Here is a 576,716-nt window from a genome sequence, read left to right on the forward strand (position 1 = left end):
TCAGGTAGCTACATGAAACAAAACAAAAAAATTCAAAAAAAGTGCAATGCAGCCTCCTTGCCCCCCCACCCCCCCCCCCCAGTATAGGTAGCCAGGAATAGGTGCCACAGTATAATTTCCCCCAGTATAGGTTAGATGGGTAGATGCCCCCAGTACAGGTTAGTTAGGTGGGTGGCTCCAATATAGGTAGCCAGAATAGTTGCCCCCAGCATAGGTTAGATAGGTAGGTGCCCCCAGTATAGGTCAGATGGGTAGGTGCCCCCAGTATAAGTTGGATAGGTAGATGCCCCCAGTATAGGCTAGATCGGTAGAAGCCCCAGGTACAGGTTAGATAGGTAGGTGCCCCCAGTGTAGGTTAGATAGGTAGGTGCCTCCAGTATAAGTTGGATAGGTAGGTGCCCCCAGTACTGGTTAGATCGGTAGGTGCTGCCAGTATAGGTTAGATAAGTAGCTGTCCCCAGTATAGGTTACAGAGGAAGGTGCTGCCAGTATAGGTTAGATAGGTAGGTGCCCCCAGTATAGGCTAGATAGGTAGAAGCCCCCAGTACAGGTTAGATAGGTAGCTGCCCCCAGTAATGATTAGATAGGTAGGTACTCGCAATATAGGTAAGATAGGTAGGTGCCCCCCCATAATGGTCTCGACCTCTGCATAGCCGCTTATAGAAACTCTACTTCCTGCTAAACAAGAATTATAGTGTGTATACCACGGCTATGCAGAGCAGGAGACCAGCGGCAAGTTATCGGCGATTGGAGCCAGGGAGGTGAGTTGCTGCTCTATACAGCACTTCCCTGCACTCACTCTGCAGTCTGCAGCGGAGGGGGAGCATGGAGGGCGGCCCAGGAGAGGTAGGGCCACCCTCCCCCGCCGCTGCAGCTCCCCCTCCATCACGGCGCCCCCCTTTCCTCACCGCTCAGGGCGGCCGCACGGCCCTAGAAACGGGCCTGATGGTTGTGGGTGATTTATCTCTATTTGTTTTCTTTAGTTAAAGCCGACCTGAACTCAGAACCTCCTCTCTTCTTTAATAGATAAGCAACAGCGTAATAACCTTTAAATAAAAAACATTTCTTTGTTACAGCTGATACAAATCCTGCTAAAAAATCGGCAGCGTGTCTACTTCCTGCTTCCAAGGAAGAAGACATAGGGTTAACATATTGTGTTTACAAATTAGCAGTTCTGCCAAGGCAGCCAGTTGCCACAGCTGAGAGATAAAATTACAGTTGTAATTAGTCACAGATAAGGGGTAATTAGACAGGCTAAACTCTCTAAATATATACCGGGTGCATTTCTTTCTTTTTTCCTTCCGTCTTGTGCAAGTGTTCAGGCCCCTCTTTAAGAGATGTAACTTGTTATACCTGGAGCCTATATGTGTGTACCTACCACTCTGCTCCATCAGGATATGGGCCCAGTCATCAGGTGATGGATACCAGACTCAGAGGCACAGATTGCAAAACTCCAGACAGCCCAGACGAATACCCAACAGTGATCCAGTGAAGCTACGGGGAATCTCCTTAAGGTACTGTATCTACAGATAAGTAAAGAGCATAAGCAGACAAAGCTAGGGGTCCGGAACATAGATTAGAAGTGACAAAGTTGAATAACACAAATTATCAGTTATGGAGGTTTAAAATGGAAATGCAGCTATCTGGAGATGATCTGTGGGATGTAATTATCACTGATAGACCAGATGAAAATCATCAGGAGTAGGATAACAGGCAAGCAGGCTGATTTATACTATTTTAATATTGGCAATAAAAACGTAGGGAAAGAATGCCTAAAGGTGCGTACACACGCCTGACTGCAAGCAACGACGGGTCCGTCGTCACCTCCCGCTGGGCGGGTTTTCAGCAGACAGTCCGGCGTGTGTACAGTCTGTCGGCGGACTGATACGGCTGTTTCTGAGCGATCCACCGGGCGGATCGCTCAGAAACAGCCGTATCAGTCTGCAGACAGACTGTACACACGCCGGACTGTCGCTGGTACGCCCACCCAGCGGGAGGTGACGATGGACCCGTGGTTGCCTGCAGTCAGGCGTGTGTACGCACCTTAAACCTATTCACCTACCCTTAACTCTTAAAACTCTTAAAAAGGACCCACACTGACCACCGAACATTAAAAGCCCCCCCCCCCCCTCCCCACGCATAACCTTGAACACCCCCCCTACACACACACACACACACACACACACACACACACACACACACACACACACACACACACACACACACACACACCCTCACACACACACACCCTCACACACACACACACACACACACACACACACACACACACACACACACACACACACACACACACACACACACACACACACACACACACACACACACACACACACACCCTCACACCCTGAAGCAACAAATAACTGAAACCTCCCTCTCCAATACCTAACCTTAACTCTTCCCACCCACCCATCACAAACTCACCGCAAAAATGTAAAGATACTGGGCACTGTGGAAGCCATAGGCTTTGACCTTTGTTTTTTCTTTCATCTGTGGTTTTGCGTTTTGTGTGCATTTTTGATGCAATTTTGGGGGGATTGCAATTGCTTTATGCATACCAGTGAAGTTAATGTATATGAGACTGTAGTTGACTTCAAAATCAGATACAATTTCCACAAAACAAATGCGATTTGTTTCTGCATTTTCTTTTGACTTGCATTAAATATCATTTGCACACTGAAAAAAAGTAACACTACAACATGATTTAAAAATGCAGAAAAATTGCAAAACACACAAAAAAAGAAAACCCAGGTCAAATGAATGCCATTGAAATATATTACGTGTCTGACAAAGGGAAATCGCAATTCCGAGAGACTCATGCAAACAGGCCCTCAAGAGAATTGTTTAGACCAGAGATAAGAGGTCTAGAAATACATTATCATGACTTGCATATTTTTAATGAATAATGTGTGCAATAGATTAAAATATCCAATAGCATTTGGCTAGCTCTATATACTACATTATTAGATCTGCTAGTGTTCAGTAAACTCTTATTCCGTTTGTTTGAAAGTAGGCTCATGCAATTTTCATATTTCCCACAAGTTGTTTCAGAGAAATTCATTTTGTAAAATGTCAGTCATAGGAAGCAGTGAACCCTTCAGAAACCATGCAGCTGCCAGGAGATTGGGTACTACCTGCCCAGTACAGAGCAAATTAGTTGGCCTCACCCACTTTCTCCCCAGATGTTGAGATACTAAAGGGGCCCATACACTCAGCCGATTTTCTGGCCGACCGATCGATCCCGATCGAATCGGTTGGCCAATCGACCGATCGATGGCCGATTTCGATGGATTTCCATCGAACTGGCAGGGTGGAAAATTTAGGTCGATCTGATGAGATTGCTTATCACTTTCCATTGGCCTTAATGGAAATCTGATGGCAAAAAAATGCCATCAGATCGAATTTCAATAGATTTCAAACTGAAATCTATTGGAATTCTATCCTGGTAAAAAATGTTCTAAAAACACATCAGATAGATCATCAGATACATTTCTTATCTATCTGCTGCCAATCTGACGAGTGTATGGGCACCTTAACGCTCTGTGGACAGCACTGTGCAATGCTTAAAATTTTACACATTTCAAATTATAATAAATTCCCCAAAGCAAGAGCTTTAAATGATTCTACAGTTGTGTAATATGTGTGTACCGGATGTATTAGTCAGATGCTGTACACTTTGGAATCGCATGGAATGTCAGTTCTGTTTGCAGTAGATATCCTATTCTTTTTTTCATAGACAAAATGAATGTGATCTGTAGACCACAAGAGAGCTGAAAGATTGACAAGACACATCAGACTAGAGATAGCAAACGCGTATATCATAGACACATCCATTAGTCTGTACCTACTATAACCTGATCCAGGGAAATATGCTGCATCTTAACCCATCCACTGCTTTGGCATAGTGTTCCAAGAGCCGTCCAGGTGGATATGGCTTTTACATAGAGATAGAACAGGTAAAGACAGGTAAAAATTCATACTCTGTAAATGTTAATGATTCAGCTGGCCTGGCCAGTTAGTAGCCACCTGGGGGTATGTGCAGACGTGGGACTGTCACTTTATCCAGTGGCAGGACCACTGTCATTTTAGCAGTGTGGGTGCCAGGCAGCTGAGTATACGTCAGAAAACTGTTAAGCCTACAACCTGGGTGTGGGTTTGTATGAGATCGGCCAGTAGTTAATAGTGTGTTTGAACTAAGGTATGAGGATGGCAAATACGAGAAAGTATTAGCCGCAACCTTACTGTTCTGTCCACTGATTATACGTTATGGGGAACCGAAGCAGGTAATTTGGTCACCGCCAGTCAGCTGGTAAACTGTAGAATAGCCATGTGCCAAAAGGTTAACGTGGGCACCAGAAGTACAGGTGCAGTATAAGATACAGTAGTCTACTATCAGTAATATCTGACACCCATATTCTCTAGTACGATATTGATAAAATTACAGATGTTCTACTATCAGTAATATCCGATGCCCACATTCTCACGCACCTTTTTAATATAGACGCATGTGCAATTACAACACCCAAATTGCTCTCTGTTCAATAAAGAAGTATAGTGCATTTCTGATAATGTTTCCCTAAAAGATGCATGAGTGTATCACACCAGCTTATTGTTTCTGAAGAAGACTCCTCCACAGCAGCCTATATAAAAGCTGCACTCTCTCTGCCATCCTCTGCATGCCCCTCCCACTGCTCTGAGTACAACTGTGACACAGCAAAGGTCAGCAGTGAGCATTAAGGCCCATACACACGTCGGATTTCCGTGGACGGGTTGTTTGAACGTCCCGTCGTTCAGTCGTTCGCCCGCTAAATCGAGCGTGTGTAAAGACTGTCGTTCGCTTGATAAGAGTGAGTTCGACGGGCGGATCGCTCAAACTCACTCTTATCAAGCGAACAACAGTCTGTACACACGCCCGATTTAGCGGGCAAATGACTGAACGACGGGACGTTCAAACAACCCGTCCACGGAAATCCGACGTGTGTATGGGCCTTTATTCACATGTAATATCTGCAGAACAGACCCATTGTTTTTAAGTGGGGCTGTTCTCAAGCGGTTCTCTGTTGTTTGTCAAGAACCTACTCTATACCACTTGGATGATTTAGCATGCGAGCTCTGTGGGTCGGACTACTGCTGCTTTTTTGATTGCATCATCTTGCTGTTTACACTGCAATGCGGTTGAGAATACTGCAGTCTATAGCACAGTGTATGACTTAGCAGAGATGGATTAAGATGTAATGGGGGCCCTAGGCAATGTAGTAGAAATGGGGCCCCCTTGTGGTCCTTTTGGTAAGCTGAAGTGGACAGGGGTCAGAGAAGGTGGCAGATGGGCCCCTTGATACCCATTTACTAGGCCCCCAAGCACTTGCCTAGGTTGCCTAGTGGATAATCCTGCTGTGATTACTTGCGGCTTTCTGCCTGACAGAGCTCTTAAGGAGGGATTTTATAAGCAATGTATTAGTGTATTAGGGCCCGTTTCCACTAGAGCGAATCTGCATGCGTTTTCTGCATGCAGATTCGCATAACCAATAAAAATCAATGGGCCTGTTTCCACTTGTCAGGAAGTCTGTGCGGTGGACTGTGCAGAAAAAATCTGCACAGCACAGCCATCAGAATTTGCACACCGCAAGGCTAGTGTGCGATTCGCCTGTAATGTATTTGATAGGAAATTCGCCTGCGTTTTTGCTATGCGAATTTTCCATGCAAATTCGCAAACGTTTTTGCTTAAAAAAAACAATGTGAAAACACACAGCCACTGTCAAGGTTAAATTCGCATACTTCTGAACAGATGCGAATTTTAACGTGTTTTTGCGTTAAAATTCACATACAAACGCGTAGGCATTCGCATCCGCATGTGAATTCATTTTTTTGTTTTCTGCAACGGAATCGCACCGCACTAGTGGAAACGGGCCCTTACACGTCAGATAATCAAGGAACTTCTAGGCAAAGAAAAAAAACTTTAAAAGTGTGCTAGAGAAGATGTAAGAAAAGATTTGTGCCTAGAATGGGATTTAACGTATTGCTGAAAAAACTGCTACTGCTATTATCAAAACAGAAATACACACAAAGAGCCAGTGCCTAGTAACTGTGTTCAGATAGGCTCTACTCACTGCACACTCACACATGCATGGCACGTAGTGTAATTTGTACTGGCTGGCCCAGTTAGGATTGATAGTTCATTTAGGTCATAATTCTCCCTGCCAGTGTCCTTGTAAGGCTTTCATTTCCTTTTCCTTCTGTTGCTGAGCTATCATTTTCTACGGTCCAAATGCCTAAGGTGTTTAACCCATCCAATCCCAAATTGATTCCTATGTAATAATGTGTTTAATGTGAAAATGGGCACTGTCTTGTGATAAATAATAGCACAAATAATATGATATTGCTTCAAATACCAAGTTATGCTAGATGACCTCTGCAAATGGTACAGATACTGTTTATACTTAACCATCATCTTGTGCCATGGAAGACGTTGCACTGCATTATGGGAGTTCAGGATGGCCTAACATACTGAAGGTGATCCCAAGAATTACATAGCTGCATATGCAAATTGTGCTTGGAGAAACTAGACATTGTAAGCTTTGTTGGCCCACACACATGCACACACACACCTGGGCCCAAGTTGGACAACACTGGTGCAGTTTTAATTAAAGTTCTTTGTGTTTTAACCTCTTGAGGACCAGAGGTTTATACTCCCTAGGTCATTTTGTACCATTCCGCAGCTTTTACGGTTTCTTTGGCCATACAACTTGGCACCCAAATTAATTTTACCTCATTTCCGCCCACTAATAGTGCTTTCTTTTGCTGGTATAGATTGCTGCTGCAATTCTTAGGTTTTTTTTTCTCATTTTGTATTGTTTTTGTATTTTGTATTGTATTATGCATTTTTGTATTATCCATAGTCTCTGTGAGGTCTTCAATAAATAGGGAGAACTACTTAGCAGCCTCAGTACACTTTGGCCTCAATTCACTAAACTTTATCGAACACTTTATTGAACGTTTGATAATTTACCTCATGAGTAAAATCTAATTTTAAATTCACTAAAGTATTATACATTTATCTAATGTTTTATCGATAAAACGTTCAGTAAATCTATAACACCTTAGTGGATTCAAAATTAGATTTTACTTCTGAGGTAAATTATCAAACATTCGATAAACTGTTTGATAAAGCTTAGTGAATTGAGGCCTTTGTAGAGACTATATACCATAGTAACAGTATAGGAACCCTAAAATCTATAAACATTTTGCAGTCAAGCACAAGGAAGACCCTGAGGTGCTCAAATTTTGCAGGGTGGAAAAACTTATACCTAAATTGTAGAAGTTGCAATAATCAAAGGGAAATAGCCAAACTAGGAATGAAATTGATTCTTAAAATGGAACCATATGGATTACTCATGGAAATAGTTTCAATCGTGTGGGCGGAGCTTGCACACAAGATGTCACAGGAAAAAGACACAGAGTGAGAGGAGAAGAGTGTATACAATTGGAGGGCATCGGCAGAAGCACTTTTGGGAATGTGGGATGTGCAGAATTGGGGATTTGTGCAATTTGTGACATACTGTACATTTAGAATTAAAAGGATTTACACTAACCTATTTGTTTTATTGGAGGTAGATAAGGACAACATCTTCTGACATATTTGAATATGAAAGGTCAGGAAGCTCTTGAATGAAAAAGGGGCCAATAGGTTTGGATAGAAGCCTTCAGGAAGCGTGCCACAACCACCAACAAGCAAAATGCAATCACTTTGGTGGTACATTGTCTGGTAAGCGACAGCTGGCACAGAGTGGTGGTGTGGTGAAGATTGGTGTAAAGTGATAATGGTATACATTTATCTGTATTGCTTTTTGTACAGCAGTATGCAGCAAATTTTAATTGAAACTTTTTGGAGGGAAAGAGTTGATGTGGTGGGCATATTAACAGGGATTGTGGGGGAATCTACTCCTCTCCCACTCCTCCCTTTCCCCCCTCCATTTACAGAGTAGTGCAGCAGAGCAGTGTAAATTACATCTCCCTGCTTCTAGGACTGACCATACTTCCCCTAACTGCAGCCATGCACACTGTGCTTAAAGCGAACTTTAAGTAAAAAAAAAAAAAATGTTTTACTCACCTGGGGCGTCCAATAGCCCCCTGCAGCTGTCCGGTGCCCTCGCCGCATCCCTCCGATCCTCCTGTCCCCGCCGGCAGCCACTTCCGGTTTTGCCGTCAGGAGCCGACAGGCTGGGAACGCTCCAGTCGCTCAGGTCAAAGGCCGGCTATGCCTGCACGCAATCGTCGGCTCACGCAATTCTCGCCATGATCACTCTTCGTTACCGACAGGTAAACAGCGCAATCAAAGCTAGTGGAAATTGCTGCTTGCGCAAGCAGCAATGGAAAAGGGCCCTACAAGCTATGAGTGATCAGTTTAGTCTAATAGTGTTTTAAAGTGAATAAAAAAACACATGACTGCACCATGCTAAATGTCTGTACTGTGGCATGTTGCCAAAGCTTGCACACACACCCGCATATATATTTATACATTTATGCCCGCACACAAACACTAAGCCCACTAAGCCAGGCTCTCTTTTTAGCATTCTGTGTGTATACAGGGCAGGTTGAAGATCGGATTCTGCTCTGTGTACAAACTGAAGGTTAGCAGGAATAATGAGGCCTGAAAGCATTGATCATAGTGCAGTGTGAGGAGTTTGTCAGATGAAATGCATCTCAAACACACCTCACAAACGTTTAATACGCCTGTCAGCCCACTGAATAAACACATCTCCTCCAACCCAGAGGAATTTATACTCGCCGTACGAGATGCTTAACTGCTTTCCCCCCACATCTGTGCTGCAGCTCAGCCGGACCTGCCATTCTCCTGTGCTGTACATTGGCGGCCTTGTGCTTAGACTGGCAAAACTAACTGCTAGCGGGTTAACCAGCAGGTAGAAGATTGGATTGGGTTTGTATGCAGAAATATGTTGTCCAGATGGCTGAACATCCTTTATTTTGTGAAGCCTAAATATCACAAAGCTTTGTTTATGACAGCTTGTGCCCTATTTTGTGGCAGACAATATAAAAAGGCACCAGCAGGTTCCTTTGTTCGCCCACTCCAATCAGAAAGATTCAGAACATTTCTTGTTTTGTCTGTAGTTTTTGACCAGTATGAGTGTAAGTACAAAGCTTCACGATTCATGTACACGAGATCCTCCCACTCAGATGTAATGCATTGCAGCATCCCTTCTGTAGATGTGACAGTCTGATCCTGAGTGTATTCTTTTCTAGGTCACTATTATGCTGTACAGGCACAAGGCTGAGCCCACTGTGTATTATTGCTCTGTTTTGCTGTGTAATACGGACACTTTTTCCTCAAATGAAAATTCCTGTTAGCGCATTAAACCTAAAAGGTAACATTGACAGTAAAACTTTGCTCAAGGGCGATTATGCTGAGTTCCTGCGAAACGTGTTGCAGGTATTGAGAGCACACCGTGGCCACATTGCACTAAAACAGTTTGTATTAAATACACACACATAGAGATAAATACGAGAGTTAGGTTACACAGATATGATGCAGTACGTTGTCAGATAATTTAGTCACATTGCAGAGAGATGCTATTATATTGTAGTGGTATGTTTACATTGGCTCGGTGAAATCCATCAGAATAAGGTAGAGTGTTGTGCCGTACTGCATAACCTGCAGGGTAACAGTAGCAATGAACCATAGTTTTTACGTATTGTATGCGTTGCATCACAGAGACGGGCGATGCATCCCCTCTCTGACTCCAGCAGCATAGAGAGGGGTATGCTAGATGTCAGGGCCACTGCTAGCTACCAGCTAGTGGAGGGGGGGTTAGCTAATCTGGGGAGCACATATGGCAGCCTATACTGGATGGGTGGGGTGGGCTGCCTAATTTGGTGGCAAGGCTAACTATACTTAATGCTGGGGGCACATCTGCTACCTATACTACAGGATCTACTTAATATTTTGGGCACATTAAGTAGGGGGTTTCCTAATACTGGTAGCACATCTCTTGTATGTGAGAGGCAGGCTATCTAATACTGTTGGGGACTCGGGGAGTGGGGAGGGCTCATCTGGCTATCTATACTGGGGGGGGGGCTACCTAATACCTAATCTGCTATCTATACTGAGGACACATCTACTACCTGCTGTATTGGCAGGCTACCTAATATTAGGTGTACATCTGGCTACCTACAGGCCCGGATTTACATCACAGAAGCCTATAGGCACCCTAGACTTCGCCCTCCATGAACCTACAAACCCCCGCCGAAATGCTCTGCAAGTTTGCTGGCTGGCTCAGCTATCACTACTCCCTTACTTCCTTTGCCTGTCATAGGTAGCTGCAGGTGCCGCTTAGCATTAGGTAGCCAGAGGTATACTCAGTATTAAAGGAGTTATCGGGCAAGCTAGCCCAAATGGGCTTTACTCACCTGGGGCTTTCTCCAGCCCCTTGCAGCCGACTGTCCCACGCTGTCCCGTGATTGTCAGCGGCGCTTCACGCAGCCGCAGTAAGGCCGACCCCGCGGTCAGCCTGGATAACGAGTGGCGAGACCGGGACAGCGGCGGGAAGCGGAGCGGTCAGCGTGGGACAGTCGGCTGCAAGGGGCTGGAGAAAGCCCCATGTGAGTAAAGCCCATTTGGGCTAGTTTGCCTGATAACTCCTTTAAGTAGCTAGGGGCAGGGGCATAACTAGAAATCACTGGGTCCCCCTACGAAACTTTGGATGGGGCCCCCTCCCACCAAACGCCCCTCCCCCCATGCCGATAAAAACAGATAGCAGTGAAGCACTGCATGCATTTTTTTTAACAATTACATTAGCTTGTGTAATAAAACATGCATGTTTTCACACTTAAAGACACACATACAGAAAACAGACAGATGAGTGAGCCCCCAGCCTCAGCTTATTACACTCACTCTGTCCATCTCTGATGGAGCAGAACTGGCTCTGCAGACGCTTTCAGTATCACTACAGTACACAGCACTTTGGGAGGGGTAGAGAGGTTGGGACCTGGGCATTGTACACAAGACCCTGCTGCACACTGCATTGCTAAGCAGATGCAGTCAATAGAACAATTGTGCCGAGAGCAGAAAGTTTTTTTTCTCCGTGTCCTTGGTTGTCTGTCTCTCAAGATGGGGCCCTCCTGTGGCTGCTGGCCCCCCCTGCGGTTGCATCCCTTGCAGGTTCTATTGTAATGCTCCTGGCTAGGGGTGCCCCCGACTGAAGGGAGATCTTGTCAGTGGAATGTCGAGAGCAGGGTGAGTAACCTCTCATTTACGCTCTGCTCATGACTCTACATAGGGAAGGAAGAAGGGAGGCACTAGGGGAGGGGAGTAAGCCGCCTTTCCATCATCGGGCACCTGTAGGCACCGGCCCTGGCTACCTATAATGGGGGGGGGACCTGCTAAATACTGGAAGCTCTCACTTACATGTACAATGATCAGTGATAACAGTGCAATATGGTAAAACTTCAAAATAACCTCTAGATGCAATAAGGATTTGCTAGAGGGGTAAAACTAATAATGTAAGCAGCACTCTTACCCCTTTCCATGCAGTATGTGAGCACACTCTACACAGTCTATTCTATGTAGCATCTGTGGTGTGCAGCATCTTGCAAAGATTTTTATCTGATGGGGAGTTCAGCTCAATAGAATAGACTGTGTAGGTATGGCTCTCACACTACATGGGGGGGGGGGGGGGGGGGTAAAATAGGTCTGTGATCTTTCATTTTCCTTTTTCCAGACCTTTATCTGATGTGTGTACCCACCTTTACTCTTTGATATGCAAATACTTTGCCTTGCTTTGGCCTTTAACTACTTAAGGACTACAGGCTTAAACCCCCCTAGTGACCAGACCATTTTTTACAAAATAGGCCACTGCAGCTTTAAGGCCTCTCTGCAGGGCCGTACAGCTCAACACACAAGTGACCCCCCCCCCCCCTTTTCTGCCCACCAACAGAGCTTTGTATTGGTGGGCTCTGATCGCTCCCAGGGTTGTTTGTTTATTTTTTACAAATATTTGAGTTTTTTTAAATCAATATTTTTTTTTAATTTATTATTATTTCCCTATCCCTCCCCCTGCCAGCCTATGACAGAAATCGGCTGTCATAGGCTTCAGCCAATGAGAGCTGATTGCTCTTCTGCGTCCCAGGGGGACAGCCGTGTCACACGGTTATCCCCAGTACAGCGCTGCCGTAGATCGCAGCGGAGTACAGACTAAATAGACGGCATCAATTGCTGCTGGGAGACTGATGAGGGGGCGGAGCTCCGTCATCCAAGCGGAGATGCACACGCATCGGCACAAGCGATCTCCTGCAAATCCCCGCCCCAGGACTTTACGCCAATCGGCGTTAGGCACAGGCATGTGCAGAGGGGGGTGCTCTGGGTGCCCAGGCATCCTTCCCTTTCTATTTTTTCAATAAAAGGGCCCTTTTCGCTATGCAAAATAAGCTCCGCCCCTGACCGCGATAAGCCTCATCCACCACATACACAAAGCCCCACCTACCATCTCAGGAAGCTCTGCCCTCACCTGGGATACTTTAGAGGACGGGGGAGGGGCAGGAAAGGACCCGGGAGGGAACCCAGGGTGGACAAGAAAGGACATAGGAGGCCAGTAGGGGACACAGGGGGCCCACAGTGACCTTCCCTTCCTCCAGCACCCACACTGACCTCTACCTAACCCAGAAACCACAGTGACCTCTCTTCCCCAAGCCCTCACAGTAACCTACCCTTCCTCCAGCACCCACACTGGAAAGATCATAGGAAAGGACATAGGGGGCCAAGTGGGGACACAGGAAGCCAGGAGGGGACAAAAAGTGACCTTACCTTCCTCCAGAACCCACCCTGACTTCTACCTACCCCAGCACCCACAGTGACCTTCTCCCCCCCCAGCACCCACACAGTGACCTACCCTTCCCCCAGCACCCACACTGACCTCTACCTCCCCCAGAACCTACAGTGAACTCTCTCTTTCCTAGCAGCACTTATATCATCCACAGCAGCACCCACAGTAACCTCCCACCCATTCATCCACACATTCACACCCAACCTCCAAATGGCACTCAGTACTCACATCAAACAGCCACATGACACCCAGTACATGCATCCCTTCCCCCTATTCCCCCCTTCCCCCTATAGCTGGCACCCAATACTCACACCCACATATACAAGCTGGATCTTGGTACCTACTTCAGCTTAACACAGACTGTACTTTGGTGCCTCAGCATCCACAGCAATTTAACACATACTGGACGTTTGCATCTTACCACCCACTGCACCTTGGCAGGCACCTACTGCAATTTTGCACCTGCTAATGCTTATCAACCACTTCTTCTTTGCTTAAAAGGAGTTTGGGCGCCGATCAAGAGGGACAGAGGTCCCAGTAATAATAGGGGAGCTGTGCTTTTATCAGGCTCCATTGTGCCGAATTTAAGAATGGGCACTTATCACTGCTGATTTGAGGGTGGTGGAGTGAAAAGACTTGGTTGGAAAAAGACACAAAGTGTGCCTGATACTGCTATAAAGGAAAGGGAGGGGGCACTAAGTTGGCCTAATACTGCTTTCTGGAGAGGGCAGGGCAGGCCCGGATTTACATCACAGGAGCCTATAGGCGCAGATGTCCTGGCACCCTAGACTTCACCCTCCAGAAACCCACAAACCCACGCTGAACCACACTGCAAGTGAGCTGGCTGACGCAGCTGGGACTTCTCCCTTACCAGTGATAGGTAGCTACAGGTGCCCCGACTGAAGGGAGATCGTGTCAGTGAAATGCAGAGAGGCAGGTGACTAAACTCTCATTTATGCTCTGCTCAGGACTCTGCATAGGGAAGGAAGGAGGCATTAAGGGAGGGGAGTAAGCCGCCCCTCCATCATCAAGCGCCTGTAGGCACGTGCCTACAGTGCCTTATGGTAAATCCGGCCCTGGGAGAGGGGGTGTTACATACACAATTTAGCACAGTTGATTGATTAGGGCCCCTTTTTTCAAATTTGAGCACCACCCCTTTGAGGATCCTCTGCATGGCCCTGGTTAGGTGCAGTGGTGCTCATCCGGATTCCGGATATCCAAACTACCCAGATAATCCAAACTTTTTCCACTATCCGAACTGTGAATAGCAATTCGGATATTTTTTAAAATCCGAATAGCACTATCCGACAAACTCCGATTTCCCATCTGAAATCCGAAATCCGGGCGGATAGTTCGTTCAGATATCCGAGCAGAAGCCAAAATCACCTTCAATGGCAAGAATTCTTTTTGAAGGTAGTCAGGGAGAGAGAGAGAGAGATCTCCGAAAGGGATTTTGACTTTTGATTTTGAAGAGACTTTTGGAAGAATTTTAACCACTTGACGACCAGGAGGGAGCCCCCCTCCGCAGCGCTATTCTACCCTCTCCGCCCTTTCCTCCCTTCCCTCCTTGCTGTGGGCGGCACAGGTTGGCGATTCGTCCTGCGCCGCCTCTAATAGGCTTTAGCCTATCAGAGGCCAGGGATCACCGATCACCTTTAAGGCGCAGCAGCGCCGTATTGATGTAAACAGCGGAGATTTCTTTCCCACATGTTTACAATTAGCCTGTGAGCCGCGATCGGAGGCTCGCAGGCTGTTCACGGAGACACACTCCATGAACTGACATGGAACGGCCGCTCGAACATTTCCATGGAAACACCACTTCGACTTGCCGACGCCTATCGGCGTTAGGCGGTCGTTAAGTGGTTAAGCCATTTTCAGGTCACTTTCGGTTTTCTATCCGGATATCCGAATATGGCCGGATATTGGGTTCGGGTATCCAAGTTTACTCGGATAACAAAAAGTTTGGATATCTGATCCGGATCCGGATATCTGGGTATCCCAACACGGATCAATTTGGATTTTGAAAAAGGGTATCCGAGCACCCCTGGTTAGGCGGTCCTGGGGCTGCCGCCGCAGTCATGGCCATCGGTGTGACGAGGTCGCCTAGTGGTTAAAAAGAAATTTAGCAATGGCATGTTCTGATTGGGATCTCCTACTTTCTGATTACTATTACTGATAAATGTGTGTATATTGCTAAAGATGACAAGTTAGTACATGGCCTGTGGTGAACACTAGCACACAATGCTTCAGTATCAGGATTCAGTCTGTAAGACACGGGGAAGTGACGTGTTTTTTTTTGTGCTATTTTATGGAGAGAAGTGATGGCTGAGTGCCAAGTGCTGAGAATAGTCTTGTGTAACAATGCGGAGGGAAGAGAGGAATGTAGCGGGAGCAGGCACTGTACGAGGGAGAGACGCATCCCGTGGCAAGGCTGCACTGAGTGTGGGCGGAATATCCCTGCTGTTTCTATGTGAAGGGTCTATGGCAGAAACTAAACTCCAGCTTTCAGAAAAATGTTCTGTCATTATAAGGCAAGACAGTGAAATAACTCTGGAAACACTTCACCTCTATGGCAATAAGCAATTCATATCTATAACTTGCAAATATGGAACGAGTATTATTAATTTGGGCCATGTTGTATTTGTTCTACCATGTGCAATATTAACAGTCCACCCAGAATTGTTATTTCATATTCACCCACTTGCTTTCAGAGACCTCAGCGGGAGAGGAAATAAAAACGGACATTTACCTGGGGCTTCTACCGGCCCCCTGCAGCTGTCATGTCCTGCGCCGTCCTCCTATGATCCTCGGATCCCCGCCGCCGGTCCCGGTCTGATATTCGTCTAACAAGACAAATAGTGTTCGCTCCCGCACACGTCATCAGGAGCTTACTGTGCAGACACAGTACAAAGTTTTCTTGTACTGCGCATGCACAGTAAGCTCCCGATGACGCGTGCAGGAGCGAGCACACGCGCGGCTACAGTTAGATTAGATGTGGATTTAGACCGGGACCGGCGGCAGAGAATGGTGGATCGTTGGAGGATGGTGTGGGATATTACTGCTGCAGGGGGCTGGTAGAAGCCCCAGGTAAGTGTCCGGTTTTATTTTCAACCCCCCGCAGAACCCCCTCAATACTAACTCTCCGCCTAAAGAAAACCCGTCTATACACCTAACACTAACTCCCTACCTAAAGAAAACCCCTAACTATATGCCTAACACTAACTTCCCACCTAAAGCTAACCCTATCTACATGCCTAACACTTACTCCCCCCCTCCCCCCTAAAGAAAACTCCTATCCATACACCTAACACTAACTCCCCACCTAAAGCAAACTATATGCCCAACATTAACTTACCGCCTAAAGCAAACCCCTCTCTATACGCCTCACCCCAACTCCCCACCTATAGCAAAACAGTCTATAAACCTTAACACACTATAACACATCCTGACATGTTCTAAGTCGCTCCCATTTGTACCTTGCCTGGGGAAGCAGGCTTTAGACCTGTGAAACGCATTGCAGATTTTATTTCAGTGAGAATTGCTTTATATATTTTACGGTACACTACTGTTGTGTCATCTAGGGGGGGGGGGGGAGGAGTCCACATGTAACCACATACAAATAAGAAGTACATTTCTTCCAGAGTAAAATGAGCCAGAAATTATATTTCTCCTATATTGCGGTCACTTACAGTAGGTAGTAGAAATCTGACAGAACCGACAAGTTTTGGATTAGCCTACCTCTTCATGGGGTGCTGATGATGTTAGGGAATACAGGAACATATTTCTGTCATTTTTCTGTCTACTATGTCTGTCACAGACCGCTAGGCCGGTCTGCGGGTGGGTCAGTCGATCAGCGTCAGAAATCCTCTCACACGGTCATTTGTTCATCACGAAGGGTAACCCGCGTTTGCAATTTGATGAACTGACTCGCGAAGGGAGCGTTCTGATACCAACCGAATCACTCCACACACATACAATTCAAAGATCTGCCACCAAGCGAGTTACACAGCCCGCTACTGTAATTATACTAGGACTTGGAGAACGCTCTATTAGCAGTATGCAGGAATCTGGGTCAGATCTGACTATCTGAGCCGGATTCACGCATACGGGCTACAAATGTATACTTCTATTAAACACAGGGTAGCGAGTTCAGGAGAATAGGTACGATTGTGTATGTTCAGCAACCGGTCATAACCGCTAAACGATTTTTAAAACGTTTAATAACAAAAATGCATTACATACAGTTATATACACCAATTAACATATACACAGAGCTTAAAAATAAAAAGGAATAAAATCAGAAAATTCTTACTTAGTTATGCTGAGCAGTCCATTTGAAGAATGAAGAAAATAGTCCAGTTTAAAGGTAGGCATTCAGGTTAAAAGTCCTTTGTACACAACATGCGCCCGGTTCTCCGTGAGCACATGTCTAGACTTCCCTGCTCGATGGAAATTGAAGAACTGAGGCGGAGTTCCTCGCAAACACTTTTTACTGACCTCAGTTTTGGGGCGGTCACTACCTGAAAAGTAGGTGTGTTTAAGGCAGGGTTCCCTCCTGGAAGCCAGGTTGCCACCCTCAGACTTAGAGCAAGAAATGTACCAATTTATTAATAATTTGTGTGACTCGGCCCAAAATTAGTGTATCGCAAATCCGAGCCCATATTCATAAGCAGCATGCGACTCTGTATTAAATGAGGCTATACATGCCTAGTCTAACGCATTCGCTCTACACATGCCGGATAAAGTGGTTTCTCAATTGATTCCTGATAGCTAGAGAATGATAATTCATGTGAATTATAGACCTGTTTCCTAGGTATCAGGAAATGTAATTTTGGTCTTGCTGTGCCAAACCTATTTTGAATTATTAATAAAGTAAATGTTCCCATTGTGTGAAGCTATGAGCTTGGAGGGAAATTTTGAATCTCAACCAGTTTGAGCTGGTTTGGTGGAGATGAGCTGAGCGACCAAATGGCTGCTCCCCAGGGGAGTTAGCCACGTGTTAAATCCTTCCTGACCTGAACAGGATGTGGGGGGAAGGTCACTGTACTCTCTGCAATGTTCTCAGAAGAAGAGCAAAAGAAAGGTATTTGTTATTCTACCCAGGGCTGACAGTAACTGTGCACGACCATGCGAAAATCGTTGGCGTTTACGCGCACGACTATCCGTAATGTTCGTCACAATGTCTGCCAAAAGCTAGCCTGGCTCTTAAAGGTGCCACCTGGCTCCAGGAAATGGTTAATGGGAGCCTGTATGTACATGTAAATTCTGTATGTAAATGTACATTACCTCTGCCCTCATTGTCCAGCAGGGGAAGAGGTGTCTACTGCTAATTAGCTGCCAATTGAGGAAGAATAGGCTGGTCGGTATGGCTTTTGAACTCTGGAGTCAGCCATTGTCCCATTATACAAAGCAAGACTACCAGAGTCTTGGGGACAGGGGAAGCTGACACAGGAAGATTTGAAATTTACATGACAGCCGACTGGAAGGGGTTTTGAAATCTCTGCAGACTTTAAAAACTGAGACAGGAAAGCTTTGTTGCTAGGAAATAATGTTGAGGAAGCCTTAATCAAGTTTTCACCTGGAGTAGAGAAGCTTTTTGATGTCTGTTAGGATACAATCTTACCTGTGGAAATCTGCAACCTTCAAAAAGCTAAAACAGGAACCCTTTGAAGTTCGCAGATCACAGGAAGAATATGACAAGCGTTCTGTGATGTCACAATCTAGGAGATTGCATTAGTTCCTGGGGGCTGGACATTAAATGCCCCAGGGGACACTTCACACTATTTAAGTTGGTCCAGGACAGTCACAGGGATCTTCTCCTGGAGATAGCGCAAAGCTAGGGATGATCTCGACTCCTGGTCGAAAAAACGGTGTTCTACCGTCAAACAACGTTCTAACCTACGCTGGTAACGTTCCTTTTTTCCCCCGTTTATTTTACGCAACTGTCCTTGTGTGTAATGTTGGTTTTTAACTCTGTAATGTTTATTTTGTTTTTTTTTGTAATCTTTTGTATATATTCTTTTCTGCATTGTTCCATTTTTTCTCTGCAATATTAAATCGTTAATTAATAAGTTTGACTTCTGCTGTACTAAACTAACACTTATAGTCTAGAAGAGACTGAAGTGTAACTACGTTCATGCCTGATTGTATGATTGAGCGACACTACCGTACAAGATTGTAATTGCATGGTGTGTGAGGCATTTGTCATACGTTGGCCTAAAGCGCGCAGCTGCCCCAACGTATGAAAACGCCAGTGCGAGTAGCTCGACAGCAGAGTGGCTAACAGTATCGTTCGGAACAACTGTTCGTGGTTTTGCTTCACTACAGTGTAAGATTGTAATTGTGCATGGCGTTCCAGTATTCGGCCTAAGCGCAAAGCTGACCCGAATACAAAAACGCGGATTGCATGAGCACTCGACCGCAGAGTGGATGTTTCTAGCAACAGCTAGTGGTGGCAGTAAGGAGCGTTTGAGGGGTCCCAGCCATGTCTGTAGCTTGAATAAGGCTGTTCCCTGCTTGATCTGGTCAAACCCGCAGTCGGGAACCTTATACGCAGGCGTGCCGCTGGCCGGTTCCTGACACTCATGGTTTTCTTTATTTTAAAAGCACTTAGTGAATGGCAGTTGCACTCGTCCAACTGCTAAAAAAAGTGTGCAGGTAGACTGGCCAGCCTTTTTATATTAAATCTTTTCAAGGAGTGACTTTATAAAGAATAAAGGCCGTACTGAGAATCCCCTATGGAGAGATGGACTAGCCCAAATCCTGTCAGTAATGTCAGATTTCTACTACTTGACACTACAGCAACATAGGAGAAAAGTAATTTATGGCTCATTTTAATCTGGAAGAAACATTTCTTATTTGTATGTGTTTACATGTACTTTAAATGTTACAATTATTCTCGATAGTAGTCCTTTAATATATTTTATACTTCAATGGCGCCTCTGTATACACAAATCAATCAGATAATTGTCATCAGATTGGCAGAAGACAGACTCAGTTGAGGTTCCCAATCCATTGCAAACAATTTTTAAAGCTGTTCGATGCCAATTTTGTCAATCAGGTAATTTTTTTTAAAATTTTTCTTTATAATCGGTTGTGATTGTTTTTTTGATGTAGAAGTAACATGTTATTTCTGATCGCATTCATCTGATAGCTCTAACAATTCTCACTAAAAATTAGTGGTTACTATAACACTAACTCCCCACCTAAAGCAAAGCCCTATATATATATATATATATATATATATATATATATATATATATATATATATATATATATACAACTTACACGTCACATCATAATGTCACTGGTGCACCTTATGCTTTGCAGCTATGTTCCTGGGGATCTATGCCGGGATATTGGCTTTAATGCTAGTTTTGCTAGTTAGGATGTGCAGGTTTCTCTTCCATGCTCTTACCTCTCCTGTATTCTATAAATATATATTTTTAAATGAGCAGAAGGTTCCCCACAAAGCCTTTTTAGCATATGTTATATATCCGTGATCATGCAGAATATTTTAATATGTGTGAGTTCTAAGCAGCGATCACTTGTAATAAATCTTGCCTACTGCAGCTTCAGCTGATTGTAAGAAAGCTGAACTCGGGGCGAAGGCGGGCGGGATGAGGGGAGGTTATCAGAAGTTAGACTTATTCAGCAATTCCGGCAGATAAGCCTGAGCTGTACATAATGTGCCAATTTAGCTACATTTCGTGAATCCACCTCTCTGGAGTCAGACCAACAGGGCGATAAAGCAAGCCAATGCAGATAGCAATCTTGGCATATTGTATCCTGCATTTACATCTCCTTTAATCCTTTCAGCTGCCTTCTTTGCGTGTTTAGAATATTTCCTCTCAATTTTAATGCGAAACATAAATCTCTGTCTGAAGGGGGATTCAGCAGCTATCTCACTAGCTTTAAATCTGCAGCAACATAAACAGCGGAGTGTATAGCACAGGAGTGGATTAACCTTGTACACTGGGATCCCCAATCACTACTGGTTCATAGCCTCATGCTGCAGATGTTACTGATGCAGTAACTAGGAGACCCTCCTGTACATTATGGCATCACACTGGGAATTTTCCTAAGATTTTACCAGGCTTTACACTAGAATGTGCCTCTAGCTGTAATTCCAGCAAGAAAAAGGATTTATTTGATGAGCCCACTTCCTGCTGCTTCCAGTACATTTTCTTGAGGGATGTTGTCATACCTACCATATGTCTTTTCTCCATACTCATTACCTGCCACCAGTCCTGTTTACAGCCTCTGTCAGCTTATAGTATTCTCAGCAGACTACTGTAGTTTTCTGCTAGAATCCTGTCATAACATGCCTTATCTATATCCTCTGTTACTAATCTGTGTCTGTCCACGAATATTGTGGCAATGCACATCCTGCACATCCTGATGCTGAAACACAGCAGATGCCAGCTGTTACAACTATGGCAATAATTCTTGTGAAATACAAACTTGCACAGATTTTCACTGAACATATGTGTGGGGACCGGGACTAAGTCACTTGGCTCAGCTTTGTGAGTGTAAAGCTAGTACAAATCAACCTGCATAGATTTCACGCTGCGTGCCTACATAGGATCTAATGATTCCCTTTACATTGAAATAGTATCTCCATTTTCTGAAAGGAAAAAAAATCCCTTTCAGGTCATCTTTATATACTTCATACATTTTACCAAGCGGTATTCAGATGACATGGCTTTGATTACTGTAGTTTTTCCGTGATGTCTGCTCCGGACCTCTCCACACGCTTCACTGTGAATCCCTGCAATGCTTGCCTGGCTGTCAGCTGTTCTTGAGATGTGATTGATCTCAGAACCTGCACTGGCAGCCAGCACTCCCACAGGTGTGAGGATTTTGCCACCTTGTGGAAAGAGATGTCATTAATGCAAAGCTAAAGGAATGCAAATAGAGCAATACGTTTTATTTCCTGCTTTGTGCAGATTTAATAAAGCGATACTGAAGCCACCATAAATAAAAAGATTGACACCCACTTATGAACACCGGAGGCTCTGGATCCCATAGAGTCTTAATAATAATAATAATAATAATAATAATAATAATAATAATCTGAACATTTGTATAGCGCTTTTTTCCTGTTGGACTTAAAGCGCTCAAGAGCAGCAGTCACTGGGACACGCTCAAGAGGCCACCCTGCAGGGTGAGGGAATCTTACCTTGAACTCCTTACGGAATAGGTACTGACCCTAGCCAGGGGTCCAACCCTGGTCTCCCATGCCAAAGGTGGTGCCCTTAATCAGTACACTATCCAGCCAGTCTTCCCAGTCCTTTCTCTATGCACTCACTCCACCACTGTCCTCTCTGTGAAAGTCAGCGCCTTCAGATCTCTTCAGAAGACTTTAGAAGCACTCGCATCGCTCAGTTTTTCTGAAGATGGGTGCATCCATTAGAGAGCATTATGAAGCCATTCATATTTGGGAGTACCCAGGTACACAAGCGCACGCTTCATAAAGAGTCACAGAGGTATATTCCAGTTGGTTGAACAACTTTTGTGGGGGGGGAGTTGGGGTGCAACCGTGGACTGAGAGCATGAAAAGAGGACTGGGGAGGCTTTATTGGATCCGGAGCCTTCCCTTTCCAAAGGAGGGTATCCAACTTTTTGTTACATTTTTGTTCTTTTAGGGTGACTTCAGTATTGCTGAAGCAAGACTGTGGGCCAGATTTATCAAAGCATTACCAACACTTTTTTCTTCTTAACCTCCCTGGCGGTACGCCGTTTATGAGGCTGCGTCCGCCGGAGGGATTTTTAGAATAAAATCATTTTAAACTTCGTAGCTAGCACTAGGCTAGCTACCTGTGTCCCCCAAGTCCCCCGGCACCTATCTGCTCCCCCGATCGCAGCCGGCAACACTCACCTATCCGTGATCCCGCGAGAGCCGCAGTTTCCCAATTAGCTTCAGTCGTCGCTATGGCGACGATCGGACATGACGTCATGCGCAGTCCTCCCCATAGCGAAGCCTGGAGCTGATTGGGAGGCTGCGCCATTGCGGGATCCCGGGGGGAGAGCGGCGGGGATCGGGGAGAGCGGAGGCACTTGGGGGGCACAGGTAGCTAGCCAAGTGCTAGCTGAAGAGTATTGCACACATTTTATGAAAAAAAATCCTCCATGCGATCCCCTGCGGCGGCTAGCCCGACACTGTGTCGGGCTTACCGCCAGGGAGGTTAAACAGTTCTAACCAGAGGGGGAACTGTTCTGCATGATAATAATAAGATACTTAAATCCTACTTAATAGTGACAGTTAAGTGTAAATTTCTAGAACTTCACTACAGTTAAGAAAAGTGCAAATCCATTTCTAAACTGCTGCAGATTAAGAAGTGCTTAATAGCAGTTCTACATATAGTGCAGCAGTGCAGGCTAGGCATGGTTTGTGAAGTGCTTCTCCCCCTGCTGCCAGGTGTCATATGAAGCTGTTCTGTGCTTAACCCTTCCAGTGCTGGGTATTGATACAATGCAGCAGATGTATTGGTTACCTTAGCAACAGCAATTCCCCTCACACACTGCACTACAACAGATTTAGAAGGAAACTGCCCTATCTAGTTATTTCTTAAGATGTCTGAGGCAGTTCTGCATGGGTTTCTAAAAAACTACTAATAGTTTGTCTCGGACACTCTTGATAAATGTTTCCCTATAGAGAGAAGAATTCTAGGTTACATAGTTAGTTAGGTTGAAAAAAAGACATTCATTCATCAAGTCCAACCAGAAACAAATAAATAAATAAAATAAAAATAAATAATAGGTTAATTTAGCAGCAAGCCATATACTGTTATGATAGCTACAAACTGAAATTAAAAGATAACTTTTAAATTTTATTCAGTTACTTGTCTATCATGGCATTTGCATTGTAGATTAATGTGCTAAAGTGCAGTGATGCTTTAAATGCATGCAGCATAGTAGCAATTGCCTGGCAAACTAGCAAAGAGTTACCTAAAGCATCACATACTGCATTGATACCTCCCTTATACCGCTCAGTGCCAGAGAGGAGAGCCCATCCAAATTGCTCGTGTGCCCAACACCCCCTTTTATGCCGAAGTTCAATAGTGTTCCCCACCACCCAGCTATTCTAGCAGATTTTATGTCAACCCCTTTTTTGCCAATGAATATACTGTGGGGTCCTAGTACCTACTTCAGCCTTCAGTCGTTTTCACTTTATGCATCCGAGCAATGTTCACCTCCCATTCATTAGCCTATAACTTTATCACTTCTTATCACAATGAACTGATCTATATTTTGTTTTTTCCGCCTCCAATTAGGCTTTCTTTGGGTGGTATATTTTGCTAAGAGCCACTTTACTGTAAATGCATTTTAACAGGAAGAATAAGAAAAAAAACTGAAAAAATTCATTATTTCTCAGTTTTCAGCCATTATAGTTTTAAAATAATACATGCCTCCATAATTAAAACTCACCTATTGTATTTGCCCATCTGTCCCGGTTATTACACCGTTTAAATTATGTCCCTATCACAATGTATGGCGACAATATTTTATTTGGAAATAAAGGTGCATTTTTTCCGTTTAGCATCCATCACTATTAACAAGTTTAAAATTAAAAAAATAAAAAATAGAAATATTTCATCTTTACATTGATATTTAAAAAGTTTAGACCCTTCGGTAAATATTTACATGTTTTTTTCTTTTAATTTACATTTTTTTTTTATTTATATTAACCACTTTACCCCCCGCTGTACGGATTTCTCCGTCCCTTTTTCCACCCTGTTACCACCAAGGGACGGAGAAATCCGTACCTGACGCCGCTCCCGCCACTGTCCCCACGCTCGTGCACGCCGCTGCCCGCTCTCCCGGAGATCAATGAACGGGAAAAACCTTTCCCGTTCGTTGATCTAAGCCCCCCTCAATGATCAGCTGCTTCTATGAGAAGCAGTGAGATCATTGTGAAAAAAAGTTGCCCAGACTCCCTGAACTTCCTGCAAGCGTACTTCCTGTACGCTTGCAGGTCGCATAAACAAAAACTCACTGTGGCCATCTTGTGGCCAAATAGTAAAACTACACCCTAAAGCATTTTTCATATACAAATACATTAAACATTAAAAATGAACTCATTACCTCCCACACTCCCCAAATTTTTTTTTTTGTAATTAAAAAGAGGGTATAACACTGTTACTTTATAAACTATGGGCTTGTAATTAGGGATGGACGCAAAACTGAAAAAAATGCACCTTTATTTCCAAATAAAATATTGGCGCCAAACATTGTGATAGGGACATAATTTAAACGGTTTTATAACTGGGACAAATGGGCAAATACATTTCATGGGTTTTAATTACAGTAGCATGCATTATTTAAAAACTATAAAGGCCGAAAACTGAAAAATACATTTTTTCCCACATTTTTTCCTATTTTCCCATTAAAACACATTTAGAATAAAATAATTCTTGGCATAATGTCCCACCTAAAGAAAGCCTAATTGGTGGTGAAAAAAACAAGATACAGTTCATTTCATTGTGATAAGTAATGATAAAGTTATAGACGAATGAATGAAAGGAGCGCTGAAAGGTGAAAATTGCTCTTGTGCTCAAGGGGTAAAACCCCTCAGTGGTGACGTGGTTAAACATTTTATTTGGGTATTTTTGGGAGGGTGGAATGTAAACAGTAAATTTTTTCTCTGCAAATATGTGTTGATTTTTTTTTTTAGTTGTAGTTTTACTTTTTGGCCACAAGATGGCAGCCATGAGTTTGTTTACATGACGTCACTCGAAGCGTAACATGTACGCTTAGAGGGACGCATGGGGATGCTAGAGCCAGAAAAAGCGACGCTTCCGAGAGAAGCTGTCGCTTTTTCTGTGGGGGAGAGGAATCGGTGATTGGGCACTATAGCCCTATTCACTGATTGCCTGGCTAACGAAACGCGGGCCGGGAGCGCGCGCATGCGCACATGGCCTCCTGGACGTAGCTAGTACGTCCAGGAGGTGAAAGTAGTTAAAGAGAAACCGTGACCAAGGATTGAACTTCATCCCAATCAGTAGCTGATACCCCGTTTCCCATGAAAAATCTTTTCCTTTTCTCAAACGGATCATCAGGGGGCTCTGTATGGCTGATATTGTGTTGAAACCCCTCCCACAGTGTGATGTCAGGACTGTGGTGCTGACCTCACACTGTGGGAACCTTGTTGCATTGTGGGAAATAACAGCTGTTTCCAACTGTAGCATCTGCCCAAAAAACCAAGCAGATGCTACTTCCACTGACATCACCTGCCAGCAGTAAAAATGTCACCAATATGATAAATGTCAGAATGTAAATCAGGGAGAGGAAAGATTTTACAATGGGCAAACAATGACTAAATCTTTTACACATAATTATTGTAAAAATTAAGCACTTTTGTTCATTACGTTATTTTCACTGGAGTTCCTCTTTAAAGGCATGACACACAAGCAGAGATGGATGAAGATGTAATGAGGCCCTAGGCAAGGTCATAGATTTGGGCCCCCCTTGTGGTCCTTTTGGTAAGCTGACGTGGAGAGGGGTCAGAGTAGGTGGCAGGTGGGCCCCTTGACACCCACTAGGTCCCAGGAACCTTCCTAGGTTTCCTGGTGGATGATCCTGCGCTGCACACAAGAGACCATTTCACAGGTCAGGAACTGCAAGTTGCAGGACATAGGGACCGCCACAGACCCTACACACTTAATATTATTAGTGATATGAATATCTTTATACATTTACAGTATATAGCGCCAACCTCTCCTGTAGAGTAAATGGTCTCAGAGGAGCTCAGAGGAGCTCATAATCTAATTCCTACCATAGTCCTAGTCTGATGTTTTCACTCTAGGCTTGTTTTTGTTTTGTAGAAAAACTGTTAACATTACTTTGTTTTCTGAATTTGGGTGGTATATGGCGTGCCCAGCTAGAACCCATGCAAACATAGTGTGAACCTAGAAACACCGTGCAGAACGTGCCACGGGCAAGATCTAGGACTCAGCTCTAGTATACAAGACTGCTATCCACTATGCTATTGTGCTGCCCATATCTACCCTCTTCATTCATATCATGAATTCTGACTTTCATCTAACCTTCCTCTCTCCATGCTACCTCTCCTATCCTGCTCACCTACTCTTCCTGCACAATGTGCTTATCTCCAGAATAGGTTAAGCACCTCCACACATTTGTACCATCTCATTATGTCAGCTCCTCAATTTCATGATATATTCACTCTACATCTAACCTGATCCTTGGCCACTCATTTGCATACCCTCATTATGTTTATGCTAATATATAATGAACTAAAGAGTCCACTTGCGATGTGAGGGACTGTCTTGCTTCACATGTGGAACATGATATCTGTGTTTGATCTGTAGTGGACATGATTACTAAAATCGGTATGTGATACCTGAAACTGTAATGATGTCTGGCCTTGTTCTGTAGGGGCATGGTATATGCAGAAGATCTGTGGGAGACATGTTATGTGCATCTGATCGAGGGAGGAGGGGGAGCACATCCTATCGGCTTTTGATCTGTGGGGAACATGTTATCTACATTTGATCTGTGGAGGCATAGTAACTACATTTGATCTGTGGAGGTATAGTAACTACATTTGATCTGTGGAGGCATAGTAACTACATTTGATCTGTGAAGGCATAGTAACTACATTTGATCTGTGGAGGTATAGTAACTACATTTGATCTGTGGAGGCATAGTAACTACATTTGATCTGTGGAGGTATAGTAACTACATTTGATCTGTGGAGGCATAGTAACTACATTTGATCTATGGAGGCATAGTAACTACATTTGATCTGTGGAGGTATAGTAACTACATTTGATCTGTGGAGGTATAGTAACTACATTTGATCTGTGAAGGCATAGTAACTACATTTGATCTGTGGAGGTATAGTAACTACATTTGATCTGTGAAGGCATAGTAACTACATTTGATCTGTGGAGGCATAGTAACTACATTTGATCTGTGGAGGTATAGTAACTACATTTGATCTGTGGAGGCATAGTAACTACATTTGATCTGTGGAGGCATAGTAACTACATTTGATCTGTGGAGGCATAGTAACTACATTTGATCTGTGTAGGTATAGTAACTACATTTGATCTGTGGAGGTATAGTAACTACATTTGATCTGTGGAGGTATAGTAACTACATTTGATCTGTGGAGGTATAGTAACTACATTTGATCTGTGGAGGCATAGTAACTACATTTGATCTGTGGAGGTATAGTAACTACATTTGATCTGTGGAGGCATAGTAACTACATTTGATCTATGGAGGCATAGTAACTACATTTGATCTGTGGAGGTATAGTAACTACATTTGATCTGTGGAGGTATAGTAACTACATTTGATCTGTGAAGGCATAGTAACTACATTTGATCTGTGGAGGTATAGTAACTACATTTGATCTGTGAAGGCATAGTAACTACATTTGATCTGTGGAGGCATAGTAACTACATTTGATCTGTGGAGGTATAGTAACTACATTTGATCTGTGGAGGCATAGTAACTACATTTGATCTGTGGAGGCATAGTAACTACATTTGATCTGTGGAGGCATAGTAACTACATTTGATCTGTGTAGGTATAGTAACTACATTTGATCTGTGGAGGTATAGTAACTACATTTGATCTGTGGAGGTATAGTAACTACATTTGATCTGTGGAGGTATAGTAACTACATTTGATCTGTGGAGGTATAGTAACTACATTTGATCTGTGGAGGTATAGTAACTACATTTGATCTGTGGAGGCATAGTAACTACATTTGATCTGTGGAGGCATAGTAACTACATTTGATCTGTGGAGGTATAGTAACTACATTTCATCTGTGGAGGTATAGTAACTACATTTGATCTGTGGAGGTATAGTAACTACATTTGATCTGTGAAGGTATAGTAACTACATTTGATCTGTGGAGGCATAGTAACTACATTTGATCTGTGGAGGTATAGTAACTACATTTGATCTGTGGAGGTATAGTAACTACATTTGATCTGTGGAGGCATAGTAACTACATTTGATCTGTGAAGGCATAGTAACTACATTTGATCTGTGGAGGTATAGTAACTACATTTGATCTGTGGAGGTATAGTAACTACATTTGATCTGTGGAGGCATAGTAACTACATTTGATCTGTGGAGGCATAGTAACTACATTTGATCTGTGGAGGCATAGTAACTACATTTGATCTGTGGAGGCATAGTAACTACATTCGATCTGTGTAGGTATAGTAACTACATTTGATCTGTGGAGGTATAGTAACTACATTTGATCTGTGGAGGTATAATAACTACATTTGATCTGTGGAGGTATAGTAACTACATTTGATCTGTGGAGGTATAGTAACTACATTTGATCTGTGGAGGTATAGTAACTACATTTGATCTGTGGAGGTATAGTAACTGCATTTGATCTGGGGAGGTATAGTAACTACATTTGATCTGTGGAGGTATAGTAACTACATTTGATCTGTGGAGGTATAGTAACTACATTTGATCTGTGGAGGTATAGTAACTACATTTGATCTGTGTAGGCATAGTAACTACATTTGATCTGTGGAGGTATAGTAACTACATTTGATCTGTGGAGGTATAGTAACTACATTTGATCTGTGAAGGCATAGTAACTGCATTTGATCTGTGGAGGTATAGTAACTACATTTGATCTGTGGAGGTATAGTAACTACATTTGATCTTTGAACGCATAGTAACTACATTTGATCTGTGGAGGTATAGTAACTACATTTGATCTGTGGAGGTATAGTAACTACATTTGATCTGTGGAGGTATAGTAACTACATTTGATCTGTGGAGGCATAGTAACTACATTTGATCTGTGGAGGAAAAGTAACTACATTTGATCTTTGAAGGCATAGTAACTACATTTAATCTGTGGAGGTATAGTAACTGCATTTGATCTGTGGAGGTATAGTAACTACATTTGATCTGTGGAGGCATAGTAACTACATTTGATCTGTGGAGGCATAGTAACTACATTTGATCTGTGGAGGCATAGTAACTACATTTGATCTGTGGAGGCATAGTAACTACATTTGATCTGTGGAGGTATAGTAACTACATTTGATCTGTGGAGGTATAGTAACTACATTTGATCTGTGGAGGTATAGTAACTACATTTGATCTGTGGAGGTATAGTAACTACATTTGATCTGTGGAGGTATAGTAACTACATTTGATCTGTGGAGGTATAGTAACTACATTTGATCTGTGGAGGTATAGTAACTGCATTTGATCTGGGGAGGTATAGTAACTACATTTGATCTGTGAACGCATAGTAACTACATTTGATCTGTGGAGGTATAGTAACTACATTTGATCTGTGGAGGTATAGTAACTACATTTGATCTGTGAAGGCATAGTAACTACATTTGATCTGTGGAGGTATAGTAACTACATTTAATCTGTGGAGGTATAGTAACTACATTTGATCTGTGAAGGCATAGTAACTACATTTGATCTGTGGAGGTATAGTAACTACATTTGATCTGTGGAGGTATAGTAACTACATTTGATCTGTGGAGGTATAGTAACTACATTTGATCTGTGGAGGTATAGTAACTACATTTGATCTGTGGAGGTATAGTAACTACATTTGATATGTGGAGGCATAGTAACTACATTTGATCTGTGGAGGAAAAGTAACTACATTTGATCTTTGAAGGCATAGTAACTACATTTGATCTGTGGAGGTATAGTAACTACATTTGATCTGTGGAGGTATAGTAACTACATTTGATCTGTGGAGGTATAGTAACTACATTTGATCTGTGAAGGTATAGTAACTACATTTGATCTGTGGAGGCATAGTAACTACATTTGATCTGTGGAGGTATAGTAACTACATTTGATCTGTGGAGGTATAGTAACTACATTTGATCTGTGGAGGCATAGTAACTACATTTGATCTGTGAAGGCATAGTAACTACATTTGATCTGTGGAGGTATAGTAACTACATTTGATCTGTGGAGGTATAGTAACTACATTTGATCTGTGGAGGCATAGTAACTACATTTGATCTGTGGAGGCATAGTAACTACATTTGATCTGTGGAGGCATAGTAACTACATTTGATCTGTGGAGGTATAGTAACTACATTTAATCTGTGGAGGTATAGTAACTACATTTGATCTGTGAAGGCATAGTAACTACATTTGATCTGTGGAGGTATAGTAACTACATTTGATCTGTGGAGGTATAGTAACTACATTTGATCTGTGGAGGTATAGTAACTACATTTGATCTGTGGAGGTATAGTAACTACATTTGATCTGTGGAGGTATAGTAACTACATTTGATATGTGGAGGCATAGTAACTACATTTGATCTGTGGAGGAAAAGTAACTACATTTGATCTTTGAAGGCATAGTAACTACATTTGATCTGTGGAGGTATAGTAACTACATTTGATCTGTGGAGGTATAGTAACTACATTTGATCTGTGGAGGTATAGTAACTACATTTGATCTGTGGAGGTATAGTAACTACATTTGATCTGTGGAGGTATAGTAACTACATTTGATCTGTGAAGGCATAGTAACTGCATTTGATCTGTGGAGGTATAGTAACTACATTTGATCTGTGGAGGTATAGTAACTACATTTGATCTTTGAACGCATAGTAACTACATTTGATCTGTGGAGGTATAGTAACTACATTTGATCTGTGGAGGTATAGTAACTACATTTGATCTGTGGAGGTATAGTAACTACATTTGATCTGTGGAGGCATAGTAACTACATTTGATCTGTGGAGGCATAGTAACTACATTTGATCTGTGGAGGCATAGTAACTACATTTGATCTGTGGAGGCATAGTAACTACATTTGATCTGTGGAGGTATAGTAACTACATTTGATCTGTGGAGGTATAGTAACTACATTTGATCTGTGGAGGTATAGTAACTACATTTGATCTGTGGAGGTATAGTAACTACATTTGATCTGTGGAGGTATAGTAACTACATTTGATCTGTGGAGGTATAGTAAGTACATTTGATCTGTGGAGGTATAGTAACTACATTTGATCTGTGGAGGTATAGTAACTGCATTTGATCTGGGGAGGTATAGTAACTACATTTGATCTGTGAACGCATAGTAACTACATTTGATCTGTGGAGGTATAGTAACTACATTTGATCTGTGAAGGCATAGTAACTACATTTGATCTGTGGAGGTATAGTAACTACATTTAATCTGTGGAGGTATAGTAACTACATTTGATCTGTGAAGGCATAGTAACTACATTTGATCTGTGGAGGTATAGTAACTACATTTGATCTGTGGAGGTATAGTAACTACATTTGATCTGTGGAGGTATAGTAACTACATTTGATCTGTGGAGGTATAGTAACTACATTTGATCTGTGGAGGTATAGTAACTACATTTGATATGTGGAGGCATAGTAACTACATTTGATCTGTGGAGGAAAAGTAACTACATTTGATCTTTGAAGGCATAGTAACTACATTTGATCTGTGGAGGTATAGTAACTACATTTGATCTGTGGAGGCATAGTAACTACATTTGATCTGTGGAGGCATAGTAACTACATTTGATCTGTGGAGGCATAGTAACTACATTTGATCTGTGGAGGTATAGTAACTACATTTGATCTGTGGAGGTATAGTAACTACATTTGATCTGTGGAGGTATAGTAACTACATTTGATCTGTGGAGGTATAGTAACTACATTTGATCTGTGGAGGTATAGTAACTACATTTGATCTGTGGAGGTATAGTAACTACATTTGATCTGTGGAGGTATAGTAACTACATTTGATCTGTGGAGGTATAGTAACTGCATTTGATCTGGGGAGGTATAGTAACTACATTTGATCTGTGGAGGTATAGTAACTACATTTGATCTGTGGAGGTATAGTAACTACATTTGATCTGTGGAGGTATAGTAACTACATTTGATCTGTGAAGGCATAGTAACTTTATTTGATCTGTGGAGGTATAGTAACTACATTTGATCTGTGGAGGTATAGTAACTACATTTGATCTGTGAAGGCATAGTAACTGCATTTGATCTGTGGAGGTATAGTAACTACATTTGATCTGTGGAGGTATAGTAACTACATTTGATCTTTGAACGCATAGTAACTACATTTGATCTGTGGAGGTATAGTAACTACATTTGATCTGTGGAGGTATAGTAACTACATTTGATCTGTGGAGGCATAGTAACTACATTTGATCTGTGGAGGAAAAGTAACTACATTTGATCTTTGAAGGCATAGTAACTACATTTAATCTGTGGAGGTATAGTAACTACATTTGATCTGTGGAGGTATAGTAACTACATTTCATCTGTGGAGGTATAGTAACTACATTTCATCTGTGGAGGCATAGTAACTACATTTGATCTGTGGAGGCATAGTAACTACATTTGATCTGTGGAGGCATAGTAACTACATTTGATCTGTGGAGGCATAGTAACTACATTTGATCTGTGGAGGTATAGTAACTACATTTGATCTGTGGAGGTATAGTAACTACATTTGATCTGTGGAGGTATAGTAACTACATTTGATCTGTGGAGGTATAGTAACTACATTTGATCTGTGGAGGTATAGTAACTACATTTAATCTGTGGAGGTATAGTAACTACATTTGATCTGTGAAGGCATAGTAACTACATTTGATCTGTGGAGGTATAGTAACTACATTTGATCTGTGGAGGTATAGTAACTACATTTCATCTGTGGAGGCATAGTAACTACATTTGATCTGTGGAGGCATAGTAACTACATTTGATCTGTGGAGGCATAGTAACTACATTTGATCTGTGGAGGCATATTAACTACATTTAATCTGTGGAGGTATAGTAACTACATTTGATCTGTGAAGGCATAGTAACTACATTTGATCTGTGGAGGTATAGTAACTACATTTGATCTGTGGAGGTATAGTAACTACATTTGATCTGTGGAGGTATAGTAACTACATTTGATCTGTGGAGGTATAGTAACTACATTTGATCTGTGGAGGTATAGTAACTACATTTGATATGTGGAGGCATAGTAACTACATTTGATCTGTGGAGGAAAAGTAACTACATTTGATCTTTGAAGGCATAGTAACTACATTTGATCTGTGGAGGTATAGTAACTACATTTGATCTGTGGAGGCATAGTAACTACATTTGATCTGTGGAGGCATAGTAACTACATTTGATCTGTGGAGGCATAGTAACTACATTTGATCTGTGGAGGTATAGTAACTACATTTGATCTGTGGAGGTATAGTAACTACATTTGATCTGTGGAGGTATAGTAACTACATTTGATCTGTGGAGGTATAGTAACTACATTTGATCTGTGGAGGTATAGTAACTACATTTGATCTGTGGAGGTATAGTAACTACATTTGATCTGTGGAGGTATAGTAACTACATTTGATCTGTGGAGGTATAGTAACTGCATTTGATCTGGGGAGGTATAGTAACTACATTTGATCTGTGGAGGTATAGTAACTACATTTGATCTGTGGAGGTATATTAACTACATTTGATCTGTGGAGGTATAGTAACTACATTTGATCTGTGAAGGCATAGTAACTACATTTGATCTGTGGAGGTATAGTAACTACATTTGATCTGTGGAGGTATAGTAACTACATTTGATCTGTGAAGGCATAGTAACTGCATTTGATCTGTGGAGGTATAGTAACTACATTTGATCTGTGGAGGTATAGTAACTACATTTGATCTTTGAACGCATAGTAACTACATTTGATCTGTGGAGGTATAGTAACTACATTTGATCTGTGGAGGTATAGTAACTACATTTGATCTGTGGAGGTATAGTAACTACATTTGATCTGTGGAGGCATAGTAACTACATTTGATCTGTGGAGGAAAAGTAACTACATTTGATCTTTGAAGGCATAGTAACTACATTTAATCTGTGGAGGTATAGTAACTACATTTGATCTGTGGAGGTATAGTAACTACATTTGATCTGTGGAGGTATAGTAACTACATTTCATCTGTGGAGGCATAGTAACTACATTTGATCTGTGGAGGCATAGTAACTACATTTGATCTGTGGAGGCATAGTAACTACATTTGATCTGAGGCATAGTAACTACATTTGATCTGTGGAGGTATAGTAACTACATTTGATCTGTGGAGGTATAGTAACTACATTTGATCTGTGGAGGTATAGTAACTACATTTGATCTGTGGAGGTATAGTAACTACATTTGATCTGTGGAGGTATAGTAACTACATTTGATCTGTGGAGGTATCGTAACTACATTTGATCTGTGGAGGTATAGTAACTGCATTTGATCTGGGGAGGTATAGTAACTACATTTGATCTGTGAACGCATAGTAACTACATTTGATCTGTGGAGGTATAGTAACTACATTTGATCTGTGGAGGTATAGTAACTACATTTGATCTGTGAAGGCATAGTAACTACATTTGATCTGTGGAGGTATAGTAACTACATTTAATCTGTGGAGGTATAGTAACTACATTTGATCTGTGAAGGCATAGTAACTACATTTGATCTGTGGAGGTATAGTAACTACATTTGATCTGTGGAGGTATAGTAACTACATTTGATCTGTGGAGGTATAGTAACTACATTTGATCTGTGGAGGTATAGTAACTACATTTGATCTGTGGAGGTATAGTAACTACATTTGATATGTGGAGGCATAGTAACTACATTTGATCTGTGGAGGAAAAGTAACTACATTTGATCTTTGAAGGCATAGTAACTACATTTGATCTGTGGAGGTATAGTAACTACATTTGATCTGTGGAGGTATAGTAACTACATTTGATCTGTGGAGGTATAGTAACTACATTTGATCTGTGAAGGTATAGTAACTACATTTGATCTGTGGAGGCATAGTAACTACATTTGATCTGTGGAGGTATAGTAACTACATTTGATCTGTGGAGGTATAGTAACTACATTTGATCTGTGGAGGCATAGTAACTACATTTGATCTGTGAAGGCATAGTAACTACATTTGATCTGTGGAGGTATAGTAACTACATTTGATCTGTGGAGGTATAGTAACTACATTTGATCTGTGGAGGTATAGTAACTACATTTGATCTGTGGAGGCATAGTAACTACATTTGATCTGTGGAGGCATAGTAACTACATTTGATCTGTGGAGGCATAGTAACTACATTTGATCTGTGGAGGCATAGTAACTACATTTGATCTGTGTAGGTATAGTAACTACATTTGATCTGTGGAGGTATAGTAACTACATTTGATCTGTGGAGGTATAGTAACTACATTTGATCTGTGGAGGTATAGTAACTACATTTGATCTGTGGAGGTATAGTAACTACATTTGATCTGTGGAGGTATAGTAACTACATTTGATCTGTGGAGGTATAGTAACTGCATTTGATCTGGGGAGGTATAGTAACTACATTTGATCTGTGGAGGTATAGTAACTACATTTGATCTGTGGAGGTATAGTAACTACATTTGATCTGTGGAGGTATAGTAACTACATTTGATCTGTGAAGGCATAGTAACTACATTTGATCTGTGGAGGTATAGTAACTACATTTGATCTGTGGAGGTATAGTAACTACATTTGATCTGTGAAGGCATAGTAACTGCATTTGATCTGTGGAGGTATAGTAACTACATTTGATCTGTGGAGGTATAGTAACTACATTTGATCTTTGAACGCATAGTAACTACATTTGATCTGTGGAGGTATAGTAACTACATTTGATCTGTGGAGGTATAGTAACTACATTTGATCTGTGGAGGTATAGTAACTACATTTGATCTGTGGAGGCATAGTAACTACATTTGATCTGTGGAGGAAAAGTAACTACATTTGATCTTTGAAGGCATAGTAACTACATTTAATCTGTGGAGGTATAGTAACTACATTTGATCTGTGGAGGTATAGTAACTACATTTGATCTGTGGAGGTATAGTAACTACATTTCATCTGTGGAGGCATAGTAACTACATTTGATCTGTGGAGGCATAGTAACTACATTTGATCTGTGGAGGCATAGTAACTACATTTGATCTGTGGAGGCATAGTAACTACATTTGATCTGTGGAGGTATAGTAACTACATTTGATCTGTGGAGGTATAGTAACTACATTTGATCTGTGGAGGTATAGTAACTACATTTGATCTGTGGAGGTATAGTAACTACATTTCATCTGTGGAGGCATAGTAACTACATTTGATCTGTGGAGGCATAGTAACTACATTTGATCTGTGGAGGCATAGTAACTACATTTGATCTGTGGAGGCATATTAACTACATTTAATCTGTGGAGGTATAGTAACTACATTTGATCTGTGAAGGCATAGTAACTACATTTGATCTGTGGAGGTATAGTAACTACATTTGATCTGTGGAGGTATAGTAACTACATTTGATCTGTGGAGGTATAGTAACTACATTTGATCTGTGGAGGTATAGTAACTACATTTGATCTGTGGAGGTATAGTAACTACATTTGATATGTGGAGGCATAGTAACTACATTTGATCTGTGGAGGAAAAGTAACTACATTTGATCTTTGAAGGCATAGTAACTACATTTGATCTGTGGAGGTATAGTAACTACATTTGATCTGTGGAGGCATAGTAACTACATTTGATCTGTGGAGGCATAGTAACTACATTTGATCTGTGGAGGCATAGTAACTACATTTGATCTGTGGAGGTATAGTAACTACATTTGATCTGTGGAGGTATAGTAACTACATTTGATCTGTGGAGGTATAGTAACTACATTTGATCTGTGGAGGTATAGTAACTACATTTGATCTGTGGAGGTATAGTAACTACATTTGATCTGTGGAGGTATAGTAACTACATTTGATCTGTGGAGGTATAGTAACTACATTTGATCTGTGGAGGTATAGTAACTGCATTTGATCTGGGGAGGTATAGTAACTACATTTGATCTGTGGAGGTATAGTAACTACATTTGATCTGTGGAGGTATAGTAACTACATTTGATCTGTGGAGGTATAGTAACTACATTTGATCTGTGAAGGCATAGTAACTACATTTGATCTGTGGAGGTATAGTAACTACATTTGATCTGTGGAGGTATAGTAACTACATTTGATCTGTGAAGGCATAGTAACTGCATTTGATCTGTGGAGGTATAGTAACTACATTTGATCTGTGGAGGTATAGTAACTACATTTGATCTTTGAACGCATAGTAACTACATTTGATCTGTGGAGGTATAGTAACTACATTTGATCTGTGGAGGTATAGTAACTACATTTGATCTGTGGAGGTATAGTAACTACATTTGATCTGTGGAGGCATAGTAACTACATTTGATCTGTGGAGGAAAAGTAACTACATTTGATCTTTGAAGGCATAGTAACTACATTTAATCTGTGGAGGTATAGTAACTACATTTGATCTGTGGAGGTATAGTAACTACATTTGATCTGTGGAGGTATAGTAACTACATTTCATCTGTGGAGGCATAGTAACTACATTTGATCTGTGGAGGCATAGTAACTACATTTGATCTGTGGAGGCATAGTAACTACATTTGATCTGTGGAGGCATAGTAACTACATTTGATCTGTGGAGGTATAGTAACTACATTTGATCTGTGGAGGTATAGTAACTACATTTGATCTGTGGAGGTATAGTAACTACATTTGATCTGTGGAGGTATAGTAACTACATTTGATCTGTGGAGGTATAGTAACTACATTTGATCTGTGGAGGTATCGTAACTACATTTGATCTGTGGAGGTATAGTAACTGCATTTGATCTGGGGAGGTATAGTAACTACATTTGATCTGTGAACGCATAGTAACTACATTTGATCTGTGGAGGTATAGTAACTACATTTGATCTGTGGAGGTATAGTAACTACATTTGATCTGTGAAGGCATAGTAACTACATTTGATCTGTGGAGGTATAGTAACTACATTTAATCTGTGGAGGTATAGTAACTACATTTGATCTGTGAAGGCATAGTAACTACATTTGATCTGTGGAGGTATAGTAACTACATTTGATCTGTGGAGGTATAGTAACTACATTTGATCTGTGGAGGTATAGTAACTACATTTGATCTGTGGAGGTATAGTAACTACATTTGATCTGTGGAGGTATAGTAACTACATTTGATATGTGGAGGCATAGTAACTACATTTGATCTGTGGAGGAAAAGTAACTACATTTGATCTTTGAAGGCATAGTAACTACATTTGATCTGTGGAGGTATAGTAACTACATTTGATCTGTGGAGGTATAGTAACTACATTTGATCTGTGGAGGTATAGTAACTACATTTGATCTGTGAAGGTATAGTAACTACATTTGATCTGTGGAGGCATAGTAACTACATTTGATCTGTGGAGGTATAGTAACTACATTTGATCTGTGGAGGTATAGTAACTACATTTGATCTGTGGAGGCATAGTAACTACATTTGATCTGTGAAGGCATAGTAACTACATTTGATCTGTGGAGGTATAGTAACTACATTTGATCTGTGGAGGTATAGTAACTACATTTGATCTGTGGAGGCATAGTAACTACATTTGATCTGTGGAGGCATAGTAACTACATTTGATCTGTGGAGGCATAGTAACTACATTTGATCTGTGGAGGCATAGTAACTACATTTGATCTGTGGAGGCATAGTAACTACATTTGATCTGTGTAGGTATAGTAACTACATTTGATCTGTGGAGGTATAGTAACTACATTTGATCTGTGGAGGTATAGTAACTACATTTGATCTGTGGAGGTATAGTAACTAAATTTGATCTGTGGAGGTATAGTAACTACATTTGATCTGTGGAGGTATAGTAACTACATTTGATCTGTGGAGGTATAGTAACTGCATTTGATCTGGGGAGGTATAGTAACTACATTTGATCTGTGGAGGTATAGTAACTACATTTGATCTGTGGAGGTATAGTAACTACATTTGATCTGTGGAGGTATAGTAACTACATTTGATCTGTGAAGGCATAGTAACTACATTTGATCTGTGGAGGTATAGTAACTACATTTGATCTGTGGAGGTATAGTAACTACATTTGATCTGTGAAGGCATAGTAACTGCATTTGATCTGTGGAGGTATAGTAACTACATTTGATCTGTGGAGGTGTAGTAACTACATTTGATCTTTGAACGCATAGTAACTACATTTGATCTGTGGAGGTATAGTAACTACATTTGATCTGTGGAGGTATAGTAACTACATTTGATCTGTGGAGGTATAGTAACTACATTTGATCTGTGGAGGCATAGTAACTACATTTGATCTGTGGAGGAAAAGTAACTACATTTGATCTTTGAAGGCATAGTAACTACATTTAATCTGTGGAGGTATAGTAACTACATTTGATCTGTGGAGGTATAGTAACTACATTTGATCTGTGGAGGTATAGTAACTACATTTCATCTGTGGAGGCATAGTAACTACATTTGATCTGTGGAGGTATAGTAACTACATTTGATCTGTGGAGGTATAGTAACTACATTTGATCTGTGGAGGTATAGTAACTACATTTGATCTGTGGAGGTATAGTAACTACATTTAATCTGTGGAGGTATAGTAACTACATTTGATCTGTGAAGGCATAGTAACTACATTTGATCTGTGGAGGTATAGTAACTACATTTGATCTGTGGAGGTATAGTAACTACATTTCATCTGTGGAGGCATAGTAACTACATTTGATCTGTGGAGGCATAGTAACTACATTTGATCTGTGGAGGCATAGTAACTACATTTGATCTGTGGAGGCATATTAACTACATTTAATCTGTGGAGGTATAGTAACTACATTTGATCTGTGAAGGCATAGTAACTACATTTGATCTGTGGAGGTATAGTAACTACATTTGATCTGTGGAGGTATAGTAACTACATTTGATCTGTGGAGGTATAGTAACTACATTTGATCTGTGGAGGTATAGTAACTACATTTGATCTGTGGAGGTATAGTAACTACATTTGATATGTGGAGGCATAGTAACTACATTTGATCTGTGGAGGAAAAGTAACTACATTTGATCTTTGAAGGCATAGTAACTACATTTGATCTGTGGAGGTATAGTAACTACATTTGATCTGTGGAGGCATAGTAACTACATTTGATCTGTGGAGGCATAGTAACTACATTTGATCTGTGGAGGCATAGTAACTACATTTGATCTGTGGAGGTATAGTAACTACATTTGATCTGTGGAGGTATAGTAACTACATTTGATCTGTGGAGGTATAGTAACTACATTTGATCTGTGGAGGTATAGTAACTACATTTGATCTGTGGAGGTATAGTAACTACATTTGATCTGTGGAGGTATAGTAACTACATTTGATCTGTGGAGGTATAGTAACTACATTTGATCTGTGGAGGTATAGTAACTGCATTTGATCTGGGGAGGTATAGTAACTACATTTGATCTGTGGAGGTATAGTAACTACATTTGATCTGTGGAGGTATAGTAACTACATTTGATCTGTGAAGGCATAGTAACTACATTTGATCTGTGGAGGTATAGTAACTACATTTGATCTGTGGAGGTATAGTAACTACATTTGATCTGTGAAGGCATAGTAACTGCATTTGATCTGTGGAGGTATAGTAACTACATTTGATCTGTGGAGGTATAGTAACTACACTTGATCTTTGAACGCATAGTAACTACATTTGATCTGTGGAGGTATAGTAACTACATTTGATCTGTGGAGGTATAGTAACTACATTTGATCTGTGGAGGTATAGTAACTACATTTGATCTGTGGAGGCATAGTAACTACATTTGATCTGTGGAGGAAAAGTAACTACATTTGATCTTTGAAGGCATAGTAACTACATTTAATCTGTGGAGGTATAGTAACTACATTTGATCTGTGGAGGTATAGTAACTACATTTGATCTGTGGAGGTATAGTAACTACATTTCATCTGTGGAGGCATAGTAACTACATTTGATCTGTGGAGGCATAGTAACTACATTTGATCTGTGGAGGCATAGTAACTACATTTGATCTGTGGAGGCATAGTAACTACATTTGATCTGTGGAGGTATAGTAACTACATTTGATCTGTGGAGGTATAGTAACTACATTTGATCTGTGGAGGTATAGTAACTACATTTGATCTGTGGAGGTATAGTAACTACATTTGATCTGTGGAGGTATAGTAACTACATTTGATCTGTGGAGGTATCGTAACTACATTTGATCTGTGGAGGTATAGTAACTGCATTTGATCTGGGGAGGTATAGTAACTACATTTGATCTGTGAACGCATAGTAACTACATTTGATCTGTGGAGGTATAGTAACTACATTTGATCTGTGGAGGTATAGTGACTACATTTGATCTGTGAAGGCATAGTAACTACATTTGATCTGTGGAGGTATAGTAACTACATTTAATCTGTGGAGGTATAGTAACTACATTTGATCTGTGAAGGCATAGTAACTACATTTGATCTGTGGAGGTATAGTAACTACATTTGATCTGTGGAGGTATAGTAACTACATTTGATCTGTGGAGGTATAGTAACTACATTTGATCTGTGGAGGTATAGTAACTACATTTGATCTGTGGAGGTATAGTAACTACATTTGATATGTGGAGGCATAGTAACTACATTTGATCTGTGGAGGAAAAGTAACTACATTTGATCTTTGAAGGCATAGTAACTACATTTGATCTGTGGAGGTATAGTAACTACATTTGATCTGTGGAGGTATAGTAACTACATTTGATCTGTGGAGGTATAGTAACTACATTTGATCTGTGAAAGTATAGTAACTACATTTGATCTGTGGAGGCATAGTAACTACATTTGATCTGTGGAGGTATAGTAACTACATTTGATCTGTGGAGGTATAGTAACTACATTTGATCTGTGGAGGCATAGTAACTACATTTGATCTGTGAAGGCATAGTAACTACATTTGATCTGTGGAGGTATAGTAACTACATTTGATCTGTGGAGGTATAGTAACTACATTTGATCTGTGGAGGTATAGTAACTACATTTGATCTGTGGAGGCATAGTAACTACATTTGATCTGTGGAGGCATAGTAACTACATTTGATCTGTGGAGGCATAGTAACTACATTTGATCTGTGGAGGCATAGTAACTACATTTGATCTGTGTAGGTATAGTAACTACATTTGATCTGTGGAGGTATAGTAACTACATTTGATCTGTGGAGGTATAGTAACTACATTTGATCTGTGGAGGTATAGTAACTACATTTGATCTGTGGAGGTATAGTAACTACATTTGATCTGTGGAGGTATAGTAACTACATTTGATCTGTGGAGGTATAGTAACTGCATTTGATCTGGGGAGGTATAGTAACTACATTTGATCTGTGGAGGTATAGTAACTACATTTGATCTGTGGAGGTATAGTAACTACATTTGATCTGTGGAGGTATAGTAACTACATTTGATCTGTGAAGGCATAGTAACTACATTTGATCTGTGGAGGTATAGTAACTACATTTGATCTGTGGAGGTATAGTAACTACATTTGATCTGTGAAGGCATAGTAACTGCATTTGATCTGTGGAGGTATAGTAACTACATTTGATCTGTGGAGGTATAGTAACTACATTTGATCTTTGAACGCATAGTAACTACATTTGATCTGTGGAGGTATAGTAACTACATTTGATCTGTGGAGGTATAGTAACTACATTTGATCTGTGGAGGTATAGTAACTACATTTGATCTGTGGAGGCATAGTAACTACATTTGATCTGTGGAGGAAAAGTAACTACATTTGATCTTTGAAGGCATAGTAACTACATTTAATCTGTGGAGGTATAGTAACTACATTTGATCTGTGGAGGTATAGTAACTACATTTGATCTGTGGAGGTATAGTAACTACATTTGATCTGTGGAGGCATAGTAACTACATTTGATCTGTGGAGGCATAGTAACTACATTTGATCTGTGGAGGCATAGTAACTACATTTGATCTGTGGAGGCATAGTAACTACATTTGATCTGTGGAGGTATAGTAACTACATTTGATCTGTGGAGGTATAGTAACTACATTTGATCTGTGGAGGTATAGTAACTACATTTGATCTGTGGAGGTATAGTAACTACATTTGATCTGTGGAGGTATAGTAACTACATTTGATCTGTGGAGGTATAGTAACTACATTTGATCTGTGGAGGTATAGTAACTGCATTTGATCTGGGGAGGTATAGTAACTACATTTGATCTGTGAATGCATAGTAACTACATTTGATCTGTGGAGGTATAGTAACTACATTTGATCTGTGGAGGTATAGTAACTACATTTGATCTGTGAAGGCATAGTAACTACATTTGATCTGTGGAGGTATAGTAACTACATTTAATCTGTGGAGGTATAGTAACTACATTTGATCTGTGAAGGTATAGTAACTACATTTGATCTGTGGAGGTATAGTAACTACATTTGATCTGTGGAGGTATAGTAACTACATTTGATCTGTGGAGGTATAGTAACTACATTTGATCTGTGGAGGTATAGTAACTACATTTGATCTGTGGAGGTATAGTAACTACATTTGATATGTGGAGGCATAGTAACTACATTTGATCTGTGGAGGAAAAGTAACTACAGTTGATCTTTGAAGGCATAGTAACTACATTTGATCTGTGGAGGTATAGTAACTACATTTGATCTGTGGAGGTATAGTAACTACATTTGATCTGTGGAGGTATAGTAACTACATTTGATCTGTGAAGGTATAGTAACTACATTTGATCTGTGGAGGCATAGTAACTACATTTGATCTGTGGAGGTATAGTAACTACATTTGATCTGTGGAGGTATAGTAACTACATTTGATCTGTGGAGGCATAGTAACTACATTTGATCTGTGAAGGCATAGTAACTACATTTGATCTGTGGAGGTATAGTAACTACATTTGATCTGTGGAGGTATAATAACTACATTTGATCTGTGGAGGCATAGTAACTACATTTGATCTGTGGAGGCATAGTAACTACATTTGATCTGTGGAGGCATAGTAACTACATTTGATCTGTGGAGGCATAGTAACTACATTTGATCTGAGTAGGTATAGTAACTACATTTGATCTGTGGAGGTATAGTAACTACATTTGATCTGTGGAGGTATAGTAACTGCATTTGATCTGGGGAGGTATAGTAACTACATTTGATCTGGGGAGGTATAGTAACTACATTTGATCTGTGGAGGTATAGTAACTACATTTGATCTGTGGAGGTAAAGTAACTACATTTGATCTGTGAAGGCATAGTAACTACATTTGATCTGTGGAGGTATAGTAACTACATTTGATCTGTGGAGGTATAGTAACTACATTTGATCTGTGAAGGCATAGTAACTGCATTTGATCTGTGGAGGTATAGTAACTACATTTGATCTGTGGAGGTATAGTAACTACATTTGATCTTTGAACGCATAGTAACTACATTTGATCTGTGGAGGTATAGTAACTACATTTGATCTGTGGAGGTATAGTAACTACATTTGATCTGTGGAGGTATAGTAACTACATTTGATCTGTGGAGGCATAGTAACTACATTTGATCTGTGGAGGCATAGTAACTACATTTGATCTGTGGAGGCATAGTAACTACATTTGATCTGTGGAGGCATAGTAACTACATTTGATCTGTGGAGGTATAGTAACTACATTTGATCTGTGGAGGTATAGTAACTACATTTGATCTGTGGAGGTATAGTAACTACATTTGATCTGTGGAGGTATAGTAACTACATTTGATCTGTGGAGGTATAGTAACTACATTTGATCTGTGGAGGTATAGTAAGTACATTTGATCTGTGGAGGTATAGTAACTACATTTGATCTGTGGAGGTATAGTAACTGCATTTGATCTGGGGAGGTATAGTAACTACATTTGATCTGTGAACGCATAGTAACTACATTTGATCTGTGGAGGTATAGTAACTACATTTGATCTGTGAAGGCATAGTAACTACATTTGATCTGTGGAGGTATAGTAACTACATTTAATCTGTGGAGGTATAGTAACTACATTTAATCTGTGGAGGTATAGTAACTACATTTGATCTGTGAAGGCATAGTAACTACATTTGATCTGTGGAGGTATAGTAACTACATTTGATCTGTGGAGGTATAGTAACTACATTTGATCTGTGGAGGTATAGTAACTACATTTGATCTGTGGAGGTATAGTAACTACATTTGATCTGTGGAGGTATAGTAACTACATTTGATATGTGGAGGCATAGTAACTACATTTGATCTGTGGAGGAAAAGTAACTACATTTGATCTTTGAAGGCATAGTAACTACATTTGATCTGTGGAGGTATAGTAACTACATTTGATCTGTGGAGGTATAGTAACTACATTTGATCTGTGGAGGTATAGTAACTACATTTGATCTGTAAAGGCATAGTAACTACATTTAATCTGTGGAGGTATAGTAACTACATTTGACCTGTGGAGGTATAGTAACTACATTTAATCTGTGGAGGTATAGTAACTACATTTGATCTGTGAACGCATAGTAACTACATTTGATCTGTGGAGGTATAGTAACTACATTTAATCTGTGAAAGGTATAGTAACTACATTTGATCTGTGAAGGCATAGTAACTACATTTGATCTGTGGAGGTATAGTAACTACATTTAATCTGTGGAGGTATAGTAACTACATTTGATCTGTGAAGGCATAGTAACTACATTTGATCTGTGGAGGTATAGTAACTACGTTTGATCTGTGGAGGTATAGTAACTACATTTGATCTGTGGAGGTATAGTAACTACATTTGATCTGTGGAGGTATAGTAACTACATTTGATCTGTGGAGGTATAGTAACTACATTTGATCTGTGGAGGTATAGTAACTACATTTGATATGTGGAGGCATAGTAACTACATTTGATCTGTGGAGGAAAAGTAACTACATTTGATCTTTGAAGGCATAGTAACTACATTTGATCTGTGGAGGTATAGTAACTACATTTGATCTGTGGAGGTATAGTAACTACATTTGATCTGTGGAGGTATAGTAACTACATTTGATCTGTGGAGGTATAGTAACTACATTTGATCTGTAAAGGCATAGTAACTACATTTAATCTGTGGAGGTATAGTAACTACATTTGACCTGTGGAGGTATAGTAACTACATTTGATCTGTGGAGGTATAGTAACTACATTTGATCTGTGAACGCATAGTAACTACATTTGATCTGTGGAGGCATAGTAACTACATTTGATCTGTGGAGGTATAGTAACTACATTTGATCTGTGGAGGCATAGTAACTACATTTGATCTGTGGAGGCATAGTAACTACATTTGATCTGTGGAGGCATAGTAACTACATTTAATCTGTGGAGGTATAGTAACTACATTTGATCTGTGGAGGTATAGTAACTACATTTGATCTGTGGAGGTATAGTAACTACATTTGATCTGTGGAGGTATAGTAACTACATTTGATCTGTGGAGGTATAGTAACTACATTTGATCTGTGGAGGTATAGTAACTACATTTGATTTGTGGAGGTATAGTAACTGCATTTGATCTGGGGAGGTATAGTAACTACATTTGATCTGTGAACGCATAGTAACTACATTTGATCTGTGGAGGTATAGTAACTACATTTGATCTGTGGAGGTGTAGTAACTACATTTGATCTGTGGAGGTATAGTAACTACATTTGATCTGTGAAGGCATAGTAACTACATTTGATCTGTGGAGGTATAGTAACTACATTTGATCTGTGGAGGTATAGTAACTACATTTGATCTGTGGAGGTATAGTAACTACATTTGATCTGTGAAGGCATAGTAACTACATTTGATCTGTGGAGGTATAGTAACTACATTTGATCTGTGGAGAAATAGTAACTACATTTGATCTGTGGAGGTATAGTAACTACATTTGATCTGTGGAGGTATAGTAACTACATTTGATCTGTGGAGGTATAGTAACTACATTTGATCTGTGGAGGTATAGTAACTACATTTGATCTGTGGAGGTATAGTAACTACATTTGATCTGTGAAGGCATAGTAACTACATTTGATCTGTGGAGGTATAGTAACTACATTTGATCTGTGAAAGCATAGTAACTACATTTGATCTGTGAAGGCATAGTAACTACATTTGATCTGTGGAGGTATAGTAACTACATTTGATCTGTGGAGGCATAGTAACTACATTTGATCTGTGGAGGCATAGTAACTACATTTGATCTGTGGAGGTATAGTAACTACATTTGATCTGTGGAGGTATAGTAACTACATTTGATCTGTGGAGGTATAGTTAGTGTTGATCGGATACCTCATTATCCTATTTGAGTTTGGTCGAATTCGGATAGTAAACTATCCGAATTCACTCGAAGTTCGATATTCGAGTTAATCGAATATCCGATTCGAACTCGGATATCCGACGTCACTATCCGAGTCTGTATTCGAGTAAAATATTCGAGCTGGCCTTAAATAGCTTTTAAAACTTGTATTGGAGGTCAATGATGCATGAAACCACCTTTTTTATGAAGAAAAACATCAAGTGATTATGTGGTGATGTAGTAGTTATAAAAAAGGTATCAAAAATAGTAAATTAACTTCATGAAAAGTGTTTGCATGAGAAGGTGTGTCCAAAATGGTTGTTAGTTACATAGTTACATAGTTATTGAGTTCAACCAGTACAAAGTACAACTCCAGCCCGTCCCCCACATACCCCTGTTGATCCAGAGGAAGGCAAAAAAAACCCCACAAGGCATGGTCCAATTAGCCCCAAAAGGAAAAAATTCCTTCTTGACTCCAGATGGCAATCAGATAAAATCCCTAGATCAACATCATTAGGCATAACCTAGTAATTGTAGCCATGGATGTCTTTCAACGCAAGGAAAGCATCTAAGCCCCCTTTAAATGCAGGTATAGAGTTTGCCATAACGACTTCCTGTGGCAATGCATTCCACATCCTAATCACTCTTACTGTAAAGAACCCTTTCCTAATTAAATGGCTAAAACGTTTTTCCTCCATGCGCAGATCATGTCCTCTAGTCCTTTGAGAAGGCCTAGGGACAAAAAGCTCATCCGCCAAGCTATTATATTGCCCTCTGATGTATTTATACATGTTAATTAGATCTCCTCTAAGGCGTCTTTTCTGTAGACTAAATAAACCCAGTTTATCTAACCTTTCCTGGTAAGCGAAACCTTCCATCCCACGTATCAATTTTGTAGCTCGTCTCTGCACCTGCTCTAAAACTGCAATATCTTTTTTGTAATGTGGTGCCCAGAACTGAATTCCATATTCCAGATGTGGCCTTACTAGAGAGTTAAACAGGGGCAATATTATGCTAGCATCTCGAGTTTTTATTTCCCTTTTAATGCATCCCAAAATTTTGTTCACTTTAGCTGCAGCGGCTTGGCATTGAGTACGATTATTTAACTTGTTGTCGATGAGTACTCCTAAGTCCTTCTCCAAGTTTGATGTCCCCAACTGTATCCCCTTTATTTTGTATGGTGCTAGACCATTGGTACGACCAAAATGCATGACTTTACATTTGTCAACATTGAACTTCATCTGCCATGTATGTGCCCATATAGCCATCCTATCCAGATCCTGTTGCAATTTGACACTATCTTCCTGAGAGTTGATGATTCTGCACAATTTTGTATCATCTGCAAAAATAGCAACATTGCTCACTACTGCATCTACTAGGTCATTAATAAATAAATTGAAGAGCACTGGACCCAGTACAGACCCCTGTGGGACCCCACTGCTAACAGTCTCCCATTTTGAGTACGATCCATTGACCACAACTCTTTGTTTTCTGTCCATTAGCCAGTTCCCTATCCATGCACACAAACTCTTCCCCAGTCCTTGCATCCTCAACTTTTGCACCAGACTTCTGTGGGGAACAGTGTCGAAGGCCTTTGCAAAGTCCAAGTATATCACATCTACAGCATTCCCAATATCCATATTAGCATTCACTACCTCATAAAAGCTGAGCATGTTAGTCAAACAGGACCTGTCTTTAGTAAACCCATGTTGATGCTGAGAAGTTGGAAGTTTTCATTTATGTCGTCTTTATCTTCTTCTTCTAAATCTTCTTCATCTTCATCATCATCTTCTTCTTCTTCTTCTTCTTCTTCTTCTTCTTCTTCTTCTTCTTCTTCTTCTTCTTCTATATCTTCTTCTTCTTCTTCCTCTTCTTCTTCCTCTTCTTCTCTATCATTATATTATTATGTGTCTTGGTTTTCCTTTCTTTTGTAATATTTTTTTTTACTTCATTTGTGGAAATATTTTATTTTAATAACACCATAGTTTTATTTGTGTTGATGGCATAATAGGTACTAGTGGCACATTGCAAGCCACAGTGCCTTTTTCTGTGTACCCTAGCGGTGGTAAAACACAGACATCAGCAGGAGGAGGAAGTAGTTGCAGCTATTGTAGTGTGGTAATAGCTGGTAGGAGAGTGGGTGGCAGCAGAAAATAGTTCTTCTTCTGTTCTCCCTGGCAGTGGTAGCAGCACACAGACAGCAGAAGCTCAATGCAGCTACAGGAGGAGGAGTAGTGTGTGTCAGGCAGTGTGATGTGACTGACATAATAGGCCCTGGTTCCTAGGGGTGGTACCAGGGCTGTAAATGAACATCATGAGGTTCCAGACAGCGGCCGTGAAGCCCACATTGTGTCCAATACACAATTGGGACAGCACAGTTTTCAACCCAGACACCTCTAAAATAATTTAATTATTGTTTTTTTTTTCAAAATAATGCAGCTATTTGTGAGCGTAAATAGCTGGTGGCGCATGGGCAGCAGCACCTTGTAATGTGTTCCCTGGCAGTGGAAACATACAGACGGCAGGAGGAAATACAGCAGCAGGCAGCGTGAGGAGGTTAAGTGTGTGGCAGACTGGCAGCAGGCAGGAGGGCAGGCAGCAAGACATAATAGGCCCTGGGTCCTAGCGGTGGTTCCAGGGCCGTAAATAAACACCATGAGGTTCCAGACAGCGGCCGTGAAGCCCACATTGTGTCCAATACACAATTGGGACAGCACGGTTTTCAACCCGGACACCTCTAAAATAATTTAATTATTGTTTTTTTTTTTCAAAATAATGCAGCTATTTGTGGGCGTAAATAGCTGGTGGCGCATAGGCAGCAGCACCTTGTAATGTGTTCCCTGGCAGTGGAAACATACAGACAGCAGGAAGAAATACAGCAGCAGGCAGCGTGAGGAGGTTGAGTGTGTGGAAGACTGGCAGCAGGCAGGAGGGCAGGCAGCGAGACATAATAGGCCGTGGGTCCTAGCGGTGGTTCCAGGGCCGTAAATAAACACCATGAGGTTCCAGACAGTGGTCGTGAAGCCCACATTGTGTCCAATACACAATTGGGACAGCACAGTTTTCAACCCGGACACCTCTAAAATAATTTAATTATTGTTTTTTTTTCAAAATAATGCAGCTGTTTCTGAGCGTAAATAGCTGGTGGCGCATGGGCAGCAGCACCTTTTAATGTGTTCCCTGACAGTGGAGACACAGACAGCAGGAAGAAATACAGCAGCAGCAGGTGTAATGTGTGTGTGCCACTTCATGTCCCCCTCTCACCGACAACAGGGGCCAGGAATTTGCCTTCCACCCCTGGTTCATTTTGAGAAACGTCAGTCTGTCCACAGACTTGTGAGACAGACAAGATCGCTTCTCAGTGACGACTCCACCGGCTGCACTGAAGCAACGCTCTGACAGTACGCTGGAAGGGGGGCAGGAGAGCACTTCCAGGGCGTACTGCACAAGCTCGCTCCAGATCGGCAGGTGCTTGACCCAATACTCCATGGGATCAACAGGGGCAACACTGTCAAGCCCGCTGAAGGACCCCATGTAGTCAGCCACCATGCGGGTCAAGCGCTGTCTGTGACTGGAGAAGGATGCTGCTGCAGGCACCTCCTCTCTAGTCCCTGGCAGCTCTACACTCATGTAGAGCTCGTTGGTCAGAGACAGCAGGTCTGTGGTGCGCATGCGCTTGCTGCTGGTGGATGCAGGCACCTGCTGCTGCCTCTGTGCTGGCTGGACAGTGGGGGTGGATGGCTGAGGGAAGGCTTCCTCCAAGCGCTCAACAAGGGACAGCTGCAAATCCCTCATTTGTTGCGCACGGTCTTCTCCTGCAGGCAGGAACTGGCTGAGCTTCCCCTTCAGACGTGGGTCCAGCATCATGCAGATCCAGATGTCCTCCCTCTGCTTCATCTGGATGATCCTTGGGTCCTTGCGCAGGCACTTCAGCATGTGCGCTGCCATTGGGAAGAGTCTGGCCACGTCTGCTGGCACATCATCGGCAGCCCCAGAGCCGACAGTGCTGTCCTCCTCATCCTCTGCCTCCTCCACCTCATCCTCTCTTCACCCCCGCACCACTCCAGCTGCGCTCTGCTGCTCCCCCTCATCAGCAGCAAGGTCAGGGACCTCCACCAACTCCAAGCCCTCCTCCTCAGAGGTGGCCTGTGAAGCTGCCTGCAGCTCCTGCTGGTCCAAGGCTGCCGCTCCCTCTTCCAGCAGTGCATACAGGGCCCTGCCCAGCACACACATCATGGGGAACCACTCGCACACCATTGCATGGTCCCTGATTACCATGTTGGTGGCCTGCAGGAAGGGTGCCAGCACTGAGCACACCTGCTGCATGTGCCCCCAGTCCTCCGTGGAGATGATGGATGGGAGGTTGGTGGCGGCACGCCCAGTTGCAGTGGTGGCGGCAACTGTTGCTCGTGCAACGTACTGGCTGACAGCCTGCCTCTGTTCAAGCAGACGCTCCAACATCGCCAGGGTGGAGTTCAAGCGAGTTGAAACATCGATCACGAGCCGGTGCTGTGGCAGGTGCAGCTCCTTCTGCACCTCTTCCAGGCTCGCTACGGCTGCAGCCGAGTGCCGGAAATGACGCACAACCTTCCTTGCCGCCTCAAGGAGTCGGTCCATCCCCTGGTAGGTCCGCAGGAACTTTTGGACTACCAGGTTCAGGACGTGCGCCAGGCAGGGGATGTGGGTCAGGTCTCCCCTGCTGATTGCAGCAACCAGGTTTGCCCCATTGTCGGACACCACCTCTCCGACTCTGAGGCCTCTGGGGGTCAGCCAATTCCTCTCCTGCTCTCGGAGTTTGGCCAGGACATGGTTTGCCGTCAGTTTGGTCTTCCCCAGGCTGACCAATTCCAGCAGCGCTTGGCAGTGGCGAGGCTTCACGCTGCTGCTGAGGCGGAGGGTTTGGGCTGTTGTGCCGGAGGATGGAAGCGGATCAGAGGAACCTGCTGCAGTTCCGCTGACCCTGCATGGTGGCACCACCCACTGCGTTGTTGCTGCTGCTGCTGCTCTGACAGTGCCCGATGCTGCTCCCCCCCTCCTCACCCCCTTCCACCAAGCTGACCCAATGCGTGGTGAAGGACAGATAGCGACCTGTCCCAAACCGGCTGCTCCACGAGTCCATGGTGACGTGGACCCATCCAGCCCTCTCCCGACATTGGCCATCACAGAGCGGTGAAGTGCAGGGATGGCCGTGCGTGCAAACAAAAATGTCGGCTGGGGATTGGCCAATCGGGGGCTGCACACATCAGGAGCGCTCGCATGTTGCTCCCCTCCTGCACAAGGGAATAAGGCAGGAGTTGGGAGCACATGGCCCATGCCAGCAAGCCGTTCAGCTGACGCACACGACGGCTGCTGGGAGGCAGAACCCTGACCACCCCCTGGAAGGTGTCGCTGAGCAGGGTCTGGCGACGCCTTTTGCTGGCACGGGAATCACTGGAGGGAGCAGAGGAGGCCACTGAGGACTGGCTGCCAGAACAGGCCTCAGTGTCGGCGGCAGGAGTTGCAGAGGGAGGAGGAGCAGTGCGTTTCTCTCGCACTCCTGCTGGTGCTGCTGGAAGAGGTGGAGGAGGGCGGGTGGCTGCTGCTGACGGCTTCGCAGTGGTGACGGGTCTGCCACTGCCAGCTTCCTTCAACTTCATGAACTTCTGATCCTGCCTATGTCTGTGATGCTGATCCTTCTAGCAAGGCCCGCAGATGCATCCTCCTCCTCCTCCTCAGAACTGATGACATCCCCAGGATCTGCCACCCAGTCTCTGTCCTTCACCCTGTCATCATCATCCTCCCCCTCCGCAAACATGTCCTGCTGGGATGACCCTACAAACTCCCCTTCTGCATGCATGGGCTGATGGACACTCACCACTGTCTGACTGTCCAAAGCATCATCCCCCAAAGTGCCCATCAGCATTTCTTCCTCCTCCAATTCTGCCGCAACAGCACTCCATAGCCTCGCTGTGCTTGGGGATAAGAAGGTGCTGAGTGACATGGTCCTGGTGTTGCCCGCTGGGGCTGGAGAACTTCACTTCTCCTCCTCCTCCTCCCCAGGCAGTGCTGGGCGGCTGCTGTTGCTCTTGCGAACAGGAGTGGTGGCAGGGGTGGATGACTCGGTTCCAGAGCTAATGGTGGCCTGCTCATCCACCATCAGTTCCACCACAGAGTCTGCGTCCTTCTCCTCAATAGGACGGCTACGACCTGGCGGTGGGAGGAACATCTGCGCCACACGCTGCTGCTGTGTCTCTGCAGCGTGACTCCCAGCTGTTGGGCGGCCAAGGCGTCCACGGCCAGTGGCTGCCAGTGCCAGACATCGTATATTTTTAAGATTATACAAATGAAAAAAAAAGTTATGTATGTAAAGGCGGGTGGGACAAGTGGGGTACTTTAATGGGGTGGGACTGGTGGTGGTGGGTGTGTGAGGTGACGGACAGGTGTACTCTACAGCAGAGATCGGTGTAGCGCTAACGAGAGAGTGCGCAGTGCGCACACAAAGACCCTAGCTGACGCTGACTGACGGTGTCCCTATACACAGACTACAGTACAGTACAATTAAGCGAATACACAATACAAGTAATATAAACAATAGGACGGGTGTAACACTAACGAGAGGGTGCGGACAGTGCAGACGTGCACTGCGCACACAAAGACCCTAGGTAACGCGGTGACGGACGGTCCCTATACACAGACTAGAGTACACTACAGTACTAACTAAACAATAGAATAATCTAGCTAAACAATAGAACAGGTGTGACTAGATTACAGAGAGCAGATTCAGGACAGGTATAGCAGTAAAGCTGGGCCTTGCTAACTACAAAATAGTACAATAATCTATCTAACACAGAAGTAGTACAGTAGAGTAGGACAGGTGAGAGCACAGGTAACTAGAGACTAGAGCACAGAGCAGGGCAGGCTGCCTTGCCTAGGCACAGGGCCTAGCTGCTGCAGCTGCAGCAGCACAGGTGACAGTCTCCCTCCCTAGTCCCTAATCACACAAACTAAACTGCCTAAAATACAATCTATCTACAATACAAAGCAATACAGGTGAATATCAAGTATTGGAGTGTAAAAACGCTTGGTGTATTGAACAATAAATGCACTACTTGCACAGACAAAAAGCACTGGAGCAGTCTCTCTCGGTACAATCAGTCAGTAAGTCACAAGCAGGACGAGTGAGGCAACATGGCGCCCGCTATTTATAGAGGGGGGCTTGGCCAGGCTCCCCCTCTGTGATTGGCTGCAGTCAGAGGGCTGGGAGCCCTCTGATTCGCTTGTGAGGACTCGAGGTGACGTCACCCGCTGATGACGCTATCCGAGCTCCGTATTCGAGCTCGGATATCTCCGGATAGCTGATTGCTATCCAAATGCGCTCGGATAGCACAGCCCGGATAGCTAATACTAGCTCTTTTTTTCGAGCTCGAATACCGAGCTCGAATAGTAAAAAAAGAGCTAGGATATCTGAGTATCTCGGATATCCTAGCTCGGATGAGCATCACTGGGTATAGTAACTACATTTGATCTGTGGAGGTATAGTAACTACATTTGATCTGTGGAGGCATAGTAACTACATTTGATCTGTGGAGGTATAGTAACTACATTTGATCTGTGGAGGTATAGTAACTACATTTGATCTGTGGAGGTATAGTAACTACATTTGATCTGTGAAGGCATAGTAACTACATTTGATCTGTGGAGGTATAGTAACTACATTTGATCTGTGGAGGTATAGTAACTACATTTGATCTGTGGAGGCATAGTAACTACATTTGATCTGTGGAGGTATAGTAACTACATTTGATCTTTGGAGGTATAGTAACTACATTTGATCTGTGGAGGTATAGTAACTACATTTGATCTTTGGAGGTATAGTAACTACATTTGATCTGTGGAGGTATAGTAACTACATTTGATCTGTGGAGGTATAGTAACTACATTTGCTCTGTGGAGGTATAGTAACTACATTTGATCTGTGAAGGCATAGTATCTACATTTGATCTGTGAAGGCATAGTAACTACATTTGATCTGTGGAGGTATAGTAACTACATTTGATCTGTGGAGGTATAGTAACTACATTTGATCTGTGAAGGCATAGTAACTACATTTGATCTGTGGAGGTATAGTAACTACATTTGATCTGTGGAGGTATAGTAACTACATTTGATCTGTGGAGGTATAGTAACTACATTTGATCTGTGAAGGCATAGTAACTACATTTGATCTGTAGAGGCATAGTAACTACATTTGATCTGCGGAGGTATAGTAACTACATTTCATCTGTGAAGGCATAGTAACTACATTTCATCTGTGAAGTAACTACATTTCATCTGTGAAGGCATAGTAACTACATTTCATCTGTGGGGTGCATGCATGACATCTGGTTTGATCCATTAGGGGCATGACATTTGGATTTAAACTGTGGCGGACATGTTATCTGCATAGTATCTGCATGTGTGTGCACTCCTTGGCGTGTGTCGTGTATGCGCACACACAGATTTTCTGGGCTTAGGTGACAAAAAGGCTGGAAGAGGTCCTGAGTCAGAGCACCTGATCTGCATGCTTGTTCTGAGTCTATAGCTAAAAGTATTGATGGCAGAGGATCAGCAGGACAGCCTTGCATTGGTTAAAAGGAAAAAATTGTGTCAGCCTCTGTATCTCTACATGTAAATTATTTTATCTGGAGTCATATGGCTACTTATTTTGTCTGGATAGTTGTATTTCATATTTTATATAGGGGCATGCCACTACTGGATTCTTTTTTTGTGACTGTTCAATAATTAGTTTTATCTGGAGGCATGTGACAGTTAACCATTGGTATAAACCGAAAAAAGGGAGACCTCTATTAAATTATATGAGATGCTGCCACAGGGGATGAAAAAAACAGAAACTTATAATATAAAAACAAATACCTCCTGACTCTCAACAAAAGGGGATGGTCGCACAGCCATAATTTAAAGTTCTTTATTAATTATCATAATCAATTCATGTAGACATGATTCAATATCAAAATCAATTTTTTATATTGTACAGTCATTGATTTTGATATTGATGTCAGCATGAATTATGATATTTACGGTAATAAAGAACATTGATTGGCTGTTCAACCATCCCCTTTTGTTGTGAGTGGTGATTTATTTGTTGTTGAATTATTATTACTTATTTATTCTCGTACCCCGGGGGGCCATGACACCCAGCTGCTTGATGCTGCTGTCTGGGGGCCACACATCTCTCTGGTGGTAGCACGTCCTGCACATAAAATTTAGAAAGCTTCTGTGGCAGTATAATGGTTTCCCGATGCCTGTTGGATGCAGAACCCTTTCAACCTGATAATGTGGCTCTGTGTGTGATATATATGAATTAGTGATGATTGAATATGTACCATATGTAATGTGGGTGGTAAATATGTATTCTGACATAAATGCGCATTAATTAGTAAGTGAAGGTAGTGATTAGTTACTAACAGTAGTATGATGTTAGTCGTGTACATTTTAGAATATGTATGAAAAGGACAGCATTGACTTGCTCATACATTGTGAGAATGTGTGGTAGATAAGTTACATGATTATCTTGCAAAAATCAATATTTTTTAGTTATAGAACTGTGAAGCGTTTTGCAGCATTAGATATCAGCAGGAATCTTGTCTAATATTGATATCATCCCAACTTTGCTAGCTTTGTATTGCCCGGTAGAAAGGTATAAATATGCCAGGGGTGCATCACTCCCATGGCCCACCACCCACATTAACACTGCCATCAGTTGTGCCGAAAACCAACACGCCAGATCAATCATTTATTGAAAAGGACATTTTTAATATATTTTTTTTTACCAGATTTCATATCTATGTAGAATGTAGTGTCTTATCTACTAGGAATATCAAATTGCACAAAGTAGCATATACATGTACAATAACTGTCACCTTTAATGACTATGTACCAGTTGTTATGGTGACATGTCCGTATTGCTCTAGTAACCACAACTGCCACAGCCGAGCAGTGTGCACTCCTCAATGGAGAGGGGGAGGATGGTGCTGTGCTGAGTGATTGTCTTCCGGCAGGCAAGGTAAATAATGGACTTGTTTGTCAGTGTCGTTTATCGATTTGGAGTTGCTAAATGAATTTGGTGTCAGTTGTGCACATGACAGATGTGGACGACACATGACAGCCAACATGGGGGCCATGGACAGTGTTATACAAGGATCACCTAATGTGTGGACGTAGCTTTAGACATGCTTGCTGACTCAAGGGGCCTTATACAATTTACTTTATCTACTGGGAGAAAACTTAGGAGAAAAAATTTCATCTTCTGTTTAAAATAATATTTCAGCGCTCTCCAATTAAAGACATACCATAAAGTAAGTGAAAAAGTACTGTCAAATTTATTCGGAGTATTTTCTTGCTTTATGGTCGTTACTTTAAAACACATTTTGCTGAAAAGGTTGAAAAATATCACTTAGGTGAAAAAGTTAATTGAATAAGGGCCAGTGTGTCTCTACTGCTGTATAGTTTAATCAGTTTATTTTTGTTTGTTTTTTAGAGCTGAATAGATTAGAAATGTTAAAGGCATGAGACACACACACACACACACCACACACACCACACACACACCTACCACACACACCTTCTGAAAATCTAGCATGTGTATTGTGGCCCTGATGCATGACCAATACATCCAGAATGCCGCATTATCTCCACCAGGGCCGGTTCTCTCCTGAAGCAACGTGAAACATTTGCATCAGGCACAGAGATTACAGGGGCAGCATGTTTGTACTGTGTGTTTCCACTTACAGCATGCAGTCAGAGTAGCAGGAGAAGCAAAAGGAGAGCTAGGTGAAAAGGTCATCATTGGGGAAAAGCAGCTTGTTGTGCTGTGTGAGGAGTCTGACAGTGAGTGGGGTGGGAGGGGGAGGCTGAAAAACAGCAGTGTTTCATTTGACTTGCACAGCAGAAGGGAGGAGTCCTGATTGAGGAGGAATTAAGTGGCTGAGGGTGAGCAGTTTGTTTGTCACAGACTCACAGCCAGTGTGCTATTGTGTTGAGCTGCTGCAGCATGTCATGTTAGAACATTAAATGAATTAGAGTAAATTGTCCAGTGCCGTGGGATAATTCCAAATTGGGGGGGGGGGGGGGGGAAGAAGGCAGTGCCTGGGGGATTCGCAAGTCACTTACCCTGCGCGCAACTATGCAAACTGTAATAGGAATGCCCCTATTTGTGTACATTTAAAAAAGTCACGGTCAAAAAGATTGATGTCTGACTGTCACTGCCTCATTGAGAGCTTGTTGTCTCATACCGAGTTTAAGATCCTGTAATTACAGTATCAATCAGTGACATTCTGAATGTTTTGCCAAAGTTACAGTAAATACTATATTTTATGTTCAGCATGTCATTGTTGTTCCTCCATATAGCATGTGCTCTCATGTATTATTATTATTATTATTATTAAGTATTTATATAGCGCCGACATATTACGCAGCGCTGTACAGTGTATATATATATATTGTCACTAACTGTCCCTCAAAGGAGCTCACAATCTAATCCCTACCATTGCCATATGTCTATATTATGTAGTGTAAGTACTGTAGTCTAGGGCCAAATTTTTTTTTTTTTTTTTTTTTTTTTTTAGGGGGAACCAATTAACTTATCCGTATGTTTTTGGAATGTGGGAGGAAACCGGAGTGCCCGGAGGAAACCCACGCAGACACGGAGAGAACATACAAACTCTTTGCAGATAGTGCCCTGGCTGGGATTCGAACCAGAGACCCAGCGCTGCAAGGCGAGAGAGCTAACCACTACGCCACAATGCTGCCCATGTAGTCACATAACGGGACATGTCGGCTGCAAACGATGGACATGTCGGCTGCAAGGGGCTGGCGGAAGCCCCGGGTAAGTAGATCTAGGGGTAGCATAGATTGCCTGATGTTTCCTTTAAGTCTAAGTGTTTTTATATGCATGGGGTAAACACATTGGTCCTCAGTTTTTCTGTGCAGAAAGCGAGGGGGTGGGGGGCCCAGTGATGTCTAGTTACGCCCCTGCCTGTGATGGTAGGAGAGTGTGTTACGGCCGCATGTTGTAACCAAAGTAATCACTATGATGTGGCAGGGAGGCCTTTGTAGATTATTTTGTTAGAGGTGTGTCAAACTGTGATGGACATATACAGGATCTTCTCAAAAAATTAGCATTTTGTGATAAAGTTCATTATTTTCTGTAATGTACTGATAAACATTAGACTTTCATATATTTTAGATTCAAATACACACAACTGAAGTAGATCAAGCCTTTTATTGTCTTAATATTGATGATTTTGGCATACAGCTAATGAAAACCCAAATTTCCTATCTCAAAAAATTAGCATATTTCATCCGACCAATAAAAAAAAGTGTTTTTAAAACAAAAAAAGTCAACCTTCAAACAATTATGTTCAGTTATGCACTCAATACTTGGTCGGGAATCCTTTTGCAGAAATGACTGCTTCAATGCGGTGTGGCATGGAGGCAATCAGCCTGTTGCACTGCTCAGGTGTTATGGAGGCCCAGGATGCTTCGATAGCGGCCTTAAGCTCATCCAGAGTGTTGGGTCTTGCGTCTCTCAACTCTCTCTTCACAATATCCCACAGTTTCTCAATGGGGTTCAGGTCAGAAGAGTTGTCAGGCCAATTGAGCATAGTAATACCATGGTCAGTAAACCATTTACCAGTGGTTTTGGCACTGTGAGCAGGTGCCAGGTCATGCTGAAAAATGAAATCCTTATCTCCATAATGCCTTGCAGTAGATGGAAGCATAAAGTGCTCCAAAATCTCCTGATAGCTAGCTGCATTGACCCTGCCCTTGATAAAACACAGTGGACCAACACCAGCAGCTGACATGGCACCCCAGACCACCACTGACTGTGCAGAAGCGCACGGAAGGGGTTGTTCCGGGTGTACAGAACACCCCCCTGCACCAAAACCGGAAGTCAGAGACTATTCGCAAATGTCTCCTCTAAATCTGAGCAGCGGCAGCCACAGATGCGCAGCTGCCGCCTGCTCATATCTGTGTGCGGGGCGAGGAGGACTCTGACTAGAGCGGGGGGCCCAGAGCAGATGCATTAACTTATCGGCAGCGGCGGCGCCAGCCGGTGATGGCGTCCCACTGGTCTCCATGGCTACCTTCCGGATGACGTGACGTCACCACGCCATGCAGCGGCCGGCCCGCGCTCCTCCCCTGGCCATGATTGGACACTTCAAGTCCAGACCGTGGAGAGGCTGCCTGGAGAACAGTGAGGCTCGTTTGGAGTAGTGATGCGAGCGTGCGGTCTCAGTCCCCTCAGGCAAGTGCAGCAGCCCGCCGGGTGGAATGTTTGGAAGCCAGCCATTCTGGCTACATATACTGGGACATATCCCCCTGCTGGCTACATATACAGTCTGGGCACATATCCCCCTGGCTACATATACTGCCCCCCCTGGCTACATATACTGGGGACAATATACCCCCTGGCTACATATACTGGGGGCATATACCCCCTGGCTACATATACTGGGGACATATACCTATCTAACCTATACTGAGGGCATATACCTATCTAACCTATACTGGGGCCATATTCCTATCAAAGCTATACTGGGGGACATATACCTATCTAAGCTATACTGGGGGACATATACCTATCTAAGCTATACTGGGGGACACATACCTATCTAAGCTATACTGGGGGACACATACCTATCTAATCTATACTGGGGCATATACCTATCTAATCTATACTGGGGGGAGTGCAATTTAGCCTAGAAACTGCTAGTATTTGGCTCCACCCACACCATGTTTTGGCCACGCCCACACGCCACTTTCAGGAACCCCCCCCCCTTGGAAATCCTGGATTTGCCCCTGCTGTGGGTACTTGACACTGGATTTCAGGCATTTTGGCATTTACCTCTCCCCAGTCTTCCTCCAGACTCTGGCACCTTGATTTCCGAATGACATGTAAAAGTTGCTTTCATCTGAAAAAAGTACTTTGGACCACTGAGCAACAGTCCAGTGCTGCTTCTCTGTAGCCCAGGTCAGGCACTTCTGCCACTGTTTCTGGTTCAAAAGTGGGTTCTTGCCTCCATCTGCTGAAAAGCTTTATGGAGATGAAGATTTCATTTTTCAGCACACCCTGGCACCTGCTCACAGTGCCAAAACCACTGGTAAATGGTTTACTGACCATGGTATTACTGTGCTCAATTGGCCTGCCAACTCTCCTGACCTGAACCCCATAGAGAATCTGTGGGATATTGTGAAGAGAGAGTTGAGAGACGCAAGACCCAACACTCTGGATGAGCTTAAGGCCGCTATCAAAGCATCCTGGGCCTCCATAACACCTGAGCAGTGCCACAGGCTGATTGCCTCCATGCCACGCCGCATTGAAGCAGTCATTTCTGCAAAAGGATTCCCGACCAAGTATTGAGTGCATAACTGAACATAATTATTTGAAGGTTGACTTTTTTTGTTTTAAAACCATTTTTGTTTTATTGGTCGGATGAAATATGCTAATTTTTTGAGATAGGAATTTTGGGTTTTCATGAGCTGTATGCCAAAATCATCAATATTAAAACAATAAAAGGCTTGAACTACTTCAGTTGTGTGTATTTGAATCTAAAATATATGAAAGTCTAATGTTTATCAGTACATTACAGAAAATAATGAACTTTATCACAATATGCTAATTTTTTTAGAAGATCCTGTATATGATACATTGCTAAGCGTTAACTCATTGTCTGGATTCTTTTCAGTGTTTTTTCTTTGTGAGTCTGTTGTACTGTCTTAGCTTACTGTGTGGAATTCCTCACAGGGAATAGCATACAATTGTGTTCAGGACAACAGTTTGAGAGTTAATGGCCATATTGGAATTGCAACACCTAATATATGTCGGCTAGAGTCAAAGTAGGCAGGGTTAGGGCCGGATCACACTTGTTTTAAAAACGTATCTCACAGAGCTTAGCAGAAACGCAGGAAGTGGATCCTATGTTAAAAATAGGACCCACTTTCACTCGTGCAGAATCACGGATCCGTGTGGCACGGATCGAAAACGTCACGGAGAGTCTGGATTTGACACTTTTTTCCGGACTGGATGGGAAAATGTGTCTAATGCAAGCCTATGAGAACACACTGTCTGTTTTCACTAGACTAGTTGCCACGTCCACGTCACCGGTTTTCACGTGTCCCGCTGCTTGGTCCATTCTGAACAGCGTGGTGGTCGGGGATTCTCTGCAGCAACCTCTGTTCAGGATCCCTTTATTATTGCATCTAATTGCAGGACAGGGTAATGTTCCCTGGAAAATGTTAGTTGGATATTAAACCAATTAGAAGGGGAAAAAAGACATTTGTAGTGAGAATACAATCTATCCATTACTTCTTTTTAATATTTTTATTCAATGGAATCAAGGATACTTCTTGCTGCATGTAATGTAACATTTGTTCACCAATATTGAGGACAGGATGCAACAGACCAGTGATGTTAAGCTGAGCGGATGTTTGAAAACAGAGGGAAACACCACTTCACATATACTGTGCATTTTGACCCACAATATGTTCATTAAAGCCAGGTATATATGGGCAGCATAGCAGGGCAGAGGCTGTGCAGGCATTGCTAGGTTGGGGTGATGTTTCATGGGAGCCGGGTGAGTGGGAATAACAACAAGGCCCTTGGCAGAAGCTATACGCCAGGCTGATTGCTGTTTTCTGGCTGAGGAGGGTCGGGAGGCTGTCGCTCATACTCTCAGCAGAGGTAGTCCTTTTCGGCCACCTCAGCTTAGTTTCATCTTGCATGTGGACACAGCTTAAGACTCTGTGAGGGAATTTTGCATTACAGTGGAGGAAATCATTATTTGACCCCTCACTGATTTTGTAAGTTTGTCCAATGACAAAGAAATGAAAAGTCTCAGAACAGTATCATTTCAATGGTAGGTTTATTTTAACAGTGGCAGATAGCACATCAAAAGGAAAATCGAAAAAATAACCTTAAATAAAAGATAGCAACTGATTTGCATTTCATTGAGTGAAATACGTTTTTGAACCCTCTAACAATAAAAGACTTAATACTTAGTGGAAAAACCCTTGTTTGCAAGCACAGAGGTCAAACGTTTCTTGTAATTGATGACCAAGTTTGCACACATTTTAGGAGGAATGTTGGTCCACTCCTCTTTGCAGATCATCTCTAAATCCCTAAGGTTTCGAGGCTGTCTCTGTGCAACACTGAGCTTGAGCTCCCTCCATAGGTTTTCTATTGGATTAAGGTCCGGAGACTGACTAGGCCACTCCATGACCTTAATGTGCTTCTTCTTGAGCCACTCCTTTGTTGCCTTTGCTGTATGTTTTGGGTCATTGTCGTGCTGGAACACCCATCCACGACCCATTTTCAGTTTCCTGGCAGAGGGAAGGAGGTTGTCGTTCAGGATTTCACGATACATGGCTCCGTCCATTTTCCCGTTAATGCGATTAAGTTGTCCTGTGCCCTTAGCAGAAAAACACCCCCAAAGCAAAATGTTTCCACCCCCATGCTTGACGGTGGGGACGGTGTTTTGGGGGTCATAGGCAGCATTTTTCTTCCTCCAAACACAGCGAGTTGAGATTAATGCCAAAGAGCTCTATTTTGGTCTCATCAGACCACAGCACCTTCTCCCAGTCACTCACAGAATCATTCAGGTGTTCATTGGCAAACTTCAGACGGGCCTGCACATGTGCCTTCTTGAGCAGGGGGACCTTTGCGAGCCCTGCAGGATTTTAATCCATTGCGGTGTAATGTGTTTCCAATGGTTTTCTTGGTGACTGTGGTCCCTGATAATTTGAGGTCATTCACTAACTCCTCCCGTATAGTTCTAGGATGCTTTTTCACCTTTCTCAGAACCATTGACACCCCACGAGGTGAGATCTTGCGTGGAGCCCCAGAGCGAGGTCGATTGATGGTCATTTAGTGCTCCTTCCATTTTCGAACAATCGCACCAACAGTTGTCACCTTCTCTCCCAGCTTCTTGCTAATGGTTTTGTAGCCCATTCCAGCCTTGTGCAGGTCTACAATTTTGTCTCTGACATCCTTGGACAGCTCTTTGGTCTTTCCCATGTTGGAGAGTTTGGAGTCTGCTTGATTGATTGATTCTGTGGACAGGTGTCTTTTATACAGGTGACTAGTTAAGACAGGTGTCCTTAATGAGGGTGACTAATTGAGTAGAAGTATCTAACCACTCTGTGGGAGCCAGAACTCTTAATGGTTGGTAGGGGTTCAAAAACGTATTTCACTCAATGAAATGCAAATCAGTTGCTATCTTTTATTTAAAGAGAATCTGTACTCTAATATTCTTACACTAAAAAGCATACCATTCTATTCCTTATTTACTCCTGTGCCCCTCTGTGCTGTTTCTGCCACTCTCTGCTGCAATCCTGGCTTGTAATTAACAGTTTTAGGCAATGTTTACAAACAAACTAACCAGCTTCTAATAGGCTCAGCTAAGCATAGTGTGTGAGTATGCAGGGGGCCTGCAGAGGGTGTGTATCGCTTCTACCAATCACAAGCAGCCCTGCACATTCCACACAATCAAGCTTTAGCCCGACAAACAGGACAGAGGAAAGATACATTGATTTATTACAGAGACAGTGTAATTAGGAAGAGCTGCAGTAAGCCCCAGCACATTAGAACAGGCATAGGAACTCATAGGATAGAAGAACTAAGGCTGAAAAAATTGTTACAGAGTCTCTTTAAGGTTATTTTTTCGATTTTCCTTTTGATGTGCTATCTGCCACTGTTAAAATAAACCTACCATTGAAATGATACTGTTCTGAGACTTTTCATTTCTTTGTCATTGGACAAACTTACAAAATCAGTGAGGGGTCAAATAATTATTTCCTCCACTGTATATGTTGCAGTGGTGGGACTGTAAATGCAAACTGGAATTATTAGCATCTTATTGCTCATTTCCTTTCCATCTTCTTGTGTTGTGTATGTTTTTTCATGTAACATTTGATCCCCTAATTTTATCGTTAGCACTAGACATGCCAATGATTTCAAATTGTATGCAAATATATGCAATATAGTATTGAGCAATCAAAATAATAATTTTCAGCTGTTAATTGACCCAAATCTAAACATATGCTTAACATTAAAATAACATTTTCATCAACGTTGTTTGCTCTGTGGTGTACCAGACTCAGGGGCGTAACTACAAATCATGGTGCCCCCAGCAAAACACTGATAGGGCCCTCCCCCCATGTTCACACCATTCCCCTAGCCTCCCCTTGGTTACCCTCATAGCCTGGGGACCCATCTTGCAAAAGTCATAAAACAAGTGTAGCCATAAAAATACACATAAAGGAATTGAAAGTTAGTAGTTGAGGCCCCCTCACAGCGCTGGGCCTGCTCCCCTTTAGCTGTGCCCCTGATCAGACCCCAAAACCTTACTGAAGAAAATATGCCATTAAAAACACACAGAGACTGAGTTTCTGATAAACATTTTATTAGAACAAATCTTTTCACTATACTTCTTGCATAAATTATGTATATAAGTATATACACTGAAAATAGGGACACATGGTGTGAAACTCTGCAGGGACCTTACCAGGAAGCATTTTCATTGAACTCACAATGTGTGCAAAGGAAGTGAAGAAGAAATGAAAGTAACTGTTACCCATTCACCACCGCCCAAGGGCTTCCACCTCTGTTATATCTCCACTGGGGCAGCACTAAGATGAGACACATTTATATCTGTGTACTCTCAGCCACAAGTGCTGCTTTAGTAACAGCGGAGAGCTTGATAGAAGCTCATGAAGCTTCCTTACCTCATGAAATAGGACAGTGTGCTGTGACTTGCAGGTATCCTGCTGGGAGAGGTGACAGGAAAATTGCAGCGCTGCTTGTGATAGCAATATGTAACAAAAGCAGTCTGGCAGTCTTTTAGGGATGGCACTGGCATTGAAATGCACAGCCATCCCCTTATGTGTATGTTTCTAGCAACCTCTATTCACTTGTCTCTCAGCTAGAAAGCACAATTTTGTTTCCTCTATACATGTTTATACAAATATGACATTCTCCTATGGCTGTAATGTGAAGATGGTGTCCACAGATGTGTTTCTGCCAGGGATGAACAATCAGATGCAAATATTTCCCAGTTCATGCAGATTTATATACATCTTTATGCAAATGTATACAGCTTGAAAATGTACCAATCAATTTAAACCTGGGTGGCACTTGATTGGGCCATTTTCAAGCTGAATATATTTGCATAAAAATGTACATAAATCTGCATGAACTTGGAAATGTATGCATCTGTTTGATCATCCTACTTGTATGCCATTGTCTCTCTGCACTTGGGGCTAGTGTAGACACGCTCAGCTAACATGCAAATGCCCAGCTTTTTCAAATATAGAAAAATGTTCTAATGTAAACCACAGAAAGCTATGACTCAATGCTTTATTGTCCAGAAAAAAATTAGAACATGAAATCTAATGTAGAGGTGTGCACAGGCATGGGAATCACTCGTCATGTATGGTAGTTGGGATAATCCAGCCATTTTCAGTAAGGTAATCTGCACACATACAGGGTGGCAAATGAAAAAACCATCCCATGTGCCTGCCACAAGCATGAGTATACAAACAGATACTAGCTAACCTGTCCCCGTGTGCCTGTTATGCAGTCCATGCTCTGTGTGTGCACTCTCTGGGTTTACTAAAGTCTATGTTGCTTGCCATTTGGTTAACTCTCTCATATGGCAGCGAATGCATGCACCAGGGATGAGCTGGCCAGCATCTGTCTATGTACTAATGCCTGTGGCAGGCAGAGGGGATGTTTTTGTGCTCCTACGCTGTAGTACCATGTATGTAATAGTACTGCAGTATCCAATACACTGATCTAATTTCAAACAGGACTCACAGATATGTGAAAGTAACACTGATCCGAATGTCTCCATTGCTGATCTAATCTTGGTTTTACTATGTTTGATAAGAAAATACAATCAACATTGTATTGGTAGTGGGCACTCCATATTTCCTAGCTACCATTTATCTTCAGTGTCTGCAAGATGTTACTGCAGTGAACAAACCTGTAGTTAGTTGTGTGGAAAAATGGAAGATGTTGGTGGGACATGAAAAATGAAGAATCATTATCCAATTGTGCAGTAGCAAACCATTTTAGTGGTAAATATGCTGGTTGTGGTTGTCTCATAGTGCTGCTGGTTTGAGAGCAATCCCAATGCGTCTCTAGGAAGCCAGATTGCAACACTGGCATAATTATGATTTACACCATAGCAATTTATTTTATTATTTTACATAAATACTTCCATTACAGTCAATGTTTTGTGCTTATGTAACTTGTTAGTGTTTAGTTCAAAAATGTTTTTAAATTGCATTTCAAAATTGTTGATCGCATAATGTTTTCGTGAGGCTTTTTTGCTGAAATTATAGGACTGCTGGTGGATGGTGAAAGACTGATCATTAGAGATGGCAATGCTTAGGAGAACTAATGTTATGTGATCAGCTGATAGATTTGTAAGGTTATAATTTGCTGATCATGTGTTAAAACCAGGAAGTCATTACAGCAAATCGGGACCTTACAAATCTATCAGCTGATCCAACTGATCACATGCTTCTCTTTGAGTTTTCCTAAGCAGGGCCATCCCTACTTAATGGTAACTGTATAGGGTGATCAGAGACGGGTGTGTCCAAGCTGTGAGGAGGAGGAAAAGAAGATCCTCCTATGCACACCTGTAGTGTGGTGGTTGTAATGGGTAATGCACACACTGATCAGCCCTTTTTCTCCATGGATCAGCCCCAGTGTAACTGCACATAGAAATAGTAACAAGGAATAATAGACACTGTAGAGTTTACATTCACCTTTAACTGTATGTGCATCTGCTATATGACGCAGGGATGTATGGAAACAGCTGCTACTACTGAGCATTGACAAACTGTGCTTTTAGGTCTTAAAAGAAAAAGGTTAGCAGGTGATAACACACATACTTCATGACAGACTGGAAATGTTTTTGTAGATTGGCAGTATAAAAACAAGATAAAACTAAGAAGTTGCATAAGAGTCTAAAAATTGCAATACAAATGCACTTACCAAACAAAATATACTACAGTATACATTTTATTTTATCCCCCTATAAATGGTTATATTGTTGATGGAGATGATCCATTTAGTAAAAAGGGAGGATTTCCAAACACTAAAATGAAGCATGGAATGAGTTAATGAATGGTAGGGTGTAATGTTTGTTATGCAAAGGCTTTGAAGTAAAACCAAACACTGCAGAAGATGTTAAATCTTCAAAGAAATAGTAGCCATAATAGAAGGACATGGCTACTCTACATATCCATCCACTCATAAAGCTCCATTTGCCACTTTGCCATTATTTCATTTGTTTCAGAGCGATACCTACACTGGTAATCTAGGCATTGATGAATGATGGGTGAATAACAAAAATGACTTTTGGCTACTGTGCGATGATTAAGTGGGAACTACTTTAGAAAATGTAATTCATAATAGGCCACATGGATGGAGACTTATGGGGATTGTTTGGAAATGTATAGTAATAGAATGAGAAGTAAATACAGAAAATTCTTTAAAAAAAAAAAAAAAAAAAAAATCCTGGTTGTGGAATTTCATGTTTCAGAAAGAGAATTGTAATACAACCAATTAAAAAGAATTCTCTAAGATGTATTTAGCAAAGGGTGTGTTATGAAGTAAAACAGAATTCCTCCATCATTTGTATAAACTGTCGTTTAAACGTATTGGAAGATCCACTACTATTTGTATGTAAACCACATTTGAAAATGATAATGAAGGTTTCTTGGTCACGGCTTCTAGCGTTTGTGCGAGGAACCACATACAGGATAGTCAGAATTCTCTACCAGGTAAGTGTTGAGCAGGGGATGTAATAAACATTTACGTAGGTCACCAAAATGGTTTATCAGTGAAGGCGGTTTTACAAAATACTGTTGCTTTTTCATGGGATAAACGCTTTCAGTCGTCTTGAGAAGGAGAGTAGAAATCCTCTTCTGGCCAGTTCCCCATAAGCACAGATTGCTGCCCAAGTCTTCCAATTCAGAGCCCAAGCTTCACTTTAAGGGCTATATCCTTCCCCTAATCACAGGGCCATGTGCCAGTTTGTCAGCTCACCACTCAGTGTCTGCAATCCACATCTGGAGAACACGTGAAGATGTCAAAAGCTTCTTAAATTTTAGAGGCTGCCGGAGGCAGGGTCATTAGAGGAGAAAGAACAGAACTAAAAAGATCTGCTTTTAAAACCACACAAATACCTCCCAGAGAGGTTTCTATGAAGAGAAATCAGGAAGGTAGATGTGTGGAGAAGACAGAGCAAAGTTTTCTCAGGCATAGTACGTATCAGTTTTTGCCATCTGGCAGTACATAGTCATGGCAAATGTAAGTCCAAGGATCTAGGGTAAAAAAGGAAAAAAAAAACAAATTAGAATTTAAAGTGGTTAATTACTGGTGTTTTTACCCCTTATGATTCCTGAACATTGACATTTCAGCTGTGATGCTATTGATACAGCAAAAATGTTTTATGGTAGCATCACAATCCTCACTTATGGGTTGGAGGACTTGTAAGAGAGGAGGTATATTAGGTCAGCGGCATTAACATAATGTTACCTGCATTTTGCATGCAGTCATGTGATGCAGGAAGAGAAGAAGTTAACTTGCTACATTAGTTAAAATTATTTCCAGTGTGTCCTGTGTGCAGGTAATGCATGGATTTTTTTAACCAGTGCTTATGCCACTTACATAGTGCTTAATTATCATGAAACACCTTAGCTAGATCAATGCTAGTGTGATGTGTGCCAGCACTAAAGCACATTACTTTAACAATGCTGGCGTTATCAAGGTAACAGGTTGCACTAAATGCAGAACCAATGCTACACCATTGGCTCTAGTACCGGTAAAAGTGCTTTGCACTGCCTGTTTACTTCAATTATACAGCTACCTAGTAATTATGCACCAGAAGGTTAATAAACTTGGGGGTTAAAGTAAAAAAACAAATATTGTATTTATATTTGATACTATTTGCTACTTATTTGGTTATTTATTTATACCTGTTACTGAATTATTGCTGCTATTTCTTATATATTGAATGCTATCTAACTTCTGTGAACGCTATCTATCTCTTATGGTATGATCTGCGCTTCTGTGAACTCTCATTTTTACTGCAATATTTGAATAATCTTAAGTGCTGCAATACTTTGCATATTAGTATATCTAAGGCCTGGTGCACACCAGAAGAGTTTTTCTGAGCGTTTTGAGTTTTTAAATCTGCTGCTAATGTTATCCTATGTGTCTGTGCACACTGGAGCAATGAGGTTTTGTAAAAAACCACATAGCATTACATTGGGAAGAGCTTTTGAAACCTCTAGCACCCAAACGCTAGAGGTTTAGGTTTCAAAAGCTCTTCCCAATGTAATGCTATGTGGTTTTTTACAAAACCTCATTGCTCCAGTGTGCACAGACACATAGGATAACATTAGCAGCAGATTTAAAAACTCAAAACGCTCAGAAAAACTCCTGTAGTGTGCACCAGGCCTAAGTGGCTGGCTTTGTATATTCCATGAATTAGACTGCTCTCCACTGGCTCATATCTCTGGCTCCATGCTAATTTGGCTAACACCTATAGACAATTGAGCTGCTTCCTGCTTAATTACCTGAGTTGTACTGTGATCTGCTACAGGCTGAGTGCTCAGTTCCTCACCTGCATCAGTCAATCTACAATCAGGCCTGCTCAGCATAGGCTATCAGGCTTACTATATAAATGCAACTTTAAGTCTATTTAGACCTTGGCCGTTTTTGCACTGGTATTTCAAAGTACACCGGTTTCTAAGTACAAAGAGAACGACCGAATTAGACCAAAATTAAGCCAGAAGAGACTTGAAGGAACAGACACAGAACTTTAGCAATCTGATTCACGGTTAGTGCAATAATGTTGTCTCTGCTCTTCATGATTAGCCTGCTTTCCCCTGCTATTCTCAAATCTGTACACTCACTGCATCCTCCTGCTGTCAGCAACACGCTCTACATTTCTCCCTCTCTTTTATCATCTCCACAGGTTGCTTCTCACAAAACTTTCTTATTCATACAACCTCGCTATACAGTTCATGCTCCTACTACCCATAAATCTAAATCCCAACCTCTCCTCCACTCTCTCTGCCTCCTCCTATTCCTTGCTACAGGTGACATTTCACCAAACCCCGGACCCTCTCTGCCGGCTCACTTCTCACTCTTGCACGCTAATCGCACTGCAAACAGCCAACCACATGCACACCGAAACTGCCACAACCTTATTAATATTCCTCTTCTCCCCCACCTATCTTGGCTGCTCTCTGGAATGCCCGCTCAGTCTGCAACAAACTTCCTTTCCTCCATTAACTTTTTAATTCCAACGCCTTCACCTTTTTTGGGGTCACAGAAACATGGCTGACGCCTTCAGACACGCTCTCACCTGCCACCCTCTCTTATGGGGATTCCACTTTAGTCACATGCCTAGAACTGGGAATAAACATGGCGGTGGTGTGGGCATTCTTTTCTCTGATACATTGTCCTTCACACCACTCACCCCCATTCCCTCTCTTTCTCTACCTTCCGTCAGTATTTATCTGCAAATTCCTTGCTTGATCAGTTCCAGTCTGGCTTCCAGCCAAACCACTCCACAGAAACAGCACTCACCAAAGTAGCTAATGATCTCCTCACAGCTAAATCCAAAGGCTATTATTCCATACTCATCTTTCTAGATCTGTCATCAGCATTTGACACTGTTGACCACACTCTACTCCTTTCATCTATAGGAATAAAGGAACTCGCTCTCTCCTGGATATCTTCCTACCTCTCTGGAAGGTCTTTCACGGTTTCTTATTCAGATCAGGCCTCCTCTTCACATCCTCTGTCTGTAGGGGTACCTCAAGGCTCTATCCTCGGTCCCCTCCTCTTCTTCATCTACATGCACGGTCTTGGTAACTTAATCAACTCATTTGGTTTTCAATACCACCTATATGCAGATGATACACAACTGTACCTCTCGGTCCCAGACCTTAACTCCCTCCTCACACGGGTTCCCGGCTGCCTGTCCGCTATTTCCTCTTTCATGTCCTCTTGCTTCTTAAAACTTAATATGAATAAAACTGGTCTTTCCACCATCCCTGTCCACCTCTTTGCCTGATATTACAATAAATGTTAACAACATGTCTATAACATCAGTTCCCAAAGCACAGTGCTTAGGGGTAATATTTGATTCTTCACTCTCATTTACTCCTCACATTAACGCCCTAACCAGCTCCTGCCATCTCCAACTCAAAAACATAGCTCGCATCCGACCTTTTCTCTCCCATGACACAACCAAAATGTTAGTACATGCTCTTATTATATCTCGATTGGACTATTGCAATATATTGCTTGGTGGACCTCCAACTAACCGACTAGCACTGCTCAATTCTGTACTGAACTCTGCTGCTCGACTTATTCATCTATCCTCTCGCTCTTCCTCTGCTGCTCCTCTCTGTCAAGCTCTTCACTGGCTACCAATTAACGAGAGGATTCAGTTCAAACTCTTAACCCTAACCTACAAAGCTCTCCACAATCTCTCCCCCCTGTACATCTCCTCACTAGTCTCCAGATACCAACCCAACCGCCATCTCAGATCTGCACACGAGCTTCTTTTATCCTCTTCTACAATTACCTCCTCACATTCACGTGTACAAGACTTCTCACGTGCCTCACTCCTCCTCTGGAATGCCCTTCCACAACACATTTGCCACTCTCCCACCTTTGAAATCTTTAAACGCTCCCTCAAAACCCACCTTTTCCGACAAGCATATTCTCTAGCTTAGGCCATGCACCCACTAAATAACCTAATTACGCACTACCTGTACACATACAATATATTCTTCCCCCACCTCTTGTTTCCACTCCATTCCTTTAGATTGTAAGCTCGCAAGGGCAGGGCTCTCATCCTTTTGTGTCATGGAATGTTATTAATTTAATTGCTTGCACTTTGTTAGACATTTATACATTTTAGTCATCACGTTAAATCAAATTGTAATCCGCATTCATATTTGATGTATATAATTGTCTGTATCATTATGTATCCCTTGTTTGTTTTCTTACATTGTACAGCGCCACGGAATATGTTGGCGCTTTATAAATAATAATAATGATATATTTCCATTTATTCTATGAGCGGCTGTATGAGTACTTGTGCTTCCTTAATCTATTCAATCATAGATCTTGCTTCAACTCTTCCCCCTCAAAAATAAAAGAATCATATATATACTTGACTAGAAATCTAGACTGTTCATTAGGGATAGTGTTATCAATGCTTGTTAGTAGACATTGCACTTGCAAATATAGGCACCAAACTTCCCTTGGACTCTACTGCCATTGTAGTGGATTACTGTAGCCTATTGGGAAGAGCAAGACAGCTTATTAAAAAGATTGCTTTACTGTTATTGTGACATCTGACCTAGTGCTGCTTCAGGTTGCTGTAATTGTGTGATTCTGTTTCCCGGAGTAGGTATGAGAATAATTTATATATCCTAATAGGCAGGGGCATTTCTAGCCATTTTGTCACTCCAGGCAAGAAAACCCTTGCCCCCCCCAGCGTAAACCCTTATTCCACAACACAATAACACACTGGTTGGTTGGCTGGCTGTGGGTCTGTGCAAAACAAACTGCACACCCTCAGCCAGTCATCCGTCCTCCATTCCTCCAGTCTGGACAGCAGCACCACCTCCTCCTTTCTGCTGTGCAAGTAGTAGAGATCAGCACACACCGCAGCAACGATCGAGACCCAAATTGAACATGTCAGAAATCATCGATTGATCAGTCGAACAAGCAGGAAATCGCATCGTGTGTACCCAGCTTATACAGCACATACTAAATACAGCAGAGATCAGGACACACTGCAGCTAATAATAAATGCCTCAGAGGAATTCCACTGCTCCCTGTCTGATCCTACAGTGCTCAGCCACTTTCCCAGCTGTGCACTTACAAACTGTCTTCTAGCATGTTAAGGTCTGCAGTCCCTGAAAAATGATATGTTCAAGAATTCCTAATTTTCAGCCTAAAGATAAGCAGTGGGCTTTGAAGCTAGGCTGCTAATTCCTTGTTATAAAGGTGCGTACACACGCACTACCGCCGGCAACAACGGGTCCCCCGGCCCCTCCCACTGGGCGGACATTCAGCCGACAGTAGCACATGTGTGCACGCTGTTGGGGGGGGGAGCTTCCTTTGCAAAAAAGCTCAGCTCTGAGGATCTCTGATCCATTCCACAGATTCTGCTGTCTCACACAGCCTCAGCCAATCCCCACCAGGGAGCCTAGTCCTTTTTTTTTTTTTGGCAAAAAAGTTCTCCAGCCTCCACCTGAAGATTGTTGTTGACTTATTTTCCTTCCCGACCCCTTCTATTATACAAATGTTGCGGACAGCCAGCTAGAGCTGAGAGCATTGGCTGGTTTAAAAAATAAATAAATAAATAAAAAAAGCACAAAACAGACACACAAGGGGACAATATAGACTTCCTCGGACCAGACCTGGCTGCTGTCACCCCTGCAGCCTGGATTACTGTGAGGGCTGATGAATCCAGGCTCCCACACGTACACCAACAACCTAACTCTGATTCCCCAGGCCCCACACAAACACAGGCTACTGTCCTGACTACTCCGCTCTCCCATTGCTTGGACAAGCGGTAAGCAAGACTGTCCTGTTTCTCCTGTTCACCATCAGACTCCTGGCGGGCAGCGGCTGGCCAGCTGGGAATCGTCATCTCTGCAGGGCTGCTTGACACACTGACAATTCCATCCTGTGGTGATAGCAGGAGGGGGGGGGGGGGCAGCGCTCTTCTTCGTTCCAAATTAGTTTCTGTCTCCGGCCTGCCGCCATCCTCCTCATGTGCAACAGGGTGGGTGGGCTGCAGGCTCAGGCAGACTCCAGCTGTCTCTGTAGTGCAGCCAGTGGTGGCGCCCAATATCAAAATGCATGGTCACACTCAAACACGCTGCCTGCATGCACGTGTGACAGGCGGGGGCGGAGTTAGAGGCAAGACACATTCTGGAGTATGTGAATAAATTTAATCTTTTGAAAATTGACAATTTCATATCTGCTTCAGGGAGGTAAGTCCACCACTGCCTTCCTAGCATATTTAGAATTTTTAGCATATTTTATCCTGTTGGCGCCTCTGTTCACCTTCTGCGATATCTGTGTCCACCCCTAGTGGAGAGGTGACACACCCCCTTCTTTCCGATCTACAGAGAGGGACAGGTCTTAATCTCCCCACCTGCATTTACTGTACAGTGGTTGCCTAATCAGGTATCCTGGTTTTTGAGTATAATTGTTTACTTACCTCCATTTTCCCTATTTCCAATACATACTACACTATATTGGGCTCTCAGTGTTCTCTTCCTTTTGTATGGCCTTCTCCTTGTTTTACTATGTATGTTTTGTTGAGCAATAATCTGCCATTTTGCACAGTCACTTAGCGCTGTTTTTGAAAATTTGTATGCAGGGATTTTTATTTTTTATTGTAATTCTTTTGATTTTTGCATTGATTTTATTTTGCACATGAAATTCTGGCACATTTGCACTTTAATTGGGGACCCAGGTCCTACCACTGAGATTCTCCTTTAGTCCAATAATTTCCTGACAATTTTGATAGGTCCAAGTTGGAGCTGCTATTTACATGCATGCAAGGAGAAATTATTTGCATGTCATTGTTATATTCATGTCAGCACTAGGGATGCTCAAACACATTGGCACATATAAATAGGAGACACCGAGAGCCCAATATAGTGTAGTATGTATTGGAAACCGTGGATAAATGTAAGTGTGAGATGAATATACTCACAAACATGGGTTACCTCTTAGGCAACCACTGTAGATGCAGGTGAGGAGATTAGACCTGTCCTCACTCAGGATTAAGATGTCGCTCTCTGTAGATCAGGAAAGTAGGGGTAGGTCACCCCTCCACCAGGGGTGGACACAGTATTATCGTAAGAGAACAGAGGGCGCCAGCAGGATAAAAGGTAATAAAAATTTTAAAATTTGCTGGGAGGCAGTGGTGGACTTACCTCCGGAAAGCAGACTCAAAATACTGTCTGAATTAAACAAATAAATTAATTATTGGTACCCCAAAAGATGCAACGCGTTTCGCAGGCACAGCCCGCTTCATCAGGCAATAAGATAGGGGACAAACTGTGGACAAAGACAAAAGATGTTGCTGTAGCGAACCACATAAAATTAACTAAGTATGTAGTATCATGCAAATTGTATGCAACATTTTCACAATATAAACACTGGATATAAGGTTGCACAATTAAAACAAGGTTGACAGACCCTAGCGTCATAAAATCCACAAAAAAGTCAGTGCATCTTGTAGCCTAAGGAATAATTCAATGTAGTGTAGGAGGCAAGAAAGTGCAGAGTGCTAATTAAGTAGTGCAAAATATTGCTAATAAGGTGCCATAGTGTAGCAGCACAAAATGTGTGACCGCAGGCACAATTAATTGTAAAGTGCAGCCGTATAGGGCAAGTATAAGTAAAAATGCATTGCATAAAAGTATGTAGTATCATGCAAATTGTATGCAACATTTTCACAATATAAACACTGGATACAAGGTTGCACAATTAGAACAAGGACTACAGACCCTAGCATCATAAAATCCACAAAAAAGTCATTGCATTTTGTTGCCTAAGGACAAATTCAATTTTGTATAGGAGGCAAGAAAGTGCAGAGTGCTAACTATGTAGTGCAAAATATTGCTAATAATAAGGCGCAGTAGTGCAGCAGCACAAAATGAGTGACCGCAGAATAATAATCATAAAGTGCAGCAGTATAGGGCAGATATAAGTAAAAATGCATTGCATAAAAGTATGTAGTATCATGCAAATTGTATGCAACATTTTCACAAAATGAACACTGGATATGCTGTTGCACAATTGAGATAAAAGGTTGGCAGACCCTAGCGGTATAAAATCCACAAAAAAGTCAGTGAATCCTGTAGAAAAATTCAATTTTATGCAGGAGGCGAGAAAGTGCAGAGTGCTAACTATGTACTGCAAAATATTGCTAATAAAGTGCTGAAGTGTGGCAGCACAAACTGAGTGACCGCAGAAAAAATAATCATAGTGTGCAGCAGTATACGGCACAGATTAATAAAAATACATTGCATGAAAGTCAATTGCATAAAAGTTGTAATGCTGCGTGCCATTTGGGTGGTCCGCCCCACGTACTGGAGCTGGCAGGGGCATGAAATGAGGTAAATGACATAGGCCACATACACACATCAGACCATAGTCTTTTGAAAATGAAAAATCACAGACCAATTTTACCCCCTTCCATGTAGTATGAGAGCCTCTTTTCTATGGAGCTGAACTCCCCATCAGAAAAAAAATCTTTGCAAGATGCTGCACACACAGATGCTGTACAGACACAAAAGATCAGTATCTGCAAAAGATCTGTTCCTGCTAAAGATTCGTTCCTGCAAATTGCATTCATAGTCTATGAGATCTGCAGATCATCATACACACCTTGTTTAACCTCCTTGGCGGTAACCCCGTGTGTGACACGGGGTAAGCCGCCGGAGGGTGCCGCTCAGGCCCTGCTGGGCCGATTTACATAATTTTTTTTCCAAACACGCAGCTAGCACTTTGCTAGCTGCGTGTTTGGTCTGATCGCCGCCGCCCGCCGCCGATGCGCCGCTGACGATACAGGCCCCCCCCCCCCCCCCCCCTGCATACCCCTTGCGCAGCCTGGCCAATCGGCGCCAGGCTGCGCTATGGGGTGGATCGGAATTCCCTGAGATGCCGCAGGGAGGAGGGAAGCATGTAGCTACATGCTAAAAAATAAAAAAAAAAGTGAAAAAAAACCCTCCCGCGGCCGAGCAGCCACGGGAGTCATACCGCCAGGGGGGTTAACAGACATTCATCTGCAGATCAGACAATCCATCCTAGTGGATCTGATCTGCAGATGAATGTCTGTTAAATCATGTGTGTATGATGATCTGCAGATCTCATAGACTATGAATGCATTGTGCAGGAACGGACCTTTGGCAGGAACAGATCTTTTGCAGATACTGATCTTTTGAATGTCTACAGCATCTTTGTGTGCAGCATCTTGCAAAGATTTCTGTCTGATGGGGAGTTCAGCTCCATAGAATAGACTGTGTAGGTATGGCTCTCATACTACATGGAAGGGGGTAAAATTGGTCTGTGATCTTTCATTTTCAAAAGACTATAGTCTGATGTGTGTATGAGCCTATACTTGGATTCACATGAGCGGTGTCTATTGATCGGATACTGGATGGGTAATGTAAGAAGTAAAGGAGGTGTCTGGCTGGATGAATTTGCCCCTACACCCTCTGCTTCCTTCCATTGGCAGACACATCCCAGGCACCATATATAAAGCATGAAGTGTCCTCACTTCATCACAGAGGTGCCATTCGTGCTACTGACGAGCTACTGGTAAGACTACTACTATTTCTATTTTACTATTTTATTCTTAAATATATTTCACAATCCCTTGCTTATATTCACTATACACTGCCGCACTACAACTTTTATGCAATTGACTTTCATGCAATGTATTTTTATTAATCTGTGCCGTATACTGCTGCACACTATGATTATTTTTTCTGCGGTCACTCAGTTTGTGCTGCCACACTTCAGCACTTTATTAGCAATATTTTGCAGTACATAGTTAGCACTCTGCACTTTCTTGCCTCCTGCATAAAATTGAATTTTTCTACAGGATTCACTGACTTTTTTGTGGATTTTATACCGCTAGGGTCTGCCAACCTTGTCTCAATTGTGCAACCCCATATCCAGTGTTCATTTTGTGAAAATGTTGCATACAATTTGCATGATACTACATACTTTTATGCAATGCATTTTTACTTATACTTGCCCTATACTGCTGCACTTTACAATTAATTGTGTCTGCGGTCACACATTTTGTGCTGCTACACTATGGCACCTTATTAGCAATATTTTGCACTACATAGTTAGCACTCTGCACTTTCTTGCCTCCTACACTAAATTGAATTATTCCTTAGGCTACAAGATGCACTGACTTTTTTGTGGATTTTATGACGCTAGGGTCTGTCAACCTTGTTTTCATTGTGCAACCTTATATCCAGTGTTTATATTGTGAAAATGTTGCATACAATTTGCATGATACTACATACTTAGTTAATTTTATGTGGTTCGCTACAGCAACGTCTTTTGTCTTTGTCCACAGTTTGTCCCCTATCTTATTGCCTGATGAAGCGGGCTGTGCCTGCGAAACGCGTTGCATCTTTTTGGGGTACCAATAATAAATGTATTTGTTTAATTCAGACAGTATTTTGAGTCTGCTTTCCGGAGGTAAGTCCACCACTGCCTCCCAGCAAATTTTAAAATTTTTATTACCTTTTATCCTGCTGGCGCCTCTGTTCTCTTACGATAACATTGGCACATATGTATGAAGCAGGCCACTGCACATATGTGGAGGTGGCAGGCACCTTCTGCACATGTTTACGCAGGTGATTGAAGGGGTCAAAAAGTATAAATCTGACTCTGAAAACATCCATACATGAGAACATTTTCTCTGTGCTCCTTCATATTATTGATAATTTGTATCTTGATACCATTCTAAACAAATATCCAGCTTACTGTAAGTGGCGTGAACTGTGATAAAAGAGCTGGTATTAGTTTTATAAGGAAGATCTTACCTGTACAAGTGCAGTGCACAGTCCAAAAATCCCAACTGCCAGGAGATTCTCGTGGAGCCACATTTTGACGGTCTCATAGCAAGGCTGGAATTACATGAAACATCACTGTTATAAATGGACACATTGCTATATTTGACCATTATTGTTGACTGATTTTAAAGCTTGCATGAATTGAGTTGGATTTGGTGGCTGCCATGTTTATTTCCTTTAAACAATGCACATTGCTAGGCTATCTTGTTGGTCCTCTGTCTAATACTCCTATGCATAGACCCTGAACAAGTATGTATACCAGATGTTTGAGTTAAAGGAAACCTAAACAGAGGGATATGGATGTGTCCTTTTAATCACTTAAAGTGAACCAGAGACGAAACACCTTCATGTATTTTACCATATATATCAATGGGGACATTCGAGAAAACACCTTCCCTGCTCTCTGCTTCATGTTTAACTGTTCACCCTGCTTCTTATCAGCCATGATAAAGTCCCCGACTGAGCATTTAGTCTGGCTTTGCTCAGGAATTTTTATAGCTGAGTCTGTGTTCTCTGGTGTCTTTTCAAGCCCAAGCCTGCCCACTTGTGGCTCTGCTCAGGAATCATTATAGCTGAGTCATTGTAGCAAAGCCAGACTGAATTCTCAGTCAGGGTTTTTATCAGGGCTGATTAGTTAAACAGTTAAAAATGAAACCGAGAGCAGGGTAGGGATTTTCTCTAAAGTTCCCACTGATATATATGGTAAAATACACGAGGATGCTTTGTCTCTGGTTCACTTTAAGGACTGCAGTCTTAAAACCCCTTAAAGGGAAGGTCCAAGCAAAATAAAAAAATGAGTTTCACTTACCTGGGGCTTCTACCAGCCCCATGCAGCCATCCTGTGCCCTCGTAGTCACTCACTGCTGCTCCAGTCCCCCGCTGGCAGCTTTCCGACCTCGGAGGTCGGCGGGCCGCATTGCGTACGTTTTTACGCATTCCCACTAGTGCAGGAACATTAACACATACGTTTTTACGCATTACTGGTTCAATGCGTAAAAATTTACGAGGGCACAGGATGTCTGCATGGGGCTGGTAGAAGCCCCAGGTAAGTGAAACTCATTTTTTTATTTTGCTTGAACCTTCCCTTTAAGGACCAGACACTTTTTTTCCATTCAGACCACTGCAGCTTTAACGGTTTATTGCTCAGTCATACAACCTACTATCTAAATGAATTTTATCTCCTTCTCTTGTCACTAATACAGCTTTCTTTTGGTGCTATTTGATTGCTGCTGTGACTTTTAATTTGTATTATATTCATCAAAAAAGACATGAATTTTGTCAAAAAAAAGATTTATTTTTTTTTTACTTTCTGTGCTGACATTTTTCAAATAAAGTAAAATTTCTATATACATTTTTGTCCAACTTTATTGTGCTACATGTCTTTGATTAAAAAACAAACAAACAAATACAATAAGTGTATATTTTATTGGTTTGGGTAAAAGTTATAGCATTTACAAACCATGGAACAAAAAATGTTTCTTGAGGTGCTAGAATGCCAGGATAGTATAAATAACCCCCAAATTACCCCATTTTGGAAAGAAGACAACCCAGGGTATTTGCTGAGGGGCACGGTGAGTTCATAAAATATATTCTGTTTTGTCACATGTTAGCAGAAAATTACACACTGTGACAAAAAAAAGTGTTTCCATTTCTGCTAACGTGTGACAAAAACAAAAAAAAAATCTAGGTTTTTCACTTGGTTTGATGCACACATTAAATGCTCTGTGTAGTGGAAAAAAAAATCTGCCACGGACTCACCATGCCCCACAGTGAATACTTTGGGGTATCTACTTTCCAAAATTGAGTCACTTGTGGGGAACTTGTACTGCCTTGGCATTGGGGGGGGGGGGGGGGGGGGGGTAAATTGTGAAAACCCCTGTAAAGCCTAAAAGTGGTCAATTTAGACAAATGGGTCCTAAAAATTCCTATCACAGATAATCCTCCACAAGTCTGAGACTTCTCAATATGATCAATGTAAGACTAAGGAAGCAGGAGGAAATAAATTATATATAAAAGTACAAATTTTCTTAATGACCAAAATACAAACACACATATATGTAAATCTATTTAAAATTGACCAGAACACACAGGTGGGCCACCATGTCTAGGCCAGATGGAAAAATGTAGGGGATCCCCTAAAAAAATATTGATAGTGCGCAATCAATCAAATATTTTAATGCAAAAAAGGGGGAAGCGACTCCTAGCAGGTAACATTGAAACAAAAGACCTTGGAGAGAAATATATCATTGGTTTTAAAGGCCAAGTGTCCAGGACCTAAATGGAAAAAGACATCCTAGTAGAAAAGCACAGGTGTATCAGATACTGGCTGTGTTGCTGCAATGTTTCATTGGTTTTAAGGGCCAAGTGTCCAGGACCTAAATGGAAAAAGACATCCTAGTAGAAAAGCACAGGTGTATCAGATACTGGCTGTGTTGCTGCAATGTTTCATTGGTTTTAAGGGCCAAGTGTCCAAGACCTAAATGGAAAAAGACATGCTAGTAGAAAAAGCACAGGTGTATCAGATTCCGACTGTGTTGCTATAATATTTCCAGTGATTTGCAGGATCAAAAGGCTGAATAACGGCTGATAGAGAGATTCAATCCATTACAATAGGTGGTCTTACTGCATATGTTATCACAAAATAATTGATGTGCAGGTCCACAGGTCAGGCAAGCTGTCTCATTTATGAGCTCTAACAATGGCCAGGTGCACAGAGGTAGATTGATAGGCACACACTGTATGTGGCAAGCACTTCGGGCTAGTAAACAAAAAAATTTATATTCACAGCAAGCTTGACACATCCGCAAGCCCCAGGAGCAACAAGCAATTCACCAGAGTTAGTGCCCCAATCAGAAGCACATTCTGAGACAGATTCACAGGCAAGTGTTTAAACCACAGACATATGCAGGTTTTTCTACTAGGATGCCTTTTTCCATTTAGGTCCTGGACACTTGGCCCTTAAAACCAATGAAACATTGCAGCAACACAGCCAGTATCTGATACACCTGTGCTTTTCTACTAGGATGTCTTTTTCCATTTAGGTCCTGGACACTTGGCCCTTAAAACCAATGAAACATTGCAGCAACACAGCCAGTATCTGATACACCTGTGCTTTTCTACTAGGATGTCTTTTTCCATTTAGGTCCTGGACACTTGGTTTTTAAAACCAATGATATATTTCTCTCCAAGGTCTTTTGTTTCAATGTTACCTGCTAGGAGTCGCTTCCCCCTTTTTTGCATTAAAATATTTGATGGATTGCGCACTATCAATATTTTTTTAGGGGATCCCCTACATTTTTCCATCTGGCCTAGACATGGTGGCCCACCTGTGTGTTCTGGTCAATTTTAAATAGATTTACATATATGTGTGTTTGTATTTTGGTCATTAAGAAAATTTGTACTTTTATATATAATTTATTTCCTCCTGCTTCCTTAGTCTTACCTAAAAGTGGTCATTGGACTTTGGGTCCCTTTGCACAGCTAGGCTACAAAAAAGTGCCACACATGTGGTATTGCCATACTCAGGAGAAGTAGTATAATGTGTTTTGGGGTGTCTCTGTAAAGGACAACTTCTTCATTTTTTAACACTAAACTGTCCACTTACAGAGATATTTCTCCCACCCAGCATGGGTATGTGTGAAAAGACACCACAAAACACATTATACTACTTCTCCTGAGTACTGTGCAAAGGGGCCCAAAGTCCAATGAGTACCTTTAGGATTTCACAGGTCAATTTTATTTATTTGGTTTTATGACTACTCCTCACGGTTTAGGGCCCCTAATATTAAAATGCCTGGGCAGTATTGGAACCCCACAAGTGACCCCATTTTTGGAAAGAAGACACCCCAAGCTATTCCGCGAGGGGTATGGTAAGTTCGTAGAAGATTTTATTTTTTGTCACAAGTTAGTGGAAAATTACACTTAGTGGAAATTTTTTTTTTGTTTTTTTTCTCACAAACTTGTGACAAAAAATAAAATCTTCTATGAACTCACCATACCCCTCATGGAATAACTTGGGGTGTCTTCTTTCCAAAATAGGTAATTTGTGGGGTCTGCCCTGGCATTTTAGCGTCTCCCCAATCATTACATGTATGGCCAGTATAAGGAGTTTCTGCTATACTCCTTATATTGGGCATACGGGTGATGCACTTTTTTTTCCATAAAAGGAAGAATTAAAAATATTCTCTCATTCACATTAATCAATGTGGATGAAAAAATATCTGACGAAAAATGTGAAAAAAAGATGGGCATGGCGTTTGCCAGGACATAGGTGCACTGCCCACAAAAATGTTCCAAACCCACTTTGCTCGTATGCCCTGGCACACCCAATTAATCCATTCACATCGATCAATGTGGATGAAAAAAAACGTTGCCACTTTTGATACAAAGTGCTTGCCAAAGCATAGGAACTGCAACACCGCCCCTCAGCTCACATGCCTTGGCAAACGTATTTTACTGCAGAGGAGAAATCTTGTCCTGCAGCGCTGCATGCACCGACGTGAGTAATCTGATAGATGCGCAATGCTTCTGTCAGGATGCACCATCAGTCCTGGAGCTGGTTGGTCAATGGGTCGGAGGGGCCAGTGAGGGGTGATCAGCGGCAATCGGGGGTGGGGGGGGGCAATGTACGGCGATGTGCAGGGCTGCCATCCTCTCTGGGTGCACTGTGACCACCAGAGGAGGAGGCAGTGGTATAATACATGTTTCCAAAACATGTATTATACATTAGTAAAGGGTAGATTGTACCCGCACAGCCCACCGGCACTGCTAAGAGGCTGGCGGGCTGATGACGGAGGGGGGCCGCAAGGGATGTTGGGCAAAATGTGTGCATGTGATCGCCCACAATACAGTGCTCCAGGACCTGTCACCAATTGGCATTAGGCAGCCCTGTGGCTGCCGCCGCGGTCACACCCATTGGCATGATGCGGCACTATTATACAGCGCTGCAAAATATGTTGGCGCTACATGAATATAAAAAAATAATAATAATCATATTGTCAGCATAACCTTGGTCTGTAGTATATAATATTTCTAGGGCCGTGCGGGCGCCCTGAACGCTGTTGGGAGGGGGCGCTGTGATGGAGGGGGGAGCCGCAGCCTCGGGGAGGGTAGCCCGACCTCTCCCTCCCTTCCTCTCCCCAGGCCACCCTCCGTGCTCCCTCCTCGGACTGCAGAGCAATGCACAGGGAAGCGCTATACAAAACTACTCGACTCCCTGGTTCCAATCGCTGCTCACTCGCCACCAGTCTCCTCTCTGCATAGAGTAGACGCTGATACACACACACACACATGCTGCTTCCTGCTAAACAGGAATCAGCGTGTGTATCAGCGTCTATGCAGAGAGGAGACTGGTGGTGAGTGAGCAGCGATTGGAACCAGGGAGGTGAGTAGTTTTGTAAAGTGCTTCCCTGTGCATTGCTTTGCAGTCCGAGGAGCACGGAGGGTGGCCCGGGGAGAGGAAGGGAGGGAGAGGTCAGGCTGCCCTCCCCGCGGCTGCGGCTCCCCCCCTCCTTTATGGGGGGCACCTACCTAACCTATACTGGGGCAGCTACCTATCTAACCTATCCTGGGGGGCACCTACCTAATCTAACCTATACTGGGGGACACCTACCTAATCTAACCTATACTGGGGGCAGCTACCTAATCTAACCTTTACTGGGGGGCACCTACCTAATCTAACCTTTACTGGGGGGCAGCTACCTATCTAACCTATACTGGGGGGCAGCTACCTAATCTAACTTTTACTGGGGGGCAGCTACCTAATCTAACCTATACTGGGGGCATCTACCTATCTAACCTATGCTGGGAGCAACTATTCTGGCTACCTATATTAGAGGCACCCACCTAGCTAACCTGTACTGTGGGGAACCTACCTATCTAACTTATACCGGGGGCGCCTGCCTATCTAACCTATACTGGGGGCAACTATACTGGCTACCTATACTGGAGGCACTTACCTGGCTAACCTATACCGGGGGCAACTATACTGGCTCACCTATGCCTGGCTACCTATACTGGGATACCTATTCTGGGCTACCTATACTGGGGGAATCTATGCTGCGTTCAACTAGACCTGGCTAACCTATACTGTGGGCACCCATACTTTGCTTTGGGAAGGGGGGGACCCAATTTTTACACCCTCGCCCTGGGTGCACTTTAGCCTAGAAACTGCACTGATAATATTAATTGTACATTACACGACCAGAATTAAGCCTGAGAACAGAGGCAAACTAGAACAAGACTGTACTGCTGTTCATCTGCTGCTTTTCATCTACCTTGATATAAGCTGGACTTTTCTTAATACATGGCTTTGTTTGTTTAGCCTCCACCTTCATATAGCATACTGCCATTGATCATTTGACATATACTTAGCCAACAAATACTCCCACTACCACCCTTAAACTGAAAGGATGCAATGTAATCTGAATGTAGCTGGTGTTTGTCACATACTGTTTTCAACCATACATAAACTGCGATACCAAAATGTTCTGTATTCTCTTCACAGCCATTCTTCTGTCTGCCCCTCTGATCCAAATGACACAATCACTCCCCCCCCCCCCCCCCCCCGCCCACACACTGTCAGCAAAGCTATTTACATTGCCTCTTCTCTCCTACCATGTTCCCTTTTTTCTAACCATGAAATATTCTTATTCCTCAGCTCAATCATAGTTCTCATCTGTTCTCATCTCTCTCTGTATTACTTCTCCTTACTACTGTGGATATGTCACACAACCCAGGAACCTCTCCCAGACCCATTGCACTCTACTAAACACTACACCCTGCACTGACCAGCTTCACAAACCCAAGTGGCCTCAGCAATATTTCTCCTTTTCCCACCTCTTGCCCTCCCATATCTGGTGCCCTCTGGAATTCAGGCTCAGTATAACAAAACTGGCCCACATTAATGACCTTTTCATCTCTAATGCCTTCACCTTCTTGGGGCTCAGTAAGACAAGACTGCCACCAAATGACACTGTGGCCCATATGTAATTCACTTTTTCTCCTGTGTTTTCTCCTAAGTGATATTTTCACAACTTGTCATAAAATACCTTTTAAGCCACCAGCAGGCAAAAAGATACTCAAAATAAATTTGACCTTTTCACTAGCATTTGGGTACTTTTTCAATTGTAAAATGCTAAAAATTTAGTTTAAAAAGAAAATGTAAATTATCTCCTAGGAGATAACTCAGGTGAAAAAGTGAATTGCTTATGGACCTGTGTCTCTAGCTGCCCTCTCATATGATGAACTTCAATTTACTCATACTCCCAGATTCAGTGGCAAATACAGGTGTCGGGTATGTATTCTCTATGAACACTGCTCCTATACACCAATGCCAAGACAAGCTTCACCAGCAACAACAGCGCACATTCCAAAGTGCACACCCAGAGACAGGTCCTCCAGCACCCAAGGCTGAGACACCACAGTGCTCCCCTCCATCCCTCTCACCCCAGCTATCACACACTGATTGCTATTAGACTAATGGTGCCCATACATGATACAATAAAAACGTTAGATTTTCTCGTTTATTCGATCTAAATGATCGAATAGAATTAAAGTTGAAAATATTTTTTTTCCAATCAAGAAATTTGAACGATTATCCCGTCTTTTCAAGAAAAATCTGATTGGACATGCTGGAAAAATCTTTATATTTGATCTAACAGAATAATCAAACTAAATTATCTAATCAAAAAAAAAAATGAAAAATTGTACCATGTATGGCCACCATAAAAAGGCACTTTAGGGCCCCAACACCTTAATCTCTAGTTATCTGGCTTGCAGTCACTGCCATGTATCCCCTTTTCTTATTTCTCTCTGCTTCAAATGATAGCTGAGTGAGTTGTGCGCCGCTCCTACTCTGTGCCCTGAGGCTGGAGCCCCTCTCGTCTCTGCCCGTCCCTGTGCACACCCCACCAGATCACATCAAGATGACTTCAACAGTAGAAAATAGATCTGAATCCACTTTGCTCTTCCTTAAAACAAACTGAGCACATCTTATTATTATTATCATTTTATTTTTACAAATTAACATCCCCATAAGGGAGGTTGGAATATTGTGCTGGGGGTGAAGGTGGATTGGGGGTGAGAAGCATCATGGATACAAAGGTGTACTCACATCCACACATTGAAGCAGGCACTCAACCACCCGCCCCCCCCAGGAAAAACGAATATGCAGCACCGTACAGAGAAGATGGCAACCACCACACTCTGACAATAAGCCACAAAAGCAGCCCCTCATAGGTAAGTAATGCTTTTTACCCCAACCCCCATCAGCATACTATTACAAAGTCCCCTTATGGTGAGGTGCATTTAAAAACATTATTAATTAGAAGTGCTCAGTTCCCTTTAAAGTAAACTGAAGACAAATCAAACACAACGTTTTATACTTACCTGGTGCATCCTCCAGTCCATGGTCTTCCTCAATGTATCCAATCTCCCACAGGGACTACTATGCATGCACAGCCCTAGCCACGCACCTCCTACATCACACTGCCTTAGCTAGAACCATGCTGCACCTGCGCAGTTAGTTAAGGCTTGTAACTGTGCAGGTGCAAATCACCCCCAGTGATGACAGCATGACCAAATAAGTGCATGGCCAGGAGCTGACTGCACAAGAACAGACTGGACCAAACGCACATCAAGGGAGCTAGAGAAAGCCCAAAAGTGACAAAGTATAGTATAAAACTAAAACTGAGTCACTGACAAAATTCTCAACACCCCGAGCACAGACACCAGCACTCACGGCTGTTCTCTTGCAGCTGCCTCCTGTCCTGTGGGTGCAATCAATGATGGGACCCAACCTCCTGCAATTTTATCACACGGTCACCTCAGCCAGATGAAGTTGTGGTCACCCTTCCCTTCCTAGGCAATCCTGCGGGAAGCCATCACCACTTCCATAGGAGTAAAACCCAGCTTACTGTAGTTGCCTAGCAACATACCAACAACACTGCCAGCAAACACCTATCATCTGTTTGCTTGGATGGGGAGGATTATACTCTATCAGTGCCAGGAGGGGAGAGAAGAAAGTTAGCGGGCATGCAGAGCAGAGAGGAATGCACCCTCATGGAACTGCACCACAAAACTGGCAACTCTCCAGCCTCTGCTTTGGCCCAGCCTTGCTATACACCACATACACATGCACCTTTACTGGCCTTTTCTTGCTTTGAGCTGCATGCTTTCCATAGCATCACTAGGGGTGGTCATGTCTAGGAAAACTCATGGAGAAGCATATGATCAGTGTGGTCTGGTGATAAATATGCAAGTCTCATATTTGGATGTGATCACAGCAAAGCAGAACTTTGCAACTCTAACAGCTGGTCAAACAAATCTTATGCTTCTCCATGAGTTCTCCTAGGCATGACCATCACTACTCACCACTTCCAGACTGCTGTAATCTAGCCTCCTCCTGGACCAACCTCCACCTTTATCAACCACTTCTCTGCATAGCTTCTTCAGTTCCTCTCTACTGACATACCTTCTATCATTATCAGAGACTTTAACGTCCCCATAAAGACTAACTGCCCTTCGACCAACTTCTCTCACTCACATCCTCCTATGTTCTCTCCCAGCGGTCCTCTTCTTCCACCCACAAAGATAACCATGCTCTGGATCTAGTCTTTACTTGGCTCTACTCAGTTTCAACCTTTAATAATTCTCCATTTCCTCTCTCAGATCACAACCATATAAGTTCACAATATGTCCCATCCTGTCTCCTCCACCCCACTCACTTCTGCAGGAATTATAACAGCTTTGACTTCAGCTCCTTGATGATTCCTTGAAACCCCTGAGCAACTTTTCATCCTTAATTGATCCCGAGACAACATTTACACACCACTCCACCATAGTCTCTGCTGTCATGAATTCAACGGCCCACCTTACCAACATTCGCCCCTGACACATCAACAGGCAATCCTGGCAGACTGAAACCATTGAATATTTCAGTGTGGCAGGAAGAACAGCAATGGCTCCACTGCAGAAGACTTCCTTCATTACAAATAAGCACTTCTACTTCTCAGTAGCACCTTCTACTCTTTTCTCCACCCCTGCTCCTCCTCAAACCATGTTTGCCTGCATCATACTTTATGAACAAAACTGAAACGATATAATATTTAAAAAGCAACCCTTTTCACCATTCTAATCATCTCCTCCTTTCTCCTCTCTGCCTGGTTACTCACACACTACAAACTACCCCTCACCATTTCTACATGGCACTCACTCAAACCTCCTCCCTACTAACAACTTTCTCTGCCTTTAACTGAACACCACGTGACTACCTGTGCCCTCGACCCTATCTTATAATAATCCTAACATTTGTATAGAGCTTTTCTTCTGTTGGACTCAAAGTGCTCAAAAGCTGCAGCCACTAAGGGCGTGCTCAAGGGGCTACCCTGCAGTGTTAGGAAATCTAGCCCAAGGACTTCTTACTGAATAGGTACTGACCCTAGACAGGATTTGAACCCTGGTCTCCCATGTAAAAGGCAGAGCTCTTGACCATTACACTACCCAGCCACTTATCACTCAGCTCTCCTCCTTCACTTCTGCTTTACCAATACTTTTTTAACTGCTCCGTCTGGCATTTTTCATTCCAAGTTTAAACAAGCAATTGTAACACTACTAATCAACCCCCCACCCTAGACCCTAACCCCCCCCCCCCCCTCTAATTAGAGTCCAATCTCACTTTTTCCAATTGAAACACCACATCTATTCAGAACTGTCTGGCTTTCTCTCTGCTTGGACCACTTCCAGTCTGGCTTCTGCTCTTAGCATTCCACAGAAACAGTCCTCCCTAAAGTTACAAATTATCTCCTGTTGCAAAATCCAAAGGCAATTTTTCTATACAAATACTCCTCAATCTTTCCTCTGCCTTTGACACAGTTGACCACCTTTTGTTTTTCCAGATCCTCTTGTAACTGGGAATCAAGATCCTAGCGCATTTCTAGATAAGCTTTTACCTGCCTGGATGTTTCATCATTGTCCCCTACTCCAAAGCTAAAGCTGGCCATACACTGGCCCGATTTGCCGGCGTTTCGACAGCAGATTCGATCACTGGGATCGAATCTGCTGGCAATCGTTCGCGCTACACAGTAAAGGTAGTAAAGGTAGTCAGATTCGATCAGAGAGGGATCTATCTGTTGGTCGAATCTGATGGCTAATCGACCAGTGTATGGCTACCTTAATTCTTCACATCCATCTGTAGGTGTACCACAAGGCTCCATCCTTACACCTCTTTCCTTCTCCATTTACACTCATGGGACAATTGGTTTTCAATATCTCCTTTATGCTGATTACACCCAAATCTATTTCTCAGTCCCCAACCTCTCCACACTATTATCTCAAGTCCCTGGCTGTCTGTTCAGAGCACACAGAATAACATGTTTGGGAACATATAATAATAAAAGACATAAAAAATACATGTTTTACACTACATAAATTGAATACAAAAAAATAAATTAACCCCCTCTCCCCTCCTCCCCTGTTCCCCATAGTTACCACAATAAAACACCTGATAAAAAATACACCATTTACACAAAAATAAAAAATACATAAATTACTTTTTTTGTCATGAGGGTTTAATACTGTTATTTTATTTTATTTGTATTGTGCAAAAAACACTAAGCAGAAAAAATATTCCTTTATTTCCAAATAATATATTATTGCCATACATTGTACTAGGAACATAATTTTAATGTTGTGATAGCCGGGACAAAAGGCAAATAAAATGTGTGGATTTTATCTACAGTAGCATTGTTTATTTTAAAACTATATGAGATGTAAATTGAGAAAGAGAGTATTTTTTCCTTATGTTTCCCTTTAGAATGCATAGAAAATAAAGTAATTACTGGAAACAATTATCAACTCCCAAAACCCTAATTTGTGGCAAAAAATAAGATATAGATAATTTAGGTGTGATAAGTAGTCATAAAGTTATGGCCAAATGAATGAGATTAGTGCGAAAAGGTGAAAATTGTTGTTGGCTGGAAAAGTAAAACAGCCTGTGGAGTGAAGTGGCTTAGAAATGGTGTACACAAAGACGTGCTGAAATGTGGTTTTAATATATGGAATAACTAAATTATACAAATTCTAATGAAACAAAGACTAATACATTCAAGTACAAACAATCCACCCAAATTTTTGCACATGAATTTGCTGCCCCTTCAACATTGTGAATGGAATTATTTTTTGCCGTTAGACCCCTTTTACACTTATAATTATAATAACAATATTGAGATGCAATGATATTCTTATGGGGCTTTCGCATAAAGTGTGGAGTGGCAGGTTTCGACACAGTGACACACAGCATGCGTTTACAGTGGCATTGAAGCATACTTTCATTACACTGTACAGTATGCCTCACTGAGTGTATGGTCACACTGCAACAGTACCACACAGTGCGATTTTTCAACTCAACTGTGAAGCGATCCAATCACATCCCAACTTACATAGTGTGAAAGGGCTCTTAAACTGTTTGCCAGTCAATTACATTTTGAAAAGTTAGTACGTTGTAACTTAGTACATTGTACAGGAGGTAGGGCTCTTACCGCTTTCCACCATGTTCCTGGCGAGTGCAAGCCACAGTTCTCGCTGAACTCCAAGCAGCAGGAGTCTGGGACACGGCTGGTGTTGTACACCTCAAACCAATCTGTGTAATTTGCAACGCCACAGCACCGGAACTGCAGAGAACAACACAAATCATCAAAATTGAATTTCTTCATAAAATACTTTCCTAGCCAAAATCTAATACATTCCAAGATTTAGGTGTTTAGATACAAACTAATCTGTTTCTGTGCAGTCACAATTAATGTGTGGCCCACTTTTCTTCTAAAGTGTAGAGCATAATTACACAGCATGATAAAGCGAGATATTCTAAAAAGCGAGAGATACTAGGGTCTATTCACACTGACGTGCAGCAGAGCCGGTGGACAGGACACCATCATTGTTATTAGTGACAATACAAATGCTGTGAGTAGCTTCTAATTTCTTAAACAACCATGTCAGAAGACACATCCTGTAGTAGTGGAAAAGATGTTACTCGGTTTCAGAAGAGTCAAATTATTGTCATACATCAAAGAAGAAAATATAAGGAGATTGCTGAAATTAATAAAACTGGGGGGGGACAGGCAATACTATCATCTGCAGTTGCTGCACTTGGTAAGACCTAGGTTCAGCAGCGTTAATGTGCCCAAATAATGAGGTTGGCTGACTAGTGACTACCTAAATATACTGAATAACCAGATTATTCCATCAGTGAATTTCTTCTTCCCTGATAGCATGGGCATATTCCAAAATGACAGTGCCAAGATTCATCAGGCTAAAATTGTGAAAGTGTTCAGGGGGCATGAAACATATTTTTCATACATGGATTGGCCACCACAGAGTCCAGACCTTAACCCCACTGAGACATTGACATCTGTGGAAAAAAATATAAAAGATATATGCAGCAGTCCAACTCTCCCACCATCTCTAAAAGATCTTAGTGAAAATTAAGGCAATTCTGTACATAAATATATGTTGTGACATAACAGAAGGACATCGAAATGTCGTCACGGCAAATGCATGCCGTAATCAAAGCTAAAGGTACATCAACAGGGTGTGGAGTCTTTATGTTTTAGAATGTTTCTCTCTTTCTCTACTTTTTTTCCTTTCCATGCTTCTATATTCACATTTACATTGGGATCCATTAGAGAAAAGTGGAAAGTTTGAAACAAACACATAGATATTTAATGTACTTTTCAACATTTGATTCTGAAAATGCCTGAATAACACATAGGATTCTTTATAGAGCAATGTTAGTACCATTTGTACAAGGTTCACAACACGTACAAAAGGAAAACAGAATGATATGGCAATTTGATTCTCTCACTAAAAAATGTTCAAAAATGTTATTCTACTATACTGCAAATTCCACCAAATGTTTACAGCAAATATTCTGTACTGTAAATATATTTGGGGAAAAAAGGGCTTAGAAACTATTCATAAGTCTTTATCTTTCACTTTTTGGGTCTTATCAAAAATGCAGATTGCAGATTTCTGCCCACGATAATAAACCTTGATATTTAACAATATCACATTTTTAAAATTACTGATCAAGCTTTAGTTATATGCAGAGCTCTTTCAGTGAGGGCTCCTTAAAAATAGCAACAGACTAAAAAACATCCCTGAAACCAACATTTAATTGCTGGAACATTAATTCCAGCGTCTCTGAAAAATCCTTCAAATCTTTCATACTCTTCCCTCCTTGCTGACTGTAGATGTATGGATGATTCTTCACCTCACTGGCAGGGACTACTCTCCTTATTCACATCCACACGGTGCATATAGTAGGATGGACAATACTCTCATATTTCATGCCCTTTTGATTTTTAACCCAGGGCTCATATTGATTCGAAACCCTTCCCCGACCACTCCCTTAAAAATTTACATTTGAACTCTCCAATTCCACCAAAGTCCCTTCCCTTATTGATTGGTTCTAAGAAATCAAACATATTAGATATACATGAAAAAACTGATAAGACAGTTTCTGACAGATCCGCTCAGTGGATCTTTCAGAAACAGCCTTATCAGTCTCGCATTAAGACAAGCCTGGGGGCTTGAGGCAAATGCAGGGTCTAATGAGGCGGTTAGCGAGTAGGACCATGTCTGGTGAGTCTATTCTGTAATATTCTTTGGGTTTGTTTTCTGTTTATTGGTCTTTGTTTTTTCTACAATTTTCAGTTTTTTTTCCTTTCAGTTCTGATTATTTATTCACATCACAATTCTAGTTTAACACATTATGGCCTTATCTTATTAACTTTTCTCTTGCATTTTTGTCACAGGAGATATTTTTTCAACTTATCTAAAGAAAGAACCACTTAGCAATTGAAAAAAAGTACACGTATTTTCCGTCATATAAGACGCTCTGGAATATAAGATGCACCTAGGTTTAGAGGGCAAAAACCAGCGGAAAAAAAGGGCCGAGCCGAGGCAGAGGCAAGAGAGGCTCCAGCCTCAGGGCGCAGTGTAGGAGGGGGCGCACAACTCACTCAGCTATCATTCCACTATTGTGTTTGAAGCAGAGAGAAATAAGAAAAGGGGATGCATGGCAGTTACTACAAGCCAGAAAACTAGAGATTAAGCTGTTGAGGGGATTGGGGGCCCTGGGGTGCCTCATGGTCTAATAGCATTCAGTGCGTGACGGCTGGGGTGGGTGGGATGGAGGGGGGCACTTTGGTGTCTCAGCCTTGGGTGCTGGAGGACCTTGTCCCGGCTCTGGAAAAAATACATACTAAATCTGGTGTGTCCATGTTCCAGGAGCATCTTGTTACATCTTCTCCCCCAAATGGTGTCCTCCTGTGTGCCCCATGCCTCCTCCATGTGTATGTTATCCTGTGTGCCCCACATCTCCCCATATGTGTGTTGTCCTGTGTGCCCCACGTCTCCCCATGTGTCCCCATGTGTCCTTCTGCGTGCCCCATATCTCCCCCATGTGTCCTAGCATGTACCTGCTCCACTGTACTGATTGTGTCATCTTTAGAAACCCATCACTAGAGGAAGCCGCACAGAGGTCTGCAATCCTTGCAGGGCGGCATGGATGAGGTAAGCCAGCTGCCGCTGCACAGACAGGGGACCAGGAGACGCAAAGGGGAGAGAACGGAGGCATGCAGCAGCGTATCAGCGGTTCATATTGGTGGGTGTAAGTCGGGGATTTATTGCCTTCGCCATATAGGACACGGAGACTTTTTCTCCCTTTTTGGGGGAGAAAAAGTGCATCTTATACGGCAGAAAATACGGTACTTAAAAGTAGGTTAAAAGGAATTTTAAACTTATTTTTAGCATTTTTATGGCTTGTTGAGAGAGCATTAAAGGGACTCCGAGCAGTGCGGAAACTATGTAAAGATGCATATCATTTTAAAGCTCTCTTTCTCCTCTTTCCAATGATATATAAACCACCGCCCTACGCCTTTTAGTTTTCACGATTTTCGTGATTGAAATTGCCGCGGCCGCGATTTCAATCGCAAAAATAGAGAAAACTAAAAGGCGCAGGGCGACGATTTAGGTGTCACCAGAAAGAGGAGAAAGAGAGCTTTAAAATAATATCCATCTTTCCATAGTTACATTGTATTACACAGGGCGACTTTTTCTGCTGAATGGAGCTGCTGACTTTGAGAAAAAGTCGCCCTGTGTAATACAATGTAACTATAGAAAGATGGATATCATTTTAAAGCTCTCTTTCTCCTCTTTCTGGCGACACCTAAATCGTCGGCCTACGCCTTTTAGTTTTCTCTATTTTCGCGATTGAAATTGCAGCCGCGGCAATTTCAATTGCGAAAATCGTGAAAACTAAAAGGCGTAGGGCGGTGGTTTTTATATCATTGGAAAGAGGAGAAAGAGAGCTTTAAAATGATATGCATCTTTCCATAGTTTCCGCACTGCTCGGAGTCCCTTTAAAGATATATTATTGGTACAGTTTGAAAATATTTCCTTAGAGAAAACTCAGGAGAAAAGTTATTAGGATATGACACAATGGCCTCAATTCTGGTAGCTATGTAAATATTTTTTTGTTGGTAAAATACCTCATGCTGTGTTTTCTTTTTTTTCAATTCTGAAAGATTTTTCCGCATATCCAAACATGCAGTAAAAATGCGTAAATTGCAGTAAAAAGTGTGGTACTTCAGCGGCAAGTATGTGGTAAATAAATAATAGTGGTCTTTGTCCTTCATAAGTTAGGATAGTCTTTGGAAGATTTTTTTTTTCTTGGGGGGAGAGGAAGGTGTATTTGATGATGTAGCACCCTATGAAAAGTATATTTATAGGCATCCCATATAAAGAAAAATGTATACTTACCTGGGGCTTCTTTCAACCCCCTTTGGTCCATAGCTCCCTCAATGTCTTTCCGGTCCTTGTCATTGTGCTGCTCTCAGCCCTGTTAAAGTATGTGACTCAGCTCAGTCGCTATTGTGCATGCGCAGTCTCGGATGCATGACTCCCTGATTGCATTCCCCTGGACAGTAGTGTCCTGTGCATGTGCAGTTTGTAGGACCTGTAACTGCACATGCGCACTATGCGCCAGTCTATGAAAGTGCAGTGGAAGAGGCTCAGGAACAGCACATGCACAGTGGCCTGCAACCCAGCTGGATCACAACAGCCAGGGCCTGGTGGCCCATGACGCCAGGTGACGCAGGTTCATCATGCGGCATGGGCCATGGAGTGGCATCCTGCCAGATTCTCTAATAGCCCAATAACCAATTAACTAAAATACTGTCTGTATTGTCACACTTGTGCGATCTGTATAAAATAGTTTGTAATAATTTTGAGGGCCTGATTTAGTGTAGGGCAACATGAGGTGAAATAAACTTGAAAAAAAAAAATGTTGGTGTTTACAATTAGAGATGGCACGAACCTCCGATTTTCGGTTTGCGAACCTCGAACGCGAACTTCCGCAAAAGTTTGGATCGCGCGAACTTTCGCAAACCGCAATAGACTTCAATGGGGATGTAAACTTTGAAAACTATAAATATTTATGCTGGCCAGAAAAGTGATGGAAAAGATGTTTCAAGGGGTCTAACATCTGAGTTTTTGCGTGGATGAGTGGGAAACACGCCAAAAGTCCCAGGGAAAAATCAGGATTTGACACAAAGCAGCGTTTTAAGGGCAGAAATCACACTGCATGCTAAATTGGAGGCCTAAAGTTCTTTAAAACATCTTGCATATGTATACCTAAAAGTATCAGTGAGAGTAATTAGAGTACTGCTTCACACAGATAGCCTAAACTCACTGTGTAACGCACCACACACAGCTGGACAGGTGCGCACCATGGCGAGAGTGCAGGCCATGGCGGTTTTCAAGCCCATATGGTCACCGGGCTGGGGTAGCTTAATGACAGAACAACAGTGACTGTCCAGCTGATCGAATTTGGTCTGTCTGCAATGAAGCAACGACCTTATTACCCCCGAGACACTCATATAGACGGCGGTCATTAATTCATTGTGATACGCAAGCCCCTTTACCGCGGCAAGGTAACGATCACGAAGGGGAATTGACACATGTACATGCCTTTTGTTTTGTTGTTGCAGCTGCAGTGCAGCCAGAAAAAATAGGCAGGCATGTACACCCACCAGAAAAATTATTATAGTGGCCACTGCTAGCAGCGGCCTTAAAAATTCAGGAATCTGCCTGGAGTCCTGGACCCTGTTGGTGGTGACGGAGAAGGCAGTCAAGCGGCCTGCAGGCTGAGATGCTGTGTGGGGACCGACTTAGTCTTGGGGCAGGCAGTCACACTGCGTGCAGACAGAGATGCAGTGTGTGAGAACTGACTTAGTCTTCGGGCAGACCTGACCGTGCTTTGCAGACCAGGCATCCGTGATCAGATGGACCCTTGACCCAACGCTGTGTGCCAGAGATGTCACCACTTGCCTTCCAACATCACGGTACAGTTTAGGTATCGCCTTTTTTGAGAAATAATTGTGGCCTGGTATCTTACACTATGGTGTGTGGCTTTGCTTTTGTGTGCTGCTTTTCCTCAGGTGGTCATCCCATTGCAGTTTGTGCTTTGTAATCATGTGCCTTCGTAAGGTAGTTGTCCCTATGCGGTTCTTGGTCTTTCCACGGCTCAATTTTCGGTGGCAGAGAGTAAGATGGCATTGCTCTCATCTGAGGCAGACACACACAAAAATTTCCACACCACTGACCCCTGTGATGATGGCACTTTGATGATGGCTGCTGACGGAGTGTTAAGTGAGGTGCTGGAGTCAGAGCAGGAGGAGGAAGATTTGTCACGCTTCCGTGCGGACGCTAAGGAAGATGAGGTGTTTTGTGTAAAATAGTCAACTACATCCTGACAATATTGGGGGTTGATGGCACGTGCCTTCTTCTGAACACTGTACTTTGGTCGAAAGCCACCCGAAATCACGACAGCGCGACCTTGAACAGACCTGCCAGGTGGCCTGCCTCTGGCTGTGCCTCTTGTTTTGTCCATATTGGGAGGGATGAAGTGAAAGTTATGCACTGACTTGACTAATACAATGTACAGGTGCAGTAAACAGGTTGCAGTGACTGCTGGTACAACAATGTGCGATTACACAGGTTCAGTAAACAGGTTGCAGTGACTGCTGGTACAACAATGTGTGGTTACACAGGTGCAGTTAACAGGTATGCACATACTGGTATATAAAACAGCATGCAGTGAACAGGTATGCAGTGATTGATATTACAAATTTGCAGCTGCCTGTCACACACACAGGTAGTCACTGAATGTGCTGGGCCTGGCAGTGGCACAGTAGGAATTACCAAAGCTGTATATGCAACACAAGTGTCTGTGGGACACACACACACAAAAAAAATAGAACACAAGAACAACAATAGCTCTCAAAAGAGGATGAGGAGTGCTTTTTAGCAATAAGATCACAAGAAGGAGCAAGCTTACAAGTCTAACACAAGAGCCTAACTAAGCTTTCCCTATGTCAGCAGTAGCAAGGTTCTCTCCCTTCTCTAATTACTGCAGCCACACAAGTGAGTGAAATGGCTGACGCTGCCTGCGTTTTATAAGGGGGGGGGGGGCTCCAGGAGGGAGTGTAGCCTGATTGGCTACCCTGTGCCTGCTGACTGTGATGTAGAGCAGTGTTTCTCAACATTTTATTGGTATGTACCCCTTTTAAAACCCAGTAATCACCAAGTACCCCCTAGCATAGTAAAAATCATCACAAGTACCCCTTGACAAATATATATTTGATTGTAGTACATGATAATTGGTTCTAAACAATTTCCAAGCATTTACTATTGCTTTTAACTAGCTAGAATATTAACTTGGTGTTGTTTAATTAAGATTTATCATTTTCTAAATCTCTAAATTTGTTATTCTTGGTTAAGTATATCAAGCCCGAGTACCCCCTGGAACCATCAGAAGTACCCCCTGGGGTACGCGTACCGCACGTTGAGAACCTAGGATGTAGAGGGTCAAAGTTGACCCTAATGATGTAGTATGGGGGCGGGTCGAACCGCCATAAAGTTCGCGCTTGATCACGAACGCGAACCACCGAAGTTCGCGCAAATAAGTTTGCGTGCGAACCGTTCGGGCCATCTCTATTTTCAATGAGCACAACTTCATTCTTTAGTAAATCAGGCCCTTTGAGTATATCCGCCAGATAAACAAAAATACAGTCAATTCAGTAATTCCAGAGGTTCAAGGATAATCTTTCCTGTCCAAAACAAGATGTATTTATTGGCTTGCAACTCAATGAGTACGATGTAGTGCTTGTAAACAGAGATCGCCTAGATCTGAAAGTAGTTACTGTAATCACCAGCTGCTCATGCTGAGCTCAGTATCTTTATACCACCCCTAAACTCCTCAGCAAGCTTCCTTCATTCTCATAACTCTCAGATCAAGGAAGAGAGAATCAGAGTGGGGTTATGTCCATCAATGCGTTCCACTGACATACATACATTAAAAAAATACAGGGGATATATAGTGATTTTTTAAAATTAGATTTAGCATTAGCACAGATAATATGTTTAACCCATTCGCGTTCCGTCGTTTTCACGTGAGAAATGTTTACCTCCCATTCATTAGCCTATAACTTTATCACTACTTATCACAATGAACTGATCTATATCTTGTTTTTTCCGCCACCAATTAGGCTTTCTTTGGGGGGTACATTTTGCTAAGAGCTACTTTACTGTAAATGCATTTTAACAGGAAGAATAAGAAAAAAATGGAAAAATTCATTATTTCTCAGTTTTCAGCCATTATAGTTTTAAAATAATACATGCCTCCATAATTAAAACTCACGTATTGTATTTGCCCATATGTCCCGGTTATTACACCGTTAAAAATATGTCCCTATCACAATGTATGGCGACAATATTTTATTTGGAAATAAAGGTGCATTTTTTCCATTTTGCATCTATCACTATTTACAAGTTTAAAATAAAAAAAATATAGAAATATTTCATCTTTACTTTGATATTTAAAAAGTTTAGACCCTTAGGTAAATATTTACATTTTTTTGTTTTTTTATTGTAATGTTTTTTTTTTTATAGTAAACAATTTATTTGGGTAGTTTTGGGAGGGTGGGAGGTAAACAATAGATTTATAATGTAAATGTGTGTTCATTTTTATTTTTTTTTCCTTACAGTTGTAGTTTTACTTTTTGGCCACAAGATGGCGGCCATGAGTTTGTTTACATGACGTCACTCTAAGCGTAACACACGCTTAGAGTGACTCATCGGGAGGGAACAGCCAGAAAAAGCACAACTTCCGAGAGAAGCTGTCGCTTTTTCAGCGGGGGAGAGGAATCAGTGATTGGGCACCATAGCCAGATACATTGGCTACCGAATCCGCGGCCGGGAGTGCGCGTGCACGCGCGCGATCGGCCGCGGGAGCGCGCGGTAGCGCGCATGGTTCCTGGACGTAGTTTCTACGTCCAGGAACCAAAATAGGTTAAAGTATAGCTGCAATATGTAGCTTTGTCTGTAGTCCTTGTCTGCAGCACTTCTCTTCTGTAGCCTACTGATGTAGGGCTAAGGCTCCTATCACACTAGGGGCTTGAGTCAGTAAACGGTGCTAACCTACTTAGCACACCTAAAGACTTTAGGCGTGTTAACCAGGGTGCTAAGTAGGTTAGCACCGTTTCTAAAATCTGATCGCGCGCAAAAGTTTGTGCGCGCTAAGTCCGGTGCGCGCGCGCAACTTCGCATAGACTTGAATGGGCACTTCGCTAAACTTTGCACGCGGATATTTGCGCGTGATCTGAGTTTAACACGACCAAACTGAGTTTAGGCGTGATAATGGCCTTTTCAGAAGAGTGCTAACAGTTAGCACTGCTTACTGAATCAAGCCCTAGGGCTTGATTCACTAAACCGTGATAACTCAAATATCACACCTTATCAAAGATATCACACCTTATAGTTAACATGCCTTATCAGAGTAGCATAGCAAGCGCTACAAACGTATGCCTGCTTTGGCAATGGCACTCGTTCTGCCCTGAGCCCCTGCGGGTTCGTAGCGCTCGCTATGCTACTCTGATAAGGCGTGTTAACTTTGATAAGGTGTGATTTCTTTGATAAGGTGTGATATTTGAGTTATCACGTGTTTAGGGAATCAAGCCCTAGGTGGTGTTCCGTTTGTTCTGAAGGACCGCACATAGGATGCGACAAGCAAGTCTATTGAACTCCAGGTTACCGTTCCCAGGGATGGTCGTAGTCAGCCAACTTCGCTACGCTGGAACTACGCGTATTTTTACGCAAATACGCTTCGCAATCTACGGCTATGTAATCAGAAACTTCACTACGTTTGCATTCCGTAGACTACGCGCTAAAATACGCAAGCTTCACGTAGTGCGTAGCGTAGTTGATGCGACCGCCTATGCCCTTATGCGGAAAAATTTCCGCAATAATCTGCTACCTATGTTCATATATAAACTAATATAAGCATACATTCCACCTTCCAATGCGGAATTGTATGCGTTTAAAAGGGCAATAATAATTCTGTGCATGCGCAATGATCCATATAGAGGCAGTTAACGCACGCGTAGTTGACTTCGCAATAAATACGTAGCGGGAGAAGCTTCGCATAGCGGGACTACGACTACGCGGAAATGCGTACGTGTAGTTCTTAAGCTCCGCCTACGAACTACGATGCGTAGTTGCGTACTACGACGCGTAGATTCGCGCAGGCGTAGTTTATGAGCAACCCTGACCGTTCCCATTAGTTAAAGCCGGAGCATTACGTTGTAACACCTCCAGGAACATTTAATCGCACAATGCAAGTGATTTCCCATCGGGTGAATTAGAACCAGAGCCACTGATACGTGTCACAGTGCAACTTCCCATCGTCATGGCGTGCGCTGTAATGCGTGCAAGCGTTAGCTAGTGGAAATGGGCCCTAAGACTACACTAAAGCCTTGCACACTAGTATGTGTTTGGTGGCTCCAAATGATAAGAGGAACTCACCTCCCTTCCCGTTCCAAGCGCTGCTCACTTGCCGCTGGTCTCCTCTGCATAGCTGCTGATACACACTCTACTACCTGATTAACAGGAAGTAGAGTGTGTATCAGCAGCTATGCAGAGACCTGAATAACAGAAAGTAGAGTGTGTATCGGTGGTTATGCAGAGCAGAGCATCCGCAAGTGAGCAGTGCTTTGAATGGGAAGGGAGTTCCTCTTACCAAGTTTCCCACTGCACTAACTCTGCATAAGAGGGGGAGCATGGACAATAAGATGAAGAAGAGGAAGGGAGTGAGAAGTCAGGCTCACCTCCACGTGGCTGAGACTCCGTATGGCCGCAGCTCCCCTCTCCACCACGGCGCCCTCCCCCCCTTCATAGCACTCAGGGTGTTGTGCGCCCCTAGAAAAAGGGCTGAATAGACCAATGGGGAAATTTAAAGATGCTTTTGCTCTCAGCTATATTAGTATAGCTAAGAGCTCCATCCTATGTGGAGGCTCCACCACCGGCTCCAGCGGTCCTCCCTACGCCTATCACCCCCATCCATGCCGGCATCTAGTGCACCCATGGGTACTCTAGGTGCCAGCATGGGTGGGAGTGATCGGTGTGGGGGGTGGGGAGGACAGCGGGAGCTGGCAGTGGAGCCTCAGGATAAACAGTGCTCTCAGTTATACTTTATGCCGCGGGGAGCATCGTTTGTGGTGGCGACTGGAGATCTTCAATCAAGGTCACAAGTTTAGAGCATATTGGTGTGGAACCATTTTCAAGGATATTGGTGTAGGAACTTTTCTTTTTAAAGGTAAGTATTCATGGTTAAATAAGAATAATATAGGACTTTTTTCTTGGTTATGTTTTTATTTCTTTTAACCCTTTGTGGAAATGGGTAAAGGATACTATGTACCCCTATACACATTTATCCTGTGGCGGGGGCTGGCATCTGGGGGTCCCCTTCTTAAAGTGTAGAGGTGTACAGAGGCGCCAAAAGAGTAAAATAAGCTAAAAACATCTAAAACCGTTCAGGAGGCGGCGGTGGACTAGACACTCCAAACAGACACGATGCTGTCTATATATCAAATAGAATTTATTCACATACTCCTAGTAGTAACTGGCAACGTGTTTTACGGGCACAATCCCACTTCATCAGGCAATAAAACAACAGGAGTAGCACACAGCTAGGGGTCCAGACTATGCTTGGCACCTCAGAGTATTGTGCCCATGAAACGCGTTGCCAGTTACTACTAGGTGTATGTGAATAAATTCTATTTAATATGTCAACAGCATCGTGTCTGTTTGGAGTGTCTGGTCCACCACCGCCTCCTGAACGGTTTTAGATGTTTTTAGCGTATTTTACTCTTTTGGCGCCTCTGTACACCTCTACATACTAAGTGATCCACCCTTGGTGGAAGGGTGATACACCCTCCTTTTTCTTCTATCCACAGAGAGCGACATCTTAGCCCTGAGTGGGGACAGGTCTAATCTCCCTACCTGCTTCTACAGTGGTTGCCTATGCGGTAACCCTGGTTTGTGAGTATAAATACTTACGTTACATATTATCTCTCCTCTTCAAAAACATACTACACTATATTGGGCTCTCAGTTTTATGTTTTTCTAATCCTTACAAGTAAACCTTCTTAAAGGGTGACAATGGGTGTGAGGAGGGCAACACTGGGTGGGGAGGGTGACACTGGGTGGGAGGTGGGTTAGTGTGGGTGGGGAGGGTGACATTGGATGGGAAAGGGTGACACTGGGTGTCAGTTTAGGTAGCCTGATGACCTACCCATTATAGTTAGCCAAATGACCCCTCCTCCTAGTATAGGAAATTAGACAATTCCTCCCCCCCATATAGCTAGCCAGTTGACCTCCACCAAGTATAGAGGATGCAAATCCATCTTCCTCCTACTAGGTTCTCCTCTGTCATCACATGCATCATGCAGAGGAAGACGATCCTGGAGCAGTGACTTCCCCCTAAGATGTGGACTGCACTCTGCACAATGGCCCTCCTGACCATTGCTCCCCCCTTTCGCCCTGCTCATTCATCCATGGCTATGCCCCTTCCCCCAAAGTTCCACCTCTTCTCCAGTGTCTCCGCCTATTTGTCAGTAGCACCGAGCAATGGAAAATGTCTCTGTCAGGGTTTCACCCCTTCAGCAGTGACATGCAGGTGTGTCTCCCCCCCCTTGTGACGCCACTGGGCCTGCTAGCTAATACTGAGGGCTTATTTGACTATCTAAACTGGGCAGGTGTCTTCTTAATACTGGGGGCACATTTACTACCTATACTGGGGCAAGCACAATTCAAGGGGGGCACTTTTGATTCTCTGCCTCTAGAGCTGGAGAACCTTGTCCCAGGCCTGGTCCCATCTTTTCATCTTCCCAATATAAAATGTAGAAGTGGCCAGATTTGAAGCTATATTTACAAGGAAGGATATTGCATAGCATTTTAGGATGTTTTAAATGTATGTGAACCACTGTTTTTGTGCAAGATTCTGCAGGTTAAAGATTAAAGCAAAAATAAGCACATGATGATTCTCTGGTTGTTGATCGATGGTTTCGAAGGATATTACATCCTGAAAGAAGACCCGATCACAGGACAGATGCGGCTTAAAGAGAATTTGCAAGAAAAAAAATCCTTTGGGGTATACTTACCTCGGAGGGGGAAGCTTCTGGATCCTAATAAGGCTTCCCACGTCCTCCTAAGCCTCGGCGATCCAGCGGTGAAAGCCCCTGAATGTTGAGGTAAATATTTACCTACCGCAATCCAGTGTAGGTACTGTATCGGCTCTTTGCTTAGGCTCTGGCGGAAATAGCTGAGCCCGATCAGGTCCACTCTACTGCGACTCACACCTGTGCAGTAGAGCAGACCTGATTGTGCTTGGCTATTTCCGACGAAGCCTGACCGGAGAGCCGCTACTGCTCCTACGCTGGTGCTGGGGAAGGTAAATATTGCAAGCGCTACTTCACCAAAGCTGTCCTCTTTTGTGGGCTGTGGTTTGAGGGAGCCAGTGCTGGATCCCTGAGGTTTAGAAGGATGTGGGGAGCTTCAGTAGGATCCAGAGGCTTCCCATTCCCAAGGTAAGTATCCCCCAGATGGGCAGGCTCTTGTAGGAAACAAAAAAGGCACAGGGAGACCGGGAGCCCGATCTGGTGTATTATCAACGAGACACCAGAATATGTGTATAATAGAAAGAAATATACTCACAAAGTTAGGTTGCTGTCCGTAAGCAACCACTTTACTCGCTTGTGAGAAAGTACCGTCCTCACTCGGCCTTGCTTCTGATAAGGGGGTTGGTCGCAGCTCCAAAAGAAAAATATGCCACTGGAAGGGCTTCCAAGTGTGCACTCCCCTGTACAGGGGTGGAAGGGACTTGGGAGAGGGTAGGAGGCGCCTGTGGACGTGTATCTGTAGCTCTTCTGTTGAGTATAGTGGTTCAAACAAGGTGCTTGTATTCCTACCTTATAGTAGTGCAACTCACACATAAAGTAGTGGTTGAAGCTTCTCAAACTTTATTAGGGCACAACTGACAACGCGTTTCACAGCCAAGCCACTTCCTCAGGTCTATAGGTGTGCCTGGCCATATGGAGCTCAGGATAGAGACCTGGACACCCCAGGCACACCGATAGACCTGAGGAAGCGGCTTGGCCGTGAAACGCGTTGTCAGTTGTGCCCTAATAAAGTTTGAGAAGCTTCAACCACTACTTTACGTGTGAGTTGCACTACTATAAGGTAGGGAATATAAGCACCTTGTTTGAACCACTATACTCAACATAAGAGCTACAGATACACGTCCACGGGCGCCTCCTACCTTCTCCCTATCCCCCAGATGTTTTTTTTTTTTATTTTTATTTCAGAGACTTTTTAATTTACAAAAGTTAGCAGTACATTATAAGGCCTGAAACCCACTAGAGCGTTTTTTTTTGAGTGTTTAGGGAGCACTTTCAATCGCTAGCGATTTCCCTAAACGCTCTGCCAATGTAAATGGATGGGACAGATTCCACTAGAGCGATTGCGATTAAGGAAATCGCAATTACAGGACATGCCGTATTTTGAGAGCATTTCCATTCTAATGAATTGTATAAGAGCAGGGAAATCACTCCCAAAATCGCTTGGAAAACACTATCACAAATCGCTAGCGATTGCGATATCGTTTTGCGCTTTCTAGTGGGTTCGAGGCTTAACGTAAAAAATCAGGTAAACAATCGATACCTACCTGGCATTGATCTTGTCCCTGTTCTATCTCCTTGTACCATTAAATATTATATAAAAATCACTGCATAAATCACATCCAATGTTGATTGTGTTGCTGCAGCCACAGGCTTTACACTGTATAAAGCAGTACAAAGCAATGAAAGTTTTGTACAGCAGGTGACATTGGCAGCGCTTCCAAACAGAGGCTGCACCCGAATTGACTACCTGCAATAGATGTGCAGAGCTCCACTATGTGGACTAAAATACACAATTTGCATTCAAAACAGGTACAGCAAAGCAGGACATTAGCTTCAGTATAAATAATATGTGCACAAATTATTCCCTACTAGACTAGTCTAGTAGGGAATAATTTGTGCACATATCCTTTAGATTGTAAGCTTGCAAGGGCAGGGCTCTCTCCACCTTTTGTGTCTTGGAAATCATTATACATTTTATTCATCATGTTACTTTTATCACTGTCATTACCACTTCTGAATTTTGTATTCTGTATGCTGTATCATTTTTTGTTATTTAGTCACTAATTATGTATCTTGTATATTCGTGTACACCATTGTCTGTATTATGTACTCCATGTTTGTTTCTTACTTTGTACAGCACCACGGAATATGTTGGCGATTTATAAATCAATAATAATAATAATTATTATTATTATTTATACTGAAGCTAACGTCCTTCTTTGCTGTACCTGTTTTGAATGCAAGTTGTGTATTTTAGTCCACATAGTGGAGCTCTGCACATCTATTGCAGGTAGTCAATTCGGGTGCAGCCTCTGTTTGGAAGCGCTGCCAATGTCTCCTGCTGTACAAAACTCATGTAAGTATACTTATGGCTAGCTGCATCCATGTGCTTCAATTTGCATTCAAATTATAGATTAGGACTAGTACATGATTTGCATTCAAGGCATGTATTTAGCCCCTGTGGGGCTCTGCATGCCTCTGTTGGTCTACAATTCTGTCCCAAAAGAGCAAAAGTGTCTACCCCGCACACAATGTTGGTGATTGGGTTCCCTTTGCTGCTGCTTGTATCAGCTTTTCACTGTGCCTTCACGTTTGAAGAGCATCAATCAATTATCATCAAGAAAACATTCCGTGGGCACTAGTTACTTTGAGCTTACATTTATTCCAGGAGCATATGCAGACTGATGACAAATTACACGATGTAAGATCTTAATACATCACCCTTCCGGGGCTGCAAGCATTCACAGAGATGGTGTTCATGTCGACAATTGTTTCGCGCTAACAGCGCTTTTTCATAGACTTGACTCCTGGCGGGGAGAAGCTCGCCGCCATCTCAAAAGGCCTGGCGTTATAAAGACGCCAGGACCTCCTCCATTCTTCCGGAAACCCTCCTCCCCCTGTCATCCTTAGGCGGAAGTGCGTCAGCGCTCCAAATTGGAGCGCATCTGCACCTGCCCGCCCATGTCGGAAACCCGCCGCTTGCCTGTCGCACTCAAGCGAAACAAATTCGCTTGGTGCGTTGCTAGGCAACCTCCCGACTATACGGAGCGTCCCACCGTGGACATAAGAAAAGTGTCCTCGGTGCTGGGACGTTTGCGGGGTTCGGACACCGGACAACATCTGGAGGAGGGATGACCGGACCAATAAAGAAAGGAGCACAGGTAGCACAGTAAGAATAGGGGCATGTGCAGTACATACGCTCATATATGATTTATCTCTCAATAAATATAATGTGTTGAAGAAAAAGTAAATAGAGAAAGACCCAGTGACAGAGGCAGAAAAATAGGGACAAGAGAGTCCACGTCAGTACTAATATTTTTCCAGAAATACACTGAATTCATTGCGATCATTGAAGCCCAAAGGCCCTAGGGCATCGGATCGACTAATAAGCAACGATTCTCTTCGAGACAACAAGTTATCTCTATTGCCCCCACGTTGGTCTACAATTCAGTTGCAGCCTATGAGCGCTGTCATTGTTTGATGTCTGTTAAAGCAATGAAAGTGTCACACAGCTGCTAGTCTACCAACCTTTTAGCACTAGCCCAAAATGTTTAAATATGATCCAAATAGGGTATGCTTTTTCCTGAATCACTTATGATATCAACTGTAGCTAGGGGGTGGGGTTGGTGTTAAGGTAGGCATCACCTGGAGGGTTCTGTGTAAGAGTAGGGAGAGGTTGGGTCATAGTGAAAGACAAATATGCAATGGCAATGAAATGGCAAATATTACAGACATTTCACTATATGAATTAAGTAGTAGAACATCGATAAACTTACAGATATTCTACTACCGGTTATTTCTTGCTCCCTTTAAACCAAAATATTTTCCCGGTAAACACTGCACCCAAATTAGCATGTATCACTTTTGAATGTATGAGCCTTAGGATGTTTTACTAAAACAGAAATGGGGCATTAATACTTGTTTTTATTACCTAACTAGAAATCACTGGGCTCCCTGCAAAACTTTGGTTGCCCCCCCCCCCCCCCTCCTTGCTTGCTTTCTACACAGGTAAACTAAGAACCAGTGTTATTTAATTGGCTAGTGCACACTTGAATGTGTGTTCCCATGCAGATAAAACCAGACAGCAGTGAAGCACTGCACACATTTTCTATATCAATTACATTAGCTTCTGTGATAAAATGTGCATGTTTTCACACATACAGACACTCATGGTGTACAGAAATCTCATACAGAAAACTGACAGGCAAGTGTGCCCCCATCCTCAGCTTATTACACTCACTCTGTCCTCCTCTGATGGAGCAGAACTGGCTCTGCAGACATCTCCAGCATCACTACAGTACACAGCACTCTGGGAGGGGTGGAAAGGCTGGGGGTAGAATATCACTGTTCACAAGACCCTGCGGAACACTGTACAGGGACTATCCACAAATGTTTGTCTGCAAAACTTTGTATGATTCGTTATCAGTGGCTGAGCAGATACAGTCATTAGAACAATTGTGCAGAGAGCAGAAAGCTTTTTCTTTCCATGCCTAGATTTCTCAAGCATCACTACAGTACACGGCACTTGGGGAGAGCTAGAAAGACTGGAGGTAGAGCAGCTCTGTACACAAGACCCTGCTGAACACTGAATAGGGACTGTCTACAAATCTTTGTCTGCAAAACTTTGTATGATTCCTTATCAGTGGCTGAGCAGATGCAGTCATTAAAACAATTGTGCAGAAAGCAGAACGTTTTTTTTTCTCTCTGTGCTCTTAACTGTCAGTCTCTCAGGACTGGTAAAATAAACTTCTCCCCCACGGGATCCCCAGCTGATTCTGGGCCCCCTGGCTGCATTCCTTGCAGGGTCTATTGTTACGCCCCTGCTTTGCTGGCATCCTAAGAATTTAAATGGAAAACACCCTTTTTTCAGACAAGCCTATAATTTATTGTAGGTCGCAATGGACACTCACAATTTAATCTGCTAACTCCTGTCTCCTTCCCTATTCTTTTCATCCCACTACCCTCTGGGTTGTTAGCTCACAAGGGCAGGGACCTCCTTCTATTGTTTGTTATTTTGTAATAATTTATCTTATGTGTACCAAATCCTGTGATATCTGAAACCACACAGTAACTATGTATGTATTTATACTTGTGTCTTGAACTTCTCAAAATGGAGGTGTCGACTTATGCATAAATCCTAAATTTCTCAACTTATAGCCTGTGTGGGGTCAGGGGATAGTTGCAACGGAAGGGGTAGTGCCGCTGCTGCAGCAGTTACTCACCATCCACTGCTGGGGGAAGCGTCCTCTCCTCTTGCTCACTCATGCCAATTAACCTGCTTTAGCGTAACTCCGGCTCCTGATTTCACATGACTTTTGGAGTGGCAGTTACACTAACGCTTGCAGACTGGCGCAATGAAGGAAAAGAGTGGACGCTGTGCCTGGCTGTGGATGATGAGTAACAGCTGCAGCGGTGGAAGACAGCGGGCGTACAGTTGAACTACTTACCTTCTGGGATCACCGCAGCTTTTATCTTCTTCCTATCCCATTCCCAGGTATCCATCTCATTTGTAACAGTGCCCCCTGCAATGATGTAATCGCATGTCATCACAGGGGCGCTGGGACCAATGTGACGGACGCCTACAAGAGGAAGAAGATTGAAGCTGCAGGGATCCAGAAGGTGAGTTGTTAACCTCTATGCCCGCTCTCCCCGTCGCTGCGCCTATACTGAAGGCACCTGCCTGGCTAACCTATACTGGGGGCAACTAAACTAGCTACCTATTTATTTATTGTATTTATAAAGCTCCAACATATACTGGAGGTACTTCCTGGCTAACCTATACTGGAGGCAACTATACTGGGGGAGTACCTATACTGGGGAAACCTATAGCTTGCTACCTATACTGGAGGCATCTAAACCTGGCTAACCTATACTGCAGTTAGACTTATACATACTTGAGTAAAAAAAATATATATATATACTGGGGTCGAATTATACACGAGTATATACGGTATATAATCCTCAATATTTATTTTGCGCTATGTACGGTGCTACAGAAGATGTTGGCGCTATATAAATAAATAAATAAAAATAATACAAGGTTCAGTATTATTAGGAATACTTCACTAGCATGAGTAATAAGCTGGCTGAAACAAAGCCACCCACAGATGAGACATACTGTATATACGCCATGCGTGGATTCACGGCGGGAAACCAGTTTGCATACAATGTAATTACTTGTCATTTACTCCATGCTGCTCAATAATAAAATATGATTAGCATGTTGTTTAAATATTTTGTAGGATTCATAAATGTATTAACTTTTCAATTATGATTCTGTAACAACAAGTGACTGAACAATTACTATTATGGTTAGTCGTGGATTCCCTGTAACCAGAATCTAGCACTGTACTGCCTGTGCTATAACATTGGAAAAAAAAAAAAAAAACCACTAAACAACAGATCGTTTTCCTACAGTAAAAGTAAATAATAATAAAAAAAAAAAAACGAAATAAAGGTATATTTTTTCAGTTTTACATCCATCATAAATTTATAATCATGTGCCCTCTTGACATATTGTACATATACATTTTTTTACGTACGTTAAAAAGGGGCGCTGGGAAAAAAGGGCGCGGGGTTTTAAACAATAAACATGGATAACGTTTAAAAATATAATGTACTATATTTCGTTTAAATATTCGTTTTTATAAAATTATAAATCATTAAATAATGTTCATGAAATCGGCAATTGTGAAAACGTTAATCTTCCGTTTAAAAAGTGAAATGTATAATATTGTTTAAAAATTTTTTAGTAAGTAACCCTCCCTGTACCTACCCCTAACCCCTAGACCCCTGTATTGGCGCCTAAACCTAAGACCCCCCTGGTGGTGCCTAAACCTAAGACCCCCCTGGTGGTGCCTAAACCTAAGACCCCCCTGGTGGTGCCTAAACCTAAGACTCCCCTGATGGTGCCTAAACCTAAGACCCCCCTGGTGGTGCCTAAACCTAAGACCCTCCTTAGTGATCACTGTATTCTGTGTAGAATAATGTTTTAAAACAGTACGGGATAAAATATATTACAATTTACGTTACGTACTGATCGCTTTATTTTGTGAATAATAATGTTTTACAAACAGTAAGGGATAACATTTAAAATAATGTTTTATTGAAATAGGAAACGTAAATCATCACAAGCAGTTATAAAACATTAAAAATCTTCAGGCGCCCTTGGAAAATGTTATTATTCTCGGGCGCCCTTTTTTCCCGTTCGGCGCCCAGTAAACGATATTTATTATGGGAGTGAATGGCGGCGCCCGATTTGTCCACTAGCCTCCTGCGCCCTTTTTTACTGTTACCCATTTTTTTTATCCCTAAAGTCAGTAGGTGTAATTTTACTATTTGGCCACAAGATGTCCCCACTGAGCAAATCCCTATGTAGCGTACAAGTACGCTACATAGGAAACAATGTGTTGTTACATTAAAACTAGGGAAGTGACACAGGCTTCAATGGAAGCCTGCATCACGGGTGGCCTGCGGGAAGATTAATGAATGGGAACATTTTTCCCATTCATAAATCTATCGGCGGCGGCTCTATTTAAGAATAAACACATTCTCGGTGGACATGTACAGATTGGCACAGGGGACTTTTGTCCCCCTGCTACCAGCAACATCGCATTCGCGGGCATCTGCCCGCCCGATCATCTGCAAACCCCCCCAAACTGCAGGGACGTGGCTAGCTGCAGTTGTAGCAGCTGCTGCTGCGGCATAAATAGTTAACAGCTTCTTTTTGAAGCTTGGAATCTGTATTCTAATTGCAGTACACACTGGCCAGGTTTTCTCCTCTTTCCACATAATTAGTAATCAGCATGGGCAAAAATCCTTGCTACATATCTTTATCTGAACAAATTAAAGAGACGTGAGCACCGTCTGAACAAAATATATAAAACAAACCTCCCCCTAAAAGAGGTTCATAAATTGAGTGGGCCATAGGGGAGTGGGGTGGCAGGCATTACTTTCCTTCAGGGGAGCTGCTCCCTTGCTCCCGTCTTTATACTAGTCCCCATCTTCTCCCGGGAGACCTGCAGGTGCCTCAGTTTGAAGTTCCTGGCCACTGCAATTCATGCCCCCCCCCCCCCCTCACACACACACACACACACACACACACACACACACACACACACACACACACACACACACACACACACACACACACACACACACACACACACACACACACACACACACACACATACTGTACATACATATGCACACTCCATTAAGGGGAGGTTCATTTTATATATTTTGTTCAGAAGGTGTTCGACCCCTTTAAGTGATTGGCGGCAGCTTTGACTACAACAGTCTCTGCCTGGATCACTGTGTGATTGTACTTCACTTCAGCATAGTAATCTTAGCCGAGTCTAGAGCTGAACTGAATGGATGTTTTATCAGTCTTGGAATTACTGAGATGAATATACATAATAATACACCAAGGTTCCACTGTAATAATAATAATAAGTAATGTACATATGAGGAGCGTGAGATCAGCATGTGCAGTTTGCATTGTAAGAAATGTGTTTTGGATATTTAGGGAACGTTATTTTGGTGACTCAGATAACATTGACCAGTTTGTTGACTTTCATACCCGTATAATGATTGCTTCATGCAGATTATTGTTATGAGGTCCAGTCAGAGCAATAGCAGGTCAGCTTTACATGATATGTACAACCTTCAGCCCATGAGATTTATATATTGTCCTCTTTGGTGCTGAAGGCCTGTCAGCAGCAACATTATTTTATCCTACTAGTGAGAATATTTATTATTGCCTCAATAAAGGATCTTTAGGAAGTTTTGAATAAGCACAAGTTTTACCTTCCATGCACCATTAGCTTTTATTTTTTGCACATTTTACTCCTGTATTGTATACAACCCCAGGCCCAGTGTGTGCACATTGCTGCAGGGCTGCGGAGTCAGTACAAAAATCATCCGACTCCAACCGCAACTGGTCTGTCATTGCCAACGTGAATGCCTCAATATGTTGTATAATAAGGTTGACAATTTGGGGAGGCGCCCAATAGTTATAATGGTGGATAAAACTATAATATATAAGAAATATAAGTAAAGGTATCTTACCTCTAATGATGACTCACTGGGATGGGATTAGGAGTCTTTATTATCAAATGGTTATACTGTTGACAACACGTTTCATGGGTCTCAGCCCGATTTATCAGGTCAATAAAACAAAAGCCTTGTAATACAGCCGCGTGGGGTGCGGGCGCCTTTAGCCGTATGTATAATAAGATTCACTAGAGCCCTGTATCAGCTGGCTAGCTATATGTAGCCTCACCATCTTGCAGAAAAAAGCCTCTGCCTCTTCTATACCGGATATAGAAAAGGTCATTTTTTGCAAGAGGACAGATTTATCATGCACCAGAGTTAAAGGTGAATCTTATTTAACAGACAAGGTGTTGGGACATTCTAACTTTTAAGCAATAGCGTACCTCTATGCTATGTACACCAGAGCTGCATTTTAAATAAACTATAGCTCTTAAATAGAAATCAAAACTAGTCCTTGATAAGAGTACATGTAGAGGGTGCAGACCGGAACATAAAACATCAATTATGCTCCAGGCAATCTAACTGTGGGTACAGCTTAAAGTGTAACTGTCGGGCATAAAATCAAAAATCAATTCTTTATTTTTATCTGGTAAACAAGTAATAAGGCTGCTAACCAGGCAATCCAAAAGTTTAAATCAATATTAATTTTCTTGATGATAAATGATCATTCCCCAGTTTACCTGACTCTTATTTAGTACACACAAAATTTGGTACGCAAAAAGAAAGTCGCAGGGCATGCTGGGTTGTCATTTTTTGCTTCTCTACTGTCCCCTCAGACTTAACTAATGCAGCCTGATTGGCTGAAGCCTCTTTCCCTCCTGTTTTACCCTCCCACACCTCTGCTCTCTGATTGGCCAATATTGTGAGCAATGCATACACAGTCAGGCAGAGGACAATAAGGGAGAAAATTACATCAGGATTGGCTTCAAAATAGCCACAGTTAAACTGGAAAATGCTGAAAAGGATTTTCTCTTTTTTTTACTATAGAAAAATCACTAAAATTAAAATATGGACAGTGCAATACATATGTTATGTAAGTAGAGCAAGTATTTATCTACTTATATGTGTGGTGTTGTTTTTTTCAGGGATCTTAGCAATCTGATCCGCTGTGACAGACATTGAGGTGTGCCGATAAGCGACGTTCGCGAGGTCATGTGACTGTACCTATTGTGGAAATGACCGCTCGGAGCTCAAAAAATCGTTGGTCATCAGGAAAATCGTTTGGGAACATTGCGATGTGGGTACATACAGAGTGATGTCCAGGAAAATGAGGGGATTCTTCCTGCTTCAAACAGGATGTTAACTAGGTTTACGGGAGACAACACCTCTGCAGGCAATGTCCACAACATACTCAGTGGATTCACAACTGCTCTGCAGGGAGTTCATATGTAGAGTACAATAGAATCTCGTTATAGTAAACTCTGATATAGTAAACCTCTGGATATAGTAAACTTAGAGCTCATGTCCCAGCAAATGTGTCTGTATAAATATACAATGTATGACCAATTCTGATATAGTAAAAAGCTTTTGATATAGTAAATGACTTTTCCTGGTCCCTTGGAGTTTACTGTACTACTGTATAACTTAATTTGTAGTCACCAACCCCAATTTTTTTTTTAACACATTTTTTATTAGCCTGAAATACAAGCAGTACAATAAAAATAAATGTCCGTTCACATAGTGCAAATGGTCAAGCCAGTAGAACAGTATAAACTTGAGACATATAGAAAAATTGTTTCTTAGAGCGGCTAATCTGGTAGATAACACTACATGGAAACAAAGATCAGTCCACTTTTAAATATTTTTTTTCCTTTTAACTAACCTGCAGATGGCAGAACCTCAACCTGAGGGAGCCATTAGCAGGAAACCACTAAACTATTTCTAGTCTGATACCGCAGGCGTCCAGATCCCAGAACATAGACCTAAATAAGCCTGAATAAGACCAAGGCCCCAAATTTCAATAAGGAAATCAATAGATATTGCTTCATCCCCCAAGTAGTTTATTTGGAAATAAGTCAGGAATGCTAAATTGATCCTAGTCTCCCACATCAAATATACCCAGATTTCCGGCTATACGTCCAAGCAGGTACCACCTCGTCCATTTGAAGGGTTGCATAATATTATATAATTGTGTTCTCGGAACGTATTTCTTAATGAATTGTCCCCAGAGTTTGAAAAATTTGGCAGTTGCCTTGGTCTTATGTTGCTCTGCATCAAATTTGGCAATGTACATTAAGGTATGCATTGTGTCTACCAGTTGTTTATGGGATGGGGGGAGAGAATGAACCCATTGAGTCATTATAAATTTTTTTGCTGCCACAAAAATAAAGTGTTCTATAGGTTTAATACTTCTATCCGTTTCCTTGATTAGGGGGTTACTAGCGTGAAACAGGGCCTCCCAAAAAGTCAGAGCTCTTTTCTTTGAAGTTATTATAGAGCACATTTGTTTTACCTTTTTCCAAAACCGTTCAATCTGAGGGCACTTCCATAGTAGATGGGCCAAATCCGGTAGCTGCAAGTTACATTTCGGGCAATGAGTAAGATAGGTGGAATTCGGAGGGAGGTGCTTGAAATTAAAAGCATAATAACCTTTTGTCATAATTTTCAACTGCATCTCCCTCCAAGTTTCCCCCTTTACCACCCTTCTCATGTCTAACCAACCCATCTCCATTGCTTTACTTAGGTCATCAACATCACATCCCAGAGAATCCGCCCAAAACCTTAAATATATTTTTGTTGGGAGTTTAATCTTGAAAGAGCGCAAGTCAGAGTATAACTCAGATATAGACCTGTGATCTTTCAAATTGCCCAGAACTTTCAACAGCCCCCTGTGATCAGGCATAGGGGAACCTCCCTAAGTGTGGGAAACATAGGTTCTAATCTGGTGATGTAAGAAACTTTACAAATCTGTCAACTTAAATTGCACTTTTATAGAATCAAAATCAAGTATTCTCCCATTAGGGCCTGTTACTTGGGCCAAATGAGTTATGCCTTTAGTTCTCCAGTCGGTTGCCATAGCATTTCATCTCCCCCCTGGAAAGAGGCGCAAGAGGGGATAAAAGACCTGGGAGACCTAGGAATTTGCGGAATTCCCGCCAGGCTATACACGTGTCTCGGAGAATTACATTATTCTTAATGTGCCAGGGAAGGTGTGAGAGTTTAGTATGCAAAACTCCAGCAAGAGACCATGGTTTGACCATCTCCTCTTCTAGCTGGGTATTGGTAACTGATTGTCTGTTTCCTAGCCAGTCTCTGACATGCCTTAGAATCGCTGCAAGGTTGTAGGCGCGTATGTTAGGGAAGTTGACTCCCATCTTTTCTATGGGGTTTTGTAGAAGTCGAAGCGGGATCCTTGCCTTCTTCCCCTGCCAAAGAAACCTTTTAAATGCCCTTATCAGTCGTTGATTATCTTTGTGTTTGATCAGTAAAGGCAATGTTTGTATCGGGTACAGTAGTCTCCCAAAACTTATCATTTTTATCAGGTGGCTCAGACCTAGTAGAGAAAGGGGCAAATTTTCCCAGCCCAACAGTTCTAATACAACCCTATCTACAATGGGAGTGATGTTAAGTTTATAGAACTGTGCGGGTAGTCTTGGAATTTTTATTCCCAAATATTGGAAGTAGCTCGGAGCTATGAAAATGCCCAGGGAGTTGGCTTTTTCTAGACCCTTTCCAGAGCCAGTAGGGCCTGCTAGAAACATAATGACTGATTTGGATCTATTGATGGCCAATCCTGATATCATACGAAAATTATCTAAAAGCTTAAAGACATTGTCTAGATCATGCTCCGGGCTGCCCAGATAAAGTAATATGTCATTTGCGAAGAGAGAGCATTTAATTTCCTGTATCCCAATACGTATACCCTTGAATAACCCACTTGACCTGAAGTACTCTGCCAATGGCTCTATGGCCAGATTAAATAGGAGGGGTGACAGGGGGCAGCCCTGCCTCGTCCCCCTTTTCAAAGGGAAAGTAGGCGAGGCTGAGGGCCCTATGACCAAACGAGCAATTGGGGACGTGTACATTAGGTGTACATAGTTTAAGAATTATCCACTGAATCCCATCTGTTGCATCACCAGATCTAGCCAGTTCCAGTCTATACCGTCAAAGGCCTTCTCGGCGTCCAGGGACAAAATCGCCCCCGGACCCCGAGAAGGCCCCACCAGCCTATGATTCTCCAATACTGCTAAAACCCTTCTAATATTCATTACGGCTGAACGCCCACAAATAAACCCCACCTGAGAGATATTAATAATCCTAGGAAGGATATCTGCTAGGCGGTCAGCTAAGATTTTGGACAAGATTTTGAAGTCACAGTTTAAAAGAGAAATGGGCCGATATGAACCAGGATCAAATAAATCTTTCTCTTTTTTTGGTATCACCTTTATATACGCTTCATTGCTAGCTTGGGGGAACAGTCTCTTATTTAGGATAAAGTTTTAAAGGGACGTCAGGGTTGGGACTATTTCCGATTTTAGACTTTTATAGAACTCCATAGAGTAACCATCGGGGCCGGGAGCCTTACCGTTATGAGAATTTTTCACAATTGCCTTTACTTCACCAATTGAGATAGGGGCATTTAAAATTTCTAGCTCATCAGCTGTTAATTTTGGGAGAGTTATTCCCTGTAGGAAGGCGTGGCCTTTGGAAACATCAGTAGGTCTATCTTCATAGAGCTTCGAATAGTAATGTTTGAATATTTTAGCTATTTGGTCAGGGTCTGACTGTATTGTTCCTTGACAATCTTTTAAATGAGTTATATGATAGATTTTGCGTTTACCTCTAGCTATATTGGCCAATAACCGACCTGCTTTATTTCCGTACTTGTAGAAGGTCCATTCTGTCTTTGATCTCCAAAAGGATGCATATCTCTTATAGCTAAGTTCAAATGCAGCTTTGGCACAGTCTTGTCTGTTCGTCCATACAGGCAACATAGTCTAAGTAGGTAGTTCGCGCTAGGTTTGCTGTCTTTGTATAATCATCTAAAGCTTTTTTTCTTTTGGTGCTTTTTTATATGAGATTATTTCCCCCCTTAAAACCGCTTTGGCCGTCTCCCAATACAGAATTCGATCTCTGGAATGTTTCTCATTGTTTCTAGTGTAGTCTAACCACCAAAGTTTAATTTGCTCCAGAAAATCCTCATCTTGTAATAGTTGGAAACCTCCATTGCCGAAACGTAGACCTTTGGAAGGGCACCAGGTCAAGCTGTAAAATAATTGGAGCATGTTCGGATACAACCATATCTGATATCTCAATTGCTTTCACCATTTGCATAACTGAGGCCGAGCCCAGAAACAGATCAATACGAGAGAGAGACTGATGAGGAGGGGAGTAAAATGAAAAGTCCCTATCCAAAGGATGGAGAAATCTCCAAAGATCTATTAAATTGAGGGATTGTGCAAAAGAAGATAAATTCTTATCATTTTCCAAGATTCTTACTTGCTTTTGCGTACCTATAGTATGGCGTCTATCTTCTTTTGGATTTAGGACTGAGTTAAAATCACCTCCTATTACATATGGTATGGAATGTTCAATTTCGGCTATCAAGGGAGTGACGTTACTCAAAAACCTCCTATTTGACTCATTTGGGCCATACATGTTGAATATTATCAGCTGTTTACCTTGGAAGTCTAAGGTCAGTTTTACCCACCTCCCACTAACATGATCTGTTTGCTGATCAATTATTTGGCATTGAAGTGATTTGTGAATTAGTATTAGAGAGCCAGCCTTGCCATTAACTGCCGGGGCACCAATGACATGACCTACCCAGAGCTTTTGTAAGTATTTGAATTCATCTAAGGTCAAATGAGTCTCTTGCAGGAGGGCTATATCAGCTTTAAGCTTATGCAAATAACGAAGGACTTGAATTCTTTGTTCTCCTGTCCTCAATCCTTTAACATTCCAAGATACTAATCGAACTTCAAGGGGGATAAAATATCAAACAGAGAAATTTGTTAGTTCTAAATCTCATAAGTGAAGCCAGATGTGTCCCAGCCGAGCACATCTGACTCCTTTCCAGTGGGGGTCTGTAGATCTTAAGGACGTCTGCAGCACAAACAACAACAAAACTGTCAAAAAGAACACATAAAGAATCGACAGCTGGCATAGAAGGTATAACCTGATCTCCCAGCTGACTTCCTTTTTTCCTCATGGCCATCACAGGAGTATCCTTATCCCTTAAGTTGTATAGATGATGGTATTTATATGTTTGTGGATAAAACCCATGATGTAAATAGAGGAGAACCAAAGAAAAAAGATATAACAGAGGAATCATCTCCTCCTGGTATGTTTACGAAGAACTTAGAACTATAGTTAGCTCCATTTCCCCGCCAGAGTGCATAGAAAAGAGATAAAGAGGAAAAAAAAGCAGAAGGAGAAAAGCAGGAAAAAGGAAAAAGAAACATTGAACAGCTAGCTGTTGCGTCTTTTCTACATTTCAATCTCTGCTATTGCCCCAACCCTCCCTCTCCTCCCTCCTCTTTCCTCCTATGCTCTTCCCTCTCACTTCCTATCTCTCAAAGCTGTCATTAATTTAGAGCATGATATGGTCACCAAAGTATTTCCATCAGTTGCCTGTCGAAACATACTGAAAAGTCATAATTAACCGATAGACTAGAAGGTGGGTAGGCTTAAGATATAATATAAACAGTATCTATTTAGGAGAAGGAGGGTAGGGGCAGCTACATTATGTAGAACCGAGACCCCTAGGTCCCCTCCGCCATTCAAGACAGGTTTGGACCGTAATCCATCAAAGGAAGCAGTGTATTGGAGTAGCTCCTGTAATTAAGGTAAAAAGTATATCCCTCAATACGTGAGATAGTGAAAATAGGAGCATCATGCCCATTCATCAGTCCCTGCATCTTGGGTGTCTTTGTTTTTCCAGGATTCCAGTGAGTCCTCCAATCTGGGGGCTTTCGGTGCAGGTTCCTTAGTTGGAGATCCCGGAGGAGATAGGGAGTTGTCACCTCGTTGCGGCGAGCACTTAGGAGGGGATCCCTCTGCCTGTGGTGACGCAGCCTGCATATCTCTAGCCGAGCCTGCATCTAAGGTTTTTATATAATTCAGGCTGTCGGAGGGACTTGCAAATGATTGCATTGGTTCAACTTGAATATAGATCCTTAACACTGCCGGGTAGATTAAGGCAAAGCGGATGTTTTTCCGGATGAGCAGCTGACACGAGGGAACGAACTCTTTTCTAGCCTTTGAATCTTCGACAGAATAGTCAGAAAACACTAAAAGTTTATTGCCTTGAACTGTCAGAGCTTTCCTTGTTCGATATGCCCTCAGGATTTTTGTTTTATCAGCAAAGTTCAAGTAGTGGGCAATAACTACTCGAGGGCGGTTGATGTTTGGGCGTATTGGGCCCAGTCTGTGCGCTCTTTCAACTTTGAACGGGCCTGCGAGGCCTAAAGCTTCTGGGATTAGTGCTGTACATAGTTCCATCAGGTCATCCAACTTGTATGATTCAGGCAAGCCTACAAATTTTAAATTGTTGCGCCGGGACCTGTTTTCCAGGTCCTCGACCCGATCCGCCAGTATATATTGCCGTTTATCGTGAAGGTCAGACTTCTTTTTAAGCACAGAGAAATCGTCCTCTAGCGCACTAACCCGTTTCTGGGTGTCATCTATACGGCCAGATTGTTGTTGCAATTGGGCAGTAATCGGGGCTAGATGCGTATGTAGGGATTTGGAGATGATATCAGTCACATCTTGTTGTAAATGCTGTGCTACCTCTGCAGCGAGCTGTTTATAGTCTATAACATAAGGCCTACCCGACTCTTCGGCCTCCTTCACGCTCTCTGGATCAGCAGCCGCCGCCATCTTAGATCTTGTTGTGGCGCCGGTTCTTGCTTTAGATGTATCCTTGACTCGCGGGGCTTTAGCCACAAACTTGTCCATCCGGGCTCCCGGACCTGCTCCTAATGTCTCCCTCTAAGCTTTGAGGCCAATCTGAGCGGGGTCTCGGCTCAATTTAGCGTTGTAATCTCGGGCGGGGAGCGGAGCTCACTGCAACACGTCTCCTACATGAGGCGCCGGAACTGGAAGTCACCACCCCCAAATTTAACAACATATCAAATGAACTGATTTTATGAGCAAAGGACGTTTGGAAATCGTGTACAATTGCTACAGAAACAGAAAATAGTTGCACGTATTAGTCTATGTCCAGGCTCCGTTAAGGGGGATTGGTTGCAGTGTGAATTTATGGGTGCTTCTTAAAGAGACTCTGAAGCAAAAAAAACTAAATTATGATATAATTATTTGTATGTGTAGCACAGCTAAGAAATAAAACATTAGGAGCAGAGACATAAGTCTAATATTGTTTCCAGTACAGGAAGAGTTTAGAAACTCCAGTTGTTATCTATGCAAATAAGTCATTGAGCTCCACGACTTTCAAAGTCGCAGAAAGCTCTGTCTTTTGAAGCTTGTTATTTCAACTGTCAGTCATTGTAATTTTTTTTCTCTGCAGAGAAGGGCTTCAAAAGTTTACTGGCCTTTTCTGTAAAATCATTTAGAATGCTGAGTAGTGTGTAAATTGCAAATATTAGAGAATAATGCAATGTTATAAAAAAAGACTATATAACTGAAAATAAAAATATGAGAATGTTTTCTTTGCAACTAATGTTCTAGTAACTATCCGTACTACACAACCAATTTATTATATCATATTTTTTTTCCGCTTCAGTAACTTGACCATCCCTATCAGTGACACAACCACACATCGGGCTTCACTCTTACATCAGAGCTGATATTTATTATATATGTTACGGCCAGAACCCAAAGTGTGGCCACTTCGCGTTCTGGTCGGTCACTTCGGTTTCTGGCCGGTCAATATGCGAAGTGGCCGCTGCGCCGCGGCCAGTGTTAGAAATGGAATGTTTCCTGTTAAGATTAATGTATTTTCTGGCCGTCTCTGGCCAAATGTAGCAAAAGTTAGTTAATTTAATGAAATGAACCCGGCGGCAATGTCATGGATGAAGCCGCCGGCTTCCGTTCTCTCCCCTCCCCTCCCCAATGCTGGCGGGGGGTGGGGACATGCGTGTCCCCCCAGAGTCGTTTGTTGCGGCAGGCAATCCTGCTGTTCGTTCCTGCAGAGCGGGTGCTGGCAGAAGCGATGTCTGCAGTGCTCCCCGCTCTGCTTCCCTGCAGCCACGAACAACTCTCGGGGACATGCGTGTCCCCCGGCTGCCCATATGAGAGAGAGAGAGAGAGAGAGAGGCAGGGGGGAGGAGAGAGAACAGAAGCCGGCGGCTTTATTCGTTACATTGCCGCCGGCTTCATTTCATTAAATTAACTAACTTTTGCAACATTTGGCCAGAGACAGCCAGAAAAAAACATTAATCTTAACAGGAAACATTCCATTTCTAACATTGGCCGCAGTGCAGGGGCCATTTCGCACATTGACCGGCCAGAACGCAAAGTGGCCACACTTCGGATTCTGGACGTAACATATATAAAAGATTCCTGTGAACAAATTAGATTTACAGCCACAATCAGATATGTACAGTATATCTGATTTAAAAAATATGGTGAATGCTTTACTGCAGCAGCACAAATAACTATTTTTTGATTATTTTATTTCATTTTGTGGACTAAGCACTGCTTGTTCTAAAGTGCTTTGCCTTACCAATGTACCTTGTTCTGCGTGTTTCCTATACTGTCATTATATTAAGTAAACCGGGAGTGTGGAAGTACAGACTAGTCAGGTGTCAGTTTTCACTGTAAACAGTAGGTGTGATGTGCCAGTATGTTCAAACTCGGGAAAAATCAATAATGTGGGTAACTGTATTATTGTTCCAATACTCAAACATTAAATAGGTACACTACCACTTTGAGGCTACACTAAGGGGATAATCCCAATATAAATGCTACTTACATCAGTTTGGATGATGCTCCATGCATTGGTGAGGCCTATGTTTCCTTCCGTCCCATACAAGTGCAGACCCTTCTTCAGATCTTGTTGAGCATATCGATCAATCTGAAACAAGACAAAAGTTGTTATTAAATCTTTTAACAGCATAGACATGGAGACTTCAAGCAATAGTAAGCCTCTAAAAGGTTGTTTTACAGAGGAAGTGTGGTGATTGTTGTTATGTACTTCTTCCATGAATAACTGTATTCAAGAAGGAAACAAAATGTTGTTGTAATGTAAACACTTGTAGAATATCGGGCACTAGGTAAAAGTTCCAGGCTTTACTAATCCCCTAGGAAAACAGTGTACAAAAAAATTGGACAAATGTTACTTACCATACAGTGGGGACACAAGTCTGCGGCCTTACAGCTGTTTCACGGACTTCCACTTCCTCAGAGACCCAAGACCGCAAAACGCCTGTAAGGCCGCAGACTTGTGCCCCCACTGTATCCAAGTTTTTGTATGCAATTTTCCTAGGGGGTTAATAAAGCCTGGAACTTATACCTAGCGCCAGATATTCTACAATTGTTTTCAAGATATCTACTTTGTGAGCACGGGTGATTGGGCTACTATGTGTACTGCCGCATGTCATATCTAGTGCCAGCAGCCGATCTCTCCTGTTGAACATGTTGTTGTAATGTAAGTGCTCTTTATATGAAATATTTAATGACTATTGCCTACTTATGCATTATATGCAGTAGGTGGCGTACTCCTTCACCAACCCGGTCATTATGATCTGGGGCACAAAAATACATGTTGGTCCGTTATATTTTATGTGAATATGTTTAATTAAGGCTCTCCTAGAAGCTGTCCTAACCCAGACTGCTAAAGTGTACTAACTGAAAACTGAGGTGTCAATGTGAACAATCGTGTTACATTGTTCTCTGCCTCAGCAAGGAGGTTTGAATTCAATCATTTTTTTATTGTTGTCAGGAACAAAACTCACAAGCATCCTTACAGCATATTCACATACTCAATAGTCATATTCATACTGTATATTGACAACCATATAAATTAGAATATATGAGCCGACAGTGCCGGGACCCTGAGTATTAGTTCAAATTAAGTATAACTTCACTATGTAGAAAAACAATATATTAAACTTGGGAACAGATTTCAAACATATATCCAATAAGAGCACAGTCCTGAAAAAGAAATTGCACCCTCTTGAATTGAAACCCTCTTAAACCCCCTAACTCACCCACCAACCTCTCTGTTTATCCTGTTGGACCCCCTAACCAATGTAATATGACACAGTAAACAAATACCAGAAACCCATCTCGATACAACCAGGATCCTATCACCCTTCTAGATCACACATCACAGGTGGATCTGTCATCAAATCTTCGTTTCCCTCTTCAGACTACATGTATAAGGCCCATAAAGTCCATGCATGATAATGGTTAAGCAGCTGGTTATGTGTTTCCTGAATTATAGATTCACACTGCCAAATGTTTTCCATCTCCACATACAAATCTAACAAAGAAGGTGGCGTCGTCTTCTTCCAAAATTTCAAGATAGACAGCCTGGCCACCGACGGTGTCTTAATGGCAATTTTTGGGGACAATTAGGAACAGTAATATTCAGACAATCTTGAGAACCTTGTGAACGGACTCCTAAAAACCAGATAGCAAAGAGCATGGGGGCCTGAGAGGCAGCTGCACAGATTGCCAATAGATTTTAGCATCAAATGTAATGGAAATCTGTTTGCACTACCTTGGCAGCAATAGATACCTTTTGGATGTGATTCGATCAAAGAGGGGTCTATCTGATGGTCAAATCTGCTAACTATCTGCCAGTGTATGGGCACCTTTAGCCATCTTTTTTCCAAGAAAAATAAACCCAGTTTGCCTAACCTTTCTTGGCAATCTTTGTACCTGTTCTAGTATGGCAATGTCCTTCCTATAATGTGGTGCCCAAAACTGTATCCCATACTCCAGATGTGGCCTCACAAGTGATTTATACATAGGAACTTATTTCGAGCCTAAAGACATTGTTTTGCAAATCTAAATGTACATCATTATGTGTGAGAAAATACAAGGTTGACCTTCTGCTCCCCCCCCCCCCCCCCTTTTATTGCATGTATTGATGGTGTGAATGTATTGTGACTTCTTTTGATGACACAAAGCACAGACTCTGTTCAATATTAAATAACCGTCTTACCACAAAGACAAGCCGGCTCTGTAACCGAGGACACAGCAAAGCATTCAGCAGTTCAGAACTCATATAAAAGGGTTATCATCCATTTTTTTTAAATCTATGTAGAATGCACTACTATTATGTTTTATATCAAATTTTTTACTTGAACTCACTGCATAAAATGATTCCAGTTGAATGATTCCATTAAATTCCATCAAAATGGATGTATGGCATTGCTCCTGGAATAGGCCCAGCTAGATGACACATACAGAGATACAATGGGGGAGCAGAGGGAACATCCAATGTCTGCCTGGCCAGAGATAACACACACTTACCATTAGGTAGGATGAACAAGTCTGACAAAAGAATATTATACGGCACAAAGATTGGCGAGCAGACATAGGCTACACATGGCAACACGAAGAGAAGCAAGCCTGGCGGTGACTGCGAATCAATGTGTTTTGTGTAGACACAAACAGGGAACAAGCAAAACAAACAGGGAACAAGCAAAACAAACAGTCAGCACAAATCTCCTGTTAGATATGACATTGAATCTTGCTATTATCAGCACTTCCAATTACGAACCCAGCCTACACTAAATGGCATAAGCCCGCTGCTGACCAGGGGAAAGCAGCTATGTGTATGGTAGAGGCTGCACATACTGTACATGACCCTGCAGAAGGCTGCACAGCTTACAGTCCTGTGCAATCAGTGTATCTATACTTTGCTTTCTGTTGCCCTAATTTATTTATACTAATGTGGCGAAATGACGCAATTCATTTATACTAATGCACTTCAACAACGAATAAACATAAAATAACTGTCAGAGTGAAGATTTCAGAGCCCCAGGTGAGGATATAACATACAGTCAAGCCCACATTGTTGGCACCCCAGACATTTTTCCTGGAAAATCAAGTATTTCTAACAGAAAAGTATTGCAGTAACACGTTTCGCTGTACACGTTTATTCCTTTTGTGTGTATTGGAACAAAACAAAAAAAAGGGAGGAAAAAAAGCAAATTGGACATAAAGGGCTTGATTCACTAAGACAAATAGCATGTCTTATCAGAGTTAACATGCCTTATCAGAGTTAACATGCCTTATCAGAGTTAACACGCCTTATCGGAGTAGCACAGCGAGCACTACAAACTTATGCCTACTAACTGGCAATGACGAGAGCTCCACTGGTCCTGCCCTGAGTCCCTGCGGGTCCAATCACTTTAAAGGACATTATCCCCGCAGTTTGATTGGCCCAATAGGCTGCCTGTCACTTGACAGGAAACTTGACAGGCAGCCGATTAGGCCAATCAAAGTGTGGGGATAATGTCCTTTAAAGTGATTGGACCCACAGGGCAGGACTAGTGGAGCTCCCGTCATTGCCAATTAGCATAAGTTCGTAGCGCTCGCTATGCTACTCTGATATGGCGTGTTAACTCTGATTAAGGCGTGTTAACTCTGATAAGGCGAGTTAACTTTGAAAAGGCATGCTATTTTTCTTAGTAAATCAAGCCCAATGTCGCACAAAACTCCAGAAACGGGCTGTACAAAATGATTGGAACCTTTATATAATTATGGATAAATAATATTGTTTCAAGCATGTGATGCTCCTTTAAACTCACCTGGGGCAAGTAACAGGTGTGTGCAATTTAAAAACCACACCTGAAAGCATATAAAAAGGAGAGAAGTTCACTTAGGGCTGGTGCACACCAGAAGAGCTTTTTTGAGCGCTTTGTGATTTTAAAAGCTCCTGCTAATGTTATCCTATGTGCGAGTGCACACGAGAGCAATGTGATTTTGTAAAAATCCCCATAGCATTACATTAGCAAGAACTTTTAAAATCTCTAGCATTTAAAAAGCTCTTGTGGTGTGCATCACCCTAAGTCTTTGCATTTTGGGTCTGTGTGTGCTGATAAACTGCAAGGCTTTTGGAGATACTTTTATAACCCTTTCCAGCTTTATGCAAGTCAACAATTCTTAATCGTAGGTCTTCTGAGAGCTCTTTTGTGCAAGGCATCATTCACATCAGACAATGCTTCTTGGGAAAAGAAAACCCAAAGCTGGTGTGTGTTTTTTATAGAGCAGGGCAGCTGTAACCAACACCTCCAATCTCATCTCATTGATTGTACTCCAGCTGGCTGACACCTCACTCCAATTAGCTCTTGGAGATTTCATTAGGGCAGGGTTTCACATACTTTTTACACCTGCAATGTGAATGTTTACATGGTGTGTTCAATAAAAATATGAAAACATTTAACTATCTGTGTGCTGTTAGTTTAAGCAGACTGTGATTGTCTATTGTTGTGACTTAGATGAAGATCAGATCACATTTTATGACCAATTTGTGCAGAAATCCATATAATTCCAAAGGGTTCACATACTTTTTCTTGCTACTGTGTATATATCTGTCATTTGCATCCCCTGGTCAGCAGCTTGCAGACTGATTAGGTGATGGAGCAGTAATGTGCTACCAAGCTTACATGGAGAGCTTCCATATGGTATTAGACACTATTGTGCTAACAAGTAATGATCACAAAATCTCCCAACATGTGAATCTCCACTAAAACAAGGAGGGAAAATTGGGCTCAACAGCCAGATTTTTTGTTGTTGTTGTCATGGAATTACAAAATGTTACTCCCCATAAAATTGTGATAGCAGATTTGTGCCTGGTACAGATCTCCAAGTAAAGTATTTGTGGGAAGTAAATGCCTTGAATTTAGAGTATTGCCTCTATACACATACTAGGACTGTTGTCTGGGAGTGATTGGGACCACTTTGCCAAGTTGATCTGCCAAGCGGATCACTTGCCGATGCACCAGGGGGGGATCGTGAGCTGCAATGCACACGCTAGACTCTCAACCAAGGTGGTGTGCATAGCTTAAAGAAAACCTGAACTGAAAATTAAAAGTCAAAATAAGCATACACAAGTCATACTTACCTTCCATGTAGTCCACTCCTCAGTGTCTTTCTCCTGTCCCGCGTCCTGTTTGTTCACTGTGATCAAGGGAATTTTCTGTCCTCCATTTTGAAAATGGCCATTACCCATAACAGCTTCCTGGTCAGCACACAGTTAAACTGTAACATCACCGACTTGAGCCATAGGGAAACATGGACATTACCTGGTACATCAGTTTTCCTCTCAACTATAACTGACAGCAACTGATATTTTACTGACAGCAACTGATATATTTCAGATCTGACAAAATATTGTCAGAACTGGAAGGGATCATTGTCAGAAGAAAATGGTGAGCTTCTGAAAGGAACTGATGGCAAGGTAACTATGTAATGTTCATTTGAAGTTACCTCATATGTTTATTTTAAATATTTTTACTCAGTACAGGTTCTCTTTAAGTAAGGAGGTGGGAGTGGATTCAGTTTGACAAGAGACAAAAGGTGGGAGGTTGGAGTGAGACTCTTGGGTGAGGGTGGGTGAGGGGAAATGTGAGGAAGACTTGGGCTGTACCACATATGCAGAATTTTGTAGCAACATCAGATCTCCTATAATCCTGTAACACAGATGCTGCTTATGTTACGTACTAGAGTTTTTGCAAGTTATGTCAGACCAGCAGCAACATGACTTATTGGAGCAACAAAATGGTGCTTTGCACTAGCATATCTTCAGGTATATGACTCCTTGTGTGACAGTATTGTGCTGATACTGTACAGATGTGTCCTTAGACTCCAGGTTAGCAACGGATGTATTGCTATGGTGGGGGGCAGAGGAAAAACGAGCGGCGTAAGACCGAACAGATTCCCGCAGGCGGGGAAGTGGGGAAAACAAATTTCTCGGTCATCGGGGATCACTAAGGGCTCTTTCACACAAAGACGTTGCGTTTTAGGGGACGTTAAGGTCGCATAGCGTGCCCCTAACGCAACGCATGGTGGTGTTGAAGTTGGACGTCAGATTGAGCCGCGTTATGCAGCTCTTGGTGCGCCGTTTTTGTTCTATACTGATAGAACGAAAACTGCGCATGCGTCAAAAGACTGTGGAGACCACGTGATCAGAACACTCTGCATCACGTGGTCCCGCCAGCCAATCGTCGCACAAAGCGGCTGCTCCAGGAAGTAAACACGTTATGTCAGCACAGTGCAGTGAATATTAATTAGCCATGTGGCTAGTCACAATAGCGGACTCTCCCCTCCTCCTCTCCTGCACTGAATATCACAGCATAGGGCCGGCGGAGGACATAGAGCCATGGCAGCTATATATAATCACAATCTCAATAGCAAATACAACGAAAACGGTGCATGCTTAAAAAACACACAAAACAGACATTACTGAGCATGTGCAAGCAGTGTAACGCAGCAAGTACGAGTATAACGCACAGCATGCTGCACTGTCATTAAACATGCAGCGTTATACTCGTGTGCACTGTGAACAGCACATTGATTTTTCAGTGCTGTGAGTTGGGCTGCGTTACAGGCTGCTGTAACGTGGGACTTTAACGTCCCACTGTGAAAGCAGCCTAAAGATCCGGCATACCGCCAGGGCCGGCCCGCTCATGAGGCGGGGTGAAACTTTTGCCTCAGGCGGCAAATTTCCAGGGGCGGCACCCGCCCGTCCGTGGGTGCGGGGAGCTGGCCGCCGAGCTGGAGGGGTAGCTGGCAGAACGGGGGTATTGGGCCTAGCGGCGGGGAGGGGGGTCGGACCCCCCCCCCCCTCCCTCGCCTGGGTCCCCCGATCTGCGCTCCTCCTCCAGCGTTAAGGAAGTGACGTCAGTGGAGCGCACGCTGGGAAGAGGTGAGTCCTCCCCGCCCGTGCCTCTTACAAATAGCGGCTGCTTCTATTTAAGGCTGGAGGGGAGCGCAGATCGGGGGACCCAGGCGAGGGAGGGGGGGGGCCCGACCCCCCTCCCCGCCGCTAGGCCCAATACCCCCGTCCTGCCAGCTACCCCTCCAGCTCGGCGGCCCCCAGAGCGCCTCCCCCCCCTCCCCCCGAGGGGGGGGGGGGCGGCGGCAGTGGCAATTTTTTCAAAATTTGCCTCAGGCGGCAAAAAGTCTAGGGCCGGCCCTGCATACCGCTGATCAGATCGTTAGCAGAAGCATAAAAATAAAGATCCGGACTTGTGAAATTCGTCACACGTGAGTATTATGACTGTAGCAATCATTTGTTATCATTCAATATGAATGACTAACAGCGATTATTGTCTGAAACAATCCGTCAGGATGAATACATAGCTTGTAAAAACACATATTTATGGGACCTCAGGTAAACCTGGCATTGCCCTTGGTTCATTTTTCATACATTTATTTCGAAACACGCTGACAGCTGGTGCACACTACTAGAGCTTTTCTAAGCGCTTTGTGATTTTAAAAGCACTTGCGAATGTTATCCTATGTGTGTGTTCACCTTGGAGAGATTTTAAAATCTCTAGCATTTAATAAGCTCGTGTAGTGTACACCAGCCCTGAATGGTTAGTTTTCCTTAATCTGTACAAAACATAATCAGATTAACGTGGAATTCAAGAAAAATGTATTATTGGAGGCATTACATTTCTAACTGAATTACAGTACTGTATATACAGTTCAGACCAGTAACTAGGGAGCCCCCATTTGTTCTTTGGTGTTTCCTTTCATGCATCAGGAAAGCTTTGTGTGTATGTGTATACATTCCTAAGCAGCTGTAATGCTTTATTATTCGTAGATTTTACGTATTTGAACAGAGACGGACCATATGTTCTTCCTATGCATAAAATAATTAATGAATGGCTGAGGATGATCAAACTATTTTGTTTTGTTTTTTCCTTGTTGTAAATTGCTGGATGCTTGTTAATGGCGGAATCAGGAGTTGCGTGTACCAACGCACTCACAGCAGACCAAAAAAACAAACCTTTAGTCTAACAGAGCGTATTATGAAAGCATGCACACCGCACAACTACAAGGCCTGATAATTGGAACGTGTCCCTGAATGTGTTACTCCATATAAATATACATTTACCCAAATAAATCATGCTGAGTTTCATCTATCAGAGAGGTGCTTTCTGATTTATCTGCTTCTTTATCTCAACCATACTGAACACCACCTACACTGTAACAGCTTCAGGTACTGTCCTCATACAGATCATCAACATTTGTCTTTTCATTAACATTAGTCATGTGACTCTGAGCCAAAAAATTACATTTTCCAAGAATATATGTGCTAAACTTGTCATTCACTTATGTGTGGTGTTGTGAGAAAACGCGGAAAAGCCGCCGCATATGCCAAGAGCAAGGCGGCTGACTCCGTGTCCAACGCGGCGGTTTGCACGCATAAACACGCGTCTGGTAGTATGCTGGAATGCGGAAAAGCCGCCGCATGTCCTGATAGCAAGGCGGCTGTTTCCGCGTCCAACGCGGCGGTTTGCATGCAGCAGCGTGCGCTTGGAGTGGCTGGGTCTGTTAGTGCACATAGGCAGATGGAGAGCTACGCGCGCGCGGGCCTGAACACAGGACCTTTATACCAGCAGGGGAAGTGTCAGCTGATCAGGAAGATCAGCTGATTCCTGCTGGACTCCTGATTGGCTGAATGGCTCGGGCGGGGCGGCAGAGTCCAGCAACTATATATTCTGCTGCTTGTCAGTTGCTGGTTGTCTGCCATTGCTAACACTTGCGTGAAGGCACTCAGACCTTAGCTAGACCCGACAGTGTGCCAGAACCGGCTGGAGCTAGGAATCCACACTGAGTCAGATTCTTGATAGCTTAAAGTACTAATTGAATTGTATTATTTGTTAGACCAGTTCCAGGGTGTTGAGATCAAGGCCCTCACATCCAAGACTAGGGAACTGTATTATCATTTATGTTATACTCCAGACTAGTTCCAGGGTGTTGTGACTACGGACCTCACACCCCAGACTAGGATTGTGTTATTACTGTGTTACGTTAGCCCAGTTCTGGGCAAAACCTTGCATATTAGCAGCAGGGCTTCCTGCAACCCAGTCTCGGTCCCTCGCCCAGGGGTCCATAGGCTACAGGAATATCACCCATAGTCAGGGGTGAATTCCTCAGGAGTCTTAGGCCGCCAGCTCCTCTGGTGGTCTTTACTCAGAGTTGTTACTGTTGCACCAAACACTTACACTCTCTCCGGTGTCTAGAGGTTAGACATATCTGATTATTGACGATTCCGCAGATCCTCTAGAATCGGGTATATCTGTATTCTTGGGGATACTGCGGATCGCCAAGGATCAGATTCTCTCTCTGGTTGCTGACACCAATCGTTACAGGTGTCCACTCAGTAGAGTCATCTTGGATAACTTCTGGGGGAACACACAAGGAAGATTTATCTAGGGTAACAGAGTAATTTTACGTATTTGTTGCCATATAGACACAACATGCTTGAAAGGCCTGCCACAACTTCAGAACACATTCCCAGCTTACAGACCTTGGTGTAGCTACTGAGGAAGACATCTTAGGGGCAGGGTCATGTTTACATACCTCTTCACTTTTTGAGGTTATAAAGAGAAACACATGTAACACATGCCCTCTGCCATACCTCTACCACATCACACATGCCTAAGAACCCACTTGTCCTTTCATGAGTGTTTTTTCTTTGCAACAGATGACCAGGGTTTTTCTCCCCCCACCTTTCCCTGCTGCATCCCATCCCATACACCCTGGCACCAATCCTACAAACCCCCACATCACTACTGCCAAAAGGAAGAAAGGGTGGGAGGGTGTTGACTGCAACATGATACTCCAATTAACAATCAGGTAGCGGGCCAGTGACACGCAGATCCACTCCCTGGAATAACTAGGCAACTGCCACGATGCTGTGTTACTCCTCCGTGAGATATCAGGACCCCAAGTGAAATTCTCAGTGTGACATCTAGCCAATCACATTTAGAGGATACAGTGATTATGTGTGGAGTATGGCCGCAGCCGTGCACTTTGATATACACTAGTAGCAATTATGAGTCTGTGTTTGAAACTGCAATGCAAGCTGAATCCGCAACACAAGCGGAAGATAAAAAGCTGAAGACAAAGGACAATGGCGGGTAAGTATCGGTTAAAATGATTGGTTAGCATACATGTGACGGGTAGATGTCAGGAAGGAAATAACGTTAGGTCGGATAGGTTAGGTGTTAAGACAGAATTAACTTGGGGAAGGTTAGGGTTAGGTTACAGGAAGGGGTAGAATTTGGAGCAAAGATTAGGGTTAGGCATCAGGAAGAGGCTTATGCTGGGGGGAATTTGGTTAAAGGATTAGGAGGATGTTCAAGCTATAGTAAGGTTAAGACATCAGTATAGTCTGTATAGGGAGAGGAGGGGAGGCTGGAGTTAGGTGTCCTAAATGATAATTAGCATTAATATGGTCCCCCCAGGGATGTCCATGTAGCCCCCTGAAGTTGAGTTGGCTAGAAGGGTTATTTGAGTAGTGGTTCCCCACATCAAGAAACACCTGTAATTAATAAACCATTTAATTCCATTGCACATACTAGAGACACTAGATACATTCATGTTAGGCCTAAGCTACATGGGACATGTCAGCAACAATCCAGTGTAATTGAAAACCACCAACCACAATCCTGCAATCAATCACAAATTTATAGCAATTCAAGCTGGTCGGGCCTGCTACGTGAGAGACTATGGCAGCAATCAATAGTCAACCATTACAGCAATCACTTATAATGTCCTAGGTTCCCTATAGGAGGTCTAATTAGCTTGCATTGTTCTCAGACTTATGCACAATTCCAGGATGAAGCTGGTGTAACTCAAAGCCATTCATGTCCAACCTAAGCCTAGTATACAAGTGTAATCTGTACCATTATTATTTGCTGTGTGGGGTTTATGGCTCATCAGAAGTCTTTTAATTTAAAGCATTTAAATAAACTCCTATTATGCTGAAGCAATTATTAGTGGCTATTGTTTAACTGTTTAGAACTAAATTACAAAAGTGGCAAACTTGTATTGTCCTTTTTTTTAAGGTACAAATGTAATTCTGGAATAAGCGTTTTCCTTGTTTTCTTAACACATGTACCACCTATGCTAGCTATTTAAGCTCCATCATTTAGCCCTATCGGTTGTATGCATGGGTAAACCTGCCCTGGGCAGTAATGTACAGCCAGAGGGCCTGCAGAGACACAGTTGGTAAGCATTACATAGCGCAGAAAAAGAGCAGCTGAACAGGCCAGTAAACCTTGTGCTGAGAGATCATTATCACTGTAAGCCTTATACATTACAGATCTGCCTGCGCTGTAAATGCATGCTACAGTGCCCGAGGCACAATACCTGATGATCATAATGATATGAGGGGAAAACCTCCAGCACAGGATGGAAACACCACCACAGATAAATACAGACATAGCAATGTAAAGCACGCCCGCATGTATACAGAGCTACCTGGATGTCCCAAACACACAAGCAGTCATAACAATCTAAAAACGATATACTGTACATAAGTGGTTCTCCACTTACAGACCAGTTCTGTTCTGGGAGGTTGTCTGTAAGCTGAGTCATGTGTGTTGTACATAGGAACATCGTGGATAAATGACTTACTTCTGGATAACTTTGGATTTGGGCATACAGAGTGTTTTATTGTACTTTAAAACAGTTTATACAGTAGTGTACCATGCAGTAACAAAATATGTAATAAACAGTACAGTATGTCTTGTACAAGAGAACAACTTTTAATCTCAGTTGTAACTCAAGGGGTGTGTGTCTGCATGCGTGTCTGCGTGCGTGCGTGGGTGTGCGTGCGCGTGTGCGTGTGTGTCAATGTGGTGGAGTGTCCTGTCACAGTGGACATCATACACCTTTTCCCAGTAAAGATTGTTTCCCCTAAATTTGAGTTTTACATCCTAATCAGCCAGTACACCACCTCCCTAATATCATGTAGGCTGCCTTGTGCTATCAAAAACACTCTCACCTTTTGAAGATATACACTCTTTGAAGCTGTGCTATGGCTTCTTGCACTAGGAATTAGCATCAGATTCTTAAAGATGTGAGCGACCCCCTACCCCTTTTTCCAGTACTCCTTGCAGTACCACAGAGGCTCGATTGGATGAAGGTCTGGGAAATTTAGTGGCCAAAGAAAAAGGTGCTCCACTATCTAGTTCTAATGCTTACATGCCCATTGTAGAAATCTTTGGTGGTGGACAAGGGTCAGCATGGTTACCCTGCCTGGTCTTTAGCTACATAACCCACAAAATGCACAGTGTGTTCTGACACCTTTCTCTCACAGCCAGCATCGAGTTGCTCAATACTTTGCACTACAGCAAAGTGTACGCACGCACGCACGCACACACACACACACTTGCGTTAAGTAGGCCACATCTGGAATATGGAATTCAGTTCTGGGCACCACATTACAAAAAAGAGCAGGTGCAGAGATGAGCCACTTAGATAAACTGGGATTATTTAGTTTTGAGAAAAGACACCTTAGAGGGGATCTAATTAACATGTATAAATACATCAGAGGGCAATATAATAGCTTTTTGTCCCTGGGCCTTCACAAAGGACTAGAGGACATGATCTGCGCATGGAGGAAAAAAAGTTTTAGCCATTTATTTAGGAAAGGGTTCTTTACAGTAAGAGTGATTAAGATGTGGAATGCATTGCCACAGGAAGTCGTTATGGCAAACTCTATACCTGCATTTAAAGGGGGCTTAGATGCTTTCCTTGCATTGAAAAACATCCATGGCTACAATTACTAGGTAATGCCTAATGATGTTGATCCAGGGATTTTATCTGATTGCCATCTGGAGTCAGGAAGGAATTTTTTTCCCTTTGGGGCCAATTGGACCATGCCTTGTAAGGGTTTTTTTTCGCCTTCCTCTGGATCAACAGGGATATGTGAGGGAACAGGCTGGTGTTGTACTTTGTTCTCTAGTTGAACTCGATGGACGTAGGTCTTTTTTCAACCAAAATAACTATGTAACTATGTAACAGCGGCTATTCTGCTGGATTGAACCCAACAAGGCTAGTGTTTGATCCCTAAGGGTTCTTTCACACTAAGACGTTGCGTTTGATGCAACGTTAAGGTCGCACAACGTGCCCCTAACACAGCGCATGTAGGTTATAAAATTGGATGTTAGTTTGTACTACGTTATGTGTCTCTTGGTGCACCGTTTTCGTTGCATACTGATGGAACGAAAACAGAGCATGCGTTACATTTAAAAATAAAACATTACTGAGCATGTGCAACACACATAACGCAGTAAATGTATTGCTAAACGCACAGCATGCAGCACTTTCTAAATATTGCTACACGTTACACACAACGCAACGTGTGCACTGTGAATGTCGCACAGACATTGCATTGCTGTGCGTTAGTCTGCGTTGGAACATTTTCTAATGTGCGACTTTAACGTTGCACTGTGAAAGAGGCCTAAATGCATAGTCTTTGACCACTTTTGGTAAGTACCGACCACAGCATACCACTTTATACTTTGAACACTCCATGAAACTTCTTGTTTCCATCCCAATTCTACTTCTTCTTTCACCCTGTTTTGATACAGTTGACCATGAAATTAGCTTGTCTACCTCTCTTACCAAGGCTTTTCTACATGACTAAGGACACACAGTCAAAAACATGTTTGCCATTTTAATTTCTGTATCTGCCATTGTTAACAGGGCCGGCACTGGCATTACGGCACAGGGGGCAATTGCCCCAGGGCCCCAGACAGCTGCGGGGCCCCTCCTGCGGTGCAGTGGGGACGGTTGCATGGCAGAAGTGGGCCGACATCATTCTCCCTCGCTCTATGGGCCCCCCTCATTTGCTTCCCTGCAGAGCAGCGGTGTGGTGTGTAGTTAACTCACCTGCTTGCTCACTCCATGCAATGCATCCACTCCAGCAGCCATCTCCTCTCTACTTCCTGTTTCCCTGCATGATGTGTGATTACATCATACAGAGATCAGGTGGCCAGAGAGGAGCCTGCTGCTGGAGGGGATGCATCATAAGGAGTGAGCAAGCAGTTGAGTTAATTACACACTGCACCGCTGTGCTCCAGCTCTGCAGGGGGGCACAGGAGGGGGGCCGGTACAGAGGCAGCGAGGATGATGTTGACCCCCTCCCGGAAGTGTCACCTATACCTGGCTACCTATAGTGGCTGCACCTATACCTTGCTACCTATACTGGGGACACCTATACCTGGCTACCTATACGTAGCTACCTTTACTGGTGGCACCTAAACCTAACTACCTATCCCTTCACTGGCTACCTATAAAATGGAGGGTCCTATTCAAGATCGGCCTATGGACCTGCCCCGTGGGGCTTAAACTGGCCCTGATTGTTAAATAAAGCTTTTTGGACTTTTCTATCCTGGAGTGTGCAGACTTTGTTTGCAACTCTTTCTACTGCAGTTTGGTGTCCAGCACCTCTGGTTGAGTTAGCTACAGAGCTAAATGTAATTTCAAGAGGCAGTGGCCCCAGTGCATGTTTTACATGGGGCCCCAAAGCATGCTATTGATATGGAACCCCAAAATCTACCAAGGACAGCTGCAGTGTCAGAAATGTGTATTTAAAGGAAACCTAAACTGAGAAGGATATGGATTTTTCCTTTTAAAATAAAACCAGTTGCCTGACTCTCCTGCTGATCCTGTATCTCAAATACTTTCAGCCACAGCCCCTGAACAAGCATGCAGATCAGGTGCTCTGACTGAAGTCAGACTGGATTAGCTGCATGCTTGTTTCAGGTCTGTGATTCAGCCACTACTGCAGCTAAAGAGATCAGCAGGACTGCCAGGCAACTGGTATTGTTTAAAAGGAAACATCCATACCCCTCTCAGTTTAGGTTACCTTTAAGGAAACAGTTTGTTATGGATTACCACTACTCAATGCACATATAGAGGTGTTCATTACTAGCATAACAGAACAGAAAGCAGAAAGCACTTTAGTGTATGATGATGGTGATCCAGGCTGAACAGACCTCAATTATTCATGGAGGTCATTGCTAAGACGTCTCTGACACCTCTGCTCTAAGGCTGAAATGCAATTGTGAGATGTTTAAAGAGTTTATTTAGGAGGCTCCATATGCATCTTCATGCTGGATTTTTATGAAATGTGTTTCCCTGCATATCCTTTACTAATTATCACCCAAAACTGTCATTAGAGTACAAACATACTGCTCTGTTTCCAGCAAAGCAGTGTCTTCTGTTCAATGGAAAGGGGAGGGGAAGATAAGCAAGCAAAGGGTGCCCTTCTGCAACAGTTTTAAAGGTAGTACCAGCAACAGCAGCAGCCAATGGCCAGAGGTGGTCACAGAGATGCTAATAATTTCAGCTTGCATGCAAATTTAATGCAAATTATATGCAGTTTGCCATTGAACCAATCAAATTCAGCAGGGAGTGCATTACACTGGACCGTTTTCAAGCTGCTTACAATCTGCATTAACCTCCCTGGCGTTCTATTAAAATCGCCAGGGAGGCTGCGGGAGGGTTTTTTTTAAATTAAAAAAAAAGTATTTCATGCAGCCAACTGAAAGTTGGCTGCATGAAAGCCCACTAGAGGGCGCTCCGGAGCGTACTTTCGATCGCCTCCGGCAATCGAAAGTAACAAGATAGGCCGCAATGAGCGGCCTATCTTGTTTCGCATTCCTCGTCGCCATGGCGACGAGCGGAGTGACGTCATGGACGTCAGTCGACGTCCTGACGTCAGAGCCGCCCGATCCAGCCCCTAGCGCCGGTCGGAACTGTTTGTTCCGGCTGCGCTGGGCTCGGGCGGCTGGGGGGACCCTCTTTCGCCGCTGCACGCGGCGGATCGCCGCGGAGCGGCGGCGATCGGGCAGCACACGCGGCTGGCAAAGTGCCGGCTGCGTGTGCTGCTTTTTACAAAATTGAAATCGGCCCAGCAGGGCCTGAGCGGCGACCTCCGGCGGCATACCCCGAGCTCAGCTCGGGATTACCGCCAAGGAGGTTAAAGGAGAACTGTAGTGACAGGTGTATGGAGGCTGCCATATTGATTTCCTTTTAAGCAATGCCAGGTACCTGGCAGCCCTGCTGAGCTATCTGCCTGCAGAATAACACCAGAAACAAGCATGCAGCTAATCTTGTCAGATCTGACAAAAATGTCAGAAACACCTGATCTGCTGCATGCTTGTTCAGGGTCTGTGGATAAAAGTATTAGAAGTAGAGGGTAAGCAGGACAGCCAGGCAACTGGTATTGCTTAAAAGGAAATCAATATGGCAGCCTCTATATACCTCTCACTACAGTTCTCCTTTAACGTAACATGCAAGCCAAATGATTTGCTTTTCGTTGACTATCTCCAGTCTTTTTCTATCCAGCCTAGTGGATCACTAGTGGTCCTGGCAGTGACATCACGGGTACACCTGCACACACACCCTGAATAAATCGGCCAAGATGACCAAGAATAATTATTTAAGCCAAGAAAAGTCTTAACTTCCTGGGCGGTATGCCCGTAACTGTGACAGGCAAGAACAATTAGCTGAAAGCAGTATGCCTGTCACAGTTACGGTCACGCTCAGAAGGTTTTTAATTGCACACATGTCCCCTAGTATAGATTAGCCAAGTACAGGTGTTAGCCAGGTACAGGTATCCCCCAGTATAGGTTAGCCAGGTACAGGTATCCCCCCCAGTATAGGTTAGCCAGGTACAGGTATCCCCCACTATAGGTTAGCCAGGTACAGATATCCCCCAGTATAGGTTAGCCAGGTACAGATATCCCCCAGTATAGGTTAGCCAGGTACAGGTGTCCCCAAGTATAGGTTAGCCAGGTACAGGTATCCCCCAGTATAGGTTAGCCAGGTACAGGTATCCCCCAGTATAGGGTAGCCAGGTACAGGTGTCCCCCAGTATAGATTAGCCAGGTACAGGTGTCCCCCAGTATAGGTTAGCCAGGTACAGGTATCCCCCAGTATAGGTTAGCCAGGTACAGGTATCCCCCAGTATAGGTTAGCCAGGTACAGGTGTCCCCCAGTATAGGTTAGCCAGGTACAGGTATCCCCCAGTATAGGTTAGCCAGGTACAGGTATCCCCCAGTATAGGTTAGCCAGGTACAGGTATCCCCCAGTATAGGTTAGCCAGGTACAGGTATCCTCCAGTATATGTTAGCCAGGTACAGGTATCCCCCAGTATAGGTTAGCCTAGTACAGGTGAGCCAGGTACAGGTGTTAGCCAGGTAACGTGTCCTCCAGTGTAGGTTGGCTAGGTGTAGGTGCTTTAGTATAAATGAGCCAGCAATAGGAGGCCAAGTATAGGTGCCCCCCACCACCACCCCGATCGGGGGTTAACGTTACCTGGCTAACACCTGTACCTGACTAACCTATACTAGGGGACACCTGTACCTGACTAACCTATACTGGGGGACAGCTGTACCTGGCTAACCTATAGTGGAGGACACCTGTACCTGGCTAACCTATAGTGGAGGACACCTGTACCTGGCTAACACCTGACATCACACACGTGCGCCCTTACTAGGAAACCACGTGGGGCACGTGCGCATGGAGAGAAGGAATCCTGGAAGCCAGAGGAGGACGAGCGGAGGCCGCGGACAGGTTATGTATACACTATACACGGCCACTGGGGGGGACATTGACTTTAGGGGACAGCGTCAGGCGGTGGATAAGGCGCACAAGGCCAATTCCCGAGAGATGTCATGCTGAGATTGATCTGGAATCCGCCTGTGGTGTATGGGCAGCTGACAGATCTCTTATCAGATTTGATAAGTGAGAGATTTGTCTCTTGGTTGAAACTGCCCATTAACCAGGCAAAAAGATACTACAAGTAGTGTAAACAAAGTTGGCCATACACTCCGATATTCCAAACAATAATGTCATTCCAAAAATGCATGCGCAAGCGGAAGTGACATTTCACATGACGTGCCCAAATGCTCTGGATCAATGTCGCTTTAGCGATTTGCACACACTGGCCAACTGCACGCTGTCTGCCCAATATTCGTCTGAATTGATCCACCAGTTGGATTGGGCAGAATATTGGTCTCTTTGTTGTTTATCTACATTTTTTACAATGGTTGCTATTCGAAGTGGCAAAATCTGTCATTCGTCAGACGTTTCAAATTATGTTTACCTAATGGGTGTACAAGGCTTTAGGCTCTGAACAAGAATGCAATGTACTTTTATTACTTCCTTTTGTTCTAAACCACAAGCTAATTTCTGCTGATACACCTTTATCAGTGTCTGCAGATGTTAGCATGGCAAAATATATATATGCTTATGATGTAACCATGTAGAAGCAATGGGAACAGCTTTATAACACATTACTCAAGTTGAGATCAGCACAGACTTCAGCCTATACTGTATACTGGGGTTGACTTGCCAGTATCACAAAAATGGTGTAAATAAATGATGCGAGTATGTTTAATTGTATTAAAAATTCTACCTATAATGTGCGCTCCTCAATGAGTTTGTTAATCTAGCAACACTACAAGATTGGCTAATCTGTTTTGGATCGCTCCTAGTTTTTAAGTGTGTGTCACTTTAAATCATGAATAAATGTATAAATAAACCAGGGCGCTCTACAATAAAAAATTATAGCCAGAGATGGGTCCCTTATGACCCTTTACAATTCACTCAATAAAACTCAGTAAAAAAGTCCCAAAATAAAGTCCATATGCCAGCTCTCTCCAGATTCTCATAGGATGCAAGCAGTCTTCCTGTGACATAATGATCAGTAAACGCTCACCAGATTTTAAGCTGCCTTTTCAGGAACAGCTCATAGCGCTCCTGGCCCAGCCAGTAGTTCAACGAATCTCCCAGATGTATCCTGGATCTTCCTGTATCCTCAAATCATGGGGGCATAAGACAGAGAAAACCACAATAGTGTGATACTGTTGGTTAGTGATATGGCTAAAGTAAGCACCAGTGCTCCCAGAGGTTACGAGACACCACGTGCCCCTCCACCAAACACTCAATAAAGCCTCTCACCAGACTTCATGGCTGACCCAGCACAGACCAGCAGTAGCGCTTCATAGATACTTTCAATAATCCTCCTTCATCAGCAGTGTCCCTAAGACTCAAACAGGGACAAGCATAGTGTAAAACCGTTTTTTTATTAAAAAGAAGTGCACTCACAAATTTCCAGCAACAGTGCGCATATAAAACTAAGCCCCTGATGAGTCATGAGACGAAACTAGTTGGGCGGAGCCCATGGCCGGATTTCTGGCAAGGCCACATAGGCCATGCCCTAGGGCACCAGATAAACAAGGGGCGGCCTGCAGACAGTGGGCATTATTTGCAGGGCATTATTTGCAAGTGTCCAAACAAATGAAAGGGGTCAGGATAACTGCACTATTAGTACCAGCTGGCATCTGCCTGTGCTGTGCTGCAGGCAGCTGCAGTCCGTTAACCAAACGTTTGTGAACAGTGTGTGACTAGCAAAAAGCCAGGCCTTGTCCAATGACATAGCAGCAGCTGCAGGCAGTTACAGAAGGCCGGGTCTCACGCACTTGGCGTGGGGGATGAAAGGACCAGGGGCAGCACCAGCAAATAGTACAGAATACAGAAGGCAGCCTCTCACAGTACCCATTTCTTAATTATTGATTGGCCAGCGCTGTTACCCTGGAGACAGCAGTGGGTACAGGACTCACTTTTACGTGTTGCTGACCCCACCCAATGTCCAATTGTGAGCCACTTTTGACAATGTGTGTGTGGTGGATGGCTCCCACCACGCCCATCACCTGTAGATCGCTTGATTGACCAGTTCCCCGTGTGACGTGATTGATTCACTTCATATTGCCATGGAGACCTCGGCACTAGCCGCAATAGAGGACACCAGCGGCCCAAAAATGTTTAAGTGGGTGTGTGTGTGTGGAGAGAGGTGGTAGGATACGGTTTCGGTTGGGGCGGCTGGTAATAGTCGGCCTTGGGCGGTAAGAAGTACAAATCCGGCCCTGGCGGAGCCTAAGGAGCGAGGGACGCTGATCGAGCTCTAGGAGTTTTATATGCGCACTGTTGCTGGAAATTTGTGAGTGCACTTCTTTTTAATACTTTTTAATAAAAAAAATGGTTTTACACTATGCTGGTCCCTGTTTGAGTCTTAGGGACACTGCTGATGAAGGAGGATTATTGAAAGTATCTATGAAGCGCTACTGCTGGTCTGTGCTGGGTCAGCCATGAAGTCTGGTGAGAGGCTTTATTGAGTGTTTGGTGGAGGGGCACGTGGTGTCTCGTAACCTCTGGGAGCACTGGTGCTTACTTTAGCCATATCACTAACCAACAGTATCACACTATTGTGGTTTTCTCTGTCTTATGCCCCCATGATTTGAGGATACAGGAAGATCCAGGATACATCTGGGAGATTCGTTGAACTACTGGCTGGGCCAGGAGCGCTATGAGCTGTTCCTGAAAAGGCAGCTTAAAATCTGGTGAGCGTTTACTGATTACTGTGTCACAGGAAGACTGCTTGCATCCTATGAGAATCTGGAGATAGCTGGCATATGGACTTTATTTTGGGACTTTTTTACTGAGTTTTATTGAGTGAATTGTAAAGGGTCATAAGGGACCCATCTCTGGCTATAATTTTTTATTGTAGAGCGCCCTGGTTTATTTATACATTTATTTATGATTAATTGTAGAGCAGAGCCTCATTTTAAGTTATTTTAAACACACTGAAATTTGAAAAAGTATACTGGAATACTGGTGAAACAGATAAAATATCTTTTCACTCTCTGTTTATTACTGCTACCATCTTTTATAGAACCAATTAAATTGTTAATTAAATAGCCACTTAATGACCTAATTACATTTCAAAGTATTGCTGGTATGTGCGTGATTTTGTAAAATGAACAAGCAGAGATGTGACCATAGAATGCACTGGAGGAAAGGCACTACATCACAGACCAGTAGTAAGATATATTGCCCCATTAACATCTGCATACAGCAGGGAGTGTCAAACTCCAATACTGAGTGGCCTGAAATTGAACTCTGGGACCAAGTAGCAGGCCAGCCTCCATGGCCACAATTCACTAAGCTTTAACAAACACTTTATCAAACGTTTGATAATTTACCTCATGGGTAAAATCTAATTTTGAATTCACCAAGGTGTTATATATTTGATCAAATGTTTTATAGATAAAATGTTCAATAAATCTGTAACACCTTCGTGAATTCAAAATTAGATTTTACCCATGAGGAAAATTATCAAACGTTTGATAACGTGTTTGATAAAGCTTAGTGAATTGAGTCCTATGTCTAGTAGCAAACTCCCTCCCTTATATAGTTTCCTGGTGGCTAATGCCCCCCCCCCCTCCCTCCCCTATATAGTTCACAAGTATCTAATGCCTCATCCCTCCCCATACAGTTCCCTGGTGTCTGGTGATCTCCCCTATACAGTTCCCTGGTTTCTAGCGATTTTCAATCCCTCCCCTATACAGTTCCCTGGCGTCTAGTGATTTTCCCCCTTCTACCCCTATACAGTTCCCTGGTGTTTAGTAGTCCTCCCCTATACAGTACCCTGTTGTCTATTGCCCCCCTCACTCCCCCATACAGTTCCTTGATGTCTAGTACCCTCCCCACCTCTATAAAGTACCCTGGTGTCTAGTAAGCCACCTCTCTCCCCCATATAGCTTTCTTGGTGGTCTAGAGTGGGCCAAACTTAATGCAAAGTGGTAAAACCAAATTAGATCGCACTATGGGCCAGAGTTTGACATGTATGGCATAGAGAAATGAGGGTGTGTTCAAGCCGCCCTCATCTCCATGTACTGAGAGAAAAGCTCTGGAGCAGTTATATGACAGTTTTGTGCCGTCTATCTCTGAATGTATGCTTGACTTCATTTCTGAATACCTTACTGTGTAGGACTCCCCAGTGTTTGAATGTTTGTCGGAAGTTAACCATTGCTGGATACTTCCTGTCCGCCTTGATAATGATAAATTCTCACCTACAGCTTTTGGATGCTAATTTAACTTGCACTTAATCAATTAGCACCAAGCTATAACCGCAAACTATGGAGCCCCTGAGCAAAAATGTCACAAGGTCCCCCTCCCTAGGAACCCCAACCCCAACATATCATAAACCATTTCCCCTCACAACAAATGCTGTAAACTTCCCCCATAACAAGGGTGGCAAACAAAACTCTCCTTCCTCCAACACAGACACAGAGACACACACACCAATTGTAGCGGCATTGATGCCCTTTACCACCATAACAAATGTGTACTGTACTCCATCCCCAATCCCCAAAAATGCGAGCCGGTTTTAAAAAACCCCGAGGCGGATTTTTTAAATCTTAAAAGGACACAGAGGCATGTTCTGTGCACAATGACATGCCTCGGTGTCCTTCTGCTGCTGCCACCAGTCCCCCTCCCGGGCTAAAAAAATCGCGCCAGGCTAGCGACAATCTGCTTATCACTAGCCTTCTGTTTACCTGCGGCCAGTCAATCTCTGTGCTCCTCCATTACATGGCTCCCCCACCTCTCCCTGCCTCCGCTAGCTTCCTCTAATCGGAAGCTAAGCCGCGACCCAGGAAGTACCACAATCACACCAACAGGCACCCCACTGCCATTACACTAACAGGTTGTTAGGCCATGTGGAGGTCATAATCAAAAGAAACATTTTCATTTTTCAGGTTCACATTGTTCCCATCTGTCGTACTTTTGCCAGTGCTGAAAAAAATCTGAATATGAAATGTGATCATCAAAATATGATAGTGCCTACTTCCATCACACCAACAGGCACCCCAACGCCATCACACCAACAGACACCCAATCACCATGACACAAACAGGCACCCCACCGACATCACACTAACAGCCACTGTACCACTAGAACACCAACAAGTACCCAACTACAATCCTACCAACAGGGACCCCACCACAATCACACCAAGAGGCAGTTCGCCATAATCACACCCACAGGCATCCCACCATGATCACACCCACAGGAACCCCTCCATGATCACACCAAGAGGCAGTTCACCACAATCACACCAAGAGGCAGTTCACCACAATCACACCAACAGGCAGTTCACCACAATCACACCAACAGGCAGTTCACTACAATCACACCAACAGGCAGTTCACCACAATCACACCAACACACAGTTCACCACAATCACACCCACAGGCACGCCACCATGATCACACCGACAGGCACCCCACCACGATCACACCCGCAGGCACCCCACTACAATTACACCCACAGGCATCCCACCATGATCACACCAAGAGGCACCCCATCACAATCACACCCACAGGCACTACACCACAATCACACCAACAGGTTCCCAAACCTTGAGGAACTCATAATCAAAAGAAACATTTTCATTTTTTCACATTGTTCCCATCTGTTGTATTTTCCCAGTGCTGATAAATCTAAATATGAAATATGATCATTCAAATATGATGAGCTATGTACGGGAAATATTTTTTTGAAAGTAAAATACTGCAAACGGTATTTACCACTTTTTGGGGCAATTAAAAAGTGGAGAAAATGCAGTAAAAGTGTGGTATTTTAGTGGTAAGTAATAATAATAGTTTTTAATCGTCTGCCATAAGTTAGGATAGGCTTTGAAAGGCGTTTTATTTTTTTTATTTTTTGGGGAGGGGGGGAAGGGGGGTGTTGTAAGGTGTATTTGCTTATGTAGCAGCATATGGAAAGTATATTTATAGCCATCACCATCAAAAAAATCTAGTAAATATTTGAAGTTTTATTCCTACTTTTCTTTTCTAATACAGAGCCTGAATAGGAACTCCACTAAATCAGGAATATGAAATGAATAGGAACTCAACTAAAAACTGCAAAATGCATACAAATTGACTTTACCGCCAGGTACAGACAGGTCTTAAAGAGAAACTCCAACCAAGAATTGAACTTTATCCCAATCAGTAGCTGATACCCCCTTTTACATGAGAAATCTATTCCTTTTCACAAACAGACCATCAGGGGGCGCTGTATGGCTGATATTGTGGTAAAACCCCTCCCACAAAGAAATTCTGAGTATGTACTCGAGGCAGTTTCCTGTCTGTGAACCTTGCTGCATTGTGGGAAATAGCTGTTTACAGCTGTTTCCAACTGCCAAAAAAGCTTGCAGCAGCTACATCACCTGCCAACAGTAAATATGTCACCATGTAATAAATGTCAGAATGTAAATCGGGGAGAGGAAAGATTTTACATTGGGCAAACCCTGACTAAATCATTTATACATAATTATTGTAAAAATGAAGCACATTTTTTATTACAATATTTTCACTGGAGTTCGTCTTTAAACAGATCAGTAAATTATGTGCTATCACGCCCCCTATTTTTCATGAGAATTCTGATTTTCGGTAAATTATTGCAAAATACTGCACATTTTATGACCTAATTTACCGCATTCAGTAAATTATGACTAAAATCTACCAGAATAGCAAACCGGTCTACATGGGGTAAAATACCATGTATTTGGTAAAACGGATGCTAAGCCTACAAGAATGGAGGCCATTATATTTAAAGATACTTTTAGAAGAACTTTTCAACAATAATTATTTAGAAAGAATGTTTTCTGAATGATTATGATAATTTCCCTTTCATAACCCAGTAAAGGACAGCGGCCTGCAGTAATCCACAGCAACCAGAGATCAATTTTCATTATTCTGACTACACAAAACTAAAGGAAGCTAATCTGAAATTGCTTGATATTGATCCCTGCACTTGATATTTGCCTGTGTCATTAAAAGCACTATAGTCTGAAGGTCACTTTACATACCACTCTTGAGACTGGCGGTCTGCTTAATATGCTGGACCCCATGCTAAGGTTTGCTTTATAAACTGTAGCTTGGGTGCTTTCTGTACATAATAATGAGTTCAGAATTGTAAAACCTCAAATAAACGGGTGTGATGAAAGCCTTGCACCATGTCACACCATACAGAATTATTCCCAGATAAAACACATCTGTTAAGAAAGACACACATGTAAAACAATGCCAATTACTCCAAGTTGTGCTCTCACAGAATGTACAGTTATGTGAAAAAAGTGCACCCCAATTAAGCATTTGTCTATTTTTCAATATGTTGTTAACATAAACATTCTTAAGAAAAATTCAAAGATAAAGGTAATGTAATGCTATTTAAAAAAATAAAAGTTGATAATGCGATCATTTATTAAATACACATTTGATATGCTATCTCTTTTAGTGATAAAAGCAAGCATGCCCTTGTCTTATTACTTAGGCTTTACTTCACAAGGCCTTACCGCATTCGATAAAGCAGAAGACAGCGAGTTTTACCAAACATCTTGTCAAATGTCAATTCAGTAAGGCATGGAAAAGTAAATTTACAGACTGATGCGGTAAATTGTGTGCAATATTTTGGGACGTGTGCAGTAAATACCTCAATGAATGTCAATTAAAGATTAACACATTCAGGAAAACAAGTGAGATGTTCAGTATTTTACCTCCAGACTGGAGCTGTCAGTAACTAAAAGTTTACCATTCGGTAAACTGGACAGGTAAAGGAGACAGCTAGTAAAAGGAGCTTCCCCATTCTACTCCTCCTTCCTTTACTACTGATGTAACGTTCAGCAGGTCATCAGAAAGGAAAAAAAAAAGAAAAAAACACGAGATGCAGGTGCAGGGTACAAACTACATTTAAAGAGGTTTCCCTGTAACCCCTTAGACATGAACAGGGAAAGACTGATACAGAGAATCAGAGGGCCTAGAAGAGCCGTGCAGATCTAATGGGACACCATAAATGCTTTACTCCTGTAGGACAGAAGCAGCAACTTGCAATTGAATGGCTCATGTTTTAGGTAGGCTACTTGTACCAGAAAATCATCACAGAAGTGGGAGAACATCACTGTAGCAGAACACAGCTTGCGGCTGACATCTACTTCACAGCTGGTTAGACTTCTACTTTTTACAGAACTGGTCTTAGTGAATTGAAGCCATGTTGTCAGTAAATTACTGAACTATTTCTGCATGTGTGAAAATCTCAGTGAATTCAGGAAAAAAGTAAAATACTTAATGCAGTATTTTACCGACCTATTATTCTTAACTGAACAGGTCTTAGGCTCGGTGCACACCAAAACCCGCTAGCAGATCCGCAAAATGCTAGCAGATTTTGAAACGCTTTTTCTTCTTTTCTGTAGCGTTTCAGCTAGCATTTTGCGGTTTTGTGAAGCGTTTTTGGTGTAGTAGATTTCATGTATTGTTACAGTAAAGCTGTTACTGAACAGCTACTGTAACAAAAAACGCCTGGCAAACCGCTCTGAACTGCCGTTTTTCAGAGCGGTTTGCGTTTTTCCTATACTTAACATTGAGGCAGAAGCGCATCCACAATCCAAAAAATGCCTCACCCCGGGAGTATGCGTTTCAGCAAAACGCCTCCCGCTCTGGTGTGACCCACCCCAATGAGATACATTGACCAAGCGTATCCGCCGCTCGGTGTGCACCAGCCCTGAGTGAATTGAAGCCTTAGCAGTGCCTGCTGTAGCAGAAGTAACCTCTAGATCAGTGGTCCTCAAACTAAGGCCCACGGGCTGAATGCGGCCCCCTGAGGCTTTTTTACCGGCCTCCCACACACAATGTATTACTTATAGATGCAGTAAGCTACATCTTTAAATATTGTTGGTCCACACATAGAATAGCAATGCTGGCACCAGCTTTCCATGTGGAAGCCAGAAAGCAGTAATTTTGCTGGTTTCCAATCAAATTCCACATCTGGTGACACTGCTGTCCAATTGGACTTAAGGTTGTCAACTGGGTATGCGTCACTGTCTGGCCCGCAAAGACATCATTTTATGTATACTCCGGCCCCCCAGCAGTCTGAAGTATGTTGACCCGGCCCTCGACCCAAAACGTTTGGGGACCCATGCTCTAGAAGGTCTGTTTCATCCCTTTCCAGTACCTACAAATGAAAAAGTACTGAAAAGCAGGCAAGAAATGTAATAAACTAAAGTTATTTGGGGATGGCTTATTTTGATTTTTTGTTTGCTGAAGGCAAACAAGTTGTTTTATAGATGTGTGAAAAAAAAAAATCCTTCAAGGAAAACTCCTGATAAAAGCCTACTGAATCAGGGCTGTGAACTAGAAGATATTTTCCCCTACACCTTTAAGGGGCCCATACACTCAACCAATTTTTGGCCGATCGATCGATCAAAATCGATCGATCGGTCGATTGCAAATCGATTGACCAATTGACCGATTTAGATCGATTTCAAACAATCTGGCAGGCTGGAAAATCTAGGTCGATCTGTTGAGATTGCTTATCATTTGCATTGGCCCTAATGGAAATCTGATGGCAAAAGATGTCATCAGATCGATTTTCAATAGATTTCAAACTGAAATCTTTTGGAAATCTGTTCCTAGTAAAAAAATGTTCCTAAACACATCAGATAGATAAGAAATCTAATTTTCTGTATTCACATAGCGATTAACATGAGATCAGGTTAGTATACCTACCCGTTGCAGTGCGATTTCCAACATGCAAAAAAAAAAAAGTGCAGGAAGTATGTTTTGCTATGCTATTTTTTACACTCCCGGTGACTCAACCTGAACACAGGAAAAATGCTGCATGCACTATATTTGCATTTGGGTTAAAATTTAATCACAGCAGTGTTGCGGCAACTGTTTTTCCACCCTTGATGGAGGGTGTTACCCTTATCTATTTTCAGAGAGCAACTTTTTAACCCGAGTGAGGTCAGGTTTACTTTGCTCATCTGCCTGTACAGCGGTCAAAAAATAAATACAAAACATCAATATATGCTAAATGGAAGAGATGAGACATGGGCAATGCTTCTATGTATAAAGCCAAAAGTTATGTGGGGTCAGTTTAATCCATATTTTAGCATTCGATTTATTAAATCTGATAACTACAGGTATGCCATCTAACCACAAAAAAATACTATAAAAGGTGTCTACTTAAAGAGACACTGAAGCGAGAATAAATCTCGCTTCAGTGCTTATATTCAGCAGGGGCATGTGTGCTCCTGCTAAAACGCCGCCATCCCACGGCTAAACGGGGGTCCCTTACCCCCCAAATCCCCCCCTGCAAAATCTACGCCCAACTTGGTCGTAGATTTTGCTGCTGTTGAGGCAGGGCTAACGGCTGCAGCCCTGCCTCTCAGCGCCGTCTATCAGCGGCGCATCGCCGCCTCTCCCCCGCCCCTCTCAGCGAAGGAAGACTGAGAGAGGCGGGGGAGAGGCGGAGATACGCGCTGACAGACGCGCGTGAGGCAGGGCTGCGGCCATTAGCCATGCCTCAATGCGGAAGTGATCCCCGCGCTGCACGGAGGGGATTTGGGAGGTAAGGGACCCCCGTTTAGCCGCGGGATAGCGGCGTTTTAGCAGGGGCACACATGCCCCTGCTGAATATAAGCACTGAAGCGAGATTTATTCTTGCTTCAGTGTCTCTTTAAACATATATCAAAATTTATCAAGGACCATATAAACAGTGACACAAAATTCCCTTATCCTCCCTTAAAAATTAGTGATACACAGCCGTGTGTACAAAAACTGGTCAGCTGACACCACACATACAATCACATGCAGACTGACTAAAAATTCCCACACACCTGGTTGTTCAAACAACTGTAAATCAAGTGGATAACACCACTATATGGATCCACAGAGTTCAAAATAACATACAGTTTCTTGGTGATGCAGAATAGTCAGAATGATGGTAGGTATCACACTATTGCATATTTTTTGCACGCCATTTTTCAAAGAGTACTGATGTCAAACTCCCAGTTACATTAAGGTATGATGCACCTCTTGCCTTCAGCTATTTAGTCATCAACACTCCATCCGCGCGTGTATCACGCTATGTCATAGGTTAGGGTTGTTTGAACAACCTGGTGTGTGGGAATTTTTAGTCAGTCTGCATGTGATTGATGTGTGGTGTGGCCGTGTATCACTGATTTTTAAGGGGGATAAGGGAATTTTGTGTCGCTGTTTATATGGTCCTTAATACATTTTGATATCTGTTTAAGTAGACACCTTTTATAGTATTTTTTTGTGATTCCAGGTGGCTCCTTTTTATAGGTAACAGAAATATGTATGATTTCTCTAATAATAATGTTTGTATTATGCCATCTAACCAGCCAACAATATGCTAACACTGTGGGAATGAAAGACATTGAATCATTGAATACTTGATCACTTTTAAAACGACCTTCATGAATTCATGAGTACAACTGCAACGTTTGTGGTGACCTGAAGGTTGTGGCACTCCTCCTTGGCCTGTAATTGGGATATACAAAACAAAAGTGCTGCCTGTGGAGCAGTTGTAATGATGACAACAACCGTTTCAAAGCAAAGGTACTGCCACCAAGACTTGCACACACTGTTGGCCAGTTTAATGACACATAAAACACTTAACGATGTACAGAAAGTTTACCTTCGACCACTTCATATTAAACTGGAAATAATGAAAAATGTATTTTAGGAAAGGATTGCAATGGAAAGGGTGTTCAGTATCTGAAAAACCTTTAGAAAAATTAAAACAGATGCTAAATTGTAAGCAGGAACTTCTGTTGGTCGCGAAATACCAGTGTGATACCACATTCAGAGCCAAACTCAACATCCTGCTTGGGATGCATTTGTGCGAGTAGTGAAAACTTCCTGGGCAACCAGTGAGCTGAAAACAATCCAAAACTCATGAACAACATGCTAACATACCAGCACTTGGCTGCCAAATGTTAGTGAAAATTCATGTCTTACATTCTAATCTGGACTTTTACCCAACTAACAATAGAAACAAGATATCAAGGCTGGTGCAACCCAAACATGATGGGCGACTACCGCTTGTTTCTGCAGCAGGCAACAACAAACAGTCACAAAAGCAACTCCCTAAAGTACTTTTGAAGTTTACATGTATGTTGTTAAATGAGGAGTCAGGTAACCCATGTGTAATTGTGTCTATTGTTGCCATATAAGAATACGATTTTGTAATAACAAATGTTGCCCCGTATATTTGCTTATGTATAGTGATATCATAGTATCTGTAGAACAAGATATTGCAGCTTATGTCTATGCATATAACGTCAGATTACGCCCAAGGCAAAATCTGACATCAGATTTGTGATTAAACACACTTGATATAGAACAGTATATGACAAATGGACTACAACCAAGTCACAAACAACATAATTATAATAGTAATAATACACATAGGTAAACTAAAAGATAGTTATAGATGGCTAACTGGGGAGAATACTGTGCATGTTAATAGATGAACAAATACAGTGAAGTACAGTACATTAGCAATATCAATGAGCTCAATGGAGGTTTCAGATTTGTTAAGGCTTTTAGCAGAAGATAAAATTACCTCTACCCCATGGCTTCTTAACCCTGTGCCCAAATACCACGAACAGTGCGTGTTTTGTGGCAATCCATGGAGATAATCAGCTCTGCTGAGACACAAATTACTCCACCTGTGAATGGTTGTGGCTTTCTGCAAAACATGTACTGTTGGTGGTTTTGAGGATAGGGTTGGGAAGCCCTGCTCTACTCCGTACTAACAATAGTAGAAGTGAAGATATCTATAGTCCTACAAAGGCCAGTTGGAAACCAATAGTGAAATGCTAGATGGGTGACTGTCTTCTTGCATCACAGCATAAACGATGTTAATATTAACCAAAGCTGTGACATCATAAAAGAAATACATTATCGCTAAATGAATCCATATCTGATAATGGAAAAATCATCAATATATGCTAAATGGAAGAGAGGACATATGGGCAATGCTTCTATGTATAAAGCCAGGTCATTTTACTCCATATTTTAGCATTTGATTTATTAAATCTGAAGATATGCCATTTAACCAGCCAACAATATGCTAATGCTGATATAACCGCACAGGTCTCTACCAAGCTTATGGCAAACACTTCAGAAATTATCCAAGTTCTCAGAATTAAAACTAAATTGGGAAAAGTCTACAGCTTTTGAAAGTGCATTTTCTAAAGACACCCTTGATTTAGTGAAAGCCAAATGCAACCCTAATACTGTTATGTGGGGGGAACATAACTAGCCCTACACTGCAATATTGAGGGTAAAGGGGGGAAACAAAGGCTATCGTAATACTGCTAATATAGGGGTAGAAGGGCAAAAGCTACCCTAATACTACTTTATGGGATGAGGGGACAAAAATCACCAAATGTTGCTATATTGAGGAAGGGGTGGGGGCGGTGGCAATGATAATTTTTGCCCAGGGCCCCATTTCACCTAAAACTGGCCCTGTTGTTGTTGGAAGCATAACAGCCTTTTGGATTTTAGAATGACTCTGTAGCAAACTAGGAAATAATCCAGTCCAAGTTTGTTAGATAATTCATGTTCTTCAGTCTTCTCCACTGTTCTCCAACCTTAGTAAATCAACTCTTTCAGATTGTTCAGCCAGAAATAATGTGTACCTATAACATAGCCATCGGGAGATTTTGGCATGGGGGAAAGACGATAAACCGCTTACCCTGCTCCTGCACAAGTCCCAGCGGCATTAATTACTATTCCCCCTCCAGGCCACCATGGATAGAGGGGGAAAGACGTAATTCCGCTTCCAGTTATTGCTAGTGATTTGTGCTCCGCCTTGTGATGGTGCCCAAGTCAGTCACTGAGCGCTGCTATAGCCGTAATTCCTATTATGGTCTATGATGGCGCCGCCTGCGCTCAAATCTCCTGCACTGTTATTACAGCGCTTGGAAAGACCCTCTAAGAGGCTCTGTTCTCTAATGCTCTACAGCCCACAAATCTAAAATAGCACTAAGCATGTGAGCGTTATGATGAAATTACAGCTTTTGAATCTAATTATATGTCACAACCCATTTTATCACATGGGTGAGAATTTTTATTCTAGCATTATAATAATTGTAACAAAGACAAAGGTAAACTGGTGCCAACTTTTATCTCCTAAGAAAGGCTTTTACAACAATTACATTTGTCACTATATTGGGTGTTAAATATCTAATACGGTTATCGTCATCTGTAGAAAGCCTTAATCCCAGAGTCCCTTGTGTCTGTATAACAGTGATTCTTTTTGTTTTCTAGCCAAAGATTTCCCACTTTCCCCATCAACAACACAAAATTCGACACATTTAAATATTAGAAATTCTGGCACATTTACCTTCATATCATATGATAGCTTCCCCAGTATGCTCTGCATTGGGGGTTGTCAGTCTCACCTGGCATCTGCCTCCCCTGGGCAGCACTTTTGGCAGCTATAGTCCTTAAAGAGAAACTCCGACCAAGAATTGAACTTTATCCCAATCAGTAGCTGAGAAATCTATTCCTTTTCACAAACAGACCATCAGGGGGCGCTGTATGACTGATATTGTGGTGAAACCCCTCCCACAAGAAGCTTTGAGTACCGAGGTACTTCTGGCAGTTTCCTGTCTGTGAACCCTGTTACAGCTGTTTCCAACTGCCAAAACAGCAAACAGCAGCTACATCACTTGCCAGCAGTAAAAATGTCACCAGGCAATAAATGTCAGAATATAAATCAGGGATTTAAAATATTTTACAATGGGCAAACACTGACTAAATCATTTATACATAAATTATTGTAAAAATGAAGCACTTTTTTATTACATTATGTTCACTGGAGTTCCTCTTTAAAGTAAACCTCCAGACTAAAAATCTACTCAGCAACACTGAAAAGGCTTGGTGTTTCTTTAACAGTTTCACGGCATAATAACTTTGTTTTTCTTACTGAAGCCTCATTTGTAGCTGCACAGAAGTTAAGCTCCACCCCATCAAAGAAAACTGCCCAGGCATTTTGGGAAAGCATGATGGGATTTCCTATGTTGTTGTTCTCGTTGCCTAGCAACTGGGAGGGGTGATCAGGACACAGGACAGTTGGAACTGCGTCTCATGCTCCATAATCTCCTTTCAACCAAAAAGATGTCTGCTCTGATTAAAAAAATCAAACATTTGACTGTTCTTTTAAAACAGGGTGGGTAAGAGATTATATAACCTATCTATTTGAATTAACATAAATAATGTAATTTAATGTCAGCATGTTTGTTTAGGCTGAAGTTCCTCTTTAACGTCCCTCGATCTTGAGCGTAATGGTGTGTGCTGCTGGCTGTGGATTAATGCCTGTGGTTGAGCATGTGTGCACACGCAAGCCTCTGCGTGCACCTTTGCAGAGGTTGGCATACATAATGTGAAAAATTACATCCCAAGACAGCTTCTACTGGCCATAAAAGGAGGCCTATTCCAGCAGTCAGGTGCTGATAACACTGTCAGCAAGTGGTTGTGCTAGACTGCGTGGTTCATGATCTAACACCTATGTAGTTCGTGATCCAACCTTGCTCCCTGACCCTGCTTATCTGACCACTCTTGATCTGATATCCTGTTGTGACCTTGGCTTTTCTCTTGGATACCCTGGTTATCTCCTGCTCTGATCCCGGCTCGTTACCCATTATGATTGTACTACGACTGCATCGACCTTTGCCTGTTCCTGGTTTCTGATACTCTTCTGCGTGCCTCTGACCTTAGCTTGCAATTTGAGTACGAAAGATTGTCATTTGTTTCTGACCTCAGCTTGCCATGGGACTACGATATATTACCCAAGTTCTCCTGGCGATCATCTCCTCCACACTGTCATGTCACCTGTTCTCTAACACATTGTTAGGGCTTCTCTTGCATACAACCTGTTGGGCACTAGGCAGCAAAATCCAACACCCCTGGCGGGGCACCCTGTTGAAGACACATGGTCACTTAGACCATACATCTTGTGTGGTTCTCACTTCAGTGGGAAGGTCAATCGATTTTCACTACCACCATTATGGAGGGAAGAGAGGTTGCCTCAGCTTTTTATCGGGAGAGTATGGAAACACTTGTTATGGAAGGTCATAAAGAAATCACTTTTTACAGGCGGGACATAATGCAAGCACTTGTTATCAGAATCATTTATTTCGCCAAGCGTGACAGAGTCATGCCTGAAATTGGGTTTGGCACATACATAGCTCAGCAACTGCACAGACATGACAATAGTGCAATATCCAGGAGACATACATGATAAAGCATTCATCAAGATAATACAGAAGCATTTAAAGAAAACCTGTAACAAAGAAAACCTCCCCTGGGGGGTACTCACCTCGGGTGGGGGAAGCCTCCGGATCCTATTGAGGCTTCCCCGTCCTCCTCGGTCCCACCGCGGTGGCGAAAATCCTCCTGGAACGGCGGCGATGTAAATATTTACCTCCCCGGCTCCAGCGCAGGCGCCGTATCAGCTCTCTGCACAGAGATAGGCGAAAATAGCCGATCTCGTCGGGCCGCTCCACTGCACGGGCACAAGTATTTATTATGTTATTTTCAAACAGTTCCTCTTTAAGCCAACAACAGACTGCTGTGAAGGAATGCTACCGCATGCTGCGGGTCTGAGAAGAGTCACATGACTGTTCGACTGGCCACTGGACATACTGAAGGTGAAGGGACAGGAAATGTAGACAAGACAAGACAAGACAAATAACATTTATATTGCGCTTTTCTCCTTGCGGACTCAAAGCGCCAGAGCAGAGCAGCAGCCACTAGGGCGCGCTCTATTGGCAGTAGCAGTGTAAGGGAGACTTGCCAAAGGTCTCCTACTGAATTAGTGCTGGCTTACTGAACAGGCAGATCCACATGCATTATTAAATATATATAATACATCAGGCATTATGTTCACTCAAAGGGAACCTAAACTGAAACTGAAAAGGATATGTATTTTTCCTTTTAAAATAATACCAGTTGCATGACTCTCCTGCTGATCCTGTGTCTCTAATACTTTTAGTCACAGCCCCTCAACAAGCATGCAGATCAGGTGCTCTGACTGAAGTCAGACTGGATTAGCTGCATGCTTGTTTCAAGTGTGTGATTCAGCCACTACTGCATTTAAGGAGATCAGCAGGACTGCCAGGCATCTGGCATTGTTTCAAAGGAAACATCCATATCCCTCTCAGTTTAGGTTACCTTTAATGCATTGATTCTCAAAAATAATAAAGGTCTTCTTATTGACTAAGCACTGATCAGGCAAGGCTTTCCGTTTTGTAACTGAGCAGTTAGGATTGTGGTGGGCTTAGCATGAACAGCACAAAGCAAGTGGCTGCAGTGACATGATCAATGTTAGGCCTGGTGCACACCGAGTGGTTTTTGAAGCGATTCGCAAACCGCTTCCGCCTTGGAAAACGCTTGGCTAATGTATTTCAATGGGATGGTGCACACCAGCAGTTTGCGGTTTTAAGCAAACCAGGAACGTGGGTCCTGCAGCACTTTTGCAGTTTGCAGAAATGTTTCTGCCTCAATGTAAAGTATAGGGAAAAATCAAACCGCTCTGGAAAACGCTAGAACAGAGCTGTTTTCCAGGCGTTTTTGTTACAGAAGCTGTTCAGTAACAGCTTTTACTGTAACAATATTTGTAATCTACTACACAAAAACGCTCCCAAAAACGCTAGGTATGTTTAGAAAACGTCTCTAAACATACCTAGAATCGCTCTGAAATCTAAAACCTCTAGCGTTTTGAGGATCTGCTAGCGGTTTTGGTGTGCACTGGGCCTAAGATCAGATTGTTGGAGGAATCCAGGATTAGGGAGATAAGGATCTCATATCTGGTCTAAAATATATAGCTTCCTAGAGTAGTAAACCTACCTAGTACTGTATGTGTGCAATATACAAGTTTACTTTATTCCGGCAGAGGAAGAAGTGGCAGGTTTACTTTAAAATATTTACTGACTAAAATGAAACCAACGCAAAGGAAGAACTGCCAACATTTTCTTTTCATTTTATTTCAATCAACACTGCAGGTTTGCTGTAAAACTGATTTAGCACAAGAAAGCCGACTCATCTCTTCCGAGCAGCATTGCCATTACACCGCTGATTGCAGCAGGTAATATCACAGTGCATGGGAGTCGCTATCCAATGTAGCCATCAAGGAAAGCGTTAACAGCTAAACACCATAGGGATGTACAGCCTGTAACAGGGTTATGCTAAAAATGATAGGTAATTGATGTGGATAATAGGGTGAACCTGTCCATACAGCAGACCCAATTGAAGGCCATTGTGCACATAACATCCTGGCCACAGAAGGCTTTGTGTGGCAGCTGTGAGTAGAGGACACACTTTAGGTGTCTAAAGATAGGACGTGATGTGTCAGTGGTAAATCAGAACTATAAAACCCTGCTCATTATCTCCCACACCTTCCTTCTCCTCTCTCCTGTGCCGCTTTCCCAGGCTCAGAATAGAAGCAAATCGATGCTCCCGTTTTTGAATTTGTCCCTGAAGAGGGGGCAACCTTGAAACGTTCTTCTCTGACAACAGAGCGATGCTTGAACACAGAATAGCCATCAGACGGGATGCACTGCGGCTTCGGAGATAAGATGTTCATGGGGAAATATTCTAACACCTGTAACACTCTCAAAGTGTTGCGGCAATCTCTGCTTCTCGCCCGCTATCTCTGTGCAGTTCCCCTCCAGTCTGCCTGTCAGCACATTTCTCATTGTTCTCTCTGCTGTTAATCTATTTCCTTTATTGTATTCTCAATAGAGGTAACAAGCTGCAGTTAGGAGCACTCAATGCAGAGAAGAATTCTGGGTAAATGTTTTTTTCCCCTGTTATCCATATTTATGTCACAAAGAAGAAAAACAACATTTTCCATTTCTAGGCTGTGATAGCTTACTAAACATCCTTGTAGTGAATGTCAACTTTAGAAAGTACATCTCACAATTGTGTCATTTGTCAGATATAGACCTGAGCCCTTTATGTGATATGAAAAGAAACAGACAGATGGGAATCGTCATAGCTGAATTTCTGTTTAATAGTGTGAGCTTCAAAGTTGCAGTCCTTTACTTTGGTCCACTATTCAGTAAATAGTATACTAGATCTGGAACCCGAATGCAGCCAGTGATGTGTCACTCTCATTTGATCCATAAATACCCCTATCATTAGGCAAAAAACACCACTATCAAGCAAGCTGCTATCACTGCGTGATGCGTGATGTGTGTGTGTGTGACAGCTGGACATTTGTAATACCAATCACTGCATACCCACCTGTTCCGTGCACCTACCTACCTACGTGACCGCACGCAGTGTCACTGCACCTGTTCACAGTACCTGTGTGTGACAGCTGCACATTTGTAATACCAATCACTGCATACCCACCTGTTCAGTGCACCTACCTACCTACGTGACCACACACAGTGTCACTGCACCTGTTCACGGTACCTGTGTGTGTGACAGCTGCACATTTGTAATACCAATCACTGCATACTCACCTGTTCAGTGCATCTACCTACCTACCTACCTACGTGAGCGCATGTGATATAATAAGGGTGGGGGAAGAGAAGGGCAGCACTTATTATAATGGGGGCAAGAAGAGCAGCACTTGTTAAAGTGAGATAAGTCAAGGTATTACAATGAGGGGCGCAGGGAGAGAGGAAGGACAGCATTTGTTATAATGGTGTGGTTGGGGAAAGAGTTAGCATGTTTTGTAATAGAGGAGGGACAGGATATAGTCTTTTCTATGCTATAGGAAGGAAACACTTTTTATGCAGGTTAGGTATTATGGATGAAAGTGTTATGGGGAATTTGACTGTAATAGTTGGATTTGGGATACAGAGTATGTATGACAGTTGCACATGCACTGGCTTCTGTATGACATGCATACGTTTTAGTCTATCCTTATCAGCATGAGGAGGATGTGTCTTGGGAGTGTGGCATCTGAGGGGCGGAGTTTAAGGGCTGGTTCACACGGGCGTCTGCTGAGCTTTTGCTTGGCATTGCGTTCAAACGCCAGCGTTTAAACGCCAGCGTTTAAACGCCAGCGTTTAAAAGCTAGCTTTTGAAAGCTTTTGAAAAGCGTTCAAGACTAGCAGTTCTGGTCTCTGCTATTGTTTCCTCGCGTTTACTGCCTCTGAAAGCAGCATGTTGCTTTTGAGACTAGACGCCACGCTGGGATCTACTGCCAGGCTTTCATGAAAGCCTGCAAAAGCCAGCTCTAAACGCTCCCATTCACTTGCATGGGATGGCAGTAGACTTCAAAAAACGCTGCATCTGAAACGCTGCGTTAAACGCCACAAAAACGCCCGTCTGAACCAGCCCTTAACCTTTCACTGATGGAGATGAGCTAAGAAGCGGATATGCTCATTAGACCATTTCTAGGGCCCATGAAGATGATTGAGCATAATAGCTCATCTTCTCTTACTTCGGCCACCATGATCCCTGCTTAGCTATCCTGTATTTAACTAAGTTGACAGTGGGTTGAGAGGAAGGTGATCTGGGGAGCAGAAGCAACTGATACTACCGTAGTTATTTGGGTTGAAAACAGACATCTGTACCAATAAGCTAGTTTTATACCTATAAAAAGCCATGATGAGATGAATCTTGGCAATGGCTGTCAATTAAGAATACACTATTGCTAAGAGTCATCTCATCTATGGAAGACAAAGAGTTAAGGCAGGGTATAATGTACAGAGTCTTCTATGCCTAGGTTCTATGCCTAGATGTTCTGGAGATGTAAAAACAGCCCTGGCTTTGGGTAACTGATTCAATTTTGCTCTAGTTTACTTGGCATTGGTCTTGATAAGTCAGCTACAGTACATTTATGAAGCTGTATACAGTTATTTAACTTGTTGACGACCTCATCATGCCGATGGCCATGGCCGCCGCGGCAGCCCCAAGTCCTGCGGCTTCGTTTTGCAGATCGCGCGCACGCTGCGTCTGCATCTGAATATATACAGGGGGGAATCTGACTACACACACTGGCTGTATATGGGGGGGGGAGAGAGTGATCTGACTATATACAATGCCTATATACAGGGTACATCTGATTATATACACTAAAGGGGATCTGGCTACCATTACAAAATATAAGACCTCCCAAAAATAAGCCCTAGCACATCTTTTGAAAGAAAAAATAATATAAGAAAGTGTCTTATTTTCATGGAAACATGGTAATTCAGGTTGCGGCTATTGCCTTCACCTGAAATACACTGGTTATATCATAATTTGGGTTCCGGCTATTGCTGGCGCCCAAATTATACAGAGAGAGCCGCTACAGCAGTAATTCACATAACGGCCTATTGCAGACACCACGCAATGCCCAAATCACGTTTTGCTCCTGACATGCCATACATATTATCACAGGGTAAAAATATTAGAAGACTCACACAGGAGTTTTAATGCTTAATTATAATACCCAGCTGCACCTCTGATACAGGAGACCAAGGTTCACATCTCAGATCTTCCCGTTTAGCAGTACATCTTCTACATCTACACACGATTTCTCGAATTGCATCTGTACCTGTGTATGTGATTTGATTATTCCTTCTGATCTGCCCTTACTATATTGTCTATATCTAAATTGCATTTACCTACTGTATACCCCCCACTGCTATTGTTATTCTACCGTCTGATTGATTCACACCTTCATCCACCCAGCTCTAAGTATTTGCATAGTCCATCCCCCGCTGGTCAACTTCCTGTCCAATTCACAGCTGATTGTAGTGTAGGCTAATCTTATCTAGACCAATCTTATCCAAACACTAGGGTTGTGTGGGTGTACATAAGGATGCTGTGTAGTCGGCTCTGACGATTTTGTCGGCTCACGTTTTAAGGATTGCTTTAAAGGGACTCCGAGCAGTGCAGAAACTATGGAAAGATGCACATCATTTTAAAGCTCTCTTTCTCCTCTTTCCAATGATATATAAACCGCCACCCTACGCCTTTTAGTTTTCGCTATTTTCGCGATTGAAATTGCCGCGACCGCGATTTCGATCGCGAAAATAGAGAAAACTAAAATGTGGAGGGCAACGATTTAGGTGTCGTCAGAAAGAGGAGAAAGAGAGCTTTAAAATGATATACATCAAGCCATAGTTATATTGTATTACACAGGGCGACTTTTTGTCAAAGTCAGCAGCTGCATTCAGCAAAATGGAGCTGCTGACACTGGGGAAAGTGTCGTCCTGTGTAATACAATATAACTATGGCTTGATGGATATCATTTTAAAGCTCTCTTTCTCCTCTTTCTGACGACACCTAAATCGTTGCCCTACACATTTTAGTTTTCTCTATTTTCGCGATCGAAATCGCGGCCGCGGCAATTTCAATCGCGAAAATAGCGAAAGTTAAAAGACGTAGGGTGGTGGTTTATATATCATTGGAAAGAGGAGAAAGAGCGCTTTAAAATGATATGCATCTTTCCATAGCTTCTGCACTGCTCGGAGTCCCTTTAAAGAGGCACTACAGCAAAAAACTGTAAAATTTAAAATATGTGCAAAATATACAAAGAAGAAGTACATTTTTTTCCAGAGTAAAATGAGCCATAAATTACTTTTCACCTATGTACCCGTCACTTACAGTAGGTTGTAGAAATCTGACAGAAGTGACAGGTTTTGGACTAGTCCATCTCTTTATAAGGGATTCTCAGGGATATATTTATTTTCAAAAGCACTTAGTGAATGGCAGTTGCTCTGTCCAACTGCCAAAAAACTTGCTGAGAATCCCCTATGAAGAGTTGGACTAGTTCAAAACCTGTCACTTCTGTCAGATTTCTACTACTTACTGTAAGTGACAGCATTATAGGAGAAAATTAATTTATGGCTCATTTTACTCTGGAAGAAATGTACTTCTTATTTGTATATGTTTGCAGATATTTTAAATTTTACAGTTTTTCGCTGTAGTGCCCCTTTAAGGATTTTACTATTCGAATTTACCAAAATTCACCAGCAATTCAGCAGCATTAGGCAGTAACTGAGGTATTTGCACTATTTATATACTAACGTATATACACTACTAACACCATCTTGGCCTACACAAACAATCCCTCCCTACTCTCAAACTCCTTGACTCCTCCACCTTTCTGCACGCCCTTTCCTCCCCATCCTCCACCACCTACATATTACAACACGCACTTCTTCCACCTGCTCCTTCACCACCTATTCCTCACCAGTGCAGTTTCTAGGCTAAAATGCACCCAGGGCGAGGGTGTAAAAATTGCGCCCCCTCCCCCCCCCCCCCCCCCCGAAGCAAGGTATGGGTGCCCGCAGTGTAGGTTAGCCAGGTCTAGTTGCACTCAGTATAGATTCCCCCAGAATAGGTACCCCAGTATAGGTAGCCAGCTATAGGTCCCCCCAGTATAGGTAGCCAGGCATAGGTGACCTAGTATAGTTACCTCCGGTATAGGTTAGATAGGTAGGTGCCCCCCAGTATAGGTTAGATAGGTAGGTGCCCCCCAGTATAGGTTAGATAGGTAGGTGCCCCCAGTATAGGTTAGATTAGGTAGCTGCCCCCTCAGTATAGGTTAGATTAGGTAGCTGCCCCCCAGGTTAGATAGGTAGCTGCCCCCCAGTATAGGTTAGGTAGGTGCCCCCAGTATAGGTTAGATAGGTAGGTGCCCCAGTATAGGTTAGATAGGTAGCTGTCCCCAGTATAGGTTAGATAGGTAGGTGCCCCCCAGTATAGGTTAGATAGGTAGGTGCCCCCCAGGATAGGTTAGATTAGGTAGCTGCCCCCTCAGTATAGGTTAGATTAGGTAGCTGCCCCCAGGTTAGATAGGTAGGTGCCCCCCAGTATAGGTTAGATAGGTAGCTGCCCCCAGTATAGATTAGGTAGCTGCCCCCCAGTATAGGTTAAATTAGGTAGGTGCCCCCCAGTATAGGTTAGATTAGGTAGGTGCCCCCCAGTATAGGTTAGATTAGGTAGATGCCCCCCGTATAGGTTAGATAGGTAGCTGCCACCCAGTATAGGTTAGATAGGTAGGTGCCCCCAGGATACTTTAGATTAGGTAGGTGCCCCCAGTATAGGTTAGATTAGGTAGGAGCCCCGCAGTATAGGTTAGATTAGGTAGGTGCCCCCCAGGATAGGTTAGATAGGTAGGTGCCCCCAGGATAGGTTAGATTAGGTAGGTGCCCCCAGTATAGGTTAGATTAGGTAGGTGCCCCCCAGGATAGGTTAGATAGGTAGGTGCCCCCCAGGATAGGTTAGATAGGTAGCTGCCCCAGTATTGGTTTAGGTAGGTGCCCCCCATGATAGAGTTGGGAGGAGCAGCCGCGGGGAGGGCAGCCCGACCTTTCCCTCCCTTCCTCTCCCCGGGCCGCCTTCCATGCGATCCCCCTTCGGAGTGCAGAGTAATGCAGTAGGGAAGCGCTATGCAAAACTACTCACCTCGCTGGCTCCAAGCACTGCTCTCTCGTCGGCAGTCTCCTCTCTGCCTACACGCTGCTTCCTGTTTAGCCGGAAGCAGCGTGTGTGTGTATCAGCGTGTAGGCAGAGAGAAGACTGGCGGCGAGAGAGCAGCGCTTGGAGCCAGCGAGGTGAATAGTTTTGCATAGCGCTTCCCTGCTGCATTACTCTGCACTCCGAGGGGGGATCGCACGGAGGGCGGCCCGGGGAGAGGAAGGGAGGGAGAGGTCGAGCTGCCCTCCCTGCGGCTGCGGCTCCCCTTCCATCACAGCGCCCCCCTCCCAGCAGCGCTCAGGGCGCCCGCACGTGCTGCACGGCCGTAGAAACGGCCATGTTCCTCACTAAGGTCACCTTATTTAATTCGAGCCCCCCACTCTGCCTCTACCACCTGCCCACATCCCATCCCATCCCACGCATTCACCTGTCACCCCCACCCCAATTTATCCTAACCTTCCATTCTGCCCTCCACCCCCATGCAACCCCCACACCACTCCACCACTAACTCCCTGCACCCCCAGCTCTAAGTCTCCATCTCCCCAACAGTTCCTTCCTGCATCCACTTTCACTCCCTCTCCTCCCTCATTCCCATCCAGACCTCTCACAAGCACACCGCCTTTCTCTCCTGCGGCCTTTGGAATGGTAGGTCCGTCCGCAATAAACTCACTGAAATCCATGACCTTTTCCTCTCCAATTTCCTCACCCTCTTTGCCCTCTCACAGAGACATGGCTCACCCCCTCTGACTCTGCTGCAGCAGCGGCCCTTTCCTATGGGGGGCTTCACCTCAGTCACACCCCCAGACCAGACAACAGGTCCGGGGGAGGGGTGGGTCTGCTTCTCTCCCCATCCACCACTTTCTGTGTCCTCACACCATCCCCTTCCTTAAACTTTACCTCCTTTGAGACACATGTTATCCACCTCTACCATCTTCCACTCACCACGCTGGCCACACTCTCGACCTCATTCTCTCTAAATCTCCCCAACCCTCCCCAACCAGGACATCACACCCTTCCCCCTCTCCGACCATCACCTTCTCACTTTCTCCATCTCCCCATCATGCTCCCCCCACCCTCCGGTTGTTGGCAGACAGATCTGCGTAATCTAGACCCAACTGCACTAGCCAACCCCCTCCACTCCCTCACATCCACCGTCCCCAACCTTAACTGTCCAAACCACGCTGTGGCCCAATACAATCAGGCCCTTTCAGCAGCTCTAGACATTGCTGCACTCACTGTCTTACTCCCCGGTTGTCCCATAAACCCCCAGCCCTGGCACAACGCACACACTCGCAACCTCCAAAAACACACGCGCCTATGAACGCATGGAGGAAATCCCGCCTCAACTCAGAATTCTTGGAGTACAAGGCCAACCTGCAGCTGTTCTATTCTGCATTAACTGATGCCAAACAAAAATACTTTGCTGTCCTGATCGGATCCCAAGCCTCCAACCCTCGGTGCCTCTTCACCACCTTCAACTCCCTCCTTAACCCCACCACTCCTCCTCCCACCTCCGCCCTCTCAGCCACTGATCTGTCCACCCACTTTACCGACAAAATAGCCAGAATCCGATAGGAAATCTCCTGCATCCACTCCACCACTTCTTCCTCTCCCCCGCATGCCTCTCCCTAACCCCACTTACCACTCACCGCCTTTACTCCTATCACAGAGGATGAAGTCAGCCACCTCCTAGCCACCTCTCCTGCCACCTCCAGCCCCCTAGACCCTGTGACATCCAACTGCCTCCGTCCTCACTTCCCTGTTCTGGCTCCTGTCCTCACCTCTCTATTTAACCTTTCCCTCTCCACGGGCACCTTCCCCTCTGACTTCAAACAGGCCACTGTACTTCCCCTACTTAAAAAACCCTCACTAGACCCCTCACTTCCCTTCTCCCTTTTGCATCTAAACTCCTGCAGCGTCTAGTCCACCAACGCATGACCCATTACCTTGGCTCCAACTCCCTGTTTGACCCCCTGCAATCAGGATTTCAGCCAGCCCACTCCACCGAGACTGCCCTCACCAATATCGTCAATGACCTCGCGCTTGCCAAGGCCGAAGGAAAATACACTATCCTTCTCCTCCTAGACCTCTCATCAGCATTCAACACTGTCGACCATTCCCTGCTTCTCCAATCCCTGCAATCTGTGGGTATCCAAGACCTTGCCCTAACATGGTTCTCCTCCTACCTCTCAAATCGCTCCTTTAAGACCTCCTTCAATGGTTCCTCCTCAACCTCCATCCCACTTTCAGTCGGGGTCCTCCAAGGCTCTGTTCTTGGTCTCCTGTTGTTCTCAATTTACACTGTCTCCATAGGAAAACTCATCTCCTCTCTGGGTTTCAACTATCACCTATATGCAGATGACACCCAGATTTACCTCCATACCACCGACCTCTCCACCACCACCATGGAGAAGGTATCCTCCTGCCTCTCAGCTATCTCATCCTGGATGTCTGCCAGGTTCCTAAAGTTTCCCCCCCTACACACAAACACACAGACCTCTATATCACTTTCAATGGCACAATCATTCGTCCAACCACACAAGCCCACTGCCTGGGTGTCACCCTGGACTCAGCCCTCTCCTTCATCCCCCAAATCCAAACCGTAGTTAGGGCCTGCAATTTCCATTTACGCAACATCTCCAAGATCCGGCCTTTCCTGACCCCAGACACTGCCTTTCTCAAAACCGCGTCACCCCCCTACAATCCATCATGAATGCAGCAGCTAGACTAATCTACTCCTCCCAACTCTCTGCCTCCACGACACCCCCTACGCAAATCCCTTCACTGGCTTCCAATTCACTTCAGAATCAGCTTCAAGATCCTATGTTTGGCATACAAATCTATACACAAGTCCTGCCCAACCTACATCTCTGACCTGGTCGGCAGATATACACCTGGCCACCCACTTCGCTCCTCCAACAACCTCCTCCTAACCACCTTACGCATCTTGCACTCTCATGCACGACTACAGGACTTCACTAGAGCTGCCCCCATCCTGTGGAACTTTCTCCCACTGCCTATCAGGCTTGCCCCCACCTTCAAAACCTTCAAAAAAGCACTTAAAACTAACTTCTTTAAGGAGGCCTCAAGGCAACTCAACACTGCCCTAACCCTCTATGCCAAGAACTTCTTGATGCACCCCCTCCTTTCGCATCACCAACCCCTCCCTCTAGATTGTAAGCCTTTGGCAGGGCCCTCCTCCCCTGGTGTATCATACTTGACTGTGTGCACTTTACCCAGATTTACGGAACTTGTATTTTTACCACTACCACTCCAGTGTATGATCTGGCATTGTATTACTAGCTGCATTGTGTTGAGTATCGTATTGCTTATTACCTGTATTGTTGTATCTGTTGTCTATTACCTGTATTGTGCTGTCACCCCTGTTATCATTGTCTGTAATCCTATTTATTGTACAGCGCTGCATAATATGTTGGCGCTATATAAATCCAATAAATAATAATAATAGTAGTAAGCCAGTACCTATTCAGCGAGGAAACCTTGGGCAAATCTCCCTAACACTGCTACTTCCTATAGAGCGCGTCCTAGTGGCTGCAGCTCTGGCGCTTTAAGTCCGGCAGGAGAAAAGCGCAATATAAATGTTCTGCTTCTGTGTCTTAATTCTAAGGACTTCAGGCTCCTTCTCAAGGACCACCAGTTTTATCAGACACCTTGACTGCAGTTAGGCCTCTTTTAAATGGGAGGCTGAACTGCTCGCTTCCCAGGCCACAAGATTTCTAGTTACTCCTCCATGAACCTGTATTTATCAATTGCACTGGTGAATCTTGCTACATGCAATACAGTGTATACAAAGAAAGGCAGTTACAGCTTAGATTGTAAGCCTCTGGCAGGGTCCTCCCTTCTCTAGTGTAATCTACAGGATCATGTGCTCCTTTCCTATGACAGCCTGTACTTGTATTACTGGGCCTACCTAACCAGTCCATAATCGCATGATCATGTATTTTGAACCGTTTGCCTTGTATAACTTTGTTCTATGTTGTATAACCTTGTTATGTCTGTCATCCTTGTAATATTGTATATATTTATTGTCCAGCACTGCGTAATATGTTGGCACTTTATAAATACAATAAATAATAATGATTTAAATAATAATAACAGCTGGTGTTAATTCTGCAATCTGATTTTTAAAATATTTGCACAAGATCTTAAGCAATCGCTGGAGGAAAACAAGATGTACTTGTCCAGAGCTGTATATATATTGGAGAATCTTTAGCAGGAGGTAACTTTCAAGGTTTTATACAAATGTTGACAGTTATAAGGTCATCATTTTAAGTCTAAGTGTAAAGTGATAATATAATAATTTATTAAATCAGCCCAGGCTTGCTTTCAGATCAATAATACATTACCAACTTTGCTTCACTGAGGAGATCAGAGAACAATTGCTTCCAAGCACTTCTCCACTCTGTGATGTGTATACTGCATACTTGCACTATTTTCTTGCCGATTGACCACTTACTTGCTCCCTAAAAACCCACAACTGACAACTCTTGCCTATTTCTATAGAAAACTTAATATCTGTTGCTACCTCTGATCAGTGTTCTTTGTGTATCCACTCATGTTTCTGACTATAAGCAGAAAGCAGTAGGGGCATTGATTTTATAATTGGGGGGTATTATCAGGGGCCTAACTAGACATCACTGGACCCACCTGCAAAAAACACACACACACACACACACACACACACACACACACACACACACACACACACACACACACACACACACCTCCCTCGCTTTCTGCACAGGAAAACGGAGGACCAATGTGTTTTTCCCATGCAGATAAAAACACTTATGGACACACTTATGATAAAAACACTTAGGAAATGTCAGGCAATCTGTGCTACCCCCAGGTTTACTTACCTGGGGCTTCCTCTAGCCCCTTGCAGCCAACATGTCCCTCGTCGCAGCTCTGCTCCCAGTACATACATACACACACACAGTCGTATTATTTTACTACATGAGAGCACATGCTATATGGATGAACAATAATGACATGCTGAACATAAGATATAGTATTCACTGTAACTTTGGCAAACATTCAGAATGTCACTGATTGATATGTTGTTACAGGATCTTGGACTCAGTATGAGACAACTAACTCTCAATGAGGCAGCGATAGTCAGACATCAATCTTACCCACTACACTGTGTCTGTAATCAGACACCATAAGGTCACTAGCCTGTGTGTGATAAGAATCTCAGAATCTCTTCTGAGGGAGGACCAGTCTACAACTTTTTTTCAACCTGTGACTCCTTTGTTTGTAACGTTGTACATGAAGTCATCAGAACTTTGCTGCAGTGTGAGACAGAGGTTTTTGTTTTTATGAACCCTGGGGAGCAGGGACAGTGTACAAATTCCAAAGTGTGTATGATTCCTTATCTGTGTGGTGGACACATGCAGTCAATATAACAATGGTACGAGAGCAGAAAACGTTTTTTCTCCATGCTCTTAGTTGTCAGTCTCTCAAACTTTTTCCCCCACAGCCCCCCTGTGGCTTCTGGGTCCCCCTGCGGAGGCATCCCTCGCAGGGTCTTTTGTTATGCCCCTGGGTATTATGATAGATAATTTGTAGTAAATGGACTATTAAAGATGGTTCAATCCTCTATTCTCCCTTTTGAAAAAAATGTGTTCCACTGACTTTACACTTTATTCTCATCATTTAAATGTATATACTTATTTTTAAATGCTAAACTGTAGGAAAATTAATGGTGATAGAGAGGACCAGTGTGGCCTGAATTTTGAAACTTCCATGTTTTGCTTCTTAATTCTTTCTGGTATCAGTGACAAGAGGTGTGGCAGGGGCATGATAAGGAGTGTGGCAGTGTGTGTGACTTAAAGTGTCCTCCCTCTCTCTTATCACAAAAAGTTGGGAGGTATGAGTTACTGTGTGTCCTCATGTGTAATGCTGGGGATACACGGTACGTTTCTGTACTGTGTATCGACCAGCTGATCCGGCCAGCTGATAATATTTAGCTGGCCTGATCAAGCCGCTCGACCCCCGCCTGCTCGATTCCCTCCTGCGGACAATGGCAGGGAATCGAGCGCTGATAAGGAAGCGCCGGCGGGGACGAGCGGTAATCGATCCGCGCGGACGAGCGGGGACGCGGCTGGGGTCGATCTGGCGGCTAATCGAGCCGCCGGTCGTCCCGTGTATCCCCAGCATAACAGAAACATACAGTACGTGTGAAAGAATTACAAAGCTTGGAGCTGTGTGTGAGGACTGGTGCCAATGCAAACACATGAATCAGGCTGCTTGGCTATGCTAAGGGCCTCCCTCGCATCTTGTGTGATACCTACTTACAGATACCAGCAAGTGTGCTCATTTGCATAGGAGCAGCACTCCTACAGACTCTCAAAATGATTAATAAACTATATGTAGTTTCTACTATATATACTTTCTGACTGAGGTCCATTTAAATGATCCAGACACATACCAAACACAAAGAAAAATGCTACCAATAAGATCGTAAAAACCTTATCTTTCTCAGGAATGAGAATAATGCTATAGATACATGTGCAGAGCCTTGCAGCCACTCCTCGTCACTTACTGTGGTGAGCTATAGCTTGTCAATAGTAGTGTCACAGAAAAGGGCCTGCACATTTGTAACTAGGGAAGAAAATTAATGCTGTCTGCTCTGTCAGTCCATAACTCACTGCTGAACCCTTTCCGTTGTGTGGCTGCAGATAAACTTGATGGATGTTGCAGCAGAAAGATCGAGGTCTAGATGACACCGGAGGACTGTCTCCCTCGAGTTTAATTGCCAACAAAAATATGGCCGCTGTCTTAGATTGGCTGTCTTGCTGCCATTTATCTTAGTTATGCTTCTGGTAATTGGTACAAGGTTAAAGGGCCATGTGCTTTATTAATCCCTGCATATAACCAGGAGCATTGCTTATGAAGACGTAAATAAAAATGGATGGTAAGCATGTGTACTATTACACAGGGTTTAGAGCTAGGACACTGGGTTGAAAGTGGAGTGTTACACGTGAAGCCTTGCCACCTTTTGTTTTTAACTAGGTATCAGTTGCATGGACCCCACACAAGAGGGGAACATGGACACCTGGGAAGAGGCCACTAATCCATTACCTTTGGAAGTATGCAACATGAATTGTGCGCAAAGCAGGGCAGTGTTGAATTAGTCACCATTAGTCCTGTTATATATGTTTTAACAAATGTTTAGATGGTCTTTAAAGCCTTAGTATTTGCTCCGCAATGGTCTGCAGTCCAAATGATGTCTGTCAGCTCATCACCGTACAAGCCAGAAGTCAGTTTCCGATGACATGCCCTAATGGCATTTATTGGCGAGTTACGGAAAGAGAGACATTGCTGGGACCACATAGACAGAACACTTAGGAGGAAGATGGATTGCATGTGTGTCGCTGGATCCAAAAGAGATGAGACACTGCACCTCTCTGCTCTGCTTGTCATTCTGCATGGGGGGGCCTCTCTGGCTACCTATACTGGGGGGTCCCATCTCACTACTTATACTGGGGGGACCATCTCTGTGTATAGGAATGTTTAGCTAAAGCCAGGTCTTCCACACACAAACATCATAAAATAATGGTCATACAATAAATAAAGTATTTCAGTTGAGTGCAGCCTCAAAAGGATTCCTTTCCTAGCAGACATATCCAGACACCAGATCTTTTGGAATACACATTCCAACTAATGCTTGCTTGTGTTATGTGAGATGTTAATTGTGTTTATCAAGAAAAATACAAGTTCATATTGCTACTTTTAAGTGTAATATAAACAAAATACCAACAGATGTAGCATAGTGGAGTGTGCTGGTTATATCATATCAGTGTTTCATTCATTCTGGCAAATATGGCAACATTTCAATTCTCTCCCAAAAGAGATGATAATAATGTTTTATATCTACAAGGAGGAGAATATGAGTGGATACAGATTTTATTGAAATAAAGTTGATTAATCAAAGTCAGTGGAGATGACACAAATATTTAGAAACTTTATCTCGATACTGAAATGGATCAATCAGTGTTGCCCATCAGGGGCTAAGGACCCCTCCCTAATGGTCTGAGGCTCCCTAATGATCTGAGGCTATAAGGACCATTTGCCAATGCCAGAGTTGGCCTTACAACTGTAACATTGTAAGAAGTGTACTGGTACCAGCTCCACGCTTCAATACTGAACAGACAAAAACTTAAAGGGAACCAGAGACCCCAGAAAAAAGATTCTATACATACCTGGGGCTTCCTCCAGCCCCATACGCATGGATCGCTCCCACGCCACCGTCCTCCGCTTCCTGTGTCCGGCGGTACCGGGTCCCGTAGCTTCGGCCAGTTGGCGGCAGCACGCGGCCAAATGTCCGCATCACAGGGGCTCCAGGCGTACTCTTACGCGTGCAGCTGCCTACTGCGCAGCCGCACGCGTAAGGGTATGGAGGGAGCCCCTGCTCATGCGGACAATTGGCCACATCCGCCGGAAGTGACGGGACCCGGTACCGGCGGATCCAGGAAGCGGAGGGCGGCAGCGTGGGAGCGATCCGTGCGTATGGGGCTGGAGGAAGCCCCAGGTATGTATAGAATATTTTTTCTGGGGCCTCTGGTTCCCTTTAAGTAGCTTTTATATTCCTTTTTATTTACTGTGTACTATATTGGTTGTTAGTTATTTTTGTCCTTTGCACTATAATAATTTACTGAACTATTTTTCCTTTCTTAAATAGATATTGGCCCATATGCAATTCACTTTTTCTCCTGCGTTTACTACTACGAGAACATTTTTCATCTTCGATTTGAAATTAGCTTTTTAGCACTTTGCAATGTGAAAAGTACCCAAAAGTTGGTGAAAAGTACTATCTAAGCTGTTTTGAGCATGTGTTTGCTTGCTGGTGATGTAAAAGGCATTTTATTTCCAAGTTGTGAAAATATCAACATAGGTGAAGAAGTGACTTTCATATGGCCTGTTTTACATACTGTAGAGCAAAGGGTCAAAGAAATATCGTTGTATACAACTGTTTCTTTTCAGGTTGTGTCCCTGTATAGTGGTTGTAAGCAACATAATTGTATTTGTGCAGATCCCCTTTTTTTAATAGCCTGCTCTCAGCTGACTGGTACATAGATTGTGGTCCTGGACACTGGAAAATCTATGTGCAGGGTGAGGCTGTGAGAGGTGTGACATAGGACTAGGGGTATGTGACAGGTGACTTCTAGATTTCTGCTGCAAACTGTGTGTCATTGAGTTAAGGTGCGTACACACGCACAACCAGCGGCAACGACGGGTCCGCCGGACTCTCCCGCTGGGCGGTCTTATAGCCGACAGTAGTGCGTGTGTACGCGCTGTCAGAAACAGCCTTATCAGTCCACTGACAGTGCGTACACACGTGCTACTGTCGGCTAAAAGACCGCCTAGCGAGAGTGTCCGGCGGACCCGTCGTTGCCGTTGGTAGTGCGTGTGTACGCACCTTAAGGAACAAAATACTAAAACGTACACACACAGCAATAAAACCTGACTGTGAGTCTTATCCCCTTAGACTGTTCGCTCATATGAGCAGGGCTCTTTCACTTTATATGTTATTATAGCTGTTTAAAGTATTACATGTATTCCACCTTCATGTATGATGCATTGCTGACCTATTCAGTTGTCGTTAATCTGTACCTCATTGCCTTGTAATTGTCTGTACTGCCTATGCTCTACTGCGCCACGGAACAGGTTTGCGTTATATAAAGGTTTTTTTTATTGATATCTTTGTCATTTTTGTGGGTATTTTACTCATTTCCTTTCTCTACAGAAGGCAATACAAAACAGTCAAAGCTGCTATCAGTAAACCTGCATTTACAAAAATGAAAATATATACGTATGCTTGGGCAGAAGGATTCATGTCAACATAAGCAATAATTTTCTATGCAGTGTAAATCCAGGTCAACATTTTTCCTAAACAATACTCTCCCTCATTACAGAAGGATAAACAGCCTTTGCAGCACAGGAATCTACAACTGTTACCCTAGTCTTTTTAATATATATTCTTTGTGGAATGAAGCCATCTGAACTCGGTTGTTCAATAAAATATGCTTTATTGTTTTTCATATATTCAAGGCGTGATTCAATTTACTTCTTTATGTTCTTTTTATACCAGCCAAAGTACATTCAGCTGTAATCCAATTCTAGCTTTTGTTTTAATGGAGGACGGGAAAGAAGGAAGGTCTACAATGAGATTCGCATAAAATAAACAGGAGCACACACAGCAGGCTTGCCGCTATATTCTATGCTTCGGTTTGATCTCAGAGCATCATGGTTTGTTTTTTGCAACTTAAAGTGAATAGCAATTAATTTTTTAGGTGTTGCACTAAAAATGGATTAGTTTAAAAAGTAGTTTTTTTTTCTTAATCAGAATAATATTAAATACTACAAATTAAATTGGATATTTCCTTAAAGGAAATATCAGTTAAAAAAGAAAAAGAAAGAAAAAAAAGCAGATTTACTTACTTGGGTCTTCCTCCAGCCCCTGGCTGCTTATGTGTCCCCCTCCGCAGCTCTGCTCCCAGACGGTCTCCCGGGGTCCCCTCTGTCGCAGCCGGAAAGCCTGTGCAGGCTCAGGCGCCCGACCGCGACACTCGGAGGGGGCCCCAGGAGACCAGCTGGGAGCAGACCTGCGGCGAGGGACACATAAGCTGTCAGGGGCTGGAGGAAGCCCCAGGTAAGTAGATCTTTTTTTTTTATAACGCCTGATGTTTCCAAACATTCCAGGGTTTTCAAACTGCAGCCTGCAGAGCTTTTTGTTAGCGGCCCTTGCACAGGCAGTATTAACTTGTGGCCCGCAGGCTGTGACAGCACTGGTGTGCCCAGCTCTGCAGTTTGAGGGAAGAGAGCTGGCGGAAAGACTAAATATCCCGCGTGCTGGATCATCTTGACCGAGCACATTGTTCTCCTCCTTGCTCTTTTTTTGAAGAGTACGTTACAAAATTTACTCTTTAAAAAAAGTGTCAGCACGAGTATATGACAAGTCACATCTTGCGTCCCTCAGCGCTGCTCGTCTTTGCTGAGGGGGCGCGGCTGACTTGCACTTCATTCATGTCATGTGGGCGGTCGTGTGGTCACGCCCACATGACGTACAGCAGAGCAAAAGGAGCGAGGACGGACGGACGTAATAGAATACCTGCGCAGCCGCACTAGCAGCTAAGAGAACTACTCAGACGCTGGATCTTTTAAAGTGGTGATTCTAATCACCGTCTGATAAGGCGACCCGGGGGAGGGTCAGGGCCAGCAATGCAGAGTGGATTAGCTTATCAGAGTGCCAGACAATTGAAAGGAAGGCGCTGATAGTCTGTCCTAAGGACTACAATGGGCATGAGGTAATTAACTTTTTTTTGACTGTTCGCATCCAGGGCTGGATTTGTACTTTCCAGTGCCCTTGGCCTGCTGTCACCTACCGCTGCCCCCCGGCACCACCAAAAAACATTCTGTCCAACACTGACTAGCGATCATTGGTTTGAATGGGCTCATTTCAGTTGTGCTGCTCTGCCCCCCATTCAGCCAAGAATCAGAGGATGCTCTGTCTGCTCAATAATTCCTGCAATTTGCACTCCTGCCCGAATGTGCACAGCAGCCAATAGTGTTCTGGGCATGCATACTTGAGAAATGACGCTAATGTATGTACTTGTCAAGAATGCATAACACTATATTGGCGTTGGTTGCTGTGCACATCTGGGCAGGAGCAGAAAACTTGTGCAAGTCGCAAGTGGCCAGAGCATGCGCTGCTTCTTTGTCCTCTGTGCGACTCGCTGCAGTCAGAGCTACAAACAGGTGGCAGGGCAGCTCAATGGAGAGAAGCCCGTTCAAAACAGAGAACAGGTAAGTAGCAAACAACCTCTCAAGACCCACTTTGGATGTTTGGTTGTAATTAGAAGCAGACCTGAACTCAGAACTTCCTCTCTGCTTCAAAAGATACACAACAACATAATAACCTTTAAAGAAAAAACTTTTCTTTGTTACAGCTGATACAAATCCTGCAATAAATCGGCAGTGTCTACTTCCTGCTTTCATGGAAGCAGAAATATTGTTAACATACTGTGCTTTCAAATGAGCTTAGATGTTGTTGCAGTCAGGGGACACGGGAGAGATCAAATTACAACTTCAAATTAGACACAGATGAGGGGGAATTACACAGGCTCTCTAAAAACATACAAGGTGGATTTCTCTATGTTTTCCTTCTGTCCTGTGCAAGAGTTCAGCTCCACTTTAAAGCATCTGAATGATATGTATTTATATTTGCTGAAAAATCTATGTTGAAAGTACATATGGTGGTGTGCTCTAACATATTGACAGTATACAGGAACAAAGTCTGAAGAAGGCTTATTAGCAGAAAGATTACTTTTTTCCTTTTACGCCAATAAATGGTATCATCCTGATTCAAAACTCTCTGCTTTAGCTGATGGCTAAGATGGTAGAATGCTCTACTGCTACAGGAAAGGAGAAGGATGCCAAACCATACACACTAGCATAGAGGTAGTAACAGCTCAGGTGACAGTGACAGTTTAGCAATGAAAGGAAAGCAAACAGTATTTTTATTCCTGCAGTTCTCATAGATGGTAGGAACTGAAGGACAGAAAATGAGTCAGGAAAGAGTTAACTGAGACCACTGCTGGCTAGGAAGAAAAAAAAACCTAAACCCATAAATTTAGGTAGACTAGAGATAAGAAAGTGTAATTTACAGCTGCTGGGGTCAGTGTCACAGCTGTAAAGGAGAAAGTGAAGAAACTAGCAGAGCTCACTGATATCTGTGAATGCCTGCATTAAAACTCAGCGGAACTTAGTTCTATCTGCTTTGTAATGTAAATCCCTGGTATTTCTCACATCAACTTGTATGTCCATGATACAGAGGAATGGATCCTCAGGTAAGGTGACACAGATGTTGATTGTCATAACACACCAGGAATTGAGACAGAAAGTCTTGCTGGAATTGGGGAACTCTGGAATTCAGCTATTAGTGCAGAGCAGGGTGCTGGCTGGCTGCTCTGCGGGACAAGAAGAGGTGATTAACTTTGACATATGATCTCTTTTCACTCCAAGTCATGCCGCCCTTCTTGTCTTATCTGATTTTACCGCCATAGGCCATGGCCTTTGTGGCCTTCCCAGAAATCCGGCCCTGTTCACATCGTAAGTCCTTTAACCACTTGCCGACCGCCTACTTCATATTGGCGGCGGCAAAGTGGCAGCCCCAGGACCACGTAACGCAGATTGGCGTCAGGTCCTGGGGCACTCTCTGGCCGGGGATCGCGCGCTGGGATGCGCGCGCATCCACCGGCAATAGGCTCCGCCCACCCGCGACGTCAACCCGCCGGCCAATCGGAAGCGCCGGCGGGTTGTTAACCCGACGATCCCCGGATAGGAAGCGTATAATACGCTTTGTAATGTTTACAAAGTGTATTATACAGGCTGCCTCCTGCCCTGGTGGTCCCAGTGTCCGAGGGACCACCAGGGCAGGCTGCAGCCACCCTAGTCTGCACCCAAACACACTGATCTGCCCCCCCTGCCCCCTGATCGCCCACAGTACCCCTCAGACCCCCCCCTGCCCATCCCCCAGACCACCATTTGCACACAATCACCCCCCTAATCACCCATCAATCACTCCCTGTCACTATCTGTCAACGCTATTTTTTTTTTAGTCCCTAAACTGCCCCCTGCTCCCTCCTGATCACCCCCCCACCCCTCAGATTCTCCCCAGACCCCCCCAGACCCTCCCCCCCCCCCTGTGTACTGTATGCATCTATCCCCCCTGATCACCTGTCAATCACCCGTCAATCACCCATCAATCACCCGTCAATCACCCGTCAATCACCCCCTGTCACTGCCACCCATCAATCAGCCCCTAACCTGCCCCTTGCGGGCAATCTGATCACCCACCCACACCAATAGATCGCCCGCAGATCCGACATCAGATCACCTCCCAAATCCATCGTTTACATCTATTCTCTCCTCTAAACACCCACTAATTACCCATCAATCACCCATCAATCACCCCCTATCACCACCTGTCACTGTTACCCATCAGCTTAGACCCTTGCGGGCACCCAATCGCCCGCCCACACGCTCAGATTGCCCTCAACCCCCCCCCTTATCGATTCGCCAGTGCATTATTTACATCCGTTCTTCCCTGTAATAACCCACTGATCACCTGTCAATCACCCCCTGTCACTGCCACCCATCAATCACCCCCTGTCACTGCCACCCATCAATCAGCCCCTAACCTGCCCCTTGCGGGCAATCTGATCACCCACCCACACCAATAGATCGCCCGCAGATCCGACATCAGATCACCTCCCAAATCCATCGTTTACATCTATTCTCTCCTCTAAATACCCACTAATTACCCATCAATCACCCATCAATCACCCCCTATCACCACCTGTCACTGTTACCCATCAGATTAGACCCTTGCGGGCACCCAATCGCCCGCCCACACGCTCAGATTGCCCTCAAACCCCCCCTTATCGCTTCGCCAGTGCATTATTTACATCCGTTCTTCCCTGTAATAACCCACTGATCACCTGTCAATCACCCCCTGTCACTGCCACCCATCAATCACCCCCTGTCACTGCCACCCATCAATCAGCCCCTAACCTGCCCCTTGCGGGCAATCTGATCACCCACCCACACCAATAGATCGCCCGCAGATCCGACATCAGATCACCTCCCAAGTGCAGTGTTTACATCTCTTCTCTCCTCTAAACACCCACTAATTACCCATCAATTACCCCCTATCACCACCTGTCACTGTTACCCATCAGATTAGACCCTAATCTGCCCCTTGCGGGCACCCAATCACCCGCCCACACCTCAGAACGCCCTCAGACCCCAGCCCTGATCACCTCGCTAGTGCATTGCTTGCATCTATTTCCCCCCTCTAATCACACCTTGAGACACCCATACATTACCTCCTGTCACCCCCTAGCACACCTACCCATCAGATCAGGCCCTAATTTGCCCCGTGTGGGCTCCTGATCACTCGGCCAAACCCTCAGATCCCCCTCAGACCCCCTTCCGATCACCTCCCCAGTGCATTGATTGCATCTATTTTCCCCTCTAACCGCCCCCTGAGACACCCATCAATCACCTCCTGTCACCCCCCTAGCACTCCTATCCATCAGATCAGGCCCAATACATCCTGTCATCTAAGAGGCCACCCTGCTTATGACCGTTTCCACAAAATTTGCCCCCTCATAGACCACCTGTCATCAAAATTTGCAGATGCTTATACCCCTGAACAGTCATTTTGAGAAATTTGGTTTCCAGACTACTCACAGTTTTGGGCCCGTAAAATGCCAGGGCAGTATAGGAACCCCACAAGTGACCCCATTTTAGAAAGAAGACACCCCAAGGTATTCTGTTAGGTGTATGATGAGTTCATAGAAGATTTTATTTTTTGTCAAAAGTTAGCGGAAATTGGATTTTTATTGTTTTTTTTCACAAAGTGTCATTTTTCACTAACTTGTGACAAAAAATAAAATCTTCTATGAACTCACCATACCCCTAACGGAATACCTTGGGGTGTCGTCTTTCTAAAATGGGGTCACTTGTGGGGTTCCTATACTGCCCTGGCATTTTAGGGGCCCTAAACCGTGGGGAGTAGTCTAGAAAACAAATGCCTCAAAATGACCTGTGAATAGGACGTTGGGCCCCTTAGCGCACCTAGGCTGCAAAAAAGTGTCACACATGTAGTATCGCCATACTCAGGAGAAGTAGTATAATGTGTTTTGTGGTGTACTTTTACACATACCCATGCTGGGTGGGAGAAATCTCTCTGTAAATGGACAATTGTGTGTAAAAAAAATCAAAAATGTGTCATTTACAGAGATATTTCTCCCACCCAGCATGGTTATATGTAAAAATACACCACAAAACACATTATACTACTTCTTCTGAGTACGGCGATACCACATGTGTGACACTTTTTTGCAGCCTAACTGTGCTAAGGGGCCCAAAGTCCAATGAGTACCTTTAGGATTTCACAGGTCATTTTGAGACATTTGGGTTCAAGACTACTCCTCACGGTTTAGGGCCCCTAAAATGCCAGGGCAGTATTGGAACCCCACAAATGACCCCATTCTAGAAAGAAGACACCCCAAGGTATTCCGTTAGGAGTATGGTGAGTTCATAGAAGATTTTATTTTTTGTCACAAGTTAGCGGAAATTGATATGTATTGTTTTTTTTTTCACAAAGTGTCATTTTCCGCTAACTTGTGACAAAAAAAAAAATCTTCTATGAACTCACCATACCCCTAACGGAATACCTTGGGGTATCTTCTTTCTAAAATGGGGTCACTTGTGGGGTTCCTATACTGCCCTGGCATCTTAGGGGCCCTAAACCGTGAGGAGTAGTCTAGAATCCAAATGCCTCAAAATGACCTGTGAATAGGACGTTAGGCCCCTTAGCGCACCTAGGTTGCAAAAAAGTGTCACACATGTGGTATCGCCGTACTCAGAAGAAGTAGTATAATGTGTTTTGAGGTGTATTTTTATACATACCCATGCTGGGTGGGAGAAATCTCTCTGTAAATGGACAATTGTGTGTAAAAAAAATCAAATAATTGTCATTTACAGAGATATTTCTCCCACCTAGCATCTGTATGTGTAAAAATACACCCCAAAGCACATTATGCTACTTCTCCTGAGTACGGCGGTACCACATGTGTGGCACTTTTTTGCACCCTAAGTGCGCTAAGGGGCCCAAAGTCCAATGAGTACCTTTAGGATTTCACAGGTCATTTTGCGACATTTGGTTTCAAGACTACTCCTCACGGTTTAGGGCCCCTAAAATGCCAGGGCAGTATAGGAACCCCACAAATGACCCCATTTTAGAAAGAAGACACCCCAAGATATTCCGTTAGGAGTATGGTGAGTTCATAGAAGATTTTATTTTTGTCACAAGTTAGCAGAAAATGACACTTTGTGAAAAAAAACAATTAAAATCAATTTCCGCTAACTTGTGACAAAAAAAAATCTTCTATGAACTCACCATCCTCCTAATGGAATACCTTGGGGTGTCTTCTTTCTAAAATGGGGTAATTTGTGGGATTCCTATACTGTCCTGGCATTTTAGGGGCCCTAAACCGTGAGGAGCAGTCTTGAAACGAAATTTCTCAAAATGACCTGTGAAATCCTAAAGGTACTCATTGGACTTTGGGCCCCTTAGCGCAGTTAGGGTGCAAAAAAGTGCCACACATGTGGTATCACCGTACTCAGGAAAAGTAGTATAATGTGTTTTGGGGTGTATTTTTCCACATACCCATGCTGAGTGGGAGAAATATCTCTATAAATTGACAATTGTGTGTAAAAAAAATAAAACAATTGTCATTTACGGAGATATTTCTCCCACCCAGCATGGGTATGTGTAAAAATACACCCCAAAACACATTATACTACTTCTCCTGAGTACGGCAATACCACATGTGTGGCACTTTTTTGCAGCCTAACTGCGCTAAGGGGCCCAAAGTCCAATGAGCATCTTTAGGCTTTACAGGGGTGCTTACAATTAGGCACCCCCCAAAATGCCAGGACAGTGAACACACCCCACAAATGACCCCATTTTGGAAAGTAGACACTTCAAGGTATTCAGAGAGTAGCATAGTGAGTCCGTGGCAGATTTCATTTTTTTTTTGTCGCAAGTTAGAAGAAATGGAAACTTTTTTTTTTTTTTGTTACAAAGTGTCATTTTCCGCTAACTTGTGACAAAAAATAAAATCTTCTATGAACTCACCATGCCTCTCACTGAATACTTTGGGATGTCTTCTTTCCAAAATGGGGTCATTTGGGGGGGATTTGTACTATCCTGAAATTTTAGCCCCTCATGAAACCTGACAGGTGCGCAGAAAAGTCAGAGATGCTTGAAAATGGGAAAATTCACTTTTGGCACCATAGTTTGTAAACGCTATAACTTTTACCCAATCCAATAAATATACACTGAATGATTTTTTTTTAATCAAAGACATGTAGCAGAATAACTTTCGCGCTCAAATGTATAGGAAATTTTACTTTATTTGAAAAATGTCAGCACAGAAAGTTAAAAAAGTCATTTTTTTGACAAAATTCATGTCTTTTTTGATGAATATAATAAAAAGTAAAACTCGCAGCAGCAATCAAATAGCACCGAAAGAAAGCTGTATTAGTGACAAGAAAAGGAGGTAAAATTCATTTAGGTGGTAGGTTGTATGACTGAGCAATAAACCGTGAAAGCTGCAGTGGTCCGAATGGAAAAAAAGGCTCTGGTCCTTAAGGGGTTTTATGACTGCAGTCCTTAAGTGGTTAAGCACAGTGGAAGAATCGGCAATTAGAGTTACACGTAGGAGAAGGGGGTGACTTAAGGCTGTAACACAGTTTGCTCCATTTTGCAGTCTGTTCATGATTGCATGCAAAATGCAAGGACATTAGCAAAATGATGAAATTTGCAGGAACCTTTGTAAACTATTGCGATCCAATTGTGATCCTATTTTGCTTAATTGCACACATCCTGCGTGCTTTTTGTGTTTCCCCTTAATGTTCCTAGCATCCAGTAAAATCTCCAGGGAAAGGATTCATGTCAGAAGCTAATTTAAAGGAGACCGAGGCAAAAATAAACAAATGAAATAAACTATTGTATCTATCTTCTTCTAAAAATGAATTTTTAAGATATTCCACAGTTTTATTTTATGTTTAAATCTAATTTTTAAGTTTGAACTGTTTTATTGTTTTTGCTCAATGACACAATCATTGAAGTATGCCAGATCTAAAATGTATGAACCATTCACCCTTTTTATTCTTTTCCTGCTCTCAGAAGCCATTTTCTGCTAGGAAAGTGTTTTATAGTTGGAATTTCTTATCAGTGAGGGTCGCACTGTAGTCACTTCCTGGCAGGACTGAGTCAGCCACTTACATACCTGATATTTAACTCTTTCAGGTAGAGAAAGAAAAACAAGCATAGTTATTTGTGTGTTAGGCACTGTACATAGCCATGTCTATCTCATCAAGTCACCTTGGGTATCCTTTAAAGTGAACCAGAGGTGATGTGATATGGAGGCTGCCATATTTATTTCCTTTTAAACAATACCAGTTGCCTGGCAGCCCTGTTGATCTATTTGGCTGCAGTAGTGACTGAACATAACACCAGAAAAAAAGCATGCAGCTAAGCTGGTCAGTTCTGATAATATTGTCAAAATCACCTGAGCTGCTGCATGCTCATTCAGGGTTTATGGCTGAAAGTTTTAGAGGCAGAGGATCAGCTGAGAAGCCAGACAAATGGTATTGCTTAAAAGGAAATAAATATGGCAGCTTTAATATCACTCTCACCTCAGGTTCACTTTAAAGTTATGGCTATTGGGAGGGCAGTGGTAAGGAAAGAATTTCAGTATGGGTCAGGCACAGGTGATGGGTGAAAATACAGTTATGCTAGGCAGATGGGGAATATATAGTTAGGCACAGAAGATATGGGGGAGATATGGTTATGCACAGGAGATAGGGGACAACATGGTCATGCATAGGAAATGGAGGTAGATATGGTTAGCCACAGGAGATAGGGAAAGTTATTGTTAGGCATGGGAGATAAGAGAACATAAAGTTATGCATGGAAGATGGGAAGAGATATGGTTAGGCATGGGAGACTGGAGGAAAATATGATTAGGCAGGGGAGATGGGTAAAGATATGGTAATGCACAAGAGATGGTAAAAGATATGGCTAGGGATAGGAGATGGGGAAAGATATTGGGTAGCACGGTGGCATAGTAATTAGAGCTCTCACCTTGCAGCGCTGGGTCCCTGATTCGAATCTCAGCCAGGGGTGTGCTTGGGTTTCCTCTGGGCACTTTGGTTTCCTCACACAGCCCGAAAACATACAAATAAGTTCATTGGCTTCCCCCTAAATATTTGCTCTAGACTCCAATACATAAACTACATGATATAAACATTTGACTATGGTAGGGATTGGATTATGAGCACCTCTGAGGGACAGTTAAGTGTCAAGACTATATACTCTGTACATTGCTGCAGAAGATGTTGGCGCTATATAAATACTAAATAATAATAATACAGTTAGGCATGGGAGATGGGGTAAGATACGGTTAGGCACGAGAGATGGGGAAATTATATAGTTAGGCACTGAAGGTGGCAAAAGATATGGTAATGCATGGGAGAAGGGGAAAGATTTGGTTAGGTATGGGAGATGGGTGAGGATATGATTATGCCTGGGAGATGGGCGAAGATATGATTATGCATGGGAGATGGGGGCAGATATGATTATGCATGGGAGATGGGGGAGGATATGATTATGCATGGGAGATGGGGGAGGATATGATTATGCATGGGAGATGGGGGAAGATATGATTATGCATGGGAGATGGGGGAAGATATGATTATGCATGGGAGATGGGGGAAGATATGATTATGCATGGGAGATGGGGGAGGATATGATTATGCATGGGAGATGGGGGAAGATATGATTATGCATGGGAGATGGGGGAAGATATGATTATGCATGGGAGATGGGGGGGGATATGATTATGCATGGGAGATGGGGGAGGATATGATTATGCATGGGAGATGGGGGAAGATATGATTATGCATGGGAGATGGGGGAGGATATGATTATGCATGGGAGATGGGGGGGGATATGATTATGCATGGGAGATGGGGAGGATATGATTATGCATGGGAGATGGGGGAGGATATGATTATGCATGGGAGATGGGGGAGGATATGATTATGCATGGGAGATGGGGGAAGATATGATTATGCATGGGAGATGGGGGAGGATATGATTATGCATGGGAGATGGGGGGGGAGGATATGATTATGCATGGGAGATGGGGGAGGATATGTTTCTGCATGGGAGATGGGGGAGGATATGATTATGCATGGGAGATGGGGGAAGATATGATTATGCATGGGAGATGGGGGAGGATATTATTATGCATGGGAGATGGGGGAGGATATGATTATGCATGGGAGATGGGCGAGGATATGATTATGCATGGGAGATGAGGGAAGATATGATTATGCATGGGAGATGGGGGAAGATATGATTATGCATGGGAGATGAAGGAAGATATGATTATGCATGGGAGATGGGGGAGGATATGATTATGCATGGGAGATGGGGGAAGCTATGATAATGCATGGGAGATGGGGGAAGATATGATTATGCATGGGAGATGGGGGGAGGATATGATTATGCATGGGAGATGGGGGAAGCTATGATAATGCATGGGAGAAGGGGAAAGATTTGGTTAGGTATGGGAGATGGGGGAAGATATGATTATGTATGGGAGATGGGGGAGGATATGGATAGGCTCAGATGATGGGGAAGGGTAACTTATCTATCCATAAGAAGTGGAAATTAAGAGGAGATTTGATCACTTGTTATAAATATATAAAGTGCTAATACAGAAAATATAGTAATAAGGTGTTTCATTATATGTTCACTAGAAAAGACTCAAGGATACCTCATGAGGTTGTAAGAAAAGGTTCTTCAAGTACATTGAAAGTATGGATTAGTTTTCCATCAGAACTACATAATAGCTATAAAATAAAATTGGATGTTTATCTAAAAGAATAAGCACAGAGAAAGTTTCCAGTACAGAAATAAATGGTAGAGTGTCGGTCAAGCAATGTTGCCATTTAAAGTAATAATTATATTTTCTCTTTCAGTAAATTGTTTATTTTTCATCTATAATTTATACAGCGATGACATCCTCCACAGTGCTTCACATAGTATAGTCAACTGTCCCACTGTCTTAACCACTTCCCCACTGAGGGGTTTTACCCCTTGAACTCCAGAGCAATTTTCACCTTTCAGCGCTCCATCCATTCATTCGTCTATAACTTTATTATTACTTATCGCAATTAAATGAACTATATCTTGTTTTTTTCGCCACCAATTAGGCTTTCTTTAGGTGGGACCTTATGCCAAGAATTATTTTATTCTAAATGTGTTTTAATGGGAAAATAGGAAAAAATGTGGGAAAAAAATATTATTTTTCAGTTTTCGGCCATTATAGTTTTTACATAATGCATGTTACTGTAATTAAAACCCATGAAATGTATTTGCCCATTTGTCTCGGTTATAAAACCGTTTAAATTATGTCCCTATCACAATGTTTGGCGCCAATATTTTATTTGGAAATAAAGGTGCATTTTTTTTTTCAGTTTTGCGTCCATCCCTAATTACAAGCCCATAGTTTATAAAGTAACAGTGTTATACCCTCTTGACATAAATATTTAAAAAGTTCAGTCCCGAAGGTAACTATTTATGTTTTTTTTTTTTATTGTATTTTTGTTTTGTTTTTTTTACATTACAAAAAAAAAAAAAAATTGGGGAGTGTGGGAGGTAATGAGTTAATTTATTGTGTAATCCAATGTAATTGTATGTGTAAAATGCTTTAGGGTGTAGTTTACTATTCGGCCACAAGATGGCCACAGTGAGTCTGTTTACATGCGACCTGTAAGCGTCCGGAAGGACGCTTACAGGAAGCAGTAGGAGGCTGGGAGAATCACAATGATCGCGCTGTATCTAATAGAAGCATCATTGCGGGGGCTTAGATCAACGAACGGGAATGGATTTTCCTGTTCATTGATCTCTGGGCGAGCGGGCGGTGGCGTGCACGAGCGGCGGGTGCGTGCGCACGAGCGGCGGGAGCGCGGACAGCGGCGGTAGAGCGGAAGGTACGGATTTCTCCGTCCCTGGTGGTGAAAGGATGGAACAAGGGACGGAGAAATTCGTACCGCCGGGGGTAAAGTGGTTAAAATGTACTCTTTAAAAAAAAAAAAAAAACTAGTAAAAAAAAAAGGAAAAAAGACAAGCAAGTGATAATTAAATAAATAAATAAAGACAATATTCATATCCCTCTCATTACAGCTCCCAGGTAATGTAGCTATCAATCAGGTACCAATACAAAGTACAGCTGTCAATTCTGGATTACTTAACCAGCATGACTTGCTGAACCTCACCGTAATCTCTCAATGCCAGACAACTTCAGAGGAAAGCTCTCTGTATGTGATAGCAGGAGTGCCCACATGCAATATGACTTGAAGTAGCAGAAGAGGTCAAAGCAGGGCAACGCCATAAACCAGTATGTAATTTGTGGCTATGGTGGCGCCAACCAAGTAATTTGGGTGCTAGTAAGCAGCACCTGGAGTTTGGCTATTATGTAGCTGAGCTCCAGATACTAGTGGAGATAGCGTTAGGTGTAAGTGGCACTCAGAGTTCCTTGGGTACCAAGGTTAGGCTATCATGTAGTCGAACGCCAGATGCCAGCAGGGGGTGACAGGGGTGAGCTATCGGGCACTCGGGATTCAGCTACTATGTATCCTGGGATTGGCTGCAGAACAGTCCTCTAAATGTTAATGTTATTTGTAGGTACGGTGAGGTTGGTGTTAGGGGTAGGTTGGAAGAGTTAGTGTTAGGCGTAGATAGAAAGATAGTGTTATGGATAGGGAAGAGTTAGTGTATGTTATAAATTAGGAAAGCCGATAAAAGAATATCAGTAACACTACTGATATTCTATCTATTGGAAAAAGTTTATGGCAGGATCCTGTGCCCAAATTACAGGGTGCCTATTTTAAATGAATTTGGAAAGGCTTCCAACTTCTTCCCTGGTGATAGCAGAGGTTGGCAAGTGTCAAACTGAGGAGGGAGTTTCAGAAAGAGGAAGAGGCGCAAGATAAATCCTGTATGCAGCAGAAGTAGGTTACATATTAAATACTAGATGTATTCCAACACATTGATATGTGCTAGCGTAGACAACTTTCAGGCTGCACAATTCATTTAACATTATCACAGAAATATAGAAGCAGCAGCTATAATGTCTTTATGCAGATCCTCATTCCTTACTTTATTAAAAGTACTGGACTGGAGGATAATTCTGATTATATCAAGCCTGGGCATCTTACACTGTGTGTTTTTAGTGTTTTACTTACTTATGAAATATTACAGAAGCTCCCAGCATGGCCAGTGGGAACAGAGAGTATCCATAAAATCACCCGGAGCAATATTTTAATTGGTCGATTGTAAAGAACTGAAATTGTGAAATGGGCAGGAAAATCACTAAGGTGTAAAAGAGATGTTTGTAATAGAATTCTGCCATTATTCTACAAGCGGCCCCATGTAGAAGTCATCAAAGCCGCACAAGTTCAGTGCGTAGGTGTGGTATTCAGTGCATGCTGACTGTGCACATGTATTATAATACATTTTTGTTTGATGATGCTCAATCAGCCTTAAACTGACAATTTTCCTTATTTGTATCCTGTGAATACGGGACTTATTACCGTTTCCCTGAGCTCTGCTGAATTTATGCAGATCAGCCACTTACGTCTCTCTGTTTGACTAATGCCAGCTTGATAATTACTTTGCAAACAAAGAATGTTGCTTGAAAAAAAAAAAAATTGCAGAGGAAAAACAACAACATCAATTTACCTGCAGGCATGAGGACCCGGGAGCTGGAGAGGTCCTCACTGCTGTGTAATGTATGGGTTTATGGTGTCACAGCCTGCCAGGCAGGAGGATTGGTTAGTGCTCACTGCAGACTTGCTGCTTTATAATAGCATGCGACAGATGAAAGCTATTTTCACTGTGCTGACATATGTACCATGCCAAAGTGCAAACAAAGGAACTTAACACCTATTTGATGATGTCAAGCCAGGACATAGATTGCGCAGAACCTTAAAACCCTGGCTGACGATGGCGGGTTACACCAGACACTTCATCATGTGTGGAAACCAAGCAGTCACATCTCTGTACGGGATGTGATGTACTGAGTGTCACGTTGTGCTACTGTCACACTAGAACAATAGAGACCATAAAGCCGGAATGAAACCTTTTTGCCCTTGGGTGAAATCCATTTCTGATGTATATACACAAGGCGGAAATATTTAACTGTATCACTTTTTTCCAATTTGTGTACTAATTGTTGTTTAGACGCCTCTCATCTTTCATAGAGTACTGTGAGGTCTGCATTTTTGGTTGTTCGGGAGAATGCCACAAGAGGGACGTGTGCTATTTTATGCTATAATTATATCTGCAAATGAATAGAGGATGCGTGTTCCACAGCCGTGACAGGCAGGAAATATTTAACAAGGTTTATGAGCGTTCCCTCAGTACTACTGCACTAGACTGGGCTTTACGATCAGCCATTGTGGCTCAGAAAAAAAAGTTCTACTGAATGAATTTCACCATCCGCTTTTAAAGTAAACCGGTTTCGTGTTTTCACCTATTTCATATACAGTGCTGAGCAGAAAAACCCACTTATCTTGCAATATGTGCTCGGCCGGAACAGGCTGATGCTAAGCAAGTCAAACATGCCAGTCGTCCACCAATTTCACTAGCTGATCAACACAGCTCTTGCCTAATGCCGGGAATACATGATGCGTTTTTGCGTTCGTTTTTGCCGTCGTTTTCGCTTTCGATAGATTCTACTCTCGATTCACTGCTCGATTCCCCTCTCGATTCCTTATCTTTTCTTATCAATTACATTCACTTGAATGAGGAGAATAGAAACGAAAGTAGAATCGACCAGATCCGACAGGTTGGAATTTATCTATCGAACCCATCTATCTAAAGTAAAAACTTAACGTGTATTCCCAGCATAACTAATTGGCAGGTAGTGTGTTTGATTTGCTAGCATCCATATACTGTATGCTTCCCTACTGATTGGAGATTTTCAAATTTGAAGAATTTTCGACTAAACGCCATTAAAGCGGGATGAAACACTGATTTTAAAATCATGAAAAAAAATAAAATAAATAATCAATGCACAGTGGAGTTACTAGGATACTAAAAGATCCAGGGCACTTATGGGCACCGCGGTGGTGCGCGTAGCGTGACACACCGAAAAATGGGTGTGGGCGCATCAGAGTGTAGGTGTGGTGATGGAAGCAAGCAGCCAGACTGGGAGAAGGTGAGCAAGTACAGCCGCGATCATGCCGGGGAACATCTGGGGCACCGCGCAATAGATCTCTAGCACTTGCTACAGATCTTTGGAGCTAGCGACGGCATTCAGCATTGAACAGCATTCAGCATGATTAAAATGTATGTGAATTATACCTTTGCCAATAAATAATAATTGCACAGGAGTGTGTACCTGTTTGAACCTGCAGTCCCCGAGTGATCTATGCAAGTCATTTTGTGTGATAGCGATTTTGTATTTTGGAGCGATTTTTGGTTTGATTGCATGTTTTGTGTAGAAGTAAAGTCAAAATGGTCACTCACTCAGGATGAATATAAACCACGTGGTACAGGTTCTCGCTGTGACGGCGGACACCAGAAAAGGCCAGGAGTCGTGCCGGGAGAACGCTGGCTGGGGGCCTGTTGGGTTCGTCAGTCATCACAATATTGAATGCAATTACTGTGATTTTCTAGCATGTCTGTTTGATACCTTTGACTGATTCCGGATGAAAATCAATTGAAAGAACGAGCCGGTGGCCATGTTGCAGCACCAATTCTCTTCCAATTCGATAAAATTACCAAATCAGAAGGATGAGTGGGCCATGGGTAGTGTATGGCTACCATAAAGTGTACCCAAGGTGGGTTTTAAATTAGAAATGGGACACAGAGGCATGTTCTATGCTCAATGGCATGCCTGTGTGTCCTCTCTGTGCTGCTCTCTGCTCCCCCTTCTCTCTCCTCTGCCCCCCCCCCCCAAAAAAAAAAATTTGCAGACAAGCAGCTTCTCGCTGGCTGGAGCAGGGAAGGGGTGCCCTTTTCAGGAGTGGCACACCTGCAGAACGCCCCTTCTGGCGTTAGGAACGCCCCTTCCCTACCATATTAATGGCCCCTTTGCCATCAGTATCCTGCCCCTTCATGCTCCTACCCCACCTCTCCCCCAACTCTCTGCACTCTAAGGGCTTGATTCACTAAGACAAATAGCATGCTTTATCAGAGTTAACATGCCTTATCGGGGTTAACACGCCTTATCAGAGTAAGCACACCTTATCAGAGTAGCATAGCGAGCGCTACAAACTTATGCCTGCTAATTGGCAATGACGAGAGCTCCACTTGTCCTGCCCCGAGCCCCTGCGGGTCACTTTAAAGGACATTATCCCTGCACTTTGATTTGCCCAAAAGGCTGCCTGTCAAGTTTCCTGTCAAGTGACAGGCAGCCTATTGAGCCAAAGTGCGGGAATAATGTCCTTTAAATTGATTGAACCCGCAGGGGCTCAGGGCAAGATGAATGGAGCGCTCGTCATTGCCAATTAGCATAAGTTCGTAGTGCTTGCTATGCTACTCTGATAAAGGATGTTAACGCTGATAAGACATGTTAACTCTGTTAAGGCGGGTTAACTCTGATAAGGCGTGTTAACTCTGCTAAGGCATGCTATTTGTTTTAGTGAATTAGGCCCTAAGAAAGCTTGGAGCTACAGCATTGTGACCCCGGAATCGCAGCCATTTCTCGTAGTTATGCCCCTGTTTGAAAGCTGCATTTAGAATAATTGCCGTTACCCTTTAACAAATGGTTCTACCTACCTGAAAACAAGTGTCTACTTTACTTTATAAACGTCATCACAATACAATGCTGCTTATGTGAGAACAGAACTTCTTGGACCTCATTACAATCTAATCTACATTGTAGCAGTATAATCATTCAATAGAGACTTTCAAATAACACTCTATCCATCCAAGCAGGCTTCCACAATCCAACTGAGAATAAATAACATCACTCATGGAAAACACGATTAACTAATTACTTTTCCACAGTTGTTAAACTCTTTTAAAATAATATACATGTATTTGTATTTATGAGCAGACATTGACAGTATGTTAACATGCTCCATTGATTCAATGTTTAAAAGGACAAAGCACTTGTGCGCTCGCTTCTGCTCTTCCAAGGGACACGTGTATCAGCCAATAACCTTTTCACAGCAGCGCTCCTGTAAGTTAATAACTGCAGTATAACAGCAGAGTGGATTGATGCCATTCAACAAGACTTACCTTGTCAGTGTAAATAAAGAAAAGGGTGACCACAATGAGCTCCAGCAAGAAAATGATCAGCAGCAGGATAAAGAACTGGAAAGGAAAAGAAAAACAAGGATATTTATTATCTGCTCTGTACATTAATGCCTACATCAGTGCCGTAATTTCATGCAGAATACACAGAGCAGAATGCATGACATTGTAGAGACTACAAGAGCCTTTGTAAAGGAGGTCAACGCGCAAGTGTGTGGAATAATAATGGTCACCTATTGACGGCAGCCTTGCCTCAACAAAACAAATCTATATAACGAGCAGTTACAAGACAAATGCAGGCGCAGATCTTAAAGATGACCTAAAGTTAAAAAAGACGGGTCTGTGGGGGTATCAGGGTTAAATACTTACCTGATGGGCCATAATTCCTTTCAGCAGGTGATCGCACTATCCCCCTCAGAATTGCAGATGTGGTGAGTCTTTTTCAAAATCTCCACTGAGTCTCTGGCTACTCCCATCTGCTTGGGCACTATCCGCCCCCAGCTCAGCAGCTGCGGCCTAACTGGTGCCAGATGAGCTGGGGCAGGCCGTGGCAATGCAGGTGGAGGTTCCAGAAGGGCTTTGGCAGGTTTGATAGGCTCTGACTTTTCTTTACCATAGGTTTTCAAAATATATAACAAATGAATGCTAGGTAGAGGGCAACTTTTTATGTAGCAAATAAGGCTTCTGTAGCTAAAAATCCTGTCTCAAAATCGCATGATCTAAAATGTACAAATAGAATAGGTGATGGTGATGCGCGTACATGTGCACATATTCCCATCCAAGAGTGTAAGCCCGCTAACAGGGGCACACATGCACACAACAATGTGCACATACCAAGTGACAGGACATAGAGGGTAGGTATAGCAAAACCTCTGTTGCCTGGCTAGTTTTCTCTTAGTAGGCTAATATCTTACAATTGCTCACCACTTACTTCCTGTGATGTCCTGAAGTGGTTAAGTGGGAGGTATGCAGAGGCTACTACCCTCATTCCCTCACAACCAATACCATCTGCTTGGTTGTCATGCTGAGCTTTTGGCTTTAGCAGCTTTTGAGCAACACACTTGCATCGCTTGCAGCCAGTGGAGTCAGAGTCAAAGCATCTGCATTCCTATTCTGGACCTGTGACTTAATTGCCTGTAATGAGAGTGTTATGGGGGCTGAAGTATTTATTTCCTTTTAATGCCAGTTGCCTGACAGTCTTACTGATCTCTTTGGCCGTATTAAGTGTCTGGATCAAACACCTGAAACAAGCATATAGCTGATCTACTCAGAGTTCAATCTGTTCTGCATGCTTGTTTAGGGTCTATAGCTAAAAGAATAAGAGGATCAGTAGGACAGCCAGGTGATTTACATGGTTTTAAAGAAAATAAATATCAGCCTCCATATCCCTCTCACTTCAGGTTCCCTTTAATCCTTCTGTTAGAGTTATATCGGCCTAGTAAATTGCAGGTTGGAGAAGGGACCAGTCTAAAGTTGAAGTCATTCAGTTGTGCATTCATTGCGTAAAGGATTTGATTTATGAAAACCTCTACTGGAACTTATCTGAAGTTGTGCAATGTTGTTTTGAGAGTAAATTAGATTATTATTATAAAATAAATTGTGTAATTTGTCTCCAACTACTGAGCAGGGGTAGGAGGCGCCCGTAGACATATACCTGTGTTTCTTATGGTATAGAACAGTATTCAGTAATAAAGTAAGATTCTAAAAATTCCTACCTTAAAGAGAATCTGTATTGTTAAAATCGTTCAAAAGTAAACATACCAGTGCGTTAGGGGACATCTCCTATTACCCTCTGTCACAATTTCGCCGCTCCCCGCCGCATTAAAAGTGGTTAAAAACTGTTTTTAAAAGTTTGTTTGTAAACAAACAAAATGGCCACCAAAATAGGAAGTAGGTTGATGTACAGTATGTCCACACATAGAAAATACATCCATACACAAGCAGGCTGTATACAGCATTCCTTTTGAATCTCAAGAGATCATTTGTGTGTTTCTTTCCCCCATGCACTGAAGTTTCAGGCTGCTCTTTTCTTCCTGCAAACAGCTTTGCCCTTGTTTGTAATTCCTCAGTATGTGAAAGCCCAGCCAGCTCAGAGGACGATTTATCCAGCTGATTAGAGCAGCTTCTCTCTTATCTAAATAATACACAGGCAGTGTGCATATAGGGGCCAGGAAGGGTGAGTTCATAGCAGAACCACAACACTGAAGAACTTGGCAGCCTTCCAGACACAGGCCGACAAGTCTGACAGGGGAAAGATACATTGATTTATTACAGAGACTGTCATAGTAGAAAGTGCTGCAGTAAGCCAGAACACATTAGAATAGCTTTTGGAACATGTAGGATGATAAAAAACAGGATGCAATTTTTGTTACGGAGTCTCTTTAAAGGAGTCAAGTTCTGGCGCCCAGAAATTGACATTATTACCCATTACCTTAGGAAGCGGCTGTGGCCATGAAACACAATTGTCAATTGTGCCTTAGATAAAATTTGAGAAGTTTTTATCGCTACCTTACATGTGACTCCTTTAAGGTAGGAATTTTTAGTATCTTACTTTATTACCGAATACTGTTCTATACCATAAGAAACACAGGTATATGTCTACGGGCCCCTTCTACCCCTTCTCAGTGATTTCCACCCCTTCATAGGGGAGTGCACATGTGGAAGACCTCCAGATGTGTACCTCTTTTTCTGGAGCTGCGACCTACCCCATTGCCTGAAGCAAGGCCGAGTGATAAAGTGTAGAGAAACCGAGAGCCCAATATAGTGTAGTATGTTAAGCATAAATGAAGTAAAGGTTATCGTGAGAAAATTATACTCACAAACATGGGTTACCACACAGGCAACCACTGTATAGGCAGGTGAGGAGATTAGACCTGTCCTCACTCAGGGATAAGAAGTCGCTCTCTGTAGATGCGAAAGGGGGTAGATCACCCCTCCACCAGGGGTGGACACGGTATAGCAGTAGGAGAACAGAGGCGCCAGCAGGATAAAAGTGGATAAAAACTTTAAAATTTGCTGGGAGGAAGTGGTGGACTTACCTCCATAAAGCAGACACGAAAGACTGTCTGAATAGTAGTCACATTTATTAATTAGTACCCCAAAACAGTGCAACGCGTTTCGCAGGCCCAGCCCGCTTCATCAGGCAATAAAAATGGGGACAAGACTGTAGACAAGAGACAGTACATTATGCTATAGTAAATTCTACAAATTTGCATATTAATATATTGCATATCATAAAGCATACCATATGAAATAAATAGCTTCATGGAGATGGCATAAAAGAGTTGGGTGTGCAAGTAGACAATAGGGGGTAGAGGCTATGGTGCTCGTGATAGTAATGGGCTATGGGGTGTTATTTTACACAGATTTGCAATGAGTGGTATTGGTAATGGAAAAGGGTATATGTCAGCAAGAGTAATGGGTAATAGAGCATTGAGAAGAGAACAGGGGGCCAGAAATACAGGGTAAAGTGTGCAAATAAAATAACATAAAGAACTCACCAGAATTTCAGCAATAGCAGGTGTAGCGCCTCAGTGAAGTGGTGAGGACGCTCAGCTCCTTATATATACAGGTTCTTGCTAAAAGGGCCAATTAGATGTATTGGAGGTATTTGGTGGGCGGGGTTAGGGTGAGTGTGCGAGCAGCCAATTGGCTCTCGCCACCTGTGTTCAGTGAATTGGGTTTTTGGGAAGGGTGGGTGGGGTTAGGGCGGGCTTGTGAGTAGCCAATGGGCTCTCGCCGCCTGTGTTCGGTGTATTGGGTAGTTGGGGGCGGATACAGGTATCATGGTTACCAAATGTGCAAGCAAACAAAGATAGCAGGAAAGCTGGCACTGCTGCAAGTGTTCAATTTATTGTAGCAAAGATAAAGTGCAAACGTGCAGCATCTTGCAAAAAGTATAGCATGAAGAAACACATACCCTGGTGAGAAGAGGCGTGGAGGATGGTGGGTGCTGGGCACAGGATGCCTGACGGCCGTTTCGCGCTAATCAGCGCTTCTACGGAGGCTGCAACACTGTTGGGCAATGGCTGCTGGTTAAATACTATTCAGAGCCAGCGTCTAGCGTCACTTCCGGCGGCAGCGCCGCCCCTACTTCCGCGTCACGTGTGCGTACGCATTGACGCGTTGCGTCAACGTACGTCACATGCGTACGAAAATCCGCGTGGCGCCTACAACGTACGCATGCCAATTAGATACATGCGTACTGCATAATTATGCATGCGACGCACACGTCAATAAGATAGCATAGGGTGAGTGGAAACACTCACCCCAGCGGCCAAACTTGAACAGGGCCCGACCCAGCCAGACTCACACCTTGGCCAGACTCCACCCTCCCTTCCTCCCCTTTTTTTTCCTACTTTTCCCCTCCTCACCCAAGGTGTGAGTCTGGCCGGGTCGGGCCCTGTTCAAGTTTGGCCGCTGGGGTGAGTGTTTCCACTCACCCTATGCGACCTTATTGACGTGTGCGTCGCATGCATAATTATGCAGTACGCATGTATCTAATTGGCATGCGTACGTTGTAGGCGCCACGCGGATTTTCGTACGCATGTGACGTACGTTGATGCAACGCGTCAATGCGTACGCACACGTGACGCGGAAGTAGGGGCGGCACTGCCACCGGAAGTGACGCTAGACGCTGGCTCTGAATAGTATTTAACCAGCAGCCATTGCCCAACAGTGTTGCAGCCTCCGTAGAAGCGCTGTTTAGCGCGAAACGGCCGTCAGGCATCCTGTGCCCAGCACCCACCATCCTCCACGCCTCTTCTCACCAGGGTATGTGTTTCTTCATGCTATACTTTTTGCAAGATGCTGCACGTTTGCACTTTATCTTTGCTACAATAAATTAAACACTTGCAGCAGTGCCAGCTTTCCTGCTATCTTTGTTTGCTTGCCATTTGATGTTGTTGCTTGAGCACGCTGAAGAGGTTTAAAGAAGAGGTGTATGTGTAGTCCTCCTGTGCAAACTGCCTGTTGTCGCAGCTGATGTGTGCATGCCATTTCACTGTAGTGCCAACCATCTGCTTTTCTATGAATCTACTTCCTACTTGTCAGGTTTGAGCACACAGTGATGTCGACAGTATCCGGACAGGACTGTGATGTGCAATTTAATTCAGATGATGACACGCCTTCAAGCGAAGATGAGCAGGCATGCACAATAGTGGAGGACGGCAGAAATGACGTCAAGATTTTTTTCAAAACATCTGCCAATACTACCAAGTCTAATAAAACGGTGGGTGCTAGGGTTATTGTATCGAACTTGGAAAGATTGAGTGAGAAGGAGGTGAAGCGTTTTTGGACTGTGACCACTCTCCAACAGTACAAAGATGATCAGATGACAGCACGTGGCTTCCGCAGATATGTAGAGCCCTCAGAATACCAGGACGATGATAAATTCGTAAGGAAATGGCAAGATGCGTACTTGTTGCATGCAACAAACCTACAAGACATCGTCCTGGAACGTACAAAGGAAGAGCACAGTAAAACTCTCAAAGAGATTGAGACAGCGAAAAGGCAGTATGAGAATCTAGTGGAGAGATCGCAGTATATGAAGATCTTGAAGAAAATCGACAAAAAGTGCTCTGTAGTGCAAGACAACATAAAGGAACGCAAACTAAGAAAATTTCAAAGAGATAAGGAGGACTACGCCCTCAAAAAATTCTTCTCCTGGCAAAAGGGAGCCAGACGGGGAGTGCCCAAGAAGGGCAAGGGGCATTGGACAACGGATACTGAGTCCAGTGACGAGGAGGCTAGACCTGTTGATCCATCCAACTCAGATACAAATAAAACGGATCGCCCTTTAGGCGGCGCACAAGGAGGGGGAGGAGCAAAACCAAAACAGTCAAGGAAAGGCAAGCGACTATCCTGGGAGGACAGAAAGCCCCCGAGGGAACCGAAATGGAAAAGGCATTAAATCTAACAGGGGGAACCCCAGAACCATTGGAGATTCTCAATCTTTCCAAAGAGGACCTCCCCGAAGGCACGGTACCCTTACTCCAAAAAGGATTAAACTATTCTCTGAGCACGAATTTTGATTTTCCAAAGTTCAAGGTGGACCTTTATAAAAACGTCAGACGCCTGAACATACAGCTACACTTTGCCAAACAGGACCAAACGGACACTAAGCCGACAAATATGGGTTGGGGCAACTCACAAGTGGGCCCCCTGGGTTTTAGCCCTCAGTTCGCTTGGGATGAACAAGACCTCAGGAACCTTGAGCTGTTATGCGAATTAGAGGACAGCATGACGATTGGAGCCAACCGAAATGAGGCCCAACCTCCTAAGTTCAGACCTTGTAGGTCAGTGGCGCCATTCCCGGTGCAACCAGGATCCAGCCTGGATATATTTCAAAAAGTAGTTGAACGCGAGCTGAAGGCAGAAATATACCCAAAAGTGGCAGACAACGTAACAACAAAAGAGAAACAAGCTTTGAGGTGGTTACGATCCAGACCAGACTTACAGATTAAAAGAGCCGATAAAGGCGGAATAATCGTTGTCATGTCCACGAAGCAATACCAGGAAGAGGCTTTGAGGCAGTTGCAGGATATAACCACCTATAGGCCATTATCTAGAGATCCCACTAACCACTTTTTAGACCAATTAAGATCCCTCCTAAGGAAAGGAGTAGAAGTAGGTGCTCTGCCCCCCTCTCTGGCAAGTGGCCTTATCCCCTCCCACCCAACCAAGCCCATTTGGTATCATATACCCAAGGTTCACAAGTCCCGGACCAATCCCCCGGGCCGCCCCATTGTTTCTGGCATGGGGTCGGCCACGGAGAGGTTGTCCGGGTATCTGGACCACGTCCTGAGGCCGCTATTGGAGGAAATACCTTCTCACCTCTGGGACACCATGGATGTGCTTAGGGGCCTTGAGGGTCTAAAATGGCATACTGGCGATTTCTTGGCCACCATTGACGTTGAAAGTCTTTACAGCCGTATACCTCATACCTTGGGTATCATAGCCGTCAGGCACTTTTTAGACAAAACTGATAAAACTACGGTTTGTAAAGACTTTATCTGTGATTGCCTTCTGTTTGTGTTAACCCACAATGCTTTTTTATTTGATAGGAGATGGTATTGGCAGGTGGCAGGCACCGCAATGGGGACAGCTGTCTCCTGTACATATGCCAATATATTCCTAGCATGGTGGGAAGAACTTTTTATACATTCAGAGGACAATCCATACAGGGCGAGCCTCAGGATGTGGTCCAGGTATGTGGACGACATCTTGGTATTTTGGTCCGGGACTCGTGACTCCTTTTTTAACTTTTTATCCTACATTAACTGTAATGTTGTAAATATGACCTTTACGGCTGACATTCATTCAGAGAGGATCGCATTCCTTGACCTGGAGTTGATAGTCCATAAGAATAGCTTGATATCTCAGGGATACCGTAAACCCACAGCCAGTAATGCCCTACTACATAAGTCGAGCTTTCACCCCACCCACGTTACTCGCACTTTGCCCTACTCCCAGTTCCTCAGGTTGCGCCGCAACAACGTCAATGATGCGGATTTCCGCAAGCAGTCTGAGTAACTGGGAGTGAGGCTTTTGGCCAGAGGATATAGGGAACAGGATATACAAGAGGCTTTTAACAAAAGTAATCACATCAAGAGGTCAGACCTCTTGAGAAGGAAAACAACGAACTCTAGCATGCAACAGAAGATTCCCTTTTCCTTTGGCTACACCAATATGGCAGACCATGTGAAGAGGGTAATTAGAAGGAATTGGGACATTCTGACCAGGGATCCTATCTTGAAACCCCTGGTGACGGAGGGACCATTATTCTCTTTTAGGAGGTCACCCACAATAGGCTCGTTGGTGAGCAGAAGCGAGTTTAAAACGGCAAGTGGGAGTGATTGGCTACGAGAAGGTGGCCCTTGGGGTAACCATAGGTGTGGGCATTGCAAATCGTGTAGCCAGATAAGAGTGGGTTGCCAATTCCATATTGGCCCACTTCGACGAAATGTGCGGTCGTTTTTTACATGTCAAACGCGATTTGTGGTCTACACAATATGGTGCCCCTGTGGGAGGTTCTATATAGGAGAGACGACGAGATCAATTAATGAACGGTTCAGGGAACACTACAATTCCTTGAAATCTGGAAAGGGTTCTCCAAGAATGATCCAACACATGCGAGAAAGTCATGGGAATGACCCCAACAAATTGAAATTCGCAGGAATCATTCATGTTCCACCCCCGTCTAGAGGCGGAGATAGGGAGAAACATTTGAAAAGGGAGGAAGCTATGCTAATCCTACAGTCAGGAGCTATGGGACCCTTAGGTCTTAACGACCATACAGATTTATCTTGCTTCCTTGATCCTTGAACCTCCCTTCCCTTTCTGTGTGTGTCCGTTGTTTCTCCCTCCTCCTGTCCCCTTGTTCCCTGGACCCCCCTGCAAATGACATGCTATTATGTGTTCTGTTTGCCTTGATGCTTTATGCTTTGTATGCAATTTGTCATCTTTTGTACTGTCAATATTTTGGAAGATGGTGGGAGCATACATTAACCACCCGCCTACCTTCCCTCTTTCACCTTCCATGTTTAGTCTATCCCAGTTGGTGACATCTCACCACGGGATATGGGCTATTTTACTTCCCTTCATTTTTGCCCCCCTACCTTCCTTCCCCTCCTATTTCCTACAGCAGCACTATATTTAGCTATTATAGCACTGTGTGCTTTGTACTTAGGACTTTCCACTCGGATGGAGCACGATTTGGCCACACTGACACTTAGGGTTCTATGACACCTTTTCCAGTCAGGATCCCCTGATCTTTTGTATCCCCTACCCCCCACTCCACCCTCCCTTCCTCCCTTTTTTTCCTACTTTTCCCCTCCTCACCCAAGGTGTGAGTCTGGCCGGGTCGGGCCCTGTTCAAGTTTGGCCGCTGGGGTGAGTGTTTCCACTCACCCTATGCGACCTTATTGACGTGTGCGTCGCATGCATAATTATGCAGTACGCATGTATCTAATTGGCATGCGTACATTGTAGGCGCCACGCGGATTTTCGTACGCATGTGACGTACGTTGACGCAACGCGTCAATGCGTACGCACACGTGACGCGGAAGTAGGGGCGGCGCTGCCACCGGAAGTGACGCTAGACGCTGGCTCTGAATCGTATTTAACCAGCAGCCATTGCCCAACAGTGTTGCAGCCTCCGTAGAAGCGCTGTTTAGCGCGAAACGGCCGTCAGGCATCCTGTGCCCAGCACCCACCATCCTCCACGCCTCTTCCACCAGGGTATGTGTTTCTTCATGCTATACTTTTTGCAAGATGCTGCACGTTTGCACTTTATCTTTGCTACAATAAATTGAACACTTGCAGCAGTGCCAGCTTTCCTGCTATCTTTGTTTGCTTGCCATTTGATGTTGTTGCTTGAGCACGCTGAAGAGGTTTAAAGAAGAGGTGTATGTGTAGTCCTCCTGTGCAAACTGCCTGTTGTCGCAGCTGATGTGTGCATGCCATTTCACTGTAGTGCCAACCATCTGCTTTTCTATGAATCTGTTACCAAATGTGCAGCTGAATAGTGTACTAGCTGAATAGAGTACTGGTTAAGGGCACTGCCTTTGACATGGGAGACCAGGGTTCAAATCCCGGCCGGGGCATTATCTACTCATTGGTGTTTGGATGCTGTAAATGGGCAAAAGAATAAATTAAGTAAAAAAGAATATGCAAAGGTCTTTTTCAAGATTTAAATAAATATAATGATTCGATCCAGTGGGAATAAAATTAGTATATTTGACAGAGGGATTGATGTGTAAAAGTATTTAGCTGCCATCTAGTGGACCAAAAAGTTATGACCCGGTCCTAAGACACAAGCATCAATAGACATGTAAGAGCAACATAAAAATTAATAGAATAAATAGACATGTAAAAGCACCATAAAAATTAATAGAAGCATAAATATAATATACAAAATAACCAAATATGGATCAACTTAGTAGTCCTGGACAATTGTAGCAACTGGTAAAAAAGCACATAACAATCAAACCAAATTACACTTTTTGACATAAAAATATGTAGAATAATAATCAAGCCAGAGGTGTAGTTGTAAAAATGGACGGTTACACTAAAACCTATTGGGACAAATAAAATAAAATACAATAAATAAAAAGTCATGAAACAAGACAAAAAAAGGGTAGAAGAGAGCGGCCAAGATAAAAGAAAAACGGTACAGGAGGTATTTTAGTAAATTTTTTCCAGAACTTCATTCAGACCCTCTCAGGGCTGAGGGTTCTTATAGTTTGTATCCAGAACATTTCAAATTTTTTTAGTTTTTCGAATGCGTTTGACGAACTTGCATCAATTGAGTCAATTAGTATAATGTTGAAGAATTGTGGGTTATTGGCGTGGTGAGTGCAGAAGTGCCGTGATACGCTGTGAAGGGGGAATTTTTTAGTGATGTTTCTTTTGTGTTGTCCGATTCTGCTGCGGGCCAACTGTGTAGTCCTCCCCACGTACTGGAGTCGGCAGGGACATGAAATGAGGTAGATGACAAATTTAGATTCGCAGGTGAGGTGTTTTTTTATGGGATATTAAATACCGGTACTGGAGAACACAAAGAATGTGCAGGTGTTGATGAATTGACAGGCTGTGCAACGGTTTTTGTTGCAAGGGAAACAACCAGGCTCCTGTGTTTGAAGGGTGGTGGGTTGGTTTGGTATACGTAATTTGCTTGGCGCTAAGAGATTGCGGAGATTTGGTGCTCTCCTATATGTAATTGATGGTGTTGTGGGTAGTATAGGTCGTAGATAGGGGTCTTGCATAAGGATGTCCCATCGTTTTTTTAGGATATTGCGGATGGACAGATGTTGGGCATTGTAACAAGTGATGAATCTGGGGGGGCATGTAGTATTAGTAGGTTGTTTGGTAGTGGTATGAGGGTTGGGATGTTTGGCTCTGTATCTTGCATCTTTGATCAGTTTTTTGGGGTAATGGCGGTCTGTGAATTTTTTGGTAAGGATCTCTGATTGAATGTCAAATTGTGATTGGTCCGTGCAGTTCCTATGTATTCTTCTGTATTGACTGTAGGGGGTGTTAGTAATCCAAGGGTGGTGGTGAAAGCTATTGAAATGTATGTAGTTGTTGGCATCGACTGGTTTGAAGTATGTTTTTGTCATAATGTGATTCGATTCTATGTATAAAGTGAGATCAAGGAATTTAATGGAGGAAATGTGGTGGTGGTGTGTGAATTGGAGTCCTGCTGTATTAGAGTTGAGGTAACTGACAAAATGTGGAATGCGTGAAGCGTCGCCTTTCCTCTAAGGGCTGCTACATTGAAACCTTCTACTCTTTAGTTCTTAAAGACCTACAAACGCTACAGGACGACCTACCCACCGCCAAATCCAACCTTAATCCACGTGAATCCCACGCCCTCAAAAATCTACAAAAAAAACATAACCTGATTATTAAACCTGCAGATAAAGGGGGGGGGGGAATTGTCATACTCAATCACGCAGACTACCTAGAGGAAGCAGCCAGGCTCCTCGACAATCCCAAACATTACGAAACCTTGACTACAGATCCAACTCCCTCTCTAAATATTACATTAAAAACCCTTATCAATAATGCCTTCCTGTCTAACATCATCACCAAAAATGAAAGAAATTTTATTATCAACGCTCAACCGATTACCCCCATCTTCTACTATTTACCAAAAATACATAAAAGTTTACAAAAACCGCCCGGTAGACCCATTATATCAGGTATCAACTCCATCACCTGCAACCTTTCCAGATTCCTGGACCAACACCTACAGCCACACGTACAGTCCCTGCCCTCCTTCCTCAAGGATTCACAACAGCTCATACTACTCCTACGTGGCATCGCTTGGCAGCCAGATTATGTCTGGCTAACATGCGATGTCACTTCCCTCTATACCAATATCCCCCATTCCTTCGGTCTTCAAGCCTTACAATATTACTTAGCCACCAACCCTTCCATGCCACCTACACAACAAACCTTCCTTCTGCAATGTGCAGAATTCATCTTAAAAAACAACATATTCACATTTAATGATAAAATTTACCATCAGACGAGTGGGACCGCGATGGGGAGCTCGTTCGCCTCCTCGTATGCCAATCTTACAATGGGGCTCCTGGAAGTACTTAAACTATCCACGCATCATCCGTTTTCCGACAACATAGTACTATACAAGCGGTATATTGACGACCTAATCTTCATCTGGAAAGGCGACGCTTCACGCATTCCACATTTTGTCAGTTACCTCAACTCTAATACAGCAGGACTCCAATTCACACACCACCACCACATTTCCTCCATTGAATTCCTTGATCTCACTTTATACATAGAATCGAATCACATTATGACAAAAACATACTTCAAACCAGTCGATGCCAACAACTACATACATTTCAATAGCTTTCACCACCACCCTTGGATTACTAACACCCCCTACAGTCAATACAGAAGAATACATAGGAACTGCACGGACCAATCACAATTTGACATTCAATCAGAGATCCTTACCAAAAAATTCACAGACCGCCATTACCCCAAAAAACTGATCAAAGATGCAAGATACAGAGCCAAACATCCCAACCCTCATACCACTACCAAACAACCTACTAATACTACATGCCCCCCCAGATTCATCACTCGTTACAATGCCCAACATCTGTCCATCCGCAATATCCTAAAAAAACGATGGGACATCCTTATGCAAGACCCCTATCTACGACCTATACTACCCACAACACCATCAATTACATATAGGAGAGCACCAAATCTCCGCAATCTCTTAGCGCCAAGCAAATTACGTATACCAAACCAACCCACCACCCTTCAAACACAGGAGCCTGGTTGTTTCCCTTGCAACAAAAACCGTTGCACAGCCTGTCAATTCATCAACACCTGCACATTCTTTGTGTCCTCCAGTACCGGTATTCAATATCCCATAAAAAAACACCTCACCTGCGAATCTAAATTTGTCATCTACCTCATTTCATGTCCCTGCCGACTCCAGTACGTGGGGAGGACTACACAGTTGGCCCGCAGCAGAATCGGACAACACAAAAGAAACATCACTAAAAAATTCCCCCTTCACAGCGTATCACGGCACTTCTGCACTCACCACGCCAATAACCCACAATTCTTCAACATTATACTAATTGACTCAATTGATGCAAGTTCGTCAAACGCATTCGAAAAACTAAAAAAATTTGAAATGTTCTGGATACAAACTATAAGAACCCTCAGCCCTGAGAGGGTCTGAATGAAGTTCTGGAAAAAATTTACTAAAATACCTCCTGTACCGTTTTTCTTTTATCTTGGCCGCTCTCTTTTACCCTTTTTTTGTCTTGTTTCATGACTTTTTATTTATTGTATTTTATTTTATTTGTCCCAATAAGTTTTAGTGTAACCGTCCATTTTTACAACTACACCTCTGGCTTGATTATTATTCTACATATTTTTATGTCAAAAAGTGTAATTTGGTTTGATTGTTATGTGCTTTTTTACCAGTTGCTACAATTGTCCAGGACTACTAAGTTGATCCATATTTGGTTATTTTGTATATTATATTTATGCTTCTATTAATTTTTATGGTGCTTTTACATGTCTATTTATTCTATTAATTTTTATGTTGCTCTTACATGTCTATTGATGCTTGTGTCTTAGGACCGGGTCATAACTTTTTGGTCCACTAGATGGCAGCTAAATACTTTTACACATCAATCCCTCTGTCAAATATACTAATTTTATTCCCACTGGATCGAATCATTATATTTATTTAAATCTTGAAAAAGACCTTTGCATATTCTTTTTTACTTAATTTATTCTTTTGCCCATTTACAGCATCCAAACACCAATGAGTAGATAATGCCCCGGCCGGGATTTGAACCCTGGTCTCCCATGTCAAAGGCAGTGCCCTTAACCAGTACTCTATTCAGCTAGTACACTATTCAGCTGCACATTTGGTAACCATGATACCTGTATCCGCCCCCCAACTACCCAATACACCGAACACAGGCGGCGAGAGCCCATTGGCTACTCACAAGCCCGCCCTAACCCCACCCACCCTTCCCAAAAACCCAATTCACTGAACACAGGTGGCGAGAGCCCATTGGCTGCTCGCACACTCACCCTAAACCCGCCCACCAAATACCTCCCATACATCTAATTGGCCCTTTTAGCAAGAACCTGTATATATAAGGAGCTGAGCGTCCTCACCACTTCACTGAGGCACTACACCTGCTATTGCTGAAATTCTGGTGAGTTCTTTATGTTATTTTATTTGCACACTTTACCCTGTATTTCTGGCCCCCTGTTCTCTTCTCAATGCTCTATTACCCATTACTCTTGCTGACATATACCCTTTTCCATTACCAATACCACTCATTGCAAATCTGTGTAAAATAACACCCCATAGCCCATTACTATCACGAGCACCATAGCCTCTACCCCCCTATTGTCTACTTGCACACCCAACTCTTTTATGCCATCTCCACGAAGCTATTTATTTCATATGGTATGCTTTATGATATGCAATATATTAATATGCAAATTTGCAGAATTTACTATAGCATAATGTACTGTCTCTTGTCTACAGTCTTGTCCCCATTTTTATTGCCTGATGAAGCGGGCTGGGCCTGCGAAACGCGTTGCACTGTTTTGGGGTACTAATTAATAAATGTGACTACTATTCAGACAGTCTTTCGTGTCTGCTTTATGGAGGTAAGTCCACCACTTCCTCCCAGCAAATTTTAAAGTTTTTATCCACTTTTATCCTGCTGGCGCCTCTGTTCTCCTACTGCAAGGCCGAGTGAGGACAGTACTTCCTCACATGCTAGCTGAGTGGTTGCTTTGTAAGCAATGCAATTTTGTGAGTATAACTCTTTTTTCACACATATATTCTGGTGTTCATTTGATAATACACCAGATCGGGCTCCCGGTCTCCCTGTGCCTTTTTGTTTTCCACAAGAATCTACCATCATCTCCAACTAAGTTGGAGGATAGTTTGCTAAACTCTGGCAGAATAGAGTTACCCCAATGCGGAGTATATCGGGGATCAACTCAAGTCTACTGTTTTTTTGTCCAATTTTTTTTTTCTTGAGGCCTAGTGTAAGGCAGTTAAAGACGATGGATACTGGTGGTGTTTATATACAGTATAGTATGGCTACAACCCCCAAAAATACAGAACAGAAGAACAACCATTCAATACACGGGGAGTGGAAAGTCAAAAACATCAAACTTCGACATACATAAAGAATGGGATTTTTAAGGGGCAACAGTATTCAAAAGCCAATATAGTATAAAACCTAGCTTTTGTATACAAAATTTCAATCATCACAAAGATCATCCAGTACACAAATAAAGTATATTAATAGATTGTTCATTAAAAACCATGAAACCTCTGTAAAACTCATAGGCAAATAATCTATTGAAGCATGCAGATGCAGTGTCCAGTACAAATGTAAATGGATAATATACATTATCTGCTGCACCTCACAGCTCAAGGTTTATTTATTAGAAACGATTAATTGACAGCAGTGATGCGTATGCTACAGAGGGCACGGAACATGGCTGCATTGATCAAGTCCACATGAAATATTTAGATGGAGCCAAATAGGGAGGTGTAGAGAGCTATGAAGCCGAAAGCCAAATTGCTATAGGGATTTGGATGTGATCTATGGAAAACTGCTGCATTCATCCAGAATTGCACCGCTGTGCGAATCGGCCGGCAAGCTATTGTATGAATAGGCAACGTTTTCCCTTCCATCTCGCATGTGGGGGAAAAGCTTTGTATTCGGACTTGGGCCCTTTAAGTATTTGTTTATCTTGAACACATGTGACTACTTGATTACTTTATCTGATAGCATGTAATTACTTAATGATTTAATCTTAAAGATGGATATTTAATCTTAATGATGGATTGTCATCCACAAATCAAATTCCATTCACCCACTGCTCTGTGTTCATTATGCAGCCTGGAACCTTACCATGCATTGCAAGCACTCCAATCTATTTAGAAATGTTTCTGCTGTAATGAATCTTATCTGTCAGCCTGCCTCTATTCGGTACATTGATGATAAGAAGGAAGCTTGTCATCACTCCTCCCACATTCCTGCTCCTCACTGATTGGGCGAGGGCAGTTCACTGTGACATGAGGCTAAAATCTGGTCTTGCTGTGCTCATATGTTTACAAAGCAAGCTAGCTAGAGCATATTCTAGGTGAAAAAAAAGAGTAAGGCAGGAAATTACATCAGGGGTGTCTTCAGTCACAGGGAACCAAAATGGCAAATGCCAGGAACAGAATTCTCTTTATTTACTATATAAAATTCACTGAAATCAAAATGTGGACAGTGCAATACATCTGTTATGCAATAGAACAAGTAGTAATCTACTTAGATATTTTTGTATTCCTAGCATAGTATGGCTGATCCTGCTGCTTTAAGAGACTTGTGGATAAAAAATATAGGTAAAAGGCTGCGCATCCCTGACCCAATACTGTACAATTGAATGGTTAATCGCTGTGGCGCACACCGCCCCCCCTGGACTAAAATGTACGCCCGCATCCAAACAATGCAATACTGGTCTATGGAGAAATTTTAGCTTCCATCATAGTTTTGCATGCAAAAATATAGATATACTGGACATCTGCACCAACGTTGAGGTAAATCTCCAGAGCAGATGTCCTAACACTAAACTGACCTAAGTTAAAAGCAAATGTCTTTACCCTGGCAGCTGCTATGCTAAAATGTGTAACTTACATTCAATACAGACAGCAGGAAACAAAGCAAGCGCTCACCAATATGGGCCGCATCTGAATGACTCACCACCTCATATGCACCGCTTAAATAGCTCAAATACACACTCAGCAATCAGACAGATGCAAAACATATGCAAAACTAAACTAAATACTTACCATGCAAAACAGGATAGCACAATGGGTGCTGCTAGCCTGGTAGTTACAGAACTGTGGATAAAAAATATAGGTAAAAGGCTGCGCATCCCTGACCCAATACTGTACAATTGAATGGTTAATCGCTGTGGCGCACACCGCCCCCCCCTGGACTAAAATGTACGCCCGCATCCAAACAATGCAATACTGGTCTATGGAGAAATTTTAGCTTCCATCATAGTTTTGCATGCAAAAATATAGATATACTGGACATCTGCACCAACGTTGAGGTAAATCTCCAGAGCAGATGTCCTAACACTAAACTGACCTAAGTTAAAAGCAAATGTCTTTACCCTGGCAGCTGCTATGCTAAAATGTGTAACTTACATTCAATACAGACAGCAGGAAACAAAGCAAGCGCTCACCAATATGGGCCGCATCTGAATGACTCACCACCTCATATGCACCGCTTAAATAGCTCAAATACACACTCAGCAATCAGACAGATGCAAAACATATGCAAAACTAAACTAAATACTTACCATGCTTTAAGAGACTTGCCTACTTATTTTCTGCATCTGAAGGCATAGTAGCTATGAAAAATTTGGTATCTGGGAAACTCAGCTGCTTAATTGTTTTATCTGGGGGCTCCATATCTGTCTGATAACAAGAGGGCAGCCTGCAGATAAAAGCTGGAACTTTCAACTTGCCTGAGCACCATTTCTAAAGAAAAACACAGAGGCTGGGGGGCCCAAATTCATTGCTCAGCCAGGGCCCCTGTATAACCTTAATCCAGTTCTTGGTTCCACTAAGAACAAGCCTCACAATGGTCAACCAAAGAAGTAGAGTGAACATGCACAGTGTCAAATGCAGATGTTGTCTTTTGCATATAGACTTATGAGTGCTGGCAGCATTGCTGCAGAGGCTGAAGGAGTGGGGTGGTCAGCCTCTCAGTGCTCAGACCATACACCTCACTCTGCATCATACTGGTCTGCATGTCTGTAGTCTCAGAAGAAAGTATATTCTATAGATGATGCACAAGAAATCCTGCAAACAATTTGATGAAGAGAAGCAGACTAAAGCCTCATCTACACGGGTAGATGAGGCTGCGATCCGATCGCCTCTTCCGCGTGCCCGCCGCGTCCCCGCTCGCTGCGCGTGCGCCGCATTCGATTCCCCGCTCGTGCCCGCTCATCCACGCCGGCGCCGCTTATCTTCCGCTCGATTCCCTGCCATTGTCCCCTCGCGGGGAGCGAGCAGGGAATCGGTGGTGCGGAGATCCGTCCTGTCGGATCTTATCAATCGAGCCGCATCGCGGGGAGCGAGCAGGGAATCGGTGGTGCGGAGATCCGTCCTGTCGGATCTTATCAATCGAGCCGCATCAGCGGCTCGATTGATAAGGAGCATTGTGGCCGCATCTACTCGTGTAGATGCGGCTTAAGGACATGGACAGAGCTGGGACAAGGTCCTCCAGCACCCAAGGCTGAGACACCAAAGTGCGCCCCTCCATCCCTCCCACCCCAGCCGTCACACACTGATTGCTATTAGACTAAGAGGGCCACAGGGCCCACAACCTCCCCAACACCATAATATCTAATTATCTGGCATGTAGTCACTGCTATGTATCACCCCTTTTCTTATTTCTTTCTGCTTCATACACAATTAGGAATGACAGCTGAATGAATTGTGCGCCCCCTCCTACACTGCGCCCTGAGGCTGGAGCCTCTCCAGTCTCTGCCTCGGCCCAGCCCTGGACATGGATAACTGAAACCATGTCCTGTGATCTGATGACCAAGATAAACTTATTTGGTTCTGATGGTGTTAAGCTAGTGATGTCGCAACCAGGTGAGGAGTACAAAAACAAGTGTGACTTGCCTACAGTCAAGTATGGTGGTGAGAGTGTCATGGTTTGGGGCTGCATTAGCGCTGGCAGCACTGAGGAGCTACAGTTCATTGAAGAAACCAGGAGTGCTAACATTTACTAACATACTGAAGCAGAGCATGATTCCCTCCCTTTGGAAACTGGGCTACAGGACAGTATTTTCAACATGATCACAACCCAAAACACACTACCAAGACGACCACTGCATTGCTTAAGAAACTAAGGGTAAAGGTGCTGGACTGCCCAAGCATAACTCCGGAACTAAACCCTATTAAGCAGACAAAGAGACCCCAGAGAGCACAGCAAACAATTCCTATTCAATTATATATAAACATATGTGCGTATCTAAAGCAAAACATATGGACCCCAAAATGAAAAAAGATCTCACAACGCACCAACTGTCAGTAATCATAATTATATAACTTTATTATAGATGATAATCAATTAAAAAGACCCAATGTGTGGGACAGGTGGCTGCAGGAATAATTATAGCGGTGGAGGTAATCTATAAAGTACAATATAACATGGGCAGTAATGGTATACTGTATATCTGAGATAATACTCTGCACCATTTAGATAAAAGAGGGTGAACCAAGTGCCATAAATATCTTTACACATATATATATACAATAAGAGCACAGCGTGTTAAATACAGTGGTTCGCAAAAGTATACGGGCCCCCTTGAAGTTTTCCACATTTTGTCATATTACTGCCACAAACATGAATCAATTTTATTGGAATTCCACGTGAAAGACCAACACAAAGTGGTGTACATGTGAGAAGTGGAACGAAAATCATACATCATTCTACACATTAAAGCGGAATATAACCCTGCATTTCTACTTTGCTCTAAAACATTATTTACAGTATATTATATGCAACCAGCATTTTTTTTTTACTAGACCAGCATTGGAAGGGTTACACAGGGCTTTAAAGTTCCTTTAGATTTCTGCAGACGCATCCGAAGCTGAAAAGAGATCCATTTTGTTTACAGAAATGTATCTAAGTGTTGAATGACTCATCTCTCTGACTGAGAAGGAGCTTGGAGGACTGCCAAAGAGTGTGTAACTGTTTATCAATAGATACATAGAATGTAACAATCTGAACTTCTGCATATCTCTCCACGGAACTTGAAACGTCTGTGTTTAACCCTTCCAATGCTGGTCTAGTAAAAAAAAATGCTTTTTGCATATAATATGCTGTAAATAATATTTTAGAGCAAAGTTGAAATGCAGGGTTATATTCCGCTTTAAAAAAAAAAAAACTGCAAAGTGGGGTGTGCATAATTATTCAGCCCCCTGAGTCAGTACTTTGTAGAATCACCTTTTGCTTCAATTGCAGCTGCCAGTCTTTTAGGGTATGTCTCTACCAGCTTTGCACATCTAGAGACTGAAATCCTTGCCCATTCTTCTTTGCAAAACAGCTCCAGCTCAGTCAGATTAGATGGACAGCGTTTGTGAACAGCAGTTTTCAGATCTTCCCACAGATTCTCGATTGGATTCAGATAAGGACTTTGATTAGGCCTTTCTAACACATGGATATGTTTTGTTTTAAACGATTCCATTGTTGCCCTGGCTTTATGTTTAGGGTCGTTGTCCTGCTGGAAGGTGAACCTCCATCCCAGTCTCAAGTCTTTTGCAGACTCCATGAGGTTTTCTTCCAAGATTGCCCTGTATTTGGCTCCATCCATCTTCCCATCAACTCTGACCAGCTTCCCTGTCCCTGCTGAAGAGAAGCACCCCCAGAGCATGATGCTGCCACCACCATATTTGACAGTGGGGATGGTGAGCTCAGAGTGATGTGCAGTTTTAGTTTTCCGCCACACAGCGTTTTCCATTTTGGCCAAAAAGTTCCATTTTGGTCTCATCTGACCAGAGCCACCTGCTTCTACATGTTTGCTGTGTCCCCCACATGGCTTGTGGCAAACTGCAAATTGGACTTCTTTATGCTTTTCTGTTAACAATGGCTTTCTGCTTGCCACTCTTCCATAAAGGCCAACTTTGTGCAGTGCATGACTAATAGTTGTCCTATGGACAGATTCCCCCACCTGAGCTGTAGATCTCTGCAGCTTGTCCAGAGTCACCATGGGCCTCTTGACTGCATTTCTGATCAGCGCTCTCCTTGTTTGGCCTATGAGTTTAGGTAGACGTCATTGTCTTGGTAGGTTTACAGTTGTGCCATTCTCCTTCCATTTCTGCATGATCGCTTAAACAGTGCTCGGTGGGATGTTCAAGGCTTTGGAAATGTTTTTGTAGCCTAAGCCTGGTATAAATTTCTCAATAACTATATCCCTGACCTGTCTGGTGTGTTCTTTAGACTTCATGGTGTTGTTGCTCCCAATATTCTCTTAGACAACCTCTGAGGCCGTCACAGAGCAGCTGTATTTGTACTGACAGATTACACACAGGTGCACTCTATTTAGTCATTAGCACTCATCAGGCAATGTCTATGGGCAACTGACTGCACTCAGACCAAAGGGGGCTGAATAATTACGTACACCCCACTTTCCAGTTACAGGTAGTCCCCGGTTAAAGAACAAGATAGGGACTGTAGATTTGTTCTTAACTCGAATCCATCAGGACGTTAGAAACCGCTTCTTCAAACTTCCCCCACGGAAATTACATCATCACGACGGGATCGGGCCGTTCGTAATGGCGGGGCGTTTGTTAGTCAGACGTCTATAAAGCGGGGACTATCTGTATTTATTTGCAAAAAAAAAAAGTGTTTGGAATCATGTACGATTTTCATTCCACTTCTCATATGTACACCACTTTGTGTTGGTCTTTCACATGGAATTCCAATAAAATTGATTCATGTTTGTGGCAGAAATATGACAAAATGTGGAAAACTTCAAGGGGGCCAAATACTTTTGCAAACCACTGTAACACTATATATAATAATAATAATAATAATATACAAACTCCTTGCAGATGTTGACCTGGCTCGGATACAAACCAGAGACCCAGTGCTGCAAGGCGAGAGTGCTAACCACTACACCACCAGGAAATCACAGGTAGGTTTACTAAAAGAAGCTGGGATGGGAGTAGAATTAAGCAAACGGCTACCTGGGGCCTTTTTTTGCGGTGGCCAAACTGTGATGTTTTGTTATATTCCGTTACTTGGTGTACCGAGCCAACCTGCACAGTATGCGCTTTCCCTGGGCAGCAGAAGAAAGAAGGTCCATACAGGCGACTATTATGGAAACAAGACACAGCAGCCTCACTGAAGGAAGTGGGACTGGTTTGGGACTGACTGGCATCTGTGTTGAATGGGAAAAAACACTGTACTGGTAAACACAAAAAACTATTTCCCGACCTCCAACTTTGGCGAGGAGGGTCACCATGGCCCCCTCTATCAATGGGCATAGTTGCAACTGCAATATCTGTTCCTATGCCACTGTCTGGGAAATGCAAATGAAATTATCTTTAAACACAAATGAAATGCAAATGGAATAGTCATTATAAACCTGATCTAAACAATCTAAATTTGCCAGCTCATACAACAAAAGTTCATTAGCACTTTGGCAAAGATTCTGCAGGAAGGCAGCGACAGCCCGTGTATGTTTGGATTGGCACATTACTAGAGGAGGAGTTCAGTCAGAAAGTGCCCGAAAACAATGAAGCCAGCTAAAAAATACCGAGCCTGTTTAACTGCTTGTCGAGCAGCACTAAAGCCCCGCAAAGAAGACCGGGGCTACTTGTATGGACATCAAAATGACAAATGAAGCGATCAAGAATGATCATTTTGGGTGTCCGATATCTATTTGTATCTTAAGGGCCAGTGATAATGCTACTAAAATCTACAAAACTGTAGTAAGGAAGTCAGTAACCATTTTTGTTATAGTTCATTCATTTTCCCAAAAACTTTTCCTGTACTAGGCAATGATGACTGAGGGCATGAAACTTTATTTGAAAAAAAAATCAAAACAAAACACATTTTGTCTTTTAAATTTCCTCCGAGTGTTGTTACACCGCCGCCCCCTTCATGTAACAGAGTGTAGAATATATGGAAGAAGCTGCAAAATTGTAATTGAAAGAAGTGTCAGGGGCAATCATAAAAACATCTAGCATCTTCCTTCAAGGCGTCAGAAAATAACCACAGTTGCGCGGCCCGGCATCTTTGCGGTGTATACTGAGATTGTAAAATCAATTTTAGTTCCCAGTCAAACCCTCCTGGGCGAGTTGTAAAGTGTGTTTTTATTTCCTGTTCTTCCCTCCGCTCCCGACTCCTCTTCAACCATATTTTATGCTGCAGTTGCTCCGCCAGGAAGGCGTTAGCGCTCAGAGGATTGAATGTCACACAGCTGGCAGGCTCCGTTAGATCACAGTTAACCTTTCTTCTCTGAACGCTGTCGAAATTAGATACGAAAACTTTGGGCGATTCGGGACAATGGCTTCTTTATTTAACTTTTTATAGAGCCATATTTCCATTTAAATTAGACTTTAAATTGGAATAAATCCTGAACAAGGACTCCTGTACTGTAGGATGATTGCTTCATTTTTTGGCACAGCAGCTTCATTAGCTGAACGCTATATTTTTTAATTGCTGACTAATACATGGTGGCGTGTTTTTAAAGAAAGACGCGGTTACTACAGATCACGTAGCAACAACATTTGTGGTGGAATTTAATTGAACAGTTCTGCATGCTACGGATGGATTCTCTACCTTTTCAAGGTTTTTATAAACAGAATACTTTTTTTGTTAAAGGAGACCTGAAGAGCAAATTTTTATTATCTTTTAGCAGTACCAAATTCCTAGCCGTCGTTCTGATCAGTTGGCTTCAGTGAAGTCCCACCTGGAACAGTCGTGCAGGTAGTGGAGTCAGAACACCTGATCAGCATTAGTGGTCCTTGCATGTTTAAATGCCCACTGTGACAGACAGGCACAAGGGATGACAGCACTGAAAGATGAAGAGAACATTATCCTCCCCAATGAGAACACAGATAGCAGTAAAAAAAAACGAAAAAAAAAAAAAAACTTGGCTGGTACCCGAAGAATATTTAGCCACATAATCATGGACCCCGATGCAAATAATGGCCCCCTATCCCAAGAATATGCAACAAACTCATGACACAGAGAGCCTGATTTTCAAGGACTGGCATTGTGTGAAGGAGGTATAATCAAGGGGAGTAGCTTGTTGAAGATTATACTATTTAAAGCACATATAGACATGATCAATACCACTATGGTATTAATGAAGAGCTACTACAGCAGCTGAAGGAGTGCCCTAGCGGGCCCCATAACACAGGAGCCAAGGTGTGACTGCAGACTCTGAATCCTCTATTGCTGTGGTTTTACTATCCTGGCGTAATAGTATCATGTAATAATGGCGCCAATTAACCACTTGCCGACCGCACGCTTATACCGTGCGTCGGCAAAGTGGCAGCTGCAGGACCAGCGACGCAGTACTGCGTTGCCAGCTGCAGGCTGATTAATTAGGAAGCAGCCGCTCGCGCGAGCGGCTGCTTCCTGTCAAATCACGGCGGGGGGCTCCGTGAATAGCCTGCGGGCCGCCGATGGCGGCTCGCAGGCTAAATGTAAACACAAGCGGAAATAATCCGCTTTGTTTACATTGTACGGCGCTGCTGCGCAGCAGCGCCGTAAGGCAGATCGGCGATCCCCGGCCAATCAGCGGCCGGGGATCGCCGCCATGTGACAGGGGACGTCCCGTCACTGGCTGCACAGGACGGATAGCGTCCTGTGCAGCCTCGATCGCCGGGGGGGGGCCAGGTAGGAGAGGGAGGGGGAGGATTTCGCCGCGGAGGGGGGCTTTGAGGTGCCCCCCCCCGCAACACCCAGGCAGGCAGGAGAGATCAGACCCCCCTGCACATCATCCCCATAGGGGGGAAAAAGGGGGGCAATCTGATCTCTCTGCCTGCACGCTGATCTGTGCTGGGGGCTGCAGAGCCCACCCAGCAATTACTCAAAACAGCGCTGGTCCTTAAGGGGGGGTAAAGGGTGGGTCATCAAGTGGTTAAAAAGGGTGCCACATCACATTCATACAAACCTTTTCTCTATTGATGCTAACTGCATAAAAAGGGTGCAGTGTACATATAAAACAATTATATCGATTTTAACAGAGGCACTGTATTTATTAAAACAAACTATCGCTTTTTATCAGTAACCTATATGGTTTTCAATAACCAGTCATTAATGAATCATGTGCAATATGACCCTTATGTTCCAAATTACCATCTCTAAAAGATTGACCTGTACTTTCCAAAAAGTCATTTATATTTTAAAATTTGACTTGACACACTGGTCAACTTTTTCGATTCTGAACCAAGTTAATGCAAAAGATAATATGCTCATCTACATAACACAGGCAAATAGAAATACCTACATGTCTGTCAGCTGTGGTAAGGTTAGTTGCGCTCCAGTGGGGTTAAGGTTAGTTGCCCTTCAGGGGATTAAGTTTAGTTGCCCACGGGGGTTGGGGGGGGGGGGGTGAATATGGGTTAAGGATAGGTACGCACCAGTTCTATATGAGAGTAGTTAGAGGTTATGTCATAGTAAAATATCAGTAAATATTAAAAAAATTTAACTATATGAATGAAGTAGTAGAATATCGGTAAATTAACCAATATTTTATCATTTTCCTGGTGGCCATTTTACTAGATGCAAAAACATAGGTTACAGAAGGGAATAGTACGATATCTGTATTATAAACGATATTTTACCTCATTTTCTGGCACCCATTTTACTAAACAATATATTTGAAGAGGCTAAATCCGGTGCTCTTTTTAACAGGTGCCATTTTTATATGATCAGGTCACAACCCCTGCCCCATGTCACAGTCCTTTACTGTACCTTACCTGGAGCCATAGTAAGCAGTGAGCCACAAATCAACCAACAGACAGAGAAACGAGAAAAAGAAGAATATAATAACTGCAGCACTTCTAGGTTACCGTATATCCTCGGCTATAAGTCGAGAAATTTAGGACTGACTCACTGTATAAAAGTGGGGGGGTCGCCTTATACTCGAGTAGTCCTAAAGTTCTCCACTTATAGCTGGTGTGGGGGGGGGGGGGGGGTCTCGCTCTTCCTCCTGGCTGTGCTGCAATTTCCTGGGTGTGCTAAGATTTCCGTCTCCCTCCCACCCACCATCATCCAAAGGGAGCATCTGCATCAATTTCCCCCTTCGCGCTGTGTAATCCTATGCAGCGTGATTAGCGCAGCAGAAGCGGTCACTCACCATCAGCAGGCGCACCGTCCTCCCTTCACTCGCGCTGATGCGTAGCCCCGCCTCCCGATGTCAGAAGACGGAGCTACACTAAGCATGGAGATCAGCGGCAGCGCGAGTGAAGGGAGAAGAGAGGACGGTGCGCCCGCTGATGGTGAGTGACGGTTTCTGCTGGGATTATCACTCTGCATAGGATTACACAGCGCGAGGGGGGAAATACAAGCAGAGGCTCCCATGGGTGATGGTGGGAGGGAGGGGGGCGGGTAATACAAGCAGAGGCTCCCATGGGTGATGGTGGGTGGGGGGAAATACAAGCAGAGGCTCCCATGGGTGATGGTGGGTGGGGGGAAATACATGCAGAGGCTCCCATGGGTGATGGTGGGAGGGAGGGGGGCGGGAAATACAAGCAGAGGCTCCCATGGGTGATGGTGGGTGGGGGGAAATACAAGCAGAGGCTCCTATGGGTGATGGTGGGTGGGGGGAAATACATGCAGGGGCTCCCATGGGTGATGGTGGGTGGGGGGAAATATATGCAGAGGCTCCCATGGGTGATGGTGGGTGGGGGAAAATGCAGACAGACAGCTCCCATGGGTGATGGTGGGTGGGAGGGAGTTACAAGCAGAGGGCTAATGGCTGCATGTGTGTCCTGGAGGAGTTATTTGCTTGGGGGCCAGGAGGGGTTATTGCCCCAAGTACAGCTATTAAACTTTGCTGGGTAGACTTATACATGAATAATTGGAAAATTCCAGCTTTTGAGGGTCAAATATTGGGGTCGACTTATACACGGGGTCGACTTGTATCCGAGTATATACGGTATACTGAATGTGTTTTGATGATTTTGCTTTTTTTAAACTTGCTATTTTTTACAGCAGTAAAGTTATAACAAATATTAAATGCCAAAATGTGAAATTTGGGCACCGCAGGTGCCCCGTAGGTTTGGATGCCCCATAGGCAACCATGTTAATAGCAGCTGTAAACAGAAATTTGGTTGGCGAAGGCGAGCTGTAGAAACTGCACAAATAGCTGGTGCAAGGTTGATATTTATCGTATAAAGCGACAAAAGCACTGCTGATATTGCCATGATCGTGGTGGTGGTTTGGATGGGGTTAGGGTTAGGCACTGGTGGGGGGTTGCTAAGGGTTAGTTACCGTGGGAAGGGCAGTTGGTTAAGGTTAGCATGGCTCATAAGAGAATAGTTTTAGGTTTAGCGATAGTAAAGTATCTGTAAAAATGTACTGATATTTTACAGATATTGAACCAGCCGCTATTTCTGGCCCAAATTTCCACAGGGGCCATTTTGCATGTATGCTGTAATGCTGGCCACTCAGATATAGACTTCCAATCTTATGAAATTATTGATTTTAATACAGTCACAAAAGAATCTTAAGGATGATTAGAATGTTTTAGGCCTTGGACCCACAAGTAGAGTTGTTCTAAGCGATAGTGATTTGAAATGTACAGCAGGAGACATAGGCTGTGCTTCCAGAGGCTGCACCCGAATTAACTTGAGTGCAGCGTCTGTCTGGAAGCGCTGCATATGTCTCCTACTTTACAGGACAAACGTGAGTATACTTATGGCTAGCTGCATCCATGTGCTTCAGTTTGCATTCAAATGTTTAGATTAGGGATTAGTGCATAATTTGAATCTAATTTGTATTCAAGGTGTGTATTTTAGTCCCTGGAGGATCTGCTGCACACCTCTGCTGGTTTCATTTCATTTGCAGCCTAGGAGCGCTGTCAATTGTTTGCTGTCTTTTAGTGATTTGAAATGCTTGTTAATGTAATGCTTGGGCGATTAAAAAAAATAATTAAATAAAAAAAAAATCACATCCCTCAAGTGGGATTACATAGGCAAGAGGTTTTCAAATCACAAATGCTTAGAAAAGCTTTGCTAGTGGGTTTCAGGCCTTAAAGGGATACTGTAGGGGGGTCTTACCTGGGGCTTCTAATGGTCCCCCGCAGACATCCTGCGCCCGCGCAGCCGCTTACCGATGCTCCGGCCCTGCCTCAGGCTCACTTCTGGAATTTCAGACTTCAAAGTCTGAAAACCACTGCGCCTGCGTTGCCGTGTCCTCGCTGATGTCACCAGGAGTGTACTGCGCAGGCACAGACCATACTGGGCTTGTGCTATACACTCCTGGTGACAGCGGGAGCGAGGACGCAGCTGCGCAGGCACAGTGGTTTTCAGACTTTAACGTCTGAAATTCCAGAAGTGAACCGGAGGCGGGGCCTAAGCATCGGTGAGTGGCTGCGCGGGCACAGGATGCCTGCAGGGGGACCATTAAAAGCCCCGGGTAAGTTCAACTCATTTTCCCCCGACCCCCCTACAGTATCCCTTTGATCTACTCAATTCAGTTAAGTCCAAACCTTTCGTGTCTCTGTTCAATCCCATCTGATCATTGATATTTGCATTTAGTCAATCAATTTTAACCTGTTAGTTCTATTTTTGATGTATACGCTGATTTTATAAATTATAAAGTGCCCTTAAATATTGGCAATTAAAATGAGCATATGTAGTGCTAAATATTGTACAGGAGGGTGACTTGGTGCAGTATAAGAAAACGGCATCAAGGAGAAGCCGACAAAGTATCCTAAAACTTTGTACAATTTCTAAGTGAAAGTGGTTATTGGGTGTGGAGTAGTGTTGGGCGAACATCTAGATGTTCGGGCCGAACAGGCCGAACATGGCCGCGATGTTCGGGTGTTCGACCCGAACTTCGAACATAATGGAAGTCAATGGGGACCCGAACTTTCGTGCTTTGTAAAGCTTCCTTACATGCTACATACCCCAAATTAGCAGAGTATGTGCACCTTGGGAGTGGGTACAAGAGGAAAAAAAATATTTGAAAAAGAGCTTATAGTTTTTGAGAAAATTGATTGTAAAGTTTCAAAGGAAAAACTGTCTTTTAAATGTGGAAAATGTCATGTTTCTTTGCACAGGTAACATGCTTTTTGTCGCCATGCAGTCATAAATGTAATACAGAGAAGAGGTTCCAGGAAAAGGGACCGGTAACGGTAACCCAGCAGCAGCAGCACACGTGATGGAACAGGAGCAGGCGCAGGAGGAGAAGGCCATGCTTTTTGAGACACAACAACCCAGGCCTTGCATGAGGACAAGAAGCGTGCGGATAGCATGCTTTTTACCGCCATGCAGTCATAAATGTAATAAAGATAAGAGGTTCAATAAACAGGGACCGGGCGTCAACGCTAACCCAGCAGCAGCAGACGTGATGGAACAGGAGGAGGCGCAGGAGGAGAAGGCCACGCTTTCAGGTGCAACTCAGGCCTTGCATGAGGACAAAAAAATGTGTGCGCAAAGCAATGCAATGAGTAGTTTTCAGGACACAATGGGCTATTCGGAGGAGCTATTCCCACCCCCACAATCTTCTACCTGTGAAAGGTCAATGGAACAGCCACAAATGTTGTGCCCGGATTCACAACCTTTTTCTGTGGAAAATGCACCTCGCACTGAAATGCTAGGCGAGGCCGAGGATGAACATGACGTCAACAACTCAACATGACGCAAAATGGGGGCGGAACAGAAAGCTGCTTTCAATGTTTTGAAGGCCTTAATTGCCTCCGGTGGCCAGTTAGATGCATCATTCATCACACCCAAATCCCAGAGCAATGTGTGCAGGAATTTGAATCTCAGGAGGTGTACCGAGATCATCTGGACAAGTGACCAAGTGACAAAGTGACTAGTGACAAAGTGACAAAGTGACAAAATGACAAAGTGACAAAATGACAAAGTGACAAGTGACAAAATGACAAAGTGACAAGTGACAAAGTGAGAAGTGACAAGTGACAAGTGACAAAATGACAAAGTGACAAGTGACAAAATGACAAAGTGACAAGTGACAAAGTGACAAGTGACAAATGACAAAGTGACAAGTGACAAAAGACAAAGTGACAAGTGACAAAGTGACCAGTGACAAAGTGACAACTGACAAAGTAACAAAATGACAAAGTGACCAGTGACAAAGTGACAACTGAGAGGTTGTTCTGGGGAGCTCCACTGCACTCAGTCGCATATGAGGAGAGGTCTCGTCGGGACTGCTGATCCTCCTCAGCTTGCTCAAAGCCTTGAGGGTTCCTGAAGATCCTCTGCTTGGAGTTCGCCGGGGTTCAGCTTGGTGTTGGGGTCGGCGGCGTCCTCCTCACTCCAACGTGGCAGATCTTCTGTTGAAGGAAAAAAAAAAAAACATTGTTAAAAGTCCAGTACCGCTTCTGAAGGACTCACCAAGAGATGCAGGAGCGCTTCAATCCAGCGCACCATCGCTCGCTGGGTGATGTCCCTGCCTACGCGCTGGAATTCTATGCTGCACATGCTAGCACGCTTTTGCGCAGTGCCGAGGCGCATTCCAGCAGCTAGTAGCTACCAAGCTTCTGTGGATCTGATTGGGCCACCATGTTGGATCTCTGCCAAGTCCTCCAAAATTTTGAGCAATCCACGTTGCGTGACTGAGCAGTGACAACTCTACAGTCAGCATTACAATACCACTGCTGTGTTTACTGAAGAAATCAATGTTGAAGATGGAAACCGCTGGCATGATGCAAGTGGGGGATTCTGAAGATGAAAACGATCAGCGTGATGATACCAACATCAGGCAACCTGCCTCAGGAAACGCTGGTCCCAGCTATGACAAAGAACAGGACGAGGAACAGCTGGAGTTGGAGCAGGAATTGGATGCCCCCACTGCCGAGGGACAGAGCGGTGCACGTTGGACTTCCACAATTTAGCGGGAAAGGACAGCAGAAGAGGAAGAAAGTGATGCTGGTGACGAATATGGTGCATCACAACAATCACAACGCTTACAAGAACATGAAGATAGAGGAGTCTGGCAGGACTCTCTGGCACACATGGCTCAATTCATGCTAGACTGCATTGAAAGCGGCCCGCGCATTATTCACTATTCATTATTATTCATTATTCTGGAATCTGGACAACACCAATTACTGGGTTTATACCCAGTTTATACAAACACAATGTTAAAAAACTGATTGAAGAAAGTGTCAGACAGGTCAAAAATGGAACAATTCCAGCAGGCCCTTGAGGATGGAGACTTTAGAGAGGAGATTGACATCCTCCTCCTTCTCTAGCCAGTTGTACGCCGACAGACTGACTTCAGCAAACCCAGGAGGACCAGGAGGGCAGCAAAGAACACAAGCTGCTGCTAGTGCCCAAAAGGGAATGGTATTGGCAGTGTCCTTGGAGTGGGAACATTTTCTGACACCCATGCAGCAGCCCACAGAACAGCAATCGGGCAGTTCCACGTCCTCCAACACCAATCGCCTAGAGAAGATGGTCAAGGTCCAGGACTACATGTCAGATGGCGTAGCTGTGTTGAACAATCCATCTGCAGACAGACGGTGAGTGTGACAGGCAGCACAGAAGGACCATGGCAACTCACTCATAGTACCACAGTTTGATAGTGCTGCCCAAAAAATTATATGGATCCGTGGACCCGGGCACTGCGGGCAGTACTGGGAAGTGGGAACGCAGATTTTAGTACCTAAACACACGATACAACATGTTTTCCGGGGTCGGACTCTGAGGCACATACAGATGGTCCCGATCATCATCCTCATCATACAACTCTTCTCCTGAGTCTGACCCACCCACCACCTCTGCCACCCCAACATCCCCAGACACAGACCCCTCATCGTCCTCAACATTAACTTGGGATGCTGGCCTGAGCCCGACCTCCTCCTCCACATCAGGCCCCATCATCTCCTCAATGGCAGCCCTCATTAATCGTTCTGGCGACGGACCGATGGACACAACATTCTCCTCCGGAGAGGGCTGCTGCTGACCACTGGCTGCTGTAGTGGATGTTATAGCTTGCGTGGGGCGTTGGCTGTTGCTGTTGTTGGGAGTGCTGCTCACAGCGGAGGTCTCTGAGGAACTCATGGTGAGCTCATATAGTGGTTGGCGGTGAGTGGAGTATTACTGATCCCAGCAATATACACACTGACTGGCAGAGTACGCAATGCTATATAGTCTGGCTGAGCAGTGTACACAGAGTGGCAGTACACACAATGCTCTATAGTCTGGCTGAGCCGTGTACACAGAGTGGCAGTACACACAATGCTATATAGTCTGGCTGAGCGGTGTACACAGAGTGGCAGTACACACAATGCTATATAGTCTGGCTGAGCCGTGTACACAGAGTGGCAGTAAACACAATGCTATATATAGCGTAGCTGAGCGAGGTGCACAGTGGCAGTACACACAATGCTATATTAGTCAGGCTAAGCCGTGTACACAGAGTGTCAGAAAACACAATGCTATATATAGCGTGGCTGAGCGAGGTGCACAGTGGCAGTACACACAATGCTATATTAGTCAGGCTAAGCCGTGTACACAGAGTGTCAGAAAACACAATGCTATATATAGCGTGGCTGAGCGAGGTGCACAGTGGCAGTACACACAATGCTATATTAGTCAGGCTAAGCCGTGTACACAGAGTGTCAGAAAACACAATGCTATATATAGCGTGGCTGAGCGAGGTGCACAGTGGCAGTACACACAATGCTATATTAGTCAGGCTAAGCCGTGTACACAGAGTGTCAGAAAACACAATGCTATATATAGCGTGGCTGAGCGAGGTGCACAGTGGCAGTACACACAATGCTATATTAGTCAGGCTAAGCCGTGTACACAGAGTGTCAGAAAACACAATGCTATATATATAGCGTGGCTGAGCGAGGTGCACAGTGGCAGTACACACAATGCTATATATAGCGTGGCTGAGCGAGGTGCACAGTGGCAGTACACACAATGCTATATATAGCGTGGCTGAGCGAGGTGCACAGTGGCAGTACACACAATGCTATATATAGCGTGGCTGAGCGAGGTGCACAGTGGCAGTACACACAATGCTATATTAGTCAGGCTAAGCCGTGTACACAGAGTGTCAGAAAACACAATGCTATATATATAGCGTGGCTGAGCGAGGTGCACAGTGGCAGTACACACAATGCTATATATAGCGTGGCTGAGCGAGGTGCACAGTGGCAGTACACACAATGCTATATATAGCGTGGCTGAGCGAGGTGCACAGTGGCAGTACACACAATGCTATATATAGCGTGGCTGAGCGAGGTGCACAGTGGCAGTACACACAATGCTATATTAGTCAGGCTAAGCCGTGTACACAGAGTGTCAGAAAACACAATGCTATATATATAGCGTGGCTGAGCGAGGTGCACAGTGGCAGTACACACAATGCTATATATAGCGTGGCTGAGCGAGGTGCACAGTGGCAGTACACACAATGCTATATATAGCGTGGCTGAGCGAGGTGCACAGTGGCAGTACACACAATGCTATATATAGCGTGGCTGAGCGAGGTGCACAGTGGCAGTACACACAATGCTATATTAGTCAGGCTAAGCCGTGTACACAGTGTCAGAAAACACAATGCTATATATATAGCGTGGCTGAGCGAGGTACACAGTGGCAGTAAACAATGCTATATATAGTGTGGCTGAGCGAGCGGTGTACTACTGTTCCCAGCAGCGACACACAATGACTGGGGGGGACCCTGGCTAGCGTGGCTGGAGAGCGAACTACCCTGCCTGCCTACCCAAAGCTAAACCCACAGACAAATGGCGGAGATATGACGTGGTTCGGGTATTTATTTACCCGAACCACGTGACCGTTCGGCCAATCAGAGCGCGTTCGGGCCCGAACCACGTGACCCGTTCGGCCAATCACAGCGCTAGCCGAACGTTCGGGGAACGTTCGGCCATGCGCTCTTAGTTCGGCCATGTGGCCGAACGGTTTGGCCGAGCACCGTCAGGTGTTCGGCCGAACTCGAACATCACCCGAACAGGGTGATGTTCTGCAGAACCCGAACAGTGGCGAACACTGTTCGCCCAACACTAGTGTGGAGCATACGTGTCTGTACCATTACAGTTTAAATAGAAATAAGAGCTCAGTACATACAACCTTGAAGTATAAAAATACAAATTCTTCATTAATCTAATGTACAAAAAAGTGCTTAAAAACAACATGGAATGGCCACCCCGTCACGACCAAACACAGCCCACTCCAAACACATCCACATGCACAACACGGCCGTATGCGTAACATACAGGGAAGCCTTGTATATAGCAAAAAAATTTCTTGCTCCACACACAGAGTCCAAAAAACAGTGAATGCCTTAAAAGGGGAAAGCAGCCTCCAAAAGTTCCACAAAATGCATCTCCACAGCAGGATATTAGTCTAAGCAAAGAGCTTGATAGATTTCATGCAAGTAAATATGCTTCATGCAAAGAGAGCTACAGCAGATGTCAGCATATATCAGAGCAAGCATCCTAAAACTTTGCTTTTATTACTATCCTAAAAACAGATCTGTATTTTTAAACTATAAAAGGTGAATTAAATTATGGGCTACCTAATCATTATTTTTTAGATTTTACCTTTAGCTATCACTCCACCACATTCCCTCTCCTGCTACTGCCCAGTGTCACTTCTCCTATTCAACTCCAAACTACTAGAATGTCACTCCCATGCATAATTGAGTAAAAACTAAAAACTCCCTCTGCTCAATCAACTCCATAAGCCTTTACAAAGGTAGCCAATGACCCCCTAAGAGCTAAATCCAAAGGCCATTATTTCATTCTCATCCTCCTGGACCTGTCCTCACTGTTGAACACAATTTATTTCTCCAGATATATTTTATATATTAAGGGTCTCACTTTCTCTTGGGTATCTTCCTTTCTTCTCTAAAAGTCTTTCCCTGTCTGTTATTCTAATCATTTGGTATCATTTTTACTCTACTGGCGCCTCTGTTTCTCTTGTTACGTGATATCCACCTGGTGGATGGGTGTGGACACCCTCTTTCTTCTTCTACGCAGAGAGCGACTTTTTAGCCTGAGCGGGGACAGGCCTAATCTCCCCGTCTGCGATACAAGTGGTTGCCTAACTTGGCAACCTACAATTGTGAGTATATTTTCACTAATTTTTACGATTACTATACCAACAATATCACACTATCGGGGGCTCTCGATTTTTCCTTTTTTTCTCCTTCGTTATTCTAATCATATTCTTTCCATACCCTCTATTTGTGGGGGTACTTCAGGGCTCTGTCTTTGGTCCTCTTCTTTTTTTCATTTATCTGGGCGGTCTCACCAACTTAATAAACAAATTTGGCTTTTAATACCACTTAAAAGTGGATGTCACACAACTGTACTTCTTCATCCTAGACCTTAATTCCCTCCTTTCACTCATTCCCGTTTGCCTGTCTGCCTTATCTTCTTTTATGACATCTTTTATTTAATATGACTGAAACAGAAATTATAATTTTCCATTGTATGGTTTAACCCAGGCATGGGCAAACTTGGCCCTCCAGCTGTTAAGGAACTACAAATACCACAATGCATTTGCCTTTATGAGTCATGACTGTGGCTGTCAGACTCCTGCAATGCATTGTGGGACTTGTAGTTCCTCAACAGCTGGAGGGCCAAGTTTGCCCATGCCTGCTCTAACCTCTTCTCTAGCAGATATAACAATAAGGCTTCTTTCCCACTAAGACGTTGCATTAGATGACACGTTAAGGTCGCATAACGTGCCCCTAACGCAACGCCTGGTGGTGTTGGAGGAGGACGCTACCAAGAGCCGCGTTAAAAGCAGCTCTTGGTGCGCCTGCTCTGTCGGATGCGCTGCTCCGAATCACGTGGTCCCGCCAGCCAATCAGCGGCCGCTCCTGGAAGTAAACACTGCAAGCATAGCCGGCCTTTGACCTGAGTGACTGGAGCGGTCGCTCAGGGCGCCGGCTTCCAAGGGGGCGCCTATCACTGGTTACCTATACTGGGGGCACCTATGCTTGGCAACCTATATTGAGGGCACCTACACATGAGATCCTATAGTGGGGCACCTATACCTTGCTACTGAGTCTGAGGGCGTTTTTTTTTTTTGGGGGGGGGGGCACTGCGGCTACAACACATGGAACAAATTGTCGGTGCTGTGCTATCATTCTAAATTGGGGGGAGGAGGGTGGCTAACTGTCCCACTGATGTGAATTGCATATGGGCCTGTGTGTGTGTGTGTGCGTGCGGGCACACGAGAACAGAATGAAGGCGGGGGGCACAAAAATCAGGTTTCGCTCAGGGCGCTGTGAAACCTAAGGCCGGCCCTGACTGCAAGTGCAGTGACTATAAAGTAGCCATGTGCCTGGCTACGTAGCGGCCTCTCCCCGCCTCCTCTCCGCCCACAAAATAAAAAAAAACACCCATACTGAGCATGTGCAAACAGTCTAATGCGGCTTAAGCCGCTAGAACGCAAAGTATGCTGCACTTCAAACAAACGTGCAGCGTTACTGTGTAACGCAACGTGGGCACTGTGAACAGCCCATTGATTTTTCATTGCTGTGCGGTGGGGTGCGTTACAGGCTGCTCTAATGTGCGCCTGTAACGTCCCACTGTGAAAGCAGCCTAAATGACAATAACACTCCTTTAACTTCAGTTTCCAAAGCACATTGATTAGGGGTAATATTTGATTCCTCTCTTTCTCACTTATCCTACACTTTTACTCCCTAACCACCTTCTGTCATTATCAACTCAAAAACATATCTCTGATCTGACGCTTTCTCATGTAGGACACAACTAAAAAAATTATACACCCTAATAATATCTTGTCTTCATTACTACAATATTCTGCTCTGTAGCCACATAAGGACCACAGGCTTACACCCCCAAAGTGTCCTGGCTATTTTTTACAAATATGTGCTCTACAGCTTGAGGGCTGGTTCAGACGGGCGTTTTTGTGGCGTTTAACGCGGCGTTTCAGACACAGCGTTTTTTGGGATCTACTGCCATCCCATGCAAGTGAATGGGAGCATTTAGAGCTGGCTTTTGCAGGCTTTCATGAAAGCCTGGCGGTAGATCCTGGCGTTGCGTCTAGTCTCGAAAGCAACATGTTGCTTTCAGAGGCAGTAAACGCCAGGAAACAATAGCAGAGACCAGAACTGCTAACCTGAACGCTTCCCAAAAGCCTTCAAAAGCTAGCTTTTAAACGTTGGCGTTTAAACGCTTGCGTTTGAACGCAATGCCAAGCGAAAGCTCAGCAGACGCCCGTGTGAACCAGCCCTTAATGGCTCTCTGCAGAGCCACACAACCAAGCACACAAATGAACCCACCCTTCCCTTTTCTGCCCACCAACAGAGCTTTCTGTTGGTGGGCTCTGATCACTGGTGCAGGGTTTTGTTTTGATTTTGCTAATTTCTTTCTTTCTTCTTTTTTTTTTTTTTTTTTTTATAAAAATGTTCTTTTTTTAAATTTATTTTTCCCTCCCTCCCCCCAACAGCCAATCATCTGGATCGCCTCTCATAAGCATCAGCCTATGAGAGCGATCCTTTATTTTGATCCTCCAGGGGACAGCCGAGTGACATGGCTGTCCCCAATACAGTGCTGCAGTAGATCGCAGCGCTGTACAATGTAAATAGATGGCGGTTTTGCTGTCTAACAGTCTAAAAGTGGTGATCACCGCTGGTAGACTAATCTCCGTCTTTGAAGCGGGGATGCGTGATCTCCTGTAAAATCACGCCCCAGGACTTGACACCTTTTGCCATTCGGCAATCCTGGGGCTGTCACCTTCACAAGGCCTAGCTGTGTTAGGCGGTCAGGAAGGAGTTAACGTAAACCAGAGATCTCGCAATCTAAAGATTTTATACTTACCCAGGCTTCCTCCAACCCCATAAATGTGCGAGTACCTTGCCAGCCTCCTCCGGTCTCCCATTGAGCCGCGATCAGCCCAGGGAATAGGCTCAGTTGCGAAAGTCTGGGTCTACTGCACATGTGCGGGAAGTCCACACATGCGCAGAGCGGCAGACCGTGGGAGAATGGGGTGGGACTCACACGTGTTTATAGGGCGGGAGGAAGCCCCGGGTAAGTATCAAATATTTAGATAGCGAGATCTCTGGTACACTTTAAGGCAGCCACTAATGATACAATTTGCAAAACAATCGTTTACAAATGATTCTTCGCATGAACAAATGGAAAAAAAATTTGGGATCACTAATGGCCAAAAATCTCCTAACCAATCCAATCAAATTGACGGGATCAATTCGAAAAATGGATTAATTTCATTAATCTGATCAGATTGCTTAGGAGAATTTTTTTTCCCATTAGTGGACACAAACAATTTCCGATCGTTCATATGAAGAATTGTAAAAGATCATTCAACAAATTGTACCGTTAGTGGCCCCCTTAACAGACCGGCATCTCTTTAGTCCATAATGAACTCAGCTGCATGACTCATCCTCCTCTCTTCTCACTCCTCATCTGCTGCTCAACTCTGTCAAGTTCTTCATTGGCTGCAAATTAACCAGAGGATTCACATGACTTAACTCTAACCCGCAATGCCCTCCACAGCCTCTCTACTCAATGCTAGTCTTTAAATACCATGCAGACTTCAACCTCATACCCTGAGGAAGCATCAAATCAGGATGCGAAATGTAGGTGGAGCAGAGCCAAAACAGCGTGTCAGCGGTGAGACGTCATCCTCGCTGTCGGACATTATCAATGCTAGCGTCTGTTACCCCTACAGCCTGCGCTCTCACCACGCTGCAGATGTCGGCCAGTCTGAGGCAGTGAATGGATCAATTGCATCTGTGACACACTCCAGCAGTGGCTTACAGCATCAGGCAGCCTGTCTTTGAATCTGCCTATGGAGAGGTTGTAAGTTGCTGTACATTTTCTCACTATACAATTGTCACTATAACTTATATTGTTTACTATTTGTGTATTATGTATTTTTATATATACCAATGTCTATTTTTATGTACCCATGTTTGTTTTAGCAGAACATGACAAAAAGAAAACAAAAAAACACACACACAGAAGAAGTGGAAATCAAATAGAAAAAGAGAGATTTTATAATAATAATAAAAATAATAATAATAATAATAATAATAATAATAATAATAATAACATATTACAACTATGATAGCAAAATAGATCTGTGATGGTAAACAAATTAAAGATTTATCTTCACAGGTGAAGGATGAAACATAGAGGTCACCTTTAACCTGTAATAGTAGATTGCAGAGTCTATACAGATCTGATATCCGAGCCAATCAATCATAACATCCTTATCCATATCATGTTTCACAACAGACTACTGGTAAAGGGGAAGCAGATGTAGACAAACAGGCAGCCAAAAAATTCTTAGATCTCTTCAAAGGTTCAAAATGAGTAATGCATTACAACTGTAAATTGCATTATTAATCAGCAGTCAATCTGGAGTAGGCTTTGCATATTTAAAAATTACTTATCATTTAGAGACAAAATATACTCCAGGAAAAAAAATCATTGAGTAATTCAAACCGTATTTACAATAACTGTATAAGCCTTTGTTGTTCTTTTGTAAAACAGGCAGTTCCATCATGCCCTGATCTCTAGCCTGAGAGTCCCGGCACATTCTTCTGCACCCGTCTTTTTTGCATTAACCGTACTTTTTTACAGAGCTGTAACCCCACCCACTAACTCAGCCCTGTTCTCTGTACATCTGCCTAACAGAATCAGAAGTTAACTTTATTCACCAAGTATGACAGTTCTTGCACCCGGAATTGTTTCTGGTACACTTGCTATTTGGAACATAGTGCAAATAACTGACAGTGAATAACACTGAGGGGGTTAAATGGCACCCCCAGACTGGCTATGATAGGCACATCAAATTGAGAGCACCTTTGAGGGACAGAAAGGGATTTGTTCAACATGCTCCACGAATCCCATTGGAAAATTCATTGGAGCTACATAAAAAATGTGTATGAAAAGTTCTGCTGCTTGCAGTTTCCATATTCTACAGGTGAAAATCAAAAAATTAGACTATTGTGCAAAAGTCCATTTATTTCTGTAATTCATTCATTCTAATTTTGATGATTATGGTTTACAACTTATGAAAACCCCAAAATCAAAATCTCAGACCATTAGAATATCTTGAAAATGTTTAATATTCTAGGCTCAAAGTGTCGGACTCTAATCAGCTAATTATCCCAACACTTGCAAAAGGTTCCTATTTTATATATTAGTTTCATCTTTTAGGTTGAAGTACTGGAATGGCCTTTTGCACAATTTTCACATTTTTCAAGTTTCATCTGTATATACCTCTTGCATAGCAGCTGATCTGATCTACCACGCAAGTCTTTTTGTAGTAAATACTTGTCAGCCTGGTACAAATGCTACCTCTATCGCCATGCACACTTCGCTGCATTACCTGTCTGCCTCTTAAAATACAATAACCTTAAAGTGAACCTTAAGTGAAATTAAATTGATGAGATAAACACAAGTATCTATCCTTCTACTCCTAAAAATGACTTTTGTATAGCACATTTCATGTTATGTTAAAAAAAATTAAAGTAGATTTATTGTTTTATCTTTGCTCAATGACCCAACTTTTCAATGTTGCAGAGAGCTACATTGTAGAACTATTGACCTTGTTTATCTATCCCCTACTCTCATAAGTATTTTATAGCTGTAATTCCTTATCAGTGAGGGAATCTATAGTCTGACTAGGTCCAAACTGGAGAGAAACTCTCAGTTGTATAGCCGAGTGTTAACTCCTTCAAGCAGAAAAGGAAGAAACACAGCTTATGCATTTGTATGCTTGCACTGTGTTGTGGGCAGCATGGTGACATAGTGGATAGCACTGTCACCTCACAGTGCTGGGTTCCCAGTTCGAATCCCAGCCAGGACACTATCTGTATGGAGTTTTTATGTTCTCCCTTTGTCTGTGGGCACTCCGGTTTCCTCCCACATCCCAAACACATACAGATAATTTAATTGACTTTCCCCTAAGTTGACCCTAGACTACAATGGATGCATGACTATAGAAAGGGATTAGATTGTGAGCTCTGTGGGTGACATGACTCTGTAAAGACACTGTGGAAGATGTTGGCACTATATAAATACAAAATCTCATCATGTCATTTAGGGTTCCTTTTTAAGGCTTGATAGTTGGAAGAATTATTTCTGCACTCTTAAACCAATATACAGATATATTTATATTACAGACATATTTATAATACAGACATATTTATATTACAGTCATATTTATATGTGGTATCATTAGACTTCATTGTGATCATCATACACATTCCCTAACATACATCCAGCCGTAGATCTGTTTCAGCTATATCCTGCAAACACACAGACACAATATTTTTGTAAGACTGCCTGGATAATATGTTACAATGTCTGATGAAGGATTGCCATGATGTTGCATTACTCCCACCATAGCTTGTACTCACACTTAGGAGAAGGTATTTGTTCTCTTTAATAGCACCAATGCAGCCCAGAAAGCCCACGATCATCACGATGGTTCCCGTAGCTATCAACAGGTTGGCAGCAGACAGCGAAGGGAAAGAGGAGGACAGCGTGGCAAAATTCCCCTGTGTGACGGCCAGCCAGATACCCACTCCAAGGATCCCACATCCTCCGAGCTGCCGAGAGAAAACAGAAAGGAGCACAGTCATGAAGTGTTGTCTTTGTAGCCCCACAGTCAAGCCTTAATATCTACACATTTTATTTTTTACATTTATAAAGGCCAGCATGTTAGAGACGTCTTAGTGTTGGGAAAAACACAAGACAAGCACAAGATTTTGCTGCGAAACATTATTACAGTTGTAGTCCCAAGATAGGTGTAAATGCATTTGCTATAGTAGAGGAAAGAACATGAAAGAACCCCGCAGCAATGTGCAGCAACTCCTCAATGGTTTACAGCTGTCGGCTACAGAGCAGGCTGATCAATGCTATGCTGTCCACATAAATAACCCTGACAGTTACAGTAGCACATCAAAATAATTTTGATACAGGAGCACAGTGCCACTTACTGATTCTGTGTGGGGAGTAAGGGATAGCCAAATATCCATTTTATACTTTTGTTTACTGCTGTATTCAAAAGACATAACATAAAACTGAAAGCTGTACAGCACAGTTAGAAACCATCCAATCAAAACATTCCAGCAGCCATGAAAGTCATTACTACGTATAGTTTATTTATTTACTGGATGGGAGAGACCGGCTATGGATCCACAAGATCTCTCGGTGTATAGATGGTTTACACTAGACTCTGAAGATGCATATATACACAAAATTGCTGTGGCCTGCAATGATCGGGCCTTGATCCCTGAGACAAGATAATAGTTCAGAGCCAAGGTCTGTACAGATGTGTTTCCAGCCTGCAGGCTAGTGACTAGTTCTGTTGCTATGAAGGGGGGAGGAGAGACGATGGCACAGCACATGATGGAGCAGCATAGACTGGAAGGGCCAAGGAGAAGAACAACAGGGCTGTGCTGCTCCCAGGTGAGATGATCCGCCAATACTGATCTCTTTCTGGTGCACTGGAGTGGATTGTGGCTGCTGTACACAAACTAGACTTGCAGCAGAGATAGCCCCAAACCCATGCCTTGGGACAACAATCATCTAGAGAGTGTACACACGGTTGAGGCTGCCCACAGACTTATATGTGATAGGGCACACGTAAGTCTTGTGATCTCAGTCTTAAGCATCCAGTCACTAGCAAAATGGTTCTCAAAGTGGGTGCCGCGGCGCCCTGGTGCCCTGAGAGCACTTCCCAGGGGTGCCGCAGCTCTGTCTCTGCCTGAGTAGCTTTTTTTGACAATGCATTCTTTTTGTCAGCACATGCTGACACACACTGATTCCTCTGCTCAAGACTTGCTCAGCAGAGACATCAGAGCAGTGCCACCCCTCTCTCATGTGAATGAACAACTCTGATTGGTCTGTTGCTCACTGGTGGGCGTAAGTAGCAGAACAGAACAATCAGAGCCGCCCCACTCCCGGACTTCGAGCCACGCCGCTCACTTCTGGCTGGGACTATTACCTTCTGTCCCTAGTGACGGCAGACAAGTAAGGCTCAAAACCTTCCCCCTGTGTGGTGGGCATAGGGTTGGTGGCAATCCAAGGTGGAGGACACGTTTCTGCCAGGGTGGTTTCTCTCAGGCCCACATGGTTTCTTCGGGAGTTGCCTTCAGTCCCCACATTTTATCTGTATGGGGGCTTGGTCTCAGGCCCACTCATGGTGTTTCCTGGAGGGGGGTGCTCTCCCAGGCTGACAAATGATGTTTCCTGGTGGGGGGGTCTCAGACTGACACATGTTTCCTGGTGAGGGGGAGCACTTGCTCCAAGGCAGAAACATGATGTTTACATGGTGGGGGGGGGGGGCTGGGGGGAGCGGGGGTTTCTCTCAGGCCCACACATGATGTATGCTGGGGGGTTGCCTTCAGGCCACACTTTTTTACCTGGGGCGTTGCTCTTGGGCCCCATTCATGAAGTTACCTGAGGGCGGAGAGTTTGCTCTCAGGCCAAACATGCATCAATTATTTTTCTATTTATACTACGGTAGTTATCGGTGATCTAGCGAGCCACAGGAATCATTGCTTCATCGTTTTGTGGCAAAAACTGATCAAAATTTTCGAGTGAGTGGTAAACTTTGGTTGATCGGACTGAGCAGGGGAGCGGCAGATGATCGATGGCCCATAGGGGTGCCTCAAAAAATTTCAAAATCGTCAAGGGTGCCCTCATCTGAAAAAGTTTGAGAACACCTGCACTAGCATATCTTCATCACTCTGTGACCATCTAACATCGATTGGCAGCCGCAGAGTGACCCCCCCAGGACCACCTAACTCTGAAAGATGTCAAGTCCTGGGGAAGGAGATAAGCGGGGATTGGGAGCACGGATGCACACGCATCCCCGCTTAAAGCGGTATCGTCACCATAAAAATCAAATTTCAACAGCAACTGGTCTGAGTGTACTAAGTGATAAAGATGCTAATCCTGCATTCAAAACTTTCAAAACTTTTTCTGCTGTTATGATTTGGAGTTATCACATACTTAAGGAGCACTGGCCCTTTAGTAGTCCGTGCCAAAGAATTGCAGGCTGGGGGTTCTTTTTATCTATAATGTATTCCTCCTCTTTCCTTTATTTCCCTGCCAGCAGCTTATCTGAAACCTAATCCCCTACTCACTTCTGTTTATAAGCAAGGCTGAGGCAACTCAGCGATTGGAGGAGACAAGAAAAAAAGTAAAGGGCAGAAATGACATCACGAGTTAGCCTTAACTGTGGGCAAAAGACATGGCCCCCACCACTAACAGAATTCTCGTCATTTACTATATAACATTCACTGAAATCAAAACGGGGACAGTATAATACATGTGTTATGTAAGTAGATCGAGTATTTATCTACTTATGTATGTGTTTTTTTTTCCCTGGCATAGTATGGCTGATCCTACTGCTTTAAGTGAGGCATCAGCCATTGAGAGACAATTGTTTGTGATCCTCTCCTGGGGACAGCTCAGTGACAGAGCTGTCCCCCATACAGTGCTGCACTAGATCGCTAGATGTACAACTGCTTTTGGTGGGTTTTTTTTCTCTTAGCAGGTTGTTTATGGAGCTCCGTTTTATAAGTCAGCAGGGATGCACACGCGAATGTCTCCCCCCCCCAGGACTTGACGCTGATCGGCATTAGGCCGTCCTGGGGGAGCCACCTTCTCGATGCCTATCAGCGTTAGTTGGTCATGCCCCACATGATGAGAGCTGAGTATTCAGAGTGGGTATTTCCTTATGGATCACAGCTCAGACACTCCACTCACAGACCAGTGGTGTGCCTGACACTATAACAGTAAACTGGCCCTAAATGACAAAAATAGTACCGTGCCCTTTGCCTTTAAAGGCATTTGGAAAAAAAAACTATACATGTGAAACTCGAAAAATTAGAATATCGTGCAAACGTACATTTATTTCAGTAATTCAACTTAAAAGGTAAAAGTAATACATGAAATTAACTCAATACATGCAGAACAAGATATTTCAAGCCTTTGTTATCATTTAGATGATAATGGCTTACAGCTTATGAGAACCCCAAAATCAAATTTTCAGACCATTAGAATATTGTGAAAATGTTCAATATTCTAGGCTTAAAGTGTCAGACTCTAATCACCTTATTAATCCAAAACACCTGCAAAGGGTTCCTATTTCATGTATTAGTTTCACCTTTTAAATTGCATTACTGAAATAAATGGACTTTTGCACAATATTCTAATTCTTCGAGTTTCACCTGTAGTTACTCAAAATAAAACATGGACCTATGTCTGAATACAAACTGCCATGTTTCTGTCTGCCCCTTTAAAGGACTTACGAGCTGAAATTAAAAAAAAAGTGAATTACCTTAGTGCACTTAGAGCTCTGTGTAGACGATCTGTGCCTCCCTTGTAGTTTCCAGACCCTCTGTTATCTTAATCCTCTTATCATTACAGGCCCCGACCCAGCCCAGGGTCGCCTTATCTCTGGGCTCTACAATCGCTGCTTTAAAGAAAACCTGAACTGAAAATTAAAAGTCAAAATAAGCATACTCAAGTCATACTTACCTTCCATGTAGTCTACTCCTCAGTGTCTTTCTCCTGTCCCGCGTCCTGTTTGTTCACTGTGATCAAGGGAATTTTCCGTCCTCCATTTTGAAAATGGTCATTACCCATTACAGCTTTCTGGTCAGTACACAGTTCAACTGTAACATCGCCCACTTGAGCCATAGGGAAACATGGACATTACCGGGCACATCAGTTGTCCACTCAGCTATAACTGACAGCAACTGATATGTAACTGACAGCAACTGATATATTTCAGTTCTGACAAAATATTGTCAGAACTGGAAGGGATTATTGTCAGAAGAAAATGGTGAGCTTCTGAGAGGAACTGATTGCAAGGTAGCTATGTAATGTTCATTTGAAGTTACCTCATGTGTTTATTTTAAATATTTATACTCAGTACAGGTTCTCTTTAAAATCCCTCTGCCTGCTTAGCTCAAAGAGACGGCTGGCTTGAAGTGAAATCAGTCATGTGGGCGGTCATGTGGTGACACCCACATGACTTATGACTCAGTGTACGGAGTGACGATGGGCTGCGATCCTACGCAGCAACGTCTCTTTGAGCTAAGCAGGCAGAGGGATTTTAAAGCAGCGATTGTAGTGCACAGAGATAAGGCGACCCTGGGCTGGGTCAGGGCCTGTAATGATAAGAGGATTAAGATAACAGAGGGTCTGGAAAGTACAAGGGAGGCACAGATCGTCTACACAGAGCTCTTAAGCTGGCCATACACTGGCCCGATTTGCCGCCGTTTTGACAGCAGATTCAATCACTGGGATCGAATCTGCTGCCAATCGTTCGCGCTACACGCCGAATTTCGATCCATTCAGTCCGATCCCGTCGATCACGCCATGCGGAAAATAACCGTCGATCGCCCGCGGGTAAAGAGCGCATCGCTAGCGGTGTTCGAGTGCCCGACGACCGACGCAATAGAGCCGCAATACATTACCTGCTCCGCCGGCGCGACTCCCGGGTCTCCGCTCTTCTTCTCTGCTCTGGTCTGGTCTCCGGCATGCTTCCCTTCTTCCTGTCCCGGCAGGAAGTTTAAACAGTAGAGGGGGCTCTACTGTTTAAACTTCCACCAGACAGGAAGAAGGGAAGCATGCTGGAGACCAGACCAGAGCGGAGAAGAGCGGAGACCCGGGAGTCGTGCCGGCGGAGCAGGTAATGTATGCGGGATGGGGGGAAGCGGCGGCAGCACCACCACCACCACAGATTGTGATCGGTTTCAGGCTGAAATTGGTTCACAATCTGTTTGCAGTAAAGGTAGCCATACGATCCCTCTCTGATCAGATTCGATCAGATAGGGATCTGTCTGTTGGTCGAATCTGATGGCAAATCGACCAGTGTATGGCTACCTTAATAGTGCACTAAGGTAATTAACTTTTTCTTTCAATTCAGCTCCTAAGTCCTTTAAGATCACTGTAGTTACAAAGAGGCAGTTTGATTTCTTCGGTTTCTTGATCGACTACCATAGTTACACAAAGATGGAAATCCACATTTCCATTGCCTTCAACAAAGCCTCAGGTTGGACGTAGACTAGGACCCAATGCAATTCACTTTTTCTTCTAAGTTTTCTCTTAGGAGATAATTTGTCATATTCTCTTTACAGTAACTTTCAGCACTCTGCAATTAAAAATGTACTGAAATGCAGGAGAAAAAGTACTTAACTACTAGTATCAAAATTATTCTGAGTATTTTCTTACTTGCTGGTGGTTTAAACTGACTAAGTGTAAAAACATCATCTAGATACTAGAAGAAAACTCAGGAGAAAAAGTGAATCCCACATATGGGCCTAGATGCTGAAAAGAAATTCTCTACTGTGATCCTGTGAAGGCAATAGTAACCTCTGCTTCCAAAGTGGCATAAACAATTTGGTTATCTATTATCTATAAAGTGGCAATCATGTTCATTATGCTTTATAAATACAAGGAGATTACAGGATACTAGCAAAGCATTACAAAAATGATAATCATCTAAGCAGACTATTACTCTTATAAATATCTGCTGCTCTCCAGAAAAGTATTGTTATTTCTGTAGCAATAATAACACTTCTGGTAATCACCCCTCCCCTCCCCCCATTTCAATAGACCCCATAATAACTAGCAGAGTATCTTTTTTTTTTATATATAAATAAAACCAGATTGACTTTGTATCTGTCCATTTTTCTATATTGGTACATATAAGAAAAATATCACTCTGTCCACGAGAAACATCTTACTATACTGTAGCTTGATATACAGCTGTCAATTCTTTGAGTTTCCACAGAAGGGCATTACTGTTCCTATCTACTGCCAGGATATCTCTCCTGGCTGGATTATTGTAAAAGAGATTATCTTTAAATCCCAGATATGCTGGCAAGACGTGAGAGATAAGCAATGCACTACAAGTACACTGTGAAGTGCTTGGAGCAGGTAATTAGATATATTACAAACATTACCGTGCAGAGCCAATAACTATATTGCATTTTGACAGGTATGCATTAAAGACAGTGTTAGAAGGTTGGTATCAATGTTGTGCCAGAATTAAAGCAAATCTGTCTTTTCTTTAAGCATTGCAATATATTAAGTCTGAAGTATGTATGATAAAGTAGTTCGCTATAATCCTCTAAGTACTCAAAGTTTAAAGAGCAAGTGCATGCAAACAAAAGAAAATCATTTCTAGGCAGCCACCTCTCCAGAGTTATTCAATATATACAAACTAAAATAAGACCGGATTTGCACATTATGTGTTCTCGGGTCCCTTTCCACTGCTGCCAGTGCTTCCGCCCACGATCGAGCTGTGGTGCATACATGCAAGCAGCAACCACTAGAAGCAATTTCACCATTTACCCATCGGGAACTGCTCGCGATCTCGGCTAGAATCGTGCAGCCTGAGGTTTGCATACGGGGAATAAGGGACAAACCTTGGTGGGAAATGAGCAGTGCGATTTACATGTAAATCGCAGTGCCCTAGGGATCAGCAAAATGACTGCTTTTTGAAAGGAACTGCAGCCAGTGGAGAAGGGCCCTTAGTCATAACTAGCCCTTTAGCCACTTTGCCAAACTTGTTCATCATATTCACCCAGTTAAAGGACATATCACTGTTCAGGGTTAATTACGTCACTTAAAGTCAAAGGCACTTAAAGGGAATATAAAGTGAGAGAAATATGGAGGCTGTCATCTTTATTCTTTAGTAAGCAAAGCCAGTTGCCTGACTTCCGTGTTGATGCTGTAAAATGGCCCAGAATGAGCAGGTGGATCAGATGCTTTGACTCTGGTCTAACTCCACTAGCTGCAAGTTTTTGAGTCACACACCTGCAACAAACATGTAAATCTTACAGCTCAGCATGACAGCCTGGCAACTGGCATTGTTTAAAAAGTAATGAAGATGGCAGCCTCTGCATTCCTCCCACTTTATGTTGCCTTTAATAACTCTCCTCCTGTAGCCAATGGTAACATTGAAGGCCTAGTACAACTTTTATTGGAAACACAATAAACTACTGTGTTTGGGGTATTGTCTCACTGCAGATTACACCTCCCTGTATGTATGTATGTATGTATGTATGTATGTATATATATATATATATATATATATATATATATATATATATATATATATATATATATATATATATATATACATACACACAGTGGGTTGCAAAAGTATTCGGCCCCCTTGAAGTTTTCCACATTTTGTCACATTACTGCCACAAACATGCATCAATTTTATTGGCATTCCACGTGAAAGACCAATACAAAGTGGTGTACATGTGAGAAGTGGAACGAAAATCATACATAATTCCAAAAAATGTTTACAAATAAATAACTGCAAAAGTGGGGTGTGCGTAATTATTCGGCCCCCTGAGTCAATACTTTGTAGAACCACCTTTTGTTGCAATTACAGCTGCCAGTCTTTTAGGGTATGTCTCTACCAGCTTTGCACATCTAGAGACTGAAATCCTTGCCCATTCTTCTTTGCAAAACAGCTGCAGCTCAGTCAGATTAGATGGACAGCGTTTGTGAACAGCAGTTTTCAGATCTTGCCACAGATTCTCGATTGGATTTAGATCTGGACTTTGACTAAGCCATTCTAACACATAGATATGTTTTGTTTTAAACCATCCCATTGTTGCCTTGGCTTTATGTTTAGGGTCATTGTCCTGCTGGAAGGTGAACCTCCGCCCCAGTCTCAAGTCTTTTGCAGACTCCAAGAGGTTTTCTTCCAAGATTGCCCTGTATTTGGCTCCATCCACCTTCCTATCAACTCTGACCAGCTTCCCTGTCCCTGCTGAAGAGATGCACCCCCCAAACATGATGCTGCCACCACCATATTTGACAGTGGGGATGGTGTGTTCAGAGTGATGTGCAGTGATAGTTTTCTGCCACACATAGCGTTTTGCATTTTGGCCAAAAAGTTCCATTTTGGTCTCATCTGACCAGAGCTTCTTCTTTCACATGGTTGTGTGTCCCCCACATGGCTTGTGGCAAACTGCAAACGGGACTTCTTATGCTTTCTGTTAACAATGCCTTTCTTCTTGCTACTCTTCCATAAAGTCCAACTTGGTACAGTGCATGACTAATAGTTGTCCTATGGACAGAGTCTTCCACCTTAGATGTAGATCTCTGCAGCTCGTCCAGAGTCACCATGGGCCTCTTGACTGCATTTCTGATCAGCGCTCTTCTTGTTCGGCCTGTGAGTTTAGGTGGATGGCCTTGTCTTGGTAGGTGTACAGTTGTGCCATACTCCTTCCATTTCCGAATGATCACTTGAACAGTGCTCCGTGGGTTGTTCAAGGCTTTGGAAATCTTTTTGTAGCCTAAGCCTGCTTTAAATTTCTCAATAACTTGATCCCTGACCTGTCTTGTGTGTTCTTTGGACTTCACGGTGTTGTTGCTCCCAATATTCTCTTAGACAACCTCTGAGGCCCTCACAGAGCAGCTGTATTTGTACTGACATTAGATTACACACAGGTGCACTCTATTTAGTCATTAGCACTCATCAAGCAATGTCTATAGGCAACTGACTGCACTCAGATCAAAGGGGGCTGAATAATTATGCACACACCACTTTGCAGTTATTGATTTGTAAAAAATGTTTGGAATCATGTATGATTTTCGTTCCACTTCTCATGTGTACACCACTTTGTATTGGTCTTTCATGTGGAATTCCAATAAAATTGATTCATGTTTGGGGCAGTAATATGACAAAATGTGGAAAACTTCAAGGGGGCTGAATACTTTTGCAACCCACTGTATATATGTATATATATATGTATATATATCAACCTAAAGATTCATATATACTTCAGGAATTCACTTGAATATTGCAAAGGATATCTTAAATAATAATTAGGAAAGACCATTTATGAAAAATGTTGCAGTAATTTATTTCTGTGTAAATCACCTGAAACAATACACGGGATAGCGGGATACTATGGGGGAATATTTAGTAGGTCTCGGACAAAGACTATGTATAATCTGCTATGCCTGTCTGACTTCAAGGAGACTATGATGGTTAGCTGAAGGGTTTGCTGTTAATACACATATTCAAGGTTTATGAGTTACTTATTTGTTGTCTATTTCTACAATCTGACATATCTGATTTAAAGTTTACTGTACATGACTTGGGTGAGTTTTTGCTCATCCACCCCATGACATGTGCTCAAGGACATCACTGTTATAGGCTGTACTATGTCACTGTGTGATGTATGGTGTAAAGGTTAAATGATCATGATACTGTATTTCTCTGTATCGCCTATCCTTCAATAAACCTGTCATGTTAACCACAAAAAACCCCTTTCCCATCTCAGGACACATTTGCATATATTAAACGACAGTGTGGGCAATTGAACTCCATAAACCAACCAATGTCATTGTATGACAACTGCAATCGGGCTGTGTATGCCCAGGTGAACCTAGTGCACCAATACCTCTTTACCAAGGCCTTGGATTTAAAATCCTGTTAAGAACATGAGGAGGTGCAGATAACAATGGAAAAGAATTGTATTTTCTTTTCCACAGTTCTTTTTTTTTGCATATCTTCATCAGGTGTGCACAAAGCCATTTCCAAGCGATTTTACCACAGATTAATTGCACAGTCAGCATAGGCAGCATCACATGTGGTAACATGATTCAACTACATGCAGTCCATATGCACAAACGCTATGCTGCAAGACGTGTCAAAGTCTTTCCAAGCAACTCGCATGTCCTGGATGCAAGTGCAGGCTGTGTCACTAACCCTACCAAACTCCTGTTGGTGGGTTCCCCCTGTCCATAAAGCAGTATTGCAAAGATATGCAAAAGATTATGCTGACCATCAGCAGCGTATGTATCTATGCTGCATGTCCCCTTCACTCCAATCTCTGCGGCAGCTTGCTCCATGTAACATTGTTAATAGTTAGGACACTGTGGGCTATATGCAATTCTCTTTTTCACCTGAATTTTCTCCCAAGAGATAATTTTTCATCTTTGATTTTAAAGAACTTTCCAGTACTTTTCAACTTAAAAAGTACCAAAAAGTTGGTAAAAAAGTATTACTAAAATTATTTTGAGCATATTCTTGCCTTCTGGGGGCTTAACATGCATTTTATTGACAAGTTTAAAAATATCACCTAGGAGAAAACTCAGGTGAAAAAGTGAATTGCATATGGCCCTGTATGTTGTATACACTCTCTACCCTCTCTGTATCCCTCTTCCACCACCTCCCTATAAGCTCCATACACCTGCTTGATTAAAATAAGCTTAGCCTCAGACGATGATCAGACAATAATTCGGTGTGTGTACAGTAGCCCCTGCCCACCGCCCTTCAAGCGAACTGCCAGGTGGATCAACTTGGCCGAGCAACGTCCGATACCTTTGTGCCGCTGCTTGCCCCACCGCAATGCTCAATTGGCCCTCTGTTCACCTGCATAGCAACAGAACAGGTCAGTGATGTCACCCGAGGGATCGGGTCCCAATTCTTGATTGACGACATCAGTCACAGGTGTGTACGGGTCTTTACTCTTCTCAGGACTTTCCCCATTTTTTCTATTCCTAAGATCCATTTTACATGACACTGCACCTACAAACAGACATGTAAGTCCGGTTCAGCTAGGGCAGTTGACCTTCTGACCACCAGGCTGGCACGTCAGATTACAATGTCTCATGGACCTGCACTACTTCACCAGCAAAAGTAGTTAAATAATCCCAAGAATAATTAGTACCACACGTCTGTAATTATGTCCATTTTACTGCTGTTCCTCCAGGGATATCTTATGTGTAATTGATTTTGAGTATGCAACAAATGTGCCTCTGCACTGGATGTAACTCAATGACAGCTTCAGTTATCTGTTCATTGATATGATCTCTTTACAATGCATTCAGTTCTATAAGCTAAGTTAGCCTGTATTTCATCTGTTTAATTGCTCCAATAAAAATTTATTGAAACTAAAATGAGCCCAGAAATATCTTCCTTGTAGGCATTAACTAGTTATATAACCTGCCAGATTTGTCTAGCTCGAGTCTCTTATAGCCAACGCTCTATTTTTGTCAGCTAGAGAGGATACAAAAAATGCCTTCACATCTATAAATATTGTGTTTCTGAATTATTATTTTTTTGTAGTTTAGTTTGGTATTGGCCTCCCTTACAATGAAAGAGTTTGTCTGGAAGGTCACCTTTGGTTTGTCTGTGTTCGGGCTTCAGCTCTGATGGGCCATAAAAATAGAATCAACAAATCCTTGCTGTGCTGCACTTGGCAGCATTTTGTAAAAGCAAAAACTGATAAATGTAGAAAGGACCATAGTGCCCTTTGCAAAAAACATCAATGCAATGTGCAATTGCCAACACTGTCAACTCCTGTAAGTGTATGGCTCAATCATGATTGATGAGTAGTAGGGGGAATGCCCTCACCCCCCCCCCCCTTCTATAAAATAGTTGTTGTAGAAAGCTGGATTTTGATTGGAGGTAAGTTAGAGGAGTCTGTGGAAGCACAGGCCTCTATGAGCCAATATACCTTGGGGCCCCATACACAAGTTCTGGTCAATATGACTGTCTCCCTATCTCATGTTACCCATTGCTTGGACTAGAGAACTCAGCTGTCACTATGTTGAAGGGGGTGTCACTACGGTCACTATGATAGGGGAGGGGGGTTGCCCCAAGAGATGAGAATGTATTGTGGAAGGAGAGAAAGATTAGCAGCAGAAATCCCCTTATGGAGGTGAAACTAACTACATCTATTTATGGACATTAGCCTCTATGGCCAGCAATGATGTGTATGGCCAAGCTCAGCTTTCTTGGTGACATTTAGGAGCCACAAGGCACCTGCTCTACATTTAGAGTAGAAGTATATAATATTTATAGATAAGGCAGGTTTGCTAAAATTAGCTCTGAGGTGACATTGTAATACTGGCATTTACAACTGTCACAATCTGCCAAGATGTCATTCTGCAACATCCTATAGAATAAAACCCCTGTGTCTCTGTGTCCTCCTGTGTCCATGCTTCCAGTCCTGACAGTTTGCTGTCTGTGAGCCTCATTGAATTGTGGGAAATAACAGCTTTTTCCAACTGCCAAGCAAGCAACATCTCCTTGGATGCATATACTGTACTTCGGACAGCGGTGGAGGACGGGTAATGCGGGACGCGTTTAAGCGCGTTGTGGGAGGGGGGATGGTAGCCGACGTTACCTAGCACCCGTTTTTTAATGGGTAGGCCTTTTTACTAGTGCACTAATACTCCTGTTACAATGATGGATCTTAATACAGCATTTCTTAAAGGGGCACTATGGCGAAAAATTATGTTTTATAGCCACTGTACTATGCCTAGCTGTTTGTAGAGCATAGTAGCTTACATGTAGTGAGGCACAGGGGCTTTTTTTTAAACACTGACATCACCTTGTATACATTATCAGTCACGTCGGCAGAAGTACCTTTCCGACGCCACTTAGCCTGTTCCATGTAGTTGTAGGGAGGCAACTTTCCCTGTTGCTGTAACTGACGTTACAGTTTTCCCCTCTCTGCAGCGCTGGAAGGTTTGTTCTAAATTTCAACTGCACGATCGTGCAGTTATAGTGATCCCCCATGAGCCGTAAAGAGTAGCAGCTTATGTGCTGTGAGGGGAGTGGAACGCACCCTCCCTCTTACGTGAGACGCAACTGCATGTGAGGAGGACTGTGGAGGAATGCATCATCATTACTGATGACGCTGCCCGGCAAGGACCCCTGTAGCTGAAGCTGGCATGTGCTGCGCAGACAGAGCGGCAGCTTGCAGAGCAGACACAAGCGCTGTAGCTGTGTCCTGCTAATTGTACAGTAGTTGTGATTGTTGTTTTTTTTTGTGGTGAATTTTTTTTTTACCCAATCGTTTTTTCAGTATTTTTTTTCTAAAGCAAATTGCAGGTAGTTATTCATTTTTTTTTATTACTCTGGCTGAATAACTACCTGCAATTTGCTTTAGAAAAAAAATACTGAAAAAACGATTGGGTAAAAAAAAAAATTCACCACAAAAAAAAAACAACAATCACAACTACTGTACAATTAGCAGGACACAGCTACAGCGCTTGTGTCTGCTCTGCAAGCTGCCGCTCTGTCTGCGCAGCACATGCCAGCTTCAGCCACAGGGGTCCTTGCCGGGCAGCGTCATCAGTAATGATGATGATGCGTTCCTCCACAGTCCTCCTCACATGCAGTTGCGTCTCACGTAAGAGGGAGGGTGCGTTCCACTCCCCTCACAGCACATAAGCTGCTACTCTTTACGGCTCATGGGGGATCACTATAACTGCACGATCGTGCAGTTGAAATTTAGAACAAACCTTCCAGCGCTGCAGAGAGGGGAAAACTGTAACGTCAGTTACAGCAACAGGGAAAGTTGCCTCCCTACAACTACATGGAACAGGCTAAGTGGCGTCGGAAAGGTACTTCTGCCGACGTGACTGATAATGTATACAAGGTGATGTCAGTGTTTAAAAAAAAAGCCCCTGTGCCTCACTACATGTAAGCTACTATGCTCTACAAACAGCTAGGCATAGTACAGTGGCTATAAAACATAATTTTTCGCCATAGTGCCCCTTTAAAGGGGCACTATGGTGAAAAATTATAAAATTGAAAATATGTGCAAACATATACAAATAAGAAGTATGTTTTTTTCCAGAGTAAAATGAGCCATAAATTACTTTTCTCCTATGTTACTGTCACTTACAGTGGGTAGTAGAAATCTGACAGAAGCAACAGGTTTTGGACTAGTCCATCTCTTCATGTAGGATTCTCAGGGATTTATTTATTTTCAAAAGCACTTAGTGAATGGCAGTTGCTCTGTCCATCTGCCAAACAACTGTGTAGTGAGCATGGAAGCTGGCCAGCATCATTGTTTAAATCCTTTTTAGGGAATATCTTTATAAAGAATAAAAGCTTTGCTGAGAATCCCCTATGAAGAGATGGACTAGTCTCGAAACCTGTCGCTTCTGTCTGAGTTCTACTACCTACTGTAAGTGACAGCAACATAGGAGAAAAGTAATTTATGGCATTTTACTCTTGAAAAAGCGTACTTCTTATTTGTCTATGTATGCACATATTTTACATTTTACAATTTTTCGCCATATTGCCCCTTTAAATGCTTACCAAGACTGGCTATGTATTTCTGTTGCATGTTCTCCAGCCACAAGATGGAAAGTGCCCTATGGTTGGCTAATAAAGAAAGAGATGGGCAATCTTGCGCTGCACGATCCGCCAGGCAGACACCAGGTTATACACTCTAGCAGCTCCTCCAAGCTGGGTTGCACAGCTGGGCTTGGTATAAAAAAGAGGAAAAAAGAGGAGAGGGAGGAGCGCTCCGTGGTGTATTACCCTTTAATAAATAAAAACAATGCGCATACAAAATTGCACTTACTAGATACAAAATGTAGCAGGCGTATAACATGGGCTAAAAAACCCCTTCATCAGCGACCAGCCCGGAGACCCTGAGAACAGCTATGGCCAGTAACCGTCCTGGTCCAGATGGTGTAATGGACTTGAGGTATCCGACATGGTGCTCAACGTGTGCTGGATGGCGTCACGACGCGTTTCGGCGTATCCACGCCTTCGTCGGGTGAACCATCCAGCATGCACACGATGCTTAAATAGAGGCAGTAATGAACCCCCTGTCACACCCCCAGGAAATGGTTGGGTGTGGTTAGGAATGAAGGTGGGGCTGTCTCCAAAAATGTAAACAGCCTTATAATAACCCAATAAAAACAGGATTCTGTGTGATATTACATAATTATCACCGTATGTCCTGTACTGACATACAGTGAAACGTAACAGATTTCTGGGAATGGGTCTATGTAGAAGAGGGTCCCAATGTTAACCCCTGAAAAGGATAATGATTACGGAATGCGTGGAGCAGTAAATACTGGAAAGCCAATGGGTTGTGCGCGGGGAGGTGGAGTCTAACCCTGCTCTGCGTTACCTCCAGACTGATCGGCGCATTGTCCAATCAAAGTGCGCCAGAGGTCGGGCCTGCATGGCGGAGATGTGACCTAAGGTAACTTGGCGCGGCGGCGATCGAACAGGCGGAGATGACGTCACGCCGTGACTCAGCGTGGTATCCTAGGCGACGCTAGTGCGTCTTCCGATGGCCGTCCCGAAGCGTCTCTAGCCGTTGTCAGGGAGACGCAATTGCGTCTGTCCCAGACACACGGAAATTCTGCGTGTATAGAGAAGGAAGGATTAACTCCTCCCCTTTTCTAGCACAGAAGGTGAATTTGGTTGAGGAAACAGCCTGGCCACACCAGTTCTAGCAGGATAGACAGGCAATATGTCATTGTGTGGAATAAACGTTACCGTTCAATGAGAAACATAATTAAAAACACAATTGATCTTCCCGTTCTGATAAATCTATGTTCACCACTTGTACATCTTATCAGATGTATTTCAATACAAATTCATCTAGACACATTATATATATAAATGCGCAAACTAAAAAATGATACAATATCATATGACTAGAGATAAATAAATAAATTATAAAACTTGTATATAATATATATATATATATATATATATATATATATATATATATACACATATATATATATATATAATAAATATAAGATGCATATCCTAATTAAAACTGCAGGCATTACAACAAAAATGCATATAATACTTATGACAGTAAAATATATGATGGTGAACCTTTCTTGACACACATATTACTGGGTAGGGGCAGCACCTGGGGTTGTACGACCCCGGTCTGCCCTGGTGGCGCTTAATGACAAAAATAGGGAGGGGGGGGGGGGGGAAGGAAGAAACAAAGAAAACAAGGGCGGGGGAGGGGGGGGGGGGAAGAGATAAAACAGTGGCAAAAAACAAACAAACCAAAATGGGGTAAGGAGGGGGGGGGGGGAGAAGGGGGGGGGAATTCTAAATAAAATTGGCTGTTTCTACTTCCTAATTAAGACCATTAGGTACCAATGTGGCAAGCTTGAATATCCAGTATGCTTCTCTCTCACATAATCTTCTATACCTTAGACCTGAAGGCAAATCTGCAGAGATTGCCTCCAGGCCCATTACTGTCAGGCCCTGGGTATTTTGGTTATGAGTTTCTGAGAAATGTCTAGGGACACTATGATTACTGGCCCCATTTTCTATCCCACGTCTGTGTTCTCCGAATCTTTCTCGTAGGGGGACGTGTTGTCCTACCCACATAATACTTGGAACAACTACAGGCCAGCAGATAAATCACGTATGGTGTCCCACAATTGATGAATTGCTTTATCTGTATGTTAACTTTAGCCGTCTGCAGATATTGCGCCCGATGTCTCATGAATCTACAGTACTTACACCTCGATTTCCCACATTGGAAATTCCCCACTACATTGGGAATAACTCCTTGTTGTTGGCTTCAATTTCTGCCTATATTACTTTTGGCCACCTTATTTTTTACAGACTTTGCTCTACGGAAAATGGTTCTTGATGTGGTTGATAAATCTTGATTCAGTAGAGGGTCACATAACAGCAGTGGCCAATTGGATTGAATTATTGCATCAATTTTTTTGGCTTCAGTATTGTAAGTGGTGACAAACAGCGGGCCTTTTCTGTTATACTTCTCCAATTTTTCTTTCGGTTTCATCACTGCTTCTCTGTTCTCATATATATAAGGAAGCGCTGCTGAATAACCTATGTTGAACTTTCTGCAGAACCATCCCACACTTTCAGAATGTCATCTATATACCTCATGTAGAGGGCGAGGTTTGCGCCGAACGGATTGTTATTCCAAATATGATGTTCTTCCCAAGCTGCCATAAATAGATTGGCAAAACTGGGAGCAAAACCCGCCCCCATTGATGTCCCACATGTTTGCAGAAAGAATTCTCCAGTAAATGTAAAATAATTATGTGAGAGTGAGAATTCTAAAAGGTCAAGTATAAACTGGGCCTGGGCGGGATGAAAGGTTCCTTCTATTGTTAGAAAATAATTAACTGCATCAATTCCTTTTTTGTGAGGGATACTGGTATACAATGAACATACATCCAGTGAAGCCCACATGTAATTTTCCTGCCATTGGAAATTCTTCAATACATCCAATACAAAGCTAGAGTCCCAGGTGTACGCTTTGGTAGAAGTCATCATAGGTTGTAAAAAGTAATCTATATACTCTGAGATGGGAGCCAAAAGCCCCTCCATCCCAGCTACAATATGTTGTCCAGGTGGATTTTCTTGATTTTTATGAATTTTGGGAATGTGATAAAAATACGGAATAAGAGGATGTTCATTGAGGAGAAAACGTGATTCATCTTTTGTGATTATTCCCTTACCCATAGCTTGCTGGATAATTTCTTTGAGTTCTGATTGGTAGTTCACTGTAGGATCTTTGTCTAATTTCTGACATGTGGAAACTTCTCCCAATAGTCTCCATCCTTCATCAAGATATTTTTGATGATCCACAATCACTATTCCTCCACCCTTATCTGCCTGCCGGATGACTATGTTATTATTTTCAGCAAGTTGGATCAATGCATCTCTTTCCTTTTTAGTGAGGTTATTTGTCCAATGATGTTGTCTACCTTCCTGGTGATCATTGCATAGGGATTTCATTTGACACCAGCCCGCTTGGTAAAAATTGTTGATGTGTGGTCCTTTGGCATATACTGGGTTGAAAATCGATTTCGGCTTGAAGCCACTATGTACTAAATCTGGCTCCACCCACAGATTTAGCCAAACTTCTTCATCTTGTGTTTGTTCGATTGGCGATTCTTGTGCATCCTGCAGGGGGGCTGGTTCTTGCCTCTCCACTTCACATGGTGATGGTAAAGGCACAAGCTTCTTTCCTGCCTCTTTCTGATTGAAATACCTCTAAAGAGTTAATTTTCTTATCAACCTGTGCAGGTCCTTAAAGAGCTGAAACTCATTTGGTCTTGAGGGTGGTGCAAAGTTGAGGTCCTTGTTTAAAAGTGAGAGGTCACTATCGCTTAGGGCATAGGAGGATAAATTATAAATGTTAACTGTATCGGGGTGAGGATCATACATTTTCTTTTCCCCTACCTTTTTCCTTTTTTGGACTTCACGCCCTCCTCGAGTTCCTCGTCTTTTTCTAGTAGTCTTTTCCCCAAGCTTGGAGTTGGTGGTGGATCCACATCTAAAAAATGCACTTCATCCTGTCGGGGATCTCTTAATCCCTCCGCATGAGACACAGCTCCCAATGGTATAATGGAGCTGTCCAGCAGACGGGATCTATTCGACCCTTCAGTTTCCTGTTCTTCTGCTGCAATGGACCAATTAAGCGTGTCTTCATGTATATTTAATCCAGCTTTTTCTTGTAAGATTTCTTGTATTTTCCTCAGAGAATGTCTCAAACACCTTGTTAATATGTTTCCTCAAACAAAATAAAACTACCATGGAATATTAATTTGCAATCTTCATGCTACTAAGAAAACAACACCGCAAATATCAGAAAAATAATGCATCACTTACAGGGATGAGTACCCATGAGGAGCCTCTGGACTATGAGGAACTGGTATCTATATTTTTTTATTTACATTTGCTTCAATTCTGCCTCTGGTCATATCTGGCCCAAAATTACAATTTTGCATTCTTATTTCCTTGTTAAGTCAGTGCTTCATTCACACAGGCTGGAATGCTTTTAGCTGCAGGAAATTTATAAAGCTAGATTAGAGCTCACCTCATATCCAGACACACCTAACTCATATTTAGCCAAGTCTGGCAGAGACAGAGAAAAATAAATGGTATGCATAAAAATTATATATATATATTTTAATTTTCTCACAAATGTAGACCTACACTTCCCTCACAGTCGGGCAAGCTTTATAAAGCAAATCTAAAGTAAATGAAGGGACTTAAATAGTCATGAGGAAAATAAGGTACATCTTCTTACAATTGTGATACGATGAGGACATAATAAAAAATGTTCTGATCCTTAGCAGGTTCTAAAATTATTTAAATCTAATCTCAGGTTTAAAACAACAAATAGATTCCACCATGTCATTATTTAAAGAAAACCCGAGGTGTGTTTAAAGAATGTTATCTGCATACAGAGGCTGGATCTGCCTATACAGCCCAGCCTCTGTTGCTATCCCAAACCCCACTAAGGTCCCCCTGCACTCTGCAATCCCTCATCAATCACAGCCGTGCTGTGAGGCTGTGTTTACATCTGTAGTGTCAGTCTCAGCTGCTCCCCAGCCACCTGCATAGCTCCGGTCCCTGCCCCGTCCCTTCCCTCCAATCAGCAGGGAGGGAAGGGATGCAGGCGGGGACCGGAGTTCTGCAGGAGGTGGGGAGAGCAGCAGACTGACACTATAGAGATAAACACAGCCAGCTCTGACAAGCTGTTTGTCAGCAGCATGGCTGTGATTTATGAGGGATTGCAGAGTGCAGGGGGACCTTAGGGGGGTTTGGGATAGCAACAGAGGCTGGGCTGTATAGGCAGATCCAGCCTCGATAATATTCTTCAAACCCACCTCAGGTTCTCTTTAACAGAAATAGAGTCAAAGTTGAGAGGCCAAATATGAAAATATAAGTACATCCCTATGCTTTAATAGCTTGTAGAACCACCTTTAGCCTCAATAATTTGAAGTAATTGTTTTTTCGTCTCTTGCATTGCATTGTTGTGGAGGAATTTTGGCCCACTCTTCTTTACAAGGTTGTTTCAGGTCATTAAGGGTTACAAGTACTTATTTAAGCACAGCTCTCTTACGTTCCAGCCACAGCATTTCAACCAGGTTGGTGTCTGGACTGGGTCATCATAACATTTTAATTATTTTTCGTTTCAGCCCTTCTGTTGTAGATTTGTTGTCATGATTAGGATTATTGTCCTGTTGTATTACCTAATTTCGGCCACAATTTAGCCATCACACAGAAACCCCACATTTGCCAAACTAGAATACTTTGGTATATACAGAGGAGTTCATGGTCAACTCAATGGCTATAAGGAGTCTAGGCCCCACAGCTGCAAAATAAGCTAATAAACTTAAATTGCCACTCTTCCCCGACATGCTTCACCGTTTGTATGAGGTGTTTGTATTTGTATGCTGTGTTTGGTATTCACCAACATTGGCACTGTATTGTAGTGAAAATCTCTACTTTGGTCTCATCTATACAAATGACATTGTTTTAATTTAAGTTGGGCTGACACATTTTGTTTTTATTGAGAAGAGGCTTGCTTCTAGCAACCCTTGCAAATTTAATTTTACTGACCTGAGCTTTAAGATTTAAAATGCCACCTACGATCTCTAGAGTCTGAGATGTAACTTGTTATTTTGCAGGTTCTCTCCAAATTGCATTGTCTGACCTGGGGTGAATTTACTGGGACATTCAACCCTTGGAAGATAAGATTGCCAACTGTCTTGAATGTTTTCCGCCTGTGAATAATCATTTTTACGCTAGAATGATGCACTTTAAATTGTTTGGAAATTGCTTTCCCACATTGATAGGCAGGAACAACTATTTTTCTAAGATCATTGCTGATGTCTTACCTTCTCATCATTGTGTTAACACACACCTGAATACTCGAGACTAGTAAACTGCCAAAACTTTTACTTTTATAGTGATGGCCATACTTGCTGATAGTCAATTCATTAAAGAGGAACTGTAGAGAAATTAACTTAATGGATAAAATTTTATACTTTTTACATGTATAAATTATTTAGCCAATGTTTGCCCATTGTAAAATCTAAATTGTATCTCCAGCTCTGAAAAACCAGTAACTTACAATATCCATGCTGTAAGAGTTGATAGATGTAGCAGACAGCCAATAGGAAGAGCCAGACAGCGAGTAGGGAGAGCCATACAGCCAGTAGGGAGAGCCATACAGCCCTGCTTCTCACTCCAATTAATCTAATACTCTGTAGGGCGGGACTTCAGAATGGCAGGGCAGGAGGAGACATTTAATAAGGCTTTTCTGTATCCCTTTAGAAATGCATATCTGTATACTGATACAGAGAAGACCTCTCTCTAGTAAGCACAGATGCACATCTAAAGGGATGCTGAGTATGCACTGGACAGAAAATAGACCGGCTCATGCTCAGACTTGTAAGAGAAGACTGTTAGCTTGCTGCCTGACCTGCTCCACAGCTGGTGAGACTACTGAACAGGGCTTAGTGAATTAAAGCATGTTTTTTCTGTATTTTACTGAAATTCTACTTCATGTTGGAAATCTTAGTGAATTTGGAAAATAAAAGTGTAAAATACCGAACGCTGTACTTTACAGACCTAAATGATCAAACTGCCTTTAGTGAATTGAGGCCAGTGCATGTTCTTTTTCTCGTAGCTGTAAATAAATCAATATGTGTTAAAATCTAGAGCATTACAGGGGTGAAACCAAAACAAGGGTTAGACTAGTTTCACCCAGAAGTGCTGCACATCCAAACAGGTTCACAGCGGGGGGGAAAAGTCACATTGAGCATTACTCACAGAATGTGATGCATACAGTACATGAACATATGCTTCACTACAACTGTAAACATTCCTTTTATGCTGATCATGTTATTCTGACGGATTCTGCCGCACTACACTGCTAATGCACAGATGTGAATGCCCCATTACAATAAAATTGTATTACATGTGCTATGTGACTATATTGACCAATGCAACATGTAGCATTACATAAATCAGATAAGAGATGCAAACACATAACCTACAATGGTGCCAAGGGCGTAGCAATAGTCATAGCAGCTGCTGTGGGGCCCTGGGGCAAAGGGTACTTTATATTCACCATTAACTTTTTTGTGTTCCTCCACCCTATGATTTTGTCTACGTGCCCATGGACTTTATGCAATATATATCGCATGAGAATGTCAATTGTAATTTGCTACTTACCTCATATCCATAGTGTAGGGGCATGTGGCATTGCTCAAGAATGCTTATATCTTATGGCCCCATGAACGTTTTGCTATGGGGCCCCATAATCTCTAGCTACGCCACTGAATGGTGCTATGCATACAAGTAACAGATCACTAACAGAAACACTGTTTACACCTCTGCAACACACAGTAATAAACATATTTACTTCACACTAAGCTTATTAATGCAGAATGGGTCTCAGTTAAAGAGAATCTGTATTGATAAAATCGCACAAAAGTAAACATACCAGTGCGTTAGGGGACATCTCCTATTACCCTCTGTCACAATTTCGCCGCTCCTCGTCGCATTAAAAGTGGTTAAAAACAGTTTTAAAAAGTTTGTTTATAAACAAACAAAATGGCCACCAAAACAGGAAGTAGGTTGATGTACAGTATGTCCACACATAGAAAATACATCCATACACAAGCAGGATGTATACAGCCTTCCTTTTTAATCTCAAGAGATCATTTGTGTGTTTCTTTCCCCCTGCAGCTATCTTCCACTGAAGTGTCAGGCTGTTTCTTCCTGCAGAGTGCAGACAGCTCTGCCTGTATGTAATTCCTCAGTATGTGAAAGCCCAGCCAGCTCAGAGGAGGATTTATCCAGCTTGTAAAAGATAATAGAGCAGAGAGAACCTGCCATAATCTAAATAACACACAGGCAGTGTGCAGAGAGGGGCCTGGAGGGGGGAGATGCATCACAGAACCACAACACTGAAGAACTTGGCAGCCTTCCAGACAAAGGCTGACAAGTCTGACAAGAGAGAGATAAGTTGATTTATTACAGAGATGGTGATAGTAGAACGTGCTGTAGTAGGCCAGAACACATTAGAATGGCATTTGGAACTTGTAGGATGATAAAAAACAGGATGCAATTTTTGTTACGGAGTCTCTTTAAGAAACACAATCTCAAATTGGTTAAAAAGTGTGAGCAGAAACAGTAAGGATAAATCAGGACCTCTATGGAAGCTCACAGACACGGCTGCCATTGTGTGCTGTCCTTGGTGCTGAACAACCCTGCCTTTCTGTTTATAGGCACATTATTCTCAGTACCAGTGTTGCTTTAGTCTGGTATGCCTACAAATCATAACTATAACTGGTATATCTTTACAATTCTTTTCTGTCATTTTAAAGGTGATCTCCAAGCTAAGTTTCTTCAGATCTTTATTACAGAACTATTTAGACCTTTGAAGTATTGACAATTCACCAATCACCATCTTCTACCAAATAATTATGGCTGCAGATGGTGTTTAATGTAGGGAAGGCATCTAAATGCTCAGGGTTGGTTTTCTCATGAGGCAAGGTGAAACATTTGCCTCAGGCGGCAGAGATTACACAGGCAGCATTTTTTACTGTGTTTACACTAACAGCATGCAGACAGAGTAGGAAGAGAAGGAGACTCACAGACTCACAGCCGGCCAGTGTGCTATTGTGTTGAGCTGCAGCATGTCATGTGAGAACATTAAATGAAGCAAAGCAAATTGTTGGGTGATGTGCGATCATTTCAAATTGGGTGGAGGTGGGGGGCGCATTCTCACAAGTTTGCCTCAGGCAGCAAAAAGTCTAGAACCGACCCTGTAAATGCTGATATAGAATTACCCATAACTATTTCCTTGGAATGGATGGTAATATGGACATAAGTTTGCCTATTTAAAGGGAACCTAAACTGAGAGGGATATGGATGTTTCCTTTTAAACAATACCAGTTGCTGGGTAGTCCTGCTGATCTCTTTGGCAGCAGTAGTGGCTGAATCACACACCTGAACCAAGCATCCAGCTAATCCAGTCTGACTTCAGTCAAAGCACTTGATCTGCTTGCTTGTCGAGGTGCTATGGCTAAAACTATTAAAGACACAGGATCAGCAGGAGAGTCAGGCTACTGGTATTATTTTGAAGGGAAAAAATCAATATCCTTCTCAGTTTAGGTTCTCTTTAAAAGATACATCCGAGGAGCATACAAATAAAAAAATCCACTTACCTGGGGCTTCCTCCAGCTCCTGGTAGACGTCCTGTGCCCTCGCCCCAGCTCCACTCCCTGCTGGTGGCCCGGGTGGTGAAAGTATGATAGACCATACTGAGGGGGACTATAATAGGGGTAGTATAATAAAGAGTACTGTTATCGGGGAGCACTATAATTGGAGGAACTTTGATAAAAAACGCAAACTAGCACTACTATAATAGGTATCTGTGTAAGGAAAAAACATGGAATGGGGACTTAACAACAAGGCTGTTACAATAAACAGCCACGTCCACTTTTAAAGATCATGACTCCTCCAGAGTAAATGCAGGGGTTCCTTGTGATCCAGAAATTATTTGCAGGGCTTCTCCAGGGTAAAAATGATGAGGAAGGCTGATCTAGTTTGTGTACAACGGGGCGGACCTACTACCATGCAGCCACCTGAATCTTGTGATTCAGGCGGCAAAATCTGGGGGGAGGTGTTTGGACAAACAGTTTGGGCCACCTGGTGCCTGCTTCCTCTCTGCTCTCGCCTCCCTGGCACACACACTACCCTCCTCATCCATGCATCTCCAAATCCCTGTCCTCATTCGGGTGGTACCTGTCTGGACCAATCAGGCGGGGGTGCTGGCACCAGGCTGGCCAATTACAGCTGTTAGCTTCTCCTTTTGCTAACTGTTGCCAATGGTCTTGCAGGCAGGACTACGGCACACACCGTCATTGGGCCAATCACTGCACTCGATCAGTAGCAGTGACATCTGATAGGTAACACCTATTGATCAAGGGGGGGGGGGGGGTTGTGGCGCATCCTCCAACGTTTGCTTCAGGCAGCAAGAAGTCTAGAACTAGCCCTGACCATCCACAAGAGAAATCCTGGCTGCTAATACAAAGTTTACTGTGTTTTGATGACTGAGCAGACAGTGCGTCTTGCTTATCAATGAAGAACATTATCTCCTGTGTCTGAATAACAAACACTATCTCACCTTTCACTGATCCGCTATGTGTGTACACCTTATTTGAACCTTATTTGAAAAGTTACCTTTCTTACCTTGCTTTTGCACTTTGCAGCTCAACACATTTTGAGTATCAGTCAGAATGCTGCTACAGCTATCATAGTACTGCTTGATTAACATAAAACTACAGAGCTGGAGATTACCTGCCACAACCCACTGCTCTGCTGGCATACTCAATTTCCATATAAATGCACACAGTAATCAATATTTATATGATACGGATCTTACACCTTGCACTACTGCACATTCAATCACATTTTAATAGAAATCTGACCAAATATTGCTCAGAACACCACCACCCGCAACAATACAAATCCAATACACAGCATAATAATTATTATTATTTAGTATTTTTATAGCGCCGACATCTTCCGCAGCGCTGTACAGAGTATATAGTCTTGTCACTAACTGTAACTCAGAGGAGCTCACAATCTAATCCCTACCATAGTCATATGTCCATGTTTGTATCGTGTAGTGTATGTATCGTCTACATAAACATAGTGTTTATCATCAAATTGTATCTCTCCTTTTAATATGAAAAAAAGCAATCCTTATCAGATCAACTCCCTAATTTACAGTATTTCAAACAAGCTGCATTACACTAGTGGTGAAATAAGGGGGTAGCGGCAGCAGCGGGTCGCTCTGGCTGTCACCATGTCAGGGGGTGACCCCAGAGCAGGGGCGTAGCAATAGGGGTTGCAGAGGTTGCAACTGCATCGGGGCCCTTGGGCCAGAGGAGCCCCAAGGGGCCTTCCCTCAACTGCAGTATTAGCTCTCTATTGGTCCTGTGCTCATAATAATCACTTCTATAGATACTTTGAATAGTGGTAATCACTAACAAACTGCTCCCCATCCCTTTCTTGCACCTCTGATACTGTAGTTGCCATTGGCAGGTTTTGGTGCATCATATCAATTGTTATGTATAGAATGTATGGGAGGGCCCATGTAAAACTTGCATCGGGGCCCATAGCTCCTTAGCTAAGCCACTGCACCAGAGTCCTGCGCAGCCGCCCTGGAGCAACGCAGAGTATCGAGTGAACAGTAGCCGTGCTGTGGTATCTCACCTCCTGCTGCATGCTGGAGTCCACCAATGCATCCTACTGTTACTGCTCAGCTCTCTCCCTAGAGCTAGCATCTCTTCCTGCGTTTGTGTAATCATGTGATGCAGGAAGACCTGCCGTGCGCTAGGGGGAGAGCTGAGTGGTGACAGGAGGGAGCATCAGTGTCATATTTCCATGAAATCCTCAAAAGTAGGCAAAAGCAACTGTCACTGGATAAGTTTCTTGGTAAACCCGGACACAAAAAATTGGTTGGGGTGAGCTAACAGATAGCAATTATTCTTTTAGTGATAGTGAAAGCCTTTTTTTACATTTTTACTTTATCCAGTACAGTACTTTATATTAAATATTTTTTCTATAACTGGCTTTGGATTGTGGGATGAGTCATTAGAGTATCTATTAATCCTTATGGCGACATTTGGTTTGACTTAGATTACAAGCATGTTTCTGGACTTAATTATGCACTCAAACTAAGGTTCCACTGTACAATGTAAATGTGAGTATAATCCCTTTGAGTGTTCTGTGTTTTAAACTTAAATTATGATTTTATTTCCTACTAAATAAACATAAAATATAATAAAGTGCTAGTGCTGATTGGCTGCTTTTCTGTGTTTTGTCCACTCTGTGCTGCCTCGCTAAATAGGTGACTTAGTAAACATCTCATTTTCCTAAACTGTACTCCGTGCAGCCTCTATATATACACTCAGTGTGCGTTCCAGTAATGGGCATATAATGATTAATGGAATACTATTAGTACTGTAACGGTTAACAAATAATAGTTTCTCCTGCAAATTGGACAGCAATAATATGGTAATTCTCATTACAATTTGCAATCTTTTATGTGGTGTACTAATTAAAACCTTCTCAATTATCAAATGCTAAAATCTATATTAATAAACATCTGGATGCATATCAGTGTTCCCAGCGACATCCCCAAGGGAAGCGGAGAAATCGGACTCCAATCTGTTTCCCATAGCTTGCTGCCCCATTTTTCTTCCTCTGAATCCTTCACTTCTGCATCAGGTCCTATTGAAGTTGCCTGATTCTGGTGCTCTTCTATTCTCATCTTCAGTCTTCCCACACATCTCGCTGGGCTCCCCTCTCACCTCACCTCAGTCCCTTTCTCACATCTTCCCCAGCAATCTCTTCCTCACAGTAGAATTCATCTCTCAGCATGATTAAACTATACTTCCTGCACAGCTTGAGAAGCTGTGAGGATAATATTTATTTACACGAGGAAATCCTTTAATGCAGCCTGCTACCCAAGACAGACGAAAGGGCTCTTCCGAACACAACTGAGAGACGAGAGGGGACAGGACAAGGCAAAGAGTGGTCACAGAAAGGTTTGGCAATACATACATATTTATGCCCCATTACATCAAAAGCTATTGGACTGCAAGCTTTGCAAGCAGGAGGGTACAGTGCTGTGGTACAGATGATAAAGCACAGCAAGGAGGGCGACTGTACAAACAAAAACAAAGACTGAACACTATAGCCTCAGGCAGATCAGACAGATCAGAGTGTACAATCATGAGCTGGCAGGTTGCTTTACTGTTCACATAAACAACACACACGTCGCCATACTGTAGTTACTGTACTGTAATATACATAAACATAAATCTCCTTAGCTGTAATATACATAAACTGCCTGAGACACTTCTTACTATGTACAGTATTTCAAATAAAAACAGAATACACTGGGGTCCTTTAGGCATCTAATTATGCAAACAAATTAATGCACATTCATAAATGTTATAATAAAAAGGTCCCCTATTTGTCACAGTTCAACTTTGTGCCACTCATAAAAATCACTATAAGAAGCACAGCCATTTTTAAGCATAGACAAACTAGCCTGCTGCACCTGCAGGAGGGGGGCACTAGTTACATAGTTACCTAGTATGGTTGCAAAAGACATTCATCCATCATGTCCTATCAGAAAAAAACCCAAAATAAACAAACAAGTAAGCATTAGGTACCTCTTTCTACACTACAAGGCTTGGGCCAATTGACCTTTAAGGGGAAAAAAATTCCTTCCCAACTCCAGGTGGCAGTCAGTTCAAATCCCTGGATCAACTATGCTGGGAATTAACTAGTAATTATAGCCGAGGATGCTCTTCAATGCAAGGTGAGCACCCAAACCTCCTTTAAATGGAGATATGAATGTCATAACTACTTCCTGTAGTAAAATATTTTACATTTTAACAACTCTTACTGTAAAGAACTCCCTTTTAAATAAATGGCAATTCCTTTTTTTCTTCATATGCAGTTCATGTCCCCTTGTCCTCTGTTCATGTCTAAGGGCAAAAAGCTCATCTGCCAAGTTTTTGTATTGCCCTGTGATGTAGTTCTACATGTTGATCAAACCCCTTACCCGTATTTTTTCCAAGCCAAATAAACCCTGTTCCTACAACCTTTCTTGGCAAGTGTCATACTCACCGATCCATGTCACCTGGTGAGCCCTGTGAGGTTCCTGGTCGCACGCACGGGCATAGAAGGGGCTGACATGTTTGTTTATTTCATGGCGTCACGCATGCGCGTCCACACCTAATCGGGCCTATGCGGATGTTAGGGCGTGTGCACGACCTCATACTGACAGGGTTACACATGCACGTATTGACGCGGACATCTGTGCGCATGCGCAGCGTCCGATTCTTGGCACCAAGTGGCCTACTTAAAGAAAACCTGTACTGAAAATAAAAGTCAAAATAGGCATACACAAGTCATACTTACCTTCCATGTAGTCTACTCCTCAGTGTCTTTCTCCTGTCCTGCGTCCTATTTGTTCACTAGTTGCAAAGAAGATATGTTGTGGCGAGTGCACTCCAATATGAAAGACAGCCGTGGACCATATACAAGTCAGATGGTGCAACATCCAGAATCAATAGGAAATTTCATTCAATTATTCAAAAAGAAGCAAAGCATTCCAGGAGCAGCCAATCCATTGTAAAAACTTTAAACTTTTAATATACTTCTTAGTAAAAGGACCACATAGGTAATAAACGGCTAAAAAATTCAAAAAAGTACAAGAACAGTTGATACTTAGCAGGTCACTGCAGATGTATAGAGGTGCAGTGACCTGCTAAGTATCAACTGTTCTTGTACTTTTTTGAATTTTTTAGCCGTTTATTACCTATGTGGTCCTTTTACTAAGAAGTATATTAAAAGTTTAAAGTTTTTACAATGGATTGGCTGCTCCTGGAATGCTTTGCTTCTTTTTGAATAATAGTCCTATTTGTTCACTATGATCAAGGGAATTTTCCGTCCTCCATTTTGAAAATAGCCATTACCCATAACAGCTTTCTGTTCAGCACACAGTTAAACTGTAACATCGCCCACTTGAGCCATAGGGAAACATGGACATTGCCTGGTACATCTGTTTTCCTCTCAGCTATAACTGACAGTAACTGATATTTTACTGACTGCAACTGATATATTTCAGATCTGACAAAATATTGTCAGAACTGGATGGGATTATTGTCAGAAGAAAATGGTGAACTTCTGAGAGGAACTGATGGCAAGGTAACTCTGTAATTTTCATTTGAAGTTACCTCATGTGTTTATTTTAAATATTTTTACTCAGTACAGGTTCTCTTTAAACCTGCTCTGCTAGCACGTCAGTGCTGTCTGTTCATACAGCTTGCCAGCAGTTGTTCCTGTGACTCTGCCAGCTATTTACTTTGATTGATTACCTGTTATCTGACCCCGGCTTGTTCCTGAATATGTTTGATCTCCACCTGCCTCGACCCTTTGCCTGTTCATCACTTCCGAAAGTACTCTGTCTGCCTCGACCCTCGGCTTGTCTCCTCATTACGACTGAACTCTGACAGCCCTGACCCGGAACTGTCTCGACCACGTTATTGCCTGCTGATTCTGTACCTCGCTTTCTCCACATTGCAGTGTTGCTGTTCTCTGAACCACTGTTGGGACTACCTGGAGCGCAACCTGATTGGCACTAGGCAGCAAAGTCCTTTTGGCCCCAGTGGGCCTTAGGGTGAAGACCCATGGTCACTTAGACCCTGTGCTCTGGGAAGTTCTCGCCTCAGTGGTAAAGTCAACAGTATTCCCTGTGAAGCATAATAGCAAGTGAGACCTTCCATTCCCCTGATTAATTTAGTTAGCCATTTGTGTACCTGTTCTAGTATGTAAATGTGGTACCCAAAACTGTATTCCATACTTCAAATGTGGCCTTACAAGTGATTTATACAGAGGGAGTAGTATACTAGCATCTGGTGATTTCATTTCCTGTTTTATGCATTTCCCAATTGTATTTGATTTAGCTGCTGTGGCTTGGCATTGAATATGGGTGTTTAACGTGTTATTAACCATGTCCTTCTCCAAGTCTGATGTTTGTAAACCATTTATCTTATAAGTTGCTCTACCATTGGCACGGCCAAGGTGCATAACCTCACATTTATTTACATTAACTGCTTCCCAACCAATGCAGGATTGCGGCAAGACAGCGTCTTTCTCGTTCCTCTGCAACACATATGACACAAAGATGGCAACATTACTCTATATTCCATCTGCTAGAGCATTAATATATAGATTGACAAGCATTAGATCTATCACTGATCCTCAGTGGACGTCACTGCTGAAGGTTTCCCATGTTTAGTATGACCCATTTACCACCATTCTTTGCCTTTTGTCCCTTCATAAGTACTCTATCCACAGATGCACATTTTCTCCTAGTCCCTGTATCCCCAGCTTCTGCACCAGGCTATTATGGGGAAAAGTGTAAAAAGCCTTTCCAAGCTAAAAGTACACTACATTATAGCTTTCACAAGATCTAAATGTGCATTCACCACTTCATAAAAGCTGAGCATGTTGGTGAGACCTGTTTTTAGTAAACCCAAGCTGATGAGCTGAAATAAGATAATTCTATGCTATAAAATCATGTATAGAGTTTCTTAGAATACCTTCAAACAATTTACACACAACTGATGTTAAGCTTACTAGTCTGTAGTTTTCCTTTCTTAAATAACAGAAAACCCTCAGCTTTATTCCAGTCATAAGGAACTGACCCCCTTTAAAAAGAATCATAAAAAATAAGATAAAGTGGCCTATCAATAACTGAACTCAGCTCCCTTAATACTTGGAGGTGGATGCCATCTGGGCCAGGTGCCTTGTCTATCATGATTTTATCTACACGTGCCTTCACACCCACCTGTGTTAGGAAATTCACATTGAATGAGATTCATGTTCACTAGATATTTAGCACACTGTGCTTAATGGAACTACAAGCTCCATTAAGAAAGGGATGGGTAATAAATGTAACACCTTACCGGACACTACTGATTACCATAACAATGGAGGCCTGAATAGCATAACAATGATATGGCAGATGTTACTAATGTACTAATTATGCTGTAACTGTTTTAGATTTACTCTGTATTGATTCTTGCAGCTCTTTTGGAAGCTCAGGATAAAATACATTATATTTTATAGATAGATAGATAGATAGATAGATAGATACACACACAACAGTCATTAAAGGTTTTTTTTTGTTATGGGGGTTTAGTGAGTTTGGGCCGGTTGATTTGGCCTAGGAATAGTTTGTTTATCTCTTACAGACTTATTTTGAGAAACAACGTTCTGTATATAACCTAGCAATTTGTTATGGTGCCTACAAAACTAAGTAATGTAGGTTACGATCCTCCTATAAACCTGATTGGGGGAGACAAAAGGTGCCTTGCCTGGGGCACCAAAATGGCCAGCAATATCCCTGGTGACAAAGCCAAAGTCTTGGTGAGAAGACAAATGATGCAGCAAAGAAGGGGCTTGATACTCACATCTGACAAAAGCAGGCTTAAAACTGAATTTTCAAAACACAAGGTTCCATTCTCTACTCTAAGAAGTGTAAATCCATCATGAATTTTGCAGATTAAAACGTGTCTGCTAATTAAACACTTTCTAACAAAAGCTGCTGCTAGCAGTCTGACAACCACTGCGAGTGTCAGTTAATTTGCTGGTCACAGTCATTATTTTCATCTCATGCGGGACATTCCAAACAAGTTGTCCAAATTTTTCCTTTTGTTTCTATTTTGCATCACCTCATAGAGGCCAACCAAGGTAATTCATATAAAGGCATCACACACAGCAGCCTTTCTTAAATAAAACAAAGCACTGTACAAGGCATAATAACACAACCAACATCAGCTCGTATTTTATTGTTCTGACTGCAGTTGCAAATGTGAAATGAAACGGATTTCTTTTGATACATTTTTAGTAGTGTTATAAATTTGTCCCCCATTTTGGCATCATTTCTGTTGTAAACTGTGACAAATCTGTTGTCAGTAAGTGGGTGGTCAGAGCGATCAAGGGCTCCCTGAAAAGGCTCTTGATCAACTTTGTACTGAGTTTTTCCATTTGTGTGTGTCTTTTGTATTTTCTCAGCATAGCCAAGGTCAAGAGCATTTTATGTGGAAAATGAGGCTGAGGGAGAGGAAAATACGAGCATAGAGCAAATAAAGTAATCGTCCCATAAGGAAGATGTACGTGGACAGTGTGCACAGAGAGGAGTTTTAATAACTATGCTGTGTTCCTTTTTGTCTTTCTCTGCCTGAAAGAGTTAAATATCAGGTATGTAAGTGGCTGACTCAGTCCTGACTCAGACAGGAAGTGACTACAGTGTGACCCTCACTGATAAGAAATTCCAACCATAAAACACTTTCCTAGCAGAAAATGGCTTTTGAGAGCAGTAAAGCGATAAAAAGGGTCACTGGTTCATTGATTTTAGCTCTGGTACACTTCAATGAATGTGTCATTGAGCAAAAACAATGAAAACGTTAAAACTTAAAAAGTAGATTTAAACATAAAATAAAACTGTGAAATATCTTGAAAAATATTTTTTTAGGGGAAGGAAGAAAGATAGATACAATCATTTATTTCATTTGTTTATTTTCGCCTCGGGTGTCCTTTAACAGAGAGATTAGCTTTCCCCCTGCCCAAATATTTATGAAACAGGAGACCTATACTCTGAGGCCCAGATGCAATTCACTTTTTCTCCTTGGTTTTCTCCTAGGTGATATTTTCACAACCTGTCAATAAAATACTATTTAAACTACCTACAAGCAAGAAAATACATACAATCAGTTTAATAGCACTTTTCTAATACTTTTGTTGTTTTTTTAATTGCGAAATACAGGAAAGTTATTTTAAAGAGGTAAATAAAGTATTACCTTGGAGAAAACTTAGGAGAAAAAGTGAATTGCCTATGTGCCTGAGAATCATGCAGACCCCTCATCTTTACTCGCCTTCTTCTCTCAAGCAGATTTGTAGACTCCTCCTCCTTACACTTACTAGAAATGTACATGCCCAGATACCTGGTTCCCACATGAAGTAACATTAGATGAAAGAGGATTGATGGCTAGTAGCCATGTTCTCTACCAGTCCTCTGTACTGCATTTCATGTGGAAGCCATAGTCACACTACTCTCCAACTGGCATCAGTGAGAAGAGGCCACAAGAGCCAGGCTTTCTACCCATACATAACAGTAGGAGGAGTAAGGGGCAGCATGCAACACCCTGCGCATGGTGGCTGAGATAGGATGACTTCATTGCAGGACTTTGGCTGAGGACCTTTGTGAACATGGGGTATTTTTGTGTTATTGGGTATGTTTTTGTAGTGGTAGGGGAAGGATTACAAAAACATTGGCTATTTTTTTAATTTTGAATAAAGTGTGAGAAGTTTCTAACATCAAGTTGTTCCTGTTGTCTGTATCCCCACTGGATGAATGTTACCTCACTACCTGTTCCAGAAACCTCCATGGCTTCACTGTGAATCACTGTGAACCCTGTAGGTCCATCGTGAGTGGAAATTAGTAAAAAAAAATACAAATCTGACACACATTCTAATTCTATATCACAAAAAAGTATTCAGTTATTGCCATTTCTGTTGTTGGAGAGATTTATCCCGCTTTGTCCAGAAGAAAGCTGATGAAAATTCTTGCAGCAATGGTTTCAGACTGTAATAAACAGCCTAAGGTGATTCTAACCATTGCTCATATTATCTAAAACTTAAATAAAACCTGTGGCTGGACTTTAGCTTAAAGAAAACCTGAACTGAAAATTAAAAGTCAAAATAAACATACACTGGTCATACTTACCTCCTGTGTAGTCTACTCCTCAATCTATTTTTCCTCTCCTGCGTCCTATTTGTCCACTGTGATCAATGGAATTTTCCGTCCTCCATTTTGAAAATGGCTATTACCCCATAACAACTTCCTGGTCAGCACACTGTTAAACTGTAACATCGCCTACTTGAGCCATAGGGAAACATGCACACATCAGTTCTCCTCTCAGCTGTAACTGACAGCAACTGATGTATTTCAGTTCTGACAAAATGTTGTCAGAACTGGAAGGAATCATTGTCATAAGAAAATGGAGAGCTTCTGAGAGGAACTGATGGCAAGGTAACTATGTAATGTTCATTTGAAGTTACCTCATGTGTTTATTTTAAATAATTTTACTCAGTACAGGTTCTCTTTAAAGGCAGGACAAACAGCCACACTGAAATGTGCAAGTTTACTGACCAAAGTTGGAAAAAAAGGCAGAAGCTTATGATCAAGTAGTTTACAGATGGTTAATCAACCAACAGGCAGAGGCTTGGATCAGCCTAATTTAATACCCTCCCTGGAAATGTGCTTGTTATTTAGCATTTTTGCTCATCAGTAGTGATGGTTATGTCTAGGAGCACTCCAAGATAAGCTTGTAATCAGTTTGGTCAGGTGATAGACATGTAAGTCTCTGATTTGCTAGTCATGATCGTGGGTTAAAGCAAGATGTGATCAAAGCAAATCAGAGATTTGCAAATCTGTCGCCTGATCAAACAAGTCACATGCTTCTCTCCGAGTTCTCCTAGGCTTGACCATTACTACTTATCAGTGGTCAACCATAAAGACAACTATAAGTAATCTGAGGGTCAGTGCCACTGATGACCAATCACTTCCTGCAGCCACCAGACATTTGTACTGCTGAGGGCACATTGCTGTGTGGAGATACTACCCTCCACTGTTTACACCCTGGCTGGCACTAGCAACCTCTTGCTATTCTGCTTCCACCATCTCTTTTCTTTAACCTCATCCAATATCTGCACATACACTGTATGTGCCTCGCTGTTTGTTGATGGAAGGAACAAGGTGCGGTAGTCATACAAGTACTTCATCTGGTCAACTGTCCTCAACCCATGCTAACCTGGGGGCCACAATTCCAAAATACAGCCCTGGTAGAGCCAGATGAGTATGCCTGTGGCAATATTTCTTGCCATAAATACATTACATTTATATCAGCATTACAACATTCCAAATCAGTTAGTGGAGATTAATAAATATTAATAAATTAAGCACATTGGGAGCTAGCAGCAGAAGACAGTTACAATTCTGCATACTTTGTAGTAGTTTAATGTCTGGTGTGTTACGTGGTCACATGGTCACACATACTGTGGACTACAAAAATGTTCGCTGCCCAGGTATGTCAAGACTCTGGCTCAAATTTTGTACAAACGTTCTGTTTGTGTGTACTGGCTCCTAATGTCGAAAATGTTGCTTCCTTTGCTTTACCTCCCTAATCGCACTAAGCTCAGTAACTTTCTATATGGGTGGCTCCATCTATCTATCTATCTATCTATCTATCTATCTATCTATCTATCTATCTATCTATCTATCTATCTATCTATCTATCTATCTATCTATCTATCTTATCTTTCTATCTATATACATGCGTGTGTCTGTTTCACCATTCCTGTGCTGCATCATTCAGTGAATCAGATGGAATTCTACGTGGTTAGAAACAACTTTTTATAGTTACAGTTGATACACCTGAAGATTGTCTGCCATAGCAACAAGCAACAATAGACCAGACACAATATGTACTTCAATATATTAAATGCTGGAACGAGACGCTTCTAACAATGTTCATTCTTTCTCTGCACTGAGTGATGGTCTTTGCACAGAACTAAATAGGTGCTTCAAATGTGGAGGGCATACACTGCCAATATGGGATGGTTTTACTGCATACTCTGTGTGAAAAATTGCACAGCACACCTGAGGTAGAATATGAAGATATCCTGGTTCATACAGATCAATTACACAGGTCAATGAGGCTGTTTGTAGTCAAATGAAGAAAGGACCAACTACTAGTGTTGCTGTAATGTAGCAGAACTCATGGAGAAGCATATGATTAGTTTAATCAGGTGACAGATTTGTAAGATTTTGATTTGCTGGTCACAATCATGTTTTCTTCTTTTAGCGGTTAGGCTAAAGCAGGGAACAGCCAAGCAGCTGGAAGAATATCCTAAATAGGCTAATGGCCTAAAGTATGGCCTGGATAGGGGGACAGGGGAGAAAAAGAAAGAGATTTGGAACTCCAGGCACTCTTATGGAAAAGGGCAACATATGCCAACATAACGATTTTCAGATCCTGACACCTCAGAGGCGGCTGCATTAAGTGTGCAAATCAGTTATTTATGTACACATTGGGGGCTACATTAGCACAAGACTTTGTTCACAGTCTTTATAATGTTCTGAATTTGTAGATTAAGTGAGGACAGTTACATGTACCGTGAATGTAAAAGGAACCTAAACTGAGAGGGATATGGATGTTTACTTTTAAACAATACCATTTGCATTGTAGTCCTGCTGATCTCTTTGATTGCAGTAGTGGCTGAATCACACGGGTACAGACTCACCAGATCCAAAGGTCTGACTGACCAAATCTCGCATTCGAGGGTGTGGGCCCCCCGTCGCCGTCTCCTGCCTCCTCCGTTTCATGGCAGCTCGGTGAGGGGGGTATAAAAAAAAAAAGAGAGGACCCGCCTCTGATCGTGTATTACTTCTTTATTTTTAAAAATCAATTTTAAAAAACAGATTGGCAGCACTAAAGGCTGGGCGACATGAGACTGCAATGCATATGGCTAGTACGGGAACTTAGTTCCCGAGTGTCTGCCTCACTCACCGACATTGACGCTTTCCGCGCCGCCGCTGTATAGAAAAAACCCGCGCCTGGGATCACATCAAATGATGCCGCTCAGCTCCAATGGGATCCCCGGCGCGGGTTTTTTCTATCCAGCGGCAGCACGGAGAGCGTCAGTGGCGGTGAGTGAGGCGGCCACCCGGGAGCTAAGCCCCCTTACTAGCCATATGCATTGTAGTCTCATGTCGCCCAGCCTTTAGTGCTGTCAATCTGTTTTTTAAAATTGATTTTTAAAAATAAAGAAGTAATACACGATCAGAGACGGGTCCTCTCTGTTTTTTATATTCCCTCACCGAGCTGCCTGGAGAATACATGAAACGGAGGAGGCAGGAGACGACACCTGAGAGCCTGAGAGGCAACGGGGGGGCATGGGATACACCCTCGAATGCGAGATTTGGTCAGTCAGACCTTTGGATCTAGTGAGTCTGTACCTGTAAGAGGTTTTATATACTACTTCAGTGTATCATTCTTGTGGAGGAGGGAGAGCACAGAGATCACTTTTATCTGTACATTTTAGCCTGAATAACCTGGCATATCCTGCGGCACCCCAAATTCTGTTAGTGGACTGTTCCAATCTATGGGATATAGCGCTGATGTCACCAGGAGTGTACTGGGCAGACACAGACCATACTGGGCCTGCGCTGTGCGCTCCTGGTGACATCAGCGGGATTGAGGACACGGCAATGCAGGCAGTGCAGGTTTCGGACTTTAAAGTCTGAAATTCCAGAAGTGAACCGGAGGCGGGGCCGGAGCATCAGTGAGTGGCTGCGCCAACACAGGATGTCTGCGGGGGACCGTTAGAAGCCCGGGGTAAGTTCAACTCATTTTCCCCTGACCCCCCTACAGTATCCCTTTAAAACAGGCGATCTGTAATTTTTCTGTTTACATTTTTAAAAAATTGCTGTTTTTGTTGAAATAAAATTAGTGTCTCTTTTTAATTACATAAATATTTTTTACTGATGTTTACAAACAAGACATAGGAGGATTAAAATGTTTGTAGATTTCTTGTAAGCAATTGGAATTTACTTAACATAGATTTACAATGTAGAGCAATTATAAACATATCACCAGAATGAAACCATATTGATTATTGCGTTCCTCGCACCTGGAACACCAAGGATAAAAAGAGAATGATTACTTTCCGTTTCTTGACCTTTATTCAGGGTGGAGCTAACTTTTCATTACAATGTTGATACTGTATGTGGTTTATGTAATCATTATATCACTACATACTGTAGAAAACTGTGATATAGCTTATGAGACCAGACATTTTTGTTATTTGATGTATGTAGGTGTAATTTTACTATTTAGCTCACTTTATTACTGTGAACAGTGCACACGTAGTGGTGTGTGTATTTTTACTATCACTTTGTCAATGACCACCGGCATCTCATTGCTCATTGATCACAGGCAATGTGATCAATGTAGCCTTGACTGGTGAATGGGAAAGGGCAGCAACAAGAACACACGTGGGAGCGTATGGCGGGTGATCATGGTGGCAAACATATCTATGCACCTGGGGCTTTAGATGAAGTCCTGTGGGGCACAGATATACTCCTGCTTGAACAACAAGTAGTTAAAATCAACTCATACTGCACTGGGCAACTGCTGATAAAAAAAAAAATTCCGAAAAGGCTTGAAAACATAAAAATACAGTAAACAGCTTACGGTATGTGGTGACATATGGTTTTTGCATGATGGTGGCATCCATATTGTTTTTTGACCTAAGGCTTGTGTTAGCATCTTCTGTCTGCTAATATTCTATTGTCTGTGTACATTCTGATATACGAGCAATTTATACATTTAAGGTAGCCATACACTGGTCGATTTGCCATTAGATCGACCAGCTGACAGATCCCTATCTGATCGAATCTGATCAGAGAGGGATTGTATGGCTGCCTTTACTGCAAACAGATTGTGAATCGATTTCAGCCTGAAACCGATCACAATCTGTTGAGCTACTCCTGCCGCCTGTCCTGCCCCCCCCCCCCCCGTATACATTACCTGAAGCTGGCTCCCGGGCATCTTCTCCACGCTGCACGGCTCTGTTCCGGCTCCATCCCGGCGCTTCCTGTTCAAATAGAGCACCCTCTATTTGAACTTCCTGGTCACAAAGTGACACAGGAAGCGCCGGGATGGAGCCGGAACAGAGCCGTGCAGCGCGGAGAAGATGCCCGGGAGCCAGCTTCAGGTAATGTATACCTGATCGGATCGGCCGCCGCTAGCGACGCGCTCCCTACCCGCGGGCGATCGAGGGTAATTTCCCGCACGGCGCGATCGACGGACCGATCCGATTTCGGGAGGAAATCGGATCGGCGGGTGCGTTTACCGCGAACGATTGGCAGCAGATTCGATCCCAGCATCGAATCTGCTGTCGAAACCGCCGCGAATCGGGCCAGTGTATGGCCACCTTTAGACTTAGGAAATTAACAATCATTCTTATTTAAAGGCACCACACTGTGAGGAAGTAATTATGTAGTTGACATGTGTGATGAACAACCTCTGCAAACCTGAACACTCTATTATGTACCCACTAATTAACAAAAACAAAACACATGCCAAAAATGTGGGGCACTTACATGAATATGCGTCTGTTAAAGAGGAACTTTAAGGCCCTGTTCACGCAATGCATACGAACGCACGCCATCCGTGTTTCTATGCGTTGCGTGGCTGATCCCATTCACTGAAGTGTATGGATCAGCCGCGCGTTTATGCAAAAAATACTTGCAGCATGCATTCCTGGACCGCAATGGTCCGTAACGCATGCAGTGTGAACATCAGACAGTGCAGTCTATGCACTGTCTGATGTCGTGCATGTCTGCCTCCTGCACGCGTTCCCGAAACGTGGATGGGAACGCATGCAGTGTGAACGGGGCCTAACCCAGGCTAGAACTGTATCCCAATCAGTAGCCAAAACTCTGTTTACCATGAGAAAATGTTACCTTTTTCTGAAATAGATCATCAGGGACATCGGTATGGCTGTTAAAACTGCCATGCAAGCACAGAGACACATACAATCAATCTCTCACTCACGAAAGTTTGGGCAACCTTGTTAATCGTCATGATTTTCCTGTATAAATTGTTGGTTGTTACGATAAAAAATGTCAGTTAAATATAGCATATAGGAGACACACTATTTGATATTTGAGAAGTGAAATGAAGTTTATTGGATTTACAGAAAGTGTGCAATAATTGTTTAAATAAAATTAGGCAGGTGCATAAATTTGGGCAGATAAACAGAAGCGACGTATGGTGAGAACAGTTAGAGTCAACCCCCAGACCAGCACCAAAGATCTACAACATCATCTTGCTGCAGATGGAGTCACTGTGCATTGTTCAACCATTCAGCGCACTTTACACAAGGAGATGCTGTATGTGAGAGTAATGCAGAGGAAGTCTTTTCTCCACCCACAGCACAGAGTCGCTTGAGGTAGCCAGCTTCATTTTGAAATAAGGTGCTGTGGACTGATGAAACTAAAACTGAGTTATTTGGGCATAACAAGGGGCATTATGCATGGAGGAAAAACACCACAGCATTCCAAGAAAAACACCTGCTACCTACAGTAAAATATTGTGGTGTTTCCATCATGCTGTGGGGATATGTGGCCATCGCAGGGACTGGGAATCTTGTCAAAGTTAAGGGACGCATGGATTCCACTCAGTATCAGCAGATTCTGGAGACCAATGTCCAGGAATCAGTGACAAAGCTGAAGCTGCGCCGGGGCTGGATCTTTCAACAAGACAACAACCCTAAACACTGCTCAAAATCCACTAAGGCATTCATGCAGAGGAGCAAGTACAACGTTCTAGAATGGCCATCTCAGTCCCCAGGCCTGAATATAATGGAAAATCTGTGGTGTGAGTTAAAGAGGGCTGTCCATGCTCGGAAGCCAGCAAACCTGAATGAACCAGAGACGTTTTGTAAAGAGGAATGGTCCAAAATACCTTCAAGCAGAATCCAGACTCTCATTGGAACCTACAGGAAGCGTTTAGAGGCTGTAATTACTGCAAAAGGAGGGTCTGCTAAATATTGATTTCATTTCTAATTTTGTTTAAACAATTATTGCACACTTTCAATAAATCCAATAAACTTAATTTCACTTCTCAAATATCACTGTGTGTGTTTCCTATATGATATATATTAGCTGACATTTTTTATCGTAACCAACCAACAAATTATACAGGAAAATCATGACGATTAACATTGTTGTCCAAACCTTCGCATCCCACTGTGTATATATATAGCCCGTCCGCCGCTCGTGCACGCGTGCGCCCGCCTGCTGTTCGTACACGCCCTTCTGGCCCCGTCCTCCCTCCGCTCTACACAGTCTCTGCGTCCCTGCCTGCATGGACACACACACACACACACACACACAGGAAGTCAGGCACAGGGACGCAGAGACACTTGTGTATATATATATATATATATATATATATATATATATATATATATATATATATATATATATATATGTATATATGTATATATATATATATATATATATGTATATATATATGTATATATGTATATATATATATATATATATATATATATATATATATATATCAACCCTTTAGCCTATCACATTGTAGTTGCCAAGGTCATTTTGGTCATTTTTGCATTAAAAATGCTATTTTCCATTTCGAAAAAATATTCACCAAAAATGCATTGTATTTACACATTATGGTCAAAGAACACAACAGTTTTCTTTTCATGCAAAAATTTGCAAAAAACGAAAAAATTAGCCCATAATTTTCTTTAAAAGTGCAAAAAAATCATAAACTTATTACAAAATAATTTTCTATGGAATTTTCGCTCGAAAGTTGAGTTTTACATTATTGTCCCAAAAATGAATGCGAAAAGAAAATCAGCATTTTCACTCATCACTGAATATCATTTGGTGGTGCAAGTTTTTTTCATGCCTACAAGCAGTAAAGTTGTTGACCATTGTGGATCGAACAACATGAGCAAATCAAAATATCAATGATTTCTTGCTCTATCTTTATTTTTTAACTTCTCACTTTGCAAATGTATGAATTCACCCCCCCCCCCCCCCCTTCCACCCCCCAACTATTATCTTTGGTAAAGGCACTTTTTTTTCCTTTGCTCTAGCACAAAGTCCATGTCAAATTTGCTAGGAAACTGGAAAAAGTGGGTTTATCTCTAAATGCGATCCAACTGGGCTTTCTAGAAAAAAATGGTTATTATTAGAATTCAGAGCTCCACCAAGAACGCTCACTTATAAACCATCCTTATTACTGGTTAAGCCTTTATCATAAGCAGTGCTAGCTGTGTGCTCAAACCAGTCTATACAAATCTTCCGTCTTACTTATTGCTACATTATCTCTCACTGAACAACTCAGCTACAGAACTCTTCATCTAATCGGAAACTCTCACAGCTACACAGCGTGTGCTTTCATTAAACTATATGTTGTGCAATGGTGGGATAAAACACGTCATTTATTACACTGGCCTCATAAACACAATAGATGAGGATGTGTGCTGGAGAGACCCAGTGGAGACTAAACCAGGGAATATTAAAATGACTGTTGTTTAAAAGGAAGTCAAATCCATTTCTAGTACCCTGTTGTGGCATCAATACCACTTCACAGTGGAGGTAACTTAAATAGATGGCATTCTAAAAGTAGCCTTGAGCATTGCTACAGAACAGGGCCCTGAGAAGTGGACATAATTGTGATATTAAAGCCAGGGCTTTACACAGTTTCATTTCATTTTAGAATATTTTGCAGATGGGAATAAATATGTTTAAGAGATAAAGAGAATTAGTAATGGATAGAATGCCTCTGCTTTCATTTGCATTTTAGTGGAGAGTAGCAGTGCTAGACCGGAATACACAGGGGCCGCAATCATTACATTCAATTATGAGAGTCCACCATGAGATCAAACAAATTACACAAAGGAAAGTTATACAAAAGGCAAAACCTTACAGGAAACCTCCATGCTGCACGTGTTAACTAGTTCTCTTGCTTTTGATTTGCTTCGAAGGATTGCTAAAACTAACCTTTTTTTGCCCCTGCACAGACGCTATATTTTAACATGAATTTGAACAAGCAATTCAAAAGCAGGTGACTCCGCTCATAACCCAAACATACCACAGTGGTGCTGGAAAATACCTATTCTCCAAGGCAATCCACATCAATATATGAAACAGATCCGCAACACATTGATAGATGCAATAAAACTTTTATTTTACATCACGGCAGGTCAGACAAAAATGGCTGACGCGTTTCATACAGAAATGCGTCTTTAGTCATAGTCCAATGCCTATGAATAAAGTGACCCAGCAAAGGGAAGAAACTGAACGGTGAAAATGTCAGTATAGTTCTCTTATTCCGATACTAGCAATTTATTCCTAAATTTATAACAAATAAGGAGCAATTACTGTAGTGGATTCACAACTATAATTGTGGCTGGATAGTGTAATGGTTAAGGGCTCTGCCTCTGACACAGGAGACCTGGGTTCAAATCTCGGCTCTGCCTGTTCAGTAAGCCAGCACCTATTTCAGTAAGGAGTTTCTTGGGCAAGTCTCCTTAACACTGCTACTGCCTACTGAGTGCGCTCTAGTGGCTGCCTCGCAAGCGCTTTGAGTCCGACAGGAGAAAGGCGCTATACAAATACTGCCATTATTATTATAATTTCAGTTTGTGCTGTGTAAGGGCTCAGCCACACTATAAGCGCTTTTCTGACAGCTTGTGATTGATTAGCTGATCGCTTTTAAAAAATTGCTCCCATTCACTTTCATTAAAATCGCGGTCAAATTGCGTAAAAATCTCAGCGATCGCGTACGCGTAAAGTCACACCAATTTTTGCAGTGATTTTAATGAAAGTGAATGAGAGCGATTTTTAAAAAGCACTCAGAAAGTGATAATCAATCACAAGCACTCAGAAAAGGCTTATAGTGTGGCTGAGCCCTAACAGTAATATACCTCAAAATGCTTTATGTTGGAATGAGCTATTTTGACAGTGATCTACTCTTTATCAACCAAAATGAAGTGAGCAACTGACAGTTTGCTTTTGGCTGAATTCACAGTGGTCAGTTGCATAACACACAAGTTATAAAGCATTTAAATGTGTGTGAAAGGCAATGGAGACTGGACATGCAAAGCCTGCATCCAGCAAGTTTTCATAAGTCCTCACCCTTGATCATCCCTAGTCATGAGCTTGCAATCTAGTGGTCATGCTTCACTTTGATTTGGACACAACCATTTGAAATTCAGAGATACATTAACATTTTTGGATGGTCTCCCCTTTTCCCCTGATGTGCAGTTTTGGTGTTTTCCATGGGCACTGTTTTCTTTAGATACAACGCTGATCCCTTCCCCCATTAATAAAGAGAGCTGCCATTATGACCTATAATAAAAATAAGTGCTGGCAAGTATATAATATCACATGCTGTAATTCCAGGCATATGTACTGTCTCATAGGAACTAGAAACCTGAGAAGGCAAGCTAGGATTTGAAATTCCAAAAGGATAAAAATGCCAGATTGGACACAATACAAATGCACAGATACAAAATATGAAATAAATGCCTTTATATGAAATATTTCTTTAATTTCAGATACAAAAGATACACATATTGATGTGTTATATACAGTATGTATACAGTTATATAAGCTAGTCTACCTAGCTAGTCTTTAGTGATGTCCAGTACTGTGCCTGGGTCCTTGGTGTATAGGTAATAGGTAATAGGTGAATAGGTAAGGCAACGCTAGTGGGGGTTGCCTTGCATTATTTAAAGGACACCCGATGCGAAAATAAACTAATGAAATAAACAATTGTATCTATCATCCTTCTCATACAAATTATAAGATATTCCACAGTTTTATTTTTAAGTTTTAACTGTTGTATTGTTTTTGCTCAATGACACATTCATTGAAGTATGCCAGAGCTAAAATCTGTGAACTATTGTCTCTTTTTATCTCTTTCCTGCTCTCAGAAGCCAATTTCTGCTAGGAAAGTGTTTTATAGTTGCAATTTCTTATCAGTGAGGGTCACACTGTAGTCACTTACTGTCAGGACTGAGTCAGCCACTTACATACCTGATATTTAACTCTTTCAGGCGGAGAAAGAAAAAAGGAACACGGCATAGTTATTTGTGAGCTAGACACTGTAAATACCGATGTCTATCATGTCACACGTCACCTCGGGTATCCTTTAACCACTTGACCACTACAGGTTGTGTTCCCTTATGGACCAAAGCAATGTTCACATTTCAGCACTCCTCCCATTTATTCACCAATAACTTTATAACTACTTATACCACTGAAATTATCTATATCTTGTTTTTTTTTTTACATCAATTAGGCTTTCTTTGAGTACTTTTTGCTAAGAATTATTTTATTCTAAATGTATTTTAACGGGAAAAATAAGGAAAAAATGGGGAAAAAAAGATTATTTCTCAGATCTCATCCATTATAGTTTTAAAGAGGGAATGTCAGCCACAAAATCTAATTCCATTTACTCACTGCACTGTGTTCATTATGCAGCCTGGAACCTCACCAAGCACTCCAATCTAATCAGAAATGTTTCTGAAGTAATAAATCTGATCTTACTCAGCATGGCTCTATTTGTTACATTTCCGTTCTGCACTGATTGGCTGAGAGCAGTTCCGTGTGAAGCTGCTGAAATCTGATCTTGCTGTGCTCACATGTTTACAAAGCAAACTAGGTATGACAGTGCAGTCTAGGAGAAAAAATAGTAAGTAAAGAAATGACAACAGAATTGGCTTCAGTCAGAGGGAATCAAGATGGCAAATCCCAGGAACAGAATTATCTTCATTTACTATATAAAATTCACTGAAATCAAAATGTGGACATTACGATACATCTGTTAGGTAAGTAGAACAAGTCGTTTTCTACTTATATATGTGTTTTTCCCCTGGCATAGTATGGCTGACCCTGCTGCTTTAAAATAAAACTTGCTACTGTGGAAAAAAAAACACACATTTTATTTGCCCATTTATCCCGGCTATTACAACATTTAAATTATGCCCCTAGTACAATATATGGTGACAATATTTTATTTGGAAATAAAGGTGTATTTTTTCACTTTTACGTTTGTTTAAAATATATCACTAATTACAAGCCCTTATTTGCTAAAGTAACAGTAATATACCCTCATGACATACATATTATATGTATTTTTGTAAATATTTTTCCAAGTGTTTAAATAGAACCTGAGGTGGCATATTATAATCCTAATAGGACCCAGAGGCATGTCGTTCTGGTGATCTTTTAAGGGGGTGCATCGTGGCGCAGGGGGGGCTGGCAGTGGCGGTACATTGACCCAGATGCATGTCATTGTGCACACGACATGCCTCTGGGTCCAATAAGAATTATAATATGCCACCTCGGGTTCTATTTAACCATTTATGCTGCCTGGATGTGATTGTCACGTCCAGGTGGCTGCTGCTGTGCTGCTGCAAGCCAGCGCGCACACACCCGAGTGCCGCCCCCCGTTAGCCTGGAGATCAATGAATGGGAACATAGTTTTCATTTATTGATCTAAGACCCCGGTAGAAAAACCAACGACTTCTTTTCAGAAGCCGCAGTCTTTCTGAGGAAAAAAAAAAGTTTCCCATCCTCCTCATACTTCCTGGAAACAAGAGTGCTAGCTTCCAGGACTAAAAAAAAAAAAAATTCACTGTGGCCATCTCGTGGCCAAAATAGTAAAACTACATCTACATACATTTTTTTTTAAAATAAGCACACATTATTACATTTAAAATTAATGGTTTACCTCCCACACCAAGAATTACCCAAATAAAATTTGTAATGAAAAAAAAATTACAATTAAAATAAAAAATAAAAAAATAGTTACCTAAGGGTCTGAACTTTCTTAATATGCATGTGAAGAGGGTATATTACAAGCACTTTTTTAAATTATAGGCTTGTAAATAGTGATGGACGCAAAACTGAAAAAATGCACCTTTATTTCCAAATAAAATATTGGCGCCATACATTGTGATTTGGACATAATTTAAATGGTGTAATAACCGGGACAAATGGGCAAATAAAATACATAGGTTTTAATTATGGTAGCATGTATTATAATGGACGAAAACTGAGAAATAATTAATTTTTTCAATTTTTTTCTTAATATTCCTGTTAAAATGCATTTAGAAAAAAATAATTCTTAGCAAAATGTACCACCCAAGAAAGCCTAATTGGTGGCGGAAAACAACAAGATATAGATTAATTCTTTGTGATAATTAGTGATAAAGTTATTGGCGAATGAATGGGAGGAGAAAATTGCTCTGATGCATAAGGTGAAAAATACCCGAGGGCTGAAATGGTTAATTTTGGTAACTATGGGAGAGTGGGGGTGGGGGGGGGGGGGTACTGGTTTAAAGAATGGGGGCTTTATTTTAATTGAATCTACTGTATGTGCATTTTTACTATTTGGCCACTAGAACAGTACACAGGAAGTAACACGTTTATGTTTTTACTTTGACTTTGTCAATGACCACCTACATCTCACTGATGCGGGTGATCATTGATTACAGGCACTTTGATGAGTGAATAAGAACACGTTTCCATTCACCTATCAGTGTACTAACGGGCGGTGACGAGAATGCATGAAAGAGCATGCACGGCGAGCGATTCCGAACAAGTACGTATATTTACCCCCTTGAGGTCAAGATGAAGTCTCAAGGGGCGTAAATATACTGTACTGAATCCAGCATCAGGTTAATGGCAGATGAAATCACATATTTTTTGGTGTTTAGAGGGGTTGATCAGAGAATAATAATTCCTTTAAAGCCTTGTACACACAAGTATGAAGCATGCCACCTGGCAGGCATAGGGCCTTGATCCCTTTAGGCGATGTTGCAGGAACGAGGCTGTACAGACCCATTGCTTGTCTGCAGAAGTTCTGTTGCCATGATGAGGGCCGGCAAAGCAGGTTGCATCATGCAGCGGGCTGGGTAAGTACAAGGCACAATGAGCCGCAGGCCAAGTCAATCCACTAGAGTGATTGTTGGCTGATCAGTGACCGAGATGTTGGGGGGGAGGGGGTATCGTAGACTGCTGTAACCATGCTAAATTTTTAGCTTAGGTAGTTGTTATTGGCCGCCTCAGCCAAAATTAACTCAGTGTGTGTAACAGCTTTAGTTGTTTTGCATGAGGACAGGTGCCATCAGTCTCCTTCAAACTAGGGACTGATGTTCCTTCCATATCTGTTCAAATTCTTCTGCAGTACTCCAAGAGGATTTTTCTCATATAATGCATGCTTCCTCACACTTCTGCAGCAATGGGACCACTACACAGTAATGAGGCACTGCAAGAGGACTATTCTCATTTCAAGGGCTGGGGCAGCTGCCGCCCTGCCCATCATTTTTATTGCTTCACCAAGTTTTGGTTAAAGCCGGGGTCACCTTTAGAGCTCTGACAAGAAACATGATTCGCACTTATGCTTCTGCCCAGGAGGGTGTATGAAACATTCCTAATTCCGTGAGCTCTAACACTTAAGAACCAATACTTAATGCACAAAAACACAGCAGGACGGTATTACTGTGTGTTGTGCCATTAACAAATTGAACTGAAAAATGTGCTAGATTAGGTACTGGATAATAAAGACCATAAAACACTGCGGTCATCTTTACCTTCAGCCTCACACTGGTGGAGAGTAATTGCTATGCAAACAGATGTCATGCAGACCATCAGTATAATCAGCAATAGATGTAATCCATGGCAGGCACACAAAACGTGTACTTTTTCCAGCACTTAATTTTAATATCTAGAAAAAATGATCTAATTTGAAGTTAACTTTACATTCAATAGATTAAGCTTAAATAAATCTCATTTACAGCACTATAAAAGTGCGTCCGTTTAATTTTCCTATTGCCAACAAGTGTTGAGGACACAACCCAGAACTTGTTAATTATATAAGAATGCAGTCTTCCCTTGCATTCTGGACAGAGGAGAGGACAACCAAAATATCAATGGCCAAATAAAGAAAAGAGGTGGTACCTGACTTAGGACCACTGGGGTCTGTAACATGTAGTGTAACGCTGTTCTAATACAAAAGGGATGGGAAAGTTCAGTTTGATTTTGGATATTTATCCCAACTCTTGATCAAGGCACCTACTTAGCACCCTACTAGCAACACCTAAGTATTCATACAGTTACCGAGCTAATAAATCATGTGACAACAGTGCAATGCATACAATCATGCAGATACAGGCCAGGAGCATCAGCTAATATTCACATTAAACATCAGAATGGAGGTAAAACGCAAGATTGGAAGAAAGGAAGATAGTCATGCATTTACTGACTACCCTCTTAGGAAGCAAGGAGACACCCTGTAAAAATGTCCCTCCAGGGAGACAGGAGAGAGAGCAGTCAATCTTAAGGAAGTGAGAACTGACAGGCCAACCATGGAGTAATCTCACCTTAAGTGTTAGCTGGATAACCCATATGGTGGGCCAACAAAAGCACTTTATCCCGCTACTTGAGGAAGTCTCCTCCTTCCTTCAGACAATCTCCTCCTCGCAGTCAGCTGTAGCTTAGTGTTGCACAAAACTTCCTGCCACTCGATCATTACCTGCACTCTGCAGGCGCAAAGCATGCAGGGTTGTGTGTGGCTGCGTATGAGTGGTAATATGTTTGCGGGGGTGAGTGAAGTGAGGCACAGAGACTCTGTGAATGAATGGAATTACTTTTATTACATGGCAATGCATTTAGGGAGACATATCAGCCCCCCTTCCTCAGGCAAACAAATTACTACCCATACACAGCCACATGCCTTGCATACCGAGCATCCCAGAGAGCAGATGACGCTCAAGTAACATAACATTTCGCAACTGCGAGGAGGGAATAGTGTAGAGCAGTGTTCCCCAACCCTGTCTTCAGTACCTCCAACAGTACATGTTTGGTGGAAATCGACAGAGGTAGTTAATCAGCACTGCTGCAACACTAATTACCACACCTGTGCATGTTTGTGGTTTCCTGCAAAACATGTACTGTTGGTGGGCCTTGAAGACAGGGTTGGGGAGCTCGGGTCTCGAGCAAGGAGGAGACTTGCCGCATGCTCCCTCCCCAGCTAGTGGGACAGCACTTCTGCTGGCCCACCCATAAGGGTCTGGTCTCACTTTCTTGACATTGAGTGTGTTGTCTCCCTATCTTGCAGCTGTGCCTGAACGAATAACAGAGCAGCAACACATGCACAGACCAACCAGGGGAGTTATTCCTACTGAGGATTACAAATAAGCACTTGCAATGTTATTTTATTAATAAATGATAAAATCTTAGTCCCACAGTACGAGCCTGTCTCATATTGTCCACTGATGGTGGGAAAGCTAACAAATGGTGACCTACAACCAATCTAGTGCTGAGCGCCAACAAAGCTTTATTTGCTGATTTCGATCGTATGACATTATTTAGCCATCACAGAGGTGAGCACGTCACTATTTGTGTGAAGCCCAGTAAGACAAATAGTCACCCACAGGAAACGCTTCTCTTTCTTCCTCTCCTTTGTTTTCACTTGACAGATGCTGTACACATCTTTGGGGGAATAGCTGCACACCACCTGTTTCAACTTACAAAGGCATTAAGTGAAGCTCCCCCAAAGCCAACCAGAAAAGAGGTTTATTTCTTCTTGGTTCTTCTTGTTATCTCAAAGGAATGTTTCCAACATCTTGTAAAATCCCTGCCACGAACAACTGAAGCTAATCTAAGGGCAAAGGTAGATCCTAACAGATATTAGCATAGTGTGCCCAATAAACTGCTCAGAAAGATTAAGTTCTGATTTAATTTTACCTTTTGTCACTGAAAATGAAAAGAAATCTGTCCAAAGGGGATATTGACAGAGGCTGTAGCCCTTCCCAGTACTGTCTAGAACTAAAGGACGGATTGCCTTCTCTTTCATTTTAATCATTCACTTGTAATTTACTCAACAAAACTAAGTTGATAACATGGCAAATGAATATAGATTTTAACAAAACAAATTAATATTTCATCAACTTTCACGTGAAAGATGTGACCAAATAGAAAATGCTTGAAAACATATGATTGTGTGATTAAAAAAACCCTCTCCCAGGTCTCCTGTATCCCCTGAAGCACAGAAAGCAGCACGTTGCCACTAATGAATCTGGGAAAGGAATACAGGACGGTCTTGGGAACAGAACAGAGATAGCGATAACAGCCCTTTTCCCAGCAGACACTATTTTCAAATAATCCCTGCAATATTTCCATTTTAACTACTTTAATAATTTCTGTTAAACGCTTAGACAATTATACTTTTATTTGCAGTGCTATCTATCAGTTCTTTCCAGGAAGAGCCCAGTTGGTTATTATAGCATTCTAATGACAGTGAACACAGATAACGGTAAATACTGATTGCATGCTACAATAAAGATGTGATTTAGAGACATCAAACCGCTTGTGGATATTAGCAGCGATAGGAGCCGAAAGGAGGCCACTGAAATCACAGTTTTTTAGAATTTAAATGGGGCCTTATCAGAATAGGAGTTTTACATAATAAACTGGCTCACTCAATCATAGCAACACAATATTCTTGCCTAGTGACAGAATAAAGTTACATTTATGTGTGCAAAGATTAGAGCAGCTCACACATGGGAAAACTGCCAACCAGAACAATAGACGAAGGTTTCCCCATCCACTGTAAGCACTATACCGCCATACAGAAAGTAATAAATCACTATTTTATATAGTAAGTGCAGTTACAGCATAGATGTAACAGATCACCTTAATGATTAATAATGCATTTATAATCTATTATTGGTTTTGCTTCTTGGAAGATACTGTATTATTATTATTCTTTAGTATTTACATAGTGCCGACATCTTCTGCAGCGCAGTACAAAGGATACTGTCTTGTCACTTAACTGTCCATCACAGGGGCTCACAATCTAATCTCTACAATCTAATCCTATCTCATATGTCCATGTATGTATTGTGTAGTGTATGTATCGTAGTCTAGGGCCAATTTAGGGAGAGGCTAATTAACTTATCTGTATGTTTTTGGGATATGGGAAGAAAACGGAAACCCACGCAGGCACAGGGAGAACATACAAACTGGGGACCTAGCACTGCAAGACAAGAGTTCTAACCACTATGCCACTATGGAGAAGTCAATGTAATGACATTTAGTGCTGTCCATCAATATGTGCTACCCTGCATGCCAAGCAAGATTTCTCATGATTGGTTTATGTGCAGTATTGGGATTTGCAATCTGGAGGGGGTAGAGGTCATAAATAGGGGAGTTGGATTTCGGCATTGGGCAGAGATGGAGTTTAGTGTTAGGCATCAGAGAGGGGTAGTCCAGGGGTCGAGTCCTGCCTACTTTTTTCAGAGAGTGGACGTCGTCCACCCTAGCATGTAGAGGGGAGGCAGCGCAGTGAAAAGGGAGTGGTGGGCACAGCGGTGGGGGCGGGGGGAAGTCCCCCCCTTCCCTTACTTTGGGGTTTCCCCTTCCTCACTCTCCCTTTCAGAACTAAACTTTGTGGGCAGTTGGAAGCAGGCATCAGTGGGCAGGGACTTACCTCATCGTTTCAAGCGCCGGAAGAAGTTCTGCGTGCCGCTGCTATGGTCTACACCAGACCAGACTAGCGGCAATACATAGCTCCCTCTGGCGCCGGAAGGAGGAGGAGGTAAGTCCCCGCCCGCTGATGCCCGTTGCCAGCCGCCCGCAAAGTTTAGTTCCGGAGGGGAGCCCCAAGGTGAGGGAATCTATCTATACACCTGGATACCTATTCTGGGGACATAAATACACCTGGCTACTTATTCTGGGGACAGCTATACTCCTGGCTACCTATTCTGGGGACATCTATACACCTGGCCACTTATTGTGGGGACATCTATACACCTGGCCACCTATTCTGGGGACATCTATACACCTGGCCACCTATTCTGGGGACATCTATACACCTGGCTACCTATTCTGGGGACATCTATACACCTGGTTACCTATTCTGGGGATATCTATACACCTGGCTACCTATTCTGGGAATATCTATACACCTGGCCACCTATTCTGGAGACAACTATACACCTGGCCACCTATTCTGGAGACAACTATACACCTGGTCACCTATTCTGGAGACAACTATACACCTGGCTACCTATTCTTGGGACATCTATACACCTGGCTACCTATTCCGGGGACATCTATTCACCTGGCTACCTATTCTGGGGACATCTATACACTTGGCTACCTATTCTGGGGACAACTATACACATGGCTACTTATACTTGGGACACCTATAGACCTGGCTACCTATACTGGGGGCATCTAATTTGGGGGAATGGCTGTCATATTATCTGTATTTTTGGGGAACTCCTACTGCCAGATTATGTGTATTTTAGGGAACTGTTGCCACATTGTGTATGTTGGGGGGACCACTGCTGCCAGATTACATGTATTTTGGGTGATATGTGTATTTTCGGTGATTTGCTGCCAGGTTACGTGTATTTTGGGGAACTGCTTCCAGATTATGTGTATGTTGGGGGAACTGCTGCTGCTGCCAATTTATGTCTATTTTAGGGGAACCACTGCCATATTATCTGTATTTGGAGGAACCTCTGCCAGATTATTTGTATTTTTGGTGAAATGCTGTCAGATTGCATCTATTTTTTGGGGAAACACTACGGCAGAGCTCAAACTTCCCCGGCAGACCTTTTTACACAACTGCTAAGGTCCACGCACCTCTTTTCTCATGACTAGATCCTTGGTGGTTATTGTTAAGCATCAGAGAGGGGTAGTTGTTAGTGTTAGGCATCGGACTAGGGGTAGTGGTTAGTATTAGGCATCGATCTAGGGAAGGTTCTTGTTAGGTAAAGGACACGAGAGGTTACAGTTAAGCATTAGAAAAGGAAGATGTTGGCATGTCTAGGAGGGGAAGGTTAGTGTTCAGTAGTGGTAAAAAGAGATTCATTATATCCATCGGAGAACAAGCACATATTGATGACTAAGGCCCGGTTCACATTAGCGGTCGCCGTCCGGAATCGCCGTGCCGGAGCCGGACCGCATGCGGAACGGATGGAACGGACGCACGGCATAGCAATGAAAGTCTATGCGTCCGTTCACATGCGTCCATTTCGTCCTGACCGGATCCGGACTCCGGCATAAGACCCAACATGCGCTATTTTTTGGTCCGGCTCCTCCGGCAGACGTATCCGGAGTGGAGCAGGACTGCACCATCCGGCCAATACAAACCAATGAGAACCGGAGAGCGCACAACACACTGGCTTTAAAATCCGGATGTTCTACCCCACTTCCTATGCGTATTGTAGCGGCGATTTTGGATGGGGACACATGGGCAAGCATTTTGGAGTGGAGCAGCAGTGACTTTAAACGTGCTGGAGATGTTGGCAGTATGTCGGAGGTGGAGGTGAGTGCTAAACAGCGGAGGGCCTGATTCCACAGGTCCACCTTCTGCTGACCTCCCAGACCCCAACATTTTTATTCTATTTCTACTATCTTTTGCCAAACGGATCTGGATCGCATCCTGATGAACACCTGATGCAAACTGACCGGATCCGGATCAGAACCGTACGGTTCTGATCCGGATCCGGTCCGGATCCGGTCAGGTCATCCGGTCCGTTTGGCAGAGAACCGCAAGTGTGAACGGGGCCTTAGGGCAGCATTACAGCTACGATTGCATATGAATTGCAAACACACCCCAAGTAACAGCAGTCTGTACACCTATATAACTGTAACACAGCACAGCTGTGGGTCTGCCTGTATATTCTGTATATATTTAAAGTATATTCTGGGCCATTCAGCTCACTTACCTCCAGGGGCAGGAGGGTATACGTACTAATGTAATCAGTAATGAGCAACCATTTCCAACAAGTTCATCTACCTTACACATTTTACATCACTATTATTGATATTAAAACTGAACCTCAAAAAACAAAAATATGAGTGATTTCAAGCTGCGTGCTTTGATGTCTCCTTTTCTGGATACACAGGTTAAGGCTTGGTTTACACTTCTGATCAGTCAAGCCAAGTGGCAGGTGTGAATTCCTAAATATTTTAATGGAACAATTTACTCTGGCATTCAAGAGTAGCGTTTGCCTAGCTGCACATTTAAAAAAAAGAACTTGTAGCTAATAAGTGTCTATAGGAGAGCCCAGAGGTGTAGCTAGGGTTTTCAGCGCCCAGGGACAGAGACAGTTTTTTTTTTTTTTGAAGAACATCAGCTGCCTAATAATAGGCTAGCCCCAACCAAAAAGACAAAATGGGCGTGGACACAAATCAAAATGTGGTCATGGGTGGGGTCAAAAGTTATTTAGGTAGCTATGTGTGTCCCCTCACACCATTCAGATAGCCAGATGTGCCCCCTTTAAATAGCCAAATGGATGACCCTTTAGTTAGCCAGATGTGCCCCCCCTTCACCCTGTTTAGATAGCCAGATGTGCCCCCTTTAGATAGCCTCATTCTGCTGCTGTTAACTCTTCTGCAGAGGGAGGGAGAGAAGTAGGGGCACTTCGGGCAGCCAGTGAGCCACCTCTCATTCACGTGAGGGTGCAATGGCCGTGCTGAGTGCCCTCACAGTGCTGCACCCGGGCACATATGTTCCCCCTTGCCCACCCATAGCTACGCCTCTGGGAGAGCCTGACAAAAACTTTACAAAGGTGGTTATTTAGCATTTGACAGGTGTTCGCAGTAAAAAACAGAATGCATTTCTATGTTTGGCCTTATCTTCGCATTTGACATGCAGCTACAAACACTAGGAAAACACAATACAAGCACGCTTTCATATACAAAGAAAAGGATGGTGAGTTTTCACAAAATTTGACTTGCCAGTCAGATATAAACAGAACATAGATAATCAATCAGAAAAAATACTCCTAGGTATTTTCCTCACCAGTTCATTACTAGCAGGGAATCACAGGATATTGGAGTTCTTTTTCTTTTACATTCCTGGGCACCAGATTGGAGGTTTGAAGTACACAGCTCTTTACACATCCAGAGCAAGTAGTTCATCTGATGGGCTGTACCTCTTCCAGTGGATAGGGCTTGGCTATGCCCGCTAGAGCCCGAGTGCCGACCCAAGCAGGTGAATGTACATATTATTGTCATTGTCACTGCAGGGGTGCCAGCGCTGGAACGGGCTGGCTGAGGAGGACGGAGAAGCTTCATTAGCATCCTGAGGCTTCCACCTCTCTAAGTATCAGGTTTTTTTTATTTATTTAAAGTTACAGGTGTCCTTTAATGTTATTTGAGACGTCCTTATTCATGAAAATTGAACAATTAGATAAATTGAATTGACTGAAAAAAAGGGAAAACTATTTTTGAGTTTTCGTGCAATAAAGATTGGGACTATTTTTGGAACTGCTAAATATCTGTTCGGTATCTTGAATTTTGCATCATGAATAAGCCCATAGGAACAAGCCTGGGTCTGAACTACCTGTCTTTTAGTCTATTGCAGTCTTCAGTCTTCACTTCCTGCATTTGAAGTGATTCGCACAGTTTTCATGCACAGCTCTGTCCAAGGGTCCCATGCTGATCTGCAGGTTTGAGAGTCAGCATGAGTGGTCTATGGGGGGACAGGGAACGGGGGCCACATTACTACCTTTACTGGGGACACATTACTACCCATACTGGGGGGGGGGCAACTTATTCCCTATACTGGGGACACATTTCTAACTATACTGGAGACATATTACTAACTATACTGCAGACCTATTACTACCTATACTAGAGACACCTTTCTACCTATACTTGGGGCCCCTTACTACCTATACATGGAACACCTTACTACCCATACTGGGGATGCAATTTCAGCATTTTCCATGGGTGCTATTTTACCTAGCTTTGCCACTGTGTCTAATCACTGGAAGTATATCTGGAGACCTTGGCTACCCCTACTATGACTCATTTGTGTGATTTATGGGGCAAAACCAGGGGAAAAATATATATATACTAAACCTGGTGCGCCCATGGTCCAGGAACATCTTGTGGATGTTCTCCACCAATTATTGTGTCCTCCTGAGTCCCCCATGTTTCCCCGATGTGTCCGCTTCTGTCCCCAGTGTGTCCTCCTTTTGTCCTGGGCAGGAGAGGTCTGTGATCGCCGCTGGAGCTGTGCATTAGGTCAGTTGCGCTTCTACTTCTGATAATTACACACTGGACAGAGGAGGAGACACTGAGTGGGGGGGGGGGGGGGGGACCGGAGGGCAAACGGGGGACAATACAGGGAGTCACCCACATCGCAGCAGGTCGGTGGTTTATATTGGCGGGCGTTCGTAAGTCGGGCACTCCCTGTATTTGGCATGGACAAAAAGTGGGTCTTATATGCCAAAAAATACAGTAACTGTAACACTCTTACCTTTCGCCAATTCCAGCGGGAAAATGGGCAGTGTCAGCCGCAGAGTACAGTGGCGAAAATTCCACTTTTGCCGCCTGCAGCGGCATCCCTGCGGTTGTGTCCAATCGTGCACATCCATCTTGTGTCCTTAGACGCGCGTGCAGCTCAGGGACACTCTTATGCACTCCGGCGGCGATATTGATTCCTCAGCTGAGCAATCAACTAAAGTAATAGCACACCATTACTCTGACTTGGTCGCAAGGGTTGTTGTGAGTTTGCATATAAGCACTTCCTGGTCTTGAGTTCATCGTTCGTTATAGCTTCATTTGCCTTAGAGTGTTGCTGGGTGCTGTATTTCCCCGTGGATATTCGTTGTGACCTCTGCTTGTACCTGAAATACGATTTGATTGCTGCCTGAACCGATTTGGAATTGCCTTGACTTTGTCTGGCCTTATCCCTTTGTACCTTGCTTCTCGGATCTCTGTGTATGACCTTTGTACTACTACTGTTTATTTGTTGTTATTTATTTGTATTCTACTGCCTGCTGAATTGGTACTTTGTTTGCTCTGATCTGCTGTGTATGACCCTGGACTGTGTTTGATTTTGCATAATTATACAGTACTACCTTGAACTCTTACAGATTTGGTAGTTGTGCAGTTCTGAGGGTATCATTGCCCTCTTTCCCTCAGCTCCTATACTTTGCGCACACAAGGCCTGGGTGTAACCCAAGTCGGGTAGGTGCTGCTTGGTCACCCCCCGTTCAAGCGGGGACGTGCCACATAGGGTGAAGAGTGCGGCGGAGTTTGGGGCATAGGAGCTGATTGAGGGTGAGACTACTACCAGTGCTCACGTGGCCACCAAATCCTGACAGTAATTTATCAGTATGTTTTAAGGATGAGGGAGAAACCAAAGTGACAATAGGAAAATCATGTGAACAAAGAGAGAACATATATACTCCATGCAGATAGTGCCCTAGCACTAGTTGAAGAAAAAATATAGTGAGATGGCACTGACAATGAAGTAGTGAGATTCCTTTGAACAACTGTGGAATTTTGTGCGAGTTCATATTCAACAGAAAGTTCTAGATAGTGATGTTATTTTAATAAGTTCTAAATAAAGAAAAGCTTTAATGGTGATTCATGTTTACATAAACTGACAAATAGTTAATACAGTTATTATACTTGAGCAACTGAATTGAAAGCAAAAGAGAAATGTGGACGATAGGTCACCACAGGAATCTGAAGACCCTCGTACATCACTGTGATTCCCATTCTGTACATATTGTGATCTGGACATGCACACACAAACATGATAACCTGGCCAGGCTAATATGACAGCACACACAAACATGATAACCTGGCCAGGCTAATATGACAGCACACACAAACATGATAACCTGGCCAGGCTAATATGACAGCACACACAAACATGATAACCTGGCCAGGCTAATATGACAGCACACACAAACATGATAACCTGGCCAGGCTAATATGACAGCACACACAAACATGATAACCTGGCCAGGCTAATATGACAGCACACACAAACATGATAACCTGGCCAGGCTAATATGACAGCACACACATGAGTTTTCTCAGATTGACAGCTATAGTTTTTATAAATGCTTCCCAGGTACTGTTATAAATACTTCTGAATTGTTAAAGCGGAATATAACCCTGCATTTCAACTTTGCTCTAAAACATTATTTACAGTATATTATATGCAACCAGCATTTTTTTTTTACTAGACCAGCATTGGAAGGGTTACACAGGGCTTTAAAGTCCCTGGAGATTTTTGCAGACGCATCCGAACTTGAGTTAGATACTTTTTGTTTACACAAATGTATCTAAGTGTTTATTGTGACTCATCTCTCTCACTGAGAAAGAGTTGGAGGACAGCCAAAGAGTGTATAACATTTCTAACTATATACATATAACTAAATAGAATGTAACTATCTGAACGTCTGCACGGAACTTAAAACCTCTGTGTTTAACCCTTCCAATGCTGGTCTAGTAAAAAAAAAAATGCTTTTTGCATATAATATGCTGTAAATAATGTTTTAGAGCAAAGTTGAAATGCAGGGTTATATTCCGCTTTAAAAGTATGCTACTTATGATCTATTGTACAAAACAAAAACAAAAAAACTAGAGACAAATGTAACTTTTGTTCTCTATTTGCAGATATCCTATATTTATGAAAGAATTACAACATCTTTCCTCCTGTGTACACCATCTACATATGTGACAAATTATGAAAATATCCATGTACAGCACCAAAATGAATTGCTATTTTTGAGTACAAAAAAAAGAATTAAAAAAAAGGATGACCACATGCCATGCAATTTCACTGCAAAACTTTGTCCAATCTTATTAATTTTATAGTGTTACCTACATTTAAGTAATAGGATGATAAATGAGAAAGTAGAGTCCTGAACTGAACGTAGAAAGTAGATAACCGAACTGAGCAAAATTATTTAAAATAAACACATGATGTACCTGCAAATGAATATTACATACTTACCTTGCCGTCATATCCTCTCAGAAGCTCACAATTTTCTTCTTACAACAATTTCTTCCATTTCTGACAAGATTTTGTCAGAACTAAAATGTATCAGTTGCTGTCAGTTATAACTGAAAGGACAACTGATGAGCAAGGTAATGTCCATGTTTCCCTATGGCTCAATTGGGCGATATTACAGTTCAACAGTGTGCTGACCAAGAAGCTGTTATGGGGTAATGGCTATTTTCAAATGGAGGCCAAAGAATTCCATTGATCACCGTGACAAACAGGACGCGGGAAAGGAGAAAGAGATTGATAAGTAGACTACATGGGAGGCAAGTATGACGTGTGTATTTTTATTCTGACTTCTAATGTTTAGTTCAGATAAGCGGACAGAAGGAAAACAGAGAGACATGCCCTCTGTATGTATTTAGAGATTTTAGCCTGTCTAATTCCACCTCATCTGTTATTTATCGCCACTTTAGTTTGATCTCTTCAGCTGTGTCAGCCCAGTGCTAATTTGTAAACACAGGATGTTAACAATATGGCTGCTTCCATGAAAGCAGGAAGTAGACACACTGCAGATTTATTGCAGGATTTGTATCAGCTGTAAAAAAGAAATGTTTTTCTTTAAAGGTTATTATGCTGTTGCGTATCTTTTAGAAAAGAGTTCTGAGCTCAGGTTTACTTTAAGCAGGTCATAATGCTATACAGACTGAAGGCAAACATCCAAACGCCCATTACAATTGTGGCACATTGAGAAATTAACCACATACAAATCAGAATCATTTTTATTTGGCCAAATACGTTTGAACTTACAAGGAATTTGGCACTTGTTTTATACAATGACACACAGTATAGATAATTACAGGTCAGGGACTGCATAGGAATTGAAATACCAGTAACTTAAAATGGGATGAAGATTTCATTTTCCAGTTTCAGTTCTGTGCAATAAAGTGTAATTGATTCTCATTGTACAGAACACAAGGAAAAATATAATCAAAACGTAGCATATTGATTATAAAATTATAGGGAGATGTAACTACATTTTTAAAGTGAATCCCTGTCAAAAATATTTTTTGAGCCTCATTGACTCCAATATAATTCATATTTTATAGAAGTTTTAATGCAGTTGATATGGATATAGCCGTTTTTTCTGATGTATATTTAAGGGTAAATACAATATATCTTATGTACACATAGTAGGCCTCAATTTACTAAACTTTATAAAACACTTTATCGAACGTTTGATAATTTACCTCATGGGTAAAATCTAATTTTGAATTCACTAAGGTGTTATAGATTTATTGAACATTTTATCGATAAAACTTTCGATAAATATATAACACCTTAGTGAATTCAAAATTAGATTTTACCCATGAGGTAAATTATCAAACGTTCGATAAAGTGTTTGATAAAGCTAAGTGAATTGAGGCCTTCAGGTGGCCATACACTTATAGGTTTGCAGCAGATTTGACCATCAGATAGATTTCTGTCAGATGCCTGTCAAGTCAATCTGACAGGAATCTATCTGATGTGTGCCACACACTAGGAACAGATTGGAAATCTATCTAAATATATTATTGGACCATTAAATCCAATGCAACTCTATGAACCATAGATCTGCTACCAGCAGCAGATTTACCTAGATCTTCCATCCTGTCAGACAGATCAAATCCATTGAAAACTATCGAAATCGGCCACAAATCGATCGATAGATAGATTTGAAAGACTCGATTTCTGATCGATGGCTGAAATGGACCAGTGTATGGACCTCTAGAGTCCATACATTTTAGCTTAAATACATTTTTAGAATCTATGACCAAGTATCTTATCTTCATGTGCAAAAATTACAGTGTATGGGGCAGCACTCACTATGTCTACACAGAGCTACATGAAGAAGGGGCAAACCATTTATGCAGTCAAATCAACCGTAATGAAATAAAGCGTTTGGTGCTCAAAACTGTGTTTAAAGTGACTCTGTAACAAAAATTACAACGTTTTTTTCTACCATCCTACAAGTTCCTAAACCTATTCTAATGTGTTCTGGCTTACTGCAGCTCTTTCTACTATAACCATCTCTGTAATAAATCAATGTATCGGTCCCCTGTCAGACTTGTCGGCCTGTGTCTGGAAGGCTGCCAAGTTCTTCAGTGTTGAACTGTTCCTCTATGCACACTCCAGTGTGTGTTTTATTTACATAAGCCAGCAGCTTCTCTGCTATCTTATCAGTGATAGAAGAGAGCTGGATAAAAATCCTCCTCTGGAGGCTGTGAAAGGAGCTGGTCTGTCACATACTGAGGAATTAACGACATAGGCAGAGCTGTCTGCAGGAAGCCTGTAATGTTCAGTGCATGAGAGAAGCTGGGGACAGAAGGTAAACACACACAAGTGATCTCTTGAGATTCAGAAGTAAGGCTGTATACAGCCTGCTTGTGTATGGATGTATTTTTCTATGTGTGGACATACTGTACATCAACCTACTTCCTGTTTTGGTGGCCATTTTGTTTGTTCATAAACAAACTTTTTAAAACTGTTTTTGACTACTTTTAATGCGGCGGGGAGCGGTGAAATTGTGACAGAGGGTAATAGGAGATGTCCCCTAACACACTGGTATGTTTACTTTTGTGCGATTTTAACAATACAGAATCTCTTTAAAACAAGGTATTTATTGTCGATTGTAGCCATTCAGAAGTAAGAGTCAGGCAAACAGATACATTAACATCATGTGAATACAACCAACACTAAAGAAAAGAGATCGCCATTCATTATTAAAAAAAGTGTGAAGACAATGCTTGGGCTTTACAGGTCTTCTCAAAGTTGATGGCCTTTTTAGACATGGATACCCAGAGGCCCAGGCATATCATCCATCACAATGGCTGATGCAGTTGTGTAAATGACCTTATAAAGTACTAAAAATAAAACTGCTATATGGCCAGCACTGACACAGATAACAAAAGGTTTTAATTTTCAGGGACATAATTAGAGCTATGACACGTGTGACATGTAGTAGAAGGCTGTAGCAGCTGCTGATGCTCAACTGCAGCTCTGCTATTAAGTGCAGCTTATAACCTGTAGCCCGGCACACACCAGTACTGGAGCTGGCTACAAATCGCTGCTGTAATGTAGTTATAACCACAAATGCTGATCTGAATTCTCAGACAGGCCTTCCAAAAAGCATTGTGTGTAGAATTCAAGGGAGTCTGCTGATCTAGCCTTACTGTGCATTAAAGGGAGAATTATACTGCTAAATCTATTGCTGGAAGTAAGTCCACATCTCTCTTTATCTTGTAATTGATAAAAAAATAGGACTATCCACTTACTGAAAAACATTATGGGCACAGAGCAACTGCATACTTTGATAACAATTTTATGGTAGTGCGGTTGTAATACATATTCAGGCAAGAAATGATTTTGTTGATGATCAGAAAGGATGCGACGTCCAGCATGTCTCTTGGATGATAGATTGGTGAGCGAAGCACTTTAGATAAATAATTCAATATATCCTGTAGTGTACACCATTCTTCATGTGTATTGACCTGTAACGGGTCAAAAAGAAAGGTAGTCTGACAACCTCTGAGCGTGGGATTACCAGCTTTCTACACTAGATGTAAGTGGGCAGACATGGGGAACTCTAGAAAGTCGGCTTTATTGCTGAAGGATCTTCAGTGACATTAGCCTAGCAGCCCCTTAATATGTAACTCTCAGTCACCTCATCCTTCCGGTGTCCCCTCACCTGCAATGTGACAGATAAGTCTTCCCTTTCTTTTATTACTGAATGACTGGAATAAAAAGACGGCTTTACGATTGTTAATAAAAGGGCTTGAGAGCCCAGATGACCCTTTCTTATCAACACTGCACAGGCACTTTATTAAGAAAGGAGATTAATTAGAGAAAGGTCTCTCTTGAACTTCTTACCAGATATTGAATATAATATCGCTACAGAACACTATAAACAACAGCCAGTGGGCCCAGTTTATTACTGAGTTCTCTTAAATTCTATATATGTCATATTACCAATAGACTACATCAATACCAGGAGTTAAGTAAAGAAAAAAGAAAGAACTATATTATTTCAGTATATCTTCTACATTATGTTCAGTAGAAAAAAAAACGATTAAAAAAAACAAAAAACTGTTTTTCATCATGTAAATATGCACACTGTGCATGTATACTTCACATTTACCATTGCCAGACAGCAGATGTTAAAATTAAAGCATGCGGTCCAGTATTGGAAGGTACTGCTTTGAGTTCACAGGTTCTGGAATTGCAGCACACGTATGGTACATTAAAGGGAACCTAAACTGAGAAGGATATGGATTTTTCCTTTTAAAATAATACCAGTTGCCTGACTCTCCTGCTGATCCTGTGTCTCTAATACTTTTAGCCACAGCCCCTCAACAAGCATGCAGATCAGGTGCTCTGATTGAAGTCAGACTGGATTAGCTGCATGCCTGTTTCAGGTGTGAGAGCCAGATACTACTGCAGCAAATTGATCAGCAGGAGAGTCAGGCAACTGGTATTGTTAAAAAGAAAACATCCATATCCCTCTCAGTTTAGGTTCCCTTTAAAGAGACTCTATAACATCAAAAACATCCCCTGGGGGGTACTCACCTCGGGTGGGGGAAGCCTCGGGATCCTAATGAGGCTTCCCACGCCGTCCTCTGTCCCACGGGGGTCTCGCTGCAGCCCTCCAAACAGCCGGCGACAGACCCGACTGTCAATTCAATATTTACCTTTGCTGGCTCCAGCGGGGGCGCTGTGGCTGCTTTCGGCTCCGAAGTAGACGGAAATACCCAATCTCAGTCAGGTCCACTCTACTGCGCAGGCGCCGGAAACTTGCGCCTGCGCAGTAGAGCAGATCCGACGGCGATCGGGAATTTCCGCCTACTTCGGAGCCGACAGCCATCAGAGCGCCTGCGCAGGAGCCAGGAAGGTAAATATTGAACGGAAGGCTGCAGCGAGACCCCTGAGGGACGGAGGACGGCGTGGGAAGCCTCATTAGGATCCTGAGGCTTCCCCCACCCGAGGTGAGTACCCCCCAGGGGACGTTTTGACGTTACAGATTCTCTTTAAGCAGATGGGTTAGCTTATTCAGATTGACAGCTGATAGGTGGTGGATTACTTGCCTTCCAGTTGCTGGGAGTGGGTCAAGTGGGCCTTACAGAAAAGTACACAAGAAATCCAAAGCAGTGTAACAAGTTTTGTAAAAGTGGAGAATAATAAGTTGGTAAAATAAGGTACTTATAAGGTATAAAGGAAAACACCCGTCCCTTTGTGTGGTGGTCACTCTCTATCTCTCCACAGGAGGGTGACACTAAGGGCCTGTTTCCACTGCACGCAGATTGGATGCAGAATTGATGCAGAATGGATGCAGAAAAACTGACTCCAATGCTTGCCTATGGGAAAATCTGCATCAGAAAAATCGTGTTTAGTGGAAACAGGCCCATAGACATTCATTGGAGTCAGTTTTTCTGCATCCAATCTGCATGTAGTGGAAGCAGGCCCTAATGTGAAAATATTGGTAGTTGCCTACAACTGATAAAATGTTTAAAAACTGTTAAAAATTAAGGTAAGAGTTTGCTCACCTAAAGGCAGAGTTCTAAACTGGTTTTAGGAAAATAAGCTTTATTTGCAAATAAGATAATGCGTTTCGTGAGTCTATTGTCACGTTTTCAGGTCAATATCTTGCATGTTTGGTGATTGTAGTGAAGCTCGGTGCTCCTCTTTTTGTAACGGTTTTAAAACATTTGATCATTTTTGGGCACCTCCTGCATTTCAGTTGCTCCTGTTCTGTATGTGACTGTTGGGAGCAGCTGGAAGTAGTACCATTGCTCACAGAGTAATGTCGGAAATCAGCAGTAACTATGCAACCACCCATCATACATCTAAATGTGGTGGTTTTGAAGTATGCAGTAATGCTACAGTTTATCGTCACCCATCAACTGCTGAACAAAACTGTCTGTATGGATTCCTAAACCAGGCTGTGTGTGAAGCAACCAATGATTTATCCACACATGAGAGCCTGTGTTTTGTTGTCACAGCTGGTAGTTTTCTAGTGGCACCTCATTGTTTTCTCATCATTGTCCAAGTCTGCTTTAAATATTAATTTGGGAAGATATGTTTTCACAGAAATAATTACAAGTAATGCAGGTCAAATACATTAATTGTTACTGACAAATATAAAAAGACAACTTTCCATAACTGAGCTTCTTTCATCTGTTTCATTCTACCATTCCCAGCAGGACATAGAGAAGATTATAATTCCTATGAACTTACATTCATTATTACTCATAAATTTACATTAAAACTCAATTTTGTAATCCTTCCTTTGCCACTTACAAGCCATATCTGCAGTGAAAATGCTGTAATCAAAGTTGTGGCCCCTATCCAAACAAGCTAGTCAGAAGTTTATCCCGGTGACTGGCAACATTAAACATCAAAAAATGGGAAAACCAATTGGGCAATTTAAGAGAAAATGAACACTATTGCCCATCATGTAGCAATTATTAAACAGAATGTACAATGGTATTCATACACGATACAATAAAAAGTTTGATTTTCTAGTTTTTTTTCAATCTAAATGATCGAATCGAATGAAAGTAGAAAATATTTTTTTTTTCCGATCAAGAAATTCAAACGATTATCCCGTTTTTTCGAATAAAATCTGATCGGACATGATGGAAAAAACTTTATATTCGATCTAATGGAATAATCGAACTAAATTATCTAATCAAAAAAAATGAAAAATGTATCCATGTTTGGCCACCATAAGGTTTCAAAGGGTTGCTTTACTTTACAGGATTTGGGCACAAGCTTGCTTTAAAAATGACATAAAGTACACCTGAGCAATATAAACTAAACACGTAATGATAGCAAAGCACAGAGGTAGCCTTCAGTGACAACTGAATAAAAAAAACTATTTGTTTTTGTTCCAGAGCTAAGCCCTGGAGAAATATATGCAAATCAAGATGGCTGCTGAAGTGATCCTGTATTGAGAGGCATACAGGGGTTGCAATATTAATTTTTCTTTTAAATAATGCCAATCACCTGATTGTTCTGTTGATCCTCTGCCTTAAATCATTTAAGCTGCAAACCCAGAAAAAGCAAAAAATATGCAGATCTTGTGCTCTACACTAGCTACATGCTTGTTTACCATACCAGAAATAAGCATCAAGGTGCCCCCATAAACCAGAATCAAGTTGTCATGTGCCTTAAGATACCAGAAATAGGTAGGCATGTGCTCCCCAAATACAAGAACCATAGAGCCAGGTGTCAACTTAGATATATCAGAATTATGCTGGATACACACCATGCATTTCCGCGTTCGTTGCGTCCGTCGATACACAACGATTCCATTATTTCCGACATGTCCGATTCACGTTTCGATGGATTGTTAGGTCGATTTGCCATACTTTACATGGCAATCGACCTAAAAATCATTGAAATGTGTTCGGAAATACAAGGAAATAATCGAATCGACGCGTATCGATGGACGCATTCGACGCGGAAACGCATGGTGTGTATTCAGCATAAAGTAGCCATGTTCCCCTACTGCTGCCAGTGCTGTTCCAGTAGCAAACAGTAAGTGATGGAGTTGTTCACTTACCAATCCAATCAGAGTGTCTGGGCCTCTTGATGTATCCCCACTGTCTCATGATGGCAGGACAGGAGTGTTAAAACTATCCTGGTCAGCATGCTTCTCTATATTGGGGGCTGCAATATTTTTAACCATGGGCTTCATGGACATCTACAGTAGCCCTAGGAACATAAAGGTTGGGGTAGCCTATGGCCAGGCTCCTTAAACATCCAATGGTGAGGTGGCTTCCTCACTTCTTTGTGGAAGATCCAGTCCTGAGAACAGTCATTTCCCAGTGATGCAGAAGATGTCAGTGATATAAAAATACATAATAATAATAATGAGGAAAACAAATCTATTTCCCTCTGCCTACACTGCGGCTGCCCGCAGAGGTAACCCTTCTTTGTCAGTATAGTAATTTTTGCTAAAACATATTTTCTTATACACTTTAGAGCAGGGGTAGGGAACCTTGGCTCTCCAGCTGTGATAAAACTACAAATCCCAGCATGCATTTGACTTTATTAATCATGACTGTGGCTGTCAAAATCCTGCAATGCATTGTGGGACTTGTAGTTCCTTAACAGCTGGAGAGCCAAGCTCCCCTACCCCTGCTTTAGAGGCTCCTGATTTTTTCTTTCTATCCCCTCGCTAGGTCATTCATATCTAAATCATCGATAAAATGCATCATTGGGAAAAAGATAATGGGGAAACCAAACCATTTTTAAGGTGGCCACACACCATACAATTTTTTTTTATATCTGTTCAATTCAAGAATTGCAATCATTTTTTTCTGGCTGATTGTAACATTTCAAAAATATGACCAATGTACCACACACACATGTTAAATTGTTCCCCCAAGTATGATCAAAATGATTGGAAACCCTAAGAAAATTGCTAGGGTGTGTATATTAATAAATTGACAATGTAACACACACCATACAATCGTAAGAAAAATTGAAGAAAAATTTCCAGTATTCAGGATCAATAAACATCGTAAAGATCAGGAAATCTGATCGAATTTTTAAAAGCTTTCGATTTTTTTGATAATTTTACTGTATTGTGTGTGGCCACCTTTAGGCAGGCTGGATTGTTTACTTACCTAAAATCACTTTCTGAAAGTGTGTGGAGTGGTAGAGATATGGTTCTGTACAGCATTAAGAAAAAAATAAATGTTCAACAAAAGGCTAGAATCAATTCCGATCAGTTTTCTGCAGAAGCTGCAGTGAGCCGCATCGACTTGCTACTACCTGGTCAATATTTTTATCAGGAGTATTGATTGTGAGTGAGGCTGGCTCGCTACATGGCACTGTGTTCTTTCACAGCATTACTGTACCAAATGGCAAATCCACTCACAAAGGTGAATTCAAGTATCAAGATAATTTTAGCAAATAATAGAACAAAATGTTCAGATAATTTGATAAGTGAACAGAAGATGAGAATTAAGATGAATTGACAGTAATTCAACTTTTCTCTTTAAATGGTACAGAAACGCACGATTGAATGCCAAATGATTGAAGTGAAACGTGTCATTAAATTATTAAAACATTTTGTCCTAGGGAGAGACAATGATTAGGCTAGGACAAAGAGCTCAAGCATGATTTTAAGGTGTTTAGAAAATCCTCTTTTTGATCTTTACAGCAATTCATTGGATGACTGCCTTTTAATTAAAGTACAACCATAACTATTTTAAAGACATGCCTAAATTTACCCATAAGTCCTCATAGGACACAATACTAGAAATATTACTGTGTCTAAGCAACAATTTTCAGCTCAAGTCTTGTGAAAAATATAGTTCTATCTTCCAACTGCAGCATTCATAATATATTATTAAAGGAAAACTGCCTACCTGGAATCCTTTACATCAGGGGTGTCAAACTCAAATACATTGTGGGCTGAAATTGTACACTGGGACCTAGTTGTGGGCCAACCTCATTGTCTACTGGCCACCTTCCTCCCTTATAAAGTTCCCTGCTGTCTAATGACCCCCTCCAACCCCTACACAACTCCCTGCTGTCTAATGGTCCTCCCTCCTTTATAGTGTTCCCTGGGGTCTGGAGGCTTCCCCACCCCCTATACAGCTCCCTGGTGTCTAGAGACCCCCACGCACCCCAATACCGTTCCATAGTGTTTAGTGCTTTCCTCCTACCTTGCCCATATGGCTTCCGGTGTTCTAGGGATTTACCTCCAATCTAGCTTCCCTGGTGGTCTAGAGTAGGCCAAATATAATGCAAAGTGGGGAAACCACTTGAGGGCCAGTGGCCCGTGGGCCGGTGTTTGATATGTTGCTTTACATTCAGTTATGTAATTCAAAGTGTAGTGCCAAGCTGCTTGCAGCAGTGATGGTCATATCTAGGAGAGCTCATGGAGAAGCATGTGATTAGTTTGGTCAGGTGATACATATACAAGTCTCTGATTTGTTAGTCATGATCATATGCTAAAGTAGGATGTGATCACAGCAAATCAGAGCTTTGTAAATCTATCAGCTGATCACAAATTAAATCAAACGCTTCTCCATTAGTTCTCCTAGACATGTCCATCACCACTTGTCATCAGTGTTCTTGATAGCCAGGAAACTGCTCCATAGGGATGTTAGGAGCGTTAGATATGCCCCTAAAAGGAATACTCAAGTTAGGAAAAAAAAGTTCAAGAGGGCTGCAAGAAGCCCCAAGTCAGTTATAATATTTTTTTCCCTGACTTAAAGAGAACCTGTACTGAGTAAAAATATTTAAAATAAACCCATGAGGTAACTTCAAATGAACATTACATAGTTACCTTGCCATCAGTTCCTCTCAGAAGCTCACCATTTTCTTCTGACAATGATCCCTTCCAGTTCTGACAACATTTTGTCAGATCTGAAATATATCAGTTGCTGTCAGTAAAATATCAGTTGCTGTCAGTTATAGCTGAGTGGACAACTGATGTGCCAGTTAATGTCCATGTTTCCCTATGGCTCAAGTGGGCGATGTTACAGTTTAACTGTGTGCTGACCAGAAAGCTGTTATGGGTAATGGCCATTTTCAAAATGGAGGACGGAAAATTCCCTTGATCACAGTGAACATACAGGATGTGGGACAGGAGAAAGACACTGAGGAGTAGACTACATGGAAGGTAAGTATGACTTGTATATGCTTATTTTGACTTTTAATTTTCAGTTCAGGTTTTCTTTAAGACTTCCTTTAACCACTTCACCACTGAGGGGTTTTACCCCTTGAACACCAGAGCAATTTTCACCTTTCAGCGCTCCGTCCATTCATTCGTCTAGAACTTTATTAATACTAATCGCAATGAAATGAACTAGATCTTGTTTTTTCCGCCACCAATTAGGCTTTCTTTAGGTGGGACATTATGCCAAGAATTATTTTATTCTAAATGTGTTTTAATGGGAAAATAGGAAAAAATGTGGGAAAAAAATTAGTATTTTTCAGATTTCGGCCATTATAGTTTTTAAATAATGCATGCTACTGTAATTAAAACCCATGAAATGTATTTGCCCATTTGTCCAGGTTTTAAAACCGTTTAAATTATGTCCCAATCACAATGTTTGGCGCCAATATTTTGTTGGGAAATAAAGGTGCATTTTTTTCAGTTTTGCATCCAGCCCTAATTACAAGCCCGTAGTTTATAAAGTAACAGTGTTATACCCTCTAGACATAAATATTTTAAAAGTTCAGTCCCTAAGGTAACTATTTATGCTTTTTTTTGTATTTTTTTTTATTACAAAAAAATAATAATTGGGGAGTGTGGGAGGTAATGAGTTAATTTATTGTGTAAAACTAATGTATTTGTATATGTAAAATGCTTTAGGGTGTAATTTTACTATTTGGCCACAAGATGGCCACAATGAGTTTGTGTTCATGCGACCTGTAAGCGTCCAGAAGGACGCTTACAGGAAGCACTACGAGGCTACGAGGCTGGGAAAATCACAATGATCGCGCTGTTTCCCATAGACGCAGCAGATCATTGCGGGGGCTTAGATCAACGAACGGGAATGGATTTTCCCGTTCATTGATCTCCGGGCGAGCAAGCGGCGGTGGCGTGCACGAGTGCGGGAGCGCGCGCACAAACAGCGGGAGCGCAGGAGGTAGGGATTTCTCCCTCCCTTGATTTTTTAGGGGGGGGGGAAAGGGACGGAGAAATTCGTACCGCTGGGGGTAAAGTGGTTAAAGGATACATCCAGGCTAATAAAAAAAAAATCAAAATCCACTTACCTGGGGCTTCCTCCAGCCCCTGGCAGCCATCCCGTGCCCTCGCCGCAGCTCCGCTCACTGCCGGTGTCCTCCGCTGCAGAAGCCGACCTCAGTACAGACCTGATGACTTCGGCTAGACCACGTGACCCACGAGGTCAGCTTCTGCAGCTGAGGACACCAGCAGTGAGCGGCGCTGCAACGAGGGCACGGGACGGCTGCCAGGGGCTGGAGGAAGCCCCAAGTAAGTAGATTTTGATTTTTCTTTTAGCTTGGACCTCTCATTTAATGACTGGGAGAGGAACAGATTGTGATTGTGGGAGTGGCATAGCTACAAATCCTGGAGTCCCTAACAACATTTTTATTAGATCCCCCAATGAAAATAAGTAGACATAGCAATGTATAGTCACATATAAGGTATACAGGGAGTGCAGAATTATTAGGCAAATGAGTATTTTGACCACATCATCCTCTTTATGCATGTTGTCTTACTCCAAGCTGTATAGGCTCGAAAGCCTACTACCAATTAAGCATATTAGGTGATGTGCATCTCTGTAATAAGAGGGGGTGTGGTCTAATGACATCAACACCCTATACCAGGTGTGCATAATTATTAGGCAACTTCCTTTCCTTTGGCAAAATGGGTCAAAAGAAGGACTTGACAGGCTCAGAAAATAGTGAGATATCTTGCAGAGGGATGCAGCACTCTTAAAATTGCAAAGCTTCTGAAGCGTGATCATCGAACAATCAAGCGTTTCATTCAAAATAGTCAACAGGGTCGCAAGAAGCGTGTGGAAAAACCAAGGCGCAAAATAACTGCCCATGAACTGAGAAAAGTCAAGCGTGCAGCTGCCAAGATGCCACTTGCCACCAGTTTGGCCATATTTCAGAGCTGCAACATCACTGGAGTGCCCAAAAGCACAAGGTGTGCAATACTCAGAGACATGGCCAAGGTAAGAAAGGCTGAAAGACGACCACCACTGAACAAGACACACAAGCTGAAACGTCAAGACTGGGCCAAGAAATATCTCAAGACTGATTTTTCTAAGGTTTTATGGACTGATGAAATGAGAGTGAGTCTTGATGGGCCAGATGGATGGGCCCGTGGCTGGATTGGTAAAGGGCAGAGAGCTCCAGTCCGACTCAGATGCCAGCATGGTGGAGGTGGAGTACTGGTTTGGGCTGGTATCATCAAAGATGAGCTTGTGGGGCCTTTTCGGGTTGAGGATAGAGTCAAGCTCAACTCCCAGTCCTACTGCCAGTTTCTGGAAGACACCTTCTTCAAGCAGTGGTACAGGAAGAAGTCTGCATCCTTCAAGAAAAACATCATTTTCATGCAGGACAATGCTCCATCACACGCATCCAAGTACTCCACAGCGTGGCTGGCAAGAAAGGGTATAAAAGAAGAAAAACTAATGACAGGGCCTCCTTGTTCACCAGATCTGAACCCCATTGAGAACCTGTGATCCATCATAAAATGTGAGATATACAAGGAGGGAAAACAGTACACCTCTCTGAACAGTGTCTGGGAGGCTGTGGTTGCTGCTGCACGCAATGTTGATGGTGAACAGATCAAAACACTGACAGAATCCATGGATGGATGGCTTTTGAGTGTCCTTGCAAAGAAAGGTGGCTATATTGGTCACTGATTTGTTTTTGTTTTGTTTTTGAATGTCAGAAATGTATATTTGTGAATGTTGAGATGTTATATTGGTTTCACTGGTAAAAATAAATAATTGAAATGGGTATATATTTGTTTTTTGTTAAGTTGCCTAATAATTATGCACAGTAATAGTCACCTGCACACACAGATATCCCCCTAAAATAGCTAAAACTAAAAACAAACTAAAAACTACTTTCAAAAATATTCAGCTTTGATATTAATTAGTTTTTTGGGTTCATTGAGAAAATGGTTGTTCAATAATAAAATGATTCCTTAAAAATACAACTTGCCTAATAATTCTGCACTCCCTGTAGTTAAATGTAATTTTGCCCTCTAAAAACAAAAAATATTTGCGATACTTCTGCTCTAAGTGAGCAACTTTGGTTTTTACACAATACATCACTCCTGAATATGCAAATCATCTTTTTAGTCCCCTAAAAGTACATCCAGAACCGCTGGTGTATAGTGAACCTTTAGCTAATAAAATTTACAAAGGTACATCAATCCAACAGCCTGTTTCAGCAAATCGGGTATTGCAAATACCTTCTGTATTAAAAAGGTAAAATCATATTTAGATTTGCTTTTTGATAGATGGACTCTTTTAGCCCTTTATGTCTTCTAGTGGTTCTGGGTTGCCCTGAGCTGTCTCGATATTACTTTTACAAGGTACAGTGCATATAATGTAAGGACTGCACTGCATATATGCAGACTGCCTATATACTCTAACCCCTCTAACACCTTACTTGATCTCCATCCACCTCATCATTTAGATGACCTGGTGGTCACAGACAAGTTGCACAATGCAACCCTCACCACCACCACCACCACCACCACATTGACTATATATATATATATATATATATATATATGTGTATATATATATATGTGTATATATATATATATATATATGTATATATATATATATATATATATATATATATATATATATATATATACACTGGTTGTTGCAATAAAAAATGTCATTTAAATATATCATTTTAAGAGACACACACAGTAATATTTGAGAAATGAAACAAAGTTTATTGAATTTACGTAAAGTGTGCAGGTAGAAAAAAACAAAGACTTGTAGCAAAGTCTTTACAAGACTTTCCCTTTTTTCTACCTTCATATATTGTTTGGCTAACACGGTACAGAAACATTTTTACTACTATCATAAAGTGTGCAATAATTGTTTAAACAAAATTGGTCAGGTGCATAAATTTAGGCACCACAAAAAAAGAAATGAAATCAATATTCAGTAGATCCTCCTTTTGCAGAAATACAGCCTCTAAACACTTCCTTTCAATGAGAGTCTGGATTCTCGTTGAAGGTATTTTGGACCGTTCCTCTTTACAAAACATCTCTAGTTCATTCAGGTTTGATGGCTTCCGAGCATGGACAGCTCTCTTTAACTCACACCACAGATTTTCAATTATATTCAGGTCTGGGGACTGAGATGGCCATTCCAGAATGTTGTACTTGTTCCTCTGCATGAATGGCTTAGTGGATTTTGAGCAGTGTTTAGGGTCGTTGTCTTGCTGAAAGATCCAGCCCCGGCGCAGCTTCAGCTTTGTCACCGATTCCTGGACATTGGTCTCTAGAATCCGCTGATACTGAGTGGAATCCATGCTTTCCTCAACTTTGACAAGATTCCCAGTCCCTGCACTGGCCACACAGCCCCACAGCATGATGGAACCACCACCATATTTTACTGTAGTTAGCAGGCGTTTTTCTTGGAATGCTGTGTCCTTTTTCCTCCATGCATAATGGCCTTTGTTATGCCCAAATAACTCAATTTTAGTTTCAGCAGTCCACAGCACCTTATTCCAAAATGAAGCTGGCTTGTCCAAATGTGCTTTAGCATACCTCAAGCGGCTTTGTTTGTGGTGTGGGCACTTTGAGCCTTAACTTGAACTGAGCCTGTGGTCTTCCTTTTCTTCAATCTGCTCCTAACTGTGGAAACAGACAGCTGAAATCTCTGAGACAGCTTTCTGTATCCTTACCCTAAACCATGATGGTGAACAATCTTTGTCTTCAGGTCATTTGAGAGTTGTTTTGAGATCCTCATGTTGCTACTCTTCAGAGAAAATTAAAAGAGGAGGGAAACATACAATTGACCCCCTCAAATACTCTTTCTCATAATTGGATTCACCTGTGTATGTAGGTCAATGGTCACTGAGCTTACTGAGCTTACAAAGCCAATTTGAGTTTCAATAATTAGTTCTAAAGGTTTTGGAATCAATAAAATGACAACAGTGCCCAAATGTAAGCACCTGCCTAATTGTATTTAAACAATTATTGTGCACTTTCTGTAAATCCAATAAACTTTTCACTTCTCAAATATTACTGTGTGTGTATCTCCTATATGATATATTTAACTTACATTTTTTATCGCAACAACCAACAATTTATACAGGAAAATCATGACTATTAACAAGGCTGCCCAAACTTCTGCATCCCACTGTATATAGGTATAGGAATATACAGTGGGTTGCAAAAGTATTCGGCCCCCTTGACGTTTTCCACATTTTGTCATATTACTGCCACAAACATGAATCAATTTTATTGGAATTCCACATGAAAGATCAACACAAAGTGGTGTACACATGAAAAGTGGAACAAAAATCATACGTGATTCCAAACATTTTTTAAAATAAATAACTGCAAAGTGGTGTGTGCATAATTATTCGGCCCCCTTTGATCTGAGTGCAGTCAGTTGCCCATAGACATTGCCTGATGAGTGCTAATGACTAAATAGAGTGCACCTGTGTGTAATCTAATGTCAGTACAAATACAGCTGGTCTGTGAGGACCTCAGAGGTTGTCTAAGAGAATATTGGGAGCAACAACACCGTGAAGACCAAAGAACACACAAGACAGGTCAGGGATCAAGTTATTGAGAAATTTAAAACAGGCTTAGGCTACAAAAAGATTTCCAAAGCCTTGAACATCCCATGGAGCACTGCTCAAGCGATCATTCAGAAATGGAAGGAGTATGGCACAACTGTAAACCTACCAAGACAAGGCCATCCACCTAAACTCACAGGCCAAACAAGGAGAGCGCTGATCAGAAATGCAGTCAAGAGGCCCATGGTGACTCTGGAGGAGCTGCAGAGATCTACAGCTCATGTGGGAGACTCTGTCCATATGACAACTATTAGTCATGCACTGTACAAAGTTGGCCTTTATGGAAGAGTGGCAAAAAGAAAGGCATTGTTAATAGAAAGCATAAGAAGTCCCGTTTGCAGTTTGCCAAAAGCCATGTGGGGGACACAGCAACCATGTGGAAGAAGGTGCTCTGGTCAGATAAGACCAAAATTGAACCTTTTGGCCAAAATGCAAAACGCTATGTGTGGCGGAAAACTAACACTGCACATCACTCTGACCACACCATCCCCACTGTCAAATATGGTGGTGGCAGCATCATGCTCGGGGGGTGCATCTCTTCAACAGGGACAGGGAAGCTGGTCAGAGTTGATGGGAAGATGGATGGAGCCAAATACAGGGCAAACTTGGAAGAAAACCTCTTGGAGACTGCAAAAGACTTGAGACTGGGGCGGAGGTTCACCTTCCAGCAGGACAATGACCCTAAACATAAATCCAGGGCAACAATGGAATGGTTTAAAACAAAACATATCCATGTGTTAGAATGGCCCAGTCAAAGTCCAGATCTAAATCCAATTGAGAATCTGTGGCAAGATCTGAAAACTGCTGTTCACAAACGCTGTCCATCTAATCTGACTGAGCTGAAGCTGTTTTGCAAAGAAGAATGGGCAAGGATTTCAGTCTCTAGATGTGCAAAGCTGGTAGAGACATACCCTAAAAGACTGGCAGCTGTAATTGCAGCAAAAGGTGGTTTTACAAAGTATTGACTCAGGGGGCCGAATAATTACGCACACCCCACTTTGCAGTTATTTATTTGTAAAAAATGTTTGGAATGATGTATGATTTTCGATCCACTTCTAACATGTACACCACTTTGTATTGGTCTTTCACGTGGAATTCCAATAAAATTGATTCATGTTTGTGGCAGTAATGTGACAAAATGTGGAAAACTTCAAGGGGGCCGAATACTTTTGCAACCCACTGTATATATATATATATATATATATATATATATATATATATATATATATATATATATATATATATATATATACGCACGCACGCACGCACGCACACACACACACACACACACACACACACACACACACACACACACACACACACACACACACACACACACACACACACACACACATATATATTTATATATATATATATATATATATACACACACACACACACACACACACACACACACACACACACACACACACACACACACACACACACATATATATATCCACAAACACATACACACACACACAGGTAGAATCTGTAATGATCAACATCAAAAGGAACTGTAAACCAACATTTGTAGACTGCTTTTAGTGCAACATCTTAATCTAGAAAATCTAGAAAATAACTAATTCTGAGCATGTGCTCTGGGTTGAACCATATGTCACACTGGGAGGGCAGGACAAATTCAAGTGTTGCAATATAATCAGTCTAGCTCTGTGTTTCTCAACATCACTAAATCATGCACCTTCTTATGAAAGCTGATGTTTATCAATCCCCCCTGGAAATAGTGACATTATCTCAGGTGCCTCTTGACAGGATACATTTTTGGGGAAGTACAAGTGATTATATATGCTTTCCAAACATGGCATTATGTTTTACTTAACTAAAAATAGGTATTCACTTGCATTTACAGGTATATGCTGTATTTATGATGTTTCCCTTTTTTTAAGTCAAGGCTTGCTATAATGAATTGATTGGGGAAAGTTCTGAAGCTATCACAAGTAAACAGTGGGGTACTTATATCACTGGCTGACAACCTGTGATCTTGATATCCGAATCAGTTTTGTAAATAATTAGTAAAATTCCATGGTATTTTGTAGTGGGAATTTGGAGGCGGCCATCTTTATTTCCTTGTAAAAGTGGCAACTGTCCGTGACCATCATGGTTTAGTACTTTCAGAATTAGACACATGCACCAAGCATGCAGATAGTAGTCAGTGTTCATTCAATTACCTGATCAACCTGCTGGTTCTGAGATAAATACACAATATGTAAATGTGGCCATACAAATTGTTTTCCAGATTGTCACAAACGTGCATTCCCACTTCACACAACTGTATTTGTTTATGAATAAAGAGTGAAAGGAGGGATTGTGGGAAACAAAGAGGCAACTGCTCAGAATAAGCCAACAATTGTTAGGGCCCATTCCCACATATGTAAATTTGCTGTGTTTCCCTCCATGTGAATTTGGACAGGAAAACGGGTCCTAAAAAAATCAATAGGCTGTTGTCTAATTCACATGTGGGGAAAATATTGGAGGGCATGCAGCATTTCAACTCATATGGATGTCTCACATTTCAGGGGGGAGGGGGTGTCAAATTGTCAAATAGGTTAGCATTAGTATAAAAGACAGTCACCTATAGGGTATGCGTAATGAAAACACTGGTATAAAATAACAACTGAAGCAAGAGATATATAGAGGCTGCCATATTTATTTCCTTTTAAGCGATACCAGTTGCTTGGCTGTCCTGCTGATTGATCCTCTGTCTCTAATGCATTTAGCCATAAACCCCGAACAAGCATGAAGCAGATCAGATGTTTTTGACATTATTGTCAGATCTGACAAGAATAGCTGCATGCTTGTTTCTGGTCTTATTCAGATACTACTGCAGCCAAATAGAACAGCAGGGCTGCCAGGCAACTGGTAATGTTTAAAAGGAAATAAATATGACAGCCTCCATATTCTTCTCACTTCAGTTGTCCTTTAACTATCCCCTTTCTCCTTCCCATTGGAAACCCCATCCGAATACCAACATCGAACTACCCTCCTAATGTACTGAGGTCCAACAATAAACTTCTGTAGTAACTGGAATTGTTAAATGTTATCTTAACCCACTATATCCCCCAACACTGACCCTCCTAAAATGGCTCCTCACTCAGCACTAACCCTACCTGATACTCAGCTTTTATTGTCTTTGTGCAAAGCTGTAATGTTAGGGGCAGGCTCTTGGTTTACATATTGCTAAACACCTGATGGGACAGAACTGCACTGATAATTAGCATGTGACACCTCTTTGCAGCAAGTACTGAGGACTGGATACCAAAACACTGTGAAAATAATGTTGATTGTGAATAGTCTACATAGAATGACCAGGTGAGTGCACACAAAACAACCAAAATCTAACTAATGCAACAAAAGACAAGAAGAGGCTTAGTAACAATATAGGCCCATACACAAGTCGGATTTCCGTGAACGACGGGTCGTTTGAACGTCCCGTCGTTCAGTCATTCGCCCGCTAAATCGGGCGTGTGTACAGACTGTCGTACGCTTGATAAGGGTGAGTTTGAGCGATCCGCCCGGCGGATCACTCAAACTCACTCAGCCTAGAATCGCAGCTGATGCGGCTCGATTGATAAGATCAGACAGGTCGGATCTTGCTACCGCCGATTCCCTGCTCGTTCCCCGCGTGGGGACAATGGCAGGGAATCGAGCAGAAAATAAGCGGTGCAGGGACGAGCGGGTATCGAATCTGGGGGACGCGGAAGTGGCGATCCGGCGGCTAATCGAGCCGCCGGATCGGAGCCTCATCTACGCGTGTAGATGAGGCTTTAGTATGTCACAAAGTATAGTGTCAGATAACTATTCTAGAAGAGCACAATTTTAACCTTAGCAGATTTTTCTCTAAACAGGAAAGGGAATACAAGTGTGAGCTCAGTTGGAATTCTGCATAGGGCAATTCAGATTCACGAGGCTACAGACTGATAGATGGCAAATAAATCTAGGTGTCTGGTATCAATCACTAGCCTTCCTAATATAATTAGTTCTGTCCAAAGTTCCACTTAAGCCCACATGAATTTTGTCAACTATAGAGCAAAATACTGCCCAGTTGAATTTGAGCTCACATTTAAAATGACCACTGATGTTGCCTTTTCCTGCTGTTTCTTTGCTGATGGGAAAGCCATTCTTTTGCATTACAGGACCGCCATAACATTGTTATTGCAATTTTAGATGGAAAGCTTACATTTTAGTCATGATTTCAGAAAAAACTTTATTGGTTTTTTTTGCACATGAGAAAGCGTCAGAACAGCCTCTGGGTTTTACTACTCTCTGCCCACTGATTTGGGTGAATTTCCCCCTTCCTGCCCATAAGCTGCTCTGACTTGGGCTATATTGGGGGTGGTTATATGATGTGGGGGATATGATTTGTATATATTGTGTATATACTGTATAAGTAGAAAGCACTCTGCACCCTCTTGCACTCCCGACGAAGCCCTTCGGGGTAAAATATGTTAAGCTATGAGTTTATTGATGTATCACTGTATATATGTATCAGCACTTTATAAGTATCCAGTGGCATCCTCCACACCACCCGGCTGATATATTAATGACACAATTGGTTCATTAAAGTTTGGTGTAGGGCTTGTCGAACGGCGACTACCCGGTACTGCAAAGGCTCTACAACCAAGAATCAATTTGCTTTTTTTATCTATTTATTAGTGCAAGGTTTTGTGGGGGGCCTGGGGGTTAGTTACACCTCACTCCAGATACATACCAGGAGTAGTGGGGGATAAACAAAGACCACTACAGGACCTTCCCTCTCTCCATTGTTTTACATAGCTGCACCTACAAAACTGTAATAAAGTTCATATTGAATTTTAGTACCCTATAGGGTTTGTGTGTCCTCTAGTGGACCTTATGTGCTGCAACATAGGAAACAAAGTCATTTACAGTGCATTTTACCCTGGGAGAAATGTACATTTTATAAGTATGTATTGTAAAATGTTTTGTGATAGTAGTCCCCTAACGGACACAGTTAACAAAGACCAACAGTATAGATAATTACAAATCAAGGACGGTATAGAAGTTACAATAATTGTTTACTCCTATATATTAAACGAGCAGAGAAAAAATACTTATAAAAACAAATGTCTGAATTTAAAGATATAGCAAAACACAAAGGCATGGCAGGTATTTTGCAGACTTAACGACTGCACACGATCACCATTAAACTGGGGAAACAAGTAAATGTAAATTACAATATGAGCTTAAAGTCTAAGCTTAAAATTTAACTGCCATACTAAAAACTGAGCCATATAATGGATGGTTTATATTACGAACTGTCATAGCAGCACTGGCTACAAGCAACACAGTATTTCAAGAAATGTATTTTCCAGGACTAAAATGTAGAAAAAAAAAACAGGATTGCATCTTAGCTGAACTGCACTATAAATAACCAATAACAAATGGCAGTAAAATATGTGAGTTGCCTAGAAGTGAATGAAAATCCATATATTCATTTTGGATCCTTACATGCCAAGTAATGCGAACTCAGAAGGATAGTAGGTTTGATAAAATTCCAGAAAAAGCCCCAGTTAGATGTAAGTAAACACCATGTCTTGTGGCAATACAAGGCCATCATTATATTGCCAATAGAGACTGGAAATTGTGCCTGTGAGAGAGTAGCCTGCCATTAGAAAGCCCCGTGGGGGACATAATCAATTTAGAAAGCTTGATTTACATAGTATTTTAAATAATAATAATATATCTAAGTTTACTAATAATTTAACTAACCACACATGGGAAAGCAATTTACAATAAATGGAAAAAGTATATAGTGTAAAACAAAGCCATATGGTGTCCATGGGTGAGCTAAATCTCACTGGAGTGCTCGCAAGATTTTCGACATACTCCCGCAAAATGTTGGTAAATCAGTTTTGAAAACTTACAATGAAGTCAAGTTTGCCAAGCCACCAATTTCTGTTATAAGAAGTCGTAATAACATTTTTCAAAAAGACCTTGTAGTTATTAAGAAAATTGTTACAATGGGAAAATCTTTTTAAAACGCGGCCAGTTAAATGAGAGGAAATGTAACCTTACCTATCGGTACTGCAGCTACATATATGCCCAACAAAAGCAGTGACTTTGCTGCCTCCAGGGTAAATTTCAATCCCTTAGCCAGGCATTGCTGTACAGCCTTAGTACTACTGTATAGGTATCCCTGGCAAATACATACAATTGTTTGAATTTGTTTTCCAGGGTCCCCCATATCATGGACTGTGTAAGCTGGGCATGGAGAACAACATGGTCCATGCTCTGAATTCTAGATATAATTCTGAATTCTGAATATACCAGTCTGCTTAGATTTACAATGGGGTTAAATAAACTTAGGAGCCTCTTTAGGAGGGGAAAAACACACACTGTCAGTTTTCATAAAATGTAATAAAATGTATAAAAACCATGTACTCACTAAACCCGTTTAAAAACTATTTTTACTACTGTATCTTTGAAATTCAGTTTCTCAAAAACGACAAGGTCTTTTTGAAATGTTTGACTTGTTCACTCTATTCTTCCTAACATACCTAGAAAAATTGGTAAATATAGCATGGAGGGGTGATTTGAAATAACAGCAGAATTCAGCAACATTCAGTGCAGTTTGTGAAAATATGATCTTTGGTCTGAAATGGCAATTTTGCAACATTTTCGGTGAGTGAATATTAAGCCAATTCACTGCAAAACCAAACTTGAAAATGTTGCTCTCTCATTCCTAATTGTGTCGAGGAAAAGATTTGATTTCAGTGCAATTTGCGAAAATATGACAATTAGACTAAAATGACTGACAATGGCCTCAGTTCACTAAGATCATGCTGGAGATAATAAGGCAAGAGATAAGTTACCTCCTCTGTAGTTAAATTACCTCCTCTGTAGTTAAGTTACCTCCTTTGTAGTTTTTTAACTTAAGAATTCTGGAGTTATTTTAAGGATTGAAGAGTTAAAGGAAACCAGAGAGGAACGAGGGGTGAAAAAAGGCAAAGATTTTATACATACCTGGGGCTTCTTCCAGCCCCATAAGCCTGAATCGCTCCCACGCCGCCGTCCTCAGCTTCCTGGATCCGCCGGTACCGGGCCCGTCACTTCCGGCTGGCGCGGCCAATTGTCCGCATCACAGGGGCTCCCTCCATACATGTACGCATGCGGCTGCGTAGTAGGCAGCCACATGCATATCTGTATGGGGAGAGCACCCTGTGATGCGGAGAATTGGCCGTGTCCACCGGCCGACTTGCTGCAATGACGTGACCCGGTGGCGGCGGATCCAGGCAGCGGAGGACGGCGGCGTGGGAGCGATCCGTGCGTATGGGGCTGGAGGAAGCCCCAGGTATGTATAGTTCATCCTCTCTGGTTCCCTTTAACTTTAGAGATCTCACCATAACTTAAAGACAGAAATGTTAACTTTAGGTTTGCCTGAGGTAAAATGTTTCCTGAATATCACATTATCAATAGAAGCAAAAAGGGAATGCAGAACATGATACTTGGCTAAAAGGAAGAAAATTCATGTCATAAAGAAAGAAGGAAAACTATCCAAAAAGAACACAGACGGTATCAAAATCCATCAGTGTCGAATACTTTTTGACACTATTAAAATCTAAGAAAAAAAAAGTGCCAGCTCATATTCCACTTTACTGAGCTTTTAAAGGACAATGAGAAAAACATTTGTTATGTCATCTTTATAACCTTTAAAATGTCCAGACTATCATCCTGATAGTTTAGCTTCTGAGCTATGTGCATGGAGAAAGTATCCAACCAATGGATTCAGAGCTTCTGATCTGTATACTATGGTTCAGGGATTCAGTTATCAGTAAAACACAAAATGCAAAGAAGCAGCACCGACAGGAGATTAACATTTTAAAAAGCAGTTAGCAAAGACACCTCCTAAATTATCCTACAACAGGGTATCAGGTTACCTTTACTCACACCCCCTGGCCCTCATTATAATCCCAGGCTACATATACACCTACTATTACTGTCACCCACAGGGATTGCTACAATTCAAGGTTAAGTTCTGTACAGCCTGCAAGCTAGCAGGGTGATCTGTTACTATGGATTGGAAGGGGGTGCATGCATAATGATACAGAGGGCCAGAATGTGCAGCCAAAGCATCAGGGTTGCCATACCCATGCAAGAGTCAGTTCATAAAAGCCACTTGTCTTTATTGCAAAAATCCACACATAAGACATAGACATCCACGGGATCAAACTGATGCATATCGGGCTCAAGGTGTGCCCTTAGCCATAGTTTAGGATTTTTGCAATAAAGACAACCGGCTTTCATAAACTGAAGCTACGGATCCCTTTCTTGTTTTTCACTAGGCACTAGCTCACCAGATCCTGCACCAGTGAGTACGTTAATGGGGGTTTCAGAGCTTTTGGATTCCTTTCCTAATTCTACACATGCAGGATTCTCGCCACCCATGGCTTTGAATGGCTGCCTCGGACAAAAACCTCAGGTAGATAACCAAATGGACTGGTCTACATATCTACTGAATTATTTGAACTTTATATAATCTAGCTTCTTCCTTGTGCAGCAATGAAAAATGCAGGACTAACAGATATTAAACAGGCCTCATGACTAATGGCTCTTGGCTAAAAACACACCAAAAATACAACTTTTTTTCACAACTCACGTTACAGACACAGGATGTAGTAAGAACTTTGCGATAAAAGAAAATGTCACCCTGTGGTTACAGCTGGTAATGCATTTTACCTAATAGATATACACAATAGACTGTTGTTGCTAAATACAAATTCAAACAGTTTGTATTGCTATTAACTTGTTCAGTATTTTGAAAATACCTTTATTAGAACATTATATGATCTAAGTTAAGCACAAATATTTCCGACTTCCTGAAATTTTTGACACTATAAGAATGTATATTATCTTTAAACTGTTGCCCGTGATATTCCAAATGGTTCCATTACTGTGTCTATAAAGGAGGCTCTAAATGTTGTAGAGGGCAATTCTAGATTTAGCTGCTGGTGAGGAGAAGTGGGTGGGACGTTGCTGAAAGCTGATTATTAGAGATCTTCTAGCATGTAAATCTTCCCTGATAAAGGAGGAGGAATCAAGTAAACAACTCAAAGTTACAAGGTAATCAACAGACTGGCTAAAACAACTGATGATCAAAAGCTAGGGCCCTTGATTTGCTAGCTCTTCTTCTAGCTACTGTCATTGGTAAATAAAGAATTGCATGTTAGAGAATGTTCTATTCAACATTGCTATATACACTGCAGGTGAACCAGCAAAGGAGTTTTGATTTCCTGACATTTTTTTTCGTTCTGTAAAACCCCTACTTTATTGGTGTTCTGTATATTATGTAGTTAAACTATTACTCATTTATCAGTCACTCATTTATATCACATTATGCTTGTTTGTCAGCCTTAGTCGCCTTTAGACAAGTAAGGAATAATCCATGTTACACATTCTCTGTGCAACAAGAACTGGAGCTCAGTGACACCTTAAATACTATATGGCCAGATTCCCAGCCCACTGATTAGCAAGCTTTCAGGTCTGTCCAAGGGCTGTTTATTTTCTCTTGAGTTTTTTTGTACACAAAATGTTTTCACACCTTAGCAATAAAACTTCTCTTCTGCGCAAGCAAGCAAATAAGTACTCACACAATTAACAGTACTTGTTAGCATTTTTTCACTTGCTAGGTCCTGAAATTTATTTTATGGACATGTCAGAAACATCTACTTCAGAATATTCAGGAGGAAAGTTTATGATGTATGAGGGTCAGTATTTCAGGACTACTGATGTAAAAACAAAAGAACTGGTTTTATTCATGTAGCTTTGAAGGCAGAATTGCTTTCAGTGTCTGTGTCCAGGAGCTTCTGCACAGTAAGAGAATGTGTCACATTCCTCACTTGATAAAATTAAGTAAACACAAGATAACATTATCTTCACTTCGGTTGCGTCCAGATTTCTCTGCACTGAACTTTTAAGGCCTGTGTTCAACTAATTGAATGCTGTTCTAGTAAAAAAAAAATGGTGGTTGTATATAATATGCTGTAAATAATTGTTTAGAGCAAAGAAGAAATGCTGGGTTTCATTCCGCTTTAACCTCTTGAGGACTGCAGGGCTAAACCCCCCTAGTGACCAGGCAATTTTTAGTTTAAAAGGCCACTGCAGCTTTAAGGCCAAGCTGCAGGGCCGCACAACATAGCACACGAGTGATTCCCCCCCCCTTTTCTCCCCACCAACAGAGCTCTCTGTTGGTGGGGTCTGATCGCTCCCCCCCTGTTTATTTTTTTTTTAATAAATATTTATGTTGCTGCTTTTTTTTCAAAAACCCCTCTTCCTTTAAATCCCCTCCCTCCGTCCCTCCCTCCCCCCCAGCCGGCCAATCACGCAATCGGCTGTCATAGGCTTCTGCCTATGAGAGCCGATCGCTCTCTTGTCCCCCATGGGGACAGCCGTGTCACACGGCTGTCCCCAGTGCAGCGCTGCTGCTCATCGCAGCGCTGCACGTAGTATATAGACGGCGTGATCGCCGTCTAACAGTCTCCCGAGCGGCAGTAGCCGCTCGGAGACTGAAGGCGGAGCTCCGCTCCGCCCACCAAGCAGGAGATGCGCGCGCATCCTGCGCGCGATCTCCTGCAAATGCAAGCCCCAGGACTTTCCGCCAATCGGCGTTAGGCGGTCCTGGGGCTGCCGCCGCGGCCACGCCTACTGGCGTGTAGCCGTCGGCAAGTGGTTAAGAACCAGAGCCATCCTTTGTGCATTGTGTTTACTGTGACTGGCTCACAGTGATCACAGAGTCAGGAGCCAAGGAAATGACTGAGATATGGAAGTGATAGCAGAGCAAGCGGGTGAAGCGACGGAACAACGGCATGAATGGCATGGACAGCACGAGTGCCCTGCCATAAATAGTAAAATCTATGTCCTGTCAGCCACCAGCAGGATGTAGATTTCAAGAAGATTGGTCTGGAAAAGGTTAAGCACTCTCATCTTCCACCACTGAATAGATAATCTGAATGATCTGATTATCTTAATAGATAATGTATGTTCTCTCTTTCTTTGCATAGGTTTTCTCTTGGTGCTCCAGTTTCCTTCCACAATCCTAAAATATACAGGTAAGTTAATTGGCATCCTCCAAATTGGCGTTAAACTATGATAGGTACGTATGACTATGATAGAGATTAGTTTCGGAGCCCCTCTAAGGGATGGCTAGTGACAATATACTGTGTAAAATGGAAGATATCAGCAGTTCAGCACAATATAAATACTAATCAACTTTTTTTTTCTAAGTACTGAACTCTGCAAAAACAAAAAAAATTAAAACACTCCGCATGCAAGTAATAATCATGACATCATCAAAGAAAAATGATACTAAGTGCAATAACTGAATAGCTCTCTGTCAGAAGGATGACTTCATACAATTACTGACATCATTCACAAGGGACCATGAGGCTTGTCTGAAACACTATGTAAGAGGCAGTGATGATTTGTGACCCGCAGGAACCATAAATCAGACATCACATTTTTCAGTGTACTTAGATTGTTGGATGCTGACCTGCCATTGTTTTCCATGGGTTACTTCACACCAGTACGCTCTGCTCTGTCTTATTAAATAAACCCAAAGGAGTCTGTTCAGGTCCAGACCTTTGGTTTATAGCTATAAAATACAGCCATCTATCCAACTGACAAAGCTATTTCAGGCTTGAGCAAAATATACGGGAAGAAAAACATATGATAGCCGGGAAGCAGCAAGACTACCAGTCAGAATATGATGAGGTTAGGAACTATTTTAAAATCAAACCTGAAGTATCTAAGCAGTAATAAAAGTAGTGGTAATGCATTGGCAGGAATAGTATTTCTTTGTCAGACAGGGCTTAGAGGAGCACCAGTGGCATCCTAGAATTTGATTGGAGTCCCTGGTGTGATAATTCAGTCGGGCTTCCTTCCACATTATAGACTGACCTCTTCAGTAATGCAAAGGGGCAGACAGAGTTCACATAGAGTAGAGGTGTGGGGGCTTCAGTGTGCTCCCAGTCAGATTCTGGGGAGCTACAGGTGCTCAGGTAGCCCTCACATAGAGAATATTTTATACTTAAACGCTTAAAGTGCTTCTATACAGTGCAGCCATACCTCATGAACTGCACTGTTTGTGCTCCTTTACCAGGCTTTGCCTACAGTGCTGGATGCCTTCAAAACCCCTCAGTGTCTGAGGGCTGAAAGGTAAGCTGTGGCAAAGGGTACAGGAATTGGAGGGTGATGTCACATTGGAGATTGTGATGTTTCCTCCTTCTTTCTCTGCTCCCCCATCCAGAGTGCCGATCAATGTATAAAATACCCCAATAACCTCAACCTTTTAAGCTCGCTCTCTCTGGGGATAACTCTGGACTCTGCACTCCAGATACCATCTCACCAGGGGCGTAACTAGACTTAATAGGGCCCCTCTGCAAAAATTATAGCATGGGGCCTCCTTGGTTCCTGAACCCCATGCGGGTCACGTGACTGGGAGCCGACAGATGGCAGCAGAGAGTGTTCTGCTGTGAAGCAGTGTCTGGAGATAGGAAAAAATTACACATGCTCCTGCACATGGTTTTCGTGAGCGAACAAGGAGATTTTTTTGCTAATTGGATGCACTTGCGGTTGGGGAGATAGAGGAGGAGGGGTCCCCAAAGCCTCTGGGCCCCTCTGCAGTGGCAGGGGTTGCAAGGGTGATTGTTATGCCTATGCATCTCACCCGGAACCTTTGCTCCTCCCAAGAGGCCCTCTAGCTTAGTCACCTCCTCCCACTTCTACATCCAGGACTTCTCACGAACATCATTGGAACACTCTTCCACAGGCTGTCCGTCATGCTCCGAGCCAAGAAACCTTGAAACAGTCACTTTAAACACACTTATTCAGATAAGTCTATAATTTGCTATAGGTAGCATTGGAGGTTTACTCCACGCTTCATACACTAACTCCTGTGTCACCTTTCCTAATGTCCCAACCCACTACCCTTTAGACCGCAAGCTCGCATGGGCAGGGACCTTCTCCTAGTGTTTCTGATTCTGAAGTTATTTATCATATGCGCAGTAATGGTGATGTCTCACACCACACAACAATGTATGACTTGTATTGCTAGTTGTCCTAATTGTATATGTATCTGTGCTCCCCACTATTTGTTTTGTACTATGTACAGCGCTACGGAAGATGTTGGTGCTGCTATATAAATAAATCATTATAATAATGCATTTGCTGGTTTACCAGCACATGTTTTGGCAGCGTTTACCCGGACAAAGAGTTACTGGTTGCCTTGAAACGGATGAATAAACATGCAGCAATAAATTCATTTTGAATACATATTTGGTGTGCCATCCCTCTTCCTTATCATTATACAGGTTCATCCATTCACCATTGGTTTGAGTACCCAGGAAATATATGGGTTACCCCTTATAGCACGCATCACCTGCATTCTTTTGCACTACCACTGTTACTTTAACACTAACATTTATGGTATGAAAAGTGCCACACCCAATCACAATCTCTCACCAGTATTCGGGTTATATCACTTCCAATCATGCATTAGATATCAGAATCAGAATCAGAATAGATTTTATTCGCCAAGTACAGGATCGTACAAGGAATTGTTGTTGGCACTACAGAGCAGCAAACCTTCATGGACAGGAACATAACTATGATTGACAGCATACATATAATTACACATAGACTACAGGATTTTAGGAGTACAAAAATACAGTACAAAATACACTGGGCGAATGCCCAAAACAAGCAGTTTTACAGCATCCACTATGCAATATGCGACGCAGCCCCGGTGGCAGTTAGCGTGTCACAGGGATGGCGAAGAGGGACGCTGAGTTGAGGGCCTGGACAGCTTGGGGGAAGAAAGAGTCCCTGTGTCTGGAGGTCTTGGTGTAGATAGATCTGAGGCGGCGCCCCAGTGGGAGAAGATTGAGGTAGCGATTGCCAGGGTGGGAGTGATCTTTTGCAATCCTGGTTGCTCTGGACAGCAGCCTGGAGTGGTGCAGGAGCTCTAGGGGTGGCAGGGAGGTGCCGATGATCCTCTCTGCAGATTTGATAACTCTCTGTAGTTTGTGTTTGTCCCTGGCGGAAGCCCCGGGGTACCAGACAATGATGGAGGAGCAGAGTACCGACTCGATGGTGGAGGAGTAGAAACGGGTCAGAAGGGCGCGGGACATGCCGAACTTTTTTAGCTGGCGCAGAAAGTACAGTATCTGCTTATAACCACCCTAACTTATCTATTCAGTATAATATATAACTGCACTACTTTATAAATAACAGATTTGAAAAAGCTTTTCACTCAATTTTCTAATAATGAGGCAGTATTGATAAGAAAGATGTGAGGATTGCGATGGCAGGCAGGAAGTAGTAAGAGAAAGTAGTGCTGGAGACAGAACTTCCCAGTGGCAGTGAACGTCACATGGAGCCCAGAAGGTGAGTATTTCATACACTGCTCTGGCTGCCATAAATCTTTCTCTGCAATGGAGGAGTGGGGGGGGGGGGGGGAGTGGGAGGGAGGAGTCGGGCCTCCCTCCCCGAGTCCAAGTGTGCTGCTGCTATCCCCTCCAGCACGGGGGAGGGGGATAAACACACCTATACCTGGCTAACCTATACTGTGGCAACCTATACGGGGGCACCTATACCTGGCTACTCAATACTGGAGGCACCAATAACTGGCCAACCCTATACTGGGGCACCTGTACCTGGCTAACATATAATGGAGGCACCTATACTTTGCTAACGTATAATGGGGGCACCTATACCTTGCTAGCGTATAAGGGGGGCACCTATACCTTGCTAACCTATACTAGGGGCACCTATATCTGGCTACCTGCACTGTGGGCACCTATACCTGGCTACCTATCCTTCTGCATGCTTGCAGAAAAGCATTTGACCAAGATGCCACCCGAAGCCCATGCGAACATGCCCTAATGGTATCACAGGAATTGAACAGAGGCGCCAACAGGATAAAATATGCTAAAAACTTTAAAATTGCTGAGGAGGCAGTGGTGGACCAGCCTCCTCAAAGCAGACATGAAACTCTCAATTTTCAAAGGTTTTTACTTATTAATACACTCCATAAAACAGCTGCAACGCGTTTCGCAGGTGTGGCCCCGCCTCATCAGGAAATAGGGGATGGAGCATACAGCAACAAGTGTCTATGTCTCAGCCTAGCCCACAGAAACATTTTAATTTTTTTTCCATAGTAGCCCTTTAAGGCAAGGTTCACAGTAGGAAGTTGCGGTGCTACATTATAAAGTCTTATAACGCAGCTTACTGCACTGCAATAAAATGTCTGCGATGTTCACAGTGTGACGTTAGCGTCGCATTGTAACGTGTTGCATTATGGTAACACACTGCTGCAGTGCATTACCTCTAAACACACGTTACCAGGTACAGGAAAGCATACTTTTCATTGCCTGCATGCTTTACTGCACCTACTTAATGCGACATTAACGTAGCATTAATGCGTGTTACCACTTTTTTGTTGCATTGCGACTTTAATGTCGCATCACAACACAACGTCCTACCGTGAACCTAGCCTAAAAAGAATCAATTGCTCTATGCATTGTATGATGGAGGAACCTGTTAATCGGTTTATTACCTTCCAAAGCCTTTCCGAGTACAAGAATAAATATGTCAAAAAGTATATAAAAATGCATGTTGAATATATATTTGCCTTCTCACTTATCAATCATCATGACATTACTAATATATTCTCAGAATTATATTAGGAATGTTATATAGGAAAATACTATATAGCTGTTCGATGCTATAATGGTAAAATGAATTCCTAGCTCTAGTTGTAGCCACCCAGTTCTTGTACTGCTGATATTTTATTTGGTTTCTGGCTGCCACTCCTGCCTCCATGCGTATCAGAAATATTCTGCTGCTTAAAGTGTAACTACAACGAAAATATTATTTTCTAATTCAAATGGAGGTATTATCTTTATTATACAAATAGAACCTACAGTATACCCCTTTCTTCTGGGTTTCTAGAACAACAGTGCTGTTTTCTGCTGGGCTGTTATATGCCTCAGGGCTCAAACCTACTAGCAGCCTTTTCTAAGCCCTAGTGATTTGAAAAAGCTCTTGCTAATGCAATGCTGTGGGGGATTTTTATAAAATCACATTGATCAAGTGGGATCACACCCATAGCATTTCATTAGCAAGAGCTTCTCAAATCACAAAGCGCTTAGAAAAGCGCTCCTAGTGGGTTCCAGGCCACAGGTCATGTTTTAGACACGCCTCTTGTAAGCTTGTTGTGTGTTGTTGTCTAAGCGAGACAAAATCCCCCCATCTCCTGCTTCACCACCTTCAGCAACAGTGTTGCTTGCAAGTTTTTGCCAAGTCCTTTTCACATCCAAAATGCTATTTTTGATTTTGAGAACATTTTGTTGCGAAAATTGTATTTTTGCAATATTATCAAAGGAAACAATATAACAATGCAAAAATTCACAGAAAAATCACAAACGTATTGCAAAATAATTTTCAATGGCACTTTTGCTCGAAAGTCGAACTTTATATTGTTTTCACAAAAACAAATGCAAAAAGAATATCGGTATTTTCTCCCATCACTGTTCAACAGTGCTGAAATGTAGGTATGAGGATAACTTTAAAAACATACCGGTCTTTAAATGTACTGTATACAGGTCAACATGTACTAAAGCAGCAATCACTAACAGGCCATGATCCCTTAAAATTCCCCACCACCCATATAGAATTGCACACTGCAAATTCATTTAGTGTCCCTTAGCCAACACTATACCCTGATATGAACCTGATGACAGTTGAACATGTTGCCAGCAAACGAGATGTGACATTTCCTTATAACCATTTATTTTGTATAGAAGATTTTTTTTCCACATAGCTGAAAAATATTAAGCCATAAGAGTGAGTTATAAAGTAATTAAACTGTCTTCTGTCACCTCCTTCAAACTTTTTTTTGTTTTACACAGTTGACTTAGTCTATTAAAATCATTAGAACGTGTCCAGTAATTTGCCTCAATCTTCACTTTCTGTAGATGAAGGCAATATTGGTATTTTATCTTGTACTGTAAGTCATGATGTCAAAATATAGCTTAGATGTATTCCATTATGATTTCAACAGAGCGGCATTCCATATGCTTACTTTTCATCTAATATGGCTGATGTTTCTCTCTAGCAAATGCACCACATCAAAAGCCAACCCTTATCCTTCTGGATGCAGCCCAGAAGCCAAGCTCAAAGTAATAATAGTAGGCGGCTGAACTGCTCAAAAGGCACTCAGTATGAGAACGCATCTGCTGGGCACTGGGAGAAGTAAAATATCAGTAACTGAAGTTTCTGATATTTTACTACCCACTACTCTATACCTAACCCTTAATCCTCCGTTGTTGGTGCCTATCCTTAACCCCCCCCCCCCCCCCACACACACACACACACACACCACCACCACCTAATGCCTAACTCTAACCCTTTAGGTGCCTAACCCTAGCCCCCCACCTAATGCCTAACTAATCCTAGTTACTGATAGTTGTTGAAATCGTCTACAATAGTCTACAACCATTAAATACATAACTACATCAGGTGTCCAAACCACCGCTTGGGCACTCGATAGCCAAAATTTAACAGAGGTGTCAATTATGTGCCTGCTACGTTGCGGCCAAAGGTCCTGCTTTGCTCAGTACAGCCTCCCATGTGAAAGAGGCCTCTCAGGTGACCCAAAAGACAGGGAGTCAGACAAAATCTCACAGAGATGTAGACACTAATAACAAACTGACAACAATTCTGACCCTTCCTTATTCTGTGTAAAGCTAACATGTAGATTCTATATTTAGTTGGACTTTAGAATGTTACAACCAGCAACAGCTCAGCTGAAAGTAGGAATAAGTTCCAAAGCCCTTTTGGAATGGAACATAAGAGAAATATGATTATGTGTTTAACAATGATAAAAGTAAAAGCATGCTGCACCTGATGGAATTATGTGTGTAGGACGTGAGTGATGGGCAGTCACAGAGTCTAAGATTTCTGACAGTGCGCTGAAGAAACGAGCCATTAACCCTTCCTTGTCACACACAATGCACTTCACAGGCTTCTAAGGAAAGTTCACAATGCAGAGAAAGCATCTAGCCTCTTTTCTATATAAATGGATGGAGGTATGAGCTTCGAAGAGCAGCTTTCAGGCATTTGCAAGGAATTATTGCAGGTTTACAAGTTGGTCTGAGGCTGCGATTGGAGCTTAATGGATATTGATCGCTCCCAGTGACTGAGAGACACACAGTGTAATGGAGCATGAAGCTGCCCAAAATGGGGGCCTGATATATAAAACACAAACAGTCTGAGAAAGCTTAACTGAGGATATTTTTTAGCAGTTTTATTCAACACTGTATGAAGCAGCATCATCAATAAAACATAAATATTGGCCTTTTATTGATGTTTGTTAAAGGCTTTTGCATGCTATGATAGCTGGGATGCACAGCCTTTCTCAGTAGCACACTGAGAATCATTGAAAATAGAAATAACAGAATATGGGAGCTGCCATTGCTAGCTATGTTTTAGAAGCTGCTTCTTCAGGTATTTCAAAATGATTCTAGAGTTTCTCTACTTGGGGGAATGACTGAGCAATCACAATGGAAGCTTTTTGTACAAACTGCACATACAGAAAGACAAGGAGAGTGCACAGAGTGAGTTAGTGTTAAAAATGTCTTCCCTAAAACAGTTGCTGGAAGTCCTGTTCTAAGTGACTTCTAAGAACTCTGTAGAATAGAGTCCTGCACGCGGAACAGCTAGGAGAAGTGCAAGCTAATTTGGATGCCTGCTGTTTAGTGGGCTCCCTTTTGACCCCAGGGGATAAGGTTAGGCGGGGGGGGGGGGGGAGTAAAGGTTAGGTGGCCACAGGGTTCAAGTTAGTTGCCCACGGGGGAGGAGGGAAGGTGTTTAAGGTTTTAAGGTTAGGAGCCCTCTGGGGGGAGGAGTCAATGTAAGGCACCGCCATTTAAGGTTTGGAGGTTAGGTGCCCACCAGGGGGGCGTTAATGTTGTTAAACACCACTGGGGGGGGGGGGGGTTACGTTTTGGCGACACCACAGCAGGTTCTGTGTGAGAGTAGGAAGAGGTTAGGTCATAGTCAAATATCTGCAAATATATGCAAATATATGCAGTCACTATAAGAATTAAGTAGTAGAATATTGGTAAATTACCAATATTCTACTACTGGCTATTCCTTATGCCCTTTAGACATTCATTTTTTTTTGGTAAAGCCTATGCCCAAATTAGCTTGCAGCACTTTTAAATGTAATGTACAACCTGCACATGCCTTGTTTTTCTTGACCTGCACATGACCCTGATAAGGTAGGACCAAAGCCCGATCTGCACACCTAAAATGCAAGCCAATGAGGGCCCGTTTCCACTATCGCGAATCCGCATGCGTTGCCCGCATGCGTATTCGCACAGTCAGTACAAGTGGATGGGACTGTTTCAACTTGTGCGTTTCCCCGCACGTTTTTCTGTGCAGAAAAAATCTGCAGGGTAGGGCCCTCAGAATTCGCCTGCGTGTGGAATGCAGGCGAATCGCACGCAATGTATTTAATAGGGAAATCGCATGCGTTTTCCCCATGCGTTTTTTGCCGCGATTTCGCATGCGATTTCGCATAGGTACCCATGTTAATTCACACAGGCAGTGACATGGTTAAAATCGCATACAGCCTTACCTATGCGAAATCGCATGCGAAATCGCGGCAAAAACGCATGCGGAATCGCACCCGCATGCGATTTGCCTGCGGTGATTCGCCGGCGATTTCGCAACGCTATAGTGGAAACGGGCCCTGAGACTTGCCACAAAGGAGTCCCCTTCTATGCCCAGTGAACCATTATGTCCCCTCTAAAATAAATGCACCTATCCTTTCCCCATATTTCACATATGCTGGTGTAATGTGTTGTCCTGTATTGTGAACAAATCTCCCATGTTTTCTGTACTGTGATAGCAAAGAAAGTTATTCTAAAAAAAAGAAATGAAAAATGAAAACTGCAGGTTAAGAGTTTAGAAAGGGTACAACAAGATGTTAATTTAGAATAAAACAACTGGACTATGACACAAGGCGCAATAAAATGCATACAAAAGCAGTTGATTTAATGCCTGCTGCCTGCATAGGTTATCTAATAAACCACTCTTCATTACCAATATTTGTCTCAATGATACAAAACATAATTCATGAGACACACCGGAGCCGGGCTGAATTCCCCGACATTGCTGCTTTACATACCAGCCAGTCTGAGACTCTCCTGCATAGCTGCCGGCCGGGGCTTGCAGGATTGAGCGGCTCCGTGATCCACCACTGAATCTCCGCTCAGGACCGTGAGTACTTCACTGCCAATGTCTGCTAAGAACTTTTAATTTTCAACAACATAAGGATTGTTCATTATTTCGCAACTGCATTGGATCTCTAAGTGTAACATAAAGATATATCTCATTGGAGACGTATGGATCTGTATTGCTAATTTTGCACACATAGCAGGTGAAAACTACAGGATAGAAGATATCTGACAGATAAGATCAACTCTATAGCGATTGAGCTTTTTTGATCAAATCCAACACAGTGTATAGATCGGATTCTTCATATTTTACATTTTTATTATATTCTTATATATTTTTATACTTCAAAATGTTTAATCTTTGGCCCATTTTTATATTTTTCCTACTGCAGTGGGAAAGTGGGTGTGATTGGTGCGTGTTTGTATGGATGTAATTAATCATTGTATTACTCATTCATTGTATCGCTCATTCAGTCATATTTGTATGATACATCGTATAGATTTATTGCATACCACAAATTAAATAAAGTAGTGATCGCGCTGACCCAGTATTAATTTATCCACTTAATGTTTACAGTACAGTATATCTACTCCCCTAAAAAACTTCATCCAAGCCTCAGGGGAGTAGATATTCGTAACTCTGCTACAATCGCAGCTGTGCTCTCACATGCTCACGCACTAGTTCTTACTGCTACATGTTAGCCCGGAGATCAATGAATGGGAATGCAGTTCCCATTCATTTTTCTAGTTCCCCGTGTCCATGATCGTACATCAATTAGATGCCTGCGGTCATTTGTAAACACTGTAACTTACACTTACATGCATTAGTTCCTGTTTGTGTACTAAAAGCATGCGCAGGAAGCTAATAACTGACGACATCTTGTGGCCAAAAAGTAAAATTACACCTACAATCATTTACTTTAATAAAGAGACCTGCACATAATTTAAAATTAACCCCTTACCTCCCACTCTCTCCCATAAATGCCCAAATAAAACTTTTGCATTTAGAAAAAATTATAAAATAAAGTAAAAAAAACAAAACGACATAAATACCTTAGGGACTGAACTTTTTTTACATGTATGTCAGAAGGGTATATTACTGTTATTTTTTTAAATTATGGGCTTGTAAATAGTGACAGACACAAAAATGAAAACCTGCACCTTTATTTCCCCCAAAAAAATTGGCGCCATACATTGTGATAGCAAGATAATTTAAATGGTGTATTAACCAGGACAAATAAGCAAATAAAATACGTGGGTTTTAATTATGGAAGCATGTATTATTTTAAAACTGTAATGGCTGAAAACTGAGAAATAATGATTTTTTTTTTAAAAAAATGTCTTAATATTCCCATTAAAATGCATTAGAAAAAAATAATTCTTAGCAAAAGGTACTACCCAAAGAAATCCTAATTAGTGGCAGAAAAAAACAAGATACAGATCATTTTGTTGTGATAAGTAGTGGTAATGTTATTGGCAAATGATTGGGAGGAGCGCTGAAATGTGAAAATTGCTCTGGTCCATAAGGTAAAAATACACTCAGGGCTTAAGTGGTTATTTTATGTACAATCGCAGGGTTCTTTTTGGGGTTAACTCCATCTAGGATCAGCATCTGTACTTGTTAAAGGCGCCACACTGTGTATTATTTTTGCTAGTTTGTTATTAGGCAGGAGTGTACACAGGTGTTAGGGCTGGGTTATAGGTCAGTCATATGAGCATACAGTCTGACTTATAGCAAGTAGCCAGGCAAGCCTTACAATTTCACTTCCACCATAGAGCTGTATTGTCACAATCACTAAGAGTATTATAATAAATTAATAAAAGTACCTCTCATTCCTGCTGATGAGAGGCGCTTTTGCAGGTTTTTGAACCTACTGTTGGCACATAAAATGCCTGCAGAAGTGGAACAAATAACCAATAAAAGTGAGCAAGGAGCTGTAGGTCACTGAGGATCTGTGAATTGAGTGGAAAGTATTTTCCAGTTTTGATTTTTTTTTTTACAAAACTTTTCATGCAAAAGGAATTTAAAATAATATTCAATTAAAATGTATATAAAACAACTGTGCTTGAGCTTTGCTTGAACTTTAATTATCTGGAAAACACTGCACATCTGTGCCACTGGGCACAGGTGAGGACTGCAAATATTCATCACCTAATAACATTTTATTTATAACAAACCCTTTCCAGGTCTGCAGGGCCACACAGGCTTTCTGCACAGCTCTCCACCCTCAGTAACAGCCAGCATTCCTTACTAGTAAGCAAAGTGTTGTCCCTACCCTCAGGCCAGGAGGTTTTATTTTTGTGATGAATACTTTAAGGGCAACCTGTATTTGATTAAATAATTATGTAGGTTGTCACTGATGTCTAACATGTTGTTAGTTGCCTAGATATCCATTGATCTGTGACTTCAATACTTTATGAGTCACGGGACCTAATTTACTGAGGCATCTCAAGAGGTCTGATCTCTCAGCAACACGCAACACGCAACACGCAACACACACACACACACACACACACACACAGCATGGCAGATCATAGTCAGGGTGGCCAAGAGGTTAGTAATAAGTGGGTTTGCAGCAGAATTCAGCATGCAAATCAATGATATTTTTTAAAATTTATCCAGAAAAGCCACGGTTAACAAAAATGTTGTAGTAGCTTGAACAGAGGCACCAAAATAGGATATAGCAGTGTTAACTATTTTATGACCACTCCACTCCAATTGGCGTGGACGCGGCGGCAGCCCCAGGACCGCCGCGCCCACGGCAATCAGAGAAAAAGGGGGGAATCACATGTGTGCTAGGTTGTACGGCCCTGCAGCGAGGCCTTAAAGCTGCAGAGGCCTAATTAGTAAAAAAAATAGCCTGGTCACTGGGGGGGGGGGGGGGGGGGGAAGAAGAAGCCTGTGGTCCTTATGTGGTTAAAAACAGTTTAAAAGAGGAGGTAGTGGTGGACTTACCTCCACCACTACCTCCTCTTTAAACAGGGTTTAACACTGTTTTATAAATACGTTGGTATCTCTGTTCAAGCATCTACACCATAGTCTAGTCCACCCAGGTGGAGGGGTGTAACCCCTTTTTTTCCTGTCACACCTTTTTTCCTGTCTAGAGAGCGACTTCGGGTCATAATCTCTCCACCTGCCTGTACAGTGGTTGCCTGTGTGGTAACCCACTCCTGTAAGTATAACTGCCCTAAGTCATATACTTGTTTATTTGTGACTTACAAACATACTACACCATATTGGGCTCTAGGTCTCCTGGTCTTTTTCCTGTGTGCACGTGTCCGTTCACAAAACGTTCACACTCTGGCCTCAATTCACTACTTTTTCCTGTGTGCATGTGTCCGTTAACAAAACGTTCACACTCTGGCCTCAATTCACTAAGCTTCATCAAACACTTTACCAAACGTTTGATAATTTACTTCATGGGTAAAATCTCATTTTGATTTCACTAAGGTATTACAGATTTCTTGAATGTTGTGTGCTTGCATTGCATGAAACTGTCATAAGAAAACTGCTAATTTACTAGCCTTTCAGCGTACTCTACTATGTTTAATAAGATAAATCTACAGCATTTTACCACATAATGGCAAGAAACCGTTTTAACTCCACATAAAAAAACCTCCACGTATGACACGGAGGTGGAGGTGCCGAACTCTTTGCTTTGGATAAACAGATATTTCAACATTTTGCCTGAGGAAGCGAGTTATCCTGGGAAATGCATATCATAGGGAGGTTTGGGGTTTTTTTTACGTGAAAATAACTTTTTACATTAGACCCATGGGTCTATAAACAAATAACCTTTTCTCCTGAGTTTTCTCCTAGGAGATAATTTTTCATCTTCACTTTAGAATAACTTTTGTGCATTTTGCAATTGAAAACGTTCCAAAAAGTAGGCAAATTAGTACTTTCAAATTATTATTTTGGGTATTTTCTTGCCCACTGGCCATTTAAAAGGCATTTTATGGACGAGGTGTGAAAATATAATCTAGGAGAAAAAGTTCATTGCATTTGACTCATTGAGTCTCTTGCTAATGTAATGCTATTTGTGTGATCCCACAGGGATGCGATTTAAAAACAAAAAAACAACCATAGCATTATATTAGCAAGAGCTTTTCAAATTAAAAGCACTTAGAAAAGCGCTGCTAGTAGGTCCCAAGCCTTAATGTATTTTAATCTTTGCTGGAGCCTCTGTTTTTCATCTTTATTACCTATGATATCTGGCCTTGGGGAAGGGGTGTATCCCCTTTTTCCTGTACTAGAGAGTGAATTCTTACTCCAAGTGGGGTCAGGTTTATTCTCCCCACCTGCCTATACAGTGGTTGCCTTTGAGGTAACCCACCATTGTGAGTTACTCTATTGTAGCTACTGAATAAGCCATTAACAATACATATGAAACCATCTTGGGCTCTCATTTCCTAGCCCCTTTGTTTTGTATTTGATGTGAGCGGTATCCCGAAGATCGTAGGATTTACCAAAAGAGCAGGTGATTTACTGAAAACATTTAATGCAACTTCACTTGGTTAGTTTTATGGAATGGAACCAAAAGCTGCAACAGGTACTGAGCTGTGGGTGCCCAAACTACTAACCTTCCCTCCCTCTGACACAGGGGTCTATCTTCCAGATCAGGTGTTGTTGTGGTCACACTTATTATGATGGCCACAACTGTATGACCCCTGGCACATGGCTGGCCAGGCTGTGGGTGTCACCAAGGGGAGTTAGGGAAGGGGATGTGATCATCAGGATGCTCCTATCAAAGTTTTGCAGTGGGGTTCCATAACTTGTACTTGTAACACTATTTTAAACAGTTAATGAGGGAGGTGATGAGTACAAAAATTAAAAACACATGTTCATACTTATCACTGCATATCTGCACATTTCTTTGTGTAACTGCCTACACTGCCAGTAAACTCTGTGATCTGGAAGCTTTCAAGTCAAAGCCCTTTAATTTGAAACGAGCAATTAAATCAAGTGTTCTGACTTCATTCTGAGTCGCTGAGAGCGTGCTGGCATCCAATGCATGCTGCAGAATATACTGCTGCTGGAGACAACTAGGCACCAGCATTTTTCAGACAGGCATTGATGACAGCCTATTTAGCTTTGTTTAGTACAGGTTCTCTTCAAACAACACTGTTCTGTGTCTGTGTGCACTGCCTGCTGGAGTGTGCTATGCTATGCTGCATCTTTTGGCTTTGAGAATTGCCCCAGGTTCTACAGCAGCCTATAAATTATTTCTATTAGTTGTCAACAAATGTGTCCACAATGCTTCGGTAAAAGATATATTGGCATCTGGATGAAATGAAAGCTATATTTTTTCACCGACACTTGACTCACTGTTCTTCCTGGTTTCTAGCCTGAAAATGTTCAATGTCTTGCCAGTATTTAAATACTACTGAGAATTACAGAACTAAGTAACAGCCCTGATTCAAAGAAAGATATTCTGTAGCAATGCCACTCCTATCATCCTGAGCAGAGAATTATGGCTTTCAAAGAAAACAGAGTTTTGACAGTTTTGTTTTCTGCAGTGGATACAATTTTCCCACATAAATTGTATCTCTAGCAGAAAAAAAGAGCTAAAAACAAATACTTACCTCAGTAGTTGGAAGCCTCAGAATAGTCCAGAGGCTTTACCCATTCTTCTCGACTCCACAGATCCAGTGCTGAGACTCTCCAAATCTATTTGACCAGGGCTTGTTGGATATGTTCTTGCTGGCACACTGAGCAGACACAAGTCTAGCCCGTGCCTGCACGGTAACATGGAGCCGCTTGTGCAAGGCTTTCCCTCCATGCACAAGCAGCTCTGTGCTACTGCGCAGGTGTGTGCTGTACTTGTGCCTTCACAAAGTAGACATGCTCGTACATAGAGGAGAGTGAAGCCATAAAGAAGAGGATCCTGGAGAGAAGCGGTGGGGGGCAGGAGGATTCAGGCAGGGAACACACTTATGGCAGGGGACACACCTGACTGTTTTTGTACGCGTTTTCTGCACAGAAAAGCTGAGAACTCGTGTTAATCAATGTGCTAGTTCACACTTAATGTGTTTTTCGGGCACAGAAAAAAAAATGACATTCTGCATCATGATTCTGCACATTTGTCAGTTTTCTGTATCAATTACATTAGCTGCTGTGAAAATCGTGTGTGTTTTTCTGCATAGAAATACGCATGGTGCTTGATTCAGAAAGCGGTGCTAACCTAGTTAGCATGCCTAAAGACTTTGGGCGTGTTGAGTAGGGTGCTAACTAAGTTAGCACACTTTTGAAAATTAACTTGCGCGCAAAACTTTGCGCAAAACACGGCGCACCTGATGCGCCTATAAGGCCCAAGCGACCTTATATGCGCATCAGGTGTGCCGTTATCGTCGCACGGTTTTGCGCAGTTTTGCGCACGGGACTTTGCGCGCTGGTTGATTTATCACGACCTAACTGAGTTTAGGCGTGATAGAGGGCTTTTCACAAGCGTGCTAACAGTTAGCACCACTTTCTGAATCAAGCCCATGGTGAGCAGAAAACTTATGCAGAAAAACACCCGCAGAAAACTGAAAGACAAGTGTGTTCCCTGCCTGAAGGAGCCTCTTGATTATCATTATACCTGTATACACTCGTATATAAGTCGACCCGTGCATAAGCCGAGGTACCCACTTTTCCCAAAGCAAACAGGAAAAAGTGATTGACTCGTGTATTAGTAGAGATGGCCTGAACGGTTCACCGGCGAACATCAGCTGTTCGAGTCCGCGGCGGGTAGTGAACAAATAGGGCGGTTCGATCCATCCCCTATACCTCATCATTGGGCTAAACTTTGACCCCCTACATCACAGTCGGCAGACACATTGGCAGCCGACCAGGCTGCACTCACCCACGGACCCCCGCCCCCCTATAAAAATACAGCAGCGCCGGCCTTGTTCTCAGTCTGGTGCTGATGCTGTAGTGAGTGGAAGGGAGAGACATTGCTGCAGAGACAGGGACAGTTATCTAGGCGCTTCTGTTTGTTGCTGAAAGCACCCCAAAACAAAAGCCTTTTTGAGGGCTCATATTGCTCTATTTGTTTTGGGTTTTTTGTGTGTGTGTGAGACACTGGTCACACTGCATACAGGCCACATTGCTGGGCTGTGTAGTTCTACTATACTCTTCTATCTATATTGCAAACATGCCAGCACATTGTCTATGATAAGCTGTGCTTAGCTTGCTACTGTATTTGTTATTGATATCTGTCAGTGTGAGTTACACACACTGCATACAGTCCACAGTCAGTTGCTGGACTTTGTAGTTCTACTATACTTTTCTAACTATTGCAAGCAAGCCAGCACACTGTCGATCATAAGCTGTGCCGAGAAGACTCACATTTTATGCCCTGTCAACTAATGACAACCCTTTGCAGCTGTTTGCGGCGTTGCATTAAACAGTGAGTTTGGTCTGTCAGTGTGAAGCAGTACACTACTTACACTACCTGATCGATGTATACACACGCAAGATGTTTTAAAGCACTTTATGCATCCAATTTAGCAATGCAGTGTGATTTCTGAGGGACTTTTGACATGTATCCCACTCCACCATGCCCCCCCTCCAGGTGTTAGAAACTACTTTCCATCACTTTTGTGGCCAGAAATAGTCCCTGTGTGTTTTAAAATTCACCTGCCCATTGAAGTCTATGGCGGTTCGCCAAGTTCGCACAAACACAAACTTTTGAGGAAATTCACATTCGCAGTTTGCGAACCCAAAATCTGAAGTTTGGGCCATCTCTACATATAAGCCCCCTCCCCAGTACAGCTCCCTCCACAGAAGCCAGTTGTGCCCCCAGTACAAGTCAGCTCCCCTCCCTATAGCCAGATGTGCCCCAAGGACGATACAGCTATGTCTCAAGACTCCACGCAGGAAGAATTACGGATCATTGCACCGCTGAAAGGCTGCTGGCATGCTCTGTTCTACATGCCGGGGGACACAGGTAGTCTTGAGCAGCGCACTCTACAGACCATGTTGCAGAGGATGGGGGGCACAAAACAGCAGGGAGCCAGATGGAATGAGCAGGATTACTAGTGCATGATCCTTACGCTCCAATGTCAGTAACAAAACCTGCTCCACCATCCGTTCTGCTCCACTGACTCGCAAATAAGCCGAGGGGAAACTTTTCAGCATTTTTTTTTGCTGAAAAATTAGGCTTATACATGAGTATATACAGTAAATCATTTAATGAATGTTTGTTCAATGTCCCTTGGTCCAGGACTACTGGAAATCTGTAGTACACTTCTTACAAACAAATCTTCGTTTGCCGGTATCTCTTTCAATGTGTCAATGTTTGTTGGGTATATTTACTGAGGTGGTATGTTCAAGACACAAAAAGCAACTAATCGGGCTACTTTTCTTCTATGCTAGAAAGCTAATATTGACTAAATGGAAGTAATAAACTCTAATTTACCTATGTATAAATTGACATATCAGGTTAGGGGACATCCTAATATCTTTGAAAAAATTTGGGAAAGATGGGTAGATAGTTCATCGACTAGTATTCAAAATTTAGATGTTACTATAGCAGTATCTGATTTATATTCGTGAAACTAGATTCCTGATATATGCTGTGATATATGTATCCTCTAATGTAGAAAGATATAACTGGACTTTCCTATAGTACTCTATGGACTCAAATGTGTAAAAACAGTCTTATTATTAATATTGTTCTGCATTGAAAATGTGAAATCTGCTGATATGTAACAAGTTTGGTTATATGATATGGTTATCAGTTTATGTTTTGTATGTTTTGTATGTTTTAGCTCTTTTCTGAGCAAAAAAAAAATCAATAAAAAAATTCTCTGTTAAAAAAGAAAAAAAAAAAAATGGTTGTTCAATGTACAATCTTTCCTCTAACGAATTTATGGTACATTCTTAAATTTATCACAGGCATCTTTACTGCCAGCAAGTGCATCAAGGTGGATTTTTTTTTTTTAACGGTTTCTTCCAAAGTCAGAAGAAACAACACCAGCTTGGGGGTATGGGGAAAGAATTCTGCATAGCTTAACTAGTTAATGCAAAATAGACGTTCTAAAACGTCCTGTTTTTGCAGTTTTCCTTGCAAAATGAACGTTTTAAAACTATTGATTTGCACAGAGGCGTAGCTAGGGTTCTCAGCGCCCGGGGACAAAGACAGTTTTTGCGCCCCCCCCCCCCCCCACCTCCGGACAGTCCTGCACTGCACAAAAAACTGGCATTGCCATGCACCAGAATGTGGGCGTGGCTTAGGTGGAGCTATGACAATGACAGAAATTATATTGTGAGCTCCTCTGAGGACAATGACTATGTACTCTGTAAAGTGCTGCAGAAGATGTCAGTGCTATATATTGTAAATATAAGAATAATAAAAATAAGTCATTTATATGAAACACATATTAACCACTTCACCCCCCAGTGCTAAATTTCTCCGTCCCTCTGCGCACCGCTTCACCCCCAGGGACGGAGAAAGGCGCACTTGTTTGTTTACTGGCTGGGAGTGGGCGGGGAACTCTCGCGCACACTCCAGCCAGCCAGCACAGCAGGTTACTAATTGGATGTTAGGAACAAGCGTTCCTAAATCCAATTAGCCTCGCCGATTGCGAGTAGAATGAAGACGGCTTCAATCAAATGCCGTCTTCATTCAAAACAATGCAAGGTAAACAAACTTGCAGCCCGCGATCGCGCGCCCCCGCGACCCGCGCGCGCGCACACACCCCGGCTCTGCAGTACAATGATTGGTTATGGGGACTCTCCAGTCCCCAATAACCAATCATAGTACATCAGTACAGTAATGGAAGCAGCGCTGAAAGGGAAAAATCGCGCTGGTGTTTCAGGGGTAAAACCCCTCAGTTGTGAAATGGTTAATGTTTACTTAAAGGGATCCTTAAGCCTAAAGAAAGAAAGAAAATATAAAATCGCTTTTACTCACCTGGGGCTTCTACCAGACCCCTGCAGCCGCCCTGTGCCCACGCAGACTCGCTCCGATGCTCCTGTCTTCCGCTGCCAGCTACTTTCACTTAGCCGACAGGCTTACTGCACCGGTCTGGCCACGCGTCTCCTTCTACATGTTCCCATCCACAATAGCGCCCTGCGCAGGACGCCAGGGCTGTGGAGTCAGAGCAATTTTGGGTAACTGGAGTCGGCGGTTTCATAAACTGAAGATTTGGATGATTTTTGTACCGACTCCACAGCCCTGCAGGACGCTATTGTGGACAGGAACGTGTAGAAGGAGACGCATGGCCAGGCCTGTTGATGAAGTGAAAGTAGCTGCAGGTGGGGGACAGGAGGATCCACCAGTGACTGCGAGGGCACGGGACTACTGCAGGGGGCTGGTAGAAGCCCCAGGTGAGCAAAACTGATTTTTGTTTAGGTTTAGGTATCTCTATAAGGTGGTCATATATTTCTTGACTTGGCGGCTGATCGACCATCCTATTCGATAATTATTATCAAATTGGATGAAAATCGGTGCAGCCAAGTGCAAACTTGATAGACGATGAATGTATTGATCAGACATGCTGTGAGATGTCGGGCCCCCGTGTTTGATCGGGTGTTCGGCGGTAATGGTGTACGATATCAGGACAAGCGAACAAACTCCCGGCGCTGTTCCCCTCCAACGTGCTCCTGTGTGTATTTTTACTTTACCTGTCCTATGTTGCCCACCGCATACTGCCCATTCATCTTTAGCTTCATCCTCTTCCATTTGCGCCTCACAATGGTGGCGTATAGCATGTGGGTGACGTCACGTGCGTCACGCACTAAACGCCTGCAGAGTGTGAAGCCCAAATGGAGGAGCAGAAAGCGGAAGTCAGATGGCCACTACACAGTCGGCTAAATAGGACAGATAATGTATAAACGCACACACAGGGGGCACATTTATACACTAGGGGTGGGCAATCAATTGTGAATCGGCTTGTGGTGTATTGGCAGGCGACATATCTCTCTCTAATCAGGTTTGATTTGAGAGAGATCTGTCTCTGGGTCAAATCTGCCCACTATCACCAGATGCATGGGCAACTTCACTTTAACATGACAGCATTAGGACCTTGCAGTCTCATCCCTGCAAGCACCAGCAGGTCCTTATTAGTTCTCCCAGGACTGGAGGGGGGTAGGGAGAAGTTTTATAGAAGGTTGAATGGCCATATAGCCTGTCTCCCTGCTCTGATCTTCCAGAGCACAGGGAGGGTGGAGGATGGGGGCGGAGGGGGGCTGCTCTAACACATACACTTGCAGTTGCAGTTACACAGAAGCTGTAAGCTGCAGATTCACATACCATTCCCCATACATTCCCCTCCGGAATCCCCTTCCCCAGCATCAGTGGCTCACAGGGCTGGCTTGAAGTGCTTCACTTCATCCTGGGAGCGCAGCAGCCGGCTAATGACGTCACACAGACGTCTGTGCAGAAACAAAGTTAAAAGAAAAAAAAGAAAACCCCGGCAGACATGTTGAGCACCCTTACCACTGTGAACTGAGGGAAACATACCTTCATGCCTTCTCCACACTACGTGCCTGTGTGGTCTGACTCTGCATCTGCAGCCAGTGCAGAGACAACTTGGATGGAGTAGCTACACTCGTCCGTCTCCGCCCCCTCCACAGTCACACTCGCACTTCCCTGCATGCCTTGTGAATGGCTCGTGAAGGCAGCGGCAGAGAGAGGAGATTTAAAAAAAAGTAAAGGTGGCTGGGCGCCCTTGGGGAGGCAGCCCCCGGGGGCACATGTCCTACTCCGCCCCCACCAAGCTACGCCCCTGGTTTTGCACTGACTGCCAATCAGAGTACACCCGTGGGTGCCGCAGAGGAGACAGGGGACCACGCGTTAGTGTTATCGCACACAGTCGTGCTCAGGCATGCACATTACCCCTCCAATGGGCTGGCATAAATTAGTCAACAGCCTAGGCTAAAAATTACTAGGAGGGCTGAATTACATACCAATATACAACTATATATAGATATAGGTATCTAAGTGTTTCCGATGCTAAAACCAGGATAATTAACATACAGTAAAAGTGAGTTTTAGGAATAATTATTACAATCTACTCTTTGTTACTACGGTGCCTTTTTAAGTCAGATTTTACATTTCTCCATGCATAGCAAGGAGCCCTCACCCCATCTTTTAACGGCTCACCAGTTTGGCAGTTTCCAGTTTAGGCGACTTATAAAATGAAGCATAACTAAATACCCTTTAAGCTCACAGACTAGAATTATTGATTTACAAGGCATTCCTCTCAAAGCCCTCAGTTTGCTCTCTAATATTAGGGTGCGGGTGTCATCCACTCACTAATGAGAAGATAATCCTATGCACAGATCTTGCCAATACGCACTGCAAATAGATTCTTAATACCCAAGAGGTTGAAAGAAATACCAACTGAATATGCCAAAACAGTTTGGCTTCATGCACATGCCAAGGAATGGGATATTCTTGCCCAGTGTCAATCTTTTTAACTCACTGTTACATCCTGGTAATTTAAATTATTCGCTGTCAAATCATTCTTGAAATCATATTTATGCATGTCACTCTGTTTATTCAAGTTAGATTATCTACACGGAGAAAGACATGACACAGCCCCATGGATAGAGGAATCATTCTTTCAGTGAACGCTAGGGATAAGCACGGTGTTGATCTCTCTCAGAATTACATCTGTTACAGTTAATATAGTGTTTAGGTTTCTCTTACATTTCATTTAACAGACACGAGTTATATGTTTCCTATATATAAACGCCAATATATAATTTTATCAGTTATCCAAATCAGAGGAAGAAAAGACACTTAATGATTGGGAACACCATTAAAATAGATTTCCATAATAAAAGGCGCATCCTAGAATGGCTCCATTTCTGCTAAACTTGGAAGCTATGCAAGCTCCGTCTTTAGAAAATGCAGACTTGCCAGCTCTTCCTTTTAATTACCAACACAGAAGAATAATGTTGGTTCTGCGGCTGATTAAATCCTCGGAAGACAGTGATGGAATTGTATCAGTCACAGAACAAGTATAACTTACATGGCGGTAACTGGAGTCAAGCTCCCGTTGCAGATTAAAGTCAGACAAGCTTGAATCTCTACTAATCACATACACACTACTAATATTTAAATTAAAAGAGTGATAGTTGGTAGAATAATATTGTCAATAGACATGGAAATGTGCGGTTCCAGTTTTCAGCTAATTGCTTCCAAAGAGTAAAAACTATTAATGTGCAATGCGCAAGATTAATAGCATAGTCTTGAAAAGTACAGGGACTTGAACTGGGGGAAATTTAAAGCACACCTGAACTCTGCTCCCATTTAGTTGACCCTTGGGCTTTTGGCATGATTCCCACTAGATCTCTAATAAAAACTAGCATTTTTGCCTGGTTAGAGTAGGATTTATTAGATTGGGGACACTTTGGTGCAGTTGGTGAGCTTAAACGTGTTAAAGTGTAACCAAAAGCCCCTGTGTAACGATTGGTGTCAGCACACAGAGAGAATCTGATTATTGGTGATCTGCAGTATCACCAAGAATACAGATTATACCGGATTATTGATGATCTGCAGAATCACCGATAATCCAAGTATAACTAACCTCTGGACACCTTATAGTGTGAGTGTTTGATGCAACTGTAATATCTTTGAGTAAGACCACCCGGGGAGCGGGTGGTCTTTGGCAGTACAGGCGATACTGCCTTCTGGGAGGAACAGAGACCTTTCAGTAGCCTGAGAACTCCAAAGGGGTGGAGTTTCAGGGTAAGGTAGGCTGAACCTGTGAGTGAGTGACACCAGAAAGTGGTAGTCACTACCAGGTCAGGAGACTATCTCTTAACGAGAGAGATAGCTCTCGAGGTCAGGCAAGCAAGGTCGGCAACACACAGACAGATAAGGTACAAAGACAGAAGACTGATTTGGTATCCTAAGCGAGCAGGGTCTGGCAACAGGTAATCAGAAGTGCGAGGTACCGAATCAGAAAGCAGAGGAAAAGTCAGAAATGCAACAGGTTATAACAGATATCAACAATGCCTAGGCTTGGGTGTGAGGTCCGTGGTCTCGACACCCTGGAACTAGTCTGAGGTATAACAGAATGATAATACAGAGTCCCTGGTCTGGGTGTGAGGTCCGTGGTCTCGACACCCTGGAACTAGTCTGAGGTATAACAGAATGATAATATAGAGTCCCTAGTCTGGGTGTGAGGTCCGTGGTCTCGACACCCTGGAACTAGTCTGAGGTATAACATAATGATAACACAATAACAAACAGAAGTAATCTGGCTCAATGTGAATTCCCAGGTCCTCCTGGTTCAAACACACTGTTGGATCTGACTAAGGTCTGAGAGCTTCCACGTAAGTGTTCGCAACTGCAGACAACCTGAAAGTGCCCAGCAGTGACTATATATAGAGCAGTGCTCTCTAGCGCCACCCCTATGTGATCAACCAATAGTCAGCTGCCTTGAGATTAGCTGAGCTACCTGGTCAGCTGATCCCTCACCGTTTGACACAAAGGTTCTGCCTCTCGGCGCGCGCGTATTCCTCAGCCTATGTGAACTAACAGACCCAGCCACACCAGACGCATGCTGCTGCGGAGAAACCGCTGCGCTGGACGCATGCTGCTGCGGACAAACCGCCGCGCTGGACGCGGAATCAGCCGCCTTGCTGCCAGTACACGCGGCGGCTTTTCCGCGTTCTCTTACACCCTGTCACTGCTTCCTGTTGTGTGCTGCAGCCACTCTGTATTCATATATTTCTCATGGAGACTGGGGATCTCCAGTGCTGTGTGCATGTGTTGCATATAATTCGGTTTGTGCTGCTCATTCCTTGGCTTATATTATTTTTCCCTGTGAGCGTGCATAACCACTCCCACCTCCAGCACAGTTAAGCATATAAATGAGCGGGGCTCAGAGTTAAAGCGGTTTAACACCCAGCATTACAACTTTGCTTTAAAAGATTACTTACAGCTTAGAAACTATTATGCCAGATTTTTTTTTAAGCAGAAATTCACTGAATGGGTTAAACATGACATTTTAGTGTTGGATTTAACTAGGAATCCGCATCCGTTCTTATCTGTAGTTACAAAATGTATCTTTATTTGTTATACAAATAGACCTTTGAAAAGCCTGCCGGGGAAGCCCTCTTTGTTCTCTCAGAGCAGTGTTTGTTTGTTACATTGTAGATAGATACATTTGTAACTAAACCTCAGCACAAGGAGCATTTCTAGCTAAATGCACCACTAAAATGTCATGTTTAATCCATTCAGTGAATTTCTGCTAAAAAAAAAATCTGGCATAATAGTTTATAAGCTGTAAGCAATCTTTTAAAGCAAAGTTGAAATGCTGGGTGTTAGACCACTTTAAGTCAGTAGTTAAAAGAAGGTGAGGTGTTTTTAATTTCCTTTCTCCCATTTAGTTGACCCTTGGGCTTTTGGCATGGTTCCCACTAGAACGATAATAAAAACTAGCATTTTTGCCTGGTTAGAGTAGGACTCACCAGATTGGGGGCACTTTGGCACATTTGGTGAGTTTAAATGTGTTAAAGCGTAACCAAGAGCCCCTGTCACTGCTTTATGTTGTGTGCTGCAGCCCCTCTGTGTGTGTGTGTGTGTATATATATATATATATATATATATATATATACACACACACACACACACACACACACACACACACACACACACACACACACACACACACACACACACACACACACACACACACACACACTTATATGTATATTTCATGTTACAGTATACTACAAGTTTTTATTACATAGTGAATTATCTGCCTTCCAGTCTGGGATTCTCACAGTTTCTCAGCATGTGACAGGCAGCTCCCTCCCCCCTCAGCCTCACAAACTGCATAACAGACAAGCTGAAACAGAGAGCAGAGATGCTGTCTGTGAGGAGTAAACAGAGCACACAGAGCCTGCAGGGGGTGTGCATAACTTGTATTCATTACAACTGAGGCAGCCCATCCCTCTATGGGTTGACGAAGCTTGACAAAGAAAAGAAGATTTGATATATTACAGAGACAGTGCAACTCAAAAAAGCTGTAGTAATCCAGACCACATTAAAACAGGTATTGGAACTTATAGGATAGAAGAACTAAGACTGAAAATTTTGTTACAGAACTAAGACTGAAAATTTTGTTAAGTTCCTGGTATGTATTTTATAATCCATACTGCACTACATACCACGGTCACAGGGCTGGAGATGATCGCTTTATTTGATAGATTTTTTTCTTAGGGGAATTAATGGAGGATATAGTGATCAGATGACTGATATATAAGAGACCTGTTTATAAAGAAGAATCAATCTGCTAACAGAGCAATACTTTTTGTATCATATTTTTAGAAATGGATCATCCCATTTACAGTCACCACATTTATAAGTGGGTGGATCTGTCTTTGTACAGTGGTGATCAGCTTTTCAATCGTCTTCAGTAATTACCCTAAAGTAGTGATCCACAGCTCCTCTGCCACTAAATGTTTAGTGATACAAAGGGGAAAATAAGTATTGGACACTCAGCAATTATATTTCTAATAGGGCTCACTGACGTGAAATATACACCAGATGTCAGTAACAACCCAAGTAAATAAGTACCAAACTCACTAAAACATGTTTAATACTCAGCAGAAAAGCCTTTGTTGGCAATGACAACTTCAAGACACCTCCTGTATGGAGAAACTAGATGAATGCATTTCTCGGCAGTGATTTTGGCACATTCTTCCACAAAACTGTTTTGTAAATCTTAAAGGAATATTATCAATGCCCAAGTGTTCTAAAATGACAACTTACAAATAATGTCTAAGTAGCTGTGTTAACATTTTCCTACTATTCATGTTAAATATCAGAGGCAAAAGCTTTAATTTATTGTGTGTAGATTTTAGCTATGTTTGGAATGTCTCATTTGCAGAGGTATGAATCTGTAAGTATCTCTGCAGTCTGACATGCTAAGAACAGTGTACTATAAGCAGATTATTTGAAAACAGGTATCAGGTTTCACACACTACAGAATTACAAATGTTTATGTTGCACATAAGATACATTTCCTCTGCTCTCTGTGAGAGAAAGCTCTGCCTGTCTCTGACTGAGCTCTTTGCACACAGAGTTAACAGATACACTGTGAGGGAATCTCCCCCCTCCCCTCATGGCTAAGTCTGCCGTGAGAATTTCAGCAGACTGTTGTCAGAAATAAGTAAAAGGAAATAGATAGCAGTAAACAAATAGATAAGCAGTGAAATATATACACCAGTACTTAGCAGCACTTCCCAACACATTTCCTATCTCAATTGAAAAGAACATGTTAATCGATAGTGTCCCTTTAAAGAGGAACTCCAGTGAAAATAATGTAATAAAAAAAGTGCTTCATTTTTACAATAATTATGTATAAATGATTTAGTAAGTGTTTGCTCAGTGTAAAATCTTTAGTCTCCCCGATTTACATTCTGACATTTATTGCATGGTGACCATTTTTACTGTGGGCAGGTTATGTATCTGCTGCTAGCTGTTTTGGCTTTTGGAGACAGCTGTAAACAGCTATTTCCTGTCTGTGAACCTTGTTACATTGTAACAAACTGCCAAAAGTACCGCGGTCCTCAGAGCTTCTTGTGGGAGGGGTTTCACCACAATATCAGTCATACAGCGCCCCCTGATGGTCTGTTTGTGAAAAGCAATAGATTTCTCATGTAAAAGGGGGTATCAGCTACTGATCGGGATAAAGTTCAATTCTTGGTTGGAGTTTCTCTTTAAGGTCACCTGGGGTCTCTTTTCTATGAACTCTGATCTTCAGATCTTTCTATAGATTTTCAATTGGATTAAAGTTGGTGATGGGCTTTATTTTGTTTCTCTGAAATAAGTTGAGTGTTTCCTCGGCTGTGTGCTTGGGATCATCATCTTGTTGAAATTTCCACCCTTGCAGATTCTTATTAAGAAAGTTTTTTCATCAGCAGTGGGGTCTTGTAAATAAAGGGCATGTTTGTTAAGTGCATTACTTCCTGTTTTAAATTTTTTTTAAATAGTTGTATCTTCTAATTTCAGGTGTTTCTGAAGCTTTCCATGAGAGGTCATTGGCTTCTGATCAACTTTTCTGATTATTATTTTGACTCCTCAAGTGAGAAATCTTGCTAAGAGCACCTTGTCGAAGACCAGACTCTGTCTAATATAGGTGTGTCCAGAAGAGGCGCTGGTGATGACCGAATTTAGTGGTCACCTTGGTGTAGTTTGTAGTTTTTTATTGCATCCCTAAGTCTGATCTACTGTCTGAAATATTTTTTGTGGCAGCAGTGACGTATATAGAGGGGTGTAGACATGGCTAGTGCCATGGGCGCCTCCCTGCACCATGGGCGCCATGCCAGCACTCGTGTTGTGCTGCCTTAGCTATCTGGTGTGTGTCCCTATAGTGGATACACACAGTCACAGCTGCTCATTCCGGCCAGGGGAGAGATTAGAGAGGAGTAGAGATGGCCCGAACCTCTGATTTTAGGTTCGCGAACCTTCTCCAATTGTTCAATTCGCGCAAACTTTCGCGAACCGCAATAGACTTCAATGGGGAGGCGAACTTTGAAAACTAGAAACACTTATGCTGGCCACAAAAATGATGGAAAAGATGTTTCAAGGGATCTAACACCTGGAGGGGGGCATGGCGGAGTGGGATGGATGCCAAAAGTCCTGGGGAAAAATCTAGATTGGACGCAAAGCAGCGTTTTGAGGGCAGAAATCACATTGAATGCTAAATTGCAGGCCTAAAGTGTGTTAAAACATCTTGCACGTGTATACATCAATCAGGGCGTGTAATTAGAGTACTGCTTCACACTGACACACCAAACTCACTGTGTAACGCACCTCAAACAGCTGATTGCGTAGTGACGGCCGTGCTGGACTGGTGCACTCCATGGCCAGAGTGCTCTTCCTCACTCAGTGATGTCAGGTAATGTCTGACTGCCTTAACTTTCAATGGTTCTTTCTTTACCATTGTTAAAGCTTACATCTATTTTTTTAAAATACTTGTTCTGCTTGCTGTTCAGTACCTGCAACGAGAATCTTTTATGGTGGGCAACTCTGCCAATGTGAGTCACCACGGGTAATGGCCAGGGAATCAGGGTTCGATTCCAGTCCAGAGTGGGAGCCTGAGAACTGGCTACCACCACTGCACATCCAAGTATAATACCCATTTGCTGTATAAGTAATGTACCTGCCCTGACAGTGCTTTGCAAACCAGGCATCTGTGGTCAGATGGACCCTTGACCCAACGCTGTGTGCCAGAGATGACACCACTTGCCTCTCAACTTCATGGTACAGTTTGGGTATCGCCTTTTTAGAGAAATAATTGCGGCCTGGTATCTTCCACTGCGGTGTCCCAATGGCCACAAATTGACGGAAGGCCTCAGAGTTCACCAGCTGGTATGGTAACAGCTGGCGAGCTAACAGTTCCGCCAAGCCAGCTGTCAGACGCCGGGCAAGGGGGTGACTGGAAGAAATTGGCTTCTTCCGCTCAAAGATTTCCTTCACGGACACCTGGCTGCTGTGGGCAGAGGAGCAGGAACCGTTCAAGGACAGAGGCGGAGTGGAGGAGGGTGGCTGTGAAGGTGCAAGGAAGAAAGTGGCTGAAGATGCTGCATCTGAAGGAGGAAGAGGAGAAGGAGGGTGGCTTTGCTTTTGTGTGCTGCATTTGCTCAGGTGCTCTTCCCATTGCAGTTTGTGCCTTTTCTGCAGGTACCTTCGTAAGGCAGTTGTCCCTACGTGGGTGTTGGCCTTTCCACGGCTCAATTTTTGAAGGCAGAGAGAACAGATGGTATTTCTCTGACCTACCGTCGACCCACTAAAAAATTTCCAAACCGCTGAGCCCCCCTGGGGTGATGGCACTATGGTGGCATCAGCAGCTGACGTTGAAGGGCATGTTGGCTGGCGCCGGACACCGCCACCAGCTCTTTCTGATGATGAGCTCCCCCTGCTTCTTTCAGCAACTCGTCTTCTCCAACTCCTCTCTGGCTCCCCCTCTGAACTGTGCTTTTTTAGCAATAAGAATCAGCAAGGAGCAAGCTAAGAAGCCTACAAGAGCCTAACTAAGCTTTTCCTTTGAGAGTCTGCAGCAGCTGTCCCTTCTCTAATTACTGCAGGCACACGAGTGAGTAAAATGGCTGACGCTGCCTGCCTTTTATAAGGGGGGGGGGGAGTGGCTCCAGGAGGGTGTATAGCCTGATTGGCTACAATGTGCCTGCTGTCTGTGATGTAGAGGGTCAAAGTTGACACTAATGATGCACTATGGGGGCAAATCGAACTTCCAGTGAAGTTCGCAGTTCTCCGTGGTCGCGAACCCCGGAAGTTCGCCGGGAACCGTTCGCCGGCGAACTAGGGGGAGCTCCAGGCGAGAGTACACTGAGCTCTAAAGGCTCTGCAGAGAGGGGGAAGTATGCTGAGTATGTTGAGGAGGGTGGGGCTGGAACTGCACGAGAGTCGAAGACTTGGTGACTGGGACTGATTTTTTCCCTCTGACTCTTGTGAAGCAGATCTGCAGGATGGGGAGTATAGTCAGTGTGGCATGAAAGGTATGTAGATTAGGTCTGCACAGCGAGAAGGGAGCAGTATATGGAGCAAGGACTCTGCAGGCAGTGTCTGTTCAGCTGCACTGTCAGGCATGTGTAGTGTGACAGGCAGCCCTGCAATGTTAACCCACCGTCTGTTATTTCTGTCTGTGTGATCCCCCATCTGTTATTGCTGTCTGCGTGATCCCCTGTCTGGTATTACTGTCTGTGTGATCCCCCTGCCTGTTGTTGATGTCTGTGTAAACCCCCTGTCTGTTATTGCTGTCTGTGTGCACTCCCTGTCTGTTCTTGCCATCTGTGTGAACCCCCTGCCTGTTGTTGATGTCTGTGTGAACCCCCTGTCTGTTATTGCTGTCTGTGTGCACTTCCTGTCTGTTATTGCTGTCTGTGTGACCCCCCTGTCTATACAGAAAAACAGGACAGGCATATACAGGGATACTAAGGACTATGCACTGCCCTTCAGCTCAATGCTTCTTGACAGGAAACCACAGAACTATGCAGGATTAACATGAAATGGGCACCTAGGCAACATAACATATAGGTCTCCCCCTGCTGGCCATCACTAGAGCAGAAATAGGCAATTAAAGGACATCCGAGGTGAAGAAAAACTCATGAGAAAAAAAAATTGTATCTATCTTCCTTCTCCTAAAAATGACTTTTTAAGATCTCCCACAGTTTTATTTTATATTTAAATCTAGTTTTTAAGTTTTTACTGTTTCATTGTCTCTGCTCAATGACACCTTCACTGAAGTATGCTAGAGCTGAAATCTATGAACTATTGACCCTTTTTATCTCCTTCCTGCTCTCAGAAGCCATTTACTGCCAGGAAAGTGTTTTATGGCTGTGCTTACTTATCAGTGAGGGTTATGCTATAGTCTTACCCAGTCCTGACTCAGGGATAGAAACTGTTACTTGCATACCTGATGTTTAACTCTTTCAGGCAGAGGAAGAAAAAAGGAACACAGCCTCGTTATTTGTATGCTTGGCACTGTCATACACACGTCTAGCTCATCATGGCACATGTTACCTCGGTTGTCTTTCAAGGAAACCAACAAACCCAGATTGCTATTGCTAAATGCTTGCAATACACTGTACATAACAAATAGATATATTTTTTAACAAGAAGCTAATAGTCCAACGTGCACATACTGACAATTATTCCCATCACGTAATATACATTTCAGAGAAGGCCACAAAAGAGCGCTCCATAAAAGCTTTACAGTTAAAACTTATTCTCCTGACCTAGACAAAGGTCAGAGCACAGGTAGTGCAGGTGGAGAGGCTGAAGCCCGTGGGTGAGTTTTTAGCACTTGACTTTCAGAAAAGCAGAAATTTCCATCTCCTTTTTAGCTCCATTTTCTTTCACTGCAGGCAGCACAGATCTGCATAATAAAAGCAGACATTTTCATTGTGCTTGCTACGGCATACTTTGATTGGGTGAAAAAAATCTAGCAGACAGTGAAGGAACAGCAGATAGAATATATAGCTAGTGTTATCCCAACTTGAGGACTTTACCACTGGTATTGCACCGCTCCTGTGCAGGCTGTGCAGGAAGGGTGCAGGATATGTTTGAAGAGCAGTTATGTCCATGTATCCAAAGAAACATCAAACGAAAGAACAAACAAACAAAAGAAAGAAAGAACAAAAGAAAGAAAGAAAGAACAAAAGAAAGAAGGAACGGACTAAAAAAAAAAAAAGAACAAAATATATATAGAGAAAGAAAGAAAGAAAGAAAGAAAGAAAGAAAGAAAGAAAGAAAGAAAGAAAGAAAGAAAGAAAGAAAGAAGATATTTTACCACTTCTACAAAAAAGTGCTTTCAGTGAGTTTAAAATAAAATATATAGATGCTCCAAAATAAAGGTAATCCACTTACTCCAGCTAATCGTATAAAGGCCACCTGACATGACAGACATTTGGAGGCTGAAATATTTATTTCCTTTTAAACAATGCACATTGCCTGGCTGTCCTGTTGATCCTCTGTGCCTCTAATACTTTTAGCCATGGAACCTGAACAAACATGCAGATCAAATGCTTCTGACTGAAGTCTGACTGGATTTACTGATTCAGACACTACTACAGCTAAAGAGAACAGCAGGGCAGCCAGGCAACTGGTATTGTTTAACCTCCCTGGCGGTAATGAACTTTTGCACAGGGCAGAAGGAAAACATAGAGAAATGGGCCCTGTACATATGTGGAGAGTTTAGCCTGTCTAATTCCCCCTCTGGACCCCGATCTGCACAGGACAGAAAGAAACAGAGAAATGCAGCCTGTATGTACATTATGTCAAGAGTTTAGTCTGTCTGATTCCACCATTTGGATCCGATGTGCTGCACAGGACAGAAGGTAAACAGAGAGAAATGCTGCTGCCTGCATGTATATAGAATTTAGCCTGTCTGATCCCCCCATCTGGATCCGATCTGCTGCACAGGACAGAAGGTAAACAGACAGAAATGCTGCCTGCATGTATATAGAGTTTAGCCTTTCTAATTCCTCCTCATTTGTCTCTAATCACAACTTCTATTTTGATCTCTACCCTGTGTCACCTGACTGCCATGGCAGAGATGGCAGATAAGCTCATTTGAAAGCACAGGATATTAACAATATACCAATTTGGTTCCCAACTGCTTCTAAGCTAAGTGTTACTGCCTTACTATTACCAATTTTTGCCTGAATTTTGACTATTCTCTGCCGATCGCCTGCACCCACCTCTGCTTGGGTTTTGACAACTCTGCCTGCACCCACCTCTGCCTGGGTTTTGACTTCTCTCTGCCTGCTGCCTGGACCAACCTCGGCCTGGATTTTGACTATCCTCTGCCTGCCGCCTAAGACAGATAGCAAAGGGTATAAAGTCCGGAAGGTATCATGCTTCTATATGTACACACTGTATAGTCTGGTGCCTTATTTGTACAGTATCACTATTTTTTAATTTTATTTGTAAATTTAATTATTTCAAAAATGTTGTGTTACAGTTATTTATTTATATGCAGGATGTCTACCAGGCCTTTATTCTGATATATTTTGGTGAGTTAAGACTTAAGAATTTGAGGCCTAAAATTCTTTAAAAAATGTACCGCTTTTAGACCCATAAATCCAGACAGAACTACACCGCCAGGGAGGTTAAAAGGAAATAATTAAGTGTCCTTTAACTAGGCGCCACTCATATAAAAGCATTTCAAATTGAAGATGATTGTATCAGTTTGACACAGACACTCTTCAAAATGCTGTTTTATTATCCTTGTCTAGAGGTCTAAAAAATAGCACACACCTTCAGCTGGGCACTTAAAGGGATACTGTAGGGGGGTCGGGGGAAAATGAGCTGAACTTACCCGGGGCTTCTAATGGTCCCCCGCAGACATCCTGTGCCCGTGCAGCCGCTCACCGATGCTCCGGCCCCGCCTCCAGTTCACTTCTGGAATTTCTGACTTTAAAGTCAGAAAACCACTGCGCCTGCGTTGCCGTGTCCTCGATCCCGCTGATGTCATCAACAGCGCACAGCGCAGGTCCAGTATGGTCTGTGTCTGCGCAGTACACTCCTGGTGACATCAGCGGGAGCGAGGACACGGCAACGCAGGCGCAGTGGTTTTCTGACTTTAAAGTCAGAAATTCCAGAAGTGAACCGGAGGCGGGGCCGGAGCATTGGGGAGTGGCTGCGCCAACACAGGATATCTGCGGGGGACCATTAGAAGCCCCGGGTAAGTTCAGCTCATTTTCCCCCGACCCCCCTACAGTATCCCTTTAAACAACTAACACAGGCATAATGAGTGACTACTAGCTAGAATGCTAGCTGTGTAAGTGGTTTACATGCACTGTCTTCAAATATTCCCAAGCATCATAATTCAGCAATTGAGTTACCGATATATGAATTATTTAAAAAAAGCATATCTTTCGCTTTGTTGTGGAGTACTATTTTCTCTGCACAAAACTTATCTTCTAAAATAAATAAATGACACCAAATCTGGTACTTGAAAAAAAAGAGTTACGGTAAGCAGCATTGCGGTAGTCTACTAGAGAGCTTCTTTTTGAGTAAACATATCATTTTTTGTATTAAGTCCATGAAAAATCTCCCAGTCTCTTTCCAATATCTCCAAGTGCTCCCATGAATCAGACTGCTTTGTCTTCTTTCTGTGTCACTTACTCTCCCGTTCATGTGGCTTATGCATTTACATATTCTCCTCTCTGTCCTATTTTCTGTTTTACAGTGACAAATGGTCTTTGCTATTTCTGTCTCTTATATGGTGTATATAGACGTGTGAAGGTGACAGAGATGCAGTGCCCTGGTTGGTGTATGCAGTAAAATCCTGCAGACACAATGCACATTCCGTACACATTAGGCCGCATGCAGTGTAATTAACATAATGACACAGACGCTTGCCAATAAATGTCACTGAAACATTTTGGCGTGCAGCAGAATAAAAATGTCAGATTTTTTAGCAAAATTGTAATCAGATAATAATCACAGTAGTCTGTACATTTGTCTCCATTGTGATAAAAGTCAGAGCAATTGTTTCTAAAGCAGCCCATACACTCAGCCGATTTTCTGGCCGACCGATTGATCCCGATCGATCTATCGATCGATCGATTGCAAATCGGTTGGCCAATCGACCGATCGACGGCCGATTTCGATCGATTTCGATGGATTTCCATCGAACTTGCAGGGTGGAAAATTTAGGTCGATCTGATGAGATTGCTTATCAGTTTGCATTGGCCTTAGGCCCCGTTCACACTTGCGGTTTTGCAAAAACCGCACCGGATGTCCGGACCGCACCGGAGCCGGATCGGACCTGAACCGTACGGTTCTTGTCCGGATCCGGTCCGGATCCGGTCCGGTTGCATACGGTTTCCGTGCGGTATGAACACGGTTGCGGTCCGGATCCGGATTCTTAAAGAGATAACAACCTGTATAAATACCTGGGGTTCTGGGAGGTCAGCAGAAGCTCTGGGGTCATTGTTGGAGACAGCTGGACGTGTGGAGACCATCCTTGGATACAGAGACAGCAGTTGGGACCATGGATCCAGTCATTTTTTACGCTTATTACCTGGGAATTCTCTCCTTCCTGTTGTTTACCTACTACTATGTGGGGAGAAGGCGTGCTCCTCGCAGGAGATGGTGGGTGCACCCTCTACTAGCCAGGAGGCAGAGGAAGGGAGAGTTCCAGGCCCTCTACCGGGACCTCAGACGACACCCACAGAAGTTCTACAGCTACACTCGGATGTCTATTCCCCTGTAAGTATATAGGCCTAAATACACCAACCCCCACCATTCCTAAACACCCCACCCTCACCCCCACAACACCTCATCCCTGTATACCTAGCTAAACACACCACCCTGACCCCCACACCCCCGTATACCTAGCTATCCACTACACCCCCACCCTCCACAACACTCCCAAACCTCTGTAAACACACCTCCCCCATCCTCCACCCAACACCTTGTCCCACAACATACTTTACAGCTTCTTCCTTTCCATCTCCTGACAGGTTTGATACCCTTTTGGAGATGGTGAAGGATGACCTTAGGAAGAAGGATACCACGTTCAGGAGAGCAGTCACACCACAAGAACAACTACTCATCACACTGAGGTATGTAAAAACACATTTTTTTATTGCAAAAACAACCACTTTCCAACATGGAAACATTCTTCCAACATGGAAGACAAAAAAATAACATATCTATGGTATAGCCCGGTCAGTTTTAAGGAACACCAACCACCAACTTTGTGCTGGAAGAGTTGCAGGGCATAGCTGCCCAAGTGTCTTTCGGGGACACCAGTCCCTAATATTAAAGTGCTTCAAAAACCTAACCACTGGCACAGGACCCTCTGAGCCATGGATGAAGGACACAGGTCAGTGAAAAGGCTAGGCCTCTCACCGACCAGTCAAGGTGTCCTTCATCCATGGCTCCAAGGGTCTTGTGCAAGTGATTAGGAACAAGAACAAAGTGAGGAGCAAGAGGAACCGATGGCAGAGGTGCATGACTACAGGTGCAGTGCAACAGGCACAAGGTTGTGACCCAGGTAGTGTCTTTCGGGGACACCAGGCCCTAAAATTGAAGTGCTTTAAAAACCTAACCACTGGCACAGGACCCTCTGAGCCATGGGTGAAGGACACAGGTCAGTGAAAAGGCTAGGCCTCTCACCGACCAGTCAAGGTGTCCTTCATCCATGGTTCAAAGGGTCTTGTGCAAGTGGTTAGGAACAAGAACAAAGTGAGGAGCAAGAGGAACCGATGGCAGAGGAGCAGGACTACAGGTGCAGTGCAACAGGCACAAGGTTGTGACCCAGGTAGTGTCTTTCGGGGACACCAGGCCCTAATAAATTGAAGTGCTTCAAAAACCTAACCACTGGCACAGGACCCTCTGAGCCATGGGTGAAGGACACAGGTCAGTGAAAAGGCTAGGCCTCTCACCGACCAGTCAAGGTGTCCTTCATCCATGGTTCAAAGGGTCTTGTGCAAGTGGTTAGGAACAAGAACAAAGTGAGGAGCAAGAGGAACCGATGGCAGAGGAGCAGGACTACAGGTGCAGTGCAACAGGCAAAAGGTTGTGACCCAGGTAGTGTCTTTCGGGGACACCAGGCCCTAATAAATTGAAGTGCTTCAAAAACCTAACCACTGGCACAGGACCCTCTGAGCCATGGGTGAAGGACACAGGTCAGTGAAAAGGCTAGGCCTCTCACCGACCAGTCAAGGTGTCCTTCATCCATGGTTCAAAGGGTCTTGTGCAAGTGGTTAGGAACAAGAACAAAGTGAGGAGCAAGAGGAACCGATGGCAGAGGAGCAGGACTACAGGTGCAGTGCAACAGGCACAAGGTTGTGACCCAGGTAGTGTCTTTCGGGGACACCAGGCCCTAAAATTGAAGTGCTTTAAAAACCTAACCACTGGCACAGGACCCTCTGAGCCATGGGTGAAGGACACAGGTCAGTGAAAAGGCTAGGCCTCTCACCGACCAGTCAAGGTGTCCTTCATCCATGGTTCAAAGGGTCTTGTGCAAGTGGTTAGGAACAAGAACAAAGTGAGGAGCAAGAGGAACCGATGGCAGAGGAGCAGGACTACAGGTGCAGTGCAACAGGCACAAGGTTGTGACCCAGGTAGTGTCTTTCGGGGACACCAGGCCCTAATAAATTGAAGTGCTTCAAAAACCTAACCACTGGCACAGGACCCTCTGAGCCATGGGTGAAGGACACAGGTCAGTGAAAAGGCTAGGCCTCTCACCGACCAGTCAAGGTGTCCTTCATACATGGTTCAAAGGGACTTGTGCAAGTGGTTAGGAACAACAAAGTAAGGAACAAAAGGAATCAAAGGCACAGGTGCAGGACTACAGGTGCAGTGCAACAGGCACAAGGTTGTGACCCAGGTAGTGTCTTTCGGGGACACCAGGCCCTAAATTATTAGTGCTTCTAAAACCTAACCACTGGCACAGGACCCTCTGAGCCATGGATGAAGGACACAGGTCAGTGAAAAGGCTAGGCCTCTCACCGACCAGTGAAGGTGTCCTTCACCCATGGCTCCAAGGGTCTTGTGCAAGTGATTAGGAACAACAAAGTAAGGAACAAGAGGAATCAAAGGCACAGGTGCAGGACTACAGGTGCAGTGCAACAGGCACAAGGTTGTGACCCAGGTAGTGTCTTTCGGGGACACCAGGCCCTAAAGTTCAAGTCCAGCAAAACCAAAAGTTCCCTGACATGGTCATCTGAACACCTCTGAACCTTGGTTGAAGGAGATGGGGCAGGGAAAAGGTTGGGCTAAAAAGCCCTGTGATGGTATCCTTCCTCCGAGGATCGGAGGTATTCAGAGGAGCATGTCCAGGAACAATTTGACTTTTTTTTTCAAATTGTATCGGCACCACTACTAGAAAAGGTGGGAGTTGCTGCCTGGAAATCTGGACTCTCTTGGGTGCTGGTCGTGGATGAGCTGGACCCTGACAGCGGTGGCCCATATTGACTGCCTCTGTAGCCGGTGTACATCTGTGATGATTGCCAGGTGGGCACCGCTGTTGGTTGTGGGGGTCTAAAAATTGGTGGTTGCAATAATGGCGTGTCCATGTGCTGTTTAATCACCTCCAGCAAATTGGAATGGCACGCCATCAGGTTTTGGGAAGGCACCTTTTCCAAATATGGTATTAGAGACATCACAGTGTGAAAACACGGGTGTGCCTGCAATTTCAGTAGTTCCTTGCTTTGTTGATGCATTTGCTGCATCATGTTCTGCAGCTGGCCCACCGACTGATGATGCTGCGCACGCAGTTGGTCGATTTCTCCTCTGTGCATCTCATGCATCATTTTAAGCTCGTCCCTGTAGTGCCCATGTACAGCGTCGAGCTCACATTGCAGTGAAGTGATGTGGGACTTGTACTGCTCCATGATATGGCCCCTGTCCTCATCTTGCAACTGCCGGGTTATGAGAGTTTGGTGGCTCTGAAGAATCCCGAGAAGTCCGGAGACAGCCCCGGACATCTCGGACTCTGTCTCTCTCCTTGTTGGGGGGAGGGTACCTCGACGCCTCACTGGTGTGGTGGTCCTCACTGGTGGTGTGGCAGCATCTTCCCGTCCTCTGGCCTGTGTCGGGGTTGCCCTGCGCGCTGGTTGTGCTGCAGTCTCTCGGTGCTCCTCACTTTGTTCTTGTTCCCCTGGAGCTTCCATAGCGGTCGATTGTGGAGGTTCAGCTTCTTCCACACTCGGTCCTGCAACCTCAACATCCAAGCTCTCTTCTGCCAAGTCATCATCAAAGGAGAGCACTGGGATTAAGGACTCCCTCCTCCTACTCCTCTCCTCGGGGCAATAGGTTACATCGGCGACGTCATCATCCACCAAGCTCTCCTCACTGCTGAACCGTGCCTCCTGGGTCGGTTCCTCTTGCTCCAAATTGTCTTCAGTCCTGTAGATAAAAACAATATTTATTGGTGTGCCAAACAGCATGTGGCATCAATTCACAGAGCTAGCAAACACTAGCAAACACTTTATCAACCGTTTCTACCCAACATTTGATAAAGCTTGTGAGAAAAGTTCGCTAGCCATGGGAATTGAGGCCAGTTTATAGCAATACATGGCCGAAGTCATGGTAGTAAATGAGCTCTCAGTTCCTGCCCACAGTAGTGGTACTTACAGTCTAGGTTCCAGGCTTGCATTGATGAAAGACAATTGCTTGGCAAATTGGTAGTCTTTTTGTCGCCTTCCCCCGCCACTGCCACTTCGTTCGGCAAGTTTTTTCTTCCGTAGCCATTTCACGTATGCATCACGTATATTGCGCCACCTTGTCTTGAACCTTTCTCCTGTAACGACATGAAAAATTGATTTCGATTATTTCTCTTGTAGGTACATCGCAACTGGACAAACATATACATCGCTACATGTCACATTTCGTATTGGGAAGAGCACGGTGGCAGGCATCGTCGTGAGGACTTCGAGGATCCTTTGGACGCGACTGAGGGCCAGATACATGCCTGTGCCGGACACCACGAAATGGGAGGAGATCGCCCAGGGCTTCTGGACCGAGTGCAAGTTTCCTAATTGTGTTGGCGCACTGGATGGGAAACACATCCGGATTCAGAAACCCGTGGGGAGTGGCAGCCATTATTTCAACTATAAAAAATACTTCAGCATTGTTCTAATGGCAGTGGCAGATGCGGACTACAAGTTTGTGTACGTGGATGTGGGGTCGTACGGTAGTTCCAATGACTCTGGAATTTTCCAGCGTACGACCCTTTGCCGGCTGATGGAGGAAGGCAGACTGCGTCTCCCCCGTGACAGACCCTGGCCTGGGACAAGGGCACCGGCCTACCCCTATGTGTTTGTGGGGGACGAGGCCTTCGCCCTGTCCGACCATGTAATGCGTCCATACCCAGACAGGGGACTTGATGCCAGCCAGCTACACTTCAATGCTCGGTTGAGCCGTGCAAGGAGAATGGTGGAGTGCACATTTGGGATCCTGGTGTCAAAGTGGAGGGTGTTCCACACGCCCATGCTGCTGAAACCGGGCAACGCAGTTGTCGTGGTGAAGGCAGCATGCATCCTCCACAACTTTGTGCGGCAAGAGGAAAGAGAGACTCCGGAACCCCCGAATGTGCTTCCACTAATGCCCCTGCGGAGGTATGCAACCAGGCCAAGGGTAGTGTCACTGCGGAACAGGGACCAACTGAGACTTTATTTTACCACACCACCAGGACGAGGGTGAATGTTTGGTTTTTAATATGTTTTGTTGAAATGTGTTTATTTTGGAGTTTCAAGTTTTTAAGTGATTTTAAATGTCTTAATTTTTTACAATAAATTGATGTTTAATAATTGGTCATTGTGTATGTTTTATGTGCACAGGTGGGGTACATCGCAGGTGGGTGGGATACATCACAGGTGGGTGGGATACATCACAGGTGGGGTACATCACAGGTGGGTGGGATACATCACAGGTGGGTGGGATACATCACAGGTGGGGTACAGGTGGGTGGGATACATCACAGGTGGGTGGGATACATCACAGGTGGGGTACAGGTGGGTGGGATACATCACAGGTGGGTGGGATACATCACAGGTGGGGTACAGGTGGGTGGGATACATCACAGGTGGGTGGGATACATCACAGGTGGGGTACAGGTGGGTGGGATACATCACAGGTGGGTGGGAGACATCACAGGTGGGGTACAGGTGGGTGGGATACATCACAGGTGGGTGGGAGACATCACAGGTGGGGTACAGGTGGGTGGGATACATCACAGGTGGGTGGGAGACATCACAGGTGGGGTACAGGTGGGTGGGATACATCACAGGTGGGTGGGAGACATCACAGGTGGGGTACAGGTGGGTGGGATACATCACAGGTGGGTGGGAGACATCACAGGTGGGGTACAGGTGGGTGGGATACATCACAGGTGGGTGGGAGACATCACAGGTGGGTGGGAGACATCACAGGTGGGGTACAGGTGGGTGGGATACATCACAGGTGGGTGGGATACATCACAGGTGGGGTACAGGTGGGTGGGATACATCACAGGTGGGTGGGATACATCACAGGTGGGGTACATCACAGGTGGGTGGGATACATCACAGGTGGGTGGGATACATCACAGGTGGGGTACAGGTGGGTGGGATACATCACAGGTGGGTGGGATACATCACAGGTGGGGTACATCACAGGTGGGTGGGATACATCACAGGTGGGTGGGATACATCACAGGTGGGGTACAGGTGGGTGGGATACATCACAGGTGGGTGGGATACATCACAGGTGGGGTACAGGTGGGTGGGATACATCACAGGTGGGTGGGATACCTCACAGGTGGGGTACAGGTGGGTGGGGAACAGGTGGGTGGGCCACGGGTGGGTGGGCAACACGTGGGTGACACAAATCCATAGCAAAAGTGGAATACATCACAAGCTTAAACCACAAGCCCCCCCAAAAAACTTCTAGTCAACATACCCTCTGTGCCTTGCTGTCTCTTGCTCAAGTGCTCAAAGTCCTCCACATACAGCTTGGCAATTTTTTTCCACAGGCCTCTGCATTTTTTGATGTTGCTGTGGTCCGCATCCCCCTTGTCCCACAGGGCTGGTACCTGCTGCACCTGTAGGATGAGGTCTTCTGATGTGTAGGGCCTCACCCCCTCGCTATCAGACAGATCCTGCTCCATATTGCTGCCAAAGAGCTCCAGCATGAAGTCACTGCTGCTCCACTCTGTGAACGCTGGTGCCATGTGGTCCCCATCCAAAATGGCCACCATACCATAGAGTCAGCATAGGAAGTGTGGTACAACATCCGGTTTTTATAGCCAGTGTGTTGTGCGCTCTCCGGTTCTCATTGGTTTCCATTGGCCGGATGCAACATTCCGGCTCCGGTCCGGATACGTCAGCCGGACCAGCCGGACCAAAAAATAGCGCATGTTGGAACGGACGCCGGAGTCCGGATCCGGTCCGGCTCCGGTCCGGACGAAACGGACGCATGTGAACGGTCGCATAGACTTTCATTGCTATGCCGTGCGTCCGTTTCGTCCGGTCCGCATGCGGTCCGGCTCCGGCACGGCTCCGGCACGGCGATTCCGGATAGCAGCCGCTAATGTGAACCGGGCCTTAATGGAAATCCGATGGCAAAAAAATGCCATCAGATCGAATTTCAATAGATTTCAAACTGAAATCTATTGGAATTCTATCCTGGTAAAAAATGTTCTAAAAACGCATCAGATAGATCATCAGATGCATTTCTTATCTATCTGCTGCCAATCTGACGAGTGTATGGGCACCTTAACATGTCAATACTGGCACTAAGTACCGTAGTTCACTAATCTTAATAAATAAGTATATCACGAGCAGATAAAAAGTTTTATAAAATCTCGGAAAAACTTGTTTCTAGACTAAGGCTGGAGGCACACTGGAGAGTGTTTTCAGATTTTTTTAGTTTAAAAAAATGCTTCCATTGACTTGTATTAGGGCTCTTTTACACTACATCAGAATCAGTTTATTCGCCGAGTATGACAGACATCGAACACAGAATTTTTTGTAGTACACACGGCATGGAAATCTGTTATACAGATAAAAGGCATTTAGACGCAGTTCCAGGTATAGAGTAGAAGAGAGAAACAAGAGTTAGCGAAAAGATTACAACATAAGTATAACTAACAAGATTACGGCACGATTTGGCAGCAGTGCAGACTAGAGGGTTTTGTGAGGGCAGTCGCTCGAGTTCAGCAGGTGGACAGCTTGGGGGAAAAAAGTGTTCAGATGTCTGCAGGTCTTGGTTGGTATGGATCTACGGCAGCGACTTCATGACAGGCGGTCAAAGTAGCGACTAACGGGGTGGGTGGGGTTGTTCCGTATTCTGTTAGCCCTGGGCCACAGTCTAGAGGTGTGTAGAAGGTCCAGAGGCGGGTGGGGGTGACCCGAGGATCCTCTCCGCGGCATTAATTACTCACTGGCGTTTGAATCTAGTGGTAGTGCCTGCATAACAGATGGCGATGGAGGAGCAAAGAATAGACTCAACGTTGGCAGTGTAGAAAGTCGTCATCGGTTCTCTCTGCATCCCAAATTTCCTCAGCTGCCTCAGGAAGAGCAACCTCTGCTGAGCCTTCTTCTGGGCCTTGGAGGTGTTCTCAGCCCACTTTAAGTCATTTGTGATGGTGACACCTAGGAAATGGACACTCGACACCCTGGAGACGTTGGTGCCTTAGATGAAGACTGGGTTGAGTGTGGGAGGGCGCCTTCTGAAGTCCACTATCAATTCAACTGTTTTTGCTACATTGAGTACAAGGTGGTTGTCCTTGCACCACTTGTAGATGTGTTCAATCTTGTTCCAGCCCCCAACATGCCCAGGTCGCTAAAAAAAATGGCGCTGCAAGGAGCCTGTGTCACCTCCATGATGTCATCCAGCCAGGACCTGGATATTGGGCATCACAGGCTGAGTGCAGACAGGGGGGTAACTAGGAATCGCCGGGCCCCCGTGCAGAAATTCTGAGTGCTCACCCGGGGACACACAGGGCCGTTTTTGAGGGCTGGAGGGGTCGCAGCATGAGGGGAGAGCTTGGTAGCACGTCGGCGGGGAGGGGGGACAGTCCCCCCTCACCTCGGGCTCTCCCCTATGCGCTCCCCTCCAGCATTGAATAGTGTGTATGTCTAAGCTGCAGGCAGCGGCAGATACATACCTTCCTTGTGTTCCACCGATGTTCCTCTTTCTAGCTTCTGGCACGAAACATCCGCACTGGAACGCAAGGAAGGTATGTGGATCTGCCGCTGCCAGCCGCCTAGACACACACACTATTCAATGCTGGAGGGGAGTGCAGAGGAGAGAGCCCGAGGTTCCCTTTCACCAATTAATACTGCAGCTAAAAGTGGCGAGGGCACGCACGGGAGTGTGCCCGATCGTGCACAGCTGTGCTGCAAGGGGAAAATTGTATTTCTACATCCTCGTTGCTTTGATAAAGTCAAAGAGGATGTAGATATACTGTATGGGTGGAAAAAGTAGTTAAAGGGAATTTTATTGAGAAGGTGTAGAAATATTACCCAGGAGAAAATTGAGGAGAAAAAGTTAATTTAATATGGGCTCAGGTACTGACAACAGGAACCAGTACTGAGCTATAGTAGGCAGCCTTGCCAGCCGTCGGGCATCTGCCCGACCCTGGCCACCTGCCTACATATACCGGGACATATACACCTGCCTACATATACTGGGCACATATCCCCCTGCCTACATATACTTGGCACATATACCCCTGAGTACATATACTGGGCACATATACCCCTGAGTACATATACTGGGCACATATACCCTTGACTACATATACTGGGCACATATACCCCTGGCTACATATACTGGGCACATATACCCCTGGCTACATATACTGGGGTCATCTATACCTCTGTCTACATATACTGGGGACATATACCCCTGGCTACATATACTGGGGACATATACCCCTGACTACATATACTTTGCACATATACCCCTGACTAAATATACTGGGCACATATACCCCTGACTACATATACTGGGCACATATACCCCTGGCTACCTGTTCTGGGGACATCTCTACCCCTGGCTACCTTTTCTGGGGTCATCTATACCGCTGGCCACCTATTCTGGGGACACCTATAGACCTGGGGCTACCTATTGTTGGGGAACCACTGCTGTCAGATTGAGTGTATTTTGGGGAACTGCTGCCAGGTGAGAGGTGTCTACCATGTTAAGGGGGCATTCTGCCTATTTATGTGAAATGCTGTCTATTTATGTGCCTCATGACTGCTGAATTTGTCTTGTTGGGGGCCTCATGGTTACTGAATTTGTCTTGTTGGGGGCCTCATGATTTGTTGGGGGCCTAAAGATCGCTAAATTTGTCTTGTTGGGGGCCTCATGATTGCTGAATTTGTCTTGTTGGGGGCCTCATTATTGCTGAATTTGTCTTGTTGGGGGGGCCTCATGATTGCTGAATTTGTCTTGTTGGGGTCACATGATTGCCAACTGCGAGACTATGGAAAAAGCTGAATCATCATCATATGAGACAATAGCATTGAGCCTACTTTTTCAGCTTTTTAAAACAGAAAACGAAACTGGGAAGTTCTAAAAAAAATGAATACATTTTTCAGGAGTCGGATGGATGAAATTGTTTATCTTCACAGTTTCTTTTCAACTTGGATTTTCCATAATGTTCATGTATGAGTTAAAATGTTTGTATTTAGTTTAAATTGCTATTGGCACTTTGTGATAGTAAAGTGACTTTGCAGTTTGGGCACTCGACCTCCAAAAGGTTCGCCACCACTGTCCTAATCTAATGTCCCACCATTGCTAAGTTCATGTAAACTTGTCTCCACCCACGACCACACCCACATTCTGGTTCATGACCACACCCATTTCGTAGCCCTATTTTTTGGCGCGCACCACCCCAAATGTTCGCTGCTGCGCGCGCCTCCCCGCTTATTCCTCCCCCCTTTTTTGCCTCCTCCCCGGAACATTTTCTGTGGATGTCCATGTCGCCAGCATGATGTTGCCGTATTCAAGCTGTGCCAGTGGAAATCACCAACGCTGAATGGTGTTTACTGTAAATTACGAATTATGTTCACTGGTGATTCCTAACTGTGTTATCAATAAAAATGAAAGTAGAAGTCCAAATGCTCAAACCCCCTGCAAAGTCCTCACCTATGCTGGACTGAAGCAGCCAGATCCCCAAGACAAATGAAAGGAGGAGATCTGCAGAACTCAAGTGAGTACTAAAAACTAGATTCTTTATTATGTTCAGATGGACACAGGATACAAAGACATCCACAGAAACAACTGACGCGTATCAGGCTGACAATCTACCCTTAATCATAGTTACTACTATGACTATACGTGTCAATTGTCAATTGCGTCCGTCTGAAGGTTATAAAGAAGCCAGTTTTTAGTACTCACTTGAGATTTGTGGATCATCTTTCATGTGTCAAACATACTGGTAACATGGTATAGAATTTGAGGTCACCTGGAAGATGATATTATAAAGTATATAGCTTCAATAGCTCTAAGCAGCAGACTAATGCACGGGTAAGGGGTCTAACAAATATCTAAGCATAGAAATAGCTGAACATTGATTACCTTGATTTACTAATTGAAGCTATATACATTGTCTTTTTGTCTTGTATGACTGGGATAATAATCTAGCGCAGAGAGTTTCAGAATCCATTCCTGGTTAGGAAGGGGTGGCATTGGGGACCTCTGTGGAGGTCTTAAAAACCCACTTAAAATTTCAGAGATATGCCAAACGAAAATGGGAGTGAAGCTGAGAAAAAAATAATTTTGGCCTGAAACACACCAGAGGAGTTTTTCTGAGCGTTTTGAGTTTTTAAATCTGCTGTTAAGGTTATCCTATCTGTCTGTGCACACTGGAGCAATGAGGTTTTGTAAAAAACCCCATAGCATTACATTGGGAAGAGCTTTTAGAGGTTTCAAAACCTCTTCCCAATGTAATGCTATGGGGTTTTTTACAAAACCTCATTGCTCCAGTGTGCATAGACACATAGGATAACATTAGCAGCAGATTTAAAAACTCAAAACGCTCAGAAAAACTCCTCTGGTGTGTTTCAGGCCTAAAAGGGCATTTCCATCAAAATGTCAGTTTTACAAAGAAATGGCTTTTGTGGAAATTGCCAGCTATATCATAATTGCTAACCTTAAATTTCCATTAACCACTATACTTAATTATTATGCTAAAAAACCTGCATACATTATATTCAAATAGATCATGAAGACATTCAATCAGATAAAAATATATTTTAGTGATCATGTGCAGTTTGAACTGAGCAGTCTGCGTACCCCTGCTAATTATACAGGAACAGCGAGGGGTAGGCAACAACCTCAATGCCAGTCTATCATACATTATAATAGTGATTGCCTAATGTAATTAGCCAAACAGATAAATAACTAATGCATATACACATTCACATTCAGTTCCATTGGACCTAAGTTAAACAAAGTCATATTCATGATAAGGAATGTTCATATATAATTCAAGGTATGGAATTTGTGCCCCTAGCCCCCCACCACCAAGTCAGCCAACGCACATGACTTGTAACATTTGGAAGCGCCTCAAGCACAGAAGAGTGAAAAAACTAAAATGACTCCCTCCCCTCCTACAAAGCACTCTTGTCTCAGTGTTGAAAGAAAATGAGTTCCTTCCTGCATCGGTGTCTCCCAAAGAGGGCATGAAGGTCATCCGTGTCTTACGGTGCCTCAATAAGGGTGCAAATAAATCACCAACACCACCCAACTGAATAAGTAAAAAAGGTCCGTCTCAGGTGTACATGTAACTAAGGGGTCGGTAAAATAGGGCACAGGGTAAAGTTGAAGTGGCTCCACTTGCTCCCGCAAAAGTCCTGGCGGCGTTAATTACTATTCCCCCTCCAAGCCACCAAGGACTTTGGGGTAAGACGAAATTTGTCTGGCAGCTATTGCTGGTGACCAAATTACGCTATTTTTATTGTAATTTGGGCTCCGTCTCTTGATGGTGCCAAATTACTGCCTGAGCGCTGCAATAGTCTCAATTTGCATTAAAGGGGAACTTCAGCCTAAACAAACATACTGTCATCAAGTTACATTAGTTATGTTAATAACAATAGATAGGTAATATAATTTCTTACCCACCCTGTTTTAAAAAAAACAGGCAAATGCTTGTGATTCATGGGGGCTGCCATCTTTGTCATGGGGGCAGCCATCTTTTTGGTTGAAAGGTGACAAGGAGCAGGAGACACAGTTCCAACTATCCTGTGTCCGTATTACCCCTCCCAGCTGCACACACTAGGCTTCAAATGTCAAATTCAAAATGTAAAAAAAAAAAAAACTGCACCAAAACAGCAGAACGAGAACAACAAAATCAGAAATCCCATCATGCTTTGCACAGCATCAGGGGAAAAAAGCCCGGGCAGTTTTCTTCTGTGCAGCTAAAAATGAGGCTTGTATAAGAGAAACAAAGTTCTGATGCTGTGAAACTGTTAAAGAAACACAAAGCCTTTTCAGTGCTGCTGAGTCGATTTTTAGTCCGGAGGTTCACTTTAAGGTCTATGGTGGCATCTGGTGTGCCCAAATTTCCTGCGCCGTTTTTGCCTGACTCGCTGTCTCAGAGACTTAAATATACAGTATATGACACTGTGTAAAAAATATTTTAGTAAACTAAAGTACTTAAATCTGGTTTAAACTTTTATAGTTATCCTTCCCAATGTAACTTAATATTCAAACAATGTGTACATGTCTGTCTCATATGTCCACTTTGCACCATACTTGCTACCAAATGACAGGGCTCCAAAACTGGCATATATGAATTTCCTACCAAGGACCCACTTTCATCCAAACTAATAGGCCAATGATAATCCTCAAATGCCTATTAAAATCGAATCCGTGGGATTCCAATTGGTCTGCAGAATAAATGATGAACTCCAATGTTACATCACTTTGCGGTGGAAATGCGACCAGAAGAGACATTAGACAAACACTTCAATCAAGCTAGAAGAACACAGGTATGGAACAAAAGGACACAGAGAAATAACTTGACAAAAAGTTGTGGATTCATACACTGTCACTGAAGGTGGATTTTCTTTAAGGAACAAAAAACAGGTGTGTATCTTTAATTTCAGTAAAATATTTTGTGCACTGAGAGGGATTTTTAACTTAACAAATTGAATAAACTGGTATGTGTGAATAAGAAAGGTGTCTGAAACAGACCTCTCCCATGTATTCACCTAAGTGGTGCAGATCTGGTTACTGCTTTGATAAAACGAGGTTATCAAAAAGCAACACAATCTAACCCTTTTTTTTTTTAAATAATACTCATGTTATTATATTGGAGTGCTCTCAATATAGTTTTCAGCAATAGTTAGCTAGACATTTCTAACTTCAGTAGGCTGTCATATTTTTTCTAGCGAAAAAAAGTGTAACAGAATCCTTATTTCCAGGAAAAGGCAGCAATTCAGCAATTTAGAACTAACTTTCTACAAGAGTTGGCAGGTGCAGTCATAATATGCAGGAAATGACACTTATCAGATGATCCTGCAGAATGTCAGTGATGATGAGGTATAGACAATGGATCACCTGCTCCACCTTTCCATTCCTCAGCAGTGTACAAGACCTCACCGAAGCAAAGGAAATTTCAGCAGGTTGCACAGAAAAATAGAAAATGTTGGTGTGACACTTAAGACGAAGAAGTGAAAAAAATGTAAAAACTAAAATGATTTTGGCAATTTCGATTAGTAACAAACACAATTGCTAACTTCCAGCTAGAGCAATATCCTGCCTCTATCTGGCCAGCAGACGCCAGTCAGCCAATCAGGTGTACTGTCATACACCCTTTGCCTACTGTACCATACCTAGCAGGAATTACATAAATTAGCATTCAGGTGCGAGGCTTTGGTTGGATGCAATCGTGAATTGCATCGTTTACAGGGACGCCCCGTGTAGGCACATCTCCCACACGGTCCCCTCCCTAACCACTCACCTGTCAACCACATCTTAGAAGCTGCAAAAAAGAAATTTAAAATCACAAACACTGGTCCACATGACAGCCCAGGGGCCCCAGGTCTCTCTCACTCGCTGGGTCCCCCAAACCACCATGCGACACCTAGAGGGAAGTGTGGGAAAGCCCTGGACCTCTCACCTCCAGGGAACTCACCCCACCACCTCTAAACTGAATGCCAACTGCACAAAAACACAATTGCTAACTTCCAGCTAGAGCAATATCCTGCCTCTATCTGGCCAGCAGACGCTAGTCAGCCAATCAGGTGTACTGTCATACACCCTTTGCCTGCTGTACCAAATCTAGCAGGAATTACATAAATTAGCATTCAGGTGGGAGGCTTTGGTTGGATGCAATCGTGAATTACATGGTTTACAGGGACGCCCCCCGTGTAGGCACATCTCCCACACGGTCCCTTCCCTAACCACTCACCTGTCAACCACATCTTAGAAGCTGCAAAAAAAGAAATTTAAAATGTCAAACTGGTCCACATGACAGCCCAGGGGCTGGTACAGCAGGCAAAGGGTGTATGACAGTACACCTGATTGGCTGACTGGTGTCTGCTGGCCAGATAGAGGCAGGATATTGCTCTAGCTGGAAGTTAGCAATTGTGTTTGTTGCAGTTGGCATTCAGTTTAGAGGTGGTGGGGTGAGTTCCCTGGAGGTGAGAGGTCCAGGGCTTTCCCACACTTCCCTCTAGGTGTCGCATGGTGGTTTGGGGGACCCAGCGAGTGAGAGAGACCTGGGGCCCCTGGGCTGTCATGTGGACCAGTGTTTGTGATTTTAAATTTCTTTTTTGCAGCTTTTAAGATGTGGTTGACAAGTGAGTGATTAGGGAAGGGACCGTGTGGGAGATGTGCCTACACGGGGCGTCCCTGTAAACGATGCAATTCACGATTGCATCCAACCAAAGCCTCCCACCTGAATGCTAATTTATGTAATTCCTGCTAGGTATGGTACAGGGTGTATGACAGTACACCTGATTGGCTGACTGGCGTCTGCTGGCCAGATAGAGGCAGGATATTGCTCTGACTGGAAGTTAGCAATTGTGTTTGTTGCAGTTGGCATTCAGTTTAGAGGTGGTGGGGTGAGTTCCCTGGAGGTGAGATGTAATTTCGATTAGTGGCAGAATTGCACCTTTCCTCCTTTAATCACTTAAGGACCACAGTGCTAAACCCCCCTAAAGACCAGGCTTTTTTTGTTTAATTGGCCACTGCAGCTTTAAGGCCAAGCTGCAGGGCTGCACAACACAGCACACTAGTGATCCCCCCCTTTTCCCCCCACCAACAGAGCTCTCTGTTGGTTGGGTCTGTCTGATCGCCCCACACCGACCCCCCCCCCCCCCCAGTGGTTATATATATATATATATATATATATATATATATATATATATATATATCACACGGCCATCCCCAGTACAGCGCTGCTGCAGATCGCAACACTGTACTAAGCTAATAGATGGTGGTTTCGCCGTCTAACAGTCTCCCGAGCGGTGATCGCTGCTCGGAGACCCCCAAGCAGGAGATGCGTGCGCAGCCTGCGTGTGATCTTCTGCAAACGGCAGCCCCAGGACTTGACGCCAATTGGCGTCTAAGCGGTCCTGGGGCTGCCGCTGCGGCCATGCCCATGGGCGTGGAGCGGTCGTAATATAGTTAAAGGATACTAGACGTGATATGTGCCATGATGAGATAGACGTGTATGTACATTGCCTAGAATACACATAACTAGATAACTAGGCTGTGTTCCTTTTTTTTTTTTCTCTGCCTGAGAGAGTTAACCATCAGGTATGTAAGTGGCAGTTCCTGTCTGAGTCAGAACTGGGTCAGATTATGGTGTAACCTTCACTGATCAGAAATTACAACTATAAAACACTTTCCTAGCAGAAAATGGCTTCTGAGAGCAGGAAAGAGATAAAAATGGCCAATAGTTCATAGATTTTAGCTCTGGCATACTTCAATGAAGGTGTCATTGAGCAAGAACAATAAAACAGTAAAAACATAAAAAAGTAGATTTAAATATAAAATAAAATTGTGGAATATCTTAAAAAAGTCTATTTTTAGGAGAAGGAAGATAAATACAATTGTTTATTTCATTCGTTTATTTTCACCTCGAGTGTCCGTTAAGCATTTTTTGTCCCCTCTGTCATTCCCAATGTAAATGCTATGTAGGTCAGAATTATTATTATTATTATAGATTTATAAAGCGCCAACATATTCCGTGGTGCTGTACAAAGTAAGAAACAAACATGGGGTACATAATACAGACAATGGTGTACACTAATATACAAGACACATAATTCGTGACAAAATACAAAACATGATACAGCCTCCAGAATACAAAGACAAAAAGCAATACTCACCATTGTAGAAGCCCTAGAGGCAATTGCCTGACACATGGCTTACCTGCCCGTCTCGAGTGTTGTGAGACAAGCTCAACCTTTATATCACCTCTTTGCTGTCTCCAGAGATTCATGGCTGCTATAGATGGCAGGCTGAGAATGGCAAATAGCCCACTAACTGGATTTATCTATTTGTCCCTTTACATTACAGACCCCTGCATAACAATTTCTAGGTCAGTCATAGAGTCACACAGTACTATGGTCTGCGGCAAGATAAGTTATAGCAATGTCCTGCAATTCCACGCCTAATGGCCCACAGAGCATGTTCTCTAGGTCTGTTCAACTCATGAATCACAGGTGATTACTGTCCCCCCATTTCACATGCTACTGCTTAAAGCAATTAAGAGAGAGGATTATTATCATCATTACTGTTACAAATGTATAATGACATCTACCATGGCCCTACCATGGTAATAAACTGTGTATACATACAATTTACATGTTACACACAAGGTTAATGCAGATAACACAGTCATACAGCACAGTAAGGTACGCAGCACAGAAGGTAAGCCAATATACAATTCCCGGAAGCAATTCAATAGAGGCCTCTGCCATATGACTTTACATGCTAAAGAAATAAAAGGTTGAAACGGGAGGTAAGAGGATCTGGCAAGCTGGATAGGATGGCAGTATTATGCTCCAGCATTCTGGGATGAGAACAAGCTGCAGTACACAGTGAATGGTGGCAAAACCCAATAATATGTCACTACCCCCTTCCCATTCCAGCCCTAATCACCCCAGCATTACATACTAATCCCCATGCATCCATTTTTTTAGCAATCCTCCTGAATATAACCCTCCTTCCTTCCCACATAAAAACTATGCACCCTCTATGACCCAGCAATGGTCTTAAATATAAAATACTACTTAGTGGGAATCCAACTAAAGGTGCCCATACATTAGAACGAGTATGGGCAGATTCGACAAAGAGAAAAATGTATCTCTAATCGAATCTGATTAGAGATAAATTTGTCTCTAATCGAATCTGGCCATACACTACAGTCCAATTCCCGTCTGATTTCAGCATGAAATCATCAGGAAATCGGCTGAGCCGCCACTGCCCCCAAAATGTATAAATGTATGTTGTGTAGTGCATTTATACATTACCTGTCCTGTAGCAGCTTGCCGGGTCCATCTGTCCATCTCGCCGGGTAAGCCGCATACACGCTAGCCTTTGTGACGCCAGAGCGCCGCCGGCGTATATGCGGAACCCGGAGATGGACGGAAACCGCGTGGAGGCTGACACTGGACAGGTAATGTATAAATGCACTACACACTGCATACATTTATACATTGCGGTGGCAGCGGCGGGGGTTTCGTCGTCTCGTCGCTCGTTCGCAAATCGGTTGCCATACCGCCGTGCACCCGACCAACCAGCCTCGGCCCGAAATTTTCCAACATGCGCAATCGACTGTGCAGCCAATTTCTGTCCCGAAATTGGTCGCTTTGTCGGTCGGGCATGCACTTGGCAGCACCAATTTTCATCCAATTCGATTATAATTGAATTGGATGGTCGATTGGTTGGTCGCCTAGTGTATGGCCCCCTTAACAGACTGTCACCCCTCCAATCTGTACTGAACTGGACTGCGTGACTAATTTAAGTTTCTTCTGACCCCTCCTCTGCTGCTCTGCTTTGTCAAGCTCTTCATTGGCTGCCAGCTAACAAGAAGATCACAACCTCTCCCCTGTACATCTCCTTACTAGTTTCCAGATACCACACCAACCACAATTTCTGCTCTACACATAACCACCTTCTGTCCTCCTCTAGAGTCACCTCCTCACATTCATGCATACAACATTTCTTATGAGCCTCATCCCTCCTCTGGAATCCCCTTCCAAAAGACACCTGTCCCTCTCCAACCTTTGAAATATTTAAGCACTCCCTAGCGCTCCCTCAAAACTCACCTTTTTAGACAAGAATATGTTTTAATTTAGGCCATTCCCCTTCAACCTGTGGCCGTTGTGTTCTATACTAAATATAATCTAGAAACACACTCCCTCTAAGTATGCATATTATATATTACCTAACCTTGTATTTCCTGCCTATTCGCTAGGTCCCCGGTTCGAAGCCCAGCCTGATCAACATGTGCAAGGAGTTTGTATGTTCTCCCTGTGTAAGCATGGGTTTCCTCCGGGCACTCTGGTTTCCCCCCACACCCCAAAAACATACAGATAAGTTAATTGGCTTCCCCCTAAAATTGGCCCTACACTACAATACAAAAAGTACACAATAGATACATAGACATAGGACTCTGGTAGGGATTAAATTGTGAGCTCCTCTGAGGGACAGTTAGTGACTAGACTATATACTCTGCACAGCACTGCGGAAGATGTCGGTGGTATATAAATACTAAATAATAATAATAATAATATTATGTACCAATGCCTATATTTTGTGTATACTATTGGCTGTACTGTCTTTCCTTCCAACATACAAAAACTGTGCTACCTCCATGTCACAGCAATCCTCCACAACATAAAAGTTGTTACCCTTCAATGTCCTAGCAAATTTCCCCCTCTCCCAAAGTTGTAAACCCATCACATAAAGTAGGAACATAACTCCCCATGTCCTCGCAATCCATCTTCTAATCTAATTATTTATCTTTTACCCCATCTAGAAGGTGTATGCATAGCAGTAGATTTACCACATATAGAGATTAAATTCCACACAATTCAAAGTCTGTCATCACACTATACATGCATTTCAGCAAGGGTTCACACCATCACTAGAAAGCAAAATAGTTGGTCATCTTGGACTGCGGAGTTAGCATGAGTGAGCACCAAAACAGAGGGGAATAAAAAGCAATCACGAATCCCCTCCTTCAAAACTTTGAAACAAGCTCTCAAAACTCACTTTTTCAGGAAGGCCTACACCATGTCACAGCTGCCCTAACTCTCTCTGCTGAGAACCTCTTGATGCAGCCCCTTCCTATCATGTCACCACCAACTCCCTTTAGATTGTAAGTCTTTGGCAGGGCCCTGCCTCATTGTGTATCGTTCTCAGTCTTGTGCACTTGTATTATTGGGACAACTACTCCAGTGTAGGATCTGGAATTTTGTGTCTTACTGCTTATTACCTGTATTGTGTTGTCTATCATCCCTCTTATCATTGTCTGTAACCTTATTTATTATACAGTGATGCGCAGCGTAATACGTTGGCACTATAAAAATCCAATAAATGATAATAATAATAATATTAACCAGTTCTCATGAGGAAAACTGTAATATGGGCACCCAAAAGACTGATAGCAGATGTTTCTCAGGAGAAGATCATTTTATTTTCATGCCTACTACTAGATCTACTAATAGGGGGAGGGAAAGGGGGAAAAAGCGAGGGGGGAGGGAAGGAAAATATTTTTTTTTTTTGCTTGTTCACAAACTATGATGTAGAGTGCCATCAAGCCAAGTCTTTTTGTAACCCTGAGCAATACATGTTGACTGATGTTTGAAAAAAAAAAAAAAAAAAAAAAAAAGAAAATAAGAAAAATTGTGATCCACAAAGGCATTTCCACTTTTTTTCTTTACTTTTAGAAACTTGAATACCACTTTAATAACACCATATTTATAAAAGTGGGGAAAGATATTATTTTTGATGATCAGGCATCTAGAAGTAGAGAACAGCACTATTATAATGGAGTAACATTCACTAGAATACTAGAATAAAAAAAAACTGATCACCGCTCTAGATTGTGAATTCTAGCCACAGACATTACCTTAGAAGTAGCACACACAGCCCGTGTGCTGTGGCTCTGTTCCTATTGCACACACACCAGGGTAATAACGGTAGTACAAGACGCAGCATGGTACCAAAGAGGATCAAATTATCAGATACTTTAGTCCCCAGGTATCGTGTGGTACGCGTACCCCAGGGGGTACTTCTATCGGTTCAGGTGGTACTCAGGCTTGATATCATTAACCAAGAATAACAAATGTATAGATTTAGAAAATGATAAATATTTATTTATAGGAAAAAAAGTACATGAGAACTGGCTCTTGGGTGCATGAAAAAGAATAGAAAATTACTTTATTATTACTAATCACATACATCACAATATACAAAATCACATACTATCCAAAAATGTACCCCAATAAAATCAATAAAAACTCTCCTCAAAAAAACAAACCACTAAAGGGGCTGCAATCCCCAAGATGTCAAAAAAAGAGCCCTATTCCATATAATGATGGATGAAAAAAATTCCGGTAAAACAAATCCATATGTGGTATCAAATGACTCAAAAAAGTGTTGTTATTGCAGCAAAAGAGGTATTATGATGAATAGCAGCATGCAGCAAAGCCAAGATGGATTAGGCAGAAATTTGCATGTAGATGGAAGCATATGGATTTAGCAGCTTTCCACTGTGGATATATATATATAGCTTATGCAGCCAAGTTCATAGGCAATGGTATCAGCCGAAGCAGAAGCATAACATCAAGGCACATGCAGCAGGTGTAAATGGAAAATCCCCCAATCGCAGGGCATAGACAGCTTATTATTTATTTATACTTCTTTAAACAACACCAAATTAGTGTTTTGGCTCATTAAAAGCATTAGTAAATGCTTGCAATTTGTTTAGAACCAATTATCATGTACTACGATTAAATATAGATTTGTCAAAAGGTAAAGCAGGTTTTCTGTGCCTATAGGCTCCTTAGATGTATTCTGAACCTGGTTCTACCCCCGCTACTGATGTGATTTAGAAATATGACAGCAATTATTTCCTTCCAGTTCGGCTATTGCTTTGCTCAGAACCATGGATAATGCGTTGGTTGGTGTACACCTTTAATATTAGTTTACTGCAGATGTGATAAATGTTGCTAATTAGAAGTGAAACTTAGGTGTGATCCTGTGAAATGATTCACAGTATCTGAAGCATGCCATATGGGACTATGAAGATATGATGGGCATTTGCCATTACAATTGTGATAGCCCCATCTGTTCAGAAATGCAGCAAGATAGTTCAGATAAACAAAGTCATGTCAGAAATAATGCTCGTAAGATATAATCAGGATGACAAGAAGTAACTTATAGAATCCAGTGAATTGTAAGTAACAAATGAAGCATGGGTAGTATTTATGGCATTATATATAGAGCACTAATGGAAATAATTCCATACATCTGAACAGTAAAGATATGTTGCCACCAAGGCCAGTCAGGCATATATCAACTGTTATATTCCCTGAAGCATAAATTCTTGTATCATGTTATGTTTCTACAAAATACAGATGCCCAGTTTGTTCATTTAAATTTAATAGGTTTGTAAATAGTCAGATAAGCAGTATAATTATGAAACAAAAAAACAAAAAATAAAAATGCAATACCAACTGTACATTATATACAGCTTTGCTGTGGCCCTGCTAGCTTCCCTAGTCCTAGCTTGCTATACACCAGCGGTTCTGGATGCTAGCCTGGCTACAGGGGCATAAAGAGATAATTTGCATATTCAGTATGGGTGCATTGTGGGTAATCACAAATGTTCACTTATAGCTGAATTATTGCAAGTTTCCTTCTGTTTTAAGGCGGGAAATCACACCATACATCAAAGTTGGATCAGTCTGTAGTGTTTTTTTCCACTTTAATTTTAAGTGTTACTTCAAATTCAGACATCCATGGGGTGCTAAATTTGATTTCCGTTGATAATTTTTGTGCGATTTCGTTGTCAGCATATGCAACTATGTAAAGAATAAAGTATTTAATAAGAATATTTCATTAGTTCAGATCTAGGATATCTTATTTTTACATCACTTCACTTGTCAAAAACCTGAGCGGTTCTTGCCTTTTTCATGATTGCTAACGCAGTAAAAGGACCAGCCCTTAAAGTGTCGCTATCATATAAATCCAGCATAGCGGGGTCTGAATCCTCTATAACAGTAATTATAGATTGACGGTATACCTTGAAATTAATCAGAGCACTCAGTATATGATTTTATATAAAAAATTGTATTTGCTTATCATACAGCATAGATACAAAATATGAGCAATTCCAAGTAGTGTTTCCTTCAGTAGTCTAACTTATCAAGGCTTTAGAGCCAAGTGATCAATCTTCTAAGCACATTCAAAAAAAGAATATAACAGTTGTGTTATGTAGAATAAGATCAAAAGTAGTCTCATTTGTATCAATAGCTGTGTATATAATAGCTGTGTATATAATAGCTGTGTAAAACTTGTAGTACTCTTCTTAAAGAAATAGCATAAAAAAGAACTTAGTGTACAGGTTTCCTTGCTGGAAGCATCTTTGTTAACACTTTATAACTGGGTGGTGAAATGAATCCCTATGCTGCTGTATTGTAGCTTCGGTGCTGGCCAAAAAGCAGGAAGAGATGGATATGGTCAGGTGATAAGTCTGTGCAGAATGAAGAAATGCCTGCTCTTCTTACAGCTCCATACATTGTGCACAGATTTCGGGGTCATGTGACTTTTACAAAAGGAATTTCTGTGGAAAACATGTATCAATTATGAAAATTGACACAGTCAACTATTCTCCTTTATTTATAATGAAAGATCTGGAAGGGTCAACTAATGCTTCAGGTGCTTCTTTAGCAACCTAGAACCCCAGGGGGAAATATCAATTAAACCGGTTTCTCAAACCTGTCCTCTTGACTCCCCAATGGTGCCTGTCTTGCAGGTAACCTCACCTATGCACAGCTGGGGTAATTAAAGTCTCAGCTCCATGGAATCCACCTAGCTGAGACACTAATTACCCCACCTGTGCATAGGTGAGGTTGTCTGCAAAACATGCACCTTTGGGGGGTCACAAGGACAGGTTTGGGAAACACTGGATGAAACAGTAGGGCTAGATCTGAACTGCTTTTCTCCTCCCAGTGCTGCCTAATACTTATTCCCCACCCACTGCAATCAATGCAGGAGGCAAGTGTGTGGTCAGGAGGTGGAAGGCCAGGAGCATAATAATATGGGTGCAGTGGGCAGGGCCAAGCAACACTCATGGCTCTTCCATTTCCCCAGCAGCAGCACAGCAAGGCAAGGGAGGCAGAGCTTAGAAGGAAAGATATTTTGCAGGAAAGCATATTACCATCATCCCTCCACTCCCAGGTTTTCTCCCCAATATTCTCCCCAATATTATTGATCTCAAGGCAGATACAGTATATGATTGCAATATGGGTTTGCTTACACCCACCAATACACAGCTTACTGAACTTTGTATCTCTCATTTTACATAATGGAAAAAAAACAGAAGAGCAAAGCATTCAGCATTAATCTTCCAACAGAGCAAGCGCCCTACAATGGTTTGCGCCAACACAACCTGGCAAAAATGAGCTGACTGAACAAGAAATAAGTGTGTGTCTGTTATATTTTGGCAGCAAATTCAGCAAATGCTCTGTGTTTTATATCTACAGCAGATACTGTGAAAGGACACAGTCCTGCTTTAAAGGTCTCAGTGAATTTAGAGAAATACTGCCAAGACCCATGTCATCAAAGCATTCCATCAAAGCAAAAAAAGGCTAACCTTGTACAATATTCAATAGAGTAAAATTATATATTATATATTTCAGCGCTACGCAATATGTTGGCGCTTTATAAATACAATAAATAAATAATAAATTAATTAATATATGAAGGATAGCCCAGCCGAAGGTGAAAGTGATAAGCTAGGCGCCTTCCCTTTACTAGCTTAAAGTAGGAGTCAAACAGTGCTTACAGTCATTGCAATTGGATGTTTTCAAGAAAAAGCATGATAAAATGAACATCAGCATTAATTGCTTACAATGCATGCAGGGGCGTAACTAGACTTGACAGGGCCCCCCTGCAAAAATGATAGCATGGGGCCCCCTTGGTCCCTGAATCCCACGTGATCGGGAGATGGCGAATGGCAGCAGAGAGTGTTCTACTGTGTTCTACTGTGAAGATATTATTAAAAGGTATTACTTTTACAAGACTGTTTTTTTCTACCTGCATACTGTGAAGCAGTGTCTGGAATCAGGACAAAATTACACACTTGCACACGTTTTTTGTGAGCGAATGGGGAAGTTTCTTTGGTAATTGGCTGCACATGCAGTTGGGGAGAGGAAGGAGGAGGGGCCCACAAAGCCTCTGGGCCTCCTGTGATGGGAGGAGTCGCAGGGGTGAATGTTATGCCCCTGCTGACCAGATGCAGTGATTAAAACAAATGTGCAGAGAGCAGAACGTTTTTTTCTCTCCTTGCCCTTAATTGTCAGTCTCTCAGGACAGGATCCCCTGTGGCTTCTGGGCCCCCCTGCGGCTGCATCCCTTGCAAGGTCTATTGTTACACCTCTGAATGCATGTACAGCTCTGCAAGTAGGGCTCCAACTCTTGGAGGAACACATGTTTACATGATAGGAACACATTTCCTTTATAGTAATCAACTTTTTATTTTGTCTCCATTATTTTGTCCTCCCGTGTTGCTGCAACAGAATTGCTGTTGTGGTTTTGCTCACTCACACTACTTAACCACGCACCAGTCCAGGAGTAGCCCCTCCCACCATGTGACTTCACACTGGTCCTCTGCAATGATGAAGAATGTGGGGCAGATCTTCGCAAACATGGACATGGAGAAATGCAGGAAAGAGCCAGGATAGAGAGCTAGTCCTGACACCCCAAGTTTCTGAGCTCATATAAAGCCTTACTGTGGGAAGCATTTGTGGGGAAAGTAGGGGGTGGCTGAACTAAGGTTCAACCATCCGTATTTTAATTAGCAATGCATGCCAAAGTTTTGTCATACAATTTTCTAATAAATATAATTACAATTTAAAAATATCACCTCCTATAAATAGCCTCTGTATGTTGCTTAGCAGTCTGAATTGAAGACACGTATACACAAAAACGTCCATCTCTATTTACTTAATGTAACTCATAACAGTCAAGTGAAAGATATAAGAGCATCAGTTCAGAAAACAAAAACAATCACTGAGACAGACAAAAGATTAGGCCACTCCTAAAAAATACTTATCTCAGTCAGGTGTTACTAATCAACTAATTGCACGCTAATTGCACACTAACATGACTAGCGTCCACCTCTGATCATTTGTAATCATTTAATTACTTCAGTATAAAACATCAGGAACATTACAGTGCTTGGTGGTACAAATGAAAGCCAACAATCAAGACATTGCCAAAAGATCTAAGAAGATGGTGGGCACAAATCAATCTCTAGGAGCACAGTTAAGTCTATAATTGAGAAGGAGAAAATGTTTGGTACCACTAGGACTCCTTCTGGACCAATTGGTCCTCCTAAACTGGTTGGAAGTGCAAGGAGTAAATTGGGCAGGCTACCAAAGCCCTATGGACACTTTTAAGTTACAGGGATTTATCACAAAGAGCGCCCACGTTGTGCATGTGAAAACAATATCGCTAGTGCTTGGCAGATATGGTTTCCATGGGAGGGTTGCAAGAAAAAAGCCACTCCTCAAGTAAGGCCACATTGGCCTCAATTCACTAAGATCATGCTGGAGATAATAAGGCAAGAGAAAACTTACCTCCACATAAGAGAGAGTTATCTTATCTCTTCATTCCTTAAGTTACCTCCTCTGTAGTTAAGTTACCTCCTCTGTAGTTATTTTACCTCCTCTGTAGTTAATTTACCTCCTCTGTAGTTATTTTACCTCCTCTGTAGTTAATTTACCTCCTCTGTAGTTATTTTCACATGCAGTTAATAAACAGCCTGTCTTTAACTCTGGAGTTATTTTAAGGATTGAAGAGTTAACTTAAAGAGAATCTGTATTGTTAAAATCGCACAAAAGTAAACATACCAGTGCGTTAGGGGACATCTCCTACTCCCCTCTGTCACAATTTCGCCGCTCCCCGCCGCATTAAAAGTGGTTAAAAACAGTTTTAAAAAGTTTGTTTATAAACAAACAAAATGGCCACCAAAACAGGAAGTAGGTTGATGTACAGTATGTCCACACATAGAAAATACATCCATACACAAGCAGGCTGTATACAGCATTCCTTTTGAATCTCAAGAGATCATTTGTGTGTTTCTTTCCCCCCTGAGGGGGGAATTCATAGCAGAACCACAACACTGAAGAACTTGGCAGCCTTCCAGACACAGGCTGACAAGTCTGACAAGGGAAAGATACATTGATTTATTACAGAGACTGTGATAGTACAAAGTGCTGCAGTAAGCCAGAACACATTAGAATAGCTTTTGGAACTTGTAGGATGATAAAAAACAGGATGCAATTTTTGTTACGGAGTCTCTTTAAAGACAGAAGAGTTAACTTTAGGTTTGCCTGAGGTAAAATGTTTCCTGAATACTACATGCCTTATCACCATTGTAACAACTCTAGAAGAGTTATTAAAGACAGGAGATAAGCTTAGTGAATTGAGGCCATACAGTCTTGATTGGACTTTGCCAGAAATGCACTCTGTAGATTCTGAAGCCAAACAAGAAAAAATATTATGGTCAGATGAGACCAAAATCCAACTGACATGAACACCAACGATTATATGTGGAAGAAAGCCAATAATCGTATAAAAAAGGTATACCAGCCTCAGGATAGCATATATCTTTACGGGGAGTCTTAATGGGGTGAGAGGTCCATCACACCTCTCAATGCCCAACGTTCCTCTGAGCGGATTGCTGCTTCCACCTCTGAGTTCTCCCTGTGTCTGCAGAAAAGGGGCCGCATACGCCTGTTCACTGAAAGAGTTCTCAGACTCTGAAGCGCCGCTAGCTGGTGTGCTCCGTATTGAAGCATGTGCCCGCCCCCCAATGCTTTGGGTGTGGTATGTAGTGGATGTCTATATATGTTGTATGTTGGATCAGAAGTTTAAGCACTTGATAAAGGGCCAATGCCCGAAATGTCGTGCTGCCTGTATACTGTATATATGTCTGGCATTATGAAATAAACACGAAATTGGAAATAATATCCACTGAGGGTTGAGTCTAATGGAATCACTGTGCATTCTGGAAGAAAGCCAATAAGCATAGAGGTGGGTGTGTTTCTCTCCAGCAGGGAATGAGCACTTGGTTAGGAAAGAATTAAAAAAAGCACACTGTAAAATGGATTAAGCACTGGGGCCAGGTCAAAAGGCTGAATGTCCTTGTGTGGCCTAGTCAGAGCACAGACTTAAACATTAATGAAAATATGTGGAATAACTTAAAGACTGCACTCCACTGATGGCCAATTGCATGGAGCTTGAGCAGTTCTTTAAAGAAGAGAGGGCAAATTCTGCAGTCTAGGGCCCTTACTCAATTCACTTTTTCTCCTAAGTTTTCACCTAGGTGATATTTTCACACCTTATCAATAAAATGTCTTAACCCACCAGCAAGCAAGAAAATACTCAGAGTAATTTTCACAGTACTTTTCACCTACCTTTAGTAGTTTTTCAATTGCACAACACTGAAAAGTGATTTTAAACAGAAGATGAAAAATCATCTCCTAGAAGAAAACGTTGGAGAAAAAAAGTTAATTAAATAAGTTTTCTTCTAGGAGATCACTTTTCATCTTCTGTATAAAATAACTTCTCAGTACTTAGCAATTGAAAAAGCACCAAAAGTAGGTGAAAAATACTGTCAGAATTATTCTCAGTATTTTCTTGCTTGCTGGTGGCTTAAAGTGTGAAAATATAACCTAAAAGAAAACTAAGGGCAAAATATGAATTGAATAAGGGTCAAGATGTGCAAAATTGTATCCCAACAGCTTTAAAGTAAAAGGTGAATCCACAAAGTAGTGACATTGGGGGAAAGGGGGAGTGAGAAGGTAATCTTTGATCAATTTTAGTGATTCTTCCTTTAATCCTCCATCGGCTTGCATGAGCTACACTGAGCAAATTCAACTAAAATAACAGTTATAGTCAGGGCCGGATTTACAGCTCAGGAGCCTATAGGCACAGAAGTTCTGGCGCCCTAAGCCCCACCCATCAGCACAGACCACACCCCCAAGTCACACCCTCTTTTTATGCAAGGTAACTTAAATATTAATAAAGACAAATAGAGAATACAAATAGCTGCGGCTGCACGCAGATCTGACTCCATGGGGGAGTATCCAGGGCTAGCAAACGCCTTGCCAGTGCAGAAGAGCAGTTGACAGACAGTAATTTCACCACCAATCAGCTGCCAGTCTGGAAGAGACCTTATTGGAGGAGAGTTGATTCTTGTGGTGGGCTGATAGTGTTCTGTTGATTCTATTGGCAGGGTGGCAGTGTTTAGTTGATTCTTGTGGCAGACTGGTAGTAATCGATCAATCCTAGTGTCAGGCTGGTAGTGATTGGTCGATTCTAGTGTCAGACAGGTAGTGATCAGTTAGTCCTAGTGCCAGGCTGGGTTGGTCGAATTTAGTGGCAGACAGGGAGTGATTGGTCATTCTTAGGGCCAGGCTGGTAGTGATTTGTCTATTCTAGTGACTGGCAGACAGTAACTGGTTAATTCTAGTGGCAGCCAGAACAGAGAGTTGCATTGTTTCCCTCCCACCAGCCAGTGGGAAGCTGCTCTGTCGTGCCTCCTCCCCACTCCATAGAATCAGCCCACTGTTCGTGTATACCCAAGTGATGTCGCACTAAGGATTGAGCTCCATAAGGTGACACATATAATTGGAGCCTCATCAGTTCTCATAGTGAACCTTAACTTAATCAGGGGAAACCGTCTAAAATAAGTGGTACTTACTGGGGGCTTCCTCCAGCTCTAAGCTCCCAGGACGTCCCTCGCCGCAGCTCTCCCCGCAGCCGTTCACCGCAGGTCCGTGGCAATGACGTCAGAGTGACCTCCAGGTCGCTCTGTACTGCGCCTGCGCGAGCGGCACTGTCAATCATCGCCACGTGGGCCGGAGCCTACTGCGCCTGCGCAGTTCGGACCGGGACGGACCTGCAGCGAACGGCTGCGGGCAGAGCTGCGGCGAGGGACGTCCTGGGAGCTTGGAGCTGGAGGAAGCCCCCGGTAAGTACCACTTATTTTAGACGTTTTCCCCTGATGACTTAATGAAAACAAAAAAGACTTTAACTTACCTGGGGCTTCTAACAGACCCCTGCAGCTGCCCTGTCACAAAGCGATCCTTTGCTCCCCAGCAGCAACCGTCTGTCACTTGGATGCGCGACCCTGATCCATGCGCCTCCTAATCACGCTTCCGTGAACAAGAGTGCTCTTTCAGATGTGCAGTACGAAAAAAATCTGTACTGCGCATGCACAGAACGCTCCCAGCGACCGGAGTGCAATTGAGGACGCGCGCAACCACACTGCATGCGGAAGGGCCCATCGGCCGGCCAGAAGAGGGTTACTGCGGAAGATTGGAGGAAGACTTAGTGACAGCGCAGGCACAGGGTGAGTGCAGGTAGCTGGTAGAAGCAACAGGTAAGTTAAAGTGCTTTTGTTGCCTACAGTTAAGGCTCCCTCCTCACTGATCTCCCTAGCCCCACTCCTCTAGCTGAAAGACCCCCCCCCCCCCCAACAGTGTCCACTGCTGAAGCAATCCAATGCTTCCCTTTAGCCTTTCAAGTGGCCCCCCTCCCCATCTGACACCTAGGACCTGGCTTCCACTTCCAGCCGTGTTTCCATAGGACACCTCAGCACTGACCAGCAGTACCCTGACCTGATCAGAGCAGCAATGACATCAGGTCAGGTACAGCTGGACAGAGCTGCCTGTCACCTTACGGAAACAATTATGGGAAGCATTGCAGGACTGGCTGAGCAGGGGACCCCCACCCCTCCTCCATTGTTGTCTCTGCTAGGAAAAGGAGGGGGGAGGATCAAAGGTCCCAAGCCTCTGCCTAATAATCAGTCACTTACTGCAGAGCTTCTCTGTGTGACTACAAGTAGCTGGCTGTGCGGAGCATGTTCACCAGCGTCATCTTCAAAAGACCCGGGCACAGGCTGAATCAGTAGACACATGGGAGGGGGGAGCAAAGCCCACACGCTGTGCAGCTAACCTGAGACCTGAGGACAGTTGTCATAGGCAACATTCCATACCGCCCCTCTTCATCTGTCACTATACTGAGTTTCCTGACTCTCTGCACCATGTGAAGGGAGGGGCGGGAACAGAGGGTTTTTTTTGTATTTAGCCTAGCTCCGCTCTCATACCTCCCCCCATTTCACAGCCTTTGTGGTAGCTTCTCTATTAGTTCCCAGCGGCCAGAATTAGTAAAATAAACAAAGCCAGGACAGTGCACGCCGCCTCCCGATACCTATTGCCTACTGTATCCTGCACCCAACCGTAGCGTCCTGATTCACCTGCGTGCATCTATACAGCGGCAGCCAGTGACACTGTGCTGCTGTCAGTAGCAGGGGACATCCGGCATTGCGCTGCGGGCGGGATGAGGCGGGGCGGTCCGGGTTAATTATCTCGCTGTTTTTTGTTTTTTTTTACTTTGATCAATCATGGGAGCCAATCAGGGGCCGCCTCTGCCCCTTAAAGGCGCCTGTAGGCACGTGCCTACAGTGCCTTATGGTAAATCCGGCCCTGGTTATAGTCCCTCCCTGCTCAGTGTATAATAAAGTATTTACTTCTTCCCACATTTTATCCTGGGGAGGGGGTTAATAAAAGCCATGAGTACCTCTCATCAACCTACACAACAACAACAATTTCTTGGTTTTTTTTTTTTTAATTTAAACCTTTTATAAATATATTGGGGAGTGTGTGGGAATGGGTATATGTTTGTTTTCACAAACTAAACAGGAAAAGCGAGATCCGACTGTTCAACAGTACTACTGCAATATTATTATTATTTAGTATTTATATAGCGCTGACATCTTCCGCAGCGCTGTACAGCGAGTATATTGTCTTGTCACATAACTGTCCTTCAGAGGGGCTCACAATCTAATCCCTACCATAGTCATATGTCTATGTGCAGTATAGTGTAGTGTATGTATCGTAGTCTAGGGCCAAATTAGTGGGAAGCTAATCAACTTATCTGTATGGTTTTGGGATGTGGGAGGAAGCCAGAGTGCCCAGAGGAAACCCCTGCAGAACATGCAAACTCTGTGGCTGGGATTCGAAAGGGGGTCCAGCACTGCAAGGTGAGAGTGCTAATCATTACGCTACCGTGCTGCCCAGTACTGACCATCATGAGTTAAATCAGCACAAGAGGACAGTGAGCTGGGTCAGGTGATCAGTGCAAACGAGGTCCTTATTGACCCTCTCATGCGGGTGAGGAAGGGATGGAGTGAGGGGTTTGGACAGCGGTCTCACCAATAACATTGTACTATCCTGTTAACAGGAAATTAAATTAGTCTTGTGTTTGAAATATATGTATTGCATTAGATATGCAGTGCACAAAATCTGGCAAATTTACTGTCATATTCATAAAAATAAGATGCTTCACAGGGACTTTAACCTTTAATTAACTGGGGTTAAAGGACAACTGTGTTTTAATGCTTTTTTTTGTACAGAATACTGTATGTTTAAAGTGCAACTTGATCAATAATACAGCGCTACTGAATTATTTATATTGCCACCTTTAAGAGCTATCTCTACAAAGAGGTAATGCTGTCTTTGTCAAAAGTGCTGCTGACAGCAGGTGTCTGTGTTGGTGGCGTGCTTGTCCTATGCAGGTTGATGCCACTGCTGGTCATTCTGAAATCAGAAGCATTTTATTTGGCCAAATAAGTTTGCATTTACAAGGAATTTGACTTGGCAGTTTCTTAATGGACACAGCAATACCAGTTACCTAGCTATTCTGCTGATCCTCTGCCTCTAATACTTCTAGCCACAGACCCTGAACAAGTATGTAGCAGATCAGATGTTTCTGACATTATAGTCAGATCTGTCAATCTATTTCTGGTGGGATTCAGACTGCAGCCAAATAGATCAGCAGGACAGGCAGGCAACTGGTATTGCTTAACCTCCTGAGCGTTACGACGCCCCCCCCCCCCCCCGCTGAATAAATGTGCTGTAATACCTGCAAAACCTTCTGCTAGCACAAGGCAAGCTAGTAAATGAGTCCTGCACCCTCCGATCCCCCCGCTTTATACATTACCCCGCCTGGATCCAGCGATTGGCGCAGCCTCCCCGGACAGCTCCGGTATTCACTATGGGGAGGCTGCGATGTGATATATGACGTCATGCGCAAGCCCAATCCTCCCCACAGAGAGACCGGAGCTGTGCCGAGAGGCTGCGCGATCGCTGGATCCAGGGGGGGTAATGTATAAACGGGGGGATCGCAGGGGAGCGGAGGGGGCAGGACACATTTACTTGCTAGCCTAGTGCTAGCAGAAGGTTTTGCAGGTATTACAGCACATTTATTCAGCGGGGGGCACTCAGGACGACAGATCGTGGTATGCCTGACACAGTGTCGGGCATACCGCTAAGGAGGTTAAAAGGAAATAAATATGGCAGCCTCCATGTTCTTCGCACTTCAGTTGATCTTTAGAAACATGGAAATTAGGAAGAGGCACTTTCCAGCACTCCAATGTCATCCCAGAGAACCTTTTACCAGCTACAAGTCTCTAGGGGAAGTGTAGCACCGGCTGCACTGTCCCATCTCTAGAGACCCAGAACTAGACTTATCTCCTCGCTACACAGAATTACATATCTTTTGGCAAATAGGGCATTCTGCATGTATATTCCATCTGAGTATTTAGCAGTTTTCATGAATTCATCTTGAGTGCTTTTGGGAGAGTTCATGTGAATATGCTACTTTACACCTGAGGGACTCGGGCTGATCTTGATGAATGCATAAATATGAAGGATGTGACTCAACCTTATTTGACATTTCTTCTTTCATCTACATAAAAGTAAGAGCAGAAAATTTTCAAACCAACTTTTTTCTAGCAACTATCACATTATGTTGTACCTTATAAGCCAGTGTTTCTCAACATTTTATTTGTACCCCTTTTAAAACCCTGTACTCACCAAGTACCCCATAGCATAGTAAACATTATTGTACCCCTTGACTAATATATATTTAATTTTACTACATGATAATTGGTTCAAAACCATTTCCAAGCATTAACTATTGCTTTTAATTAGCTAAAATACTAGTTTCCGATTAGTGTAAAGTCCTGGGGGAGTGTTTTGCAGGGGATTGCGCGAGCGTATGTGCGCACATCCCCGCTTGGATGATGGAGCTCCGCTCTGCCTTCAGTCTCCGACCGGCAATCGCCGCTCAGAGACTGTTTTATGCCTGTACAGCGCTGCGATTTAAGGCAGCGCTGTACTGGGGACAGCCTGTACAGCGCTGCGATTTAAGGCAGCGCTGTACCGGGGACAGCCGTGTGTCACGGCTGTCCCTTCCATTGGCTCGGGGGTAAACCGCTGTCAAAGGCTGAAGCCTATGACAGCCGATCACAGTGATTGGCTGGTGGGGGGAGGGAGGGAGCTAGAGAAAAAAATAAACAAATATACATTACAAAAATTATAAAAAAAATATTTATAAAAAAATAAACAAACACTGGTGGAGTGATCAGACCCCACCAACCGAATGGTGGGGAGAAAAGGGGGGGGGGGATCACTTGTGTGCTGAGTTGTGTGGCCCTGCAGCGAGGCCTAAAAACTGCAGTGGCCTATTTAGGTAAAAATGGACTGATCTTTAGGGGGTTTAACACTGCGGTCCTCAAGTGGTTAAATAAGATTTATAATTTTCTAAAACTGTAAATTTGTTATTCTTGGTTAAGTGTATCAAGCCCAAGTATCCCCTGCCCCCCCCCCCCCCAAAACCATCAGAAGTACCCCCTGAGGTACGGGTACCACCTGCTGAGAACCTAGGTTATAAGTCTCATCTACATCAGCGTGATGTAAATGTAATAGATATTATAAATAGACCTTAGTCCCCTCCAAATGTTGAAAGGAACTGGAAAGTGTTTTTTTTTTAATTAAGGTTTTTCATTTTATTTATTATGGTTAGCAAAAAAACAAAAAAAAAAAACTACAAGATACATTGTGCTTAGTTACAAGCAGAGAGGAAATACGCTCCTTTAGGTTTAACAAAGTCACTAAATTTAGGAACTTGGTGCACACTAATCAGATTAATCAGCGAACAGATTTGGGCGGGAGTGAATACATATACTCTGTTCCAAGATTACATTAGTATAATATATATATATATATATATATATATATATATATATATATACACAGGGAGTGATTATTAGGCAAGTTGTATTTTTGAGGAATCATTTTGTTATTGAACAACAACCATGTTCTCAATGAACCCAAAAAAACTCATTAATATCAAAGCTGAATATTTTTGAAAGTAGTTTTTAGTTTGTTTTTAGTTTTAGCTATTTTAGGGGGATATCTGTGTGTGCAGGTGACTATTACTGTGCATAATTATTAGGCAACTTAACAAAAAAACAAATATATACCCATTTCAATTATTTATTTTTACCAGTGAAACCAATATAACATCTCAACATTCACAAATATACATTTCTGACATTCAAAAACAAAACAAAAACAAATCAGTGACCAATATAGCCACCTTTCTTTGCAAGGACACTCAAAAGCCTGCCATCCATGGATTCTGTCAGTGTTTTGATCTGTTCACCATCAACATTGCATGCAGCAGCAACCACAGCCTCCCAGGCACTGTTCAGAGAGGTGTACTGTTTTCCCTCCTTGTAAATCTCACATTTTATGATGGACCACAGGTCCTCAATGGGGTTCAGATCTGGTGAACAAGGAGGCCATGTCATTAGTTTTTCTTCTTTTATACCCTTTCTTGCCAGCTACGCTGTGGAGTACTTGGACACGTGTGATGGAGCATTGTCCTGCATGAAAAACATGTTTTTCTTGAAGGATGCAGACTTCTTCCTGTACCACTGCTTGAAGAAGGTGTCTTCCAGAAACTGGCAGTAGGACTGGGAGTTGAGCTTGACTCCATCCTCAACCCGAAAAGGCCACACAAGCTCATCTTTGATGATACCAGCCCAAACCAGTACTCCACCTCCACCTTGCTGACGTCTGAGTCGGGCTGGAGCTCTCTGCCCTTTACCAATCCAGCCACGGGCCCATCCATCTGGCCCATCAAGACTTACTCTCATTTCATCAGTCCACAAAACCTTAGAAAAATCAGTCTTGAGATATTTCTTGGCCCAGTCTTGACGTTTCAGCTTGTGTGTCTTGTTCAGTGGTGGTCATCTATCAGCCTTTCTTACCTTGGCCATGTCTCTGAGTATTGCACATTTTGTGCTTTTGGGCACTCCAGTGATGTTGCAGCTCTAAAATATAGCCAAACTGGTGGCAAGTGGCATCTTGGCAGCTGCATGCTTGACTTTTCTCAGTTCATGGGCAGTTATTTTGCGCCTTGGTTTTTCCACACGCTTCTTGCGACCCTGTTGACTATTTTGAATGAAACACTTGATTGTTCGATGATAACGCTTCAGAAGCTTTGCAATTTTAAGAGTGCTGCATCCCTCTGCAAGATATCTCACTATTTTTGACTTTTCTGAGCCTGTCAAGTCCTTCTTTTGACCCATTTTGCCAAAGGAAAGGAAGTTGCCTAATAATTATGCACACCTGATATAGGGTGTTGATGTCATTAGACCACACCCCTTCTCATTACAGAGATGCACATCACCTAATATGTTTAATTGGCAGTAGGCTTTCGAGCCTATACAGCTTGAAGTAAGACAACATGCATAAAGAGGATGATGTGGTCAAAATACTCATTTGCCTAATAATTCTGCACTCCCTGTATATGTATATATATATATATATATATATATATATATATATATATATATATATATATATATATATATATATATATATATATATATATATATATATATATATCTTTGCCGATAATGGATAATAAGCCCAATACGATTAGGACTTTACAACTATTCCCTGTAGTTACAATACAACTGTTGGATCTTATATGTTAACTAGCTTTCAGTGTTTTTGCTTAAAGGAATGCTATCGATACCCAAGTGTTCTAAAATGACAATGTACAAATAATGTCTAAGTAGCTGTGTAAACGTTTTCCTACTTTTCATGTTAAATATCAGAGGCAAAAGCTGTAATTTATTGAGGGTAGGATTTAGCTATATTGGGACAAATCAATTGCAGAAGGGGTGTCTGCTTCAATGCACAGCCAGTGTTGCATATCAGACTACAGAAAGCAAATATCAAACATATCAAACTCTGAAAAAGCAAAAACAATATAAAAAAGCTATGAGAATTGGTTACATTTCCTCTGCTCTCTTCAGACAGGTCAGTCAGAAACAGAGCTCCCAACAGCTGCAGCTTCTGTGTCCTGTCTCTCTCTGTCACACACACAGCTACACATAGAGTTAACTGATCAAGTGTGAGGGGAATTTCCCCTCTCCTCATGGCTCGGTCGGGCGTCAGTTTTGGCGTCAGTAAACTTTGAATGTATTATGATAACAGTAAACAAAGAAGTTGCTACTAAAATGTATACACCAGTACTTAGCAGCACTTCCCAAACAATTCCTGTGTCAATTGAAAAAAATATGTAAATCGATAGTATTCCTTTAAGTTGATAGTACTTCTACTCAAATCCGCACACTAAACTAAGTATTTTTGAAGCTCTCACTGCACTCTGCACTGTACTTATATAAATTCAGTGTCCTTATAAAGAGTGAGTTAAAACAACTGTAAACAAGTTTCATACGGCAGACTCTATTTAAGCTGATAACACTTAGGCTAGGTTCACAGTGGGACGGTATGGTCGCACGTTATAAAGTCTTATTACGCTGCTTACTGCACTGCAATGATTAGTCTATGCGATGTTCACTGTGCAGCTTTAGTGTGACAGTGTGAATGTGTTGTATTGTGGTAACGCACTGCATGCAGGCATAACCTCTAAACGAATGCGTTAGATACAGGGAAGCATACTTTTCACTGTCTGTATGCTTCACTGTACCTACTGTATGCAACTATAGCAGTAATGTGTGGTACGACCTTTATGAACAGGGAACACAACACAACGTCCCACTGTGAACTTAGCCTTATTTTAGGTTAAGTATTGCAATATTTGCATCATTGGAATGTTACAAAAGCTGCTCACAATGGACTCTTGTTGATTATTGAATTGTTTATATTCACTTGTCAATATGATGTGCTTTCAATAAAAGTTATTAATACAGAAGTACTTTTTAAGAAATGTTTATTTAGCAATATTGATTGAACACCTAGTTTATTCCCTTTAAATGCAACCATAATGTGCTTACTGTTTACTGTTAAATGATCACACACCACAATAACAGGGGAAGGAAAGAGTTAAGGACTACCAGTTTAATTGTAATCCTGCTATACCGTGAATGATTTAATCTATAATGAGGTAGGAAAGCTGTCTGTTCACTAATACAAAAGAATGTCAGACCACCTGTGAAAACATGGGATTTACCATGATACGTCTTATGAAATATATCATCCCAGGTTGATTCCTCCATAACATTGGATCAATTTGCTAAGTGGAATTTCAAAATGTTAATTAGATTAAGATAGCTCAAGATAAGCTGAACTCTACGGGGATAAACAGCACTGCAGCGGCTGGTTGTTCACATATGGTTGATTGGTGCACTACTTCACAGAAATAAAACTGAAGCATAGTAAAGAGATAGGCTGAGAGTACAAAGGAGTGTAGCTCACATCAGATTAAAGTTCTCATATGAGCAACTTTCGTTGTCTGAAACTATTGATAATTTTGAGTGCCTTTGCAAGGTGTGTACTGGTGTCCCTATGCCCACCAATTGGTCATTGGTTTTAGCAGTCAGGCATGCTGGAAAATTATGCTCAATCACTATTGTGATTTCTCCCCACAGCTCACTTTCAGTTGCCCTGCCGTCGGGTCTCCTGGATAGTGCACTGGTAAGGCTGTCGCCTTTCATGTGGGATTATAGGTTCAAATCCCAGCTCAAGCTATCACGTAAAATAGTAACAAGTCTTTGGGCAAGGCTTTCGAATGATCTTGGTCGCCAGAGGAGCGCGCCTTAAGTGGCTGCAGCTCTGAGCTCTGGTACTTCTGGTCCAGGAGAAAAGTGCAATATAAATGTTCTGTCTGGTCTTGTTAACGTAGGGTATCAAGAAAAGGCCCCCTGGAAAGATGAAGAATGGTAGTTTAGGGGGCTCCAAACAAACTCTGTACTATGCCTAAGTGTACGATGATTAATAAATAGTTGCTTTACTGTTGTTCTCCTCAGTTAGACAGTGGAACATAGTTTCCGAAGTTAGACAGTGGAACATGGCTTCTGTCTCTGCTTCTGTCATGGCTTCTGTCTTGTGATTGCCTATAAAATAACTATTGATGTGATAATAAAATAAGATAATGCTCTGAAGATGGTGCTGGGTTTCTGTTTCGATTGTTGTTTATAAAAAAAAAGAAAATCTGCAATGCCGATCAACCAGTTGAGGAAACTATCAGTAATGTAATCTGTTCAGGATCAATTGGGCCTGAATAAGCACCTTCAGGAGATGTGTATTCCCTAAGCCTGCAGTGTGGATCTCAGTCTCCCAGTTTAAGTATAGTAATAGCGTATAGTAAAGCATATTATAATCATTTACATTAATAAGAAATGCAAAAAGATTAAGCGCTGCATGTCTATACTTTTTTAGGGCAAAACACAAGCATTGAAAGTACCTGTATAGCTTCTGGCAGGCTACAGGCAGTAGCTCTGTATTCCCAGGGCAGTGGGACATCTTTCCACATGATAGTGTATATAACCTGAACTTGCCTACTTCCTAAAATGGTACGGTTTGTGGTCAGCACTGGAGCTCCTACTCATGTATAATACAGCATTTACTTCTGCCCCAACTCCTGGTTGTCTTTTTTAAAGCAGTGTGTACTTCTCACCAAGTTGTTGTACTTTCAAGTTGATACAGCATTATACAAATGGTGTATGCAAACTTATGCAGCTTAAAAAAGAACCAATCAAATCCTGCTGAGGTAAAATTTGATTGGTCCATTTTCAAGCTGCAAAAAAATTCATTATCCTGCATCAACTCGAAATTATTTGCATCTTATTGACCAGCCCTACTGCAGATATATTTTTTTTTTTACAGAGGTTCTCTGAGAGCCAAACATTTTTAAAAGGCTGCAACAAAACAAAACGTTTGGGGGAAGGTGAGGGATGGTGAAGGCATTTTTCCTTTTTTTTTACCACTGACTTCCTGGTGCTCTACCACTGACTTCCTGGTGCTCTACCACTGACTTCCTGGTGCTCTGCCTTAAATTCTATACATTCCAAATCACATTGCTTGTTCCAAAGCTACTGTATTGCAGCTTGAAATTCAGCTCGTTACACTACATTAAATCCATCCACATACTTTAATAGTGAGATTGCCACATGTCATTTGCTCCTATGCAGACTTTGCTCTGCAGATAATGCCAGATGAACTACGTGTGCAGAGGAATACATTATGATAGGTCCAATGCAATTTACATAGCTAGGTCCCTTTATGTGTACATAAATGAGAACATGTGAGGCAGCTATGCCAGGGTTTACTTAAGAACATTCAGGTATTAAAAATGGTACAAAACAGGACACACTTTATAAGGGGCTCCAGAAAAACCACAGTAGATAAACAGGGGCCACATAAGCTATATTAGGAGGACATGATTGCTGCAAATGTTATTTTTACAGTGATGCTTGTACATGTAATATCGTCTACAATTATTGTAATGGTAGAAATGTTGGTTGTACTTGTAATGTGGGCATGATGGTGTCTACACCTGTCATATGGAAGCAATGACTGTTCTGACTTCCTATCAGGTTAATAAGGGCTGCACTTTTCATGTGAAGGTAATGATGCCTGCAGATGTTATAACAAGTGCAGCCATCATTACCTTCATATTAGTTAAGGATGATTTTTGCACTTGTCATACAGGAGTAACGATGGCTGCACTTTTCATACAGGAGTAATGATGGCTGCACTTGTCATACAGGAGTAATGATGGCTGCACTTGTCATGTGAAAGCGATGATGCCTGCAGAGGTTATATAAGGGTAATGATGGCTGCACGTGTTATAACTTAGTGATGATTTCTGCACTTGTCATACAGGAGTAATAATGCATGCACTTGTCATACAGGAGTAATGATTGCTATACGTGTAATGTGAAAGGAATGATGCCTGCAGGTGCTATATGAGAGTAATGATAGCTGCACTTGTTATAAGTTAGTGATGATTCCTGGACTTGTCATACAGGAGTAATGATTGCTGTACTTGTCATGTGAAAGCAATGATGTCCGTAGGTAATGATGGCTGCACTTGTTATAAGTTAGTGATGATTCCTGTGCATGTCGTAAAGGAGTACTGATGCATGCACTTGTTTTCAATGAAGTAATGGCAGCTGAAATTGCTAGAAAGGAGTAATTATGGCTGCAGTTGTTATAAGGGGTTAATGATGGCTGCAACTGTTATAAGGGTTGACAGTGTTAGCTATACATTATATAAAGGGGCAATTATTATTGTAATATCAAACCCACACCTCTTTTAGAAACCCCCTGCATCATGCACTGCATTCTGTATTTTTGTACCAATGTCTACATCTGGTGTACTCCATTGAGTATATTTTTATGTACACCATGTTTGTTTCTTACTTTGTACACCGCCATAAAATATGTTGCTGCTTTATAAATCAATAATAATATTAATTTACAACTTTTTTTTTTGTTAACAAAAATAATTGCTTTAAAAACATATGTATTCGACATTCAAACCAACACGTCCATTCTTCATATTTCCATTTCAATCAGGCTTTAGCCAATATTATTTTTTTTCTTTACATCAAACATGTTCTTCAATCAGAAGTCCTTAAATGTTCAAGCTGGAAAAGCTTGAAAGTGTAATCACAAGCAAACAAACACAATCACTATTCATGCGCAATTTGTAAAAAAAAAAAAGTGAACGCAGCCAAAAGCTAAAGAACAAAACAGGAGCTGAAGAACTAAACAAGGAGCTGAAGAACTAAAAAAGGAGCTGAAGAACAAAACAGGAGTGAAAAAAAAAATTCATAGATTTCTTTTTGCTGTAGACGATACCTTTCCCTGTCTGAATAAATATATTTCCAAAATAAACTTTTCAAGAACACTTCTTTCTTTCAAGCATTATGTTATACAAAGGACCAAAAATCTCAAACTAAACACAAAGGCAAGTAAAGTCTACATCAAAGAAGAGGCAATAATTACTCAGGAGGGATTCAAATCCAGAACAATGGGGTAATGGCTAGCGATAAGCAAAAACATTGTAATGATTCAGGGAGTAAATTAAAGGAGATTTTCACTGCCATTATAAAATTGGTTTATTAACATTCACCAGGCAGAAAAGGATTAAGATGAAATGGGGCCCAAGGCATGATGCTAGCCCTCCCTCCCTAATATCCTATTTTTGGTAAGTTGAGGTGGGAAAGAGGTTGAAAAAGTGGTATCTCAGCCTCTTGATGCCCACTAGGCCCAGGAAGTTGCCTAGGTTGCCTTATGGATCAGTAGAAATGTGCATGGTGGCAGACTATTTTGCTCATCACTATGTCATATTGCTATAAAAGTGTAAAGAATGTCTCTGCACAGAAATATTAATACATACAAATAGAATAATCAAGTGAAAAGCTGCTATGCAGTTGTACAGAGACGCCAGAAGAGTAAAAACAGTTGATTAAAAAGTTTAAAATGAAGAAGGCAGTGGTGGACTTACCCCTTCAAATGCAGACACAAAATGTTGTTGATTTTTACAACTAAAATAATTTACATACTCCAGATTGGTGCAACTCATTTTGCAGGTATATACCACTTCCTCAGGCAATACAAAGGGAGCATATAACTCATGCAGGTCTGTATCCTAGCTTAGCGCCTCTGTGAAAAGCTCACTTCACTTCCCTGTCACAGCAAACAGTAACACATGCCCTCTGAATAGATAGAAATGCCATACGGTGAAAATAAAATTGCATGTATAAATGTGGTGTGTTCACAGAAAGAGAGTCTCAGCACTCCTATATGGGACTTGGCACCTGCTGAGATCTGTGCTCCTGCCATGTTCATGCTGGGAAATGTCACCACTTCCCAGGAAAGGAATATTTGTTGGCTTTGTCCTCTTTGGGCCTTGGTGCCACAACTGTCATCTATGAGAATATCTTCACAGTTTCCCACCCATGTGAGACATTTGAAGCCTCCACCGGACTCAACTGTCTCCTCTAGGTAATACTGTTTGTTCCCTACAGCAACAAGCTAGGCAAGCAAAAGAAATTCTTAAGTAAAAAGCGCATAAAAAATAGCAACTAAGTTTCAGATCGGTAGCTTTCATCGGTGTGTGATCAAGGCTGAAGGTCATGGATCCAAAAATCAACGTTAAGTATTTTTAATGTGCAGTTTAATGAAGAATTGCTTCTGGTGGCTAAACTCATTTGCTTAAAGCACAATATTATCTGAAGGAGAGAGAGGAGTCCTATGGAGACCTCTGAGAAGCAGCCAGAGACAGCCACATGGAAATCGTGCAAGAGTGTGGACACACAGTGCAGTTTCTAGGTTAAATTTCTCACAGGGCAAGTGTCAAAAAAGATGTTGTAATAGAGAGGACCCCAGGACACCAGCTGTGATCAAAGCTGCGGCGAGGGACACAGACGGCAATGGGCTGGAGGAAGCACCAGGTAAATAGATCTATTTTTTTAAAATGCCTGATGTTTCCTTTAATACTCAAATGCACCCGTTTAAACAAATTACAGTGCCTGTAAAATAATGACTCCTTTGTATTGCTCCCCCCCCCTCCCCACATTCTGACTCCAGGCACACCAAAACTGCTCCGACTCATCAAAGCAGGCCTCAAAAAACCCTCAGCCAGAGAACACCCTTTCTCAGTACAAGTGGTGTATACAATTACAACTCTGGCTTAGGGGCCTGCCAGTGCCATTGTCATCTGCACTAAGTGGGGCTCTCTGGCTGAGGTTGTTTTGGAGAACCTGCAAGTTCCACTTGGGTGGGGGGGGGGGGGGACGCTCTCCAGCTAAGGGGGGTTTGTTGGCCTGTCAGTTCCACTGTAACCGGCACTGAGTGGGGTTCTCTAGCTGAGGGGGTCTTGGGTGGTAGTTACAATAACACCACAGGCCCCCTCAGCCAGAGAACCCCACTTAGTGCTGGTTACAGTGGCACTGACAGGCCAACAAACCTCCCTTAGTTAGTAAGCACCCCCCAGTGGCACATGCACGTCCTCCCAAACCCCCTCAGCCAGGGAGACCCCCCCCCCCTCCAAGTAGTTGTGTGACAGCCACCCTAGCACCCCAGCTGGCAAACAAACCACCTATAGCTCGAGAGCATTCCCCCCCCCCCCCCATGGCCCATACAGGTCCTCCAAAACCAAATCAGCCAAAGAGACCCTGGACCCCCCCTTCCTAAGTGATTATGTGGCACTGGCAGACACCCTAGCACCCCAGGGCCCTGACACCCCAGGCAGATCAGGGAGTCTGTCACATTGAAATTAATTTTTCAAAAGTGCAGGGGAGAGAGCACCCTCCCTCCTCCCCCCTCCCTGAGAGCGGCCACATCGGAGGACAGAGAGCCAGCTGCCAGAGGGAACGTCAGGTGACAGACAGTAACCAATTGTAGAGCAGGCAGCTTTCTATCACTTACTTCTGTGACCAGCCGCAGCCACGGGAAAAAAAGCACGCAAGGACCGACCACCAGAGGAACACACACACAGGCGGCAGGAGGAAAAGAAAGCCAGGACTCCTCCATCGGTGCCGCTCTGCCTAGCCTGCAGCACCGCTACCGATGTAAGCTGTCATCACATGACTTGACGTCGGAGCGGAAGTAGAAAGCTGCTGGATGCCCAGGAGGATTGTGGGAAGGACGGTGATTGCGCTGGTGTACTCTCATTCACCTGCACCGCGCGTCACCTGTTCAGCAGCTCCCTAGAGTGCCCTCCATCCTGTGCCCCCCTTCCTTCACCTGCCGGTCTGTGCTCAGTGCTGTCGCACGGCCCACACGGTGTTAGAAATGGCCCTGTGGACACACCAATAGATGCCAGTTGTGGCACAGGACCTGAGAGAGAGGAGCAGCCAGCTAATGTTCCTCTCCCCAGGAGTGGTCGCAATGGTTAGCACAGGGCCGATTTAAGCAACAATGGGGCCCAAGGACAAAATAAACCTGGGGGCCCCCCAACATATACCCCGGAACAAAAATCGGCTTTAGGGGACCTTTTTTGCAGCTGGTATAGTCAGGGTGTGAAGTCCCAATCGGTCAGAGCTCCACATTCTGGCTATCCCAGCCTGCATGGGGGACAAGGGGTTAAAAAGTTTCAGGAGGGGGGACCCCACATGATTTTTTTTTTTTAAATTCCCACACTCTAAACAGAAAAAAAAATGGGAAAATAGGAAAAAATGCCAGGGATCTTCATACAGCCATATTGCGGCTGTATAGCGATCCCTGGCCAAAGCGCTGCTGCTGCGTATAGACCCCCTGGAAACCCCGTCAGGAAATGTATTGCGCTTTCGTTTGATGCATGTAAAATTACACTACCGTTAGGTTTGCTACTAAAAGTTACATTTACCGCATTTAAAACTATACTTTTTTCCTTCTAAACTTTAAAATCAATTTTCTCAAAAACTATAAGGTCTTTTTGAAAAATTGTTTTTTTCCTCTTATTCCTAATGATCTCCTTAACATATCCTGCAAATTTAGGGTTTCTAGCATTTAGGGTTGATTTGCTATAAACCATTAAAGTCGGCAGGTTTTTAAATGTGTTTTTTTTTCCTTTGAAACTTTAAAATCGATTTTCTCAAAAACTATAAGGCCGATTTGAAAAAAAATGTTTCCTCTTGTAGCCACTGGGGGCCCCTACAAGCTCTGGGGCCCTGGGGCAGCTGTCTCCTTTGCCTTAATGGTAGCGCCGGCCCTGGGTTAGCATGTGACCAGTACAAAGCTGTGAAGAATCGCCAAAATAAGTGGCTAGCACTTCCCCATACAGCAGTGGTAAGACTCTTTTCTGTCCACACCACTTATACATGCAATCTTATGTGCATCATACATTTCCACAGGGGCATATGTGACAGGGGAGTGAAATAGACTCAGCATTTGTTAGGACTGCTCTGCTGTTTATATTTATTCATCACTTTTCTCAGGGACAATTTTGGCATTTTTGTGATTTAAAAAAAGAATGTAGTGACACTGGCTACTCCCTTCAGTCCCAATTACTGTTTCGCTTTCTCACAACGCAGGATCATTTCAATGTTCAGAATTCCATAAGGTGAAGTGTGAAAAGCAGCACCATTTGATGCGGGCTAGCTGTCCTTTCCATCCGTTAGCTGTAAAAGTGTTAATTTGTTTGCTGCATGAAATAAACAAAAGAAAATCAGCAATACGTAAACTGAACTGGTACATCATGGTGCATCTTAAGGCGGCACTGGCATAGAAAAACTCTAGTAAGTGCTCTTATCACTGCCAGAGAAAGAGAATACAAAAATTGACCAATGTAAGAAATAAGCCATTTACTAGCGTGTCCACCGACCAGCACATCCAAGACACAACACGGTATAAAAGGCTGCCTGCCTGCTGACTGAACAGGTGGACCTGCACAAACACTGAGGCCTGGGCTGATTTTGCCAGGAAGTTAAACAGATTTCTGCACTGCATGCAAAAATCCCATACTGTACTGGCAAGCTTTGCAGTCATGAGTGGTGCTCATCATTTCCAATTTGCTAAAAAATGTTGTAATAAGCAAATATTTAACTTCACATATATTACGGACCTTGGCCCTCATTAAATTGTCTTTTTCTCCTGAGTTATCTCCTAGCTGAGAATTTTCATCTTCTCTTTAGAATAACTTTTCAGCACTTTACAATTGAAAAAGTACCGAAAAGTTGTTGAAAAAGTGCTATCAAAATTATTTTGAGTATTTTCTTGCTTGCTGGTGTTTTAAAAGGCATTTTATGACAAGGTGTGAAAATATCACTTAGGAGAAAACTCAGGAGAAAAAGTGAATTGCACATGGACCCTTGTCTCACAAGCTGGGAAGTAAGGCCACAGCACGTTTGATGATGTGATGAATAGAATCACACTTGACATATCTGCAAGGGCTTATCTGAACGCCAATAGCTGCATTCATTCAAGTGTCTGTATTTGCACCAGCTATTATAGGGAAACTTTAGCTCAGACCCAGTGCTTTCATACGTGAACATGATGATGTTTCTTTGGTCACATTTTAATTACTCCAGACATTCCCTCCCCAACGGAATAGACCATTGGTCAATACTGACCCAGGTCAGAACTAATGATGTCCATCTTCTAACACATCTCCCTAGACGTGCTTATGATTATGGAATGTGCTCATTATCACCTAAATGTAACTAATTTTAAGGAAGCCCAAGGTGAGGGACATATGGAGGCTGACTTTTTTTAAACAATGAACATTTCCTGGCTGTCCTGCTGCTCAACTGCCTCTAATACTTTTAGCCATAGACCCTGATGCAGATCAGAGGTTTCTGATAAAATATGGCAAGATTAGCTGCATGCTTATTTCAGGTATGTGACTCAGACACTAACTGCAGCCACAAAGATCTCCAGAACCACCAGGCAACTGGTATTATTGAAAGAAAAAAATATGGCAGCCTCCATTTATCTCTTTTCTTGGGTTCCTTGTAAATGTAAAGTAAATAATAAGCTACATACATGTTCAATTTCATAGCCTGAAATGGTTCTTTGCCATCATCTCAGATGATAATCTAGCATGTTTACAGATGTCCACTGACAGGATGGCTGACCCCATTAGCTGCTCCTGTTACAAACGCACAGCAAGTGAACCTCCAGTGTACTCCCCTACCCACTCCATAGCACTGAAATGTGCCTGTATAATGATCAATAAGAAAATGTCAGCTAAGATAATCACAAGCGATCATTTGGGAGAAAACGTGTGTATGTAGATTAAGCGTTATCTAAGGGGCAGAGGAATCTAAAAGAAAGCCTCCGGAGGTGTAATTATGTAATTACGTAGAGAGCGGTTTAATATTCACATGATCTTGACATTCATGGCACGTTACTGAGCTCAGACCACATTCCCATGTCTCTCATGGGAGATGTACACTGAGGAGAATGTGCTGCAACTCCAACCTTCCAGCTGAGAGACTGTGGTTTTTGGTGTAATCCGAAAACAAAAATACAATGCATAAAGGTAGCTCTTGCAGCAAGTTTTTTTTGTCACTTGGTTAATATAATCACAGGTTATCATCAGATAATGAGTCCGATGTTAGCAAGAAAGATTTTCCTAAAACAATACCTAAAGAGTCACAATCAATCATGCAAATGACAAGTATGTTTTATTTGCTAACTAGTAGACAGAAGCCCATTTAAAAACGGGATCCAGGGTCTGTTTCTCGCTGCCGCCCGCCACATGTTACTGCGCACACGCGCGCAACCGCCGCACACGTGTGCTCATGCGCACCCACATGGCTCCCTGGCCCCGTCCTCCTGTCTCTGTGAGGCTGGGGACGTGTTGCGCACATATGCAGTAGCAAAAAGCATGGACCAGCTACACAGAGACAGCACACGCAGGGATACAGGGGATTTATTATAGAGGATACAGATTTTTACTGTGTGTCAAACTAAACTAAATTCTATACAACGTTGATTTTATCCTGGGAAGGACTAACTTTGTTCACTTTATGCCTTCACTTAGCATTTTTGACAACAGACATTCAACTTCCTGCTCCTATTCTGTAAAAGTAGTTTGGCAAATTGAGAAAATATTTAGCTGCAAGAAATGTCACTTCTAAAGGTTGGAAAGCACACTGGCGTAGTGGATAGCACTCTCGCCTTGCAGACAAACTTTGCACAGTTGTTTACTGGGTGACTGAGATTAATATTCAGAAAAGTGGGTGAAGCCTACAAAAGCCAATCAAAATTTACCTATTGATTTTCAAGGGGAATATTTAATTGCTGCCATTCTTGCACTGTTAATGGCACAAGCCTCAAACCTGTTACAGTTGGTCATTGGATGACTGGGGTTCAAATTCAGAAAAGGGGGTGGAACCACAGCCAATCATATTTGTTTCATTTCAATGCAAATTATTGATGCCAAAGACCACAAAGCTCAGGAATGAGGTAATTGAGAGTAATTGTGTGTTAAGGTTAGAAAGAGTGGGCCAACACCAGCCAAACACATACCTGGGCAATGCACGGCCATCAGCTAGTACTAAATAATAATAAAATACTGACTTCAGATACTTCAACACTGGAATGAAGATGGCGAAGGGTAGATATTGCATGGATATTTTCTAAGGCAATAGGAAAGGCAATTTCAGAAAAAAAACATAAGGGCAAAGCAGGTCATTTCAATGTTCAGGCAGGGAACACACTTGCAGGACCGGTTTCCCCTGCGTTTCCAGGTTTTGTGGTCGCGTCTAACGCGTGCATTTTTCCGCATGCATTTCCCCGTTTATGCGATTGCATGGCATGTACTGCCGTGCAACGTGCGGGAAAAAGCAGAAAACTGTGTGTTTAGAAAACGTGGAGAAAAACGCGAACGCAAACGCGCACAAACGCATGCGGCACAGCGTTTCCTGCGCTAGGCTATTAATTTCAATAGCCTCTAAAATCGTGCGCGTTTTGCCGTTCGCGGCAAAACGCGCAAAAACGCATGTAATTCCCTGCCTCATGCTTGTGTACAGAAGTTGGTTGTTTATGAGCAAGGTGTGCTTGCTTTAAATGCCAGTACTCTGCATTAATATAACATAACTGGCACTTATAAGGTTTATCATCATGGAGCTGCTTGATTTAAGCAACAAATTAACCAAAACTAGCTCTAAGGGCTGGTGCACACCAAAAACCGCTAGCAGATCCGCAAAATGCTAGCAGATTTTGAAACGCTTTTTCTTATTTTTCTGTAGCGTTTCAGCTAGCTTTTTGCGGTTTTGGGAAGCGTTTTTGGTGTAGTAGATTTCATGTATTGTTACAGTAAAGCTGTTACTGAACAGCTACTGTAACAAAAAACGCCTGGCAAACCGCTCTGAAGTGCCGTTTTTCAGAGCGGTTTGCGTTTTTCCTATACTTAACATTGAGGCAGAAACGCATCCGCAATCCAAAATCTGCTGCAGCCCGGGAGTATGCGTTTCTGCAAAACGCCACCCGCTCTGGTGTGCACCACCCCATTGAAATGCATTACCCTAGCAGATCCGCACCCGCAAGCAGATCGCAAACCGCAGCGGAAACGCTCCGGTGTGCACTAGGCCTTAGAGAGTATATTGGACCTTGGTGCCTTGACTTGTCGTGAAACGGTGCTTTGATTGTGTAGACAATAAAAATTGACCATTGGTTAGAGTTGGGTAACCATGTGGTGGGTTATGGTTAGGTTATGGTTAGTGAATAGGGTAAGGCGAGTTAAAAATTAAGATGATAAAAAGGAAAGCCAGGGGTAAGCATCAGCATGGTGTAAACTTTAGGACGGAAGCTAGTTTTTTTGTATGAGGAAGTGGTTAGCATTGGGGGGAAAGTTAGGGTCAGGTATCTGGTAGGAGTCAACATTACAGTGCGCATTGAGGACATGCTTGATGTTAGTGTTAAAGTACCCCTGACCTCATTTTTAATTAGAATGTCTTTAGTGTTTTTTTTATTAGCTGTGCTGTGACATAAGAGTCACAGCACCATCCTTCCTCATTTAGTGCGTCCCCCGACACCCGCTCTGCTCAACTGTCATGCAGAGCTCGATGATGGGCGGGGAGGAAGTGTCAGTACTTCCCCCTCTCTGCCTGTCCTCAGGAACGCCATCCCTACTCACCGCTATTAGATCCAATCTGCACAGTGCGCTGGGGAGCTGTGCTGTGTGCGGTCTTGAGGTAATTCAGCTCAGAACGATAGTGTACTAATAGCTGTATTATTTAGTATACTATTATTCTGAGCTAAATGACCTTAGGACCGCACACATGCGCTGTGCAGATAGGAACTAATAGCGGCGAGTAGAGGGGGGCGTTCCTGAGGATGGGCAGAGAGGAGGAAGTACTTACACTTCCTCTCCACCCATCATAGACATTCTGCTCCAGTCGAATATTTTGGCTGAGAAGAATGGGGGGATGCTAAAGGGGAAGGAAGGTGCTGGGATTTATGTCACAGCACAGTTAATAAAAAAAACTTGTAGTATATATGCTATTTTCAAGTGAGATCAGGGGTACCTTTAGGAAGGAGATTATGAGTCAGGAAGGACATTGGGGCTAATTCATCAAACATTAGTAAAATTACTGTGCAAGCACAGCACACAGCAATATTACCATTACTTCTGTGCGTAAGTACCGCTAGATACGCTAGTAGCGTAACCTATGATACTCTAGTAGCATCAGTAATATTACTGATGTAAATATGTTTTCTTGAATCTGAATAAATTATTTGGGAGATATATAACAAGCTGTAAGATCTTCTCGCCGCTCATGGCGATGGAACGCCAAGACCCACGCTGAGGCGCAAGCCTCTGGGTCTCGGCGAGGCTCTGATGTCAGTGGAGTGCACGGCACTCATTTTCCATTGGCTAAGCGGCAGACGTGTCCTCAGTACGCGCTCTGCCGCTGTAAACAGTGACAGCGTGTGTGCATGGAGTGTCAGCTGACTTGCTGACACGCCGCAAGGTGATTGGGCACTTTGGATTCCTTTTTGTTTGATTGTTTAGTCCTTGTATAAAAGTAAGGTGAGCGCCCTCTGTCATCGCCCGTGATAGCCTCTGCTGGGCTTGTTGCTTAGACAGTGCTCACAGCTGCTGATCTCGTGCCGACTTTGTCTATATCTTGACCAAGCTTATTTCCAGATTGATCTCCTGTTGCCGACTTCTGCCTGTTTCTGACCACACTCTCTGATTGGATTACCCGTTGCCAACTCTGCTTGTTCCTGGATATCCCTGATTGCTGCCTGGATCGACCCCTGCTTGTTTAAAGGTTTCTCCCATGAACTCTGCCTGGACTGACTTTGGATTGGATTGACCACGTTATTTGCAAAGTGTTTGAACTGCCTACAACCAATCCTTTCCTGCCTGTCACCACCTGGCTATCATTTGGATTGCCTCCACCCCCAGGTGACTATATATCTGAGTACACTGTACTTATTTTCTCATACTGCTTTGTTTGGTGAATACTACCTGTCAGTCTGTATGCTACATCTGCCTGCAGGGTATTGTAGTATTGTATTAGGTAGGAGTTTTGTGCAGATGTTACTGGCTGGGCATACAGCCTGACCTATAGTCATTGACCAGGCAAGCCTGACACAAGCAATACAGACTGTCCATTCTGAAAAAAAATTCTACAAATTTATAATTTACTCCTGTTTTGTAACTGCATTAGTGTCCTGTCTGTATAAAACTGAAGAATAACTGAGATCATCAAAAATATACGTCTCTACTCACTGTACAAAATGTATAAAAAATCTCCACAAAAGCAATCAAAAATACCATTTGCATCAGCTGAACAACAATATAGAGGAAGTTTGAGGAGAGCAACCATGTTTAAAAGCAAAGTGTAGGGTCACTACAAACTTTCTAATCTGCTTGAGAAATGCAAATCATTTTTAAAGCAGAACTAAACTACATTTTAAAACTAACAGTTTCACTTACCTAGGGCTCCCCAAGCCCCCAGCAGCTATCCTGTCCTGCATCGGTCCTGCACGATCCTCCATTCTCCCACCACCAGCTACATTCAGTTTCGTCACCAGGCCACTGCGCCTGCACGGCTCTGGCCAGGTGTATCCTTCTTAGCATTCCAGTCTGCAATATAGCGCTATTGCAGACAGGAACGCGTAGAAAGGATACGCTTGGCAGGGCTGCACAGGCCTTGACTCACAAGTCGAGGAACGAAACGTAACGGTGGCGGGCGAACGGAGGCTCGTGGAGGACGGGCGCGGGACATGACGGCTGCTGGGGGCTTGCAGAGGTCCCAGGTAAGTGAAACAGTTTGTTTTAAAATACTCTTCAGTTCTGCTTTAAGCTGATGCAGGATTAAACAATTGGTACTGCAAATATATGCAGCTTGAACATTGATCAATGAAGTGCTTTTACTGCAAGATTTGATTAGTCCTTCCACATTTTAGATTTTCATATAAGTTAAAATTATCTATTTGTTATTATCTATAATTATTTATTTGTACCTAACTGATAATCCTTACTGACTAATGTGGACTGTGGAATAGTACATCACAGGAATAGAATGCCTGAGAGGCAAATTGAGGTAATTGAACTTCAAAGGTAAAGGAAGAATAAGAGAACCCTAACTTGCACACTACTGTTTTTGATCATCTCACTCCCGGTATTGTAAAAAATTGATATGCATGGCTCCACCCACTGTCATTTAAGGAGGATTAAATCATTCATTTTTCAACTGTGGTTTATTAATAGCTTAAAAATTAAAACGGTACTATTGTACCTTTACTTAAAAGCCCATTGTTGTTAAAATCTTAAAATTTAAAATATATGCAAACATATACAGATAAGAAGTAGGTTTCTTCCAGAGTAAAATGAGCCATAAGTTACTTTTCTTCTATGTTGCTGTCACTAAGGGCCCTTTTTTCACTAGCGCGTTTGCGCTAGCTGAATCGCAAAACCGCAAACCGCTAGCGATTTTACAATCGCTACGGTTTGCTTTTTAACATAGGAATCGCGGTAGGTCATTTCCACTACCGCGATTTGTTTTTTACTTGATCGCGATCGCGCCGCGGAGCGACTTTTGCCGCGATTTTGCTATGCAGTGCATAGCATAGCAAAATCGCGGCCGCAAACGTCGGGAAAACGGCGGAATTGCGATTCAGCAATCGCTAGCGTTCAGCGCGAACGCTAGCGACTGCTAGTGGAAAAGGGCCCTTACAGTAGGTAGTAGAAATCTGACATTACCGCCAGGTTTTGGACTAGCCCATCTCCACATGGGGGATTTTCAGGGTTTTCTTTATTTTCAAAAGCAAGAAAATGCTCAAAATAATTTTGATAACACTTTTCACCTACTTTTAGATACTTTTTTTAATTGCAAAGTGCAGAAAGGTTTTTCTAAAGAGAAGATAAAAGATTATCTCCTAGGAGAAAACTCTGGTGAAAAAGTTAACCGCATAAAGGCCAGTGTTTCAGGTTTATAAGTCAAGAAAGCAGGAAGAAAAATGTATTGCTCCATATGCACCCCAAAAGCTATGCTAGTTTACTGTAATGACACATTCAGGTGGAGGGGTCCTCATATCTTGGGATGCTGGCATACAAAGGTCTAGCTTACAACCCCACAAATGGAGAGGTTCTAGAGGGTGCTGTAATCATAGAGATGGGGACACCAGGAGAAGATAGATCATCAGTGGAGAGGAGAGGTGAGTAACTCCTCTATGCTCCCACTACCGTGCTAATCTTCATTCCAGGGGGAGGAAGCTCACTGCGGATCTCCATGAGATCCGCTGCAGACCCCAATATCACCCCACACACTCCCCCCCCCCCAATGGGGAAAGGCCCATAGCAGCCACTATGTCTGTTATTGTGATCCCTACACCACTGTAATTACAGAGTAAAGAGATGGAAGGTGCATGTCTGATATTTTGCTACAAGATAGGCCTGCTTCTTTCCAAATACATTTTGTGGAGCACACCTGACCACCAAGTGGATAACTGTTTAGCATCAGGAAGGGGGGGATTGTTGATACCACTGACACACCACATAATTGGTGAGTGCCTCAATACAACAGTTTTCTTGAAAAAACACTGAATTTTAAGACCATGCCTCCTCCGAAATAAATCCCCTTTTCCCTTGTCCCTTAATGTATAACTGGAATGAAGGCGTTTCCTGAGATCCTAAACTTATTTGGAGGGTTCCTACATGGTAAAAGGGTTGAGGAAGACTGGCTTAAATACTTTTGAAGTTGGTATTGTGTTAGCAATGAGCATAGAAGCTAGATTCATTGTTATAAAATGCAGGAAGACATCAAATGATTCTCAAAGCTTTGTAGCCTAAAAATCAATATGAGTGAGTTCCATATGTTACGGATGCACACAGCTAGCTAATGCACACACACTGCTGAGATATTTAAGAATGTTTTGTAAAAAGACAGGCTAATATTTATGTATCGCTTTTTCTCAAGCTAATGACTCTTAGTGATACATTTGCCACAGATTTCTCTTTTGTTGCAGACTGAACACAATGTACTAGATTATTTCTACCACAGAGAAATTGTATGCTGTCAACTAATGAAAATCACACAAAAAGATAATGTTTACTTTACCATCTAAATTGTTTAGCTGTTTGCGCTGCATACAGGTAAACAGAATTATCAGTGATAATAAATATGATGATGAAAAATTCAGATGAATGAATATGAAGAATGAAAATAATAAAAATATAAGTATCTCCAAAGCAGGTGAATTGCGTGCCTGCTAAGTGTAGGTGCTGCTATTCTGCTAATGGAAATGAGTGGCTCGTGCCACTTTGGATGCCAGGAGTGTGATATTGGTGATGTCGCTTGGCTACAGTACAATAACTGGGCCTCTGTGTTTGGCTATAAATAGGCATTGGCTTTCAGTATTAATTAGGCTAGGAATTATTTTAGGAGGAAGGGTTAGGAGATCGGATTGAAGGGGTTATATGCAACAATTAGTGCTAGGAGGTTAGGCGCAAAGAGCAACTGTACATTGTCCAATCCGATTTTCGATCGTTTTTCTGATCAATTTCTCATAGAAGTGAATGGAAATAGATCAGAAAAACGATTGGAAAAACGATCAGACAGTAAATCTGCTGAAAATCTTTGTGTATTCCCAGAATTACAACTGAAACATGGCTATGCTATTCTGCATCTAATATGAGTGAGATAAAAGGTCAGCTACTACTGCTTAGGCATTATTGGCACCCTCCCATAAACAGACCTTCTAGCCAAAAGGTCCCATAATACATTTTCTTGTGGAATTCCATCCTTTATATCACGAGATGGCAATATTGATTGAGGAAGGCCAATAACAGCATCATACTGGAAAATGGCAGGAGACTAGAGGGTGCAGGTTGGTCATGTACTTTATTTTCCAGTTGAACTCGATGGACATATGTCTTTTTTTCAACACAAATAACAATGTAACTTGCATTTACTTTCCTGGTATTTTTTTTCTCCAAAGAATGCTAGATGATATGTGAAACCTGCAACTTAATGCCTCTGCCTATAATTTACAGCCGAACTAAGGTACAACCGGATTTGTTCCGACAGGATGGACAGAGACAAGCACCTGGATCACCTTAAGAACATTTTATTTAAACAAGGTTACAGTTCTCCTATGACTGAGGCCCTAATCAGGAAAGCCAACATCATCCCCAGGACTGAACTCCTGAAATATAAGCAAAACCAGAAAGAGGACCATGTCCCAATGGCTGTCACCTACAACCCACATCTGGAAATCTTAAAGGGAACCTGTATTGAGTAAAACTATTTAAAATAAACATATGATGTAGCTGCAAATGCATATTACATAGTTACCTTGCCATCAGTTCCTCTCAGAAGCTCACCATTTTCTTATTACAGTGATCCCTTCCAGTTCTGACAAGATTTTGTCAGAACTGAAATAAACTAGTTGCTGTCAGTTATATATCAGCTGCTGTCAGTTACAACTGAATGTGCAAGGTAATGCCCATGTTTCCCTATGGCTCAGGTGAGCGATATTACAGTTTAACTGTGTGCTAACCAGGAAGCTGTTATGGAGTATCGGCCATTTTCAGAATGGAGGAGGGAGAATTCCTTCGAATTCCATCGATCACAGTGGACAAATAGGACGCAAAAGAGGAGAAAGACATTGATGAGTAGACTACACAGGAGGTAAGTATGACCTGTATATGTTTATTTTGACTTTTAATTTTTAGTTCAGGTTCTCTTTAAGGAGGATTGCTAAGGAACTTCATCCCATTTTACACAAGAATTACAGACTGAGAAAGATATTCCCTAAACCTCCCCTCCTGTCATATCGGCAACCACACAATCTACAAACAGATGATTGTCAGGAGTTCTTTGAATAGGCCACAACAAAACAGAACATCACCCTGCTGGCACAAAAAGGTGTGGGACCTGCAGACACATAACCTCCACTGACAGGTTAACAATACCAGGTTCACAACACGAGTACAGAGTACAAGGCACATTTTGCTGTGAATCCACCAATCTGATATATCTGATCATGTGTGCTAAATGCCCCAATGTTAAGTATGTGGGAGAAACTGGACAAACTCTGCGCAAATATATGAATGGACACAGGCGCACTATTAACCACTTAAGGACCGGGGCTGTTATTGCAGATTTGCGCTGCATGGGCTCTCCAGCCCGCAGCGCAGATCGTGTGCACGGCAGGGCGATCAGACTCTCCCCCCCCTTTTTTCCCCACTAGGGGGATGACCTGCTGGGGGGTCTGATCGCCGCCGCTCCGTGTGGTCGAGCGGGGGCTCTTCAAAGCCCCCCTCTGCAGCGTTTTCAGCGCTCCCTCCTTTCCCTTACCTCCCTCTCCCTCATTCAGCTGCGCAGGACGGATATTCGTCCTGCGTATTGTAGGATAGGCTTCAGCCTATCAAATGATGCCGATCTGCCCTACGGCGCTGCTGCGCAGCAGCGCCATATTGAGGCGCTCAGTGTTGATGATACTGGCAGATGCTGTTTACTCCTATCTGTTATTGCCTGATGAAGCGGGTTTGTATCCCGTGAAACGCGTTGCACTTTATTTGGAGTATCCAATAAAATTGTTTTGACTGAAAATCCACAGTCGTGTGTTCTGCTTGGAGGGGGTGAGTCCACCACTGCCTCCTCTATTACCAAAATGGGTTTTTAAGTTCTTTTAGTGTTTTTTATCCTATTGGCGCCTCTGTTATCCTATTATCTATATTGATGTAAACAGTGGGGATTTCTTACCCGCGTGTTTACATTAGGGGTGCGAGCCGCGATCGGTGGCTCGCACACTGTTCACGGACACAGTCTTCGAGCGGCCGTTTCCATGTAATAACCACTTAAACCCGCCGCCGCCTATTGGCGTTAGGCGGTCCTTAAGTGGTTAATGATCCAGAATCTGGACTCCCAGTTGCTGCACACTTTCTTTCTAACGGACAAAGCATGAATGATCTTCATGTCACTGCCCTGAAGGTTGGCTTAAAATCATCAAAAGATAGATTCATATCAGAAACAAAATGTATAAATTGGTTCAAAGCTGTGGACAAAGGCTTGAATAAGGACAAAAACTTTTATACTGATGATATTTAAAGAGGAACTCCAGTGAAAATAATGTAGTAAAAAAAGTGATTCATTTTTTACCAGAATTATTTATAAAATGATTTAGTCAGTGTTTGCTCATTGTAAAATCTTTCCTCTCCCCGATTTACATTGTGACATTTATTACATGGTGAAATTTTTACTGTGGGCAGGTTATGTAGCTGCTCCTAGCTGTTTTGGCTGTTAGAGACAGCTGTAAACAGCTAATTCCTGTCTGTGAACATTGTTACATTGTGGCAGTTTGCCCAGAGTACCGGGGTACTCCGAGCTTCTTGTGGGAGGGGTTTCAGCACAAAATCAGTCATACAGCGCCCCCTGATGGTCTGTTTGTGAAAATCATTATATTTCTCATGTAAAAGGGGGTATCAGCTACTGATTGGGATAAAGTTCAATTCTAGGTTGGAGTTTCTCTTTAATGCCATAATTCTTTCTCAACCTATACAGTATAGCTAAACTTGTGAACTTGGAATTTACAATGCTGTGAGTATTGTGTAAACAAAGAGTCTTACCTCACCCCATTTGTTCTGTTTCACTTAAGGCATCTTAATGACTTTGTATTTATGTTTGAAAATAATCTATGTATGCCCTTTTGATGTTGCATGTATATAGATGTCTGTTCCATCATGTAAGCAAACAGGATTGAAGCCTAACGAAGGCTATACAGCCGAAAGCTTGCTTACTCTTATTCCTTTAAGTTAGCCAATAAATTATATCATCCTGATTCAAAACTTATTGTAATTTAAAGGAATACTGTCAATATCCAAGTGTTCTAAAATGACAATGTACAAATAATGTCTAAGTAGCTGTGTAAACATTTTCCTACTTTTCATGTTAAATATCAGAGACAAAAGCTTTAATTTATTGAGAGTAGGATTTAGCTATATTCGGACAATTCAATTGCAGTAGGGGTGTCTGCTTCAATGCACAGCCAGTGTTGCATATCAGACTACAGAGTATTTTTCTCTGAAAGCAAAAACAGTATGAAACGCTGTGACAATTACAAATGTTCATAACAAGTTTCCTCTGCTCTCTTCAGACACTTCAGTCAGAAACACAGGACACAGAAGCTGCAGCTGGTGGGAGCTTTCTCTCTCTCACACACACAGCGTTACACACAGGGTTAAATGATCAAGTGTGAGGGGAATTTCCCCTCCCCTCTTGGTTCAATCTGCCATCAGTTTTGGCGTCAGTAAAGTTTGAAAGTATAAGTAAAGTATAACAGTAAACAAAGATGTTGCTTGTGAAATTTTTACACCAGTACTTAGCAGCACTTCCCAAACAATTCCTATCTCAATTGAAAAAATAGGTAAATCGATAGTGTTCCTTTAATTAATATTCTTGAAATAATACACAACCTATGGGCTCATGGACAAAGACAGCACAGACAAATTGAAGGAGCGGGCTTGGTGGTGTAAGAGAGCACAAAAAATACACAAAGTGTTAACCATTTACCTGAAGTCCTGACCATCATACAAGGATGGGGGAAATAATAGAAGAAAGTAGATTTGATGCATCCTGGGCCACTGAACAGTGAGTTAATTTGTGTAACAAAGCTACCTATTTAGCTAGGCTCCTTGACCTTGAGGGTTGACACATGTTCATGGCATGGAAAAAAGGAATGTGCTCTAGCTGGGCAGATTCTCTTTTAGACATTGTCTATAACCTAGGTTCTCAACGTGTGGTACGTGTACCCCAGGGGGTACTTCTGATGGTTACAAGGGGTGCTTGGGCTTGATATACTTAACCAAGAATAACAAATTTAGAGTTTTAAAAAATTATAAATCTTATTTAAACAACATTAGATTAGTATTTTAGCTAATTAAAAGTAATAGTAAATGATTGGTAATCGTTTAGAACCAATCATCATGTACACTAAATATATATTTGTCAAGGGGTACTTGAGATAATGTATAATGTTTACTATGCCAAGGGTTATTTGGTAAGTACAGTGTTTTAAAAGGGGTACATACCAATAAAATGTTGAGAAACACTGGTTTATAAAACCAGCATGGGAAGAATAATGCACCACTGCAAAGATGTTCTATCTCTCTGGCAGTGCACTCTACAGTGTCACTTTACTGCTGTCAGTTTCTTTCAATCTGATTATAGCCCATTGAGACAATTGTTACCAGTTACAGGGATGGTCTTGATTATGTGCTACACTGGCAAAGTGGGTGGATTTATTGCACCCATCATGCATCATCCAAACTTGGTGCACAGTGCCTGGTTTGGGTGCCAATAGCTAAGTTAGTGGGAGTAACCTATGTCATGGCAACAGGTTTTTGTGACTCCACCCATAATTGACAATGTAAAGTGAATATCAATTAGGGTTAGGCACTAAAATTAGTTGAGTCCATATTTGGACATAAATTACGATGAAGTTAACATTCGTTTTTAGGGATAGAAGGTTAACATAGAAGGTTAGGTCAAGAATAGGTTAACAATAGTGGAAGGTTAGGGCTGAGCATCAGGAAGGAGTTAATTTTAAGACAAAGGATTAAGGGTTTGATGTCAGTAAGATAAAACATTGGGAAAAGACTAGGGTTAGACATCAGAAAAGAGTTATCTTTGGGGAGGGAGATTAACCACTTGAGGACCTAGGGCTTTCTACCCCTTAAGGACCGGCCACTTTTTTTCCATTCAGACCACTGCAGCTTTCACGGTTTATTGCTCGCTCATACAACCTACCACCTAAATGAATTTTGGCTCCTTTTCTTGTCACTAATAAAGCTTTCTTTTGGTGCTATTTGATTGCTCCTGCGATTTTTACTTTTTATTATATTCATCAAAAAAGACATGAATTTTGGCAAAAAAATGATTTTTTTAACTTTCTGTGCTGACATTTTTCAAATAAAGTAAAATTTCTGTATACATGCAGCGCGAAAAATGTGGACAAACATGTTTTTGATAAAAAAAAAACCCATTCAGTGTATATTTATTGGTTTGGGTAAAAGTTATAGCGTTTACAAACTATGGTGCAAAAAGTGAATTTTCCCATTTTCAAGCATCTCTGACTTTTCTGACCCCCTGTCATGTTTCATGAGGGGCTAGAATTCCAGGATAGTATAAATACCCCCCAAATTACCCCATTTTGGAAAGAAGACATCCCAAAGTATTCACTGAGAGGCATAGTGAGTTCATAGAAGATATTATTTTTTGTCACAAGTAAGCGGAAAATGACACTTTGTGAGAAAAAAAAAAAAAAAAAAAAGTTTCCATTTCTTCTAACTTGCGACAAAAAAAAAAATGAAGTCTGCCACGGACTCACCATGCCCCTCTCTGAATACCTTGAAGGGTCTACTTTCCAAAATGGGGTCATTTGTGGGGTGTGTTTACTGTCCTGACATTTTGGTGGGTGCTAAATTGTAAGCACCCCTGTAAAGCCTAAAGGTGCTCATTGGACTTTGGACCCCTTAGCGCAGTTAGGCTGCAAAAAAGTGCCACACATGTGGTATTGCCGTACTCAGGAGAAGTAGTATAATGTGTTTTGGGGTGTATTTTTACACATACCCATGCTGGGTGGGAGAAATACCTCTGTAAATGGACAATTGTGTGTAAAAAAATCAAAAGATTGTCATTTACAGAGGTATTTCTCCCACCCAGCATGGGTATGTGTAAAAATACACCCCAAAACACATTATACTACTTCTCCCGAGTACGGTGATACCACATGTGTGGCACTTTTTTGCACCCTAACTGCACTAAGGGGCCCAAAGTCCAATGAGTAACTTTAGGATTTCACAGGTCATTTTTGTTTCAAGACTACTCCTCGCGGTTTAGGGCCCCTAAAATGCCAGGGCAGTATAGGAACCCCACTAATGACCCCATTTTAGAAAGAAGACACCCCAAGGTATTCAGTTAGGAGTATGGTGAGTTCATAGAAGTTTTTATTTTTTTGTCACAAGTTAGCGGAAATTGATTTTAATCGTTTTTTTTTTTCACAAAGTGTCATTTTCCGCTAACTTGTGACAAAAAATAAAATCTTCTATGAACTCACCATACTCCGTACGGAATACCTTTGGGTGTCTTCTTTCTAGAATGGGGTCATTTGTGGGGTTCCTATACTGCCCTGGCATTTTAGGGGCCCTAAACCGCGAGGAGTAGTCTTGAAACCAAATGTCGCAAAATGACCTGTGAAATCCTAAAGGTACTCATTGGACTTTGGGCCCCTTAGCGTACTTAGGGTGTAAAAAAGTGCCACACATGTGGTACCGCCGTACTCAGGAGAAGTAGTATAATGCGTTTTGGGGTGTATTTTTACACATACCCATGCTAAGTGGGAGAAATATCTCTGTAAATGACAATTGTTTGATTTTTTTACACACAATTGTCCATTTACATAGAAATTTCTCCCACCCAGCATGGGTATGTGTAAAAATACACCCCAAAACACATTATACTACTTTTCCTGAGTACGGCGGTACCACATGTGTGACACTTTTTTGCAGCCTAGGTGCGCTAAGGGGCCCAACGTCCTATTCACAGATCATTTTGAAGCATTTGTTTTCTAGACTACTCCTCGCGGTTTAGGGGCCCTAAAATGCCAGGGCGGTATAGGAACCCCACAAGTGATCCCATTTTAGAAAGAAGACACCCCAAGGTATTCTGTTAGGTGTATGGCGAGTTCATAGAAGATTTTATTTTTTGTCACAAGTTAGTGAAAAATGACACTTTGTGAAAAAAAACCAATAAAAAATAATTTCTGCTAACTTTTGACAAAAAATAAAATCTTCTATGAACTCGTCATACACCTAACAAAATACCTTGGGGTGTCTTTTTTTTTTAAAATGGGGTCACTTGTGGGGTTCCTATACCGCCCTGGCATTTTACAGGCCCAAAACCGTGAGTAGTCTGGAAACCAAATGTCTCAAAATGACTGTTCAGGGGTATAAGCATCTGCAAATTTTGATGACAGGTGGTCTATGAGGGGGCGAATTTTGTGGAACCGGTCATAAGCAGGGTGGCCTTTTAGATGACAGGTTGTATTGGGCCTGATCTGATGGATAGGAGTGCTAGGGGGGTGACAGGAGGTGATTGATGGGTGTCTCAGGGGGTGGTTAGAGGGGAAAATAGATGCAATCAATGCACTGGGGAGGTGATCGGAAGGGGGTCTGAGGGGGATCTGAGGGTTTGGCCGAGTGATCAGGAGCCCACACGGGGCAAATTGGGGCCTGATCTGATGGGTAGGTGTGCTAGGGGGTGACAGGAGGTGATTGATGGGTGTCTCAAGGTGTGATTAGAGGGGGGAATAGATGCAAGCAATGCACTGGCGAGGTGATCAGGGCTGGGGTCTGAGGGCATTCTGAGGGTGTGGGCGGGTGATTGAGTGCCCTAGGGGCAGATAGGGGTCTAATCTGATAGGTAGCAGTGACAGGGGGTGATTGATGGGTAATTAGTGGGTGTTTAGGGTAGAGAATAGATGGAAACACTGCGCTTGGGTGGTGATCTGATGTCGGATCTGCGGGCGATCTATTGGTGTGGGTGGGTGATCAGTTTGCCCGCAAGGGGCAGGTTAGGGGCTGATTGATGGGTGGCAGTGACAGCGGGTGATTGATGGGTGGCAGTGACAGGGGGTGATTGATGGGTGGCAGTGACAGGGGGTGATTGATGGGTGATAGGTGATTGGCAGGTGATTGACAGGTGATCAGTGGGTTATTACAGGGAAGGACAGATGTAAATATTGCACTGGCGAATTGATAAGGGTGGGTCTGAGGGCAATCTGAGCGTGTAGGCGGGTGATTGGGTGCCCGCAAGGGGCAGATTAGGGTCTGATCTGATGGGTAACAGTGACAGGTGGTGATAGGGGGTGATTGATGGGTAATTAGTGTGTGTTTAGAGGAGAGAATAGATGTAAACGCTGCGCTTGGGTGGTGATCTGATGTCGGATCTGCGGGCGATCTATTTGTGTGGGTGGGTGATCAGATTGCCCGCAAGGGGCAGGTTAGGGGCTGATTGTTGGGTGGCAGTGACAGGGGGTGATTGATGGGTGATAGGTGATTGGCAGGTTATTGACAGGTGATCAGTGGGTTATTACAGGGAAGGACAGATGTAATTAATGCACTGGCGAATTGATAAGGGTGGGTCTGAGGGCAATCTGAGCGTGTGGGCGGGTGATTGGGTGCCCGCAAGGGGCAGATTAGGGTCTGATCTGATAGGTAACAGTGACAGGTGGTGATAGGGGGTGATTGATGGGTGATTGATGGGTAATTAGTAGGTGTTTAGAGAAGATAACAGATGTAAACGATACATTTGGGAGGTAATCTGACGGCGGGTTTGCGGGCGATCTAATGGTGTGGGTGGGTGATCAGATTGCCCGCAAGGGGCAGGTTAGGGGCTGATTGATGGGTGGCAGTGACAGGGGGTGACAGGGGGTGATTGATGGGTGATAGGTGATTGGCAGGTGATTGACAGGTGATCAGTGGGTTATTACAGGGAAGAACAGATGTAATTAATGCACTGGTGAATTGATAAGGGGGGGTCAGAGGGCAATCTGAGCGTGTGGGCGGGTGATTGGGTGCCCGCAAGGGGCAGATTAGGGTCTGATCTGATAGGTAAAAGTGACAGGTGGTGATAGGGGGTGATTGATGGGTGATTGATGGGTAATTAGTGGGTGTTTAGAGGAGAGAATAGATGTAAACAATGGATTTGGGAGGTGATCTGATGTCGGATCTGCGGGCGATCTATTGGTGTGGGGGGGTGATCAGATTGCCCGCAAGGGGCAGGTTAGGGGCTGATTGATGGGTGGCAGTGACAGGGGGTGATTGATGGGTGATTGACAGGCGATTGACAGGTGATTGACAGGTGATCAGGGGGGATAGATGCATACAGTACATGGGGGGGGGGGTCTGGGGAGAATCTGAGGGGTGGGGGGGTGATCAGGAGGGAGCAGTGGGCAGGGGGGGGGGATAAAAAAAAATAGCGTTGACAGATAGTGACAGGGAGTGATTGATAGGTGATTAGGGGGGTGATTGGGTGCAAACAGGGGTCTGGGGGGTGGGCAGGGGGGGGGTCTGATGGGTGCTGTGGGCAATCTGGGGCAGGGGGGGTAAAAAATCAGTGTGCTTGGTGCAGACTAGGGTGGCTGCAGCCTGCCCTGGTGGTCCCTCGGACACTGGGACCACCAGGGCAGGAGGCAGCCTGTATAATACACTTTGTAAACATTACAAAGTGTATTATACACTTTGTATGCGGCGATCGTCGGGTTAACATCCCGCCGGCGCTTCCGTATGGCCGGCGGGATGTTGCGGCGGGTGAGCGGCGCCAGGCGGAGGCGGAGGATCGCGTCACGGATGACGCGATCGCTCCGCCCATGCCCCTACAAGGACCGCCGCCATTTGTCAATACGGCGGTCCTTGCGGGGTGCACTTCCCGGCCGCCAATTGTACATACGGCGGTCGGGAAGTGGTTAAGGATAGGCATAAAGAAGTAACCTACGCTAGAGAATAAAGCCAGAGTTGGGCATCAGAAAGGAGATTTCAATTTAGGGTTTAGGGTCAGCTGAGATTAGTTAATTGATTGAAAAGTTTCACCAAATTAAGTAGGTAAACACCGTAAGACAAAATAGCTAAGTATACGTAACTGCTCAGTATGCTAATCAGAAGCTGACACACAAACTCACCATGCTGATTCCATATGTACCTCTTCCTGGGGCCTCAGGAGAACTTCAGAAATGATGTCCCCAAGGATTTTTGGTTATCCTACCTGGAAGTGTAGTCATGCTAATCCTTCAGAAGTACAAATATAGCTAAAGTAGTTGCCCTGCTTTCATGGATGAGGTTCAACATCTTCCTTGTGTTAGCTTACTGGTAACTAAATGTTATAATAGCCTCAATAAATCGTACTGGGTTAATTTTTCCACTCTATTCCAAACACCTACACACAACGTATGTTGCAATTAAAAGGAACAAAGTCTGATAATTACATTTATGCACAGCACACTGACAAAAAAACGTGATTTAGAGCTTACTGATTGGTAACATGAAATGCATCAAGCTCCACCTAACAATGTCCTACATAAGGGCTCGTTCCCACTATCGCGAATCCGCATGCGTCCATCGCATGCGGATTCGCACATGTAATGCAAGTGGATGGGCCTGTTTCCACTGTAGCGTTGTTGAGGTGCGTTTTTTTCAGCGGTAAAAAAAACGCACAAAAGAGCCAACGAATTCGCCTGCGAGTTGAATGCATGCGAATCGCCGCTAATGTATTTAATGGGAAATTCGCATGCGGCTATGGTATGCGAATTTTCATGCGAATTCGCAAGCGAATTCGCATAGGTACTAATGTAAATTCACACAGGCAGTGACATGGTTAAAATCGCATATACCTTCACCTATGCGAATTCGCGGCAAAAAACGCATGGGAAATCGCATCCGCATGCGATTTGATCAGCGGTGGAATCCAGGCGATTCCGCACCGCAATAGTGGAAACAAGCCCTAATAGCTTTACCATTTAAATCCATATGCAGCAGCTCTAACACATCCAGGCTGTTGTTACTGAGCTAGATTGTCCCATTGCTAGATCAAGTTGACAATTGTACAACAAATTAACCACAGGTAAGAAACAGCGCTATGTTCTCGACAGGGTGATTGAATGCTATCTAAAATTTTCCTTGTAAAAAAAGAATACCAGGCCCAATCACTGTGGTCAAGGGAGCTGTGTAGCTTGTTACTGAAATGTTTTTCCTTTGTCAATAAAGCTAAAGTATAGGCAATAAAGGGGAATCCTCAATTTCTTTTAATCCATGTCAGAGAGAGAATGAGTGAGTGAGTGAGTGAGTGAGTGAGTGAGTGAGTGAGTGAGTGAGTGAGTGAGTGAGTGAGTGAGTGAGTGAGTGAGTGAGTGAGGGAGTGTGTGGTGTGTGTGTTGTGGGGAGAGGCAGAATTGGTAACTCAACCACAGCAACAGGGTTTAAGTCACAACTTTTACAGTTACAGTATCTTTACAGATATTGTCCATAAATGTACTTGAAAGCGTCTTCTACAATAGAAATGGTCAATGAGAGGTTAATAATTCTGGCTTGTACAAAAAATATAATGCAAATTGAACGCAGTTTCGAATTTGGCAGAAAGTGCATTGGACCAATTCCAAGAGTATAAAATTGTCACCGAATTTGAGTTGAATCCCTACAATCTTATGGACGTCTATACCTCTGTTTAAAGTGCTTAGAAGGCATGGTTGTTGTTCCAGCCCCCACTTACAGTATGTCTGCATGCTGTACGTCCCCTAAACTGCTGCAGCACAATCCGCTAAAAGAAAAATTCAGGAACTTCTCAACACTTCAACAAACAATATATTAATAATGGTGTCTGTTTAAAAGTGACTTTAAAGTGAACCTGTGGCAAACCTAACATACTGCTCAGTAGGGATGAGGCTGCATTCTAAAACTTTACCAATCTCATTTGGTTTGATATTGCTCCCTTCAGACACATTTTTCACTTTCCTGGCTCTATAATCTAGTATAGGAGACTGAAGCTCCCTACCCCAGCTCAACAATTCATCAGCCTGTGCATTGAAACTGAGGAATAGCTACATCGCAAATTGCAGATGCAATCAAATTTTGTTTGTGATTTTCTAATGATTTTTCAATGATTGCCCTTTGTGATTTTTTTTCCAAGCTGCAAGAAACTCAGACAAAAAAAGCAACCTGCACAGCGTTTCAAATCACGTAAAATCACATCACAGTGCATTTGTTAAAAAGCGTTCCCTCAATTGTTAACTTTGGCTGCTTGTGATCAGAATCGCATCAATAAAAAAGCAACCAAACGCTGTCAGTTTGAAAGAGCCCTCAGAGACAGGTTTCAAGCAATACAGTGGCAGATGGGATGCCTCCTTTCCAACTACATGACTGTACGTCATCATGTGCTCCAATGTAGAGGCATCATCTTGTTTTTTCTTCAGGCTTGTATTATAACATGCGATAGACAGAGATAGGGTAGTTGGCACTACAGCAGGGGATAGTTGATGATGTAGGTAACAGGTAAAGTTCACACACTTCCCTCACTAGGATGCAGCTGCATGCTTTGATCCAGACTGGAAGCCTGTACATGCACAAAGGAGGAGAGGATGGGGATCGGCACTGCAGGTGACTATTTCCAAAGTAAGGCACAATACATGTTGCACAGAGTGAAGTACAAAAGCTGTTGCACAAACATGCGATCAAAATTGACATACCAGTGCTGCAGAGTGTGAAGATGCCCTGGGTGCTGGGCACTGACCGCCTGACGACCATTTCGCCCTAGCACGCGATTCCACAGAGGCTGGGATGTGGGCTCCATACTGCCCGGGCATAAATAGACTGATAGCCCGGCTTACAGCGTGTCCACGTCACTCAGTACCACCCATGCACTCCGCTATTGGCCAGTGAAGCGGTGGAACGCATATGCGCCCCACCATTGACTCATGGGCCAATAGGGGGGTACATGGGCGGTACTGAGCAGTGTGGATTTATGGAGTATGGAGCCCGCATCACAGCCTCCGTGGAAGCGCGTCCTAGCACCAAACGGCTGTCAGGCGATTAGTGCCCAGCACCCACCGCAGCCTCACACTCCGCAGCACTGGTATGTCATTGTACTTCACTCTGTACAACATGTATTGTGCCTTACTTTGGAAATAAAGTTACCTGCAGTGCCGATCCCCCTCTTGTCCTCTTTTGTGATTGTATTATAATATTACTTATGTTATATAGTATGCTAGAAACCCTAACACCGCCACATATGATCTTAGGGAAAGTGCCTTATGAGCCCTCAGGAAGAAGTTAAAAATACCAATTCATATTAGATCCTTTAACATGCATGGTAAACTCCACAGCAGCAGACAAGCTCAGGACAATAACGTCACATGAAAGGTACGCGCTAGTCGAGTTTAGGGGACCTCGCAGGAAACCTCATAGGGAAACTGCACTAAAGTGATTGGGTGGGAAGCACCTCTCAAACTGCTAAGTTTCAGATAGGTTGTAGTAAACTATCCCCAAACTATTCGGTCAATCATAAGATTTTGTGCTGTAGAGGGTGCTGTGATTGAGAACTGTTCCCTTTACCACTTTCATGTAGAATGAACTTACACAATTTGCTCATAGTATTCAATATTTGTTGAACCTAACACTATATGGAGGTGGTAAAATTAGTCAGTGATTGTCCAATCATATTTGAAAGTGTGTACAAGGCATTATAGTCTGCCAATAACCTGTGACAGCCATGCACAGTCAGGTCAGTCAAGCTACATGTGCTTCCCTATAGAAAGGGGTGTGGTAGAAAAAGCAGGAGGCTCCCAGCTGCTGGGGAGATGAAAGAGGAATGTCAGCCTAAACAAACATACTGTCATTAAGTTACATTAGTTATGTTAATTAAAATATATAGGTAATATAATCTCTTACCCACCCTGTTTTAAAAGAACAGGCAAAGGTTCGTGATTTCACGAGGGCAGCCATCTTTTTGGTTGAAAGGAGGAGACAGGGAGCATGAGACACAATTCCAACTGTCCTGTGTCCTGATCACCCCTCCCTGCTGCTAGGCAACGAGAACAACAACATAGAAATCCCATCATGCTTTGCACAGCATCAGGGGAAAAATGCCCGGGCGGTTTTCTTTGATGAGGCGGAGCTTAGTTTCTAAGCAGCTAAAAATTAGGCTTGTGTATGAAAAACAAAGTTCTGATGCTGTGAACCTGTTAAAGAAACACCAAGCCTTTTCAGTGCTGCTGAGTAGATTTTTAGTCTGAAAGTTCACTTTAAAGTAATCAGCTGATAACTTCAAGCCCTGGCAACACTGTAAAGCATAGAGGAAGGGAGATACTTTAACAGACATCAGATAGCTGGCTGAGATCACAGAGGATTGTTTTGGCCATAACAAGTCTGAATACTGCATAGCCCTTTGGGAAAGTGGGATGCTTTTCATTGCGGAGATAATGCTTCAGCCACTGGTCACTAGCTTTACAGCATGATAAGTCTTCTAATGTTGGGATAGAATTGATTGCTCAGTGTCTGATTGCCTTCTAGCATCTAGCCATCACCTAAATCTTGCTTTTATCAACCCATGGCCATCGTTATGAGTTCTCCAGCAAAGAAGGAGTTACAAGATATCCTTTACTATTTTCCCTTCAAAATGTCTTCTTTTATCTGTGAAGGAAAAAAAAGCATCTTCTGAACAAACATTACTTGATTTATAATGTCACTGGCAGGCAACAGAGAGAGAGATCGCTTTTCATCTGCTGCACTGGAGGAGAGGTGCTATGACACCTGAAGGAAACGGTTTAAAGACAAGAACACATCGACAGTCTCCCATTCTGTATTAAACTATAATAACACACTTTCCTAACAGTATGCCCTTTAAGGCCTGGTGCACACCAAAAAACGCTAGCAGATCTGCAAAATGCTAGCAGATTTTGAAACGCTTTTTGTTATTTTTCTGTAGCGTTTCAGCTAGCATTTTGCGGTTTTGTGAAGCGTTTTTGGTGTAGTAGATTTCAGATATTGTTACAGTAAAGCTGTTACTGAACAGGCGTTTTTCAGAGCGGTTTGCGTTTTTCCTATACTTAACATTGAGGCAGAAACGCATCCACAATCCAAAAAATGCCTCACCCCGGGAGTATGCGTTTCTGCAAAACGCCTCCCGCTCTGGTGTGAACCACCCCATTGAGATACATTGACTAAGCGTATCCGCAGCCGCAAACGGGTGCAGAAACGCTGAAGAAGCCGCTCGGTGTACTGTACACCAGCCCTAAATGCCATCAAACCATGTACATATCTCATAAGAACTACAAAGAAGGGTATAGGATGGGAGATCTATTCATCTGTATAAATCTTTGGTGCAAAAGGAATTATTAAAAAAAAAAAAAAAAAACCCTAAATTAGTTATGATCATGTGAGCACTTTTCAATAATGCAATGAATTAGAGCTAAAATTGGGCCCTGGACATGTGTGTGGCGCCCCACATGCATCTATGTGTGCGGCATAATTAGCAGGTCCTCTAGATGCCCTGCCCTGGTGCCAGGCACCTACAAGCCTCCGTAGAAGTGCCAGAGCAGCACAAAACATCTGACTCTAGGTCCTCCTGCAACCACTGCTACTATCACCGCTAGATGCGCCTTCAAGGTAAATGTATTTACCCGCAACTGGAACATGCCACTGTTAATTTTTTGCTGCAGGAAAGTACAATGCCGGCTATTTGTTTTCTTCTTTGGATTATAGAATTTTTATTTCCAGGGAGCTTCTCTGAGATTTGGATGAGGCTGCCCATGTCTTACATTCTTTCTTTTAAATAATGTAAGTTGTGAGTTACACGAGAAACAAGTGGGCAGCAGCCAGTGGAGTCAAAACATTGGCACTGCATACTCATTGTGTCAATATTAATTCATGTGTAAAGAACAGCAGCCAGGCTTGTAGGACATTCAAAAATTAGTCGGCAAAGGCCTTTTCTATTCTTCTCTTTCTACTGATTCCATTTAAAATACAACCAGAGTTGTGTTTTAAAACATTGCAGTACCCAAATACATGAGACTATATACACAGTTCATTAACAATTACTCGTCATGATATAATCAGATAATAATCAGCATGCATACAGCGTGATCTAAAAGTGCTAGGTGTGCTAACTATAGTCTCCACAAATAACAAGTTTCGATATCTTAGTTAGTTGCAGTGTGCACTGTGCAGTTCTCCTAAAAAATGATCAGTACTTCAAAGATAACTATCAAAGTTAACTAAATTTCTAAATGCCACACATATTTCCAGCAATTACCAGCATGCTTTTTTCATCTTCTCATGTTTTATATGAAGACAATGAAATTTACAGAGAACAGTTCTCACTGTGGGCAATACTATGGAGGACTGTGCCCAGCACATCCAGCATACAGAAACAATCTTCACTGGCTGTAATACTGTGACTGAAATCTGTTCAGAATGATAGAAAGACGAAATATAGCTTCAAATGTGTGTACATAATCATCAGCTGAAGCTCTGTGTTTTCCTGTCTGTGTGTTCTCTCTGTCACACAGTGTAAAGTAAACAGTTTACAGCCAGGTTACAGTTCAGCTCTGCCTCCCCCTCCCCCCAGTGCAGACACAAAATGGTTACAAAACAAATGGTAAACATTGTTTTTTTTCCACACAGGTTGTGCTGAGAGACCTCTGAAAAGCTTTCTAGTGTTGCTGGCTAAAAGCTATAAAGGTATGTGGGCTTTACAGAAAAACAGTTTCTTTGATATTTGTTCTTTAAAGGATACCCGAAGTGACATGTGACATGATGACCTAGACATGTGTATGTACAGTGCCTAGCACACAAATCACTATGCTGTGTTCCTTTTTTTTTTCTTTCTTTGCCTGAAAGAGTTAAATATCAGGTATGTAAGTGGCTGACTCAATCCCGACTCAGACAGGAAGTGACCACAGTGTGACCATCACTGATAAGAAATTCCAGTTTTTATATCTTTCATGCTCTCAGAACCCATTTTCTGCTAGGAAAGTGTTTTATAGTTGGAATTTCTTATCAGTGAGGGTCACACTGTCGTCACTTCCTGTCTGAGTCAGGACTGAGTCAGCCACTTACCTACCTTTTATTTAATTTTTTCAGGCAGAGAAAGAAAAAAAGGAACACAGCATAGTTATTTGTGTGCTAGGCACTGTACATACACATGTCTATCTCATCATGTCACATGTCACTTTGGGTATCCTTTAAGAAACCACTAAACTATAAAATGTGCAAACAACATGGTATTCACAGGCTGCCTAACATGCCCATGTGATGTCTGTCTTGCCACATCTGGCTTCAGACTACTTGACAAAGTGTTCCGTTAGGAATTAGTGTCAAACAAATCACAAGCTCGTGTGCAATAATAGCACAGCTTAAAGTGTAACTGTCGAGCATGAAATAAAAAATCAATTCTTTATTTTTATCTGGTAAACAAATAATAAGGATGCTAACCAGGTAATCCAAAAGTTAAAATCACTATTACTTTTCTTGTTGATAAATGATCATTCCCAAGTTTACCTGGCTCTTATTTGGTACACACAAAATTTGGTACGCAAAAAGAAAGTTGCAGGGCATACTGGGTTGTCCTTTTTCGCTTCTATTCTTCTTCCTCAGACTTAACTAATGCAGCCTGATTGGCTGAAGCCTCTTTCCCTCCTGTTTTCCCCTTCCACACCTCTGTTCCTCTCTGATTGGCAAGTATTTCTCATGCTGAGACAATGCCCTTTCTATAGTGGAGGCATACACAATCAGGCAGAGGAGAGTAAGGGAGGAAATGACATCAGGATTGGCTTCCAAATAGCCACACTTAAAATGGGAAATGCTAAGAAGGATTTTCTCTTTTTTACTGTAGAAAAATCACTAAAATCAAACCGTGGACAGTGCAATACATATGTTATGTAAGTAAAGCAAGTATTTATCTTTACTTTCTGAGATAATATATCATGCCACTAGCAAGGGAGCCCTGAATAAGCATGTAGCATAATTAACAGATCAAGGGCCAAAGTTAGCTCATCATACTGGCCCCATGTAGCAGAGTATATTATTACCCTGACAGAGGGTAAATCTGGCCCATTCCTCTGACCTTGTGTACCTACCCACAAATCGCATAGCCTGCTGTCTGTATTATGATCTTGTCTACCTACCTACACATTGCATGCCCTGCTGTCTGTATTATGACTTTGTTCACCTACCTACAGATCGCATAGCCTGCTGTTTGTATTATGACCTTGTCTACCTACCCACACATCGCATAGCCTGCTGTCTGTATTATGATCTTGTCTACCTACCTACACATCGCACGGCCAGCTGTCAGTATTATGACCTTGTGTACCTAGTTACACATCGTATAGCCTGCTGTCTGTATTATTATCTTGTTTACCTACCTACACATTGCATGCCCTGCTGTCTGTATTATGACTTTGTTCACCTACCTACAGATCGCATAGCCTGCTGTTTGTATTATGACCTTGTCTACCTACCCACACATCGCATAGCCTGCTGTCTGTATTATGATCTTGTCTACCTACCTACACATCGCACGGCCAGCTGTCAGTATTATGACCTTGTGTACCTAGTTACACATCGTATAGCCTGCTGTCTGTATTATTATCTTGTCTACCTACATACACATTGCATGCCCTGCTGTCTGTATTATGACTTTGTTCACCTACCTACAGATCGCACAGCCTGCTATCTGTATTATGACCTTGTCTACCTACCTACACATCGCATGGCCAGCTGTCTGTATTATGACCTTGCGTACCTAGTTACACATCAAATAGCCTGCTGTTTGTATTATGATCTTGTCTACCTACCCACACATCGCATGGCCAGCTGTCTGTATCATGACCTTGTGTACCTAGTCACACATTGCATAGTCTGCTGTCTGAATTATGACCTTGTGTACCTACCTACACATCATGTATCATGTGACCTGCTGTTTGTATCATGACCTTGTCTACCTACCTACACATCACATAGCCTGCTGTCTTTATTATGACCTTGAGTACCTACCTACACATCGCATGGCATGCTGTCTGTATTATGATCTTGTCTACCTAGTTACACATGGCATGGCCTGCTGTCTGTATTATGACCTTGTGTACCTAGTTACACATCGCATAGCCTGCTGTCTGTATTATGACCTTGTCTACCTACCTACACATTGCATGGCCTGCTGTCTGTATTATGACCTTGTGTACCTAGTTAAACATTGCATGGCCTGCTGTCTGTATTATGACCTTGTGTACCTAGTTACACATCGCATGGCCTGCTGTCTGTATTATGACCTTGTGTACCTAGTTACACATGGCATGGCCTGCTGTCTGTATTATGACCTTGTGTACCTAGTTACACATCGCACAGCTTGCTGTCTGTATTATGACCTTGTGTACCTAGTTACACATGGCATGGCCTGCTGTCTGTATTATGACCTTGCGTACCTAGTTACACATTGCATGGCCTGCTGTCTGTATTATGACTTTGTGTACCTAGTTACACATGGCATGGCCTGCTGTCTGTATTATGACCTTGTGTACCTAGTTACACATCACATAGCCTGCTGTCTGTATTATGACCTTGTTTACCTACCTACACATTGCATGGCCTGCTGTCTGTATTATGACCTTGTGTACCTAGTTACACATTGCATGGCCTGCTGTCTGTATTATGACCTTGTGTACCTAGTTAAACATTGCATGGCCTGCTGTCTGTATTATGACCTTGTGTACCTAGTTACACATGGCATGGCCTGCTGTCTGTATTATGACCTTGTGTACCTAGTTACACATGGCATGGCCTGCTGTCTGTATTATGACCTTGTCTACCTACCTACACATTGCATGGCCTGCTGTCTGTATTATGACCTTGTGTACCTAGTTACACATTGCATGGCCTGCTGTCTGTATTATGACCTTGTGTACCTAGTTACACATAGCATTGCCCACATAGCATTGCCTGCTGTCTGTATTATGACCTTGTCTACCTACCTACACATCGCATGGCCTGCTGTCTGTATTATGACCTTGTGTACCTAGTTACACATTGCATGGCCTGCTCTCTGTATTATGACCTTGTGTACCTAGTTACACATTGCATGGCCTGCTGTCTGTATTATGACCTTGCGTACCTAGTTACACATAGCATTACCTGCTGTCTGTATTATGACCTTGTCTACCTACCTACACATCGCATGGCCTGCTGTCTGTATTATGACCTTGTGTACCTAGTTACACATTGCATGGCCTGCTGTCTTTATTATGACCTTGTGTACCTAGTTACACATGGCATAGCCTGCTGTCTGTATTATGACCTTGCATACCTAGTTACACATAGCATTGCCTGCTGTCTGTATTATGACCTCGTCTACCTACCTACACATCGCATGGCCTGCTGTCTGTATTATGACCTTGTGTACCTAGTTACACATGGCATGGCCTGCTGTCTGTATTATGACCTTGTGTACCTAGTTACACATAGCATTGCCTGCTGTCTGTATTATGACCTTGTGTACCTACCTACACATCGCATGGCCTGCTGTCTGTATTATGACCTTGTCTACCTACCTACACATCGCATGGCCTGTTGTCTGTATTATGACCCTGTGTACCTAGTTACACATTGCATGGCCTGCTGTCTGTATTATGACCTTGTCTACCTACCTACACATCGCATGGCCTGTTGTCTGTATTATGACCTTGCGTACCTAGTTACACATAGCATTGCCTGCTGTCTGTATTATGACCTTGTCTACCTACCTACACATCGCATGGCCTGCTGTCTTTATTATGACCTTGTGTACCTAGTTACACATGGCATAGCCTGCTGTCTGTATCATGACCTTGTCTGCCTCCACAACAACCTGCTAAATAGACTACATTATTTTCTCTCCAGTTGTTACTTCACTTTCTCCTGCCAGATGTAACCTCTGCCTGAGCTGTTACTCTACTTACACATTGCATTGCCTGTCTGTATTATGACCTTGTCTACCTGCACAACAACCTGCTTAATAAACTACAATCTTTCCTCTCAAGTGGATACTTCCCTTTGGTTACCCATCTGCACATCAGCTATCCACAGGTACACCTGATGGCTACAACCCAAACAGGAAGATCCAAACGAAACATTCATTGATATCAGCATCACTCTGTCCCTTTACATTCCTTAGCTGTGCTCAAATTACAGAAATATAATCATCTGGATTTGTGCAGTTTTAAATAACCCCCTAAAGACACCAAATATGGGCAAGGACTGTACTCTGACTCTAGAAAGTACACTAGATACTGGAATGGTAGAAAGCAGCGAGTACATCAATGTCTTAGCCCTCTGGGCTTTGAGCCTCAGCATCTCCCAACTTATTACATCCACATTAAGGACAGCGAGACATCTGCTCTCTGCACATTTGGCTTATTTAAATGTTCTCCTTACCAAGTAGAAATCATTTCCCCGACGTGTGACAGAGAAAATTGCAATAGCATGGAAGAATAAAGGACTTATCTGTACGGGCTTTGAAAAACTATATATATGCATTTTTCATGCACTAGATAAAGAAGAAAACAACACAATCAGAATGTGACAGTGGCAATAGATCAGTGAAATGGGACTGCAAAAAGAGTTGTATTTATTTGTGTATGTTTAGCGTGTTCCTGCAGGAGAGGACATGACAGGGAGATACAGGAGAGCAGCAGGCTTTTTGGAAATGCACTTTCTTTGGGGCTCAGAGGAAAATGAGTTTGCTAATTAAATGCTGCACCGTGAGCCCTTATTCAAGGCACTTGGGTCTGTAGGCTTGTTGGAGTGATGAAAGAGGGAAGGAAGTTAATAGGTTTTGAGCTGTTGATAGTGATTAAACTGCCTATCTACAGAGGGAAGAATGGGATCTGCTTGTTTTAATATGCAGAGTCTCCAAGGCAGATAGTAGAGGCTTAACCCAACACAGCTACAGAGAATCAATGAGTGCTCTAAGCAAGGCAGTGTTCGGGGAATTCCCTTGGAGGTCTGGAAGGAAGGCAAACTATGAACATTACACATCTGTAATTGTCTTTCTTGTGCTCATACAGTATGCTAGGGTTCTCTAAATATGAAAGGAAGAGAGCTGCAAGAGATCAGCCAAGTTTGATCAGACATTCAGTTACATTTTTATTTTATCGCATAATCAGACTAAAGTATTCTTTAAACTCAGAAAATTGCAGTAGCACCACTAATAAATTATATACACATGACTGCATGGACAGCCATGTGCTCAGGGAAGGATAAATTAGTATCAACAAAAAAGTGAAAAAAGATTCCCTATAAGAGCACCAAGGCAGCAAAATATGTATAGTATTTGCAATCACAAACTGCACAAAAATGCAGGCCCGGATTTACCTCACAGGAACCTATTGGCACTGATGTCCTAGCACCTTAAACTTCGCATTCCATGAACCTACAAACTGCTGCCGAACCGCACCAAATGTGCTGGCTATCCCAGCTCTCACTTTTCTCTTACTCCCCTTGCCAGTCATAGGTAGCTACAGGTGCCCCTTAGCATTAGGTAGCCAAAAGTATCCTCAGTATTAAGTAGTTTGAGGGGCCCAAAGTATTAGGTAGTTAGAGAAACATCAGTATTAAGTAGCTAGAGGTGCCCCGACTGAAGGGAGATCTCCGTCAATGGAATGCAGAGGCCCAGGAGAGTAACCTCTCATTTACACTCTCATCAGGCCTCTGCATAGGGAAGGAGGGAGGCACTAGGGGTGGGGTGTGAACCGCCTTTCCATCATCAGACGCCTGTAGGCACGTGCCTACAGTGCCTTATGTTAAATTCGGCCCTGCAAAAACGTATAAATAAGGTATAAGCTTTACCGACAAATATTTGCAAATTAAAACCAAGCAGTGAGGGCCTTTGTGATTCGCTGCACGTTGCAAATGGCAACAGCGTTCAGACGTGGGGGCAGCGTGAGCCTCTTGGGGGACTTCACTGAGGTAACCTCTCCTGCTTTATCTGCCCCACTATTCCTACACTATTAAATATACCCTTTGATTTACAGTAGCGCTGTTGAGACACATTATTTACATTTATATTGTAAGTATCACAAGTTGCCTTTATGATTCAATAGACTCAGTGCTGTACCCAGTATAATTAGCATATTAGTCACACCTGCACCTTGTTTATATGTCATATTGAATGCATAAGTTGAGTATGCTATAGGATTCTTAACTATACAGTGAATTGCATATTCTGCTTGTCTTTGCATATTGCAGTTCTGACAAACCCCTAAGTGGAAAGGGAGGCAAGATGTAGCCAGCACTGCGCTTCAGATGATTGTTTATTGAGAGAAAAAGTACACTTACAGTTGATTGAGGTTGATTCAGGCGAGATGCGATGCGGATGTGGTGGGTGCCAGGTCTAGATCCCCCTGCGGACGTCCGTTTCGCGCGTCTAGCGCTTGTTCACCGCAGTGGGGGAAAGAATTCTTTCCCCCACTTCCGCATCGCATCTCGCCTGAATCAACCTCAATCAACTGTAAGTGTACTTTTTATCTCAATAAACAATCATCTGAAGCGCAGTGCTGGCTACATCTTGCCTCCCTTTCCACATCGATTTGCTGTTTCTCATCCAGTCCGTGCACGCCCTTCAACGAGCCTACACTCACACATTCCATGGTTGACCAGGTCTAAGTCCCATCTCCTACCGCAGTTTAGAGAGTGCTGGAGTTTTCTTCTTTTTCTTCATTCATTGACTCTGACAAACCCCTAACACTACTCTGAAGATAATAGGAAGTGTTGCTGTACACAATGCCACCCTCATTTTTCCTAAATTCACAAGTCTATAACGTCACACAAATGACACATCTCCCTGCCTGTGCCTGAGCAGCCATGGAGCTACAACACTCAAGCCAAAAAAAGGAATCAGCTTAGAAAATAATAATGTGATGCATCATAAAACTGTAATTAGTTCAAACACTTCAAAGGAAGTTCTATTAAGCTTTCAGCTAAACAGCTAAAAAGTCCCTGATAAACGCTGTCTGACATGCAGTTTAGAACAAACGTGGGGGCGGGGGTTGATTTATCACCTTTAGTTAACCTGTACAAACTCTCCATCATAATCCATCATTTCGGCTGTGATGCAGTTACATTCACACAGGAGGGACACACAGCAGTAAAAGAAACTATAGATTAGTTACTGAAAACTGCTATATTACAAATTACTGGTGGCATCCTCCCTAGAGAACTCCCACACGAGATATATCTGTTACCTTATAATTTCATGCTGATAAGTAATATGCTAGCTTACAGTTTACAAGGCCTTGCCCTATAGAAATATGGATATAGCATATCTACAACCCTGCACTACTAAAACCCCTTCCTCAGAGATTCCCTCTGTACCACTCTGAACAGAAAATATGCTGCATAATCAGACTTACAAGTCTCTACTACCATTGGGATTGTTATGAAGATAATCACTCCTGAGAGTCAAGTGACTCTTGCCACATCAGTCTACACCAACGCTCCAAGTGGCCCAGACTCTGACATGTACTAACACCAGGCAGACTCAGAGTTAAGTATTTTTCACAGTTAGGCCCCGTTCACACTTGCGGTTTTGTCAAAACCGCACCGGATGTCCGGACCGCACTGGAGCCGGACCGGACCTGATCCGTACGGTTCCTATCCGGATCCGGTCCGGATCCGGTCCGTTTGCATCCGGTTTCCGTGCGGTGTGAACACGGTTGCGGTCCGGATCCGGTTTCTTAAGGAGATACCATCCTGTAAATACCTGGGGTCTGGGAGGTCAGCAGAAGGGTCTGGGGTCATTGTTGGAGACAGGTGGACGTGTGGAGACCATCCGTGGATACAGAGACTGCAGTTGGGACCATGGATCCAGGCATTTTTTACTCGTAAACCTGGGAATTCTCTCCTTCCTGTTGTTCGCCTCCTCGTTATCAGACATCAGACATGTTGCTGCCAAAACGAGCTCCAGCATGAAATCGCTGCTGCCCCACTCTTTGAACGCTGGGCCCATGTGGTCCCCATTCAAAATGCATAGGAAGTGGGGTAGAACGTCCGGTTTTTGTAGCCAGTGTGTTGTGCGCTCTCCGGCTCTCATTGCTTTGTATTGGCCGGATGGTGCAGTCCGGCTCCGCTCCGGATACGGCTGCCGGAGGAGCCGGACCAAAAAATAGCGCATGTTGGAACGGACGCCGGAGTCCGGATCCGGTCCGGATCCGGTCCGGCTCCGGTCCGGCAGAACGGACGCATGTGAACGGACGCATAGGCTTTCATTGCTATTGCCGTGCGTCCGTTCCGTCCGTTCTGCAAGCGGTCCGGCTCCGGCACGGCGATTCCGGACGGCCACCGCTAATGTGAACCGGGCCTTAGTCGCTTTTAATTTGACTGTTGCATATACTGTATTTGTTTTAGAATACTTTTCAGTAATTTTTGCTCCATTTTTTTTTCTTAACCCATTCGCGTTCCGTCGTTTTCACTTGAGAAATGTTCACCTCCCATTCATTAGCCTATAACTTTATCACTACTTATCACAATTAACTGATCTATATCTTGTTTTTTTCGCCACCAATTAGACTTTCTTTGGGGGGTACATTTTGCCAAGAGCCACTTTACTGTAAATGCATTTTAACAGGAAGAATAAGAAAAAATGGAAAAAAATCATTATTTCTCAGTTTTCAGCCATTATAGTTTTAAAATAATACATGCCTCCATAATTAAAAGTCAGGTATTGTATTTGCCCATATGTCCCGGTTATTACACCGTTACAATTATGTCCCTATCACAATGTATGGCTACAATATTTTATTCGGAAATAAAGGTGCATTTTTTCCGTTTTGCATCTATCACTATTTACAAGTTTAAAATAAAAAAAATATAGAAATATATCATCTTTACATTGATATTTAAAAAGTTTAGACCTTTAGGTAAATATTTACATGTTTTTTTTTTTTTTATTGTAATGGGTTTTTTTTTTTTTATATTAAACACTTTATTTGGGTAGTTTTGGGAGGGTGGGATGTAAACAATAGGTTTAAAATGTAAATGTGTGTTGATTTTAATTTTTTTTTTACTTTTGGTTGTAGTATTACTTTTTGGCCACAAGATGGCGGCCATGAGTTTGTTTACATGACGTCACTCTAAGCGTAACACACGCTTAGAGCGACGCATGGGGGAGGTAACAGCCAGAAAAGGCGCAGCTTCCGAGAGAAGCGGTCGCTTTTTCAGTGGGGGAGAGGAATCAGTGATCGGGCACCATAGCCCGATTCACTGATTACCTGGCTAACGAAACGTGGGCCGGGAGCGCACGTACATGCGCGTGATCGGGCGCGGGAGCGCGCGGTAGCGCGCATGGTTCCTGGACGTAGTTTCTACGTCCAGGAACCAAAATAGGTTAATGTATTACTTAGCTCTACAGTAACAGGTTTGTACAAAATTCATATACAAAATGGAGGAGTGCTCCAATAGTGTGACGTGGTTGTATAACATATCCATTTACAGTTAAAAGTTACACTTGCTAGAAGTAAGTTGATTTGTGCTTAACAGGGGCAAATGCTTGTCAACTCCTGCAGTGCTGTGGCCAGCAGTGCTGGTGGGACCAGATGTGAAACCAAGGCTATGGCAACAGACCTCCATGTATCAGTGACTTTGCTACGTCTTTCAGTATTCCATACCTTTGTCAGATCTTGACGAAAGCATGGAATACCAAAATGACCATATGTTCTTGTGGCCATGCATCCGTCCGGGTACTAGACCATTTTTAACTCTGTGGATGATTGTTTTTTTCGTGCTAATACACAGGGCTGTACTTGCGCCTGCATGCTTGTACATGGACAGGAGCATGGCCATGCATGAAGAAGAGTAGAGTCTCTGTGAGCATTGGTGAGGTAGATGAGGATTGGAGAATCCTCTAAATCATCCAGAAGCTTCACTATCTATTGAGAGTAAAGTATCTAACTTTAACCCCCCCCCCCCCCCCCCCCGCAATAATAGACATGTCTGTTACTTTCTGGATGGCCCTCCAAGTATATAGAAGATTATCTGGAATTGTGATCCTTATTAAGGGTTGCTAGCTCTGTCAAGTGAAACTGTTCTTTTTTTTTAGCTAGAGTGTTTTCTGGGATTTTACCTTATACAAAGGTCTTTGAATGTCCAAAGGTATTTATCTGTGGGGAAAGGAATGTGCATGCCTTCCTGAGCAAGCAGGCAGAAATCACTTTTCCTATGAAATGAAGGTTTTATTGTGAAACAGCAAGACATACAGTCCCATTCGCCAAATAACCACACACCTTTTGGTAGTTGCTATGTCCCTTTACTGGATCGCTAAACACCATTGTGAAACACCTGTACACATGCTAGATTTTTGGCCGTAACTTTGTAAAACGATGGTTGGGAGATGAGGTTTTTTTAGCTTGTGTATAAAACTTAAGACCAATTGAAGGGAGAAAAAAAATGAACTTAGTTTGGTTTTGGACTGCAGTGCAAAATGTAGGAAACCCACACAAACACACGGAGAACAATCTCATAGAATATGTACTTTTTCCATTGTAAAACACCTCCATGGCTAATAGAGTGTATCTGTGAGGTGGCATAGCTTGTGCTCATATATAAAGTGAGCAATCAAACTAAAACTAAAACACTGTAGAATCTACAACTAGACACACAACTTGTTCATGGGAAATGTCATTTGTAAAGGTTTCCTCAATGCATGACATATCAAGTTAGAAACCATTACACTCAACTAAGAATAAGTTAACTTTCCTTGTTTACACAGCTATGTACAGTATTTGCAGTGGATGTGTAAGATCAACACTATCAGATCATACCAGCAAATTATCACTTCACTAGTGGAATATTGCAGACATTAAATTGTTTTTATGAGTTAACAGACCCTAAACTTTTTGCAGTTATAGAACATCAGAATTTTTATGACTTGATTTTCACAGTGTGGAATCTCATTTCTCCTGCTTCTGTAAGGAAAGTCCCACCTGTGACAAATCCAATTGGTTGACTGATATTGGGTCATACTATATATGGCAAGGGAGAAAGGATTCATCAATGGCTTGCCCAAAAAAAAAATACGTAAATAGTAGATGATTTAACGGAATGTCATCTATTCAATTCTATTACAATAATATAGACTAATATTTTTGAATGCCAGGAACACTTTTGTAACATGAACATTTGTACAAATGAATATTATGTATAACTGTTGAGTTTGCGCATATCCCCAACATGAAGTCTAGACATCACAGGACTGAACTGTCTGCCTATAGAGTATAAAGCATCTTATCACTGCAAATAAGATTATTTCAATCTTTTCACGCAAGGCTTTCTGTTAATGTTCCAGAGAGGAGATTAACAGCCATGCTAATTGAGGCTTTGGGGCTAATCTCCTTAAAGTCTACCAATGTCACAGTCTCAGACAGGATTGACAGTAGCGTGACCCTCATTGTCAGAGGTGCCAGCGACACACTTCCTTCCACTAATTGCTAGATCCTAACTCCCAATTCACTGCATTTGGCTTTGATGACCTGTTAGAGGATGAAAGGGTATTTAATGATGTCTCATTATCTAAGTTAACCCTTACCACACCCAACCTGTTATTGGTTTGTGACCTGTGCAATCCAGTCATTTTTATTTAAATCAAAATTATCAAGACCCAGGAGGACAGTGATATAATACAGAAGGATCTTATTAGTATAACTAAATGGGCAGATAAATGGCAGATTCAATTTAATGTCATTAAATGTAATATCATACTGTACATGTTGACCATGCCAATTGCATAGTACAATATAAAATCAATGGGATACAGCTGGAACATCGGGCTAGGGGGCCTTGGGAGTACTGGCTGATAATAAGATAAGCAACTGTGCAAAATGCCACAAAGTAGAAGCTACAGCAAATACAATTCTGGGATGCATAAAATGATACCTAAAACACTAGGAACAAATACTCCATGGAATAAAGTTTAGGGCACCACAATACAGAATGGAGTAGGACATTCACATATTAGAACAGGTACAAAAACAGGCAAGAGATGGAAAGTCTGATTAAAGGGAACCCGAGGGGAGAGGGATATGGAACCTGCCATATTTATTTCCTAGTAAACAATACCAGTTGCCTGGCAGCCCTGTTGAATGAAAACTGTGGAACAAGCATATGGCTAATCCAGTAAAACCTGAGTTAGTCGAGTCAAAGTACCTGCTGCATGTTTGTTCAGGGTTTATGGCTAAAAGTATTAAAGACACAGGAACAGGAGGACTGCCAGGCAACTGGTATTGTTTGAAAGGAAATAAACATGACAGCTTCCATATCCCTCTCACCTCGGGTTTCCTTTAAAGGGATACTGTAGGGGGGTCGGGGGAAAATGAGTGATAGAAGAAAGGAGTTTTTACCACTTGTTTAGAAAGGGGATCTTCACAGTGAGAGAGGTTAACATTTGGAATATCTCACCACAGGTCACTATATTTGCATTTAAAAGGGGTTTAGATGTGCTTCTTACTTTAAAGGAGATCTACATGTATACTTACAATGTGTAGGAACGGGATGGCTTGACGCAGTCAGGGAGATAGTTTGTATTCCCGTGGCCTGCCTTTCCTCTGGATTATGGTACAGTGAAGCACAAGAGGTTGAAACTCAATGGATCTTGCCCTTTTTCAACCTTGATAGCTACAGTAGTGTCTTGGTTATCCAGCACCGACAGGGATCGGCTAATGCCGAATAAGGGTGCTTTCTGGTTGCTTGAGACTGGATGTTAAAAATAGGCCTAGCTAATACAGTACTATCTATACCCCACTCTATATACATACCAGGAACTCTGTAGTAAATGTTTACAGTAATTGAAAGTACTAGGGGCGTTGCTAGCCCCAAAGATCAGTGGCACGTGCCCCGGATCAATTCTGGGGTGCCCCGGATGTTTCCCAAACAGAGTCAGTTGTGGTGCCTCAATGGGAGGCCCATGGGATCATCAGAGGGGGGGTACAAGGTCAGGGAATGCTATGGGGGAACTGCTAGATAACCTGGCAGCAGGCCAGCCCGCTCAGCAGAAAGCCAGTACTGCCAGCACAGAAGCCAAGTAACTGATATGCTGCATTTTTGTTTTTTTGAAGAGGGAGCTTCATCCAACATTTTGCTGGGCAGGCCTACTTAGACTGTTGTTAAGTTCATATAAATTTAGCTCCACCCATGACCACACCCATAATCTGGTGCATGGCCACACCCATTTTCTGGCTGGAGTGCCCAAAAGTGCCCCGGATCCCTTAGGGCCTGAGCCCACTGTCCGCTTCTGTCCGCTTTTCAGCATCTGTAACATTGATGTGTAACTGAAAAGCAGAAACAACTGCGTCAGTGGGCTCAGGCCCCTAGGATCCTAGCAACGCCCCTGGAAAGTACGATATATTAATCTTGGGGGAGCTGTGAGACCCAGTCTATAAGAACAGCAGAGCCCACAAACAGCCTAAGAATTTGGCCTCCACCACTGTGAGTACTGTCGGTACTGTATTACTTGTACTGTATTGTATTGTACTGTATTGGTTGGTCGAGCCTGCTGGTTAGTAGAGTTCCGGGATAATCGGGACTCTACTGTATATATACATACCGGTAACTAAATGTGAACTGCCAGCAGTTCAAGGGTGATATGCTTAAGAATGCATATGTCTTTTTGCGGTTTTCACTTAATAAACACTTTCTGAAAAAGAACACGGCGAGATGCTGGCATTTCACTTCCTTGTCATGCAATTACCTGCACTTGAAAGTAAACCTGTAGACAGTAAAATGTGTATCAGATGACAAGGCTTCATTGCAGGACGCTCCACAATAGGTCATAACATACCATTTTGACACTGGTGGCGGCCCTGCACCCTAGCAATTTACAGGGTGAAAATGACTGGATTTGCATAAGCACCAGAATGCATGACATTGCCTGGCTTTTATGTGCAAACCGTCTTACAGAAGTTGCACCATTCATTCATGCTGAGAGTTTTTTTCCACCTCTAACGCTACTGTTCAGCTGTCAGTATTATTGTCTGTATTTGGAATTAGTGGTTTTACAGTAGCTATAAAGCAGCCATCCAGGGAAGATTCAATGCAGAGCACTTGAAAACCACAAAGAAAACATTATGACAAAGGAAGTCAAAAGAGGCAATAGCCACTCTGTATCCACAGCCTCAATAATAATCCTGCTAATAGCCACCTATGTGTACTGTACCCTATTGTCCCACTGAATACTATGGCACTTGTTTACTCTGAGGTAGCATGAAGACTACTTAATGAGAAATGTGCGGTGACAAAATGAGCACCTAGCAGCTGATGTTTATGAGGCCTTGCATTTACCACATACTTGACACACATGTGGGCAGATAACACTGCAAAACTCCTAGCAACAGGACATTTTCTGTGGTAATTTCGGTTTGACAGGAATACTAGTGCCTGCAGGTTTGTAATATTATTGGTTAATAAATTAATGGACCTCTGTGTTTGTACTCTCTGAACATCTACCGCCATTTATTAGAAGAGGTGTTTTATAATAAGGATCTCCACAAAAAATGATTTCTGATTCTCAGCTCTGCTGTGTCACAGTGAATGGCTATGAATACAACCTTCCCCACAAATTGTTCCTTTGATCTTTTCACAGAGTGAGCGTGAAAAGAAATGGGAAGACATAATTTTAACAGCCAATTGCTATCAATTAGCTTTACTCTTTACACCAAATAATGGTGTTCAATAGATGTTGAAAAATTGCTAGCTCATTAAATGAGTCCAAAGCATTAAGCACTTTATAGTATAGTGATCTCCAGCAACCAATCGCATCTTATCCACTGATAACAGAAATCTAGCTCCTCTGGGTTAATGTATCAAATGCTGAAGACCATCATTGCTCTTGGCAATCATTTCAGAATTCATGCATCACTGATCTGCAAGGAATCTCTTTGGCTGCGGTTTATTGCATACTGTATACCACTATTGGTTTCAGACTGTGATTATGTGTCTGTTTAAGATTTTAACCGTAGGGGTATTGTTTCTAACATACTGTATGTTTGAATTGGACCCTGGTTAATACTTCTGTATCCTAGCATTTATTTTTATCCTGCCCCCATTTTTACACATAACTAATGCAACAGGGCTGTATGTACATTAAAGCAGAAATCTGGCCAGCTTTATTGATCCTTTTCTCTACCAAATTCCACTTCATTTTTATAATGCAGGAAACAGGCGATTTGACCTATCAGCCTGCCAAATGCCAATTCACTAAACCTATTACCGCACTGAAAAGTAAAATTACTGGCGAGTGAGGTAAATGAACAACGTGTGCAGTAAATCTCTCAAGAAAGGTCAAGCAAATGCAATTCACAAGGTTTAAAGCATTTGGTAAATTAAGTTAAAGTGTTCAGTATTTATCTCCAGCTCTGACCAACCGGTAACTTACAATCTCCATTAGTGATGATCGTACTCAGCTAATTACGATTACACAAAATGTCACGTACATTTTCACAATTACGCCTATACGTAATTACGATTTGTAAATTCAATTAATTTTGCAGTCATTTGTAATTTTGCGTAAAATTTTGAGTAATTTTCACGTAATTTCATGCCGGCTTTAGCAGTGAATAGCAAAACCCCCACACATACTATTGACACCACAATTGCTACATATGTGAAGTAGAATAGTGGGTACAAGTCAAGTAGTTTTTAAGAAAATCAATTTTAAAAATGGAAAGAAAAAATGTTTTTGAAAATGAAAAATGACAATTTAAAAACTCGTTTTCTTTGCATTTTTAAAATCGATTTTCTTTTTTTAACTTGTACCCACTATTCTCCTAAACATATGCAGCAATTCTGGTAGCAATAGCATGTATGGGGACTTTGCTATTAACTGCTAAAGTCGGCACAAAATGATGCAGAATTATGAGAAACGTAACACAAAATTATGAAATATTACTATTACATAAACAATGAATTATGATTTTCTCTGAAATTTCGCATTACGATTACGATGCAAAATTGCGAATTTCAATGCAAAATTTTGCATATGTGAAATTTCAGTATGTGAAGAGAGTTTAGGAGGCAGCCAAGGGGGTAAAAGAAAAAAAAGTTCCTGTGTCTAGTAGTCCTGGTATAAATAGCCCGGAGCCTCCGGCCCTGTGGGAGTGGGCTGAAGAAGCAGTGGCCTGTGACCCCCCCCTCTCGGCTGACCTGATGACCCTCTGCAGCTTGTGCTTGTCACGAGCAGTGGCACCATCATACCATATCAAGATGGAAGTGCAGAGGATCGACTCAATGGTGGCGGTGTAGAAACTTATCAATCTCCTGGGCCATGCCAAACTTCCTCAGTTGGCGGAGGAAGAAAAGTGCTGGGCTTTCCGCTGGATGGCAGTGATGTTGGCCTTCCAGATGAGGACGCTGGAGAGGGTCGAGCCCAGGAGATGGGCACATGGTACTCTACCCACCTTCGTGCCGTCAATGTAAATTGGAGGTGGTGTGGGAGCATACTTCCTTAAGGCAATGATCAGCTCAACAGTTTTGGCAGTGTTGAGCAGCAGCCTGTTCTCTTTACACCAATGGCATATTCTCTCCACCTGCTGCTGATACGTCTGGGAATTGTCCTTGGTGACAAGGCCAACAATGGTGGTGTTGTCAGCAAACTTAATGACCTTGACCGAGTCTTCAGTGGATCTGCAGCTGTTCGTATAAAGGGAGAACAGCAGTGGAGACAGGACGCAGCCCTGGGGTGCACCTGTGTTGGTGGCCATTTCCTATGAGTGGACGTCCCCCAGGTTCACAACTTGAGACCTGTTGGAGAGAAAGTCTGTGATCCATGGATGTAGGGTGGGATGGGCCCAAAATACAGCAAGATCTTCCTGGAGAATGCGTGGGCAGATGGTGTTAAAGGCCAAGCTAAAGTCCAAGCGTAGTACTGGCATATGCATCTGGCCTGTCTAGGTGGTCGTAGATGTGCTTCGGGTCGATATTAATGGTGTTGTTGGAGGACCGGTTTGCCCTGTAAGCAAACTGGAATAGATCCAGCAGGGGCAAAGTGGAGTGCTTAAGGATGGATAGGACCACCCTCTCCAGGGTCTTCATGATCATGGATGTCAGGGCCACGGGTCTAAAGTTAATAAAAGGAACCTGAACTGAGTAAAATTATTTCAAATAAACACATGAGGCAACTTCAAATGAATGTGGAAAAGGGAGGCAGGATGTAGCCAGCACTGCGATTCAAATATTGTTTATTGAGACAAAAAGAAAGTGAAGCACTTACAGTTGATTCAGGTGGGATGCGATGCGGGTGTGGTGGGCGCCAGGTCTAGATCCCCCTGCGGACGTCCGTTTCGCGCGTCTTGCGCTTGTTCACCGCAGTTCCCCCACTGCGGTGAACAAGCGCTAGACGCGCGAAACGGACGTCCGCAGGGGGATCTAGACCTGGCGCCCACCACACCCGCATCGCATCCCACCTGAATCAACTGTAAGTGCTTCACTTTCTTTTTGTCTCAATAAACAATATTTGAATCGCAGTGCTGGCTACATCCTGCCTCCCTTTTCCACATCGATTTGTTGTTCTTCACCCAGCCCGTGCACGCTTTTCAAAGAGACCGCATCTACATATTCCACAGTCCATCAGGGTTGAGTCTCATCTCCTACTGCAGTCGTGAGAGTGCTGGAACTTTCCTTTCCTTGGCTTACCGACATTTAACTTCAAATTAACATTACATAGTTACCTAGCCATCAGTTCCTCTCAGAAGCTCACCATTTTCTTCTGACAATGATCCCTTCCAGTTCTGACAACATTTTGTCAGAACTGAAATATATCAGTTGCTGTCAGTTATATATCAGTTGCTGAAAGTTATAGCTGAGAGGACTGATGAGCTAGGTAATGTGCATGTTTCCCTATGGCTCAAGTGGGCGATGTTACAGTTTAACAGTGTGCTGACCAGGAAGCTGTTATGGGGTAACGGGCATTTTCAAAATGGAGGACAGATAATTCCATTGATCACAAATAGGATGGACAAATAGGATGCAGGAGAGGAGAAAGAGATTGAGGAGTAGACTACGTGGGAGGTAACTATGACTTTTGTATGTTTAATTTGACTTTTAATTTTCAGTTCAGGTTTCCTTTAAAGAGACTCCGTAACAAAAATTGCATCCTGTTTTTTATCATCCTACAAGTTCCAAAAGCTATTCTAATGTGTTCTGGCTTACTGCAGCACGTTCTACTATCACCATCTCTGTAATAAATCAACTTATCTCTCTCTTGTCAGACTTGTCAGCCTGTGTCTGGAAGGCTGCCAAGTTCTTCAGTGTTGTGGTTCTGCTATGAACTCCCCCTTCCAGACCCCTCTCTGCAAACTGCCTGTGTGTTATTTAGATTATGGCAGGTTCTCTCTGCTCTATTATCTTTTACAATCTGGATAAATCCTCCTCTGAGCTGGCTGGGCTTTCACATACTTAGGAATTACATACAGGAAGAGCTGTCTGCACTCTGCAGGAAGAAAAAGCCTGACACTTCAGTGGAAGATAGCTGCAGGGGGAAAGAAACACACAAATGATCTCTTGAGATTAAAAAGGAAGGCTGTATACAGCCTGCTTGTGTATGGATGTATTTTCTATGTGTGGACATACTGTACATTAACCTACTTCCTGTTTTGGTGGCCATTTTGTTTGTTTATAAACAAACTTTTTAAAACTGTTTTTAACCACTTTTAATGCGGCGAGGAGCAGCGAAATTGTGACAGAGGGTAATAGGAAATGTCCCCTAACGCACTGGTATGTTTACTTTTGTGCGATTTTAACAATACAGATTCTCTTTAAGGTTGGAGACCCCGTTTCTTAGGGACCGGTATGATGCTGGATCGCTTGAAACATGCGGGGGCTTTGCCTTCCACCAGTGACTTTGAAAAAATGGCAGTGAGGATAGTAGAAAGTTGCCGCAAGCAGGTTTTAAGGCAGGCTGGAGACATGCAGCATTAAGCGTAGACAGTAGGCGCAGAACGTTGACCTCACACACCTCCAGAGAGGGAGAGCCAAGACTTGAGACAATTTTCTCAGGGGCTGAAGGGGGAGTGGGTGTTGACAAGTCCTTCACTGGTGCTACCTGGCTCTAAAACCTGCAGTAGAATTTGCTGAGTTCTTCAGCTAGTTCAGGGCTGGGTGTTGCATGTTGGGGAAAGGGCTCGTAGTTGGTGCCAGCCTTGAGTCGTTCGAGCGCAGTTTTTGTTCCATCCTTTCCGCAAATTCTCTTTTGTGACTCTCAGCTAAAAAAAAAAAAAAAAGCACCTGGGAGGAGATCAGACCCCACCAACAGAGAGCTCTGTTGGTGGAGAGTAAAGGGGGGGGGGGGATCACTTGCATGCTGTGTTGGCCTTAAAGCTGCAGTGGCCAATTTATCAAAACATGGCTTGGTCTTTAGGTGGGTTTAACACTGCGGTCCTCAAGTGGTTAATTGCAAGTTATCATTGCCACTTTACACAGATCACCAGACCATCTGTATACATTCTTACAGATAATTAACTTCAACTTCACTGTATGTGTTATATTCCAGTAAGCCAGTACACCCACATCATAATTAGAAAATTAAAAAAGGGAAATCCATAATGTTTTCATGAAAAATTTAAAAACATTATCACAACGGAAAAGGTTAATTTAATTAGAAGTTGCCTCTTGCTAGTCTATCCAGCTTGCAATGTCAAATAAACCTACATAGTTAGGCCTAGTTCATGCAGACATTTAAAGAGGAATTGTAACCAGGATTGAACTTCATCCCAATCAGTAGATGATACCCCTTTTCCATTGAGAAATCGGTATTTACATATTATCCCATCTGGAAAGTTTGGCAGCTTTTTGTTAAAGTTCTGTTTGCTCCCCCAGGAAGATCTGACCATTTTTTGAAAGCTGAAAGTCCCGAGTCGGTATAATGCTAAGTTCCCAAGTTATGGGGTTTTGAAGGAGGAGTGTCCCCTGAACTTGGCTGCAGAAAGTGCAATTACAGAAGTACGGGACGAACCCGACATGATGATAAGTAGCACACCCGGTAGGTGGTCTTCTTCCTGCGCAGCATAAATCTGTGTCTTCAAAACTTATGTCAAATGCCCTGGGTCTCTCATTACAGATGAAGGAGCACCCTCATCTCCTCTCTGTCTTACTGGCATGGGCAGGAGACTCAATTCCACTGTGCGCTCTGCAGCAAAGTGCAGGGGTCCCCTGTCCCCCAAACCCCCCTTAACTTGGCTAAATGACGGCTCTCCCTGCTGCCGCTAAACTCCAGGGTGGTATTAAATACTATTCCCCCTCCAAGTTGTAGCAACTCAGAGGGAGATGTAATTCAGGGTCTGGCAGCTGCTGGAGCCCCGAATTACCACTACGCGGGGCACGCATCATAGCATTGCTGCTGTGACGGTGCCCAGCTTCGTCACTCGGTGCTGCGCATCAAAATAACCTGCTTCAAAATTGTTAGGGGGTGTGGTTAGAAATAATGGCAGTTGGTTCTTACTTATTTCATGTTTGCCAGTAGTAAAGATGATTACACACAGGCTAATTGTGGATCAAACAATATAAACAAATTACATGGTGAATATCATTTCATGATTTCTCCTATTTTTTAACTTCTCACTTTGCAATGTATTGATTTACTTTTCTTTTTTTTCGCTGTTCCTCTTTGTGCTTACCAAGCAGTTATAGTGTGGTTCAACTGCCCCAAGCCAGTGGTTCACTGCTATCCCACTGCAGCCACGTGGTGGCTTTCAGAAATGCCACGAGTACCAGCGATGGGTACACGTAATGATGTTACCATCCAGTTGCTTAGCATATCATGTAACATTTGTTGAGTGATTGTGGCAAATGCATGGATAGGTACAGGGGCGTAACCATAGGCCCTGCAAGGGATGCATCTGCAGGGGGGCCCTAAGGGGAAGATGCCTGAGAGGTGGCCCCTGGCTCTGGGGCCCTCCAGGACCATTTTTAAGGGCAAGAAGGGGCGCAGTGCAGGAAGTGGGAGCAGCAGGCGCAAACAGCAGTGGGGAGGGGGCCCCTCTCCCTCACCTCAGGCTACCATCAGCGCTCTCCTCTCCAGAAATGACAGCTGGGGGGGGGGGCACATTCAAAGTTTCGCAGGGGGGCCCAGTGATTTCTAGTTACACCCCTGGATGGGTAAAGACTGAGGCATCACTTGGTTTGGTGTCAGTGTGATAATTCCGGGTGTACCCCTGCAGTATTAGGTAATCTCTCCCATCCACCCACCAACCCTCAGATGGCAGTAATAGGTAGCCTTTGTCCCCCCCCACCAGATAGCAGAAATTAGGTAATCCTTGCCATTCCCCTTCCACATAAAGCAGCAATAAGAAAGCCTCCACATGAAGCAGTAATGGGAAAAGTGTGTGTGTGTGTGTATGTGTCCCTCCTGCCCATTTTGTGGCTGTCCACATCCTCAACCCTCCCTTTCTTCCCTATAGGCAGAGACTAGCGCATCGGATGAGCCTTAACTTTTCCAGCTCTATGTCTATCGGGTCCTGACCATCCTCCCCTTCACCCATCCACATTCTGCTTCTACTGCATTCTGCGCTATATAACATGCAGTAGAAATAGAAGATAGCAGCAAATGACCAACTTATCCAAACAAAATTCCTACACAGAATATACCTTACCCCTGCACGATTGAACAGAATGAACTCTACCCACTCGGATAGATGCTGGAGATGTGTTGTACATTGAGGAGACTTTATCCACATATTCTGGTCCTGTCCGACAATTATTCCTTTCTGGGAAAGTATACTCTCATTAATACTCTATTAGAGACAGCCTTTCCTCTGGATATAGGCCTATTGCTTCTTGGCAAACTGGAGACGGTTAATATTTCGAAGCACAAGCAAGTATAGCTCAAAATACTGTGCTTTCAAGCAAGGAAAGAGATTTTAAAATTTTGGAAAAAGGCCTCTATCCCAACTGTTGGCTCCAGGGCCAAATCAATTAATATTGCTTTACCACTATATAGAACCACTTACTTAAACAGGAAATGTCCTAAAAAATTTAACAAAGTGTGGGGTATTTGGGAGAACAGGATCCTAGACCCTACCAATGACGAATTCATTCCTATTATTGACTAAATAGAAACTGAATTAATTGGAGGCGGGGTGGGTGGTGGGCTGGGAGTGGGCGGGCAAACTTTCTTTCTCTTCTTTCTTCTCTCCCCTATGGGCCAAGCATCTGCGGAAGCTCCTCAATTAAGGCCCTTTCTTTACCTTCTCCTCTCAGTGCGAGCCGGTCCCTCCGTTTGCTGATAATTCTGCCTGTACTGTCTCACTGGGTCTTTATTGTTATAATCATCATTGATTGAGTATCTTATTATACTATTACCCAGTGTGTTTATGTACATGATATGATGCTGTAACTCTCATTATGGAGGAAACTGTAATTGCACTGCCTGCTACTTTCTTCTTGTTGTGTAATCTTTAACAAAAACCAATAAAAATTAACTGTTAAAAAAAAAGAAAAGAAATAGAAGATAGAGAGTGCGACTGAAGTAGTGGAATGTTGGGACTGGGGAGACGCTGTGCTGGAGATGGGGAGCCTAGTCTCTGCCTAAAGGGGAGAAAATAAAGACAGCCCTAGGAGAGGGGAGGAGGAAATAAGTTAGGCCCCTCCCCCCGCATCTCTCCTTAATTGTGGACAGAGGCTGAAGCTTTGATTCCTTCTACCCGGGTGTTGCCCCTTCAAAGATGACAACCAATGCGGCAGCCCGCACCCATCTTGTGACGGCACTGGGTAAAGCATTGTTTAAGCAGCATGTCACCATATGCCCTGATTGCCTCCAGCCACCCAGGAATGTCTTGAAGGTCCATGTGAGCAGCTGACAGGCAGTGACCTTACTGTCAGTTATAAAACCTAGCTAGGCATACAGCTATATGGCAGTTCCTGAGAGCTGCAACTAACTGCCTTACAAACATCAAAAGCAATGACTGTAAGAGCTGGTCCACACTAGGTCCGGAAACGTATCCGTGGCTGCGTTTTTCAAACCTGATGAAAAACGGAGTCCCGGATACTAATGTTTAAAATAGCAGCCAGCCTCACCCAAGTAAAAAACGGATCCGTCTGCGTTTGCGGGGATCCGTTTTCAAAACCTGAACGGAAGGTCCGGACCTGCTGCATTTTCACGCAACGGATCAGGACCACGGATACACGCAGGGGGTAGTGAAAGTAATGAGAAAACGCATCTCCAGCTCCACAGGCAAAAAACGGATGTGAAAACGGATAGCCTGAGCTTTATGATTGGCCCAAAAAATCCTCCCACTCCTTCCTAATGATGGAGACGTTTTCTGTCAGGGAAAAACCTGAACGGAAACTGATACAAAACTGATGCAAAACTGATGCACTTTCATCAGTTTGCAGTACGGTGGGTACTTCCCCTGATCCGGACTGCAGTGTCCGTCCTGCAACCGGGTCTAGTGTGGACCCAGCCTAAAATAACAAAACACTGCAAGAAAATAAAACGAGAGAGAATATACATGTGTCCTAATTGGTGAAAAGGCTTTTCTGTGAACAGGCTGAATAACAGTGGTATGCATCACCTTTTGGATAGATTAAGTAGAAAAACAAAAGACAGATTGAGTTTTACTGCATGAAATAACAGATGCACAGTTATTCCTCTCATCAAAACTTATTGAAATATGTCAGTAAAAAAAGTGCCTGGAGAGCAAACCTGAGTGTGTTGCTAAAAAAAAAAAAAAGATATTGCTGTTATTACACATCGTTAAGTGTTTTACAATGAGTACTGCTTCTTCCAGCAGGGTTACATATTGATCCCACTTTTAAGATACTGAATGATGTATCTGAAGCACTTTCATTAAGTCATGTGCTGATTGCTGCTTCAAAAGTCTGCCAATGCTTCTCGGCTAATCACCATGCTGTTATCACCTGATGGAGCATGACTGAGCTGGTCACATGTAGGGAGCACAAAAGCCGCACAGTGATATGCTTTAATGGTAAATTCAGCCATACGCTGTTATTGGGTAAATGTATTACTGAAAAGGTCACATCGATGTAAAAATTCCCACCAGTCCTACAATACATTCCTAATGCCATATTATTAAGCAATCATCCCACCAATGACTGACTGACCACTCTGCATTGTCATGTCCACCTACCAGTCTGTAGGTAGTATCAAAAGGCATTTGTAATATATGAGAAGATATAAATGCAAATTCTCTGTTTTCTGTCTGATTCTTCTTCATCAGTCAACTATAAAACATTGATTGTGGTACTTATATTGCTATGGTCTTGCTGCAAAATCACAATACTAACCTGTAAGCTAGCCAAAGGCTTTAATCCTCAAGCTGAAGCTGCGGACCATGATAAAGACCAGTGAGAGGCATATGCAGAGGGTTTTAAGTCCCCGCTCCTCCCAATATATTGGCTGAAAGGGTGATCCCTGATCAGGCATGTTGGTAAATCTCAGTCAGGTGAGTAAGGGAGACTACACTGGTCTACTGTGGCTTGTCTTTTATTTGTAAACTGCACTACAGTAATCAAGCAGCCCAAGATACTAGAATTAAGTAGCCTTATGTTCACAATTCTCAGTATTAAGTAGTCACATGCCCACAGAAATTAGAATTGTATGCAATAACTACTTTAAGCAGAATTATGTGCGTGGAGTCGCATGATGGAGTAGAGCAGTACATGCACTGCACTCTACCCAACGTGCGTAAAACTTTATGCACGTAATTCTGCTTAACATAGTTTATTGCATACATCCCTATGTTCTCCAAGATGTTACATTATGTACCCATTTGACAGCCCCACTGTAGCGCCCCCCCCCCCCCACCACCACCACCCAAGACTTGCCAGGTTCCACTGACTCTTGAGCTGCTGCTCCCCTTGTCATGCAGCCTTTTCAGCCTTTTATGCAGAGCTATGCAGCAAAAGTAGAACTTTAGAGTTTTCAGAGAGAGAGATGAACCCAGTGGCTAGGTAAATTAACCACTCTTTCACACTCTGCTCCACTGTGTACAGTGGAGCTCCAAAGCAGGTAGTTCAAGCTGCTGGCCTCACAAAGATTTGCAGGTGGCCAAATGTGGCCTGTACTAGAAACATATGGCTTGCTAGCAGTAGACTCCTACCAGGCCTGTAAATACTAGATGGGTCCTCCATGCCTGATCCATCCTCCTATGTCACCTTCTGGATCATCTAGACGTTTGGCAAGCTGAGAAGCACCTTCGTCCAGCTTAATATCTGCAGTCCTAGACCATTTATCACTGAAGATGGACCATACAGATGAGATACCTTTTTTTGCTGAAGCAATCATTATTGGATGAATATCTGTACCGACATCTCTGCATTCTGCATCAGACATAACAAACAGCAATGAACCAGGTTGGATTTTTTGGCTTACTGTTTTGTTCTCAACCGCAGCAGGGAACCTCCTTTTTTGCCACTCGACACCAACAGGAAAGGAGATGGAGCTTAGACAAGCCAAGTCTGCATGGGGATTCTTGGCAAAGCATTGCCCACATTAATCATAAATGATCACTTTGGGCAATAAAGACTACACTGCAGACCATTGTCCACTGAAGCAGGGCCTAGTTTCATTCTTTCAGCAGACAAACTTCTGTTGACTAGTCAATGAATGTAGCAAATCCATATCAGCGTGGTTTGTGTTTATTCCATTCACCATGGTCAATGTTACAATAGACGAAGGCACTAAATTCTTGCATGAAATAATCCATTTCAGTGAATCAGGGCTTATTTTTAGCCACAAATGATCACCTGACAAGGAAGTCAGGTGATGAACATGGGGCTATTACATGAAATACTGAGAAACGGCAACCAAAATAACCCCACAACCCTCAGTTTGATATAATGCAACCCAAATAATTACAACATAGTGAAAAGCTTCTGTACAGGCATGTTCAGCCACCCCCTAATTCCGCTTATTGGCTGGCAAAGCTTGAATAAATGTTTGAACAGAGGATGTGATGTTACATTTTAATAACATCCGGGGAACAGAAAGCATACATTATGTGACAACCATTTTCAACTTGGCTTTCAGGTAAATTCCGGGACGTAGCTACACCAAGTCTTATATTATCATACTAGACAGCAGAGCCTTTAGCTTGATTCTGGACTTCGGCATTAAGTATCATAAGGCAACACTTAAGTTAGCACATTCTATAAATGTCATGACAGTCTCTCCATGTAGTTTATCAGCCTCTTGACAGACTTCCCATGAATCTGAGAAGTGTCCCTCTGTAAATTAATCATTCTGTAATTACGTGATGTCTGTCAGTCTCTCTCTTTGTCCTGGAAATCACAACGTAGCACAGAAGTCTAGACAATATCTCTGCATCCCTTGGCCTATGCAGTCTTACTATGGAACCTAGCAGGCTAAGGGTGCATACACACATGCAACTTTTATTGACAAATCAGTGATCAATTTTACCATGTCCATGTAGTGTGATGGCCAACAGACTTTGAATCGACATGGCCAAACATCAAGATTTTGTGTTTGCAACGCTTGAGACGCAAACGCGAACCAGAGAGCCCCATTGACTTTAATAGCAGGGCGAAGTTTTAAAACCTTCAGGGCATCTCTGAAGCCACAATTCCTTTAAAAAAAGGTATGCAAAGTGCACCCAAACAGTGGCATGGTGGAGGGGGGTGAAGGGGGAAAAGTTCTGTAAAAATTAAGTATTTTTTACGCAGAGGCTTTTTTCATGCATAAATTATAAAAATGTGTAGGAATTAATTACATTCTGCGATACTGACTGGCTGCTGTGTGCTAGGTGACTTTGCTGGTCTGTCATGTCTCTTCAGCAGAAGGTCCGATAACTAACGAGACTCCCCCATGCTTACTAGTTACCATTCAACCACGTGAGATTGAATACTAACAGGCCTGTGATGACCTAGTCCTGTCCATGTCCGGGGCTGCACGTGGGCTATTCTGAACAGAAGCACATGTGTGTATCCTTTGGAGACTCATCCGCTGAACCCTGTCAGTGATAGGAATATCAATTATTTTTACAGTGTAGCTGACTGTCCCAGTGGCAAAGGAGGGCATGAGACCTGGTGGAAGTGCCCAAATTGTTACGAAATAAACATTTTTTTATATGTATGTATTTCATGTATTTTTTTCATGTATTTTTTCAAAACCTGTGACCTTCAATTTCTGTGACCTTTTGTGCTTGATCACCCTCCTAGGTGAAAATGGTGATAAGCTAAACAACTTTAACATTATGCAAATTCAAAGCCTTAGGCCCCGTTTACACTTAATCAGTTGGTATGCGGTAGTACACGTTTTTTCCATAGCAGTGCATTGGGAAGAAGATTTAAGTTAAACCGCGTTAAGTGTGAAAGGTGCCAGAGGAAAACATGGGCATTACTTTGAAAATTAGTTTTCTTTCAGTTATAACTGAGAGCAACTGATTAAGTGTAAAAGGACCCTAAGAGGCCCTCCTGTGAATGCCATCATTCCTCAAAAATCGCTTGCAAAGAAAATGGCTGTGTGAGTATTTCATGTATGTATTTCACTACGGCTAGAAGAGCACCTAGCTAGCAGCACAAAAATTAGCACCTAGCTACACAAAAATTAGAGCAATATACAGCCTTTCTACAAACTCCCTGTATCAGCAGCAGCTTCTCTCCCTACACTGACCAACACAGACTGTCAAATGGCCTACGGGACCTGGTCCATTTGGGTGAGGGGGGAGTGGTCCGGGTGGTGGTCAGCTAGGATTGGCCATCCTCCCCCACCTCACTGCAGGGTGAAGGGTCAAAAAATGGCTCCATGGGTAACTATGGGGTGAATGCAAATGTGCGCAACTGTTCGCATTCAGCGCGAGCTGCCGTTGTTCCCCATGAACAGGTCTGATGGTCAACTATGCATAGATTGTGTAGGTAAGCTCTCAAACTATGCGGAAGGGGTAAAATTGGCCATTCATTGGCCAATCAAAATTGGATGTGTGTACCAGGCCTAAAGGGACTCAGAGCTGGAAAATACAAAACATTTTTTGCGATCCATGCATATGGGGCTGGAGGAAGCCCCAGGTATGTATAAAATGTTTTGTATTATTCAGCGCTGGTATACTTTAAGCAATCTCACTAAATGCCCAAACACACTTGCACCCATCAGATATTTAAGCAATTTCTCCAAACGTGTTCAAGTGCTTCGCCAATGTCCATCAACAGTTCAGAAGTGATCAACAACAAAAAACTACATCTGAATGAAATTGCTATGTACATACGCAGGTATTAGCAGGGCGCTCCACTTCAGTGTTCTCCCCAGGCTCTTTTAGCCGGGTGCTCCACCCGGCTAGATTTGGTGACCACCCGGCTGTCATCGGCTCACCTCCTCACATTCTCCTATGCTGTAAGCAGAGTTGCCCTGCATTTTCATCTCGACCCACCCGGCTACTTTTTCATGCCACCCGGCTACTTTTTCATGCCACCCGGCTGGAAAAAAATTCTGGGGAGAACACTGCACTTACCTCCTACTCCTCTCTCTATAGGGCAAAGCATACTGACTGAAAGACAACCAGTATGTTTGTACAAGGAAAGGCTGACTGAAATAACCAAGAATGATTGTTGCAGATGACCATTATTACAAGTAAGTTCTGGCCTTTAGCAGTCTGACTAACCTTGTATTAGTGTGAATATACAAGCGCTCCCAGATAAGCCACAGCAGGTTTGCAAACAGATTTCCAAAGGTTAGCTGCCAAGGTAACCACTCCACAGTAGATGAACAATATGCAAGAAATCCTCAGTGCTCATTCTATGGAACCGTTCAATCCAAATATAAGGTACGGTACCTGCAGTCACCCGTGCTCAATATAAACAGGTGGCCATCTGTTTATATTGAGCACAGTCTGACTAACCTGGCAGCCTGGGCCTTCTCGTTGAAATCAAATGATATCTTTTTAACTTGCAATTGCAGGCTGATGTAACTTAGAAGTGTCTACAACTTTTAGTCATTCTGTAATGAAGACCGTGTCCTGTAATGAGCACAAGTCTGTGTCATATGGCCACTTCTCCATGTAATATAATAGCAGTATTAGAGGTTTTCATAGAGCTGCAGATAGGTCACTGAGTATGCAGAAACAAACCTGTGCAGAGCTGTATGACGTGTTTGTTCAATCAGTTAAATCTATTACAGGAGAAATATTATACTTCCCAGACTGAACTTTCTGCTATAGCATTTCATCTACTGCCAATGGAAAATGTCATCCCCGAAGACTTCTCATTTTGGTTTATTCAATATTGCAGGGGGAAATGTAATGAATACTAAACGCACTAAGTCTCTGAACCAATCAGAATTTACATTTTATTGGTCTGTAAACTACAACCTACTTCCTTGCTGTGGGTCACTTTCACTCTGCACTAAAAGATCATAGCCCAAAATATACAAGCAGTTGTCAAACCCACCCCAATATCTGTTTAACACTTTAGTGCAGTAAAAAAAAACTAATATAAAACATAAAAAAGACTGGTACGTCACTGGTATGAGCATGGCTGCGTCTGCACTGTAGCATGGAGCCACATGCTTACAAGTGGCTCCAGCTTACTGCGCAGTATAGCCGCGTACACGCCTAAAGAAAAGTGTGCTCATGAGTGTGGAATCCGTCAGGAGCTTGTCGGATTCCTCTGGGGGGCTACACTCACCAACAGAGGATGGCGTGGGAAGCCTCTGGATGATCCAGAAGCTTACCTCTCCTTAGGTAAGTATTTCACTTTTGACCCGTGATTCGCCTTAAAGTGAACCAGAGACGAAGCACCCTCATGTATTTTACCATGGAAATCAGTGGGAACATTAGAGAAAACATTTACCATGCTCTCTGTTCCATCCTCACTGCTAAAAGTGTCTGTTATCTAGCTGAGATAAGAATCCCGGACTGAGCATTGATTCTGGCTTTGCTATAATGACTCAGCTATAATGATTCCTGAGCAAAGCCAGCAGGGGGCAGGCTTGGACTTGAAGACAGCAAAGAACACAGTCTCAGCTATAATTATTCTGTAGCAAAGCCAGACCGACTGCTTAGTCGGGATTCTTATCTTAGAGGTGATAACAGGCAAATTAAACAGAGAACAATGTAACAAAGAGCAGATTAGGTGTTTACTGTCATGTTCCCACTGATTTATAAGGTAAAATACATGAGGTTGCTTCATCTCTGGTTCTCTTTAAGTACTTTTAATATATTTGATGAGCAAGCAAAGGTAAGAAAGTTCTCTGCTTCCCACCTGGACACAGCAGAAGCTTATCTGCATTGTTTGCATTAAAATTACACCTCAACACAATCTAAAAAATGTTTGAACAGCAAGGAAAATCGTATCAATTAGCTTCTTAGAGAAGTGGAAGTTTGAATTATTACCCCTTCCGGTAACTTGGGAACCTGTCAAGAAATGTCTATTAGTTTTATGCTGAGTGTAATGCTTTAGACCATAGATGAAATTTGAGTGTAAGATCACTTTTAAGCAGACCTATAATCTAACCTATGGCATTTTAGCCAAATATTAACCCACCAAACGATCGAGTAAGGTACATGTTGCCACTGTATAGTCAGTTTACTGACTTTTTTTCCTTCCTGTGTCCCTCTAGTATCCCCTTGGCCTAGCAAATATCATTATCATTAGATCTAATTTCCGTGTTCTCATTAAATACATTTTACTTTAATTGCAGGTGTGTGTTGTGTTGTGCTGTGACAGAAGTTCCTGATTTACACCAGGGTTGTTTTCCAGGAGTTTGTGTAAATGGCATTTTGCATAAACTATACAATGACTTCCCACTGAAAATCATAATAAACACTGTAGTTGTGTTCCATGTGCATGTCTGATCCTTTAACATCCTATAAGGCTAAATGAAAGAATGAACCTTTCAATAGAATTCTCAATGAAGGTCAAGGTTGTGTTCAAAGAACACATACTGTATATGAATCAAATATTCTATATCTTAAGCTAAACATTTCTGCTGGAATCAATGGACACTTATATATTCATATTTCACATGCATGCGAATGATGAGCAGTCAGGTCACGCTGTAGATAAGATTACACTAAAAAGCCCTGCGATGTGCTTCTGGCACATGCACACCCCACAGGTGGTTTGTAGAACACCAACTCAATAAATCTAGGTAGAGTTTGAAATCTAAGTGATTCCTTGTAAACAGAGTAAAGTACTGTGAAGTACAATACCCTGTCAGAGGTGCTCTAGGTGCACCCCAAATGGTTGCTACCGTACTGCACAAGGGTTGCGTGTGTAACACACACATCCTGCGTGCAATGCACTGGCAACCAAATGGGGCGCAATTCAATAATAAATTATCAAATCAGATGGCCGCTAAATCTAGAGATGTATGCCCAGATTTAGTAATCAAGGTATCAGTGTTTGAAACACAATGGGTTTCATTTATCAAACCGTTGGTTTGCTCACAGTGATCCCTCAGCTAGCTGTCGCTCTAAATGCCAAAATAAGCAAACAGTGCTTTATGTCAAACAGGTGAGTGGCCGTGATGTGCAGGAACCACAACCTAGTGTGTACATCATTAGCTGTACTTGGCTATATGAATACACTGCTCAGTAATTCGGCTATTTACATAATTTAAAAAAAATTAATGTGCAGTGGTGTGCCAAATTTGCCCAACACCCCACCAGGGCCCTCTGGCCATCATCCTCAGAGTGACACCCCTGCGAGGATGAGAAACGGGAGTGCACGGAGTCACGGACATATGACAGAGTGCACGCCAGCGGAAAAGGTGAGCAGCTACACTGCAAGGACCAAAAATAAAGTTGGGGAATTTGGGGGCCTAGTAGCGCTCAGAGGGGCTGGGGCAATTGCCCAGGTTGCCCCTATGGTAGCGCCAGCCCTGGATAAGAGGTTAATCAAGCTGGGGAGGGGGAATGCAGTTGTTTATAGCTACATTTTTATTTTAACAGAAAAGTACAGATATGGGAAATGTACAGAGCAGTATTATCCACCAGGCAACCTAGGTATGTGCTTAGGGCCTTAGTGGGCGTCAGGGAACCCACCTGCTGCCTTCGTTGACCTCTCCTCACTCAAGCCAAGCTAAAGTGTATGCACTTTACAGCGGGAGAGAATTTTAAGAGCTACGGTACGATAAAGAGCTTTTAATTACATAACAGTAGTGCCAACCTATTCATACTATTTTAACATAAAAGAAAATATTTGAGATTGATAGAGAATTTCATACGCATTTTCTCTGATAAAATGTTAGAGCCAATGTTTTTAAATATCACTGACTGCTTATTTTACCTTACCTTACAGCAGTATTGCCAGTTTCAGCTGGTTATCTCCATGGGCACCACAGTAGAACTGCCATGGCCATCTCGTTATCAGGATTTTATTTCCCACAATCACATGACATCACCCCCTAGTGTTGCATATCAGGACCAGTATGTTTAATTGACTTCAATAGCTGATGTCCTTATAGTAGCTGGGTAGTATGGATGGTGTAACCGATCATGTAATGTTGTAATTATTAGTTAAATGACATGAGCTTTATGTAATTCAATGGTATAAAACCAGATTACTTTTTTTAATAAACCTACACAGAGAAGCCAGTTGCAAACTGAACACTTGTGTCCATGTGCTTCTTTAAGGACCTTAATAATTGGGAGTCTTAAGCTGTCACTCTAAATTGTCTTGTATTACAGGTCCTCTTGAATTAAACTTCACAATGGTGACTGCTATACAGGTATGTATTCCATCTAATATCTACAAATCTGTGCTCAATATATTGTCCTGTAAAATGAAATACTATGTATAAATATGTGAAGGCTTTGCCAGAATGTTATGCTAAACCCACAACTAGATGCTGCTAAACAGAAAATATCAGTTTCCACTTGAAAATGTGATAGTATGTAAAGCAAGGCACTATGTGCAGCTGACATGTTCTATCCCATCTGAGGCGTTAATGGCACAAAAACCTATGTAAATAAAATTGAGTTTTGCTCAGCAAATTGCAAGTTTAATTGCATCACATTAAATTACTCAGGCAGAAAAAGGACCAAATACAATTCAGCTGAATGATGTTAATGTCTGGGACATTTAATCTCACCTCGAATCAGGAAAGAGCGAGAAGTTAATTAACATCAATAATAGGGTATGCTACAATACACGAGATAACAATATCCCCCCACACACATTGCTTACTCAAGATATCTTGCAAGATAGTTGTGGCAGAGAGCACAACGCTGCTTTCTAATCCAAAATCAATGTTACTGTTGTATGAAATATATATCAGCAACACAGTCTTCAACCAGCTCATTTACTGCCGTCAACACTGTTAATACTGTAGTATAGTCAACACTATTAATAGCTCAGTCAACACTATTAACAGTACAGTCAACACTATTAATAAGATGTGGCATACATCACCACCACAGTCCCTAGTGATTGTATTAAGAGCCAAGCAGGGTTAAATGGCACAGGCTGATGTGTGTAACCCTTTCAGGATAAAGAGCCTTTACTCTTAAAAGCTGACGTTGATTCAAAAAAGAAAGAATTTTTTTCAATCTGACATGCAGAGGTTGCCACAGTGGCTTGAGTGAATGTCACACAAATAAAATTACCCCCGTCATGTTACAGGAGGCTATGTGACCACCTTTGTATGTCAGATTGATTAGTCTTTTTTTTAAAATAGAAGGCTAAATAACCACATCTACGACACAGAAGGTTGATGTACACAAATTGAATATCAGAGTCTGAGTGACCACTTTCATTTCACAGGAGACAGAGTGATCACTGCCATATCACAAAAGAGGAAGGGGAACCAGAGTGATTATTGCCATGTCACAGAAGGCAGAACAACAACCAGCCAGCAATTATAAAGACAGTAGCCCACCTTATGGACCATGTCTAATAAGATTAAGCCAATCCTGAAAAGGATTCTCCATTTAACTGGTAGCCAGTGGAATGAGTGAAAGATCAGTGTCAATGCGCAATGCCGAGATTGGTTTGTTAAGCATTATTAAGTATTAAAAGGGCAAAACTGTAAAATGTAAAGTTCATATTTACACCTCCACATAAGATGTACATTCTTCCCAGAATAAATACAATATTATTATTTTTTTACCTGCTATGTAGCTTACAGTAAGCATGATGAGCCACCAATTCTGAACATTTTACCAACAGGTTTCAGGTAGTCCATCTCCTCATGGGGCAGTGTTCTCCCCAGGCTTTTTTAGCCGGGTCCTCCACCCGGCTAGCTTTGGTGAGCATCCGGCTGTCATCGACTCACTTCCTCCTCTGCTATAAGCAGAGAAACGCCAGCCCTGCATTCTGTCATCTTGCCCCACCCGGCTACTTTTTCATGCCACCCGGCTGGAAAAAATGTCTGGGGAGAACACTGTAGGGCATTCTTAGGATTTCTTGTATTTTCAAAAGCACTAAGTGAATGCCGGGGTAGAGTACAAATGCCAGCATAGTGTGCACATGAGCAGGGATGGCCTTCCGAGTAGCTACTCGTATTGGAAATGTTAATGAAGAGTTGATTAATCAGCTGTGACCACGAGTGACGGAGGGTCAACTTACCTATAAGTCCGCGGGATATTTTGCTTGTCAATTGCATCATATGTGTAGTGTTGGCTACATTCCACGACTCACTGCCATGCTTCCCCCGTCAAGCCGGAAGGAGGAACGTGGCCAACACTTTTGCGTTGGACGCGATTGACACGCAGAGGATCCGTATGGGTAAGTTAACCCTCTGTCACCTGTGGTCACAGCTGATCAACTCTTCAATAACATTTCCAATACGAGTAGCTAGAGCTTCGTAGCTACTCGGAAGCCCATCCCTACACATGAGTAGGCACCCTACCTGGCATATTTCTATAGATCCTTTCCTGGGAGTGCTTTTGAAACAATTAAGAGAAACCTTGAGAACCCTCATGAGGAGATGGACTAATCGTAAACCTGACGGTAAGAGATTCAGAGCATTCACATTAAATACCTTTTGTAATTGATGGCTACACAGGAAGTAAAAAATAAAATTACAGTGCATTTACTATGGGACAAGTGTATGTATGTGTATATATTATTTTCACATTTTCCCTTTTTAACCATAGTGCTCCTTTAAGCTAAGATTTGATACCTGTAGTTTAATTTTCCGTCAATCAGTACACTTAAGCTGTGCACAACGTCTTAACTATTCAGGTCTGAACTCCCTATCCTCATTGGTGCTGATTGATGCTGTCGCTGCTTTGCTGTCAAATGACAAGAACCTCAGTTTTATCAGCATTTAGTTTTAGGCAACTGTCATTCATCCACTCCTGAAGCTCAGCTAAGCATATGTTTATTTTTAGAGTAGGATCTGACAAACCAGGTTTGAATGATAAATATAGCTAGGTGTTAAAGCATAGCAGTGGTAAGTCAGACCATGTTTTTGGATGATTTTTTTTCCAAGTGGCAACATGTTTATGGTGAACAGCAGAGAGTATAGTCTTGAGCCCTGGGGTATACCATTTTTAATTGGCACAGGGTTGGACAGGAAAGGCCCCAAAGATACCCTTTGTGTTCTGCCAGCTAAGGAGGGGTTGAATTGCTGGAGAACTAAGCCATCTATGCCACAGACTTCATGATCAACTGTGTCAACAGCCGCTGAGAGATAAAGTACAATCAGGATAGCACAATCAGATAAAAATATAAAGGCACCTCCCTAATTACTGGACATGCCTACTAGGTCATGAAGAGCTCCCATACACATATGCATAATGGGCACACTGTTTTGTGGGTGGCTGGGAAGGGGTTTGCCACTCTCTGCTTCCTTACATAGCAACCCCTTTCCCACTTCAATGTAGACAGGCATAGTGGAATGTTTGTATGCTTGACAGGTCTTTTCCTGCACACTTCCAGCACCTATGGCTGGACTGGGAACTGCTAGAGCTTTTGGGGAGTCTCTATACATTTTTCAGGGAGACATCTCAAGCTTACTCCAACCTGAATTATCACAAATTCTTTCTGTTTTAAGAAAGCAAACTTTAGTTTTTCTATACATTTTTAAAATACATTTTAAACAAAATAAATCAATATTTGTTTTTGCACATACCAAAAGACAGCTGCTGATTAGCATGTTCAGCACCATGGAAAGCTACCTGCTTGGCAGTAACTTAGCCAATATGTTCAAACAGCTCATGCTCATAATAGGGAGTGCAATAGTGTTAACACACCCACTAGCGCAAATGAGGGAAATACATTGTTAAGTTTATCTAGTGTGCATTAAGGAGCAATATACATAATTAATGTGCAAAGCACAACAGCCGTTCAGACTACAAAATGCGGACCGCAACGCGTAGGAACGCACGCATGTCCGCGTTCGTATGCGTTGCGTGGCTGATCCCATCACTGAAAAGTGAATGGGACAGCCGCGCGTTTTTGTAAAATCTGCGTGCAGCATGCGTTCCCGGACCGCACAGGTCCGGAACGCATGCTGTGTGAACATCAGACATTGCACTCTATGCAATGTCTGATGTCGTGCGTTTTGGCCACCTGCACGCGTTTCCAAAACGCGTCTGGAAACGCGTGCAGTGTGAACGGGCCCTAATTGTACAAAAATCTTAGCAATAGAGAGTAATACATACAGTAATAAAAACACTCTTAAAGGCCTCATTCACACTTGAGCGTTTTGCTGGCGATTTGGGCAAAACACTCAAGCGCTAGCGATTTTTAAAGCACTAGTGCAATAATACCCCATGGGCCCGTTCTCAATTGGGCGATTTGCATTAATCGCCGGCGATTAACGCAAATCGTCAAACACAAATGTGTATCCTGCACCATTTTCAGGCGATTTCCCGGCATTTGCGTTTAGTGCTATAGAAGCGCTGAACACAATCGTGAAAAAATCGCCAAGTGTGAATGGTGATTTTTTCACGTTAATCGTCAAAAATCGCCTGAGCAAACCGCTAGCAAAAGCGCTAGCATTTTGCAAGTGTGAATGGGCCCTAATAGTGGGTGGAAGGGTGAGACGCTCTTTATGTTTTCATGCTGTAGCCCCTCATTGCCTGTCATGTATCCTATACATTAGTAATGTAATTAGCACTGGAACTCCTAAGATTCATGGGAACAGTACAGCACTTCAGATGTCATGTCACAAGAAAGACCTAATTACTGACACTAGTTGCAGCTACTAAGATGCTAAGCAGCTACTGCTACTGTTATCCAATCTAGCTGCCAAAACACTAGAGCAATGGCAATTAGTTGTCACATGCCATAGTTGTGTGCTACTGCTGCTTAGCATCTTTGTACCCAACAGTGACAAGTAGTAGCTAGCAACACAGTCTCATGTCACATGGCTTGTTGTTGTTCACTCAAGGAGCTAATTTGTCCTGTATTGTGTTATGTGACTTGTTGTACCCCAAAAATATTAGCATATTTTGTTTTTTTGTGTTAGATGGATGGTTCTATTTATAGGACAGCAAAAAACATTTGTAATCACAGATCTCATTCTCATTTCTGAATACAAACTGGGCTATATAGTGGTTTCTTGGTACCATTACTTATACATCCTAAATGCAGTAAAAGTAATGCTAAACACCTACTGTAAATACTCTATAACAACTACTATAACAATGGTATAACAACTCCAAACACTCACTGCATCATATGTATTTGGGGCTTTTGCTAAGGCTCTGTTCCCTCTTGAGTGGAGAACGGACATTTTTTGTCTGTTCTCTGCTTGTAGCTAAACGGACAGTGAATGGCTCCTATTAAATAAATATGAGCCATTCACACTTGTCACGCTGCAGTAAGTGGACCATACTTCTGTGCAGTCGGCAATAACCCCAGCCAGGCAGATGCGTCTGTTCGGAGTTACGCCTCATACCGCCAATCGCCACCACTCATTCCCAGGGAAGAAGTATGGGCATCCCCATTGGGCAGCAAAAGACCCATTGGGAATCCTCAGCAACAGGGAGGGTTCTCATTGGTTCATAGTGGACCAATGAAAATTCTTTCTGTTGCCAGGGATAATTGGCCTACTGCAGCTTGTGGAGAGCCTCATGCTCCTTCCAGCCTCTGGGCTGAATATACAGGGACCGAGCGGTGGCGATCGGTAGTGGGACAAGTGAGCCCATTTTGCTTCTGCTCAAATGGGAACCAAGTCTAGGACCGGCATAGGAAAACTTACAAAATCCATAACTTGGGTGTCTCAAGACATTTTTTTCGCATAAAATTCCATGCTTGTTAAAAAAAATTCAAAAATCTGCAATAAATATGGATTTTGCTATTTAAAATTAATATAGTACACCAGAAATGAGAGGGATATAGTGGCTGTCATATTGATCTCCTTTTAAACAATACCAGTTACCTAGCAGTCCTGCTGATCTCTGCAGTTGTATCTAAATCACACACCTGAAACAAGCATGAGGCAAATCCAGGTAGACTTCAGCTAGAAACATCTGATGTACATGCTTGATCAGGGTCTATGGCTAAAAGTATTTGAGGCAGAGGATAAAAAGGACAGCCAGGCAATGTGCATTGTTTAAAAGGAAATGAGGGGTCACATTAACACTTTGGAGGCGGTGTCACAATTCCTAAAGCCATCTCATGCTGAAAATGATCTAGAAATGATCTGTGGTTTAAGGGCAACCAACAGATCTCTCTTTGATCAGATTCCATCAGAGAGAGATCTATCTCTTGGTCCATCAGCCCATACATTGCTAGATGCATAGGAGCCTTCACAGTGCCTGTACCCCTTCTTCTGACAAAAGATATTCTTACTGCAACCTATGCAGTAGGAGCTAACAATGATCACTAAACCCTGTTAGGCACTGCAATAGCAGTCAGTATACATCAGTGCCCCTTGAACACTATGCAGAGCGGATGAACACAGCATTTCCTATTCATCTGCTCAGCATAATGCTAATGTTCACTACCATGCTGCTGCTTAATGTTCAATGAACCTAATTATCAGCTGCCACTCAGATTGCAGAAAACACAGCGATGCTCAGAAGGCGCATGGGCTCTATTTCAGTCCCCATACCTGCAGGCAACTTACACAACATCTCCTTATGGAGCACTGTTGCAGTTTATCTCTATTGCAAACCATGACTGATTCACATAAAGATGATATGTGAGCCTCATCATTCCACCACTACTCAGGATTTTAACTATCCCAATATTGAAAATTTACATGGGTGTCTTAACTGCACCCTATGGCATGAGGAGTAAAGGTTATGGCACATGCTTTACCAGTGCAGATGACTGAGCACAGAGGCATACAATATATAGTAGAGGCAATGAGTGATATTTAGTGCTGGTTTAGGCTTCTGATTTATTAACCACTGAGCAAAACAAGTAAAATGACACAGGTCAAGTATTTTAGTTTACAGGAACAGAAAGGACTCACAAGGGGCTTCACTTGGTGGGATCACCTACTACAAGCCATGCTGCAGATTATCAGAATACAAGTATCTGTACCAGGCTTCAATATCAAACATAACAACACATTTTGCTTTCAGTATGTCCTTAACTAATGAGCTTGACTAGGCTTCATCATTAACTACTATTCTAACCTTCTTGGCTTCTGCATGAGATGGTGAGGTTGAGTATGAATTTGGAGAAGTACCAGAGAGCGGTATTAGCCTGTGTGCAATAATGTCACTTTGTGTTGCTTCCCAGTGTTTATTTTAACAAATATAGGAGTGAACAAATCTCTTTATTTAAAAAAAGATTCATGCATATTAATGTGCGGTAAGGCATAACAACCAATAAGATTTCAACTGTCCGGACTGGAATGCAGTCCAATGAAAGGTGCTTGCTGATTGGTGGATATTTAATATTGCAATTTTCCCTGTTACTTTTGTCTTATGAAATAAAGCTAATGAGCATTAATAGGTGCTTATGGATTGGCATTTATACATAAAATGCCAACATACTCTCCTGCTCCACAATTGTTAGGTGTAGAAAAGCAGCAAATGTTTTCTCAGTGGGCTGCTTTGCCAACCATGAGTGCGACTGTACCCAACTCAGGATTAAAACCACCGCTAGCCTAAATCACACATGTGGCAATCAATATTCTGCACGTATCCCTGCTCGGTGAGGACACATTTCTCGCTTTGTATTGCGACACAAACAGCTTCGGATTGAAGGGCAGCAAACTCATTTACACCTAAATGTAGCAGAACACTCAAGGCTACATCACAGCGGTGAATGGGTCTCTCTGAGCTGCTGTTATTATGCGCACAGGGAGTTTGTGTTGGAAAGGGGTTATCTGACATATGCAGGAATACAAAGCAGGGAGAACTGGAAGGTTACAGAACCAGGCTAATAAAGGGGCAGCGGTAATATAGGATGGATACAAGAGACACAGAAGTACAAGAAGAGAAAGCATGGCTAGCTCTGAAACGAGTTTGGGAATATATAACTGATGCAAGTATCAGGCTTCTCCCTCCCAGGAGAGCTTCAGACCTACATTCAAGCTGGATTTTGACTAACAAATTAATAAAAAGTAGAATATTGTTCATATAAATTTTGATTTCGCCAATGAAATGTTCCTAGCCCACGACTTTGTCCTCAGTTTTGTTTTATGCTGAGGCTGTGATGAGGTCACCTCCATGATTTTCCATCTGCGGTTCTGATTGGATATCATAGGACTTTTTGTACCCATTTGACACGACTCAAGTTTATGAAACAAAGTGTTCAAACGAAAGGATCAAAGACCTTGCAAAACATTTTACAGCGAGCAGCAGGTGAAGCCAGACAAAGCTCGACACAGAACTGTACAAGGCAGGCTTTCGGTCATTTCCAGCACAGTGTATGCTGTGGTGCAGAAGGAAGATGCAATACGCAAAACAGAAAGTCCCACAGACACAGCATAAAGTGGACACAGTGAAATAACTGCGAACTGGACCATAATAAAGAGAATGGCTTCAAGCAAAGACATGCAGATTGAATATGTCATATCTAAGACATCAACCCCTAAGCATCTTATCCTGAAAATCAGGATAGACTTTGGAAGCTTTAACACAACAGTTAAATCACAGTTTTAATACATTTTAATACCATGCAATATAAGCTTTAACAATGAAGCAATACATCATGATGCTAGACTGGTGTGTGACATAACATCAAATTGCCAGTTTGGGTAATTAATGACAACTGAAGGCAATCAGAAATCTACAAACAGCTACCATAACATCTCAGTCACAGAACATGTCATACTTGTTCACAATTATAGGAATACACCCCCTCCCCCCTCCAGTGCCCAGGAACTTACCCAAAAAAGGAGGTTGAAGACGAACATGAGATATTTCATACACTGCAGGCAGTTTTGTGCCATCCTGCACCTCTTCAGCTCTAGGAGGAAAATGAAGGAGAGATCCAGGTAAAACACCACGTACTTGTTGCCCTTTGGGGAAGTGTACTTGGATTTTGTAGCTTTAGGACCTGGGTTAGTGTGGAACCCAAAAAAAGAGCCACCTGCTGATGCCCCAAACTGCCCCCCGTAGAGGCTGCTGTAGCGCCGGAAGGCACCACCCTGGGGGAGAGAGTAGTCTTTGCTGTCCAAGGAAGGACTGCGATGGTAAGTAGATTCATCCGTGCTCGACCGTCTCATGGCGCAGGTGGGTGCACAGGTTCAGGGGGCAGGGGAGGGGAGGGATAATTGTTGACAGGTAAAAGAGTTTACCCCTAAGTTTAACTGGCAGTATCAATCCATCCACTGGCAGGTTTTTACCATGTTCACAAATCTGAAGCTGTAGAGCAGGAGTACTTTTAAGACAGTTAGGATTCAGAGTGCCAATCTACCCACCGGTCTTCAGCAAAAGAGGCCATGCTAGCAGCTGCCCTAAACAGAGAAAATCCCTACACCAGAGAGTTACGAACATCCCCTCTAGCTTCCACCGCATGTCTGTGTGCTGGCCAGCTGTGCTGCAAGGTGCCTGAAAGGTGCTGCTGGCATGGCCCCCTCTTTCCTGCTGCAGCAGGCAGGACTAATCTGCTCTTCTCTGGTGTTCACTTCTGTCTGATCCTCAGTCACCCGCACACACATACACACTGAGCTTCATTCACACCACTCTCATCTCTCACTGATAATGCTTCACTCTTTCCTTGCATCTCCCCCCTCCCTTTTGACATTTCCCTGTCTCTCTCTCCGCTTTGCATGCATAGAAGCAGTTTCTCTGTGGTCCACTCAGAAGAGAGAAGAGAGGAGGAGAAAGAAAGCGAGAGATTTCTGCTACAGGCTTATTTATGCATGCTCAGCACTCTCACAGCTCCCAAGGAGGCTTCCTCCCTTCTCAACCAATCACAAAATTATCTTGGTCAATCATCACAGTTTCCAGCAAGAGGCAAAGGCACTCAGTGGTGCTTTGTGACCATCAGCAAACAACCAGTTAATAAATCAATGGGGAGTACAGAGCAGAGATAGAACTCGCTGTGTGAAAATCTGCAAGCTGTCTGCTGCGGTTGTTACTGTCTTGGTGAGTGAGGGTGGAAAATGTCTCTACCAGGGTCCATAACATTTAGCAAAAGTATCAGCCTTTCAATAACTACCACTATTTAAGTTTTTAATTATACACAACAAAGGTATAACGTTAAACACTACAAAACATCCAGAATTAAAACACCTTTAAACCCTCTATAATAGTCTGGAAAAAAATGGAGAATAAGGGAAATAGAAGTGTTTTCCTGGCAACCAATCAGATTCTGTCTGTCATTTTAAGATAAAAGGTGTTAAAGTTAATTGAGTTTTGTAATGGTATGGTACAGAAAGCACATTATTCTTCTCATTGTAAGAAAATCCTAGAATGAGAGTAATAATTGAGAGTAATAATTTAACTCATTATTTAGGCTGCTTACACACTAAGACGTTACAGGCGCACGTTAGTGCAGCCTGTAACGCTCCCCCAACGCACAGCAATGTAACACAAGTGGGCTGTTCACACAGCCCACGTTGCGTTACATGTAACACTGCACGTACTCCCGAAAGTGCAGCATGCTACGGCGTTACAGCGGCTTAAGCCGCGTTAGACTGTTTGCACATGCTCAGTCAGGTTGGGGAGGAGCGGAGAGCGGCCAGGCTAATTAATATTTACTGCACGTTGTGACGTACAGTGTTTACTTCCTGGTGCGGCCGCTCTGTGCGGCGATTGGCTGGCGGGACCACGTGATGCCGCATGCATCCAAGAGTACGCATCACGGCATCACGGATGCCAGAGTGAGCTGCACAACGCGGCTCACTCTGACGTCCACATCGAAGTGCACCAGGCCTTGCGTTAGGTGCACGTTATGCGTTATTTTTTTTTAAAGACTCTTATTGCGGTCTATGGTTCTGTGGGGAGGTTTTTTTCTAAAAGGAAGTTAAAAAAAATTTCACAAAAGAAAAAAGTAACCCCAGTTTTGACAATTAACACTGAAAAAGATATCCCATTAGAAGATTAATTACCACCTTCTATTCCAGAGACAGAAGAGGAATGGCCAATAGGCAGAACAGCAAGGGAGCAGTAATAGGTGCTTGGTTATAGTGCAGACAGGCGCTAGGAGGGTACTTTAGGTGTTGGGTTATCAGAAATGGGCGCAGACAACAGGCGTACATTAGGCGTCGGATTTTACATACAATGGGCATCAGAAGTAGTGGCCACTCAGCTATACCATAGCCAAGCACCAGAGGGTGGTAGTAGTTAGTGTTAGGTGTAAATAGAAGAGAGATTAGTGTTAGATGTAGACAGAGGAGAGGTTTGTGTTAGGTGTAGGTAGAGGGGAGGCTAGTGTTAGATGTAGATAGAGGGGAGGTTAGTGTTAGGTGTAGATAGAGGGGAGGTTAGTGTTCGATGTAGACAGTGGGGAGGCTAGTGTTAGGTGTAGACAGAGGGAAGGTTAGTGTTAGGTGTAGACCGAGGGATGCTTAGTGTTAGGTGTAGACAGGGGAGTTTAGTGTTAGGTGTAGACAGAGGGGAGTTTAGTGTTAGGTGTAAACAGAGGAGAGGATAGTGTTAGGTGTAGCTAGAGGGGAGGTTAGTGTTAGGTGTAGACAGAGGGGAGTTTAGCGTTAGGTGTAGACAGAGGAGAGGATAGTGTTAGGTGTAGCTAGAGGGGGGGTTAGTGTTAGATGTAGACAGAGGGAAGCTTAGTGTTAGGTGTAGACAGAGGGAAGCTTAGTGTTAGGTGTAGACAGAGGGGAGGTTAGTGTTAGGTGTAGACATAGGGGAGGTTAGTGTTAGGTGTAGACAGAGAGGAGGTTAGTGTTAGGTGTAGACAGAGGAGAAGTTAGTGTTAGGTATAGACAGAAGGGAGGCTAGTGTTAGGTGTAGATAGAGGGGAGGTTAGTGTTAGAGGCTGGGGCTATAGAGAGGGACAATAGAATATTGGTATTTATTACTGAAATTCTACTGCCGTGCCCATTTTATTAGGCGCCCCTATTAGATGTATGTCATCAAAGTGCAGCAGTGGACATAGGTGGACTGAGCCTGAAAGTTGTTAGTTTTAATTTTTAAACGTTTTACAGTGAACCCAGCTAGAGGAGGGCCGCAGATGACATAAGATGTGTTAGGCGCCATGAGTTCTTTTTTTAACTTCCCCACATGAATAACCTTATTCAAAAAATAAATAAATGTAGGGTTGAGGGAATACAAACAAGATTTGACCTGATTTAACATGTATTATAATAAATGACATTACATTACTGTAATAATCTATTTGCTTTAAACTGCTACAGTCATGACAGGATTAGTGGACAATGGGTACTGTGCTGCTATGGCTGTTCTGGGATCTGTAGGAGACTGCAGTAGTGGTCATGTGACTGCTGCTTCACCACTGATGTTTTGAAATATGAATAAATATACACATAACTCCATGTACAGAGGTTATATATATTTTTGTGAATTCAAAAGAATATTTTCTTAGTTCAGCACCATGGACAGCTTCACAGTGATGCGTAGCACCAACAGGCAACACAAAGAACCAATCGAAGACCTGTTAATGCCTTTAAAGGGGAACTGAAGTAAGAGGTATACGGAGGCTGCCATATTTATTTCCTTTTAATCAATACCAGTTGCCTGGCAGCCCTGCTGGTCTATTTATCTGCAGTAGTTTCTGAATAACACCAGAAACAAGCATGCAGCTAGTCTTGTCAGATCTGACTTTGAAATCTGAAACACCTGATCTGCTGCATGCTTGTTCAAGGGCTATGGCTAATAGTATTAGAGGCAGAGGATCAGCAGGGCTGCCAGGCAACTGGTATTGATTGAAAGGAAATAAATATATCAGCTTCCGTATACCTCTTACTTCAGTTCCCCTTTAAAGGAAACATCTGGGAAACTTAAAAAAAAATCAGATTTACTTACCTGGGGCTTCCTCCAGCCCCTTGAAGCCTATACATACCTCGCCGCAGCTCCGATCCAAGTCAGTCTCCCGGGGTCTCCTCCGTAGCAGATCCCGACCCGTGGCCGGGAGCGTTTTGCATAGGCGCATAGGCCTCCAGGAGCTGGAGGAAGCCCCAATTAAGTAGGTTTGAATTTTTAAGTTTTCCTGATGTTTACTTTAAAGGACAAGAATATAGAGACTGCCATATTTATTTCATTTTAAGCAATACCAGTTGCCTGGCAACCATGCTGGTCTATTTGGCTGCAGTAGTGCCTGAATAACACCCGAAACAAGTGTACAGCTAATCCTGTCAGATCTGGCAATAATGGCAGAAACATCTGATCTGCATGCTTGTTCAGGGTCTATGGCTATAAGCATTAAAGGCAGAAGATCAGCAGGACAGCCAGATAACTGGTACTGCTTAAAGCACTTCAGAGTAGAGGGGGATTAACCTTTCTGGCGGTAAGCCCGAGCTGAGCTCGGGCTATGCCACCGGAAGGCACCGCTCAGGCCCCGTTGGGCCGATTTGCATAATTTTTTTGCTACACGCAGCTAGCACTTTGCTAGCTGTGTGTGCAATCCGATTGACGCCGATCTGCCGCTATCCGTCGCGCCGCAGCCACCCCCCCCCAGACCCGGTGCGCTGCCTGGCCAATCAGTGCCAGGCAGCGCTGAGGGGTGGATCGGAGTCCCCTTTGACGTCACGACGTCGAGGACGTCGGTGACGCCATGGCGACGGGGGAAGCCCTCCAGAAGATCCCGTTCTTCGAACGGGATCTCCTGATCTCCGATCGCCGGAGGCGATCGGAGGGGCTGGGGGGATGCCGCTGAGCAGCGGCTATCATGTAGCGAGACCTTGTCTCGCTACATGATATAACAAAACAAACAAAATTTAAAAAACGGCTGTGCTGCCCCCTGGCGGATTTTAATAAACCGCCAGGAGGGTTAAACAGATGTTACTCACCTGGGGCTTCTTTCAGCCCCAAGCAGCCGCCTCAGTCCCTCGCCGCAGCCCCGCCTGTTGCCCTGCTGGCTGCCTGTAATGATCACCACCCCGGCGGGGAAGGGGGGGGGGGGTGGGCCCTACTGCGCCTGCACAGTACGAACCAGATGACGTGGAAGCAAGGGCACGAGTGTCTGTTCAGATGCAGAAGGTCTGACCCGCCGGTGGGGTCACGATCCTTACGGGTGGCGGTGGGGAGGGACTGAGATGGCTGCTAGGAGCCTCCATATCCCTTTCACTTCAGTTGTCCTTTAATGCAAACCACTGAAAAGGGCTTCTTCCTATTGCACATGTCCTAATGAGGTTTTCAGAACCCATGCGGTTAGGAAATAACAATGACATGGCTTTCTCATAGAAAACACATATTGCTGTTTGAAGTAAAGTGATGTGACGCATTCTGTTCAGTAATCGCACTACATGCTGCATTTTTGGCATTCCTGTATTTCAGCCTGATTTAATGTGAAGGAACAGTGGTTGGCAAATACATTAAAAGGTGCATGGAAAGAACACAAGAAAAATCCATGTTTTTGTACCATTAGGGAATGCCCCACAAAGCTGATTATGATCAACCTCCATGTACTAGTGACTTTGCAAAATAACTGCAGTTAGTGAATCCCAATATGCCTATAAACAGAGCAGAGTGTTTGAGAAAAGCAGGCCTCTACCTATAGCTGTTCTCTGAATTCTACATTGGTGCAGAGAGTTGAGATAACATCATGGGGGGAACTGTCTGCTCTTCCCCTACCTGAAAGTGCAGGCAGTAATAGGGGCTTGGCTAATATAAATGAATATATCCATTTTCTTACTATCGGACTATTTTGTAAACCCTTGAACCTAAATTAGCAGGCTTTTCAAAATAAGACTTGAATTTAGCAACAGCATCTGTCAAAGGGATCTTCCGTGCTGTGCAAAATCACTCATGACTAAGCCTTATTCACAAAAAGACAAATTTAGTCTTCGCAAATCAACACAGGAACAAACTGCTTAGGCTAGTGATTGTACCTTCTTGTCATTAGTGACTTGTCACTGCAGGAGATGCTTAAAAGTAAAGAGAAAAATTAAAAAAACATAGCCTTCATTGCCAGCAAAGGATGTTCCTGAATCTCATTCTCTATGAAATATTGTCCAGTTCCAGGATTTTAGTTTTAGCTTAGCACAGTGTGGAAAGGTAGTAGTAGCTTTTGGCGGTCCTTTAGCTGTCTGTATCCCCATTGCAGAGCTTCACCCTCACTTCCTGTCCCTGGGGCCCTCCATCTAGTGTTTTTAATTATTTATAAGGGCCCATTCACACTTGAGCGGGAATCGTGTGATTCCCACTCACCGCAAACCGCTAGCGCTTTTTAAACCACTTAGCACATGGTTTGCTAAGGCAGTGTTCTCACTGCTGCAATCGCAGGCGTTTTGTGATTAGCGATAATCGCAGACGCGTTACATGCAGCGTTTTGGTGGCGATTCTTGAGTGAACGCGATTAGCATGTATAGAACTGCTAATAGCGATCACTCCCAAAACGCTACAGTGTCCAGTGATTTTTCCCGCATTAATCGCAGAAAAATCACTCCTGCAAGCTAGCGTTTTGCGATTTTAGGTGTGAACTGGGCCTAAAGTGGCGACATCTACTGCAGTGCTTTAATATTAAAACTAGTAGTCCTGGCCAAAGGAGGGACAGAAGTAAAAACCGAAGGCTGTACATGCTAATTAACTGGGAGCACAGTGGTGGGAAAGGTGTGATTTACTTAAAGTGGACCTGAACGCTTGCACAGGACAGAGGGAAAATATAAAAAATCCATCCTGTATGTATTTAGTGAATTTAGCCTGTTTAATTCCCCCTCATTTGTGTCTAATCACAAATTGTAAATTGATCTCTCCCATGTCAACGGACTGCCATGGCAGATAAGGTGGATAAGCTCATTTAAAAGCACAGGATATTAACAATATGTCTGATTCTATGAAAGCAGGAAGTAGTAACTCTTCTCTCTCTCTCTCTCTCTCTCTCTCTCTCTCTCTCTCTCCCTCTCTCTCTCTCTCTCTCGCTGGTAAAAAAAAAAAAGACTCCATAGCTTTAAGGCATCAAAAACGGGTGCGTTAAAAAAAAGTGTAAAAGCGCATGATAAAAAAATGCATGTGCTTGTGTGTGTTTTTGCGTGCATTTCAGTGTGTTGCGCATTTTGTAAGCATGTTTTGCTTATTGTAGCAGTAGTCAATAAAGATTTGTTTTCATATGTAAATGTATTTTCCAAATAGGGGTAAAAAGCGCTTGTATGTGCTTCTATGCGCTAAAAAAGGACACCCATTTACTTGCATTGATGTGCGTTTTAGAGATCAACACTACATTTTGTAACGCAGCTCAGTGTAGCGCATAGATGTGAACAAGGCACATTTAATTACATAGGAAAATCAATACCTTGGAGAATGCACAGGGCAACGCGCTGTGAAAAGTGCACAGAAACGTCCCTAATGTGAACGAGGCCTTAAAAACACTCTCCAACTTTCTGTTTAGAGGGTTATTTCTCCTGGATTCTTACATACTGCAGTAAAAATACAAAAGATGTTTTATTCCCTTATCACACTATGCAACACAAATATTTCTCCTGGGTTGTTCTTTAAGCAGAGAGTTACATGTGTAGAACTGTATGATCCATACAAAAAGAAACTCCTATTCATAACTAAAGGCAGGTGCAAAGTTGTCTGACAGTAAATCCAATATTGAGACTTATAAAAGTCTAAAGCCTGCATCTCAAAGTAATACCCTTTAGTGCGATCTGTGCCCTTGTAAAGCTGTAACTGTAAACTGTACATAACCTTTATCCAAAGGTGAAACTGGCTCATCTATAACTCTCTGGGGTCCATTTTAGCAGGAACTGGAAGCTCAGTCCTCTGATCCTTTTAAAATGAAGGTGTTAAAAATGGTATTTTAAGTGCCTCTTGATTTTTTTCTTATACATCTAATAATAAGAAACCAGACACTTGAGCTTAAAACAGGCCTTGAAGATTAGCCAGTTTTACATTAGCCTAAATAAATGAATTTGTGCATGCATTTGTGTGCAGCTAGACACTTGGGTCGTTGGGCTCTACAACGGATTTCAGGAAATGTGGGCACCTGGGGGTAATGGACTATTTAGGCCACCCATAGGCGTTAATGCAAAATATCAGCTATTGGGGGCCAAAGAAGAAATTTGGGCGCCCGATAACTAGCGGACGCCGGGCCGTCTAACTGAAATTTTTCATTTTGAGAATTAGTGTTCTTAAAAAATATTGTTTTGAAATTTGTTTTGACAATTATAATTTCATAAATTATTGTTTTGAAATGTATTATCTTTATTATCTTCTGATTGAACTCGATGGACGTATGTCTTTTTTCAACCCAAATAACTATGTAACTATGTCAATGTATCGCTTTTTGTATTAACGTTATTTGCAGCGGACAAAGGGGGTTTTAGGGTTAGGCGTCAGGAAGGGGGTTTAAGAGTTGGGCACCACCAGGAGGGATCTTAGTGTTAGGCACCACCAGGGGAGGGTTCAATGTGAGAATAAGATTAGGTTTAGTTGTAATAAAATATTGGTAAGAGCTGATTAACACTGCAGGAGAGATTTGTAAGCGCTGGTGATTTGAAAAGCTCTTGCTAATGCAATGCTATGGGGGATTTTTTCAAAATCACATCGCTCCAGTGAGAGCACACACATACGCAAGAGCTTTTAAAATCACAAACCACTTAGAAAAGCTCTTGTAGTGTGAACCAGCTATAATATTTACCAATGTTTTACTATGCTCACTATGACTGTAAATATACACTGCTCAAAAAAAGAAAGGAAACACTTAACACAATGTAACGCCAAGTCAATTACACTTCTGTGAAATCAAACTGTCCACTTACTGTAGGTAGCAACAGTTTTGAATGTTGGCGGTGCTTTCACTCTAGTGGAATCATGAGAAGCAGTCTACAACCTGCACAAGTGGCTTAGGTAGTGCAGCTCATCCAGGATGGCACGTCAATGCAAGCTGTGGCAAGAAGGTTTGCTGCGTCTGTCAGCATAGTGTCCAGAGCATTGAAGTGCTGCCAGGAGACAGGTCAGTACATCAGGAGACTTGGAGAAGGCCGTAGGAGGGCAACAACCCAGCAGCAGGACTGCTACCTGCGCCTTTGTGAAAGTAGAGACAGGAGGAGCACTGCCAGGACCCTACAAAATGACCTCCAGCGGACCAAAAATGTTCAGGTGTCTGCTCAAATAGTCAGCAACAGACTCCATGAGGGCCCAACATTCACAGTTGGGGGTTGTGATCACAGCCCAACCCCCGCGCAGGAGGTTTGGCATTTGCCATGATTGGCAAATTAACCACTGGTGCCCTGTGCTCTTCACAGATGGAAAGCAGGTTCACACTGAGCACAAGTGACAGACATGACAGAGTCTGGAGATGCTGTGGAGAACGTTCTGCTGCCTGCAGCATCCTCTAGCATAACAGATTTGGCAGTGGATCAGTAATGGTATATGGTGACATTTCTTTGGAGGGCCTCACAGCCCTCCATGTGCTTGCTAGAGGTAGCCTGACTGTCATTAGGGACCAAGATAAGATCCTCAGACCCTTTGTGAGACCATATACTGATGAGGTTGGCCTTGGGATTCTCGTAATGCAAGACAATACTAGACCTCATGTAGTTGGAGTGTGTCATCAGTTCCTGCAAGACGAAGGCATTGATGCTATGGACTGTCCCATCCGTTCCCCAGGCCTGAATACAATTAAGCACATCTCGGACACCATGTCTCGCTCCATCCACCAATGCCACGTTGCACCACAGACTGTCCAGGAGTTGGTGGATGCTTTAGTCCAGGTCTTGGAGGAGATCCCTCAGGAGACCACACACAACCTCATCAGGAGTATGCCCAGGCATTGTAGGGAGGTCATACAGGCATATGGAGGCTACACACACTGCTGAGCCTCATTTTGACTTGTTTTTAGGAAATAACATCAAAGTTGGATCAGCCTGTAGTCTTTTTTGCACTTTAATTTTGAGGCTGACTCCAAATCCAGATCTCCACGTGTTGGTTGATTGATACATTTGATTTCTATCGATAATTTTGTGTGATATTGTAGCCAGCACATTCAACTATGTAAAGAATGGAGTATTTAATAAGAAATGTCATTCATTCAGATCTAGGATGTCTTTTTTTTGGGGTACTTTTATTTTTTTGAGCAGTGTATTTTCATTTTCTTTGTTATAGATTAAATTTGTCCTTTTCAATACTGTTATTCTAATGTATTTATTATTTGTTATTCTAATGTATTGTTATAGACAATATCTTACCTCAACTGGCTTCAGGAAACACCACAGCACTGAAACTGCCCTCATCCAAATATGCAACCACCTGCTCATGGCAAGAGACAGAGGAGAGTTCTCGATCCTCATACTGCTAGACCTTTCTGCAGCCTTTGATACAGTTGACCATGACATCTTGATAAACAGGCTACAGGAATACTGCGGCATTGATGGCATAGTTCTTCAGTGGTTCCAATCCTTCTTGAGTGGCAGAACCCACAAAGTGTCTATGGGGCCCTTCTTGTCCACCCCTGTATCACTTAAGTATGGGGTGCCCCAGGGCTCAATCCTCTCTCCCCTGCTTTTCACGATTTACATGTTACCGCTGGGAAAACTAATCCAAAAACATGGCCTGACATACCACTGCTATGCAGACGACACCCAACTATATCTTTCCTTCAAGCCTGGTGTGACAGACCCAACTAACTATAAACGCCTGCTTATGTGAACTACAGAAATGGATGAATGACAACTGGCTGAAGCTAAATGCAGACAAAACTGAAGTCCTTCTAATTGGAGGGCAGAGCATGATAACAAAACAACTTAACTTGCAGTCTTCACCACTGGGAATAGGAGGCACGGATCTACGCAGCTCTGATCATGTGCGTAGCCTGGGAGTTCTAATTGATTGGGATTTAAACTTCAGAACTCAAATCTCTGCTGTGGTGAAATCATCCTATTGTCACCTGAAGAACATTGCAAAAATCAAGCACCTCATACCCCCAGAAGATCTGCCAACCTTAGTCCACGCCTTCATCACATCCCGACTGGACTACTGCAATGCTCTCTACACTGGCCTTCCAAAAAAGGTCTTGTACCGTCTACAGCTGATACAGAATACTGCTGCCAGACTGCCAGACTGCTAACCAACCAACCCCGTCACTGCCACATAACGCCAGTCCTGCACTCCCTTCACTGGCTACCTATAGAATGGAGGGTCCTATTCAAGATTGGCCTACTGACATTTAAATCCCTGAATAATCTAGGCCCTGGATACATGAAAGATATGTTGCAGCTACGTAGCAATCCCCGCATTCTCAGATCAACAGGTTCTAATAATCTAGTCATACCCAGAGTCCACTTGGAAACTTTTGGTCCCAGAGCCTTCTGTCATGCTGCCCCTACGTTTTGGAACTCCTTACCTCAACAGATCAGGACAGCTCCATTCCTGGACGTGTTTAAATCCAGACTGAAAACCCACCTGTTCAGTTTGGCATTTGCAGAAATATAACTTTTGTTGTGTGAATACTTCATCCTACTAAGTACTGAATCTGAGAGAGCCTAAGCGCTTTGAGTCCTATGGGAGAAAAGCGCTATAGAAATGTTATTGTATTGTATTGTATTATCTTAAAATTTTGGCTATATCCCATTCCCTTCTTTTCCTGGTGCCCTTATTTAATGTATGCTCTACAACAGCCACATGGTCTGCTGTGGCTATAATCATGCTCTTGCTTCCAACACACAAAAATATATATCTTAAAGGGTTTAAACAATGTATTTTGTTCTCAAGGCAATTCACCTTGTGCCCCCCCCCCCCCCCCCCCAACAAATTGCTATTCAGGCACGTAGCTAGAAACCATGGGGCCACATAGCAAAATTTTGGTTGGGGCGATCATATACATATTCTCCGCAATTCGCTCCTGTCAAAACTGTGATGAACTTTCTAGAAACTGAAATTCATTGATCATCTTTTGTCCTCATTTATTCTATCTTAGGTAAAGATGAGGAAACGATATATAAAAATAGTTATAGACAATGGCCTCGATTCATAAAAGTGCTGTCGAGCGGGGAAAGTCGAGCGGGGAAACACCGCTGTTGGTATTTCCGCCTTCAGGGTGGTAATTCATAAAAATGTAGCTAGATGTGACAGGCGTGCGGAGATATTCCGCTGTAGGCAGGCGTTAGGCTGTCGGGAGACATGCAGAAACAGGAGAAGCAGGCGGAGTCCCTCCGTGCGGTGTTCTCTCTGCAGCTGCTTGGGAGGTCTGTCCCATTCACTGCACTGTATTCCGCACGCTTCTCGCCACATCAGAGGTAGCGGTAATACCCGTCCGCATACCGCTTCCTCTAATCTTTATGAATTGACTACTTGTTACTTTTGCTATGATAATCACCGCGCAAGGCGGTGATTTATCACTCTGCTCGCGAAAGTCGGCTTTTCATGCGGAAAAAGCCTTTATGAATAAAGATTCTGCTGTGTGGTCGGTAAAGTGTGCCGTTTTCAGCATTCCCGCATGCGGGAATGCTTTATGAATCGAGGCCAATATCTTAAAATTTTGGTTATACCCCATGCCCTTCTTTTCCTGGTGCCCTTATTTGATGTTTGCTCTACAATAACCACATGGTCTGCTGTGGCTATAATCATGCTCTTGCTCCCAACACACACAAATATATATCTTAAAGGGTTTAAACAATGTATTTTGTTCTCAAGGCAATTCAACTTGTGCAACCCCCCCCCCCCCCCCAACATACACACTGCTATTCAGGCACGTAGCTAGAAACCATGGGGCCACATAGCAAAATTTTGGTTGGGGCCCCCCAACAAAAAAATGTTAAGGCACATTTGTGCACCTCCCCCTTTACACACACACCAATTTCAGATAACCAGAAGTACCTCCCAGAATTAGACAGCCCCCTAGTATGCGTAACCAGATGTACCACAAGTAGTAGGTAGCCCTCCCCCCCCCAGTATAAGTAACCAGAAGTGCTCCCCACTAAAGGATACAATGTAGGGCACATATATAAATTCAGAGCCAACGGTGGATATGGACAGGTAAATTGTACAGCACCGGGCACAGGGGGGAACATTTTACATTGGGGGGGACACCGGGGGTTCCATTGCTTGTCCCAATATCGCATGTCATTACCGATGCGCACCCAGTCGAGCTAATCAGCACTAGATCTTGCAGTATGTCCGACCAAATCATGCGGCCAATTTTTGGGCCAAAATTGGGCATGCTCTTGGTAGCACAGATTTTCATCCAGGTCGATAATTACTGAATCGGATGGTCGATCGGCCACCAAGTCGCCTGATGTATGGCCACTTTTAGCTATGGATGCTCATTCCGACATTTCCGATCGGAAATCGTATTTCCGCATTAGAATTCAGAAATCGGTAATACAAGTGCGGTAGGTGGATTTTCACAGAAATTTCTGCTGTCTTTAACAGTGACTTTATCAAAAACTACAAGGTCTTTTTGAAAGATTTTCATAGCACCTATGGGGACTTTGCTATTAACTGGTAAAGTCAGCGGCCATTGACTGTTATGTAAAATGCCGAAAATCCGCATTACCAATATGCAGTATGCCGCCGACTTTAGAGGTTAATAGCAAAGCCCCCATAGGTGCTAGAAACACCAGAATTTCAGGGTATGGTAAGCAGAACAGTGGGAACAAGAGGAAAACATTTTTTCAAAAAGACCTTTTAGTTTCTGAGAAAATCGATGTTAAAGTCGGCGGAGATTTCCGCAAAAATCCGCATCGGAATGTGGAAATCGGTAGCGGAAAGTGAAATCATGAGTGGGAATCGGCAATGGCAAGTGAATTTTCAGTGGAAGCGGAAATTAGCCATTTCGACCATCCCTACTTTTAGCCTGCGGACTGGATCGCATTCTTTGCATTTGATTGGGAAATGTTATCCTGCATTTCACAGTCCTGCACCTGATTGTAGGTGTGCAACTGGAATGGTTACTGTTTTACATTATAGAAGAAAGCACATGCATTAACAGTTCTCCCTGAGCTCTAGGGGGCATCCCAGGCACAGGATTGGGTGAATTGTGGGCAGCGCGGTGGCATAGTGGATAGCACTGTGGCCTTGCAGCACTGGGTCAACAGTTCAAATCCCAGCCAGAGCACTATCTTCCCAGAGTTTGTATGTTATCCCCGTGTCTGCGTGGGTTTTCTCCGGGCACTCTATTATCTCCCACATCCCTAAAACATACAGATAAGTTCATTGGCTTCTCCCTAAACTGACCCTAGACTATAATGGACATATGACTATGGTAGGGATTAGATTGTGAACTCCTCTGAGGGACAGTTAGAGAACAAGACTATATACTCTGCGAAGCGCTGCATAAGATTTGGGCACTACATAAATACTAAATAATAATCTTTGTCTAATACCAGCCACTGCAAGCATTACTATGCATATTCTTGCTCAAATAACATTTCTGAAATTTGCTTCAAGTCACATATTGCTCTTTTGAAGCTTTCATCACACTGATTACCAGCACCCAGAATTGCACCAGCATTCAAGGGAATGCAGACTGTGAATTCAGATTAATCTCGCAGAATATAAATAACTACGAGTTAATGAAGCAACATTCTGCAGAGCTGCTAACCAGCGGCAAAGTATAATGAACACATTTAGGAATGTTTTATGATATCCTTGGACTATATTTTGATCAAAATGTCATGCAACAAAGGTCTGCTCCTCTACATAATTTCATCAGGTTTCATTTATTAAGGCAGTAGGAAATATAAATGAACAGAAAACCGTAGTAATTATTTATATTGTTAAATAATAAAGTTATAAAGTGATTGGTTGCCATACATTACACCAACATTGCTTCCTGCACTAGCAGGGCTAATATGCATTACAGACATTGTAAATGCTTGTATTCCTAGCACAGGTCTGATAGCTTAGCAAACCATTTCCATAAATATGACCTTTTGTGTGAAGCAAGGCTTCTAAAACACATAATCCTATTTATTTATTTCATTTTTAGAATTAGTCATGTGACCTGAAGCAGCAAAGTTGAAGGTGTTACCAGTGTGCCTTGTGGATGAGCTGCTGCTTGGCTCAGCATCGTTTACCATATTGCTCAGGCAGCAAGGGGTGAGGAAACGTAATTTTTCTTTGTGTAATATAAGAAAAAAAGTACGCAATACATTGAAGGCTAGAAATATGGATGTTTAGCAACTGTGGATGTGGTAGTGCCACTAATGCCAAGAGCAAAGCAGGCACACCAATCCCTATGTCAGCATTTAAGGTCCACAATCAGTCCATTCCTTAGGCATACTGAAAAAAAAACCAACATCTTTTTTGGGCAGCAGGATAACCTCAAAATAAGCTCTTGTTTCTGTCAATTGTTCTCCGAAATTCATGGAAACTTTGTTGCAACTTGCAAATTGCAATTGGACCAATGAATTGCAGTTGCTGCCAATCTGGATTGGTCAATTTTTAATTTGCATACAAATTTCAACCCACTCTGGTGTCCTGCCGACATTTTCAGGATTGGCAATGGGTGGTAAGCAAACATCTTGCTTGTGTGCTACCTATGTTGGATGTTCTCTCTTACAACTAACCTGCACTGACTGCAACTATGGGGTGAAGTAATCAGTGCGAGCTCACTGCTGACTGGATTTAAGATTGCTCTTACGATGGAACTCTTGATGTAGCATACTGCTATACTCCTATAATTTTGTTTCTAGGGGTTAATGATATGCAAGTTTTATTATTTCTATATTGTATAGATTGAGTTGCATTTTGGATATAAATAAAATATACATATTTTTGATATGTACAGAGCGATCATATACATATTCTCCGCAATTCGCTCCTGTCAAAACTGTGATGAAATTTCTAGAAACTGAAATTCATTGATCATCTCGTCCTCATTGGGTACACAAAAAAAATTAACACAAAAAAGCCCCTTTCCCCACTATACATTAAGAAAATAACAGTTTGTGTCTTGGAGTTGGACTAGATCGATCTCAGAAGATTGTGTCCCACAACCGTAGCAATCTGTGGTGGAGGAGCAACTAGCTTAATGGATTCAGATCTGGAACTTTAACAGCAATTTATTTGACATCTGGTAGTTGGGTGCTTATTCACAGAAAACAGCAAGCTCTACCATTGACCGCCTATGCAGGACTAGGGAAATACTGTTCCCTTGAGTTGTGTTTTAACTACAGGGCAGCAGCAGCAGCATCCCTGCATTGCTAATTGGGACAGAAAAATGAGCATTTCTCAAGCTCTGTAAGGCCTGTGCCATAATGAGAGTAATAAGTGTCAGCAGTAAGGTTAAAGCAAACATGACCCTAGAAAGCCTAATAAATCCACTGATCATATAATATATACCATAAGATGACAAGTTGAAGGACCTTATTTCTACGTTTCCACACTCTGCTGCAAAACATCTACATTTTTCAGTATTATTATTATGTCATCGTGGGTGGGATATCATGACCACAAAGCTCCCAAATGCCATCAATCAAGGTGAGTAGCTGAAATCCCACATATGGCTACTTTGATCCTTCATGCCAAACAGTGACGCCACAGTGCACAAGAGCTGGCCTCGCTACAACATTCTCTGCAATTATTATTGTATATTTTTCATACCGAATGGTTCTTAACCCAAAAATATAATATTGAACCAAGGAAACATGAATAAGGCCCAGTGCACACCAAAAGCCTCTAGCAGATCTGCAAAAAGCTAGAGGTTTTTGAAGCAAATTTTTGAGCTATTCTAGGCATGTTTTCTAAACATGCCTAGCATTTTGTGTAGCGTTTTTGTGCAGCACATTTCAAATATTGTTACAGTAAAGCTGTTACTGAACAGCTTCTGTAACAAAAACGCCTGGAAAACCGCTCTCATTTTACTTGACAAAGTTGTCCAACTTCTTCAAGATTTTGATAATCGTGCATTTAAAAGACTTTTGTTGTGTGTGTGTATGAGCCTTCAGTTAAGGTTCCCTTTAAATTGCCAAAAATATTTTAAAACACGTGAGGGGTTGGTTTATCTCAAATAGATTTCATCACTCATTGAATCAACAATAAGCTTTATTATACTCAATAATAGGCAGACTATAAGGATCCCTCCTGTAGCATGTCCTGTCAGTTGCAGTGGAGCTGCAACCGAGCAATTTTTCTCTGCTTGCATTTGGTTGCTTGGTTTTGAATGCATTTGCATTAAGTCTTATTGCCATCTGCAATCACTCTGCAGTTCAAAGTAGTTCAGGATGTTGTCATGAATCCACCTATGGCTTGCTGCAGTTTAATTGCAGCTAGACAGCTATGGATTTCTTACATGCATGTTGTTGCATAATTTGGCATGCATTTGTAATGAGAGTCCTTTCCATTCACAGGCAGCTTGCAGCCTTCAATCAGCCTAATGCTGGGAATACACGGGTCAATCCGGCGGCCGATTAGCCGCCGGATCGACCCCCGCCACGTCCCCGCGAATCGATTACTGCTCGTCCCCGCCGGCGCTCCTTATCAGCTGCTCGATTCCCTGCCATTGTCCGGCGGCAGGGATCGAGCGGGCAGGGGTCGAGTAGCGCGATCGGACCAGCTAAATATTATAAGCTGGCCGGATCAGCTGCTCGATACACGGTACAGAAAAGTACCGTGTATCCCCAGCATAACACAGGATTGCGTGATTACCATTCAGCTGTGTGGGAATTTGCACATCTGCTCTCATTGGCTGCTTCTCCTCTCACGCCTTGCCGGTCATAGCGTTTAGCTTACCTTAGTTGATTGCTGGGTTCAGTTTAAGTTGAATTGTATTGCATCACCTTACCTTGCCTGCTTGGACGTTCACTGCACCTGCGGGGGTGCAGTGAAGTCTTTTCCAATATTGATAGATTGGAGACTGCCTTCACCACATTGGTGACTGGTAGGATTCTAGTCCTGTTCCTGTGGACGTAACTATAGGCTGCGGTTGTTATTAGTTACGTTCCTACTTGTTTGTCTTGTCTGTATCAGTGTGGATGTTTACTATCGCTGGGGCAGTGATTAGATTAGCAAACATTCCATCTGTCTGTCTGTTGTATGTCCTTGTTGCTCAGTGTGGTGAACATCAGATGCTCAGTGCTGCAGTTGCACTGAGCAACCATTGTGTCTTGTTTATTGTGGAAGTTATCGGTAGCTGGCAAGCATTCCGTCTGTCATCTGTCTTTGTTACTCAATGTGGTGGACATCAGATGCTCAGTGCTGCGGTCGCACTGAGCAACCATTGTGTCTTTTTCATTGTGGTGGTTATCAAAAGCTCAGAGCTGCGGTCGCTCTGAGCAATCTTACTCCCTTGTTCATAGGTCCTGGTGTGATCTGTGTAATCTCCTCCACAAGAGCAATCCGCTCTATTACCTAATATCACCCAGCTGCATAGTCTTGCTTGCTCTGGTGGTACTCTGGTTTTCTGGGCCTCAGCCACTATAGCTTGCATGTTAAGACTTGGGGGCAAGTCAGGAGACATATTCAGTGTCCTGTTCAAGCGGGGGCTTGTCTATAGGTGAAGACCGTGGACCGAGTTCAGAGCTACAGCACTAGATTAAGGTATAGTGGCTGAAAGGAAACAGAAGATCTGCCAGGCATTACACAGACAATGTGTTTCACAAGCCCAGACCTGCTTCCTCAGGTCAATAAGGGCCTTTTGGTGAAACTTGGCACAGTACGGTGGCACAGTGGTTATCAATCTCGCTTTGCAGCGCTGTGTCCAAAGTTCAAATCCCAACCAGGGCGCTATCTGCACGGAGATTATACATTCTCCCGTGTCTGTGTGGGTTTCCTCTGGGCACACCAGTTTCTTCCCACATCCCAAAACATACAGATAAGTTAATTGGCTTTCCCCTAAATTGGCCCTAGACTACTATACAAACACGATACATACAAAGACATATGGTAGGGATTATCATGTTATGTGCCAATAACTGCAATCAATCTCATTCTGCAGTCTGATAGTGCTACTGATGCATTTTCGTTAATTCTTCTATGGAAGTACATTACGGTAATCCAGATACACTGGCTTTAGTCAGAGCTTTGACTATGCCCAGTCTAAATTTTATTTTAATTTCTCCTCAGTCATTTAAATGGAGACTTGCTTTCATGGTTTGAAAAAGTACTTTTCAAAATATCTAAATGATGGTTCAGTCTCAGCTTATAGACAGATTCTCCTTTACAATTTGTGTGCACTGCAGAAAAAATGGTTTATAAAATGATGACACATGCTGTATTTGCTTTATGCTATACAGTATATAACAGGACATTTATAGTCCACAGAGTCTTACTTTAGACTTCGTCGTAGGCAGGGCTATTTATTCAGGTGTTTTTCTTTCAATGTGATGCAAGGATTTGTTTTGCTTATGAACAGAAGTGGCTTCTGTGTTGTTACTGTCCAATGAATCCCGGTTTCCTCATATTTTACTGATTCTGGACTCATGCATAATAATAATTTGTCAGGCTGGACACTGCTAGGAAGATTCTGTACCATTCTTAGTTCTCCCCACTGAGAGATAATGGCTTTCATTAAGGCTTGGTGAAGTCCCACAGCTTTAGAAAGGGCTCTGTAAATGTTTCCAGGCTGTTATTTCATTTCTTGTGGAATTTCTTGTGATTGTATTTCAGTGTTTTTGTAAAAATGTTATGGTTCCCCTAGATCTATTCATTTTCTATTTGTTAAAGGGAACCTTAAGAGAGAGACATATGGAGGTTGAAATATTTACTTCCTTTTAGACAACACTAGTTGCCTGACACTTCTGCTGATCTCTTTGCCCATAGTAGTGTCTAAATCACACACCTGATACAAACGTGGCTAATCATCAGACTTTGGTCAGAGCACCTGATCTGCATGCTTGTTGAGGGCTTATGGCTAAAAGTATTAGAGGCAGAAAATTAGCAGGGCAGCCAGGCAATGTGCATTGTTTAACCACTTTAGCCGCGTACGAGAGATATCGGCGCGGGAGACTTGGGCGCAGGATACAGCCGGTATATGGCTGATCCTGCTGGTGCACAAGTGCCTGGCCGTATTAAATACTATTCCCCCTCCAGGCCGCCATGGATGGTGGGGAATGAAATAATTTGGCTTCCAGCAATTGCTGGAACCCGAATTATTGTTTTATAAAAGTAGCTTCAGCTCAGTCTTCTGACGGCGCCAAAGTTACTCCCTGTGCGCTGCTATAGCCGTAATTCCTATTACGGCCTATGGTGGCGCCAGCTGCGCCCAAGTCTCCAGTGCTGGATTCACCGTGTTCGACTTCTGCCTTCAGTTGGTTTTCACCGTATGCATCCGAGCAATTTTAACCTCCCATTCATTCGCCAATAACGTTAACAACAACAACAACAATCAACATTTGTAGAGCGCTTTTCTCCCATAGGACTCAAAGCGCATAAGCATGGCTCAGACCATTGTGGTACGGAGGGAGAATTTTATAAGTCTGGAAATGCCAGGCTAAACAGGTGGCTTTTCAGTCTGGATTTGAATAGCTCCAGGGATGGTGCTGTCTTTACTGGGTGTGGCAGGGAGTTCCAAAGAGTAGGGGCAGCATGACAGAAGGCTCTATCTCCAGATTTTTTGAGGTGCACTCTGGGAGTGACCAAGTTTATAGAACTAGCTGATCTGAGGTTGAGAGGTGTGGTGCAGCTTCAGCAAGTCCTTCATGTATCCAGGGCCCAGATTGTGTAGGGATTTGAATGTCAGCAGTCCAATCTTGAAGAGTATTCTCCATTCTACTGGTAGCCAGTGCAGTGAGCGAAGGATCGGTGTAATGTGACAGTGGCGAGGCTGGTTTGTTAGCAATCTGGCAGCAGCATTCTGCACTAATAGCAGGCGACGCAGGTCCTTTTTGGGGAGGCCAGCATAAAGGGCATTGCAGTAATCCAGCCGTGATGTGATGAGGGCGTGAACTAGGGTTGGAAGATCCTCTGGGGGAATCAGATGTTTAATCTTTGCAATGTTCTTCAGATGAAAGTAGGAAGATTTAACTACAGATGAAATTTGGTTTCTGAAACTTAAATCCCCATCGATTAGTACGCCAAGGCTGCGCACAAGGTTGGAGCTGTTTATGTCCGAATTCCCAATCCTGATTGGTGCTGCTTTAGGATAGAGCTGTTTTGATGGCGAGCACTGGCTTTGGACAAAGAGGACCTCAGTTTTGTCAGCATTCAGTTTCATTCATCCATGCCTGAAGCTCAGCTAAGCAAGAGTTTATTTTTGGAGTAGGGTCTGTTCCACCAGGTTTGAAGGACAGGTATAGCTGTGTGTCATCGGCGTAGCAGTGGTACGTCAGGCCATGTCGTTGGATAAGTGTACCGAGTGGCAACATGTAGATTGCAAACAGCAGAGGGGATAGGATTGATCCTTGTGGCACTCCGAATTGTAGAGGTGCAGGTTTGGACATTATAGGTCCTAGGGATACTCTCTGTGTTCTGTCAGTCAGGAATGATCTGAACCACTGGAGGACTGATCCACTGATGCCACAGTACTCCTGCCGTCTGTTAAGCAGGATTTCATGGTCAACTGTATCAAAAGCCGCTGAGAGATCCAACAGGATTAGGATGGAGCATTCCCCTCTGTCCCTTGCCATGAGCAGGTCGTTGCAGACTTGGATGAGGGCTGTTTCACAGCTGTGGTGTTTCTTAAAGCCAGATTGTAGAGGGTCCAGGATGTTGTTTACTGACAGCCTGGTTTCAAGTAGCAGATAGACAGCCTTTTCTATAACTTTACCTAAGAAGGGGATGTTGGAGACAGGTCTGTAGCTGCTCATTGCATCTGGATCCATGGAAGGTTTTTTAAGAAGGGGCTTGATGATTCCTTCTTTTAAAGAGGTAGGAAACCTCCCTGCTTGCACGTCCAAAAGGCTAACATGGTTAAAAGGAAATAGTTATCACTAATTATCACAATGAATTGATCTAGATCTTGTTTTATCTGCCACCAATTAGGCTTTCTTTGGGTGGTACATTTGGTACATTTTGCTAAGAATTATTTTTTTCTAAATGCATTTTAACAGGAATATTAAGAAAAAAATGGGAAAAAAATCATTATTTCTCTGTTTTTGGCAATTATAGTTTTAAAATAATACATGCTACCATAATTAAAACCTATGTATTTTATTTGCCCATTTGTCCCAGTTATTACACCATTAAAATTATGTCCCTATCACAATTAATGCTGCCAATATTTTATTTAAGTGTAATGTATTGTGTCCCCCTTTGTAATAAAAATGTATGTGCATGTAGTTTTACTATTTGGCTACAAGATGGCCACAGTGAGATTTTTTGTTTTTCTATCCTACAAGGAGGACGTGACATTTTTTTTTCCAGAAAGACCGCGGCCTCTGAAAAGAAGCCGTCGGTTTTTCTACCGGAGACTTAGATCAATGAATGGGAACAATGTACCCATTCATTCATCTTCGGGCTAACGGGGCAGCAGCAGCTGCAGTGAAAGTCACGTCCAAAAGGCTAACATGGTTAAAAGGAAATAAATATGTCAGCCTCCACATTCCTCCAGGTGTGCTTTAAAGGACTTCCGAGGCCAAAATCAGCCCCCAAAACGTAAAAAAAGTTAACAACCTGCATGACTTTGTAAGGCACGGAGGACGCTGTCCACGCCCTCCGTGTCGTTCCGCCTTGTACCCTCTGCTCAATAACCCCCCGAAAGGCTGCGACCCCACTGTCCAGGTCAGTATCTGCAGCCTGCATAAAGATGGCCACCGGAGCTGGCCATGGCTGCGCAGTCCGCATAGCCGCTACTGCGGCTGCGCAGCTCTAGGGCCAACCCTCCGATCCACGCTGCCTGTTACGTGGATCGGGGAGTTGGCCCTAGAGCTGCGCAGCCGCAGTAGCGGCTATGCGGACTGCGCAGCCGTGGCCAGCTCCGGTGGCCATCTTTATGCAGGCTGCAGATACCGACCCGGACCGTGGGGTCGCAGCCTTTCGGGGGCTATTGAGCAGAGGGGACCAGGCGGAAGGGCACGGAGGGCGCGGACGGCGTCCTCCGTGCCTTACAAAGACATGCAGGTTGTTAACTTTTTTACGTTTTGGGGGCAGATTTTGGCCTCAGAAGTCCTTTAAGGTTATCCCATATCTGGTAGAATTGTGTAGAATTTAACAGAACCTTTAAAGTATTCAATAATACATTTAGTTATGCATATAGTTTCCTATACAGATATGGTTTTAGTATGAATGGCACTGATCAGGAATGCCAATGAAATCAATCAGGAATCGACCTGTGGTGTATGAGCAGGCAACAAATCTCTTTCCAATCAGATTTGATCAGAGAGAGATCTGTCTATTGGTTGATCTTCCCATTTATCGCCTGATGAGAATATTCCTTACCGGAAACTAAAAATGCTAATCATGTTAACTACTGATATTGGTCAAGTAGTGGAGAAAAGGCCATTAATGGAGGCCTGAAAGGTACCAAATTTAAAGGACCAGCTGGTCCACTCTGAGTTGTGCTAAAATCAAAGACAGTTGGAAAATAGGATACTTAATGGGATGCACGGATGTGGTGGCTGCGTGTGCAGTATTGTAAATGAGAGTAGAACATTAAGGCTTTGTTCACATTATAAATCGCAAGTGCAAGTACTGAGCGCTTTTGTGGGAACTTTTTAAAGCGATTTTCCAGGCGTTTTTGAGCGATCTGCGATCTTTCGAAACACTTTTGTAAGCACTTTTGTTAGGCGATTTGCATTTTTTTTTCTGCAGACAATAAGGAAGTGAACTCTTTGACCTGGAACTGAATATCTTTAACGTACTTTGTAATGAAAAGTGCTCACAAAATCGCTTATCCAAACACTTTTTTAAGTGCTTAGCGATTTTCCTATACCTTCCATTGAAGCACAAATGCTCTGAAAATGGTGCAGGACCCGCGTTTGCGATTGGAAAGAAAGTTCATCGCTCATGTGAGAACACCCACATTGGAATAAATTTCAAAAGCCCTTTTAAAGTGCTTTTTAAAAACGGTAGCACTTTAACAAATCTCAAAGCGCTTCTAGTGTGAACAAGGCCTTAGGGCTCAGACACACTATAAGTGCTTTTCTGAGTGTTTGCGGGTCATCGGTGCTTTCTGAGCGCTTTAAAAAAAAAATCGCTCCTATTCACTTGCACGAAGATTGCGGTAAAATGGCGTAAAAATCGCAGTGATTATGTAAAATTGCAAATGCAAAAAAATGTACGCGATTGCGGCAATTTTTTACTCGATTTTAATGTCAGTGAATGGGAACAATTTTTTCAAAGTGCTCAGAAAGCGCTGATGACCCAAAAATGCTCAGAAAAGTGCTTATAGTGTGTCTGAGTCCTTAGTGATTCTGAAAACTAAGTGTCCTCTCCTTCTAAAGCAGGGCGACGCCCGCGGAGCTAGTGGGAACGTCTTGAGGGGACCCCTGCCTATTCCAGCTGCCTTGCCTCATTCATCCAGTGCCTTGGGCTAAGTATCTTCTCCTTTTTGCACAATCCTTTATTCCTCATGCACTTTATCTTATATAAGAAAGAGCCAATCGCACTCTTCTGGCACACCACCCTTAGTCAGAAGAAAGGGGGTGAGGTGTGCGGGACTTGTCTCCGGATACCACAGAGAGTAGTAGTAGTAGTAGATCAAATGGAAGTCCGCACCACCTCTTTAGGATAAATCTTGTTTATTAATATCAAAATTACATTAAAAAGAACCAATAGGCAAGACAGTCCGCTGTTTCGGGCTCCTGCCCTTCTTCATGTTGCCAGGTTCTGGACCTGGCAACATGAAGAAGGGCAGGAGCCCGAAACAGTGGACTGTCTTGCCTATTGGTTCTTTTTAATGTAATTTTGATATTAATAAACAAGATTTATCCTAAAGAGGTGGTGCGGACTTCCATTTGATCTAGCACTTTATCTTATAGGCTGCTCCTATTCAATTTACAGTTTCTTGCAGTCTGCACACAGATAATTATATATGTGTTTTCAATAAGCAGCAGCACCTTGTCTGCACTGTTATTTTATTTTATTGCAGGTTTTTGCACACCTTGTTATAGGTACTGAACCTGGGTTCTACCACTGGTGAGCTCTTATTTGACGCCCACCAAGTTGGCAATTCTTGTTATTTATTTATATTACCATCTCATTATGCAGTTATTAGCGTGATATGCATTATTGTTCATTTAGAAGGCATTTTTGATTGCAGCTGGATGTTTTAGGACCTTGTGGTCTTTTTAATTGGTTTTAATGCATTTATTGAATTCCAAAATGTATCAATATAAATAATATGTGGATATTTTTGTAATAAAGCTATTTATATATCTGAGTGGTGCTGTCCATATGGGCCTTCTTTCTCTACAAATTGTGGATTCTGAAAACAAAGGGAAAGGGAAAACAAAGTTTCATCAAACTAACTCTGAATGGGTAGTATACATCAGTCAGTGCCCCTGCCCTAGAATATATGTTCGGATGATGACAAGAAGACTTAAAGAGGAACTTTAATCAAGAACTGAACTTCATTCCAGTCAGTAGCTGATACCCCATTTCCCACGAGAAATCATTACCTTTTCTCAAATAGATCATTAGGGGGTCTTTGTGGCTGATATTGTGGTGAAACCCCTTCCACAATGTGACGTCATGACCAAGGAGGTATGCATTTATTTTTATTTAATACAAAAGTGTAAAATGTAGTGTAAAATGTGTATTTTTAATTTATTTTTACTTTATGTATTTTCTTCTTTACCACTAGATGTCACTATTCTGTGTGTTTTGAACAAGCACAGTGTTGTTACAGCAAAGATCATTAGCTTCTTGTTGAAGATATGATCTTTCCCTTACAGGCACTTTAATTGGTTCAGGGAATACTTGTTCCCTTTTACCAATCACAGCTCTCCAAATTCTGACGGGTACGTGCGGCGGCGGAGGACGTTTTAAAATCTCTGTTGATCCATTAACCTCCTTGCCGGTTATCCCGAACTCAGTTTGGGGTAACCTGCGCAGGAGGATTTCTCAGGCCCCGCTGGGCCGATTTGCATAACTTTTTTTTTGTTACAAGCAGCTAGCACTTTGCTAGCTACTTGTAACTTCCGTTCGCCGTCGCTCGCCGCCGATCCGCCGCGCCGAGTCGCTCCCCCCGCCCCAGACCCCTGCGCTGCCTGGCCAATCAGTGCCAGGCAGCGTTGAGGGGCGGATCGGGATTCCCTATGACGTCCCAGCGTCCATGACGTCGGTGACGTCATCCCGCCCCGTCGCCATGGCGACCGGGGAAGCCCTGCAGGAAATCCCGTTCTGAACGGGATTTCCTGCTTACTCTGATCGCCGAAGGCGATCGGAGTGGGTGGGGGGATGCCGCCGCTCAGCGGCTATCATGTAGCGAGCCCTAGGCTCGCTACATGATTTAAAAAAAAAAAAAAAAAACTCCTGCGCTGCCTCCTTGCCGGAGGAATTGAACCGGCAAGGAGGTTAAGAGGGACTAACAGCATGTTTTAAAGCAGCGCATCGTCCAGTAGTGGTTAAGATAGGTACGCAATCTGAAATTTCATTTTTTATTGGAGTGTCCAACATTTGCTAGATTTCTTCCATATTTAGCAGAGCAGGGTAATTTCTGATTTTTAAGCTTCATACACATGCTAGGTACCAGTCCTTGGAAAGGAACGATGCACAACTGGCTGTCAGACAATTATTTATTGGAAAACAGCCTGACGTGAAAAAATAATCATCAACAACAATTCTCATACACAGTGAACAATTTCATCTTGGGGATTTTTTAACAATAGAGGTGCATCCCTTAAAAGCACACCTGAACTGAAAGGGATGTGGAGGTTGGCGTACATATTTCTGTTTAAACAATGCAGATTGCCTGGCTGTCCTGCTGAGAATCTTTCTACAATAGGTTTTAGCTATAGACCCTGAACAAGCATGCAGACCAGATGCGCTGACTGAAGTCTGACTGGATTAGCCACATGCTTGTTTCAGGTGTGTTATTCAGACAGCACTGCAAAGAGATTAGCAGGACTGCCAGGCAACTGGTGTTTAAAAGGCAGCCTCCATTTCCTTGCGCAGGACAGAAGGAAAATGTAGAGAAATGCACTCTGAATGTATTTAGAGAGTTTAGCCTGTTTAATTCCCCCTCATGTGTGTCTGATTGCAAGTTGTAATTTGGTACTCCCCTGTGTCACATAACTGCCATGGCAGAGGTGGCAGATAAGCCCATTTGAAATCACAGGCTGTAAACAACATGTCTGCTTCTATGAATCAGTAAATATAAATTGTTCAAATTTGTTTTTAGGATTCGTATCAGCTGTAACAAAGAATTGTTTTTTGTTTAACCACTTCCCGACCGCCCACTACACAGGGGCGGCGGGGAAGTGGAGCCCTACAGGACGGCCTCACCCACAGAGGCGGCGGTCCATTTAAGGGCATGGGCGGAGCGATCGCGTCATCCGTGACGCGATCCTCCGCCGGCGCCTGTCACCGCTCGCTCGCCGCAACATCCCGCCGGCTATACGGAAGCGCCGGCGGGATGTTAACCCCGCGATCGCCGCATACAAAGTGTATAATACACTTTGTAATGTTTACAAAGTGTATTATACATGCTGCCTCCTGCCCTGGTGGTCCCAGTGTCCGAGGGACCACCAGGGCAGGCTGCAGCCACCCTAGTCTGCACCCAAGCACACTGATTTCTCCCCCCCCTGCCCCAGATCGCCCACAGCACCCCTCAGACCCCCCCCCTGCCCACCCCCCAGACCCCTGTTTGCACCCAATCACCCCCCTAATCACCCATCAATCACTCCCTGTCACTATCTGTCAACGCTATTTTTTTTTTATCCCCCCCCCCTGCTCCCTGCCCCCTCCTGATCACCCCCCACCCCTCAGATTCTCCCCAGACCCCCCCCCCAGACCACCCCCCCCCTGTTTACTGTATGCATCTATCCCCCTGATCACCTGTCAATCACCTGTCAATCACCTGTCAATCACCCGTCAATCACCCATCAATCACCCGTCAATCACCCCCTGTCACTGCCACCCATCAATCAGCCCCTAACCTGCCCCTTGCGGGCAATCTGATCACCCCCCCACACCAATAGATCGCCCACAGATCCGACATCAGATCACCTCCCAAATCCATTGTTTACATCTATTCTCTCCTCTAAACACCCACTAATTACCCATCAATCACCCATCAATCACCCCCTATCACCACTTGTCACTTTTACCTATCAGATCAGACCCTAATCTGCCCCTTGCGGGCACCCAATCACCCGCCCACACGCTCAGATTGCCCTCTGACCCCCCCTTATCAATTCACCAGTGCATTAATTACATCTGTTCTTCCCTGTAATAACCCACTGATCACCTGTCAATCACCTGCCAATCACCTATCACCCATCAATCACCCCCTGTCACTGCCACCCATCAATCAGCCCCTAACCTGCCCCTTGCGGGCAATCTGATCACCCACCCACACCATTAGATCGCCCGCAAACCCGCCGTCAGATTACCTCCCAAATGTATCGTTTACATCTGTTATCTTCTCTAAACACCCACTAATTACCCATCAATCACCCCCTATCACCACCTGTCACTGTTACCTATCAGATCAGACCCTAATCTGCCCCTTGCGGGCACCCAATCACCCGCCCACACGCTCAGATTGCCCTCTGACCCCCCCTTATCAATTCACCAGTGCATTAATTACATCTGTTCTTCCCTGTAATAACCCACTGATCACCTGTCAATCACCTGCCAATCACCTATCACCCATCAATCACCCCCTGTCACCCCCTGTCACTGCCACCCATCAATCAGCCCCTAACCTGCCCCTTGCGGGCAATCTGATCACCCACCCACACCATTAGATCGCCCGCAAACCCGCCGTCAGATTACCTCCCAAATGTATCGTTTACATCTGTTATCTTCTCTAAACACCCACTAATTACCCATCAATCACCCCCTATCACCACCTGTCACTGTTACCTATCAGATCAGACCCTAATCTGCCCCTTGCGGGCACCCAATCACCCGCCCACACGCTCAGATTGCCCTCAGACGACCCCCCCCCCCCCCCTTATCAATTCGCCAGTGCATTAATTACATCTGTCCTTCCTTGTAATAACCCACTGATCACCTGTCAATCACCTGCCTATCACCCATCAATCACCCCCTGTCACTGCCACCCAACAATCAGCCCCTAACCTGCCCCTTGCGGGCAATCTGATCACCCACCCACACCAATAGATCGCCCGCAGATCCGACATCAGATCACCACCCAAGCGCAGTGTTTCCATCTATTCTCTCCTCTAAACACCCACTAATTACCCATCAATCACCCATCAATCACTCCCTATCACCACCTGTCACTGTTACCTATCAGATCAGACCCTAATCTGCCCCTTGCGGGCACCCAATCGCCCGCCTACACGCTCAGATTGCCCTCAGACCCCCCCTTATCAATTCGCCAGTGCAATATTTACATCTGTTCTCCCCTGTAATAACCCACTGATTACCTGTCAATCACCTATCAATCACCCATCAATCACCCCCTGTCACTGCCACCCATCAATCACCCCCTGTCACTGCCACCCATCAATCACCCGCTGTCACTGCCACCCATCAATCAGCCCCTAACCTGCCCCTTGCGGGCAAACTGATCACCCACCCACACCAATAGATCGCCCGCAGATCCGACATCAGATCACCACCCAAGCGCAGTGTTTCCATCTATTCTCTACCCTAAACACCCACTAATTACCCATCAATCACCCCCTGTCACTGCTACCTATCAGATTAGACCCCTATCTGCCCCTAGGGCACTCAATCACCCGCCCACACCCTCAGAATGCCCTCAGACCCCAGCCCTGATCACCTCGCCAGTGCATTGCTTGCATCCATTCCCCCCTCTAATCACACCTTGACACCCATCAATCACCTCCTGTCACCCCCTAGCACACCTACCCATCAGATCAGGCCCCAATTTGCCCCGTGTGGGCTCCTGATCACTCGGCCAAACCCTCAGACCCCCTTCCGATCACCTCCCCAGTGCATGGATTGCATCTATTTTCCCCTCTAACCACCCCCTGAGACACCCATCAATCACCTCCTGTCACCCCCCTAGCACTCCTATCCATCAGATCAGGCCCAATACAACCTGTCATCTAAAAGGCCACCCTGCTTATGACCGGTTCCACAAAATTCGCCCCCTCATAGACCACCTGTCATCAAAATTTGCAGATGCTTATACCCCTGAACAGTCATTTTGAGACATTTGGTTTCCAGACTACTCACGGTTTTGGGCCTGTAAAATGCCAGGGCGGTATAGGAACCCCACAAGTGACCCCATTTTAGAAAAAAAGACACCCCAAGGTATTATGTTAGGTGTATGACGAGTTCATAGAAGATTTAATTTTTTGTCAAAAGTTAGCGGAAATTAATTTTTATTGGTTTTTTTTCACAAAGTGTCATTTTTCACTAACTTGTGACAAAAAATAAAATCTTCTATGAACTCGCCATACACCTAACGGAATACCTTGGGGTGTCTTCTTTCTAAAATGGGGTCACTTGTGGGGTTCCTATACTGCCCTGGCATTTTAGGGGCCCTAAACCGCGAGGAGTAGTCTAGAAAACAAATGCTTCAAAATGACCTGTGAATAGGACGTTGGGCCCCTTAGCGCACCTAGGCTGCAAAAAAGTGTCACACATGTGGTACCGCCGTACTCAGGAAAAGTAGTATAATGTGTTTTGGGGTGTATTTTTACACATACCCATGCTGGGTGGGAGAAATTTCTATGTAAATGGACAATTGTGTGTAAAAAAATCAAACAATTGTCATTTACAGAGATATTTCTCCCACTTAGCATGGGTATGTGTAAAAATACACCCCAAAACGCATTATACTACTTCTCCTGAGTACAGCGGTACCACATGTGTGGCACTTTTTTACACCCTAAGTACGCTAAGGGGCCCAAAGTCCAATGAGTACCTTTAGGATTTCACAGGTCATTTTGCGACATTTGGTTTCAAGACTACTCCTCACGGTTTAGGGCCCCTAAAATGCCAGGGCAGTATAGGAACCCCACAAATGACCCCATTCTAGAAAGAAGACACCCAAAGGTATTCCGTACGGAGTATGGTGAGTTCATAGAAGATTTTATTTTTTGTCACAAGTTAGCGGAAAATGACACTTTGTGAAAAAAAACTATTAAAATCAATTTCCGCTAACTTGTGACAAAAAAATAAAAACTTCTATGAACTCACCATACTCCTAACGGAATACCTTGGGGTGTCTTCTTTCTAAAATGGGGTCATTAGTGGGGTTCCTATACTGCCCTGGCATTTTAGGGGCCCTAAACCTTGAGGAGTAGTCTTGAAACAAAAATGACCTGTGAAATCCTAAAGGTACTCATTGGACTTTGGGCCCCTTAGTGCAGTTAGGGTGCAAAAAAGTGCCACACATGTGGTATCGCCGTACTCGGGAGAAGTAGTACAATGTGTTTTGGGGTGTATTTTTACACATACCCATGCTGGGTGGGAGAAATACCTCTGTAAATGACAATCTTTTGATTTTTTTACACACAATTGTCCATTTACAGAGGTATTTCTCCCACCCAGCATGGGTATGTGTAAAAATACACCACAAAACACATTATACTACTTCTCCTGAGTACGGCGATACCACATGTGTGGCACTTTTTTGCACCCTAACTGCGCTAAAGGGCCCAAAGTCCAATGAGTACCTTTAGGATTTCACAGGTCATTTTGCGACATTTGGTTTCAAGACTACTCCTCACGGTTTAGGGCCCCTAAAATGCCAGGGCAGTATAGGAACCCCACAAATGACCCCATTTTAGAAAGAAGACACCCCAAGGTATTCCGTTAGGAGTATGGTGAGTTCATAGAAGATTTTATTTTTTGTCAAAAGTTAGCGGAAATTGATTTTAATTGTGTTTTTTCACAAAGTGTCATTTTCCGCTAACTTGTGACAAAAAATAAAATCTTCTATGAACTCGCCATACTACTAACGGAATACCTTGGGGTGTCTTCTTTCTAAAATGGGGTCATTTGTGGGGTTCCTATACTGCCCTGGCATTTTAGGGGCCCTAAACCGTGAGGAGTAGTCTTGAAACGAAATTTCTCAAAATGACCTGTGAAATCCTAAAGGTACTCATTGGACTTTGGGCCCTTTAGCGCAGTTAGGGTGCAAAAAAGTGCCACACATGTGGTATTGCCGTACTCAGGAGAAGTAGTATAATGTGTTTTGTGGTGTATTTTTACACATACCCATGCTGAGTGGGAGAAATATCTCTGTAAATGGACAATTGTGTGTAAAAAAAATTAACAAATTGTCATTTACAGAGATATTTCTCCCACCCAGCATGGGTATGTGTAAAAATACACCCCAAAACACATTATACTACTTCTCCTGAGTACGGCAATACCACATGTGTGGCACTTTTTTGCAGCCTAACTGCGCTAAGGGGTCCAAAGTCCAATGAGCACCTTTAGGCTTTACAGGGGTGCTTACAATTTAGCACCCCCCAAAATGTCAGGACAGTAAACACACCCCACAAATGATCCCATTTTGGAAAGTAGACCCTTCAAGGTATTCAGAGAGGGGCATGGTGAGTCCGTGGCAGATTTCATTTTTTTTTGTCGCAAGTTAGAAGAAATGGAAACTTTTTTTTTTTTTTTTTTTTCCTCACAAAGTGTCATTTTCCGCTTACTTGTGACAAAAAATAATATCTTCTATGAACTCACTATGCCTCTCAGTGAATACTTTGGGATGTCTTCTTTCCAAAATGGGGTCATTTGGGGGGTATTTATACTATCCTGGAATTCTAGCCCCTCATGAAACATGACAGGGGGTCAGAAAAGTCAGAGATGCTTGAAAATGGGAAAATTCACTTTTGGCACCATAGTTTGTAAACGCTATAACTTTTACCCAAACCAATAAATATACACTGAATGGTTTTTTTTTTATCAAAAACATGTTTGTCCACATTTTTCGCGCTGCATGTATACAGAAATTTTACTTTATTTGAAAACTGTCAGCACAGAAAGTTAAAAAAATCATTTTTTTGCCAAAATTCATGTCTTTTTTGATGAATATAATAAAAAGTAAAAATCACAGGAGCAATCAAATAGCATCAAAAGAAAGCTTTATTAGTGACAAGAAAAGGAGCCAAAATTCATTTAGGTGGTAGGTTGTATGAGCGAGCAATAAACCGTGAAAGCTGCAGTGGTCTGAATGGAAAAAAAGTGGCCGGTCCTTAAGGGGGGTAAAGCCCTAGGTCCTCAAGTGGTTAACCTCCTTGCCGGTTTTCCCGACCTGAGCTCGGGGTAGAAAAAATAAGCTATTAGCGGTGATCCCGAGCTCAGGTCGGGGTAGGCATTGCAGAGCTTTACTTGTAGTTGTGGAGTCCCGCGCGCGATCTCGCTGCGCAGCGGGACTCCAGCCTAGTGTTGGGCGAACAGTGTTCGCCACTGTTCGGGTTCTGCAGAACATCACCCTGTTCGGGTGATGTTCGAGTTCGGCCGAACACCTGACGGTGCTCGGCCAAACCGTTCGGCCACATGGCCGAACTAAGAGCGCATGGCCGAACGTTCCCCGAACGTTCGGCTAGCGCTGTGATTGGCCGAACGGGTCACGTGGTTCGGACCCGAACGCGCTCTGATTGGCCGAACGGTCACGTGGTTCGGGTAAATAAATACCCGAACCACGTCATATCTCCGCCATTTGTCTGTGGGTTTAGCTTTGGGTAGGCAGGCAGGGTAGTTCGCGCTCCAGCCACGCTAGCCAGGGTCCCCCCCAGTCATTGTGTGTCACTGCTGGGAACAGTAGTACACCGCTCGTTCAGCCACACTATATAGCATTCTGTGTACTGTTCTGTGTCTGCTGGGAATAGTGGTACACCGCTCGTTCAGCCACACTATATAGCATTCTGTGTACTGTTCTGTGTCTGCTGGGAACAGTAGTACACCGCTCGTTCAGCCACACTATATAGCATTCTGTGTACTGTTCTGTGTCTGCTGGGAACAGTAGTACACCGCTCGTTCAGCCACACTATATAGCATTCTGTGTACTGTTCTGTGTCTGCTGGGAACAGTAGTACACCGCTCGTTCAGCCACACTATATAGCATTCTGTGTACTGTTCTGTGTCTGCTGGGGATAGTGGTACACCGCTCGTTCAGCCACACTATATAGCATTCTGTGTACTGTTCTGTGTCTGCTGGGAACAGTAGTACACCGCTCTTTCAGCCACACTATATAGCATTCTGTGTACTGTTCTGTGTCTGCTGGGAACAGTAGTACACCGCTCGTTCAGCCACACTATATAGCATTCTGTGTACTGTTCTGTGTCTGCTGGGAACAGTAGTACACCGCTCGTTCAGCCACACTATATAGCATTCTGTGTACTGTTCTGTGTCTGCTGGGAACAGTAGTACACCGCTCGTTCAGCCACACTATATAGCATTCTGTGTACTGTTCTGTGTCTGCTGGGAATAGTGGTACACCGCTCGTTCAGCCACACTATATAGCATTCTGTGTACTGTTCTGTGTCTGCTGGGAATAGTGGTACAACGCTCGTTCAGCCACACTATATAGCATTCTGTGTACTGTTCTGTGTCTGCTGGGAATAGTGGTACACCGCTCGCTCAGCCACACTATATAGCATTCTGTGTACTGTTCTGTGTCTGCTGGGAACAGTAGTACACCGCTCGTTCAGCCACACTATATAGCATTCTGTGTACTGTTCTGTGTCTGCTGGGAACAGTAGTACACCGCTCGTTCAGCCACACTATATAGCATTCTGTGTACTGTTCTGTGTCTGCTGGGAATAGTGGTACACCGCTCGTTCAGCCACACTATATAGCATTCTGTGTACTGTTCTGTGTCTGCTGGGAATAGTGGTACACCGCTCACCCGCCACTGTATAGCATTGTGCTCTGTGTCGCTGCTGGGAATAGTGGTACACCGCTCACCCGTCACTGTATAGCATTGTGCTCTGTGTCGCTGCTGGGAATAGTGGTACTGTATAGCATTTCTGTACTGCCACTGTACTGCTGCCAGTCAGCGTGTACTGTAAGGATAAGTGAAATGAGGAAGAAATCCGGTGAAAGAGGGAGGGGCAAGGGAAGAGGTGTTTCCCCTGACGGTTCACGTACAGGCCACAGGGGAGCACCCAAGAAAACCCACTCAATACCGCCCATGTTGTCCAGGACAACAACCCTCACAAATCCAAAAGAACAGGACCAGATAATTACTTGGATGACCTCTCAAGCGTCCAGCAGTGGGTTAAGCAGCACCAGCACATCACGCACGAGGTCCGAGTCCTCAGCCAGTTACAAGGAGCCAGTGGGCACAAAGCTGACACAACCGGCAGCGACACCACGCACACAACTGCCAGATAACCAGTCCGATGAATTACCTCAGGACACAATGGGGTATTCGCAGGAGCTATTCCCAGCCCAACAAACTTCCACCTTTCAAAGGTCAATGGAGGAACAGCCAGAAATGTTGTGCCTGGATTCACAACCGTTAACTGTGGGAAATGCACCGCGCACTGAAATACAAGGCGAGTCCGAAGAGGACTCGGAAACCCAAATCCCAGAGCAATTTGGGCAGGAGGGGTTGCAATTGCAGGAGGTCGGCCGACAAGATCTGGAAGACGACGTTGGAGTGTGCTGCGCAGAGGTTGTTGTGGGGAGCTCTACTCCACGGCGGCGGCCCACAATGACATATGACGAGTTTGAGGAGATGGAAGAGGAGGGTATGGACAATGTGGACAGAGACCCAGATTTTGTTTGTGAACGAGAACATCGCCGTCGTAGCAGCAGCACAGATGAGTCTGTTGAAGAACCCACTGCTGCACGAGCTCGCCTTGTGCCACAAGGTAGGCGGCGCGCAATTTCAGGCACCACAAGCGTGGAAGTTCAAGTGAGAGGCAAAAGAGGAGCAAACAGAAATCGCCAGCAAGGAGGCAGGTGCTCCAAAGTCTGGGCTTTCTTTGAAGACTGCACTGAGGATGTTACCATGGCGATTTGCAAGGTGTGCAAGACCCGCCTGAGCAGGGGGAAAAGTATTAACAACCTCTCCACCACCAGCATGAGCCGTCACATGCTATCCAAACATCCCACTCTTTGGGCAAACGCGTCAGGACAGGGTACCAGAAACAACACTGCCTCCCTTGGGTTCACCAGACCCGCCTCAGCAGCAGCAGTAGCCCAGCCATTGCGTGGTTCACAACATTCACAAACATCAGACGACGCTGACACTGTCACTTTCCGGAGTAGTGCTCTTGAGGTCTCCCAGTGTTCTTCAAACACAACAACCAACAGCCCTTCCGTGTGCAGCGCTACGGTTCAGTTGTCTGTGTCGGAGATGTTTGAGCGCAAGAGGAAATTGCCAGCAAATGACCCCCGGGCCGTGGCAGTAACAGCCAGCATAGCCAAGCTTCTGGCCTGCGAAATGCTGCCATATCGATTGGTGGAGACAAACAGCTTCAAGGGCATGATGTCAGTGGCCATCCCACGTTACGTGGTTCCCAGCCGCTACCACTTTGCACGCTCTGCAGTGCCTGAGTTGCATGAGCACGTGGTCAGCAAAATAACCCGAAGCTTGAAGAATGCCGTTGCCTGCAAGGTTCACCTCACCACTGACACCTGGACGAGTGCGTTCGGCCAGGGTCGATACATCTCCCTTACCGCGCACTGGGTGAACCTTGTGGAGCCTGGCAGCGATTCCTCACCTGCTACGGCACGGGTGTTGCCCACGCCACAAACAGCTGCACCGCCGTCCCTCCCACTGGATAACAGCAGCACCTACCTCTCTGACTCCTTCTCCTCCAACGCATCTCAAAGCTGTACCTCATCCGGAAACGCTAACCCAGCAGCAGTAGGATCGTGGAAGCAGTGCAGCACAGCTGTTGGCATGCGTCAGCAAGCGTTGCTGAAGCTAATCTGCCTTGGGGATAAGCAGCACACAGGGGAGGAAATTTGGAAGGGAATAAAGGAACAGACGGATTTGTGGCTGGCACCGCTGGACCTGAAACCGGGCATGGTTGTGTGTGATAATGGGAGTAATCTCATTCGCGCTTTAAGGTTGGCTAAGCTGACACACATCCCTTGCCTGGCGCACGTGATGAACCTAGTAGTTCAGCGGTTCCTGAGGACATACCCAGGCGTGGCCGATCTTCTGTTGAAGGTGCGTCGAGTGGCCAAACATTGTAGAACTTCCAGTACTGCTTCGGGGGCACTCGCCAAGATGCAGGAGCGCTTCAATCTCCCCCACCATCGCTTGCTGTGTGATGTCCCTACGCGCTGGAATTCTACGCTGCACATGCTAGCCCGCTTTTGCGAGCAGAAGAGTGCAGTGGTCCAGTACATGACGGCGCAGTACCGAGGCGCATCCGGCCAGCTGCCAAGCTTCTGTGGATCCGATTGGGCCAACATGTTGGACCTCTGCCAAGTCCTCCAAAATTTTGAGCAATCCACGTTGCTTGTGAGCAGTGACAACTCTTCAGTCAGCATTACCATACCACTGCTGTGTTTACTGAAGAGGTCGATGTTAAAAATCAAGGAAACAGCTGTCATGATGCAACTGGGGGAATCTGAAGGAGAAAACGATCAGCGTGATGGTACCAACATCAGGCCATCCGCCTCAGGGAACGCTGGCCCCAGCAGCTATGACGAAGAAGAGGAGGAGGAACAGCTGGAGTTGGAGCAGGAATTTCATGCCACCACTGACGAGGGCCAGAGCGGTGCACGTTGGACTTCCACAATTCAACGCGAATGGTCAGCAGAAGCAGACCAGGAGGAAGGTGACGACTATGATGCATCACAACAACTATCACAACGCTCACAAGAGGATGATGAGGATTCTGGTAGGACTCTGGCACACATGGCTCAATTCATGCTAGACTGCATTGAACGTGACCCACGCATTGTGCGCATTCTGGACAACACCAATTACTGGGTTTATACCCTTCTGGATCCACGGTACAAACACAATGTTCCAAAACTGCTTGAAGAAAGAGTCAGACAGGTCAAAATGGAAGAATACCAGCAGGCCCTTGTGGAGACTTTAGAGAGGAGATTGACATCCTCCCCCTCCTCTAGCCAGTTGTACGCAGACAGACTGACTTCCGCAAACCCAGGACGACCAGGAGGGCAGCAAACAACGCAAGCCGCAGCTAGTACCCAAAAGGGAATGGTATCGGCAGTGTCCTTGGAGTGGGAAAATTTTCTGACACCCATGCAGCAGCAGCCCACAGAACAGCAAGCGTGCAGATCCACCTCCAACACCGATCGCCTGGAGAAGATGGTCAAGGACTACATGTCAGATGACGTAGCTGTGTCTAACAATCCATCTGCACCCTTCAACTATTGGGTATCGAAGCTAGACACCTGGCACGAACTGGCAATGTACGCAATAGAGGTGCTGGCTTGCCCGGCAGCCAGCGTTATGTCGGAACGCTGTTTCAGTGCTGCCGGAGGCATCGTCACAGATCGGCGTATCCGCCTCTCCACAGAAAATGCAGACCGTCTGACTCAAATTAAAATGAATCAATCCTGGATTGGAAACGACTACGCAACACTCCAGGACCCCAACCAAGTAACATGACCAATGAACATCTGGGATGGTTTAGCGTTTCCGGTCCCTGTTTATTGAACCTCTCATCTGTATTACACTTATGACTGCATGGCGGCAAAAAGCATTGCTATATCCGCACGCTTTTTGTCCTCATGCAAGGCCTGTGTTGTTGTGTCTCAAAAAGCTTGGCCTTCTCCTCCTGCGCCTGCTCCTAGTCCTGTTCCATCACGTCTGCTGCTGCTGGGTTAGCATTTCCAGTCCCTGTTTATTGAACCTCTCATCTGTATTACATTTATGACTGCATGGCGGCAAAAAGCATTGCTATATCCGCACGCTTTTTGTCCTCATGCAAGGCCTGGGTTGCGTCTCAAAAAGCGTGGCCTTCTCCTCCTGCGCCTGCTCCTGTTCCATCACGTCTGCTGCTGCTGCTGGGTTAGCGTTGCCGCTCCCTGTTTATGGAACCTCTTATCTTTATTACATTTATGACTGCATGGCGGTACAAAGCATGCTATCCGCACGCTTCTTGCCCTCATGCAAGGCCTGGGTTGTTGTGTCTCACAAAGCGTGGCCTTCTCCTCCTGCACCTGCTCCTGTTCCATCACGTCTGCTGCTGCTGCTGCTGCTGCTGGGTTAGCGTTGCCGGTCCCTGTTTATGGAACCTCTTATCTTTATTACATTTATGACTGCATGGCGGTACAAAGCATGCTATCCGCACGCTTCTTGCCCTCATGCAAGGCCGGGGTTGTTGTGTCTCACAAAGCGTGGCCTTCTCCTCCTGCGCCTCCTCCTGTTCCATCACGTGTGCTGCTGCTGGGTTAGCGTTACCGGTCCCTTTTCCTGGAACCTCTTATATGTATTACATTTATGACTGCATGCCGACAAAAAACATGTTACCTGTGCAAAGAAAACAGACATTTCCCGCATTTAAAAGACAGTTTTCCCTTTGAAACTTTAAAATCGATTTTCTCAAAAACTATAAGCTCTTTTTGCAAATTTTTTTTTTCCTCTTGTACCCACTCCCAAGGTGCACATACCCTGTAAATTTGGGGTATGTAGCATGTAAGGAGGCTTTACAAACCACAAAAGTTCGGGTCCCCATTGACTTCCATTATGTTCGGAGTTCGGGTCGAACACCCGAACATCGCGGCCATGTTCGGCCTGTTCGGCCCGAACCCGAACATCTAGATGTTCGCCCAACACTACTCCAGCCTCTCTCCCCGGCAGTGTGGGGTCTTTCCCTGGCCGCCGGGATCCCCCATGTCCCCGCTATTCTTCCGGGGACCCGGCAGCTAGTTGGAGCAGCGGAGCCGTGGTGGTGGCAGCAGAGCGGTGGTGGCAGCGTGACGTCATCTGGGGCGGGGCTAATATTGAAAACTAACTTCTCTATATTAGAGAAATATAGAGAAGTTCGTTTATATGTATATTAGCGCCATCTTGTGGGCAAAGAGAAAACTGCAGCACAGGAGCCCAGTAAGGTACATTTTTTTTTTTTTTTGCTGCAGATCTCCCTGCCAGAATGATTTTTTTCAGGTTTGAGGGTCTGAAAGAGTGGAAAAAAATTGCACCGCTTTTAGACCCTAAAATCTGGAAAGAATCAGACCGCCAAGGAGGTTTAAGGTTATTATGCTGTTGTGTATCTTTTAGAGCAGAGTAGAGTTCAGGTCCACTTTAAGCAATTAATGTGCAGCTCTCTACACAAACGTTTAATGAGCATGCTCAGCCTATTTCTCTTGAGTCAGCACAGTGTTGTCAATGCCTTGTCATATCAGTAAGTACAGAATTGCTGCCAGCCACATTGCTCAGTGTTCTTTGTTTATCATGTATGCAGTGTTCTCTCAGCGCTTATCGTTCTGTCTGCTGGCTGAGTTACAGATATACATATGTAATTTGCAGCAGCTCTTGGACTGTGTGGACCTTTTATTTTGCAGAACATCGGGTTCAGGATGCCCTCCAGGTAAGTTTTCTCTTAATTTATTCATTGGTCCTTATGTCCCAATGAGGCTATTCCTGCAGATTAGAGTGGGGACCCTGCTGTACAGAGTTGCCTTGCCGATGGCATGCAGCTTTCACAAACAGCATTAATTAGGTTTCTTTTGCTCACTAACAGGGCAGCACTGGGGAAACTCCACAACGTGCATGTCAGGCATATAGTATTGTAATACTTAGCATACAAAGACCTGACAGCATTGCAAGCAATATATCGCAATTATAATAGCCAAAATGTGATGTTTAATCCCTGGCTCTCACAACAAACTGTGCAACCAGAAACTAAACACACAACAGATAAGCAACTATTCTTTTGAATCATTGCTACAGTGATCCGTCAGAGAATAAATGCAGTCTAAAGGTGGTCATAAAGTACCCAATCTTTTCCTTGGCCATACACTAACCAATCTTTTTTTCAGACGACTGAACTGCACACTTAGCAGGCAGTTAGGCCTTCCATTACACATATCATCGTTTGGCACATGGTGTGTGACCCTGCAGCCAAAAAAAAAGCCTCATGTCATGTCTAAGGGCAGTAAAGGTAGCCATACACCTGACGATTATGGGCAGAATCCACAGAGAGACCAATTTATCTCTAATCGAATCTGATTAGAGATAAATTTGTCTCTTGTCGATTCTGCCCATACACTACAGGCCGATTTGCATCCGATTTGAGCATGAAATGTTCAGGGAATTGGCTGAGCCTGCCAATACATTTCCTGTCCTGTTGTCCTCCGCGCGGTGCACATAGCATTTGACGTCGGTGCATAACTGACGTCAGACGCTAGGCACCAGCAGCATGTACGGATAGCCGCCCGGAGGTTACGGGACATTGTGCGGAGGCTGCAACAGGACAGTAATGTATACATGCGCATGGGGGGCACATTTATACATTGCGGCGGGGGTTTCATCGTCTCGTTCCTTGTTCCACAAATAGCCACCGTACCACTGCACACCTGACCAAGCAACTTCAGCCCAACATCTTACAGCATGCAAAGCAACCGATTTCTATCCCGAAATTGGTCGCTTTGTCGGTCGGGCATGCACTGGGCGACAATGATTTTTATCCAATTCGATTATGATAATCGAATTGGATGGTCGATCGGCCGCCAAGTTGCCTGATGTATGACCACCTTAAAGGGATATTGTAGGGGGGTCGGGGGAAAATGAGTTGAACTCACCCGGGGTTTCTAATGGTCCCCCGAAGACATCCTGTGCCCGCACAGCCACTCACCGATGCTTCGGCCCCGCCTCCGGTTCACTTCTGGAAATTCCAGAAGTGAACTGGAGGCGGGGCCCCCTACAGTATCCCTTTAACTGTTGCATTCTGATCTGATTCCATAGGAGGTTGCCTGTCCACTGCCCATGCTGAGTGCTCGCAAGTGACCGGCTTGTAAGTGGGAGCAGCTGACATTCACCGCCTTCATCCTCTTGGTGGTTTGTCCTTTGAGGAGGTAAGATCTTTGTACTCCTAACATATACACAGTTGATATCAGATATATAGGGCACCTCCAACAGTGTTTTGTTAGACTAGCCATACCCTTAGGGGGTCTGCTGAGCAGACCTGGAACACCGAACGGGAACGGTTAATTTCCCATAGGCTCTAACAATTGTTGCAGTTCTTTGCAACTCACCATTGTGAGTATAAAATGTATATTCTTTATTATACCAAAACGTACAAAGGATACTGCACCATTAGGCTCCTGGTCTCTCTCACCTAGATACCTGGAGGCAGTTTTTTCGATCACCAGGAATGGTATCAGAGTTATCTGCATCTATGTGTAGCTTTTGTGGTGTTCCTAAACCTTAAGAAAAGCGGATATTCCTTCTGAAGACAATGATTTGTACATTTTCAACTGGTTCTGTTTTCAAAAGTGGTTTGAGAGAGGAGTGAAAAAAGCCAACCATACCAAAAACATGGATCAGTCAGGCAACCACCAAAAAATATTTATTAACCAGTCACTGCAACTATTAACCCACAGCTGTATCAATTCACACACAGACAATAAAAGCTGGAATTCATTCTGTCAAACACTCCACGTGGATGTTTAACCACAATTAATGTTACTCATACACTTCCACATGATTGGGCCTCTTATTAACCACTTGAGGACCACAGTCATTTCGCCCCTTAAGGACCAGAGCCTTTTTTTCCATTCAGACTACTGCAGCTTTCACGGTTTATTGCTCGGTCATACAACCTACCACCTAAATGAATTTTACCTCCTTTTCTTGTCACTAATACAGCTTTCTTTTGGTGCTATTTGATTGCTGCTGCGAGTTTTAGTTTTTATTATATTCATCAAAAAATACATTAATTTTGTCAAAAAAATGACTTTTTTAACTTTCTGTGCTGACATTTTTCAAATAAAGTAAAATTTCCTATACATTTGAGCGCGAAAGTTATTCTGCTACATGTCTTTGATTAAAAAAAAAACATTCAGTGTATATTTATTGGATTGGGTCAAAGTTATAGCGTTTACAAACTATGGTGCCAAAAGTGAATTTTCCCATTTGGAAGCATCTCTGACTTTTCTGACCACCTGTCATGTTTCTTGAGGTGCTAAAATTCCGGGATAGTATAAATACCCCCCAAATGACCCCATTTTGGAAAGAAGACATCCCAAAGTATTCAGTGAGAGGCATGGTGAGTTCATAGAAGATTGTATTTTTTGTCACAATTTAGCGGAAAATGACACTTTGTGACAAAAAAAAAAGTTTCCATTTCTTCTAACTTGCGACCAAAAAAAAATGAAATCTGCCACGGACTCACTATGCTCCTCTCTGAATACCTTGAAGTGTCTACTTTCCAAAATGGGGTCATTTGTGGGGTGTGCTCACTGTCCTGGCATTTTGGGGGGTGCCTAATTGTAAGCACCCCTGTAAAGCCTAAAGATGCTCATTGGACTTTGGGCCCCTTAGCGCAGTTAGGCTGCAAAAAAGTGCCACACATGTGGTATTGCCGTACTCAGGAGAAGTAGTATAATGTGTTTTGGGTTGTATTTTTACACATACCCATGCTGGGTGGGAGAAATATCTCCGTAAATGACAATTTTTTGATTTTTTTTTTTTTTACACACAATTGTCTATTTACAGAGATATTTCTCCCACTCAGCACGGGTATGTGTAAAAATACACCCCAAAACACATTATACTACTTCTCCTGAGTACGGTGATACCACATGTGTGGCACTTTTTTGCATGCTAAATGCGCTAAGGGGCCCAAAGTCCAATGAGTACCTTTAGGATTTCACAGGTCATTTTGCGACATTTGGTTTCAAGGCTCCTCCTCACGGTTTAGGGCCCCTAAAATGCCAGGGCAGTATAGGAACCCCACAAATGACCCCATTTTAGAAAGAAGACACCCCAAGGTATTCCGTTAGGAGGATGGTGAGTTCATAGAAGATTTTTTTTTTGTCACAAGTTAGCGTAAATTGATTTTAATTGTTTTTTTTCACAAAGTGTCATTTTCCGCTAACTTGTGACAAAAAATAAAATCTTCTATGAACTCACCATACTCCTAACGGAATACCTTTGGGTGTCTTCTTTCTAAGATGTGGTCATTTGTGGGGTTCCTATACTGCCCTGGCATTTTAGGGGCCCTAAACTGTGAGAAGTAGTCTTGAAACCAAAGGTCGCAAAATGACCTGTGAAATCCTAAAGGTACATATTGGACTTTGGGCCCTTAGCGCACTTAGGGTGCAAAAAAGTGCCACACGTGTGGTACCGCCGTACTCAGGAGAAGTAGTATAATGTGTTTTGTGGTGTATTTTTACACATACAAATGTGGGTGGGAGAAATATCTCTGTAAATGACAATTATTTGATTTTTTTTTACACACAATTGTCCATTTACAGAGAGATTTCTCCCACCCAGCATGGGTATGTATAAAAATACACCCCAAAACACATTATACTACTTCTTCTGAGTACGGCGATACCACATGTGTGACACTTTTTTGCAACCTAGGTGCGCTAAGGGGCCTAACGTCTTATTCACAGGTCATTTTAAGACATTTGGGTTCAAGACTACTCCTCACGGTTTAGGGCACCTAAAATGCCAGGACAGTATAGGAACCCCACAAGTGACCCCATTTTAGAAAGAAGACAGCCCAAGGTATTCTGTTAGGAGTATGGTGAGTTCATAGAAGATTTTTTTTTTGTCACAAGTTAGCGGAAAATGACACTTTGTGAACAAAAAACAATACAAATCAATACAAATCTATTTCTTCTATGAACTCATCATACACCTAACAGAATACCTTGGGGTGACTTCTTTCTAAAATGGGGTCACTTGTGGGGTTCCTATACTGCCTTTGCATTTTAGGGGCCCAAAACCGTGAGTAGTCTGGAAACCAAATGTCTCAAAATGACTGTTCAGGGGTATAAGCATCTGCAAATTTTGATGACAGGTGGTCTATGAGGGGGAAAATTTTGTGGAACCGGTCATAAGCAGGGTGGCCTCTTAGATGACAGGTTGTATTGGGCCTGATCTGATGGATAGGAGTGCTAGGGGGGTGACAGGAGGTGATTGATGGGTGTCTCAGGGGGTGGTTAGAGGGGAAAATAGATGCAATCAATGCACTGGGGAGGTGATCGGAAGGGGGTCTGAGGGGGATCTGAGGGTTTGGCCGAGTGATCAGGAGCCAACACGGGGCAAATTAGGGCCTGATCTGATGGATAGGTGTGCTAGGGGGTGACAGGTGGTGACAGGAGGTGATTGATGGGTGTCTCAAGGTGTGATTAGAGGGGGGAAATAGATGCAAGTAATGCACTGGCGAGGTGATCAGGGCTGGGGTCTGAGGGCGTTCTGAGGGTGTGGGCAGGTGATTGGGTGCCCTAGGGGCAGTTTAAGGTCTAATCTGATGGGTAACAGTGACAGGTGGTGATAGGGGGTGATTGATGGGTGATTGATGGGTAATTAGTGGGTGTTTAGGGTAGAGAACAGATGTAAACACTGCACTTGGGAGGTGATCTGACGTCGGATCTGCGGGCGATCTATTGGTGTGGGTGGGTGATTAGATTGCCCGCAAGGGGCAGGTTAGGGGCTGATTGATGGGTGGCAGTGACAGGGGGTGATTGATGGGTGGCAGTGACAGGGGGTGATTGATGGGTGATTGAAATGTGATTGACAGGTGATCAGTGGGTTATTACAGGGAAGAACAGATGTAAATAATGCACTGGCGAATTGATAAGGGGGGTCTGAGGGCAATCTGAGCGTGTGAGCGGGTGATTGGGTTTCCGCAAGGGGCAGATTAGGGTCTAATCTGATGGGTAACAGTGACAGGTGGTGATAGGGGGTGATTGATGGGTGATTGATAGGTAATTAGTGGGTGTTTAGAGGAGAGAACAGATGTAAACACTACACTTGGGAGGTGATCTGATGTCGGATCTGCAGGCGATCTATTGGTGTGGGTGGGGGATCAGATTGCCCGCAAGGGGCAGGTTAGGGGCTGATTGATGGGTGGCAGTGACAGGGGGTGATTGATGGGTGATTGACAGGTGATCAGTGGGTTATTACAGGGGGGATAGAGGCATACAGTACACAGGGGGGGGGGGGGTCTGGGGAGAATCTGAGGGGTGGGGGGTGATCAGGAGGGAGCAGGGGGCAGTTTAGGGTTTTAAAAAAAATTGCATTGACAGATAGTGACAGGGAGTGATTGATGTGAGTGAAGCACATTTGGACAAGCTAGCTTCATTTTGGAATAAGGTGCAGTGGACTGATGAAACTAAAATTAGTTATTTGGGCATAACAAGGGGCGGTATGCATGGAGGAAAAAGAACACAGCATTCCAAGAAAAACACCAGTTACCTACAGTAAACTATGGTGGTGGTTCCATCATGCTGTGGGGCTGTGTAGTTAGTGCAGGGACTGGGAATCTGGTCAAAGCAGCAGTATCAGCAGATTCTGGAGACCAATGTCCAAGTATTAGTGACAAAGCTAAAGCTGTGCCGGGCCTGGATCTTTCAACAAGACAACAACACTAGACACTGCTCAAAATCCACTAAGGCATTCATGCAAATCTGTGGTGTGAGTTAAAGAGAGCTGTCCATGCTCGGAAGCCATCAAACCTGAATGAACTAGAGATGTTTTGTAAAGCGAAATGGTTCAAAATACCTTCAACCAAAATCCAGACTCTTATTGGAACATACAGAAAGCATTTAGAGGCTGTAATTTCTGAAAAAGGAGGATCTACTAAATATGGATTTCATTGTATTTTTTGTGGTGCCCAAATTTATGCACCTGTCTAATGTTGTTTAAACAATTATTGCACACTTTCTGTAAATCCAATAAACTTAATTTCACTGTGTCTCCTATATAATATATTTAACTGACTTTTTCTATCGTAACAACTAATGATTTATACAGGAAAATCATGACTATTAACCAGGTTGCCCAAACTTTTGTATCCCACTGTAACTAGGAATAGCCACATCACCTCAGCATGTGGTGCTCCAGGTTATTTCCTTCAGCAATGTGCCGTGACAAACAAAGAAACATCCATATCAAATTAGAACAACCATCTTTGACAGTTTAAAGAGAACCCGAGGTGGCCTTGTATTACGTTAGTGGGGCACAGAGGCTGGTTGGGCACACTAACACCAGCCTCTGTTGCCCCATCGTGTGTCTCAAAGACCCCCCTGCTCGCCGCTATACTCCCCGCAGTGCTGGCGACACGCAGCGCGTCGCCAGCACAATGTTTACTCTAGCGCTGTCTGTCAGCGCCGCTCCCACGCCTCCTCCGCATCGCCGCTACCCGCCCTCGTCTCTTCCCTCCAATCAGCGGGAGGGAAGGGACGAGGGCGGGTAGCGGTGATGCGGAGGAGACGGCGGAGCGGCGCTGACAGACAGCGCTAGAGTAAACATTGTGCTGGCGACACGCTGCGTGTCGCCAGCACTGCGGGGGTATAGCGGCGAGCAGGGGGGTCTTTGAGACACACGATGGGGCAACAGAGGCTGGTGTTAGTGTGACCAACCAGCCTCTGTGCCCCACTTACGTAATACAATGCCACCTCGGGTTCTCTTTAAGTAAGAGTATCGGTTTAACACACTCTCACCCAGGTAACTTTACATCTGCATAATGAATTTCATGGTCTTCAGATGATTCAATTTTACTTAATGAGTGTGAAGATAATTATTTCTGTACTGAGGTAATCTGTCCTAATTCAATTTACAACAAATTGGCTGGTGCCTGAAGCCAATATTCTTCACACACACACAAAAAAATCTACATTTTATTTCACCTCGTTTGAACTGGTAAAATGTGTTTAAAGCAAACCTGACGTCACTTTGGAAAAAAAGTAAGTGGGGGAAGCCTCTAAATCAGGGCTTTTCAACCGTTCCACTAATTGTACCACTTTTATTGCTTGAAAACTTTCAAGTACCACCCGTGTGCCTGCACAGTACATTGGATGCGATCGGGCTTGGTTGTTTCTGCTGGAGCCTGAATGGAGAGCAGCTACTGCGCATGCACACACACCGATGAGGAGAACTATGGGGCTACCAGCACTGGATCCCATCTACTGAAGAGGAAGGGGGAAACCTCTTTAGGATACAAAGGCCTCCCCTTCCCTGAAGTAAGTACCCCCGGCGCACTTTTTTCTTACAAAGTACACTTTAAGAAAAAAATGCATTTGGGAGGGGAAAAGTAGGAGGCATTGGTGGGGAAAAAAACTACAATTAGATTGCTAGCCTACATATTGTCAGTATTGGCAATCTAGAGGTAGATTGCCAATATAGGTAGCCATACAAGTTCCACCCCCCCCCCCCCCCATGCGCTTAATTATAGGTAGCCTGGACTCGCCACCTGAGAGCTAGGCAGTGATTCACCACAAAGTTCGGACCCCCCCTTGCTCACTCCTTGCTGTGCTGCCCTGCAGAATCGTTTACACCTCAGGACATTAGTAAGCCAGCCGCAGTGAAGAGACAAGCGATGCATAGTGACGGTGTGTATACTTCAAATGAGCAGTGATGTCCCTTTCTGTATCTGCACCATCACTGTGCACCGTTGGTCTGGCTGTCTCCTCCACACTAATCTGAGGTCTGAAGTATGCTGCAGAGAAGCACAGCAAGGAGCAAGGGAGGAAGAGCCAAACTTTATGGGGGCAGGACAGGACCAGGACAAGTGGCAGGTGGACAAAAAAGTGGCAGGCAAATCTGGTGTGTACCACCTGGCAAACAGCGAAGTACCACCGGTGGCAAGTGTACCACAGGTGCAAAGCCCTGGTCTAGAGAGATTAGCCTGTCTAATTAGGCCTTATCAACAAGTAAACAGCAAGTATAAATTAGTGCTGTCAGGTGTGCCACTCTATGCTATAGTTTGGGCTAATATGTAAACACAGGAGGTTAACCCTTTTGTGTTCCTAGGACACCAGAAAGTAAACACTGCAGGGTTTTTGTAAGATTTCTGTAAGCTGTAACAAAGAAATGTTTTTCTTTAAAGTTATGATGCTGTTGCTTATCTCCTTAGAGCAGAGAGGATTCGGAAGCTCTAATGCTACGTACACACATGCGACAACGATCGTTCGTTGTGAACGACGAACGAACTTTTAATTGATGAAAGAACGACCTAAGTAAAGTTAGTTTTTAAATGTGTGTAACGATCTGATCGTTAGAACAAACGTTACATCACGTAAAGTAACTATTGCGCTTGCGCATAAAAATGAGAAGTTTCATGGAGAAATAGCGAAATGCGCATGTCAAGCCTAGTATGAACAACCGTTTCCAACGATGTACTACTTTTGCAAACGATCGTCGTTGGAAAAAATCCGCCAAGCTAGATCGTTCGTTTTTAACGATCTAGCTCGTCCGTCGTTAGACTTAATGATCATTGGTTGCTTTTTTTTAAACGATCGTCGTTTTAAACGATCGGGGAACAATCGTTTCAAATGACTATAGTCGCATGTGTGTTCGCACCTTTAGTTTAGGTTCGCTTCAAAATCTGACAGAACCAACAGGTTTTGGACTAGTCCATCTCCTCACGATGGAGTCTCAGGGTTTCCCTTTGTTTTCAAAAGCATTTGCTGAACAGCCATTGTTAAGTCTGACTGCCAAAATAGTGTGCGAGTAGGGATGCTGGCTGGTCCTGTTTTGGCAGTTAGACTTAGCAACTGCCATTTGGGAAATAATTTTAAAGAACAAAGAAAACCCTTTGTATCCCCAATGAGGAACTTGACTAGTCCAAAACATGTTGGTTCTGAAAGATTTTAACTGCTTACTTTTTCACTACAGTGGTCCTTTAAAATGGTAATTTAATAACAACCATGAAGGTCAGGATGCACTGCTGCATTGCTGAGCTTATTTCAGTAATGTGTTACAGACTCATGTGCTGTGCTGTGTTCTGACAATATACTGCTGTATGCATCTCTGTGCCAACACACTGCTGTCTCATTTCAATTAATACTGCAACGCAGAGCAAAACACGTGCCATACATTTTTGTAAAGAGAAGTAAATGGTTGGCACTCCAAAAAATTGGTACAGACAGATCTGTAATTCATTCTGTAATTAGGATAATTCAAAATTCCAAAGCAACAAAATACCTCTTTATCAAGAAAAAAACAGTGCAAGTTCATCTGAAAAAAAGACTCCACAACAATAAATCACCGTAATGCACAATAAATAAATACATTCGAAGTAGCCCAAGAAAAAGAGGGTCACCAGGGCCGGGCCGAGGCATAGGCTGGAGAGGCTCCAGCCTCAGGGCGCAGTGTAGGAGGGGGCGCAGAATTCATTCAGCTGTCAATCCTAATTGTGTTTGAAGCACAAAGAAATAAGAAGAGGGGATTCATGGCAGTGACTGCAAGCCAGATAACTAGATATTAAGGTGTTGGGGAGGTTGTGGGCCCTGTGGCGCCTCTTAGTCTAATAGCAATCAGTGTGTGATGGCTGGGGTGGCAGGGATGGAGGGGCGCACTTTGGTGTCTCAGCCTTGGGAGCTGGAGGACCTTGTCCCGGCTCTGAGGGTCACCATCGTGAAGCAATACAAGTACCAAGCACTAAGGTAGAGAATGTGTGGACAAGTTTCAAAGAACAGCCAAAAGTGCTGCTAGCCTGGAAAGAGAACCACTATGAAAGTTGAAGCCAATAAATGGGTCATTAGACTGGGAGCAAGATAAGAAGATAAAAGGCCAACATAGGCTTTTTCCTCCACTCCCTCTCTACAGTTATTCATATAATAATTCCTTTTTTTGTATAGCGCTTTTCTCCTGTCGGACTCAAAGCGCTTGCGAGGCAGCCACTAGAGCGCACTCAGTAGGCAGTAGCAGTGTTAGAGTGTCTTGCCCAAAGAACCCCTTACTGAATAGGTGCTGGCTTACTGAATAGCAAGAGCCAAGATTTGAACCCAGGTCTCCTAAGTCAGAGGCAGAGCCCTTAACCATTACACTTTCCAGCCACCATATCTGACACCTGTCACTGTTAGAGATTGCCAGTTTTAAATTGTGCAAATCGTGATGCAAATCTAGCTCCCAAAACACAAAATGAGGTGGCAAATCAACATTCAACATTGAGGATCTTAAGGCTTGTTTTTGTGAAATAAATAAAATAGGAAAGGAAGAAGGAAACAATTGGAAAAGGATAGTCGAAAAATGGAAGTTGAAAAATGACAGTTGGAAAATAATGGCAGTCGAAAAACAGTTGAAATTTGGCTGTTGGAAAATGACAGTTGAGAAATGGCAGTTTAAAAATGACAGTTGAAAAACAGTTAAAATTTGGCAGTTGTAAAATGACAGTTAGAAAATATCAGTTGGAAAATGACAATTGAAAAATGACAGGTGGAAAATGGCAGTTGGAAAATTACAGTTAAAATCTGACAGTTGGAAAATGGCAATTAAAAAAAACTGTTGAAAAATGGCAGTTAAATTTGACAGTTGGAAAATGGCAGTTGAAAAATGACAGTTGGAAAATCATAGTTAAAAATGGCAGTTAAAAATGGCAGTTGGAAAAAAGCTGTTGAAAAATGACAGTTGGAAAATGGCAGTTGGAAAATGACAGTTGGAAAATGGCAGTTAAAATTTGACAGTTGGAAAATGGCAGTTGGAAAATGGCAGTTAGAAAATGGCAGTTGAAAAATGACAGTTGGAAAATGGCAGTTGAAAAATAACAGTTGGAAATGGCAGTTAAAATCTGGCAGTTGAAAAAATGACAGTTAGAAAATGGCAGTTGAAAATGGCAGTTGGAAAAATGACAGTTGGAAAATGGCAGTTAAAATTTGACAGTTGGAAAATGGCAGTTAAAATTTGACAGTTGGAAAATGGCAGTTTAAATTTGACAGTTGGAAAATGGCAGTTGAAAAATGACAGTTAGAAAATGGCAGTTAAAATTTAACAGTTGGAAAATGGCAGTTGGAAAATGGCAGTTAGAAAATGGCAGTTGAAAAATGACAGTTGGAAAATGGCAGTTAAAATTTGACAGTTGGAAAATGGCAGTTGGAAAATGACAGTTGGAAAATGGCAGTTGGAAAATGGCAGTTGGAAAATGGCAGTTGGAAAATGGCAGTTAAAATTTGACAGTTGGAAAATGGCATTTGGAAAATGGCAGTTAAAATTTGACAGTTGGAAAATGGCAGTTGAAAAATGACAGTTGGAAAATGGCAGTTGAAAAATGACAGTTGGAAAATGGCAGTTGGAAATTGACAGTTGGAAATTGACAGTTGGAAAATGGCAGTTGGAAAATGGCAGTTAAAATTTGACAGTTGGAAAATGGCAGTTGGAAAATGGTAGTTGGAAAATGACAGTTGGAAAATGACAGTTAAAATTTGACAGTTGAAAAATGACAGTTGGAAAATGGCAGTTGAAAAATGACAGTTGGAAAATTAGATTCAACTTTTAACTGCCATTTTCCAACTGTCATTTTCCAACTGCCATTTTCCAACTGCCATTTTCCAACTGCTATTTTTTAACTGTCAAATTTTAACTGCCATTTTCCAACTGTCATTTTCCAACTGCCATTTTCCAACTGCCCCTTTCTAACTGTCTTATTTAAACTGTCATTTTCCAACTGTCAAATTTCAACTGTTTAAAGGACCACTACAGTGAAAAAAGTGAGCAGTTGAAGGAGAAATTAACTTAGAAGCATATTGAGGCTGCCATATTTATTTCCTCTTAAGCAATGCCAGTTACCTGGCTATCATGCTGATCCTCTGCCTGCATGCTTGTTTCTGGTGTGATTCAGACACTTCTGCAGAGACATAGATAAGCAGGGCTGCCAGTCAACTCATATAGTTTAAAAGGAAATTAATATAGCAGCCACCGTATTCTTCTCAGATAAAAGGAGTTCTTTTGCATCCTAAGAATCAAACAAGCTGACACTTACCTGGGGCTTCTATCGGCCCCCTGCAGCGTTAAAGTCCCACGCCGTCCTCTTCCGATGCTCCGTTCCCCGCCGCCGGTCCCAGTGTAATCACACGAGTTATTACACTGCGGCTGTGCAGTAAGCTCCCGATGACGCGAGCAGGAGCTAACATTATTCGTCTGTTTAGACAAATATTAAACTGGGACCGGCGGCGGGAAACGGAGCATCGTAGGAGGATGGCGCGTGACATTACAGCTGGAGGGGGCCGATAGAAGCCCCAGATAAGTGTCAGCTTGTTTGATTGATTTTTAGAATCCCACAGAACCTCTTTAAAGAAGACCTAAACTCAAGCACTGCAGTCAAGGAAAACAAATACTATTGCGTATGCGCAAACACAGACAAGGAGAACTTTGGGGCTCCCAGAGCTGGATCCCTTCTACTGTGGAGGAAGGGGGAAACCTCTTTAGGATACAAAGGCCTCCCCTTCCCTGAGGTAAGTGCCCCCTGAGCACTTTTTTCTTACAGGTACACTTTAAGAACAGGGCATATGGGAGGGGAAAAGTAGGAGGCATTGGTGGGGAAGCCGAATTGCAGCGTTTTAAAAGCAACTTCAGCACTGTCTTCTGATGACGCCAAAGTTACTGACTGTGCGCCGCTATAGCCGTAATTCCTGTTTCGGCCAAATCGCCCAAATCTCTTGCACTGTTATTACAGTGCTCACTAGGCAGTGACTCACCACAAAGTTCGGCTCCCCCCTTGCTCACTCCTTGCTGTGCTGCCCTGCGGAATAGTTCACACCTCAGATCATCGGTAAGCCAGCCGCAGAGAAGTGACAGTCAGGCAAACGGTGCATGGTGATGGCGTATATACTTCAAATACAGGAAGTGAGCAGTGATGTCCCTTTCTGTATCTGCGCCATTACTGTGCACTATTTGCCTGGCTGTCTCTTCCCCACTGATCTGAGGCGTGAAGTATGCTGCAGAGCAGCACAGCAAGGAGCGAGGGAGGAGGAGCCAAACCTTGTGGAGGCAGGACAGGACCAGGACAAGTGGCAGGCAAATCTGGTGTGTACCACCTGGCCAACAGCAGAGTACCACCAGTGGTACGTGTACCACAGGTTGAAAAGCCTTGCTCTAAATGACTAAGCAGGTTATTTCGGCACTCCGAAGCTGGGCACCATCATAGCAGCAATGCTATGAAGCGCACCCCGAGTAGAGGTAATTTGGGGCTCTGGCGGTAGCCCGACCCCAAATCACATCTGTCTCCGAGTTGTGACAACTCAGAGGGGGAATAGTAATTAACGCCGCCTCGGAGTTCAGCCGCAGCATTTGGCTCTCCCCATGCTGAACTGAGTGGTGTCCACTCAATATGTACTCTCTAAAATGGTCCAGAGACTTCCCCAGTCTTCCGCAGCCCCTCTGTTCCTTCACTAAGACCCCTTTTGTAATATTTGAGACAGGGTGTAACTACAAATCATGGGGCCCCCCAGCAAAACTTGATTCCCTCCCCCTTAATGTTCACACCCTTTCCCTTGCCTACTCCTTGTGGCCCTCACAGCCCAGGGGCTCATCTTGCACGGGTCATAAAACAAACGTGAACATCGTTATCTTCACACCCGTAATAAGTGTAGCCAAAAAAGACCTGATCTGAAGGATGGAACCCTTTATTAGAGGGGGTGAAGTATTAGTTGGGGCCCCGTTACAGCTCTGGGCCCCCCTGTGGTCAACAGGGGCTGCTCCCCTGTAGTTACCATTTAAAGATGAATGTTGTGTATTGCGAGTGGTTGCTTCCCCTCCATATGAGCGTGGTCGCAGTGTGCAAGTGCTCGGAGTCCCGTGACTGTGCAATAGCAGGATCCGCTCATGCACATCCTTTCTCTCCATGTACAAGTAGCTCTGTGCTAATGCACTCATACACGAAGGAAAGTGCGGCCACAAAGAGGAAGAGGATTGCAGCCAGCAGCGGAGGGGTCTTAGACATCAGGGAAGCCTCTGGAGCTTTTTTTTTTTTTTTTTTAAACAGGTTTAGAAAATCTGGAACTGTCTTATTGTGCTTTGGATAGTACATAGCCTGGATGTATCAGAAATTTCACAGGCGAGTAGACCACTGGAGAACTACCATCCTTTGCAAAGTCTGTCTTGTTGTGTGTTGGGATGTGCTTTGTGAGGCACTTGCATTGCATTTAGCTGTAATCTGTCATCTTGCTGCGGACTGTGCATACTACTTGCCTTTCACCTCTCTCGTTTTTTTTTCTTCAACCAGAATAGTCCTTATTGCTTGAAGTTTTTTCTCAAATGGCACACTCTAAACACCTGAGATACTGTAGGGCAAGTAAATCCTAATAGAGTCATTTTTCAGAGATGCGAGCACCAGCTCTTCATTCCTCGTTCGAAGTCACTTAAAGAGAAACTCCAACCTAGAATTGAACTTTATCCCAATCAGTAGCTGATACCCACTTTTACATGAGAAATATAATGATTTTCACAAACACACCATCAGGGGGCGCTGTATGACTGATTTTGTGCTGAAACCCCTCCCACAAGAAGCTCTGAGGACCGCGGTACTCTGGGCAAACTGCCACAATGTAACAAGGTTCACAGACAGGAAATGGCTGTTTACAGCTGTCTCTAACAGCCAAAACAGCTAGGAGCAGCTACATAACCTGCCCACATTAAAAATGTCACCATGTAATAAATGTCAGAATGTAAATCGGAGAGAGGAAAGATTTTACAATGAGCAAACACTGACTAAATCATTTATACATAATTATGGTAAAAAATGAAGCACTTTTTTTTACTACATTATTTTCACTGGAGTTCCTCTTTAAAGACATGACATTTATTACATGGTGACATTTTTACTGTGGGCAGGTTATGTAGCTGTTTCTAGCTGTTTTGGCTGTTAGAGACAGCTATAAACAGCTGATTCCTGTCTGGGAACATTGTTACATTGTGGCAGTTTGCCCAGAGTACCACGGTACTCAGAGCTTCTTGTGGGAGGGGTTTCAGCACAAAATCAGTCATACAGCGCCCCCTGATGGTCTGTTTGTGAAAAGCATTATATTTATCATGTAAAAGGGGGTATCAGCTACTGATTGGGATAAAGTTCAATTGTAGGTTGGAGTTTCTCTTTAAATCTTTCACCCAACCCATTTTTACATTAATTCCGTGATAAATACATTGTCAGAGCGTTCCTTATATAAGCATCTCTGCATTGTTGCATCACTCTACGTCACTATTGGACTGGTTTTTACTTTCAAATAAGGGGTGTCTCTAATTTTCGGCCACTTAATGTAAATGGGAACTTTTTTTGAGGGGTGTGGGGTAAGAATGGGGGATCTGCATAGGATTGACACTCATAAAACATTACAAAGCTTGTACGGCCCAAGCCACTCAGTGACGATTAGAATTCTACTACTGAAATATATTCCAGAACAAGCAGACAAGATGGTAGAATTCATTTTCTATAAAACAAGTAATTGATAGGAACAAAATCATTCCATTTTCGGCTAGCATAATGCATTGTTAAAGAGACTCTGAAGCGAGAATAAATCTCGCTTCAGAGCTCATACTTAGCAGGGGCATGTGTGCCCCTGCTAAACCGCCGCTATCGTGCCGCTAAACGGGGGTCCCTTCACCCCCAAACCCACCCCTGCAAGACTTGGTCGTAGTCTTGGTCGTAAATCTTCCCTTCCTGGAGGCAGGGCTAACGGCTGCAGCCCTGCCTCCAGTCGTGTCTATCAGACGCGCATCGCCGCCTCTCCCCCGCCCCTCTCAGTGAAGGAAGACTGAGAGGGGCGGGGGAGAGGCGGAGATACGCGTCTGGCAGACACACGTGGGGCAGGGCTGAGGCGGTTAGCTCTGCCCCAATGCGGAAGCGCTCCCCCGCTTTACAGAGGGGATTTGGGGGTGAAGGGACCCCCGTTAAGCCGCGGGATAGCGGCGGTTTAGCAGGGGCACACATGCCAATGCTATCTATGAGGTCTGAAGCGAAATTTATTCTCGCTTCAGACTCTCTTTAAAGGGGTTCTATTTAAATTCAGTGCATGTCTTTTTACCACTTTTTGGATTGCAAGGCTCTGGCCCCTTAAGGACTAGTGCCTTTTTTAAATGTGGCAGTTCAGTGATCACTGTGACTGGCTTACAGTGATAACCTGGTAAGGAGCCACTGAAACTGGCTTCTTACCAATAGGAGGAAGTTCGGTTGTTATATGTCAGCAATAGAAACTGCCCGGTGGTGTCCATCCTTAATCAATACTTCCTCTTACCCCCCCTCCCCCACGCCTTTTCACAGTAACCTAACTGTAGAATTCCCTATCCAAAAGAGAGCACCACTGATTTAGTCCTCTAAATAAGTACAGGTATTACCTTACACCCAAAGCATAAGTCCACAAAATCCTAGATGAACAGTGCAGTGATTAGAGAGTCTGCAGCGTAATGTCACTTCAGAGGTATTTTCACAACTATGCTAGTTTCAGGACCAGCGCTTACATAGAGAAAAAGGGGGCAATTGCCCCAAGGCCTGAAGGGACTTCCCAAGGTCTGTGTTCCCTCCCCTGCAGCTATGGTTACCCCATACATGCCTGCAGGGAACGAGGAAGAGAAGTGCCGCGGGGAGAAGTCCGAAGTGCAGAGCACGGTGCTGCCTCCTGTGTCCTGCCTAAATTAGGTAAGATCCCAATGCGTGTACACTCTGAATTTGTAAGGGAAAGGAGGAGGGGAATAATGGGGTCCCTAACAATGCTTTTGGGGACATATGATGGACATTTAATGATTTTTTTGTGGCTGGGGGTGTGGTGGGACAGGTCCTGGGAGTTGCCTCATGGGCTGCCAGGGGAGGGGGGATGCTAGCCCCTCCCCCATATAACAAGCCCCGGGCCCCATTGTAACCTGAACCGGACCTGGCTAGTTTGGTGGTACTGTGTCAGAGTCTGCATTCACTGACGAATCTGAATGGAAAAGATACAGTGATGGATCATTTTACTTTATCTATGAGATTGTTTGCCTTGCTGTGGATGAGTTAAAGAGGCAGCGTCACAACACATAGTAAAGTGCAGTAAATTATTCAGGATAGCCACTTTTACTGTCAGTTTCCTGGTTTTAGCATCAGAAACACTTTCTATATCTTTATATATTGATGTATATTGAATGTAGCACCCCCCCCCCCCCCCCATGATGCTTAACCTAGGCGGATTAGATATACATATAGCCCCCTCACCCAGCAAGTATTCTTTGTACTGGCTTCAGAATTCTCAGTGAACATATATATTCTGCAGAGATCACCTGACAGCAGTGAAGATGTTAGCACCCGCAATACATTTCCTAATGTAAACTGGGGTCAGGAGAGATTTTCTATTGGGCAAACATTAGATAATTTTTAAACCAATACTGTAAAAAAAATATATAATCAATTTTATTACGTATGTTATATTCACTAAGTTTCACTTTGAGGGTCTTGAAGTTCTTCCTATTTGATGCTGGAACTGCACAAACATTTTTCATCTATGTATTACAATAATAATTTACACCTAACAAGACTTATCAGTAAATATTAGTTGCGAGTGTCCTTGTAGAAAAGGCAGCCATCTCAAGTTATTGCCTTTCTATTTGCTTTGCAGGTCTTAAAATCCACTCTAAACCATGGGCACACATCTCACTGATATGAATGCTGTGCATGAGCCCAAATAGTCATTTTTATTATGCCTGCTTTATTGGGAAAATGGAGAGAAGTAGGGTTCTTTTTACGTAACCATTGATTACTTAGGGATGTTATTTCCAACCTGAAAAACAAACTTAAAGGAAACTTTTATTGAGGCTAAGTTCACAGTGGGACGTTAGTCGCACGTTAAAACAGCATTTAACGCAGAATAACTCACTGCAATGAAAAATCAATACCCGATTCACAGTGCACACGTTGTGTTGGTGACTAGCGCTGCACGTTAAGTAAAAGTACTGCATGCTGTGTGTTATACACGTTATTAGCTGCGTTGGACTGTTTGCACATGCTCAGTAATGACTTGGAAGCATACTTTTTATTGCCTGTATTTTCTACTGTATCTGCTGTATACGTCGGTAACGCCGCGTTGCGACTTTTTGGGCGCGTTGTGTTGTAAGTTTGCGGTGCGACTTCAACGTTGCATCAAAACGCAACGTCCCACTGTGAATCTAGCGTGAAGAAAAAACAAAACAAAACACAGAATGGCTATCCTTGCAAAAGCATTTATAAAGAATAAAGTAATAAATAGAACGCAAGATGTGCAACAAATGTATGCCCGAAAAAGGTAAATTTTAGACAATCAATATTCTAAAAATATTCTAAAAAAACAAAAACAAAGAAGTGGAATTTGTACTAAATTTGAAAATTCATTGAGTTGTAACTTTAATCAAAAAGATACATTTGTGGTGCATTGTAATATGTTTTTAAAAGTGTATAACATAGTGGAGTTTCTTTTCATACAGGATCTCTGTCCGTACAGACATTTTTAGTAAGTATTATTACAAATGTGCAGAGATCCTGCCCTTGGAAAGGGTTTACAGAATAAACTGCCAAGCAAAACAGCAAGTCTGTACAGCGATCATTGCAAAACTGTGAGGCAGGGGACACACTTGTCTCTCAGTTTTCTGTGTGCGTTCTTCTGCACTTGTTTTCTGCACAGCATGTGTGTTTGTATGCAGAAAAAGTTGTGTTTTTTTTTCCACAGCAGTTATTGCCAGTTATTGTCAATGATAGAGAAAAAACACACAATGTGAAGAATGATGCTGCTTTGTGCTTTAGGCCAGTAGGTAAGTTTTTTCCTAGAAACTACTTTTTCACCTTTTGTTTAAAATAACTTTTCAGGGCTCTGCAATTAAAAAACTACCAAAAAGTAGGTGAAAAAGTACTGTTAAAATGATTAATAGTATTTTCATGGATCTGCTGGGCGCTGTCATATAAATATATAAATATGTACCCATATTTTCATGCTTGTTGGTTGCGTAAAAAAAGCATTTTACTGATAAGGTGTGCAAATATCACCTGGGAGAAAACTTGGGCTATTTTCACAGTGGGGCACTGTGGTGCGATGTAACAAGGGCAGTTTAACATCCAATAACGCACTACAATTGTAAGCTTATGTGATGTTCTGAGTATATCTTGTGTGATACGATCCAACGCTCTCTGGTATCACAGTGCGGTACTGCATTACGCAAGCGTTAACAGTGGCAGTGAAGCATACATTTCATTGACTGTATGCTTCATTGTATATAACACAATTTTCCCCTCTGTGAACTTAGCCTTAGGAGAAAAAAAGGAATAGAATAAAGGTCAATGCCTTTTATTTGCACAGCCTTGTAACAAAGGTGAACGTCACAGCAAATCCAAGAATGTTGCCAAAGATGCCAGTAAATGTATCTCAGGTTTTGTGCAGATTACTGGAAATTGCAATGGAAACAGAGGCGCCAGCAGAGTAAAAGTTGATCATAGGTTAAAAACTGGTTTTGGGGAGGCAAGTCCATCTTTGCCCCCCAACTTTTATCTGTTTTTAACCTATGATCAACTTTTACTCTGCTGGCGCCTCTGTTCCCATTGCAATTATTGTTATCCACCTGGTGGATGGGTGAACACCCCTTCTTTCCTTCTACAGAGAGTGACTTTTTAGCCTGAGTGGGGACAGGCCTAATATCCCCATAAGTGCTTTAAGTGGTTGCCTGAACCCGGCAACCCATACTTGTGAGTATATTTCTATTGGCTGCTACCTTGGCATTCCTTTGTCATCAATAATACACTATCGGGGGCTCTCGATTGTGTTTTTTTCCTGTTTTTTTCTTTCTTTGATAGATTACTGGAAATGAAGGTGAATGACAAGCCTGTGAAATTCTGTCTGCTTAGTACTAATACTATGACTGCTAGGAAGTTAAATTAGATTTTCTGGCAGTTGAAAATCCTGACTCATTTCAAATTGAAATGGGAAGATAATGTTAATGACATCAAATTCTGAAATTGCATAAGTAGACGTTCTAGGTGCTAGATTTATTTATTTATTTTTGCACTATTAGAAATCTCCTTTTTTTCCCCCAGACACTGTGACTGCTTTTTCTATACATTGTGTTTGAGTTAAAGTCAGTGAACACAAAAAAAAATTTGTACTAAACACAGTGCCATGCAGGTTTTTTTGTGATTTCTCCATTTACATTATTTTTCTAATGAAATTAAAAATGCAAATGCAATCAGATAGCGGAAGAACAAAAAAATGCATTAAACAATGTTCTTTGGTAAAAAATTACAAATCCCAGGAGCCTCAGGAGTGGCGTTTCTCATTACATATTCATAAAGTGCCACGTTTTTCAGTGCAATTCCCAGAGCATTCGGCATTTTGTCCAAAATTGCCAGGAATGCAATCGCTCCAGGAAAATAGCAAAGCCTAAAGCCCCGTTCACACTTGCGTTTCTCTGCCAAACGGATCGGATCCGGATCGGAACCGTACGGTTCTGATCCGGATCCGGTCAGGTTGCATCAGGTGTACATCAGGCTGTGATCTGGATCCATTTGGCAAAAGAGAGTACAAATAAATAAAAATGTTGGGGTCTGGGAGGTCAGCAGAAGGTGCACCTGTGGAATCAGGTCCTCCGCTGTTTAGGCCTCACCTCCACCTCCGACATACTGCCAAACAGCTCCAGCACGTTAAAGTCACTGCTGCTCCACTCCAAAATGCTTCCCATGTGTCCCCATCCAAAATTGCAGAATACACATAGGAAGTGGGGTAGAACGTCAGGCGTTTGTAGCCAGTGTGTTCTGTACTTCCGATTCCCATTGCTTTCTATTTCCGGATGGTGCAGTCAGGCTCCGGTCCGGGTGCGTGGGCCGGATGATCCGGACCGAAAAATAGCGTATGTTGGAAAAGTGTCCGGAGTCCGGATCCGGTCCGGCTCCGTACTGTATGGAACGAACACGTGTGAACGTCCGCATAGCCTTTGCATTGCTATGCGGAACGTACGTTCCGTTTGTACAGTATACGGTCCGGATCCGGACCGGCGAATCCGGACAGGGAACGCTAATGTGAACCGGGCCTAACGCTTTTATAAGCCAAGGTACCCACTTTTCCCTCAGAAACCAGGAAAAAGTGATTAACTTGAGTATAGCCCCCTCCACAATAGCTAGATGTGCCCCCAGTACAAGTCAGCCTCTCTCCCCCCATCCAGATGTGCCCCAAGGATGAAACAGCTGTGTCTCAAGAAGCCACTAGTCATAGATATGAGACACAGCGATTGCCACACAGGAAGTATCCCTGATCATTGCACTCCACTATACAAGCCAGGGGACACAGGTATTCTTGACCAGCACGCTCTGCACACCATTGCCAGGCATAGGGGCCACGGAAACAGCAGGGAGGCAGCTGCCAAGAGCAGGGTCACTAGTGCATAATCCTTAACCACTTGAGGACCACAGGCTTTACCCCCCCTCCCTCCCCCTCCAAAGACCAGGCTATTTTTTCTAAAATAGACCACTGCAGCTTTAAGGCCAACCTGCAGGGCAGCACATCACAGCACACAAGTGATCCCCCCCCCCCTTTTCTACCCACCCACAGAGCTCTTTTTTACATAAAGTGAACAACACTGTGGGCTGAAGTGGTTAAAACATTGCATTCTGAACACAGTGATTGGCTCTGCCAAGGATAAATCTTCCATACGAGTTAGCACCCTGATAGCACAACTGCGATACAGGACACCCTAAGATTGGCATTGGGACCCGTTGCTGGGACTGGCCACCAGCTAATCCTGTTGCTCCAAGTTATACTTCCATTTGTGTTCTGTTCAATGTGCTAAAGTTTGTTTGTAAGCTGTGCGCAGAGAAGAATTTTTAATTGTGTAACAATATGCATAGCTGAGCTCAATTGATTACCTATTTCTCAACAAACATAGATATACACTTTAATATTTGTATCTCCATTCTCTGGCCTGACCTCCTGGTTCTGCTGGACATGTGATGTAACAAGGCAGTCCTGTTCCATCATCATACTTTCCTACCTCTCCTCCTGGCCCTGCTGGACATAATGAGATGTGATGTAACAAGGCAATCCCATCATCATACTTTATTACCTCTGAGGCAGAAGAATCAAGCAGCAACAATAGTCATTTAACCGCAGCTTTTGCTAGAAAGAATGGATATTTAGACGATGGGCCCAATCCAATTCACTATTTCTCCTAACTTTTCACCTACTTTGTTAATTGTCACGTCCAGGCGGCTGCTATAGCGCTGCTGTGCACACATGTTAACCCATGTTAGCCCAGAGATCAATGAATTGGAACATGGTTCCTATTCATCGATCTAAGTCCCCACTAGAAAGACTGATGGCTTCTTTTCAGAAATCGCCGTCTTTCTAATGAAAAAAAAAAAGTTTCCTGTCCTCTATACCCTTCCTGGAAGCAAGAGCATTTGCTTCCAGGATTAAAAGATAAAAAATTGACTGTGGCCATCTTGTGGCCAAATAGTAAAAGTACTTCTACATACTTTTTTCAATGAAATAAACAGCCAATGTTACATTTAAAATTAACTGTTTACATCCCACACCAAGAATTACCCAAATAAAATTTTTAATGAAAAAAAAATTACAATAAAAAAAAAACCCAAACATAAATAGTTACCTAAGAGTCTGAACTTTTTTAATATTCATGTGATGTGGGTATATTACGAACAATTTTTAAATTATAAACTTGTAAATAGTGATGGACGCAAAACTGAAAAAATGCACCTTCATTTCCAAATAAAATATTGGCGCCATACTTTGTGATAGGGACATAATTTAAATGGTGTAATAACCAGAACAAGTGGGAAAATAAAATACAGTACATAGGTTTTAATTATGGTGGCATGTATTATTTTAAAGCTATAATGGCCGAAAACTGAGAAATAATGAATTTTTTTCGATTTTTTTTTAATATTCCTGTTAAAATGCATTTAGAAAAAAATAATTCTTAGCAAAACATACCACCCAAAGAAAGCCTAATTGGTGCCGGAAAAAAAGATATAGATCAATGTATTGTGATAGATAGTGATAAAGTTATAGGCAAATGAATGGGAGGTGAAAATTGCTCGGATGCATAATGTGAAAAATACCCGCAGGCTGAAATGGTTAAACAGAAAATGAAAAATAATCTCCTAGGAAATAACCCTGGGCAGCAAAAAGTTGTGTACTTGAACAGCATTGTTTTAAAGAGCAGCTTTATCAAAAAGCCCTAGCTGCTTTTATATTTCCTGTGAATGGCAGAGTTTCCATCAATGAAGAATATTATTTATTATTTTATTTATGAAGTCAATCATCAGTTGATTCAGGAGAATCTGGTGCATTAATAATCAAAATGAGACTAGGCAGATGCCAGCCAGCATCAGGTCTTCTGACAGAGAGTTCGTCCTATCTAAGGAATGTACCGTAAATGTACATTTTGGGGCTGCCATTGGCAATGTGATTGGCACTGATTGCATTCTGAAAGGCAGAGATGTCAGAGGTAGCCTGACAAATTATACATACTACTACTACCATGGTGGATGCTACTCCTCCGATATGTTTCATGTGCTCCACGATGGTACCTGGGCATTCAGTAATGAGCTAGCTTGTCTCATTATGTGGTATACAATTCAATGTGGTTTCAAACCTGAGAGATCTCTAGAGCAAGAACTCAGGATAACCAACACATGACATTTATGTTGCACAGTCAAGCTCTATGAAGCTTATACACTTTTACAACTTGCTTCTGAAAAAAGAAATTAGCTGTATCATGTGTACACTAGCTGTCAAAAGCTTGAAAACACCCTAGTATTCAAAAGTTCTGAGACATGTTGTTTTGGCTAAAGTTTGTAATTTTTTTAAACAGCATAGTCATTACATTCATTAAAGTGAGGGGATTCTAAAAAAAAATGGATCATCCCCTAACAGAAGGGGTAATCCAATCACTACATTTTTGTTTTTTAGGAGCCCTTAACAATCGCTATTTTTCCAAAAACGATTAAAGCACACCTATAAACCAAATACAGTTGCATATCACTGAAGAAGGAAGCATCTGGATCCTCCAGCGGCTTCCCAGATACTCTTCAAATTCTTAATTGACAGACAGGGACCTCTTCATATTCAATTTCTCATATATACGTGTTGATGGAAACTCATGTGGTAATTTGCAGTGACACAGGGGAATCGCCTTCAGTTTGCCATATGCATTATATGCTCGTCATAACAGAGCTGCACTATGATTATGTATTGTGCTATTCCATATATGTATCTGTAAGTATACCGGCATATTAAAGAATCCAGGTGATGGAGGAGTCTACAAGGGATGTAAATTGAGCGCTTACTGCTGATCTGTCATTTATTCAGCAACAGACGTCGGTGAGCATTCTAGCCATTGGAACGTGTATGGTGACAGTATCTCACAGTGCAAATGAGCATGTGGTGCTGATGAACTGTGTATACAGAATTACACTATTTTGCCTCTCTTTTCTTTATATTTGAGGTGATATTTCCGACAAAGGACAAACCAGATTGGAGATATTTGTACTGTTGAGCTCTGCAGACGTATTCATACGTAAATTTACATATGATGTAAGTCTGTCTACCAATCTAATTTAAGCTAGAGACAACTAGGGAGCTCCTGGTGAGTCAAAAAGCTTCTAAGCTCAACAGAAAAAAAATCTGACAAGGAACAACATACACCTGGACAGATATCGTACAAAAACACAAACAGCATCTTTACCCCTCTTCTCCCCCCACCAAACTGGAATACCTACTTACATTTTCTTTGTAATGGCTAAAATACTTTGCTGCACTTTGTAAAACCCCAAAAGATGGTATAATATTGGCCTTGTCATCAAGCTCCTCCAGGTTTAATGATGAGATTTATGTCAGGCGACTGTCTATGCCATTCTATGGCAGGCAGGACTGCACATGATAACTTTTGACGGGCAAGCTATGAAATCAATGCTAAATAAAACCTGTAAGATTGGGGGGGAAAGTTGCATACTTACCCAATAAGTGGGAAGTCTGTTTATGGTGCAGAAGCTTCCAGATCCATCCTGGTGTCTACCGTTGCTGTTCAGGGCCCTTCTGAACATATCCGATAAGAGCTTGTCAAATGTGTTCCTTTTGCTGTACTGTGCATGCGCGATAAGCTGAAGCTGTTTGTCCACGACAACCATGTAACTTTTTTATTTCCCAGTCTTACAGGTTTGCTTATCTATTGAACGCTACTAGACGAATTCCTCCCCTGGTGTCGGAAGCTACAGACTCCTTGCTTAAAAAGGTAATTAAAAATTATCATTTTAAGATAAAGACTGTTAACACTTTCAAACATTTTCTATTAAGACTTCAGTAGTGAAATTACCATAGTACCTCTGCTCCATTTACCTGGCGTACCAGGCCAGATCCAGCACCCTTGGTAGCACACGGATAAAAATCCACTATTAAATTTGGGCACAATTATAGCCACAACTGGCCGCTAGAAATATTAGGTAGCAGAATATTAGTACATTAACCGATATTATACTCTTAATAAATTAAAATTACCATAGTAAAATATTGCTAAATTGTACTGATATTTTACTACAACTAAACCTAACCTTATTATCACACTGAACCCTCCCTCTACCAATGCCTAACCCTAACCACCCCCTTGTCAAGAACTATTCCTTAACCCCCCTCCCCTATGCCTAACCTTTACCGCCAGGGGCGTAGCAATAGGGGGTGCAAAGGTAGCGACCGCATCGGGGCCCTTGGGCTAGAGGGGCCCCAAAGGGCCCTCCCTAAACTACAGTATCAGCTCTCTATTGGTCCTGTGCTCATAATAATCACTTCTATAGATAATTTGAATAGTGGTAATCATTAACAAACTGTCCCCTTCTTGCACCTCTAACACTGTAGTTGCCATTGGCAGGTTTTGGTGCGCCGTATCAATTGTTATGTATAGAGTGCGTGGGGGGCCCCATTGTAAAACTTGCATCGGGGCCCACAGCCCCTTAGCTACGCCACTGTTTACCGCCTTCTACCATGAAGTTCAAAGAGTCATTAGCTCTGCTCTATTTCATCATTTAAAATACAGAGTTTAATTTGTAAATTGCAAATATTAAAAAATGAATCAATGTTATAGAAAAACAGCGATATAACTGGAAATAAAAATATGAGACCATTTTCTTTGCTACTAATATTCTATCTGTACTACACATACAATTGGTTATAAGTTCTTTTTTTGCTTCAGTGTCACTTTAATTTTATATAGCACCATGAGATACGGAGTTATTGTCAAAATAAAAAAGGGAACAAATAGGTATGTTACCCGAAGTGAAACAATGCAGTGAGGTGCGGTTAACAGCTTAAGCACTCATATATCATTGCATTTTCAGGCTAGTCCCTTTTCTTAGTATTTCTGAATCATTTACTCTGAAGGTATCTTTTTAAGTTAACGCTGGAAAATCTATTACTTTGCCTCGTCGAGCAGCTTGCCTACTGTATCAGTGTCATTTCAAATTTATTAATACAATTTTTCAGGAATGGTTTCTTTTTCCAATTCAAAGTGACAAGCAACACGAAGCAGAGGCAAATGTTTCAGGTTGCTATTTTCATATTAGGTTTGACTAGTATCACAAGAAGTGCAGTGCAAGAACATTCTTGAAGCAAATTGCACTGCTTAAAGAGGAGCTGTCAGCCATATTATCTCAGAAAAAAAAGCCACGTATATAAGTAGATAAAATACTTGCTCTACTTACATAACATATGCATTGCACTGTCCACGTGTGGTTTTTCTACTGTAAAAAAGAGAGATCCCTTCTTAGCATTTCCCATTTTAAGTGTGGCTATTTTGAAGTCAATTCTGATGTAATTTCCTGCCTAATGGCCCATACTCACGGGCAACTTTTTTGCATGTCGCAAGCACACGGGAGCGTGCTTGCGACATGCTGGCGACAGCTAGTAGCCAGGTCCCTCCGCATACACACGGCGGAGGGACCTGGCAACTGATGCGACGGAAGCTGTCGCCGTTGTCCCTCCCCCCGCGGGAAGCGCCGTTTATTTACTATCATGTTGCTGTCGCTAGTCCGCGTACTCACGCGGACTAGCGACAGTTGCGGCGGAGGTGCGGCGGCGACTGTTGCCATGTGATTGAAACTTTCAATCGCATGGCGACATGAGCGACGGGCGACAGTTCGGGGTGCGCGCGCGTGCAACGGCCCATACTCACGGGCGACCTGTCGCCGCAACACACGCGCGCCGCGTGTTGAGGCGACAAAAGTCCCTCGTGAGTATGGGCCATTAGTCTCTTCTGTCTGATTTGCCCGCCCTTCACTATAGAAAGTGCATTGTCTCAGCATGAGAAATATTGGCCAATCAGAGAGGAACTGAGGTGTGGGAGGGGAAAACAGGAGGGAAAGAGGCTTTAGCCAATCAGGCTGCATTGAGTCTGAGGGGAAGTACAGGAGCAAAAAAGGACAACCCAGCATGCCCTGCAACTTCCTTTTTGTGTACCAAATTTTGTACCAAATGAAAGCCAGGTAAACTGGGTAATGATCATTTATCAACAAGAAAAGAAATAGAGATTTTAACTTTTGGATTGCCTGGTTAGCATCCTTATTACTTGTTTACCAGATAAAAATAAAGAATTGTTTTTTTTATTTTATGCCAGACAGTTACTCGTACTCATTACAGTACTTGTTGAGAACCCGTAAACTTAAAAAAACATAAAAATAAATTTAAAAAAAAATGCGTAAGAGACAGTGGAGTTCATATGTCAATACAGGTACAAAGAAAATCAACTTTTTGCCCAGAGCAACCAATCAGATTTCTGTTGTTAAACAAACATTCCAATTGGTCTTTTTGGGCACCTGCAATACTTTTTTCTTGATAAATCTCTCCTGATGTCTAAAACAGGTTGGCAGAGCAAACCTAACTGAATAACTAGTCACAGACCCAATCCATATTCAATAATGCATAATGTGCATACAGTAAGTGGAATTGTTGCAAAGTGGTGCACAGAAAGTATAAGAGTCTATAATTCTGATACAAGTTTGTCCAGTGAGGCAAGAATGTAGATAAATGAACTTTTAGCACACCATAATGGGCCTCCCTTAGCAACTGCAGAAATGCAACTTAAGGTGGCCATACACTGATAGATTTGCAGCCGGTTCAACCATCAGATAGATATCTGTCAGATACCTTTCAAGTCGAATCTGACAGGAATCTATCTGATGTGTGCCACACACTAGGAACAGATTTCAGAATAAAAATCTATTGGAAATCTATTAAAAATCGATCTAAATGCATTAATGCACCATTAGATCTAATGCAACTCTATGGGCCATTGATCTGCTGCCAGCAGCAGATTGACCTAGATTTGCCTTCCTGTCAGATAGATCAAATCAATCAAAATTGATTGAAATCGGCCACAAATCAATCAGCCAATCGGTCGTGCATCGATTTGCGGCCAATCGATAGCTGAAATCGACCAGTATATGCGCCCCTTTAGATACTGTAGGTGAGGTTGGCAGTGGTAAGATGACTGCAAACCAGCCTGCATGCACAAAAGTATGTAAATGTATGGATCGCGTGGAGGTTTTCAAGGTGTATGTGGTTAAACATTTGAAAAGAAATGCTATTCTGTGTCTAAATAAATATTTAAATGTGCAAAACTTTATTAGACAGATTTGAATGATGAAAAAGGAAGTATAAAAAATTGCATGTTTACCATTACTTTCTGCCCCACCTTCAAAGCCTCAATTTCCCTACTCTTAGCATAGTGTTGGCATTAGTGACCAACTGATGTTTACAAATGCCAAACTAGACAAACGCTATATTCTGCCCGTTATGCCACAAGATAATAGCAAAGAACACCAGGAAAGGTAGAGGCCTGCATCGGGTTGGGTACCCATGGGTTACCTGAAATGTGGGCCAGGTTCGGGTAACCGTTTTAATTTTAAACGGGTTGTGTGTCGGGTGTGGGTAGCAGGTGCAGGTTGGGTGCAGATTAAGCAAAAGGCGGATTGCGGGTTGGGCGTGGGTAGAAGGGCTGTGGGCGGGTGTAGGATGTGTGCGAGTCTGAAAAATTAGACCCGCACAGGGCATCAGGTCGGCTATCCACGGGTTACCCGAAATGCGAGTTGGGTACCCGTTTTGATTTTACTCGGGTTGCGGGTCGGGTGTGGGTAGTGGGTTGGGGGCAGTTACCACATTCACCCGAAAGCGTTTGCAGGTCGGGTCTAAAAAATTAGACCCGGTCAGCACTCTAAGGGAAGGGACTAAATATCAAACATCTTTTTAACAAACTAGCTCAGGAGTCATTTATGAAAACCTTACAGACGGTACTCTAGGATCAATTGAGATCCTTATATATAGCAGGGAGGAAAACAGCAGTGAGACTGCCACTCAAAAGGACTGGAAACAGCAGCTGAACCCTGGTTTGCAGCAGATCGTGCTCTAGGTCTCATACAGATCAGTATCTCCCATTGAACAAACAGCAGACCTGGCACCGGTTTGCAATAATCCAAGAGTTTCCCTTTAATCCAGCACATACAGGCAATATATTAGGAGCAAAAAGTGGTCAGCCTAACAGCCGTTTCGCAGGTTCCCCTGCTTCTTCAGAGGCACAAAGAAGAAGCAGGAGAACCTGCGAAACGGCTGTTAGGCTGACCACTTTTTTGCTCCTAATGTATTGCCTGTATCTGCTGGATTAAAGGTAAACTCTTGGATTATTGCAAACCGATGCCAGGTCTGCTGTTTGTTCAATTAAGATCCTTTAGTAAAAAAAGGCCCTGCATGTTCACAGATGAACCTCAGATACATTTTTGAAGACTGAAAGGCTCCTTTATTTTCTGTACATCTGACAGAAGGCTCATGTAATGGCTGCACTTGTTAAATGGGACACATGTAATGGCTTTTGCATGGCAAAACTCTTCTTTACAGCCCATTTAGTTCAGCGTATGTTTTTCAACACAGCACATGTGTGGTTTGGTATGTGGCATCTGTTTAGGGGCAAACATTGTGTTGTCATTTTTTATGCAAAGCTCTTGGATCAAATTCAGAAAGCGGTTTCTTGCCATATAAGAATTAATAAGGTCTGAATAAAATTCACACTTACTGTTCGTGTGCAAAATACAGAGATCATTCAAACTTTGGGTAGAGGAAAACAAGTTTTTCTAAGGTATCACATGACCTAAGAACTACATGGCCCTTGGCACCAACATCATCATTAAATTGTACCTAGAAAAAAGAAGCTTGATGGAATAAATATGTGATAAATGATCATACAGCACCAATCATAGTTAGAGCTCGCCTGGGTTTTTTTTTTTTTCTTTTTCTTTTTTAAACTCTAAGGCCCATATGCAATTCCCAAGTTTTCTCCTAGGTAATATTTTTCATATAATGCCTTTTTGAAGCCACTAGCAAGAAAGAAAATACTTTAAATACATTTGATAGTACTTTTTCACCAACTTTGGGGCACTTTTTCAATCGTAAAATGCTGAAAATTTAGTTTAAAGAGAAGATGAAAATTATCACCTAGGAGATAACTTTTTTTTTTCTGCAGTCAGCAAAATCAGACTGCAGTGTATCTAAGATAAAGACAAGAAATAGAGCGCACTCAGAGAACCGGTGGTAGGAAAGGCAGCGATGCCTGGAGTAATCTCACCTTAGAAAGTTTCTGGCAAGCCTGTACAGGTTGTCCAGCGGCTGCCCATGTGTCCCATATGTGAAGCTTGGTGTAATTGCCTTCTTAAAACAGAAGGAAATTTGCAATAATTCAGTTATAAATGAACATTTGTGGTTACCCACAATGCACACCTACTAAATATGCAAATTATCCCTTTCCGCCCTTGTTAAGCCAAGCAAGCATCCAGAACCGCTGGTTTATAGCAAGCCTATAGCTTTAAGTTTTACACAGCCATACCAAACCCACATGTAGACAGCCTGTTTCGGACTTTTGGTCCTCATCAGTACATGGCAGGGATTGATAAGGCTGTATGAAATAGGGCTTGGTCGAGTACAACAGAGTAACCAAGCAGCTTAGGGTGACCCAAACTACTAGGAATGTATAGGGGGATAAACCAGCGGTTCTGGATGCTTGCTTGGCTTAACAAGGGCGGAAAGGGATAATTTGCATATTTAGTAGGTGTGCATTGTGGGTAACCACAAATGTTCATTTATAACTGAATTATTGCAAATTTCCTTCTGTTTTAAGAAGGCAATTACACCAAGCTTTGCTTTTTTAGTAGGAGGGCTTTTTGGTTCCTTTCATCCCCCTATACATTCCTAGTAGTTTGGGTCACCCTAAGCTGCTTGGTTACTCTGTTGTACTCGACCAAGCCCTATTTCATACAGCCTTATCAATCCCTGCCATGTACTGATGAGGACCAAAAGTCCGAAACAGGCTGTCTACATGTGGGTTTGGTATGGCTGTGTAAAACTTAAAGCTATAGGCTTGCTATAAACCAGCGGTTCTGGATGCTTGCTTGGCTTAACAAGGGCGGAAAGGGATAATTTGCATATTTAGTAGGTGTGCATTGTGGGTAACCACAAATGTTCATTTATAACTGAATTATTGCAAATTTCCTTCTGTTTTAAGAAGGCAATTACACCAAGCTTTGCTTTTTTTTTTAGTAGGAGGGCTTTTTGGTTCCTTTCATCCCCCTATACATTCCTAGTAGTTTGGGTCACCCTAAGCTGCTTGGTTACTCTCCCATATGTGAGGGAGACATGCGCAGCCACTGGACAAACCTCTACAGGCTTGCCAGAAACTTTCTAATTTGAATGTAAAATACTCATTTGAGGTCTGTCAAGAATCAAACAAAAAGTGGAATAATTTCCAACATCCCTGCCTTTATCTGTGCCCTAACATCTTACAGTATGTCTGGAGAAAGAGAAAAGTTCTGATTTGATGTATGTTGTACAAGGTAACTTATGCTCCTACTTCCATGTTCTTACAGAAAACAAGGAGGCGCTGGGGTCATGAGTCCAAAAAATGGATTTACTGGTCTTCAACCTGTTCCAATATTTGAAATTAAGCAGAAAAGAGAGAGATATGTATATTACGTCAATGAATTTAGAGATGTTGTTTGAACATAATGTTATAATACAGTGCATCAGTACAGTGCTTCTATACAACTATTCCCAATTAGGGAAGTTGATGGTTATTGGGATTGATAGGATGCTGGCGAGTGGGAATGTGTCTACATCACTGTGCTATACATTCTTGGAGGTGCTTTACTACATTTCCCCTTCATCTCCTCACAGAAAAAATGATACACTCCCTAACTATGTGTTATAACCGTGCTGCTGTGTTCACCCTACCAGCCCATTCGCCTCTTCTTCTGCCCAACATGGCATATGGTATAAATGTGTCTAATTACCTTCGGTGAATATTTCTTTCTCTTATTAGTTCTACAATAAAAGCTTGATGTTGTCACAAAATATTTTTGTACTTTTGCTGAATTCTGTAGACAAACATAATGCACACAGAATCAAAGGATATTCATTACAAAAGGTCAACAATAAAATCTGAAGTCTTTCAGCAGAAATTAATTATACCTCAGTTATTACAGATTTTTGTGTGCATTACCTTCACTCTTTGTGTCAGCTAGTGGGGGTGCAGTGTTTGTATATTTTGGCTGTAGAGGATAATTGTAGTGCATTCAGGAAGCACAATTTTGGCTCTTCTCTTTGGACAGTTGGTCCAAATTGTTTATATTCAGGTTGTTTAATAGTCTCTTGAACATGATGTCTTTCATTAGTATCTCTACAGCCATCTGTTGGCTGGGATTCATCTGTCGTAAAGTCAAAGCCATGGTTGCAGTAAAGGCATTACATTCATTGTCCAACCGTAGCAAGCTCTATGACATTTTTTTGCCAGGGAGCTGTATTCCTCGGTTTTCCTTCTTGCAATTAGGTCTGCATTAATTCCATGGAGACATCATAGATTTGTTTGGAGGCAGGAGATGTCCACCAACATCTATTGTACTTTATCAAGGAACACAACAGCCCTTATGCAATTTAGTTTTACTCCTAAGTTTTCCTCTAGGTGATGTTGTCACACCTTACCAATAAAATGCCTTTTAAGCCACCAGCAAGCAAAAAAATACTCAGAATATTTTTTTTTTTTTCAAAACATTTTTATTCAGGTTTTTTCAAAATACAAAAGACAATGGAACTATATAAGCATAATCACATTCTATAAGTTATGCAGGTGACTGAAGTTCCAAAATCCCTTGCCCTTCCCTCCCTAGCCCTCCCCCCCTCCCCTTAGAGAACCCTCCCAGGGGTACACTGTGTCGCGACTACTGTTGCTTTATTCCCAGTAGTCAGGCTGTGTTGAAATTGTAACCCATCCTATGTCCGGATCTTGAGTTGGCCTAGTGTGCCTCCAATATCTTCCCGGCAGTACCACGAGGTATAGATGAAGTCTCTCATTAGTGCTATAATTTGCTGAGGACTGAATTGGTGAACAATAAAGTTTCTCCATATCTTGAAGAATGTGCTTGTTTTTAGTTCTTTGGATTGAAGGGTGTTAAGTCTCTCCATGTGGAAAATGTATAAAAGTTCCTGCTTCAAGGCCGAAAGACCTGGGGGGGAGGAATCAAGCCATTTGCATAGAATCGCTCTTCTAGCTGCTATCATTATAATATGACACATGAGGGAGGGGCTCTCCTGCGTTAACTTAGAAGAGGTAAGAAAATAATTAAATAACATAAGCATTTGTGACTTTAGTAATTTCTTTTTACATACCTTATTTGTATATTTGAGTACCTTATCCCAGAAAGCTTGGATTCTAGGACATTTCCATATACAATGAATTAGATCTGCATCAGCTAGACCACATTTCGGGCAATGTGGGTTGTAGCCAGGGGGGGTTATCTTGTATTTGATGTTAAATGCATATTTGCCTCTGTGAATGAAGAGCAGATGAGATGATCTCCACTTTTCATCTCTAATAATTTTCCTTACCATCATGTTACCCTCAAGAATTTGTGCCCCCACCTCTTTTTCACTTAGTATTTGTTCCCACTTTTTCATGGCGTTCGATGCTATGTTGGGATTTGAGATATCTCTAATTGCTGCATATAGTTCTGCTAGCGAGATATGTTTGCTGGTTGGTTTTAGTATGGCGTCAAACTTTGTAGGGATCATAATGGAGTTTTCTGATCGCAACACTGCGGCAGCCATAGACCTCAGCTGAGCATAGGTTAAAAAGTCCCCTGCCGGTAAGGTATATCTCTGCCTCAGCTCAACGAAAGAAATCCACTTCCCTTCCTTTATGTTAAACATATGACCCAGGGATTTTATCCCTTTCTCTTCCCAGATTGCAAAGGCTTTTTGTTGGATACTTGGGGGAAAATTAGGATTTCCCCAGATTGGTAGGTATTTGGACATTTTATATGGGAGGTGGCATTTCTTTCTGACCGCTTTCCAAGCTGCAATTGTATCTCTAAAGATAATGTTCTGCTTTAGTCTCAGGGGGAGATTCTTAAGAGAGGCATGCAAGAGTCCAGTTAGTGACCAGGGGAGTGCCTGCTCTTGTTCTAGTTTTGTATTTGAATATTGTTCGCTTGAAGTGACCCAGTCATGTGAATGACGAAGCATGGCTGCTAAGTTGTAATCTCTGATGGATGGAAGGTTAAGGCCGCCTAGGATTTTAGGCAAAGACAGTTTATCTCTTGAAATTCTAGGCTTCTTTGAGTTCCAAATAAATTTTGACCAAGCTGCGTTGAGCGCCATTACATCTTTATGTTTCAGGAGGAGTGGGATCGTCTGCAGAGGATACAGTAATCTTCCCATGGATACCATTTTTATCAAGGCCACTCTGCCTGCAAAACCTATTGGAAAATTTTGCCATTTCTCTAGCTGCAGAATAATGTTTTGTATTAATGGGGAAAAATTTAGGGCATATAATTGTGTTGGGTTTCTACTAATTGTTATTCCCAAGTATTTAATTTTAGACGTGTTTAGCTTTACTTCCAATTGTGTCCAAAGGGTTGTATCTGCTCTGGGGGACAGAGGGAGGAGTTCACTCTTGTCTAAGTTTATCACAAACCCTGAGAGGTCACCCACTTCTTTAATTGTTTGCATTGCTATCGGGACTTGGGTAGCTGGATCGGACAGGAAAAGGAGGATGTCGTCTGCAAATAGTGCCTGTTGGACCTTTTTATCCCCCACCTCTATACCCCCAAGCCTGGCTCTCAGTAGGATGGCTAATGGTTCCAAAGCGATATTGAAAAGTAATGGGGAAAGTGGGCATCCCTGTCTCGTTCCCCTTTTTAAGCAAAAGTTTTTGACAAGAAGCCTGGCATAGAGATCTGGGCTTTTGGATTAGAGTACATGGCTTTCAAGGCATTGAGAAAGTGGCCTTTAAAATTTTGCTGGCTTAGGATCTCAAACAACCAGTCCCACTCCACCTGATCAAATGCTTTTTCCGCATCTATACTTAAAAGTGCTGCTGATTTATGGGTTATGGGATATGCTCTTACTTGTTCTAATATAGTGATAACTTTCCTGATATTTATCACCGCTGCTCTATGTCTGACAAACCCCACTTGGTTTGGGTGTATTAACCTAGGCATAATATCTGCCAATCTGTTAGCTAAGATTTTCGAAAGAAGTTTTACGTCTAGATCAATGAGGGAAATAGGTCGGAAAGAGGAGAGTTGTTCTGGGTCCTTTCCTTCCTTAGGGATCAGTTTGATATGGGCTAGTTGACCTGTGGAGGGATAGTTTCCCGTGTGGAGTATTTTGTTGTAGACTGTTACTAGTGTTGGCGCAATTTCTTCTTTTAGAATTTTAAAATATTCAGAGGACAGTCCATCAGGGCCTGGGGCCTTGCCTAGTGCTAGAGAAGTAATTGCCATTTTAATCTCCCCTAGATTAATGTCTGCATTTAATGCTGCCTGTTCCTCTTCTGTTAGTTTTTTTAATGGTATTTTCTGTAAAAAGGTCTGAATGTTTGTCGCTTGAGGGTTTTTAGAGGAGTAGAGTTGCTGATAGTAGTCTGCAAATAGGTTGCATACAGATGAGGGATGGTGATCCAGCACTCCCCTTGTGTCCCTAACCGCTATTGGTTTTGAATTGAAGAAAGTTTTTTTTGTTAATGAGGCTAATAGTCTACCCACTTTTTCCCCATGCTTGTAGTACTGTAGATTTATGTATGGCCTATGAGTATCCTCTCGTACTCTAAGCCAAGTATCGCAGTCTAGTTTGGTGGTGATCCAGTTCTTTCTATTTGATTCTGAGGGATTAGATCTGTATTCGGTATATGACTGTCTCACCTTTAATACTGCTTCTGCGTATTTTTTATTTGCTTCTAATTTTTTTCTTTTTAGATAACCCATTATTTTGCCTCTAATAACTGCTTTGGAAGCTTCCCAGTATAAAATAGGATTGTCTTTATGTTGGAGGTTATCGCCTTGGTATTCTAGCCACCAGTTTTTGATTAATTTAATAAAGTTTTCATCCGTGTATAGTTGGGAAGGAAAGCGCCAAATGAAATTGTCACCTTTTGGTGTCGAGTCATACAATTCAATGGTTACTGGTGCATGGTCAGATATGATCATGTCCTGTATAGTTGCTTCTAAGAGTCTAGGTGCCAGCTTTTCACGAATAAAAATGACATCTATACGTGAGTGTGTTTTGTGTCTATGAGAGAAATGAGAGTATTCTCTTGAGGCAGGGTGCATAAAGCGCCAGGTATCAATCACACTGGTGGCTTCTATCAAGGCGACTAACCTTCTGTCCTGCGATCTTGTATGGGGGCCGACCCCTGACCTTTCTTCCTTAGCTTCCACCACTGAGTTCATGTCTCCTCCTACTATTAAATTGGGATGTGTGATCTTTGACAGTTTGGAAACTAAAGAGTCAAAGAAAGATTGATTTTGCTCATTAGGGGCATAGACATTCCAAACATGGTATATTTCGTTGTGAACCTTTAGTGTTAACGATAGCCATCTGCCAAGCGGATCTGCGTCAGAATGCAAGACCTCTGCCTTAAAATTTCTGTTTAGGAGTATCAGAACTCCTGCTTTTTTATGAGCTGCTGGGGCTCCATATACCTCTCCTACCCATTTCTTCCTCATATATTGAAATTGGTGCTGTGTTAAGTGCGTCTCCTGAAGGAGGCATATGTCAGGGGCTAACTTTTTTAGATGGTTTAATATGCGTGATCGTTTGCCTGCTGATTGCAGGCCTTTTACATTCCATGATATGAGCCTCATATGATGACGCATTCCGCTCGGCATATGACTTTTGAGACTTTACCATAAGCATGCATAAATGTTAACTTACTACCTGATGGTCGACACAGTGTAACCCCATTTCCTCCCCCCTTCCCCTGAGCCCATTTCCCCATAACTTGTTCCTCCAACATGAGGGACTGAAGAACGCTGGTTGTAAACCAAAATAGCACTTTCAGGGAAAAAGTACCTTTCCCGTACATGGACTTCCCTTTTTTTCCCGAAGGTGGCTTTTCCCCACCTAGCTCCAAGACAGTCACGCTTACAATCCAGGCCTTGCTATGTGGATTTTTTGCTCTTTTGGAAGGCTACATAGAGCACATAGGAGATCAACAGTCTCTTTTAAGCAATATCTTCTCTAGAAGGAGATGTTTGCCTCTCAGGTGAGGAACGTGACGAGCCCTGTGCATTAAGGAGGTAGTGTTGTACATCTTCAGGCGTGGTGAAGTTGCGCTGTTTTCCATCTGGATCTATAATCCTCATTGTGGCAGGATATAGTAACATGAATTTTATTCCCCTGGCTGCTAAGGTGTTGCATGAGGGCACAAAGGCCTGTCTTTTTTTTGACACTTCTGCTGAGTAATCGTTGAAGAGGCGCAACTGGCAGTTTTGCACTTCAAGTTGGTCACCGTTACGATAGGCAGCCATTAATTTTGTTTTGTCTGCAAAGTCTAAATAGCGTACCATCACCATACGTGGCATATTGCGGGCTTGTTTTTTGCGTATAGGCCCCACTCTGTGTGCGCGCTCCACTTTCAATGGAGCTTCTAAGCCTAGAGTTGCAGGGATTTCTCTAGCACAGATGTCAAACAATTGAGCGTCAGTGATTTCCTCCGATAGACCGACTACTCTGATGTTATTGCGTCTGGATCGATTTTCCAGATCTTCAATTCTATTGTGCGCTAGAGAGTTGTCTCTGAGCAGGGTTTCTATTTTAAGGTTGGCCGCATGTAGATCATCCTCACAGCTTCCCACTCTCTGCTCAGCTTCTTTAATTCTTGTGGCTTGTTGTTGCATGTCTTTTTTAATGCCCTGCAGAGCTTGTTTAATAGTGTCCTGTATGGTGGCTTGTATGTCTGGTGCTAGTGCTTTGCCTACCTCTTCTGCCAGCTTTCTGTAATCGATGTGCAGGCTGTGTTTTGTGCCTCCTCTCTGCGATCCTGCTTCTGATTCCCCATCCGAGCTGGAACAGCGAGACTGCGCCTCCTCCTCCATATTCTGTAGCGCGGCCTTCCGTGCAGATTTCCTGCCCGCCATCTTAGGAGTGTCCTCTCCGCGGGGTTTCGATTGCTGGCCCAAGCGCGTCAGGTAGCGGTCCATGCGTTGCACGACTCGCCTCTCTGACTCTGGCTTACTCCCCGGGTGTGTTTGCGGGAGGTTTCGGCGGGCTATCGCTGGGTAGCAGGCTGGGAAGCGTGGCTGTCAGCCGGAGCTCTGCTATTCCGCTACCACCATGCGGGCGCCGGAACCGGAAGTCCTCAGAATAATTTTGACAGTAATACTTCATTTATGTTTTGGTACTTTTCCAGTTGTAGAGTGCTGAATAGCTAATTTAACCACTTCACCCCAAAGCGGATTTTACCCTAACGGACAAGAGCGATTTTCACCTTTCAGTGCTCATGCCTTTCATTTGCCAATAGATTAATCCCTTCTAATCACAATGAAATGATCTATCTCTTGTTCTTTTTTTACCACCAATTTGGCTTTTTGGGGTTGATATTTGTTTTCAGTAATTACTTTATTTTATATGCATTTTAACCTCCCTGGCGGCTGCCGCAGGGGATCACATGGCCCCGGGAGGATTTTATGTAGCAAAATGTGTTTAATATTTGTTAGCTAAAACTTAGCTAGCTAACTATGTTCCCAAGTGAATCCTCCCCGAACCCCTGCGATCGCCGCCGTAATACGTACCCCCCAAGGATCTCACGATGGGGCCGCCTCCCAATCAGCTCCAGGCCTCGCTATGGTGGCGATCGGGACTGCGGATCGTCATGATGTCGATGACATCATCTCCGATCATAGTCATAGCAACGAGTGAAGCTCAATGGGAAGCTGCGGCTCTCGCGGGATCGCGCAGGGGTACGTATTGCCGCCGGCGATTGGGGGGTGCTAAATGGTGCGGCGGAGCTTGGGGGACATAGTTAGCTAGCTAAGTGCTAGCTAACCGATATAAAACACATTTTGTTACAAAAAATCCTCCCGGCGGGCGCAGCCTCTGAAACAGCATATCGCCAGGGAGGATAAAGAGAAAAACAAGGAAAAAATACACTATTTCTTCAATGTCATCCCCTGTAGTTTTAATACAAATCATCTAAGAAAGAAAGGAGCGCTCTAAGTGCGTTAACCAGGTAGAACTTTTATTGCACATAAAAGTGGATACTCACAAGAAGAAGAATTCAAAAGCGCTTGTCTGCGGTTAAGCCACCCGCTATACCCCTCTGCGGCAAGGCTGCACGCGCTGTGGCCAGCAGCGGCGTGTTCGATGTCTCTGGGAGGCTCGTCTTGCGAGGCGGTAGGCGGGGCCTATGGACGTGGTGCGTAATGACGTCATACGCACCACGTCCATAGGCCCCGCCTACACACACTACCTGAGCCGCGGCCTAGGAGCCGCGGCAAAGGTGAAAAAGAGCCGCATGCGGCTCTGGAGCCACAGGTTGCCTACCCCTGTCCTGGGTTCATATCCCAGCTATGGTATATAAGCATGCTTTTCAAAAAGTACAAATCCTTAATCATGCTACTTTTTCTATCGAATTGATCATAATGGTAGTATGCTTTATGCTAGGCCAGCTTTAGCATGTAGTGTGGTTCATGGTCTAGAGGGTAAGACAGATACCTACTACACACTGAGTCCTGGGTTCAAATCCCAGCTATGGTATATAAGCATGCTTTTCAAAAAGTACAAATCCTTAATCATGCTACTTTTTCTATCGAATTGATCATAATGGTAGTATGCTTTATGCTAGGCCAGCTTTAGCATGTAGTGTGGTTCATGGTCTAGAGGGTAAGACAGATACCTACTACACACTGAGTCCTGGGTTCAAATCCCAGCTATGGTATATAAGCTGTTTTGAAAATCTGCAATTCTGTACTGGATGGATGGATGGAGGAGGAGGGAGGGGGAGAGAGTGAGTTTTGGAGGATTAATAATTCCGCAGAATTTTCCAGGCACCCCTACTAACCATTTCTGAATCCTGCTGCACTGCATTTTCTTCATTTGCTGCTGTCCTGACTGACAGGTTTTGAACATGTTGGTAACACTTCATTATCTGGAAACGGCACTAAAGTGCTGCATGATGGGAATTGGCTGTTACTTTGAGCCAAGAAGCTGCTGTATATTTTATGTGACTTGAATGTTTGTTTAAATGTAGCTGTTTTGCACTTGCACCTTTTAACTGAGCACTTTACCCTGGCAAAGTACCCCATTTTTGGAGGGGGTGAAACATGTTTTTGTGGGGATTGTAAATGTATCTATGGTATGTGGACAGGGGTTGTAGGGCCCTTCATATCCAGCTTAAACAATCAAATGCTGGGGAATTAATGTACTTATGAATGGTTAGACCAACACTGTTACTTTTTGACAGTCACTAGTTACTACTAGGAGTCATTCAAATCAAATGTTTTTAGTAATATTTAATAAAAGTTAAGTTTTATGTAAATAATCTCCTCTAGTAAGGTAAAATGGAGTTTGTTATTGAGCAATCAGATTTTGTGTACTGAGGGAAGCAGAAGCTTCTGAAGTAGAACAATGATTTAAAAATTGTGTCATCTGAACTTTGGGTGGCAGAACTAATTTACTACTGTGCTTGATTTCTTAGATTTCTCCATTGTCTTCTGCTCTTTTGTAACAACAGTTCTGAAGTTATAAGATACCAAGAAAATAAGGAATAAAGGTATCTAGGGCTCCACAAACTCTACAAAGGCATGCAAATTATTATTATTATTATTTTTATTTATTTATAAAACGCCAACATATTCCGTGGCACTGTACAATGTAAGAAAACAAACAAGGGATACATAATGATACAGACAACGATATACATCAAATATGAATACTGATACAAGATACAGCACTGCTGATTACAATTTGATTTAACAGGATAACTAAAATGTATACATGTCTAACAGAGTGCAAGCAATTAAATTAATAACAGTCCATGACACAAAAGGGTGAGAGCCCTGCCCTTGCGAGCTTAAATCTAAAGGAATGGGGTGGAAACAAGAGGTGGGGATGTATACAGTATATGTACAGGCAGTGCGCAATTAGGTTATTTAGTGGGTGCATGGCCTAAGCTAGAGAATATGTGTAAGGCTTGGTGGTGTATTCTCCACAGTCAGCATGCAACGCATGAGCTGGCGTGGAGGAGGTACACACACCCCGCACAAGGAAACAGGCTATCCCTAGTATAGTGGAGGGGAGGACTGACTCCAATAGGAGATTGTGGCGCACAGAGCCGGTGCAGATCTGACAGCCACAAACAATGCTTTCGTTATAACGTCTCAGCGCAAAGTAGCGCTGAGCGCATAAACCAGAACTGAGGAGATCAGGACAGGTAGACAGAATGAACGCTTGCTAGCTAGCGGCTACTTAGCGACAGCAAGCGTCCAAAACAAGACAGACTGGAATGAGGCAGCCAATGTGATTGCAGCGATGGCGTGCCTCACAAAGACAGGACAGGATAGTCAGGAAATAGCAGGATCAAGATAGATGAACGTAACAGACAAATATACAATAAGTATGTTTTCCTAGCGTATTACAATTACAGCTATCAATGAAACTATTTGTAACGTCTGACTAACATATGTATATATCGGCAATGAACCGATATATGACATAAGCAGGAACGCTGACTAGGACTGGAGTAATACAGGGAACAGGACTCAGAAGGATTTGCTATCTCTTCGCAGAGATGAACGCAATCCACAAACGGTAACAGAACAGGATTCAGAAGGATTCGTTATCTCTTCGCAGAGATGAACGCAATCCACAAACAGTAACAGAACAGGATTCAGAAGGATTCATTATCTCTTCGCAGAGATGAACGCAATCCACAAACAGTAACAGAACAGGATTCAGAAGGATTCGTTATCTCTTCGCAGAGATGAACGCAATCCACAAACGGTAACAGGACAGGATTCAGAAGGATTCGTTATCTCCTTGCAGAGATGAACGCAATCCACGAACAGGACCAGGAGCAGGATACTAGCTCAGCACGGGTGCTCACGATACGCGCAAACTACCAAAACGTGCTGGAAAGCTGACTAACTGCACACAGGATATAAACAGTTCATGTACGTATACATCAGCGACACTGATGTATCAACGTAACACGAATACAAGGAAAATAATAAACGTGCTGGTATGCATATATATGGGCAATGAACCAATATATGATGCAAAACCAGCAAAGTATCTTTTAGAACAAGAAACACGATCGGGGGCTGAAGCGACAGCAAGACAGGCTTAAACTGAAGCTATGAAAACCCGACGAGTCCTGCAGGAAGCAGATCTTTATACTGAGGTCATCCAATGGGAGCAGACATGCAGATTCCCACACAGGTGAATAATAATCAGTCACAAGCTGACAGCAGGGAAAGGCAGACAAAGCTATGCAGCTTGCATGGAAAGAGATCAGAACTGCATGAGCTGCAGCACTACTACTTCCAGCAACACCTGCTGCAGCAGCGATCATTACAATATGCTTGTCGGAAAAGGTGGGTTTTGAGGGAGCGTTTAAAGATTTCAAAGGTGGGAGAGTGGCGGATGTGTTATGGAAGGCCACTCCAGAGGAGGGGTGAGGCACGTGAGAAGTCTTGTACATGTGAATGTGAGGAGGTAATTGTAGAAGAGGATAGAAGAAGCTCGTGTGCAGATCTGAGATTGCGGTTGGGTTGGTATCTGGAGACTAGTGAGGAGATGTACAGGGGAGAGAGATTGTGGAGAGCTTTGTAGGTTAGGGTTAAGAGTTTGAACTGAATCCTCTCATTAATTGGTAGCCAGTGAAGAGCTTGACAGAGAGGGTCAGCAGAGGAAGAGCGAGAGGAGAGATGAATGAGTCGAGCAGCAGAGTTCAGTACAGAATTGAGCGGTGTTAGTCGTTTAGTTGGAAGTCCACCAAGCAATATATTTCAATAGTCCAATCGAGATATAATAAGAGCATGTACTAACATTTTGGTTGTGTCATGGGAGAGAAAAGGTCGGATACGTGCTTTGTTTTTCAGTTGGAAATGGCAGGAGCTGGTTAGGGAGTTAATGTGAGGAGTAAATGAGAGAGAAGAATCAAATATTACCCCCAAGCACCGTGTTTTGGGAACTGATGTTATAGACGTGTTGTTAACATTTATTGTAATATCAGGCAAAGGGGTGGACAGGGATGGTGGAAAGACTATTAGTTCAGTTTTATTCATATTAAGTTTAAGAAGCAAGAGGACATGAAAGAGGAAATAGCGGACAGGCAGTCAGGAACACGTGTGAGGAGGGAGTTAAAGGGATACTGTAGGGAGGGTCGGGAGAAAATGAGTTGAAGTTACCCGGGGCTTCTAATGGTCCCCCGCAGACATCCTGTGCCCGCGCAGCCACTCACCGATGCTCCGGCCCCGCCTACGGTTCACTTCTGGAATTTCAGACTTTAAAGTCTGAAAACCACTGCGCCTGCATTGCCGTGTCCTCGCTTCCCTTTATGTCACCAGGAGCGCATGGCGCAGGCACAGACCATACTGGTGTCATCAGTGGGAGTGAGGATACAGCAACGCAGGCGCAGTGGTTTTCAGACTTTAAAGTCTGAAATTCCAGAAGTGAACCGGAGGCGGGGCCGGAGCATCGGTGAGTGGCTGTGTGGGCACAGGATGTCTGCAGGGGGACCATTAGAAGCCCCGGGTAACTTCAACTTATTTTCCCCCGACCCCCTTACAGTATCCCTTTAAGGTCTGGGGCCGAGAGGTACAGTTGTGTATCGTCTGCATATAGGTGGTATTGGAAACCAAATGAGCTGATTAAGTTACCAAGACCGTACATGTAGATGGAGAAGAGGAGGGGACCGAGGACAGAGCCTTGAGGTACCCCTACAGACAGAGGATGTGAAGAGGAGGCCTGATCTGAATAAGAAACAGTGAAAGACCTTCCAGAGAGGTAGGAAGATATCCAGGAGAGAGAGAGGTCCTTTATTCCTATAGATCAAAGGATCTGTAGGAGTAGAGTGTGGTCGACAGTGTCGAATGCTGATGAGAGATCTAGAAGGATGAGTATGGAATAATAGCCTTTGGATTTAGCTGTGAGGAGATCATTAGCTACTTTGGTGAGGGCTGTTTCTGTGGAGTAGTTTGGCCGGAAGCCAGATTGGAACTGATCAAGCAAGGAATTTGCAGATAAATACTGACTTAGGCCTGGAACCCACTTAAAACCGCAAACGCAAAACGCAACCGCTAGCGTTTTGTCTGAGCGGTTTGCAAGCGGATTCATGCGCGTTTTTGGTCGTGTTTTGCAACATTGTATTTTTTTCCCCAGCGGGTGCCTAGCGTTTTGCGTTTTGCGTTTTTATCCTGATTGGTCCTGTGAATTATTTTTCATTTTGTTACAGTGTGCTGAACCGCAAAACGCTAGCAAAACCGCTCAGTTTAGGTTTTGCTGAGCGTTTCTGCTAGCGTTTCAATACTTTACATTGAAGCGCTAACGCTCCCAAAATGCTGCAGGTCCTGCGTTTGCGTTTCTGGGAAACGCAAACGCTCCTGTGGAAGTTGCCCCATCCATTAACATTAGCCCAGCGTTTTGGCAAACTGCTAGCGTATCGCAGTGCTGCCAAAACGCTGCCAAAAGCGCTCCTGTGGGTTCCAGCCCTGAGTTCAGCATGAATGTGGCGTTCAAGTAATTTAGATGCAAATGGAAGAAGTGACACTGGGCGGTAGTTAGCAAGTTCGGTGGGGTCTAGAGATGTTTTTTTAAGTAGTGGTGTTACAAAAGCCCTTTTGAGTGAGGATGGAAAAATTCTGGTGGAGAGGGATAGGTTAAACAGCGATGTTAGGGCAGGGATGAGGGATGTGGATAGCTGTGGAATGAGATGTGATGGGATAGGATCCAACGAACAGGTGGTTAGATGGGATTTGGAGATAAGGGAAGAGAGCGAATGTTCGGAGAGTGGAGAGAAACTGGAAAGAGAGCAGTCAACAAGAGGAGTGGAGGTAGAGTTTGATGTCTGCGTGGAAAACACACTACGGATTTTTGCAATTTTATCTGTAAAGTATGTTGCAAATTATTCAGCTAATAAGCATGAAGAAGAAGGAGGAGGGGGTGGACGGAGAAGGGAGTTGAAAGTACTGAACAGGCGCTTTGGATTGTGCAAGTGGGAGGATATGAGGGAGGAGAAGTATGCTTGTTTTGCAGAAGAGAGAGCGGTTTTAAACTTGTTCAACTCTTTTTTGTAAGTAATGAAATCCTCATTAGTATTAGTTTTTCTCCAACGGCGTTTAGCTACCCTAGAGCACCCCTTTAGCTGTTTAGTAGCTTTGGTCAGCCAGGGTTGGCGACTGACACGGTGTGGACAGACATTGGTGAGGGGTGCGATTTCATCCATGACTTGCGTGATTGAGCAGTGATAGTGTGCAGCTGCTGAGTCAGGGTCTGTAAATGGTTGTGTGAGGAGAGGTGCCAAGGCATCAGAGACAGACTGCATGTCTATGTTGCAGTAGTTCCTGCGTGTATATGAGCGTGCTTGAGGCAGGGTGGTAGGAAGAGAGGAGGAGAGAGAGAAGTTTAGTAAGTTATGATCAGAGAGCGGGAGAGGAGTATTAGTGAAATCAGTGATAGAACAGAGACGAGTGAATATGAGGTCAAGTGTATGACCATTAGAGTGAGTTGGAGCAGTGGACCACTGAGACAGGCCGTAGGAGGAAGTAAGTGACAGAAGTTTAATGGCGGCAGAATTGTTGGTGTCAACATGAATGTTAAAGTCGCCCATAATGATGGTAGGGATATTGGAGGACAGGAACTGGAGAGAGAGGTATATGGAGACTGCAATGTTTATTTCCTTTTAAGCAATACCAGTTGCCTGGCAGCCCTGCTGGTCTATTTCTCTGCAGTAGTATCTGAATAACACCAGAAACAAGCATGCAGCTAGTCTTGTCAGATCTGATTTTAAAGTCTGAAACACCTGATCTGCTGCATGCTTGTTCAGGGGCTATGGCTAATAGTATTAGAAGCAGAGGATCAGCAGGGCTGCCAGGCAACTGGTATTGCTTATAAGGAAATAAACATGGCAGCCTCCATATGCCTCTCTCTTCAGTTCCCCTTTAAGTCTAAGTGTTTTTATCTGCATGGGGAAAACACATTGGTCCTCAGTTTTCCTGTGCAGAAAGCGAGGGGGGTGGGGGGCCCCATCCAAAGTTACGCGGGGGGGCCCCATCCAATGTTTCGCAAGGCGGCCCAGTGATGTCTAGTTACGCCCCTGGTCACACAGCCACTACTGTATTAAACTGGTGATGACCATCGCAGCCACAAAGAAAGCTAAAACAATAAACCATGATTCAGAGGAAAAATGCTAAAGGAAAACACAGTGACCATAGAAGATTGTCAATAATGGTTGGGTCAGAAGAAAAAAGTAAAATAAAAAAGGGATTGGGATGAATCTACCCATCATAAAGAAATGCAATATACCCACCAGAATAAAGTCTACTCATTACAAGAAACAGGCAACCAAGAGCAGCAACAGCAGCACAAACACAAAGCAGCACGGTGAGGGACGCCAACAATACTCAAAAGACAATGCAGTGGGAAAAAATACAAATTCCAAGGCTATTAACATACCTGAACCCTAGCAGTGACCAGAAGCTATGTGTAGCTAACAGAAGCCTGACAGAGGCAACAAAAGATACAAAGATGATTTTGAAAATAGCAAAGGAGTGTCATTAGTCACACAAATTTTATCAATGTCTGTGAGGAGATACTGTATCAAAAGAGAAAAACAAAACACAACAAAAGAGACATCTCCTTCCTAAATGTAATATAGTAACAAAAATACATATATTATATGACTGTGCACATGGTGGATCAAATATGCATTATTGTTAATTTAGGAATACAAGAAGGATAACCCATTCCACTGTGCAGCTCTAAAGTGCACCTCTAGCATAGTCATTCTCAGGCCCCGTGCACACTGCAAATGGATTTGCAATTCCGATTTTCCCTGGATGCTATCAAAACAAGAAGGAAAATAAAATAAGAGAGGAAATGACATCAGGATTGGCTTCAAAATAGCCACAGTTAAAATGGGAAATGCTAAGAAGGATTTTCTCCTTTTTTACTGTAGAAAAATCACTAAAATCAAAACGTGGACAGTGCAATGCATATGTTATGTAAGCAGAGCAAGTATTTCTCTACTTATATATGTGTGGGGGAGGGGGGGGGGTTCATAGATAGTATGGCTGACAGCGCCTCTTTAAAAATCGCAAATCGGAATTGGATGTAAAATCGCGAATCAGAATCGCATGCAGTGTGCAAGAGGCCTCAACCGCTTCCCCAATTTTCAGTAGGACAAAGTAGTCCCACTCCACCATTGATGCGACTGCCAGATTGATTTCATATCTGGCGCATCACCAGGCTCTCTGATTAGTTGTTTTTTGCGCCTGTTTTGCAGACGGCAAAAGACCAGCAGTGCCAGAGCGTGTGATGGCGTGAGAAGACAGTGACAGGAGAAGATGCCTATTTCACAGAGAAGACGAGCAGCAGAGGAGAGGCAGCATGGAGGCCCAAGAGATGGAGATGAGAAGATAGAGACAAATAAAGTGAATAGTGATTATGTGTATTACACATACATGGGGTGATGGGTGTATTATATACATGTAGGATGATGGCTACATTATATACATGTGGGTTCATGGCTGCTATATATACAAGTGTGATGGCTCCATTATATAGAGTTATGACTGCATTTTTTATTACTGTATATGTTAGGTGATGGCTGCTTTTCATATGTAAGGTGATGGCTGCATTTCATATGTAGGAATAGAGTTGCTTTACATATGGGTTGGTGTGATTTGCTAAGCATTGCTTTTTAGCAGGAGGGCTTTTCGGTCTCTATCAGTCCCTTATACTTTCCTATAGGTTTTGGGTAACCCCAAGCTGCTTGGTTACTCTCTCATATGGGTTGGGTGATTGTTGCAATTGCAACTTAACAGTGGTACTTAGTATAAAATAGTAGGTAGAAGGTAAAACTCTAAAAAGAGGCATGCTTTCTTTTTGATAATTTTTATGCAGGGGTTCTGAGTTCCAAACAATTTAGTAGGGGTTCCTCGACCCCATAAAGGTTGAGAATGGCTACTGTAGTGCCACCTACAATTAAATCAACCCATGTAGTTACAGCCCCTTCTCAAAAGGACTATACTGTGCAGATAGCACACGTTTCTAATGGTGATCACTAAGGTAGAACACATTTATCATAGTGTCTATGCTGTGTGTAGGAAACATACTACATTGCAAACAGAGGAAACAACCACCATTTTCAGAGTTAGACATGAGATCCATAAATAGATAGAAGTGAAGAAAGATGTTTTATCAAAAGCTGGTACAATTAGTATGCATTCAAACTTTAAAATTAATAAAGAAAAAACAAAAATCTTAAATATTGGATGCTTAAATGAGACCCGAATAGCGATACAGAGAGCAAATTCACTTACATGGTGTGAAAACTCAGTGAAATACTTGGGTATTATGCTGAGTAGCAACACTAAGGCCCTTTTATCAAACAACTACCCCAATTTAATAAAATAGTGTAAAAATATTTTAAGAGGAGCTGATCGTCCTTGCTTTAATATGCTTGGAAGGTTGGAGATCATTAAGATGCTGGTTTTACCAAAAATATTATATTTATCATTCATTAATTGCGAATACTTGATCCTATGTTTATTATTTGCCCATATGAATTTTTGAAATATCTTATTCCACTCGGCAAACCATTGGCGGGGAAGGGTTATTGGGAGACACTGCAGTACGCAGTGTCTCCCAATAACCCTTCCCCGCCAATGGTTTGCCGAGTGGAATAAGATATTTCAAAAATTCATATGGGCAAATAATAAACATAGGATCAAGTATTCGCAATTAATGAATGATAAAGAACTGGGAGCACCAGATATTGAAACCTACTATAAGAGCATACGCCTAACAAGAGTGGTGGAATGGAGAGTGGGTTTAGAAGATAAACTCTGGGTTATCGCTGACGAGAAAGAGATCAATCTCAACCTTGTGTTTACATGGATCCCAGAGAATATTAGGGTCATTGGTCAGGAGGCTACACATCCCCTTATTAAGCCTACACTTAGGATATTACTTGATTTTGTATTGAGGTGGAGGAGGAGGGCCGGCACCTCCCCGCTGGTCACGCTAAAAGATAACCTAGAATTTCCTCCAGGTAGACAAAAAATTGGTTTAATGCTAATAAAGTTGACAGGGAAATACGGATATTGGACCTTAAAGGGGATCCGGAGCTAGGCATATGTGGACTGCTAGAGGGAAGCAATGACATCAAACCCTGGGGTAAGGTGCAAATCATTCGCTTCCTCAGATCCTTAGAGAAAGGAAATAAAGGTATTAGAACTAAGGTAAATATGTTAGAGAAATGGGTCTTCTTTAAAGAAAAACCTGCAAAGCTGTTATCATTAATGTACAAGTTTATTCGGGGGAATATAACAGAGAAATCATATCTATGGCAGAAAAAATGGGAAAGGGACCTAGGGGTGACCTGGGGAAAAGAAGACTGGCATAGGATCTTTGGACTAGTATAGAAATATCCGAATTGCAAACTACAACTTACTCAATATAAAACGATGAATAGATGGTACCTTACCCCGACAAGGGTGGTGAAATTCACCAGGGATGGAGAGGATAGGTGTTGGAGGTGTGACCAGGGGGGAGGTGACGCGACCCATATGTGGTGGAGCTGTACGCGGGTGAATGACTTCTGGCAAGAGTTGTCTGGGTTCTGGACCAGAATTCTACAAAAGAATGTATGTATTTCACCTCTTGAAGCTATGCTTGGGGTCATAGAAAAAAAAGAGCAAAATAAACAAATAAAAAAATTGAGAGAAATTGGTAGCCAGGTGGCATGTTATATATTAGCTAAAAGGTGGAAGGAAAAAGCTCCAATTGATTTGCCAGCCTGGCTTGCGGAGATGTGTTACTTTTGGGAGGAAGTTGATGGGGAAGAGACGGACCTATTAAAAAAAGGTAAATTAAAAAAATTAAAAGCCCTTTGGTTGGACCTATTATTAATGAAGGGGGAAGAATTAGGAGGAATGAGAGGTGAAGAACAGGCTGATACATGGAATGTATGATTGATAGAAGTGAGGAGTGAATGTATGTGTAGGATGGGTGGATAGAAGAGATGATAGGGGCAGGAGTGATTTTACTGGAGGGGAGAATGTGAGTTGGGGGGTAGGGGAGGTAGCGGCTATAAGAATGGGCCTTCGTATTTTGCTCAAAATTATATTTTTGTTTGCCTTTCTGCTTATTATATTATTAAATAAAGAAAAGAAAAAGAGAAGAAAATATAGTTGAGGCGCGAACTGTGATGCAAATTAAAGAGCTAGACACTGGGAGTGTCTCAATGAAGCCCGTGATTAGGTCTTGCAAGGGCAAGGCCAAGCTGAGTTCGCAAAAAAATAAATTAAAAAAAAATGGTACAATTTAAAGAGCAAGCAGATAAAGACCAGGGCCCCACCTACTATCCCATAACAGCAAAAAAAAAAAGTTTCAACTAGTAAACTCAGAATTCCGAAAGGGATCAGTACCCAGGCAAATACACAAACATTCAACAAAGGGCTCACTGACAGCACAGTATAGCTTCATATCCTCTCCTCATAAGTCTGATCAATGAAAAAACTGGCTGCCATGTCAGTATTGTGAAAAGATTAGGAGACACCAGGCATCCTTGAAGAGTTCACCTTCTGTAAATGGAAACAGTAGGTATCTGATTTTAATGGTAGCCCAGAGATTTGCATAGAGTAATGAGATCCAGTTAATGAAATTAGGACTGAACGCTAACTTCCTCAAGGCTGCTGGCAGAGCAGCCATTCCGCTGAGTTAAGTGCCTTTTATGTCAAGGGATGCAGTCATTTATGGCCTATATTTTCGTGTGTTTTTATCAAATGTGAGAAGAGGGTTTTGATTTTTGATAGCATATGCCAACCAGATCAAGATCAGTGACGGATGTGATGACAGAATGTGACCTAGTTCCAAGTATTCCAGTCAGAGTGCTGTGGATCCAGAGAGTTTATTGGAAGGCCGACTTAATAAATAACAGTTTTTTCTAGACTTTAGGAAGGCAGACTAGCATATAGAGCTGAATGGAATGATTGGAACAGCCTCACACATTTTTTTACACTGTGGGGAGTAACTGTCAAGATCGTTTTCTATTTTTACCCCATTTTTCAAAAATGTTTTGTCTTTTTTTGCTGAAAACATATTTTGTACTTCCAGCAGCAGGTAATTACTTTGGCGTGTAATTATCAGAGGATGGCTTTTTGTTATAGTCTGATTTAGCTACACCAAGTTTAGTTTCCAGGTACAATAAAACTCTTTTTATACTGTAATCTGTAAAAGGACATATTTTATCAAATCTACTGTATTTCAAAGTAACTCATCAGGGCAAGAAAGAAAAAACAATTTCATAGGTGGCTTCATGCAAAAAGCTACTGTAAATACTGTATACCATCTAGCTTTAGCAACAACAATGCGTGTGTGCGTGTGTGTGTGTTGAATTGGTGAAGAGATTAAAGTCCTACTGATATAACAGATATATGAAATCTAAAGTGAAAGTCCAAGCAAAATAAAAAAACAAAATCCACTTACCTGGGGCTTTCTCCAGCCCCTGGCTGCAGTCCTGTGCCCTCGCCGCAGCTCAAGTGGCTCCCGGTGTCCTGCACTGCAGAAGCCAACCTGGCCAGGTCAGCTTCCTGGTCGGCTTCTTGTGCGCTCCACGCGCAGGTCACGTGTCCGGCTGACGTCATCAGGTCTGTACTGCGCCTGAGCAGTATAGACCGGATGATGTCAGCCGGACCACGTGACCCGTGCTGTGGAGCGGCAGCCAAAGGCTGGAGGAATCCCCAGGTAAGTGGATTTTGCTTTTTTTTATCTTGCTTGGATGTTTCCTTTAAGGGGAAAACTACAATAAGCCCAGGTGTGAGTTATAGTGACCCAATCAAAGGCTCCACCTACTGGTAAATTATTCAGCTGTCAGTTATTTTTAAACAGCCATTATGACTGGCTTAGTGTCTTTCTTGTGCCAGTGGAAATATATTCATCATCACTCCTCCGTACTAGTTAATATTTACCAATTCTGGAGACTCTGTTAATGTTATGTTAGAGACTTCTCAAGAAGGACAACAGCCCCCATGACCTCTGCCATCACAGGAAGTGGGGGGGCAGGGTTGAGCTCCGGATGAAATTCGGAAAAGCCTAGCAGTCACTTGACGCGGCTTGGAACATGCTATGGGACGGGTTAAAGAAAAAGGCTGCTGGGTAAGGTAACCCCCCCCCCCCCCCTCTTGCACACACCCGCTCAGTTGCACTAATTAAATGACGAAATCCGAATGAAACTCATTTGGATTTATACAAATTTTATCTGGAGCTCATCCCTGATGGTGTGTGTGTGTGTGTGGGGGGGGGGGGGGGGGAAGCAAGGTTGGTTCTGTCTGTGGCAAGTGTAGAGCAGAGCACATTTAGGTCAAGTTACACCCAATGCTTTTCTACTGCCACTATAGTAAAGTAGAATACCTACATAAATTAGATGAAAGAAAGGAGAGTGATTTATAAAGGACATGAGAAGTACAGTCGTAACTTACCTTAGTGATTCTTTGGGATAGGACGGCATTTTTAGCGTGTTTATGTTATTTAAACAAATCACAATAAATGAGAGCAGCAGCAGTGCTAAAGACAGCCATTTAACTGTAATATTGAATAACCTCCTGTAGCAATATGCTGGCAGTAGTCGGGGGATAACACAATGAGAAGTGTGCGGAAACTGTCAGTGGGATACAATGCGTGATGCTTCCTTCCCATGACTTGCATTTATATCGCTGTCTCTATGATAGTGATAGCTATGCAGGGAACTTCTGCAAGTGATACAAACTAAATACATTTCCTATAAACTCCTATTCCGAAATCAGCAGTAAGTGTTGCTACAGTAATTCGATAAGCCTTATTACTGTGCATTTGACGCCGATTTCTGAAAAGGAAATAGCAACAGTCAATTTCTGAAAAGGAAAAAGCAACAATTACCGTAATTAAGGCTAAATAATCACCAACATACTGCAGCTTTATACCTTGCCCTATATGCCTTCTCTTTAAAATCTCTGAACTGAAGTGACCGTAATTTAAATAGGACTTCAGAAGGTCTGCAGTGCTTAGTGGATATCATTAACAGCTCACTGAGTTCATGTGTTGCAAGCAGGGCTGTGGAGTCAGAGTCGGGCAATTTTGGGTGCCTGGAGTCGGAGTCGGGAAAAAATGCACCGACTCCGACTCCTAATGAATTTGTAACTGTAATTAAAATAGAAAATATGATAAAATGTTCTATTTCTCAGATAATAGTCATTAAAAATAATTTATATATACAGTATATATACAGTAATAGCTGTGCTTAGTCCACAAAAATGAAATAAACCAATCAAAATGAGTTACTTGTGCTGCTTCAATAAAGCAGTCCCCGTATTTTTAAGGTCAGATATACATATCTGATTGTGACTGTATATATGATGTGTACACAGGAATCTCTTATATATACTAAATAACATCTATGCTGTAAGAATAAAGCCTGATGTGTAGCCGTGTCACTAATAGAGATGGTCAACGAGATGGAAATAATTCTGCATTGATGCTGATTTATGCAAATGTATGCACTCCCTTTGCTGATGAAATCAAATAATTTGATATGTTGTTAAAATTTGATTTAGTGACTTCAAATTAAAGGGTAACTGAGACGGATGAAAAGTAAAGTTTTATACATACCTGGGGCTTCCTCCAGCCCCCTTCAGGCTACTCAGTCCCTCGCTGTCCTCCACCACCCGGATCTTCTGCTATGAGTCCTTGTAATTCAGCCAGTCAGCGCTGTCCGGCCGCATGCCGCTCCCAAAGCCAGGAACATTCTGCACCTGCGCAATAGTGCTGCACAGGTATAGTATGCTCCTGGCGGCGGAGTGTGTGCATGCGCACTACGTCCGACTGGCTCAAGTACCTGGACTCATAGCAGAAGATCCAGGTGGTGGAGGAGGACAACGAGGGACTGATTATCCTGAAGGCGGCTGGAGGAAGCCCTAGGTATGTATAAAACTTTAATTTCATCTGTCTCAGGTTTACTTTGTTACGCAGTAGTACTATACTCTACATATGCACTCCCCACAGAGCTGCAGGGAATCCACTGAGAATGCTGTGCACATTGAACACAGAGGTGTTGTCTGTTTACAATCTCCTCATTCCCCTGCAAAGTACCTGCACATCATTCTTACATGTACCCACACTTACATTGCCTAGGGCCTGATAGATGTTCTTTGCTCTGGTTTGTACCTTTTACAAGTACTCTTACCAAGGACTAGTTTTAGTCTAAAGGGAATAAATATAGTAGTCTACATATCCTTCTCACTTCAGTTGTCTTGTAAAATTCCTAAGCGTTGGCAGTTAAGAGACGAATTTCATGTTACATACTTTTAATCAACAAAATTGTAATATGCAAATTAGTCGGAGTCGGTGGAATCCTAAACTGAGGAGTCGGAGTCGGTGGATTTTTGGACCGACTCCACAGCCCTGGTTGCAAGACCTGTGCCTCAAACTAAATAACGTGAATTCCAAAAAGTGAAGCCTGAAGAAGAAACTTAAAGTTTCGAAAGCTTGTAGAGAAATCATGTACAGTTAGTCATTAAAGGTATCACCTAAACAACTTTTGTGGTTATGTCTTATAATTTGTTTGCAAATTGTGTTCTTGCGAATTCACTTTCGCCACACATCTAATGCAAGTCAATGGCATCGCATTTGTTGTGCGTTTTGATTCGTATTGAAATTTTCTGCAGATAAAATATGGCCTCCATGTGTTCGTTTTTTTCGTTTTTCTCTCAACAGAAATGTGAATTGCATAGAATGCAAATCAATGAAAAAGCAAATTTTCACATGCCAAATGCGAAAATTTGCATGCAAATACTAAAATTTACATAAATAAGAATGTCAGTAGAAGCTACACTTCCAAACAAACAAGCACATGCTCAACACCCTCCTCTGGAACACCCACAGGAAATAGAGGGGAGGCACAGGAAATTATAGCTTAACCCCATTTCCCGACTGCCTAACTCTGATGGGTGGTGGAAGGGTGGCATAGCCAAGACCGCCCAATGGTGATTGGCGTCAGGTCCTGGAGGCGTAGATTAGCAGGGAACACGAGTGCGCATGCGTTACCTAGAATTATGTCAGCGGCCATCAGTGAACAGCTTGCCATCCGCGTTCGGAGTTTGCAGGCTGTTAGAAGAGGAAACAACAGGTATTTAGATTTGCACAGCACTGTGATCTACTGCAGCGCTGTACAGGGGACAGCTCTGTCACTCAGCTGTCCCCAGGAGTGGCAAGCAATCTGATCCCTCTCATTGGCCGATGCCTATGAGAGGTGATCGTAATGGTGGATCTCAGGGGGAAAGGGAGGGAATTAAAGAAAAATAGGTTATTTTATTTAAAAAAAAACCCTGTTTAAATTAATAAAACAAACAAACAAGCATTTCAGCAGCAATCAGATCCCACCAACAGAAAGCCTTGTTGGTGGGAAGAAACGGAGGTAAGATTCATTTGGCTGCTAAGTTGGATGGCCGAGCAATTAACTGTTAAAGCTGCAGAGTGCTGAATTGTAAAAAATGGCCTGATCACTAGGGGGATGTAAGCCTGTGGCCCTCAAGAGGTTAAATAAAAATGCAAGGCAAATTTTCACACTTATAACACAAAGGAAAATAATTAAAAACGCATGTGAAAAAGGCATAATTTTTCCATCCGTGACCCTCCATTTCATTCAATGCAATGCATGTGTTGATCCAGAAAAATCGCACCAGACCAAAACTTGTGGTCCGTGCGAGGGAATGGGCCAAACAGATCTGTTTCAACAGACCAATGTGAATGAATCCATTGGGCAACATCGGTTTGCATCTCTTTTCGTCAATTTCGTTATGGTCCGATAAACTGTCCATTTTTTAGGCCTTTATATAGTACCTCTAATGACACCTTAATGGCAATTTAACACCGATCAGCAGTATAAGATAAAGATACATTTCTCTCAATGTATAGCATAAAGACTAAAGAATGACATCTGAAGTAATAGCTCACAACAAACATCTGAATGACAGACGTATAAGGTGTTTTCTACACTGTGTTACATGTGTTCATGTTGTGTAGCACCATCTCACTTTTGCAATAGTAAAACATGGTACTTCATGTCTTGCAGTAACCTATTAGCATATCGAGGACACAAGGTGTCATGAGCCTCTAATTTATGGGTGTAATTATCTATTTCATCAAAAAAGAAAAAAAAAAGGCCCTGCACCACAAGTTCTGTAATCAAAGAAATCGCAGAGTGTGCCAAGCTGGGAGATTGGTACTGATTTTATGGGCATGAAGCGTCTGCCAAGGTGTACAGATCTTAGAAAAAATAGGGCTGAGAATTAAAAACACAAGGTTGAAGACATTCAGCTATAAATAACCAAAAGCGTGATGTAAACAGGACTCTAGGATGTGTATGTTCATAGATTATATAGTGGTGTGAAAGCTTTTTGCATATTTTCGAAACTGAATGATTTCTGACTTTGGGTTTGTTTTAACTTACACAATGCTGTGCGCATTTCAGCGTGCAGTACGCATAGGTTGCAGTGTCTGACGTTCCCATTGATGTGCTGCATGCAATATTGTCGCAGCACAGTGCTGTCCCATTTTGTACAAGCACATGGTTACCTACAATATTTTCAGAATGTAGGATGCACTTCTCCTCCAATAGTAGGGGAAATAGTCAGTGTAACCTATAGTCTGAATGTACATGATAGTGCGCAGCGGAAGCCCTTTCCTATCTAGTCGCATGCTCTGAGTCCCCGTCTCTAGCCACGATCAGACATTCCACCGGCGTGGTCTGTCCTCCGGTACTGTGTCCCTTCCTGTGTCCCTTCCTGGTTTAAATATCCCAAATTGAAAAAAGACTGGTTCTCTACCTGGATTTATGCAAAATTTGCTTATTTATTAAAGTACCATAACCACTAAAAACAGAACGTTTTGGCCAGAGGCCTTTCTCAAGTGTTACCTTTCTCAAGGTAAATTATCATATTAAAATATCAGAAATGCCTAACCTTAACCGCCCCCCACACCTAACCTTAACCTCCCCCCCATGGCGAAACCTTAACCACCCCCCACACCTAACCTTAACCCCCCCCCATGGCGAAACCTTAACCACTCCCACACCTAACCTTAACCACCCTCCCACTCCTAACCTTAAAATTACATTCCACGCCTATCCTTAACCTTCCCCCATTGCTAAACCTTAACCACCACCCCACACCTAACCTTAACCACCCTCCCACTCCACCCTCCCACTCCTAATCTTAAAATCGCATTCCATGCATAACCTTAACCTCCCCCCCACGGCTAAACCTTAACCACCACCACCGCACCTAGCTTTAACCATTGTCCCACGCCAAAACCTTAAAATCACCTTCCACGCCTAACCTTAACCACCCCCAATGGCTAAACCTTAAAAACACTCACACACACCTAACCTTAACCATCCAGCCCACCGCCAATCCCACGCTATTACGACAATGTTGAGGCACCACCACAGGCACCATTATAAATAGCGGCTATAGTGTGAAATTTGCTATTTATTGGGCACTCAAATTTCGCACTATAGACCCAATTTATAATGTCGCCTATGGTGGCACTCAAGTTTCTTATGATAGCGGGAGCCCACATTTCCAGATTTGGTTTGCTTTGCTGTGTATGCTCCCTGAATTTACAGTATCCTGCCCTGCATTACAAATATAATTTTTACCTGAAGAGATATGCTCAGTTTAGACATCGATATTGATCTATACAGTGTCTGAGTCTCTTTATTTGTAGTTTTACCTATGGAAATTTCACAACCTGAGGCACAGCCTAGAGGCATGACAACAAACTGAAATACAAAATCTTTGCTGCTGGGGCTTTCCTACTGCTGCTAATTTTCGGAACACTGATACCTGACTATAGTTACACACACAAAAATATATATTTTTAGGTATTTTACAGAATGAGCAATACTAAATATTTAAAAGCAGAATAACTTACACCCCAATTCCAAGCACAAACATTATCCTAGGGACCACATTGTAACTAGTGATCGGCAAACACCGTGAACACAATATTACTGCTAGATGAACACAGGGCCGGCACTACCATAGAGGCAGTGGAGGCAGCTGCCCCAGGGCCCCAGAGCTTGTAGGGGCCCCCAGTGGCTACAAGAGGAAAAAAAATTTCAAATCGGCCTTATAGTTTTTGAGAAAATCGATTTTAAAGTTTCAAAGGAAAAAAAATACACATTTAAAAACCTGCCGACTTTAATGGTTGATAGCAAATCCACCTTAAATGCTAGAAACCCTAAATTTGCAGGATACGTTAAGGAGATCATTAGGAATAAGAGGAAAAAACAATTTTTCAAAAAGACCTTATAGTTTTTGAGAAAATCGATTTTAAAGTTTCGAAAAAAAAGTATACTTTTAAATGCGGTAAATGTCACTTTTAGTAGCAAACCTAACGGTAGTGTAATTTTACAGGCATCAAACGAAAGCGCAATAAATTTACTGACGGGGTTTCCAGGGGGTCTATACGCAGCCACAGCGCTTTGGCCAGGGATCGCTATACAGCCGCAATATGGATGTATGAAGATCCCTGACATTTTTTTCTATTTTCCCAATTTTTTTTTTATGTTTAGAGTGTGGGAATTTTTTTTTTTTTTAATTATGTGGGGTCCCCCCTCCTGAAACTTTTTAACCCCTTGTCCCCCATGCAGGCTGGGATAGCCAGAATGTGGAGCTCCGACCGATTGGGACTTCACACCCTGACTATACCAGCTGCAAAAAAGGTCCCCTAATGCCGATTTTCGTTCCGGGGTATATGTTGGGGGGGGGGGGGGCAGGTTTATTTTGCCCTGGGGCCCCATTGTTGCTTAAACCGGCCCTGGATGAACACAACATAGCTGGTTACCTGAGGAACCAGAGACTGCACCAATACTATTGACAGGTGTAAATGCTGACAAATAGAAGACACTAGTAATGTTTCGATTCTTTAATCACTTCACTACTGAGGGGTTTTACCCCTTCTGTACCAGAGCAATTTTTCATCTTTCAGCACTCCTAATCATTCGCCTATACCTTTATTACTACTTATCACAATGAAACAATCAATATCTTGTTTTTTTCGGGACCAATTAGGCTTTCTTTGGGTGGTACATCATAAAAAGAATTATTTTATTCTAAATGCATTTTAAAGGGAAAAATAAGAAAAAAAATGGAAAAAATTCACTTCTCAGTTTTCAGCCATTATATTGTTACAATAATACATTCTACCGTAATTAAAACCCACACATTTTACTTGCCCATTTTTACCAGTCATTAAAGGGACACCGAGCAGTGCCGAAACTATGGAAAGATGCACATCATTTTAAAGCTCTCTTTCTCCTCTTTCCAATGATATATAAACCGCCGCCCTATGCCTTTTAGTTTTCCCAATTTTCGCGATTGAATTTGCAGCGGCCGCGATTTTGATCGCAAAAATAGAGAAAACTAAAAGGCGTAGGGCCGCGGTTTATGTGTCGCCAGAAAGAGGAGAAAGAGAGCTTTAAAATGATATGCATCTTTCCATAGTTACATTGTATTACACAGGGCGACTTTTTCTGCTGAATGGAGCTGCTGACTTTGAGAAAAAGTCGCCCTGTGTAATACAATGTAACTATGGAAAGATGGATATCATTTTAAAGCTCTGTTTCTCCTCTTTCTGGTGACACCTAAACCGCGGCCCTACGCCTTTTAGTTTTCTCTATTTTCGCGATCGAAATCACGGCCATGGCATTTCATTTGCGAAAATAGCGAAAACTAAAAGGCGTAGGGCGGCGGTTTAGGTGTCGCCAGAAAGAGGAGAAAGAGAGCTTTAAAATGATATGCATCTTTCCATAGTTTCTGCACTGCTCGGTGTCCCTTTAAAACACGTCAAATATTTCCCTAGTACAATGTATGGCGCCAATATTTTATTTGAAAATAAAGGTTCCTTTTTTTTTAAATTTTGCGTCCATCACTAATTACAAGCCCATGATTTCATAAATAAAATGAATATACCATGTTGACATACATATTAACCACTTTAGCATTTAGGACGTAGCTCCTACCTACAAATATGCATGTTGGACGTAGGAGCCACGGGGGTTCGTTGGGCCGCAAACCGCTGGGGTACGCAGCCCGCTCGTTAGCCCGGAGATCAATGAACGGGAATGCAGTTCCCATTCATTGATATAAGTGCCGTTAGAACGATCGCTGACTTCTATGGAGAAGCCGCAATTGTTCTGTTACATATCCCCTCTTCTCTTCCTGTAAATACGCTTACACTAACACCGCACACACATTTAACAATCCTGTGGAGCAGCCACATGGGCCGCGTAGGTCAGGGACCCCAGTGCAGCTGCAGAGGTGTATATCCACCACTGGTGAGAGCCAGTTGCCTGGCTTTTATGCTATACACTTTGGCACTAGTAGTGTCTGAATCACACACCTGAAACAAGCATGCAGCTAATCCAGTCATATATAAGTCAGAGCATGCTTGTTCAGAGTCTATGGCTTAAAACACTACAGACAGAGGCTCAGCAGGACCGCCAGGCAATCTGCATTGTTTAAAAGGAAATACATATGGCAGCCATCATGTCCCTCTCACTTCAAGGGGGCCTTTAAATAGAAACTGATTTTAGAAGGGTATAGAGGCTAATGTATATTCCCTTTAAATAATGCACATTGCCTGTCTGCCCTGCTGTATGCTTGTTTCAGGTGTGTGATTTGAGCTAAATACTCACCACCAGACTGAGAAAGATGGATCCAGCAGTGTTTCCCTGATGAGTGTTCCACAATCCATATTCCAGCTGACAGGTACACGCGATGTCACACGGCAGCACACAACGGGCGCGAACAGGAGGTCAAGCGATCACAGTACATTGTGCAGAGTCGTCAGGGAACTTAAAGATCCGATTTGCTGTGTCATCGGTTATTGCTGCATTTCACTAAATGTCATTAGCTTGATTGTGCACCTGTACCCACGTTGCAAGATCGCAGAAACAAAAATGCCAGCTGTCGGAAAAACCGCATAATGGGTATAGGCCTTTAGACCCTACTGACCAGAAAGATCAGCAGGTGACTGGTATTGTTTAAAAGAAAATAAATATGGCAGCTTCCATAGGTCCAACACCTCAGGTTCCTTTTAAGTACTGGGAAAACTATTATATTCCATTGCAATAACACCATTTACTCAAGCATGGTCATTTAGATACTAAAATAGGGCTGGTGCACACCAGAGCGGTTCTGGAGCTTTTTTTTAAAACGCTTGCAGGGGGAAAAGCGCTTGGCTAATGAAAGTGAATGGGATGGTGCCAACCAGAGCGGTTCGTTTTTTCCACAAATGCAAACATTTTTTAGATTTCTGAGGCGTTTCTGCCTCAATGTTAAAGTATAGCAAAGTGGAAAACAGCTCTGAAAAACGCTAGATCAGAGCGGTTTTCCAGGCGTTTTTGTTACAGTAGCTGTTCAGTAACAGCTTTCCTGTAACAATATTTGAAATCTGCTACACAAAAACGCTCCAAAAACTGCTAGGCATGTTTAGAAAACGTCTCTAAACATGCCTAGAATCGCTCTGAAATATGCTTCAAAAACCTCTAGCATTTTGCAGATCTGCTAGAGGTTTTTGGTGTGCACTGGGCCTTAGTAAGGAAGACTCACAGCACATCCACACATTACTATGCAAAGCAGAGATCAAACAGTTCATAACAATTTTAAAATGTCTGGAAATTGTATCCAGAATTATGTGGCCACTGGGGGGAGCAAAACGTTACTCTATTAAATGAAATCACACAGCGTTTTTGTGCAATAACAGGATTGATTTAATAAAACCAATGTAGAGTCTAATGCAAATTTTAACTGCACAGCATAACATTGCTTAGTAAAATAAGTCATTATAAGCTCTGCGAGTACAAAATATATGATTTGCATACATAAAAACTGGGGTCTTTTTTTGTTGAAAAGATTAATAGCAATGTATCCAAAAAATGCCAATAAGCTTAGTGGCACAGCTAGTAAATTCTTGACGTTCGGCATTTCACATACATTACAAAATCTCAGGAGGCTACTGTAGTTCTTTAATTTTCCTCACAATTAACTTTCCTACTAAAATCACTCATCACAGATTGTCTGGCAAATTCAGTGTGGGAGCAAGGGTGTACTGCGACTCACGGAAAGCAACTCATTCTTATGAAATATTTAAACTCTGCTTTTGTTTGAGAAAAAAGCAATCTTTTCTAGGTTAGCTTTACACATTACATGGCTTAAGCCAGTGGTTCCCAACCTTTTCCGGCCCGGGGAACACTTTCTGACCATATTTTTCTCCGGGGAACGGCGGGGGGCGCGCGGGTGTTTGCGCGACCTAGTGGACAGTGCTGTGTGTAGCAGGCTATGGGGGGGGGGGGCTGGGGTGCGGCTGCATAGCTAGCATAGTTGCCCCAGTATAGGGAGTTTAGTTGCCCCAGTATGGTTAGTATAGTTACCCCAGTATAGCTAGTATAGTCCCAGTATGGATAGGTAGTGCCCCAGTATAGGTAGGTAGTGCCCGGTATAGCTACTATAGTGCCCAGATAGCTAGTATAGTGCCCAGATAGCTAGTATGGTGCCCAGTATAGCTAGTATAGTGCCCAGCATAGCTAGCATAGTGCCCAGTATAGGTAGGTAGTGCCCCAGTATAGCTAGTATAGTTGCCCCCAGTGTAGCTAGTTTAGTTGCCCCCAGTGTAGCTAGTTTAGTTGCCCCCAGTATAGCTAGTTTAGTTGCCCCCAGTGTAGCTAGTTTAGTTGCCCCCAGTGTAGCTAGTTTAGTTGCCCCCAGTGTAGCTAGTTTAGTT

At 43.0% G+C, this 576,716-nt stretch overlaps 1 protein-coding gene and 2 long non-coding RNA genes across 3 annotated transcripts in view; 1 reads left to right on the top strand and 2 right to left on the bottom strand.

Moving 5' to 3' along the window:
• The first annotated feature begins 59,800 nt into the window (after nt 1-59,800).
• LOC137538717 (uncharacterized) lies at nt 59,801-117,062 on the top strand. The gene is made up of 2 exons (XR_011024869.1): nt 59,801-60,045; nt 116,605-117,062. It is a non-coding gene; the product is annotated as an uncharacterized lncRNA (long non-coding RNA).
• On the bottom strand, nt 66,606-473,269 carry TSPAN4 (tetraspanin 4). Its single transcript, XM_068261017.1, has 7 exons — nt 472,399-473,269; nt 236,632-236,823; nt 195,437-195,511; nt 125,394-125,495; nt 93,428-93,559; nt 80,862-80,945; nt 66,606-70,556 (listed from the first exon to the last, which is right to left on the bottom strand). The coding sequence occupies exons 1-7, from the start codon at nt 472,735-472,737 to the stop codon at nt 70,488-70,490; spliced, it is 993 nt and encodes a 330-aa protein (XP_068117118.1). The 5' UTR covers nt 472,738-473,269; the 3' UTR covers nt 66,606-70,487.
• Nucleotides 473,270-574,794: 101,525 nt separating this feature from the next.
• Nucleotides 574,795-576,716, bottom strand: part of LOC137538716 (uncharacterized) — a 793,867-nt gene continuing 791,945 nt past the window's right edge. The window contains exon 7 of the long non-coding RNA XR_011024866.1: nt 574,795-574,900. This is a non-coding gene — a long non-coding RNA (uncharacterized lncRNA). The remainder of the gene's footprint in view (nt 574,901-576,716) is intronic.

The sequence above is a fragment of the Hyperolius riggenbachi genome, chromosome 11 (genome assembly GCF_040937935.1).
Source record: "Hyperolius riggenbachi isolate aHypRig1 chromosome 11, aHypRig1.pri, whole genome shotgun sequence".
NCBI lineage: Eukaryota > Metazoa > Chordata > Amphibia > Anura > Hyperoliidae > Hyperolius > Hyperolius riggenbachi.

Bases quoted from the DNA above. Each gene is read 5' to 3' on its own strand.
- TSPAN4 (XM_068261017.1), bottom strand. From the start codon at position 472,737: ATGAGACGGTCGAGCACGGATGAATCTACTTACCATCGCAGTCCTTCC. The intron at 236,824-472,398 runs GTAAGTTCCTGG...TTCTCTCGGCAG, and splicing joins TCTTCAACCTCCTTTTTTGG to CTCGGAGGATGTGGGATCCT. The intron at 70,557-80,861 runs GTAAGATCTTCC...TTTTTACCCTAG, and splicing joins TGTGCACTGCACTTGTACAG to ATCCTTGGACTTACATTTGC.